The sequence below is a fragment of the Leuresthes tenuis genome, unplaced genomic scaffold, assembly GCF_036924035.1.
Source record: "Leuresthes tenuis unplaced genomic scaffold, fLeuTen1.0.hap1 SCAF_20, whole genome shotgun sequence".
In the NCBI taxonomy this organism is placed as follows: domain Eukaryota; kingdom Metazoa; phylum Chordata; class Actinopteri; order Atheriniformes; family Atherinopsidae; genus Leuresthes; species Leuresthes tenuis.
The window spans coordinates 9947940-10524655 of NW_027325374.1; the positions used below are offsets into that span (position 1 = coordinate 9947940).

The window sequence follows — 576716 nt, forward strand, 5'->3', positions numbered from 1 at the left end:
ATCCATCAACTGCAACTTCTGAAAACATATTTGCATTGCAGCTGCCAAAAACTACAAGGGCATCTTATTTTAAGAACGTTTTCTTTAATTTTTTCCTATGCTATATATTAAGTGTATTTACTATGTTCCATTTTTCATAAGTGATATTTACTGTAATCGTTTTCAGTAGATGTATTTTTTTGTTGTCACTAGTCGCTTTGGTATGAAGCCCAGGAATGCGTCCCTTGATTTATAGCCATGTCATCACTAACATATGTTTGTGAGCTAATGTAAATATGCTGTATAAGAGTTATTACCCTGCATCTGGCGTCTGGACTTTTTCACCCTGTTACAAAAAGAGTAATAGATTATTTTACAGAACATCAACAGTAAAGATGGCCTTTTTCCACTTAATCTGATAATACCCCAGATAACACCCATAATCTCTTTATGAGTTAGAAATATAAACGTTTGGCTCAATGTGTCGTTGTCCAGCAGAGAGAATGCGCTCCCATTGCTGAGCTGTAGTGGTTTTAGTTGAGCAGTTGTGCGTTCCCCAGCCGAGCCATCGGTGCGTAATTGTGCACGACTGGACGGCAGATGTTTCGCCACCGAGACGCTCTGTCTCTGCAGACTTTATTTGAACCCTTTCTAGTCTCCTTTTTTAAGCGTAGGCGTGCGTTAACTTGGACTCCTGCCTTACTAAACGTTATTTGAGGAAGAAAAAAAGAGAAGAAGAAGAAAGGGGGGCGGGTGGGGGCAACTACTTCAAACTGTCCCGGTTCTTACCGGAGAGTTGTCGTCATCAGCACCCCAGATATCCCCCCCATTTAGCTCCCTAAATGGATGGGGCAGTCTCGTTCTATGCAGTTCAGCGCAGGCCAAAAGACTGGAAGCAACTTGTGAGTATCCGTCAGTTTGGCGTCTAGACGGGATCGCTCAGAAATGCCCGGCTGCTTCGCTGGAACTCAGCTCTGAGGACTTTTCTCCTGCTTTTGTGTTTTTTTTGTTTTTTTGTTTTTTTGTTTTTTTTTTTTCAGGAGGAAAGACTCTGCTCAAAGTTTACAATAGAAAGGAAAACTTTGCGCTGAAGTGGCAGCTCCCACACTATAGCCATCGCTATGGATTGTATGTATTTATTGATGTACTTTTCTCTCAGTCAAGTATTTTTGGAGCATATTTTCGCTGCAGAAACACACGGTGAGTTATCCATTTATTTCCTTTTTGTGGTGCCTTCGTACAGTGTGGAGAAAGGCACTCTCTGGGTTATGTGCAGGGAATTATGATTTAAATTAAGTTCTGTTTCCACTGCTAAGTCAGCATAAGTTTGATAGTCTTACTCATATTGATGACAATATGTCCCCTAATTTCTACAGACATAAATAGGGCTGTCATGCTAAGATATTCCTGTGTGCTTTAGAGAGCACTGTTTCTTCTTATTAATGCATGTCATTTTACATAGCTTTACAGTATTTTCCATACCATCTTGCTTGGCATAGATCTGTGAATGTGACTCTGACTTGACACTATCTGTCCCATCAGAAAAACTCTCTGGAAAGTTAAGTGAATATGGTCTTATCGTGCCATTCAGCACAGACTCCAATGGCCGGTACATTTCTCACGTGGTTTCTGCTGGAAGTGGAAGTAAAAGTGCTGCTGCTGCTGCTGTTGGTGCTGCTACAGAGGCGGTCTCAAACCTTGGCAGGACAAGAAGGGTGGCCCGCAGTGCCCCAGAGATGCCCTCAGTCACCCCTCCCTCATCTCAACACTTGTTTTTCAATGTCACTGTGTTTGGTAAAGAACTTCACCTCCGCCTGAGGGCCAACAGGAGGCTGGTGGCCCCAGGGGCTTTTGTTGAATGGCAAGAGGACTTTAAAGAGAAGACCAAGGAACACATACACGGGGACTGTGTTTTCACTGGGGATGTGACTGACATGCCAGAGGCCTCTGTGGCTATCAGCAATTGTGATGGGCTGGTAAGTCAGACATACAGAGAATGTGCTTTCCCTTCTTGGGCTCAGTGTGAGTAATTGTCACGCAATAATTTATATTCAGAAAGTCCTTCAAAATGTTCACCGAATATGTATTTATTCTTAAGCTTAGAACAATTTTGAAGGCTACTTTTGCAGTTCCTTCATATTTATTCTGCTTTACTTTGTGATACTTTGCAGTGACTTTTGCATTACCTCTCAATAACCTTTTCATTTCTGCAGAGATGTAATATGATACTTTAACATATATTACAGTTGACCGCTGCCAGTTGTGAATACAGTAACAGTCAGCGCACGCTCAGCTGGGGCTGCTCAGGCACAAGTGTACACACTGCATTAAGAAATAAAATGCTTCTTCAACTCTCTCTCTCTGACAACTGTGACCGCAGGTTTGAGATGACACAGCTGTCACTGTGGGCTAGCTGTGCTTTGGTTGTTGTGACTCTGGCTGTGACACGTTGTACTGTACTGAAGCTGTATCACTGACCTCCTGTGGCATGTTGGTAACATACTGGAAGGTAGCGCTGCAGGTTTAAATTGTAGAACAGCTCGACATAACCATAGCACCACAGGTTGAACCACAGTAGCAGTTTCAGTCCAAATAATAAACACTTGTAGGCCACAGCCTCAGACGTCACAACCTTGCATGCAACCAGCAGCTGTGTTCTGAGTAATCGAAAATGACCATTTAATCTAACACGTTAAGTGACATGTCATTCCCCCTTTTCTTTTTGTGGACTCTACACAAACATGGCAACAGTTCATACATATTGTAAAGGAAAGAATTTCAAGGTAACAAATGTTATTTTAAGGTATGCAAAATTATTACTTAGAAAAAATATTCTCCCTGTGCTCTTTCAGGGCAATCATTGATAAATGAAATAATATCCAGTAAATATTAACATTTTCTTACTAAAACCTCCTATAAAAAATCTTTTTGGAGCTGAGGGAGATTGTAGAATCATCTGTGATTCTCATAGTAAGACCTTTTTCACATCATATGGTCTTGTTTAATCTATTGTAATAATGAAAGTATGGTATCAACTTCAAAGGCGATGTATAAAATGAAAACATTTTTTCTGTGCGGGAGAGCATATATGTGCGTGTCTGAAGTTTTTCAGGAAAAAAACACAACTGTTACTTTTTTGAAGACTCCTTAAGCCTGTAAATATGTCAGATTTGCAAGGGAAAGGGATTTCCCAGCTGATTTTTGTTGTCCATTCTCCTGCAATTTAGAGTGTGGTGCATTCAATGTACCTTGGAAAAGGGAGGATTATACTATTTTATTCTAGCTTTTTTTCTTTGCTGGTAACAACAAATCATCGTCAGCAGCAACAGTTCACCTAACCTATTACTAAAATTAACTTATAATTGTCTGCCTGTAGTTTAAAAAAAAAAAATGTTTTAATGTTTATATTTAAAGAAAGCTTACTAATTGCTATCTTTAATTCTTTTTCCAGTTCGATGTTGGAAATTCTGATTTGCAATTGCTGATTAATGCACCACCCTCTATTTTTAGAAATGCCCTCTGTCTGTGGCTGAACTGCAGACAAGAGAAGTATTTGTATTTTAGAATAAAATTGAGTCAAGTATTTTCTGTCATTACGGTGAGCGGAAGTTTGAGCCCAGTTGCCTATTGTGTTATTAGTTGCTCTCAGGCTACTGTATGCTCTCTCTCATGCGCTAATAATATGCTTCAAGAGTTATAGAGTGAAATTTGTATTCAATTCATATTTGCATTGTAGTCTAAAGTCATAGGACACATATCAATTAAGACGGAGCTATAAAATCCTAGTTTTAAAAGAAGTTGAAATGTCTCTCTGTATTTTGACCAAAGTATGTCACAGACATGTCATTAGGACGTCAAGAAAGTGTGTCAACTTTGGGAAAAAAGACAGAAGAATATGTCTCCTTTATCAAACTGAGCTTACACTGATCGGCTATAATATAAACACCTCTTAGGTTATATTGGTAGACCTCGAATATAGTTCTGGTATGTTTTGGGTTGTAATAGATTGACGGACCAATTAAAGGGCCAATTTTTTATTATTTTTTTGCCACTGATTCGGCTGATATTAACGTCTTAATATCAGGGTTGCGACTGGTAAACAACAACATGGCAGCCATCTATACTGACAGTTGAACACCCTGCCCCTGCAGTCTTGGTCTCGCTCTCTGACGGCCTTTGAAAAATCAATATTGGTCAGTTTGGAGGTGCTACCTTGGGCTCTTTGTTATGTTCCACAAATATTAACTGATTATTTTTTTGCAATTTTTGTATAGCCCTTTTGCGTGATTGTTGAGGCCTTTTTCTATTTCCTTGTTCTATTTTATTAGTGACTGTCTTCACCATTAATGTTGTGTGCATGGTGCTGTCAAAGTAACATCCATATGAAAGCTGGAGTTTATCAGAAGCGCCATTATTCACTTTACATGACAGTGATATTGTGGCAGATCAGGCTGTTGGACCTCGATCGTGAATGTGCTCAACCCCAGAATGAATTAAATCGACTAGATGCATCGTTCATTATTTTCTCTGGTTTCACCAATTGCATTGAGGTATGTTAGAGTGAAGCCATAAGTGCCCTTTAAAACTAGAAAGGCACTTGTGGGGTGCAGATCTCCACCAAGGTCAGCATTGGCACCATAATTGAAAAAATTGTTCCTTCACTCATGTTCCACCCATCCACCAAGTGTGAAGAAAGTGAGGGGCAGAGGAAGCATGAATCAGCATCATGAAAACATTGTTTTTCCGCCACAGCATCATGTGTCCCTGCTTTAGTACCAATCAATACTTCAGCCTGCTCTCACATAGTCAATGGTGTCATCGTGGCCTTTAAATGTGTGTAGAGTTGTGATGGAGCAGAGCAGTAGCTGAGCCACTGATGGATGTTTGTTGTCATGTAAATTAGAGTGAATTTCCAAACAGAAATGTGACATTTGAATTGACAGGTTGGTCTTCAAGCAGTTCCCTGAACTTCACTGACAGAAATATCGTGTGCTTAATGGGAGTGAAGATAACCTTTGACCCAAGGTGTGACAGATAGACACATGCACCTTTTCATTCATGCCTCCTTTTTGTAAATCATCACATGTTCAAACACCTTAGGGACAAAACCTTTATTCACTGGTTCAAGTCTGCACTTCGCAGCAATTATCACTCTTTAAAAATGTTGTTTTATGGTTTTTACCTCGAGCCACATTTTTCCTCTCTATTCTTGACATGTATTTTTGGACAATTGGGATTTTATTTGTTGCATCTGCACCATACAAAGACACAGATGACTCCTTGCACATGTATTGTCATCATCCACGTCCTCACTGGTTTTTCACATTCACACCACAAACCATTCTCAAATTGAGAAAATGAGTTAAGATAGATGAAGTTGTGTCCTCTTTAATGTAATAACAATGAGTGGTGTGTGGACAATGCCATGTTGTGTTCTCCGATCACAACATCATTTTCTGAAAGGCTACTGTGTGCCTTTCAGTGACTCAAGGGTACGAATGACGAATTGGCCCCCGTGCAGCACAATGCTGCATTCACCTATGGGCATGATAAGGTTGTCAGACCTCTGTGCCTTCAACAGCTGGTCATCCAGAACTCATACATCACCTAAGTTTCACATAAATATCTAGTAGTATAGAAGTGGGAAGAAGTGACATTTAATACTCAAAAGATCAAAGAACCAAGTAACGGTTACATCGTAATGTTCAAGGACAAGCACAAGACATTCCCCTAGTGGAGGATGTTAAATCATGAGTCACAAAATGAATCACAACGGTTTCCAAAAAACTTCAGCAGATTAAACTTTGCAAATGAGATGCTTCAGAGTGCCAGAGTCAGGTCAAAAGAGTTTGTTCCAGCCGCATTCTTGCAATCATTTCTGGTCCTTTTCTTATGTTCATGTTGTGGCTTTTTTGTTAACCTCAGTCTGGCAAGGTTTGGCTCTCTGTGTATTTATTTTACAAACATTAAATTAATTTCCGCTCGTTGTGTTTGATGAGCTGTCTTCGTTTGTATACTGTTACCGTTCATTCTCCTGGATTTTTCTTTTCTTTTTTTTCTTTTCTTTTTTCTTCGGGAGTTATGCTGTGGCCATTCACTTTGTAGCTAAGATAAAGAAACAACATTGATGGAATCAGTCAGTAATTAACCAAATCAGACAAAGAAGTATCCATCATATAGTAAATCATAGGGAAAGCAAAATTATACAGATAAGTATCTCAATAAAAATACACGTCATATATAGCTTTGGGGTTGTTGTATTTAAAAAGACATGTCACATTTCAAAGATTTGTTCATCTTTATTAAATTGCGGCAGGCGTCTGAGACAATGTATTGTTTTTTTAGTTGGGTGAACTTATCCTTAGCTGCAGACAGACTCTTAGGAATATCGTCCCTGTGTTTCCTTGCATCGAAACCAACATAAACATGGACTTGTCTGTGCATGCATGGGTGATCAGAGAGCATTTGAAGTTGCACAAACAGGCTGACGTGTCTACTTGATGTGGAGGACGTAGAGAAGATCTTGCCTGATTAAAGGACTTTCTTTGAAAGGTGTAAGAACTTGAATCCCGCACTTAGATCAACCAAATGCGGGCCAGATCTGTGAGATTCACTGTGTGTCTTGACTTACAACCAGCGCTCAATCTTCAAAGGCGGCTTGAATGATTCCCCTATAGAGAACAAACACACACTGAATTGGGGCATATCTATAGCACAATGTCATATATATATTTATTTTTAAATTCCCATAGCGTGTACATTAATGGAAACAAAATGCTAGGAGTTGTAGGATGCAGCATCACAGCAATATGGTTTGCACCTGTGCTCCTGCAGAGAGGACTCTCAGTAACAGAAAATGCTCCCCTGCCCTGTTCCTGGTGGTTCAACATGAAGGGCATTCCTGACTCATGACATATAATTGCATACTATAAAGCTGCATATTGATTTGGCATCAGTATTTAATTTTACAGAGCCACCAGTGTGTTAGGTGAGGTTGCGATGCAAGTGAGAGCCAACCTGCGCTTCCTGTCTTGTTTTACTATGGTTGTTTGATTGCCCTAATTTAAACATCTATAATACCTCTGACTGTGACCCCTGCTAGATGGCAACAGCTGTGCGCTCCAGGCGGACATGGAGTATTGTTGTGGTGTAATGAGTGATGGCTATGATTATACTGGTGCTGCTTATGTGTTGAGAATAAGCCCATATGACAGGCTGATTGAGTTACACGTGTGATGGAAACACGAGTGCTTGATCACCACACTACTGTAGGAAGAGCGCTATTTCTGTGCCCATCGCTTAAAAAGAGACAGATCCACCTAGCAACAGTCAGAAGTCAACCTGCTTGCTTTTTTCAGGTCTGGGGAAGAGGGTGCAGCTTTCCACCCATTGGAAATGGAAAATGACTGCATAAGTTGTTCTATTCATGAATGTCTGCATGAATTCTGTGCTGAGCTGGTCCAAGTCCAGTATTCCAGTATCCTCTTGTGTTCCAGCACTCTGCTGGCACGGATGTAAAGTCACTAAATTAAGAGCTCCATCAGTGGAAGCCCAACCTCTCTGCCAGTAATGTGATTTATTTCCACTCAGTCTAATCCTTATTTGCAGCAACTACAGTATGTCTGTCCAAACAGGTGCTCATTCAAACACACAAAGAAGCAATGAATGCTGCTACTGCCTCTCTTTGTACTTTTGCTACTTTTACCTCTAATACCGCAGTGATTCCTTCAGCAGGGTTTGCAACTACAAAACTTGCTATTTCCCTTGCTACTTTAGAGAGAGTATATATTATATTCAACTTTATTATCAATGCACACGTCACAGGTACAGGCAACACAACTACCTGTGGTTCTGCCAGTAGAACCAGCCCTTCTTGTATAACAGCTAGATTATGCAAACAGAAAAGGTAGTATTGCTATCACTGTTTCCATGTAATTGTCCAGCATTTGCTCCATCTTATTCTACTACAAATGATGGCAGCAACTTTTAATTTAATAATAACACTTTAGCAATTAAAGTTGTGGTACTGAACTTCAAATATTTGAAGGACTGCATTTTACCAAATCTTTAAATACATGCATTTAATTGATTTAGGTGCAAAACTTGATGGAATGGAAAAAAAAAACAAAAGTCAAGAATTTATAGTAAAGGTGTTTGGGTGGTCAAGATGGTGTTCATAGATGCTATTATGAAACAGGCTCTAGATTATATGTATGTAAAATTAATGGCTTCATTAGTGTATTAAAATGATGGCATTCCATTCAGTCATTTAGACAGCAGTCAGACTATGGTTAATGTTTGTTTTATGCAGACATGCTTTTGAGAAGGACAGAGAGAGCCATGATGCACGTGAGCTGTTTCTCTCTGCATGAGGTAGGATATTGAGCCAAGCAAGGCATATCTGTGAAGTCCTCAGACGGCCGTAGTTCAGTTCAATGTGCTCTTACAGTGTTATTGGAAAAAGATGAAAAGAATATTTAACTATGGGGCATGTGGAGAGTGGCTAGACCCATTTGAGTTTAGTTGAGAATATACAGGGTCATGAGTTACAGGGTGATTCAAGCCCCAACCACTTTATGTGGGTGCTTTAGAAGCTTGATTTTTGCTGTTCAATGCATGTGTGTTACCAGTGAGGTGAACTTGCTGGGATGTCTGCCCCTGGGAAGATTGACAACTGCCTTAAATATTTTCCACCCATGGATAATCTTTCTCAGTGTACAATGATGGATTGCAAATTGTGTGCAAATGGTCTTAAAACACTTCCCAGGTTAATGGGGAGCAACAATTATTTTTCGGTTATCACTGCTGTTGAACTACTGCTCTTATAGAGGTGCTCACACTTGCTGTTGATCAGTTAATCAAATGTATTTGATTGGCAGCACCTGGCTGCTACTTACACCCTTTAATCCTATGGAAGGAGTGAGATTTATTTACTTAGATTTTCCAATCTACATTAATTTAGAGCAAGTGTAATGTTATTGTGTCGGTGTTTTCAGAGGAAACCTGATTTGTTTGATACATATGATACCATATCAATCTCATCCCTGTTCAACAGCTTGATAAATCTGGATATAATAATGCCATTGTGTTGCATATATTGTTTTTGTATGTATGTTTTTGTGTTATGATACTGTGTGTTGCACTGGCTTTACATAATTATATAAAGTTTTCTTGTTCCTGGTCTTGGCTCATTCTTATGTTGAGTCATGGCTATGACTTGGTCTGGGTGTAGATGAATCTTAGTACATTAACTACTATAGGTTCTTGATCTGTGTAATTACAATAAAATAATGAGAATAGTTTGCATCCTTTAAAGCAGAGTTGCCGTGTGTGAACCATTTAGCTCCTTTTAGCAGCTATGGAATCATCTTCTTCAATTAAGTAACCTCCTTGATGGCTGAATTATTATCACCCATGCATGCAGACAAGTGTTGGTGATCATAAACTCATTTTTCTATTTATGGTCTTCTTTTTGATCACCAGTTATGCATGCCCTTTGTGGCTCAGCACAGTGATATGTGAAAGCTGATGAAAAGGAATCAAGTAGTAATCCCCTGTTCCCACAACCTGTCTCATACGATTATTTCAGAGCCTGCAACTCCGCTGCACCACTGAGCCATGATTTACTCGCTTGCCTATTGATCTTCACGGTTTTGCCACAAAAGCTTTTGTCCAGCATAACAGATTTGGAGCATACTGCCAGTGTCCTTTAAATATTGCGTCGGAAGGCAATTCTTTAGCTTTCTGGTCAATGTAAATGGGATTATGGATTTTGTTCATGGAGTAAACATCACGGAAAGAGTGCGCAGCTTGATCTCAAATGTGATAGTGGATTACCATTTCAACTCTCTGTCACGTTTATGGATTAACAAACAGCATGCCTGGAACTAAATTACACGTTTCTAAATAATCTGCCACAAATTACAGGTTGAGCCTCCGGAACGAAGGCTGCTTTTTGATTTCCTCGCATCCTTGGCCTTAGGCACTTTTTCCATTTTTAGACAGTGTTTGTCTGTCATACGCCATAAAGGATGCCTCTATCTGATCATCTCAGCAGATAATATAAGAAGACCACCATGCTTGATGCCAGCAGCGTTGAGCACGCTTGATGCTTGATGCCAGCAGCACTTTGTGAAAAGTCTCTTTTCATATACAGAATAATGCATAGTGAGTGTGCCTCGAGTCTCTGTAAGAAAGGGTATCATTATGTTGAGTGGGTGGACTGAAAATAAAAAATATGAGTACAAGATACAACACTGTTTATCAAAGCTCTGCAAGACATGAAGTGAGACACATGATTTTCTGTTGAGAAAGACTCTGGTATTGCATGTTTAGGTATTAGGTAGCATAGTTGGTTATGTTTTCTTATTTCTGGAACAGCACCCAGACTTTTACTTCTTCTTCTTAATCTGTTTCTGAAGGTATTTTGAGGGCTGTTGTATCGGGGTATCTGCAGACTCTACTAAAGACTGCAGAAATGTATATAGAAATAAATATTCTTTTTTTTTTTTCATAAAAAAACAATTGTACATGTTAGTTTTTTTTCAAAGAGATGCACACAGGTAAAGCTGACAACTCTCGTTTGGTTTTGATATAACGTAAGTGTGTCTGTCTGTGCTTTGTTGTGTCACTTTCCTGCACCGAACAGGCGACAGACTCTGCAGATCAGAAAGAGTCACTCTGAGATCACATACAGTAAATGTTCAACTTCAAAGTTGCTCTTACTGATGTGTGGAATTTGGTGCACCAGTGAGCTCAAGGGTTAGTTTTATTTGACTTTTTTGTATGGTGCCAGTGACACAGCTGGCTGACTCACTGCCTCCAAGTGTTTTTTTCATGCTGGGGCAAACCATAAATAAGATCTATGCTTCTCCAAATAATGTGTTGACCACTCTGTCACTTAACCTGAGCTAAATTCTTTTTGCATTTTAATTTAAAAGAATAAAATCCAAAAAGATTAAATGTAACAAATATTAAGAAAGGATAACAATCTTATATTTATCTGGTGATGTATGATTTAAAGATGCTAAGTAGTTACAAGGCATTTGGGGTATTGATCAGTTCTTTAGTCATGTTGATGCAAAGAGTAATGAGGGGATCCAAGGTCAGGCCATGGCTTAAGAGTGTAACACGATAACTCTTTAGAGAATCAAAGTTTTTATATCCATCGATGTAAATTTAATTGTTTCAATGACCTTTTCATTTAAAGGCAGTTCTCTTTAATTAGTGAGCCTCTTACTGGATGACTTCCTGATCTTGTGTTATGGTTGAAAAGTAGATCCATACTGAAAGTCTTGCTGATGCATTGCGGTTAGCTGGATATCCATCACACGCATTCAGGCAATTTTGGAACATATAATTACAAAGACTGCTTATTTTACCTACCCACAGTTAAATCTAAAGGATAAAAGATGAACAATACATGTTTGTTTATTTATTCTGTTTTCAAGGGAACAGGGAATAAGTACATGTCCTGAGTGTGGATTAAAGTCTTGTCCACTGCTCTGCACCTTACCCACTGAGATAATTGGATGCCGGTATCTGGCCATATACAGCTAAGGACACTGCCAGAGACCTGTAGAAATTATTTCACGGTCTGGCATACTGAAACAGGAATATGCTTTAGCTGTTGATACAGAAATTGTATCAATTCGTTTTTTTTTTTTGTTGGAAATATCAATCTGTGTAAACATAGGCAACATGGTCATATGGCCCTCTGATCACCACACTTCCAAAAGCGATTGTCCTGACTTTATCATATCATTAACACATGTTTACATTTGACTTCTACGTAGGCCCTACCAGATGCTGCTGTCCTGAGCCCTCATATACCCAACTCCACTTTCCACCCACTGCTGAAATAAGAGACCACAGAGGAAGTTTCAGAGCATGTCTTACTTGGCATTTCCTGGTCAGAGACTGGAGAGATTCTTTCGCTCTTACTTGCTCCTACTCTCACATGACCTCCCTTAAGTTCATGGAGTTGTTACTGTAGTCTAGAGTGTTGGCATGCTAAGTATTTTAAGATGAGGATTCTTTTTCAGCACAATGCTCTATTTTCTGCACTATATTTAGATTTCACTCAGCAGCTGTAAATACACACATTCTTGCCAAAATGTTGTTGGTGTTCCTTCATCATGAAGATAATGATTGGCTTGAGTGGTTTTCCTTTTTTTTCTTAGTAAAGACAGAGATAAATGCAGTGTATACAGTCAGCACAGTTTGTACTCATTAAGCTTAATAGGACCAAGATGGCACAAAGAGGAAATGCATCAACTTCCTACTTGTTTTGTTGAAGAGACGATGCAGCATTGCTGTGCCTTAAATTAGGTCACAGTGGTATATATGTTCAGTTCCAAGTTATTCATTTCCACCTCATGATTCACTCTTTAAGTATTTAGATGTGTATTTGTTTGTTTAATTTTTGTAATTGTGCCTTTTGGGAACAATATCCCAGCAGAGTTTGAAAAGAAAAGAGGACAAACGATGTTCTCTGGGTGGATCAGCATAAGTTATGTTGCAGTGTCACAGACTTGCCCATCAAGCAGCAGAGATATTGGACTTTAGTCTGTGGCTGAATTAGTTTGCTCCTGACTCTCTTCCTCTCACAGTATAGCCACATACATCTCTCACTCTAAAATGTTTAAGATGTGAACAGGAAAGTGTGTAATTTCTGTGATCCACTTGGTTGCCCATCTGAAAATGATAATGGGGACACAGACAACTGTACAGTCTGTAATATTCAATTGACAAAAGATAATCAGCAGGTCAACAGAGGGGACATTTGTCATGCATATCACACATTTTCTTTTGATCAAATCAGCCATCTAACCTCTGCAAAAAACATGACTGTAGTCATCAAATTGATTGTCAGCGACTGTGTGTCGGGTCTAGAACACTCTCTGCCAAAATAACTCAATACCATCCCTGAACACGTGTGACACAGATGCGGCACCAAAGCCGCTGCTGCAACTGTAATCAATGTTGTTACATAAACAATGGATCATGTGACAACATGTGGGTCACGTGATCCATTATCCAGAGGTCACGTACGGTTACTAATCTGCAGAGAAAGATCACTGGACTGCAGTTTCCTTTTAGCTTTGTAAAACTTTGTTGTTATTTAGTATTTTCCTCAAAAGAATTTTCCTTTTGGTGGTCCATCATTGTAAAAGTTAAAGGTGAAATAAAAATGAATTAAAAAAGTTTATTTCACACACTCAGTTTTGCTCTCCTCACATTGCTCTCATAATTTTCAGCAGCAGCAGAGAGATGTTATGTACTATAACTTTACATCACCTGATAAGCAAGAGACAGATTTCTCTTGAGACGTTGGCAGAGAGTTAAAACGTGATACTGAATTAATCCTAATGTTGGTGACTGCTCTTTAGATGCAGAGTAATTCAACAACTTTGCAAAGATGATGACCAAATGAATCTATTAAAAGTTGTTAGTATACAAAAGTATGTTCTTCCAACCTGCTTAAACATTCAGTTATTACATGCAGCTATACAAATTGTAAGTAACTGCTGTTCCTATCATAGAGCTGCATGACTTAATACGTTTTTATAAACTAACTGAAGATCCAATGCTCCAGAGGAGGATAGTCAAGGTGCACAAGGGAAGCCTTGTATATTCAATAAAAGCAAGGAATAGATGCTTATGTAGTCTGCAGTGCATTAAGCTGTACTACAAGCCTAATTCATGACTTTTGAGGTGTAAATGTGAACTTGAGCTGGATACTGGTTTCAATGTGCAATCCATCTGCATATTTATCTTCTTTTGTGTTTGTGCCACTGCAACAGCTACAATTTCAAGTGTCAAAGGATGCGTAATTCATGTCATCCAAATGAAGATTTAAAAAAAATAGTTTTGTTTATTGCATTTCTACCCATTTTTCAAACTTTGGTACATTGAAACACAGTATTTCCAGACCTCTAGACTCAACGTATTTATGCAAATCAACAATAAATGACAGGTTTGCTGTCCCACTGAATCAGAGAGCAAAGTCTTCCTTCCACACCTACCGGACTCCACAATCAGCCGAAAGGGAATCCTTCTCAGTAGAGGCAGACCTGACCATGTTTCCAAACCTATAATTCAACGCTGCTAAATGAAATGTTGATTTCACTCTGGTGCGCATAAACTTACTGTTCTAATCACTTCTCTTTGGTGTGTACTTATTTTTGAATGAAAGCAGCAAGATATCAGTGGAAAGTAGGCCTGGGAAGAAGATTCTTTGAGAAAAAGTGAGCACTTCTCAAAGTAAACAGCAAAATTTCAACACAGATTGTGAACTGTGACAGTTTTCTTTGGAATTTATCAAAAATATCATGTGGAAGAAAATGGACAGCTTGACTGCTGTGTTCTCTTTCAGGGTGAAATCATTGTGACCCTCAATGAATCTTGCTGAAAGGCTTCAAGGGGCCCAGATTGCATCTACCTGCGTCATTCCACACATGCTGCACTGTACTGAATCCTTCAATTGATCAGGCACACTATAATTACTGACTCCAGTGGAATTACCTTCTTTGTGGTGTGGTGCACTAATTTAAAGCCCTCTTTTTCCAGGCAGGGCTGATCCGGACTGATAGTGGAGAGTTTTTCATTGAACCGCTTGAGAAGGGCCAACAGGACGTGGAAGTGAAGGGGCGAGTGCACGTGGTTTACCGCAGATCAGCCATCAAGCGGGAGACAGGCCAGCGAAGGGACGATTTCCACAATGAAGGTAAGCAGTGGAAACAGAAAAGCACTGTGTGGGTTTAAGTGTTTTGACTGTCTGCAGTATAGAGGAAGAACACATGAGCGAGTACTCACAGCAGCTGTATGACAGAAAATAAAAACCACTGGGAGCAAGCGAGGGGATGACCTTGAGCACCATCACGTGGAGCACCACAAAGAAAACATTTTTTTAGTAAAAAATGCTGTTGCTTAATTTAATTCAAAGGATCAATGGTAAGAACTGTTTTAGCCCATTCAGACAGTTTTCTTGCTGTTCTCTGTTTATTTTTGTATGACCCTGTAATATGATAATGTTGTAGAATGAAACTTCTACAGTGAAAACTGAGTTTCTAAATCATCTTCTTTTGAGTTACATCACACAAACATGACAGTGTGTCAGGGCTTGTACTGTACGTTCACTTAAAGAAAACAAAATCCACAATTTTCAAGATGAAAGTAGTAAGTTTATAAGAAGAATGAGAAGAAGTGTGATAGATTAAATTCGTACATTTATTACAAAGGTATTAAAACAAAGGGAAATTACTTAATAAATTAACAAGGATTATGTCTTAATTTTAAAAAAGTAAATTTAGATTCTCTTAAATATACTGTAATATTAACTCACATTTGATTCATATATGAGGAGAAAAATCTGAGACTTCTTTAAGATTAAGGCACCATACAAAATACACACAAAAAAAGAATATATGAAAAAAAGATTAAAGAAAGTTAAAAAGTGTCAATTTTGCTGGAAAGAATCTGAAATCTGATGAGACTGAGGGTATAAATTTCAGATAAGAAATATTTTATTTTCTTTGAGAATAAAGACGTAAATTTAAAAGATGAAAATTGTAAAGTATCAAGCATATATGTATGCTATGTATATATAAACACACACATATATATTTATTTGTTCAGTTTGTCACAGAATCCTACCTAAAATCCTGAAAAGCTTTCACTTCCTCCATCTTAGTTTACTTTTTCTGAATGATTCATGGGGAAGTCTCTTCTCTTTCTGAACCGTTAAGATAATATGGATATTTCTTGCCAAAAATTTCTTTTACAATCATTGCTTCAATGCAAACTTTGATTTCAACATATGATGTGGTTACATCATAAAATACACAGCAGACTTTGTCGTTTGTGACCTGCTGAGATTGAGTCAACCTTGCAAAGTGGGGAGATGTAGTTCCTTGGTGATATACGCATAACTGAGACTTTTTCTTAAAAATGTAACACTTAGGTCTCAGATAATATTTAGTTTTTTTCTTGTAAATTTACAGATTTAATCTGAGAAAGTCAAACTTTTTCCCAAAACATTCCCAGGTGAATCTTAAAACCACCAGGTTGCATGGTCACACTGAGCCGGACATCAGCACTTCAGACTTGTTTAACGATAGACCGAACAGACATTGACTGGAGACTATAGCTCTGCTAACAGCCAAGGGAGCTAATTAGCTGCGCAGCTGCAGCACATGGCCTTTTGCCAAGGTGCAAGTTTGTTTACTTCGTCTCTTGTGTCTTATAATGTAACATCGATCAGGTGAGACAAATAAAATGCATTTCTCCAAGGACCCTTTTCTACCTTTTGACAATGTAAATGTAATAACAATACATTAGAGAAGCACAATGTAAATATTTTAGATTGAAAAAGAAAATTTTTTTTTAATCATATCAGTTGAATATGTTTGGTGGTAATGGGGATTCACATCTGATAAACCCACAGAAAATAATCTGAAATGAATTTAGCCCCGTTCAGCTCACTGTGTTGGTCACACCATCAGAAACATACATCAATAGCGGTTAACAGCCTGAAACTTACAAATTAAACCTGCATGGACACTTTGTCCTGCAGCTTTTGGTTTGCTACTTTAACTCCACAACTTCAAGGCGCTTCATGTATTTATTAGGCATAGCAGCAGAGGCAGTGTTCACTAAACCAGCTGGTAAAATAAGGAATGCTGTGCTCCAGTGGCACTGCAGTGGACTGGGGAATGTGGGGGAAGCCAAAGAGGGGAGTCACTTTTCCTTCTCTGTCAAACAACCCAAACTCCATTATGAATTCCTTCTCTTTTTTCCTTTCTTCCTGGAACAATGGCCAGAACATCTGGTAGGACACTCACTATTCTCATTATACTCACTACATTTTGTGGTATCTTTGGCTATAAACATGATTGGTCTTTTTATTATCCTATAAAGCTATTAGCTCCTACTTCTTAGAAACAATTATAATCAGATCACAAATGATGAAAGTCTCTCTATGTTGTTTGATGAAATGCAGTTATTCTACTCTCTAGATACTAGATGTTTGGGATTATTCTTTATATATACACATACCTAACTTTCCAGATTAATGCTTCATAAACTATTTAGCAACTTGCTGTGGGCACTTAACTTGATTCCCCACCATTGTCTGTCCCGTTTTAATGGGTACCACAGATTGTCCCATGGGGACCATAAACAATGGAGTTAAAGCTGAAAAAAAGTATGTCAATGCACCATCCCTAATTTTCTCCATGCCTCTTGGGAGATTTTTCATGTTTGTTCATACTGGACTGCACATACTCCAAAACTGACAGCCAACATACAGGTCTGGCTCGAATGTTGAATACCGAGATTGTTTGGAAAAGACCGGTGTGTAGACCGCGATGTGACTTATTGATGCATTTGCAATCTAAATTGGCAATTAGGCTCTTTTGAAAGTGCGTGCTCTGGGTAAGAAGCAAATCTCACAGAGACCTAAACCAAAGAAATGGGATTTCTATAGGACAGTGACTTATCAATTGCATACCGCTTTAATGTGGTGATAAAGCCTATTTTAAATAGATAAAGTCTTCTTTGTTCTAACTGAAATCATAATAAATAAATCAAAAATAAACGTCATAGTCTATTAAAGCATACCAACTAGTGAATAACTACTGATTCTTGAGGAAAATATCTTATGACGCAAGAAATTGAACAGGAACTAGGGCCGCTATTCCTCTGACAAAACAGAGAGGACTCAGCCTCACGTTGGTGTGCGCTTACACACATCAAGCCAGCATAGCAGAATCAGCTGAGTGATGATAGCATCAGTGGTTGATATACACAATTGCTGCTTAAAAAATGTTTTTGCATATTTCCATTCTGGTGATCTGAAAATGAGTACCACAGAATACTAATATATTATTATTATTGTTGTTACAACAAACACTTAAGCTCTAATTATGTTTTTTGCTCTGTGTCCGTCTTAAAGATAGTCAAGTTTTGCTACTGTTTAGGTGATTGATCTTTTACTTATTTGCAATTGGTGCATATGACTTGCCATCTGTTTAACTGCTATTCATATACATTTAGTACAATTTGCATCCAAGTGGATTTTGCTTGAAGATGGTTGTTAAAACTTTGTTGCAGATCGAGGAAATTGTTCTTTGTCTTTTGCGTTGTACTTGAAATTCTCTTGCAAAAATACATCATAATTTTGTTTGTATCAGGCAGGTTTGAGTCACCGATTTTTTAGAATATATTGAGTTGTGCAGAATATAGAATAAATATTAATAGAAATATGAAAAAAAATATAATAAATATGGCAAAATAATGCAACATGTTTGGTTTTTCTAGCACAGTAATGCTGAAAATAATTTGTACATATATCCTGTACTGTTTATTCCTGTGTATGGTTTGAAATAGAGCCTGAACAAGATTGTAAATTATAATGCTAGTTCCCATTATCATGGAACTCTGGCAGTGGCAAGTTCTGTCTGAGTGCCATTTATTTATTAGCTCTCTTAACTTCGTATGGAATGACAACAGTTCAATTTTCAGGTCCAGACATATGCGTCACTGCGTTTCAGTTTTTTTTTTTCTCACATTCTGTCTCATCTGATCTGTCACTCTTACACTGTCTGCCGTGGCCTGAATCTGTAAAATCCAAATTCACACAGTCTTCAGCTTCATGTGAGTGTTTCAAACTCAGCCATAAATAGACAGGACAGAGTGCATAGATATCACTCATGCAAAAACAACTCTAGCACATGGGTGAATGTTGTTTTGACATGGTGTGACACAGCAGGGATTCATGCACATGATAAAGTGAGGTTGCAAGAGTGGCAAAGAGGAAATCTCTGATTCTACAGTTTATGAGTCTAATGGGAGCATTTTGGCTTAAGGTTGCAGCTTAGAAAATAGAGCCTTAACAGCCCAGACATTATTCCCAAAAGATTCCATCTACTCTTCCTCAGTCAAAGAGAAAAATTTGTTTTATGACAGGTTGGACACAGCCTTAAATCCCTTCATAGGAGCTGAAATAAGAGAGGAGATATGCACACAGCAGATTGCTGTAGTCTGTACACTGACTTGTTTATGTCCTGCTCATATCTTGCAGTGGCAGACGTCGGAATCGCAGACCTCCCTGCGGCTCTGGATCTTGTCGAGCATAAGCTGTCTGAGTCAGAGCGCAAGAGGAGGCATGCGAAGAAAGATGACTACAATATTGAGGTGCTGCTGGCTGTGGATGATTCTGTGGTGCGCTTCCACGGCAAGGAGCATGTGCAGAATTATGTTCTCACCCTAATGAACATAGTAAGTCTAATTTTGAGTGAGTGGCTGACCAGGTTCACTCTACTGGCTGTATGTTAATGAAAACTCTCCGTGTGAAGTAGCCAGGGCTGCAAATAATGAAAGTTAATAACTCATTTTCAGACAATTTAGAATAGATAGTTCTGGTGAAATATACAGAGCACAGTTTGATGAAGAGAAAGGTAAAGCCTGTGCTTGTCTTGCTGAAATCAGTCTGACTTGTCTTAGGAGGTAGGTGCCACACCAGCAAATTAAAGAAATAACATTGCAATACAAAGGAAACAAATAAGGTTAAATAGCTAAAAAATATATATATGTAAAAAAACTGTAATAAAACTACAGTAAATAATGTATATGAATAAAGCTAAGAGCTAAAATAGAAGGTAACCAGACTTTTTTTCTTGGATCTTAGAGGACGTTTTATCACTCATCAAAAAGGCCTCTTCAGTTCTAATCAGCAAGTGGGCAGGTTGGGGCTTATAATCTGCAGTGTGGACAAGAGGCGAGTCAATAAGATCATATGAGGATTGTGTATGAGGATTACATGTGACTTATTGACCCACCACACTCTGTCGGCTGTTTATGACACCTGTGAGACCAACACGCTGGTCACAAAATCCAAGGTGAGAATGGTTATGAAACCTGCAGTGGAGGAGACTCAGGGCAGTCCTGTACAGTAAATTAAATAAGCTAGCATGTCCTTGTGCAACACCAATTAATTGTCATATTGTCACAAACAACCTATATAGTTGTGTGGATTTGGAGGACTTTTCATTAAAAACAAACAGCCTAGTGTTTTAGACTTGGTAGAGTTTATAGAGAGTTTATCAAGGGAAATATAAGTTTCTGTAACAGCTTGGACAGTAAGAAGGATACCACCAGCCTCTGTGGACTGTGTTTAAGACAAAAATCTTTGCTTTTACTTTAAGAGCAAGAAAGAAGCCTGGTGACTAATATAGTAGATTTCTTTGGTTAGATGACACAGTTAAAAGTTAGTTTGGCTCAGATGGTTTACAACATGTTTGATATGAACCTGGTCAGCATTACATCTGTAAATGCATCACCCTGATAGAAAAGACAGAGATGAGTGTGATGATATGTATCTTTTCAAGTGCAAAAGAGGTTTGTTATATGACATTAAGAGATGACACTATGATTGCTTTATAAATACTGGCTGACAATATGACTCCCATTCCACAGAGGCATGGCAGAAGAAAAATATTCCATTCTGAAAACATTCCCAAGCACAAAAATCATGTAAGAGTTTCTGAAGAAGGAAAAAAGGGGCAACTAGAAATTAGAGCAACTCTTGTATCTTTTGCATACCAAGTTTTGATTGAGTCTCATATTGAAAAGGTTTGAAGCACAGAAAGAAATATTGCTGAGTTCTCAATATTTTTTTCATACTGTTAAACATTTGTGCATTGAACGTATCCGTTTTGAATTTTTCTTCATAACAAATTAAGTATAAGACAATTATTGACAGGATGCAATTTTGAATTATTTGACATTTGACTTGATATTGGACAGCAGTGGACTTACTTCTGTTGTATGCTGCCAGTGATAGAAAAATCTAATTCTACAAAGGAATTAAGGGCCTGTGCACATATGTAACTTAAATAAAACTTGAAGAAATGATTATGTGCAAACAATGACCTGGATTCCAAAATCCTTCATAATTGGGGATATATTCTAAATGTTGCAGCTGTAGAAATGTGCTTTGCTTGCATGAAAATGCTGCTGAGTTTGGTGATATGTTTACTTTATCTGTCCGTGGACATTTTCTTCCTTGTACTCTTTGACATCAGGCCTTGCCACACTTTCTCTTGCTCTTGATGGATTACCAATGAGAGAGCAGCCAAAACAGAAAATGGAAAAAAAAGAAAAGAAAAAGAAACTCTCAGCTCATTCATTATGGGTTCCACCAGGTCCTACCACCATAATCTACTTACTGGGCCCAAATCCCCCAAGTCAGATTTTCACAGGGAGCTGGTTTCACTCTGTAACAGTTACCATTTGGACCATGCATGGCGGTCTGATTAGCTGCACTAGACCAATTAGAAAGTTGACTGCGAGCTGTGTGGGGCAGTCATGGAAAACAGAGCCAGAAGTCTGCTTGCACTGCCAAGCTCCTCTTACATGAAATGATGATTATATTTGATAAAGAAACAATATTTAAAATCTGTTCCCAAATGCCTTAAACCGAACGAAAAGTCTGACTTGACTGACCTTGATTGTACTGTGAAGTGGCAGTGAGAGTGCACTCTGTCACTTTTAGTCCTTGGTGTTTCATTTTCTCTGATAACTTAAGAGTATTTCAGCTCACTGGCAGGAGGAGTAAAATTGAAGGATGTCTACAGAGCTATGTAGTAAAAACAATCAAGTTGAAAGCTCTTTTCATGTATTCCACTTCATACTGGGTACACTTTTAAAAGAGAGAAAAGTGAAACTTTGAGAAACAAAAGTGCAGTTTCGGAAAACGGGGGTCAAAACCCTTTAGCTCCACTCGTAAGCCACAGGCTTGCTGTGTCTGAAAGAGCTCTGCCCGCTCAAATCCTTCTGAATCCCTGCTCCGTGGCAGCAGAATGTGTAGTACCACCTGGAGAAACTCTCCCTGAGGGATTGATTACTGAACATCCTGTCTGCGCAAAGCCAAGGTGACTGCTGAGGTCCCTGCCGCACAATGGCTGTGTTGTTTGACCAGGGACCAGGTTTTGTCCATGTCAGTGTGACGCTGTACACAAGCCAGGAACACCTAGCTCCTGCAGCCCACAGCTGCTAGTCTCATTTTCAGCCACAAGAGTCCCATTTCAGTCCTCTGTTTGCTCCTCCTGGCTTTGCAATTATCTTGGTGTATGTTGGGCCGGCCCGTCCCTCAGCTGGACTCACCAGAAATTCTTTTTTAGGGATTAAATGTATGGACCTTAGTCCTGTAGGAGAAAAATATACTTCAGTGTTTACTAATGTCGTAATGGAAAGTTTATGACATTGTGATTTTGTCTTCATTTTTCAACAGCTTCAGGTCCAGTACAAACAGATGTATGTAGGTCAGTATAGGCCCAGTTTGAGGAATTTGAATGACAAATCTGGGCAAATGTGGGGTCACTCAAAGGTTCTTTACAACATTTATTGGCCTGAGTAGGCCTTTGTCAATGGAATATTTTCTTAAAAGCTTTGGGTGTAACCCCACATCCCAGAGCAAATTTGGATTTAAGCCAAAATAGTGTTTCGTTTTGTGACAGAGCTTTTGTTGTGCACAGTCATAGCTTCTACCCAGAGAATGCTAAATGCTGTTGTTTTAGCAATCTGATCTTACATTTGCTATTTTTTGAGCCTTTGCACACTTCTGTCTTGTACACGACTTTTTAGTAAACACACTAAAGCACTTTATATGTATTTCTTATTCTAATGCAAACCTACTGCTGTCATTTGCATATGCAAGGTGTTTTGTAACATCGTTGGTATTTTCTGTTTTCACTTTGTTTTATGTCATCTTCTCCTCATGCTTTGGTTTGTGAGTGTTAGCAGCCTGAGAGTTACTGTACATATTTTCATTACGTAGATAAATGCAATCAAAATAAATAATAGATATTTGGTTTCGAGATTTTTTAAACAACCTAAAACTGAGTTTATTTTGATATTTGGCTGTAACATATCTTCTTAAAACGTGAAAAACAAACAACAAAGATTTCATGGCATGAAAGCACAATCCCCTGAAAGCTCTGTGCTATCTTATCACCTTCTGGTTATTCGCTTTTTGTGAATCATGTTGTATTGTCTTTTACATAAGCAGCTTGTTTTCATGACAGCCAATCTGCTTTAGCCTTAATTAAATCATCATCACGTCACCTCAGGGCTCACTGTACAGTGATACTAATTAATCACATGACCTTTGATAGACAAGTGCTGTGTGCTCTGTGTTATTGAGAGGCATGTCCCTACTGAGAGGTTATCAACAGAGTAGTGACATAAGCAAGGAGTTAAGTATCTTCCTGCATTGTGAAATATTTAATATAAAGTGATTGTATTTATATTAGTTTTATATAATATGGACTAACAACACTCATATATTAACTTAAACGAAATGAATGTCATACTGTAAAAGTCATTCATTTGTGGTATTGACTCTCCTGAAATTACACTGCAGTGGTGTGTAATTACACTACATAAATAGGCAAAAGACACCCATGTTTTGGGTCCTGAACATCTTTTATTGGTTGATGTCCACATCTGAATAATGACGGTGTCGAATTTAGAAAGACTGAAGACAATCAGTGGATAATGGATAGATTTGTCCACATGTCTGAAACTTTGTCGCGTCACGATAACCTTTTTTTTTTGGGGGGGCAGTTATAGTGGCTTTTTATTCTGAAGTAAGTAGACAGAAAAGAGAGCAGAGAGAGTGGGGGAGGACATGCGGTTAAAGGCCCCAGGACTCAAACTTGGGCCAGCTGCATTCAAGAACTACATCCTCTGTACACCAGATTAACCAGTTGAGCTATACAGTGACCCATCCCAACCAGTTGTTTCAAATTGTAAGATTAATAATGTATCAGTAGGATCTTGTCTGGGAAAGAGCAGCATCAACACATGGCAGGAAAACCAGACCCATGTGGAACCTATATCACTGTCCAACCACATACATTAATTCTAACCCTAATCAAGTACTTTTAACTCCTAACCTTAGCTATATGCAGGTGAGAGCGAAGTAGAAATTAAATACATTGTGAGCAGAAGGGAAAGTAGTGGGTGGGAGGATTTTTAAAAAAAACATTGTACAGGATGAGTCAGCAGACTAACACCATCCACTCCCTTTTCTACTCTATATGATAGATAAAGCCAACAGAGTCTCATGTATTTACACTGACTTGCTGGGAAAGGGAAATGAGAGCAAAAAACGGAATATTGGTACAATTTAAGCCCCTTGTATTGTTTTTTTGCGGATTGAAATTCTTGTCAGTTTTATTAAAGAAAAAAAAAGAGAAAAGAACTAACAAACAACATAAGCTTATAGGCAGGGTGGACACGCAAGGATGGATGGATGTTGTTTTTAAACATGCAATCTCAGCAAACAGAAAAATAAGGCTGGAGAGCTCAGGCAAAATCCCAAGAACAATTTTGCATGGCGCAGAAGCAGAGGCTGAGAATAGGTATTTATACAGTGTAATTGACCTGACACACAGGCACTGGTTTGGTGGATGTGGCAGACTGAGGTGTGAGGATGGAAATCTGAAGACATTTCCTTAGAGAATGGCGACATGCAGGAGTTCAGAGTAATGCTGGGAATATACTTGCTTTAATTGCACGTTTTCTTGTTTATGACGGTTACCTAACATAGTGTAGGTTTGCCTGGAGCATCATTCATGTATGCCCTCAGAAATTAATATTGGATGCAATAGAAAGATATGACTAGGTATCGTCTTTGATTTAAGAATCTTGAATACCATTTACAATTTTGCAGCTGTTCTTTTTTCTATTGTGATCTTGACATCAGTATAATTATAACCTCCTCTTCATCTCCATGTTCATTGTTAACAACCCGCAAAACCAGAGGTTCTCTATGGTCTGAGTTCGATGGTGTGCCCCCTGGGAACAATTACACCAACAATATAGCTGGTTGCCTACATGAGCTGGAGGTTAAATAGCAGTTACATTCTCAGTCTAAAACTGGGAACAGAACTTGGCCAATATTTATCTGGTGTATCTCGATTATGCTGCAGTTTTTCCTGTAACTAACTAAATTTCTTCGGATTTAATTTTGTGTGCTCATGTAAGCACTCAAAAGTCATTGAGTTGATGGTGGTTTTATATTGTGAAAATTTTTTTAAAAGCACAAACACAAACAATTAACACTCACTTTGACATTGAATTTAGAATCACAAACTAACCTAACGTGCCTGTTTTGGGATGGAGGGTGGAAGCTGGAATACCCAGAGAGAACCCATGCATGCGTGTGGAGAACATGACCGCTCCACACAGAAAGGTCTCTTCTTGAACCTACTTACCGTGAGTCGACAGAGCAAACCACCACACCACTGTGCAGCCCAGTCTCTCAAGTTAAAATGATCCTCAGCATTGCACTCTAACCCAATAATATGTCAATATTGCAACAGTTATAGTCTGCTCTTTTGGTGATTTGATATGTGCCTTGCACGAGATGGACATTTGTTTTTATCATTTACTCGAAGTGATACTAACTTTTTTTTTCTGGCTGCCTTTTGACAAGTTTTTCATGTTGGGGTCATTTAGAAATAGTGTGGTGGTCAAGGGGAAGAACCGGTCTTTCAAGCTGAGCCCAAATATTGCCTGTCACAGACCAAACCACCAGAGGCTAATAACCACCATCAGAAACCCAACTGGCAATAGCTCTAAAACTTTCAGTGGCAGAAAGGTGGACACAGGGTCAAGCTTGTCATTTAGGGCAAAAATAGACTATATGCTTTTTATCTTTAGGTCAAAGTTGTATCAAATCATCTCTAAAACTTTTTCAAATGAGCTGCAGACTGCAGAGGGAAATTGATTAAAAAGCTTGATTATATAAAAAAATTCTATATTGTGTTTTTAAAAAGAAAAAGTTTTATTGCAACGTTCAGTATCAGTACTTTAAGAATGACAGGTGCTTAATGAGACCGAATGACCTCTTGATTATTGTAGCTCCAAATCTTTATGTTATAGCTAAATGACTTATTCATGAAAAACTAAACACCTACCTGTTTTTTCCCATCTGAACTCCATTAATCAACCACAAAGTTAAACAGCTGATTGGCTTTATGGGGCTCTGAATGAGTGCAGACATGCAGCCACAAACTGATGAAAATACAACACACTAAAAGTGGAGAGTGGGTTTGGGATTTGAGTAGGATCCTAGCCTGGCCTGGGTTTTTACATCCACATACCACAGCAGACTCATAAAGCCAAAGACTATAGCAGTCAACATATTTCGGGGTCAGACTTCTTGCCATTGCATAACAGCTTTGTTTTTTTCATTGGACGGAGGCCAGTGTGTTAAAGTATTTGATCATTGTTCTAAGTTTGTTCCAAGAGATGGAAAAAAGCATAGTTTGAGAGCTTTCTGCAACAAACATGACAATACAACAATATGCCCAGCAGATTTGAAATAAAGTAGACTGATTTCGAGAGAAGCAAATTAATAATTATGTTAGTGGTTGAAAACCTAGTGTGTAGGATGTAGTAACATCCAACTGAATAATCCCCACCTACCACCAACATGAAAGCAACAAAAGAAAAATGAAAAAAGGACCGCTTTGTAGCCCATGTTTTGTCCGTCATTCTTACTAATGTGTCACGTTGAATAAAAATGTCAGAACGAGGAATATACTTTATTTTGATATAATGAGAACATACCTTCCTTAATATCTCTGATGAAAACATACTTATGAATTGTATGTTGTCTCAGCAAATAGATCATCCTTAAAATCTGGAACTTTATAAATCCCACCAGCCCAGATAACTAAAAACATAACCTTCTGTTAGAAAGCATTGAATGTTTTTTTTATTTATTAGCAATAGTCGAACAAAAGCTGCATCCAACTATATCATCCTGACCAAAACATCACACAGTAGCACATGCTCACTGTAGGTGTTTTACAAAGTCAACCTCCAGTTGTTTCTTTGTCATTGGGGGGCTCTTATTGCATAATTAGTGGCCATGATTAGCATGATTTAGTCTTTGTAAGTACCACTTAATAATAAATGGCCATCAATTAGTCAAAATGTCTCTCCTGGAAACTATAGAAGGACTCATGGACCTTTGCTACCTTTTGCTTCCTACACATTTTTTTCTTATGCCATGTGAGTAGAGGAACAGTGCAAAAACCAAAGGCAAGAGGAAGGCAAGAGGAAATAATAAACTCAGATTTTGAACAAAACTGAAGATGATGCAATGACACTAAGTCCAGAACATTTTTTTCTTTTTAAAAATCCATAAACTAAGCTTGACATAAGGAGTGTACACAACATGACAAGGATCTGGCACAAAACTAAACACAGAAAACCCAGAAGACCAAAAAGATGCAGGTGAGGCAATCAGCAAATTAAGACCTGGTGTGAAACAAGGATGTGTGTAAATGCAACGGCGTACACAAGTGGGACAGCTTTCCAAAACAAAATGGGAAGCAAGGTAAATGGAATGCAGGATGCAAACCAGAGACGGTGATTATTTTAGCTTTTTGAGATGAGTGGAAACACTGTAGTTTTCCTCCAACAGACATTGAACCTCAAAGTGTTTGTAGTAACACTCTTTCAATGTCTTGAGCACAGCATTATGTTCTGCTCAATATCATACGATTTTCTCAAATCAGCTAATGCTCCAAGTCCTTTTCATCTTTCAGATCAGTAACAGGCGTTGTTGCCTTTCTTTCAGGTTGATGAAATCTATCACGATGAATCTTTGGGAACCAACATCAACGTCGTCCTTGTCCGTATGATAATGGTCGGGTACCGGCAGGTGAGTGATGCCACATATTTTCCTAATCTTTTGATGTGCGGACAAACAATCGTGTGTCATAAAAAAAGTGTGATGCTTGCTAGTAGATCACAGGATAGTGTATGAACACAGGGCAATTTCGCACTTCATCAAGTCCATCTCAAATGAGCTCAGGCCTAGAGAAGCCAAGAACATCTCTGGATTTTATTTATTCGTCTGTTTTAAACTTGGATAGGCGGTCATAGCAACAAAGTGTTTCCAAACTTGTTTCTGAGCCTGCACAATTATTTCAACTACAAAATCAGGTCTGTTTCTAATACAATACTGCCTGAGGGCCTAAGATAACACATGCGCAAGCAAAGAAATTTTTGGTTTTCTGCCTCGTCTCCTGCATACAGATATTTTTCTGTATTTTTCAATTGTGTTATATATTGTAGATAATGAAATGCCCAAAGTCAACTTTATACAATTTCATGTTGACAAATCTTACTCCTAGAGCAAACCTTTAGCCCACACAGTCCCACACTGAGTAGTAAACTCTTACCCATTTTTACTTTTGAAAGACACGGCCTCTCTGGGATTTCTTTTTAAAGCGAAGTCAAGTTTAGAGACTTTCTGCCAGCTATGTCTGGTTCCCCAATGTCGTTTGTTGTCCCGAAACAGTGTTGCTGGCATCAAACTTAAATGAGCTCAAAATCTCTGTTTCAAGATTTAAAAGTTTCAATTAAAACACATTTGAAATGATTCCCAGATTCACTTGGATTCATTTGGATTCACAAATTTTAATTTTCTGATCACTACCCATAGATTATTTTGTTGTATTCTATTTTGATTGGACTGAAAATAGACAGACTCAAAAGTAAACAACAAAACGCTTAATCTTTCACTGGAAAATATGTTGGAGCACTGAATGAGGTTCCAAGTCTTGTTGTAGCCTGAAACAGGATTAAGTACAACTCCACTCCACCCTAAAGTCATCAGTCATTGTTTTTTTGTTTTTTTTACAGAATGAGCACACAAGATTTAAGATGTTCTTTACTTAGCTTGTGAGGCTCTGGTGAATGATTGGCAAACTTTCCCTCTTAGTTTCTGACATATGTAACAGTATGATTAGTTTTTAGAGACCTGTCTGTTTCTGGGTCAATGACATGGGCAATGGAAGTACATTTATAGAAACGAGCATGAATATGATCTAATAACAACATTGATACTCACCTTTATTATGCTAAAACACAAAAGAAATCACTTGTCACCTGATAATAGCAAATAAGGGGAATAAATGCATTTGTTTAAGCTCAGAAAGCAGCGCATTATGTAAATATAATGCAGAATACAGACACACTGAAACACTTCCATCTGGCTCTCCATAATGAAAGATTCAAAGGTAGATGGTACTTCTTTTGATAACCCACAGAATATTTTTTTTATTTTTTATTAATTACTCTAACATAAGTACACTTGAGGAGGAATGTGAAAGGGGGAAAAATAAAGAAAAGCAAACAAATGTATCCACTCTGTCATCTAGTTTGTTGCTGAATGAACTCCATGCACATGCAGTATTTGCACGTTTATTGAATGTATGTATCACGGTTTGATGTGTTCTTTTTTTTTTTTTATTCACGTGTTGCCACATTTGTTGTTAGCAGGTTGCAAGTCACGCTGTAATGAGGTCTGATAAAATGTGCATTTTATGCAACATGACAGACACTAGTGAGTAATTTGCTCTATGTCCATCTGCACCGAAAAGCTTTTTAATCTACAGAGCTGGCTGATGCTGCTTGCAGTCTGGGCATTTAACATTTGGCTTTTGTTGATAAACTCAGACATGTTAAATGTTTGTTCAGCTCTGCATGTAGCTCTCACTAACAGAAGAAAGACATGTGTTTTTCAAAGTCCCACTGGGTGGCTTCATTTCTCCTCTCCTTTCATTAACTCTATGTAAGCAGCTTTGTCCATCCCCACACCATTTCATCCTCCACTAGACCTTGTAGTTAGACTGGATTTGTGTAACACCGAGGACAAAACAACAAGTTGCTCCCCAACGTCAAGCATATCAGTTTCCACCTGGACATCATCTGCTTGCATGATGGCAGTTTGAGAGAAAAAACAAGCACAGAGCTATACCTGCTGACTCCTATCCCTGAGTGATAGACAAACATTTACAATGACACCTATGGCCTGTTTAGAATCACCATTGGAAATAACATGCATGTGTCTGGGCTGAGGGAGGAGTCAGGGAACCTGAAGAAATCCCATGGAAACGCAACACAGAAAAGTCTTTTCAGCCTTGTATGATCAGAGACTCACTCTGTGTGAATGTTTGAACCATCTGTGCAAGAATGATCTAAAACAAAACTCCTTTCACAAACTGAAGTAGAAATGTCATACAATAGGTAGAATATTGCTGTACTTTGTTATAATCTGCTTATTGATAAGAATGATCCAGTATTACATTTTAGGGGGCGGGGGGGTTGTGTGAACCTTTTGCTTTCATTATGCACCAACATTATGGCAGGTTTCCTGAAATAGACTGCTCATTTCAGGTCATTCCACTACATTTCTGTCGAATGAAGATCAGAACTCTGAATTGGCCATTTCAAATCACTAACTTCAGACTGATTTTCTATTTTACCACAGACCCACTTTTGGTTACATTTTCTCATGGAATTTGCATCAGTAATTCAGTATTCATTGTTCTATCAGTGGTGACGAGACATCTTGGCCCGAAGCAGAAAACTAACAACAAAAAACAACCACATGACCGTGGTATTCTCACAGATGGGTTAAGGTTATTATTAAAGCCAAGCTTTGTTCTTTGGTCTCATCAGTCCACAAAACTTATTTTTTTTTCATCTAGATGTTTTTTCTCCCTGACCCGTCCACGCGATCTTCAGCTAAGTGCATATCGGTATTGATATTCTTTTCAGAGAGCAGTATAGGCTTCTTCTTGCAGCCCTACTATGCACACTGTTGTTGTGCATTTTTCTCCTGATGGTGGACTCATGAATGTGAACACTAAGCAATGTGAGAAAGAACTCAGGTTGTTTAGAAGTTTCAGATTTACACAATTTGTACACAGACTGTGTGCAAGTGGCGTAAATTCTTCTCAGATGGTTTTGTAACCTTTTTCTCCTGATGAGCATCAACAACTCTTTTTTTTTCCTGAAGGTTCTCAGAAATCTCTTTTGTTCTTGCCATGATTCATATAAACAGGCATGTGTTGATAAGCTTAGACTTTCATAAATCCCTGCTCAGAAATAAAACAAGGCACCCACTCATCCCTAACTGTGATTGTTGATTTGAAACACCTGACTCTAAATTCAAACTATCTGCTATTCCCAGTGACTCATAAAACTTTCACCACTTCACAGATGTGTATAATTGGATCCTTTTTGTTTCTAAATGAATAGCCAAATAAGCAGTTATGATATTTTTGTCTCATTGTACGTCTGAATGCTTTATTAATAAGTGCTTTATTATTAAGACTTGTGTTAAAATCTGATGTTAGGTTACGTAAACCCTTGTGTCAAATTGACACAGATTTTTGTTTCCTTCAAGGTGACATTTTGATAGTATTTTACTCACTAACATTCTGGAAATCATCACAATCCCAACATTCTTTAGTCACATCAACTTTCAAATATTGGGGAGTTTTAAAACACTTGAAATATATCAAACCTTTAAAAGGGAAGTTCACTTTCCTCAACCTGAACATATAATTAAAAAGTATACAATTTGCGGTTCTGTTCTCTTACACCTACATGAGTACCAGAGGATGAAGAGGGGCTCAGAAACTTGATAAATCACATATGGATTCTGCTCCCATGTGTCAGACAGCTGCTGTTATGTGAATACTATCTCTATTTTGGGCCGTGCAGACATTCCATTTGTGCAATTCTTCTTGGGAATTTAATCTAAAAGTTATCTCCTTTCATAATTTTTAAAGTAAGAGTACGTGCAGATCTGAAGTGAAGATGAAACGTCAGTCTTCTTTCACCTGAAGAGGATTGGTGCCTCGTCAGGGGGATTGACTGGGATAAGTAATTACATTTCTGTCACAGCTTGCTCAAGTGCTCTTCTTTTCGTTCTTCTTTCATCGTTTTGCAGTCTATAAGCCTGATCGAGCGTGGCAACCCATCTCGCAGCCTGGAGCAGGTGTGCCGATGGGCCAACACGCAGCAACGCCGTGACCCTGACCATGCGGAGTACCACGACCACGCCATCTTCCTCACAAGGCAAGATTTTGGTCCCGCAGGTATGCAAGGTACTGTATTTTTCTCGATCGAGGCCTGTGCAGACTGAGTGCTGATATCTGCTTCCATTCACAAAGGGGTTGGCTTCAAGTCTTGCCCAGGTAAGGTCGATGGAAACTTTAAAGAGGGGGCTGCAGCCAAGAGACCCCCTCTGCCAACGGTGACCTCACAGGAAAATGATTATAGCTTTCCAAAACCTTGCTGACTTGACATTGATGCCACCCTGTAAATTCTTTAATCAAAATTGATAGAAGGTTTTTGGCATGTGGAGAAAAAACAGAAATGTTGGCAAGTTTTTTTTTTTTTTTTAATTATTCTTTATATAGTTTTACGAAAGTTCAGTATGGACCTTTCTTCACTGTTAAATAATCAGTAGACAGAATCCAAATATTAATGCACATGTATGGAGGAGTTTTGTACTATACATGTTGTCCTCTCAGTTTGTCTCACCTTGTACTTCTTCTTTTCAGTCCTTCAAAAACAAAATTTGAAGTGAGCAGCCTAACCTCCACAGAAACCGGGTCCAGGATGAACAAACATTCTCTGAGCTCAAGCTCAATATGTTGCATTGACCTGTGTGTATTTTGAACTTTTAAAGCACATGTGTCATGTTCAGAGGACGGCCTGAGGCTACCTGGTTTGCCTGCCACACCCACAGATGTTGCCATAGCTGCACTTGTGTTTTGTTCATAACAAACCCAGTTTCTATGGCACCTTGCACTGCGTTGGTCGAGACCATTCGTTGTGTCTCAGGGTCACGAGAAGACTTCACACTCTCTCGTCAACGTTTAGCTGTGACATGGTAGATTCTGAAGCCAGATACAGTTTTTAAGTTGGTGGGGGAAAAAACAACTTTCTGATGCAAAAGCTTTCTGTTTCAAACTGAAATATTAAGTGATAATGCTTTGCAAATATGCTGTAATCAGTTATTTCAAGTGTTTTCTACTGCCCTTCTTGTAACTGAAGGATTTCCCATGCAAGATGTTCAATGTTTGAGTTTATCAACCAGATGACAGACCACTTCACTCCTCACTCTTGCCATCAGCAGAAGAAAAACACATTTTCAACCATTGCTGCTGCTGCCACTTTTCGCTTGAATGTGCAAAGCTCCAGAGCTGGCCTCTTCATGGGAATGTAATCTGCATTCTCCTGAATTCCCTTTATCTGACAGGCAGATAAAGGGTCATGCTCCACAACTGCTTCCATGTCTCGCTACTTAATTTGCAGCATTAATATGCTCATTATGTTGTCATTTATTAATAGAGCCGTTTGTCATCTGGATCAAAAGCAGTCTCGATAAAACACAGGCATAAATTAGCGATGATTGAAATAGCTTGCTGCAAACATTTTTCTTATTTTCAGCACCACCAAAATAACCTGATATACATATCTTTTAAGAGTCTTTATCACCATCTGTCTGCCTGCTGCATTTTCTGCTTTTTACCTGCATGCCAAAAAGTCTTCTGAAGGTCCGAAAGCATGAAAATTATCTGAAAGCAGCCAAAAGAAGGCCCTAAAATAGCGTGCTTCTGAACCAAACCAAATGCGCTAAGCTGAATCGCTGCACATCTCTTGGTCGAGTTATGTTTGTCTGTGCTTTGCTTAAAAGTTTGTTGCACTGGTGCACTGATGATATGATGTTCTTTCAGTTGGGTGTCTGCAGGGTAATGATGACAAGAGGCTTCTGAAATTCCTTTCAAGATTTTTTTATGTATCATGAGGAAATGTTTAATAACTAAGCTAAACCTCAGGTTGCTTTAAAAGCCCCAATTAAACTTCTGTTAGTGCTTGGTATTAATTTAGATAAAACAACCTAGTTTTACTGTGTTTTTTTTCACAGGTTGAAACTTTTATCATGTGTTTTTTGCATGCAACTAGTCAGGCAGAGCCCCAAGATGTATTGAATGATAACTGAGTGAATGCAGAGCATCACTTACCCCTCATCAATGAGAATTATGCTTTACTATTCACCTATTCCTTGGAAGCATTCCACCTCTGTTTCTGTTTTGATACAAACGTTTCTATCCAATCAATTATAAAAACAGTATATAATATGACATTTTTATTTTCAAGAGACCAAGTAATCATCTTTGTGTCTTAAACTACTCCTACTCCAGAGTTAGTCTGAAACTACACACATTGAAAAGACCTTTACAATAACTGGTATTACCTCAGATAGCACCCTAATAGTTCTATTATGCCTTATAAAGAGAAGATTTTCTACTTTATTGCATTGCATGAGAGTCCCTTCCTTCATTCTGGTTCTTGATTGTTGGGGCTGTGTGGATTTTCTTTTGTTGACTAGGTTATGCTCCGGTGACGGGGATGTGCCACCCACTGAGGAGCTGCACCCTGAACCATGAGGACGGCTTTTCCTCTGCTTTTGTAGTCGCTCACGAAACCGGCCATGTGTGAGTAACGGCTTCGTAATGAAAGGCCCAGCAGTGCCTCACAGGGTCTTACACTATACAATTACACAGATTGTTTCGTATCGTACTGTGTAACTGAAGTCTACAGTCAAACATTAGTGGGGATCTGCAGTCTTGGTGGAACGTAGCATGTGGTCTGCTCACCCCATAAAATTAAAAAAAATTTTTAAAGTTAGTTGCAACAGGTAAGATCCTTGTCATGCACTCTTGAATCTGAGTCATAAGCAGCTTTCGCTCATGCTCCTAAACCAGAGTTTTTGTGTAGAGTCACATTCACATTGGAAAAGGGAGCAGACTCTGTGCTGTGCCTGCTGATACTTTGTCCATCCATACATACACACATATGTACCCACTTGACTCCATTCAGGGTCACGAGTGGTTGGAGCCTATCCCAGCCACCTTTTGCTGAGATTCACAGCACACCCTGTGCAGGTTGCCAGTCTACTGCAGGGCTACTTACAAACCTTGGATTTTTGTATAAATTAAATGTTTTTACACTTTTTTATGTCTTCACTCTCTAGGTGATTCTACTATCATCTTTAAATACAAATCATGACATTATCTGGCAAAGCAGAACAACAAAATTAAACCAAAATCAAAGAAAAATTTCAGAAAAAAGACATCACAACTTAACAGGAAACACAATTGTTCTCTGATGGTTCAGCAACAGTACAGAAGAGAACACAACAGAAAACCAAAAAGGAACATACAACATGTAAGAAAACACACCAAAACAAACAATTATAACAAAAAAGAACGTATGGCAACATCTTTCATATTTAAAAACTTTTTAGAGAAAAAGTCACCACAAAATCTTAAATGACACCATCAACAAAAAGACCAGACATGTTTTCATGTTTAAGTTAAAGGTAATCTGTGACAATTGTTTTCCCTTTATCTTCATTTTGTGTTACTATAGGCTTAACAGGCCTTGAAACAAACTGCTGTGAACAGTGTCCTCTTGCAGTTGGAATAAGAACAACCTTTCAGTTAAATGTAACACAAATCCAGGTGAAAGTAATTTGGTCTTTCTTAATTATAAGCTTGTAATTATTTTTTATTTTTTTAGAGATGATTTAAAACTTAAATGACTCATCAGTGGCTCAAAAATATTGTTAACTCCGTGCTGGTATTTTTTTATATTATTGCAGTTTAATTAGTAAAAATAGATTTGGATAATTAGCGATAATTAACAAGAACAGACAAATTAGAAAATAAGAATGTATCTAGCCTCATGGCTGCATTGGTTATTCTTTAATATCTTCAGTCCAAACACATGCAGGTCAGATGAATTATAAACTCTAAATCCACCCTAGCTTGTTTCATTGATTTAAGCTCTGTGACAGACTTTCAGTCTCTTCATCACATTGTCTGCCTCTTACCTGCTGGGCTAATCTTTTGCTTTTAATGAACTGGATCAGTAACAGAGAACTGAAGTTGGTTTGATGAATATTTTATAGAGATTGTGCTCTTCACAAGAAAAGAAGTTGGACACTACTCATAATCCTAATATTTATCATTCGGTATGATAACTATATCCATGGCATATATATATATATATATGTGTGTGTGCGTGTGTGCGTGTGTATGAATAAAAAAATATGAATTTATTTCTTTAGAACATCTGTAGATTGATGATTGTTTTCCTCTTAAATATGGATCACATGACTGCTTGAACATGTCAGATGTGGCATATAGGAGTGAAACCACAAAACTCCTCTCAGCTCTGTGAGGGTTACAACATGTTTTTGCTTATTGCTTACATCTTAACGTCCCTATCTTATTTTCATTCGCTGCCATCACCGTCATAGTGTTATTTTGCGGCCACAGCAGGCAGCTGTTGATACACACAATCTGTCCAGTGGTAGGCGGAGACTACAGTATCTGGGAACTTGCTAAAACTAGTAAAAACAGCCACACAGATCTTACATATATGAGGGCTATGATGTTAAATTTTTCGATTATTTTGTCCACATCATTTGTATTGCTTGAGGTTGCAAGGTTGTCTCCTTGCCAAATTGCAGTTTAGCCCTAACAATTTTTTTCAGAATCATTACAAAATAGGAATCCAAAAGACTTTAATCACAGTGTACGCTGAACTTTGATAATTTGTGTGTTGTTAGATCCCACAGTTGAAATTGTTATTTTCTGACCCCGTGTGACGGTATGATTTTCAACTGGCAGTACAAGATTGAATTCTTTGTTAAATGGTTTCTATAAACAGCTACAGCTTTGGTTTTCTGTCCACATACACTAAAGTCAACGACCTACCTCCAGCTGTAACAGATGGTAAGATTTAGATACCTCATCATTTCAACAAAGAAAAAGAAAATCAATCATATGAAGGCATTCATTAACTCCAGTGAGGCTTTGTCTGTTTATCAAAGACTTTTGGACAGAGAGTTAAAATCTTGCCCCTTTTGTTTCTATGATCTGCCAGTAAGGCATTCTGTCTGTATGACAGATGGTTTATCACTCTATCGTGATCTATAGACAGGAGTTAAACAGCAAAGCATTTATTGCCATTTAATTAGAACAGTTACCAAGAAAACAACTGAGTGTGTGTCATAAGTCAGTCTGTGATAACAGCCTGCTCTCTCCTCTAAAGTTAGCTTCAAAGTGTGGGAGTTTTCTGTGTTCATTGCTCAACACCTGCCGGTCAGTCTGTCAACCTGGTGACTTTTAAAGGAGCAATTTGACATTTTAGGAAACAGCTTATTTCCTAGGGTTAGATAAGAAGATTGATGTAATTGACAAAAGTAGGTATTCGAGTTCAATTGGATGAGGGCTGTCTGTTGGAACCCAGATTGGAACATGCAGGGCCCACTTCTTCATCTCACTGGCAAAGCTTGTGCTATGCTGCAGCTTATTTTTTTAGCAGACACATGCGTTTTCCTCACTGGCAATCTATACGCCATGTACAAATCTGGAGCTCCCTGCCTGCCAACAACACAATGAAGAAACAATTGAAGTTTTGAAAACTCCACCTATTTTGCTGTGCATTCCACGTCTCCGCCAAACAGTGTCCTGAACTCAGCGGTGAGGACAGTCACATTGCGTTCTGTTTGAAAAGGGCATTAGGAAACCAGACAGGATAGTTTACATCGATGTCTGCCATGACAAATGTGAATTTGGTCACTATGTCCCTCTCTGGTCCTGAGTTGTGCTGTTGAATAATGATCTGTATTCATCCAAGAGATGAGGACATTCTGTTGAAGACTGAATGCAGAGCACAGTAGTTGGGCAGGTCTGGGATCAAATCCTTGCTTTAAGTTGACAGAATATTTAAATTCTTGTTTCTGAGAATTGTTTTAAAAAGCTTTTTTCAGTTAGTACTAAGGAAAATGAATTTACTATTACTTTCAGCAAAAATGGAAAAAGTTTATGAAGAGCTTATCGCAATACAAATCACCTACATATATACTGGTAGTCAACAGCTTGCTTAGTGTCTTAAAAATGAGAGGTTTCTCTTTTCTACAAAGCACAACAGTGAGTATGTAATTAATGTACACCCACAAGTGCAAGATGAGTGCTCAACACTGTTATCATCTACCGAGAAATTACTAATTAAATTGCCTTCAAAATTACCCACATCAAAAAGTAAAGGTTTGTAATTCTTGAGCTAAATATGGAAATATATGTGACAAATAATGACAGACATCAAAGAAAACTTTGTTGGTTGGCTAATTTTTTAACAGTTTGACAAAGTCAGGTTAGCTCTTAGCTCTGAGTCTTAATCATGAAGCTGCTTCACTTGGTAACTTAATAATAACCATATAGATGGTTGTTATGATTTGACTGAATTTGGCTTTGCAGCAGGGTGTTGTTTAAACCATTTATTTGTTGTTAAAAGTATCAAAAATGGAATCTTTCCATTTTTTAGACTCAGTCGAGAATTACTCGTATTCAAACCAAGACCTATACAATTTATTAAAACGGACTTCCTTGCATGAGTGCTAAAATTTGTATTTGTGCCTCGAGTGTTCTCACATCCCAGTGTAGTTTAATGACATCTTCACAAAATGTTGTACAAAAAGAAAGGAAAGAAAAATATGATCTCAACAGAATTTGACAAGCCCATGAATCTGTATATGAATTGAATGCCAACTTTTGATTAATTTCAAAACTCTCCATTCCATGGACCCGTTTCAATCAATGTATAAGTACTCAGTTGTGACTCACTGCACTGCTTACTTGTACACTTTCCTGTGATTTTGGTGGAAGAAGCTGGAGGAATTAAGTTGTTTTCTTACTTTTTGCCTGCTCACCCTGTATGTGCTCCTGTGTAATGAATGTGTTTTCACTTTTAGGTTGGGTATGGAGCACGACGGTCAGGGAAATCGTTGTGCTGATGAGACCAGCATGGGCAGCATCATGGCACCGCTTGTCCAAGCAGCTTTCCACCGTTACCACTGGTCACGCTGCAGCAAACAGGAGCTCAATAGATACATCCAGTATGTTCTGTTTCTCCCATACCACTGTGTATCATTTTCTCTTGACCCCATAAGGCTTTAATGTAGCACAGCTGTGGTGTTAAGCAACTCAACATGTTATTGATTTGATCTTTTCAGAACTTTTGGACTTCTTTTTTCAGAGATCTCACATGTTATGTCATATTTATGGCTGTATCATTCTCATATTTTCTCCAGCTCTTATGACTGCCTGCTGGATGATCCTTTTGAGCACAAGTGGCCCAAGCTCCCTGAGCTCCCTGGAATAAATTATTCAATGGATGAACAGTGCCGCTTTGACTTTGGTGTTGGTTATAAAATGTGTACAGCTGTAAGTCCTGAATACTTGCAAACATGCGTTTTATTTAAATTTCTGACCATATTGAATAATGTTTTATAAAAGAACGGTATGGATGGATTATAGTAGTATTAAAAGGATTTATTTATACATTTTTGGTGCTTTTCTTCATTTAGTTTCGAACCTACAACCCATGCAAGCAGCTTTGGTGCAGCCACCCTGACAACCAGTATTTCTGTAAAACCAAAAAAGGTCCTCCAGTAGATGGGACAGAGTGTGCACCAGGAAAGGTAATCTGAAAGCCTACAATGGAGCAGTTGGCTATCATTGTACGATGCATTTTGCCCTTCAGTTGTTTAGTTCCTTTCTGTCCTTCCTCCTGTTCTTATTTTCAGTGGTGCTTCAAAGGCCATTGCATCTGGAGGTCCAGCCAAGAGCCTCAGGGTCATGATGGGAGCTGGGGATCCTGGTCAAAGTTCGGATCGTGCTCCAGAACATGTGGAGGTGGAATTCGCTCCCGCAGCAGACAGTGCAATAACCCTCCGTGAGTGCTGGAAAACTGCTCCTAAGGAGAACATACTGAAAATAATGAAAAGTCTATGTTTTCAGTGATAAAATGTTTTCTGTATGATCTGTGTTCATCCAAGAGATGAGGACATTCTGTTGAAGACTGAATGCAGAGCACAGTAGTTGGGCAGGTCTGGGATCAAATCCTTGTTTTAAGTTGACAGTTGACAGAATATTTAAATTCTTGTTTCTGAGAATTGTTTTAAAAAGCTTTTTCAGTTAGTACTAAGGAAAATGAATTTACTAGTACTTTCAGCAAAAATGGAAAAAGTTTATGAAGAGCTTATCGCAATACAAATCACCTACATATATACTGGTATTATAGTCAACAGCTTGCTTAGTGTCTTAAAAAAGGAGAGGTTTCTCTTTAAAAGAAAAGACACCGTGTTACAAAACACTTTAACTCAATTCTTCAGAATTAACTGGGAGTATGTTGGTTTGAAACTGAGCTTGTAACATGTTCAGCTTATTTTAATTATGGGTAATGGCTGATGAAGTGAGCGTGAGCTTTCGTGGTGTTCTGGAAGTAGCTAACTTGACTATTGTGCGAACATTGAATATTAAATGAGCCACGTTTAGCTCTTTCTTTTCCAGATCACCGTAGAGTATCTTGCCTTTAGTAAAGTTGCATCTGTCTGTCCTTCCTGCTGAATTTCTTGCTGCTTCTAATTAATTAATTAAACTTGCCAAAACATACTGTAATCTAGTACAGAAATGTGGGAAGGCAACCTTTCTTTCTAATTTCTTTCAGCAAATGATCTGATTCCTAATTCCTTGAAAATATGAATAGCAATTCTCATGTGAATCAATTTTCCCCGCCAGTCTGATGCATCATCAATCTACAACAAAAATGCCTTAAATGACTTATGTGGTTCTTTTATACCTTTGCTTTGTGTGACATTCTTTATTTTACTTTACAGTATTAACAATCTGCTAATAACAGTCGCTCATGTCAGATAAACCTCGTTTCCTGTCAGCACACCTGACAAGTCCAAGTGCAAGTTGAAGGGATTTGTAGCTTGACAATGCTTTTTGCGTATTATTTATCTTTTTAGTCTTTTTTTCTGTCTTGGAATGACAAAGCCTAATCCAACTTTATATCGCCTTTATATCAACTTTTCACTTTTCTATTTCTACATTGTCTGAATGCTGCCAAATGCATTACAATCTTATAGTTTCTTCACTGTGCTGACTCTTTAGTGTGTTGTGCTCAATACACTATGATATGTTTGTTTAGCAGCACAGTAAAACCTTGTAACAGTTAGAAAAAGCTTGTGCTAATTTTCAGCATAGGGCTACTCCCAGTGCCGAGTTCTTCTTCAATAAACTTGACCACATGGACGTGCTCGGTTATAAACGTGCCGATAAAGTTCAGTACAGTACAGCATCGCTCTCATACACAGCTGACAATTTGCGTGTTCAACATTTATCACCCATCTCAGATATGCAACATCAGTTTTTGCAGTTGAGTGTGGATTACTGTTGTTGAACTAAACTAAACCCTAAATTGTGTCCTTCTTTCATACTACCTAGTTATGCTCAATACGATTTAAGCAAGTGATGTGTTCACTTTGTAAATATACTCTGATTTCAACTGACAGATGTTCCAACACACTGATTGGACTAACATCTGATTATGTATTTTTTTTCTTGTGCATGTTGATGTCTAATGATGGCATTTTTATTTGACATTTTCTAATGTGTTTTGAAATCATTCTACAGTCAGCTGCAAGAGAAACAACTACAGTCACAGAGGGAAGAAAGTAATACAAATTACATTCAGTGGTGAAATAAGTCCATCTTTGAAAATCACTTTATTTTGCCTTTATAGTCAACTTTATGGAAGCAGTGGTTGTTACACACCAACAAAACAATAAACTGAGGCAACAGAATGTCAGCCACTGTTCTCAGTTAGGTCAGACATTTTTACTCATGGGAAAAACACTGGTTTCACTGATAACAGTAATTACATTTGGCTTCTTCAGTTTCAGGGACCTGCTATTGTTGGTGATGGCTCATTGTCACACAAAGTCTCACAGGGGTGCCTGAGTAGCTGAGAGTCATTGATTTTATTGTTTACGCTGTGTTTTGTCTATTGATACAAGCGAAAAGCCTGCTGTGAAAAAGCCCTATTTTGACAAGTTAAGTAAAACTAAACAAATAACTCAACATCTATAACATCAGCACACTGGTTGCAAATAATAAAGGCCGCCTTGCTCTGCAGACTTAGACACTTTGCATACATATTAAAGCTGCATATCACATTGAAGGTGAAACAAAGCAAACTCCTGCAGCAAACAGACATTTAAAGTCCTTCTTTATATTTTTTTGAAACACAGAAAGAATATCCTAAAAATTTGGTGTGTGCAAAAGGTTTTGGACATTGCTAGATTCTTTTTCTATCTGTTCTAGAGGTTCAGCTCATAAGCCTTTATGGACACATCAAGTGTGACTCTATAAAACTCGTGGTAAAATTCAAAAGCCATGAGTTCCTCTAATTTACAGGCTGAGGATCTGTGAATGAATCTAACTGCTGTTTGGCAGCCAGTCACACAGGAGACATTCCACAAATAGAGGATTTCACATTTTGTCAGAAAAAGAGTAAGGAGGCCTGCATATCTAAACTCCAGCTTGGACTACTTCAAGTTTATGCTTTTGGAAGGGCCCTGACAGAGCCCTCACTTATAATCTGTGGGGAGAATTTGTTAATGATGCATAAGCAAGATGGCACTAAGTAGCAACACGGGAGAAAAAGAGAATTTTTAAATTAAGAATTGAAAAATGCTTTTAAAAACTGTGTTAGACCAAAGAGTAGGTTACAAAGGTCTGACTCACCCAAATGTTTGCACAAAGCTCTACATACCAATGAAAAGTTTTTAATGAAAACTTTTACAAACTTTAATTTACTTAGTTTTACTTTTAAACTTGTGTACTATGCAGTTTATCTTCTTTGAGCTTTTGGGGTCTTTTTGCTCCACATGGTGTTAAATGAGAAAGGATCAGTCATTTTTTTGGAAGTATTTTGATGGCAGCTCTCTAAATAGCGTTGTTTTTGTCATTGGTCAGGCCTGCCTATGGTGGCCGAGACTGCCCCGGCTCTGGTTTTGACTACCAGATGTGCAATACAGAGGAGTGTGCTGGCCCTTACGAGGACTTCCGTGCTCAGCAGTGCATCCAGAGGAGCAACAAATACCACAATAACATCAAACACACTTGGCTACCGTATGAGCACCCAGATGGTAAGTCTGTAAGGAATGATGCAGAGTTGGCTCTCCCTGTCAGTGGTTAGCGTGGAAGTTTTATGCAGAGCAATACGTGGACAGATCATACTTTCAGGAGCAACTGTTTGCACGCACATTTAGATTCACGTAGATGTAATCTGTCCTGTGGGACCTGCAGGTGTCTTCATCAGATTTGGAGGCTGTTTTAATCAATCGAGGTATATATGTGTTTTTGTTTGTGTGTTTTCAGAGGCCCGTAAGTGTGAGCTGAGCTGTAAGTCAAAGGAAACAGGAGAGGTGGTGTTCATGAACCAGGTGATGCATGACGGGACACGTTGTAGCTACTCAGACCCCCTCAGTGTGTGTGCTCGAGGAGAGTGTTTGGTAAGTCTTAAATGGATTTGTTTTTATCCTAAAACAAAATGTTAAGATTTTAAATACACAGCCTTAAGTAATAACTTGACTCAAGAAAAAAAATCAATAACCTTATTGAATATTCTTTTTTTACACCAACCCTTTTTGAATTATTGACAAGTTTCAAATCAATAAATAAATATGTTGAAGGAGGAGAACATGTTAAAATTAAATTGAAAATCAAACGTTTTGAAAATAATGTTTCATACTATTGCAACACAGGAGGGGAAATTTGATTTAAAAGCGCAATCATTTGCCCACTCTATATTTATATGTCAGTGTGGCAGATTGCTTAGAGCAACATTTAATCAAAAATCACCTGATAAAGAGCCGAGTGTGGAAAGCCCATTTTCCCAAACCTCCTTAACCTTTTTGGTTATGAAAAAAATTGTCCTGAGTAAGACTTGTGACTGAAATATTGCTCACTTCTGCACTTCTCTCAAACACAAACAGGCAGTTTTTATTTTATCTTGCTATTCACCTTGAACTTAAAGTTGAGACTTTGACGCAAGAGAGGCGCTCAGTGTTTTGACTCCACTCCTGTTATGTCTGTTTTTTCGATATTGATTGATTTTAAACTAAACAGAACCAAAACCAAATGAATGCCACGTCCACTCAAGCCATCATTTTCCCAGAGGAGTAAAAATCAGTGTGTATAAAAGTCAGATGCAGCATCACACTGGTTTGATTGACAGTCTTTGCTCTTCTCCCTTACAGCATGTGGGCTGTGACAAGGAGGTTGGCTCTTACAAAGAAGAGGACAAATGTGGAGTGTGTGAGGGGGACAACTCCCACTGCCGCACAGTGAAGCTGACGCTCACCAAGACCCCCAAAAAGAATGGTAATCATTACGTATGCAGAGGCCAGTGCTGGAATTGGTGCCACCCTTTCAGCTCATAACTGACAAACATTCTGTTTCATCACCGATTCAGAAATAATTGACAGTCTCAGGGCTGAGGAAGTACGTATGGTTTAAGTCCCCAAGCTGAAACGTGCTGTGTTTCTTTGTCTTGTTAGGAATGCTTAAAATGTTTGACATCCCCATAGGAGCCCGCCACATAGTCATTGAAGAGAATGAGACCTCACCTCATATAATTGGTGAGTACCTCTCACATCCTTTTCCATCTGTTGAATTGTTTAATACTGCTGGGACATTCCATACTAACTCTCCTCACCCTCTAAATTTAAGAGGGTTGAAAAAAATTCTTACGAAACCTTCTTTAAATGTCACAGGACCTTTTAAAGCCCTACAGCTGCACTGCAAAACCCTTTAATTTGATTTTCCTTTTTTGATTTATCCCTCTAGAATGAATGTAGTCATCTAAGTTTTCCTTTTTAATCCTTACCAGTCCGTCATTTTTCACTGGACTGTGCTGAAATTTGTAGTCAACATCCAAAAAACAGCAACAATTATGATGATTACTCATGATTATGGTTGTTTTTGATATTTTACAACAATATAATAGAACCTTCAATTTGAAACTAAACTTTAATTATGTTTTGTATTGATACAGCTCTATGATATTGGGAAGTAATTTAGTATTGCTTTAAAAGTCTACTGGAAAAGCTTAATATTCAATATTTCAAAGGTGAGAATCACACTTTTCAGGGTAGCTTCATGCATTTACTATACATAAGGATTTATAGATATCATCCTATCTTTTTTTTCATTAGCTGTAATATTTGTATACAGTACATTTATGTCATAGGTCTGAATTTTAACATTGTCTATGTCTCTCTGAAACCTATTAATCCTCTTCTGTCACTGGTTTTAGGAAGGTCAGGACTTTCAGAAAAAATTTTAAATTGCAAAAATGATATATAGGTATAGAAATGGATGAATGGAGTTTGAAATGTCCCCATCAAGTTTTTTTTTTTTCTATTACAAATTAAATAAAATGGACCCAATCTCAATTTTAAAATGCCCAAGCTCCAGACTTTCCAACTTGAAAAACAAATTTGGATATTAAAATGTCCATTTTTAACTTGATTTTCTCAGACACAAACCAGGATACAACTAAATATAAGCAATGCACTTGAGAAGGAGTTGTTAATGCCCATATCATCCCCTCAGTGTTCGTGCTGTAAAGTGCAACATGAAATATCTTAATTATTTTTAATCTTCTCATTTTCTATCAAATTTAATTCATTTAAAATCTTCTTTCTTTTTTTTTGTCAAAGTTAGAGAGGCAATAATGTTGAACATTTATTTCCCAAATGTCCCCCTGTGGAAAACTACACTTGTAAAGTAATTAAAAAATATGAATCACTTGTTATTTGTCTGATAGTTGCTCATTGCTTCACTTTCATGCTAATGACTTTTAGTTAGAGCCTAATGTAGCAAACCAATTGGAACATGATGCTTTGAGAAAGGCTTTGCACTGTTTCCAGTTGAAGTGAGTACGCCACTGTTAAATACCACTTAGGTGTCAAATGATCATCTCTTAATAGTTGGATTATTTCTGTTGACGCATAGATAATTCCACTCATGAACAATCAAAATAAACACTTTAGAAAAGCTTTACTGACAGTACAGACATCAAAATATACTTCAGTGCTGGAAAACTGAAAATTTAATTTGATAACTCCTTATTACATGTACATGGTTATAAAATTACACGTGGACAATTTTGGCCCTAACAGGTAATTATACCTGCATTTCTCTATCAGGACTCCACATTACAAATAATTTAGAGGAAATGAATCATTGGGAACACAGTTGCAGTTCCACTCAGAATGTGTAGAACAATCAGTGCTGAAGTCAATGCACTTCATGTAAACTCTGGGCTTGGAAAAACAGGAGGGCAAGTAGTTCAGACTTGGCACAGGGTTTTGTATTGTCAATCAGAGATTTTGTAACTGCTCAGACTGCATAACATCAACCTGAATGGATAACACTCATAAGGGAAACTTAACTTGCTAATGGATGCAAAATTATGCCATTAGACTTTATGAAACATGAAAGACGTCAGGGTAGGCAATTGAGAAGTATAGCACAATAGGAATGATAATGGGGTGCTCATCACAGGAATGATCCAAAAAGAACTGTGATAGGTGTTGCACACTCTAGCTCCATTTGTGAAAAGCTTGACTGATTATTGAAGTTTTGGCTCTTAGGCAATAAAGTTTAATACATATGGAGCAGAAGGGTGTGAAGTTTTTTTCTTATGAATGAGGTTAGGTGTCACAGAAAATGAATGTTCCCTGCAGTTAAGCACAGGAGCAGGAGTGTGATGATAAGGGGTTACATGGGTACAGAAGGTACTGGAGGGATGACATTTAAAGATGATACTGCCGATGCTTGTGGATATACCAAAAGATGAAAAAGTTAAAGCGACACAAGCAAAGTTTTTGATTCATAAAACTTTGTGTTTCTGACTTGTTATGTAGTATATTGATATTTGTTCTGCTCATTGTCGAGCCTTAAACTGCCCCGGAGCACCTGACGCCTGAGATATCACAATTTCCCACTGTTTCCAGCCCCATGCCACATGCTTTTGCTTTACGGTCACTTGACATTTTTGTGACCTTTTGATAATGTCTTTGTGTCTTCTTGAACATGACTCAAAATTCATATGTCTGTGCATGTGTTGGGCTTACACAGATATTTGTATTTTTGTCAGTGGTAATATTTCCCACAACTTTAGGGGGAGCCAAAGATAATAAACTTGAAAACTGTGACCTGGCTAAATATGTCACTTGACTTTAATCCAACAGAACAGCTCTGGAGTATGTCTGAAGAATGACAGAATTACTTTCGGGAGCGTTCACCACCCAAGTTAGGAGTCCATCATTAAAACATATGAAGTACTAAGACTGTAAAAAGAGTTGAGCCTTATTAGTGAAAGGTGTACTGAGTTTTGGAATATTGGATTCCCACTGTTTGTCTATCATTTTAATATAGAAAATCTAAACAGTTTTTAATTTTACATCAAAGCAAAGACTCTTCAAGTCAGAAATATTGTAATTACTATAAGGTGATGCAGTTTTGTTCAGCAGACATTTGACATGTATTGCATGGGTGTAAACTAGTTTCTGTTTTATATTATGAGTTTGAAATGTAATGAAACATGGGCTCTTAAATGTCTTCAGGTATGACAAGGAATAAAAAACTCATATCTTAAAGCTTACAATGGCTTTTTATGTGACTAAACTGAGCATTAGGATCCCTGTAGCATTCAGCCAAAGCATCCCTCTTCTCTTTGCTGTACTCTTTTCCTATCTTGCTTTCATTTGCTCATGGGAAGGAAAGATGTCACAGAACTTAGAGGAAAAAGAGCTGGCCAACCACAGACATCTCAAAATACACACCGACATGATCCCTGCTTAGAGGAGGTTGTTTGGTGTTGAAGGGTTGACTCTGCTCTTGTTCAAATGAATTTTTAATAAAAAATATATGATGTACAGATTTTCCTACCATATTCATTAAATGGCCTTTCCATATTACTGACAGCTGTGAAGAATCAAGTTACTGGGAACTTCATATTGAATGCAAAAAGTGAAGAGGCTGAATCAAAGACCTTCATTGAGAATGGTTTACAGTGGGAATATTCCATCGATAGTGAGAGGGAGACATTGAAAACAAGTGGTCCTTTGCATGAAGGCATCGTGGTTCTGGTGAGTAGGACTTTAACTGGATCATCACTTTTTCCTTTTATCCTTCTGATTTTTACTTTCATCTCGACACGTTTTTATATCAAACTTTCTCTGCTTTGCTGCAGGTCATTCCACAGGAGGAAGACGTAAAGATTAGCTTGACATATAAGTACATAATTCACGAGGACCTTCTGCCGCTTATTACAAACAACAATGTGCTTCTTACTGAACTGGATACATATGAGTGGGCACTGAAGAGCTGGTCTCAGTGCTCCAAATCCTGCGGGGGAGGTCAGTGCATAGAGCGTGTATTTGTATAGAAAAAAAAAATTGACTCATGTTCATACAAGAGTAAAGATCAATCCGTTTTGGATGAACATATCTGTTAATAGACTCTTATCATTTTTAAGATTTTTGTTTGGATATATTTGAATTTACCTTTCAATTGCAAATAAATATGTTGGGTTAGAATGAAAAGATGAATCTCCATTAAAAATGCTGATGATTGTAAGAATCTCTTATGATTTGTTTAGCCCCAGTTTGGACGACAGTTACTGCCAGCGCTCAATTTGCATGGACTCCAAAACCTGATAAGCTGTGTTATCAATCTGATTGTGAAAGAGACAGTGATAGTCAGAACTTCTGTTTTCTTTTGTCTTGAAGGAGTTCTTTCAAAGCATTTGTGTGGATTTGCACTTATTTTATTACTGCACTATAAATCCTTCTCCACAAAAAATAGAGGGTGCAACTACTACTCCTTGGTGCTGATGGAGGTTTTGCTACTCTGCCACAAATTGCTTTTACCCTAAATCTGTTTCGCTCTGTGGTACCCCTCACCTTCTTTCTGTCCTCTTACAAACCTCTTACAGCTACAAATCCCAAACTTGAAGTCATGAGGGAAGAGGACATTTTATGACGCTCTTCTTGCATGTTTTCAGTGACATTAAGAGTCTGGCCATGAATACCCTTCAGGGAGTTGGGGTCAAGATATTGCTTGTCTCCAGACTACTTCCAGACTTGTTTAGATTATACTTTTGATTATTAGAGTTTTGCTGTCTTAATTTGCTTCACTATTTCCCAATGAAGAAAATATGCTATCTTTACTTTGACCTGATGGCATGATCACTCTTGTATTCCTCGTCATGCTTTAAATTTAGTACAACCAGTTCACAAGCCTTCTTGGAAACTTTCAGTCCAGCCATGATCTGAGATTGAGAATGGCCTCCAGCCTCATAGAATTACTTTTTGACTTCTGTCATTTTCACTTGCTTCTATAACTTAGTTCTAAGTTTTCCACTCACAATAGCTTCTAGCATGTGAACAACAGCTGGATCAACACTGTCTCAGTGTCATGTAAACTCTGGTTCAATAGAGGAATAAGACTTTCGAAAGTAAATTTTTTTTCTACAAAAGAGTTAATATGGTCACAATAAATATTGCAGAATCTGGAATAGTTCATCAATTAATTTTCACTTCTTGTTCTAAATGTTTTCTCAAGTGTTTTGATTACATTTGTTGGAATACATTTTTAAACCATTCAATGTAGTTTCAGATTTTAAGTCTCCATTGTATACATATATAGTATCTGATTTTGCTAGTAGACTCATCTTGTACACTTTCATCTACCTCAGGCATACAGTACACAAAATATGGATGCAGAAGGAAGAGCGACAGCCGTTTAGTGCATCGCAACTTTTGTGAAACGAGCAAGAAGCCTAAACCCATCCGCAAGCGCTGCAACGTGCAAGAGTGCCCACGAGCCCAAGAGCCCTCGTGAGTCCCCTTCAACTAAAGACATCCAAATGTTACAGATAAATTTAAAAGATGTAATGAAAACGCGAAAATATTTGATTCCAAAGTGCCATGAAAACCTTTTCAATGTGCCTGCTGTGCTGACAGGTGGGTAGTGGAAGACTGGAGTCCCTGCAGTAAGACCTGTGGGAAGCTGGGCTACCAAGCCAGGGTGGTTCAATGCATGCAGCCACTCAACAACGGCACCAACCGGCCCGTCCACAGCAAACACTGCACTGACAGTCGCCCAGAGATGAGGAGAGTCTGTAACTACACTGCATGCCCTGCCCAGTGGAGGACCGGGGCGTGGTCTCAGGTAACACAAATGATAACAAAAATGATAGTTTGTAGTAGTATTTTGCTTTAAATGGAGACAATTACTCAGTTGCGTTACGATCGCCTTCCCAATAAGACAATTGTTTAAGCAATGATTGTTTTAGTGAATTAATTGCAACAGATACTTGGTTGACAACATGGAGGATAACAAGTGGGTCATTATTTAAAAAGAGAATGAAATGTCAATGTTGTGTTCATAGCTCGTTTCAACTGTCACTCATTGGTAAAAAGATCCTCTATTGAAAGTGTAAATTTCCTTTATCGTTCAGACTCTAAAAGCAGAGGACATAGCATTCTCCTCGTTAATAAGCCTGTCATTACAACCAAATAAAAAAGCTGGTCCAAAAGGTTGATTTGTTTTTTTGGTCTATAAAGCTCATTTTCTCCATTAGTGACAAATGTACACTATCTTGGATTTTTTTTTTATGTAGGTCACTTGTTTAATTTATTTCATGACCTAACATAATGCCTGGGTGTTGTCATGTTATCGATCAAATCCATACTTTTCACACTACGTCTAAACCAAAGTTGGCTTCGGTGAAAGCTTCAGGAAATAGTCCACAAATTAACTCACGATGCCTCAGTGGTCATGTTCATCGTTAATTTACAATCTCGGACCAAGACTTTGATTCATAATGTGGTGCATCACAACCCAAAATCCAGTTGCTTTCAGAGACGTAGCTTAATAGCATTAATAGCTAATTATTATTTTTCATGTACAAATGACAAATAATTACTGTAAAATGTTTGTGTAGTTTTTTTTTTCCAAGCCCTTGATTCTCAGTAGTATGTCATTACTGGTTGGGCCTCCAAATCTCATATTGTGTTTGCACAACTTACAGAAGAAAAAGAAGAAAAAAAGAAAGGGGGTAAAAAAAAAAGGGGGATTGGGGGGGGGGGGGGGGGGGTTGTCTTTTGTAAACATGTATCATACTGAAGGATTTACAACTGGAAAGCATGGGGATAGTGACAGACCTGTACAGACATGAGCCAGATGTTAGAGAGCTGCTGGCTTGTCGAAGCAGATCTTACTCTTCATGATGAACTGCTGTCTGAAGTATCATGTAATACTATCAAAGGGATGGGAGGTTAGGGTATTGGTAACCACATGGGTGAGGTGAAGAACTTTTTTTTACACTGGGTGTAAGCTTACATTTTGATACCTAGCACCCACTGTTATGATTCTTCTTCTTTTCTTCGATAAAAAGCTAAATAGATAAATGTTGCAGCAGGAAGCAAAAGCAGGGAATATAAAATCAATTAATATGGATTCAAGCTCTGTTCGTTTTAGTCCAGATCTCTAGGAAACAAATGTGTGTCAAAGTAAAGTTCTCTGAAGTGACTTAAAAACATTTGTGTGTGTTTGCATGTTTGTGTATTTGCTGTGTGCGGTAGTGCTCTGTGACCTGTGGCGAAGGGATTCAGCAAAGACAGGTGGTCTGCAAGGCAAGCGACAACACTGTCGGAGAGTGTGTGGGCGAGAAACCAGAAACGGTCCTGATTTGCAAATTAGGCCCATGTCCAGGTGAGATCCACATGCATATAATTTGTTCCACTGTTAGAAGCAAACAACAAAAGTTCAAATGATGAATTATTAAGCGATTAAAAATGTGGAGAGATTTGAAATGATCTCAAAGCTCTGTTTGATTTAAATTAGTACAGAACAAAAAGCATATCAAATGTTGAGCATGAGATGAATATTGTATGCTCATGTTGAATCTGATGCCCCCAAAGCATCTCAACAAAAGACCGAAAAACTAATTTCATAAGTAACCCCGCCCCATCACAACAGAAAGCCTCCCACTTTGATGTGCCTCTGTGAACAGCAACTGTTGAAAAGGTCTGACCAAAATGATAAAACTTTCTCCCGAAAATCTGTTATCTCAGCAAGCCCAAGTTCAAGTCCCAACCCTTTTCTACATGTCATCCTCCTTTCTAGTGTGTTTCTTGAGGATAAATTACAAACATTGCCCTTTATTTGTCAGAGGGCAAACCATATGGCAGACACAAAACAAATGACTGAAAATATCATGCCAAACTTTATGACTGGCATGGGTCTAAGAAGGTATTCCGTGGCAGATGCTGCTTTTATTCAAAGATTATATGTTTTCCGTTGCAAGTAAGGAAGAGACTTTTGAGGGGAGTGACACTTCGGCACAGACCAAGTCAAGCTTGACTAATCAAGTGTTTTTTACAACCCCTCAGAATGAATGAAAGAACATGCACGAGCGAACAGTAATAGGGCACAGCTTCCTTTACCATCCATGGTCAATAGTAAGAGGGACATAGATCTGCACATGGGCTGTGAATCTCTCTCAAGATTGATATTACATATTGATCTGTGTTGAGGGTCTTATCTTTCCCATACCGACAATGTTGACCCAATTAAACTAAAAGTGGATGCATAAAATTTCGTCACACAGCTGCATCTGAAAAGCTCCTTCTCCAGAAGGTTAAGTATTAGTTTATGTTGTGAATAGACACTAAAGCTTTATTGCTCGCATCAATAAGAAAGCATTATTTTTGCCACCATTTAAGAATCCCACCACAGTTACGTACACCAAAGTTGTCAGAAAGATTTAGCAGCTCTATATCAATTATCATATTCTGTTTTTAAAAAATCTAAATAAATACAGATTTTTCAATACAGATTATACAAAGTATAAACTGCAGAATACAGTCTGCAGATCCCCACTCACACCTATACCTCACAGCAGGTGATTCTCAGCGTGAGCTCTGTTCTTGCAGTGGAAATATTCCTCTATTGCAACCAAGAGGCAGGGTGTGATGCAAATGCACACTGTGGGAAGATGTTTATTTTGTTTTGCTCAGTTTACAGTATGTTATTCACATGTACTTTTCTCTAATAATGACAGGTCTATATAAATACTTTGGGCACATCTTGAATATTGACAAATCAGTGGAAAATAACCTGCCGTCCAACAAAGAAGAATATGAAACAGGAACAGTTACCTGAATGCACATACACTTGCCTTGACTTATCTGGAGATTTAGGTGCTGTATTCACACAGGGGATCCTTAGGCCATTTTTCAAACGTATTGCTAGGAAGCTGGTTGGGTAAACTTATGCTCCTACATGGAGCCCCTGTGGACGATCTGTGGAAAAGGCTGCAGGTAATTTCTGAAAATGGCTTAGGCAGAGGATAAAGGCTGATCAGCTGTGGTGATGGTGTGTGAGCAACACAAGGATACTTTAGGAAGACTACTGTCTTCTCCTCTAAAATAATAAGGACTAATTTAAATGACAAGGTTACATCGATATTTTGGTCACGTGTGAGGATTATAGAGGAGACTTGTTTGCTTTTGTGACATATCTAAAGTCAATGTAAATATTTCTTTCATTGTAGAACAGAATTCAACTTTTGTCATCTTTTTAGATCTCATACTTTCCGTGAGTAAAAATTCAATAACAAACTGAACTCTGCTCTAACCCTCTCTGATCACATTTATTCCTTGATACAATTTAAGCGACAGACAAAATCATCTTACAAAAGCTCTCTACTACTTAGTCATCACTCAGGTTTTTTTGTTGTTTTTTTTGTCTCTTTCTAGGGCCACTGTGCACAGTGTTCTTTTTCTTTCGACACCTAGAGGAGCACTCTAACACGCTGAATGATTAATTAAATGCAGTAGCATGCATGTTTACACTGTCTGAGATTTCCATATCTGAAAATAACACCACAATACATGCACAATAGATTATACAATATGATAATACCATGTGATGGAGAGGCTAATCACAGTTCTGCAACATAACATAAATTTTGAGGAATATGTTAAATCTTCTCGGGGTGTTAAAACAGGTCAGTGCTCTGCAGAAAGACACATTACCACTCTGACATCAGTTGACTTTAATATGCAAATATTTGCTGTGGGTGTTTATACTTGTACTTTTATCTTTGGAACTTCTTTGGCCAGACACATACAAATGTGTGTACTCTCATGGCTAAAAGTATTTGTCCGCAAAAAGGTAGAAATGAGCATATGCATCATTATCAGATTTATTAAGCCGTACATACATATGGTTCTCTTTTATAAACCTAGGTCATTTTAAAACTTTCAACAATTTGCTCATCAACACATTGTTTACACCCCAACTCGACATGATATAAAAGACAGTAGGAAAGAAGCCAAATTTTACCACATGCAAAACTGAGACGTTCCAGGCAAAAGAGAGGCAACAAAAACGATCAGTAAGCAAATGACCCTGCAGAGAGATGAAAAAGAAATGGTCAGATTACAAATTAAAGAAAAAAGGACATGGGGACTGCATCAGGTTTATTAAGACCAACAATTAGAGTTGTAAAAATAAGTGTTTTATAAAAACTAATAAGAAACAAAATCAGAAAAAAAAAACATCACCATATTAATCTGGTTAAATGTTTTTGATTTGTTCAATATTCCTTATCAGGTTTCAGTTGTTACAAAATGCATAGTGTTAGCCTCTGTTCAACCAGTTATCCAGTGACAATTATGAAGGTACAGGGTGTTTTCCGTCAAGTTAACTCGTGCTTTTTCACATCCTCTCTCCTCCCGTTACCTGGAAATCGTTCCTGCTTCTGTATCCTTGAGGATTATCCTGCCCCTTAAAAGCACATAGAGGAACAAGGAGAGTTGAGGCTACTAGAGGAACCAGAAGAATGGAAATCCTTTGTTCAAGTGGTGTTTTAGAAACAGATATAGCACACATTCAGAAGTTTCTTTACACTGAAATAACAGAAATAAAGATTTCTTATTTAGCTGTTTCAGCTCCTCTGTGTTCACATCTCTCTTTCACATCCTTGCTGGGTGAACCAAGAAGATAGAAAGTCACGCAAGTGAGGGAAGCCAGGAGACAAATTAACAAAAGAAAGAGCACCCATGCTAGCTGAAATGTTAGTTTGACCAATTAAATGCTGTGAATTAGATCAGTGCACCTCAACCTTCTTTGATTCCCTGCCAGTCTGCTCTCCTTGATAGAAGAGACTCCTGTTTCAGATATATTTTGTTGGAAGATGACTCATTCCATTTATCTTGATCCTATGCACTCATTTGCCTGGAATTTTGTCAAAGATATTCAGCTCTTACTTGGTAATATTACTGCACTGAAGACCTCCCACAGCTCATGCTGCTCTCTCTTCAAAGAACTCAAAGCTTCCTGTGTCCCTGAACTGGTTATAAGTGGAAATTGAGAGATTTGTTTCTTTTTTGTCCAAAACACAAAGATGTACACCAAGACTTATTATGGTTTCTAAAAGCATGTCTCAAAAACACGTTTCTTCCATGACAAACAGGTTGTCAAGACTTTTCTTTTAAGATCTCTTGCCTTTTCATTTCTCGTGGTCTCACTTAGAATTATTTTTTTGGCCTAATTTTGTCATCTTTATGCTTGTATATTGTAGGATTACCATTGTCTTCTATTTCTGCCGAAACAATGGAAAATTCTACAATGAAAGATGAAGCTGTATACCAACAGGTTCCTGGAAATCCTGTCCAGAAAATCTCTTCTAGTGAGTTTGTGTGTAATTTCTAAAAATGAAAAATTTGCATAATCAATTAGTGAGATGTTACCCTAAAATTCTTCATCTTAAGTGTTTTTTTTCTAGTCTTTTAATGATGCTGTGTCTTCTGTATTACTAGATGAGCCATGTCTGGGGGATAAATCGATTTTCTGTCAAATGGAGGTTCTTGCTCGTTATTGTTCCATCCCTGGTTATTATAAGCTTTGTTGCGAGTCTTGTAACAAGAAAGAAGACCTCACCACAGATGATCCTGACCTCTACAACACTGAATCCGAGGCCTCTGCTGTCACCCATCATGCCTCAGTCAAGGCTCCAAGGCTAGTTACGTCAACCCAGAGCCAACCACAAACCACTAAACCCATCATTCGAAGGCTACTCTCCACTGCTTCTGTGCCAACCAAGCCTGCTGCTGTTCAAGCTTCACCACCAACAGCTGCTGCTCTGCTCCAGCATCCCACCAGCGACTCCTTCCCCACTGCTGGGAATAGAGATTCAGATGTAGAGCCTCGTCTACCTCCGGGGCCGCCACGGCCCACAGCAGACTCCAGTAGAGGTGCCTCTGAAGAGCACAGTCCAAACAGCACTTTAGGCCCAGTTGCTGCCAGGTCAAGAAGGGACAATTTAGGATCAGAGAGGGACTCAAGTCACAGAACCCTGTCAGCTCAGAAATGAACAGTGAGCAATTTGTGAACGTGTTGCACAGTGAGACTGTCTCATACATCAGCTCACTCTTGCAGTGTCTGATTCACTTTAAGGCTTCCTGCAGATTTGTTTTTTTCAGTATTTTTTCTCCATGCCAGTGAACTCGGATCAGCCCAGTGATGGTTACCTCATCAAAACTCCAGAGTGATGTGTGTGCAGCCTCTGCCCACACTCTGCCCTCTGTGCTTCAAATATGAAATGGAAGAAAAAACAAAGGTGCTGTAAACTAAGCCGACTATAAGAGGTGTTAAAAATGTGATGACTGCATTGCTACATTCATGTTTTTTCTCTGTACAGTTGTGTAAGCCTGTTTTTTTCAAGTGCATTAGAACTACTATTGAACTTGTATTGTGAAAATGGAGGTGCATGTGCCCGCTATAGATTCTTGAGTTTGCCACCAGACTAATTATTGACCTCAGCAGTGTTCATTTAGACTGAATTAATTGCTAAATAATATATTAGATAGATAGATAGATTATAATAATAACACTTTGTCCTCCCATCACATGTTTCTTGCCAACAATCTTAACCAATTAGATGCCAAAACAGAAAATACTGGTTCTTTTTTGGAGTCAATAAAAAAAAAAAAACAGGAACTAAAACACAGATTCTCAGGTGACAAGTGGTGTTAGATAGGATAAAATGATATTTGGGTTTGTTAGTTTTAAACCTTGTTCAAGTACATGCACAAAATAGAATGATGAAAATGTTGATATTTATAATATGAGTTCTTTAAAGCTATCAGTTTTGCTTTCTAAACTACTAGTAATTGAAGAAGTGATCGATTCTCAGGCATTTATACATTTGTAGTTGTGCCCTTCATCTTCAGTCCTACTGAAGCAAACTGAACAGTGGTATTGGTTTTCTTATCTGTTAGCAACAAAGTCAGAGAACATGTTTTGCTAAACTCTTCCCTCAATGCCAGCTAAACCTGTAATGTTGTATTTTGCAATAATTTAGCAGCTTATTGATTTATTATAATATTTTTAAGTCTGTAATTTTTCTGGTGGCACATTCAAGACTTTACAGTCATCTCTCCTGGCAGGGAACTTCATGACTTCTCTGTCTCTGGTGCTCTTTTTATGTTGTCCAAATCTGACATACTGGTGATTATCCTCGCTGAAAATGAATAAATTAATTAATTAATTAATAAGAAATCATGACTTCTTAGTTTTCAAGCCAACCCCACTGTACTGTAGAATGCCATTTGGCTGTCTTTGTGGGAGTCTAAGAACTAAAATAATCCAGACAAAACACATTTTGGACGTAACTGATGTGGTTTTCAGATAATAATGTATATAGTGTAAATTTCGAGTTATAAAAAGTTGTATGTTGCAGTTGGAAAATACAGGCGATGCTGTAAGTCTACAGACTGTGGTTGGTCATACTGTTACATGGTTCCTACTTTGCAGTGCATAACATCATTATGTTTATTGTATAGTTCTTGTATATACGTACGTGAATGAAAGCTTTAAATGTTAATATTTATTGAATTTTTAAGTGGTATGGTGAACAAAGTAAAACACATTTGAAAGAACAAAGATGTTTGCTATTTCACTCTCCTCCAGTGACCTTCTTTCGCTGCTGTTATATTAAACTATGCACGTAGATAGGAACAAGAACAGCCGTGTGGAAAGACATTTGCAACAGCTACTCCAACTGCGTGTCCTTGAATCACCTCCAGTTCTAAACTTAGTGCAGACTGAATTAAGTCATGCACATTTACTGTATTTTAATGGGAAGAGACATTTCATTTATAGTGTCTCTATTAATATGGTATTGGTACTATTTTTACAAGTGCTGAATTAAAGTAGATCAGCCAACATATGCACATTCAAACAATTTATTAATCATGTCCAGTCAAATGCATCATGTATCAAGAGACAAGTGGTGATGCAAACAGGAAACCTTACTGAGGTTTAAGTGGCACAATGTGACAATAATTCCTATTGTAAGCCAGCTCCCTTCTGCCAGGCTGGCACTGGTCTCTGCCCCAAGATGAAAATCTCCTCTTCTTGTAGCATTTTGCAGAGCGTACAGTCTATCACTATGTCCGTTTCTCCCAGTCTCCCTCTGTGGGTGATGACAAGGTTCTGCTGCAGTGTGGCTGTCATGTAGACACAGTCATCTCAGGCTGAGATGTCTGCGGAGGTGTCTTGTGAAATCCAGCTGTGCTCGGGGCAAAGCCTGATTGACAATGGACTTAGGCAGCCATCCCTGAGAACAAAGTTATCTGTGTTAGACCCCTAAATTGTACTGTCGGTCTTTCTTAACATTAGAGAGTAGCTCCTCTGTTAAAAAATGAATGTATGCAAATACCGTATGGTTTCATGTCGTCAGAACGGATTAATAAAACAGTAATGTCACAAAGTACTTTAGGAGAGAGTCAATTTGGATACATTCTCTTAAGATTTAAGTCATTAAGAAAGCTAAAATAAACAAGGTGCCCGAAAATAGGTAAAGCATGAACTCTGGGGGAGAGAGGGAATCTAGTCCATTACCTAAAGGAAAAAAAAAACATGAAGAAAAAAAAAACAAGAATCCCTATTAAGTTACAGACAAGCAATAGATAAGAGTCCTACATTTCCCACACAACCAAGTATCAAGAACTTTCATCACCATGTAATAATCTGTTTGAAATATTCAATCCTAAACTACGGTTTAGTGAGTACAGCATTTTTCTATGAACAAAGTATTTTCAATAATAGATACAAATACATATTTACATGCCCCAGCATCCTTGGCCTCCTCACATATGGCTCCTTATCTGAGTCACCAGCATACTTGGATGTGATATCATATTCTTATGCTGTAGCTGCCCCTTATCTAAAAAAATGTGCATTCTACATCACAGTGATTCGTGGCATCTGAGTGATGTCGTGGAAGAGTATGAAATGAAGCCTGTACCAGACTAATATTTTAAGATCCTTTTTAGCATCCCTTATTAGTAAAGTAAGTATTAAGTAAAGCAGCTTACCACACACCATATTATAAACCTGACCAAAGTGCTGGAGCTTAGGATCAATGTGTGGAGGTTGGAAACTTGCACCTTCATGAACCTATCTCACAGTGTTCAGTTATGAAACAAATTGGATATGTTAAGGTTTTCCTCATATTTGTGGTCAAAATATACATCAGTTTACCTTTACATCTATTTTTAGAAGCCACGTGAAGCTACTTTTTGTTGTGTCCTCATCCAGAGCTGTAATGACAATGCAGGTTGGCCCATCCTCAGCTCTGTGCACATATGAATGAAATCATTAACTTCAGGATTCAAAGAATTCCATATATGTATATACCTATATTTATATATATATATATATATATATATAGGACATTTCTTATAGTCTATAATATATAAGCATGTTCATGTTAGTAATTAGCTGAAAGCACAACTCTTCCTCACAGAGTCACTTCGGCTGTAAGGCTGACTATATCACTTAATAGAAAATGACTCCAGAAACTTGATTTTACTTATTATTCTGTTCTCCACTCTTCAAAATCCCTTACATATGCCAAATTAACAATCTCCCACACCAGATAGACCTGACAGGCTACAGATATTAATGGGTGCTGTGCACGTTACCAGAAACTGTGGTCAAATTAAAATGTCAGAGCAATGCAGCAGTTGTTTCTTTTGTTGTCATCTCATAAACTGGACAACTGAGATAAACTTGACTGAGACTCCTTTTTATAACATATAACAGGTATAATCAGGCAGTTGAGTTTATTTCAACACTTGATGATTAATGACTAGAGTAGATTGCCTTTTTTTTAAGCTGCCAAGTCTTCAGATGATCCCATACCTCACAAAGTCTGGCTGAGGTGGAAACGACTCCAGATGAATTGCTGTTCCTCCGAGAAAAACTCTGGATTTTTGTTTGCAGCTGTGTCTGACACTGAGGAAATCCCGTTGGCCAATCAGATTCCCTGCTGTCTCAGCAGAAACCTCATGAGTCACAATAGTTTCTGGTCCAAATTGTTTTAGAACCTAGCATCCAAGAAATGAAAAAGAGACAAAATTGTTTCCAAAAGTGATTCAAAAGAGTGTACAGCATGTTGCTTAATGTCTCTAATGAAGCTTATAGCAATTTGACAGTGTATTTTTTTATGCAAAGATGTAGCAAGACAATAATGGACTGACAACAGACAACTGCAAACAACCTTTTGACTTCTGGAAGTAGTGGAGGAGAAGGAACAGACTATTCAGTCAGGAAACTTTTCTTATTTGTATATGTTATACATGTTCAAAGATGTTAAGATGTTCAAAGGTCCGAAACTCACTTTGATATGTTGTATGCTTGGGTTCCACTGGTGCATCTCCTCAACTCTAACAAATAAGAGGTCATAGAGCTCATCCAAACTGGCATCCAAAACCGCCTCCAGTCTGAAGACCTTCCCGGCTCCTGGTATCACTTTGCTGCAGATCACATCACCGTTTTTCTAAAGAGTAGAAAGAAAACAAAAACAAGATATACATATCAGTGACAACTGACTCCCTTAATTCAGCTTATTTCAAAGGAAGATCAGACAAGTAAGATGAAGAAGCTTCTTTTGTAGATTTTACCTCTTTGATTTCAACCTTCCATCCTTCACTGTTCTCCAAAATACCGAGAGCTTTCCCCATAGCTTCTTGGCCTTGTTGTACATAGAACAGCTGATCTTCATTTGCTGGCACAATCTTGATTTCATCTTGGTTGGGCTCTGCAAGCAATGCCTGTCAGTAAAGATCCATAATGTGTAATCTAAAATATTTTTATAACTGTGACAGGGTTATATTTTACCACTATAACTCAAACCAGCAGGTGCTCTCATGGAAGGTTGCACTTGTCCCAATCGTTGCAGGTGTGTGATCTCCTGGCCTATCACTGCCACAGCTCTGCGCTGAAGACCTGCATGATTGCATGGAAAGGTAAACCTCAGTCAGAATGCAGCATCTGCAATAAAAAAAAAAAAAGTCTTGTCCCAGACTGTGAACAGTGTTTACCTGCCATACTCCTGAGATGCGGATAGGAGATTCCACAGCAGAGCTTTACAACCGCAGGCAGCATTTCGTCTGTCTTCAGCAGTGACAGCAAAGCATCAGAGAGTTGCTCAGTCTTTATATGGCCTGTGAAGGACACTCCAAAGAGATAAGAGCCAGAGAAGAAGATAGGACCTATTCTGGATTCTGTCCTGAAGGCCATGTTTGACAAGAGTTTTAATAACCAAAACAGATGATTGGACCCAAGGCAGGGAGGAACAGCTGTACAAAGAACACAAAGACTTAATTATTTTGTGCTTTTTATATGAATCCTAAATTAGTACTTTGCAATGAAAGCTGTCACTCAGCTGTTGGGGTGCTCCCAACACGTACAAAGGCTGAGTCCTTGAGGCAGCAGCCAGATCCCATCCCAGGTCATTTGCTGCATATATACCACCCCCCTCATCTTAAAAAGAAAAAAAATGAAACTTTGTGACTATGTGTAAAAGGAAACCACAAAAAGAATGTTCTATTTACTTTGCACATACGCTGAGCTTGCACAATCCCAAGAGAATCTTTCAAGGCTTCAAAATCTGCACTTGAGGACAATCTACACAACCAACCAATGTCTCATGAAGAGAGATGATAGAAAGTATCTGCAGGTTGTTTATATCTCCAAAGTACGTCAGGACTCATGTGGATGTCTGACAGAAGGTTTAATTAGACAGTTTTAACATACTGAGTGATTCATTTGTATAGCTTAGTGGTTTATTTACTCAATGGAATTGTAACACTGTAATCTGCTCCCTTTTGAAGTTTCTTTATTATAATAAGCAGTTTGCAACATACCAACCTGGCAAAATTTTGTAGTACAAAGTGTTAGACTGAAGGTTATGCTGATGAGGGGCTTTTATTTTTAAGGATAGGGCAGGCTGCATTAAGTCCTCCCAGGCTGACTCAATATATTGTTAGAAGTTAGCAATAGTTGACCCAGGAATCCAGAGAAATGTTATCTTTGCTAAGGTCCTGACATCTCAGGAATGATGAGTAATCAGTCTGAATGCAGACTAATTAAAAAATGACACTCTCAGATGAATTATTCATGCATTGGCTTATCATACTCAAGTCAGTGAACTAAATATGACTCCAGCTACTATGGCCTCATTGCACTTCCCACCACTGCTGTCATTCTACATTGATTACCAGTGCCTGTACATTACCACTTGTTTCTAAAAATTTATTGTATTTGTTGTTTCATATTGATCCACGTGTTTTAAGTGACAGGCCTGGACGGCACTCTTTAAATCCAGAGCCAGGATGTCATAATACACACAGTATGTTGCCTTCTCTGAAAGTTCTGTCATCTGGATGGCAGCTTAAAACAAACCGAGTGACCTCTCTTCTCTTTAGCCCAGAGGCTGATGTGTCACTTTCCACACTGCAATAAGTTTAAAGCTGGCATCTAATTCAAAATGTTTATCTGTGATGAGAGTGCAAAAAAGCACAAGTAGCCTAAAAATAAACAAAGAAAGAAATTCATCTGGATCTGTCATTTGTCCCTTCTGCTGCAGCATGGTGATGCAACGTGATCTAAAAGTTCAACTTGGGTGAAGTTAAGATGAAGAGGCTGGGTATTTCCTCTCTGACCTGGGAGAGTTACAAATAAATCCACTGCAGATTTGAGCCACTCTCTGAATGAGATATTTTCAGATCTAGGAGGGACCAAGCAAATGGCCAGTCATTGGGTTGATAGTAATTTTACAGAACCAAATATATGCTCTCAAGCACTAAAAAATGTATTTTCTAATCATATATCCCTTTTGATAAGCTTGGACCTCTTGTCTATACTATAGAATGTACATTAGCAGATATAGTAGAAATTGGTTGAGCGATCTCCGAGCACAAGAGTGATTAATTTATTCATTCAATTCATTCTGAATTATTGTTTTTGAATGATTTTTTGTCTTTACAAATTTTAAAGGTATTGGAAGGTTATTACAGATATCCACTCAAAAAACAATCTTTATATTTATACATTTGCATGGTAATATGAACCATCTTTATGCAAAAGAGACGATTTTAGAATCATGAAAGTTTCCTTGTTGTGTGTGAGCACACGTACATACACGTGTGTGTCTGTGCAAGGAGGGATACTGTCATATCTGTAAAATATTTGGCGAAGGGTCTAGTACCGCCCTTTTGTCTCAATGCTGATAGAGCAGCAGGAAACAGCTGCCTCTTATCGCTCAGAGCCAACAGGTGTCCTTGTGAGAAGGATTCATGACGTAAATGATGATCTTCACCTGCTGACCTGTCCAGTTAACCTCACACTGAGGTAACACCATCAGGAAGAGCTTTCAGGATGTGTTCGTGCATTGCAAGGATGACCTCTGACACCTCTGGGATACTTCATGGCAGTTTGTGTGCTCTGTGTCTCATTTAACAAAATGTCATTCAAATGTCATTTGTCCAGGATATGCTTGTCAAGGGTCACGAAAACACATCTCTCTCACAGCTTTTACATAATTTCTTTTTTTAAAGTACTTTGTGCAACATGCCTTTTCAAACTATAGTACAGAGGGAAGCGCATAAAATCCAACTGTGCATAGAAGACACCACCTGCCATGCAAATTCATTTTACGCCTAAGGCAGGGTGGCTTTTTAAAATGCACTGCACATGCACATCTGATAACACGCTGGAATAAAACCAACAAAAATAAAGGCAGAAAATAAAAAAGCAGTGGAGAATAAAATGGCTCAACAATAGACAGAAAAGGAAAAGTTGAGAGAAGTTTTCATTTTTATGGAAGTCTGTTGCAGATCTCTGCAGTATGGTGACTCAAGACCTAAGAAGTGGGTTAGTGCATTAGCAAATGATTATGGCTGTATCTTGGTCCTATGAATCATAATGTGCCTTCATTTCTTTTTTAAAGGCCAACGATGAGGCAGAGGAAGGGAGGATTAATGCTCTCTTTATATTTCTATGTGTGTCCATGAGGATAGTTAGGATAGTTAATTTACTGTCATTTTTGTCATACATTTGGCCAAGTGGGCTCTTGAAATTAGTATTTACATGTGTATTACATGATGAGTCAAGATACAGGATAAGTGCTCATATAACAGATTCTGAGACATGTGCTAAATATAATACATAGATGTGGAAAAAGAAAGACATTTTTTCCATAGGAAAAAGAACCTTCGACTGATGGAAAAATCCATTTCCACACTAGCACAGCCACTCCATTTTGAGTCATCTTGTGGTTGTTTCGGTCTGTCCTCCTCCCCCGAAACAAGCCCATGAGTTGTTTGTTCATAGAGACCTATATGACCTATAATTAGGAAAGATATGCTACTTGAAGTGGTCGTGAGAGCAACTGTATATGAAGAGTAAAATAGTGGATCATTGTTAATAGTGGATCTTAATCCTAACCATTATCTAACCCTACCTATATAGTTTAGATTTCTAAAACTAACCAAGTGATGATACTGACTAATCCCAACCACAAAGTGACAATTTCATAATTTTGTGCTTCCATGTAACAAAAGAAAACCAGAAAAAATGGTGTCCATTAAGGTGATGGCTTTGTTGTAAAAATAATGTATTTTAGCCTTAATCATACATAATAACCCCAACCAAGTAATATTACTGCCTAAACTCAATTAAGTGAGAAAAAAAAATGTTTTAGTGTTTAGTCGTATTTATTGGCAGGACTTATAAATCTGAAAACTGTCATCACATGTTGGTGTTGATCTTGAATTACAAGGGGTATGGTTTAAATGGCAGCATGTAGTTGAGCCATCCACCCCTCCTTGAGAGAAATTTGTGGCTTCTTAAATGAAACACTTGCGAATGATATGTGGCCCATTGTGAAAGGACTCATATAAATTGTATTTCGTTCCTCCAACTCATAGGGGCACTGCTTTATAGGATGCTATTATGGATAACATTTAAAAGCATTTAAATGATCATTTAATTTGACCTGCTAAATTGTTTTGGGTTTTATTTAGTCTCTTATAAGTTGTTTTGTTACTCTTTATTCTCTTTTTAGTCTTATTTGTTACTCTGTTTATCTGTTACGCGATATTTATCAATTCTTTTTTTCACTTCTTTGATGGCGTGTATGTGTGATTGCGTGATACTTGTTTGATTAACCCACCAAAATAAATAAATGTTTAATATGCATATATGCATATATAGCAGCTCAGTCAACATTTCATTCATCTTTTGTAAAGTCTCTTTTAGTCCTTACAGTCCATTACAAGTCTAATTATAAACTTGCAATGAACTGTCTAAGTACTGGGCAAAAACCTCCAGACAATTCTCACCTCACTTCATTAGAACATGAGCAAACGTTAATGGAAACACAGTATATAGGGCTAAAACTGAGTGTCTACAGTTTTAGTAACCTTAAGAGAAAATATTTGGTATCATTACCTTGATAAGCTCTGTTAGTATTTCGTCAGGAAAGGTTCTCCAGGCTTCTTAAAGGATATTTCAAAGCTCTTCTTTGGATGTTGGCTGCCTTTTATTCTCTTCGTTGTCAAGATGATCCCTCAGCGCTTTAACAATGTTGAGGTCTGGGCTATGTGGAGGTTTTATCATTCCATAAGACCTGTTGCCACAGATTTTCAGTCCAGTTGTTGTATCAATTTGCATATCTCAGCCTTTTCTCTTCCTTAAGAATGGCTCCTGGACAGCCACCTTGTCATCTCTGATGAGGCTTCAGTGAACAGTAGATGACTGAAAGGTCAGCTGCATCTCTTAGGTCTTTAACAAATAATTTTTCCTGTTTCTGAAGGACATCACTTTCAGATACGGTTCATGTATAGCTTTTTAGGTCTGTCACGTCTTCTTTTGTGTCCACCTGCCAAGTTTTTTTCAAGGATACACTGCACCACATGCTGAGATATGAAGAACTCTTTCGGAATCACCTTGTCCACTATTTTTTTCCCAGTACAAACTGGACTGGACAGAGAAAAAAAAAAGCCAATGTAAAAAAAAATAAAAATAAAATGTCAAAGTTTTGAGGACAGTTGCTCAATACCAGTTTAAAAGATTATGAGAAAATCTGGCTCCTTGGAAGCACAATTTAAAGGAATGAAGGGCGGCTCAAGACTTTTACATAATCATGTACAGTTGATTAAAAAAAAAAAAAAACAAGCAGTTCTCTATTGTTCAAGACCATCTCTCCACTCTGTTGTACATTCCATATGTATGAGGAATGGTACCCGTGTCTATCAGAATGTGTGGATTTATCTGGCTTGCCTGGACACATCCTATGGTTTAGGGTTAGGGTTAGGGTTAGGGGTGTGTGTCGTTCACACTCTAATTATGTTATGGAAAACATCCAAAGGCTTGCCGTTATCTTTGGATGGATTCATAAGATCCTTGAGTCTGAGTTTCATTGTTGACAAAATTGTTCAAATGGGACTTTGAAGTGATTCATCCATATATCTATCTCTATCGCGATTCCCTGGCTGCTCTGAAGATGTTTTACATTGTTAATCTGAGTGATCCCTCAACCCTGAATTTGATTAAGCAGGTATTGAAAATGGATGGATGAAGATGGAGTTGGAACCATATTGAGTTTCCAGTTTGTCGCCTGTGATGGTAATCTTAGAGTGTTTACATGTGCAAGTAGCTGGTGTTATTCTCCTTTAAACTCTTCTGCTCAGTACCTGATATTCCTATCAAGTCCTCTTTGCTTCCAGCAATTTATGAACAACCTTGATGAATGAATTTGTTATTTCAAAGGTTAAGAGTTTTATACAAGCCTTGTCAAAGTGTATTTTAAAATGTAAATTGTGGTTTCAGATCATGTGAAAATAGGTTCTGGAAAACATCCTACAAGCTCAAGAGAGAAGCTTTTTTTTTATGTCCAACGTTACACCATTATCTAGTTTGTTTACATGTGTACATAAGGGTCAGTACTGCTGTTTGCCATAAAACACAAAGAAGAAAAAGATTTTTTTAGGGTTTTAAAAGGTGGGGGTAGCTGTGCTACCTGCTGCAGAGTTGTTTTTTTAAATCTAATCTTTCAATGAATTAGAGGAAAAAATACTCTTCATAAACCTAGTCTAGGTTTATGAGGAATACATAATACCATTTGTCTTTCGACAACTTCATTTTTTATCGTCTCACAATTTGCCACAAATGTCAGAAATTAAACCATAAATTTTTCTTGCTTTTTCTTGCTGTTTTAATTATGGAATTAGAGTTAACATTGAATGACCAATATGATTTACACCCATTGATTTATGAATGAAAGTGTGATGGTCTGTGGGGCTATCATGCTTTCATTTCTATTTTCATATTACATGTTTTCTTTGTTACATTTGTCTTTGGCTTTCTGTTTCATTTACCTTGGTTTTATGTCATATGTTCTTGTTTCATTAAATCTGTTTCTTTGGTTTTCAGTAATGTTTGCTCTCTGGTTTCCCCACACACCTGAATTCAGTTAGCCAATTACCACACCTGCTCCTCATGTGTCATTTGCTCTGTCTGTATAAATACTCCTTGGTTTCTGCTGTTTAGTCTCACATAATTTTTCATTGCTCTCAGTAGCCTTACAGTCAGGCCCTGTTTGCTGATGAGTTTTTGTTTTACCTGCTTCATTTGCACCTTTGGTTGAAGTAAAATTTTCTGTTCTGTCAACTGGCTGTCTCCTATCTGCTTAATCCTGCACTTGGTTCCTCCTGTGACAGGAAGAATCAAAATGTTTAGTTCAGGAGTGATACACTCAAGTCAGATTTTAACAATAAGTTATAATTTGTGATGGTGAGATGAAGCCTCATAAGGCATCAAACCACTGGCCAAGTGGTTTAGGGCTCTTGGAAATAACTATTACTTACCAAAAATGTATGACCAACTAATTTATTTAAATGAATTATCACATATGTGTATAATGAAATAGTTTTGAATATATTCTGTGTGCAAATTCTCCCAGAAAGGTAGTACCATATGATATGGCAGGTTGTGTATGTTTTTCTGTCACTTTAGTTAAATGGCATGGGCTTATGCAGACAGAGCAGACAGTGAAAATGCTTGTGGAACTTGGAAGAGGGCACTGGGTGTGCTTGTCTAACTTGGTTAATGACGCAGAAAATGGGAGATTTTATTAATTTTATTCAGAAATAACAGTTTCTCAATAGTTTTTGGTTTTAATCGATTCCTTTCTTTTTTCTTTTTTTTTTTTTTTACACCACTTCTCCAGCCTTTGAAAACACCCTTTCACAAGGTACTGAAGTCAGCATGAACAAAAGTCAGCATGTAAAAATTGTGATGACTTATCTTGACTGGGTGAAGCTCCAGTTTCCTCCTTATTCTCGTGCAAGGCACGGTAATACCTTAGCATGGATGAGGTGTTATTGTACCCCAACTCCTAGGAACACAATAAACACCTCACCTATGAATAAATTAAGAAACAGTTAAAAATACTGTTCTTAATAAGCAAAGTTAACTCTCCAAACTATATTAACGCTATTCAAACTCTATTATCCAAACCATCAAGACTCTATTCAAAACCTGAACTGACCTCAACTCTCCCTCAAAAACCCATATTTTGAATGGAGACTGAGGGGGTTATATGCCAGTCAATACTCGAGAAAATCAGAACCACTTTCCGATGCAGTCACGTGGTAAGGCCGAGTAGCGAGTCTTCGGGCGTCATCAACTTCGGCCCCTCCATAGGCGCTTCGCGGAAACGCCTCCTCCATTACTCGACACGCTTCGCAGCTTCAGCACATCTCCTAACATCTCTAGTTATAATGAATACATTTAAAATCCATTATGAACGCAACAAGTGGCTTTTATATATATCATACAAATAAAATGTCACAATGCCTCATTTTCCATTTGAGCAACCTGAAGGAAAGTTATTCGTTGACTCATTTAAAAAGCTAATTTAAAAAGCTTAGTGTTCTGACATTTTGGTCACCTGAGAACACCTTATGACTTATGACTCAAATCCATTTGTGAATTGATGTATCCAATCTTTTTTTTTTTTAAATCTCAGGAAATCAGTTTGTTAGTGATACCAGAAGCAAGGTGGTGGTATTGACAGGGGTTGGCAACTACAGTGCATGTGACATAGTTAAGACTGAAGGATCACACGTTGTGACCAGGAATGACTGAATTCTAGCATCTGATTCCAATTACATCTAAAATAAATTCAGCAATGGGAAGGTTATGGCAGTACCAAGATAAATTTTGCTTTTAGATTTATCTATAATGACAACTTTATTCCCTCATATTGACAACAAGGTACAATGAACTGGCTGACTTTTAGACTAACTGGAGTGTTGCTATGACAGCTGCACACATATGTTGCATAACCCCTTCCTGTTTGAGACGTAATGAGATGAAAAAATCTCTTGTGACTCAAGTGGAATTTGAGAAAGTAGTCGTAGTCTTACTTTTCCATATAACCTGCAAATTTTCTATACATATCAACTGAAATTAAAAGTGCAATATCTATTTATATATTTATTTTTTAATTACCCACATATTTTACAAAGCTTGACAGCAATTTGATTTGTTTGTGTCTTCTCATAACTCACTCCATTAAATTGAATTACGGCTTAAAGTCATGTACAAAAAGCATGTGGTTATATCGGATGGATGTATATTTGAAAAAATTACTGAAGTTCATGAGACAAAAGTTATCTCAAGGTCCACTTAGAGAGAAAGCAAATAAGTTATATACAAGTCCAAATACATAAAGTCCAATTAAAACTTGGCATTTGTTTTTACCCCATATTCTGAAAATGTGACATTCAGTGAACCTTTAAAAGGTTATCCAACCTATTTTCTAGTATCTCCAACTAGCTTCAGCCTAAGACAATGCAGCATTTGATGCATCTCTGAACTCTTTTGTTCTTGCTTTTTGCTTCACTATCAAAGGAAAAGTTTGTATTTTTTTAACCTTATTTCTGGCATAAAATACGTTCATCTATTCACCGATAACAGTTTGGTGAAAGTCGGCGTCCTTCGGAAGATATTTAGATTACTCGAGATCCGCGTATATCCATATAACGGGAGAGAACAGGGTATAGCCAATGCAGCCTCTAAATAAGGCATCATCTGTCTTTATTTCACCAAGACTTTAAGCCGAATGAATGAATGAATGCGTACTATTGCACTGTTAGTTCATAGCTGCCATGTTGTTGTTATCCAGGGCTCTTATATTAGTTGGTCTGTATCAAAGTGATGAAAGTTTGTGGGGCTGTCCAACTTCTTCCTCTGAAGCTCTACCCCTCAGTTTCAAACAACAGTCAGCTCACGGCTGTGTATGCAAAGACAGGACCTTCATTTCCTACCTGATTAATGTGCAGGCTGTCACCAAGATGGGAGACATTCTATGTCCCTGCACTCCTGATTTGGTCCCCATGGCAACCAAATGCCTTACATCAACTGGCAAGATCCTGCCAGGTGCCACTGCTTCACAAATATATTTTTGTGCACAAACATGCACAGGAAGCTCCATGAACTGTGCTCACACATTTTGAAATGAACAGGATGAAAATCCAGATGATGCAGTTAAGGGTTGAATCATTCTGCACATATATGCTCAAGTATAAATGCTCAATATATGTTCAAGACTCAAATGTGCCTTTTGTTCATCAAATGCTGAAAGATACATTTTTGGCATCATCTTGTAAAAAAAAACAAGTGAAAGTGTATCCTAATACAACTGAAATCCATGTGAAGCTGCATACATCAAATTTTTTTTTGCTACTTTATAAGACAACTAAAACGTCTGAAGTTGTGACTGAAAATCAGCCCATTAAGACCGCGAGTCAATTTTTTTTATTTTTTATAACCGCAGCAAATCTAACAGAAATCTCCATTCTTGTAACATAAAGACAACCTCTGTGAAATGAATTCATGAAAGATTATCTCCCACAGAGAAAGTCAGAAATAGCAGAATACTTTTTTCACACAGTCCACAGCAATGCGACGTCAAGCATAATTTAACTTGATTACCCTCAGGTGCATGTATACAGGGACAAAGACTGCAGTTCAATTATAATTACAATGCTCAAGTTGAGCTGTAAACGTAAACACTGTTAACATCCACGTGTGAGGCAGGTGTTTCCAGCACATGCAGCATGTCACTTTCTTTCTTTGTTTGTTTCTTTCGTTAGTTCGTTTCAGCATTTGCAAATTGGATAGGTTAAACATTTTATACAAAGATTCCTCATTATGTACCCTGAGAACTTTGATAACTTTGAAAATGATCACAGCATTAAAAGATTACAAGAGGGATGTTCTTTAGATTAGTCTTTATGCTGCTCTTTGCTGGTTGGTTATGTTTTTCTACCTTTATTTTTTAAATACCCTGGAGGTTTCCACTTGGATCCTTTGCCAGGTTACTGTCTAGAAACACTTGTGTGATTTTGTGCTTTGGAAGACGTTTCTTAAGACCGGAGGTAATCTTGTCAGTGGGTATTTTATTTTATTCACATGCATTCATATCCATTCAGATATGTCAATTTATTTATTAATTTTGCCCAAGGGCAAGCAAAAGCTCTTTTTTTTTGGGATGCAATCCTTAGAGGATGATGAAGTGTAATGTCCTTCATACTGTCAGGGCTGTTTGAGAAACCCAGTGACTCACTGATTTTCACTAATGTGCCCATTCTGGTATACTTGCTGGTCTGTTTTTCAGACCAATGTTGTCCGAGAAGTGTTGTGTCCGTACATCACTTCAGACGGCCACTGCAACTTTGATAATTAATTAACTAATGATAATTTGGCTCAATCTACACTTTGAGTGTTGCTGCAACTGTGTTTTGATTGATTTCTACTTTTTCTTATATTATTTTCCACCATTGTCATGTGTATGTATATATTTGCTTTCTGTAATTCTTCTGCATCTGGAATCGTGATGAGACGTGCAGTTAGACACCATTCATTCGTCCAGATCTGAGACAGTTCAAATGTTCACAAGTCATTTTATCACCTTGTCTATGCAGCTTACTTATTTTCTAACTCTTGCACAACTGATCACAGGTGGATTTATTTGTATTTGTAAGGTAAAATGATTTTTGCATTCACTGAAGAGGCCAGTAAGAAGTAAAAGTGAAGTGGATATGATGTTTGTTGTGCTTTATTTCTGTAGCAACACATTTCTGAAAAGTGTGTTCTCATTTCTGAGCCTGGTTTTCTCTTAATGTTTATGCTATTGTGGTATCTGAATGCATGCTCTCTTTCTGAAGAGGCTTCAGAATCCATTTGCTCTGCTATGCTTCTCCCTTTTAAGGATATACTTCAAACTAGCCGTCGTGTCTTAAATCTCTCTAATTTCTCAGACAATTTCATAACCTCTATCATCTTCAACTTGTGTTAATTGCTTTAAATGTCCACAGTTTGTGGCTATAATCCCAATATTTGATTGAAACTTATATTTGATTGAAACCTGATCTACTAAGTGATATACAGTATTCTTTTACTGTACACATAATTGTGTAACTTCATCCAAAACATCGGCTAACACAATCACAACTACACTTTACAAAGGCTTGATGACTTATTCTTTAGTCAAGGTCACCCAGTATTAAATAAAGAATGTACAACACACATGGGTAAATGCAAGCAACATTTTGGGTTGATAAGAGGAATTTGAGAATTATTGTAGCCCCCTAGTGGAAATGCACTAACCCACTTATCTGGCAGGAATTTGGATGGATCTCTCTGTCACACCCAGATAGAAAACCACTTTGCAGGGAACAGAACCAAAGTGTTGGAGGCTTTGTTTGAATCAAGAAGCCAATCACTGGCATATATATTGAGGTTGCCTGTTAATAAGACATTTTTTAACTAAAATACTAAAAGCAATGGAGGATAAATTCCACAGAGATACCAGATATATATTTTTTTAGTTTTATTATTATTAACATTGACTTTCACACCGCAAACTTCAATTCGTATTTATTTAATAATCTGAATTCTACAGGTAAAATAAAAAACTAACTAACACTGGCTTCTACTCGACTTACCTATGATAGAGTGGATAGATATGGTTAATAAAGGGTATGTATTTTGAAAAAACCTGAAAAAACCTTCTGACTTTGCTCACAGATATATAGTGACAGATCTATGATAAAATGTGGTCTATTTCACGTTACAAATGCACCCCTGCTTAATGGAACTCATTCGATTGTGGATCTCTTCTGACACAGCATGTGTTTTCTTGTCTGTACATATACATGAATGTACATCCCATGACCAATCATGTATTAGTGTCACGCTTTCTAGAGCCTTCTTTTTTTTTTTAAAAGCTCTAAGTTATGTACAAAGTGAAAATGAAAAGAAAAAAAAAGAAAAAGGGGAACTCTTCATATTACACTTGCTTCTGTCTCTATGAATTATTAAGCAATCATTGTAAGGAAAGGCTGTGCAATATATACAATGTATCTAATGAGCAAATTCATTCTAAAAATAAAGAAACCACTTATCACCACGAGGGAATCAAACTTTAAGCACTCTCTGAGTGTTTAATTGGAGAATCTTGATGATCCTGCGCTCCTGTGTGGACTTCGAGGACTTCTGCTCCTCCGATCTTTACTGCAAAGAATACTTGAGTTCAATTAAAAGAAAAGCATACAACACCTGTCACACATGCACATCTGAACACTCCTGTTATTAACAACAATGTCATACACAGTACAAAGACTTTGAAATTCCTGCTTTGACATCAGCACCATTATTTTGAAATGTACATTATAAATGCCGCTGAATTTGTATGCCATCAGAAGACAATTAAAAACTATCACACTAAAATCACAAAGAACAAACAAAATTGCAAAAGTTCAAATTCAGTGGAGGAAAGGGAACACTCAAATAAGAAGCTGGCTCAAGGATTTTAATGACTCTTGAGACCACCTTCTGCGCCATTTATTACAAGTGACACTCTGAGTTAAAATAGACTTTCATTTGAGGGAGACAATTGACACTTGAGTATGAAAGATAACGTAGGGTGGCTACGTAAAAAAAACCACACGTAATAATAGAAAAATGACAAAAGTTGTTTTTTTCAAAGCAATAAATTGAAACTCATTTACAGAATGCAACACACTGTTTAGTTACCTGGTTTGTTGTTGCTGAGAGTTTCATTTGCTTGGCATGAGCTGTGGAAGTAAATGACCAAGATTAAACACATTAAGCATCAAAAAGAAGATGAAAATGGGAGACATGACCCTGACCTTGTTCTTTGTGCTTTCCTCCAAGGCTGGTCAACTGATGGACCATATGCAGATGGAGATGCAGCAAGACCAAAAGCCTGGAGTCGCTGGAAGCCTAGCTGGTTACGGTGTGAGAGGTCGACACCGTCCAGAGCTTGTCCAATCATCCCCATCACCAGGTCTTTCTCTGTGGATAAGTGGCATCATGCCACAGGTGGAGAGGAGTTATTACAATAGTACATTTTATTCTGTGAATGGTAAGATCAGACAGTTAGTAGATGTTTAAAAAAAAAAAAAAAAATTTTCAAAAGCAAATGTCAACTTGAACAAAAAAGCAATATATGATCAAATAAAATATTTATATATTTAGTTCTAAAAGAAGCTCCAGAGGGAATAACTAAACTGTCATCAAAACTCGATGTATCACAAATAACACAACTTGAGAACGGGAGGAGGGCATAGTTTCAGATACTGAAAAACACTTGTACTACAGAGTTTGGAGACTTCAGGTATGTGACAAAGAGTTAGTAGTAGCATTACTCGCAATCAGACTGATGCGTTTTACCTCTTTGACCTGTAAGTAGAAGCCACTGCTGCACTGTGGACAGGGAGTCTGTCTGTAGGATTTGACAAAGTAGCTCTAAAACCTACAAAAAAAGTGATGAAAGTGATATTTAAAGTTATTAATGAGTAATTCAATACCCAAGACTGCCACCATTCATTTGAATGCCACCATTGTGCTGCAGGGTATTATTCAGAAACAGAGCAAATGAAGCGTAAGCTCTGCCCAAAGCAATGTACACCAGAGAATGAAGCTATGACTTTAGAAACCTCCTTTTAATATTCCCCTTCTTTGGAATAAAATATTTCCCAGCTGTGCCACATTTCAACCCTAAACTTCTGCAAATGATACTTTTTGACAGGTATAAAGGAGCTTGAGATCAGTGGAGCAGTATTTCACCATGAGTTCTTGATCGTGGAATGGTTGAGGATACTTCAAACGCTGGTTTTGGGATTTACGCTGGTAAGACATGCTGGATGGTGGGATGATTCTCCCAGTTTCAGCTGAGTATTGAGTCTTTCGACGGACAAGTTCTCCCTCTCTGTGGTCCTGGAATAAATTCATACAGTGTTTCACCTGGTGATCATCAAACAAGTAATTTACTAACAGACCAGGACAGGAGAGATTTATATCTATATCTAGCAATCTGTATTTAATGGTTTTATGACAGATTTTGACTGAAGTTTTTATCATGTTTTTGTGATTTACTCCTGCAATGTTTATAGGTTAATTATACTGTATTTAGGTGGTCTCAGGATGAGACACAATCATTGCTTAGGGTTTCAGAGTTGGGGTGGCAGCAGGTGGGAAGCTATAGAGAAGCATGTAAGACAGCAACTCAAGCCTTGGTCTTAATCCTGGGTTGTCATGGTTTTGTATGACTAATAAATGATGAGTAGGAGGACATTTTCATGAACAACAAATCATAGAGAAGGAATGGGGGACAAAGGAGAAACTATGGCAAAGTGTAAAGTAACCTTGGATATTTTTCATATGACAAAAACAGCATAACAAATACCTCTTTCTTGTCCTTTTGTGTTTTAGAAGACAGTATCACTTTTGCAGCGAGTTCTTTGAGTTCATCCCTCCAGGCCTCTGAGAATAATGCTGTGAAATAAAGTGGAAAAATGAAGACCGAGCTTTAAAAAGATAATGAGAACATTCATATGCGTGAGTGTTAACATACCCGATTTGTTTTTGCTTCCACTGGCTCGATAAAGACTGAAAGCTGGCTCGGTTGCTTTTCTGATGACATGACTTTTGAGAAGTGGATGAGGAAATAATGAAGAGGTAACAAACCAGTCATCTCTCACTGTGCAAATGGGCCTGCCATTGAGTCCTGTTGGGAAGAGAAAATAATTTTTTCTGTGTGGATGCCAGAGGACATATTTAACAGCATCCAAATTTGAGGACATTTTCTTTAGGATGTTTGCAAAATCTTAAGCTCTTGTCATGTCATTTAACAATATCAAGTCTCCACTGACTTCCCATTATAATAGGAGTGGGCTAGGGTAACTGGTTAAAGGTAATAATCAGTACGTTAACATGATGTTAGAGAAAAGCAAATTACATTTTTCTTTGAAAGTCACTTTGGACAAAAGTGTCTGCTAAATGCAGGAATGTAAATTGTATTAATGCAACTACAAATGCATGTAGAAATGTTTATCTGACTGTAATTACAGCTGGACTATCACCCAGATAATAAGGTGGGGAGTCAAACTACTCCTGCATGTTTACGTTTAGTCAGACCCACACTGGCGAAGGCACTCTGTACACACTCCACAGTTCCCTTCCCAACCAGGCTGAAAAACCTCTTGCATAGAAGAGTAATGGAGCCGGTAACGGAAAGTAACTACAGGGATCTGTGTGCATCGTTTTTGTAAATAGCAAAACATATAGCACGTATGAAATGTAAAGAGCTGTAAAGCTGTCCAATTCACCATTCAACATGGAACCAATTTGCTGCCAGCTAAGCTGTTTCAGTTGTGACTTACTAAGACAACTGTGCCAGACACTACCTAAGTGGAGCAGAGCATATTGCCACCTATCATAGAAGAGTCAAACATATCAGGTGATAAATGCATTCCCCTCCGTGTACTGAGACAAAGACAGTAGGTATTTTCCATTGACTGATTTAAAGGAGCAGTGTGTAATAGATATGGTGATTTATTAACAGAAATGGAATATAATAAATATAACTGTTAGTGCTATATGATAACCCTATGAAATGAATCGTTACGTTTTTATTACTTTAGATTTTGCCTCTTTATTTACATATATTGCGGTCTGCTCTACACAAAGGCTTACCCGGAAGGACACCACTTCCATCGCCTTATTGATTACAGAGGCCTAGAAGGGACAAAGGGTGGCACAAGCGCGATTCGCCGCTACTTTGCAGATGATCAGCTGATCTGATTAAACAAACATAATGTTTGCTTCGTGTCCCTGTTGAAAACTGTTGATTCACGTGAGTTTATGCACCATAACTACTAAGTAGCTTTGTTAGCTGTACAGAAATTACTCGGCGTCATGTTATGGAGATCAGCTGAATTCAAAGTATAACGTGATACAAAGAGGCTTTGAAGATCATGTCAGCCAGATACAACGTGTTGCCTGCTAATGCCATCCCTCTATCAGACTAATTACATACAGCCTTTATCCTTGTGTGGCTATATATTAGCTTTTATTACCACGCACCTGGGTTCCACAAAACACTAATATCATGCAGAACAATATATGTGACATTCAAGTTATCTTTTCACAGAATATCTAACCAAATGTAACATCTATTTATAATTCATATCTCTAAAAGTAACCTCAGAACTTGAGAAGGTGGTTTCACTCGATGGAGAAGACAGTGTGACACATTTGAGTGATGGATGTGTTGGGTAGTGTGTACTGCATGCAGCGTCAGGCCACCTTAGTTTCTCCTAAGTGTGGAGTGTTGTGTTCAATTTGCAATCGGAAATGACAGAATCTGGGTTAGAATTAGGGCTCTGGGCACAGGGTCAGAGCAGAGTCAATTATGTCCTCTGCACAATATACTCGAATAGAAAGTAAAGTAACACACACACACATGCACACACTCACTCACACACACACAAAGTGCTTGGTAATAACAATCAATCAAAAGGACTTCAGAAAATGGCACAAACTTAAAAGTCATTATCACAATATCAACGTTCAGTGTTTAAACATAGAAGACAAAGTGCTTCAGAATGTTGGACAATCAAAGCAATACCCTGAACACCAACTTCTTGTAGACATCCCTGCTCAGACTCAATCAAGTTCACCAGAACCTTTGGAGTGCTAATTCTCCACCTCCAACTGCTGTTGTTTAATTTTCCAGTTGATTGTGCCTGAGCTGCTGCTAATGGAATATCTGTAACTCGTCTCAGGACGGGGTGAGTCCTTAATTAGGACCTTGTTATTGTCTTTATTTGAAAGGCAAAAGAAAAAGGTAGTCCTTCAGCTCTGACAGGTAACCACCAGAAGTCACAGTAAATGAGTGTTCAAACAGATTTTTTTACATTTATTTATTTGCGCTTTATTCAACCAGAAATTGTCCCGCTGAGATACAAGATCTCTTTTTATTCATGGGAGTCCTGGTCAAGATGGCAACATAAGACAAAAATTCACATTGGCATTTTCAGATGTTGGGATAATGTAAGTGGACACTTTTGTGGTATGTGGTATGAAAAAAAGATACCAACTAAATTCAACACATTTCTCCTCTATTAAAAAAGTGTAAAATAGCTGCAGGTTTCCTTCAGGGCAGGTCTTAAAACATTTTTAAAGTCTGTAGAGAGGAGAGTGTCTGTAAGTTGATGTTTTTGAAAAATACTGCTTAGATAGAATAAGCTGTAAACACAACACTTCTAAGGTGAAATCATCATGTTGATATTCCTAATATTAGTAATACTTTATCATTATCGGTTAGTATTCACTCTTGGCTTTGTTCTTTATTCTAATTTCAGAGGTCTTCTTTTTTGTAAAAAATTAGTTTTATGTTTTCAGTCATTCAGTCAGTTTTACTGTTGCTTGCTGTTAGCTGATGGTTCTGTGCTCTGATTTATTCTGATTTTGATCCAACCTGTGTTGGATTGTCTGCCTCTGCAGCGTTTTTTGTTTCGATTTTTTCATTAAATCTCTCGTTTATCACAATGTGCCTTCTTTGAGCCTGCATTTGGGTCCTCTGTAACACACTACTGTCAGTTGGTGACTGGCATTTTCCTTAAGACTTTTTATGAGTTTCAATGATTTGATGTTTTTATGTGCTTGATCACTCTCTTTAATAACTTATGTCAGTGTTTTTTCACTACACCTATAAATTATCAGCAACATGTATGCAAGTGTGTTACAGAAGAACCATAACTTGTAGTTACTCTGATTTAGTAGACTGTTTCACTCTTATGTGATTTTATACGTCATTTGTTTTACTGTAACCCTGACCGTATTTTTGATAACATGGAAAATCTAACAATGTTTTCCTTTAATGTCAAACCATAACCAACTGCTGCTGACGGTACACACAAAAAAGAAAGTTTCTAGACAACATTGAATCAAACTCAGTCTTCTTACGTGACAGTCATTGGTGAAACACTATCGTCCACCCGAGCTCCTTTTTTTTGAATATCTAATACCTAATACATTACGTTTCATGTAATGTGAAATGTAGCCATTTACGATTTTTAAATGGTACACACAGGCATTTATTGAGTTTGCACTCCAGAAAGTGTAGCAACGTTTCAATTACTAATATTGTTACAGCAAATTCACAGCTGCTATTGCTTTTTGCACGGTGGACCAGCTTTACGCATTCCCAGTGAGAGACTGTGTTGGTATTTAGTTGGTTCAAACCATCTCCACCTGCAGCAGCAACAACATGCTCCATACACACTGCTGCTTCAGTCTGAAAAATCTAATGTTAAATATTACAATATATCAGTCTAAGTGATGAAGGCGTTCTTAAAAAAATCTAATATTAAAGCAGGACTTGTAATGGAATACTTTTACACTGCTGTTAGCTAAGTGAAGGATTTGAATACATCTATTAGCACGCCATTTTCTAAAGTTAATTTACTTAATCAAATTTGACGCCAAAGAGCAAACGGTAAACAGTTTTCACAGAGCAGCTAGGTACTGAGAACATACAGGTATTGGAAAACCATGAATACAAATCAACTTTCAAAGCTCCAAATAATAAAGCAATAATACAAACTGCTGTATATGAATAGAAAATGTATCATTTGTTGATAACCACACACTTTATTTAAAGGATAACTGACTGCTAGCAGCGAAGCACAACTAGAAAAAGAAAAAAATCTATTTTGCATTTGGCTGCCAAAAAAGCAAGAGGTAGCACTAATTTGTTGACTTTATTTTTCACTATTCTTTACCTTTCCTCCACCCTACATTCCGCAAAGTCAGCAAGAAAGGTTCAAAACAAATCTGTAAGGCACACACAACTGAGAAAACATTTATTTCCTGTGGCTGAGGGGAAGATAATGGCTGGAGAGGCGTGATTCATGCACCAAAACAACTATATGCATAACAATAATCTTAATAAAGAATACATTTTCTACAGCTTCCCTGCTTACCTTGAATATGCCTCACCCTGTTTGGATGAGGGTTGTGTCGGGAGAAGAATGAGTGGTGACTCAAAGCACCAAAGCATGGACTACTTTTTGTCAGCATTTTGCTAAATTCAGCAGTAAATGGAATCTGATTACTTTGACTGTGGCTCCTTTCTCCTGTTGTCGCCCTGGAGTCCTGACTCAGTGTTCTTGACATTTCTGAATGGCAACCTTTAGCTCAATCCTGAAGGAATAAACGAAAAGTTTTTAGGTGAACTTTCTTTAAGAGGTGATGTGACAGAAACATGCAAACTGTAATATTCCAAACTGTTTTGATTGCAAAGTTATGACTAGATTAGACTAACTCCTGAGATGGAGCATGATCGAGACTGCTCTAACTTATTCTACCCAGACAAAGGACACTGCTTGTTTTGTTTTCTACCACAGAGACCTCCTCCATAAACATAATTTCAGATTTTGAAATAAACAAAAAAACAACAACTTTAAAGAAGCACTTTACCTCTAAAAACAGGCTCCAGCTCAAATCCGGTGGTACTCAAAGCTCTGTGTTGCTTTTGTTGCTAAGAAACCTGAACTAAACAATGGCATCTATACACTGGCATACTCAACATGTTCCCTTTGACAGGGTTTATGCAAATCAGCTACACTTTTAAATATTAAATTTTCAAATAATTGTCTTATTCTTCAAAAAAAAGAAAAAAGCTCAAATGAAGCTGAAATATAGCAGAGTGACGCACCTCAAGTCCTGAAATGAAATGTAGTTTAATGTGTCTCTTTGTAGTTGAGGATTTACTGTAAACTTACATTTTGTTTTTACCAGTAAATGAAGTTTGGGCTTGCATTTTCAGCCCATGTGCTGTTTGAGATTCGTCTTCGAGGAAACATGCATTCACAAAGACATCTGTCAATAGACACTAAACACACCTGCAAGAGGAAGGGTCAGCTGAGCAGGTGAAAGAATCAAATGGATAAGCAGGGAAGCAGACACCCGCTCTAACTTTAAGATTAGGCTTAAAACTTTCCTTTTTGATAAAGCTTATAGTTAGCTGACCCTGAAACATCCCATAGTTAAGCTGCTATAGGCCTTGACTGCTGGGGGTGCCTCTTAGGTGCCTCACACCTTTCCTCACTTATTCATTTGCCTCAGTTCTTTTCCCACATATTGTGATCAGACAACTGTAACAACTATACCAATATATCATATTGTCAAATAACATGTAATCTGATCAACTAACCCAGTATGCAGTTGTTTGGATGAAAGGAAGATTTTGCACAGCAGATTGGTGAACTCAGTCACTTGTCATTGCAAATGGGAGACAGACGGATGGAAGGTTAAGGAGGAAAATATGTGATAACAGAATGTTAAATACTTGTATTCATCTCGAATAATGTGTTGACTGAACAATATTATATTGTAACCTAAATCCAAATTTTAGGCAGGATTTCTCCTTTAACTGTTAATTCAAAGCAGCTGTGGCTGCTGAGCTTCAAAGTGCAAAACAAACTGCAAAGCAAGCAAGCTGTAAATCTCTCAGCTTTACACCTTGTGATGTGTGTTAATCAGATCAATTACCAGTGATTGAAAAGGAATTGGCCTGTAGTCTTTGTCTTTTCGTATCTTGCCTCTCATAAAAACAAGACTATTAGACTTTTTTCACAAACACATTTCCTTTAAATGTTTATCATTCAGAGCCACATGTAAGCATGAGTAAGAGTTGCTTTTCACTTGTATTTAAAAGTACATATCAAAGCCTGTACTTTTTCAATTTTACTTGAGTAAGTAAGTTGAATCAGTACCTTTTCTTTTAACAAACCATTTATTTTTTGTGTGTACTTTTGCAACGTTGGATATCAGAGATGCAATACATCGTCCTTCTAAATTCTAAGCCTATTTCACCCAACAAGGTAAAAGAGTGGGTAGATAAGTCATATATAGCTAGAAAAGAAACCCAAGGCTGTGCTCCAATTGCTTGTGGAAATACCAAAGATCCATCAAGAAGTATCACTCTGTAGCTTCACTTTTCAAAAATTGGGGAAATATGATAAAACAACATTAATACCTCTATCCATTAGTGAGGTCTTCACTTTCATAAGACACATTGAAAACGGATAAAGCGCTGCAAATTTATTCAAGAGGAGATTACCATTCACCGATTTGTCAGGTCTACAACAACAAGAGCTGCAAAAAGCACATTTTATATTCCTGCCCTGTTACATGAGATGTGCTCTATATGCCACTATATCACGTCTCTAAACCCTTTTATAAGTTACCTTGCCAAACTGAAAAGTTGCTAAGCTGGATAAGTAGAAAAAATAAATGAAATATAAGACAACAAATAAAAACTGGGTGAAAGTCTTGTGTTTTACCACATCCACCAACTTCACACGTGGACTTTGTTGCCGCTTCATACTGAATGATATTTTCACAGACTCGTTTGCGTTGTTTCTTAAAACTCCACGTCATTCTGAACGTCATTGTTAATCAGCGTGTTGCTTTGTTAAAAAACACAGATGCGTTGAAGATTTGTGATCAGTGAAGATGAGGTAAAAGGCAAACCTAAAGCAGACTCTACCATGTGATATTTGTACAGAACAATGTGGCATTTCATCAATCCCTCCCAGTCAAAAATATTTAGAACCCATGGGGTGTCACTTCTCCCCCAACCTCCCACCACATTCTTCATCCCTATGGCAAAATGAGATGAGATGAATGCTGTATGTCTGGTCATGTCAGTGCGAGACTGATGATCACTCGAGCAGGAGAAAAGATTAATCTCTGGATATAAGTAAGGAGATGAAGAATGGTATACCTCTTTGTATTTGAATGGCTCTCAGACTAACATAAAACAATTCATGCAACAAAGAAGAACACTTGTTGTGAAAGAAGGTAGTGATATCTGGTCAAATGTTATTGTATTTTTCTTTTCTTTTAGATCACCAGATAAAGATTAACAAATTATTATTCTTGAGATGTAAAACTATTCAGTTGTATTATTGTTATATTCCTGATTCGCCTTAGTGCATTTTGGATGTGCAACTGTTGTGAGAAGCTGCTTCTTGGTGAGAACTGTCAGAACAGTTAGTAAAACTTAATTACGTATGTGTTGAATAGGATTATGAAAGGGATTTTGTGAAATGTATTTGGGCGTATACCATTTTACTGAGAGTTAGATGAGAAAATTCTAATAATTTTTTACCTATTCTAAGCATTACATTGTTTAGAGGTACTGGAAAGAGCACCTCTAAACAATGTGGTGCAGACATTACATGACTTTACAAGAAATATTCTCTTTATAACTTCTTTCCTTACTTATTTTCTTGTTGCCATATGTTTCTCTCAAATTACGAAATAAAAATTTTATAGCACTTAATCATTATAAACGCAACAGAGAATTTGTCTGAACTAGAAAAGGTTAGCCAATTTTCCTATTTCTACTAAATATTTATTAATTCATTTACTAAACTACCTATCCAGGGTCTCTGGCCAGTGAATGGAAATCAGATTAAGGCTTTTGTACCTCAGTGGTAGTTTGTAGAATTTTGTCTTCTGCTGCTGTGTTTTCACCAAAACTGGCAGTAACCATCTTCAGACTTAACCCAACAAGTTTTATAACTTAGATTTTGATTTCCTAAAGTGATGATCTGCCACAGTCTATGATGACATTTAAATCCATTTAACCGTAATATGGTATATACAGGTATCTGCTCTCTGGAAGCACAAAAAATTGCTACATTTCATCACTAAGAGGAACTGCTATACGGATAAAGATCATGTGTGACTGGTTGCATGTTTGCCCTGAGGAAACAATGTTTTTCAACTCATAAGTAATCCTTACCCCGTACTTTATATCTTAAAAGAAACTAAATCAATCTATAAGATTGAGAATTCCTCTTGTTACTGTTGAGAAGCAAGATGCACCATAATATATGGGACAGTTTTTGAGGTTCAAAGCAAAAGTTGAAGAAGGGAGCCCTGATCCATTTTTGTCACTTGGGTTTTTCCACTGCTACCCTTCTTTCCCACACTGATAAACCTTCCACAATAATAATAACGTCACCGTCACCTATAATCTTTCTGCTGTTTTCAGTTTTTTTTAAATCTCACTTCTATTGTCATTCTCCTTCCAGACTGCATACCATGCAAACCACCTCCTCACCAGCCTAAGATGGAGCCTCAATAGAAGCCCACCACCAACATCTAGACAAAGGGCCTTTAACCTTAATGCAGCGTGTCTAGCCCCTAAACTTTGTTCCAATTCTTTGTTACCTACTTTTTGTAATCATTGTAAACTAATACATTTGTGTCAACCTTTCATTTGATCTCTCCTCATTAAAATCTCAAATGAATGCCAGAAAACCTGTGTATAGATTCTGTGTACTAGACAGCAGGAGATTCTCTATGTAAGACAGGTTCTCACATCTGGAAGTTTTCCAGCTTGGAACCTTGAACAAATTAATAGGAAGCAGGACATTGTGCAAAAGGCATGCCTCAGAAATCTCAGTTTCGTGTAAACAACATGTCAATATAGTGGATATAATAATATCCAATATAATAATATATATAATATATAATAATATAATATAGCCTCACTACTTACTTCTCATAGTAACTGTTGTTGACATCTATGTATGCATCTTGAATATCAATAGTACGCAAGGTACATGCAGAGAATTTCCTGCTCTTAGCACATCCTGAGATTGTTCTAACTTAATAAGGAGCTGGCTGGGTAAAGTCAGTCCTGAAAAAGAAGCTCTCTCAGGAATACCAAGTGATTGATGGATTCGAAGCAAAATCATTCATTTTGAAAATGAATAAAAGAATAAGTGGACTTCATCATCATAGTTTCACAAATGTGTGCAAATTTGGGTTTTAAGATCAACTTAAGGGAAGAATTTGGGACCATTTCAAGAAGCTTCATGTTTCCAGGTATTTTTCTGGGGAATAGATAAATAAATGAAGAAAAAACACTACAGGGTTGCACCACTACAAGGACTCCTAAAGACTGAAAATGCACAAGGCAGCACGTTTTCTGTACATCACATATCAAAAGAAATTGACTTCCAAGTGATGGGACATGGTTGATGTTTCTGCTCATATTGTTTGTACACTGATTTATCAACAAACCACGTTTAACTGATCCTCCAATACTGCTGCACCATTCGACAAGCCATCTGTCCACCAGTCAGATGGTTAGCAGTTAATCCCAGCTTCTTTCACCTGAATTTGTGCCTGTCTGTTCTACTTATTCCTCTTTTTTGTTTCCCCACTAGGGCTGTAAAGATAAATCAGTATTAAGGAAAACATATTTTTTAAGAAGGGAGTAATATTGGAGAAAATAGATTAAAGAATAGATTAAGTTCAGAAGCAGCATGACACATCTGAACACTTGTCCGGTGAGGCGTCATGGTAAATATCTGAATGAAAGAGGATCTATTGACTATCTCCAACCACAGCTTAGCCACGGCTTGACTCAGCAAAAAGTATTACAGCATCTACTGCAAAATTCTCTGTACAGATTTACAGTCTGACAATTTGATCGGCAGTGACCATTTCTCACAACTAAAATACTTATTGAAGGATCTTTTATCAAAATGTATATTTGAAGCTTGCCAACTACTAACACATTTTTATAGAAATGATTTGTTTTGGTTTATCTGCATTAAACAATTGTTAAGTACTTTTCCATTTAAAAAATGTGTCATCCGTGAATCTTATGTACCCCCATTTATCAGTGCCCTCGCAGCATGCTGGCTTTCTCCTCTGCTTTCCCAGTGGTACTTGTTCTATTAATTTTCTTTCATTCGTATTTTAAATTTAATCTTGATCAGTAAAGTTTCAGTTTATCTCACAGCAATTTACCAATTCATGACACATTTACAAAAATGGAAAATGTGCTTGCCTGATCGCGACAGCTGACTTAAGTATTTTGTATGTGATGACCTCTACAATTGATTTGTCTTTGGGAATAAAGACTTCAAAGCAGAGAACAAATATACAACTGTAATATGATTTGATCAATTTGACTCAAGCAATTTGATAAAGAGCTCACAATTGTACATAATAATTTGCATGGATATCGTCCCAGTCATGCTTGGCTGTATTGTTGTGATTTTGGGCCTTAGGTGGGGCTGAGCAGGTTTCTGGAGTTCTGAGCTGGGGGCAGAGTCTGGAATGCTCCTGCCTTCACACCTGTTCCTCGTTTGTCTTCATCAAGACACAGTCTTAAGTAGCTGCAGGAGCAACCCGCTTTTGCCAGATTGTCTCACTTCACCAGTGGTAATAAGGCTGATACCTGGGTTCCATAGAAAGTTATTTTGTAATACTTACCTTGCCTTCTTTTTTTCTTTAGTGCTGTTTCTGTTGTCAATTCTCATCACTCTAGATTCCCATGCTAAGGACTTAGCATTCATTGCTGGATTCTTGTTTCCCCTACCTGCCTGTTCGCCCTGCCGCTGACTCACACAGCACCATCCTCCCCTTCCATTCTGGAGTCCCACCTGGATCTAGTAAGAACTGATCATTACCTTTGTCTGGACAAATGACCTTATCGGCTCCTCACCAAACGTCTCCTCCTGAGTTCCACATTTACCCAGATCCTCCCTCTGGCTTCCATCACCACACACCTGTAAATAAACTCTGTTCTTACTCTAAATCTCCCAGTGTCCTGCGTCTGCTCTTGGGTCCTTTTTGTGTGTCAGCGAGGCACCTTGCCGTGACCGCTATATGCAAAAAAACCATTTGGAATTTCTTGAAAAGAAGGATATTGCTCCTTTTTGTGCAGATGACTTGAGCTTGAACAAGAAGTTTTGCCAGTTTGAATCTGAGACATGCAAATTGCAGATGTTTGTATTTGGCAGATGTTTCCCAAAGAATGGGATCAAAATTAGGACTAGTTATCTGTGATTGAATTGCTACAGGGCTGCGTTGTCCATTGAAACAGTGATAATTGTTGCTTGTTTATGTATTTGACAAAAGTACACACAATTTATGGTAATGTTAAGTCTGTTTCAAAGAAGTGTGTGTGTGTGGAACATAGACAAACATACTTCGTTTATATTAGATCTAATGGAAATTCATCCTACAAGTGTCAAGGTAGTTTTGTTTAAAACACAAATGTGAGCCTCTGTTTTGCATCAAATGAAAAAGAATGAATCTGACTTCGGTAAAAATTGCTCACAGTAATCAGCCACACATCTGTTGAAACGTTTTAGCCCGGAACAACAATGCTTAATGACTGACTGACAGGCCAGTACTACCACTCTCGCAGCAGGGCTCCTGTGAATACAATTACAAAAAAGAAAAAAAATTTATTGAATTGTGCAGAAAAATGTCAAATTAAATTGCAGTAAAGCTTATTACTGGTGAAAAGAAGTGGCAGGTGATTCTGTATGTAGCGCTCAGGCTAACATGCTCAGTTAACAGTGACAAGGACTGAGAACAGAAGCGACTTCTCAAGATGAAATTTAGGTTATAGTTTGGCAAGCTGTAAACATGGAACCACAATGTGGTTGTTAAGAACAGATGTACATTTCCCACCACTAACATTCCCCATCTGTTTTTAATGTTATTGTATAAAAACTAAATGTCTGCTACACTTGATCATCTTCTTTGTGTGAGATCATCTAGACTAAATAATGTACGTTTTCTTTTTTTTTATCTTTAAATTTCTTTATTTTTTCAACATGACTTTGAAGGTTGTTAAACTGTCATAGGGGGACTGTTGTGTCTTCTTGGTCTCAGATGAATAATTTCGACCTTGGTAGAATTTTCTCACTTATGAGTTTTGCTGATATCTTTGTCTGTGATGTAATTATTTGAATTCTCTTGTAACATATTTTGAATACTTGAAATTCACTTTAACTAGCACATAAACTCTGGATAGTTTTATCAAGGAGGTGTGTGGAGGTTTTTTGTTACACATTAGCAGATATTTTTATTTATGAGTGATTCTATTTATATGTATTTTAACTATTTTATTTTTTATTCCCATTTGTCTTTATCACTCCTTTTTTATGTGTGTCATAAACACATCATCGGGTTCTATCTGCAATCTGGGTTCTTCTGAAAAGAAAAGTCACAAAGAGGTTTTTAATCACAGGGCTGTGTTGTCATCCTAATTTTGGAATCTTCTCCTGTTGTGTGACACTCTCTCAACAGTATCATCAGTGGTCCTTTAAGCAGAGAATACATTCATCCATTTTCTTAATTCATTCATTTTAATGGTTCAAATTCCACCTGGGGCTAGGGCCTTTCTGTGTGGAGATTACAGGTTATCCTGTTAGCAGCTGGGATAGGATCCAGCCCCCTGATGACCCTGAATTGGATTAAGTGTGTATACAAAATGGAAGAATGTTTTTCCATTTAATTTTTTTTATTCATAACACATTGCTTGAAGTCTGCCTTCAAATCACCAACAGAAGTGTCCAGCCACCATCCCTATACCATATATGTGCAGTCAGCATAAATGCACAATGACAATAATGTTATCGTATATAAATGGTAAGAAAATGTCTTAAACACAACAACATCTTTTAGGAATGTTAGCAAAGTCGGTGATCTATACCGTGCAATGCTACTCAAAAACCTAGTTTTCACAGTTTTCTTTAAGTTTCAAAGTAGGAAAATCTTTCATTGTTTGAGACTTTTTTGAGATTTTCACACCAGACGTGAAACTGGTCACATTAAGCATTCATTGAGTCACCATCTTGATTTAACTGAAAATGAATTGAAATATGAACAAAAAGCAACATCCTACTTCATCACCACCATTATTTCCACCGTTATTTCCATGTCGTACAGGTCGTACAATGCCTTGTGCTTTCACATCATCTGACATCGCATTTCTTAGCTCTGTAAACCACCACTAACAAGACACGAATTACTTCTTTGATGATCTTTGGCTTTAAGCCATATTCGACCTGTAGCTGTTTAAAAACTGTTTATCAAAAAATAAGGTATAGCAGAAGCAGTTTCACATAAATGGTATACTCAAAGAAGAAGACTGTCTGTTTAAATGCTACATTTCAGCTCATTTCAAAGTCTTTTGATTAGCTTTGACTTCAGACTTATTGCCATTTGAAAATGAATGCACCCCCCCCCCCCCCCCCCCCCTGGGTCTGGCTTTCAAAGAAGTGTGTTTTTCACTCACACAATGAAAAACAGTCCTTTCTTTGTCTATTGTGTGTGGCAGCACATAAAGGTGGTACCCACTCTCTTTCTTTCTATTCAGTACAGGTGAGCTGTCTTTCCATTCAGTTAATTGTTGGGTTGAATGAAGAAGGGCTTCTGCTCTTTACTTACCTCAGTTCATTAAAGCTCATTTCCCAGCATACAGTTCTCTGTCAGCCTCCACAGTTGTAGCAGCAGGAAATGTGTGGCTCTCTGTCCCTCCTGTGTCTCTTGTTTTTTGTTTGTCTGCAATCATTGATCCCCTTAGTCTAAATTGTCTTTTGATTTTGGACGTTAAACTAAATTGATGATCCTGAAATTTTATCCTATTTTACCACAAACTTAAAGTTTGGACCTCGAAAGTTTAAATTACTCAGGCAGTGCACAGTGTGGTACCCTTTATAATGAGGTCCAAGAGCCGATCCAGTAGGAAGGACATCACATTGCAGCATGCTCCTAGTCACACAAGCCATAGGCTTATATAGACCCTTTTAACCTTTCTTAAGTTTCACAAAGTTCTTTAAAGTGATCCATCTCATTCACACAAAAAAGTGCTTCTACGTATAGATTTACATATGTGAAGTTCAGTGTTTTACCCATGGACTTTTCAACATGTGTTAAGATGACCACTGTACCCACAGAGCCATGGCAGCTGCTGTGACTTTAAGCATTTTTTACCCATCATAGTTGTCCATTGTAAATGAAAGAGTTGAAAAATGTGCATTTAGATCAGTGTTGTTATGCAGGGACAACAGCTGAAAGACCAGCGCAGTTGGTTGGTTAGAAGTTGTTTTTTAACTATGCAGCCTACACTTTTATAAAATATTTATATTCAATATTTCACAAAGGGATAATGGAGGAATATATTTACCATTTACCATCTACCAGAAGTTCAGGATTTAATCTAAATTTCAATTATAAGCAACCCAGTCTCATGGCAAAAGTGTGAAAAACTTGTGTTGGTTTAATCTATTGATTTGTGTCCACAGAGATTGGAGGGTGAGTGGCATTAAACCCCCAAGAGCCAAGTGAGAGAGTCAAGATCAAGTCTCATCTTGTCCACCATCACTACCTTCAAGTAACTTTACTTTTAACAGTTTTCGCATATATTCACTGTTCCCTTGTTGTTTCCATTTTTGTCTCTTTGCTGTTTTACACATTACAAATAATTTGGTTATGTGTAGGTATTAGAAAGTAGATGGTTAAAGATTACATATTAAAAAAAATACTTGGTCAAGGTTAGGTATTTAAAACAAGGCGGTTAAGATTAGAAAAACACTGGTTTGCATTAAAACTTACCCTTTGATAATGTGTCGCATGTGTAGCCTTTTTCTGTGTTACTGGTAAGAAATTAAAAGATATGCGTGTTTGATTTTTTTTTTCTAATTTCAGGGTTCCAGTTGGGGTTAGGTACAATTGTCTTGGGTCTGTTCGCTCAAACTGACAGTAAACTTTATGGTGACACCCAATGGTCAAAATCAAAATTACATAAACATATTTATCCTTTACAACTAAATTGATTTTTCTTATTGGTCAATTCACCTTGAGTTCAAGGTTTTGAAGCATGGCTTGCATATTCTAAATCCTTTTTCCTCCTTTCTATGTAATGATAATTGACAGATATATTGTCCAATGTTCAATTTTTTTGGTCAAATTGTTCAAATTTCATTTTGGAGATATTATTGAAAGTTGGAATGTTTATGGAAGGCCTCCAAGCTTGAAGTCCACAGGTTACATCTTATAGTGTCAATTCCTTCCTTAATGACACGTTGAAAAATGTCAGTAATATTTTGCAAGTCTCCTAGCTTCAAAAAAGAAAAATCCTAAAGTCTTATTTGATACAATTAATAATATAGTCTCTCCTGATATTCCTGTTTTTGGTCTGATTCTCTTTTTGCTTTACATATCCTTGGCTAAATTATTAGTTGTTACAATAATCTTCTTATCATCTCTATCCTGATGACATTCAGTTATAGTGTTCTTCCAAAGCCTCAGAGTTTTATAAATTGCCTAGTTAAAGTGATTAAGTGATTGCTCCTAATCACGTGACTCAAGAACTTAGGTGGCATATCAGCAAGATATAGACAGAAAGTCACACATCCCTCCAGTTTTGGCTTCTCTTCATTGGTTGCCAGTAAATTTCAGAATTCAATGTGAAATTTTAGTTTTACGTGTTCAAGCTCCCCAGTATATATCTGACATGCTGAAACTTAATTCTTCTTCAGGGGCTCTTAGGTCATCAGGTCAGAGGTTGCTGCTGGCACCACGCACTCGATTCAAAACTTGTGGGGATCGGGCTTTTCAGGCAGTGGCCCCAAGGTGGTGGAATTCTCTTTTGTCTATGCTGCACAGAAGTAGAAAAAGAAGCTGAATTTTTTAAATTTTTTTATTTTTATACTGACAAGCTTTCAGTTAACTTGGTGTTTCTATTCTGTTTTTATTGTAATGATCTGCTATAATTTTATTTCTTTTTTCGTTGTGAAACACTCAAACTTTTATTCTTGAAAGGTGCTATATGAATAAATTTTACTTACTTGCTAAGATAGAAATGACAAGTACAGTGTTTGAACATTGCTGACCATTGTAAGCCTTTTGATTCATACCAGATTATTGCATTCACACGTATTAAATTACAAGGCTGAGTGCCAGTTTTCTACAATATCCTTGCTTTCAGCATCACTATGAATCACAAACTCCTTGCAAGTTGCTTTCTTGCATTCTCTGAGCTGTGAGGAAAAAGTGCCGTCCAAAAGGATCTGTCTGCAGGCATTGAAATCATTCGACTGAAGTACCAGTAACTCAGGTTAGTCTCATTATTTCAAGTCAATTTGTCTGTGGTGGAAGGGGTGTTCTGGGGCTTTCCTTCAGAAATATATATCACTGTAGAAATGCTTCTTACAAGTTGAAGTACTGCAATGAAATTGTTTAAATCCCCTTGAAATTGAATTTGATATATTTGAAAGTCCGTATATGGTATGTCTTGCAGTAAATGTCACCTTTATGTCATCTTGCCGAGCAATGATAAGAAAAAAAATTTAAAAATCCAATTTCGTAGATATTCTAATGGGTAGGTATACAAATGATAGCTCAAACCAAGGTGAGGCACAGAAGAAGGATCCGAAATTCTCAAAACATTCTCAGGCTTTGTTCAGTGTCTATACTGTAATTAGCACAAATATTTTTTACAGTGAAATGTTGTCTTTATCCCAGAAATGGGAAAAAATTGCAAAATGACGCATGATTTTTTTTTTCTTTCTTTGTTTTGTTTAGTATTTTTAATCCAAAATCTCCTGGCACCGTGTCTCATACATACTGCCTAAGTACTGTAAAACATGAAATTAAAATTTGACACATTGCATTCTTTTTATGAAGATGTGACCTTGCAACATATCATTGGTTTTCTTTTACCTGATTTCTTAACATCAAGCTGCGCGAGCTTCTCCTCCACATAACTCTGAACAGAGCTGTAAAAGCTAATATATAAGACAAGCAAACCTAGTTTCTGAGGAAACAGACATTAGCAATTGTGTGTTTTAACAACATTGTGAAAAGTTTTACTGCTGAATGTATGGATGTTTTATAACAGTCACAGTTACCTTAGCAGTTCTTGCTAGTAATTTTGATAAATGCCATGTTCCATAACAACATAAAGCTGTTGTAAAATGAATCGTATGTCACAGGACAGAGAAATTCATGGTTAATGCTCTCAACAGTCACTTGGTCAATTTAATATCATTCAATGCATCAGGTCTGCCATGAATATGCCTTTTATGAAGCGGGCGGTGTTCAGGTTTTGTTTGCTATTGCAGAAATGCAGCTCTGATTTATGTGTATTACTGACATGGTAGAGTGGGTGGAGAACATTATATAAAGTGGTTTCCAATATTCTGCTCCTTTGTGTAAGGGAACGACTAAATAATAGGAATGCTTCTCACTTTGAACTAATACAGAACAAAACTCTCCAAACTACAGTCAGCTCTGGGGAAAATAAGAAATAGATGCACATGATTTACAAATTTACACATTTTCTTGTGTTAGGGCTTTTGGTTGGTGTATTTGCATTAATTCTTATGCAAAGTTAACATGACTTTGCTTGACTGTTTCCTCGTTTGCTGCAGTTGTCTTTGAAAATCGCAATGCAATGGTTACCTAACGTAATGAGAGTAACAATGCTTTTATATTGGTCAAATTTAATGTTTTTATTTGCACAATTAAGGTGAGGTAATCTCAATTGAAATCCCTATTTGCTTTTTAAAGTTTTATCATTTCAATATTCAGAATGATGCAGAAAGCTTGGTGGAAATAAGTTTATGTATCAAAACTTTTTAAAATATACAAAACGGGTATTATTGGGATGCTGCTATAATTTTCAGAGTAAAAGTGAAGGAAACCCTTTAGAAAATATTTTAGATCAGTGTGCACATGTGGATCAGCAGGTACTGTGGTTATCCTCCAACCAGAACGCTGACAGTTAAATTCCAAGCTTCCTGCTCTTAAAGTGCCCTTGGGTAAGATATCAAGCCCCACATTGCCTTACCGCTGTGTGTGTGATTGTAGAGAACACTGGATATATGCACACAGTACATATACTTAATAAGAAGTGATGTATAGCTGTGTGTGCTTGAAGATTTCCTTTCCTTTTGTTTGTGTCAGAGATGACAGTTGTTGCAGAATCCCCCCCTTGAATCAACTAACACGTGTATAATAATCAGAGAACATCCGTTCATTTAAACTTTAGCTAGCTCTAACTTTAGGAAGAATCTGTCAACACTCATGTACATAATGCAATGCACAGTTTCAAAATCTGCTCATGCAGCTGAAGAAAAACTGTTATGTGCACTTCACAGCTAAAGGAAAAACAAATGAGGAGTGTCTACTGTAGGATCGCAGATGATGAGTTGCAATGACACTGAATGCAGCTATGACTTTACAGGAGACGCGATCGTGCAGATTAATTGGATTAAAGGAGAATAAGAGGAAGATTCGCAGCTGCAGTGAGCAACAAGTCAGGAATAGTGATGCAGCACATGCTTTTCAGAATTCAGAAGGATGACAAAATCCATGAGTGTTCTTTGGTCATGTGTATTGAAGCCCGCGTGGAGTGTGCCCTTTTCTTTGATTAAAATGTTTAGTCTGTCAGAATGTGAGGGATTTTGTGCAGGTAAATGAAGTAGTTGAATAAAAAAAATTTAAAAAACATTTTCACATCCCAGAGAGAAGTGGACCTCAATGATAAAGTTTCAATTTGATGTATTTGGACTTAAGCCCATTGCAGATCATGAATCATGTTACAGCCTTTTACATCAGACAAATTACCAGCATCTTCCTGTGCTGTACAACTAAAAGATTCATACATTCCTTTTGGGATTTTCTCTAAAAGCAGAACTTTGGATTTTGTGTTATAAAATGATGCTGTATCGCAAAGCTGGTACATAATTATTATTCCACTGTTTCTGTAATGATCACATATTTCAAAGGTTTATCACACATATCATAGCACTTAGGATTATGTGCAAGAATGACTAATTGGTATGATAGCATATGAATGTTACTGCATGAGGAATGTTAGTCTTCTCTAAAAACTTACAAACACATCTGCTTTGAGAATCTTATTATTTTGTTGCTGCAGATTCCCTGTGTCTCCGTGCATTTCTCCTTTATGTTTCTTCACCCACTGGGCCCTCATTCTTTAACCAAACAAAAGCACTCTCCTTGCATCCAAGCGACTCAGTTTTTGTCTCGTCCAACTGCAGAATTAAAGCTTAGGATTTGTGTACCTGTCTTGGAGAATTGGGTTCTTCTTCATCTTTGTCCATGAAAACATGCCATGTGGAGGGTCTGCTGGAGTGTTGGTCTTGAATGCATACATTCATACATAGAATTGCATACATTCTTTAAGATGGTCTTTAAGATAATATTAAAAGATCACCATATCTTTTAATACCAGACAATCCCTGAAAAGGAGGAAGTAAACATCATGCTTTCTGGAAGAAAATATAGCTCTGAACAGCATTGGACCTTCCGTCAAGACAATGATTAGAAAACAACACAAACAACAACAGAAAAAATAGGAATCATATCAACATTTTGAAGTTACAGAATCAAAACCTGTATCCTATGTAGGATCGGTGAGAGGAGCTGAAGGAAAGAGGCAGGAAGGCCTGCAGACTCAAAGACCTGGAGATCAATGCAGACGAGCAGAGGTTCATGGTCCCAGTGGGGATGTGTGGAAAACTTGATAGCTGTCATTGAAAATGAGGGCTTTCAGTTGATTACCTTTGAAATGTTTGAATAATTTTTGAGTCTTGCAAATGTAGGCTAAAAAATTTACCGTTCACAAAAACAATGCTTTATTTTTCATTTATATGCTCAGCAGCCAAAATAACCAAAATAAATGTAAAGTGGGGGGTCCTCTGAGCGAGAAAACAAGGTTACTTAGCATGTCCATTTGGTAACTCATCTGTCACTTGTTATATATAAAATTTTGCCAGATACAGTTTTCATTGTGGGACAAATTCAACCTTTTCTCTCCTAACATGCTAACGTTTGGTCAGGAGCCCAAATATATCAGTTTTGAACACGGAGGAGTTTCACTTTTGGACGTGCAGGATTTGAAGAGTTGATAACATAACAGTCTAAAAGCATTTTGCCATGGCAGCACGGAAAATGTCAAAGAAGCTTTCTGCAATAAAATGGATGGTTAGGTGTGTATTTAACACCTCACTGAACAAAGTTCCTTTCTCGTGTAAAGATGTAGGACAATAGTTTAGGAAAGCAAAATAACGACAGAAAAACTGTCTCATAACTGGACTGTTCTGGGCTGGGCTGTCCATCACCTAGACCTGGAGAAGGATAACTAATAATATGTAGCAGTAGGTCAATTCAAAATCAAGTTTGCCAGTGACACTGAAAATATTTTGTTTAGACTTGTCTGTAAAAGGTTCAGACATTATAACAATTCACTCATTGAGGATAGAGTTGCATTTTAAATATTAAATCTCAACAGTAACTTTTCAGCTTCAAGGAATTCTACTCCTGGATGAAAGCTATTGTTCATATAAAAGTTGGCATGGATACAGATCATTAAGGGCTTAACTTCTCATGTACACGGGTATGGTTGTGCGTTTTAATCCACACATGCCCCTTTCACAGTTATGTGACTGAAATATGTAGCTATTCGCACACACACACCTTGGACATTCAGAAAATACACGCGACGTTCTTTTTTCACACGCGCTCGCAAAGAGAGAGAGTCCACCAGCTGCAGCAGCAGCAGCAGCAGACAGCAGCTGTTTTTGTTGGGTTAAAGAGGCAGCAACATCCAGATGCACCTGTAGGTGAAGGACAGTTTCGGCTGTGAAAGCCTCACTGATTTCGTCTTTCTGTTCCCAACCAAAGTTCCTTTTTTGGAACTGAAGACAGTCCGTATCAGGATGGCAGCAGCTTCGGCAGACTCGGGACAGGGCTCCTCCAAAATAACTCCTGAAGGGCTACAGGAAATGCTCCAATACTACAACCTGAGCCGTCAGGAGTTTATCAACACCTACAACATCCAGCCGCTCGTCTACATCCCCGAGTTACCGTACAGCGCCAAGACCACCTTCGTGATCATGTACGTGGTGATTTTCGTCCTGGCACTGGCTGGGAATAGTTTGGTCATCTACATAGTTGTGAAGAAACGGGCGATACAGACGGCGACTGATATTTTCATCTGCTCCCTCGCGGTCAGCGACTTGCTCATCACTTTCTTCTGCATACCTTTCACTCTGCTGCAGAATATCTCTTCTGAATGGTTCGGTGGTGAGTTTCAACTTGTAGTAAGCTACTTTTTTTTTTTTCGATAAAAATGTTGCCTTATGGGAACTCAACAGGCAGAATAAAATGTTGTCATTTAGTATCTCACTTCCAATAGGAAACTTCATTAAACTGTGCTCATGGTGGAAAATTGGAGTGAGATCGCCAATAAAAATACATAGTCTACATAGAGATATACTGAATTAGGTCGTAAGCCTTCACAGTCAAACGTATTAATAAAAAAATGCATAATGAGTTCAACTGAGTGAGGATTTGAAGTAAAAAAAAGAAAAAGGAAAAAAAAGTTTGGCTAATTAAGAGCTTACATTGTGTGTGTTAATTATTAATTAATTATTAATCGATTAATTATTGTAGCACAATATAACGACCACGTAATCTCAACTGAAGTAGAAGCGCAATAATGAAATCCTGGCTGCTGAAATATCAGTGGGAACTCAGGTTATCACTCAAAATACACATAACCAAGAGCAAACGTGTCAAATTATGCCGCGAGCAAGCAAAGAAAACATTGATTCTTTCTGGGGATGATGCTCTGAATGGAAACCCGAAAGCCACAGCAGGAGCAAATACACCGAAATGCCAGATAAGCCCCTGTGTCTCCCCAAGGCTGACTCGAGAAAAAAAAAAAGAAAAAAAACCTCTTGATGTAGATTTATTTAAAGTAGAATAATAAGATCATTAAACTGAGATGACAAGCACAAGACTATTCTTTGACACTAGAATATTATGAGCTATGAAGATCACTGTCCTGGCATTTGCAATGCTGATCCAAAAAAGAAGTCATAATAATGAGGAAGAGCTGTGCTGCTCGTGTCAAATGAGAGTTGACACAATAATGAGCACTTATGGAGTTATGGCTTACATACAAAAAAACTCTTTTTGATATTCCTGGACAAGTTCAAAGAGGATTCGTGTCTTTGAAGTTTTAGGTTGAGGTGCTGTTGGTTCACAGTGTAGGAGAGGTTGTTCTTGAACAGTTGCCCTGCAGACCATTTAGGTGATTAGGTGCATCCAGGGGTTGAAAAAGTGTATGATTAACTGGTTAGTGTTAAAAAAAAATGCCAGTGATGTAATTTTTTATTTTTAAGCTTTCTCTTTTATTATTTGCCTTAAAAAATCTTAATCAAGAACAACAACAAAGAAATGAAACACAAACCAACAAAAACAAGGCCTGGGACTGACTTACTACCAGATGAAAGCATTCCTGAAGTGCAGACAAGATCTCCATGAGTTATGATGGAGATGTTCTAAGATTATAAGTCCAAAAAGTCCCTTCATGCAACCTCTCAGGTGGCCAAGCTTTGATTCCGAAGACGCAGTCCCAGCAAATGCACAAATGCATATACCCATTTTTTTTTTTATAGGATCTATTTAGATCTGTAGAAAAACTTCTAAATACATTGGCTAAAGGTCCATTTATGGTTAAAATGAATGTGTTTGTGTGTTGGAGTTGATATTATATGAACAAACATGTTGTAATTGCAAAATTGAAACAGTTCTTTAATGAGAGTGTGTGGGGAAGCAATTTGAAGTTGGCAAACATGCAAATGAGATTTTCCATCTTTTTTGCAGTTTTTTTCTCAATATAAAGCACATGCAAATGTCCACAGTCCACAGTATGATATATGTCAATTTTCTTTAGCATGAAGCTGCGCAACCTGATTGCATCCATGACTTGTGCAACGTCTCCTCTACAACACAAAGAGCTCAGTCACCACCTCTTTGACTCAGCACTGGCTTGGAAAAGTAATTGTGTTGCTGTTCCAGTAATACTACAGTTCTCAAACACTGTGACCAACAGAGCTGCCGCAGAGTGTATCACAGCAACATCACAGGCAGTTTAAAAGATCTGTCATTCAGTTCAAGGTACATCAGGGTAGAGTTTCATGAATGTTTCTCTCCTGTGCTTCATTATCTGTGAAATACGTGTGATTACTGTGCTGTGTAATCAGATATGCTTGCTTGGTCACTTCAGTTCATTTCCCCACAGGAAGATGATGAAGAGCACGTCCTCTTTGCTCATTGCTGATCTAATAATAAGAGTCAAGTCCACTTGAATGCAAATTTTAATTTTCTGCTATTTCTCAGGACCTTATTGTCTCATCCCTTTGCTTTTCCTGTAGGGGTTCTGGTTTGCAAAACTGTTCCCTTTGTGCAGACTACAGCCATAGTGACAGGCATCCTCACGATGACCTGCATTGCCATTGAGAGATACCAAGGCATTGTCTTCCCGCTGAAAATGAGGCGGCAGTACTCACCCAAAAGAGCGTACAAGATGTTAGGTATCGTATATCTCCCAGAGTGGTTCATTATTGTGTTTTGAGGAATATGAATTAGAGACAGTATCTCTGTGTGGAAAGTAAAAAAGCATTTATGTTTTGTGAAAGTTGGCTTTGTTGTATATGTCGGCTATTTTAATTCTACTTCTTTGCAATCTTTTGCAATGCACTGGTCAGTGCATTTTACTGTATTTTTTTTAACCTGCATACCTTATATTTTGGATGTACTTGAAGCAGGAGACTGCTGCCTGTTTTTGTTACATGTTTGTTTGCACCCTGCAGGGCTTGTATGGATTGCCTCTGTAATAGTGGGTTCACCAATGCTATTTGTGCAACAGCTAGAGGTAAGTGCCCATTAGAGCAACCTGTTACAAATGACTTTCTGTAGTTTCTGTTTGCTGGTAAACTGTCAGAAATTTTATGGGTTTCAAAAGAGCACTACATTGATTATGGCAGATTGAATTGTATAAATGTAATTTATTGTTCTCAAGATAGCAATATTATTATACATTCCAGGTCTTTGTCCCACTGCTCCTAACTGATGTGGTTTAAAAAAAAGTTTGGCATCAGTGTTACAAGCTTTCAGCCCCTCGATAAGTCAAAGTGATATAGCCTTAAAGTTTTAGGAAGATGATTAATGATTGCGGCTCACATTTTAATCGAACCTGACACATTTTTTGTATATAAGGGCTTATACATACCTTGAGAGGCAGTTTGTTTCCCAAGAGAGTAATGAGATCTCATTAACAAGACAATTCATCTTGTAGTTTTCAAGCTACACCTTTCTAGTTCAAGCAAATTGCAATCAGGTTTTAGGTGTGACAACATCTCTGTAAGTGTTCAGCATAAAATACTAAGTGTTAATAATACGAGAGCTAAAAAGCATCATTAGAGCTAAAGATAATGTTTTTTTAACTAAAAGAAAAGCAAATAACAAGACTGAGAACAGTTTTTGACCAAATCACACTCCCACAAACTAGCTTCAGCAAGAGTTTGGCATACCTACTTTTCAGCTTTTGTATTAACTTGAGTCCAACATGGCATTCTTACATCTTCGTTCATGCTAGACCGGATCCACCATCCTGTACTATACTATACAGATATGTCATGAAATGCTGGCGGTTGCTGCCGTTCGTTCATAAAAAGCACATTTCTACCATTTTGTAGCCGCTATCTCAATTATCTCTACACAAAACATGCTTTGGAGTTGAATTCTCCTCACAATAGATTCACACTTGACCTGCACCTCTCCCTATCTTACAGCTCAATCAAGCCAATCGAATCACTGCCATCTGCAAAGATCAAAGATGGGTCCCTTGGCTGCAACTAAAAATACTGCCTGTAAAAAGTTATGAACAGAAATGGTGACAAACACTTCATAACCAGGCTTTATTAGCAGTAGGTGCTTGGGGAAATTTGAAATGCGTTAATCCCGCATTCAACTCACTTTTAAGTCCTGGGTGGTTTCACTGATGGCTGTAAATGATATTCTTGTCAAATATGGAATCTTAGTTCGAACATTGGTGATGTGCTGCCATAGAAGGTCTGCCTTGAACCCACAACTTATTTCACATCTTGTTTAGCACTGGTTACCCCAAATGTGGCCGACATCTACTACTCTGAATCTGGCTGGATAAAGTTCATCACAAGGCCATTATACATCATGTTTGTCAAGAAATCACATTAAAGAATTAAAGAAATAAATACCAGCTTTCAGTCAGAACCACTTGATCTGTGTTGAGTCTTGCAGAACTAAACGCTTTTATTCCTCCCTTTCTCCAGGTGAAGTATGACTTCTTGTATGATCACTACCATGTGTGCTGTCAGGAGAGTTGGAGTTCTCTCACCTATAGGCAGGCGTACACCACCTTCATCATGGTGGCTCTTTTCCTGCTCCCTTTGGCAGCCATGTTGTTCCTGTACACACGCATTGGCATTGAGTTGTGGATCCGCAAGAGGGTGGGTGATGCTTCTGTCCTCAACACCATGAACCACAGAGAGATTGGTAAGATCTCAAGGTGAGTACGACAGCAGGGGTGACTACCCCCAATTTTTAATCATCATAACAGGCATCTGGGCACAAGATGATCTCAGATGGACAAGACAGAAAGTGCACATATGTTCTGTGGTCAGATGAGTCCATGTTTCAGTTGCTTTGGAGATAGAACTAACATCTGGTTCAGCCTGCAAAGATGACAGATCATCCAGATTGTTAAAAAGTAAGACTCTGCAATGGTTATGGGGTGCACAAGCGACCACTGATACAGACAGACAAAATGTTAGAGAGACACATACTACAGTTAAGGTAACATTAACATTAACAAGTAGGTTTGCATTTTTTTTCAGCAGGACAATCCCAAGGCATATTCTGCATGATTTACAACAGCATGGCTTCATAGACACAGTGTGTGTGTGTTTGACTGTTCTTCCTGAACTCCACAGTTGTCTACAAATTGAACATGCATCATGAAGAGGAGAATGGCATGGCGACGGCAACAAGACAGTTGAGCAACTGAAATCTTACAATAAGCAAGGATGGGTGCAGATTTCTCTGACAAACGACAAGTATTTGTAACTTCGCTTCCCAAATGATCAAAACATGATATTTACATCTTACATTCAATCACTTAGAAGATGCTTTTAGACAAACTGACGTACAAATGAGAAAATAATATTTAGGCCTACATGTAGTACGGAAACCTAGTCTATAAGCGAAGTGCTAAATCGTTGTCAATTGATTTAAATGATAGAGAACAAGTAGAACTGATGCAAAGGTGGAAGTGAGTGTAGGTTTAGTGTGTTTGTGTTTTATAGGTGATTAGGAGAAGATGTGTTCTCAGAAGATGGAGTAACAACCTTTTCTCATATTATAGAATGGTGTCCACTGACCTTCAAACATGTACGAGAACTCCATAGAAAAGTTGTTTTCCTGTGTACATGTTTGATATGGGATAAAGGGAAAAAGACTAGAAAATTAAAAGAATTAGATTCAAATTTCTTCATTTACTGATCAAACTCAACAACTGAAAATGGACTGTCATATCAGAAGAGACACTTGTTATTCTTGGTTTGCTGTGTTATACAAGGACTGCAAAACAAGGGCAACCTGGAGTACATTCAAGGGTGTGACTGCCAGGGTCCTGATTCACTTTTGCAGCTTTCTGGCTCACTCACATCTCACCTTGATGGAAAAAGAGTTTCATCAGTCAATTTTTATGTCACACATGTTTCTTTACAGATAAAACCACAGAAAGAGATGTGTTACATTTGTCACCTAATTCTCTATTCACGTGAGATTTTTCTCTTTTTTTTTTTCCACCTTCAACAGGAAAAAGAAAAGAGCTGTTAAAATGATGGTCACTATTGTCCTGCTATTTACCATTTGCTGGGCACCATTCCACACAGTCCACATGCTGTTCGAATACTGTAAGTAATACTTGATTCATTTAAAGATAGATCATTAAAATGATCCCTATTTCTTTTTAAGTGCAGTTTCTCTGTGTATGCAGACGATCTGGAGAAGAAATATGATGGAGTAACTCTCAACATGATCATCGCCATTGTTCAGGCCATCGGGTTCTTTAACAGCTTCAACAATCCAATCGTGTATGCCTTCATGAATGAGAACTTCAAGAAGAGCTGCGTCTCTACCCTCTCCCACTGTATCCGAAAGCCTAACCAGCAGGGTGCTGCCATTGTGGCACCAAGATTGAGCGTGCAGTTCATCAAGCCCCAAAGCAGAGAAGCCTTCATTAAACCAGATGAAGGTAATGGCTCCGAGCAACGCTCAGCAGAGACAGGTGCTCCATGCTCATCGCATGCTGAGAGCTCCCTGGAAATAATAGGAGAGAAAATCTCAACCATCCAAACAGAGCTCCCGGCACACAGTTCCTCTCAAGTCAAATGAAATGGGAGCTGCTTAAAGGTCTGGTGCTTTCACTCTGGAACTCAACCTTACTGTTTGCTGTCACCTGCTGGAACACGTCACCTGCAGCTGCAAATGTCAAATGTGATTTCAAGTCTCACACTTGTGGATCAAAGAGTCAAAAGCTCAACAGTACCAGGAGCTATAAGAAGCATTTTCACATAGGTGTGCTGCACGGCAATAAGAATATGAAGGGACATTCAAAAGAAACAATTTTCTGTAAATACTTGGAGGCACTAAATCAGTGATTGGTTTGTTATCCAAATTAAGAAATCTTTTGTGTTGTCTTGAGAGTCTGCAACAATCAGCCTCTTTCATTGAACTTCAAATGACGTGTGGGAGGAAACCACGTTCTGTCTCGTAGCAAATGTTTCTGCAGCTTTCTGCTGCAAATTCTCAAGCCCAGCTCATCACATAGTGACGCTTGATCAGGAAGCTCCCCTGCCAAGGTTTTGTCTTGAATATCTTAACTTGTTTGGATTAGATAAAGGATGCTGAGTTTTGATGTAAACAGTAGTTTAGAAAACCTTGGTGCCAAACCATTTACACAAATTTCCTTTCATATTTCATATTAGTAGTAAAAAAATCTACATGCATTGGAAATGGAAAATGTCAGCAAAGCTTTGCGCAATAAAATATATTTCATTGGGTTTGAAAGACCTAACCATAGTCCTCTCCTAACTTTAACCAAATGTTTTTAATGTGTGACAAAGTAGTTGGCTGCAGTAATACAGAAAAAGAAGTGAAAATAGTCAAAAGCCAGAATGGAAAGAAAATACTAAGACACAAGTCCAGCGCTTGGGAGTCAGATATTTATCCCCCTCCTCGCCTCCAATCTATTTACACAGTCTGTGTTTTTTGGCCATCCAAAGCCATCCACATGGAGCGACATTTTACTGTGGCCATTAACTATTGGTGTAGCCGATGCATCAGTTATCACAGCAGAAAGAACTGATGAAAAACTGACAGGAAAGGCTCTAGATCAACTGTCACTATGCTTCGAGTTGGGAATGAGCATGTGTTGCACTGTCAGAAGAGCACTCTTCTTTACGTTAGCCACTTTAATTACTCTGTGTACGATGTGAAAATATTTCATTTAGATGGCCTGCTCAGCAATGTTGAGCTTGGAAATGTATGTCTTTAAAACTGAACTGAATGTACCTTGTGCAGTGAGAGGCTCCTAAATCACCACACAGGATTTTAATTTAAATTATCGCAATGAGAAAAGAAACTGCTTTTACATTCATGGTTCAGCACGGATCCTCAAAACGCATTAAACTGCTGCATAGTGTTCTTTTTACACACAATGGCCCCTCCTTTCAGCCGAAACTCGTTTTGTATTTCAATGGCAGGTGAGCGAAGATGAAAAACATCCATGCCTCTGAAGTTGTTTTATTATGCTGTGATCTCAAGGACTTTAATGCATATAGTGGAAGAAATGTGCATATCATGTCAACCATTTTGTTACAAAATACAGGAAGATATGTAGATGACAATATGTTAGACAGCAAGGCCTTTTTTGTGTGTTTTTACAGAATTTTGGTTTATTGAAAACCCACAACTGTGCCACTGATGTTTAAGCTTTAATCTTAAAATGTACACAGTTGTCCTTGACAGACCATTATTTATCACATGATCCATTATATCTGCTGTAATATCGTTAGACTCCCTCTTCCACTGTGAGCTACTTCAACACATGAGTAACAACATTAGTGACACCCCATGTCACAAACTTTTCCTTTCACCGTGTTATGAAATAAGGATGGAAACACCTTGATCAGTCCTCTACAACAAAATAGGAAAGTTACTGTTTTTTTTTGTTTGTTTTTGTTTTGTTTTTTTTGGGGGGGGGGGGGGGGGGGGGGGGGTGTTGAATAGCTGTTATTTGACATGTTCTGGCAAATTGCCGTTTTCATATGCAGATGGGTGACAAATTAAAGGACAAAGCTGAACCCTTGAACCCTGCTTTGAGGGGATCAGATGACACTAATAACCTTTTGTGGTGTAGGGAGATGTGCTTACATGGGTTGGGTTCCCTTCAGAGGGTCACTGCAAATTTGAAGAAGAAAAAAAAAAAAGGTTATTTGCCATTACAGTACGAAACATTTCTACCTTGACGGGAGTGGTCTCTTCGAGGGTGAAAGTATCTCTGTTTACAGAGCCCAGTGGGTCGCTGGATGGTTTCATGAGTACGCAAATTATGGGAATGATGTGTTGTAGCATTCACAGTCATCAGATCTCAACCCAGTTGAGAAACCTACAGAGGTTTTTAACAGACTTGTAAAAAGACTTTTAACAGACTTTTAACAGACTACATAACTATGGTTAAAACAATACATCTTTTGGAAGAACAGTGTTTTATCTTCCTTTTGAAGTTCCACAGACTTGGCGAATCATTGCCAAGGTGCAATGATTTACTGAACTTGAACTCAAGAGTTATGAAGCAGTCTCAAAGCTCACAGCTTTGTTGTTTCTGACAGAGTGAAACCGTGAGGAGTGAAGCCAGATGAACATGCAACATTAATGGAAGCGTGGAATGAAATGTGTGAGCCAAAATGTGGCCTTGAATTTCTCACACGCAGACCAGTTGGCTTTTAAGTATAAATGCTTGATGCTTGTTGTACTGTATCATATTTTTTTTGTAGTATTAGTTTAAATAAGACTTAGTTATTTTAGTACAATTTAGTAATGATTTGACTTGTCACTGGTTTGTCCTTCACTCACAGTTTGGTGCACATTTTAATGCCCCCCCTCCTTTGTTATTTATTCTTTTTTTTTTCCTTATAACGCAGTGGTGGTTCTCTATACTTGGCTTGTGTTATCCAAATATTGTCATTTGATGATTGTATCAGTGGCAGGATTGTGTATTGTCTTAAGTGCAAGAGCATGATTTGGCGGTGAATTGGGTCATAAACCTGACGGTATCCTAAAATTCCAAATAAAAATTTAGTCCAAATAAAAAGACACTTTCGTTTTATGCGACCTCTCTTTAACTTAATATACAAAAAGATAAGTAGAAAAAACTGTTTCTCAAGTATTAGAATACAGTGAAACCGCCCTTTTTCTTTCACACTATTCTTCAAATCATTATTTTTTAAACAGGAAAAAGCTTTTGAGTTCTGAAAACGAGAACCAATAGTTTCACAAATAACTGCTTCGTTCTGATAGGGATGTCGATGGGCCAATGCTGTGAGGTTAATTAGTCTTAAAAAGCAGCCTTCCGGCAAACTCAGATCGAAGAAAAAAAAATAAAAAATTTAAGTAAAGACTCCTTTGAATATATATATATATATATATAAAATAAAAATACCCCATGCTGACTTAAAAGGCAGCAAGGAAAATAATATAATAATCTTTACCCACTAGTGGAATTGGTCATGGGGATTATAGATATGCTTACATTTCAGCCTGCAACCACTTGGGTCCATCGACGCGTAGCTCCACTTCAAAGGCTTAGAGAATCTGATCCACATAGTCTGCAAAAGGCCAAAAGTTTGTTCATACTTAGCCTGTGCTACACTAAGTGAGGCTACAACGGAAAAAACGAAGATCGACTGGGTTTCCCGATGCCTTACCACATACATACTCCAAAGGCAGTTTGGTATTTGAGAGCTTTTACTTTTTTGTGAGTATCATCACAAACATTTTTTTCACAACCCATTTTTTCTTGCACAGATGTGCAGTAGCACTTGAAGAGCTCTGAACCTCGTATGATTCAGTTACAGCCCAGTTAAATTAGTTTCAATACCCATATTTTTTGCCACAAATATGTTGTGTTATGCGTTCATTACTCTCTAACTAAATCCAAAATGAAAATTCCAATGGGCAGTGAGCTTTAACTACCTCTGTAAATGAATGTGAATGTGTTGCCCTTAGCGACAGAACACTGATATTTGCCAACTGTGCCCAATTTTTGGCCTCTTTAATGAACTGAAACTACATATTTGATACAGATGATCATATCCTTGTATTTGATTCTCAGTGAGTGGCACAAAAATACTAGGTGCAGTCCTAAAGTAGCTATCAACTTAACTTTGTAGCATTGTATTGTGCATTGGCTACAGTGGGAGACCAGATATATATCTAACAAAAATAACCCACTGAAAGCTAAACAGGCGCAGTACATGTCGCCAACTGTGCACAGCTTCTGTTCCACCCCTGAACACACCCACAGCAGCAAGACTGAGAGCTCATCTGGTGCATAAGAGTGCTCCACACAAGGAGAACCAGGGGTCCATCTACCATTTAAACACCACTCATAGGAATTAACCACTCAACAGTCAGCACAAAACAAGAGAAACTTCTTCAAATAAATGTGATATAGTTGGATTTGTCTTGTCTGTGAAATGAATAAACTGTTTTTCTGCTGTACTACCATGTTTTCAGCCACAGCTCAATTACGTAGTTTATTTTGAATGAAACAAATAGGACTGAAGTTTTCGAGGCTTTTTGACATAAACCAAAGTTTGAGGCAAATCAAAACTGGCCCGATGATGGTGTCAGATTTAAAGGCATCAGCAGTGTCCATCACCAGGCCTGCAGTCGAGATCTGCAGAAATATGTACCCACCAACTCGTGCACGTACCACCACATTGCTTGCATTTCAGGACAAAGAGGCTAATTATTTTACAAACAGAACAAAATTAAATAAAGACTGTTTCCCCTTATTCTAGTTGCCTTATTTATTTATCACATTACATACTTTAAATCATTGTAGGAACAGACTTCCCACAGCATCTAAAATGTTCATTTCAACAGATTTAGCAGAGATAAATCTTGTATGAAAACAAATACTTCTCTGCCATTTGAAACTTAAGTAGTTTAAACTAGAATCTGAATTCAGAACAAAAACAAAGACCCAGCATCTTCATCATGAAGGAGGTTATCCTTCTCAAGTCTGTTGCAAGCTAGTTTACATCTGGGTTGTGATATCAATAATTCATATGCATATACTTCAGTATATGATAGAACTATGTAATATCTTAACAACAGAAGAAACCTTTCACAAAAATGTAAAAAGCCAGAAAAACAGTAAAGATGACGGGTTTAGAGACTCTAAATCCTTTTTTAAATTATTTTATTCATTTTTTGAAAACTGAATTTATAAATCTAGAACCGTTTGCCTGCCAACAAACTCACTTTGAATGGATTGAATTGTAAAATGAATTGTAGCCATCTTGGAAATCGGTGGCATCAGCAACATGCTCAATAAAAAAAAAAAGGGACAGTGACACTGAGTCAAACCATCATAAAAGCAAATACAACTCCTGACAGGCACTTTGTATTTTTCTTTATGTTTACAGACGCTCCTTCACGCCTACTGTTTTCTTTCCTTGATGCTACGTGATCAGAGGTATATGGAAGTCTGCATTGTCAAAGAGAAGTGGCCTTGTGACAGGAGTGGGATTTCTGTCAGCTTTGTGTAGGAGTTTAAACAGTCCTGTTCCAATATTCATTGGGATTCCCATAATGATGCACTCAGAAACACCTGAAACAAGAACACAGGAATCGTTCATGTCATTTCGAGTCAAAAAGAGTACATTTTTACTGTCATAACACAGATGAAGCTGGACTTTACCGCAGACAGAGTCCTTTTGTCCAAAGTATGCAGCGTCAAATAGGTGGTCGGCGGTTTTCTCAAAAGATGCCAGCATGAGGACGCTTTCCTTCATCTTGGCTAAGCCAAACCTGGTGATTCCCAGGATCTCCCCCTTTACAGACAGAGGTCGGTATGTTTTAAAGTGAAATTCTCATCAAGGCAGAAACACTATGAGCAGATACACAGATAGAATGCTTAGATAAATAGACTATATAGATGAAGGTTGGTACCTTATAGGACATGAGATCTGCCAGAAGCATGACGTGACGCCGGTCGATGCTCATTCCATGGTTCACCATAGTGTACTGAATCTCATTGATGATGGTGGATCTAGCAGCCTCGATACCCAAAGTCTTCTCAACCTAGATATTAGACAGAAAAGAATGACAAATATTATCTATAGTCCAGATTAAGATCCAGAATACTATTTCAAAGGCATCTTTTCATTCAAGCACATGAGCCCACCAGCTTCCAAACAAGAAATGACAGGATCTGCATATCTTTATGTATTCACTCAGGAAAGGGTGCATTTAAAAATATAAACCAGTGAGTGCCAACCTTCACAGGCATGGCTGAAAGCACAGCACCAACAATAACGGTCCTCAGCTCTCTGAGAGCTTTACCTTTCCTTGCCTATGAATGCATTGACACAAACGGACGCTTCTGTTGTCAGACAGCAGCTTAAGTAAATAGAAAGGAGACAGGCTTCAGAGAAGGTCGGCTTAACAGAAACAGCATAAAATGCCGTCAAACTCGATTAGGAGCAGTTCTCCAAAAACATATAGGGTCATCAAGAGTGCAATACAAAACTGGCAAAGCCTGGATATCCACGTGAAAAAGATAAAAAAAAAAAAAAAAAAAAACAAGCCTGGTCCTAAATTTTGATTTCTGAGTATTTCAGCAGAGAACCTACACAGTGGGGCTTTATAACCTCCACAAATCACAACCGTTTACTGCTCCACTACAACTGCCTCACTTCATTTGTAAAGACGTGTGAAAAATAGCTCCATCCTTTTCATGTCTTTACCCAAGCACGGTGTATTAAAGGTGACCAACTATGCCCCTTATTTATTTATTTTCTAACAATTTCACAATTTTCTAAGGTCGCATTGACATGTGCGAGAGAGGCCGTGGTATATTTTACCTGCCGGTTTAAGCACAGTGCCTCTCGTCTCAGCTCTGTTTTCACAGCTGTCTGTAAGGAGTCTGCCTGAGAGGGCAGAGACTTAGCAAGTGCTCAACCCCCGGCACAAAATGAGGAACTTTCAAACAAAGGGGCGCCAAAAAAAACATGCCAGGTTTGTGTTTTACACAGACTTCAGACACCCAAACGTCTGCTCCCAAGAAGAGAAGAGGTTTACCATAAACCAGCCCTCATGCAAATGTCATGTAATTAGAGAAGTTACATACATTTAATTATCTAGAAAGAATTGTTATTAAAATGCCAACCTCACTTTTAACAAATGACATCAGTTCAGTCTGAAAACAAATCCAGGGTGAGTATCCAAACTGTACTGTGGCTGGCTCCAAAAAAAAGTCCTACCTCATACGTGTTGTTTGAAGTGGTCCTACTTCCATTCACGCCATGTGTGGCCATGACAGCTCTCAGGTTGTCGCCCTCCACCAGGAGTTTGTACTTGTTCTTGCCGCTCTGTTCGTCAATGTGAATGACAGCTCGGGCGACCTGAGGTATTCCCTGAACCACCACCTTCAAAGTAAGAGATCAGAAAAGTTAGATTTACTCCAGGCCACTGGTTCTCCATTAAAGTCCGATCCAGATTTACAAGCACGACTGCCGTTTTCCTTCCTACCTTATCAGCGCGACAGAACAACAATTTTGGAAACAGACGAGCAAACAACTCCCTGTACTTAGACAAATAGATAAAGCCCAATCACTGAGTTCTCTCACTCAGTCTCTTCAATACTTTACAAGGATATATATAGATATATAGACGTAATATAAAAGGTGTATCATAACAAACCCACAAAGGATAAAAACCTCAATTCAAAGTTCCTTTCAGTCCCAACTTTTCAGATTTCAGACACTATGATTCACAGCTTCTGGCTGCAGTAAACAGCTCTTTAAAGCTGCAGTGCACCAACTGTTTGTCGCTCAGGGGCAGATGGAAAAAGTTGGTAAACTTTGTGAAACATGTAGCGCCTCAGGTTTGTCAGGAGAACAAAATATTGGGTGCCAGTTCCATTTTCTAAATTTGTATGAAAGAAAATCTGGACTTTGAGTTCATGATACAAAAGAAAAGAACAGGCAGTGCTTTTACAGACAACTGATAGTTGTTGTTTTCCACATACAGTCACATTCTAGAATCTCACCTTGGGAAGTTCTTCCTTTAAGGACTGCAGCACGTAGTACATTGAGCTTTTGCTGTTCTCTCGTGGAGACACGCACACCACCGCCTCGCCGTGCACGGCTATGTCTCCGGGCTTCACTCGTAGTTTAGACATGCAGATGGAGTAACGCACTGTTTCTGCATTCACCTGACAAAAAAAAGCTGTAATCAATAACCTCCAGGCAGTCGAGTGTGTGAGAGCACCCTGCTGGAGCCACTGTTGTTTCATTAGCATTAACATTCAGTTAGATTTTTTTTAAATATTCAAAAGGGTTGCATAACCTAACTGAAAAATAAATGAAGAGGGTTCATCAACAACTAAATCATTCAAACTGATGCCTGTGCAAAGAATGGATTTTCAATCCTACAGTAAAGTGTGACTATCTAACTTTTGCCAACGACAGCATAACACCACTTTAAAACGAGCTCAATAGCGCTCTGGTCTGTATGGAAAACCTGGGGCTACCAGCAGCTTTTTGTTTTCCCTGTTGCAAATAGGCAAACATACCAAAAAGCAGCCCAAAAACTTAGAAGTAAAGGACTACATATGAGAATCTGATCTGGTGACCTTTATAGGTGTTTCTAATTGGCCTTTTGCCTTCACGTAAAGCTAAGTTAGTTGGTGACTCCCATTTCATGGACAGAAGTTAGTGCCAACAATGTTTTCGTACAGCTCTGGTCAAGACTTTGCGAGAGTAACATCTCAAACATATCTTCGGTTGGGGTATGGTGTGCTTACTCAGGTTGGGAAGCCTAGTGAGCTGAAGTGCATTTCATTCAGGTGGAGACACTGACAGAACTTGATGACCCAGCTCATAGTTTATCTCCTAAATTGTAGCATAATTCCAGATAAGTTCCTTAAAAAAAAAAATCCTTTAAAGAAAAAAAAAAAAAGAACTCAGAAGGGATGTGATTTAGGAACTGGTAGAGAAGAATTCAAAACATCTCAATTTAAGTAAAACCATAGAAGAAGTCTCGATTTCTGTTTAATAAAAACACTGCATTAAATATTCTGCCTAAACGTTAGGGGTGACAGATAAATGTGTTTGCCCAACCAAAACAAAACGAAAGAAAAGCTGTGCTGAAATGACTTATGACTTATGACTCAAGCCTCTAATAAAGAGCAACAATATGTAATTTACTCTTTTCAAATTTACACCGCCTCATGTTGTTATCTCGTTAATTCAAGAAACAATGTTTTACTCATTAACTTAATTGCACAATAGTGTTTATAAAACGTTCTAAAGGATACGGTGCAGTCAATTATCCTCAGAGCACCATGGTTCCAGACCTCAGCGTATACACAAAATGACGGAAAGCAGCACATAAATAAGACATGTTGTAATAAACCACAGCTATTATTTAAGGACTGTCGTTGCGTAAGAAGGGCTGGGTGTCACACATGCATGTAATACCTCCAATCGCAGGAGCCTGATTCTCTCCAGAGACAGTTTAACCAGGATGAAACAGTCATCTGGAAGAAAAACTTCTTCAATGTACTCTGAAATCTGTAGGGGATAAATGAAGAAGGCCGCTTTATCACAACTAGTGTTTGTCAGCCACTTCCTCTAAATATGTAGCCTCCCACTCACTGCTTAAAGGCAAAAAAGAAAAGAAAAAGGCACGCTGGAATACCTCTCCGAGAAGAGTTTTCTCAATTCTCCCCTTCACCAGCCTGGCGAAGTCAGCATCGTCTTCAACATCCAAATGAGCCGTGATTATAGGGGTGCTGCGTGGTGAATAGCATTCAAAACAAATTAGGGTTCCATTCATTACTGCGATGCAGAGAGATAGTTTCTTTGCATAGCAGAGCTAATTCCGCCATATGTTCTACATCAGTTTCTCGAGATTTGGGCAAATGAAGGCTTCGGTGAGAGGCCTTTGGAGCTGCTAAAACACAAGATATAAAGGGCTCCTGCTCAGTCAGACGGCAACATTTCACAGCCAATTTCAAAACACATCATGATGAAGAGGCGAAGGCACAAACAGCTCCTTTTTTTTTTTAACTCTCTACTCAAACGATGGAGGGAAACTATAGAAAAATGCTCTAATTACATACCTGATGTTCTTGGAGGCATTGATGATTTCTTTTATTCGAGGCACCCCCAGAGTGATATTCATCGACGCCACACCGGCAAAGTGAAAGGTTTTCAGTGTCATTTGAGTACCGGGCTCTCCGATGCTCTGAGCACACAGCGCCCCAACTGCTGAGCCTGGCTCCATCTGGGCTCTTTACAAGCAAACAGATTTCAAATCGCACGGCAATTATCGTCATTATACAGACCTCAGTATTGACAAATGATCATGTGGGAGCTAAAAAAAGAAAGCCGGTCACTAGAAAAGAATCTAAAACCTGAAGTCATTTTCAAGTGCAAAAACTTTAAAATCCCATTTTACAAAGAAATGTGTAAAAATCATAGGCAAAAACCTGAATGTCAATACAATTTAATGACACCTGCAGTAAAAATAAAGTTTTTAATCAGACTTAACTGCAACTCATTTGAATCAGATCATGTTTGCAATAGGAGTGTGTGTGTGAGAGACTTATTTTCATTTATTTCCCCACTCACTCACATTCACATCCCCATCAGCTATCGCACTGCTTCATGTTCATTCTGACACACTAAACATGCTGCAGTAAAATAGTCAAGCTGCCATTTACTCTATCAGAAAGATGGCACTAAATTTGCCCATACTGTCATTGTGGTAACCCACCAAAATAAGGTCTGCCTTTCTGTGCTGTAAACAGAAAGAGGCAGAGAAGGTCTGCCTTGCACTTAGCAATGAGGGCTCGTTCAATGGTGTGCTGCAGTTTTCGTTCGGCGCTTTTTCGAAAATGAAAGCTGCTAAAAGGATCTTAAATCAATTTGGCGACCCCAACCCTCACCCAACAAGATTTCCTTCTGAGAAAGAAAGGGCTGCTGATGTGTTCACGTCCACACCTGACAGTAAACCAACTTAGGGCCAGAGAATGCATTATACCAAAGGTAGGTCACCCCAAAAAGAAAAATAAAAGTTTGCCTGTGTATGTGTGAAAGAGATGTGGGGGGGGGGGGGGGGGGGGGGGGGGCTGAATCGAAGCATCCTTTGGCAAGCTGCTCAATTACATTACCCAATATGTGGGAAACCTTGGAAATCATGGTTTCTGGTGGAGGAAGTCAAGACGCATCAGAATTTTAAAGTGCGTGTAAAAGCACGGTCTAAAAGAATACATAACTGTGCAATCTGAAAAAAGTTAGAAATATAAACCCTAATATGTTAATGTCCACGTTAAACACTTGGACATGCGTCTTGTACCTCATGTACTTGTCTCTGCAAGTTCCAAGAAACTTCTCAAGCTGAGTCGGGGTAATGCGGTCCAGCTGATAGAGAACTTTTGGCTGCAATATAAGGAAGAAAGCAGAGCAATTCGGATCCACATGCAAGCTTTAATCAGCACACTACTCAATATTGAGAGGTGCCTACCTCACTAGTGCCGTTATCATTGATGCCGTATTTGTCTCTGGTCTTCTTGATCCTGTCTGACATACTCTTGATGAATTTCTTTATTTCCTACAGTTAATGATATGGAATGAATATCATGTCACTTCCAAGCTTTCATTAACGATACACAGTCATGCAGCTGTTAGACATTTCAGAGAAACAATCAAGGTGAGAAAACTACGGTAAAATGCATTGAGCCATCTCTGGAAAAAAAAAAAAGCATTAGCCGCACGTTAAATAAAGCAACCTGATGCTGAGGTGCTGATCACAATGACAGGAGGTGCTGCATTTTTAAACAGCCATGGGGTTATTCACAACATTATCTTTTCAACACACCATTCTGGATTCAGTTAAACAACAACCCAGCATGCTCGGTCACTGTACCTCCAGGTACTTCTCTGAGCCAGTGTCAGTTAATTCCTTCACGAAAAGGGAAAAGATTCACATGTTTCCTTTTTAGCATTCATTTTGGCATCAAGAAAACATTGAGAAGAAAGCTAGGAAAGAATCATCAATCAATCTCACATTGTGGATTATTGCCTATGATAACCAAACAGAAACCATTCCCCTTTAGAAATTCCCCCCCAATCACAAGCACCGACTGTGGCGGGAAAGCGAGTCACAACTTAAACATTTAAAGTAAAAGTAGGATTTCTGGAGTCCAACTTTAACAGTAATGTGTGAACAAATGTATCAATGGCAGAAATCCTCCAGAGCATTTTTTATTCCAGGTTGAGTAACTTTCATTATTAGTGGTAATTAATTTGTGTTTTTTCAAACAAAGTTAATCTGCTCACCAGAAGGAAATGAGAGAGAAACGGACACATTAAAAGTAAACACGGGTCATTACTGCCACCAGAACAACAACACAGGGATGCTCATGCATGAAAGCCTCCCACAAAGAAAAAGAAAGCCCGTTTGATCTCATTATCACTTGTTTGGAGGCTAAAACAACAAATGTCCAGTCTTCTTTATCGTTGAATCAGTCACAACTAAAAGGCTCAAAGCTGCTACAGACAGAAAGTGATGCAAGACCGATAAACAAATGTTTTTGGTCCAATTACAGGATTTCTTGACATTTCTTTTACTTGGTTGTTAACTTACAGTAATAACAGCTTGTGGTGGAATGTTTTAATGTTACTCAACTTAAGGAATTAATGACCAACCATGGCCAAGGCAAGCATTACTTGGTCTGCTTTATGAGTTCTGTTTGCTTGTCATGTAATAAATAGGTTGTGGAGGAAAACAGGATTGTCAATAAGTTCAGTGGAAGTTTTTTTTTTTTTAACAGTTAAGCATTTTTTCTGTTCAACATTTTCTCTGTTTTTTTGACGAATAAGTTTTTAAGTATAGAGAGATTTACATTTTGTTTAAATCCAGCCAAAAGCTTTTGCAAACAAAACAAGTTTATCATCAGGCTGGCCGGGTCAATCGCCTCATTTGAGACCCTGAAAAAAAAATGGTTCTACATGTTAACGTGTGAAACTCTTCCTTCAGTTCAAGCTAAAGCTGAAAGTCAGCCAACATCCATTATATACCTGTAACTTCAATATTCTTTGGTAAACCACTAAAAAGAATCCGCAGTACTTGGCTGTGTACAGTGATGAGGTTACCTCCAAGTAGCTGTCTCTGCAGCACATGAAGTCAGCTCTTTTCATGATGCCATCCGCAGTGAGCACCAGCTCGTTTTGACTGAGCGCAGGCTCATCTCGACACGTGTGGACGGCCTGTGGGGAACAGAGAGAATTAGTCCACAGCATATATATCGACAGCTCGTGTGCAACAGCTCCTGATGGCTTACACCGAAGCTAATCTAAGATGAAAATTAACAAGTGGCTATCTATCTAAATTCCCTTTTACCATGATTTTTTTTTTTTACTTGCTTGCTTCTGTGAAAGTATATATAGAGCAAAGATTTACTACCATTATATGCAATCATGTCTCTTAATATATAGATGGTAAAACCTCTGATATCGATCTTTTCTTGCAAACATGCTTCAGTTATCGACTAGGACACACTTAACACAGATAATGATGCAACACAGAAACGCCTGGGGATCACAGTCAATGTATTATTGATTACAGTAAAAAAAAAAATTAAAAAAAAGATTTAAATATCACATATATTCATATATGTTTAGCACTGACTGTGCTGACCTGTTCCTCGGGTAGCTTGTTTCAGAATTTAAGGGCTTTGACTAAATGCTCCATCACCTCTGAACTCGAACTGCATTTACAACCCCATTTTCAGCACTAACAGTGTTTGTGAATCTAAAAATCCCACCAAACACATGTTTGGTTGTGATAACTACCACTATCACTCTTACAAATAGCGTCATCACAGTCCTTAGCTGCACCTTTGTTGTTGTTTTCTTTAAGAGAAAATCTAAGGGTGCTCTGATCAGGCTCTGTTCGTTATCAGCCGATATTCCACCTGCTTGTGGAAAAAGTCTGTTTTTTTAATGAATTTTTTTAAATGGAGAGGAGATCTGCATGTCGCAAATGAGTAACAGGGAGATATGGAGCCTACATCAGGCAGCCGGGGTGCGTTTTCTTTGACATCCAACCTGACTCTTGAGACACACGCTTAACGTAAAGTTCAAGCACTCGACCAATTTGCATATGGATACAAACAGAATCACACAAGCCACTGAGTTGCTGTAGCTATACCTACAAGTCACTAGTAGTATACCTTTTATTTTCCTCACATGAATAAAATGAGCTGCATCTCACTGTGAGACATCGCAGCCTTGAGGGAAACAATGAAACGGTAGCATGTTCCAGTGGAACCACAGTAATCCAAAACAGTGCTGGATCCAATGTCACAAGGACGCCACACGCTGCGTTCAGTGTCATTAGGGAACAATTGCCATTTCATGATACCTATAATGTCAGATGGCTCTGCGAGTGTATTGTGGCTAAACTTCACAAATCAAACAATTGTGAGAAGAGAGAAGTTCCTCTTTCATTTGTCAGAACACTAAAATGCTACAGCCTTGCACTGAAAACAAGACAACCCAACATGTGAAGGAACCTTTTAAACAACAGTTAAACATTTGTTCTCTGTTCAACCTGCAGAGGAGAGACAATGCAAAGCTGGAGCTGCTCTGTTCAGGCAAGCCTGACAAATGAGGAGAACAAAGGAGCGATCTCATGAATGAAACGACGCTTTCAAACTGTTTCACAGCGATTACTTTCTGAGCACAACTTTGAGCACCCAATCTTTAGGATTACCCGGTGGGGAAGCTCCATTATTTCCAGATATTGCCGGACCTACTGTATTTTTTCAATTTCAATCCACTTAATTCCTACTTATCTTTCAGCTTAACCACAAGCTGTAAGGCTGCCTTTTAAGGCATCATTCACCCTGGCTAGGTTGCAAGAGGGCCTCTTCATTCAACTAAATTACTTCTAGACAAACTAAATATCAGCGTGCATAGCACAGCATGTTATTATTACCAACAACAGCAGAGATATGGACACACGGAGACATGAGGAAAGTCTTAGGCAATTGTTAAAGTGGAATGTGACGGCAGTAAATGCAGTATCCTGTAATGGTTTTGTTGGGAACGGATAAATGTGCGAAAACTGAACAAAACTGAAAAGAAGCTGAACAACTGAAAAGAGAACTACAACCTGAAGCAAAGCGTCATGTCTGCTAAGTAAGACGTCCAACTCCACTCACCCGAATGTTGTCCAGGACCCTCTTAAACTCCAGGGGCTCATCCTTTCCTTCCATAGCAGCCGGGTCCAAGCCATCGCCGCCATAGATAAACTGGATGATGTCACCCGTGGAGCTGCGTACAGTCAGATCGTACTGCGAGCACAAGTCCTCAAGGGACTTCACCAGACGTCTCTGTTCAAATATCAAAAGGAATAGTCAGCGACATGTGCAACAAACACACCAAAAAACACACATCGTCCAGATTAAGAGGCTGATTAACTCATATGAAAACGTTCCACTGTCAACTCTTTAATACATTAGCTAAAAAAAAAACTGAATGACTGCAAATGATGTCATTTTGATCGAGCAGAGTTTGTCATTTACTATTTAATCTTTTGGTTTTGCACTGTGGGGTTTTCACAGGATTAGCAATGGAGCTTTAAGAACTTGTGAATCTTATTTCATGTATTCCTGACGATCTCCTTACATGATTTATTGTGTCAATTAATCAAATGATATTTTTGAATGTCTATCAATATATAGCTCTTAGTCATAGTCTACAGTACTTTTGTTTGAGTTTTAGATGCAGTTTTTGTTCCAAAGTAGTAACAAACAGTTTCAGAGGGAAGGTTTATCCAGTACACTGTGTTATACAAAAAGAGGCATATGCTTTCATTCGCTTAACATCGAGTAAAAGCAGGAGTAAATAGTCGGGAGAGGTGTCCACAGGCATTACCTGCATGTATCCAGTCTCAGCAGTTTTCACTGCAGTGTCTACCAGGCCCTCTCGACCAGCCATTGTGTGGAAGAAGAACTCTGTGGGTGTCAGACCTGAATAGAAGCTATCAGCCACAAAGCCTTTGGCAGCAGGCAGCTGGGGAGAAATCATTACAGAGTCATCAACCAAGCTTCTAAGTATTCCATATGTGTGCATTAGCTTTTCAGAGTTACCCATTTTCTAATTTTCCATGCAGTTTCCATCATCATGATTTTACTTGTGATCCTTAAAGAAACTCTGACACGCATAGAGACGAACCCTTAGAATTCTGTGATGCTTTTTGATTTAAATCAGATGCAGCCTTTGCATAACCATGAAAATAATCCATCTCAAAGCACTCAAGAGAGTTTTTTTCCCCCATTTACACAAACTCAGTAACGGTTGCATGTATCCCCAATAAATCCAGACACAACGTTTGTGATTTCTTTAAGGAACAAAGTAATCAAGATGAATAAATTAGATCTTACTTTTGAGTGTTTTTCAAAGTGAGGCAAGGAGCGGTTCTCAAACCCATCAGGCACTCGAGAGCCACTTATGGCCTGCTGGCCTACACAGGCAATCATCTGAGAGATATTGATGAAGGACCCTGAATGTGCGCAGAGGGTGCAGATACAAAGGAAAGACAAAATCACCAATATTTTCTGACAACAAAAAAACGAGGAACCCAACACATGCAATGGTACCCGCGACAGCATCCATTTGTGCAGAGAGCCAAGTTGATTCAATTTTGTTTTATTACCATTTAGTACCATTTATCATAATGATGACAATAATCTAACCACCTGGCCAAAAAAAAAGAACTCACCAACTGGAATACACTTAGCAAAGTTTAGTGATTAATATGTTTCAACTGGCAACACGTCGTGCATTAAGAACTTTATCTTTATTCATCTTTCACAGACTCGACTAGTTGTAGGACTTCTTTAGCCAACAAACTGCACATTGACACACACTATGCTGGAACAAACTGCTGCCAATCTAACAAACCCTCATTACTTATCATAGTTTCACTGTAAAAGTAATTACTGCAATTATCTTTTAGAGTAGGAAGTAGGAAGCTGATAAACTACCTCCTTCTTGTGTTTGTTACCCCGACAACGAAAACAGTCTCTCAACTGTTGAAGATATTATGTTTATGCATCTAGCAGACGCTTTTATCCAAAGCGACTTACAAATGAAGATATAACAAGCTATATAAAAAGCTCACAATAAACTACATAGGAGGAACCCACTAGTCCGACTCTGTCAGAGGTGACAGAGTAGAGATAGAGTGCAGGCATAGAGGGAAGTGCAGAAAGATAGGAGGTACCGCAAGAGCAAAGGCTTATGTCACAAATATTAGGGCGATAATCCAAAAAGGATCATATTTGCAGCTCCTGTTGTGGTTTTCACTGTTTAATCCACTGACTGCATCAGAAAAAAAAAGACTGCATTATTAGTTATGCTTCTTTTCCAGCAAGCTTACCTTTAGAGCCACAAAGAGCCATAATAAGGGGGCTGTTGCTCTTGTCAAGCTCCCTGAGACAGGCACTGCCAGCCCGGTCTCTGATCACTGAAAGCTCTTTCAAGATGAGAGCCTATTGAAAAGCAAACAAAAAAAAACAACCTGGGTGGGTGATAGAAACATGTGGACTTTTTTCTTTTCATTTGCACCACACAAACTCAATGGCAAACATTAATATCACCCTGTGCAATATCAACAGCAGTCATTCTGAAATACAAGGAGCAAAAAAGTACATAAAATTACTTAAATAACAAAATCAGCACATCAACCATTAAACGTTTCTCTCGTGGACAAGTTGCTGAACCATTTCCCACATCTGCCATGACAGAATTAGATCCTCTGCAATCGTCCCTTCAAACAGATGAAGGCAGGTTGTCTCATTAGATTCTGCCTCAAATCAGGAATTCAAAATTATCACCACACAGGTTTTATGTGTTCGTCAAGCCCGACCCTAATCTTGGATCATTTTTAGGCCATTAAAGCACTACTATTGAAGAGTTTAAGGATATCCAACTGATGTCAACTGTTTTGCTTTAGGGGAACACGAGCCTGAAGCTTGGTTATTAAATTTAGTCACCGTCTTGTTTCTAGTAAGTGCTCGGCGGTCTTTTTCTGCTCCTTTGATCAGCTGAAGCTGAATTTATTATTTATATTATCATATTTATTAAGAGCACATGCCAGTTCCTCTGCTACAGGCTAGTTCTAAAAGCAGCATGTGACCTCTTCAATTTCCGACTGCCGTTATCAACACTCTGATGAGTCAATGTGAGTGGGAATTTTAAGTGAAAGAGGTTTGCGGAACCAGGAGTCACATGCCTACCTCCAGAGTCTCCTCTGCTGTGCAGCCTGGCTGCTGCTGTAATTTGCCACTCCCCAAAGCTTCGATGTATTCGTCACACTTCTTATAGCCATCATCCAGCAGGTCTTGTTTGGCCTTCAGCAGACCATGGCCAGGGGTAACGTCCCCGATTCCAATAGAAAAACCCCTGTTGGCTGAAAATTGGGTGTTGGGAAGGGGGGAAAATACAAAAATTAAAACAAACAAAAAATTTTTTTTGCCTCTTTGATGTACATTATAAGATGTCAAAGGGCTAAATCACCTTGAGATCAAGATAAAGTTTTGGGTTTACTGCACAAGCTTCCTTTCTGTGAAACCCTGCCCGAGTTACTGATAAGGAAATCCTATATCATGTGGGGATTTCTTTGATTCTTCCAATACAGAGCTGCTATCAAAGGAAACATACCCAGAACAGTGTTATTCTTATGATAGCCAGGGGTGGAGCTGATACAAAAGAGTAGAGCAGCCACCCTCCAACAATGGCCGGGGCCAGGTAGTCAGGAAGGGCGGAGAAAAAAAAAACGCCTAACCAGCATTACGATGTGCATACCAAAGAGGAACAGTTTCAGTCTATACCATTTTTCTCTGTCACTGAAACAGACATGCGTTTTATTTTGCAAAGTCAGGTCAGTTCCATAAGAGAGGGTACGGGTGCACCAAAAAAGACCAAAGATGTTAAATTCAGAAGGGATTTTACTTTGACGCGATGCTGGAAGCGTCAGGCGTGTAGTCAAAGCTCGTTAAGAGCCAGCAGTTCGTTAGCCTGTTTGCTACTTAATCTGTAGTCTCACTACCACGTAGGAATGAATAGATTTCCAGTTGATTCGCAGAAGCACAAATGTTATGTGCAGCGTTCTAGATTTTGTTTTGAGGCATTATGTAGAGAAATACACCAACACACACTTCTACTGGTTATAAGACATGATTAAGAGGGATTATTAATATTAGAATAATTATTTAGGCATGTGTCTCTGTCGTTTTTTCTTTTTCTTCAATATTCTGTCTGGTATGCCTTTAAAGTTTCACTCATGATACGCTAAGCAAGTCCTGTAGACCACCTACAGAGAAACACCGGAGCAAGTCTCGCCAGGCGGGACATAGCATTGGCAGCCTCCAGCTGTCCCCAGTCTCTCAGCAAGATGTAAAAAATGTTGTTCTTGGAGCCGGATCCCAAGGTGCCCTTGTCCATGCTACCGCACATCAGCTCACTGTTGTGAATCACCACAACTGGGGACGTGAAAAAGGAATAGGGAGAGACACGATGCCATTAGATCCAGAAAAGAAACACAAAAAGGTTTTAAACTCAGGGGAAAATAATCATGGAATGGACTTTTCCTTTTTCTTCTTAACTCCAAGATGAGAATTTTGCTAAATAATCATTTTTGTGCACACTGTCTCCCAATGACAGTCAGTATGTTAATATTCACTGAATTTGATGCCCTAATCAGTGATTTACTGAAAACTATCAAAACTGAAAGTGTGTTCAGTAACAGCATGCTTTGGAGTATCATTGCATCTTATTCGGTCATCGTATGCAACTGTGTAAAAGGAAATGAATTGTAACATGACTATAAATAGACGTCACCACGTCGTCTTATCTCTTCACATTTGAGCAGCAGTATTTGGATGTCTTTTGTGAAAACTAGCTGAAAAAAGGCAGAGCAAACATTTCCTGTTTGTTAAGTGAACATCTTAAAGCAACTCACAGGAGTCATTGTAACAGAGGTCCTCTCCTTTGCCACAATACTGTTTGCCCTTGGTCCGCAGGTTCGCCTTGACTGGACATTCTTTACTTGGCTTTAAAATGACACTGAAGATCTGTTTGCCCGTCCACAGAGCCATTGGCTGGTGGATACACAACAGTGTATTAGTGCATTAGTGCCAGATGAAAAACACAGTTTTGTGAAAGGCTCACCATCGCTGAATACCTTCATTATAGCCGGGTGAGGGAGAGAGATCTTGACTTTTTCATCTTTGCCCACAAGGATTGATGCCACTATCTGGCAGGCTTTGGATTTGTCAAAGAAGGTGTCCTTAAAGGTCAACAGGTAAGCACCTAAGAGGGTGAAACATGCAGTCAATGAAGGGGAAATGTAGTTGCCTGCTAAACATTGCTGAAGTGTTCCCCCTTCAGGAAAAAAAAAAGATAGCTACACAGTTGTGTGTAAAAGTCTTGAGCCTTCCGAAGGTATTTCAAAGTTTTTCTTTGGAGGTTGGCTGCTTTTTTTAAATTTATTTTAGGTGCAATACTTGCATCTGACCATAATTTTGTTAAGCCTCTTAACACGGACCTACAAATTAGTCAAGCATAAAAAAAGCACCCAACACAAGGGATAAAAGAGTGTTGTGTCTACAAATTACAGAAAAGAAATGTAAAATAGTATCTTTAGGCAGTTGTTACTGGAAGCCCGTCACAAAACACATAATATGTCAAAGACAGTCTGATAGGCAAAATATAGTCATTTTGAACCAAAAAGGTGATTTCCAAGGAGCCATTAACTGAAAAATTGGCATTTCTCAGCATTTTGTGTAGTGTGTTCATAAACAAGTTTGAGGAAACTGGTCAAGTGGCATAAGGCCTAAAAATATATCTAAAGCAGATGAACAGTATCTGAAAGGGATGCAAAGACCTGACCTGCATCTGGCCCTTCAGTTGACTATCTTCTATTCAGTGAAGCAATCTGATTACGATGCAATTACAGGACAATTTGTGATGCATCATGTCTTTTTTTCCTTCCAGTGTGACTATTTGGCACTTTGAAAGTATTTTGTAACAACCCATAACTAATCTAATTCTAACATATCTTATGTTAGATAACACATAAGTACAATATAAAATGTACAAACCGAAGAGACTCTGCCAGCTATCTGAAAGGCTACATTCGACAACACATTTCACAGCTTTGAAAAAGCTGTAAGAAATCAATACAGACGTAAGCATCTTCTGAATCACTAACAAAAGAAGATAGACTTCCAACAAACAATCAATCAATAAGCTATGTAATCACACTTACTGCTATTGTTTGGAGTACAGAAGAAGTTATCTGCCAGCCATCTGTGATAAAAATCAGCAGTTACAGTAACACAAGATTCTGTGTCAACGTTGCACAGATTACATGTTAAGAGTCTTTTCTTCTTTTTCCTTTCTTTCTTTTAATTATCGTTATTATCAATAATACAATGGAGGGTAAAAAAAAAAAAGATCTTGAAGATAGAAGGCTGCATCTCTGCTGCAAAGTGCTCGGCATAGCACTAAATCCCTGGCTGTAAGATATATTGATGTAGAAACATTTTATTTGCTTCTCCATTCCAAAGGTGATTTGTGAGTCTACTGAGAATCTTTCAAATGCATCAAACATTTGTTTACAAATTACAAGAAAGCTTGCCAGAGGGTTCAGGCTATAATGAAGGGGGAAAAAAAAGGTGTTCATACCAAATATTGACTTTGGAGCTTGTTAGAATTGTACATAAATTGCTTTATATACTGTACTTCCTTTTATGTTTGCATACGTTTGAATGAACTGAACAAACCACCTTCTTCCCGTTTTCCTGCAAATATATAAAGAAATAAGGGGTGGCTCAAGACTTTTGCACAGCAATATACTAAGAACATTATATAAATACACTTTTTTACATTGTTGTATGCCATCAGACCTCAAGAGACTTCAACTGTATGTTTCACTGAGAGTTTTAAGTCCAAGTACCAGGAGACTCATGGCAGACAAAGCGAGAGCATTGGGATCTGTGATTGGCTGCTTCACATCACTGCACTGACCTGTCAGAAAGTCCTGAATAGCAGCAATCAGAGGTTCACCATTTCTTGGAGTGACAAGATTAGCTTTGGTCTGAAAGACAAGATAATAGCCGGAGTCAATCCACAATTTCCTAACAAAGGATTCCCGGGGGGAACTTTTCACTGCTGAATGCCAACGTTTGATGAGTGAGCGCGTTCTGTATGAACAATGTGTTGAAATCATACACACCCCCATCAAGACAAGGGCCTCAGCCTTTGCTTCTTCAGTCTGAGGTAGATGGAGATTCATCTCATCTCCGTCAAAGTCAGCGTTGTATGGGGTGCACACGCACTCATTAAACCGGAATGTCCTGTGGGGTTTGACTCTGGCCTGTGAGGTTAAAAAAAAAAAAACAGACAATGTTAGATGAGTAAGTGACCAAAAAAGACTGCTCAGTATACCAGAGCAATGTTCAATTTAAGAAGGGATACACAGTCAGCATTTAAATTTAAATTCTGGAATATTAACTCAGTAATGTTCCTATAATGGGACTAAAGAAACCTCTTCAAGGCACAGATGATTATTGCTTTTAACCATTTCGTCCCAACTGGCCATAATTCATCAGTGCAGAAGCGTACAAAGCAACAAAGAGTTTTCCATCATTAGGGTTAAACAAATATTTGTAGCTACAATCCAAACTCACAATATGGGCCATGATGCTGAGTTTGTGCAAAGAAGGCTGTCGATTGAAGAGGACGATGTCTCCATCTATCATGTGCCTTTCCACCACATCACCAAACCTCAGTTCCTGAGCAATCTTTTCCCGGTTCCCATATTTCAAGAATCTGAAAAACAGAGAGGATTAGGTTTTATTTTGAAGCAGCTCTGGTCAGCACTGCTGTGATTCTGATTGGGACGCAGCTCACCTTTTCATCTGTGTGTGACGGTTCTGGATAAAGTTGGCTCCCGGGTGAACCTCTGGGCCATTACGAACGAGTTTTCTCATTAGCTCCAGATTAGCTTTGTTTACCTTAAAACGGCATCGAAATCAGAGACTGTAACTGCTGTCATTACATCACAGTGGTCGTTATTTGTGTCTGCTGAAGTAATGGAGCGCGCTTTACCCTCTCTGGGTACGTTAGGATTTTGGCCACATGCACAGGGACAGCCACCTCATCAATCCTCAGGTTCGGATCTGGGGAAATGACGGTTCTGCCAGAGAAGTCCACTCTTTTCCCAGAGAGGTTTCCTCTGAATCGACCTGAGATGTCACAACAAAATGAAATGAAGTCAAACTCTTAATGTTTGTAACAGAGAAATGAAAAATGTCAACGGAAACATTGCTTTCTCTGTGTTTAAATAACTCTTTTTCATTAAAATCTACTGGTTTATTGAACACTTAAATAAGCACTTGGCTGTACACTAAGAAAAGGAAAGTTAGCACATATTTTGACAAGTACAAGTTTCCATTATTAGGAGGGTTATTTTTTTCCCATTTTGTTTACGAGTAACTGTAATTAAAGTGTCCTGCAGTGGCCGCAATAAAAAAATGCTGCTTATTCAGATAGCTCCGAGTTTGAAAAAATATGATATACCTTGCTTTCCCTTGAGTCTTTGCACAAAGCCTCTGGTCCATTTCTTTGGTGCCATGTTGAGGGGGATGCCAGAAAGTTCACTGTTGATGTAAAGAGCACACTGCAGCTGGAGGAAGTCCCAGTCCTCCATGATCATCTGGGTTTTAGCCCCAGTCATGCGATGCTAAGTGATCAAAGAATCAAAAATGTCACGATAACACCAGAGTTCTAAAACTGAGGTGGTCATGGCAACTCAATATTTCTAAACATTTCCAAGTCCATCTGACTTCATGTGCCAAAACTCATTTCAGGAGCATCCCAGAAACAGAACAAACAGTCTGTCCTGGTCTATACTTGAGAAAAACTTTGGAAAAGAGAATTTGATCATTTAAAAAAAGATTTTGCAGATTCAATGGCCAAAGAAATCAACTAGACAAAGGGATTTCCAATTAGATGTACAGAAGTTCATCAGTTAAAAAACACAACGTCTAAGAAGCTGAGTGACACTGCATTCAACGGTATTAAAGGTAGCTTTCCCTTTTCAGTATTACCAACCTTTTTAATGACATCATTAAGAAAGATTATCTCTGTCAGCTTCATTGTGAGGTCGTCCTCATTGGTGCCTGACTTCAGGTCGCTGACCACGGAGGGTCGGATGCAGAGAGGAGGCACAAGGAGACGTGTGATGATGAGGTCTGCAGGTTTCCCAGCTTCTGGGTTCATCAGCAGCAGGGGGATGTCCTCTTCAGGAATCCTCTTAAACAGGTTCAGGGCCACCAGAGGGTTAAGGTTTTCCTAGAAAGGGATTTGGAATCAAAGCTAAATAAGGCAAAATGTAGGTTTTTACAGGGATTTTACCTTGTAATGAGACTGGTTTCAATAGTTCTGATGATGTTTACAATAGTACATTTACATACTTTGGTTTAAGGAATATACACCAGAATTTCTACAAACACTTATTTTTCATTTGCTAAAATATGAAAAAAATCTATTTTCATGGTGTTAAAAATGTATAGTTTCCCTTCATTTAAAAGGGAACATTAAACGGTCAATAATGAAGACAACACATCTAAGCATCGTAAGCTTTGATATAATACCAACTTCAAACTGTCATTCTCTCAGTAAGCCTCCGAGTTTTATACAGCATCACTTCTGCTGGACTTGTTGGTCTTGGGAAGTCCCATCAGCACCAAACGTAGCATTCAAAAACTCCAGAACAAGTAAAAAAAATGTTTTAAAGAAAAACGTGCGACAGTTCACCTGTGCTCTGGCCAGCAGGGGCTCCACAAGTTTGTTGTGTTCAATGGCGATATCAAAGGACTGCAGGAACTCTGACACGAAAGGATCCACCACTTTCTTGGTTGTTTTGTACTTCTCGTGGATGATCTTAAGTAGGCCACACTTTTTCACAGGTCCTGAAAAATGAGGAATATAAGACTCAGGATTTCAAACTATCGAGGCAGGATTGGCCACAAAAAAAAAAAAAACACCAAACACACAACAAAAAATAAAAGAAGGCTAAAAGAGTCTCTTTTCACCATTAAAAGCTGAACAGTTTAGACAAATCGTCCTTTTGCGGCATTTATCAGAGATCTTCTTCTTCAACCCTCGTTTCTGGAGATAAGGCAGGTTAGGGCGCTTCAAGTAATCCAAAAACTGCAGTTTATCCTCTTTGGTCAGCATTATGCTCGAACACGTCTTGCAAATCATCTGGACAGACAACAAGATGCAACATAAAAAGGGATGAAAATGCTCAATTGACTGTTTTAGGAGACTAAAAAAAGACCTTGACATTCTAGTTTTGATACTCTAGTGACCCCTACAGGACAAATGATGATTCTGCCTCGTTGCATTTCAGATTAAGTTTTAGTTTGTTTCTTTCTTGTTTTTCTAAGTATAACCCAAAGCCAAACGCTAATCTCTGTGGGGATCGGTCTAACCATCTGCTCTAACCTTGAGTTTCCAAATTAGCATTCTGAATTATTCATATTGCCTCTAATTAAACAAATACTTTTCTAATACCATGTAGAGTGTATAAAATCTATCATTTTGTGCATTACTTTGTACACTCAACGTCCACATAAGACCGTATACTTGCCTGCAAGATTCCTATGATGGCTTTGAAATAGCCGACATGAAAACATGGCAGCTCCAGATCCAGATATCCATAATGTCCTAAACAATCTGCCAGATTCTTCCCACATGTCAAACAAGGTCTGTCTTTCTCGCTGGTACCCTGCATAGAACATCATATGAGATACACAGAGGGATAAAGCTGAGGTGCAAGTGCAAAATGCAGTTATTCCATTCTTAAAACAATTTGCAGCATTGTACAACACGATTGCTTTTATGTTGTTGTTTTTCTTTTTTCCTGAATATATGCATACTGCTTATTGTCTTCACGAGTATTAAGCTTAAGCAGTTAAACCTTGCAACTGTTTACGTTGTTGTCTGGGAACATTTATACTGGCTCAACACCAGTATACATAGAGAATGTGGGCAAATTCGACAGAAATCAACAATAGTAAAATGCTAAGAGACTGTGTAGGCATAAGAAATTAGATATATAACCGGGTGTAATATTCCCAAACAGTGAACTTTAAGACAGCTTATAGGTGAGCCTCTCTCTACTGTAGTTTAGGTAACACTTTAGGTAACCCGTCAGCATCCCTGGCCAACGGGGGGTGAAAAAATTCATCAGTTTCTGTGAGCACTGATTTTTCTATATGCATCTTAATTGGCTGGCTTGAGGTTTTTTCAAACTCACTGTCATTTGTGGTTTTTGTTTGAAACATTTTCTACTCTCCAAAAAGTACTTCTCCCTACTTTATTCCTTCTTTCTTTTTGGCTAAAATTATTTGCAAAAATGACCATCATCTTGATAAGGATCTAGTCTCAAAGTTTAAAAGGAAATCGATAGAAAATCTTGTAAATCTGGTCACTATGTTCGAATTTTGTCACCAGGAGTAACTCTTATAATGAATCTAGAACAGTTACAGATGCAGTACTGTGGGCAAGACTGATCCATTTTAAGCTTTTAGTACTGGATCCAGGGTGTACCCCACCTCTCTCCCAGTGGCAGCTGGGATAAGCTCCAGTCACTTCTGCAAACATAAGCAATAACTCCGTTTTCCTGTCTTACCATACGGTGGTCCAACACTCCATAGGGCAGAGGAGTGTGTTTGGTGTCTTGGCTATACAGATTCTTGCTGACTACCTGGATGTGGGCCTGCTGCCGCATCTGCTCGGCAGATTTGATCCCAAAGCAGATGTGGCTTCTGTGAACATGCACAAGCAAGCAAAGTGGGCAAAGAAAATCTCGGGGTTAGTACCAACAGGTTTCTGCTCACGTCAGCTGCAATGTCTAACAAGACCATTTGTGAAGAGCAAGAGTATTTCTACCGTGGTACATTAATCAACAAATATCTAAATGACGGATAGTAATACAAAGGAATACATAGTAAGTTAGTCCAACAAGACAACCCATCAAATACACCTTATTTGCTAAACTGTCACATTTACTTAGAAGTAAATTTGACATAGCTAGCAAACGTTAACCAGCATGACTACAACAGGTCACGTTACAACGAGCATAAATCAATCATGTGCCAGTCTGGTCGCGACACTTAACCCACTCTAACTCTAACTCGTTTTACAACTAGATAACTTCTCAAGTTTAGTCACATTGCAACTGACACAGCTAACCGGCAAGCTAACAAGCTAGTAGGGCTCTTCGCTGTGTTATACTCACATTTTTTTGGCCACATCTGTCTCTCTGAATTGCTCCTTCACCATTTTAGTAGCTTGCACTAAACTAACATCCAGACAAGAAATCAAACAATAACTTTATCCATATTACGACTTGCTATCGTTTTGACTTCTTCATACTGTACAAACGCTAACAGGCAGAAACATGCAATGTGTTGATAGCATGTGATCCACGGCAGCGCTGCCTTCATGGTTCAGCTTCTTCTTCTTCTTTGATTGTTTATGGCAGCTGGTATCCTTGATGTTGTATATGCCGCCATCTACTGGACTAAACTTCTTTCTAGTTCTTCTTTTCTATATTCTTTTAATCATTCCAGTTGATACCAGAAATCCGATAATTATTTTCCTCCCTTCTTTAGATTTACCTCGTGGTTCATCTGTAATCTAACATTCCTCTAAAATGTTGAGAGGTTGATGGGTTTCTCGGAGAGCGTGGGAAAAAAACTGTCTCGAATCCAAAATTAGCGTAATATCTTTAATTATCAATTGTTAAATATTTTGCTGATGCGATTTCTCCTCATAAATGCTGTAACCAAATGCAGATATAATGATTTGATATGTAAGAAAAAAAGTTGTCTCTGTTAAATTTCAGATAATTTTTTGACAGATTATTGTGTTTTTATTTATATTTCTTCATTCCAAGAAGTACTGAAAGCATCATAACCCTGTGCTCAACAACAGCCTGAGAAAGAAGTCACTGGGTACGAGTTCAGTCAGCATGGGCTGTGTGCTGCCACCTAACGACTAAAACTTATATTATTTTCAATGGGAAAATTGTAAATCGTTTAAATAATTATAAGTGCAATATTTCATCAAGTTAGCCTTGGCCTAGAATTTTATTTTTGGGAGAGTGACTGTTTGCACTGGTTCAACTTTAACACAGTCTGAGTGTTCATCCAAAAGTAGAGTTTTAAATACTTCTTAAACTAATACTTATAGGATTGTGTGCTCACTCCTGCCTGCTAGGAACCTCTTGAACCAAACTAACTCTGCCAAATCTGTATTGGTGTATGATTTGGAAAGATTTTTAAAGACAGTATTACATAAAAGCCTTTACCAATAAGAAATCAAAGTAGATGCACATGGAAACAGTCACATAGTCCTCTTACACAAGGAGCTCCTGAAGCCAGACTTCAACAACGTCATCTTGATACATCTCACTCGGGTAAGCACAAACCATCTTGCTGCTATGCAATGGAAGATATTTTTTAAAAAACATGAATAAGAACAAAGATTTGAACCTGTCATTTAAAGACAGATGGACATCCTGTCAGCAAAGTCCTCAGAAACAGAATAACTGACTGTTAAAACAAAGACTAAATTGCTGCCTCGTATCAACTTACCATTCTATCTCATGACTGAAGACTTATTACAGCTGCAAGTCTGCGGAAAAATAAATGAATGGAAGAAGTAAGATGTGATTCAATTCAATTCAATGCAGGTGTATTCACAAGATTTAGACCAATTTGGACAATGCCAATCATGAAAAAAAAAAAAAAAAGAAGTTGCCAACCCAAAGAAACCAACAGATTGCATCGATATGTCTCTTCGATTTAACCCCCTCGTCTTGAGCATGCACAAGGCGACAGTGGAGAGAAAAAAAACAGGAAGAAACCTCAGGAAGGGCGGCCAGCTTCCTTGAACGGATGGGAGTTGAGCGTACAGGTAGAATGTGCTGCGAGACGAGGGATTCAGGTAGGTAGTTGAAGAGATATCAATATAAGAGGTTTGAAGAGGGTTAAAGTGGCATGTGAAAGGGGTTGAAATGAAAAGATGAAAGAGTTAAGATAGGCTGTAAGAGGACTTTCAGATAAGAGGTATAAGGGGGATAAGGGTTAGAGGTATGAAGAGGGCTAAAGTGGGGTGTGACAGGGGTTGAAATGAAAGGATGAAAGAGTTAAGGTAGGCTGTAAGAGGAGTTTCAGATAAGAGGTATGAGGGGGATAAGCGTTAGAGGTATGAAGAGGGTTAATGTAGGAGGAAAGAAGCAGGTTGTTCGTTCTAAACTGGATGATCAACAGACAAACTGCCATTGCTGTTATGAATTACACTTCCAGAGGGTCTACTCTTGATTTTCAATTTTTAGCTTCTAAAAAGTGAAAGGCAATATTTTCTGCTCACATTCTAACATTTAATGGAATCTGAAATCTGTTTGATAAACACGGCTTAGATGGTTACCTGAAGCTGGAGGTTTTGATTGACTAGGTGCTGGATCTCCTCATTTTATTCTGCTTCAAGGTGGAGCTAGAGCTTCTCTTTCACCAGAAACATTTCCCCTGCTTCTCCTTTTTCTTTCTCCACCTGCTGGGCCCTCTTCACCTAACTTTCAGAGATTGCTCAAAGCAGGAGAGAGCTCCATCTGGAGCATCTCTCTCTCTCTTCTGTTGGAGCTCTCTGTGATACTGCTCCTCTTTAGTCTGCCAGTCTCTTGGAGAAATTTTCCCTCAGAGCTTTGCAGGCCAGTTGGCTCTCTTTCAGAGCTGCCTCCACTTTGTTGAGCTGGACTGTGTTGTCAACATGAGCAGCTGTGCACCTTCTTCCCTTCATGATGGCCCTGCTTATCTGTTGGTCTTTTTTTATGAGGAGCTCTTCCACTTGAGCAACTTTCTTCTGCCACCTGTTCTCGGTGGCCCTGAGCCTGCTGGACTCAGCAGTGGTTCTCATCCTCTCAGTCTGCTGACTCTGAGTGAGGATGCTCTGTTGAGGAGATCCAACCTGCTCAGCTTCCTTTTCCTCCAGAGCAGACGAACAGTAGTTAAGAGAGCTGATTTTCTCATCTCTGATCTTCAGCTCCTTGCTGGCTTTGTTGAGATCAGGTTTAAGATCTCTATTTTGCTGCTCAGTAATCGACAGCTGTTTGGGTTAACAGCATTTTCAGGCCTCTATTTTCCTCTAAGTGTCTCATTTTTCCAATAATTCCTTTTGTTGACAACCAAAGTTTTGGTTGTGGCCCTCAGCTTTCCTTCATTTTCCTTTATTTTGGCCTCCATTTGTCTTTTCATGTCATTGAGGCCTCTGATATAAACCTGTGAAAATGATGATACAAAAAAAGATGAGGACGCCTCCTTATCTCGACGCAGAATAGAATCAAAATGAAATCCTATCTACATAAACCAATGACGGAGCAAAATTAAATCTTGCTGTTGTCTTCAGGGAACCATTAATATTTTAAAAATGTAAAAATATGATCACTTTCTCAAAGAAAAGTGTCCAGAGATGAATAAAACGTGTTTAAGTGTCTTACTGTGCTCTTCTCTTCTTGACATGGTGATGAAATTGGAAATGATGCAACAAGTGCCAAAGCTGTTGAAAATTGTCACGCATCAGACAAATAGTTAAATGTCAGACTAAAGTACTTAACTGTTTAACCAGTTAATCCAGGTGAAGTGAATGTCCTGGTTCTGCAAAACGTTGTTCATTTTCTTGTTCTGCATTCTAGAATCTCTTTGCTACAGATCATGACATCGTAACAGAAATCCCTTTTTAGAGGACCAAAATCAATTTAAATGAATACATTCTAGCAATTTATTATGTAATAAATTGATAAACAAATAGTTGTCTAATCCACACTGTCGCTAAAACTTTATTCACACTTATGATTCAGAGGCCACACACACAGCTTACAATCTGCCCCACTGCTTCCAAGACAATATGTATTTGTAAGAAAAAGTGAAAACCCATTATACAATCATCTTTTGGGGAAAAGTGTTAAAATGAAACAGATTATCTATTTTGCCATGTGATCAGTGAAGATGTGTGCGTGTTTTATCCCATGAACCTAAAACTAAAGAAAGGTTTTTCCTCTGTGTTTTATTTTATGACAGACTTAGGCGAGCATCTCTCAAAGCAGCCCAAAGCGCCAACAAAAAGCTATTAAAACCAGATACAAAGAAGATTTGACATCCTTAGAAGAGGAACTTTAAACCCATTTTCCTTCCTCAGAAAAAAAAGGGTACAACAAGTGTTAGAACAGAAATCACAAGTGGAGAAGCTATAACAGTGAACTTTGGAGCTCGGTTCTGTTGGTCTTCATTGTTGGTCGAGAGTTGCAGAATCTCATTGAAATAACGTCACCAATTAAAACTGGTCCAGTAAACGTTACTGTTTTCAGTTGTATACCTGTATGTATAATTTTGTATTTTCACAACCAGTCTCCAAATAATCATGTACATCTGAGCATTAGGTGTTCAGAACCTTAGGCTGCACAGTCCCTTACTACTCAAATATAAATAACCTTGAAACGATCAAATTCAGTGATCATTCAGGTATATATGACACTTACTTGGAAATAAAATAAATAAATGGGTCAGAATACCTAATACCTATAAAGGCTTATGCTTATCATCTTTAGCTAATGGGCTACATTTTTTTCTCAGTTGCTTGCTCAGTGATATTAGATGATAAAAGCTTTTATTTATGCAGGAAAGGCCTGAAAGGTCCCACTGGACTGATTGATGCTTTCACATTGTTTGACTGACATGTATTTGTGGATGTGATGCGTATGTGGTACTTGTGTTGTTGGCATTGTTCTGCGTTTTATGCTGCCTATCTTTACGATTTCAACACTATCGTAACTGAGGCTTTGTCTTTTTGATGCATCATTTTGAGCGTTGTTTCCTGCCGGAGCTGTTTCATCTGACCTCATTCCCCTTCGATTTCATCTAAAAATGTTGAACAGCAACAAAAATATTAATTTGTACACTATTATTTGTACACTGTTGTGCTAAGATGCATACCTAACTAAAGTACATATGCAGTTCTGATGGCCCAGGCACCATAAAGTTATTCATTCACTCTTTTGGGATTACATGTGGGCGACTGTACTAATCCTTAAGAATTGTTGTTTTACCAGAGTCTGATTTACCAGCCCAAGAAATATGCTTTGGATTGGAAATAACATTGATGAAGTTTATTGTGAAGGTTATGCTTTGGGTGAAAAATTGTGATACATTTACACTAAAGCAATGTGTGGATATTGCAAATCCAGTTATATCTTTCAGTGAGATAAAGGCAAATATATTCATTTTTTCCAAGGTGATACTGTAGGCATGTGGGTCATATGCTGTATAATTTTTAGTTCAGCCTCTAGATGGCACCAAGTGTATTTGCTTCAGTCAGAAAGTCAGAGGAAGTGCAAACCTGCTATTATGGGCTACCTGCGTTGTCTAATGTTTTGGCATGGGAACGCTGATGGCAACTGATGACTTCCTGATGAGAATTTCCTTCCACTACGTGCTTGTGTTGATTAATTGTTCTGTCAGCTTATAACCACTGACAGTGAAAATTGCCTGACGGAATCTGATTTTCCATTTTCCAATTCTGCTGCCACTTAAATCTAAGATGGCTTCTAATTGAACCTCTAATATCATGCTCAGCATGATCTGGGCTTTCTAAAATTTGCCTTTAGAAACAATAATTCCCCAAAGATCTCAGTCTCTAAGGGATTCTAGATGACTTAATGATATACAGATGTATCCGTCTGTATTAATATATGTAAAGAGCACATGAAGTGGTCCTTGAAATCACTCGAGAGACCACTACGTACAATGCTTTTCAGCATGAGGTGCCCTCTGTGAGCTACCTTTTAAAGTGTCTCTTGAGCATGGCCGTGTTCAAAAGGTGTATCAACAACAGTACAACAGGCTAATCAACCAATCACAAACAGAAACATGCATGTGTAGACAGTGGTCACGGTAGCAAATTGAATATCTGTGACATATTAAGGAAATCTCTCTCTCTTAGGATGGGGGATCCAGGGAATTGGTCAATGTCCCCTCTTAAATGCAGTTTAATTAAGCAGCTTTCTCACCTCTATGAATTATATGTCTTGGAGGTTTATGATGGGCAGATAATGCTATCTGACTTTGTTTAATTTGCCAGATCTGTAGAGCCAAATGATAATTGATTGCAAGTTGTGCTGAACACATTATTTTTCAGTTTAATAGTCTGATTGTTGGTCTGTTAGGTCATAGCATGGTAAAATAATGACTTGAACGACATTTTGTGTTAAATGATCCTAATTAGATCACTAATCAAATTACTTTTAAAATAGTTTAGTTAATGAACTCTATAAATACACAGTGGAACAACTAAATAAATGATTGCCAACCACTCAGAGCGAGATAAGTGCTCTTGTCTGCTTCCCTCATCTGACCACTGCAGTCCTTTTAAATACTTGAGTGCAGCCCAGTGTTTACTCACCATACCGTTTACATTATGCAAAACGTATTTGCAGATCAATGTGACCACCATCTTGGCATAATTAACATGAGTAATTACTGTTCTTAATTTACAGAGCCACCCAAGGTTCATAGTGGGGCTGCAAAACATTGACCCATGACAATTGATTGATCCCTCCCTCCTTTAAAACCATGCCCCTACTAATGACTAAGTAATGAGCAGATAGTGTGTGGCTAAGGTGGCTAATACAGCTTTCACTCTCCTTATCCAGATTGGCTGATCCCCCTCCCTCCCCTTTCTATCTCCTCCCCCTTCTCCTTCCCCTCCGTACCATGTATTCTGCAATGGTGTCAGCTCCTCGTCCTCACTCAGTCCCCCCCCACTTTCCTCTTTCTCTCTGTGTGTGTGTCTGTGTCTGCATGTATGTCGTGTGGGCTATTTGGTAATCAGCCACACAGACTCGCCTTTGGTGGCTGGAGACTGATTCAATATTCCACTGGGTAATTTATGCAGAACTAATTCTCTACAGGAATGGAAGGGCTTGGAGGAAGGCAGAAACAGAGAGAGAAATGCAGAGAGGAAGAAATCTGTGGTGAAATAATTATCCCCGGTGTCACTGTAGCAACATTCTGTGAAGTTGATGTCAATAAAATATTGAGCTACACAATCCATTTCAATTTCACCTCAAAAAGATGCTGCAGAGGGCCGGGCAGCCGCAGGAGAAAAGAGCGGTGTGATTGTGGAAAGAACAAATCCAAATGCATTCCTTTTTAACTCACAGCTAGACGGTGGCTGGCGACGTGTGCTGCTTACAGACTGACTGGGACGCACATCGTTGCCTGTAGTCATTTAACTTGTCAAAACAGCAGAGCTCCGTGTCTTCTTGTGTTTGGCCTTAGTAGGGTTGAATTACTAGGAATAAAGTGAAAGAGAATGAGATAAAAAATAAAATGAGGGGAGCTTCCCAGGAGAGCCATTGGGATCACAGTATAGATTATGGTCATTTGTGATGGACGGGCTGGTAATAAGAGCTCTGCGTCAGGGTGCATTTCTGTGTATGTCTTTGATTGTGTATGCACTAAGGGCGGGGATGGAGATGGGCTTCATTGTATTCTTCTCACAACACGTATTGATCAGCACAATGCACACAGTTGTATTCTGTTTATTTCCAACACAGTTGTGTTTGATCTACAGGCTCTGGCTGGCCTTCAGTCATCACATCCTGTTTATGGTTCTATTCACCACAGTGTTTTAATAACAGTGTTCATGTACTCACCATGCAATGAAGGAAAAAATCTTGTATTTCATGCAGATGGCATTGGATCTCACATTTAAAATGATAATTGCATTGCTAAAGTCTACTGTTGGTAATGTTCACATTTACCATAACTACAGACCTGGGGATGGTCAGCTTTATTTTTGGTGTGTTTTATGCAAATGTTTATTTTAACTAACAATGATGCTTGATATACATACTTGATTTACATGATAGATCATGAAGCAGCACATTTAGGAAAATATTCAGTGAAATTACATTTGTAGCCACATATGTAGAGAATCTGGAGAAGTTGATCCCAACCCCAACAATGTTTGGATGTCATTTTGGACAGGTTTCTTTTTATAGATAAACCTGCTTCATCTACACTTAGCATTTAGTGCTAATTAGCATGATTAACATTACATCTACTATACATTAACATTGTCAAAGTGAGCATGACGCTGATATCAGCACTTAGCTCAAAGCACAACTCTACTTAAGTACAACTTTACAGCCTTAACTTTTTCAGAAGAATTTACAACCTCACAAGGAGCTGACTTTCTGGGGTTCTTTGGGTTTTTTTTTTTAATGGAAAACAGTGGTTCAGAAGAACCCAAATTCAAAATACATTTTTACAATTTCTTGGATTGCTTCAGGACCATCATGTGTCATTTCAAGATGGCCCTGCACAGCAGCTGACTAAGTTGTAAGCACCTAGTTCTTGACAGCCACACCTGTGTGTGTGTGTGTTGTTATCATAATTGAACTTTTGAAGAAGTTAAAAAAATCCGACCTCTTGGAAAGCTGGATCATCTGGGTCATGTGCAAAATTGCACATCAATATTCCTACAGTGGACAGCAAGGCAGAAACTGACAAAAGGTGGCATATAAAAGCCAGCTGAAAGATGAAAGACCCAAATGCAGGCCCAAACAGACCAGAGCCAGACAGGCATCAGAACCAGAAGCTTTACAAGAGTGCCCTGCTGCTGAAGTTCTCCCTTTACCAATTAAAGAGGATCTATTTCAAGACAAACCTAAAGAGATTTTTCTCAAACTTAGAACTTGATACTTGAGTGTACCTATTCTATCAGAAACCAGAGACTCTTATTTTAGATGATGGACGACTCTAATCCTTATAATACGTTCTACGGAGAAGATTTAACATTGACAGAAACAGCTGTTTCTTCTTACTCTCTGAGGTTGAAACTGTGTAACATCTATTTTTTGCTGTGACTTCATAAAACCATTTTCAAACGTGGACGTTGGAAAAAGATTAGAAGTACGTTTTAATCTCTGACTGTGCTTCCACAGTTTGTTTTGTTTGTTTTGTCGTTAGAGGAATCATTTCTTTTAAGGTATAATGAGCTGAACATTTTTGCTGTTGCTGGTTGTTTTGAAGCTGCATTCATTCCTTATGTTCTTTGGTGTTTGTTGTAAATTGTCACTGGCCCACTGCTGGTTACTCTAATATTCTTTAATCAGTGTGTGAAATGTTGAGTGCTGGATGGCAGGACAAGGGTCAAAAAGAAAGTAGGCTGCAGACAGGCCATAAAGATTAATATTGTGACTGATTCTGATGAGCATGGCCCACTTTGACTATCTTACATTGGGGCACAGTGCTGACTTGTTACGCTGCTGCATATGTGACAATAAGAATAACCCAACATCTGCTGTAGCAGCATACAGTTTATTGCAGACCATATTTTAACATGGCAGCATAAAACTTTCCCATTGTTGCCAGAGCAAATGTGAGTAAAACTCCTATATTTGTAATTAAAGTGATAACAAACAGGTTAAATCAGTTGTTGATTACATGCTAGTACAGCCAGTAGCTGTCATATATAAATAGATAGACATCTACGTATATATAGCAACAAAAGAGAAAAGTGTTATGACCCAAGTCATAAGTGTGCACATTGAGCTACTAAAGCACTAAAGAATAAGACAGAAATAAGCTCTTTGATTTTCATCGTGTTAGCATATGAGTCCCTACTGGCTACTCATGTTGACAATGAAATTTAAAGATATATACACAGTTATTATTTCTCAATGTCAAGAGAGTATCCTGTATATATAAAAGTTACAAATCCCTATTAGTGGGTATCCATAAAGGTTTAAACATGTAGCAGAATTCACTGTAACAAGGACACAGACTGAAGAAGAAGCTAATAGTTTCTCTCTGTTTCTCCCTGGACCTCCCTTAGCTCCGCTCCCAGACATCTCATTATTTTGCATCTTCGTCACTCTTATTAAAGCCATATATCTTAACTTCAGGCTAGTGCCCATCAGTGTGGTGGAATATATGTCAAAACATTATCTACATGAGAGAAACTGCGCTCTGTCCTCTACTCAGGAGGGCCATGTGCAAAATGAATAATTTATTCAAATGAATTATAATACCTGCATCTCTTCACCAAGGCTTTTGTCTGAGTGACATTCCTGCTCACATTTCAGTTCATGCAGTTGGCCTTGCATAAACTAGATACCTCTCTAGACAGATTTGCATAGAAGCACCCTGCAATGTGGTGAAAAAGGAGCAATTAGGATTCAAGACGGCACCTCCCCTCTGGATGCTCTGCTGCCATGTGAGACGGCAGTAGTTGATTGAAATGGAGGAGCATGGCCTTGTTCTGTCTTCCATCTATCTTTCGGTCCTCCTGGAGGGAAGCAAGGCAGAGTCCAGCCTACAGAACTGGTCTTGTCCCCCTCCCTCCATCAACCATTTAATTGTCACCCACCTCCAAAGTAAAGATTAGCAGTCGCTCAGGGCAGGTTGGAGCTTTTGTGGGGAGCCTCAGGGAAGAAACCTCTTAAGGAGTAGGTTAACAACATCATCAAACACAGTGTGATTAGTAGTTAACAAATGCAGCGGGTCACATTGTGCAGTTGTTTGAAACAGGTGATGGAGTCCTTGCTGTTGAAGTCTGGCTCCTCAGAGCGTGTGGGAGGCGTTTGACACAAACGAGGCTTCCAGCTCGCAGAAACAGGAACAGATGGCGCTTGAAAATGAGGCACCTCTCAAAAGCATTGAAACCTCCTCCAACGACCCTCCCCACACTTCTCCCTCTCTCCTCCACAGGCACTCAGTTTTTTCCCCCCTCCTGTTCTCGCTTCCTTCCATTAATGATCTTTTTTCAGAGATTACTTAAGAGCACTTGTTGTCGCCAATACTTATTCTGGAAAAGGAAAAAGCTGCTGGGATGTTACAAAGTCTCACATCTTGTCCCCATCCTGGGAACACTGGGTGCTTTGGGTCATCCGCTGGTATGAGTTTTTGTTCACCTGGATGGAGCCAGCAGATGGCAGGGCTGGGTCTCTCCATGGAAAGGCAACAAAAAAGCATGAAAATAAGAATAATTTCTTTGCATGCACTCAGTAACTGAGCTCCTGTAATCCACCACAGATAAATGCCAACATAATGTAAGTGGGAATATACAAGTAATGGTGATTTGTCCAGTTCTTGGTTATGCTGCAGGTTTTTCGAGTGAAGCTATTCACAAGTTAAGCTGCTTAGTATAACTGGGCACAAATATGTATTCATTCCAGCAGTAAAGACAGATAAGAATCTTGTGAGGATGAATGGACATATGTACTGCCAGGCTTTGTAATAAGTTTATAAAACTGGACAGTCAAAATACTATCATAGTGCATTCTGGAATTAAACAAAACAGAAGCTATCAATGAACTAGTGTTAATGGTAAAAATAGTATGAAAAAGGTTAGGTTCGAATTTTTTTTCAGTGGTCCACCTGGGATTATTTATGTGCTTTAATGTTAAAACAGAAAGATGTTATTGTTCTCATGCTCTCGCACCCTTGTCACGTCTTAAATCGCCTGTTTTGGCTCCAAAGAAATATTATGGAGAATTTGGTAACTGTAGAGCGCTGCAGTTCTGCTGTTGTGTATAAACTGTCGAGACTGTCCTCTTCCTGTGGCTCCCCTCCTTAGTCATGCAAGCCGAAAAACACAACAATTAGGTTATAAAGTAAAAGATCATTCAGCATTACTGTCGCATTGTACAAATAATGCATTTTAGCTCAAACCATGATTATTTTTTTAATCCTAACCAAGTATATCTAAATTTTAACTCTAACCAAGTCATATTACTGCCTAAACCCAACAAAGAAGATGTAATATTTTGTTGCAACATGGTGTATTAACGCGTAACTAAGAAAACCAGCAAAATGGTATGCATGAGGGTAACAGTTAAATGTAAAAGTAATGTATTTCAGCCCAAATCATGATCATTTTGTAAACCTAACTTAGCATTTTTATTGCCTAAACCCAACAAGGACGTGGCAAATGTATTTTGGTAAAGTATTCTTGTGTTGATAATTGAACGTAACGGTTGTCATAAGTCGATCTTGGTGTTGAGTCTGAGGGATTAAAAGTGCTGTGAATAACCATGCCATCCAGTCCTGCTTTTTTTCTCTTTACGAGGATTTAGCTTCTTATTGGAATGACTTGAGAGCGGCGTCTGTTCTGTTGTGGTAAAGTTCTTCTGAGCAGAATTTTCCTCCTGCCACTTGTAGGTACGATACTTTACAGGATGCTCTTATGGGTCGTATTTAAGGGTATGAACAAACGACCTACATGGGCAAACAAAAACTTCAGTTTTCCGTACATAAAGCTATTACCTTTATCATACAGGATACTGTCTGTGCCAAAAGCTTGAATTTTCACTGAACTTTATTAGAGGTAACCCTTAAGACCTTCGAGCTTATTGATCAGAGAAGGTTTTGTAACCTGCAGAACATATAAGTCCTGTGATTAGGTTGCTGTTGCATTGTTTTTATACTGTACACCAACTCCATATAGCAGTAAATATCAGTGCATTTGGCCAATGATTCTCTCTCTGTAAATGTTATCAACTTGCTACATGGTGCTGCTTTTAAATAACAATTTCAAAGATGATTTACCTTTTATAAAGACTTACCACATAGTATAAAAAGGCTGCTTTTATTCAAAGAGGACCACATATGGTTAGCATAAATAGCCAGCCATTTTCTACACTGTTCCATCCTATTCGGGGTCCTGTGGGCACTTGACCCTATCACAGATAAGTAAATAAATCTTTTTTTGTCAGTTTGTTTGCTTACTTATTTCAAGGCTAATGATAACCAAGCTTATTCTATACATATGAAAGGTTTGCAACAACTTGAATGGTTGCTGGAAAATCTGAAACTGAAATTGATAGATCAGTTGCAAAGAGCTAATGGATATAATTCAATATCAACTAGTGAATATAATTTGTTTGTTTATGTATCTGTTATGCATTGCTAATGTAATGCTGATCTGCATAGATTGAAGCTCTTTCTTCTTTCACACTTGAGCATTGTGAATATTCCCAATGTCTTCTAAAGGTGTCTTACTGTATAATTTGATGTAGGAATGCATTACACTCACTGTAAATGATTTTACATTTGTATTATGCAAATTAACTACAGTTACAGATTAGGGAGACAAAGATGTATTGTGGTTCCCAGTTTATCGTATAGCCATTTGAATAATGTGTGTAATAAATGAACAAGTGTTCCAAGTTCATTTGTAGTCGGGACACACTTAAATGAATTAGGGTTGTTAAAATAAAATGGTTTGGTCATAAAAGTTTATTTTAAAACATGCATATAGATTTTACAAATACATTGAACATGTTATTCTATATCTGCAAAAAATGAGAGAAGGATGCAGCTTTCTTTATGGTCTGCCCTGCGGTTGGCTTTACTCAGCAGAGTACGTTTGTTTCATTCCAGTCGTGTTTTCTCCCCCTCCTGTGCTCCTGTCTCCTGCAGCAATCTGTCTGAAAAATGCATACGTAACATCCTGTGAAAATAGCTTTCTGCAGGGACTCTACTAAATGAGAAACCCTGTTGTAAATACAACACCAGCTACGCCACATCAAATGTTACTGTCAGTCTCCACCAGGTCGAGTTGATGGCAAAACATTTGCATGCTGCACAATCTGAGAGAGCAGAGTGAAAGTGTGTATCTGTCTCAGATACATTTCTTCTTTAAGCCTGTTCTGCAAAAAGGCACTTTCTTTTTTTCTGCACTGGTGGGATTTAGCTTGTTTTCATGGGAACCGATTTCTACTAAATAAATAGTTCTCATGATAACAGTTGACTGTAACATCTGAGTTTTCCAGTTTATGAAAATGTTATTTATCACAAGCCACAAATCTGTTCAGCTAAAAAATTTTGCTCAGCTCCACTGCATCAGTTAGTGTGCATTATGAAGAGGCAGGTGAAATCTGAGCACATAAACCAAACCCTACAACAGGGAGAAAAAGAATCTGTTAAACTGACCTTTAGTTCTTTCATTATTGGCTTATGTTGGTGGTACCACTGATAGCATCAAAGGTGCACAGGTTTGGCTTGATTAATCAGAGGCTCGATAATACATCATTTGATTAAATCATTTTCCTTTCTCCTGCCAGTGGAACAAACAACCAATTCCCAAATCTGTATGCCACTGGCCAAAAGCACAATTAAGGCAGAGGGGAAGGTAATTTTATTAAAAACTCCTCTCCCTGGTGGAGCAGGAGTCTGAGATATTCGATTCTCTGGCTGTGATTACCCAGCCCTCGGCTATGAGGTAGATGACTATGAATCAATTGTGTTCAAGGGGACTGACACTGGGGCCCTTTAGTACTTAAAGATAAGAGGAAATCTAAAAAAACAGCCAGCAACTGTTAAACATACAATCAGGAGGTTTTCTACATACAGAATCTTAAATATTCACGCATAAATAAGGGAGGTATGAGACCAGCTACACTGCTTACACAAATGCCCCTTTGCCTCAGTCTGCTACGGTTAAATGAGCAGTCGCTATGACAGGATGGGAAATGTTTAGTCTTCCTCAGTGTATTTCAATCAGAACTTAATAAAAGCCCAAAACAATACTAATCGCTCCGGGCTGCTCCACATGATGGCTTTACATAAAGCCTGTGAGAAAACTCCTGGCCATGTTGTTGCTATGTTAAGAACACAGAACAACACATAACATGATGTCAACGTGAGCAAATGCACCAGTTGTTGTGTGGTAGCAGGAATTTCAATTCATGTAAAGTGCCACGTAATGGAGAGTCATGTTGCGGAGTGTTTGAGATGCAGAGATTTTAAAAGTGTGTGCTTCTTTTTACAGTAGGATGACTTTAAAGATTTGATGCTACCCTTTGGCTCATTCATAATCTTCCTGTGTCACTCCTATTTTTCCTGCATCTTGGAATGGATCTGCTTGACAGGAGAAGACCTGAATCTCGTCTTCTCTGCCATCACCTCTCCAGCTTCCCAAGTTAAGTTCTTTCCTTTGCTACATTCAATACCACCAAGGCTATTGACCTGACATATTGATGTGAAGAGGCCTGACTGCTAAGAGGCATCTCGCTGCTGAATATTGACCACACACTTGGCGGAAAAAGAGGACTTGTGCTGCAGTACAGGAAAGAAAGTGTATAACAAAAATCAGCAAGACGCATTCACTCAAGACATTCAAACAACAAACTGTTACACTCAATAGATCAGTTAGTCAGTAAGTGTGAGTGCTAACAACAGGTGGCGCTAGTTCACCAGTCATCATGTTCAAATAAGGTCTTAAAGCTGTCACAATAAATAGCATCAGTGTTATATCATGATACAGACTGAATAAAAACATGGACTGTTACCCTGGGTGCAGTGAGAAATGGCATATTTTCCCTTTTGTTGATCATACATAGGCTGACAATGAAATGAGCCACTCCACCCCCTCTCACTCACACACATATTCACACACACTACCACCATGTTTTTTCCCTCCCCCATACCCTTGAGGAATAAGAGGGGATTATGTCAAAGCAATTCAATTGTAAGAGTGGAGGTAATGAACTGTTCCTTTTATCTATTCATTTGTGTATTTAAGCACTATGTCGTGTCTGTTATCTGTTTATATTAAACAGAAGTGTGAGGCTGTAAGCGGGAGATTTTATGACTTACTGTCAGAAGTTTTAGATCAAAACATCTCTTTGTATATTTTTTTTGGACTGATGTAACTGTCACCAGTCTACTCACATATCTATTAATAAAAGTGTCTTGAAAGTGGAGACACAAGTTCAGTGAAGTCCATTCAAATTTCCACTCAGACAAGAAGACAGCCACTCCTTGATTAGAGTTAGCCTCTTGCTATTTAGGTCAGTGGTCTCCAGTCCATTTCACGTTATGTTGCCTCTACAGTGGCTAAATTGCCCAGCAGGCAGGTGCCATTAAAGCAGTTTGTTTGCAAGGTAAGCAGCTATGAGAAGTGACAGCAGTAGAATTGCTAATGTACTTTGGCTGTCATTTCTCTCTGAAATCCCCTGCAGGGAGGGCCTGATTAAACTGATATTCAACCTTCTGCATGTTGTGGGCACAGGCCTCATTAGCATAGGGTTTAGATGACACAGAGAGAGGGCTGGCATTAGTGCTGTAGGAAGCAGTTAGACATTGTGCTGTAACTAATATTCCAATTATAATGGGTGCCTACAATGTAGCATATTAATGATTCAAAGCACATTATTAACGGGGCATGTATGTTTGAAAATCCAGTGAGAATGTGTGAGAAAAGTGGTTGCATTTCAGACAATGGTGGTTCACAGGAAGTGTCATTACACATTAAAAGGGATCCAAACAAAAGGATGCCTTGAGCTATGAAACATAGACAAAAATAGCATCCTGTCAGAGTCAGCTCCATTATTGTTCTGCCTAGGTGAAAGGAAGGTCAAAGTTGGGGTCTAGTCATACCAGAAAAGTAGTCTGGCACAGCAACATTCTGCTTGCCTTGCCTCAGAGGTTTGAGTATTCACAGGAATACATAGCTAGTGAGTTAACATTGTTAGCATGCTGAAATCCAGGAAACATGTATTCTTGATCATGTTTCCTCTTATAATTTCATGAAATAGACAAAAAAGAAAAACTTGTGGTTATTGGAAAAGAACAATCTAAGTTTGCACACTTTATTCACAGGGTCCACTGACCCCTGTCTGACAAGTGACAAAAGCTATTTCTAGTTTGCAAAACTAAATTTGGAAATGTCCCTGTTGCGCAACCAAAAGGGCTAAGACCCCAACTGTATGAATGCCCCATGACCACATAAGGTCTCCCGTTGTATCAGGCACCAATAACTTGGCAGTAGGTCCTTATGTCAGATCTGTAATGCCATTTTACAATCACAATTCTCTGAGATAATTAGGCTAGTCAATTATTTTTGACCGTGCAACTGATGTCAACCCCACACAGCAGCACACAGAGAGCAAGCTATAAGTCGTCCTACAGACTGTAAAATTGATTAAATTAATCACTTTTTGTCAGCAAGTTATTACTAATGGTTTAGGAGCCTCCATCTGAGACAATACAGCTGGTAAGTGTGTTATTGGAAATAAAAAGAGAACTGTGCTCATTCTTGTAGCCACAGCTATAGCTTCCTCCATGAAAATTAAGAATGAATGAAAGAATGAAAGCGTGCTCTCAGGTGTTTTGTTCTCATCAGTGCTTTGCTGACAGGTGCTGATGAATACCTGTCTACTACAGAGTCATTTGACCATATACTGATTAATCACCTTCAGTTTGTATCAAAAGCTAGATGTTAGTGGGTGTTATTGAGTTTTTTTGACCAGTGGAAAAGGGCTTGAGTTGCAAAGTGGAGCCACCATGACTCAGGCACATTTTCCTGGCACATTCCATATTCACTCTGATAGATATCTGTCGAAGATAGAGGCCAAATTAGCTTTCTAAATTGTTTTTAGTGTTCATAAAGACTTACTGTGCAGGAAAACGCATCCTGTTGAAAGAGACAATGTGATAAGTGAATCCAAATGCTATAAATGAACATAAATAATCTGCACTGTGTCAAAGTAATACCCACAGCCCAGTATCATATCATACTGCCTCCACCAGCTAGCAGTTTTCATGTCGTACAGCCAGGCACCATCTCTTTCCCAGATAATTTTCATGTCCATTCATACAAAGTAAAAAACATGATTCATCGGTTAACGGCAGCTTTTCCCATTGCTCCACGGTGAAGGTCTCACATGCCCACCGTAGGTGTTTCAGTCCATGACAAAGTTTAGCATGGCCAATCCAGTCTCCATCAGTCTGTAGCTAAGCACTCCCATATTTAGCAACCACTGAGGTTTTCAGAAGTTAGTGCTACAGTAGCTCTTCTTAGGGCTCAGGCCGCATTGATCAGCAATCAGTTCCCACATGCATAAGTAAGCCATATGATAATGACAATCACATAATAGCCCTATTCCTCAATTTAGTAAATATCCTTTATTACCTTCATAGATTTTATTGTTTGGGCATTGTTTAAAGTCAATCTTCACTAAAACTGTGGTAGTTATATTGAAAGATGTGAATCCTTACATGCATGTCAAATCTGATTCCTTGGTCAGTGTACACATTGCCCTCTAACTTGAACCTTACACATACAGCAATGCGCTTTCATAGTGCAGTGGGAAACTCATTGCTCACTGACCTCTCCTTAACCAGAGTTGCTGTTTTATTGGACACACACTGAGACAAGCTGTCTATCAAGAGTGCACTCAGAGGGGAAAAATGCTGCCTGACTCATCCGGCTTGCATGTGCGGACAAAGTACAGGTGAAACTGATGTTGTTGACTGAAGATTACTTCATTCTATTTATCCAGATCCCTGGGTGATTTTCTGGATAACAACAGACTATGTAATCCATCAAAAATAAAGGCAAAAAGCACACATTTAGAGTGTTCATTTGTGTTATGATATGATATTTCATGTAAATTAGTTCACATTGTTTTTACTTTGTTCAAGTATTTTGTGCTGTTTGGCATGTAAATAATCTTCTTGTCAGAATTCTCCTTCACACATCCAATAAATTCCAGAAACTACCACAGTACTCAGTGTGTTAACATCACAAAACTGTGGTGAATGCTTAGTACTAAGCAAATATTTAAAGTCACTGCTAAAGACATCATCACCACTGCAAATAAATGAATCGAATTATGCTTATAGCCTCCCCCTCCTCTTACCTAAATGGATATTTGATCCCTGGGGAACACCTACCGCTTTGCAATCTGTGCTGGCTTCCTGGTGGCGCTTCCAAATCTCTCTGAGAAGCAAGCACTGACTTTGAAGTCTGTGAAGCTGATGATAAATATGCTAATGTGTCTGGAGGTGACTCGACGTAGCAGATAGCGCTGTGAGGGGAAAGTGCCACCCATCGTTTAATATATGGAGAGAAGGAAAGAGGGCCAGGGAGAATGGAAAAGGAGGGAGCATCACTCTGCTGATAAGCCTTAACAAGGATAAACAATGGGAGTGAAAGAGCCCTTAAACTGTTGTTTTGTCTGATTCAAGAAGTTGATCTGTGGAAATAAAACTGTCATAAATGAAAATGCCATCCTTGTTTTAAGCTGCAAGGGCAGTTTGGTCAAAGAGTGTTTAACTATACAATGTATCATGAACTGCATTACATAAAGCAAGAAATATCGATCTTTCCCATAAGTTAAAACTGGGATACTGTCACACAAAGGCTTCAAAGGTTGTTTCACTGAACTGTACAGATAGGCATATTTAGAAGTGTCTAAGTAATAGTAGTAGTAGTTTCTCTTACACACTTGAAAAATAGAATGAGGTTAGAGCATTTTAATTTGGTTGCAATCTAAAACTTATGCACTATATGCTGCTACATCCAACTTCATCCTCCTTTAAAAGAAACATATTATGCCCTTTTCACACACATTGACACAATTTCCAGAGGTCTTAATGAAACGTCTAAGATATGCTTTAGTCAAAATACCAACAAGATAGTGTCATCAGCTTCTTTATCAACCATCAATTTATACCTCTTTTAACTTTTAGGGCTTAGATTGATCCTCTCACTCCCCCTGCACCCCTTTCTTTGTTTGGCTCTTTTGAGATAGTACTCAGTTACCCCCGAGGTATGTTATTACCACATGAGGCAGTATACAGTAAATAGCCTAAAGGCTAACACTAGTAGACTACGTACAGCAAACCAAACTCACACTACAACACATCAAACTGCAGTTTTATTCTAATACGCTTATATTTCCCTCATCTGCAATTTAATCACAGACAGCTTGTCAGAAGTCGTGTGATGAAATGTTTTTGGTTGATACAAAAACCACAGCTTAGAACATAAACGCTTGCTGTTAATACACGGGTTAAAACTGTCATAATTCGTCCATCACATATTGGCTGCATAAATCTCCATGTCTGTTTTTATTCAAGCCTTCAGTAACTAACATTTTAAACCATTTATATGAACAAGATTTCACTGATGTTACAAGTTTATTTTTGTACTATGCCTGTACTTTTTGCATGGTGCAGCATTCAAAGACATATGGGAAATTGGAAATTCAACTTTCCTAATGGAAAGCAATTTTTAAAAACACAAGTAAGAAGTTAGACTTCCCAGTCAAGATGTAAATGTTAGGGTCTGACAGTTCTGTTGTGTCTATTCCACATTTTTCCCATATTTCTCTGGGCTTCTCCTAAACATGGCTGGCTGGGTGGCTTGGTGATTGCTTTTCCGTACAACATTGGTTCGTCATCTTCCTCACAGTTTATCTGCTCTGTTCTCCACTCTTACCAAGGTCATCAGTTTCCCGCATTGTTAACAGAAGGCCACCTTGTCTGTGCTTTTATTCTTTGAATTTTTTAACTCTGTCTCTTTGATTTCTGTCTCTTTAGAAAATGTATCCAATATCAGTCATTGTCTCGCTCCAACTCTCATACTAAGTTGGATGATTCATTGGCTGGACATTTACATCTGCTGCAGCCACCTTGTCTGGGCAAGTTTGCAAAGATCAGCAGTCAGCACTCACCTGGAAGTTAGGGTGACTGTGACACCTGCAGTTTCATGTCGAGATCCAAGAAAAAATCCTCTGACCAAAATCTTTTGATAAATCAAAGCAAAGAAGAACAAAAAAGTCTTGACTTTCAAGATACAGTGAATGCAGCATGAGTTAAAGCCGAAGTTGGATGGATATAAGGAGGTTGGATATTCTACTATTGTACACTGAGCTGGGAGTGTGATGGAGAGCTTCATGGCCATTTATCTCTGCAACCATCACATAATCACGCATAATTAATGATGTGAGCTGCAAAAAACAATATTGTCCTTTTGCAACTACAGAATTACCTAAACATCTCAATACCTTCCATATATCTTGTAATCTATTTAAAAACAAGTTTTTGAACAACAAAATGCAAAGAAAAAATTCATATTCGACTTTTATAATATCTAAGGTCATGCAAAAGTGTTATCAGCACTCAGACCCCATGAATTATTTAAGTGTGTGTGTGTGAACCACATTCAAAGAGATGCATATTCTAAAATAGAGAAGTTTCAAGACAACCCGAAGCTCAAAAAAGTACAAGTGCTTGTTAATGGAATTCTGCAGTTCGTACATTTTATGCCTCTGGGCCTTTTTTGCTGTTGTGTGTGCTCTTAGACTGTTTACTTCTCTGAGTGAGAACTTACTTGGCAAACAAATGCAAACTGTGTCCTTATGTCTATAGCATAGTGCGCACCAAGCTGCTATCTCTTAGTCAGAACACAGATTTGATACCCTCAAGGTGACAGCAGCAGATATGTTCCAGGTGTCAACAACAACAACCGGATTGTCAGAGAGCATCTCTTCATGACTCAGATGTTTGAGCAGCTCAGACATATTTAGGATACGGAAATATAAGGGCAGATTTATTATTACAACATTTGGTGAGGATAAGAATGTCACTGTGTGAGTATAAAATCTCTTCACTTTCAGCTGATCTACATAGAGATCTTAACCTTTCCCCATGCTGTATCTCAAGTTTGTGTTACTTCAAGTGTGTGTGTGGACAAGCTGTAGGTGTCACTGTCGACGTGGCTTTGAGCTCCAGGAGCCATGGCTGTTTGAGTCCAGAGCGCCACCCAGCCCCCTTTGTAGGAGACGTCGTAAGTCAGATGTTCAGAATGCATGGGGCATTGTCTGCCTGGATGTTCGATGGGTTGGCAGCAAAAGGTGACATCTGGTGACTAATGTGCTCAGATGTGAATGCTGCTCCCTCAGTTCTCTGGGCAGCAGCTGCTCTGCAAAGGCATAAATGAGACAGGGGGAGCAAGAGAGAGACAGCCAGGGAGAGATAGGGGGAGAGGGGGTGGTCGCAGGCCTGAGTTGGGGGGTAGGGCTCCGGGTTTGAGGAGCGTGTTTGTAAATGTGAGGTGGTGTGCACGTTCACCACTCCAGCCGTCTGACTCTGAAGGGGTGTGTTTTGGGGGGTTGGGGTATGTCATGGGAAAATCAATGATTTTCTGTCTGATTTTCGAGGACGTGAAACACAGCAGCCACCCCCTCAGTCCCCGCTGCCTCTTCACAAGCGCCGCCCCACCAAGAGACCACACAGATCAGAAAGAGCTTGTTTTGATCTGCATGTGATTCCTGCAACCAAGGGCCTTCTATTGACTGTGTAAGTGGACAATCAAGTCAAATACAATGTTTTACAGAGCTTGTTGTGTGGAGGATGTAGATGGGTTTACGTGGTCAGTTCAACCAAAAAGCCAAGCATTTGTGGAGGTGTGCTGGCTACTTAAGATACATTCGGCAGATTTCTTTTGCTGATTGAAAACAATTAAAGTCAACAAAATTTCTTTCTTGGACAAATATTTTTAATACCTTGTTTAACAGAATTCCAGAATGAGAGAGTTAGAGTTTAATGGAAAGATTGAAACCTCATAAGTTTCAAACTGCACCCAGCAATTGGTCAGTTTAGTACATTAACTGGAAAGAAGGTAACAGCGAAATTGGCTCAGTCAAACATAGGAAAAATAAATCAGTCAATAACATTTTACTGCTTTCTTATCTAATTTGTATTAAAGCATGTGGTAAAAGACATGTTTTCATGCCAGAGCAGCTGTTCTGTCCTTGCCTCCAGTCTTTGCTTCCACCGACGGCTTCCAGACTTAAGCTTTACGTTTAAAATGCAGTGGTTTCTGTTTCTGTAACCAAATACATCTAATTACCAAATGTTAAATGATTTCCTTAGATTTGGAAAACATTGTATTTTCACATTTTTTTCTGGACGGAGATCTCTGATGTTGTTCCTCAGATCTGTTGAGGACACTCTCCAGTTTTGGGGATTACAGCACAGACAGGGTGCTCAGATTACCAATGGCACCACTGTTGCCTTCAAGTCCTACATCTTTTCAACTCCTTCAGTCAGCCCTGGGTATTTTTCAAGCTTCTCAAGTTCCTTCTTCTTGATGTCTCTGTCATTTGGCATTGCTATATCTATCACTACCACATTCTTCAGCCATTTAAAACCAGCGCAGTTATTGGTTGGTTAACCATCTTCCAACCCATAATATGATATATGATATAATATATATTATATTCTGTGATCAAATCAATTTTCATAATTATGTGTTGCTAATTGTGAGTAAGCATATCTTAACCACAAATGTATTTGATTTTGGAATCTTTTAATCTATGTTAATCTGTGGCATTCACCAACACTCCACACGTGCCCGATGGCACACTGATCGGCTGTTCAGTGTAGTGAAAAAATAAACAAGGAGGCGGCAGTGATGACAGAGAGCTAACAAGTCAATACATTCTCTCTCCTTTTTTCATCTCTTCAACACAAGCAGCACTTTTCATAAAGCCACAAAATGACCACATAACGAAGCTGAAGAGCAACAGATAATCATAGGACTGAACAGTTAACACCGTCTTAAGTTTTTATCTATGTGGTCATATGGTTTCCTTTATTGACTATGTACAGACTACCGCCCTCTTCCGCTCTACAGAGCAAAGTCCTCTTGCACAGGCTGGGATTGTACATTCTAGCCAGCAGTTGGACATAATCTTTGCATTGTCTTCAAATGCTTTTTTTTCCGTGACACAGGTGGTGTGAGCACATATAGTACATCTGGGATCCTTTTATTGATGCTGGTTCTTAACATTGGTTTGGTGTGTTTGAGTCTTTTACTTATAGTTCTTCAAATGTCACATCACTGATCAGAGAGGTGTCTTTGGAGATGCATTAGGTTGCACATGACTAGTTATTATGTTAAAGGTTGGTAAATAATCTCTTTCTTAATTAAACTACTGTAACTTGTAATAATTTATGACATTTTCATAACCTGTCTAATAAATTTTCCAAACAGGATCATAAAGCTGAAAAGTTCTCTGCAGGCAGTAGATGTTTGCTCAGGTTTGACATGATTTATACGTTTACAGCATTTTTAAACAAGCTTTGACATGGTCAGCTGGGTGCAGGCATGGCAGACTCAGCCTGTTTAGAGAATTCTGCATTGATTTAATTGGCAGAGAAGTGGTGCAATTTCAAACAAGGGAGCCATTCATGAACAAACACAGAATCTGAGCTCATGCTGCTAAGATTTTTATGCAGGCAGTTGAGCCTGTGCAGATGTAGCAACAACTTTTTGTAAGTTGGATTCGGAGTAAAATTCTCCTGCTATGATGGCTTCATCCTCCTGTCATCAAGGTATCCATGTTTGTTGAGCTGTATGTCACCATCCAAAACATTTGACATGTTTGAATGACAGGCAGCAGTTTGAGACCCTGTGTTTTATGTATCCATGTGTATGTTCCCTGACCCCAGTCGTGTTACCCAAAGGCCACTTCTGTGTTGAAGTCCTCATGACCCCTGAGCTCCTCAACTGTTCTTAACTTGGAAAGAGCTCCTGGCTCTGGTCAGGCAATAATCAGGGTTAAAACATCGAAGAGGGAACCAGATATGACAGAGAGTGAAAACAAGAGCAGAGAAATCTAACACGAAATGCAACTGAGATGTTTCACTTTGAGACATAATTAGTTTATCACCTTTTAGGAGTCGATCTTGTGGCACACGTTTTATGGTTTCTGTCCCATAATCTGGCCACAATGATTTGTATACTCTCTTTCTAGCAAAGGGGATCACACAAAACTGATGTGGATCAACACCCGCAAACATGTGGTCATTTGTGGCATTCATATGGACATGCTGCTTCTTAGCAGACACTTGAGCCCTACTTAAAAGGCGTCATGGGCTGCTTTCGATTAGGAAGGCGGTGGGCTGCTTTGGATTTGATGAACAAGAAGTGCATATGCATTCCACAAAGAATGTTAATGAAACACATTCCTCCCAGTTTCTCATGGAAACCAGCTTGGATTTAGGCATAAGAAGGTGGGGAGAAATGAGGTCCCCATCTCTCTCCTCAAAAAAAAACAAGAAAAAGAGAAAAAGAAAAAGATGCTGGAGGGAAATACTCTTTTGAGGGAAAAGGAAAGGAGAACTGTTTTGGATGAAAGTGTATAGAAAAGTTGTCCATGTTTGCCATTGTGGAATTGTAAAGATCCCTTGTGTATTATGTTTGTTGTGTCAAAGAAGAAAAACTAGCTGAATAGTATAAAAAAACACCTTCAAATACTCAGCTAATAGCAGCAAATTCTTCCCAAATAGGTTGATTGGCTTTCACGAACTGCATTTATGCATATTTTCAGTTTGAGTAATTAATGGGGGAAATTTGAACGTGTGTTATACAACTAATTTGTCATGATCCCTTTGTGTGAAAACTTCAAGCACTTGATGTCCATTTGCATAATGATAAAACAGTGCAAATAAATGCAACAATTGTGAAAGATTGTATTATCATTTTTAGGCTTTTAGGCTGTAACCAGGTTTTATTGCCTTAATGAAATTATAGAGCACATCTGTGCAAAATTAAACTCTTACAAGTAAGAATGGTTTCACATGGGAGTCAAACTCTGGTCTCCTGAACAAAAGAAACTTGTCACAAAACTGTCTAATCGATTTTTGGAGTTAGCTCACAGCGTTGTTAAGCTATTTCTCCAAAGTCATTTTGCTGTCATAGATGATGCGTGCCCTACACAAGGAAATATTTTCAACCCATATAATTTTTGATATATGATACCATAAGAATGTGAATCTTTTAGGCTGTGGGCTTCTGACCGATAGATTCAAGGAAAGTGTATTTGGAGCAGTTGTAAGAATAAATATGAAATAAAATACACTTAATGCTCTCATTAAGTGCATTTTAGGAGTGATTAAAGTAAAGGCTTTGTTTGCTTCAAGGTTGAACCTCCACTTCCCTTTGGCAATATATTTTTGTTTTGTGCCAGACACAATAAGTTGGCTGTAGCTTGGTTGGTTACTACTGGATAGACCTTGGGTTCAAGCACAGGTAATGCACAGCTGTTTGTGCAGAACACGTGGATCAATAGATGGCTAACTCATGTGCCTCAGCACTTGTAAAACAGTATGACCTTTTACATTTTGTAAGCGTGACCACAGTTTTTATCTACACAGCGCATTCTGCAATCCAGTACATGCCTATTACTCTTTTTTCAGCATCACGTACACTGTGTGAGAGATTACCTTCATGTATTGGAACTGCAGCTACCATCTTAATTAGAAAACAATTAATTATCACAAGTTTGCATTCGAGGGAATCTTCTCAGTCATTAAATGATATTAGTCATGCAATTCAAGTTCTGCCTTCAAGCCAAACTCTTACTTTACATGGACCTCTCACATTCACACACACACACTCACAGTCTTTGTATCCGTTTTATATCAGCTCGTGCACATGGTTTGCACTTCACAGACGGATGTAAGACATCAGAAATAGCTATTTAAAGCTATTAAACTGAATATCTTTTCTGTTTCAAATAAGACAAATTTGTATGAGCAATGCTAAGAAGCACAGTTATTAACTATTTGTCACTCTTCTCACAAGATTTAGTATCTTTAAAATTACTATGTCTGTGCTCTGTTTGAACTAGTGCTACTGTACATATTTGGCACCATGCTTGAATAATGGTGGCGTTATATGCATTAAGCTGCTGTGCATTCATTTGACAGATCACAGAGGAAGTGTGTTTTCATTACAAACAATCACAGAGCCTCCTAACCAATGCAAATTGGACACTTTGCCACTTAATGAATAATGGTATTGGTTAAAAACAGCCTTGATTTCACCGATGACAAATTCACTGTTGCAGCAGGATTATTGAGCTGGTCTGATTACTTACTATCCATATCGCTAACCTTTTCTGATAACAACACATTCAAGTCACAATCTGCTGCTTTGATATTTTATCACATCAATCCTGATAATTTGTACCGCATCCGGATCATAATTCTATTTACCAGGAACACTATATTGCTGTATTGATTGCCAAACCATTAGCATTTACACAACCATCAATAGTGAAAAGTAGTTCCTCTGCTCTCTGCTTCACTCTGCCATGTGGAAGCGGCATTTTATTGAAAATTCCTTTTTCCTTTCAGTGCAGAAGTGAGGGAAGGCCAGCCAGATCTCTATTAGCAGACTGGGATTTTCTCCCATGTGTCATGGTGAGTGTAATTGCAATGTCACACTTCAAGGGCTTCATGTGGGTGGACGGGTGGTCCACCACAAGAGAGAGGACTGTAGTCAAAATACCAATTAATGAAGGCCAGAGAAATATGACTTGAACTGCTTCAGGTCTGTACCTGCCAATGACTGAGGCTGTCGATTGAAATTGTATCCCATCAGCCCTTGGTCGTGGGTCAGTGCTCAGTGTCAGTGTTGGCAGATTACACTTCCCTCTTACAGGATCCTGGCTCATGCCCTTGAGGACACATACCTCATGATGATGAATTCACAACTTAAAAGAGAAAATTACATCCAGCTTTTCAGAAATCCTTTGTTAAACTATCGTGCAAACCTCCAAGTCAAGCTGTGGCCAGGCATATTTTAATATATCTGGAGTTAGACAAGGTATTCCTCTTCTGGTGCTGTACCAAGTACTGTGTAGAGGTACAGCAAATCACCAACTCTCAGACTGCTGACTATGGCCTGTCTGTGTTTTCTCTGCCTCTTGTGGTAGTAAGTTGCACCTTAATATTGCTACTGTAGCCTTGGGCTGCAAACTGTGGAGTCTTGGACGATCTGACATTACTTGTGAGCCCTAAGGAAGGGCACATCCAAACCTTGGTGATCATACAACTCCTTGCTGTCAAAATGAATTAACACAGTAGGCTGTGACCTTGCCTGACTTCCTTCTGCCTGATTTGGAGATAAGTTGCAATTTGCATGTGGCATCAAGTAAACTTCAGATATTGAGTCTGTTGTATAGAAATGTTCTGGAAAAGCCCCTTGGAGTGCATGGGCAGTGGACCCTGCTATGAGGGTTAGTTGCCATGCAGAGACACATCCAAAATAATACTCTGAGCCAAAGCGGCAATTAGTGTGTTTGTACAGTAAAAAGCACAGTAAGTTAAATGTTTGCACTCGACTGTAACACCTGCTGTGCTAACCTACTATGGTCCACGTCTTCACCTGTTTGTTTCCAAAATGCACTTCTCCTTTACAATACTTTGTGAGATCCATCGTAAACCTGTTGTGTAGTATCTGACCGTTACGACATTACTAACAGTACAAAAATCCAGATAAAAAGTAAGTTATTTATCAAAAACACTAAAGCAGGATTCAATTTAGGATTTACTTTCACAAGGTCACAGAAATGATTATATCACATGCTTTATGGGTTCTTTCCTCATTGTTTTTCTTTTTTTTCATCAGTCTGGAAGCCCATCAGGTATAGTTAAATGATTATGCTGACAAGTCCAGCAAATAATGGATAACCAAACTGAGACGTCTTGTTTTGTTGTCATTTCATTGTTTGAATGCAGACCAATTTTATCGACAGATGATAGTGTCCAAGTGCACTTATACCCCACGTGACTGCTTACATGGATTTCACTCACATTATAGCATCATTTGCTTTTGTCATTTGAAAACCCACAATGGTCTCATTTGGCACCAAAACAATTTCACTGATAATACACCAATTTTCTCTTATTTTCTTCTTCTTGTGGTTACAAGGCTGCAAAGTATTGGCTCCCTTTTGTGTCCAGCCTCAAGTGGCCATTCAAGGAGCTGCAGTTTTTCAGAACACTGTTTTCAGCAGGATTTTTGCACTTGAACCAGGCTTTCCACTATCCAAAGGGACATGCTTCTGCATGTCCATTTATACAACTTCAAATAGGGACATGCTCTAACATAAAAAACAACTCAATATCATTGTTAACAGGAATCACAGAGGCATACTTTCCTCTTGAATTACAATATGCTGAAAGAACTTTTGCCCTGTGACAGCAAATAATCTGCATCTTCTGTTTCCAACTGTAATATTTCTTTTTCTATAAATCAAGATCATACACATTAGAATGGACCTTTCAAGCCAGTTATGTAGTTTGCTTATCATTAGACAAATTATACATTCCGCACTCGTTGTATCCTTTGTGGAGCCAAAGTGAAAATATATTTGGGTTTTTAAAAAATGTTTAAAAACTGTTTTGTTTTGTTTTTTGTATTGATCGTTGGACCTTTTTTTAAAACTAAATCAGAGCCTTCTCAGGGTCATCGGTGTGGGCTCTTGCACTGCCCCGTTATCAAAACACAGCGTTGAAACCACATGAGCCTAATCTGGCCCCAATTCAAGTTCTCCCATGTAAAATCTATAGACTGAAAGTATTTCCACTGTGGCTTACAAAAGTAACTGAAATAGTAAGAAAGAAGATTGGTGGCAAAACATAAGACCGTTTTTTATCTTAGACGCAGAGTGAAATGAAATCCTAAGATTCTAATTTTAAATCGGTGATCAAATCAACATTGTAAGATAAATTAACATTATTTTGGGTGTCCCTCTAGATATTTGGGGGTGTTTATTGTGTTTGTTTATCATGTTGATAAGTCTGTGCAAAAAACTGTAGAAATATCTGCTCTTTTGGGTGAGAAATTCATAATCCACATCACCACTTCTCACAGCAACGCACCTCCCCACGATAACATCTTATCAAATTAAATGTCATTGGTTACACAATTAACACACTCTGGGTGGCAGCAGAATATGACAATAGAAAGAGATCCTTTAATGGTGCTTTAACAAAGAGAATTTGACTTCATTGTTCCAAAAATTTGAGAATCCTGTCTTTGCTTTGCGACACTAAATAATTCATAACACCACAGGCTGACCTCAGGTCATTCTGTGTAGAGGCCAAAATACTCAGACACATAAATGATGCATTGACAACAGCAATAACTGTACACAACAAAAAAGGGAGATCTGAATTAGAGTTACAGTGTGGAGTGTTTGTGAGAAAGGGACTTTTCTTTGGAGACAGCTGATGAAGATTACCTTTGATTGAATGATTCATTGAGGCCGGTGACAGGCTGAGTGTGTGGGATGAGCTCTGGTGCTATCTTTACCCTTCTCTCCACCTCTCCACATCTCTCACTCTTCTCTATCTATAAAGCACAGCAGTGTATATGGCAGTTCAGTTCTGGACAGCAGCCCACAGGCAACCCCTTTCAATCTAAACAGTTTGCACCCTTTCTGCACAAAGGCAGCAGAAATTATAGGCTTCGACAAAAAGGGATCTGGCCTTTTCACCCCCCAACTTCAGTCAAATTACTAAAAAACAATAAACCCACGTGTAACAGATATTCAGACATGAAGACAGAGTGGAAGATGTCTCACGACTCCCTCCCTCTTTGTGTTCTTCGCCTACCGAAAAGCTCTGCAGCCGAGAGACAAATTGCCGCACTGCATTAGCACTACAGTGAAGGATGAAAGTGCACTGAGCAAGGCAAACAAGCATCCCATTACAACCGCCACTTAGCAACAAACACATCTATTACAGCAGCTGAGCAAAGCTGGAGGTGAGCCTGCACACACCTCCAACAAGCTGCTATCCAGGGCAATAAGATTCAGAATGCACTATGCTGAGAATTTCAACGAGAATGAGAAAAAAAGAAAACAAATAGCCCTCCCACTTTCCATCCCTGTTGAGAAATCATGGGCCATAGCAAGTGTTTACATACTAGAAGAAAGAGTCTCTTCATCTGATGATGTTTGATTTTTTTTTTTCTTTTTTGTCACCCTGCTGAGAGTATAAGCAGTCCCTTTTCCGTCGTCATTTTTTACTACAGAGATGGCCATGACATCACTTCCACAGAGAGGGGCTGCTCAACTCATTGGTTACACTATATCATAGTGATTAATGGAGATCTTAATACACTGACCTGATACCACTAGCCTTCTGCTTTTCTCTTTGTGTGCCACTGGAGCTCAGTTATTTTTAATTTCCTTGTTTCTACCTCAGGTTCATCCCTAGAGTTGTACCTTCCAGTCTTATGTGTGATATATCGATTCTCAGACAAAAACGCATAATTTCCTCCTTTTCTTACCCACACTAATTACTGTGGTGCAAATTCTGACTGCTGTTGTCATGGTAATTGCCTTTGGGGGGGAAATGGTGCCACTTGAGCTCAAGTGATTGAGAGTGAGAGAAAATGAGAGGAAGTTAGAGGGAAGATTGTGAAGGAGACGCGCACACACACACCACTCATTGTGTGCCAACATATTTCATGTTTCATCTTGTTTCATGGCGTGTACTATTGGCAGTTTACCTTGACTTGAAATGATCTGACCACGGAGCTGCTTCGCGTCAATGCCAGAAAATGAATTTGATGTGGGTGAGTGAGGATAAATGTTCTTTCAGCGCTGAGCCGAGAGCCAAGAGGTCTCAGAGCAGAGACCCGCTCCCGACGTTTATCCACTGCATTAAATGGATGTGTTAGGTTCAAGGAGGGGTCAGGGAAATATGGGAGACAACATATGTCAAACAATACATATTGGAAGAGAAAAGTAGGATCATTAAAAGCCTTCATCATTTGGCAAACAAGGATCCCTGCAACAGAAAAAGGAGAAAAGTTTGTGGATTGAAGCACTTGATCATCATTATGGAACAACACAAGGCACCTCTGACAATTGGCACAGACATGATGCTGAAATGAGGATGGTTCCTCTTCTCCATGGTCTGTATGTGTGTGTGCTTTAGTTGTCACAGTGCCCTCAGGAAGTCCTTGTGTTTTGTCAAGTGTTCTGTTGGACCTCAACTTTGACAGACTTTCTTCTGTTCACTGTTGTTATTCAGACAATTCATCACAGTACTGTGTTGTGTGGATTTTGACTGATACTTTACACTAAATGTACTTATGCAGGTACTGTAGAAACAGTAAAATAGGGATACTTGTCCACATGTGAGATGTGTTGTAGTTTCACAATACAGGCATGCAAATTGTGAGATGACAAAATGTTTTTTGTGGCAGTTGTTTTATTTCGGGTAGCGTTGGGACACCTGATGGGAGTTAAGTGTATTAAACTGTGTAGTCCTTGTACAAAGTATGTTTTCTAACCCTTACCATGTCATTCTAATTACATACCCTAAACATTAGAGGGTAGGAGCAAATTAGAACAATACGTTATCGCTGAAGTAGAAAATAGTGATTAAGGGTTTAAGTAGAGTGTGGGTGTAGTGCTTGGATTGCAAAAAAAAAACATAAAAAAATACACGTTGATAAACCATAAAAAGCTGAAGGCATACATTTAAAATCACAAATTCAAAAGTTATATGCTTATTTACTTCCAGTTCTATTTAGTCATACAAATTTGTGTGATTTGCCAACAATTTGAACCATCTGCCTCAGAGACTGCTGCCATGACCACAGCATAATATGGGTGGAAATTTGATTCAGGTGCTCTAAGTGCCTGTAGACTACAAACAGTGTAGAGTGCTGTAAAATATCTCAGGAAAATTTTCCACATTTAGTTGAATATTTTTCACATGTCTATATATATGGAGAGGAAGCATATTTGGAGGAAACCCCACACTGAGCCTCACCTCATTCATAGCATCACTACAGTCAAACATGGTGACAGCAGCAGTGTTCTGTGGGGATGCTGTTCTATGACACAGACCTAAAGATTCATCAGAATAAGGGCAAGAGCATAAGAATACAGAGGAAACCGAATGAAAACCTTTTCCAGAGTGCTCAGGATTTCAGGATGGGGGTTTCATCATAAAACATAATGATGATCCGAAGCACACGAACAAGAACACAAAGGAGTCCCTTTTCTCGGAAAATTCTCTTAAAGTCCTTGAGAGAACCAACCAGAATCTGGACTTGAATCCACATGGGTTCCAAATCACTAGATGGACCTAAAAATCTTTCCCCAAAAGTGGCAGCATGCCCAGTCTTCTGGGAACATTTCCTTGCTGGAAAGAAGTTCCAGTGGTCTACATTTTAAGCGGGATGGAAGTAGAAATCATAGACTTAAAACCTAAAGCCTGTAGACAGATAAAACACCACCTGTCTGTGTGGCTGCACCACTAGACTTAAGTGTTTTTGCAGCCCTTTAACATAACTTCTTCTGTGGTAGTTGAATGTGGTATAGAGTGACAGTAACATGATCTGCGCAGCGTAATGGGATTTTTTTTCTGTCCTTCAGTGAAGCACACTGTAAATTTAAAAAAAAGATTCCTGCTACATGAATTCTAACCTGCCCTAATGTCGCTGATTGGTGCATTTTGCTGCACATGTACAAATGCGATAATCAAAGATGAATGCAATGTTTCAGCTCCCTTTTGTTCAGTTTTGGATCAATTCTACTCACAAGAGATCTACTCTATGATAATGCACACACGCAGCCCTGTTTTGCAGTTTATGCGTGGTGCAACCTCTGCAAAATCCACGCAATTATTTCATGCCCAATGCTGTTGTATTTGTTCTTTGAAATTGTGTTCATCTTATTGATAATCTGATTTATGCTTTGAGACCTGTTGTGCTGGTTAAAATGATTAGGTTCACTCTGCAATTCTTGTAACAAAAAAGCAAACATAATAATTTATTAAAGGAAAGTAATGCTTGTGCTGAAACAGAAAATTGTGTTATTCTGTTTACGACATACTTAACAAATTTTCTTAACCTCTTGAAAGTCAAATCACTGCAATACATACAAGTGGAATGAAACATGATTGTAGGCGAAGAGATTTTATTCTTCAAAATACAAAATGGAAATTAAGATCCCACATGTGATTAGGGTGGGGATGTGATGAGTTTAAATTGACCATAAAATGAAAATATGGTATTGTTTCTATACTATAATATATATATTCAAAAGGACACATTTCTAACCATATGACACCACACACTTCTAAATAATACTATAGATGAATGGAAAACATATTAAACTTCTCTCTGGCTTTATTTGAAATGTTTATGTCTATGCATTTGACAGATATTTTTATCCAAAGCAACTTACAAGGTCCTTTGGACTGACCTCTGCTGGTACCTTTTCATGCAGGGGAGTTGAACTCAGGTCTCCCACACAAAAGGGGGCAATCAAACCACTACACTATCCAGATCTATCAAGGGGCCAATTTCATATGCTCATAGAAATATCCCTTTTTAATTTTGAACTAAAGGAATTTGGCACTGAGGAAAGAGTTCATCTGTAGTTAGTCTCTGTTAAAACAGAATAATCATAACTGTCTCTCTATTGAGAAGTGTCATTCTGGAAATGATTTTGTTTCATTTGAATGCTTTGACAATATGTTAGAGACAGAGGCCAGGAGGGGTGTCAGCCCTTACAACTGCCTGAGCTGTCTCTTTATATTTTTTAGATTAATTCAAAGCGTATCAACTGCCTGGGAAATGACAACACTATGGAGGAGACAGCCTGAAGTTACACTTTGATGGACACAGTGGTCTATCTCTGTCATTGACTTCATTGGTTAAATTGTGACCCCCTGGTCATTTTGGCAAGGCCTTATCAGCGCCGACCAAATGCGGGGAGCCTGATGGAAGGGTGAAGAAGATGATTTGTGGACAGTGTAGCACAGTACTCATGTTAAAGCTGCATGTTGTCCATCCTGTGGCTTGCTGAGTACATTGATGAAATGGGATGGGGGATTCGTCCAATTTCATTTGCCTGAAATTGAAAACACAGGGGACAAAGCTTTCTCAATACCAGACGATTGTATTCCCTTACCTATGATGGAAATAATAATTGGTGCAATGTTTTACTGTTGGAAAACATGAATCCAGGGCTGCCACAAAGATAAATGTCAGCTTAAAGTTTATGCAGGGAAGTGCAACCTTTCATCCTACCGAACGCAGAAAATCCACTGGTTGCAACCTTTAGAGGCAGGGGATTCTCAGTTCTACCTAACTCCTTGAATCTGTGGCAGAAAATCTATATCCTCTTAAAGAGGACGAGTCACTTCAGATTATAGATGTATGAAATCCATCTTGTTTGTGAACTCTGTCCTTTGTAGGAAGCAGATCAATGGAAAACCCTCCCCTTGAACCATCTATAGTGACACAATAATCAGTAAAGAAAAAGAAAAAAAAAAAGCTCTTTAACTATAACTCTAGGAAACACAATATTTACATCTCTCTCAGAGGGAGAGTAAATTATGGGGAAAAACATAGCAGAAGACTGCATCTTTATAGATGATGAAACAGACTGTATGGTGCACGACCACCAGAGTGTCGATGAAGAGTTCAGTTGTTAGCTTTAAAATGTTTGTTATAATCTGCTTGCAAGAAACGCAGTGACAAGTTTGTGTTCCATATGTTTGTGTGCTATCCTAGAATTTTTAAGTCATCACAGACTCAAGCTTTTGAATGTTATTTTCAGCGTTCTCCTTTGACATGTCTGTGTTTCAAAAAATGGGGCTTTTTTCTTTAAAGGTTCGCTTTCAAAAAGTAACTGAACAATCAACTGAGGGGGGCAGCATATTACAAGAATTCTTCCTCCAATTTCTGTGTGAATACTCAAATTAAAGTTGAGAGTCCGGACGACCTATATTAATATTTAAGTGGAAATGAACGTGTTTCATTGAACAGCCCAAATATCTTGTAAGATGTCTATGTAAAGAGTCATGGTTAAATAGATATTACATTGATACACCAGCTTGCACAAAGGGACATAGCTTTCCATCCCAAAAAGGGGCCTGTAAAGTAACGTTTGTGTTAAATGACTAAAAAATCTGGCTCTTGATTCAACCTCATTATATCGATTGTTTTCTACACCTGTAGTTAAATTATGCATTTAAGCCTAATAAAAGTATAGTGTCCATAAAGGCCCATTTAACAGAGTTAAACCTTAAGTGAACCCTTTTCCTGGTTTAACTTTTAACCTGCCGCCCCAATCAGCTTCATGGCAAACTGGCACATGTAGGAACCTGGACTATTAGCACCTTCAGCCAAGAACATCAGCAGAATCTCAATTTGCTCAGGTTTGTCATAATGTGTCTTCTCTAAAACAGTCTCACAGCTATACATGAAATAGTAACAGAAACCTTTTCTATACATTTGTGTCAGCTGACACAGTTTCCTGTTTTTTCATGCAAATGAGCATGACAATAGAAGAACATTGTAACACGCTGCCTCAAGTTTTATCAGTTAGTCACAAAACAACTCTTGTACCACATTAAACAGGCAACAAAGTCCACATTTGGAGGTTGGAGGAGTTGGGTGATAAAACCACATTGAGTAAATCTCAATTTCAATCCAACATGAGCGACGTCAGTGAGGCAAGGTTTAAACACAGCAACTTGCCCTTCAGTCTTTTTGCACTGCTGCTGTCTGTAAATCCTGTCAGACTCCGAAACTCCAACTGAACTTCTGACCACACAAACAAGAGCCGAAACTCAGACATCACCTCTCTCATCTGTTGTTAATGTTCCATAGTCAACACTGGATTATTAGAATATTAATTTCCTTGCTGTTGAACAGTGTGGTGCATTTTATCAGCTCTTTTTATCACACTATCTGCTCATCAGTGTTGATTTAGCGCAGAGAGTAATTCCCTGAATGCTTCAAAGCTGCGTCGGTGCAGGAAATTCCATATTTACAGAAAAACTCGCCAGATGTGTTTAAACGTTGTTTTTTTTTTTTTTTAATCACTTCTTTCACTGTTTAATGGACATCTAGCATCTGTAGAAACAATTGAATTTCCTGTTATGTGCTGTGGTGTTCAGCTGATAAAAAGCTTTCCTTGACCTTGATATTGAAAGGCCTGATAAAAACAATGGTGGAAATAGTGCATCCAACTCTGCACTCATCGAAATCACTGGCATGGATAAAGCAATAAACACACATAATAGCTAAACTGGACATCTTATTCAAATCAATTCCATTTGTTGATGGCATATTCAATCCAGTTATGACCATTCATTTGCTCTCCTGTATTCCTTTTTACATGCAGATACTGTTTCTTTTAACCACTCCGTTCTGACTAAAAAAATTTTGAAAAGAGAAATTTTCCGTTAGACGACCGCACTCAAACTAAAAAATATGCCCATATTTCTGCTACAATTTAAATAGGTTTGTGCAGGCTTGTAGGAGTGTGCTTTTACTTTCCCCATGATAAATGAACACGTGCAAAAATAAGTGTCTGAGTGCCTGGTTGCTGTCTCTTTTAGCATGTTGGAGGCCACGTGTATGAAGCCTGTTGCCCAGCAACCCCTGCCAAACCGACCTGTAGATCAGGGAAGCTGTAAAGCAGCAGAAGTCGATGTTGTCATTTAAGAATGTGTGTGCACATGTCTGCACGTCTTTGTGTTTTCAAGCAGGTACGACTGCTGCCCTCCATGGGACCGGGCTGGTTGTTACAGCTGTCTCATTGTTAACCTCTTATGTATTAATTCTAGGAATTTTGATAAGACGCTTAGAAAACTTCATATGGTGAGCATTTGATATCAATCATATTTACTCTTGTTTAGCGAATATCAGGCATACTTTGTAGCGTTTAGCTGACTGCAGAAGTCAGCCCCTCACAGCAGGACGTGAGCTGCCAGCTGTCTTGCCATTAGATGAAATGGATCAGTCTCATTTTTTTGTCCACAAATTGTAGCTGTCCGTTTCAGAGCCTCCATGTGAGACATTGGGGTAGGTAAACGTTTGTGTCTGTCAGAAAAAAGTGAGCTGTGCCTACACTTGCTGCCCTGAACGCAGAACCCTCAAGAAAAATCTGCCTGAGCAGCTGAGTGTTTTGTTCTTCTCTTCAATGCCAATCGAAGCCAGAGCCGATAAATATCCATGAATGCATCTGTGCAGAACTAAATGCCAGTTAAACACCTAAGTACTGCACTCAAATGCCAGATGTCAGTAGGTGTCAACAGGTTTATTGCCCAGTATAAAAAGAGACCTTATTGTACTGGAATGTGTTACTGTCAGACTTGTTGTTTTGATGGATTAGATCATTTGTGTGAAAATTAAAACAGAATAAGGGAGACCAGACAAGTTTCTATTCCCTATTGCTCAATTCCAAATAAAATGTCCCCTTTGTTTAAACTTGCATCTTAAATTTCAAATCCAGTTTTGTTATTTACTAGCAAACTACTTTGTTCTTGTAGATATCTGGCCAAACTCAGTGAATATTCGGCAGTAGTGGGATTGCAGAATACGTTCTAGTGCTCTAAATCATCAGAGGAAAACAGTAGCTTTTAATGTCAGCTCATTGAAAAATGGCAAGAGCTTCTGGGAGATCTCCATTTTAGAAGATTTTTTTTCCGGACTCCATAATGCATTAAGGCAACAAGAGATGTTTCAGTAAAGGGGCACAGTGCTTGCATTCTCTCTAATGGAAAAGCTCTCGCTCAACTATTTATATTGCTTCATCGCCTATGAGCAAGACCTGCGCCAAGTTCATAAGTTCACACCTGCTCTATGGAGGCTTGGAGAGAATCTTTGAAAATGTGAGAAAAATTGCTAATTGACGGTGAGGGACTTCAAAGAATAGAGTAAATTATACCAAAAAAGCGCCCAGAGTAAAGTTGTTTTTTTCTTACTTTTTAATTACACTTAAGATCTACTCTAGCTAAGATCAGATGCGTAATAATGTAGAGGAAAATGATCACAAGCGACAGTCATTAAGCCCTTTTGATGACATATAACTGAAAGGATTCAACCTGACCTTCAGAAACAGGTGACATTTTCCAGTTGAAGAGCCGAAACCTCCATTCTAAAGGATAAGGAGAGCATCTTACTTAAATGTCACAGTGCTGGACAGACTATCTCTGATTTTGTTGAAGTAATGCAGTCTTGGTTAGATGCTCCATTTTTATTCAAGTGCAGGAAATTGAAGTATGATATGCTTTGTATATCAATATAATGTCTTAATAATAATTAAACACTCACATTAAGCAGTAAAGGATTCAGCAGGGTTCATCACAAGCACAAGATTCTGACAAAAACTGCTTTGAATAAAAATGGACTTTTCCCTCTGCCCTGGAGTTATGTTAGAATAATAGTGCTGGAAACATCTAGTTAACCCTTCTGTTGGGTAATACAAAAAAAAGGAAAACAAAAAAGTCTCTTCAGCTCAGAAATATACCAAACCCTTTTTCCTCTGAGAGAAGTAGAGAGATGTCAAGGTGGGGATTGTTACACTGACTGATTTTATTAAGTGGAACCCCCACTGTGAGCTAAGTCTGACATGCAGGGATTGTTTGACTTAAATTAGACATAATTCCCAGTGCATGACAAAATATCTATTACCTATACATACTGTAGGTTCAATGTTGAATGTTTGCGACTGAAAAGGAAGTGATTCATTTCCAACCTTTTGTAACCCCTTGGTATCAAGCACCTTCCTCATTTAACTCATTTACGAGGGTATCTCCCTGCTCAGACTAAACTCGTTGGGGTAATATATGATCGCAAAAGAAAACTGTAAATCATTGTCAGTTGAATATTCATAATTATTATCAATATTCCTATGAATATAACTCAGATTAATATGATTATGTCTAAATTCTTCTGCTTTTCAAACTTTCATTTGGACACTTGCACCACTGAAATTAAAGTTTTTTCCTATTTTGTTATTATGCAAAAAAAAAGAGTCAATTAATTTGCTGGATAAGCAAATACTACTACTTTTAGATAAGCACAGCTAGCTGTTGTCGTAGTTAAATTTGTCAGTGTTGCATTGATCATGTTATTCCTTTCAGTATATAGTAGCAAAGGAAATGTGTTGTCAACCCCCTAGCCTCTTTCTCTCTGTGCCTCTGTCTGCCTCTGTCTCTCCTACTTCTTCATTGCCCATGGCCTGAGGGAACAGTTGGCTTTTTTGAATGCTCTTCCCCCTTTTGTGAGCTCACATTGATTGGCTCCCTGCTCCCCCCAAAGCAGAGCAGCATGAGGTGCCAGCAACCAGCTTTCTGCTGGTGCTACTCTTAAGAAAAGAGGGATAAAAAATAGTCCAAGTCAAAAACGAGGAAAGGAAATTGTCAGGTTCTTCACCAGAGCCTGTCTAGGTATGTCTCTTCTATTCCCATCCTACCTCTCCTGCAGTAATGAGAATCAATGGGGTTCAACACATTTCCCTTATGTCTTTTTGTCAGATTGAGTGCAATAGTCTCTGACTCTGACTGCAGAGCCCCGTCCTCTGCCTCATAATTGCACGGCTGTTTCCCTCCATCCTTTTTTGTTCCCATTTGTTAACCACAATGTACTGCAGAGGCTGCAGTGTAGTCAAACAATACTACACTATACTCCCCCAATAATACATTTGTTTAGGGATGCACTTGAACCGAAAGGATTGAAAGAGCAGAAACATCTCGTCATCTAGTTATTTAACAGTTCTGCTAAAGAAAAAAAGAAAAAAAACTGTGCTAACACAGTTCTTGAGAATTATTGAAAGTACACCCCTGGGAACGTTAGACTGCAACATAACACAAACCACTGAGCAGCTTGAGTGTCCACAGCAGGGTAAAGTGTGTACTGAGAGCACATTTTCACTGGAGGACAGCCAGTGGCTGGTTGGTTGCGGAGGATGTGGGCTGGTCTCTGGAGCCTGCTGGTTGTTCATTCATAAACCAGGTGGGAACTGTAAATGAAAACACAGACATCTCCTTGCCTGCTCTTTCAAAGATCACATTGTGCTGGTTTTATGTAAGGAGGCAGGAAGAGTGGGGCTCCAACATCAGCAATGTGTTTTATGCAGTGCATTCGAAAAATACAGTTAAAGTCACCTCAACGGTTTAGAGAAGAAAATGATAGGAAGAAAATGCAAGCTTGTTTAAGTCATTTAGCTTAATTTAGTCTTTAACTTTTAGTTGATGTTATATTTAGTTTTAAGGATGTTGGATTTTTGACTGTTGCTAACTCATCACACACAGTCCTTCTTTTTTATATGACATTAAACCAGTTTGGTAGCTGAAATAAATTAATTTCATGAACTGTAACAACATCAACACTGACAGATAAAAGTTTAATTTCCCAATAAACTTCAAATGTCCCTACTCTCCTGTGAATATGTCCGTACCTAGAGCCCTGTGTGTGGTCAGGTTTAGGCAAATAGAACACTGTGGTTGAGGTTGGGGAAAAAAATTGTGGTTTGTGTTAAACACTTATAAAAGATGTCACCACAGCTGACTTTTTTTGACAAACAATGACAAACTGTTCCCAGTGGTGAAGAAGCGGTTTGACTTAAATGGTTTTTGAAAGATTTAATATGAGCCTTAATCCAAAATATTTCCTCACTGTATTTATCTTTGAAAAAAAAAGTAATCATCAGCATCATATTTCTCTTAGACCATGTTGCAAGTCAAACATGATTTGTAAGAGACAATTACTGCCACAAGTGGTCATGAGAGGACCAAGACTTGCCAGCCGGTAATCCAGGAAATAGATATTTTGATGCAGTACGTTATTACCATGTTTGTTTTACTGTAAGAAACATTTTAAGTGTAAACAGTGACAAAACAGCAACTGAAATTGCAGTTAAACATCAAGTGAAACTCAAAACCTGCATTTCAAAGCAACATTGCGACAGGATTCTAACTTGGGTCATTTGTGTGGCTTTATCACCCAACTCCTCCAACCTCCAAATGTGAACTTTGTTGCTTGTTTAACATGGTTCAAGAGTTGATTTGTGACTAACAGATTAAACTTGAGGCAGTGTGACACAATGTTCCTCTATTATCTTTGCCCATTTGCATGAAAAAACAGGAAACTGTGTCAGCTGACACAAATGTATAGAAAAGGTTTCTGTTACTATTTCATGTATAGCCGTGAGACTGTTTTAGAGAAGACGCATTATGACGCAGCTGAGCAGATTACAACAATATTCTATACTGTTTAGTGAAGTTTTGTGAATTTCTGATTTGTTGTATATCTTAATGGTGCATGATGGTGTGGTGGCTAACGCTGTTGCCTCTCTATAAGGGGGATTGTGGTTCAAATTTGGGGTAAGACCTTTCTGTGTGGAGTTTGCATGTTCTCCTCATGCATGTGCCGGTGCTCTGATTTCCTCCCATGGTTCAAAAACATATATTCTTGGTTAATTAATTTTAAATTGACCGTGTGGCTGACTGTGCATGGTTGTTGGTCCCCGTGTTGACCTGGTGATGGACTGGCAATCCATCCAGGGTGTGCACTGCTTTTCACACAATGGCAGCTGAGGACAGGCTCCAGCCCCCCTCCTACCTTTACCCTGAGTTAAGCAGGAATAAAGATGGATGCATGTATATTCTAAAATAAGTTTCCTTGAAAATATTTAGTTTTCTGCTCTCTTTCATTTTGTAAGATATGTTTGGTGAAAACTTATCATGATTTCTGAGTTTTTGCGTTTTAATTGTAGTTATTTTCTGAAGTGTTGTTTTATATTCTTTTTACTGTGTTAATTTTTTTTCATTCTTTTTGTCATGTTTTCTGAAATCTCGTGGCTTTTTTGTACTTTTTCCTGCTTTGTTGTTTTCCGAGATGTTGTTTTCTCTGTTTCGTTGATGTGTTTTCTGAAACTTTGCTGTGTTTTGCACCTCAAAGCCATCACAGTTGACAGACTTATTAAGATGAGCGTTACAAAATATTCAGGGGTCTTGCTTTACAGATGTGGCAGATGAAAGAGGCGTAAAGCAGTGATGAATCAGTGCTCTAATTGCATTCAGCAGTAATGAGTGGCTGTTCACATTTTTGGTCTGTTATACAGTGTTGAATTAGTCTATTCAATTTGTTAGCTTGTGATCAAAAGCATCTTCAGCTGAACTGATGGCATTAAATTATCAGTTATTTTCTCTGACTGAATCAGCAACTCGTTGCACTGATAAAAGCACCTAAATCTAACCTCTTATACAGGTTTTTGTTTTGGTTAAGGTGTCACTAAAAGCTTGATTGGGCTTGAACAGCTATAAATCATTAACGCTACATTTTCCTCAAAAGCATGACAGTGCCGTTTTATGCAGCTTTAAGCCAGCAAGGTTATTCATAATTTCCACCTCCGCTGTCTGTGTTGCCTCCGTGAGGCTTTAACCTTTATGGTCTCTAATTCACCACTGTTGACATGAGGACAGGAGAAAGAAAGCAAAATCAACATCAGCAGAATACTGAAACTTCATTCAGAAAAGGCCAGCTATCGCACATGAGTTCGTCCTGCTGTGGTGTGACAGCGTTAACTGCCGGAACTGCGCACCAAGGCTGAGGAAATCTGATGACTGCACTCCAGCTCAATGGCGCTTCACCGCTGAACACCACTGTGCATTGGATTATTTAAGCCATTTCACCTACATTCAGTGTTTGACTGGGTCTCCTTGACCCAATTGCGATTAGGAAAATTCCCCTCTATAATTGGATCAGTGTGTCTGTCTACAGCTGGTGTTCATCACCGGCGTTGAAGAAATCCTTTCAGCTGAATGAGACGTGCTTAAGTTGTCAGAAACAAATTGATGATTGAACAGCAGACAGTTTGGGAAATCAGCAGCCAAACCAAAATGAAATATAGCTGATGCCCATAGTATGACATGTGTTTCTAAACTATTCACGCTTCTATGTTTTCATCTTATTTGTAGTATATGGATATAATGTTACTATTTACAACTTATTGCATTTTGAAATGTAAGTACAGTTTTGATAAAGATAATCAATGTTTTCAAAAGTGTTGGGATAAAGTGCTGACCTCCTATGACCTGATCACATTTTTAGTTGTCAGACCGATCGTCCCCATTCGTGGACATCACTTTTTTTCAAAAAGAGCTTAACGTTCCTAGATAATATCTGGCTATTACATTTATTGGTTCCTCCTAACCCCAAGTAGCTAGAAGAAATCTAGGAACTAGCTTTAGTAACAAGCTGTTCATCAACACGTCGTCAGATTTTGTCACAAACATAGTCCTGTCCAACCTCTGTCAGTGCTTTGGTGTTAAAATGTGCAAAAAAGAATTGGTATCTATGTTCAATATTCCATTCAATAAAGAATGAATTAATATAGCATGTTTTTAAAAAAGTATGTTTATCAGTCAGTATTTTACATTAAATTAAAAAAAGGAATTTATTCAATGTATTTGTCGTACTGCAACTGTACTTTTAAAATGCATATAAACAAACATTAGCTTAACTAAAATTGCAATTAACTAAATATTTTTTTCAAAGCTGAGACACACATGACACACATTCTATTCTGAAACACGCAGCCTCTCTGATATGATTCTCAATACCCAATCATATTTCTGACCTGATGCAAATTAATGGTGAGATGTCTTTTTTAAGAGTTCACAGCCCTGTCCCCACTGCTTAAAATATGTCCTTGGATTTTGATTCAAATGCAGAATATGCATATTTTTAAAAAATTCTAATTTCTTGCAATCAGCCTACATGTTGTTTACATGTTGTCAATCCAATGTCAGGTTTAACTTATTTACCAACAGATTAACTCTGTTTTTGTTGGCATTTTAGCTGATGTCTCAACATTTTCAGACACTTAGTTTTCGAATAGGAACAACTCAAGGGCTTCCCAGTTTTTAATTTAGCTCTTGTGCGTTTCAGCAGCTCAGCACAAGAGCAACTTAAACATCATTAGCTGGCTTTAATTAAACCACATCCGTAGTGATTTAGATATAATTCGTTTTTGTCTTGTTTCCTAATTAGTCATTTGCTTACTTGGTTCTTTTAATATGGTAGCTTTTTGAACAGATTTATTCTGTTTATGGTACACCTTTTAACAATCACCAATTTAACAAGAGAGCGTTTTATTGCAATTAACAGCTCAATAAAATTTTATGGGGTTTTGGTATCCTGGAATCAAAACGTTGCTTCTGCATCACTCTGTGAATCAATTACCTAAAATTTTCCAACCTCAGCTGGAGGGAAACATCGAGATTAGTTAATTCATGGATGGCTTACAAGCTTGGGACAGGCTGCAATCAATGCTTCCTGTCACCTTTTAGCAGGACAAATGGTGCCTATTGTCCCAGCCCATCCCTCCCTCTAACTTTAGACAGCTGGGGTAGATACACAGGCCAGAAAGCAAAGGGGGGGTGGAGGGAGGGCTCAGAGGACTCCAGACACGCCAGCAGAGTGTGTGCTCTGAGATGACTTCTAATATAAGAGCCTCTGAGAGGGTAAACTCCACGTTGACCCTGATCACATCCCAACTTTGACGAGTCAGTCACAGCGAGCAGGGCGATGTGTTCCTAACTTCTGACACAGCTGCTTACAAACAGGTCACAGTGGACAGGAGCAGGTCACGGTGTGCGTGCGTGCGTGTGCGTGGTGGACGGGAGTCTGGATGCTGCTCGGCTCCTTGACGTCAGCGCTCAGCCCAGCCTGCTGCTGCTGCTGCTGCTGCTGCTGATGCCGCTGCTGCTCTCAAACATGTCTTTGTTATTCAGAGCTTTCCATCAGAGAGCGGCGACCTGCAAAACACGGAGGGCGGCGTCAGATGGGAGCGGGATCGACAGCGCGTCAATGCGCTCGTGAGAGATCGTGCACAATATTTGTAACTATTCATTTGTTGCCACTATATCTATGATTGTTGTTGCTTAGTTTATATTAGGCTACAGATAATAGAATTTCAGGCCATTGACTCCACGTCCCCACTTCACACCATGCTGATATCATTCATATCATCTAATATTATCTGGTATATATATGTGTGTGTGCGTGTGTGTGTGTGTGTGTGTTTTATACCAGATACTATATAAAACATTTCAAAGTAACCTGTCAAACATCCATGATCCCTGTGCTCAGTGCGGGAGGCTCGGCTGAGACCGGATTCAGATCGGGGCCCCTCCAGCAGATCCAGATACCAGATGGGCGCAGAGCTGAGCGACAGTCCGGTTCCGCTCCGGGCTCCCCCTCCTGATGGTCTCCACGCGTGAAGAATCCGCGACACATTTTGTCAGCAGCCACCGAGCATGGGTCCCTTCGGTAATAGAATAGCCAATGTAATTTGACACTTCAACTTACTGCGCTCTCTCCGAGTCTATTCAGTTACTCACCCACTGACGCTGAGCCCATTCTCAGTGGCCGTGAAGGGGGAAGATATTTAAAAACAAGAGCCGCATATTACCGTGGACTTTCTCCGCTTGGTAACCCGGTGAGTAGCTGCAAACTTGACGCTGCTTGTCCCCCGGTGTCGCTCTGGCGAGGCTCTGGTTTGGCTCTGGTTTTGTTTCCACTTTGGCTCAGATTGTTTCTCAACAATAGAGTGACCGCTTGAACTGGCGCTGAGGAGCACGTCGCAGCCTGCGATAATAAACCGCTGCTTATTATTTACTATCACGCCGTCGGGGCTGAACCGGCGGGCTGTTGAGCAGGTTGTGCATTTCGGTAGGAACAGATGCCGCGTTGATCTCCACAACGCGTCGGGGCTCGGAGGCTACGTTGTGGCAGCCTGTATGCGTTTGACTCGCACAATAAATCGTGCCCGTGTGCACGCTTGTGCGTAAGGTCTTGATTTTATCTTTAGCTTTCTGATGCGCGCAAAGCACATGGCTTGTGTTCTGTGGCCGTGCGAAGCTGAGGTGATACTGTGGATGCAAGCCGCAGAATAACTGGACATGGCAACACAACGGGTCACTGCAGTGCGCGGATTATTAACCGAATGTCATGTGAAATCCAACTCTCTCAACTTTGATAACAGCAACACATGTATACTGTTTGACGCAAACTTATCCATCTCAGTGCCTGCCTGTTATCTTGCTGTTGAGGGTCATTAATGTCTCACAGGGGTTTTACAAGTTGACTCCCTCGAATTCCGGCTGTCTGATAATGGTACAAGTTGGGATTGAAAAGGGGGGGGGGGGGCTCCCATGTACAACTAGCCTCCTTTTCACTTCTGTACATCTGTCCAGGAAGCTAAAAAAGCATGGCCAAGTGGAAAAAAAGTAAACTGTTCTACTTCCTTGCCATTGTCAGTGAGACAGAGGGAGCATGTGTGTGATTCTGTCATGTGCACATGCACTTTATTCTTGTTGCTAAATATCCCATATTGGCTGCTTCAAGCAGGCGAGCAAACAAACGTTCATTGCAGATGTTTCTCTTCTCCTTTTATTGAGATACCCAGGAGAGCTCTTCCTGTTTTTGTTGTTGAAAAAGTTCACTCTCCTCATGTCTGCTTGTAAATGCTGCAGCATCCCACTTTGTTCTGCAGAGTGGACTGATAGGGGTTGTGGAAAGCCTCTGTGGGGGTACCCAGCTAGAGGGCATCCTCGGCTGCTTGTTTGAGTTTCTGTCATGGGTTTGATAGAGAAGATGTCAACAGAGGAAGTGGGCCTTTGATGGCACGTGTGATTAAACGCTGATTGAGCGCAGGAAACTAAAAACTTCCACTGGTTTCATATATTAGGGAGGTGGTGGTGGTGTCACACGGAGGAGGAGATTTTCTGTCCCATCCCCTCCTTCACAGTCACCCCACCTCTGTGGGGCCCCAGGTTGGGCTCCTGAATAACCATGGGGCAGACCCCACCAGGCTGACCTTCTTCTATTCAAGTTAAGGATGTTGAAACACCAGCCGTCAAACAAAAGACACATTGAAACAGAGATCTGCTACCCAGCACGTGTGTCTGGGCGCTGAAGTAGACCATTTATTAACGTTCAGTTTCCCACTGACCGGTGAAAAGCAGCAGCACGGAACAAGATAGAATAAAACTGAAAAAAGCAGAAAGCACAAGCTGTTTCCTACACAGATCGGTGAGCAACCCCAAAAATAAACAGAATAAAATCTCGGATCAGTTTTAGTGACTAAAACACATCTTTGTGTCTGGACTGCAGTCAGGCTGGGGTCTGCGTGTGCCACCGTGGATTGACAATGACAACACGTTGGTGCAGGGTGGAGGTTTTCTCCTCTCACTTTTCCACCCACCTGACGGGGTGAGAGTAAAGGCGGAAGCTGAAAATGGCTGTGCCACATGGGAAATTATTCAACTCTCAGATCAGAGAGGACACACAAGAGGCCTCATTACCTCCAGATGCACTGCCGGCCAGCCTGTGAGGAAACTGCCGCGTCTCAACTAGCTGCTCCAAACAATGTCTGCCTGATGTTCCTTTCCTCTTAAAGTATTCCAATAGCACACTACACCAGTTTACAGCAAAAGAGTTTTCTAAATAATTGCTGCTTTAGACAAAATAAACCCTGTTCAGCCTAAATCATCTGGTAAATCATCTTTTTTACTAACAAAGTGTGCTTGAGTAGCCCGTAAACAGGGCTGTGAGATGCCGTATAATGTCACAGTGTTATTGATCCGGTTTGGGGATTCCACTTGTGGTGAACAGCTCCCGTGTACCAGGACTTCTGTAAAGCAATCAAACAGGAAGAAGACAACCGACTTCTTTTCCTCCATGGTCAGAGGCTGTGGGAGGTTTGTGTAGATTTTGCTCAAGGTCCTTTTTGTGTTGTCTTTGTTTTAACAGAATAAATTCTTGGGATGAATCACCCTACTGGTATGGCTTTTTTCAAGTAGCAGAGGGCAAACAAATATAAAGTGTGTCGCTGTGCATTTGGAGCAGTTAAATGAAGTTACTTTTTAGCTATTACAACATTATAAAGGGTTATTTACAAGCTCAGTATCTCTGGCATTTGGGTTTCCTTAATTCAAGTAGGGATTGAAAGTAGTTTTGTTCTACTTCACATTCACATTTTGTTCTCTACCACATTCCTGCCACGTTCGAGAGCTTTTATACCTCCACTACATGTTTTACTGACATAGTTACTTTGCAGATAAAGACTAAACATGCAAAACTGATAACAGTGCAGCATGTTGTTATAAATTAAGCCAATCGCTTAACCTTTTTGGCGTGTGACACCAGGGAAAACAAGATTATATTTGGGCTGTAATCCGGTAACATTTTTCCAATCTCCAGGATCTTTTTGGCTGTTGACTCTTTCAGATAGAGGGGGAACTTTGTAGTGTGCGTGAGCTGCTTGTGATCCCTTTAGAAAATGTTTCTTTTGTTTTGTTGCCAGAGAGCTTCAGCTTTAACTCGAATGAATTTCATGTGCAAGTCACAAGAAAATAGAAGTTTTGAAAAACCATCGATGGGAATGAATATCGCTGTGAAGGAAAAGATTTTCTGCCTTTTTTTTCTTTCTGTTATCCCCCTACAGACCGTGCAGGTGCATCATGACACAGATGGGAAAATACTAGCTCTTCTGTAGAGTGTAAAGCAGTTAAAACTGGCTCAGTTTTGAGCAGCTGTTACATTTAATCATATCAGCATGGTAAGAGTAAGATTCTTCTTCAGATGTATTATTATTACACTGTGGCACTATTTTCTTAAGAGATCCAAATACTTCTCCAGCTCTCAGAATTGGCTCCACGTCATCCCATTCTATTTTCTTCTCCCATATGCTATCCTGCATTCCTCATGTGTGCGTTTGTGATGATTTGCGGCACTGCAGTAACATGTGTACCGAGCAGATATCCACTGAGGGGTCATTTTATGGCATAGAGAATGGTCAGTCTGTACCTGTCAGCCTTACTGTTGACTGTTAATATGAAGCTTCTATTTTCAAAACACAGCTCAGCAAAAGGGAATCCGTGTACTTTCGTGCAAGAGGGAGATACAGAGCTGAGCGAGGGATGGGAGAGGTGCTGGGAGTGACGCCAGACCACACATCATTTAATCATGTTAGAGTGTGCAACCACTTTGTGCATATTTTTGGTTGCATTGGTAATCGGAGTTGTTATTGTACAAACTGTACTTGCAGACAGAGATGGCTTGAGAGGGATAGTAGTTTGATGCTGAAGTTGAAAACCCGTATTTTGGAGTAGGAGATCTGTGAAATAGTTTCAGCTTTCTGGACAAAATACGATAACGCGAGTCGTGATTTTTGTCCCTGAAAGTAGCCGTCAATCAACATTTAGGGCCACTCAAATGGTTGAGCCTGTGGATACATGACCATTGTGCATATTAGCATTGGATTTCAACATGTTCTCTTTTGTTAATCCCACTGTTGACTCGCCTGCTAAGTACTGAGTGTGTTATTTTTGCTCTTTTTAGGAAGCCCCTCTCTGCATAATCTCACTTAATCTAATCTATCCCCCTTTATAATAGACTGGGATTTTATAGAAAAAGCTTTAGTGTAGACCCATCCCAAACGAACTGGTGTGCCGGTTGCCTCCCCAACCCCTCTGGTCAAGCTCTTCTGAAAATGCAAGTGACCTCTGCGCCCCTTGTTAGTCTGAACAATGGGCCTGCCTCCTCTTACAGCTGCAGCCATGCTGGACGGGAAGTTTTGTAGAACATAAACACACATTTCCTGATTAATAGGTTTAAATACTGTACTTCTGGCTTCACTGTAGACATGAGGTCACTTTAAATGCAGAAAGTCATTTTTCATGACTTTCTTGCATTTGATCTAAGAAATAGGTGACGCAAACTATCTTTCTCAGCCCTGAAATTTACAGTTGTGCATGATTTATACGAGTAAAGTTAGTGCTCATATCTGAATAGTATGAAAACTGAACATAAATTAACATAGAAATGCAATTAAAACCTGCTAATTCTTTGTCTACATGTTTGTTGTTGTCAGCAGGATTTTTTAATTTGAACTGTAGTTAGAATTAGAGTGCAACATTGGGAAAATGGTGAGTCTTAATCTACGATGGATATAATTGCAGCTTTGTAGGCCCCCAGCAGTTGTGGGCTCATGCATGTTGAATGTGACATGCTGTGAAAAAACATACACAGATGATGACAGAGAGCATCACTGCAGTGTTAAGTGTAAATGAAAGGCTCTAAATCATGAATAACATCCGGCGTCTCCAAAGTCCCAGTTTTTATAAATTAAACAAGGTCCAACCCTGAAGGGTTGTGAAATCCTACAGCATGTGATAGTCTTGCATAGCAGACGTGTTCCCCTCTTAAACTGAGGCACAGACTGGGGAAACCAGCAAATTGTCTCAATAGTTTAATCTTACTATTAAAAAGTGGGTGCTGTAAAGACTCCTGAGGGGTTTCGCTGATACACGTCAGTGTGTTTTAGTGTGTTCCCGACGGATTTTTATTTATTTTTTGGAGAGAGAGGGATCCACACCTCTGAGTAATGAAGGCAATTCCGAGTAAATGTTGGAATTACATTCAACAGAGCCTGTGGGGGTCCATATCTCATTGTTCTCTGACAGGGAAAATTAACTGGGATTTACTAATACACAGGGAACGTCCATCCCCCATTCTCTTGTGCTCTCAAAGGAAAGGTCTGAGGGTAATCTCCTTCCCAAGCACCCCTACCCCCTCCCTGCCAATCCCAAACACAAATGTCAGATGCTTGCAAGTTTGCTGTGTAGATGTAAAACACAAGTAAATAAAATCCCCAACATGTTGCGCAGTTTCTCCTTCATCTGTTGCCACATGTCGACACTCGAGAGGCCTTCGATTGAAATATTGTAATACCTTTCACCTGTTCTCCTTTTCGTAGTCATGTTGGACTTTTAGACCAAACAGTTCTTGAGGGAAACTACCCTCTTGTAAGCTTCCCTAAGAACTGGATACCTGCAAGCGCCTTTTTCTGTTTGTACCCACATTTCAAAAAGTAACGTAGCAGCCGGCCAGCAGTTGGTATCCCAATCAAAATCCCTTAGTTTGCTCTTTGCCGCTTAAATGCTCGGTAAAGCCTGGGCTTCATTGTCAGTGCATCTTTCTGTGTTTTTATTCAGGCTGATGTTGAAAGCTCTTGACATGAAACTAAAACAAATCAAGACGTTTTAGTCTGACCAAAACCAGAATTTTAAGACACATGTAACAAGTTATTTTGACCCAAATGGTCCAAAATCATCTGCTGGACGAGCACACGCGGTTTAGAGTCAAATTACTACTGCATGCACACCCTCAACTAGTCTCAAATGAGTCTGAACAAGTTCCATCCTTTTGCACCTTTTTGTAAACAGTAAAGCATAAGCAGCATAAAGCTGCTCTCATACACATCATTTCTGTCTCTTTTGTCAGACGACTTCGTGCGTCAGAAGTTGTGACTGAAAATCAGCCCATTAACACTGCGTCAGCTTGTGGTTTCTGAAAGCATTCCCAGGCTGTCACTGTGCTACAGCCAAATCCCAATTTTATAACCACAGCATCATCTCACTAAATTTCTGTTCAAGTAATTTAAAGACAACATTTGTGCAGTGAATTCAGCTACACTCGCATGCACGATGGTCTCCCACAGAGAAAGTTTGAAGCAGTAGAAATGCTTGAAAGGATTCTAAAAGAGTCCACAGCGCTACAGCGTCAGAGAACTCTCTTCCCTTCCTTGCATGCATACTGGGACAAAGATGAATAGTCAAGTTAACTGTCCAGGTTGCGCTATGACTGCATGTAACCATACGGAGTGACACCCGGGGTTTATTCTGCCTACATCAGATGATGGACTTGCAGTGTGATTTTGATATGTCTACCAACCATTGCCTGTGTTCTCATCTGCAGAAAAAGCTCTTGAAGGTTTTTGTTGCTTCAGATAGACCCCAAAACGCTCTGCAACCTTCTTGCACTGCTTTGCCCCAAAGCAAACCTTCTGTTACTTACATGGCCAACAGTTAACCCAACTTTACACAGAAATGTTTGATAAATGTCAGATTGCCACCGCTGCAGTCAAATGTTCCACCATGTATCTGGACCTTATGACACTAATGGTGTCTGTTGGTCTTGCAGTATGTCTACCCTTTGAAGGAGCTAAAAAAGAGAGATGCACACTGGACATTTTGAAAAAGTCCATCCTTTTCTACTGACTTTGAAGCAAAGAAATGAGCACAGACAGGCCCCAAACTGACACAAGCTGTTTGAAGTTGAGAGCTTGCATGGAAATCCTGCTCATTCCTCAACTACGCCCAGGATATATGCCAACACCCCTGACAAATTGGTCAATATGAGATTTAATCTGTATTGTTGATACGCAGGACACAGACACACAGGATTGGGAAAATTTAACGCTCACATACAGCATATCACCCACCAGGCATCTGTTTGCTCCTCTGTTAGCCGTCATGAATCCCAAACTGAGCTGAAATACATATGCACTGTGCAGCTCCATCTACAGCCTTCATAAATCCTGAGCTTTGACCAGATCGCTGGGGTTGAAATGCACACTCTGAGCTAAAAGACAAGCTTCCTTTCTGGGTTGATGAGCATTTCACAGTTTTAACCACTGGAAAAAAACACTTTGCATGTTGATCTCCTCGTTAGCGATCCTATTATGTCATTTTGGGTCATTTTCTGTCCCTGACTGACTCTGAAACCCATTAGTTTGTTAATTAAACTGTTTTCTTGATCTCTTGTGGAGTGTATAAAATGGGCAGAAGTAGGATTAAAAAATGTACCTTTGCAAGTTGCCAGAACCCAAGGTGACATCTTTAAAAGTGCTTGTTTTGTTTAACCAATGTCCCAAAACCCAGAAATATTAAGTTTGCAGTTCTCAGAAAAGCAGTAGATGCTCTCATTTGAGAGTCTTTTAACAGCCGCTGATCAACTGTTAAATTGACTAATCCCCCCAGCATATGTTTACTGGAGTTCCCTTTTTTTTTTGGTTATCAGATGAGTTTAAGCACAGTGTCTGAGAAGATTTAGTCTCTTTTGTGACCCGGTTGCACTCTTTTCACCCCACTCAACAAAAAAAAAGAAGAAGAAGAGGGGGAAAAAAACTGTCTTTACTGATGATGAAGTGCAGACAGCAGTGACATCCCACACACAGCCTGTGTGTCGGCTTACACTGTACCCTCATGCTAACACGGTGTCTGTGTGCGGTCGGTTACCCAGGTGCAAGGCATGCATCACAGACCAGAGCTGATACACGGACGTGACAGCTGTGGGTTGTGAAAAGAAGACCATGAGAGACGTCTCAGAACTGGACAGGGTGGAATCCATTAGCTTAACATCCAAGTGATGCATTTTGGATTCAAAATGGCACATCTTCAGTTCTGCATCTTACTGATTTATCACACTAGAAGATCTTTTGTGGAAAAAGGGGTGAGGGGGGGAGATTTCGAAGGACTTTTCAGTCAGTTAAACCACTTTTGACCCAGCGTTTTTTTTTTTTTTTTTTGTGCCCAACAAAATTAATTGTTAATAATTATAATTAATAATCAGTTTCAGGGCAAAGGCAGTGCAACATAACGGGACACACCAGAACGACATGAGCAACTGCCACCTGTTAATATTTTACAAGCTAAATACTCACTAATACAGATTTTTGACTGATAGATTTTTGACATGCTCAGAAAATGAAACATAGCCTAAAATCTGACCCTCTCTTCATGTGATGTATTGGTGAATTTAAGTGGGACTTCAGCACAGGAGCATCCACGTATCCACACAACTCGCTCTGTATCTGACCAAAAACACGGCTCGTAGCCACGTGCGCTGCAGTCCCGGGGGTGACTTTAAATAACTCTTCTGTAAACACGTCATGTCTGTTTCCTTGCGTTGCCTCGTCCGGAGGTCGGTGGGCTATCCCATCCTCAGCACCAGCTTCAGGAAATGAACAGTTCACCCCGCAGAGAGGAGAGACTGTTTCACACTAATGGTAATCACGGATATGATGACGGGAACTAATGCTGATGATGGAAGCTAATTAATTGGGCAGTGTTTTGTCTGGATGTAAACACACAGTGAGGCACATATGCAGACACACTTCACACTCCTATTTATAGGTGCAGATTGCATAAGCTCTTTTCTAACAACAGGGTGTTCTCACTTTGTCAGTATCAAACAGAGAGAAGCTGCAACTGACCAGATTAGTTTTACACGCACACACATACCTTGCACCCCTGCTCCTTCTTGGCAAGCGGTGTGTGGCCCAACGGGTCCCACGGCTTACAAAAATGTTGACAGTGGACACTATTTTTGACCATCTGCTCTAAAAGGAGGACATGTTTGAGTCACAGACGCTGTGGTGTGAGGCTGCGCCCGTGATGTGCCTGGCATGTGGAGAGAGGGAAGGGAGGGAGAGAGGGAAGGGAGGGAGGGAGGGAGGGAGGGAGGATGGCTCACCCAAGGGCCCAGTATAGTTCATTTCTCCATGGGTGTGCACTGTTTGTGGCTGGTTTCACTAATGTGTGTTACATTAGCATGAAGGGTGGTAGAAGAGGGTCTTGAGGAGGACTGAGGGAGGGAGGGCTGATCTTTAACATCTTGGATGAAGAACAAGAGACAAGCTATCGCTGTGCTTGAGTCTAGGTGTAAACATTGTCCGTGAGATGAAACAGTCAAAGGTCAGAAATGTCTTAACAAAAATTGATGTGTTTCAGACCACTCTGTTTCCTCTCTTTCTTGCATGTGTGTGTGTATGTGTGTTAGTTATGTGTGAGGTAGGAATGCGAAACCTAATCTGGGCTGACCACAGGTGGGGGAGGAGGGGGGGCAGTGAGTTTCTTTTGAAGAATTAGTCCTATGTGTGGCCTCATCCCATAGAGTTTACAACTCTTGTCCTCGTATCCAGAAGATTAGCCGTTCTACTACTTTTTCAAATACTTTCTTAACTATTTCTGATTGTCTTAATATTTTTCAAGTGTTTTTCAACAGAGTTTGCCCTAATAATTTCCATACAGAAAGGCCAGTTTTCTCATTTCAGAAAGATAGCTTCAGTTCAGTTCAGTTAGGTTTTATTTACACACTCAGTGTGTTTACATGCTTGCTTCCGTTCGGCTATAGTTACAGCTTGACTGTGCCATTTATCCTTGTCTCAGAATAAAGGTACAGGAGGGAAATGGAGTTATTGACTGAGGTATGTCTGATGCTGCAACTCTGTGGACTGTGTGAGAGAACTTTTAAGACATTCTTACTCTGTGATAGATCATCATTCATGTAAGTGAAGCCAAATTCACTGCATAGATGGTTTAAGTTATTTGAAAGGTGATTTTTGTCAGGAAATGTTCCAAGTGACACATGCCGTAAGGCTGCTTTTGTGTCACAATTTCTGTCATGTTCAGCTGCCTGACTAAACAGGAAAATTTGGCTGTGATAGTACTTGAACTTTACTGTTTATACAAAAAGATTCTTCGGCGCATGTGTGGAGTAACACGGCTCATTTGAGTCTAGTCAAATCACTTCTGCATGTATATGTTCATATATGCTGGAGTGATTTGACTCCCTGTGGCTTTATCTGGGTGTGTTCGTCGGCTTTGAGAAGCTCGATTTGTTGCAGTTTCGGTCCGACTAACTTGTTTACATGTTTTCTAACGGTCTGGTTTTTCAAGGATGGGTTTTGGTTTCAACAAACTTATTGTATTTACGTCTTCTTAACCAGTCACTTTATAATTCGGTCACACACGGTTTTCCTCATGTTGCCAAACCTCTTGGTTTGGACCAACACAATAATTAATTTTTTTCTTGTGTCACGTAAACATGTTGCTGTCACAGCGAAAAGTCACTTTTACATAAAAGAAACAAATTAACAATAATAAAAAAGAATTTGGTGACAGTTGGGAGGAAAAACTCACTTAAACCATCATATTGTTTTTCTCCCCAAACACACACAATGTTTTAAAATGAGTTTGATCTTCTTGAGTAGGGACTTTATTATCTTTTTTGCTTGTATGTTCCCAGAGTCTGGTACTTACTTTTTTTTTGCACAACCTCTTTTAAAGTACCAAAGCAAAGTGTAGAGAGATAGTAAAAAGTTATGTCAGAACACTGCATGCCACTGATAAATCAGAGAGAATTGCAGCTCAAAACATAGCCTTTCATCTCTGGAAAAAAAATTATTTCTACAGCTCACTTTGGGCTGGTCAAAAGTAGAGTTAACCAGAATCTTTCATAGCTGTAAACCTTTCACTGTTGCCATGGTAATCAATACCCAAACCAATATTTCAATACCTTTTTTCCTTTTTGTCTTTTTTTTTCCAACCACAAAATTCCCAAACAGCCTATTACTCATTCTGCATCAATATCATAAAGTTATTGGTTATTCTCGGAAAAATAAATTTTAATCTTTAGTGCATCATATCTCATCTAACAGCAGTGAAACTGTCACAGGGGCTTATGATCACAGCCTCACAAGCTAAATGCAATTCATGGTTTCGATGTCTGTTCTGCCAAGAGACCCGTGTGCCATAAATTTAGTCATCTGCATCAAAATGTATTTTGGGTGACAGTCCAAAAATATGTTACAGAAATACACAGAATGAGTGCGGCGACAATGCATGTGCCTGGAACATACGAGAAAAAGAAGATGTTTCGGTGCAGCTGACACAAGCGCCTGCTAGTGGCTTACAGACAATAAAACAATGTGCCAAGCCCAACGTATTCAAGATGTTAAACATAGCCATAGCTCTTATAATGTCACTGATGCAATCTGCGGTCAGGAATAACTTTTAATTTTGGGAGGATCAGTGTTGATTAGCACAAATCCACAACGAGTAAGTTTCATTTCTAAAGCATGACCAAACGCGTCCAACCTCCTGGACACCTCCACACAACCCTCCACATTGGGATATTTTAGATGTCCCCATTCATCTGTCGCAGCCTGAATGTGCAATTTGAACTGATTGATATGCTTTGATAGTTCTCACACAGACACACTGTCATTGGCAGGAGATACATCCTGTTGCATAAGTGTTACAGTCTAAAATGTCCTAAATTTAGCAAATTAAGAAGAAACAAGGACAATGCGGGCAGTGGGTGGGGTCTCTGGAAAGAAATACACCACCACACACTTTAAGAGGTCTACACGACTTTTTAAGACCATGCCTTGCTAGCAGGACTTTGCTACTTAAGGTACTGATACAACCACAACATTTTCTGGCTGTGTTATTGTATTTTTTTTGGCACCAGCTGATATCAAGGAACAAATAGAAAAAGCAAATTACCGGAGGCTGCGTATCCTGCTCTGTCTTTGTGTGCACTTCCTTTGTACGAGGGAGGTGGAGAAGATCATGTGAGCTATAATTATATTTATGTTGGGTCCCATTCAGTCTGTCACAGTAAATTTGGTCTGACTTGTCATAGTGTAAATCATTACAGCAGATTAAGTGCTGGTTATGAGCTCACCCTTGTGATGTATTTGTGACAGGCTACTTGTGCAAGATATTAACTCTAGGGTGTCTTCTGGATGTTTTTAATAAAATTCTAATTGGGAGAAAAATGGATAATGTCACTGGCGTTTGCTTTGAAGAAAGCCCGCTTGAAAAGAGCAGGCAGCTTTCCAGATGTGGAAGAATGCCTCTGAAAGCCCTCGTGTTTCGCAGTGCATCCTCCACTTTTTGTTTTCTTATTTGTCTGGAATCAAAACAATGATGAGCAGAGGTGGAAAGTTTGACTCCGTTTCTGGCAAGTGGCTCCTCGCAAAGTGAGAAAAAAAGACGTTTTGATTCCTCTCAATCAGCTGCTCTGTGCTGAAGAAGGAGACAACAGTGACTGATGAAAGACTGATCGTGCTTCTCCTGCGCTGGATGTCCAAACCCCAGATAGAAAAGCACTGCATGCTTGCTTGTGGCACAATATTGTTCCTAAATATCTCAATGATTAGATCAGCCTCTTATTCATTTTGCGAGTGGCACGAATCGTTACTCCCACATCACTGAAAAGATTCATTCAGAATGAGTAAGTTTTTTATGTCGTTTACACCGCTTCTGCTCTCAGACAACAACATTGTGGCTGTGCTTCATTCTACCCTTCCCTCGTGAAGTTTCCGCACCTAAAAAAGCTTGTTATCACACATGCAACCGTGAGCACAGCGACTGCATGCTCAGACACACATGTCTGAGCTTCATTTGGCTAGGAAATCGCTTGTTTGGAGAAGCCCTGAATGTTGCATCCATTGATTTGTAAGCAAATAACATTTACCCAAATAAAGCCCCAGAAATTTCCCTAATGTTCTCTGCAGCAAAATCAAGTTTCAGTGTTATTTATGCTGCTGTCGATACCCGAAGACTTAATCTCAGCCTTCATTTTTTTATAGATGCTCTAACTTGCTATATATTATGGATTTAGCATACTAGGGGTTCTGAGTGAGAAAGTATGAATTATGTGTGCCATTACTTCTGCTGCTGATAGGAAATGTTTTGTATGACAAACGGCCAAGACAACAAGTGAAAATGAATGAGCAGGATTTTTAATCTGAAGCTTTTTGTGAAGCTCGCTGATTCTCTTTGGGTGATTGTCAACCATCGATTTACATAACTTCATTGTTCGGCTATTGAGTGTTTCCTCCCTTTTATCTCCATTGTTGGTATTGAACCATTATTTTACTGTATAAGTCTTGCCATTATGCTCAATTTTAAGGACTAGGAGGATGAACGCCAAGAAGGCGAGGCTCGTATCAGCTAAGGAGGATATTTGAGAAGAGTAGTCCACACTTTGCTGAACTCCCAAAGCTTCTGTTTTAATATTTAGCTCCTGTCAGTTAAAATCAAAAAGTTTCTCACTTTCTCTAAAGCTCGCAGAAAGAGAGCGGGAAGCTGCTTCACGGGTGAAAGCCCTTGCACATGAATATTTAATGGTTGCATTTTAACCAGAGTCGTAAAATCCAAGCGGATGTGGCTGAAAAGAGAGCAGCGAGGAGTGTGCAAAGTAGGCTACATTGTTTCTTTATCGTCTGAGCCGTGTGCCTGAAAGTCATGTAACTCTTTTCTGGCCGCACAGTGAATCAAATATGTGGATTGAGTGGGGCTAATTTAAAGCCCCGGCCTCATTTAGCAACGTGTTGTAGCCTGTTTTTGCTGGGTAAGCACCTTGTTCTACAGCAGGATGAAGAAATCTGGGACACGAGGGGGCTAAATTGAAAATGTTTCATTTTGACACTTTCTCAATGCACTCAGGAAAATGGATTTGATACACTTAAACCATTTGGCCAGTTGGGCAGATTCAGAGGTAACATCTATTCAATACGTATCACTTTTAGTTTAATAGAGTTCAAGCCAGAAAAAAGAATGTGTGTGTATTTCATATGCAGCTTCTTCTCCTTCTCCTACTCTTGTCATGCATTTTTAAAATTCTGCTCAGCCCTCCGCTGAGCCAGACTCGCAGTAGACGGACACCGAGCTGATTGTTACGTTTGATAAAGCTCTGAATAGCAGGGATAATTTTGTGCATGTAAGCTTTACTTCACAGAGGTAATCATTTGTCATCCAATATTGAATCAAGTTAAATGGACTCATAAATTGTAATCACTTAACTCAGCCCAACTATTATGTTTAATATTGCTTTGTGGAAAAGGTCAGCCAGCAGTGGATCAGGTTCCAGCTACACAGATAATTCAGCTGCCTTTTTATGAGTCTTTTAAAAGCTCCGGAAAAATCAGCAGCGAGGTAAACTGGCAGCACAGTACTTAAGAGCAGCAGCCCAGGATACGCAGTGGCTACTGTTTATGTTTTCTCTCCTTGGATATCCTTAATGCAGTGTTTTAAAGTGTGTGTGGTTGGCAGCTTGCAGATAAACCATAGTGGATGCCCTTAAAGGAAACACAATAAAAGGCTTTCCCCACTGAAAGGTCCAAAGTGCAGTTGTCCACTTTGCACAGCAACAATGGAGCGGTTGTGCAAACGGAGCCATGAGCGGCGCTGGTAGCCTGGCAAACCAGCTTATCAGGAGGCAGCGTGCACTGAGCAGTGGGTGAGGTAATAAGTGGTTTGAGTATGCGTTTGTCTGACTTTGTTTTGCTCAATGGAACCAAGCTCCCAGTGCATGTGCGGCCTCTTTTAAAAAGTGTTTGTGTGTGTGTGTGTGTGTGTGTGTGTTTGCCCATTATGTTTGACCTGCTAACCAACCCCATTAAGGGACACAAAAATCTAACCAACTTACACAGTAAGGGCCAAATACCCATGTCATCAAGACAGGATGTGCCATGCTTTCCCAGAGAGCTCATTGATCAGTCAACAAATCATTCATCTTTAAAGGATTTTAAGTCATCATATGTTTTTTTTTTTCTCAAATGAGTTACTTTACTTTATTAAAGACTTGTGTAGGTCCATTGCAAACAGAAAAAGTAAAGAAAAATGTCACTAATTTACATAAAGGCTAAGATGCCAATGATCTCATTGTACAATTAGAATTGAACAATAAGAGCAACAATTAGGATGGGTGAAACAGATTCCTCATCTTTTGGGAACCTAAGAATCCAAGCAGCAGTAAGAAACTTGCAGCGAATAATCCCCAGTTAACATTTACATCATGTTGAATCCTAGATAAACAACAGCATGAATCACCACATAGGGAGGATGTTTGAGTGGTGGATCAGCAGAGTAAAGATCTGGAGTAAACGCTGAAATGAACCGTTAATTTAACTTATTTGATCAGCCACACTTTAGATTATATATTTATCAAGTAGTACCAGGCATTTCCTTCTTTTTTTAAGGATTTTCACACCTGCCGTCTGCCCTGTTTCTTCTGGTATGATTCCCAGTTCATCTGTGGAAATGGCTTTTTATTTACAGGATAGTAAGGGCCCGGTTTGCTGACATGTGCACAAACAACTGTTGGACAGCCATCAGGGACATGTGGTTGTTCTGTTCATTTTGGGAGAGACGAAGATGACAAAGGAGAAGAGATTGCTTGTGACATGTTGAAGTTAGTCGCTTGCTTTCTATTGTTAATGCTGCCTCCTTTCACGTGCACTCATTGGCTATGCTTAACAGCCAGTCAGAGTGATCTGTCTCGCTTACTGACATGTTGGATCGGCAGGAAAAAATAGCTGACGAGGTCCGATGGGGTTCAACAGTGCCAAAGTTGAGTCACAACCATAAAGACAAGGGTGACAGATGTTCACAGACCCTCCTGAAATCCTCAAGTTTACTTGGTGGATAAAACATTTAACATTTGAGTGAGCTTTTGTCATTTATTGGAGCAAAAAAACCATCATAAGAACGTAACCGATTGGATAATTTATGCATCAAGAAAACAATCATCTGAAAGGCCCATGATGAAAATGATGATGTCTGTGTTTGGATGTTTCTAAAGTTGACAGCTGTGATGAGCCACTCAAAAAATAACTTGTTGAATGAACAAAAAGAACCTGGAACAAATATCCACACAATTATATGGCCTTCTTCCTGCATGAGCTAAATAACATTGTTTCCACGTAACATATTTGAGTTGGGACAATGCAATCATGACTAATATAAAACTGAATCTTGTTCTATGAATGTGTATTTTGTCTATGATACTTATGTCCTTCTTCTCTAATGAAAACAGATCCAACTGAAACAAGACTAACATGAGTAAACCCCATAAAACCTGCTAATACAAGCACAGCTTCTTTTGTGACTGACTAAATTATCCAATGGCTTGAAAGGTGGTTGTGATTAGTTTAAAAGCTGCTCTCGATCATGATAGAGTATGCTATAAACTTTTTAGAGCCACCTTTCCATCCTCAAGTACCTGGGGTGAGTCAGAAAAGTCAGTGGAATTTTCCTTTAACTCCCTTACCTGGAATAATACCGAGCAGATGTTGAATGGCTCTAACCAGTCTGGTCTACTGGATAAGCTCGGTGACGACTATCAAAGTGTCAATATTTACATTACTTTGCCTATCGCAGTAATACATTTACTAATGCCTTCGTTTTTTGGTGTTAAAGGAAAAAAATACCCTCGCTCATCTGTCACACAGACACCACAGTGATTTTTAGGAAGCAGCTTGTTTGTTGGTAGCAGATATTTTTTCTGTCTCAGAGCTGTTTGAGGTGTTGGAGGAATGCGTTGTGTGCTCAGATAGTTTACTCACTTGCAAGATAGTCTGTAGTGCTTTCGCTGCATTTCCTTTGGGACACAACACTTGGATTAAAAGGAAGTCTCAAGGTGCCTGTGTTAGGCTTTAGATGTGACTCTGGGTTGGTAAATATTTAGAGAGCAAACATTTTGATACCAGCAGGGATTATAGTTGGGGGAAACATGTTTTTCTTAGAATGGAAATGTCAGCATATTGCAAGGCATAAAGCTACATTTTTTTTATTTGAATCCGTAGAGCATCATTTGAGCAGCTCAAATCTCACCGAGGACATCGGATTGTTGTACCGAGTCCAGCTTATTTTCATTTAGCTCGCCCACTGAAACGCATTCTCTTTGTTGAGAAAGGGTCCAATTCATCAGCAGGTATCAGAGCCGCCCACAAATAACCAAAGTATTTGTTCTGCTGCTTCACCTTGTTGGCTTTGTAGAGAGGAGGTGCCAAAGGTGGATGTTAGAACATGTCAAGTGCTATCTGCCTCATTTACTTAGTCGCTGAATATTCATGAGCCTTTATGCTGGCGTCAACCAGACAACCAGCAGCAGCCTCTACAGTCAAACAAGCTTCAACCTTTGATGTGCAACTCCCTCCATCCCTCCCAAAAATCTCCTCCATGACATATATATTTATTTGCTTTAGAGTGAGGTGGTGATTTTTTCCAGTAGCTGACATTTGCTTCCTGTTCTAATTTGTGTGGCATGCATGAGGAGATGCTTTTGGCTTTGAGGTGCTATGGGGCGAGCCAGTGGAGGAACCCCTCGAAGAAGAGTGCGGAGGAGGAGGGAGGAGAGCAGCTACAAACCTCCATGTGCTGCAGTCCTGCCCATTCACTCTCCCTGACACCTTGGGGGACGCGCTCTGACCTCTGTGGGGTTCTTGCCCTCTCTTTACTCTCGCTCATGCGTTTCCTCTCCGCTCCGAGGAAACCGCACCAAATTCCTTGTGCATTACAGGGGCTTTTGGGAGGCCCTAGTTGCAGCTTGGTCTCGTCTAGACTGCCATGACTGCTGTTTGGCAGCGCTGCTGATCTGCAGTGTCAGGTCAGACCGTCTTAGCGCGGCAGCAGAGATTGCGCTGGTTGTCTCATTAAATATATGCTTCTTGTTAACATAAAAAGCACTTGCTCTTTGTTGTGTCTTGCCTCAGATTAAAGGCACCCTCTACAGGATGAACTTGGCCAGAGCTCAATTTGCAAACATGGTTAGTGGCTGATTAGTCGTTTGTCTGCAGTTTCAGTGAGCTTTGAGCAGGAATGAAGGAAGTATGATAATGCAATAGTATGATATAGTGTGATAGTACATAATTAAAAGAAACAAACTCATAGTATTAATTGTTTTGATTAAGCCCATGGGTGGAATTCAGCCAAGTAAAACTTTCTTGTAGTTGGCTTTATTAGAAATTGTTACAGAGGATTTTGATGTTGTAGCTTCCTTAAATGGATCTTCCTTTTTACAAGCATACAAACAAGGGTCGGAGCACCCAAATTATGCTGTGTAGCACTGACCTGTCAGGAAATATTGTGGTCAAAGTTTCTTGAAAAACTTCAAGAAAAACTTCAAGGCGCATTGAGAGGGAAAAAGACTTCACACAACTTGTATTTCTAAAAAACTTTATTGTTTTTATTTAGTGATGGCTTGTCATCGTCACCATCAGGGTCACCCCCAGTGTCTGCATGTAATTGGTGGATCAGGCAAGTTCTGGCATGTTGTGTCTCATTGGCACATCGTCTGCTCCCATCAGTGAGTTACGTTTTGGGTGGTAAATGGTACAAATTAAAGTCACATCCACAGGAGTTCCAGGGCCTATGGTTTTCCCACAGATGCTCATACTGAAACAATCAAAAACTACTCTTATGTGGGTTTAAGGCCATAGGCGATAATGCACAAAATGTAAACAGATAAATGAGCTTTAAATTCTATCTGTGACATACTTAAATGTATTTTTCCTGCTATAATTCTGTTAAGTGCAAAGATGAGGGATAGTAAATTCTTACATTTTTGTCAAGTACTCCACTTGAGTAAATGTACTCAGAGATTAGGGCGAGGAAACAGCCTGCGGGCTCTAAGTCTTGATACATGAGCATTTAGTCGCGGCACAAGGAATTTCATCTCCTGTCATCTCCCCGTTGATTATTATTGATTGAACAGGCTGAATCGGCCTCTTGAGTGGAAGTTGCATCAAATAATCCCTCTCTCTTGTCTCAGAATCCATTGTGAGGTCTGGAGAACAATTGCATCAGTGGCTTTCTGAGCACATAACAGCGAGCTGAAACATTTCCTGCGGGCATCAGAAGAAGTCAGGTTTTCTAGCCTCACCTCTTTATAAGAACTTGGAGAAAGTTTGCCGACTGAATATATGTGACAAACTTAGCCAAGGGGGAGCTGAGTGTTGGTTGCCCTCCTTCTTTTGACTGTGGTGGTTTAAAGAAAACACACCGCACCTGTGGTTTGTATAGACATAAATCTTTTCCCAGACAAAACGTGTAACTCTCTACAGCTTCGAAGGATCCCCCCCGCTGTGCAGGGATGACACGGTCTGCTGTGTTTCTGCTGCCACCGCTGCTGCTGCTGGTCGGCTTTCGATGGGGGCAGCTTGAGTGTAATGATAAAATGGAAAAGTTCCAGAGCAGTGAACACCTCGCACGCAGACAGTAATTGGAGAATGCCACTGAAGAACTCCGCACGATATGCTTTCATTTCTACTCCACAGAGAGACACACCACAAAGTTTGATTATGTTTGCTGCTGTTGAGCAAATGCCTGCTCCAGTACGGCAAAATGGGATCTTTTTCAGGGAGAATGCAGGGTGAAAAGATGAGAAAGTGCGAGGCTGAATACACTCATTTTTTTTGGTTTAAAAATTAAAGTCTATTTTGTTCTGAGCTCAATTTCGCTGTTGGGGTGTTTTCAAAACACAAGGACACGTGGAGGAGTCTGTAAAAATAGACTCTGGCATGCTACTCTTAATTTACAAGACCTGAGTGTCATGTATTGGATGCTTGAGAGATTACAGATTGTTTGGGATCCACACATATGTGTTGCATTATTGGCTGTTTTGCAAGCAGGTGTTTGAGGCTCATGTCAGTCTGGTTTCATTAAAGTAAGACCTCATCTTAGTGGTTCTTCAGCCACTTCTTCGGTTTGATTTGACACCAGAGAGCCGGAGTGTGTTCAATGGAAAGCAGATGAATGATTGATAAGAGAAGCAAAGCTGCTTTAAATCCTGCTCTGAGGACATTAATAATGAAGGGCACTTTGAGCCCCTTCAGTGGCACATGGGAGGCAACAGATTTTATCTGGCTCTTCAGTTTTCTCATTCAGTAACTTTAGAATGTTATCACAGTAAGTTGCTTTTCTTTTGCGTATTTACTATTTATTCTATCATCATTTATTAAGTTTATTTTCGAGATGAACTGTTGAGATTTGAATTGAAATCAGAAAGCGTGTCTTCCACTGTAGTGGAGATGCAGAATCGCAGCAGATTTGAAAAGGTTTCCCATAAGTCCTTGCGCCACCTCTCAGCCAAGTTTCATGAACTTCATCTAATATTGTAATGCTCCTGGAAAAAGATCTGGATCTGGAAAAAAACATCACCTATCACATTTCTTAGTGAAGGATGAATCTAGGATGACTGGTTGGGTTTCTTCACAAACAGTGACGGATTAAATTACGTGCCTTAGTAGTTCTAAGGCTATTTCCTAAGATCTATGATCAAAATGTCAAATTACTACAGTTTTTACCATCCGCTGAGTGTATCAGTGAAACATTCGCCGAAGCCTTCTGTACACTCGAAAGGTGGAAAATTGCATCTGATATGGGTGGATGGGAAGACATGCTTTTCCTGTAATCAATATAAGGAACAAATTTCACATTTCCATTGTTTTCCCAGTGGTTTTCCATTGTTTGAGGTGTGACTGGCACGCCTCTGCAACACTTTAAAGAGATCATTCTAGGCATTTTTGGTCTTTTCTTTCTCCGTTTTCCTCCAGTTTTATTGCTTCTTGACCATGTGAAAGGTTTGCAAAGTTGCAAATCCCAAAGGCGGCGTCTTAAACAGACAGGACAACACAGACAGAAACGATGTTTTGTAGCTATACATCTTGAAAAGAAATCATGTTTTTTGTGTGTTTTTAATAATAATGATAATAATCATTTTTAAATCATTTCTAAAAGTTTTATATAATGCCCCAAAATATTGTTGTTAATTTGTAAATTAGCATAATACAAACTCTTTCATGGCATCAAAATGGAGAATTGGTTCTACCAGCTGTCAGCTCCTCTAATATTTGTGTGACAGTAATGGATGTAAATGTGCATTGTTTTTTTTTTCCCAGGATGCTGGAAACGTTTGGATAGAAGCTATTGACACCTTCCAGCTAAGCCTTATTTAGCTCGTGCCGTATTGTTGAGCAGTGACTGGTTTGTTTTACTCCGCAGGGTTGTGCTCAGGGTTCTGATCAAAGTTTGACTGCTCACTTTTGACTTTTGAGTGCCAGAGGTGCCAAAACACAGAAAAGATGTTGAAGGAGGAAAAGGGAAGATGAGGAGATGTTTTTTGGCAGCATTGCTACACTGTGAAACTGCCTCTCCTGTCTGCAGCAAAGACCCTGCTGCTGTGTGTGTCTCTGTCAGGCTCCATGTCATCCTGCCATTGTTCAGGCCAGAAGTCAGCACAGACTTCCATTGTTCTACGCTGAAATCTGCAGTTACAGCTTGTTCTGCTCAATATCTCTGTCCCTCATGTTTGTAAAATAGTGTCATCTCTCAGCTATGATAAGCTATCGCCACAACTTCTGCTGTCTCTACTGTCTCGTTGTGGTACAGAGGTTTTAAGCCACCGAAACCTTTGAACTTGCCAAAATAGTAAGCTGTCATTTTGGGGGAGGGGGGGCTTTGAGGGCCTCTGTTGCAAAAAAACACAAGTCTCCCCACCCACTGCAAACCTTAACCGTCTCTCGACAGAAAAGGAAGGCATGCCTCACAGTGGATCAAAGTAATTCCCACCACCCCCACCCCCTCCAAACTGAGCAACATGTTGACATGGTCTCAGTCACAAGCCTTGTTGTTTGTGAAGGAGTGAAGTGGAGGATGGTTCCGGCTCGTGGGAAAGCATTCCGCCTGACAAGACGTCCTGACATTTGTTTTTAAAAACACTGATTGTCTGGCTTCATGTTAAAGGGCAGTGGAGATCTGTTCAATGGTATTTCTGTTATGCGAGGGTGTTGATGCAGGCTGACGTCTCTTATGTTTTTTTATGTTTCTTTCATGTGGTTTTACTTTGTAAGGGTACCTAACTTGACACTCTCACTTCACCGCTCAGTCTCTTCAGTCTGGCAAGGCTGGGTGACCAATTCAATGGCAGAGCAGCAAGGTTCCCCGACTTGCTGCAGAAAGTAACCTTTAGTTCAGAGAGAAAAGAAATCATTTTTCTCAGTGAGACTTTATGCCACAAATACATGTCTTGGCCCCAGAAGTATTTCCCCTCTCGCTGAGTGAAATAAATGTGTTTGGCTTAAATTCTGAAGAGCTGTGGTTGGTTCTCCATCCGAGGAAAAGCTTACTGTATGTTGTATTTGTTCAGTAGTGAAGAAAGATGACTTGTTTAAGCTGTCCAAGGCTGAGAAATGAAAGTGAATGGTTATTAATTTTTTCCACTGACAGTGTTATGTGATTGATAGTGAGGACACTTCTAAAGAAACATTTCAAGTGAAATGACAGGGCAATGGATTAATAGTGGACCATGAGAGTGGTAAGAATGCACTAAAAACAGCACCTTAAGTGTGTGTTGGATAAGTATGTAGTAGGGAAAGTAACTAATGTGATTATATCTAGCCTTTACATCCTCCGAGATGCTAAGTTGATTGAGTTCTAAATTTGTTCTTGATTGATGCTGAGTGCGTAAAAAACACGTCTCTGGTGTATGGAAAGGCCTGTTTGACTGATGTTTTACTTCAATAAGCCGCCAGATATTTCTCTGGCATTTCCTTGGCTATGACACATGAAGAGACCGCAGATGAGAATCACCTGTCTGCCGTGAGCCCTGGGAAGCAGAGCCCATCTCTTCTCAAGGTGGGTTGTCGGCACAGCTATTAAGACTAATAGCAGCAGCCTGTGATAAGCACAGTTAGCTGAATTCATGACCCGAGCGGCCGGAGCAGAGAGATCATTTCCACTTGTGTGTTTTTCTGCTGATGCGTTTAATTTTCATCCTGACAAGAAAGAAACCAGACAGTGTCAGAAGGAGAGAGCAAAATAGAAATAGAGTGATGGAGCCTTGGGTAAAATATTGATTGGTACAGCCCAGGAGAAAAGCTTTGCAACTCCTGGGTATAATTTCGGGCATATTACTCAGGTGAATTAGACTTAAAACCATCTCTATTGAATCACTGATGTTTCTTGAAGGCAAATGAGGTGAAAATCTTTCACTGACATTAGTGTTTAACATTAGTGGTATTAGAGCCTTAGAAGGCCACCTTTTTGCTGCAAATCCAGCACATTGTCACTGAGATTTGATTTTTTGAACTTTAGTTTATAAGCTAAATGTGCACGCAGCGATGTTGGGATGTTTGACTTTGACTAAATCCATGATGATAATGCCAGTCGGTGTTCATAAAAATAGTTGGTTGAACATTGGGAGTTAAACTCTTGGAGGAAAACAGTTGGTGCCAGTATACTGTAGCAGAAGAAAGAGATGCAAAAGGTGAAAGCACACGAGAAATACTGATGGAAATTTGGCTTTTTTTTTTGTTAATCCCTTCTAGCTTTTTAATGCCAAAGAATTTAAAGGATTCTGAAAACTGTGCCAAATGATTACGGTTAGCAAAAAATAAACGCTTTTAGCTGATATTGTAAGAAGTGTGACTGGTTCTACTGGAAATGTTTATGTGCTCCTGGCTTAAGAAGAGTTTAACTGACACTTTAGCACAAGATGACTTGATGCAGTATTAAGATCAGGCTCTCATTGCTCTCTTCTCTTTCCACATTCACTTATGTCTCATATCTCTCATTAAAAACGTAATATTCATCAAGCGCCCGGTGTTAGCGCGGTTGGCATTAGCCGATTTCCTGGAGATCATTGGAGGATGCCTTTGGAACACTTGTGCTCCCCTTGCTCCCTTTCATTTGCTGCATGTGGAGTGGCCCACTTAATGCATTGTAATGGTTGACCATTATTTACGCAGGGGATAAACAAAGAAAAGCGAGGAATTGATGGAGTAATCCACTCTTGCAGTCATTAGGCATTGAGATGGAGGAGCTGGTGGAAGCAGGCTCCTCCTTATGCCTCTCGAGGTGAGCAGCTAATGGAAATGGGACTCATTAAGGCACCTTATAGTCCGACGCACCCAAGATCATGAGGAATTGCTAATTGATTGTCGTTAGCATTCTCGCAATGAGACGCTCTGCCTGTTTTCTCATTTGTTATGAACAGCTTTGTTTTCTTCCCCCTGTCTCCTTCACTTCATTATTGATGTTGCTGTTTTTCTTTCTCGTTGCCCGTTTTGGCTCGAGAGTCCTCTCCGACTGAGTGGTGCTAATGCGGTTATATCTGGTTAGTTGTATCAACCACAAGCATAAGGAATCCCACATGCATAAGTCTGTATCAAATCTGGAATATTTCCTTGAAGTGAGCAATTTTAAAAAAAATCAATACACTACACCCACTAATGGTTTTATGTGCACCAAGCTGTGTAAGTTGTGTAAAAGTTCACAACATGCTTTATACAGCAAGGCCATGGTTGAATGGCAGGGAGAGGCAGATCTTCTTGTGATGCTTAGTGGCTCTGGAAATTCCTTCTGCTTTGCTCTGTACCCAGCAGAGTGTGTTCATCTCAGCCTTTAATCATTTTCCCCTCCCAGTAGTAATGTGCTCTCTTTTTACTCCCTGAATTCCTCTGTGTATATGTCCGCTACCTCCCCCTTTCTTCTCTCACACTGCCTTTTCTTTTTCCTTATTATGAGACAGAGGAGGAAATAATAAGGGAGGGAGATGAAGAATGGGGCTGGAAATGCAAATACAGGTTATTTCTTTGGACTGATCAGAGCTCATTACACCCTCCACTCCTTTGCAGCTGGCTCGAGGATCTGCCTGTTTCTCTGCCTTGCCTGACTTCATTAGTTTATGGCAAACCCTGCTCTCAGCTCTCAGGTTGGTGAAGCAGTAAAAACAGCCAGGTGACTAAAGAGGAATCTCTGGCTGGAGGGCACAGAATTTGCTTTGCAGATTAAGCTGGACAGAGAAGGGGAGGAAGGAGGCATCATTTTTATGTTTGTGGACAGACAGTGCAGCGTTTCTTTGCTTCAGCGCTCTGCCAGCAAGCATACACCTCTATCTCTATCTCCCTCGTGGGAGTTGCTACCACCTTCTTGCTCTGATAGGGAAAGACTGGAAACAAAGGAAGAAAAATACAAGCACCCTCTTGGGCTGCTCTCGCTTTTGAAACAAGATATACTATAGAGAGAGAGCAGTAGGAGGAGAAACAATATTGAAGCCATCAATTCATGCAGTACTCGGGAGCATCGGCTCACTCTTTGGAACTGGAAAACCACAACCATTTAAAGTGAAACCCTGGTTTATACAGTTTGGGTCCCATTTTTTTGGAATTTGGGCTGCCAGTTCAATCAATAATAGTAACACTGAATTACATAACAATTAGTTCCAGTGTGAGCTATTCCTCTCAATTGGAAGGAAAGTCTACTTTGAATCACTTCAATGTTTTACTTCTTTAGGCTATCTGCTATACAAACGGATGCTAGAGGGCAAACACACTGGGACGTTATGCACAGCAGGACGTAAATTACCTGTATTTGCATAAATAAAATACATAATTGATGGTTGCTGTGATGTTGATGTGGTAGCACAGAACATGCATACAGCAGCACCTTTTTGCCCATATTATGGAGCGGATGTGTGTGTGTGTGTGCATGTGTGCCCCACACACAGTAATTACAGCAGTGGTGGTTAAGTAGGCGCCTGCATTTGTGTTAATCAGCTGAGAGTGAAGATTGGGGAGCTAACTGAGCCGCTGCCTCATGCCCTCTAAATGTATCATGGTAAATGGCATTATCTGTAAACCTCTAATCATCCCTACGGCACTGCTGTGATGCATTTTATGTGACAACATGTGTCCGATGCTTTCACTGAACGTGCGTGTCACATGAGGCCAGCAGTATATGTGTGCTGGAAGAATGTAAAGAGTTGCACAGTGAGAGAAGTGCAGTATATACAAGATAACTCCAGTAAATTGGATAGAATGTTCTGAGTAACCTTCAGAGGATACTTTTTACATAAGGACACCTTTAGTAAGGTTTAGGCTAGAGCCACGCCAATTCAGATTATTTATTTATTTATTTATTGTTAAGGTCTGAGCTGCCAATTCCTACCTTTTTTTACAATAATCATTCAAATACAAACTCATTTTTGTCATTTTCTTTTCGTCTGAGCATTCAACTGTAGAAAACAAGACCATAAAAACCTCCAAGTTCTTGTATAGAAGTATCTGACAAAGATCAAGCTGAAAATTAATTACAGTATAACCCCCCCCTTTACAAATCATAGATTTCTTCATTTTTTTTGTTGTCCATTTTCTTTATTTACTCACCTTGAAATACAGAAGTGCATTAGAGAATAGGACATAAAAAATTAGATTAAATTGCTGAAATTGTGCCCGATGAAAGTAAATCAAATGCAGATAATAAAAAAACTGAAGAATAAAACTGTGAATCTGTTAGTTTTTGTCAACTAGCGTGTTTACTGATGGAGAAAAAAAAACTTCTGATAAGTCAGGGCTATGCGCACAAAACAATTTGTGAATAGATTGGAGACAGTCGAGCTTAAAACCCATCCATTTCCAATAATCAGTTGATCGATTAGCACATCCCTTGTTTAGGTGTTTAAAACCACCCTCCCATAACGCTCCCACCTCATCATGAAGGAACAGCCTTTTCTGTTGAAAGTGTCCTGCATTTACCATTTCTGATTTTACTTTACCCATCGCTGTTTGATGGCTTTTATGAGGCCGAGATCTGCGTCTTGACTCCTTCTCACACGTGCACTGCTTCTATGAATCAGATGACTATTGAACGTGTTGGTGTCACGTTGACTGTTGCTTTTCCATAACATTTTGAGACAGATACGTAGGTCAGACCTCGCAAACATATGGGATTGATTTTACATATGATCAGCTGTTCAGAAGAATCCGACTGGTTGCTTGTTTCAGGTTACTCACTGTTGTCATTGTCTTAATGAAGGGTGAGGAATACTGACAGAGAGTGACCAGTGTGTCAATGACTGAATGCCATCGCTTTAACAGACTGATGAAGTCATTAATGTTACGTATCTCAAAACGGCTTCAGTTGGTCCTGCAAGAGGATTTTTTTTTCTTTAAAAGGTAATTTTAAATTGATTTTTTACAGCAAACAACATAATCATCATCAAGGATGCAAAAGTCACCGCATGTTTTTCTGAGCGTTTTTATCACTTTCACTAATTGTTTTCATTGAGTCCTTAAAACCTCTTTAATCCCTTTCCTGCTCCATTTGTTCACATGCTTCATGTCCACGCGCTTTCAAATCCTACTGTATTCACTAGTTTAAATGCAAATGACGCCCACTGGGTATAACAGCCCCTGAGCGCTGGCTGGGTGGATGGGATACCGTGTGGCTTTCAAGAGCTTTGCCCATGGTGTTAGACCAGAGCCAGGTGAGAGTTTCTTCCCAGGTGTCCCTCTCATGGCAATTGTCCAGGCTTGGCGGGTGGCAACCGTCTTATAGCTCTTCTTCTGGCTTACCGGTGAAGTTCATGACCACTGTGCGCAGAATGAGATGTTTCCAGTAAAACTGTTGCCGGCTTGGGAGGAATGAGTCTGTCCAGCTCCAGTGACTGTAGCAACAGAGGGGATTTTGACTCCATGAGGACCCAATTAAACCTGGGAGGGCCTCTCTAAAGGAATAATAACAATGATAAATGCACCTCTGTGGTCGGTTTAAAAGAGGCAGGGAGAAATGTTTCATTGTGCTTGCCTGCCTTGACACAATTTACTCCAGGCTTCTGGTTTTTGCAGTATCAGGAGGAAAATCTCACCCTCTGAAAGTTTTGTTTTTGTTCACATGAGAAGCTTGGTATCATATTAAAAGCTCTTTGATGACATAGCTTTATGCTACATCGAAATCTACCTGCATGTGCTTTGAATTGAGTTTTAGAGTGGTGATGATGATGTTTTTATGTGTGGCAACCATATTTTCAACAAATTTGTATGTAGATATAATCAACATTTGGGGGAGTTGAGCAAAAAAAAACCAAAACAGGCCATTTGATAACATTTTGCACACAATACCTGACATTTCAGTTACAATTTCAGATGGTATCACACCAAAGTGTGTCATAGTTTAGTACAAACTGCTCACCAGAGCCAGGACAATAGTATTTGATTCTTGATTCTATTTGACATTGGGGACCATTTGAAACGTTCTGTCTGAACCCAAATCATGTTCTTTTCGAGCCCAGCCCAAGTTGTTTGTGTGACATAGAATTAACAAAATAGCATCTACAAACACAGAGCATTAAGCGAAAGTAAATCTTACTAAAAAAAAAAACAAAAAAAAACAGTCCCAAACGTTACTCAAACGGCAGCCTCAAAGGAAAAAGTGTTTGTTCTATTCCTCAGTCACCCATGAAATCTGTAAATGCTGACTTATCATGCTGTATCTGCACATGCACACACACACACAAACAATGTTTCATGCTTACACGTGTACTTTTCACGCACAGATGACTCAAAATGAGAAAACATTCTCTTCAAGTGGACCAATGGGTCGATTACCCACTTGCAACTCAGTGTGTTTTTCACTGTCAGAAGGTAATTTACAGAAAACTCCTTTAATTAGATAACAGGACACTGTATTTCAGATTTGCACTTTGCCTGCAGTTTATCAATTACTCCTTGTGGTTTTATACTGTCAGTCAGTCTTTGTCTGGGTGCTGGAGCCTCCTCTTCACCGCGCCGCAGAGCCCGTGTTATTGTACTTAAACAAATCAATTCTGTTGCAGTTGGGCTTTTTTTCCTCCATCCCCCGTCATTATGAACTGTTTGCAGTGCAGAGCACATTGATTTTTCACAGCCCTGGAAAAGCTGTTGATGAATAGCACAGAGGTATCTGGGGAGAATCTGGCTTTAAAAAGGAGGCACCCAGTGTCAGCCCCCTCCTTCTTCCCCTTTCTGTCGACCCATTGAGCCGCCAGCGCTCCTCCACTTTCTCTTTTCAGAGAGCAGTACTTCCAGCAGGGGAAAAAATGCAGCTTGAAAAATCTTCCAATCATAAAGAAAGAGGATTAAAAAAGCTCAAGGCGCAAGGGACCGCCCTCTCTCCATGAATGTGAAAACATACCTTGTTGTTTAGACAGTTTTTATATTTGGAGCATTAGCCTTGTAATTTCAACCTAAGCATGAGGTCAGGAGAAACCAGAGGAGTTCTGGCAAGGGAAAGAAATAGCATGACATAATGTGTATCACCATGCAGATGCCTGATGGAAATGATACTTCAGCATTACAGAGCTGTGGACAAAAAAAGTTAAAAGAATGAAAGCAGTTATTACATGCTCACATTCATACATTCACAAAGCAACAGCAAGTCCAGTCGTTTGTTTTTTTTCATTCCTCTGTTCAACGTACAATTCAACTCTGTGTAAATCTCATGACTTAGCATTTAGGACGGAGATGAAGAGAACCATTGCTGTTGTCCTAAAACGTTTCCTTTGACCCCACGGGAATTAGTCTAATGATCTTTGAACAATGGAGAATTTAAAGATAAGCTAAATGCAAAAAGAGAGCTCTGTTACCCTAGAATTGTTATCTGTAAGCACTATCTTAATCATTCCCTTTATGAAAGGAAGATTTACTCTTGACTTACCCTATAATGACCTTCTCTTAAGGCAATAATAGATTTTCACATTCAAGAGGACATTTTTTTTTCCATCCACATTTAAAGTTTTTATGCACTGAGGCCCTTCATCTATCTGATAATTCATCCATTTGTATTGAATCCAGCCAACAGTCATTATGTTAGTAACTTTTCACATTGATGAAACAGAAATATTGGTTTCTATTGGTTTCAGTGCAGTGCTATACTATAGCTGATTTATTGCTTAACTGAACTATATCTGATGCTTTCTTTACCTTTTGCACTTCACTTACAAATCAAGTGATGATTTTCAAGTGTCTGAATGCCAACAACTCTGCCTCTCAGGCAAAGTGCTAAGCGACAGTGATGGCCTGTCTTAATAGGCTTATCTGCCAATTGGGAGTGAATTGTGATTGTACCATGGCAGTGAACTTGCTCGGTGGTGGATGTTTATGATGCCGCTCTGATCATGTGAAGTATCGGCTGCTCTTTTGATTTGTCCTTCATGGGCACAAGAGCGTGAAGGAGCTTATCTGTGCAGAGAGGAAGAGTGTCACTGGCACAGATGGAAGCCACTCAAAGCCCAAAGGAATCTGGGAGAAGTGATCGACTTTGAATGGGCTTGATTTTTCACGAAAGAATATGCAAATGTCAAAAACTTCAGTGCTTGGAGATCGATGTATAATGTAACAGTGATTGATATATTTTCTTGTCTTCCCCTAATTTTCCTTAGGGATAGAAGAGGTGAGGTGCTGGAGTGTTTCTCCTGCTGTGTGAATGGGTGGGGGGGTCCTTCGTGGTGACAAATCAAGGACTGAAAACAACAAAGGTGGGTTTTCTTTTTCTTCTGTTTTTTTTTTATAGTTTTTTCTTGCATTTGTGTTGGTATATACAGAGCCCAGCTGATGTCTTGTGTTGAATTGTGCACCCAAATTTTAAACTTGAGTCTTGGATTAGTAGCGGGAACCGCGGTTGTTGAATGCAAGGTAGCAACTTTTGATGTTGAGGTGCTGCATTATGTGATTGCTTTAAAAACATCAACTACATAACCCTTTAAAACTGTTGTAACACTATATTCTCAAGCCATGTTTATTGAAATTGACAACACTACTGTAAAAGATCTAATATGTTCTCAGCTTTGTAGATGTAGGACCAGTATATTGCCAACTTAGCATCCTTTTTCCCAAGATGTAACAACTTTTTTTTAACACTAAAAACAAGTAATTTTGAGTTGAAACGGGGTCCTGTTTCCTGTTCCCATGAGAAAAGTCCATATGACTGTCACCCTCTTGTTGTAGTCACAACAGATTTTCCAAAACCTCAGAGTTCATGAAGCGTTTGCTGACGCAGCAGTAGGGTCGTTCCTCTGTGATTGATGGTTGGGTAGATCGGGTCAGAAAGCAGAGCAAATCTAATCTAGATGGGATAACATGTTACCGGCAAGCACTTTGTGTAGCTGACTTCCAGTATTGTATACGAGAGCCTACAAACTCGCAAGGCAGCATCATTTGTTAACGTGGTCTAGCTTAGCACTTCTGTTTCACCCACCTCAGTCATTATATAAGCTGTTCCTCAACGTAGAAATTTTTTTTTGAGCTTTGTCAGACCCAGTTAGGTGCTACGAATACACATTATGTGTTATGAATGATATAGTGCATCTTGTGTATTATATAAGTAGGCCTATGTTCAAAAACGCTTATTGTTGTGTTAGAAACAAAGGTAACGAGGTGGCTTACTTATAGCTTGCATGATAGCTGTCTTCAACAGTTCTTTGATGTGTTAACCAGTGAACAAAATGGAGAAGCAAGTGCATATAAACAGGAAATCCAAATGCACTTTAAGAGCTTCTGTGACTGACTAATATGTCAGAGGCTTGATAACATATTCAGTGTGGTAATTATGGTGTTATTTTCAAAGCAGCACAAAATATCAGCAACATGATTTCACCTCTTTGAATCGGAGTGGTGGATTTTCTTACTAAATAACTTGCGAGTGTGCGCCCAATTTTTGCCATTGTTTTGAACCCTCGAGATTTACACGGCTTTGTAAGGACATTCCAAAGATGCTGCTTTGCCTGGAATATTTCACAGATGGAATAAAACGGCTTAGCAGTGAAAACTGATATCAGCCCACCCCCCCACCACCATCAGTACAGCGATTTAAAGACCACATCTTTGTCTACTCTGACATCTGCTGTCCTATGCCATCCTCAAGTGTCTTTGGTAAACATGTGATGGCTGCCACTTGTGTGTGGCCAATGTCGACATGTTGGTTTCATCAGGAGCTCCTGGGGGGGCTGTGAGTAACAAAGTGCTAATGTTTCCTATGCACTCTGAGCATGCACACACACACACAGAAGGTCACGACAATCCTTTTTATCAGCAAGCAACAATACGCAGTATGTTGTTCAGTATACATTCCACTAAAAGTGAGAATTATCTAGTGAAGAGGGAATGTAATTGGTTTGTCCACCGTATTATACAATACAGCCATGGATGAGGAATTAGGACAGCCAGGACACACACACACGCACGCATGCACTCACTGACTAGATAAGAGGGGTTAATCTTGATTAAAGCAGTGTGAATGCTGAGAAATACGGTGCCCTGACAAACATCTGCCTGCCACACAGCTGAGTGGGATAAACCAAAGTGATTATTGTGGAAATGTCAGGCGAGGTAGACAGTGATAGCAAGTGAAACGGAGGGGGATGTGACACAAACGGGGACATGAAATGAGAGCTTCGCAGTCGGTTCTCTACCTGTCAGTGACAGACTTTTCTCTTGCACTACTGCTTTTGTTGGGTGGGGGGCAAGTGAGGCTTGCTTGAAAGGCCACAGTAAAAAATGTATAAATGAAAAATGCGACATCTGAGGATGGCCATATTCCAATATTTTAAACTCTGCAGTTAAGAAGTATTATAACATCATTCTTCATTCATTCTTTTGTTATTCTTTAGTCTTTGGAAATTAGAATACAAATTCTACTTTAAGGGTTCATGAAATTGCTTGTCTTGTTTTTCTTTTATTTCACTGATCTCTGAAGTTTGCTGGGTTGGTCTATTTCTCTGTGGCACCAATGTAGGCCCTAATGAGTAACTGCTTTCTTCTGTTAAATGTGAAGGTGCACACATTCTGTTAACTTCTGTAAAGGAAAAAGGGGGAGGAAAAAATCCCCTTCCTGTCAGTGGTCTCTCTTTCTCTCTGTTCTTGTGAGATCTGGAACTGATAACTGAGAGGCCTCTGGTAACTGAACAGGAAGGAGAGAGGGCCTGGCCCCTGGGCCCCTGGGCCCCTGCCTCTGCACACATGTCCACCTCCCCTCCTCGGGCAAACAAAGAGAGCAGAGCCTGCCACTTAACTTCAGGTTTGAAAACATTCAAGCCTATAAGGAGGAGAATAATCACTTGCAAGAGTTATTTCTTATACTGAGAAGATTTTTGTTGAATATGAAACAGAGAAGCATTTTGATAGAAAAATGAAAGACTATGGCCAAATTAACATTTTGCAACAGTTTCACACCCACCACTCACAATTTCCTTGCTCCCATTGCCAGTGTTAAGTCAAGTACGAGTGAGTTAAACAAGTACATAACTTGGCTGTTCATTTGTAAGTTTTTCATTGTACAGGGAAACGTGTTTCTACAGTGGATATGACAATGAAACTTTGAATCTGAATCTGAATCTGAATGAGAAGCTGTCACAAACTGTGTGCCATGATTCTGTTCTAATGTGTTTCCTGAAGCTGGAGCTTTACTGGAAGGCCTGAACATATGCTACAGAGCATCAGTTTTGTGAATATAGCAAAAATATGTTCGGACCACTAAGCTGTTGCCTGAACAGTACAGGACGGAGTTGAACTCTAAATGCTGCAAGATTACACATTGTGTGTGAAAGGGGCTACACAAGTGCTTAATTGAACAAGGCGATTCAAGGATTTCACACAAAGTTTTTGTGTCACCTTGACTCAAAGGTTCATTGTTGACATGAAGCAGATTTGGGATTGCCCTGTATAGAGCTGTACGTGGGCATGAAGAGATAACACAGGGTTTCCTTCTTGCACTGCGTTGGGAGATTAATCTTTTGTCTTATCTTTTTTTTTTTTTTTTCTCAGACCTTAATAGTAATGTGGATTTTCACTGCAATTTGAACTTGTATTCTTCACAATATCTGCAGGTTTGTGCAGTCTTTTTCAAGACGGCAGTGGGGGTGGTATGCCCCTGAGAAAGCTCAAGATAACGTGCCTGGGTGACAGTTGAATTATTAGCCCATTAGTCAACACAGAGAAATAAGGGTGGATGAACAAACCGTCTGTCAAGAAAGCATCTTTTTTAGTGCGGATAGCCCTCCTTAACCACCACCCAGAATTCTTGTTGTTCTCTCCCACTGATGCTGGAACTGCAGGGTCAGGGCCAGAGAGCACAGCCGGAGCCATCCTGGTCTTCCTTGTTTTCGCGGATGACCCGTGTGCCTATCCTAGGAACGGAGCAGCATAACAGCAGCAGAACTCAGTGTACTTGACTAAAAATAGATGCACTGTCATCTCCGCTTTCCCTTGGACACATACAAACAGGGACGCCTGCACTCTTGCTTCCACATGCACCTCAACCTGTTGCAGGGACATGTCCTCAGAGGTGACGGTGACCACTGCTAACTTGTCGGTGTGTGTTTGATTGACAGGGCGACTGCAGCAGTACAGTGTGTCTGTGTATTCAGGACAGATGTTCTCCGCAGCCCGCTCTGAGGGGCTGAGTTGACGTACACCAGGAGTAAGCCATTAAACAACACTTGGCTCTGAGATTAACTTCCCCACTCTGGTTTGATCCTGCTGAATCAAACCTTTACATCTCATGAGTCTTTGTATAAGCTATCTGCCTAGCTCCACACAGAGAAAGACACTGGAAAGAAAATGATAACTATTAAACAAATTAAGTAGTGCTTGCTTCCTTTGATTCTAAATGAAACCTGATATCCCTCTGACGTACCATTCACGGATAGCTTGTCAATTTCCTGCTTATGATGAATGGCCTGAATAAGCTATGCTTCATGAGCGAGCAAATTAATTAATGACAGCCTGTAATATATTTAAGAACACTTGGTATCGAGATGTCTGCTGGTGAATCGTCTACCTTGCCTCTACTTTTTTAAATGCGACCACTTTAACCTTTGCTCTGCTTTTTGCTACTATTGAATTTCTTTGTCAGTGAAAGCAGCGGCTGAAGTCTCATCAAATTGTCACTTCTTTTTTTTTGGACCATGACCCAACAAGCTTGGCTGGGAACCACACAGCTTCTGTTAAATGTTCTATTTGTAATATGTCTCGATAAAGCTAATGAAAAGATGATAGTGGCTGCGCTGCAGGGCCTTTGTACTGCAGTGGAGGATCGCAGATTTTTGTACACCATTTTGGATCAACTTATTTGACATGTATAATTACTTGTGCTTTTGAGATATGAACTTTTTGCAGTAATTGCTGTAATTGATATTTTTGTCAAATGAAAAACCGATTTGGTCAAAGTGATCATCACTCTCCAAGTGCCAGTGGAGGCTTGATTGAATCTGAGCTTGTAAAAAGGACAAAGTGCAGTGATCGCATACAGGTACAGGTATACTGCGTTTACTCCATTTTATAAATGAATCCTCGCACGGTTATGTTTTAGCCTCAATAACAAGAATTAAAAGACAAACGATGATGATAAAAAAAAAAAAATTGCACTCTAAGTGTGTACACTGTCAAGCCTTTATGTCAACTCTGCAGTTTCTCAGTTTCATCGTTCTCATGGTTTAGATTTCTCTGCAACAGACAGCTGCTCTCAGCTTAAAAAATCTACAAGCTCATTCCACGCTACCAGTCAGATTCAATTTCAACGGATGCTGTACATTCATGGAGCATGAATCCATCAAATTGCTCTTAGAAGTTGGTGGAGACCAAAACCCGAGCTAAAAGAGCCCACATTTGGAGCTTGCAAACACAACTCCAAATTAGCGCTAATGTTGCTCAGTGAGTGGAAGTGTAGAGAAATGTCTTTTTTTCATCAATTTGCTGTATCCACTTATTTACATGTCAATTCCCATCTTGTTTCCACCACTCTGACGTGACCCAGAAAAACACTTTTATTACATGTTGAAGGAAAGTGTGCTTGCTTGCACAGAGCTAGAAGAGAAGGTCGATGCTGTTCTTGTGTTGTTGGTTCAACTTGGGATAGGAAAACACTTAGCCAGGCTTTCTACGGAGTTACTGTTTTGTAAGTGTGCTCTACAGTGGGTGTGATGACTGTTAATTGTTATATCTCTATGTACCCTGATCAAGGGTTTTTTTCAATGCCAGATCTTGTGAAAAAAATCAGGAATTTACAGCAAGTAGGCTGATAGTCATTCATTTCGAGCTTGGATGGTTCTATTTTTTTTATTATTTTGTGTGGGTTTTTTTGTTTTGGATCAAAGGTGATGATAAGGACGATGGTTCTGAGGGAATGATTGAGTCATCTGGGCAAAACAGCTGTTTTACATGCCGCCTCTCCCTCTATTATTGGCTGATTATGACGAGTGCAGACTGTAAGTGAGTGCAATTGACAGTGGAGTTTGAGCTTCCTCTGGGAGGACGGAGAAAGAGAAACCAAGCAGAGGGAGGCAGGCAGCAGGGTGGCCATAAAACATTCATGCACCTGGGGACTCTTTGCATAAGAGTAACATGCTCAGCCAGTAATGAAATAAAGAGCAGAGGACTTCTAATGGCTCTGTTTGTTCTTTAATCTAGCTTTTTATACGCTGCATTAAAATTGCATACAGGGATATAATGAGAAAATATTAGTTACCTTTTGAATAATCTAAATCTGGTGAGCTGCAAGATAATTAGGGCCACGAGTAAGTGGCTGGTTATAGCTGAAAGCTGGACAGCAGAAGATGAGCTATTCCCAGCCCTTGACGGATCTACTTGGAACTATCGATGTGATGACAGCGTGCCAAATGTGGACATCCCCAGTTGCACTGGTTTAACATTTGTCCCTCCTAAACACCATCTTGTAGCCGCAAGCTTACTGGGGGACAGAAAAGGCGAGAGGGGACCAGAGGAATGGCAAGATGAAGAAGAGTAAAAGCGAGAAGTAATATTTAGACAGCTGCACGTGTAGAGTCATCCATCGCTGTATGTAGAATGGAGGGAAGAAATGAAGAGATATTTTGGTGTCCTCAGCAAGGCCTCAGACAAACTCCTGCTGCAGTATTGATGTCACTGCACCCTCCTGACAGCACACTGTAAATCACAAGTCACAGTTATCTATAGATTTACAAACACCTGCTACCTCGCTCCCTATGCCACTGCAGTATATTATCTATCTGAGCTGAACAAACAGAGAACCTGCTCAAACATTTTTTTTAAGGTTATACATCGGAGAGCGCTATCTGGGAGCTCATTGTCCACGTCTCTGTCTCAATGCCATAACTGTGGTTGTGCGAGACAGCTGGTCACATGTCTGCAGTCCTGTGCTAGACTGGCCCTGTGCCTTGAGGTGGTGGATGGCAGCTGACTGCTCTGATTCACTGGGAACTCGACTTGTGCGCTGTATGTCTCACAAAGGATTGACTCATGGGCAGTTGACGCAAGCTTTTTCACTGTCCATTTTATTTGAACTTTTTGTTTGACTCCTTTGTTGCCTCTATGCCTAGATGAAGACACTACTCTTTTCTGTCATACTTTTAGGCGTACGAGTGGTCGGTTTCCCTCACGTAACGTGTCTTGCCCAAGAGAGGATGTGAACAGCAAGTCATTCTTGTAACTTCTTCCCACCTGACATGCACCAAACACCACCACCACCAAATTGCACAAGGTTTCAAGTCTTATTAGTTAACAAGTGGACAAGGTTTTATAATCTTTTGGTGAAAATAATATTTGAACCCCGAGTTGAGTGCAAAAATCACATTATGAAGTGCTTCGCAGATAATGTACTTAATAAAATCAGGGAGAAATAAACAAACAATAAAAAATTAAAAAACAACAGTAGTTTGAAGCATTTTAGCAGCATGAATGCAGGACTTTCCCCTTGGGGGTTGGGGTTTGAGTCTAGTGTGTCCCCCTTGTTTTTTCACTGATTTTTTCCTTTAGATTGTGGCTCAGGTCAATGTGTGAGTCTTGTTTTTAAAGTTTTGTTCTCAGATTTTGTGGTTAAGTTAAGGCATCAAAAGAACTTGGTTAGGGCCAAACCCCCCCTTCTTTTTTTCTGGCTTCAAATTTAATAACTTTAATTAAACATCAAGGGGTCTTGGAAAGACTGTCTCAACATGTCACAAGTGCATCGACACTATCTGTTAAAAGAAAAGGATAATGAGAGAATGAATAAAGACTCAGGAAATCATGGCGATGGACACTGAAAGCTGCTTTGACCTATACACCTTGTAAGAACTGCAGTGCTGTGTTAGTGCGTCATTATTTTCTGAACACTGTTCAGCCTAAAATATATTCTACCAGTGTGGCACCTCATTACACTACGCTGCATGTTGATAAGTCAATCTCATGTTAGTGCAGTGGGGGGGACGGGTTGTTGTTGTTGTTTTTTTTTCTTTGACCCACCATCTGTCTGAAAATGGCTATATATGGAAACACTGACATTTATAGATGTAAAGATAAAAGATAATGGTAGACCTGTATGCTCCTCCAGCATTGTATGTTTTATATCTGTGTTTTGTAACCCTTTTTCTTTTTTTAATCTCTTTCCTATTCCTTCATGTGATCACCTCTGTCTGACAGAAACAGCGTACAGAAACACAGCATTAAATCTCTACCTGCGGTCACTCCCGCTCCCCTATCATGTAATAACATGTGCAACACCCGTGCAGCAGCCACTAATTGCTGCTGGATATTAGAGCAAGGTCTCTCAAGACACTGACCTTGCTTTAGCCAATCATATCAGAGTGTGTTACCAGGCTGAGCTGTGATCAGAGGAGTCCCCCCAGCATGAACTGGAGGAATCAATTATTCAGACTGGCTGCTTGCACCTTTTACTGGACACCATGTTTAATGACATCCATGATGGCGTCTATGTGAGAGATTTATTGTGATGTGAGATCAAAGCAGAAAAGACACAAAAGACAAACATCTTTTTCCAAATACTCCTCTGTGTTCTTAATCCAGGATAGTCAGCTTTTGCGGCAGTAATTGGGCAATTTAGCATTTTTTCAATTTTTACTATTTAGATTAATATTATAAACAGTGTGTAATAGATGCATATGGTGCTCTGATGTATTAGAGGCATGCAGCAAAAGAAAAACTGTCAAGGATTGCAGCTCTCACAGCTTTTGTGTGTAAACCGCTGTAAATAGTGCTGAGCACCAGCAAGGTTACTGACTCTAGTTGCATCTGCATTATGCTAATGTAATGAGAGCAGGAAGCCAATGGAGGCTGGTTGCGCTACGCTATGGGGGACGCAAACACAAGAGTCATCATGTAAATGATCAGGATGGCTGATTGCTCAAAAACAAAAGTTTAGCAGGAGATAAGCAGCCAAACAGGACCTCACCTCCACTGGCAGGCCACATTCTGATGTTGAGCTGTTCTTTGATATTTCTCTTTCTACCCAAATGTTCTTATCGCAGCCCGCAAGCAAACATGCAAACAATCTGGCCTGTGTGTTTCCAGTCACATGGGCTGGGAGAGCGGGAGAGTCAGCGTCTGTCCTGGTATTTCCTGGGGCTTCGTAAACATACTCTCCCTGTCTCCCTTTCTTTTTCTCTCTGTCACACACGCATACTTACATATACACACTCACACACGCACGCACAATTTCAAGCTACGATAATAACAATGTAACGATGATGTATATTTGAAAAACAACGTACGTGTCATTGAGGGCAGAAATCAAGTAAAACTAAAACATGAAATGAGGCAGAACGGACTACAGTTCAGAGCAGCAATTAAAGTTTATTAGTTGAAGCTTGTAATGGTACTGAAATTGTTACTTAAAAGCAAATATTCATAGATCATCACTTACTTAAGCTTGCATGTCTGCATGTTTTAAGGACTCAGGACTCTGTATCTCACATTTGTTATTGTTTTACATGGACAATCTGCTTCCAATTTGTTGCCAATTAGACTCATCTTGTAATTTTTTTTTACAATAGATATTCCAAAGGTGGACTAAAACTTTAAAATGTGCACCCAAAGGTTGAAGCTACAACCGTTCATCCACTTTTTATGAAACTAAAAGCATATATTTAGCAGTTACACCAAAGTCACTGTAATGGGTGTATGATTATGGCTGTGCTAACCAATGTCTGTGCATTAAATCATTACTCGACTTAACCAGTTCAAGTGTGTGTGTGTGTGTGTGTGTACATGCACACTGCATTGCTCCACTAATTGATTTGGAGTGTTAAAGTGCAGGGTTCAATGAATAGTCAAATCAAAACCTTAGAGGCTGCTGTTAAATGGTAAAGAATGATTTTATGTGGCTTACAGTCTTACTTAATTTGGATTATTACTTGTGTTTTTTAGTTGTGTGCCGTATAGAGTGATAATACACTTAGTATGAATGCAGGTGATTGGATCTAAAGCTGCCAAGTTTTGAGTAAAACAAACAAAAAAAAAAATTCTGAGCCATTAGCCCATGTTTCGACCTCCTCTTGCATTAAGCGCTGTTAGTATCTCCAACCACTAATCTCCCTTTTTACCCATTTAGTTGCCATCTAACATAATTTCATGGTGTTGATACAGAATCTAAAAATTCAATAGCTTAACATGTATGCTGGGATTATAATTTAGAGTCTCTGTGGGGGATGTAGGTCAACTGAAAGACTATTTCCTCAAATATTGTAATCCCCATTTGTTCTGGTTTTTCACCACAGCTTTCAGGTCTTTTGTCTGGCTACAATGCCCTGAGCAGGACAGTGGTTCTTAATGCTCTTGTCTCGAATTCTATGCTGCTTTGTCAGTTTGCTTTTAAAGTTGGTTTCTTTACTGCTTTATGCTCCTCTTATTTGAACCAAACTCTATAAAACACTAGCTAATTTTACTTGAGCTTGAACTTTTGCTCCTTTAATTGACTGCTCTGCTCAGTTGTCTTGCAAGAACCAAAGAGGGTCATGTATATGGTTGAACTGGGGAAAAGGGTCAGCAGGATATACCCATTTAACCTTTCTAGCCAAGAGAAAGGAAGTCATTCATTTAGTCTCCAGTGATAAAAGCCTGGGTGAATAGTTAAACTCTGTCTTAGCAGCCATGCTTAGCAAACAAATTGCGTGTCTGTATCTCTAGGCTTGAGGAATAGTTTTGTGAAACCATGCATGAACAGGAAAAATTGATTTGTTTATATATCATCTCAGCATAATGGGTTTTCCCCTGATTCAGTGACAAAACCTGATGTAGGAGGCAAAGGGAAGGATTATTCTATTCGCTGGCATGTTCATATTCTGTCCCTGTATTGTCTAGACCTGATAACAAGTATGGCACAAGACAAAGATGTCCATTGTGGAAAGAGCTTTTTTAATAAAAGTCATTACTCTGAATCAATGCTCCCAAGAGAAACGACATGCTCAAACAGCACACACAGACATAAAGGGTTACGTCAAAATATTTAAAAGCCTGAGGCTTCTTCCTGATGCTTCAGCAGGCCAAAGTAAATGCAGCATACCTGCAATTATGTGGATGCTTTTACTCAGCTTGCAGAATTCTTCTGATGTCTGTCACACCTTGCTGAATAGCGACTGAAAAAAGATTAAATGATGTGAAATTGTTTTTAAGGGTCTTGCTTACCCAATGAAATACAATTTGTCACATGCTTCTAGGAGCCATGCTGAGAGCTTTTTGGATATATTTGTACAGTTTTGACACCAAATTCAGTTGAAGTGAATGGAATTCAACTTCTCTGTGCTCCAAGTATTGAAAATGTATGTTTAAAAACTCTGAGGAAGGTATCCTTTCAGATAAAATGACAGCATTTTATGAATAATGTACAGACTTCTCAGCTAACAGTGAATTTAGATTAAATATAGATCATCAAGGGTAATAGATGCTCGAGTCTGTAATGCAAAACTCTTAATCTTTTACTAATCAACAACTCAAAATAAAACCATGTAAAAAAGGGGGAAAAAAAGAAAAATCAAACAAAACTAAATCTTTAAATAATGCTAAAAGGGAAATTGTGTCCGAGGGACACACACTCCGTGTTCTCTGGTGAAAGTCCTGTCTTTGAATCTGGACTTGCCTGAAGCTTCTTCACTTTGCAAAGAGAAAGAAGCACAGCCTCTGCTGTGAAACTAAGCACCATGTTGCTGTGGCTGGTACTCACAGCAGGAGGGACAATGATCACAAGATCCTGCTGAAAATGCACAATAACATCATGATTTGACCTCAGCTGATAACATTTAAAAAAGCATTTTTGAATGCAAATTGTATTTGTAAATGTTTCATCCTTCCTTACACATCAACTGTGTTTGAAAAAAAAAGGAGAAAAAAATAATCAAGAAACAAAGATGGACAAGTCTGCTTGCTGAGTTTTCTATTGATATTCCCATAATATCATCATCATGAACACTTCTAGCAGTGATATTCATGTAGAGAAAATAAGATACTGTGACAGCCTGAAGGAAGAGCAACTATATGTATACATCTGATGTCAAAATGGCAACATGGAGTTTGCTGATTTAAAATGGTACAAATAGCGTCTAGCCTTGTTTTATTGAAACAGCTGACATTGCTTCCACTGCATAAGTGTGGTGGAATTGAATATTTTGCCTCCAGTACTGTAAGTAACTTTCTAGAGTCCAAACAGCTGTGAGAAGTCCAACAACAACAGTTCACAATGAGGCTCGTGGCTGCAGACATCTCCAAGATGAATATATTCAAAACTATTTAACTAAGACTGTAACTCTGGAAGAAACTGCTTTTATTTGTCTATGTCAGACTGCGGAGGCCTGGTATTAGCTTAGGCTGAACATTGAAATGCATTTCGTGTGAAAGGAGTACTGTGGACAGTCTTTGTGGACGCAAATACAAGTTAAAGCAGCTAACATCTCTTTCATTGCACTCATGGACAAGTGAGTGAAGTGAGGACATGTACAATGTGCAACGAGTCATTTTGGTGAGTCGTTGCTTGGAGAAGCCTGAGAACAGAAGCCTTAGAACAGAAAAAGAAAGCCCTTGTAACCATATGTCCTCCATTCGTTAAACCATTGCTGCCGGTCTGAAATTGTCATCAGCCCAATGTCTGTCTTGGGTGGTTCCACATGACAGCAGCATGTGTATGTATGGACAGCTCATTTATGTCTGCCTTCTGTCCCTCATGTTGAATGTTTATAACCACAGGTCAAATGAGATCTAATTTAAAATGTACAGTCAGAAGATGTGTTTTGCTGGCTATGGAGGTCAGAGCTGGATGCTCTGAAAAGTCTCCATCTGTCTGCATGACTGCTTGGTGAACGTGAAGCTGTGTGGCAGTGGATCTGCTGGAAGGGGTGGTAGAGACGAGCTGGGGAAATAGCCCACCCTGTCTCTGCAAATAGCCCACCCTGCATTAAGAATCACCATGCAGGGGTTGTGCTCCGTGCAGTCCTGACCTCACCAACCAGGCTACTGCTCACATTTCTTCACATCGCGGAAGGCTGAAGTCAATGCCTACTGTTTCTGCACTTTATCCAGGTCAAATCTGAGCCACTCTCATTGGTAAATCACTGGCGATGGTGACCCCAATGCCCCCCTCACTGCCTGGCAGTGTCAAAATAACACAGGCAGCTCTGCGGTGGGCCTTTGCTGCTCTGCCTGCTGTTATGAAATCATGTTGCCCTCATTTGGGTCTGTAAATATCTACACTGAGATAAATTTTCAGATCAAAACAAAAGTGCTGGCTTGATGTGATTTTCCGTCTTTCTCCACATTAAGCTGTAAAAAGAGAGTCTGCCTCGCAGCGTAAGTGCAGTAGTTATGTGTGTGTGTGCTCAGAAGTAGGTCATTGATTTGGAACTTGGACACTGATTATGTGCTGGCCTAGAAATGGGCTATAATCGGTGTCTCTCATACCAAAACAGCTTTTTATAAGTGGCAGCTATTTCAAGGTCAGGAAACAGTAGCGACATATTGCTACATATTCAGACAGACTGTTTATCCCTTTCTCAGTTTTCACAGATTGTTGTTTACAGAGTATATTCAATCTTTTAGAGATTGCTCAATTTAGGATCCATTACCTGAAAGAGTTTGAATATCATGTTCATCTCTCTTTATACGGCTAGAATGTGCCAAACCTGCAGGCATGCCCTGTTCTGTCCTCGATGAGGGTATGATGTACTCATTTGGATGCCATTTGAGCCAATAATGTAAATATTCGTGGTCTTTGAACAAGCCAAGACATGATTTAATCTGTCTCCGACATTAAGTCTCCAGCCAGAATGCTCTCCTGGAACACGTGTACAAAGGGAGTTTTCTTCATGACCATGCTGGGGTGAATCAAAGCTGGGAATTAACTGTCAGCTAGCATCATCACAACTCCCTGTCTCTGTCTCTCCTCATAGCTTGGAGCAAGCACTGCATTAGTTTCTGCAGTGGATTTTCCTCAAGCACCCTAAGGATGAGGCCTTGATATTGCTTTGTAAATGTAACTCAGTATAGATTCAGCTCTGCTTACAGTGCAAGCTGTTGTTTTGCTTGAAGAACTAGCTACACTTGGTGAAGGTTGTACGAGGTCATAAGGGCATGCTTGTGTACTCTCTCCTCTCTTTTTCAGTCTTTTCTAGTGTGGCTGAAGAATAAACACCAGGAGTGTACTCGTGTGAATGGAGATCTTATTTTCAAAGTGGCTGTGTTCCCTGGTGTGTTCTTGTGCTGTTGCATAGTTAAGGGAGCATCTTTTCATAATGATATCCGGAAGAACTCCAAAGAACGAATCAGATTTTGCATATCATCTCGGGTTTGCATGACAGCAGCCCTGCAATGGCTCCGCCTTGCCTCCATGTGTCCCACATGAAAGATCCTCATGCTCTCAGCATGTGCCTGTTTAAATGAGCCCTCACCATGTTTGCATTTGTTTAGGCAGATAGGCAGCAACCAACAAGCAGGCACAGACAAAATCCTATCAAAAAATGACATCAGCCGCAACAGCTGCAGGCTGTGGCACAGCGAGGAGATGGAGGGAGAGAAGGAGGGAAATAGAGAGAGGAGAACAATTGACCAGAAGCGACACGGGAAAGAGAGGTGACCTGATTGCTCAGCTGGCCAAGAGCACGGGAAGGAAGCAGCAGGAAAGGCTGGTCCCCAGTCTGGCTTGGCTCTCTGCTGCTTCTGATGGGTCCCTCTGTGGCCTTCCTCTCCTCCCTTTCCCCCACCGCGCCCCTGCCCCCAACCTCCTTCCCGCACTGCTGCCTGTCACGGCTCACTACGTCGGAACAAAATGATCAGCTCTCACCTCCTCATGAACACGGGTCATCTTGGTAGCCACGCAAAGGCTGAGCCCTTTGTATTAGATAGGGATCACTGATATGTGGGAGGAGGAGCTGAAGGCTGGAGAAGTCAATATTGTTTTTGGTTTTTACAGCACACATATGCCAGGGCTTTTAATTTTTATTATTTTATTTATTAGCGATGGCCTTGAGGTTAGCAATTTTGTGGCACTATTAATTTCACCCGCACCTCTCTTGAGGAATTATTGGATGTGTGTCTGTGTTATGATTCCTCTCTCTACAAGGAAGTACATCGAGGACCGCTTTCACTATTCCTGTTGCTGGTAATGTAATTAATTTTAATCGCAGTCATCGTAATAGCTTTTCAGATCAAATACCCAGGAGCAGTCCTAACAAAATAATCCAATCCTCTGAAAAACAAATACCCAAACTCTCCCTCTGTGTTTGGCTTTGGCTCGAAGAGAAGAGCAGTCAGTTGGATTGTGTGTGGGGGGAGCGGAGGGGGGAGGCACATCAGAAAACAGAAGGACCTGCACATTTGCATACCTTTTTAGCATGTGGCTGAGGGAGCCTTTATTAAATTCAACCCCCCTGTGTGGTTGGCCCTGTTGTGGGGGGAGGGGTAGAGGAGCTTACATGGAGGTAGAGGAGGGGTGGTCTCATTTTGGAGACAGGAGGCACCATCTGAGCCAGCAGACAAATGATGTTTCCAGACATGAGAACAAGGTGGCAGCAGCGGTTTTTCAGCCCCGTAGTGGTGCAACACCCTCCTGAAACTCTCCTCCTTCAGTTTGGGTATGGGGTCATTCAGAAACAAACATTAGCCAGAAGCTGACAGTCTCTTTAGCCCCAAATTAGTAGCCTCGAAATGATTTGTCAATCAACAGAGAATTAATCTTTAACGCTTCTGTTAACACTTAATTAAGTCCAATGGTCCAGCCTCTAAAATGTAAGAATTAACCACTTTTCTCTTTTTTGAATAATTGTGCACTGAATATATTTTGTCACTTTGCTGCTTCTTGTGGACAAGATTATTTTACTGATTGTACTTTGAAGCCTGCCCTGCATCTCAAAACATTACGAAAACGACATATGTATAAACTTGATGATATTACATGGGACGCTATGCACATGTTTACATACATTAGAATTACAATTACAATAGAATGTGTTGAACTTATTCTGACAGAGTCAACGGCACTGTGGCATCAGACATATTTCAGTCAATAACGCGTATCTGTTCCTGCTCATTTATATTTTTACAAAGATGACGGTCCAATCAAATGAGCAGGTCAAGCTATGGCTGTAGCTCAACTCAACTGTGAATGTACTGCTGATAACTGACGATGAAATATTGCCCAAAAACTTTTAAAATGATGCAAGAAAGCAAAACTATCAACATGAGGAGCTGAAATGCAATCTTGAAACTGAATTTTAAGTGAATTTTTAGAGCAAAGAAATATATAATAAAATTGAATCGCATACAATAAAAGTTGGGCTGCACAACTGTGTGGTTTCTCTCTTGGTACAACATCCAAAGACATGTTAGGTTAATTGGTGATTCAAAAACTGACCTTAGAAGTGAGTGTGCATGGTTGTTTGTCTTGTATGTCTCTGTGTTGGCATTGCGATAGACTGGCAGGGTGTACCCTGCCTTTCACCCAATGGCAGCTGGGATAGGCCCCTTTGTGACCCTGAAATGGATTAAACGGGTGTAGAAAAAGGATGAATAATACTTCTCTCATCCCAAATTGGGAAATTATTTTAAGATCAAAGAAGTTTTGCATGTACTTTGATGTAAATCTAAGGTTTGCAATTCTCCTTGTTCGCACAACCATCACCTCTTGTCTCCACAAGAAAAAAAAAAAGAAAAAGAAAGAGATGAAAAACTATTAGACTGCTTTTATTAGATAGAATTGGATAAGAGCACAAAGGTGCTTTGTGTTTGTGTACATCTTTGCATGTAATGTATCTAAGGTGAAGTGCGGCAAGCCCGAGAAGGTATAAATATCTGTCCAAGCAAGCTCAGGCATTTTGTGGTTGTGTATTTCCCAGGGAGGAAAGTCAGATAAAGAACCAGAGCAATGAAGTCAGGCTTTACCCTACCTGATCAGGATGAACTATTAGCACGCTATGCTAGTTAGCACATTAGCATCCATAATGGAGCAAACACAAAGAGCTCTTTACTACTCTCGACAACAGTTTTGTTCTTGCATTGTGTTTTATCAAATGTGATTGTGTTTATCATTAAAGGGCCTCCTTACATCCAAAAAATTTCATTTCAGCATGATTCCTCACCAGTTCTTAGCTGTCCAGTTCTTAGCAAGTTTTTTTTTTCTTGTTATAGTTGCCTAAAACAATTATGAGGTCACAATATAAAAAAGCTTTCATTTCAGTTCTCTATTTTGTCTTGCCTACTCCTTGCGATTACTGTGACAATGCAGCCTAAACTTGAAAAGAAGAATCTCTTCACCACATAATCACCTGAAAATATCAAGTATAATTACATGTTAAATGATGTTTTTTCTTGTGGAAAACTGTTGCTGAGTGATACATTGAACTTGCTTGTTTGAACAGATCCACAAGCCTATTTTCTGAGCTTGCTGACTTCAAAGTACACAGAAAATAAATCTTTCAGTTTTTAAACAAGTTGACAAGATGAACTTAATATTAAGGTCTTTTCTTTTTCTTTTTTTTTTTTTTGATAGTACAATAGTGACTTGTACACACTCTCAGATTTATGTATCCTCCTAGCATTTGATTGGAGATTATAATGAAGATATTTAAGGACCTCATGGTCTAATCCACAATTTCATTGACTTTGATAGCAGCAGCATAGCAAATTCTGTTTATTCATTTTCTAAAAGAAAGTTGGATGTCCATAAAGTTGAATGGGCACGTGGCCATCATTGGAAGCAGCATTCATAACACTTGTGCTCACCAGAAAATACCCTCACTCCTTGCTGTTTTTGTAAGCCCCACCTCAGCATTTGGCACACCCAAGGCAAGGGGGATGGGAGAGCGAGTATGAAGTGAAGAAATATCACAGATGTTAGTCTGCATGAACTCCTTCCCCTTTACAGCCTTCCTGCTCAATCTGGCCTCTTTAGCCTCCGATGTTTTTTTTTTGTTTTTTTTTCCTCACCCTCCCTCCACAAAAGACAAATGCCTTCTCCTAACCTAATTTCAGTTGCTGCATGCGTGGGCCCACCTCAACGCCCGTCGGTCAACAGAGCTAGAACAGACACTGCGCATATTCGAGCCCCTCTGGAGCCCAGTTGGCCAGTTTTTTAGCAAGTGTCCTGAATTTTCCATGAAAAATTCTATAAACAACTTGCATTTGATTACATTAACTTATTTTTGTGTCTTTGTGTGTGCTTGCTTTTATTCACATTTGAGAGAGCACTTTGTGCCACATGCTGCAAAGCCAGTTGTCTGTTTGAAGAGTGCAATGGAAACAGCAGGGTTAGTGTTTCAACCAATGCTACAACCACACTGTGTGTCTGGGTTGTGATTGAGATGGGGACGGGGGGGGTGACATGCCAAACCTCAGGCTGGTGGTGGTGCTGTCATTCAGTCCCCCCCCATTCAGTCAGCTTGCATAATCCTACATGTGTTAAGCTTTGTTAAAGGGACAAACCCCATCACGCTCCAGAACTGGTCCTGTTTAGATGCTGTGCACCGATAGCGGGCAGGAAGTTGCGGATTGTCTTTGATTTATTTGGCCTTTCTCTAGTTCCCTGGGGACATGTTGCTGCTTCGAACCTGGTAGAATCTGTGCCATAACTAGGAGGGACCTTTGATTGGATCCTGATGTGTAGACGGCAGTTGCATCTCATGGGTTTGAAAGCAATTTATCCAGAGGATATTAAATGACCTAATGGCCATATTATTGGCACACAACTACCCTGAGTAAATCTCCATATGTTTTTAAGGTGCTGGGATGATCAACAACAATTCTGTGTTCACTTGCCCAAGATGCAGTGGGTTGTGTTGTAAAAAGTTGTTTTTTTATTTGGATTTTATTTCCCCCTTAATATTTGTGGAAGCGTGCTTAAGTAGTTTCTTGACCTAGTACACAAGCATGTATGAGCTTTGAGGCTGTGTGTCTTTCATCATTATGTAAAAACATAGTAAAAACTGTGTTGCATTGACACTGAACTGTCTTGGCTCTTTTTCTCTTCGGCAACAGGAACTAGCTAATTTCCTGAACTTGATATACCACTTGGTCAGCACAGAGGGAAACATCTGAGACAAGGGATCTCATAGAATTCTCCACTTTAAAAAGAGTAATGAGTGTTCAAATCTGTGGGTCAATGCTTTTTAACATTTTACAGGTGGTTGAGGAGTTTTTCTCTAACTTTGGAGGCACCATAAAAGGAAAAGAGAGCAATCAGGGAATGAAAGAGGAGGAAAGGGTTTTTTCGCTGCCTCAAATTCCCGACATGCTCAGTCGTTGCCTCATTAGTGGAGTCATTCACGGTGTCAAAAGGGGCGCGATCACTTGCATAGCCAGCAGTTAGTAGTTTTCAGATGCTGCTTTGATAAGTCTGATTCATATTTTTCCTTGGTTTCCATTCATGGAGAGTGACTATGTCTGTTCCTCCAGCCTTGATGGTGTTCAGTGTCAAAGGTCAGGACTTCAACAGAAGGTCATATCTGGTCAGCTGCTGGTCCGCAACATGACCCTTTCTCCTGATGGCCTGACCTCCACCCCCAACTCCCATCTCTTCTCTCCCTCGGTTTCCTTTACTGATGATCCTACAAAGTGGCTAACATGTGTAACTTCCTCCATTGATTTAGATGAACCCTTCACTGCACAATCATCTGCCTGCACCATCGTTCCAACAACCTCGTCCTCTTGGCCAGAGCTGTCTCTTTAAACAGATTTGGTTGCTTTTGTTTTGTTGTGGTGCAATAAAGAGAAAGAAAAAAAAAGGAATAATTTCCAGACAAAGAACTTGTCTGTCTCTGTACAGCTCAACCATTAAACTTGTGCAGAGTATTACTTGAGCCTATTGATTGGAGTCCTCTGGCGTAGAGAGGCCAGTGTGCAAAATCAATGCTTTATTTTCTCTTAGGCTAGCCTTTCTCATGCAATTTTTTGGTCAGTGAAAATGAGAGGCAAGCAAGACCAAAGTCAATTGCTGCTACTATATTCCTTCTTTTCTGTTTAAAGGATTTTGTAACAAAAAATTTAGCAAATTTGGCTTTGTTCCCTGTCATCTCTATGGCTCTTGGATTTTTTTGTACGACTTATCACCATCTCATTTGCCAGCATGAATCCACCTCTTTGTAGTAGTAGTTGGGTGATGTCATGCTTGTTTGTGCTGTGGTTGCTCTGTAATGTGTCACTTTGACTTCCTGTATGACGTACAGTGGAGTGTTTCTTTTCATCCCACTCTTTTATCTAGAGTGGCTATGACTCAATTACAGCATATCCAATACTCTCAAGCAAATTCTCAGTGAATGAACTAACTTAAATAAATGGTTGGAAAGTTAATAACCCAGCTTTTTTACCCTTTGAATTTGGTATTTGATTGTGGTCTTAGCTTAAATGTGCATCTACTCTTTTGAATATGCAGAATAAATTAAGTTAACTTAAACTTTAACTTAAGTTAAGTTGGCCAATCTGCACCTCAATATATTACAAATGCATCAATTTCATTAATGTAGAACTCTCATAAGTCATCCTCTTGTACAACCCACCTGGAGCAAGAATACCAGTAGTAGTAGACTCATGATACACAGTTTACATTTTAATTCAACTCTATTTGTTAAGATTACCCAGCATTCATTTCCCATAATGCAACTTTACTGCTGTGATTTCATATTAATACACTACTAAGTGATGCTAGTAGCAACTGATATAATTTTAAGCCGCAAGCCTCAAACAGAGATGAGGAGCGGAAACGTTTTTCTAACTTTACACCTACAGATTTTTTTAATTTTCAAACTTTATCCCCAACTGATGCAGCTCCAAGTTATCTAGTTTAAGGCTGTGTGTCATATTTCTCTCAGCTTCCCCTGCAGACTTAAAGGGGAACTCCGGTATTTTTAAACCTAGACCTTATTTCTGGCATGAAATACGTTTATCTACTCACCAAGAACAGTTTTGCGAAAGTCGGTGTCCTTCAGAAGCTATTTAGATAATTTGCGATCGGCGTATATCCATATAACGGAGTGAACAGGTCGTCCCAGTAGAGGTGTGTGTAGAATTCCCTCCGTTAGCTCTCCTATAGCTGCAAGTAGCCACATAACAGTAGCTTTGTACTAACAGAGCAATAGTACGCGTTCGGTCATTCGTCTTAAAGTATTGGTGAAATAAAGACAGATAATGCCTTATTTAGGGGCTGCTTCGTCTTTGCCCCGTTCACTCCGTTTTATGGATATACGCCGATCGCGAGTTATTTAAATACCTAACGAAGGACGCCGACTTTCGCCAAACTGTTCTCGTTGAGTAGCTAAATGTATTTCATGCCAGGAATAAGGTCTAGGTTTAGAAATGTCGGAGTTCCCCTTTAAAAGATTTTGTGCAACTTTTTCACATATGCATTAATGCTCCCTAAGATTTACAAACATACTTTGATGTGGAAAATCATTGCATTCCTTTTTTGCACATGTAACTGAAGGTCTTTAATAGGCAAGATTGGATAAAGCAGCATGTTTTTCTGTTAAATCCGCATTGTTCTTGTGTCCTCAAATATACAGCTATACAGTGTAACTTCTCTTTGTGCACATCTGACATGCAGCTGTGGTTGTACGTGAAGTCCAAGAGAGGACAGAGAGACACAAAAAGGGGTCAGAGAACAGGAACATGGCTGGTGACAGGCTGCCTGCATGTGGGGTGGTTTCACTAACGAGGAGCCATTGTGCCCTCGGTGAAGGTTAACTCTCTCTGATTCAGGGAGGCAGGAAGTGTTAGCTGCCTCCCCTGCACTTTTCCCATCCGCAGCCTCTGCCAAGCCTCAGCGGAACAATCCCGTCCCTGTGACTGAGAGGGAGTGGGGAGGGAGGAGAACAGAGGGAGAGTCAAAGACAGAAAGAGGGAGGACCAGGGAGGAAAGGGAGGGGGGGGTTTAAAGAGGTCTAATTCTGCAGGGTAACATCAGGCTCCTTCGTTATGCAAGTGTTCCCTTTTTGTCTTTCTCACCCAGGGTTTTGATACAGATTGCATGAAGCATAATGATAATGCAGAACATGTAGCCCCCCCCCCCCGAACACACACACACTTTCCAAAACAGCCTCCATTTACTGTTATGCTGACACATTTCCCTCCACAATTGGAGCTGAAATGTGGCCAGCTGTAGCCAGGCTTCTGCAGGTTTAAGCCATGCATACACACAAGCGCACAGAAAATAGATATCTCAAAATGTGCACCCACTCCCTCATAAGTCACAACACCTCATACCGAATCAACAATCGCATCTTTGTTAAATTATCCAGGAAATTGTTTGCGGTGCTCGATAACACAGGTGTTTATATGGTAATAGCTTCTGGAGGCTGGATAAGAATGAAACAATAAAGTCATTAGGGTGTTACAAGAAGAAATGAAACCAGGCTCCTTCACACACTACAACTCATCTCCCTAACACGCACGCACACACACACACCCCGTCACAACCAGAGCAGGCTCAACTCTTATAGACAAATTCATTTAAAAGAAAAAAAGCCTTTGTCAGCTGCCTTAATGACCCTTGGTATGTGTGAACCTGTGCCAAGCTTTCCACGGAAGAGCTATTTATCTTTGCTTGCATTGTAGTTATGGAGAAGTTAAAAGAAAATAGAACAGAATGGAGTTTACACAAGATCCAATAGATCATTCAGAGGATCTAAGCTGTTAAAATAGCTCCACTTATGGGATTTTATCCGAGATGTGATGGTAGAAAGTGTACACAGATAATGTCTGGTATACAGTGGTATTCCCCCATGAGCAGTTTTCTTATTGACATCAAGCTTATTTCCCATCTGTCAACATTTCATATCCTGAGTCATCTGCTGGATTCTCGCAGGTGGCGACCTTTGCAGGGATCTCTCCCTGCTCTGAAGTTGTGTGAGATGTCATCCACACATCTGTAGGCATTTTTAATCTCAGGAGTTTGCTAATGCAAAATGATGCTCCAACAAAACATAACTCAAACTCCTTATCCCCCTTGACTTTAAAGGTGTCTGTCTTTTAAAACTGCGCTAATCAAAACACAGTTTCTTTACAGTTTGTTTCCAAGGAATCAGACTTTCTTGTAATCTTTTTAAGTGTTTTTTTTCCGGAGGTTTCTGACAGTTTTTCTTTGGACATTGGCTGCTTTTTCACTCATTGTAAGCTCAGTCCATGTACGTGACCATTTTCAGAGGCTTATGAATCACTGATGTACAGCAAGGCACTTAGCTCAAGGGATGAACAAGTTTTGTGTCCACACATAATGGACGGCTTAGCTAAGAAATCATTCTAAATTGTATCTTTAGGCTCTTTGTTTCTAGCAGCCTGTCGCAAAGACACATAATTTGATTCTGTTTCTTCAGTTGTATGTATGAAAAAATGCCAAAGTTAACACAGTTTGTCAAACATGAAATTATGTTTTTGTAAGACTGGTTTCGAAAGAGCTATTAGCCGAAACCCTGACATATACTGGCATGGTGCGCAAATTGTCTTTAAAAAATTTCGGAAACTGGACAAGTGGAAGGCAAGAAAAGAAGTGGTTGACCAAAAAAAACTATATACAGCACATGATGTCTTTAAGAAATAGGAAAAAATCCAGAAAACACCTGATGAATGCAGCTGATCCTTCAATTGATCCATCTGGTGTTGGCTAAAACCTTATCTAAAATGGTCCAGAAGGGTGGCTGTCCAGAAGGCTGAGGTATGCCAAATGACACAAAATCTGGACTATGAATACTCCCCAGAGCCTGGACCTCAACATTGTGTGGGATCACCTTGACAGAGAATGGCACAAAAGGCAGCTTCCAAAGAAGAGCATTGGAATGTCCTTCCAGGAAGCCTGGAAAACTATTCCCGAAGACTACTTAAAGAACTGACTTGAAAGCTTGTCTAAGACGGTTCAGGCTACGTTGAAGAATAAAGGTCCTCGTACCAAATATTGACTTTCAATATTGTTAGAATTGTAGAAGCTCTGTTTTTGCCTCACATATTGCATTTCCATTTATGTTTGCACATCTTTCAGTAAATTGGTGGACATATTTCCTGTTTTCCTGGCAGTCTATAAAGAAACTAGGGATGGTTCAAGGCAGTTGCACAGAACAGTGAATATTATTCACGATGTCAATGTTATTTGGAGTCATATTCCCTTCTTCTTATGGTGTGGTGTGATCGAGCCTTAAAGGAAATTAGTAACTTCAAATTGAATTGACTGTATTGATACATTTTCCACACATAACTGTATCCCATTATCGCCTGAACACCGGTATGTACAAGCTGAATCATTAGTAAAGGCCAACAGACAGACAGCATGTGAGCAGAGATGTTCATCCTACAAATGTGCCCTCTCTCTCGTCTGATCCCAGCACATCTCTCCTGCAAAAAGGAAGGGTTGTGCACAGTGTGCCAATGCTGCTAGGCCGTCCCCATTGGTAAATAATGAATAGGTCACACCTGGTGGTCTCTTACAAGCTCGCTGCGGACTCTGTCCCTCAGTGGTGGTTTGAGGATGCATGTCTCTGAGTGTGTAGCAGACATCCAACATTAATCAAAATTCCCCTTTAGTCTTCATTTGTGTTGTGTTTTCTTTAACCTTCCGCTGCATCGTGTCCTCTTGTGTCATGCTCCTCAAAGTGCTTTAACAGTGTTTGTGCTTTGTGTGCGTAGCAGTGGCAATATGAGCCAATCAGAAGCGTTAGCTGAGCCTCTGAGTGGGGTAAGGTCATGTAAGGATGTGTCCGGTGCTGCTACAGGCCACCAAATGACTGACTTACATCTCAACAGGGAATAAAGAAAAGGGACTTCAAAGATTCCAACAGCCCAGCGTACATCATGAGAACGGAAGATTACTGAGGACATTCCTTAACCGCTTCAGAGCTGCAAAGGGCTAGAAGCTACTTCATTATTTGTGATCACTTCATATCATAAAGGAACTCATGTAAAAGATTGTTCAAATACCCAGTTGAGACATAATGCATTATCAGCCATGCTGGCAATCTACCTCTATCGAGAAGGCTTGTCTCATTAAAAATACATGTGGTGTGTTGAGCTCAAGTGCACCAATCATGGAAGCCTTTTCTAAAAACTCCTTGTGCTGCTTTACAATCAGAAGGTAATGAGCAGAGAGGAGCTAAAGTGGATTTTCTGTGTTTTCTAGGACTTGGGCTTTGAATTTCGATACCGTAAGGTGTTAATAATGACTTATTTAACCAACAATCCAGAACACAAAGATTTCAGTTTCTTAGAGAAATAAACACATTTCAGAAGTTGTATTAACACTGATTCATGGTCTTTGAACCACAAATTGATTAACTGATAAATATTTATTTGGATTTTGCTGGACTCTCTTTTTTGCTATCAGTCTCTGTGCCACTGGCGCTCCACAAAGCACCTCGACTATAAACATAGATTTTAAAGAAGTAGTTAATATATTCCAGCGGAAACTCTTCCAGAAGTGTCAGATATGACCAGTTGAGCCCTGCTTATCAGCAGCACGGGCCACGTGTGGCAGAGATAGCGTGTGGCGAGTGCGTCACAGAGTGCGTGTGATTGGAGGCGGATTCAGGAGTCAAACAGTATTTTATCTCTTGTATATCAATCACTGTGCTTTGTGGCCTCTGCACACGCAAGCACCAGAGCCCTCCGCCTTGTTTGTTGTAGCAACAAACCTGCTCTGAAGTGGTATTGTTGTGCCCTTGTGTTTCTTAATAGTTCCTCTCTTTTTTTCCTTGTTCTTCTGTTTTTTTTTTTTTTTTTTACAAAGGTATTCCTTGTGTTGTCAGGGTAGCAGAAGAAAAGAGTTCCCCAGACTGCAGGTTCACAAAGCTCAGCAACAGCCAGAGTAGAAATTATAGGATTTCTATTGACAGCTGCTCCTCCACTCAATAGTCTTTGCAGGGTTTTGTGTTAGCGCAAACAACTCATGGAGCAACTCCACAAAATGCACTTGGCTCTGCAAGATAAACTCTTGTCATCAAGGAATTAGAGTAACTATCTGCTTTGTGCGTTTTCCTTGTGAGCAGAAATGCAGTAAATCAAGAGTGTTTACCGGGCTGCAGAGGAGAAGAGGTGGAAGTGGAGAACAACAGCGTGTTTCCTGTGTAGTGATTTGTAAAACTCTTGAATTAATTTGGGCCTGGAAAGCTGAGCCTGCTTAAAGGGAGTTCTCCCTATAAAGAGTGGAAAGGCGACTCCTGCCCCTCGAGTTCTTTCCGTTCCTTCCACTACATCTGTGTGTGTTTGCACAAGCACTTGGTTTTACTTTGAGATTTCTGCTTGTTGAGCTTTTTTCATTCTTTTCAATGAAGGCATTTACAGAATGATGCAAATGGCAAATAGAAGAAAAAAAATTGGTGTGATACTTTTTTTATCTAGTGTCAGTTGTGATGTCTAAGGTAATGTTCAGGTACTCACCTGTAATTTGCCAATAGGCGTAAGTCTGACATGTCTAAAACAAACAGTGTTGATGATTAAACAGGCTAAAAAAATCAGATAGATTACTCTACTAGATGTCAGCATTTTAATTTGGGAGTGTCGTGTTGTAATTATCAGAGGAGCTGATGGTTTAAGCCTTACAAAGAAGTCTCTGGTTGTGTGAAACTGAAAGAGAAAAGAAAAAATGCAAAAACTCTAGTACAATACACAGGCTGTAGAATTCCTGCAGGAATCAACTCTTCCACTTCTTATTTGCCTTCTTTTCTTGTGCTCTTTGTTTTGCTTTGTGTGATCAAGATGATAAATTCTTTGCCTGAGGCATTTCTCTAATTTTGATGTTTTTTCCCTACAACAACTGAGTCCACTGAGGCATGAAAGATAAAAAAAGGGGGGGGAAACTTTTCCAACTTTAGTTGTTGAGCATAGCTTCAAGTCGAGAGCATCGGTATTGACTGGTGTCCCATCAGGCCAATTTAATCTGCGATGCAACTCTTACAGTGCATCCTACACAAGGAGTCGTGTTATTAAGCCCCTTTAATGAAACGGTCAGGATTGACTCTCCATATCTTCTTGCGCTAGAAAAGGCTCATCTAAATGGAAAAGGCATTGTCTTCATTATTTGCAAGTGTACAATGGTGGGCAGTTGCCATGGCTACAGCCATCGGAGGCTGAAGCCTGGTTTGAGGCCAGAGGGGCTTCAAGAACAAAGTGGCTCCTAATGAAGAGCTTGTACAAATGGCTCTCTGAGAGGGTTATATATTGCTAGCATTTCCATGTTGGCCAGCTCAGCCACAGCGCTACAAATGATCAGTTTCATATCATATCCTTGTGTCAGTGCTGGTTCTGGTTAATGAAACAAGATAAATCACATCAGCTTATTTACGGTCCCTCTCAAAATTCTATGAAGTATTCTTAGAAATTTGTTTTAAGTGGGTGTCCTATGTTGTTTTGCAGTGTATCGGCTTTAAAAGAGCCATGCGGAAACTTCCAGTGTACACGTATCAAAATGCAGATTGTCTTCACAGCATGGTGTCCTCCCAGGGGAGTTACAGCTGAATACTAAGCAGGAGAAAGCTCGCAGTTTTGACTGCTGTTTATGCTTTTGAGACAGAAAGAGGGGGAGGTAAAATGAGAGGGAGAGAAACGGCAGCGCTTAATTCATTTTCTTGTCTGAATGTAGGTTAAATTACCTTTAAATCCCACACAGAATTGCACATTGCAGGTAAATGAGTCACTTGGCAGGTGATAAGTAGCAGCAAAGACATGCTGAGAATCGGGGGCAAGGTTCCCTTTTTGCTGAGAGAAAAAGACATTTCGCTAATAATAGTGGAAGTGGTCGTGTGGGACCTCGCTGCTCTCCGATTCATGTCAGATAATAATTGGTTTACTTGATACGACACCCTGTGTTTGGGCTGTGATGGGCTGCAGTAAAACAAATTACCCGGGGGGTTGACCTTTGGCAGCATGGTGCTGACCTCAGCCATGGAGGCTGCACGACAGGAACGCTAACACACCACAGCACCACTAAAACCAGTGTGGATATTACTGCCTACCAAAGGGTCACCTATATACACTCGGAGGAATTGTTTGTATATTTACCTGTATTTCCTTTATTCACATACAGTTATATAGTTAGCTTGCAAATTGAGCACAAATTAGTTGTATTGTAAGCACATTTTTCCAATATATTAGTCCAATTTAGCCTCACTATTCAAAACATTTTGTTTCTTTTGCTGAAACCGGACTTTTTTATTTGAAAACTTGCAAAGAAAACTGAAAGTTGAATTAAATTAAATGTAATTAGTGTTTTTATCTCATATGTGTTCCATTATCACCTGTACTCGTGTTTCTGGCCAAACAATGCCCAAAGGGTTCTTATGTAGATAATCTTAATGGTCAGTCTTTGTCATCTTATGGAAAACAAAATGTTGATAGATGTTGATTTCTCAGCTCATCTGATGAGATGGAACACAACTGTTTTACAGACAGTTGTGTTCCAAACTTGTAGATCAAAGTAAAGCATTAATTGCATAAACCATCTTATAAGAGTCCGAGTAAATGTATGAAAACAAAAAGCACTCAGCTTACTGTTTCATAGGAACTTCAAGTAGTTTTTCAGCCCTGAGTGCTGTTGGCCAGTGCATGAGGCCCAACCAAGCTCCACCAATCACAGGGAAGTGCTGTAAATATCACCAAAGGAGTGCTCTTGGCTCATATTGTGAGTGCATGATATAAAAGGGTGAGTGAATTAGGATTCTTTTTTCAGCTCTGGATTTGGTCAACTGGATATTTACAGATAAAAAAAAAGTGAATGTATTCACTAAACTAGGCCAAGTTAAGGGCCAAAATACAAGGATCTGCCTCCAACTCTAAATCATGCTTGTGCTTATTGAGTGTAAGGTGCCATTCAGAGCACCTTTGAATAGAGGCAACAACAGATTGTCAACATAAATACAAGCAAGCGCAGGAGTGTTACTCTCAGGCTCCTTCTTCTGTAAGGCTCACTATTGTAAACGCTGCATCAAGCTTCTGCAGAATAGCGGCGGCTTGCTGTGTTTTGTTTGGGCAAGGTTTATTTTACCCTCGCGAACAGGTTGTTCACACATTTGAAAGGAGTTGTGTTTGCACTGTAGCTGGCCGTAAAGCCCGTTTCATGTCTTTGTTTATCTGAGAAGGGAAGAGTTCTCAACTCTTGAGATTTGTTTGTCCTTCTTGGGCTCAGACACGCCGTAGTGGCAGGTCTAGCTGGACTCTTTTCTCATAGTGTTCTGCACCCAGCATTCATTCACGTGATGAAAGAGATCTACGCCTTCTGAGGGCCCGGCATGACGTCCACAATATCTATCTTCTCTTGTAGATCAAGACTGGCTATATGCTTGTAATTTGAATAAAAATCCTAAGGAATCGTTTGCAGCTTCCAAGGCACGTAGCACAAAGGCGCCGCTCGATATTATAACACAATTTGTATGTTAAAAAGGGGGCCCCTGTTGTTTGGATATGTTTCTGTGTGTGTTTGTGTGAATATCGACCAGTGGAGGATGTGTCACTGACAGGATAGCCACTCTGGCCATTGTGCAGGGGAGGGGAGGCTGCTTGCTTTCAATCCATTATTGACTAATCTCATTAGCTGAGGATCCTAACGCTGAATGAGCCACAGCAACTGACTTCTCTGTCTCCGTTTCACTGAGACACACCAATCACGTGGGTGCACACAAACACGCTCACGTGCAAACACTCTCACGCGCACGCATATTGCCACAGAGAAGAGGAGTCACTTGTAATTATAGACAGCGGCTTGGAAAGAAGTTTTTTTTTATTGGCCTTAATTAATCATTTTAATTAAGTGACTGCCTATCTGTTCTTTCTACTGGATTAGCTAATTATGTGTTCAGCACTTTTTAACTTGTGTCCTGACGTATGTGAGTGTGCCCCCTCGCCTTTGTCCCCCAGGCTTCTTGCACTGTATCACTGTGACAGCCCGTTTGCTCTGCCGCTCATGGATCATGCTCACCTGCACGCCTGTAAAAACAACTGCTTTGCATATCTGCTCGATGCTGACAGCGTAAACTTTGCAGTCACTGGAAAAGGAGATGCAAAGTGTCATTGTGATTTGCACATTGTGAGTCTTAATGGCAGTCGCTTTTGTGAATGGTTTGTTGCCAGCCAGGTGAGCGGGGCCACGCACCTCTGCAGTATCACCCGGCAGAGACTGAGCCAACCACTGCAGAGAGAGGGAGACAGATTCATGACCCAGCCAGCCTGTAATTGCTGATGGTTCAGCAGTTTTCACAGGCTGAAACAGGGGGATACAGAATTTCTCAGCTTTTTCCACCTTTTGCAGCAGTCATTTCCTGCGTCTCTCTGATCCAGCGCAGGCATACCTCTTCCTCTTCCTCAGTTTGTTACCTCTCACACCTTCTCTGTGTGTGTGTGTGTGTGTGTGTGTGTCTGGAGATGCAACTGCAGGAAGCTTTGTTTATGTTCACCTGTCAAGCTACCTTGACTTCTGATGAATGATTTGGAGCTTTGTTGTTTTCCAACAACTAGAGATGAGTTACTGCTAAATTACATCTGTGATCCGCGTACAGTACCCATCTGCAAAAGTGAGGTGAGCTGATGCCGAAGTGTTGATTAATGGGATAGTCAGCCAACCAAAGATGTTTTAATTATATCAGAACTGCTAAGCTTTTGTTGGTTTCAGCTTCTTTCTTGAGGCTTTGTAGTCTTAATTTAATCAAAAACAAAGCTAAAAGCTAAGCTGAAAATAATCACTAGTTATGCCTCTAATTATTTGACATAATAACAGGGCCAAAATAATACCTTGGCTCACTACCACCTCAGTCATGGAGAGTTTAGATGCTGGAAAAAGCTTCAGACAGCCTTTGATAACATATAATGGTGAATGGATCTGTAATGGCAAAGATCCAGCAGGCTGTAGGATCTTATCATCACGGTCTTTGCATGCACACTGGGTCAGGAATCTAAAACTTTACCTGTATCTTGCTCAAAAATCAGCTGAACACACGTGAGCCACGAGTGATCCAAATGCAGCCAAACTGATCACTCCTCGGCCCAAATTCTCACTGTCAAATCCTTACAAAATCCTGTTGATTTGTACTTTCACAACACAACAGAATGTGCTGGCAGTTAGCCTTTATTGTCTCAATTCAGGCTGTAGTTTTTATGTTGTTGTTTTTTTGTGGCAGCAATTTGAAAATGCATTTTGTAATAGTGTGTTGTTCCATATGACAGCTTAAGTCTTGAATTGCATAACTTTAACAAACTGCTACTCATTCGGGCATTCAAAATTCTTTTGATGCTAATTTTAGCTTGCTGCGAGATTATATAAAATGAGACATACTGTCCTACAAACATGTGATCTCCACCACTGAGACTACTTATACACTCTCTTTTTGTGCTGTTGTGCTTTCAGAAAGAAGATCAACAGCTTAGGGCAGGCAAAAGAATATATATACAAGACAAAATAAATATTGAGACATCGAAATGTTCCCCACCCCCAAAATGATGCAAAATGAATAAATGTCTATTGATTGAGGACTCTACTGAGTCCACTCCTCTGGAGAAAGTCCCCTTTTTTTCCCCCAGACACATTGGCATTCTTCACAGCTGCATGTGAGATGAGGTTTCCTGATTCATTCACACAAAGGCAGTCTAAACATGGCAGCCCGCGACATGTAGCAAATTAGAGCCGTGCAAGCTGCACGGAGCTGATTCAAAATGAGGCAAAGGAGGGAAGGTGATGGTCGGCATGTTGCATGGGATTCATCACGTTTGTGTGTCCCCCCGCAGCTCCATGAGGGAGATTTGTGACACAGATTTACTGCCGCTTGTGCTGCCTAACCTCTAAATCAGCCCTCCTCCCACACAGCAGACCCCGCTCCCCTTTTACATGCAGACGCACTCTTCGTGGTCACGGAAGGGGCGTGTGGGACAGTGCTGGTGAAGGGGAGGGAGGAGAGGTCAGACCACTGCTGTCAAAAGCCTCCTCTCTGCAGATCAAGCGTCTGCCTGTCTAGTAATGTGTTGTCATTGACCAATTAGGAATTCCAGATCAAACAGGCACCAGGAATGGCCTTTCACTGCCCCTCTCGAAGCTCTCTGCTCTTTTTAATTGAGCACATTTGTGGAATGAGTGGTTTCTCCCTCGAGGGACCAATGACTGGAGATATTAGCAAGCTGTTAATATGGGCTCACTCCTCTCCATGAGTTATTAAACAACCCAGATCCGAAAAAAAACAATAATTTCATGAACTATATGAGAAAGAAAATCCCAGTATGGAATTTGTTTCAGATGACGCAGCTAATTTTTCTCATACGCCTTAAATTATTTCTGTCTTATGCTCGCACAGTTCTGCGGAGACAGAAGTTTTACCCAGGAAAGAAATTTCAATCTTTTTTTAGATATCGAATATTTTTTTATTTGATAAGTTGAAGGCTGTTTGTTTTTTCCGCCTGTCAAAAGTCACATCATCTGACTTGTAGACGCTTTGTTAGACCAGAAAAGTGCCTTAAAATATTCAAAAATAAGTGGTTTGAGTTTGTCACTTTTGCTTACTTTTTTTCATTTCATGTCACTGTGAAATTGAATACAGTGACGTGAAAAAAACAAACTTTTGTGGTTGTGGAATGCTATGTTAGTAAAGGGTGACCTGATTTCCAAACAGCATTTGGGCTGTCCGAAAAAGCTACACCATGTTCCTGTGGAGGATCCCATGGCTGCCTATTTTTGGGACAGGGTTTTAGGGATGCAAGTATTTATAAAACTTTGAAACTTGCGTAACTTAATGTTGAATCCTAGAGACAAGACATAGCCCTGAGACCCCTGTAAAAGTTATCCAAGACCTCAGATTTATTAGGGTTTCCAAACTTTTGTTTGTGGCTGGATTTCCAGATTTTGATGAGACAAAACAAGCAATTTGAAGGTGAGTTCTGTGGCTCTTTCGCATTGGCGCTGGCGCTTTAAAATGTTGATTTGTTATGGGTTTAACAACCCTTTCTTGAACTGTCCCCACAAAAAAAAAAAAACACAAGTTCAGCAGGAGATGTTAGTGAGGTCATTATAAGGTCTGGCAGATTGATGATATGTCTTCACAGGCTTCTTGGGTGAAACAGAAAGCTCATGTTGCTGCTGTCCATCAGTGTCTGGGCAGGTTGAGCTCATGCACTATTTAAAATCTCTCACTCTCCCTGCTTCTTTCCTCCCATTCACTCAAAGTCACAAAAGGCCGAAGGTCACTGGCACAATGGAGACGAAGGGGTCCTCCATCTCGCTGCCCACGCCGACAACCCATCAGACGCACACACTCACACACAAGCCAAGAAACGAACTCATCGCTACTGCTTTCTCACAGCGTACACTTGTAAGCAGTGAACACAAACATGCTCATGTTTCGCTCTCAGCCTTCTTTGAATTCCTTTCCATGTATCTTGCAGCTCGCCTGTCACTCCTCCCCCCAGCGCTATCAGTCTCTTCCTCCCAGACCTCATAATGGCTCCTCTTGGGTAGCGTCTTCAGCTCCCACTATTTCAAAGTTTTAGCTGGCTGGATTAAGCATGGTATGTGGAAAATGAACAGCCACTCACAGGAGGGACACATGAGCTGAATGCATAATAAACCAGGAGACCAGGAGATGAAAATGGAGAAAGGAATGAGGGGGTCTGAGGCAGTCGTCACCTCCACGGCAACTATATCACTCACAGAAATGGAACTAAAATGCCTCTTTGACTTCTTCTCTGTGCTCACAATCTCAGGCAATTATGAAGACCCAGTGTTTGACAGAGATGATGGTAGTAGTGATGGGTTTCTTTGTGAGCCGCTGAATGTGATTTCACCTCACATCGCAACAATAGCAGCAGGTTTACACTTTGGCTCACTGGTTTGGAGGCAAGGAGTGTGCGGCTAGCTGGCTAGCTGTTAGCTTCATGCCGCTTTGATTTGGTGGTGCTCACAGAGTCATGTGGCTCATCTGTGCTGCCTCCAGAGCCCCGAGGGAATTGACCCCCCCCCCCCCTCCCATCCCTCCTCCTCTGCTATTAGAGTGAGGGAGGAAGGAAATTAAAAGAGTAGCTGTTTGAGAGGCATTTGAGGGCAAACAAGAGATGTAGAAATCACAGTGATGCTCCTTATGCTTGCATATGGCTGGGATCTTCTCTGTTTGCAAGCTCCAGGAAAAAGAGAAGGATGGGTGGGGGCTTGGTGATAAAGAGAGAGGCTGGCCCCCATGTGCCTTTGTTCTTTTTCTTTTTTCTTTTTTTTTAACATTGCAGGCAGAGATCAGCCTCTGAGACTTTGTGAAACGTTACACTTGGTTAGAGAGGAGATATTGCTTAGGCCCCTCTATGATCCCGACCCTCTGTTTTCTGCTTCTGCTTTGAGGAGAAGGAGGAGGAGGAGGAGAAGGAGGAGGTCCTCTACCACCCCACCCTCCTGCTTCCACCACCATGCACCCTTTGCTTTTCTAATCAAGCTGCAGATGTGCCTGATGGCTGAACAATCTCTGTGTACTGAACGTGGGGCTCCCGCAGGAATCCAGGAAGCTTGCTTATGTGAGCTGTCGTGAAGAAAAAAAAGAAAACGTGAGAGGGTAGAAAGGGGGGGAGGGAAGGGGGATGAGGGAGAAGGGGGAAGACACGGAAAGAGGGAGAGATCAGTGAACAGCGACCAACGCAGCAGGGCTTCTTTAGAGCGTGTGTGTCCAAGAGTGAGTGGCACAACTGCAAGCCTGCCCTCCCTCGCAGTTGCTTCTGGATCTGCAGACCAAACCACATTAAATTAAAGAAATCCATTCCCAAGCCTGTTAAGGAGCCATGTGGGGAGGTGTGAGAGCGTGTGCGTGCACTCGAGTGGCTGCATGTCCATATGTGTGTGCAGCAGAAAACCGGGGGAGTGGGGGGTAGAGCTGGGAGGTGGGACAGGCAGGAGGAGCTCATATTATCCTCCGTGCCAGCTCTGGATGGAGCCTGCTGGGGATTATGGCACATTCTGTAAGGCAACAATGGAAGCGGCAGCGTTCCGTACACATTTCTGTCTTCTCCATCCAACAAACACAGCTTTGTCCTCGCCTGGCCACTCACCAGGCGGACACCTGGAGTCCTAGAGGTGCCCTCTCCAAACTGAGCACCCCCCTCGGTGCAAGAAAACAGCGTCTTGACGTTAGGATAATTAAAGGGGAGCTATTAAGCTGGCCTCAGCCGACAGGCGGAAGAAAACAAGACATATCTGGGAATCAAAGCTCATTAAAATCACGAGGGTGAGGAGATGCTTCCTCCCCTCCTCCTCCTCCTCCTTCCCTCCTCCCTCATCTTTATCACCCTTAAGCAAGTGCTGCAAACAGCAGAACCTGAGTCAATGATGGCACAGATTACGCCTTTATTGCCTAATTCACCTACAGTGCATGACTCACGGGGACGCGATCACCTTGAGCAGCGTGTCCCCATAAGGTGTGAAAGCAATGCTGATCTTCTTTTTTTTTTCACTTGGGCCACCTTGTTCTGTTTTAATAGTGTCAGCAGTGCTTGGCTTAGTAGCTTTTCGATCAGTGTGGTGTGTGTGTGTGTTTGAGTGTGTGCTGGTTGTAGGGGGTGTTTCTCACTGCTATGCGGAGGTGTAACACCCTGCCTGTAGTGTTGTTGTAAAGCGCATTAGGAGTGACTGAGGGTGTTGTTATGGTATCATGATGCCAGTCCGGCACTCAGGGGAAGGTGAGAAGATGTGTGTGCGTTTGTGTCTGTGTGTGGTCGGGATGGTGGCCAGCGTGGCTCGCTGTCTTTCTAGTACTTTGACAGATGCAGGAGAGGAGAGCAGTCAGGTGATCATGCAGATTTTCAACCCATGATAGCAAAACGTATGGAGGCATAATGACGGCATAACATATCCTCACTTTTAGCATTACATAACTCAATCAAGTGGTACACACCTCAGGCAGCTTTACTTCCAAATTCTTAATAATATATATGTGGTCTACCAAATAGTACAATTGTCAAAATAATCTTGTTAAACTCATCTGGTGACTCATCGCTTGCCATCGTTTCCCAAATTACAAAAACTAACCTACATAAGAGACGTCAAAAAACAGAAACTATCCTTTACTGACACTCTTCCCAGCCTGACTGTTTTAGTTCACAAGCCATTTATATGAATAAATTAAATCTGTTTACCACTTCCCTGCTTCTCGACAGTTCAGCGTAGTGGCTTCGTGATCCATTTGTTCTGCTGCGATGGCGGGATAGAGCTAATCATTGTCTACCCGTCTCACTCTGTTTTTATCCCGCCGAGCAGACGAACACAACTCGTTACATTAGCAGGGTAGGAACCTGCTTTCGAAGATGTATGGGTGGGGTTTGGGGTTGTCTGAAGTACTGTCTATATTTCAAACTCTACATCAGTGACAGCCCAAGAAAAGCAATTTAAGTTAATGTTCTGCTTTAGTGTCTTCATTCAACATTGTTTAGCGCCGTCTTCCAGTCCCTGTTGTGACATAATTTTGTCATCAAAATGAATTTGCATCTCCCTTTTAGGGACACTTATATAACATGATCATGTGATGAGATAAACATTGACCTTCCCTGATGAGAGACCCCGCAGAGTGCCATGCGGAAACAAAGCTTTCAAGTAGTTGTACACGGGAGAAGAAAAACATTGTTTTACCCCAGAGGTGGGCCGATAGCATGGTGAAAAGCCCATTTGTAGAGGTAGGCCTCATCTGTCACTGGGCAATGGAGGAGGCAGCCATGCAGAAGCCCCCTGATTATAAAGAGATAATTTCATCCAATCCTCCGGTGGTGCTCCATCGCCTTGCTGCTATACTCCACTGCCTTTCATATTTGTTCCCCAGCCTGCCTCTCCTCACCCGTTTCGTTTTATTACAGCTCCCACTCAATACATATATTTTAGCTCCCCCTTGAATAGGGGAAGGAAAGTGGGTCTCCCTCCACCTCTCCCACTCTGCACTCTCCACACACACCATGTGTCTTTTGTCGTGCAGGAATCCACGGCTCTCAACTTGTTGTGTAACGCCTGCCGTGCAATTTGCAGTAAATTAAGCTCAAGTAAGGCACATAACTGCACTGATTTCCCCTCGCACGCTCAAAGGCGGTAGACAGGATTTCTGTCTGAATCAACGCAAATAGGATCACAGAGAGAATGAAAAAATGATAACATCTGAAAAGAGCATGTAAATAAGGTGAAGCTCATAATTGCATCTTGTTGTCATTATCTCCAAAGCGTCTCAGGTTTAATCTTTAAATTGACTCTTGTTAGTCATCAGAGATGTAACAAAGGTCTTGTGTTTAATCAGAACAAGAAAATATCTGGAAATTGAATTACTCCCTAACCCTGTTGTGTCTTTTTTTTAAAGGTGAGGAAGTCAGGAACTAGATAGATGTATATATGTGGACAAGGGCTTTACGGGGCAGGAGGATCAGAAGTGATTTTACGTGTGTTTAACAGAAAAAAAAGCAGGGAGGTGAATGGCAGTCCAACCTTTTCTTTCCCCTCATTTTAACTCACTGCTGGAGGTGAGAGAGATGACACGGAGAAAGACAGGGAGAGAGCAAAAGGAAGGGCAGGAGGGAGGAGAGAGCTGGAGAGAGCAGGTCGACTTGCTCATCAATAACCACAAGGTCAGACAGGCAGTGCCGGGCTGAGTGGGCCCTGTTAGGAAGCAGCAGCTGAGGATTTGTAGAGCTTGTAAAGGCTTAAAGCAACACCGCTCCGCCTTCTTTGTGCCACTACCCGGGACTTTGAAGGGCCAGGGAGACACCTGCTGGCGGCTGAGTGGGACGATGGTCGCCAAGGTTCAGCTCATTGTCAGCTGGCACAGAGAGAGGACTGGGGGGGGTATTACAGCAGCTCACTGAGGGATGTGTGGAAGGTCAGTGCATGAGCGTGTGTCATCACTAAACAGGCTTTTTCCCCCTGTGTGACAGACAGGATCAGTGCTGCCTAGAATGGGAATATATTTCAAGATTTTTTTGTTTGTTTGTTTGTTTATTTGGTTATTTGGTTAAACATTAGCGTAATGGTTTTGAGATGTAAAATACACCAAAGGACAAAAGTACATGAGCAAATAGAAAAACATGTTATGTCACAAACGTCAAAGAACTTCATGAATGCTGCGCTTCACGAAATACATCATCTGAAAAAACAGCAAGAACAAAATGGAAAAAACAAAACGATGGCATTTAACAAGTGTAATATGTTTCCAAGCACATTGATGCTTCACATAACACAACATTACAGATAGCAGCCACACAAAGCTATACAAAACCCTACTACGTGATAGAACACTAGGATTTTTCACAAGAAAAAAAAAGGAACAGATAACAGCAGCACAACATTTTGCCAAACAATGAAACAGAAAACACAACAGCATTTGACAAACGTAGCACGCCACAAAACAAGATACTGACAGATAGCGACTCCTAATTTTACAAAATGCTCCTTGACATGTTAAAGCAGATGTCACAAAGCAAACTCCCGTTTCACAAAACAGAAAGTACACAGGTCATCGTTTGACAAAAACTTAACAAAACATAACACCTGAGCAAAGACAAATTTAACAAAAAAAAAAGTCAATGACAGCAATGAAAGCACAATGTTCAAAACATGAAATTTCAGGACACATTTCGCAAAACAGCACTTCAAAAAGCAAAATTTCACGATAGTTTTTGAAATGTATTATGTTTTTCCTTTTTTTTTGCTGCATTTTGCCTCGTTGCTGTGTGTAGCACCTACAGGCCACCGTACTTTCTGTCTCTCTTTTAAAGCCACAGCAGTCAGGGATTTCTCATTTCAGGCACAATGTTGTGTCACACCGGTGGACTCTAGCTCGTAAATGCCTTCTAATTATCGCATTTAGAAATGAATTGAAAATATTTATAGTACTATAAAGCAACTGCACTGCGCTACCTTTCTCAAAGATGTTCAACTTTTTCAGCACACTCCCTGCTAAAAAGTTACTTGCCTCCGCAAAGACATTAAGAGCGAAAAAATTCTCAGATGTCTCTTTCTTTATGAGCTTTCTAATTTATGGAGAGGAATGCACTCGTGTGCCCTTCTCTGCTCTGAAGTGCAGGCATGAGCAGCTCCAATACGTAGCATAAAAGCTCTTTAGCTGTCTAGTGGAGTAGATTACTGGCCCTGCCGTTAAATCCAGCTAGAGACCCCTAAGTGAGCATTATCAGTATGGTGCAGCATGCTGCCTCCTCTTCGCCCCCCCCGCTTCGCTCCGTCATCTCACAGGTACTTTGAGCAGGGAAATTTCCTACTGTGAGATGGTTATGGAGAAAGATGGCATGAGGAGGGAGGGGTGAGAGATGATGTGCCACAGGATGATGCCCCTGCAGTAGCAAGAAGGAAAAATAAAGGTGGCGGGAGGTGAGGATGAGATGAAGATAACACTTTTCATTTGTCATAAATGCCTCTATTAATTCACTAACCACTCCACTTTGAGATGCAGGTGACTGTGAGTTACAGCCGACAGCCGTTTGTGATATTTATTTGACACTGAATGCAACATTAAATCAATTGCCCAGAGGCAAAACTGATAACCTTTGATACAGCTTGTAATACTTTTTAAGTTGTGATAATCCAGTGTAGTATGTCAGACCGCATCCTCATTGTTTCCCTCGCGTGAATTATTTTCTCAGATGGAAAAAAAAAAAAAAAAGAACAAGAACAAGAGAAGGGTATCAGTAAGCTACGGCTCCAAAATCAATAGTGCACTCTAAGGGTTTTTGTTGGAGGAACTCTGGGAGAGTGAAGGGAGGAAGAGGGGGGAATGATATGTAGAGCATGTCTGATGTCTGGGCCCAGGGTACAGATAATTGTTAACCAAAGATTACATAATGGCAAAGTAATGTAAACAGAGCCACATGCCAAGTTAATGTCCTCACAGGCCAGGATGGAGGAGCTTCACGCAGTCTTCTGAGATAATGCTGACAGACTGTGAGGCTCTGCACATTGTAACTGTGTCAATGTCCCTCCACCTCAGTTCATTTTCTCCCCGAGGCGCTTTAAATATGGTCAGACATCCTGTCTTAAGTCCAGCGTGTCCTTTCCAAAGGTGTATGGCAGCGTTCAGGGGCAACCGCCAGGGCTTGTTAAGGGTGTCAGAGGAGCTGAGAGGAATGTCATCCATTGGGCTCTCTGAGGTGCTTGTCACCTGCCAAATCAATATCTCTCTGCTCAGCTCACGGCACGCTGCGCCCGCACTCACACAGACACACACGCACACAACAGCAAAAACGTGGCGGTGATACGATTGGCAGCTTCCCTTAGAAGAGCTAAGCCTTAACCCTTGTCTGTGTTTCTGTTGCAGAGCTCTCCAGTTTAATGGCTGGCAGGTAGAGGCCAAAGAGGGACAATCAACATGAACCCGATTCCGTCGATGGACAGACACATACAGCAGACCAATGACCGTCTGCAGTGTATCAAACAGGTGAGGCAGTGTTGGTGACAACAGTTTTCACACACCTGTCTGGTTTAAAAAGGGTTTTATCGTGAGAGTTATGTTACGCTACATGAGGGCTGGAAACACTTTTTATACCATGTGAAGCACCATCATTTTTTTTTTTCGTTTATTTTTATTTTTCTCCCATAAAGCATCGTGCTTGAGTCATGCTAATGTTACGTCCCCCTATGCAACTGAGATATTTAAGTCAATCCAAAGCCTTCATTACATCCATATCTTTTAAATGACGGAGCATTACTCAGGTTTTTCCTTCGCCCCAAACGTCTGCCTTCCTGGATGCTGCTGCCATCCTCTTCTGCAACGACTCTTCTGCTTCTGTTGTCAAATCTTGTGGCCAAAAAAAAACCAACAGAATATATGAAAACAATTCCAAAACAAGCAAATTTGCAATTAAAAAAGAAGTGCAAAGTCGCTAATAATGAGCAAACCTGGCAACTGTGATGATGAAGGCATGATGTGTCATTAGCAGCACATCACCAGATGTCGTTAAGGTGTACATATGTTTATGTGACATGAGGAAGATTGGCATACTCAACATGGCTTAATCTGATCATTGCTTAGCTTAAATTTGACCTTAAGGCGATCACAAAATGCTGTTAACAAGAAACACAAGAAATGAGGAGTTGTTCGCGGCTTGAGCACAGTACTGTATATTCTGAAGGTTTTTACAGAGGCGTTTATGTTCATTTATAGAACATTTTAATCCCAAAATCATAAAAATGTTTGTAACCTTTTTCCTTAATATGTTGATTTATGATCCCTCATAAAATAAAATGTCGGATAACATGTAATACAAAAGTAATTGTGTCAATGAAAGCATTTGATAGGGAATGTTTCTCTGTGTTATGAGATCTTTTGGTCAAAACCTTTACCCCACGCATCTGAGGTGAACGTGGTCAACCACAGATTCAACTTTTGACTCTTCAAGCTTTTACTATTTCAAGAAAAACAGAAAAGAAAGGCAGAAAATACATGGTTGACATGCTGAAAGGAGTGTTTGGCTCTTTAATGTGGACAAAAAACGTCGAAAAATAACCTTTGGGAATGTGTGCCTGCACACACATGTAGAAATTCCCCATCAGGGGTCAGAATGCTTCTCAGTCTTCTTGCCTGGCCAAAGCAAAGTGACTAATCTGTTCAGTCCTATTATCAGGACTCTGGTGTGACTCAGGTTACTGACGGGGGTCAAAGAGCAGAGGCTCCTCTTCTCTCTCCCTTCACCACTGCTGACTCCCAGTGAGTCCCTTTGTCTCCTCTCTCCGCCGTTTATGGCGGGACAAATCTCTGGCAGAATTAAACAGACATACCTGCGTAACCCCAGGCTACGGGGCTCTCCCTTTGATCTCTTCTCTTAACTGATGGCACATTTTGTTTCCGGGCTCCGTGCTGGGGTCCACCTCCTCGAAAAGTACATCGAGAAGGCCTTTGAGACTCTGTGGAGCTTGTTCTTAAATGTGGAAGTGGCAAATTGTTTTACCCTCAGCAGGGAGTGGGAGGAAAGATGAGGCAGATAAGAGAGACAGGGTGAATGTTTGGTGAGAGATGTAAACACGTTGTCTTCAGTCTGGTTAACTTCTACAAAGCAGGGTGTTAAATAATTCAATATCCACTCCTCTAGTTGTAATGAAGGTGAGGATAGTCTATTACAGGGGTTTAAAAGAAGTGTAAAAGGAGTTTGTGTGTGTAACAACAGTTTACACTGTTCAAATGTTGTGGGGTTAACTGTATTAACCCCACAAGACAAAAATTTAAACAAATACAACCCAATGTCTGCGCCCAGGGAAGTAATACATGGGTAAACATGCCAATTAGAGAGATCCGTGGCATACAAGGAGGCCTCCAGTCCATCTAATAAATGGTTAAGCGCTGGGTCATTTCAAATCGACCAGTAAGAGCCAGCACCCTGCTAATAGAGGCAGCTTTGTGCTGCAGACAATCAGGGTTTGGAAGGCCCGCATAATAAATACCATTTATGTCCTGCCAATTAGACTAGCAGCGAGCCCATTCAGCCGACCGTCTATTCTCCTCCCCGCGCACAAAGATGATCATCAGGGGAGATCAGAACAATTAACTCACTATCTTCTCCCCTGCTCCCCATTGTCCAATATCCAAGCTATTAAAATAATTAAGGAAATATTGTAAACCAATCCAGCTGTTTGCTTTAATTGAAAGTGTGCACATGTTGAAATTTGGCACCTCAAAGAAAGTGTGGACGTGGAGCGGGAATACAAATGAAGCCTCCTCCATTGTGTTGCTGTTTTCAGGGAGATGTGACACGTCTGTCTGACTACCCCCAGTCAGTGCGGCAGACAGGGGAACAAATTGATTTTGTTGCTCAAATGATAAATTACTGCTGAGCGTGATGATAAAGTGGAGGAAATTGGAATCCGTCAACCTGATTGAATCTTGGGTTGAAAGTTAAATCAGAAAATCATTACTGTAGTAATTCTGAAATTACTACCCTGTTGTAAAATTGTGGTAATGTGATTTTGAAACAGTGACTTAACTAAACACTTGATGATCATGGGGCTTTTTTTTATTTATTTTTTGTATCCATCACCTAGGGTTTATGACTTCTGTGCGATTGATGTGAGCAGACGGGCTCAGGTCAATGCTATGGTTTTAAGTTGTAAAATTAAATCTTCTCTTTACTGCTGAAGCAATTGATGGCCTTATCTGAGAGACATAAATTTGCTTTGTGACAATTTTCATAATTTTTGTCTTTTTTATAAAAAAATTTCATTTGGCTAGACAGACAAAGACTCTTATGAAGATGTTACATTCAATTCTGAACTTGGGACATCTTTTATATCACGTTCAGGTGAGCTCACAGGAGCTCATATCTGTAACTTTTCACAGCAAAAGTAAACATGTTCACTTGTTTAACCGCCAAACAGAGAAGCGTGCCGTAAAAATAGTTATCTGATATCACCCCAACACATATTTTCTGTGACAGTTTGTTTTCCTCTCGCATCTCAGAATTGCACCATTGTGAATACTTTGGGAAAGATGGGCTGCCTGATACTGTTGTTATCTATTTCAGAGACAGTATTTTCCTCTCGCTGTAGGGAAGCCAGTCTGCTGTCAGACTCTCCTCTCAGTGATGCATAGAGGGGCTGGACGGAAACCACGAACTGTCCTCTCGCTGCAGGAGCACTTCCTCAGACTCTCGGCGTCAATATTTCAAGATAAACTGGAGCCTCTCTGTGCTTCTGCACAGCCTCTGCAGCTGTTTTTATGTCTTGCTGCTGTGGGTTAATTGTCTCCATTAATATGTTTTCTGGGGCGTCGATAGATGTCGAACAACAGCAGCAAATTAAAAGCTGTGATTTTTTAATGGAAAGAGAGCGTTTGCCAGATCACATGCGCTGTCACTTTCAGTTAGGCTGCAGATGTGCAGCTTGTTTCCAGACTACAGAGGAAGATTGTATCTGAAGAAAGCTGCGCTCCCGGGACTGTGCATGTCCTGTCTATCTTTGTTTCCCTTGAACTGGGCTGAGCTTTGACTGGAGTGTAAATGTTGGAGTTGGTCTCACCCAGGGGGATGAGGATAGGGGAGTGTAGGGGGTGTCTTGGCCACTAGTTTGGGTTTGATTGGTGGGTTTTGGCCAGAGAGAGAGGAACATCTGTGGCATGGCACTGCCAAGCTCTCTGTGTGACAGCCACACTGGTGGGACCAATTGTTTTGAGTGTAAAGAACAGTAATCACTTCAAGCACAAGTGGTGGTGTGTGCGTTTTTTTCCCCTCCCTTTTTACATATTCCACCTCCGTTCTTTTTCCTCCCCCTTTCCATCCTTGGCGTTCTGATTACGTGTGTTGTCTAGCTTCTAGTCTCATCTAAATTTAGCATCTGTGGATGTGCACGTTTCTCCAGGAGACTTTATCCACTAGTAGTGGAATTACACGCTCTGCAAATCTGGCACGTCTTATTCCAGTCTCCCCTCAACATATCAACCAAGTGAGGAACAGTCTCAGACAAAGCATAAAATAAACTAGACCTGTTTCATCCACCCCCTGTCAAACGCCAGCTTTATAAACTGATATGAAAGCAGCCTTATCAAATCCTAACCTCTGCTGCCCCCTAAAGAGCAAGCAAGAAAAAAGCACTGCGAGGCAGCGACTGTACTGCAGTCACTTCCTCCTCTTCAAATCTCTGACAGTGAAATCAAAGCACACAGACGTATTAAGAAGGCAGCCATTCACTTTCAGCAGACAAGCCACTCTATTTACCTTTGATGCAGTGGAGTGGGAGTCCATTTGTTCCTGTTTGGAACAAGTGCACTACAAAGGCTTGTGTGCATAATCTCTCCAAAGGCAGCAGATTACTGCAGAGAGGAGATGGTGCGAGTGTGTATGTGTACGTGTGTGTGTGTGCGCGTGCTCTACTACGTATGAAGTGATTTTGTATTGAAGTGTGAAAGCTTTCACATATGAGATGACGAACTGTGATGCAGAGACCCAGAGAGGTCCATTTTTTTCTGTTTCCTTTACAACTCTACAGCAAGACAACAGGGTTAGTGACTGGATTGCTGGCTCTGGTAGGGGAATGAATGCCATAAAGGAGCGCCTGCAGGTCAAGGAGTCTATTGTCAGATAAAGTCACAGCACAGCTCAGGGCCGGCCGGTAAAATGAGACCTTCGTGGTCTAGTCATGCAGCCATACAGGGAGATTTATTGCACTCAGTTACTACAGAAATCTGCTGGCAGTGAAAAGTCCGACATGAACTCTTCAACCTTGAGACACTTTAAAATCTTTGAAATCCAAATGTTTTGGGAAATTAGAGCTGAAAAATCCTCTTAAATAGATATTCAATTGGGGTTACTTTTCAATGTGACTGCAAAACCTTTTGATTTAACTCAATTAAGTAAGGTGAAAAAGTAAGGTGCTTGAATTATTCTTTTTGCTGCTGATTACTCTCAATAGTTTACAGATGAAACTTTTTGCTCATGAAACAGCTTTCAAAATGGGATGTTTTGTTAGAAATTCTCAATCAACTTCTCAAAGGTTTATAGAAAAGTATATGATAAAAGTAAGCTGATCCATCAGTTAGTTGAGGGATAATTGCAGGCTTTTCTGATAAGCCTTTAGAACACTGGTAATGGCACTTTTTTTCTGAAGTTCACAAAGCAACAATTACTTGATTGTTGGAGAAAATATTCAACAGATTCACCCTCAAGGACATTAATCTTACAGTAACAGAAAGATTGTTTTCAGTACAGGACATCGATTGTGAGAGAGTACTTATACGGTGAATTCAACCAAATTATCGAGTATATGCTGTTGACTTTTCTTTTCATGACTTTAGAACTTTTTATAGATGAATTCATTTTAACCGCTTACTGTCTCTGACCTCAGTGTCTCTTTTTTTTCTTCTTCCCAGCACTTACAAAATCCAGCAAATTTCCAAACAGCAGCGACCGAGCTGCTGGACTGGTGCGGTGACCCACGAGCCTTCCAACGCCCCTTCGAGCAAAGTCTGATGGGATGCCTAACGGTAAGCAGCCCCTTCCGATGTTTGATTCTCATACGCTGCGGGTTCAAGGACGAGGAAAAGGGCCGCTAAAGCCATTGCTGTGTCAGCTTTTTCCATAACTCCCTCAGGGATCCAAGAGAGCTAATGTTTAGCTGCCTGATCTTCACTGAGGTCACAGAAATATAAGAGAGCACTTCACTCTGGGGAAACTACTCAGGTTTAGCCTCCTTTCAGTGATTTGAGCTTATTCCGTGGCTCCTGAATGTAGTGTCAAAGGCGCAGAAATGTCCTCGAGCCACAAAGGAGTCTGTGCTCACAAAAAAATGCACTTTTATAGTTTTTGAATACCCTTTACTGCTGTAAATACAGAACAGACCATCAAAAGAACAATGTGGGGACTGCAGATGTGTCACTCACCTGTCTCCAGTGCTTTAACATACTGCTTCCAGCATGACATAAATGACGCATAATGCAGTAGCTTTAGATGGAGTCTCTATTCCCTACAGCAGTTGAGGATTTGTGCTCAAGCAGCGAAACAACTGTGACACATCCCTCAATTCGAGCGACTGCTTCTGTTACTGCTTTAATGTGCAGCAGCAGGTGCCTTTTTCTCCATTTTGCCAATTCAATTTGTTTCCCGCCGTGAAAATCTCAAGGCTTCTTCCCTTTAGTTTATGTGCTCTATGGCCCAAAGTGTGAGCCACACTGGTAGGGAGCACTGGAAGTCGGATGTGATGGTGCCATTACGCAAAACTTCACCCCGTTGCACTCATTTGGTGATGTCGGAAAAGAGACTTAAAGAAAAGACGCAACAAACAAAAAAAATATACATCTTTGACCTGTTATAATAACAGTGGAATAATTGAGAAGCAAAAATCTTTTTTTTATTGGACTACAAGTAGCCAGTTTTGTATTGCTGTTTTTTTTATTAGTTTTAAGGATATGTAAGATATGATATAGTACATGGAAATAGATTAAATTTAAAAAAATTCCACTTATATGCAAAGAAACAATTTTACGAATTACCTCTGACCTGATAAAGATTAGAATGGCGTGACTCAGCAGCTGTTTCTGGTCTGACTCACATAATGAACTGGCAACCTCCCAGACTTAATACAGCATCCCAGTTTATTCCCGTAGAATTGGTTGCTCTATTTCAAGCTATGGAAACATTTAAACTTCAGTAACAATTCAATGGTAAGCTTTAAAACTCAGTGCACAGTCAGATGATTGGATTGATCTAATAGATACTGTAACATGTTAAGCACATGTTTGCCTTATGGTGCACAAACCTGCCACAACTCCACTGACTACGTACAATTAAAGTCCTGAAATTAGAACTACTCTTTGCAACTTCTAACACTAAAATTACCATTTAGCAAAATGCCTCTCACCAGTTTAGATTGTAATTAGGCAGGCTATACTCATATTTCTTCTTCTTAATGGGGCATTCCTATAAATAAAGGCCAGATATACACTGTTCTGGTGTCACGTCAAGACTATATTTACTGAAGATAATAATATGGTGCAGGCAGCAGTGTTCAGCTGTACTACCTCGGGGCTTGTCTTGAAGTGTGACAGCAGGACTGCGGCTATGAAAAGGCTGGCAGGCAGAGGAATCTAGTGGGACCCGCTGGTCCAAACAGGCCTCGGTAAGTCCTAAAGGTCTAAAGGTCTCACTTTGAGCTGATAATGGTGAAGGTAAATCAAAGCAATGTGTGGGACATAAGACTGATTTACATCGCCTCCTGTGGCATGTTGATGTTTCTCTTAATGTTTCCTCTCAGTGGGTCATCGCTGCACTAGAGGCCACATTTTCTCCTCATCTTTCTGTCAAGCAACTCATATGGAACTGATAAGCTTGTAGCGAGTCTATCATTTAAGTTGAACTGGATCTTTGATGCTGTCAAAGGTCACTCTTCTGAGGAATCTGGGAGCATGTTGAAGCAAAATGCTGAGTCTTTGGACCAGCCCTCGTTCATGTTTTTTTTTTTTTTTTCCAGTTGAGATAATTTAACATATCTTTAAAGATAAATTTGAGCTAAATTCCAATAAGACGGAAGACAGTTGTCTGCAGTCAGGATGAAGTTAAAAGATTTCGAAGCTGAAATCGGTCACTGAAAACAAACTGTCCTGACTCTCTGCTGCATGCTGTCATTTTTTTCAGGTGGTCAGCCGCGTAGCAGCACAGCAGGGTTTCGACTTGGACCTTGGCTACCGGCTCCTGGCCGTGTGCGCTGCCAACAGGGACAAGTTCACTCCAAAATCAGCAGGTAAGACCAGAGTTTTCTCAACCGCCGTCTCAGGCCATCTGGCCATGCTGGCCTGCTTGGGCTCAAAGTTTATATCTGCATTCTTGGCTGCTTTTCCCGATACCCGCCCATCACTGCTAGACTGTAGATACTCTAAGAAAAGTACACCTAACTCTGTTTGTACAGAATTTCAAATTACAACATTTTTTTGTTTGCTTTAAACAAAAATAACTAGACTTTTTTTGTTTCCACAGTATCTACTGGTAGATTTGTTCCTCCTCTGTGGTTTTGGTGTTTAGCAGAAAATTCCATCTGTAGCATGGGACAAAAACTTGTCATCAGTGGTGATGACTTCCTGTTTTTATGTGGCTTTATCGTTTTGGTACGATGATGGATTGCTGGGACAGATGTAGACTGTTAAAAGTTGTTTTCAAGCTGAGGGAAAAGCACGCTGACGCACGGCCAAAATGAAGATGTATAGGCTGTCAGCGGCTCGGAAGATAACAGAAATATTTTGTACTCTTTTACAGTTTGTGATTTGTGGTTTCCACCTGTCTTGGGTTATGAGGAAAGCTGGGCAGGGAAATTCTGCTTCTGTGTGTTCGGCCACTCCGCTGAGCCTTCTTAAGTCACGAGTCAAAACCACATAATGTTTTCACTTAGGTTTGCTGTTTTTTTTTTATTTATGGCTTTATACAAGGCTCCAAATCATGTCGCCGTTTTGTCAGCTATGGGTGCGGAATCTTTCCCTGTCTGCAATTAACGAACACCACCAAACGTTCTAATTCTGCTTAATGCTCAATCAAATCTCAGGGCCCACTTTATAGGCTTAGATAAGATTGCCAATTGATTCTCTGTCTGAATAATTTCCTGTTACAGTAGTCATTTGGAAAGCTGAGAGTACTCTAGTCTAGGCAGCATCCCAAAGTACATTTCATGGACAATTATGTACCTGTAAATGCATGAATATTTGGAGAGGAGACTCCTGTAGAGAGAGAGTCAGTGGAAACTGGAGCAGAGGCATTCTTCTGCAAAGCTCCCAGAAGCTTTAGCATGGAGGCCCCAGTAGAGGAGGTTGTTAAACTGCAGAGAAAGCCCCCTCTGGTAGCCAAGGGAGATTGCTCTTAGAGGACACTCCCACAGGGCCCCAGAGGCAGCACCCGCTCCCCCGACATCCAGCTGGGCCGTTGCCGAGCGACCGAGGGAGACAGTGAGTCACATGACGGGGCCAGGATGGCAGCAGCAGGTCAGCCACACAACACCGGAGATAGATGAGTCTGTAGAGAGGGAGGAGAATTTTGAAAGCCTGGTTTTTTTCACATAGTTTAAAAACAGTTTCTCATCGCTGCTCAGTCTCATCACATATTTTGTGAGACCCTCTGAAAAACTGTTTAAATTTGAGAAAAAGCGCTGCGCTGTGTGCACGGAAGACATCAGGTACGTGAATGAGGGCTGGCAAGCAAATCAGAACTGGCATCCAATTTTTACCAAACCTACATTATCTTGGTTCTGACACACAGAGTGGTCGAGCTATTACATTTCTGTTATGTCATCTAAATGGCTCTCCTGAGCATGGTAGAAAATTGAGCCGAGGAGAGGGCAGAGTAGGAAAATTCACAGTCAGCTTACAGCTGAAATGGGTTGTCGCTTTGTCAGATTGGTTAATCATGGAATGCCTCTGACAGTTTAAGAAATTCGTTTTTTTCTTCTTTTAAAGGCTTTGAAGGGCAAAACTCTAAAGAAACAGACTACATTAAAGCTGATTTGATCACATAGCTTATGTGTAGCAGTTGCGAAGTTAAGCTAATGTTGGTTGCAAATGAAATCCCTCCTCCCTCAACACACAGAGTGTGATTCAGTGAATTGTACTGCTGATCCCTTTAATGGATATACTCAGGGGGGGGTCGGGCAATTGGAGGCCCTTTGCCTTTTTGCAAGTGGCCCTCAGTGCTGGAGCAGAGCTGGGGGAGGGGTGTCTGTCTGCTCGTAGTGACCTCTTTGTGAATGGGATTAGCCTGCTCTATTAATCTGTGATTACTTGGACTGTCCGACCACAGGGCGAAGCTATGCACGTGGATCCGTGGTAACCTCAAAGCAGGGAGCTCACTTGCTCAGTCTGGATAAACTCATCAGGGCCTCCCCTCTCTGTCTCCATCACAGAGGGTACATAACAAACGCTGTTAGGCCTATTTCATCAGTGTCACACCACTCCTGCACGGCCACGGCGATTCATTCAGGTTTGAGAGCGTTCACAAAATGCTTAATGACGTTTTTTTTTTTTCCTGCACGAGGGTCAGAGCGGCACATTCCCAATCATTTGTGCCTCAGCGAGCTCTTGGAATTCCTCAACTCTAAAGAGTAAAAGGAGGCACCAACTTATAAGAGGGAGGAGCGGCTGAAGTTTCTTAGCTCCTCAAACCATTCATTGTCACATGTAACAAACGCCTGGTAAACCAGCCATTCAGCAGATAATTACTTCTCGCTCTTGTCAGGCTGAGTTGTCGCAACCCATGTTTTACACATGCAGGGCTGTTTTCAAGTTTGATCTGTAGATATTGTGGGTTATTGTTAACAGTGTCAGACTGATAACCAAAAAAAAAGGGGTTTTGTTCTTTTGTTTCATGGTGTTTTGTTGGTGTGACTGTGGGAGTTGTTAAGGTGTGGCATCAAGAGGCAGTTTGGCGGTTTTCTAACCTGTTAAAGCATGAAAAAGCAGGAGCCAGAGTAGGAGGGGGTGTTGCGTTTGTTTTCTGCTCTAGACAAAGACAAGGCAATGTGGCCACCTGTTTTATACTGTGTGAGATAATGGCCAAATCTAGTCAGCTTTATCACAAAAGCACCAATTTCTCATTTTTTTCTGTGAAAAAAGACAGTTATGCAACAGGTGCATCTATATGAGAAAGAAACGGGTAGAAGCAGATTGATGACATGAAGTTCCTCATAACGTAAGTTATACATTTTAAAGCAAAGTATAAAAGTATCTGGAGTGAAGATGTTAAAATCTTCCCTCTCTAAGACTCAAATGACATATTTATGTCTTTTTTATGTGTTACAAAAACATGTCTTCATCAAATCAGCCATCAACTCTGTGGTTGGGGATTTCTGCTTTTGAATCTTCAGAGCACCATCTGTCGTCTCAGAAAGGCCAGATCCGACAACCCTTATGTTTCACGTAAATGACTGGAGGAACCTATCCTGACTACTTGCAGAGTGGAGCTGTGCAGCTATTTCAAGTGCACCGTAGGTGTAGTGTTGCCAGAATGCACAGGAGCATCGCTCCACCATTTTTTTGCTCAGGTGACAAAAAAATCAACTCTCATAATCCGGCTAAAATTCATAAACAAATCTGTACCATAACAGCGGGACCCATCCCTAGCCTTTTGTACGGGTTGTACGAGTTGTCATAATGAAAATATGCAGCCAACAGGTGGTGGTGGCGCTTGGTAGTAGGGTGGGGGGCTGGGGATTTCAACAGCGGCTATCAATATAAGATAATAGATTATTAGCATATTGATGCATACACGCATTATCTAAGCTATTTCTGAACCGCTCTGGCTATATTTCCATGTTATTGACAACTCACTATACATACTTTGCACACACGAATGAACACCAAGCGGGGGGCCGACGGGAGACAACGAGTGTTGACAATCAACTTTTGGATATTGGTTTTCAGTGTGCATGTGTATGTGCGTGTGGTGGGGGGGGGGGGGGGGGGGGGGTGCCGCTTTATTGCGCATACAAGTGTGGGTGCATCCAAAGAAAAAGTATGGAACCTATGACCTTTAGTCTGTCATATAATTGTGTGGGCTAAAAAAGATGATTACCGGTAGTTTGTGTAAACTTGCCACCTCAGACACAGTACTTGACTTTGGAAAGAAGAGGCATGATTAGTGTGCGAACCTACAGTGCACATTAGAGAGGGGTTTGTAGAGGGTGCGTTCCTCTACGAAATAAGAAATAAGGGGACATTTAGGGGGTTAATAAATTTGTTTATAATTACATCGATAGCAGACATGTAACTTATGTCAAGATATTTCCGTGGCAGGGTTTAAAAAACACACTTAAGGTTAGACTTCCTCCTGAGATGTTTGAATTCGTTTGTTTTCTTAAGTGCAAATATTGAGCAAATTTCCTCTGAGCTGTTGTTTCAAATGCTGATCATACAGCAGCTAGCTCCAGTGTAGTGGTGCTTTAAGACACAGAGATCAGACACTCTGTCGGTGAATGTTCTACACAGAGCAGACAGCCAAATAATGACTTAATTTCTCCATAGGAAAATTGCATTTTTTTCTCTGTCTCTTTCGTCAGTTTGCCTCAGCATATAGTTTGGCTGTGGATTTTCCTAAATAGAAAATAACTCAGAAGACTAAAAAGTTGTTAACTTGAACTGACCTTCAACAGCAATTTTCAATCTCAATCATTCAAAAGGATCAAGAAGGCCATATTTAGTTTAGTTGGGTCTAAACGCTCATTCCAAATTTTTTAGTGACAACTAAACTTCTTTGTTTAGCCTTTTATTGAAGCTGTGAGTTGCTTTATTCAAACCGGAGTTGTCATTTATTTATTTATTTATTTATTTTGCTGCATATCTTCAACATTTGGAAACTTGGATATCTGGTAGTATTCGAATTAAAGGTGGATGGATTTGAAAATGGCTCGGCTGTAAAGTTGCTGTGATTTTGCACAGACCACTTTGCCTGTTGATGTTTACAAAGTTAAAGGGCACTTACGTGGAAGTATGTGTGCCTAATTCTCAAAAACACTTTATGATCGCTGAAGTCTTCCAGCCAAGCATGATTACCGTGTTAACTTGCGGTAGGGGTGCAGGGCTATAAGTCACCCACTGTGCACTTAGCTGATAGTAAATAGCAGGAGAGCAAATACAGACAGAGGACACAAGAGATAAGAGTTGTTGAACTGCTTTGCCCTTCCTCCCCTGTAGCAGTTATTACGTCTGTAGCAGCAGCAGTCATTAGTACCATCTTCAACGACTCCATATGACACAGTGCAACTAAACTGACTGTTTGCATCTTAAACTTAATTTACATCATACCGTATGTCTCTCATTAAATGCTTACTTTTGTATTTCACGCACAGATCATTTTCACAAATTTGACACCTGAATTGACTCGCTGCGGGTTAGTGCGAGCAGTTTTATTAGCACATGACAACAGAGGCTCTAAACTGCCTCAGGTGGCGTGTCAGCCCGCAGTTTACATGTTTTATAGTTGTGTAATTATTTATCCAAAAGCTTACTGTGTGTATTAAAAGACAAATGTGGTCTAATTGGCCCCTCCCTCTCCGATACCAACCCTCTGTGCATGAGGAAGCCACAACATGCAGCCTCCTCCCCCTCCTCCTCCACCTCCTCTTCTTCCATGCCCCTTAATTACAATGACTAGTTTGATGGATTAGGTCGGCTGCATGCAAAGCATTTGGGGGCAGAAAGGACTGCTTCACCTGGACCGTTTCTGTTGCCACTTTTCGACTTACAGTGCATCTCCCTCCAAACGACTGCTGCTTTAGATGAATTGATTGAGGCTTCTTTTAACTCGTTTCTCTGGACGCAGGCCAAGACACAGGCTGTCTAGCACATTAGGCACCACCCCCCTTTGCAAGTTTGAAATGTGAGCTGCCTGCATTTCTTTCCCCTCCCCTCCCCTCCCCTCCCGCTCTCCCTTCTGGCGAAGTGGCTGTGGCTGCCTCTGTGTGATGTGTGTATTGGGAGAGCAAGCAATGGATCACTAGACAGAAAAAGAAGATACATCAATAACAGCTGCATACATCCGAGGTGAGGAGATAAGCATTTGGTTCTCTCCCTCTCTCCCTCTCTGCCTGTCCTCCCACCCCCTCTGTCTCCCACCCTCCTCCCACCCCACACACTTTCTCTGTGTCTTTAACCCTTTCCTCCTGCAGACCCTGGCTCCTGGTTTTTGCTGAATTATTTGTAAGAATACCTGTCTTCTTCTCTGACCACAAACCTGTGTCCTCATCTTCTCCTCATGGCTGTTAGTGATGTATGAAGTTTCTTTTTTTTTCTTTTTAACAGCTTATCCCTGTTTTTCCTCTCGTTGTCTCTGGGGTATTTGTTGCTTGAGTGCAAAGAAGCCGGTGGCAAATACAGCAGGAGCCCATTAGCAGTGACTCCATCTGTGATTGGTTTTGCCTGCGAAACGGAGAGAGCAGCCATGAATAATTGATGTGTATTGTGCAGTCAGTCACTGGACACGCAGGGAGAGAGGAGAGGAAAGCTGCCCTGAGACATCGAGGGGAAACGAGGAGGAAGAAGGAGGGAGTGAGGATAGGAAGAATGTTATAAGGAAGAGAGAAAGGTGGGAGGGATGGAGAGAGATGGAGAAACAGCTTTAAAATAGCTGCTGGCTTCAGTAGTGCAGAGATTAAGGCTGCCCTGTGTCGCCTTTGTTCTGCTGTTGCAGATTTGCGCTCAAAGTGTTTCTAGACACATGAGCTTCCTTTGTTCTGTTTGGTGAAGAGTGAGAAATAAGCAGGGACGTTACTGGAGTTGGTGTGGTTAAAATGCGGGTGGCATTTTAGACATGGAGGGAGGACTGAGGAGGAGTCTCTGCCACTGTGAATAGGACAAGGCTGCAAAGCTGTGAGCTGTCAAAAGGAGGAGACAACAAATAAAGAGTGTTTTAGGGGGGTTGTAGTCAGTGACAAGAGGGAAGGTGAAAATGCTGAGAAGAACTTCACTTTATTTCTCCCCTGGAGGGGCAGATGGAGGGTTGTTTCTTGCATTGGTGGGCACAGGCAGGCAGGCACCCTACCAGGTCTTAAACTAGCAGAATGGGGTTTGACAGAATGACGGGCGTCTCGCAGCGCCCCGCCTGATGGAGGTGTAACAGCTGACTGCTGCATTTGACCCACTTACAGCTCACACAGAAGGGGTCAAAATGGCCTTGATTATCTCTCTGAGTTGCTCTGACCTACTTGATGCAGCGTTTTCCATGAGACTCTCAGCAGTTTATCACACCCACTCCTCTCGGCTTCAGATTAGTGTCCCTCTTGGTTGAAGTTTTTAAACAAGAGCAACAAGTTTTGATTTTAAGCTTGGAAATGTAAGATAGCTTGCGTCTCATTAAGACATTTCTGAGAATCCTCTTGTCTACCTATGGTTCATGTGTTCTGCAAGTTTGAAACAATATAAGTTTATTCCCTTTATATCCAGACATTGAGAGAATATTATAGCAGGAGGATTTTGTAAATGTTTTTGACTTTTCTTCTGTCTCCTATCAAGTCCAAGCTGGCAAACTTAAAATTCTGTTAACAGAGAGGGGCAGCTGGTGTTGTTATCTACAAAGCATTATATCCTGGAAAGTTGAGTTGTTTGCTTTTTATTAACCAAGGAGGCTAAAGTCCTGGTTTGGGCAATCATTCAAAAACATTTTTTTTTCATTCTAATGTGTCTAGGGACAAATCCCAACATGCTTAGACAGAAGAAGTTTTGCAACAGGCAGATTTGGTGAAGATTTGTCTGGCTAACCGAGCAGTGCTCCCCAGTTCCAACTATTCATTACTGTTGTTTTGTCAGCTTCAATGAATCTCTTGTTCTCTGCATCGGACATGATTTTTTCCCACCAAGTTGTGAAATTGCACTGAGCTTTTTCTTTGAAGTTTTTAAGTAAAATCCCAAAGCGTGCAGAAGCATGCTGGTTCCTACTGCCATTTGTATACTTGTGCAGGTACTTTTTGTGTTATTCAAATGAAACTAAACATCAGCTCTGAGGGCAGCCTGTTTACACTTCTTATGTTGTGATCTTTTTGACAGAACCAAAAAAAAGTTTTGAGCCCAATGATATCCTGAATCCTCCAAAGATCAAATATTGAACTTGATTGAACCCAAGACCTGGAAAAAAGTAATACTAGTATTTTCTTGTAGTGTTATACAAATGTTGTCTTGAAGTGATTGTGCTTAAACAAACCATTTTCCTCTTCTCAGTGATACAACAGTGTATCCGGTAGACTTTTCTGACTTTTCTTAGTTTATATGCAATACGGATCTTGTTAGAGTCTTGATGAGCAAATCCACCCAGCCAATTACTGTAGGGGATTACAAGCAATGATATTTTAGAGTTAATGAACTCCAGACAGCCTTTTTTCAGTTGAGGTCAATATAAAAAAAACAAAATGTCATTTGGTAAAACTACAGAGCGTGTCTGATGACATCAGTGGAATATATTTTATTGTGTGGCCATGAGATAGTAAAACTTGTAGACTGAGATCAAACAAATCGGCCAACGTTTACTCTTTATTTCTCTCTTTTTTTTACATTTCAAATCAACAAGATATGGCATTGTGCATAAGCCATTTTGGGCATATCCTATGTGTCATTTCAAGCTTTTTGCATGCATTTTTACTCCAATACAATGTCAGTATGACTAGAGGTACAGGGCAGGGTGTTATCCAGTTGCAGTAGTCTGCAAAACATGAAATGACACACAAAACAAGTCAAGCCAAGAAGTAATGATATGTGACTTTGCATGTCATTATGCTATCTCATAAGACCAGACTGTTTTAACTGCGTCTTTTACTAATGATGGAAAAATATTTATTCACAAGGTTGAAATAAATGGTTGAATTAAAATGATCTATTCCTAATAGGTGTCTTTGTATCTCATTATTTTACTCGGATGTTCAGATGGGTTCCTTTATAAAACTTTAGGAGGAAAAAAAGATATCATCAGAATTTCAATTACAAGAGTATGTGCCTGTAACTGGTTCAGACACAATTAGAAGACATTGTAAATAATACTTGTAATGTAGCATTAATAGAGTTTCAAGGAATCTGGTAATTAATCTGCCTCTATATAGCAGCATCAGTGGAACTTTATTCATCTCTCACCATACACCCCTGCAGTTATTCTCTATCCGTATATAGTAACAAATATTCATATGTTAAAGAATTTAGCCTCATTAATTGTGCAGATAGAGTATTTGTTCAGTGAAGATTAGCCTCATTAGTTTGCAGATTAAATGTAATGATTAAACTTTGCATATTATTATGAAATGAAATCATTATAATAACACTTTTAGTTATTCTTATAGTGTTTATAGCAGGAATGATATTATATAACATCCAGAAATATCATTTAGTATTTTTTTTTAAATATGTTCCTGTACTTCCCCTCTCAGAAACCAGCTGCTGCAGGAGGTGTCAGTCTGACTCAGGTACTTGTTGTGTGTTGTAGTGCTGCACAGGAAACTCGAACAGTACACATCGGCTGAATCCAAGCAACCGCCCTCATCACAGGCCTGACATCGTGCCCTCACGCTGGACTGTGTCGACATCCTGTAGTGACATCAGATGTGCTTTTTGGTTGGCTGCTTTGTATGGCTGCTGTTGTAACGTCTGTCAGAGTTTTAGAGTGTGAAGCATGTCACCTGCGTTGTATACCGTCTTGCTTGCACTGTAGTTTTTGTTTATGTTCTCAGCTCTTCATCCAGCCCATCATCAGTTCGTGCTTCATTGGTCATTTGGTTGATATACACTTGTAAGGGTTGTGAATGAAACTCAAGTCGGACTAATGTGTACGAAAATAGATTTTATATATTCATATATACATATATATATATGTGTATATATAGTATTTACAACCAGAAAAACCTAAAACTTAATTAAGGTGATAAAATACGAAATACATTGTATCGAGAATAAAATACATTAATTGTTGCAGGAATCCTGATGGAAGCAATGCGATAAATAAATTGCACATTATTTTCTGAAGTTTACTCACAAAAAGGCCTAAAAATATTGAGAATCAAGATAATCTCATTTTGGATCAAGTCTAAGTTTCATTCTTTCCACTTGGCACAAGCGTTTATCATGAAGGAGCTTTTTAGTCAGATCCTGAGCTGTTGCACATATGGATGTCTCTAATGAGCCTAGAGGGGTGCCAGGACCAGACCCCGGTTCCTCCAGTGTCTGTTTCCACTGTATTTCTAAAGAGGCTTTGACCCCGGGCCCACTGTGAAAAGGTCACAGGTGAATCAGGCACCAGCATACGCAGCCGGACCTGCCCAGCACCCTGACGTGGGCACTACTTCGGGCACATCTGCTCTGTGCCTAATTAGTATCATGGTAGACTAGAGCTTAAGGCCAGGCCTTTGTTAATACCAGCCTGTTGCTTTAGGAAACAGTCTGGCTCCTGTAAGCCTCGTCTTTGCTCATCTGATAATCAGTTTGGAGACGCGAATGGTTTCGATAACTTTGTGTTAGTGCAGTTGGCCGCTTGGACAGGTGAAAAGATCTTGATGATAACGTTTTTTATTTTTCGGTGATGATTTATCTAGTCAGATTCTGCTTTATGTTTTAATGAATATATGGTTCTTCGTCATAATAACAGATCATATCGTAAGTCTTTGCTCACTGTTTTGAAGTTTATACACTTCAGAGTTCTCTGAGGTCGATAATCCATTGGTTTGCACATAGTCTTAAATCTTCAGTTAAGTTAAGTATCATATTTACGTAGCACTTGTATAGCCTTTAGAAAAGAAAAACAACAGAATACAAGACAAACCAGTAAGTTAATCTGAAAGTAATTCACCAAGTATTATATCTAAAAAAAAACAGTGGTTTTAGTGTGATTTGTCTTTCTCTGTAAGCCACAGAGCAGAGCTGGAGATGGCAGAATTGAAGATTCTTAGATTTTTTGGGGGAGTGACCAGGATGGACAAGATTATAAAAATAAGTACATCAGACAAACAGCTAAGCTTGAGCAGTTTGGTGAATAAGTAATAGTGGCAAGGTTGAGATGGTTTGAACATGTGCAGAGGAGGGATAGTGGATATATTGGACAACAGATGTTGAAGTTGGAGCAGCCAGGCAGAAGGAAAAGGCAAAGATCAGAAAGAAGGTTCATGGATGTTGTGAAAGAGTATATAGAGGGACTTGGTGTGTTATAAAAGGATGCAAACGACAGGGGGAGATGGAGGCAGATGATTCACTGTGGTAACTCCTAAATGCACCAGCCAGCAGAAGAAGAAGATTTGAGGCGGCTATTGCATATGTACATCAAGCTCAATAACTGTCTCAGTTACATTATAGGTGCATGCATTATGGCAGTCCAGACTTGTCAACCCAAGCTGCACGTTAACTGTATTACCACAGTGACTATTAGGTGACTTTTACAAAGATTTATACTGGTAATGGTTGGTTTTCAGACAGATAGAATAGAAGACAGAAAAAAAACTTTGACTTTAAAATGGTTAGCTGTGACAGAAAGTGTATATCAGTTCCAGAAAAGGTAGTAAAATAAGAAAGACACAAAAGCTGTGAAACTTGACCTCACACATTTAAGCACAGCGTTGACTGACTTCCTGCTCCTGAACTAAGACATAAAGATGTAGGTTTGTAAGCAGTTTTATTCCCAGTCAGATTAATGTAGCAGGAATGGGCATAAAGGAAAAAACTGAAGATTGAATGTTGGTCTGGGGAGATTTCTGGCTTTAATGCACATGGAATTGAGTCTACTGATTTCCGCCTTTTGGCCTTAACGGAGAAACTGGACAGCACGGCCTTTTTTTAATGAAGAGATTTGTTGCCAGTGCCAAGACAGATTATGTTTTAAAACACTAGTTTTCTTCTGCGAAGGTTGACTCCTGTGGAACCATGACCAAAAAATGACAGTCACAGTGATGATATCTGCATAAATCAGCTCGAGATTGTTGCATATTTTGCATGGCGTTCCAGCTGGCATTCAGTTAGTACTAAAAGGATTTTTTTAAAGACCCACTGTAACAATCCTTATCTGAACTCTGGGAGCGTAGAGTCTTTTTGAAGATCTTGTCTGTGAAATTATTGATTTTTGTTCAAGATCGCTGCTTATTCATGTGTACAGATATGTATTTGCAACCCAAGGAGCTTGGCTGGATTTTTTCATTATGAAGTGAATGTTAATACAGCAGCATGGGTGGGAAGTCAGAACATCTCAGAAACTACAAATCTGTGGTATTTTCTTTTTCTGCTTGTGATGCTTGCCTCCACATGGTCACATATGCTTGTGGCCTCAGTAAAACCTTTTTGGCACAAATCCAGCCGCCCCCTTCTTCTCTTCACCGGATGGACATGGCACGACATTGTGGCCATGTGGCCAGCAGGAGGCTGTATTTAAGCCGGGGCAGCTCTGAAATGGGCCATAAAACCTAGCCAGCAAGTCTGGCTCCCCGTGAGGCAACGGGCCTAAGCACTCATTGACAAGACTCCAGTATCACCGGCTTCCCAGAGAGAGCGGCAGAGAAAATAATGCTAGTAAGAAAGCAGCAGACAAAGATGAGGTGCAGACAGGAGGCATTTGTCTGGCCTCAATAGACAGGCTGTTTTATAACTGTTAGGGATAATGGTTTCAATCCACAATACAGCTGCTCTTACACTGCTAATATTTTACTGTGACTTCCCCCCCCCCTTTAAGCTAAAGATTAATTTCTCTCTCATGCTTATCTGAATACATTTGATGCCATATAGCAGCCGCAACATTCCCATGCTCCCATATTACATATCTTTTCCACTTCATCACATTTTTGGAAAGAACAAGTTTACAATATGTCACAAAATGGTCAGAAATACCAAAAGTCGCTTCACAGAAACTGAGCTGCACCCAGATTGCACTTGCTTCCATGTCAAAAAGTTTGGCCACATGAGTTTTAGGTGATGCACCAGTGAGTTTCCACCTAATTATACCGACATGGATGAACAAATAGCTCAGTTCTCACCTGTCACAGGTTGACACAACCCTCACCTGTTCTCCCCTTACTGCAAAATACAACGGACAAGTCGCTTCTATTTCATTAATAAACTGGCATCCAGGCAGGCGTATGTGACTCTGAGGTGACCATGTGTATGCCAGCCACAGAGGATTTATGATCCAGCCAGTAGTTCAGACCTTCAGAAGCAACTATTTATTCATGTCGTTTTCCATATATCAGGAGGAAAGTCCTAAAATTCCGGGAAACCCACATGAGTGGCACAAGTGAGGAATTCTTTGGCTGAAACTAAACGTGCTTGTTTTGCACGGCCTTTTTGGTGCTTTCAGTAACCGGGGATATTGGGGCTCCCTAGACTCTCTCTTATTTTAATTGACTTTGGCCTGCAGGAGGCTTGTGTCCATTCAGACCTTTCTGGGCAGAGACAGAGAAAGGGGGAGGGAGGGAGGAACAGAATGTGAATAGAGCCCCCTCAGAAACTGCAGAGTGCAGCCCACTAGAGCTGTTCTTGTTAGTTTGCTCATACTCTTTGTTCTCCTTTCAACCCTTCTGGCTAAATGTCTTCAAACAAGCCGTTTGGGGGTCATGATTCTTGACGAGGAGTTTACAGCAAAGACTGGCCTTCATTGTTACAGTTAGTACGGGGAAAAAGGGAAGAAGATGTGTTGACCGAGTGTGCGTGCATGCGTGCGTTTTTGTGTGGATGTTGGTGACCAAGCCGTGTGGGACGATGCCAGGTGGGAGCCAAGGGTTGACAAGGGAGCAGGTGTCTATTAGATACAGAGTAGAGGAGGGGAGCGGTTTGGGGGTGGACAAGGATCATAAGAGCTTCTGGCATCTGCCTTACCTGCTGCCTTCCCTGCAATGCCCTGCCAGTAAACAGAGAGAAAAGGGGGGAGGTAGAGAAGGAAAAAGACAAAGAGGGAAGGAAAGCGTTTTGGAGGAGGCATCAAGTGTAGGATAGGCCTTTGTGCTGAGAGCCATTCATGTCATGATTTTCGGGTTATCCCATCCGCTTGATGAGATGGTCCCTATCCATTGTGGTTGGTCGCATTTTATTTGTTTTCTGCCATGCTCAACATACTGAATTTTTTTGATTTCTACCACTGATTGCCCCACTGGTACATTATGACAGTCCAGTCTCACAGAAAAGTGTGAAATACAGAGAACCATGTATTCGTGCTGATGGAGACTTTGAGTGACTATGAATAAGTTTTGCTATTTCATAGTGGGCAGAAGGGGCAAAGTGTTACTGAAGAGGACAAGACCACTTTGTGTCTGTCTTCTGCTCTTTTCAACTTATGTAACTGGAACTTTTTCCACAAATTGACACACTTTCCTGAGGTGTTGTTGAAATATCTGTAGCATACTTTGGTCAAAATAAGACAGAGAGACAGTACTTCTAGTTCTCTTCCTTTTAAGACTATGATTTTATAGTTTGTTTCGTTGCAACTCCACTCCCTCTCCCCCCTTTGCTGGGGTTTGTCTTTATTTGTCACACAGCTTTTAGCTACAATGCAAATATATATTGGACACAAATTGCGCTAAATAACTCTTGAAGCACCTTATTTACATATGATACAACATACAGTACCGAGCCTGAGAGGTAACACCAGCACACACAGCAAATTGAGCCTACTCATCAATATAAAAGAGAAAAACTCCCTTCTTCTGCCCTTAAACCACAGACAGTTGGTACTGATCACTCTTTTAGGCACAATCTCGTCACTAGTCATGTGTTAAACCGTCCCAGGTTGATAAAACTCTGCACCACAGATAGGAAGGCTGAAGTAATGTAGGGGATGGCAGGTAGCTCAATACTCCATTCAAAACTCAAATAGTAATTCCTCTGTGTCATATCAGCTCCATAAACTCAGCGCTTCACTTTTAGTCCATTCCTCATGAGGTTTATTTTAGTTACTAGCAGGTAATGTAAAAGAGTAGTTTTCTTGGACTATTTCTAACCAAAGCTTGCTTGTGTTTCTAAAGGTTAAGGGCAATGCATTCAATGACAAACTGCCAATCAGACTTAATTCTCAAGTGATGGGAGTAGTGATGTACCTTTCTCTTCTGGATCTGAATGGCTCACTGAATGACATCTTTCCAGATCTGGGCAGGCCCAAAAGTGTCAGGGTGGTGTTTTTTTCAGAATCTTTGAGTTGGTAGTGACATCAGACACTCAAATGTACGCTCTCTCAGTATGTCCTCTGTAACTGCATTTCTGCTGATTAAAAGAGAAGCCTAAAAGTACTGACCAATACCCCCAAAGACAGATAATAATAATAAGATAATAATTAGACCAGACTGGCTACAGCATAGCTACTTTTCCCACAGCATGTATTTAGCACCATAGAGTAACTGCTGTTATCTCTGGAAGGACACATGCCTTAAGATGTATGTACATTTAATTTTGAGTTTCTTTCACTTTGAAACAGACGATGTCTCATATATGGAAAAAATATATTTTTTATGATTTGGGTGAACTGACCCTTAGCCTAAAGGCTATTTGCTTCCTGGAGAGCAAACCAGTATTTAAACAGTACAGTTTATCTCTCAGCCTCCTGCCTGTATGTGTGGTGGTAGCTGGGATGGTGGGGGGAGCATTATCATTGGACAGAGCATTGAACAACTGTCAGGGATGCAGTCCATGTCATTTGTCATGTCTCCCCTGGGCTTTATGACAGAAAGCAAAAGCTGCAGGCCCTGCTACTGAACCACCCTTCTAGTCCCAGCAGATGCATTTACTGCCATTCGCCATGGTTGACCATCAGGCTGGGCAGCTGAGCACCAGAATATCAATACGGCTCAGACTCAGCCGGGCCCCTTGGGAGTATCTACCAAGCAAACAGGATCTTTCTCCTTATGGTGACTTGCCGCCATTGAGGAGAACACTGTAAACATAAGGAAAAAGACGCTTAGTAGCACAAAACGCCAGTTTGATTCCCTCCAAAATGAGATTTGGACAACTCTGCACCTGAGACAATTATCTGCAGTTTTGGATCTTCTCAGGGAGACAGATGAATCTATTGAGGGGCCGTCTGTGGGAGGCGAGGAGAAGAGGAACAGTAATTCTTTTGTGTTTCATCGTCTGCGCTGTCCTCAGAGATGTTTAGGTGTGGGAGGAGGAGGGAGCGACTGCAAGGACTAACGGGTTGGCTGCTCCTCCTCTTGTCATGTGAAACCTGAAGTTTATCCTCTGGTTCAATGACAGGGTCTCTCCTTTAAACAGGCCGGTGTTCAGTGGAGGTGGTAATTTTGTGTGGCGATAAGCCCTTTATCTAATAGTGGGGTAGAATAATTCCTCTTTAAGTGTCAACGCTGGCGCTTCCCTTTTTTTCTCAGATAGTCAGTCGATGTATTGACATTTCTTTGCTCTGCTTGTTTTTGTCCTGCGGCTGTTGATGTCGCCCTCAGTGGGAAACGAGGATTCTGTCCGCTTAGCCAGACGGCCTCGCGATGGCACAGCGAGGGGATAAATTGTGGAGACATGTTTATCAACATGAAGAAGTGCAAGTTACCCCTTGTTGGAAGAGAATAATGGGTCCTAATTGAGCTGTAACATGTTGGCTGGTTGCCAGGCCCTTGAATTGAAAACTCTCCCCATCAGGAGGGGGTCTGAGGAGAGGGAGGGTGCTGTTAAAACACTGCAGGACTCTCTAACATAGATGCGAAACTCATAAACCTATTAGCCATGCTTGGATCCGGTTGTGTTTAATTGAAAGTAACTCTCAGATCTGTGCATTTACCTGCAAGTGAGATGTTTTTAGTAGAAGTGCACCTGAGCGGCCTTTACTGTCAACCAAAGCACAGCCGTGGTAAAGTCGGATGAATTCTCTGGAGGAGCAGCGCAGCCTGTCTTCTGGCACCTGCCTGCCAAGAACAGGCGGGAGGAAGAAGAGAAAGAGAAAGAGAGGGAGCATGAGCGGGTGGGAAGGAGGAAAAACCCAGCTGCCTCTGTGCCTGAACCCCGTGCTGCTTTTAAAGGAGTGGGAGGGAGGGGAGGGAGAAGCAGGGAGACTGCTGGCACCATCTGTACATGTCTTTTGTATTCCAGCCCTCATCTTTACACAGAGCTAGGCTGGTGTGCTCAGTGTTCAAATGAAAGGATAGGAGGTGCCTTTTGGGGTGCAGTGCTCTTGTGTGTCGGTGCAGAAATTCAGCGTTGTCCTCGGAAATTTGACGCACTCAGAGGACTTCTTGTGTCCTATTTCTTCACGTCCTTCCTCACGTGTCTGTGAGCTTGTACTCTGTTCACAAGCAGCCGTGTGTGGCCAGATCTCTGGGTTTCCATGTTCCTGATGGTAGTCTGACGCTTTTGTTTGTTCCTCCCTCCTATCAGCCCCATTAGCACGGCGTCTCCTCTGTCACTGACTCACTCAACCTTTATTATTGTGTGTGTGTGTGTGCGTGCGTGTAATATGAACAAGGCGGCCCATCCTTGCATGTGGCAGCAGGGTGGATCTGCCTGCGAGGACAGCCAGCACTGTCTGCTGTCACATTGACGTGGCCTTTTTTGCGCGAACCGCAGCTGAAATCACTGAGCGCCCTGTTCCACCCACCCACCCCTTCAGCTCCCCGCTCATGCCTGCAAGTGCTGTGAATCATAAAAGGAGGTGGCTGCCCTCCTCTTTGATTGAATCCACATTCCCTTTCTCCTCCGTCGCTGCAGACAGGCGCTACAAGGAGGCAGAGGAAGTGAGAGGGAGAGAAAAAGGAAAAGTGAGTCTTTTGTAGTTGGCACAGTGCAAACACATGCACTGCAGATGAAAAGCACATGATTTGATCAAACACGCTCTGTGGTGGCTGTCTAACCAAGCTGTAGGTAGGAGTAGAGAGGAGGAGGGGAGTCCATTTGCAGGCTCAGAGTGAACCCTAGTGGCCATGAGCAACAGTAACAGATTTAAACTGATTTTTTTTACAGTATATTGCAGTATTAACCTGCATCCTTTAATTTATAACCGCAAGAGGATTCTGCAACAAACCAAGTATTCGGGGTGGTTCTGAGAACCTGTGAGACATCCTTCTGTTGTTACACTTGTTCATCTTAATTAAAACAGACAAACAAAACAGATTAAGCTAAATCTGACACGGTCGCTAACAGATTGTGTGCATACTTATTTGAATCTGTTTATCTTGGGTAAATATATGCAATGTATAACATAAAGTTATGGAATGCGGTCCTATATATTCGTGTAGTTTGTCAATATAAGCTCCTTAGCAAATTTAATCTCTGGGATCATGTTGCTCCTTTCTAGATGTAACATATTTTTAACATAAAACACCCTGTATGTAAAGGAAAAAATCAAAACGTCTGTCTAAGGTAATGACCAGAACATGTTTATGTTATCATTGCTGCTGCATTTTTATGTGGTGTGACAGGTTTTATTGTGTTAGTCTTACTGAAATCGGACTTAAAAACTACATTAAACGTGTTAGTGTGACTGAAATCTAAATTGAATTTCTCAAAGTCGGACTTACTCACCCAGATAATGCAGTTTGGAGTCAATTATTTTTTTCTTTTCCGTAGTAAACTTCTGTATTTCCACAAGCTTGTATTCAGATGTAACCGAACAGACCAAATCGGACACTAGACATGACATGTTTTGATTCATTCAAATGATGAGTCTGCAATCACCAAAATATCTGACTGTACATTGGAAGTAAGCAGAATGACCAAGGTTTTGCCAGTTGTGATCCTTTTCAGTTTAAATAGACAATAATGACCTAGTTTTGCACGTCATTGATTCAGTTAATGAAACGGTGTGTGGACAACCGTGTTTCTCCGGTGGCCGGTCAGTAAACCACCTCCTCTGGGGATACAGTGGTTACAGCAGTTTCTGCATGTCTTGTGTTTTCCAGTGCTAATTGAGGTCAGCAAATGCTAATCGTTCAAATGCTCATAAATTGCTGTTTGCAGCCATATTGCAAATTTATTTTACACACTTGTTTGTCTAAGTTTGCTTTGAAGTTTCTGTTCCTGTTTGGTTTCATCTGCCTTCATCCTCACAGATACACTCTTTTCTACATTTTAGAAATGCTTTGAGTGAAGGAACATTACCACAGCGGGTTCTCATAGACGGTCTCAAACATCACTTGTACATCCTGTTCTTCTGCTCTCTTTCCAGCCCTTTTGTCCTCGTGGTGTGAGGAGCTGGGACGCCTCCTCCTCCTCCGTCACCAGAAGAACAGGCAGAACGAACCTCCGGGAAAAGTGCCCATGCAGCCCCCCATGAGTTCCATGAAGCCGGGCCTCTCACACGGGTCAGTGTTCACACTCCTGTACTTTTTGGCTTGTGTCTGAAGCGTGTTTATGTGTGCCGGGGTTGTGTGAACAGACAGGCCAGGCCCGTGGGGAAAGCCCTTCCTCTCCATGTGAATCCCAGTGTTCCTTGTGGATCAGCAGATCGACAAACTGCCAGAGAAAAGACTTCTAACAGTTAATATTTTCATACAGTGCCAGAAGAAAAAGAATGTGCCTTCATTTGAAAGTTCTAGCAGTAAAACCTGTAATTCCTTATTACTGGACAAATAAAAATACATATACTCTAAAGCTATTTGTGTTGTTTTCCAGGATATTTAGTTGTTTTTCCAACATGATGTTTTTGTGTTCTTTCCCTGCAGAGATGGCTCTTTTCCGTACGACTCAGTTCCCTGGCAACAAAACGCCAATCAGCCTCCTGGTTCGGTGTCTGTGGTGACCACCGTGTGGGGCGTGACCAACACTTCGCAGAGCCAGGTGAGGGAGTAAAGTTTGAGAGGCCTGCATCAGACAGATAGATTTGAAATAGGAGCGGCCAAAATTACCTGGTTGAGATTATTTTATTTTATTACCAAGATTGTGATAAGAAATCAAGGGCAGTAATTATCCTAAAATGCGTACTGATGGTTTTGGGGTTGAACTTCATATCAGGTGATAAAGATATTCACACGTGTCTATGTACCCAACAGGTGTTGGGGAATTCCATGGCCAACAACAATCCCATGAACCCTGGGGGTAACCCTATGGGCTCGGGTATGTCTGGTAACAATCCAGGTATAAACTCTCCTCAGTTCCCCGGTTCACAGCAGCAGTTCCCCAACAAAGGCAACTCAAACCAGGCCTACATACAGCAGGGTATGTACGGACGACCCAACTACCCCGGAGGAGGAGGCTTTGGTGGCAAGTAGGTGGACAGTGGAGATTTCTGTAGAAGTCAGTGCCCTGTTCTAAAACAGTGCTGTGTAGTAATTCCTTTTGTTGTCTTGCTTGTTGTTAAAGTTACCCTGGAGGGCCAAATGCTGGACCTGGTGGGATGGGGATCCCTCAACACTCCCGTCCTCCCTCAGATTTCACTCAGCCTGCGGCTGCTGCTGCGGCCGCCGCAGTCGCTGCTGCGGCTGCCACGGCAACTGCTACTGCCACAGCAACTGTAGCCGCCCTGCAGGAAACCCAGAACAAGGACATGAACCAATATGGACCGGTAGGATGAAGCACAGAACCATTAACATGACGGAAAATGTGCATGTCACGTACTGTTTGCTAATCTATTTGGTACGCATTCCGTTTAGATGCTAGTCTTTCAACTCCAACAATAGAACAGAGCTAAAAGAATTGGATTGAGGCTCATTGATAAAAAATTATTGTTAATGTTGAATAATTAGAGTAAAATAGCACATTATGCTAAAACAGGAGCTCGGAGATGGTGTTTTTATTCTCTTGCTTGTCAGAGGTTTTTGTCATCTTTTGTGATCTACTTTAGAAATGGAAAATTGACCACACTTACAGTCATGTCTGAGGTGGCTAACTGAGGCCGTTTTGTTTTACAGATGAGTTCCTCTTTCCAGATGGGACCAAACCAGGCATACAACAGCCAGTTCATGAACCAACCAGGACCCCGTGGCCCTCCATCCCTCCCTGGAAACATGGGCGCAGGCATGAATGCATCCAACATGGCTGGACCCCCAATGGGAATGAACCAACCCAGGGGCCAAGGCATGGGGCCTTTTGTGGCCCACGGCCAAAGGATGCCTCAGCAAGGCTATGCAGGGCCCCGGCCTCAGGGCATGGGTATGCAGAGCATGAAAAGACCATATCCAGGGGAGGTGAGTGGACAGTTAAAAACTTCCCCCTTCAATATTTAGCTCTTTTCTGTATACTGAATAGATTATATCATTCACAGCCAAACTATGGCGGGCAGCAGTATGGACCAAATAGCCAGTTCCCTAACCAGCAGGGGCAGTACCCCACACCCAACGCTTCCAGACCGCTGCCGTCCCCGAACTACCCCGGCCAGAGGATGCCAGGACAGCAGCTGCAGGGCCAATACCCGCCACCCGGTGGTCCCATGGGCCAGTACTATAAAGTACGGTGAAAAGGGTTTTGACCAAAAACACTAGATTCAGTTTTCCTATGGCAATTTTTCAAATGCTAATTAAGAATCTGATTAATCTAATTACAGCAAGAGCCATCATTCAATGGCCAAACCAATAACTTCTCTGGGAGTGGCTATCAGTACAACCAGGGTAATATAAATGGGGTAAGTAAATTTGCATTCCACAGTTTCATTATGTCATCAAACTCCTGGATTTGCTCGTAATGTTCCCATGAATATTTGACTTACTGTTAAATTGTCTTTTGTTCAGCCTCCAAGACCGGTGGGTAACTACCCTCACTCCCCAGTGCCAGGTAACCCCACCCCTCCAATGACCCCAGGAAGTAGCATCCCCCCGTACCTGTCACCAAACCAGGATGTGAAGCCACCCTTCCCTCCTGACATCAAGCCAAATATCACCGCCCTCCCTCCCCATCCAGGTCAGTCTCTGAAACATCTGAATTTAAAACGACAACTTTTGAAGCATTTCATAGTTTTCGATGATCTAAGACTGGTACTTCTCCAACAAACCTAGCCAACCACAACGAGGAGCTGCGCCTGACCTTCCCAGTGCGGGACGGTGTTGTCCTAGAGCCCTTCAGGCTGGAGCATAACTTAGCTGTCAGCAACCACGTCTTCCACTTACGGCCCTCTGTTCACCAGACACTCATGTGGAGGTAAGGCCTAAATGCAGCATACTATGTTGTATGTCCTGTAGAAAAAGCTGGAATATCACCTGTTACTTCTCCAGCTCAGACACTGAGCTTTGAAAAAAAACATCAACCAAATCGCCACTCTTCCATCAATGCATATATCTGAAGATTTTAGATGAAACACATTCCTTTTATCTTGGTCTCTAACAATGACACCTGCAGCTTCTCAAGAGCCCTGGTATAAGCATAACACGCCACAATGCTTATCTATTCTTTGCATGTCTGTGCAGATCGGACCTAGAGCTGCAGTTTAAGTGCTACCACCATGAGGACCGTCAGATGAACACCAACTGGCCGGCATCGGTCCAAGTCAGCGTCAATGCCACACCGCTGACCATCGAGCGAGGCGATAACAAAACCTCCCACAAACCTCTGCACTTGAAACACGTTTGCCAGCCTGGAAGGAACACAATCCAGATCACTGTAACCGCTTGCTGCTGTGTGAGTAGACAAATCTCCAGAACTAACGAGAAGAGGTTTTATATCAATCTTGACTGAAAAGCAGAATGTTTTCCAGATAAACATAAGTCAGAAAATATATCTTCTTAGTGATCATATGTAGAACTAAAGCACAGAACCAAAATATATGTATTTACATCTTTAAAAAAGCAGAATGTCAGCAACCCAATGTTTAATAAATGTGGCATAATAACTGAAAATACAAAATTTCATTAAACATAACAAAACATTTCATACAAGATGTCAAAACTGTAAACATTTCTTTTCAGAAAGGTAACAATGCATAAAACACACCATGGTGTTCACGTGTTTGTGTTTTCTCTGATGTTGGGTGTTGCACCTCAAAAGCAATCAGCAGGCACACCTCCTGAAGATGTTTGCAAGACTGACCGTGATATTTTCTCCCGTAGTCGCACTTGTTTGTGCTGCAGCTGGTCCACAGGCCCTCGGTCCGCTCCGTCCTGCAGGGCCTTCTGAAGAAGAGGCTCCTGCCTGCAGAGCACTGCATCACCAAAGGTATTCCCAAAGTCGCAGGTTGCACCCTTACACTGTGATTTCTTTTCTCTGAGTCTCTGCTTTACACACTGTTCCTCTCCTTCTGCCTTAAAGTTAAGAGGAACTTCAGCAGTGTGGCAGCATCATCGGGCAATGCCACACTCAACGGAGAGGATGGTGTAGAGCAGACGGCCATTAAGGTTTCCCTCAAATGTCCAATCACCTTCCGGCGAATACAGCTTCCAGCGAGAGGCCATGACTGTAAACACGTTCAGGTAAGACTGCAGTGGCCAACCATCATGCTACCAGATAAAAGAGTGTTTTAATGGAAAACAGATGTGACTCATATTTCTTTGTCTGTGCAGTGTTTTGATTTGGAATCATATTTGCAACTAAACTGTGAGCGGGGAACCTGGCGATGTCCTGTATGCAAGTAAGTTTTTGCAGTTTAGATGCTGCACTGCACTTGTTGTCCACTTGTTTGTTCCCATCAGTAGTTTTGATATCTCTTTTTATCGCTTCTCTGCTCAGCAAAACGGCGTTGTTAGAAGGACTTGAAGTGGACCAGTACATGTGGGGAATCCTTAATGCTATTCAAAAGTAAGCTGGATTCAACTAAATCAAAATACATGTGTATTTCTTTCACTTTCCTTGTATCTTAACAAGATTTTAACTTTGTTCCACCAGTTCGGAGTTTGAGGAGGTCACGATTGATCCGACATGTAGCTGGCGGCCGGTGGCTATAAAATCTGACATCCACATCAAGGAGGATCCAGATGGACCTCTGGCCAAGAGGTTTAAGATGATGAGTCCCAGCCAGATGATCATGCCAAATGTGATGGAAATGATTGCTCAACTCGGCCCCGGACCATCGCCGTACCCGTCAATACCCTCTGGCCAAGGTAGCAACAACAGTGTCAGTGTAGTCTACAGTTCGTAGTGTGAACTTCTTAAACAAACCAGCAAGCAAAGCATTCCACTTGAAGAGCAGCTTGAAGCTTAAAGAAATTGTAAGAAATGCATGTATGTATTTACAGTGTTTAATTTGCATTTAGGCAACAGTTACCATGGGCACGGGACCTTTGACTTCCCTCACGGTGCCCCAGGTGGTACGTCGATGAATGACTTCATGCACGGTCCCCAGCTGTCTCACCCACCCGACATGCCCAACAGCCTGATGGCACAAGACAAGCCACTGTCCCACAGCATGCCTGATTCAGTGAGTTCTCCCACTACACTTCTCTCCTGCTACAGTAACTCTGCATCTCCTTTAGCCCAATCTTCCTTTGTAGTTGGCTGTAAGATACTGATAGGCACAAAAATATTTGCTATTAAAACCTGATGACATAAAAGTCATTTAATAATCAGTTGCCAGTACAAGCACCTTGTAGATTAGCATGATGGCACTGTGCAAATACATTCCAGCTGTTCATTATGGGTTCGACTGCAGCAATCTTTGTGCTTACCGGTAATTCACACCCAAAAAAGACAATTGTTTTTTTTACCCCTTTAAGAATATGCCCACAGTGGCAAATAAGGGTTATTTTAGCTAAGAAAAGACTTCAATTAAGTTGTCATTTTTCATGGGGAAAACGTAATATTCTCTGCGTTTACACAGCGGGGATTTTAGTGAGAAAAGAAACTGTTAAATTCTCTGACATGAAACTCTCAAATTAAAATTTACTTGGAAAGAAAAACATTCTGGAAAGGTCAATGAAACCCCATTGTCTCACTGTGCAAAGGTAAATCACCCTGATCAAACCTAAATGCCAGCACTAAGCAGAGAACTCCACACGCACTCATCAGTAATGAGGTTGGCTGCATCATCACCTTAATCACGTCGATATGTTTGGTTTTCTAGTTGTTGTTGGGTTTCTTTTTTATAGACACAAATCCTACCGGTAGCTTTTCAAGATTAGGCAGCTAATAGTGATACTGGACTTTGGTCATGAGTATTTTAAAACTAATGTGATTACTAAGTATAATTAGGTTAGACTGGAATATTAGCTGTATTTTTATTGTATTTATTCATTTTATTCTCACTCTATCTAAATCACAATATGACTTGCCTACATGGAAAATTAGCCTATTTTTGTATCAAGACTGGGAGTAAGATATAGTCTGTCTCTGTTTGATCTCTGCGGGTTGCTTGGCAATTTTGGGCAGAGCCAGGGAAACTGTTAAGCTAAGCTAACCAACAAGTGGCTTGAGCTTCATATTAAAGTTGACAGAAACATATTAATCCAATTTCATGGTGATAAGATGAAGAGAAACACAGAAGGCTCATCTCAGTTGCCTAATTTGTGCCTCCTCGTCTCCTCCCTTCTCCGTCTTCTTGCCCGTTAACCAGAAATCGAAGGACGACTTGACTCCTAAAATGCACCTGGAGGAGATAAGAGCGAGGATACATTGCTGCATCCTTTGCGAAAGTGTTTTTTGCATCTGTGAAATATAAAGGGGGCATAACACAGCTCACATTGTAAACTGAACTGGAAATGAATATACAACCTTGTCATAAAACTGCTCTAAGTTGCAACTAAACAAAGCATAGATGATGCAGTTGTGTCACAGATCGTGTTTATTTGACCTAAAATGACATCTCCCAAGCAAGGACATCTGAATTTGATATGTGCCTGTTAGCTAACAATCAAGAGTTAACAATCATAATAAGCAATGAAAAATAATTCACAGGTTGTCTGAAAATGACAATGTTTTTCACACTCTACAGATACCTCATTCTGCTGGCCCTGACCAGTCACATGGTCCGATGCAGCAGAGCTTACACGCACCTCCGCACCCTGGGAGTCAACCAGGGCAGCAGCTACACCACAGCGGGCCTCCTCAGCCCTTGCGGCAAGCTCCGCCCCTTCAACAGCCACCACCACCGCAGCAGCAGCAACAGCAGCAGCAGCAGCCTGGCCCAAACAACCATCCCCACAGCGACCTGGCCTTCAACCCCTCCAGCAGTCTGGACAGCCAAGCGGGGTCGGACATGCCCGAGCCATCGTTAGACGTGAGTCCTGGAACATGGAAAAGCTTTTTATATCTGTGAAAAGAGAATGTGTTTAAAAGGATTTTTTTTTAAAAAACACTTAAGCTTATTCTTGCAATCATACTTTCTATCTTCCAGCTTCTTCCTGAGCTCGCCAACCCAGATGAACTCTTGTCGTACCTGGATCCCCCAGACCTTCCCAGCAATAGCAACGATGACCTTCTGTCACTTTTTGAAAACAACTGAGGCGTTTCAGACACAGACTATTCTGACTGCCTGCAGCTTCCCTGAGAATCCAAGGCGGTCACTCAGTACTTGATAAACACAAAGATGCACTCCCTTTCTCTTCTTCCTCGTACAATTTTCATTCGCCAGCGCAGATAGACTGGAAGAGGTTAAAACTCAAAAGACCCTGCAATGATACCTTTGACTGTGCAGCTATACTCAGTTGATTTTTTTTACCCCTCACACACACACACACACACACGTGTGTGCTCATTAGGAACGTGTTGTAGCATTTTTTTATTCATGTTTTGTTTCCTTTTGAAATCAAAAAGGAATTCAGTGTATAAAAGAGAAAAATAACTCACAAAAAAAAAAAAAAAAAAGAAACCTGTGCTGTCTGGCCAGTGTGTGTAACGTTTTGCTATCCGAGAGGCCACAGCCTCCCGGTGTCACAGCTCCATTCCCTGACTGGTCTGGTTAGTCGCACTGTTTTGTCCACCACGCATCATTTAAAAGCACAAGAGATTCTGGCAATGCAAAAACAAAAAACCAGTCTTTACAAAAGGAACAAGATCAGTTAGATCACTTTATGTGTGTCTTTGACAAAATATTTTCTAGAGTTTTTTTCTTTCTTTCTTTTTTCTTTGTTGCCAACATCTTAGAAAGATTTTTGGGACTGACCGGCTTCCATTTTGTCTACAATTGTGTCTGTTGAGGTTTGACAGTTTTTGCCCCACTACAACAACAAAAGATTTTATATTGCGTACCAAGAATAACATATCTGTTTGTCCACATATTGTATAGCTATTGTCCTCCTGTACAGAGGAGTGATTTTAATGGAAATGAAAGGTACACTATGAGAGACTGGGGTTCCTGTGGCGATCTTGCTGCGTTCTTGCTTCCCTCTACAAATCCTTCCATGTCAACCGCTCTGCATGAGCCCTGGTGTCAGCATTTTTGCAAAGTTGCATCTCTGTCCCTGTTAAATGATGTCCTCTTTAAGTAGTCTACAAAGTGCATGTGTGCCAAGCCCTTGTCTAGTGCTGTTCCAAGTGGTGAGAAAAAAAAGATAGTGTGATAGGGTTTTTAATCAGTTGCTGTTTCCACATGTCTTCTGTTTGTAAGTTTTTTTTTTTTGAATTCCCATCAGATTGCGTATGATTTTATTTAACACCAACGTTGAAGGGATGATGCTGATGGCAGCAGTACATTTATAATGTACCTGCTCTTTATTCTCTGTTAGGTTTATTGTTTTGTTTTGTTCCTGTTGCTGCATAATTAAACTATCCATGAATCTTTTGGGAAACTGCTCAACATCACCAAAGCTAGAGGGATGAGAATGGATCTGTTTGTGTTTGCTAGGTCCTGCGTAAGACTGCGAGGGGTATGCTTGTGAGTGTGTGACGTGTGTGTGTGTGTGTTTCTACTGGTGTGATGGAAGGTGATGGTAAGACACAGTTTATCCATCACTACTGTTTTAAGAAGTGATTTTCAAAGCAGTATTGGTGCAAACTTTTTTGCCACATTTGTTTTCAAATTCACTTTTTGAGAAGAGTGCTGTTCAGTATGCAAATGTATTATTTTTTAAGAAATGCTATTGTACTGTAAATATCATTGTTAATATTTTTGTATCATCTCGATAATGTTTGTCCGTTGATCATTCGTCGTCCAACCTAACCACATATGCTCCAAAACCCCCACCTGACCACTGGCTTTGTTTGTAACCAGCTGTCTCGCCTCCTCACTGCGAGGAAACCAGTTCAAACATCTCATAAGCTATTCTCCTGCAGGTCGTCCTGATTTCTTGTCGCTTTTCACACCCGTCTGCCCTGTCCCGTTTTTTTGTGGTTGCCTTCCCTGCGTCAGATGGCTACGTTTCATCGTCTCAAATATGTTTCATCTTCTTGAATATCAAACTCAGTTTGAAGCAATACTTTCTTTCCTGCTAAGATGAATTGATCAGCAGTGATCGACTTGTCGACTTGTGCATTCATGGTAACATTTACTCAGTGATTCTCAGCAGCGTTGGTTTTAAAAAGCGTGTGGTATCAGCTGGCTTTCTTTGTAATTATTGAGCTATGTGAATATCATAAGTGTTGCTAATTGTCAATACATGGTGGTATTTTAAAGATATATCACAACCATATTTTAAAGAAATTCATTATATTGTTTCTATTTTTGTTATAGAAGATGTGGCTTTTTTTGAAAAGCAACATACCATATACATTTTTATCCCCTTCTGTTTTTTTGGTAAATTATTTTGTACTCGTTTTCCTATTAATCTGTAAGGCTAGAAATCCAATTTCTTTCGACTATAGCATTGTGCTGAATTAACCGCCCTGACTTTATGTAAGCATTGTTTTAGAGGTCATTTAAGGACTATTATTTGTTCCAGCTCAGAGCACTGACATGTTTCATATCAAGGTCACAAGGAAAAAATTATTTAACAAGCACCCTGCCACCTTCTCATTTTTTTTTCTATCTCAATTGAAACTCTCAGTCTGTCCCATGGAAGTCGCCATTTCACAGTTCGTCAAGTAAGCCAATTGGGTATCGGAAGGCAGCACCCTAAATCTAGTTGCACAATCACCGTAAAATGCCATTTCTTTGGAGGATGTTGTTTCTAGAAAAAAATTTAAAAATAAAAAGTTTTAAAAAATGACAAAAAAAAACAACCAAAAAAAATAAAGGAAAATAACATTTAATTATGAAAACAAAAACAGAGAGGAAGGGCACGTTCGTTAGTCTGGCCTGAAAAGGATGCTAAGGACAAGGCTAGTTAAACGTCCCAAGGATATCTGTATATATGTAAATTAATATAGAGACGTGAACAGAAATGTATTCATTTTCCCTGGGAATGTGCATTGTTTCTTCAGAATAATTTAAAAACAACAAAAAAAAAAAACAAGAAAAGCTTGCAACCCCTCTACTGGAAGTGGCTGAATATGAACAATGAAACATGTTAGTTAGTGTCTGTGGGTATCTCTCAGCAATTTGTTCCCCCCTCTGTAATATACTTTCACCTCTTTTCTTTGGGGGAACTGGGACAACTACATTTTACATGTACTATTTAGCCTAAGTGTTCTAGTCTCACCGGCATACTGAGGTGCTAAAGCTTGAAAAAAAAAAAAAAAAAGAAAAGAAAGAAAGAAAGAAAAACAAAAACAAGGTTACAAAGAAAACCGCTTGGAGGTGTGGCGGAAGAATGGAGGTGAGAGGGGACAGGTCCAGAAGATTGTAACCAAATTCATAGTTTGTACAATTTTTGATATCATGAGCAGTTGGAAAAATGATAACAATCTTAAGGTGATTCATGCAATGTGGCCATTGTGTCTATGTTTGTACATTGTATGTACAATCATTTCATACTCTAAACTGGTCAGAAAATAAAGGAACTAATTGTGATTTTTAGTCTTGCAGAACTGTATGTAGTTAGATGATGTGACAACCTAATATTTATCTAATAAATATGTATTCAGATGATACGTGCATGTCCTTGTGGTTTCGTCTTTTGTTGGCATTCATCATATTCCGACAGTGAGGTTCCCGCCATCAGTTTATGGTGTGGTGTAAATTATGGGCGTACAAAAGTATTTTGTTCCACGTGGCTTGTGGTCAGCTTGTCATTATGTGGAAAAGATATGAGCCCGCATTAATTAACAGGGCTGATGGTGTTAAACAGTTGAACTTCATTCATTCAAACAGGCATCAAGAAAACTGACATTTAAAAAAAATAATAATAATAATAATTGAGCTTAAATTTGTGACCTCACACAGCAATAGATATACTGTGTCTGTGTTTTCTCTACCATTTATAAGTATGAACAAATTCAGTGTTCCAAGAGATGAAACCCTGAACCAAGAAGAGTGACTTTCAGTTTCTGACAGCATAAAAGCTTTATTCATTTGACCAAGACACAAACAAGTTGTTTTTAACGCTGCTGAAACTGAAAATTTGCCACCAAAGGTGTGCAAATCTAGTTATGAAATTGGAGAGGTTTTATATATCCCTATAAATGCTGTGAAATGTATAAATCATGAGGACATAAAGAAATGATGAGCTCTGTCACTGCTGTTGGTCCTACTTCAGATGCCAGAAAAGGTGCCACTAATGCATCAAAAGTGTGTTTTTGCTTGTAACTGGATAAGCGATTCCTGTTGCGCTCACCAGACTGATGCAGCTCCTCCAGTGGTCTCTGGAACTAAGAAACAGATAATTACTTGACAGATACACCGAGAGAACTGCTTTTACTGCAGTTTGTCTTATATATTTAAGGGCTTTAATGACCTGTGAGACGTTCACACTGCAGTTAGACGCTATTTTAATTCTGCTGCAAAGTCTTTATTATTAACATCAGTGTTAAAACCACTGTTATATTCCACAAGGTGCAAATAATAATAGTGTTTAAGTCATGATTTAGAGAAGCTACAATTGAAAGAGTGAATATCAAGGTTGCACAATATTCTGTCTAAAGCCCTCCACCCAAAGACTCTGATTGAGAAATGTGACAGCTGCACTGCTCATTCTTTTTCATAATGCTGACTAAACACCTATTCAAAGGAATGTCGTTGGAGGTGGTGTTGAATGAGGGAAGAAGAAAGTTCCCTAAAACAAGCGTTTCAGGACCAGGGTCTGCTGTACGACAGAACAACTAGCTCCGGAAAAATACTGGACAAATGACCAAATAAAGCAACAAACACGCTAAACGAATGAGGGGAGGAGCTTAATCTTATCCATTTATATTTGGTTGTGACTTCACACTGTGTTAAGAAGTTATTGCAGTTTATAGCCAATCAGCCAAACCTACAATCTGATAAACTACTATTGAACAATTGGGCTGGTCATGAAAAAAAAACAAAAAAAACAATGTAAATTCTGGGAGGTTTTGTTCAAATTTATTTGAAAACTTTAATTTTATTTCTCAATGTTCAAACTACAAGAACATATATTGTAAACAGCATAAAGCCAGAAAGGAGAAGTTAGTTTTCTGCCATGTTCTCATGTGAGGACTCAACTTTGTGACTTTTATTTTCCTGTTTTTTGATGCCTTCTGTGAGGGTAAACTCTGATGTTGCACTCTGATGTTACATTCTCGCCACATGTTGGCCGAAGAGTCAGGCTTTTTAATTTGGGTTTACCCCGAAAAGACTTAAAGCATAAAGAATCCTGCGTTACTGAGCTCATGTTACCAAACTGGGACTTGAAAGCCTTGGGAGTTTTGCAAAAATATTAGTTTTTTGCCTCTCACTGCCATAAAATGGAAGAAACTGATGGACTTACGTATGATTTCCAAATACAGATGGTGATAGCAGCCCTGTTGGTGGTTAGTAGAGTCATTTTTTTTTTTCTCTGGAATGGGATAATTATTTATAGTTTCTGAGAGAGCCTTACATTACACGAATGGATCTTAGTTAATTGTAGAAGTACTGTGTGTGTACATTTTCCAAAGAATTTTCAATAAGCTGTTTAACCTGATTTATTTGTTGGACAGAGAAAAAGGAATCTCAGCTTTCCCATTAGACATTAACTCCTGCTGTATTCCCAGGGGACCATGAAGGAGGCCTCATGGGGGGGTGGGGGGGCAATGGGAGAGGCCACACTGCTGTAAGACAAATACCTCAGGCTCTCAGTCATCCCTTCCAGCAGCCCCCAACTCACTAATCAAGACACAAAGATCTGAGCAGGAAGGAAATAAAACCCAGATGAACTCTGGGACATGAAAATAACCATCAACATATCACAAAAAGATCCTTGGTGTGGGGGGTTGGGGGAAGTTCTGAATTTGCACCACCTCTGTTGTTAAGTAGGGCGATTGTTGGAGGTTCGGACTAGTCGCTAGCAGGAATTCATTACCATCTTTTCATGTGCATTTGGAATATGTGAGAAAAAGTGAGTGGAAACTGTGACTTTAGTGTGACTTCCACTAATCCGCAAATTAAACTATATGCTTGCATGGGGTGTTTTGTTGCCTGTTTGACATGATGCTCATTCAGTCAGAGGCCACTTTAACTCATTGCAATGTTTATTTCACAGGGCAACAATTTAATAACCCTTAAGGCATTAAAAGAATATCTTTAATTCAATACCAGGGAATAGAAACAACTTTTAGGAATCATGACTGACCTGGCCAAGATTAGAACTTTTTTAGATACCTACAGGGAGAGCGGACAAATCATCATCTTCAGTCAACACTCGCAACTGATACTTTTTTATGTTAACAATACAAGAAACCATTGGTAGTAGAGTAAAATCGTTTTTTAAACAAGCCACTGAACAATAAAAGGAACTGGGACTTTCTCTCTGTCATATTAGGATTAGTCAAACGAGAGGGAAAACAATCTCACCTAATCCCATATCAAATATGGGCCTGCTGTTGCATGATGGGAAATTATTGGGGTCTTCTGGATTGTAGTGTTAAACCAGTCAGCTCACAAAGTCAGATATTAAATGTTGGAAATGAGTCAGATCCAAGGAGGCCCCACCTCCCTTGAAAGGACTTAGAGGATCAGCCGCTAACGTCTTGGTGCCTGTTACCACAGGACACCTTCAAAGATATTGTGGAGTGCATCAACAGGTCAGACCTGTTTTGGCATCATGTTGGGCCCTGCAAAATTATAGTTCTGTACAATTCTAAGGACATTTTTTGCTTGTCTGCACAGAAAACTACATCAGAGCAAACATAGAGCATATTTAGATTTATTTAGCCCCAGTCCAATGGCCAACAGAATTTAGTTTTTTCTGTCCTTAAATATTGGTTGGATGAGTGAGCAGTTTACTATCAGAGAGTTTAGTAATATAAGTGAACCGGCACAGATGGTAGGGATGATGCGGTTTACTGGAGGGGAGGAAAGCACACTTCTGTGAAGCCCATTTCAGCTTATTTACGATAAAATGTGCAGCCCGTGTCATTTTATCATTATATCATAAACTTGGAAACTAGAACTCTTGATTTTTGAAAGGTCATTCATGTCAGAATGTTTTCAACATCTCAGACACCTTTGAGAGGTTCTTCAAAGTGCAGCCAGGTGTCTGGTATCAGTTAAATGTCAGTGGCAGCCTAAACGTTCACAGTATTGATTAACATCTCGGTCTTTGCTGGTACAGGATTTTTGTATGTCTGACATGATAAGCCTCCCCTTAGATTAGGTTTTGGGAGAAAAAACTCTTCACACCACATATTTTCAAAGTTATTCTTTTATATGACCAAACTGTTTCCTCATTTCCTTACACTGAACCTCCCATGAAACAGTTTTTAGCCCTCTAATATAATCAAATTGCCACAAGTAAAATGTTCATCGTTATTATCGTTATTATTATCATTATAGACGTTACATATATCAGTTCCTAAAAAATTCCAAAGTACTCAATTACCCATGTTGTTGTTCAGCTCTTATGTAGTTTTCGATAATCTCGCGAGGTTTCAGCAACCAAGCATCCGGTTGCGTAAGAAAGCGTCTTTGCCTCTTATGTGTACGCGTGACATAAGCTCATTTCTGACCTGAAATAAGTGTCTGAGCCACAGTAATTCTGTCAAAATGTTAATTTTCTCAAATAGAATAAAGTTTTGCTCGCTAGCGTTTACCGCTGCCCGCTTGTACAGCACCGGCCCCGCCGCTGCTAACAAAAACCCGATGGTTTACTTTGACATTGCTGCAGACAACGAGCCGCTCGGCAGAGTTACCTTTGAGGTGAGAGGGTCCCCGAAATAACACGTGTGACAAGTGTGTTTATTTAGTTGATTGAGAGTTGGTTTACTGGATTTCCTCATAAGCATGTAGTCTCGGCTGCAGTGTGTCAGTTTTTTCAGGAGAACACGTTGCTCCGTTTGACCCCTGACTGTCTCATTTTTGTCTTTCAGCTCAGCGCAGACGTTGTGCCAAAAACTGCTGGTAAGAACTCTCTGTTCCTTCTATCAAACCACCAAAGAATGCAAGTTTGAATCAGAGGCCAGCTTTGACCTCATCGTGTATAATATGTATTTGTGTCATTGGCCTGACATTCTGCTCATGTTTGTAGCCATCTAAATTTCTCTTAGATTATGTCATCCATTTTTCTCCAAATTTCCCTTGTGTGAGCTTCAGTTGACAGAGAAGTTAACGCAAAGTTTTGCACTTGCAGAAAACTTCCGTGCACTGTGCACGGGGGAGCAAGGCTTTGGTTACAAGGGCTCGATTTTCCACAGAGTGATCCCTCAGTTCATGTGCCAGGTGCGCCTTTCTTCTAATTTCCTCTACTGTGTGCGTTTGTTGTCCTTTGAGCTTGTCAATGTAGACACAGCGATGTGTTTTGTGGCTTCAGGGTGGCGACTTTACGAACCACAATGGAACAGGAGGAAAGTCTATCTATGGCTGGAAGTTTCCTGATGAGAACTTCAAGCTCAAGCACACTGGACCTGGTAATATCCCCTTCCCTTTGGTGGCTGTTGCCATCGCCACTCGTTCGCCATTTCTCCTTTGATATAACTGCAGAGACTCATGCAAAGGTCATGGATGTCCTATGTTAAATTTATAAGAGAGTTTCAAGTATTAATCATAATTATGGGGTAATAGTATTCCTACTGTCCGATATTGCAACAGTTTTGTCATTTTAATGTCTTGCCACCAGGTGGCAGCATTTTCACCTTTCCATTGAAGCTCATGGAGCATTTAAGTGTTTCCCAACATTTTTACAACGTGCTACTCTGTGTGATGGTGATCTGTTTAGTACTGAATCGAAATTCGTTGTTTTAGGCATTCTGTCTATGGCCAATGCTGGACCCAACTCCAACGGATCCCAGTTCTTCATCTGCACTGCTAAAACAGAATGGTAGGCAAATACCTTTTGAAAAGAGCTGGTGTGTGTATTGTGTTATTCTGTTCCGTTTCTCTAGTATTTCTTATAAATTAGTATTTTCTGGGAAGCTGCAGCGTTTATCACGAGCGAAAATGTCTTCAAACAGATTATGTGAGCGGCCACGTGCAATTAAGATACTGCAAACATAAAATATGTGAGCGTTGTGAGCTCCACACTTCATGGAAAAGGAAAATCCTTTATATTGGTACAATTTCAGTCATTTCAGACTAATGATTGATATTTGTGTTTTTCATTCTAGTACAGGGTGTAAAGCAACTTAACAGGGAGTCTTTACAGTCCAGGTATAGATTACCTAAAAGGTCCGATAGTGCTGTCACAGCGGGGGCTGTTCAGTGCTCTCCTTGCTGGGAAAAGCTGGAGATCCCTGCCATGAAAGCAAAATTAAAAAAAAAAAAAATTATATTGATGTTTGCATGGGACTTAAAGTGGCAGAATCACAGCAGGGACCGTCTCGTTGCTCAGCAGAAAGCGGCGAGTCAACATGGATCATCTCACTATTCGAGGCAGCGATATTAAAACAAACCTCTTCTTCTTCTTCATTTAGGCTGGATGGCAGACATGTTGTCTTTGGCAGCGTGAAGGAGGGACTGGACGTGGTAAAGAAAGTGGAGTCCTACGGTTCACGGACTGGGCGAACCTCCAAAAGGATCTCTATCACAGACTGTGGAGAGCTTAAGTAGACTCCCGTGCGAGCAGTGGGCGCAGTCATAGTCTCATCTCCTGCTGTAATCTTAACAGAAGGGTCGGGAGTGAAAGAGGCTCTTTCTTAAGTCAGGGCTCAGAGTACTACCTCTCTGTGCTGAAAATAGATTATCTCAGAAACTCACTTATTTTTTATGTCGGTACTCAAAAGCTGTTTGTGCTTCTTTGGATTGCAATGAAAGCAGTCAGCTGTGTTGTGCTATAAAATATGAACTTACAAAGTGGTGTTCGGTGGTTCCGCTGCATTTCAAACAAAACTTTTCTTCCTTTTTCATTTTTTTTTTCCGTTTTTTTTTTTTGTTTTTTTTTTTGGTAAAGTGGCATTTAAATGTTACAATGGGTATATATTTTTCTAAATATATATGGTTGTCATTGCTACTTGGTTTAATGGATTCATTCTAATGGACGAACCACACTTGAGGAACTGGCTGAATTAAAGCTGTTTGACTACTGATCTTATACAGTTGAGTACTTAATTTGCTTACAAGGTTTGTCAGGAAGAATGTTTCTGTCGGTATAATCGCATCTGATGAAGAAACTGCTTCTTTACCGGTCCAAATCACTTTGACTCTTTGGGTACTGTTCATGTACTTCAGGCAAATTATAGCACAAGACTGTATTAAAGTAATTCCTAATTTTACTTTTTTGTTAAGTAAAACATCTCAAGTTCTCAACAGTATTGCGAGACGTACAAATGTGTAACGTCTTGATCGGTAAATGTTTGAGAAAGCATCTGTTCCCAGCCAGACCTCCAAAGACACTAATAGAGTCCTCTCATCTATAGAGGCATTTAAAACAAGTACAGGCTTGTACGAAGTACATTAGTATTTGAGACATAATCAGAAACACATTAAACATGTTTTGAAAAAAAAAAAAAAAAAGTTTTAATGCAAGAATAATCGCATTACTCCAATTAAGGCACATTAAATGTTTCACAGCATTTTAAGCAGACGTCAAAATGATAATTCTGTCCCATATTCATTTATTACCAAAACAACAGGGAAAATGTATCCTGGGAGGCAACAAGCACACGCAGTCTTTGCTTAAACCTATATGACTCCTGGTGCTTTCAGATTTTTCATCTTATATTTAAATGCTTTTTGTCTCGTGATAAGATGTTCCACAAAAAAAGCCCTTTGAGTGTTTTTTAGCCAAGTTATAGCAGTTGCGATTACCTTTTGTTAGTAAAGAAAAGATTTATACCTCATATTTCAAAGTGTTCTCATCATGAACTACCTGCGAGGTGTGTTCACAACCAGTTGTACATAGTTTATCAAAAACATAAAATAAGTGTTAGTTGGCTAAGGTAATCCTTTCCAAAAAGTAATATTCAACAAAACAGTATGGCTTCAAAATATATTCAGAAATGATATACCCATTAGTGCTAATAATACAGATATGATTGCAGACATATTAATACTGCAACACTTTCTTAGCGAAGACTTGCATATTTTATACAAAAAAAAATATATAAGTTATTTCTAAAAAATATACAAATAACAAGTAATAGAGAATCTTCGTCTGAGACTTTTTGTTCCGACATGTTGGAGTGGAAACGGACACGGAGACAAAATTTCTTCATTCACAGTTGGCAGGATTCATGGTTCATAGTTAGGATTTTAAATGAATATTCACACAGAGATAACAAGAGCGTCTTAAAAGAACCCAGCGAAGTCAGAAGCACTCGTCTCCTTTTAGAGATACTGCAGAGACGGAGCCTCTTCTACCAAGAGTCACAGTGTCAGAGAGGATAAATCATGAACCATTAGATGTATGGCAGTACAATAACTATTCATTAGCATGTCTTTTTTAGAGACTTCAGTATCACCATCCCTTTCTTTTTTTTTTTTATATAAAACTTTGTCAGGCAAGCAGAGGCTGTTACTGCACGCGACGGCAGTAGTAGCCGAGGACTTTGCATTTTTCACACAGGTGTTGTGGATGCTCCTTGCTCTGGTCAGACACATCCAAGCCGTCCGGTTTCTCCAGAGGTCTCTGGAACAAAGAAAGAGGATCATTCCACAGCGTCACGGTTTCTGTCCACGGTAGTTATGTTTAACACCATTAATGACCCGTGGAGAAGGTAAAGAAATTCAGTTAATCCGATATGGGGGATCGTGGCAAATGGGTGATGGCGTCCAAACGTTCATGCTGTTCACTGCACGGGTGAATTTAAACTTAACGTCTGTAAAAAAATAAATAAAAAAGACCCTGATCCAGGTGGTTTTATTGGTTTCATGAGAAGACCAGAAAAATAAATTTAGCTAACATAAAACTCTTATCTTTCATTCAGATTTTAAATTAACTAACCTCTGTCTTTACTACCTCTCAGCTAACTATCATCATCCTACCTTGTATTTGTGTATAAGCAGAACTTCATCTAAGTCCTCAAGACTCAAACAGTTGGACTAAACTGTGAAGCAACCAAACAGTTGCTCCTAAAAGAAAAGGATGAAGACACTTTTTCCAGCGCCTGTTCTGACTTAAAGCAGCTTTTTGCCTCAACAGTCATGCTACGAGGAAATATACTGTGACAGCATGTGGCCACTGCACATGTCTTACTTCAATGTTACTTTACTGGCACATCGAGTGCAGTGAAGCAGTGTCTTCCTGTGAGGGTTTGGACTGCACGGGTCAGGTTAAAACAGTGCGAGGGGCCCGTTTAACACTCCATCGAGTTCACATGAACAGGATCTGAAGCCTGTTTCCTGATGACCTCTGCTCAGATGTACAGTTACCTGCTTGTGAGGGTAAACGTTAATGTGGCACTTGATACATTCTTGTCCCATGTTGGCCCAGGAGTTCCCGCTCATCCACTTCCTCTTGCATTTAGGGCACTTATATTCACCGAAACACCTCTTCTTTCCCTGATACGGGGTCAGGCCTTCACCTTTGGGTCGAGCCTGCAAAAGAATTGGAAGCACACACTTTCTGGATTATTGTCCTCATGTGCAACCCAACTGTGGCATGTAAGCCTTAACAGCTCGGCAAACATTATGGCTTTTGCCTCTCACCACCTTTAGGAGGAGACTTGACGGACATGTTTAGTTTCTTTGGAAGGAAGCCAACTCAAAGATTTATGTGATTGCAATGGGAAGTGATAGCAGACCTGTGGGGGGTCCAGAGAGTTAAGTTTTGTCTGTGGAATTGGATGATTATTTGCTTTGATGGCTAAGCTTTATAGTGTTAAATGAGCCTTACATTTCCCATAGAAGTTAGTTGTATCTGAACTGGTTGTAAAGGAACCTCTTTTGAATTTAAACGCATTCATTTAAACTCATTCAAAAGAGGTTGTAATATACTATTAGACACAATTTATTTGTTGGACAGTGAAAAAAAAGAGTCTCGACTTTCCCATTAGACATGAGCTCCCTCCCTCCAGCTGTGGTCCCAGGGGGACATGAAGGAGGCCTTGGCCTGTAGAGGGGACCAATGGGAGAGGCCACACTGCTGTAGGACAAATACCTCAGGCTCTCAGTCATCCCTCCCAGCTTCCCCCAACACACCAATCAGAATGCACAGATCAGAGAAGGCAGGAAATAAAACCCAGATGAACTCTGCACTTTTGCAACATGACAAAACCCTGAACACCCCCCCCCCTCCCCCCTCCCCCCCAAAAAGTTTTAAGTGACAAGCACCTTTGCTGAAAAGTAGGGCAAATTCAAATTAAGACTGAATCTCAACCACTTCAGGTATTGTTTTGATTTCAAAGCATATATGTCACGCTCAAAATGAATCCCAGATTGTTTAAATAATTTTCAGGACAACAACTTTTTTAACGCGGCCAGTTTGAAGCATTTCCACGCCTGTGTTTGCATCATTCAGCCACAATGAGGCACTATAAGAGGTCACTTTTGATGGCAACCCACACATTCTCGGGTGTCTACATGGCGAGAGGACAGATCATCATTTTCCTGAGGGAGGAAACAGCTTTCACTCTTCAGAACAAGCTAAACAAACTCAACCTACAGCCTGAAGCCCACAGGGCATCAGAGGGCATGGCACACTCCAGAGTTTCCACTGGTCACATCAAAGATGTCACTGACCCTGACAGACCACATAGTATACATCCCACTTTTTGACCTAACAGTTAAATGACTTACAGAGAGAAGAATGGATAGAGTGAAGGTGGAAAAATGTACAAATCCACTGCCAAGCTATCTGTGTACTTCACACACCATTGCAAAATCAAACATTACAGGGCATTACATCATCTGCACACATCCAAGATAAATTTTTTTTTACCATGATAAATTATAACAGTCATGTTGCCTGACTTGAAAAGCAAACATTAAGGTACTTTTTAATCAGTATTAAGATATGATCATATTATGACGACACTATCCCGTCGAAAAGATCTTATCTTTTCTTATTTTTCTCTTTTATTTTCCTCAAAACCAAATGAAAGTTAGAAATGTAAAACTGAGACATCTTTTATCTGGGTACTGGGCTTTAGTGGCTATGGATGAGCATACAACAGTGGGCTCATTATCTTCGTCAAACAGAAAAACCCAAAGCAGAAACTTCGAGTTTAATTGAAGATTTCTGCAGCCTGAGAAAAAACTGTTTTAGGATTAATTTATATCAAATTATTTTATTATGTATACTGAAACATATTTGCTCCATCAACCGTAACTTTGACAACCATATTGTGGCCCTTAATCAGCCTCAGAGTGGACAGAGCTAAGATAAGCTTGATACAAAGATCATTGTACCCTGTTGAAAGAGGCCCAGGAGGTGGCTGCCATCATCTGGAAACCATCAGGATAAACAATGGAGTACTCCAAATCCCCACCCCTCCCCCTCCTCACCCCCCTCCCTCTCACCGCACTCCTATACCCCCATGAGATATTCAACCTGGAGCACAAGCCCACTGGATACCATGTGGTCAATTACTCCACACTAACAAAACCACTGTGCTAACTCTCCCTCACAGAGTTTAATTTGTGTCAGACCCCCACCAGCTGTTACCAAAGCAAAACAACACATTAAGGCCTGGACTGGAATCCACTGCAGTAAGACTTCATCCCACTTCAAGTGCCTAAAGCTTTTATTATTTGGTGAAATCTATCATCTCCAGAAGCAATTGTTTCTTCTACCAAGTGAAGTCAAATGAGTAAATGTTTAATTGGCAGGAATAAAAGACTCTTTCTCAAATTATTTGTGCAGTATAAATGCCAAAGAGTCACTGATTATGGTCTCTCCAATGCAAATGAAAACATTAGCTGCTCTCCTCTGTTTAAATTGTTGTCTAATGAATATCTTTGTGTCTCTGAAGTGTTTGTCAAACAAAATAAGCTATTTGGGAAATATCAGCTTGGGCCGGATTCTACTTCACTGAGCAGCTTTCCAATAGTAAAAGTGACCAAATAAGATGAAGTGTAAATGGCTTTACACTGAATGCTTTACACTGAAGTGACTAAGAAGGGCTGTTTTTTGTACTGATGGAAAAGCATCTGAAAGAAATGTTCTGAGGATATATTTCAATAAAAATGCAATCTATGAACAAATTGGGACGCTGTGTGGACTGTAATGGAGGTGAAATGGCAGGCGCAATTGAAGAAAATAAGGAATATCTAACATATTCATCAACTAAATCAGTTGAATTGCAAATTAAAATGTCCATAAAATCCAACTGTTCGGATGAAAATCAGTGTCATAAATGAACATCTCATTCTTTCCACTGACAGCTCGGTGTCATTTTATCAATAAATCAGCTCCAGAACATCTACTAAAGTATCACTTTAACAGACAGCGTAGCTAGAAAGTAACTACACCGGCAAGTCATTGTCGTGGTCACGCACTCCTGCTCTCTAGGTGCTAAACTCAGTAGTTCCATCTTCAACACAGGTTTAAAATGTATATTAAACCTTTTTACCAAACTGATAAGCACAAACCCCAATTTAATGATTCAAGGAGGCAAGATGCTGGCTGGCCAGTGGAAGCTAAATGTTGTCTCACCCAATGGTGCTTCATCTTTTTAAAAACAAACAAGGGCCAATTACCTCCCTTACAGAAACATCAATATGTTCAGTGATGACTTTATGCAGACATAGCACAAAGCGTTTTTCTACAAATACTGCATATTTGAAATCCTGACTGGATTAGTCCAAACAGATGCAATTAGATACAAACAACAGGAGGTCAAAGGGCAGGTGATTGGTTTTGTATTTTCTCAGACAGCTCTCCCGAGAGCCTTTAAACACACTGAATATTTCCCCCCCACACACACATTCACGTACATTTTACTTCTCAGCATCTATTTCTCACACAGAACTGTTTTTATTGGGGGAAAATAAGCTGCCAATATGCACACTGCTGAGTCCAATGTCTGAGCTCTACTCATGTTGATGACATATACAGCTGTAAACCAGTGTTATGTTTCACAATGAGTGAATGGCAGGGGCAGGTGGTCTGGCAGACAAACAAGAAACCCAAATGCAAAAAATTCCCAGCTTCAGCTGGAAACATGGGGTATGGAAAGTAGGTGGGTAGGTTTGTAACTACCATAGAAAAAGAAAAGAAAAGGCAAACGTGTCAGTTGTAGTTCAAACTGGAAAAACTGCAATGTAAAATCCTAAAATCCATCCAGAAAAACTGATGTCATATTTAAAACATGCAACCACGTAAAGGCTGAGCTCTGCAGCATTTTCCTATAAATTTATTAGCTTTGAACGGATTACAGATGCTGTTTATCAAAGGGAGTCTATCTACCCCACATTCCAGGGTTTCCTCTATCTTGCTTGTCCTCCTTGGCAGATGCTTCTGCCAAAAGCAACAGACGGAATATTGCGTGTAGATAAGACAGCTATCAGCAGTAAAACAAAAGGACCAAAGCAACAGTAATCAGTCAGAGTTGTGTGGGATTGCCCAGTTCGAAACTTGCCTGTGAACTACATTGTTCCACCTGAATGGAGGCACATTGTGTAGTTCAAAATATTGCTGTTTTCACTTAGAGGCACTTCCATGTTTGCTTCATGGCAAATGCTGGGAGTGGTTGAAAATGTCTATTTTTCTGACTTTTATTTAATCTGACTTCTTGCTGCAACCAGATATGTTGCCCCCTGCTGACCATTAGAAAGAATGTAGATAACACCCTTCTTTTATGTAGGCCCAGTCTCAAATTCTCCTCTTGGCCCCTCCATTTTGCAGTGCATTTGATGCTCCCTTTACTTTCGGGGATCAAAGAATACTGATCATCTACCCCTTCATGGCTAGATGACTCATACTCCTTGAATCCCTAAAGGGGATACCTTGCGCCTGCCAAACAGAGGGATAGGGACAAATGGCAGGGTCAAAGTTTAAAACTGGGTTTAGACCAGAGACTGTATGGATATTAGTGAACTTTAGAGGGGCTTGTAGACGGATTAGACTTATATTAGAATCAATTGTCTCAACAAGAACTAAGGACAGTTTTCAAAATGTTTAGCCATCCATTGAAAGAACAACTTAAACTGCAAGAATTTGATTTGTTCTGTTTGTTGGTCTGTTAAAAAAAAAACTGATTTCTTGTAAGCGCTGGATACAGCAGAATTTTATATTCAAAGTTTAATATTTTGGGAAACTCTGTCATGGTAAATTGAAAATTTGGAAAAATACAACTTGTGTGCCCCTTCCTCTATGCTGTGCTTCAGCTCATCCATCAAAACCCCTCCCTTTGGAGGAGACTGTTTTAAAGCCAGTTTAGGGCTTACACAGCCACGAGGCCTTTGTAACTTCAATATCCAATCAGTGTGCTCACATAGACATGGAAACCAAGTACCCAGCTTTATACATACAGACCAGTAACTATGGCAGCTGTAGTAGTGGCAATGATTGATACAACAAATACTCCTCCTGGCTCTTACGGGTTGTTTTTATTCAGCTATAATGGATTTTTTTCAAATTGCATTCAAAACACATTGAAATAGGCCAGAGAAAGCAGATTTTTTTCTACTTTTGTCTATTGCCAAATTGCTAAATTATTTATTGGTTAAATGTCAAACTTGTCATTTAATGATAAGCGACAAAGACTGAATTTACATATGGCAAAACTTTGGTAGAAATTTAATATCAATATAACATAATTTCATCAGAGTAGAATCAAGTGGGGCTGCTCGGTGGTGTGGTGGTTAGCACCGTTGCCACAGGCCTGGCTGGGGCCTTTCTGTGTTGCGTTCTGTGTTTAGTTCTCCCAGCTTCCACCCAAAAACATGCAATTAGTGACTCTAAATTGACCCTAGGGGTGAGTGTGAACGTGGATGGTTGAGTGTACCCCGCTTCTTGCCCAATGACAGCTGGGATAGGCTCCGAAATCACCATGGGTCCCACTACTTGTTACCCTGCCATGTTTACCATGTGGCTACAGGCTAAACACTGGCTCTAGAGCAGGCATTTCATTGTGACTACAATAGTTTTACATGCCAAGCTAAAAGGGGAGGGTAGTTCATTTGGATTTATTTTTGCAGTTAATACTTTTGTCAAACTGGATCTTTAAGCTAAAAATATCTCTGTTTACCCTTAAGAACCAAATATAAATTAAGGAATTCCATGATTCCCTGCAATTATCAAAAGTTCCCATTTGATTATTGAAGCAGGCTTTTCCTCTCCATTCAAAACTGATTCAACTGTAACTGTAAAGGCGTACACCCACTTCCTATACAACTCACTGTTTCCAAAAACACATTGTGGATGCTGTCGTCTCTAGGCAGCTCACTCTCTGGGTTTTTAAATGTGAGTCTGACAGTCGCTTCTCTGCACAGGCAGAGAGACGGAGATGACTCCAACCATGAGGAGCTGTACGAACAATACAGCCTGACTTCCTGACCTTTGATTCCACAGCCCCTCTACAGAAACAATGCTCTCCTTATTTTTTCCAAGCCCTTCCCACCATACACCCATCTACTGTCAGCACTCTGTCGTTTGGCTCTACTTTTTATAGTAACCAGGTTCAGCTACTTAATTGACAAAGTGTCATTAAAATGTTGTGGCCCAAGGATGAGGGGGTGAAAGGTGTTAAACTTACACACATCAGGTTATTTGTAACAATCTTAAAATCAACATTTTGCAAAGGAAGCAAGACTGTCAGCTTAGCAATTCAATTAATACCAAAGTATGAACGTTAGCTGTCTCAAGCCATGAAATGCCTCAGATTCCAACCAACAAGAACAAAAAGTAGACTGTTCATTAGTGACAGCTTCAGAAGAACGTTAAACTGAAGAGACCTTTTTGTCATGACGACAGCTTCACAATCACCACTTTGGGTCTGAAATATTAACAACACATGATAAAATCTGACATCATCTTTCGAAAGCAGAGCAAGCGTGGGCAGAGAGCCAGACACATAAATGGTTTCCACATTTTGCAGATTCTGAAGGGTGCGGCTGCAAAGAAAAAGAAAAAATCATCCTTTGACGTCTTAACCTCCTCCTGAGGCCAGTACCCAACTCTGCAGTGTGCGGTGCTGAGTGCAGTTGTTGACATGCTGAGTAGACAGTGTTTTTCCTGTCTTTAAGAACAACTGCAACCCAAATGTATGCACTTATACTTTTACTTTTCAATCATTATTTACCACCTCAGGCTCCCTGATACTGAAGTATCATATGTCTCCATCAAGAGGGTAACTTTCAGGTTTGATACTGACCACATTCCTCTACAAAAAAAGGCTGTTAAAGGCCCTACATACTCTATACCTGCATGGTCCCTTTCTCATCTTACTGACAATTTGACTGAAAACCACTTAATTATGAAAGTCTGCAACAAATCCAAAGCACATTCATGCAAATAAGAAGTGTTAAATCACATTTTTTATCAAAGAATTAGATGACATGTGGTACACACCATTTTCTGTGCACTTTTTGGTCAGCACATACATCAGAGAAGAGACGCAACCTAATGACTGCTAAACTTTACGAGCTTTCACAGCTGATGCACTGATTGTCTACTCTGTCAAGATGTAAGATTTTAGTGCTGACAGAGAGCTTTCAGGCCTTTCCAAGTTTTCAACGTTTGTTGTGTTTCAGACAAATATATTTGATAAATTTTTTTCTCATCGGCCCACGCACATTTTAATAAGAATAAATAAAAGACTGAAAATCCCAATCCTCCTTACTGAAGTCCAGCTGCGTCTAACTGAATTTCTGGGAAATAATCAAAAACATACCCAATTGTCTATGTAAGTTCTGGCAGTTGATGGTGGCAGACCTTCATTCAGAGTGAATGGAGGTCAAAAGACTAGTCTATAGACCTCCGAGGCAAGATTCAGACAAGGCACAGATCTGAGGAAGGATACAAGATAATTCCGGCAGGATTTTAAGTTCCCAAAAGCACAACAGCCTTCATTGTTCTGAAATGGAAGAGGTTTAGAGCCAACATCGGGCTTCCTAGATCTGACTGAGTATGCTTACCAACTCCTGGTATAGGTCATGGTTATTTCTCGCTTGCCTTGACTACTGCAATGTTCTTCTGGAGGGGTTTCCAACATGCACAGTAAAGCCCCTAAAACATGATTTGAAAAAACATTTGTGTTTGATCAACCCAAAAGGGCACATGTAACTCCGTTCTTCATCGAATGCCACTGGCTACCCATAGCTGTCCAATTCAAATTAATTTCACTACTGCAAACTATAGAGAGTTTGCTGGTTTTGCGCTCTAAACAAATGCACCGGCATCACATTCTTAGTACCAAGGAAAAGGCTTTTCCTCAGGATTTCTTTATATTTTTCTGTTTCCATCTTTCCCACAGTGCTCCTCTAAGGAACAACATCTGGCCCTGCCATCCCTACTCAGTCAGTGTCTATCCATCAGTCTCTATCCAGACTGTTGGCATATGTGGAGAAAACCAAGCATTGGACATCACCCCATTAATACCACCCCTCCAGTCAAATATGGTGAGGGCAGCATTCCTCTATTAGGAAATGTTGCTGCGACGGTGGCTTGGAGAATGGAGAAAAATATAGAGCACTCCTGAGTGAAAAGCTTTTTTTTAGGCAAAAGCTCAAAGAACACTACCATGAAAATACAAGAGTGACTTCAGGAAACTGTGAACGTTCTGGATGAGCTCACCCAGATTCACGACCTGCACTCTGCACGTCTCTGGAGTGGCTTGAAAATTATGTCCCCTCCCATCCAGTTTGGTTTAGCTTGAAACCCTTTTCCAAGAAAAAAAATGAAGACGCCTCTGAATAAAAGGGATGCTGAGCCTGTAGTATCACTCCTAATGATTCTACAATGGCAAATTCACAGAGAGTGAAAGGCTTGCGAAGTGGTCCAATCAGCAGCGATGAGACAACTCAGGCACAATAGTCAACACGAAGCGTTTGATTATGTGCTGGAAAAAAACACTTAAAGAAAAGTCTGCCAGATGTCTTAATTCCAGAAACCCCCCCAAAAAACAAGTTTTGATGATGTTTTGGTGACAATGGGTTGATCAGTATTTCATCTCATCTGTGTATGTGTGCTGGTGGTGTGCTTTAAAAATAGTTCAGAGATTAGTTTCATTATTTAGATTGAGGGTACTTCAATCCAAACACTTCATTTCTGAAACTCTGAAAATGAAAGTCAGACATTGTTTCGGTGAAACTGCCAAGTGTGCACAGATGTGAAAGTGTTAGGAACTATAGGTTCAATGCAGAATATTTTCTCCAAATTCCTTACATTCCTACAAGGCCTGTGTTCCATACTGATCTGCATCAATCTTCTCCTTGTTGTCAGCGATGAACTTTCAGAGAACATAGGAGAAGGAAACTAAACTGTGGTTCGAGTCCTGTATAATAAACCAACATTTTTGCTCATTGTTGAAAAGAAAGTGAAAAGAAAAGCTTGTAAAGTTTGCTATTTGCTAGTCTGCCAAGGGAGCATGTAGCCTAGCCGGAGCCAGCAGTTCGTTAACTTGGCATACAGGCTGGAAACTCTTCAAAAATTGTAAAAACAACTATGACAAAGTTGTGTGCCACAAAACAGAGACAGATTGTCTCTTTACCTAAAACTAATTAACAGTCTGCCAGTTCCTGCTACGTATATACCATCCAGATGCATTGATAGTGTCAATTTCCTGACAAATTGTAGCCAACAAATCTTCTATTACAACCACAGCTAAATACGTTTATATGTTAACTCACATGTTAATATGCCAATGTTGCATCTTTTACATTAAAGAACAAAAAAAGCCTAAAGGAAATTTACCTAATAGCCTTCTTATATAGCTGACCTGGTTTATCAGCTATTTGAATAAAATAAATTTTGCTTCCTGGACAAATCGTGTCCACCAGCTGTTTGATTATTTCAATTACACCTAACAAATGTCAGGCATTTCCTTCTGAACATGATCAATGAGGACTCACAGCTGCACATAAGGCAGTGGTAATATTTCTTTCATGTTTGGAGAGGAGGTTGTGCCGAGCCCCACACAGAAACCTATCATCTTTCATTAAGGCCAACTCTGAGATCAAATCTGGCATCTGCTGCTCATTACCAGCCTGCCGCAGTACAACTAATTCAAATATGTGCTGAGGAATCTATTTCGCACTGAGGAAATCATGCAAACATCATATTCCGACATTGGAATTTGGAGTTTAAATTCAAAATCGGGGGTGGGCACCTACAAGAGTGAGTAGGCATATGGATTTCATTTTAATTTCTATTATAAATGTTGTGAGACATGTCACCATATACTCTTGATTTATTTCTCTTAACCGTACAGCCCTTTATGCATTCTACAAATCTCTTTTGACAAACAACTTAAATGGCCCACACTCTGCACAGCTGTTTCGGTTTAGGCTTTTGCGGATCTGTTTCCGACTGATGTGCAGCATCACCGTCTGGCTCACCTGAGGGCAGTCTTTGATGTAGTGTCCTTTGTTGAAGCAAAGGTGGCACAGATAGTTGGGCGGTGGCCTCTTGCTGGATTTGCGTGTCTCGGGAGACAGGGAGAGGTCTGAGAAATGGTCCGCCAGAGAGCTCAGGCCATCCACAATATTGTTGAGAGACCCATAGGGTGAGGACCTTTTGTAGAAATTGTTATTCAAGGCCTGTAAGAGAAAATAATTCACAAAGAGGATAAATAACTGCTATTGAAACCAGGATTATGTAAAGCAGAGCTCAAGCTACTGATTCTTTTTTTTGTTGAACAATCATTTAGTTATGTATTTTTCAAAATAACTGAAACTAGTTAAGAGATACCTGAAGAGTAGCAAATGTCTGATGTTTTTGCTTGAGAACATTTTTTCCTTCAATGATTAGTTAACTATTATTTTAAGCTCTGCAAAGAAGTTTCTCTCATTTCACAAAACACAGAACGTTACTATGGAGACCCTACGATGAAAGAGCATCTCACATGACTCAGTCCTTCACCCTGATTGATTCTCCTGTTTGTCGCTCTGACAGTACAGCCAGCGTTATTTGATTTCTGCAGATGTGCAGTCTCTACTGTGTTTACTGTGTGAACTAATGGTGTCCATTTCCTCCTCAGAACAAAATGTCTTTGTCATGCATTCCTCCAACTGGTCCCGCTGGCAAGACATAATCAGCATCATTGTGCTTCTGGAGGAGACGGGTGCTATGGCACCGTGGGGAAAACACGAAGACCAGGCTGCAGACGCTGTCTGTTTACTCCGAAGGCATCACAGACATCCAATTGTCAGTTTACTCTGTCTTCACAGACAGTAGCCTTTACATACAGTATCTCCTGTGTACAATTACAACAGAACATTTTAATTGTTTAAATTTCTATGTATTTTCAAGTGTTTCAAAATGGGTAAAAGAGAAGGGTCAGAGGGTCAGCATAAAATCAAGCAACAGTCTCCAATGAGTTACACATCTGACCATGCAGAGGCCAGTCAGAGTGAGCTCTAACATTTCTAAAATCTTGTGAGAGATCTTTCTCAACCTGCCGTTCCTCCTCCAGCTGCTTACTGACACCAGAACAGTTTGAACACACTCGGGCACTATACCAGGATACAAAACACATATTCACATACGGCCCACCCACCACACTGCGACCCAATGAAGGCATGCAGGTGAGGTTTACTGTACGTGCAGCGAAAATAGCCATGAGAGAAGAGAGAGAGAGAGGGGGGGGGGGGGGGGGGGGGGGGGGGGGGGGGTTACAGATGCGCAGCGTGGATAAAAGTTTTGTCCAACAATGGTAAGTGCAAGCTGCAACACTGTCGTGCAAAGTGTTAAAGTGTTAATCAGTAACATGTGATGGCGCAGCATCTTATTCATGCTACCTCACTGTTCAGATGGAAGAAGTTGTTGAGATAGTTGGAGCTCAGATCCGCTGCGCTGCGCTTGTTCGCGTCCTGAGAAGTGTCCGAGTCGATTTTGAAGCCATCGAAAGCGCTGCCCTGCGTGTCTTGTAAAGACATATAGACCCAGCTGAGCAGCTGTGCAGGTTGGTATACGCCGGTCTCTATAGCAGACATCATATTGTCTCTGGAGGACTGCGCCTTTCGGAACAGCACCGTCAGAACCGCAAGGTTTTCTGGATCACCCAACTTCTTTGTGTCATCCCTTAGCTCCGGTTGACTGCGTGGAATCCTTGTGTTTTCACCTGGGGAGCTCCGGGAGGACCCCTCAAACGGGGACAGCAGTAACAGGGTGGAAACTTGAGGAACCAAAGCCAGACTGTTAGTTGGATCCCCGAAGCTGCGCTCCGGACAGGACTCTGGTTTGCGTCACAGCAAATAGGAGGTCCCACATGGTTTGCATCTCTGCTAACACTTTCTTGACATACAGCCATAGAAGCCAGAAATCATCGGAGGAGCCCACAGTGCACAGTTTCATTATCAAAAATAGTAATGGAGATGAAAGTGTGTTTCCCTTATTAAACAATAAAATATCTTACACAAAACGCTATATGTACAATTAAAAAGTTTTTTTAAACTTAACATTTTATGGCACACAGTTAAATAATCAGCTAACAACTCTGTTAATTAGGATGCCTTTACTGACAATCAATTTTTAACACCAACTTTAGAAGACTATAAGGCCCACAGTTCCTCCCCATCATGTAGACTGCTGCCATCTAGTGTTCTGAGGTTGTGTGCACCCTGGGTGCGCGTTTCTCTTTCACCCAGTCACTATTTGCACTCTTTACAATCACACGCCGATGAACAAGTGGGGTGGAATGGCTTTTATCGACCTTCCTATTGAGGACAGGTCCTAGGAACCCAGGTCCTATACAAGTTAGGGGCAATCTGTAAAGTGTGAACAGTAGAAGAATGAAATTATCTGAAAATGATTTGAACTGTATATTTAATTCCAAATTGTTCAAGAAGAACACAGAAAATGTTGAGGGTGATAAATGTTCTTTCTGTTGAGGCTTGAACAAGTTTTGATCGTATCCTGGTTCATATCACTGGTACACTTAAGGCTGAATAACAACTTTGCCAAATCAAATTCTGATTTTCACGTTTTATAGTGGTGCTCTAATGGCCTGCCATCAGTTCAGACTTATCTGTTTGAGACTTTTTATACTTTGTCTCAGCCCATGTGAAATGAGTCTTGGCCTGTACCTTGTATATAGTTTTTCTTTGCTTATCTTTTACTTGTGGATGCAGGAATAAACTCTGCTCACTTTGAGGGGTCTTTAAAAGGACTGCTGTGCCCATGAGGTTATTTCCACTACAGAATTGTGCAAGTGTTTAATGCGCTCAGAGTCCAGAGCCAAAAGATTACAAAGTCTGAGTTTAACATGAGAAGATGTGGACAGAAGAGCCAACACCCAAGCACAACATGGAAACTGGTTACATTCCAGTCTCAAAACATGGGAAATGTTGTATCCTGCAAAAAATAAAAAGACCTTGCGGATCAAACTCTAAATATTTCAGGACTTATCTGAGAAGTTATAGCACAAACTGTCAGAGAACGGTTAATGAGACACCAGGTACAGTAGGATTTTAAGAGCAAGAGTCTAGAGTTGTTGACGTTCATGATTTCTACAGCTCAGGTGAGGGATTTCTACAGCAAAAAAAGCTAGCTAAGGGCAGTGATGAGTTATTTAAACAACTGCAGGTGTCCAAGGTCCATTTCCACAGCTGACTGTGCGGATAACTCCTGCACAGCAATGACACCTTTTGTGTACATGGTTGTTTGTCTCTGTGGGGCCCTGTGATAGACTGGTGAGCCGTCCAGGGTGTAACCTGGTGGGAATAAGCGGGTATAGAGAATGAATGGATGGATGGATGGATGGATGGATATATATAGAAAATTAATGGACGGACATTCCAGTGTCCCCTGTGGAGAGTTGGTGCATCACAGCCCGCTGCATCAACAGCAGCCTGAGTCCTCTGTCAGCGACAGAGCAAAGGTTGTTTCTGGGACGGAAACTATGCTGAGGACCCACCCACCTACAGGCAGCTATCTGCTCAGCCCTTCCTGGAACTGACGTTCGCATCTGAAAAGTAAGTTACCCACTTCTTTACTTTTGGACTGTAACGTCGACAAAATCCGTACCTCTTTGTGTTGCAGGTGAATTCCAACTAAACTTCAATAAGTTTACCGGCGTCATTTGGTTTTAATTTCGTTATTATAGGATGTAGGAAATTAGCCTCGCCTGATTAAACAGTTGGCGTCGCGCTGTTTAACGGGTATTCAGAAGCAGCAAATAGACCATTTTCTACATTTAACAGTCATAAAGGCCGTCTTACACTTTTCTAAATATATAAAACGAACCTACATTATGTTTACCTCTGTCTCTTAAAGTGGATGCTAAATGCTAGACAGTAACTTCGTCCGTTGGTATTATGTAACGTTAACGGACCGCCGTGTCGGCTTCAGCTCTTTAATCTCACGATATATGTTGGAGTGAAATGCTACATCATTCCCTATTGTATGCAGACTTTATATTGCGCGTTAAGTTGTTGTGGTGGACTTTACGGTACAAGCAAAGCTTCCTAGCTAGTGGGGAGATTAAATCACAGGGCCTGTGATGCTTTGCCAAGGGGATTTGCCTCTTTTTAGTGCTCTTCCCTTTAATTTGTGTCTCGCGTGTAAATGTTTCTATTTCATAACTCTACAATGCGACTGCAGCATATAGGGTGATTTCTCTCATTTTCGTGTTTTCAGAAAATCATCTGGATATCATATATCAAATACCTCCCTTGCGTAGGTTGCGAACGTTAGGTGATGAAAACAGTGGTATTTACGATAACACGTAAAAGCCTCCCGGATGCTTAAAGCGGAGTGTTGGGAAGCAACAAGGAGTGTCATTCAGGAGCTCACCGTCAACACAGTACTGTAATGTCTGTACCCGCTTTGAGTTAAAAATAAGCAAGTCCAAAAATCTGACCAAAACCAGTAACTAAAAGTATCTCAATTTAATCCGGAATTGTTTTTGTTCTGCTGTCAGTGCCTTTAAATAACTAATTTTGCTGTATCAGGGAAAACAGTTTTCACTGAAAAGAGAAGCTTTCCTACCAAACACCACTTCTCAGTGCTATCTCTAATGTCCCAAGATCCTTGTTTCTTTGATGCATGTAGACCAGTTGAATGTACACTTTGCTACTTTATGACAATTTACAGGAAATGGGAACTAAAGCTATATTGATCATTTTAGTGGGTCATTCGATGACAGATGGTCACCTAAATGGTTGTGTAAACCATTGGGATCTATCCCAAATGAACAGTACAATTGAAGCATGTATAGAAACACATATCTCACTCTCACTCACTGTTCACTCTTGTAGCTTTTGAGAAAGAGGAAGGTAAACGTGTACTCGGTTCAGTTATTGAATGCATTGCAATGTAATCATCATATGGAAGTGGTGAGTAGTGGTAAGTATTTTCTTATTTTTTTTGTGGAAAAATTTGGATTTTTTTCTCCATACCAGATTTGAGGAGCTCATTCAGTATAATCTGCAAGAAACTCAGATAAAAAAAATAAATACAGGTTCCTAAGATCCTGAAAATGTTCCACATGAGGTTCCCATGGACAAACATAGCTATGCAGTGACTCTCAAATGCACATTATAGTGACTGTCCACAACTTTGTGTCACTTCCAGGTCCTAAAGATGAGTTACCCAGGATACCCCTCGCAGTCGGGCGGATACCCGCCGCAAGCAGGGGGCTACCCACCTCAGCCAGGGGCATATCCACCCCAGTCAGGTGGCTATCCACCAGCAGCGGGTGGCTATCCACCAGCAGCAGGTGGCTATCCACCTGCAGCGGGTGGCTATCCACCAGCAGCAGGAGGCTATCCACCAGCAGCAGGAGGCTACCCCCCACAGGCAGGCGGATACCCACCTCAGGGTGGTGGTTACCCTCCTGCTGCAGGCGGTTTCCCTCCAGCAGCAGGAGGCTTTCCTCCGCAGGCTGGTGGCTACCCTGCTCCAGCTGGAGGCTTCCCTGGTCAGGCAGGTGGATTCCCTCCACAACCAGGAGCAGGTGGCTACCCCTCTATGCCTCCAGCAGGTGAGACTGCAAGAAATAGTCTGTAGATAAAAGTAGCCAAAACATATATGAAGTACACATAAAGAGATTTGTTTTCTTCAGGTAAACATTTTAATTGTTCTGCCTTTATTTACTTTGCAGGTGGAGGCTGGGGTGCGGCACCGGGTGGCTATGGCGCGGTACATAAAATCTTATCTATTCACGTCTGAAGTGCCAGCTCAGAGAATAACATATGGATTGACTTAGGCTAAATCTTTTGTTTGATTAAATCGTCTTGTCTTCACCAGCACTAGTTGAACCCCATTTGTTCAATATGAAGTCACCCTGTATTAAGTGCTTACAGTTACCCTTTGTTTGCAGCCTGGAGGAGCTCAGCAGGGATACCCAGGGGGCCCCCCTTCAGGCCAACCCATGCCAAATTACCCTGGAGCCCCTGCCACTAACCCCTCGATGCCTGGATATGGAGGTGGAGTTCCATCCAACCCTCAGGCACCAGCCATTTCTGTAAGGTGTACTTGTCCTCATCCAAGAATTATCTTAAACCTCATGCATGTAGTCCCTTACAACTTACAATTTTTTATTTTTTTTTAGAAAGGATACAGGGGCTCCATTCAAGATTTCCCAGGAGCTGATCCACTAAGGGATGTTGAAGTTCTCCGGAAAGCAATGAAAGGTTTTGGTGAGTAAATATAACCTGAGTGGGCTCAATCCTTTCAATTTATTTTCAATTCTTCTGCCCATTCCCTTTTTACACAGTATAAGATCATGCTACAAACAAAATATCTTGAACAGGCACTGATGAAAATGCCATAATCGAACTGCTGGGGAGTCGCACCAGCAAGCAGAGGATTCCGATGGTAGCAGCCTACAAAACTACTTATGGGAAGGTATGTTTATGAAGTTAGATTGTTTTTTTTCTACAATTGAAATTGCCTTTCATTGTCCCATTTGGAAGTTATGTCTCAGATGACATTGCTCTCATTGTTTATTGTTTTTGTTTCCTAGGATTTATTCCATGATCTCAAGTCTGAGCTCACTGGAAACTTTGAGAATCTGGTCCTTTCCATGTTGAAGAGTCCATTGCACTTTGATGCATCCGAACTCAGGGAGGCTATCAAGGTTGGGAAATCACGCGGTTGTCTCATCTCCCATGCTCCAGTTGTGGTTGACTTGCATAAATCACACTTTTTTTTATTTTCCTTAGGGTGCAGGAACCGATGAAGCTTGTCTGATTGAGATTCTGTCGTCCCGTTCCAATGCTGAGATTCAGGAGATTAACAGAATCTACAAGGATGGTGAGTTGATTTAGGCATTTATACCCAGTAATTTTCGGCTTTTTTGATTTTCAGAAATAATCTAGTGAAAGTTGAATGAAAGTGCTTTGAGTTCTAAAGCTGTTCAGATCTCCTACTCGATGCTCAGCACTACATTAGGTTATTTTCATCAGATGCATTAATTCATGGCAACTTTCTACTGAGTAACGGTTTATTTAGAAACATCAATAACTGTAGGGCTAACTGGAGTTTCAAGATATTCTTACTTGTTTTCTGCCATGAAAGAAGGGAATGGACAATTTTTAAAACGCCAATATACTGTAAATTAATTTAGTGTTCTGATAAAAGCCCGTCATGATTTCAGAGTATGGGAAGAAGCTGGAGGACGCCATCAGCAGCGACACCTCTGGTCACTTCCGCCGGCTCCTGATCTCTCTTTCTCAGGTATCTCCTACATGCTTTACCCCTCGTTTACGATCAGCTCCTTCAAACCGATGGTCGGCTCGCGTGAAATGAGGTCGAGCGTTGACCCTGGCTAATGTTTGCTGTTTTTATCTGGACCAGGGAAATCGGGACGAACGTGACACTGTGGACATATCTTTGGCCAAGCAGGACGCTCAGGTACTGGTTTAAAAGCTTGTTTTGTTGTTAAAACGTCTTGAAAAGAAAATGTGAAAACCTGATCATCAACCTCCACCGCTTCCACAGAAACTATATGCTGCTGGTGAAAACAAAGTGGGAACTGACGAGTCTCAGTTTAACGCCATCCTGTGCGCTCGCAGCAAGCCTCACCTTAGGGCAGGTGTGTCTACAAACCTTTTCTTCCTGCCTCCCCAGATGACTTATTTTTGTTTCATAGCTGCCATCACAGTCATCTATTTGCACAAATGCGTTTTTTTTTTTTTTTTTTTAAATTTTTTTTTAGATCAAAGTTCTAACCATCTTGATTTTGTTTGTGCTTTTTTGTCTTTTAGTCTTCCAGGAGTACCAGCAGATGTGTGGGAGAGACATCGAGAAGAGTATCTGCAGGGAAATGTCTGGAAATGTGGAGTCTGGCATGGTGGCTGTGGGTACGTTTTATGGCTGTTGCATTCAAATCTCAGCCAAACGCAAAGTAGCTTTCCAAAAGCGCGCAGAGAATCAGACGAAATTACATTTAAGACGCTCAATGTTTTTGAAAAAGATAAATAAATGAATGGAACGACAGACCACAGATTGAACAGTTCTCTAAAATCGGTAAAGCCTGCTCTATAAAACTTGAAAATGACTACTTAGACTAAAAGTAGACTCTAAGTTAATCAGCATTTTTCCCCTTGAAAGTCCTTTTCTCTATTTAATAAAAAATAAATGTTTTTTTTCAGCTCTTCAAACAAAGATCATCTGTTATCAGAATTATTTCATTTAGATTTCCCCTGCTCGTATGATTTCAAGTTAGAAGGTGTGACTTTGAGAAGAGGTTTGGAAAACCGTGTTTTTTCAGTTCTCCGGAGAGTCCGTGTCCGAGTTTCTGCTCTGCAGTTTATTCATGTGGTCATTTTTCACTGCGCCTCCAAGACAGCAAATGCTAAAAGTTCCAAAGCCTGAAATTTGCTTGGACCACACCTTGCAGCTAATTTATCTGGACTATATGATGACAGACGGTCAGTCGTTGGAGTGTCGCGGCATCATGGTTGCCATCATGTCTGCTACATCATTCTGTTCCTCTTTTATAGTGAAGTGCCTCAAGAACACTCCTGCCTACTTTGCAGAGCGGCTCCACAAGGCCATGAAGGTGGGCTCGCTTTATGTCTTTAATGTTCCAGCCTAATTAACGAACCACTCCTTTCTTGCTCTGTGTTGTGGAGGACAGGAGAAGGTGGCGCAGGTCTGATGTCACAATGTTATTTGTTAACAGGGAGCCGGGACCAAGGACAGAACCCTGATCCGTATCATGGTGTCCCGCTCTGAGGTTGACATGTTGGACATCCGACAGGAGTATGCGAGGGCCTATGGAAAGTCACTGTACACTCACATCTCGGTGAGTCTCGCCAGCCACGCCCTTTTGACTGACACCTCAGTCTGTCTGTCCTCTTTCTTTTTTTGTGATGCATGTTGTTGTGTTTCTCAGGGCGATACTTCTGGGGATTACAAGAAGCTGCTGTTAAAGCTGTGTGGCGGCAGCGACTAGACAGGAAGGAAGATGACCTCCCATCGGGACATTATACTTGTCCATGCTGAAACAATGTTATAGGACCTTTATATCATCTCTGATGCATGCAGCCAATGTCGGTTTTTCAGACAGCTGAAGTAAATCAATAATAATTTAGTTTATTCTACAGTAGTAGAGGCAGTCGATGAATGACAAATCAAATTATCAATTTAAATGTCTGTGCCTGAACGTTTCGTGCGTAGTTTAGTTTGAATTATTTTACTACAGTAATTATACAGTAACTCTATCACTTTAGTTGATATTTAAAATATAAAACCAAGCCCTAAACCTAAATTCTGCTTCAACTTGCAGGTATCAATAGAGAAAGGATCATTTGGGGCAACAGCAGAGTTTCACAAATTAAGAAGAATTTAAGAAGCAAATGTGTCATTTATGTAATATATACAATATAGCACATATCCAGCGAGACTTTAGCCTGTAGTTCTTACTGTTAAAAAGTTGAACTGCTTGTCAGCATTAACAAAGCTGGTCACCATTACATTTCAGGTCATTTTTGAATGTTAGGCATGAAGACCTGCAAGAGGCATCTCCTCTTTGTTCTAACAAACTAACTAACTAACTAACTTTTGGCCCGCTTGTAAGTCTATGCAAAGTAGCTTTTAACATTTCCAAATGTCATTGAACATTTACAGAAAATATTGCCTTTCACTCAGTGCAGAGAAGCCAAAGTCTAAGTCTTGTGCCTTTTGTGAGCGCTGTTGTGTAAACTGATGGAGCTGGTCTATAATCTCACTGGCATAGCAACCAAAATATAATTTTACATTGTTCATAAACATGTTGTTTTCTCTGCCACGCATGGTGTCTTTTTTGCTGGTTTGTGTGTTTTACTACCAGCAGAGGGCTCCCGGCTCACATTAAGTGCCATTTCTTAGCTTTCAGTGACTGTTTTGCCTGCTAACTTTTACTTTAAACTAAGACTAACTATGCCATGATCGTCCTTGTAACCGAAAGATAGGAAGTCAGTGAATGCCTTTTTTCAAAACACTCACTTTTGATTTCAATAAAAGACACTTTGGCATATCTGGGTCGTCCTTATGAAATGTGATCGTGTGTTTTTGCATGAAGCACTGACTGGGGATTTTCTGCTCCGACTCGACACACAATGAGCAATTTGCATTTCAAAGCTGGCCTCCTTTGCACCACCTTGGTCTGTATTACATAAAGCAAGTCAACTCCCCCCCCCCTCCTCTGAGCATCACAGCAGCATCCTCTGTTGCAAGTAATGTGGCTTACATAAGGGGTGTGCATGTTCATTGCTGTAAAGTCGCAGAAGGCGAGCAAAATGCTCAGGTATGCTCTGCAACAGCAGTGATCCAGCACACTGAGGTTTCTCCAGGCTATAAATAGTTTCTATAATGGAGATGCGGATGTCCTAAAGTCTCCTTTCTGTTGTGTTCACTTGCCTCAAAGTGCAGCCTCGGAGGGAATGTGCTGCGGAGACAAATGACTTCCTCGTACACTTCTCTAACTTTCATACTACTCATTTGGACTCCCAACTTAAAGGCCCCAGAAGCCTGACAACAAAGAGTGATGAATTTTTGATGTTGGTATTTGTGTATTCTCTCTCCAGCCAAGACTTTGTACTGATACCTCCTGAAATATAGGTCAAAAGGAAATCAGTTGGGGCCTCCCATTCAGCTGGCTTTTACTTTGACAGACTAAACAGAGCACTTCTCCTTGATTCTTATTTCCAGACAAAGTTCTTCAAATATTAACATCTGGATGCGATCGCAAAATGTATCCTTTTGGGACTTTGGCCACGCTGACGCACACCAACACAAATTTGCCATCTCACTGGAAATGTCAGACACATACATATGGGAGTTATGCCAGTCAATATGAGTCTGTCCACGTCATCGGGACTAGTGGGAGAGAAGAACCACCTTTTATTGGATCTCAAACCATGTAGCTTTTTCCTCTGTTAAACGTCAATTTGCAAATTTTTTTAATGGTTTATGGCAGGAAAAATTTAGATTGACAAAAAATTTGAATGTCTTCCTAGAAGTTTGTTCTCAGGACATACCAAACACGATATTAATGAAAAACCCAACTTGTCTAGCATGTCACATTTCTCTCACCGGCCTCTGGTGTTAATTGTGTCTTATAGACAATCAGGAAAAGTTTTGGCTGAATTGTTGATTTGCAGTGGATTTTCCCCCGCTGTCCAATGAGGAATCTGCCACTAAGTGACATTTGGTTGCCAGGGCCATAATCCTGCTTTAAATTTCATGAGTCCATATAAGCAAATTACAAACGTGGGATTAGATGAACAACACATAATGAGATGCAGCAGCAGATATCACTATCCTGCCTGTCTGTGGGGTTTTGGGTCCACACTCTGATGTTCGAGGAAATTAGAGAATGAAACTTATCCAATGATTTTTCACATTTGTGCACTTAAGACTGAAGGGGCCGACAGACTGCTGAAAAGCAAGTCATGGCCACACAAACTGGTTTCATTTGATGGTCTCCCTGCAAACCAAAACCACAACTTTGAAGATTTTTGGAATATATGGAACTGTTTTTTTTTTTTTTGGTGAGGACCCAGTGGATTATTGCAGGGGGGAGAGGATATTAGTTGAGATGTTACATAATCACTTACATTGTTAAAGTGTTTCCAGACTTAAGTGGGAAATGTATAGGCACACTGTGTACTAAGCTCTAAAGTCAGGCCATGTATGCTCCAGCTAGCTCCAGATGAAAGTCATAATCCTTGTAAATGCAATGCTCTGAAGCTCCTTAATAATACAGAGTGCTGACAGCAATTACGGTAAACAAACTGAACACAGATTTGCACACAGTGCTGTTTGCACTGAGGCTACAACAAATAGCATTGCATTCTGTATACACCAAAGGTTTCTTAAGAATTTCACTTTTGCGTCACGTTTGCCTCCTCAGGGAGATCTGATGGATTATGTGGAGCAGAAGAAAGCTCAGAGTGGGGCAGTTGTGTCACGGGGGCAATCCAGAGGAGAAACAGGCAGTTCTGATCTGGAGGTACAAATCTGCTCTAAAAAGAGATCAAATTATAACGGTCTGTGAAAAAGTGCAGAATGCATGCGCTGTATCATTCACTTGCTTCGGTGAGTGGATGAAGCTTTAGGAAGCAAAGCCTATCAATGCTTTGCATTTGTAATGCAGTAACATTTGCATAGGTGCTTAACAACAACATCTGTTCAATTTCTTACTCTTAGATTAAAATCAATAACTGAGGAACCATTTTTCTTTTGTCTCCCATTTAGAACCAATCAATGACCCCACAAAAAGATCATTGTACAGCAAGTAACAGAACGTAAGTCAGCTATTTTATAATTAGAATAAAGGATTTGGTGAATTGGTTTGCAACCTCTTCTTCTTTATACAGAAATTATATCTGATCAGGTTCGAAAGTGATCTTTTGCTATGGCACCTTTCGGGGGCAGGAATCACTGTTTTAGAACAGTGGCTGTCAGCCTTTTTGGGTTCCAATCCCACAGAATAACCACGTTGCTGGTTGCAACCCTGGACCAATAAAAGACACAAAAACACTCAATGAAATATATCATAATGCAAATTATACAGATGATGAAATGTATAATTCATTTTATGTCTACAATGTGTTATTTCCATTTTTCCCTCTCCAAACATCTTGCAGAAACAGCAAGTTATAGCTAGTTTATAGTTTAACTGAAGTCTGAAAAGCATTAATAACATCCAGAGTTTAGTTAAAATATTTAATACTCTATAACACACAATACACAATAGCTCCTGACCTTTAAAAATCTGTACTATAACACTGCAGATCATAAAAAGGCTACTTGTACATTGTTTTTTTGTTTGTTTTTTTTAACTTGGATTATACTGTAAAATACTGATGGTGTGTTTTTCCTGGATATTAACCTCCCAGATATTATTTCATGTAATTTCTCTTTTTGGGTGTATGTTGACCAACACTCCAGGAGGAGTGGAGTTTATATGCTGTATGTAAATAATGAAAAATGCAAAGAAAATATATATTTTTTAAAACCAAAGGCCAACTGAATAAAACTGGAATATGCAGTATAGAGAAAGGAAAATCCAACAATAGGGGAACTCCTCAGTATCATTAAAATTCAAGCAAAAGTGTGTTCCTTTGCAAATGCAAGTCACTCAACTGAACAGTAGTGGAAAATTATTAAACTAACGTAAGGGCTCCTCACTCACATTTTTTCCAGTTAATGGCACATTGTGTTTGATCTAAACACCAATTCAGGGCATTTGTATAGGTCTTTACTATTCTTCAACGTTTTTATGGCTTCATTTTTCCTCCGAAATCAATCTAAAGTTATTTGTTTTTAATGTGAACACGTGATGATCTCAGTCTTTCTTGTTACACGTCCCCAATACTGCCTAAAATAATATAAAAATACATTATAAACAGTCTATTACTTAAGTGACTCCTGAACACTTTGTATGATATTGTGTATCTGTAACTCAACTAATCTGTAATGTAATTATAGCGGCGGGGAGCCAGGTGCGCTTGAAAGAAAGCCCCGCCTACATTTACCTTAAAAGTCCATTGCACGGAAATATGATTGGCACAGAGCTCCAGCTACTTGTACGGTGAGACATGGCGGAGTTTGTAGTCTCACGGAGCTGGCTCTTAAGAGTTTTTACACTTTTCACCATGCAGTAAGAACTTAATTCGAGGACAAAAGTGTCTTCGTAGCGTACGCACATGAGAGCTTAAACGGACAGAGACGTCTTTTTTTTCCCAGAAGGACGGAGCTGCGGCTGGGAAAATGTGTTGTCATCTTCGTGCAGTCAACAGCCTTGGGCAACAAATATGGCTACTTCTTGTGTATCCTTCATTTCGGGTTGAAAACCGTCCCGGCTGGGTCGAGTGGGGCAGTTTCGCAGAGTCACGACAGTAGTTCGAAGTGAAGTTTGTTACCACAAAAGATTACGAGGCTGGATTTGTCCCGACGCTGGTTCGGTTAAACCGACGGGGAGCGAAACGTAGAGGGAGAGGAGATGGAGTCCCAACATAAAGAGTTGTTGGAGAAATGTTACCAGAACTTGGTGGAATCGATAACAGATGTGGACCGAGTTGTGGATGTTTTGGTTCACTGTGGGACCCTCAGCCAGCCCGAGCACTACGAGCTGGGCCATAACTGCTCCTCAAACTCGGAAAAAGTGGACCTCCTCCTGAAGATACTTATCGGTAAGGACAGAGACCATTTCGCAGAGTTTTGCACAGCTCTGGAGACGACGCACCCTCACCTGCACTCCGTGCTGCTGGATGGCCTCGGACCAGTGGATCATACGACTGGTGAGAAGCAATCTCAGAGTTAACGAATTGCTAATTCAGATCCCATAACAATATGGGAATCCATAGAGGAACGCGCTACATTTTGTGCTGTACTACGGAAGCACGTGCAGCTTTCTTTTAATTCGTGCTTGGTGCGTTTGGAGAGCCCGTGTCTGATTAGATTATGATCCAAAATGATTTAAATCTGTCTCTTTGGGGGGAAAAAAAAAAAGATTAAATGGACCTTATTGACTTTTCCTTTGGGAAAGCAGAAGGCAACAGAGAGCTGTGCAGTCATGTGACCTGGTGACTATTTACACTCCACACTACTGTGCTTGTTTCATTTGACATGTCACTAAAAGCACAGCCTGCATGCTTTTTGTGAAAGTATTTATTGGACCTAAACAGATTCAGTCGATGCAGTGACAGAGCTTCCTAAAGGGCGTGTGCGCGCACGAATCAATAACCCACTGTCACAGTCAAATGAATGAGTAAAGAATTAAATGTGTTAATGGACCCTTTAGATTGATGTGAAGGAATGAAGGACATCCGTTTGAGTTATGATGGTCTAACCAAGACTTACTTCAGTGTTTGTTCATTTGTAGATGACTTTATCTGTTGGTCTGTGAAATGTCAGACAGTACTGAAAGATGTCTGTCACAGTTTCCCACAAGGTGAAGTACCCCCCCCCCCCAACCAAAATGTGTTTTAAAAGCAGGAAATCTAAATCACGATGGACCTCTGCAGTAAACAAAAGGAAAAGTCAGCTTTACACTTTTACACACACTCTTAACTTGCCAATTTAATGTCTTAGTTCAGCTGAATTTTAACCACTAGACATAAATGCATAAGATTAAAAAAAAAAATAAAAAAAAAAACGCTAAAAGAAAAGGCTTCATGGCATCTTGGAGACAATTAAGTGATGAAGAAGGCTTATGTCACACCCTTTTATTGAATGATTTCCCTGCTGTCTGTTCACCTCAAATGTGGATATATCGCTTTCTCCCACTCTGCACATAAATGCTTTTCCTCATCTTAGATAAATCCTAATACTCATACTTTTTTATGCTGTTATTAAATCAAACAGTGAACCCCGTGTAAGCTGAAATGGTTTTGATTTATATCCGATTTAGTTCTATTAAGCCGAGTAATACACACTGGTACGTGTTTGTAGCTCAGCACGTCCACTGTAACTGTACATTTCAGAAGATGCACGATATTTGCGTTGCTGACTGCTCAGTTCTGCCACTGCTATTGTGTCATGTTCAGCGATACTTCTGGATTTATAGTGTGATTATTTCGAGAAGCATCGAGGCTGCTGACTTAACTTTTCCAGGCTTTTGCTTTCTTACACAGCATTTCGCTGTCATGCACTGAATCTGTCTAGAATTGACTCCTTACAGTTGTTCTGCAGCTCAAGAAGTGAGTGCATGATTGTGTGCAACTCCCTCTTGGTTGTCACACAGGTTGCAAATAGGCTGTGTGCTATCTTTTGCTACTGGGCAGACAGGTTCCTCCACTGCACGGCCAGAACAAGGGCCTTTCCCCTGGAAAGGAAACTCGTTACAGTATTTTTAAGTGATATGTGCTATCGTCAGCAGCCTTTATCTATATTTTCATACGTCACCCAGAACCCTAAAGAGGGTGCTAAACCATCTTCTAAATTCAATGAACAAGCTTTGTTTGAGAACAGCATAGACTCACGATCAGAAAGCTTAAAAGAAGGAAAGGCAGCTGTAATGTGAATATGATGCTAACAGCACTTTTTTTTAATAAACAAAGATATTCTCTGGTTTTATGTAACCATAGCTTTGGGGCTTGACAGTAGAGACCTTTTTGTTTACAGATTGTTCTCACCTTTTCTTAGGGAACAATAATGCGATGGCAACAGATTATGAGGGTGTGTGTTGCAGCTTGTGTATTCACCTACCTTTTTAAATGGCAAAATAAGGCTGTGATTTTTGAGTAAAATATGTTAAATAGATGTATTTCATAAGAATATCTTTTAATTCTTGATTTTTTTGGATGTTCAGAGAACATGCTGCCAAACAGTAATTACTACAAAGCCAAAGAGTCATTAACTCTATATTGCAATAGATTTCTGTGAGTACTTCTTTATTTGATGAAATGAGACTGTATAGAAAAAGGCATTTCATCTACATCATTCAGTAATCTGTCTCACAGGCATCTCGCAGAATAGATATGCTTCTATTTTAATCAGAACAGCTTCTATACAGGCACGTGGTTCACTGCTACTATACCCACATAAATGCTTTCTTCAGTATTTTTCATCTATACTACCATGGGAGTCTTTTGTGCCCTGAACCCTCACCAAAGTACAGCTTAACCTACAGTCAATACTGTGGCTGAATGTATCATGTGCCGACAGAATAAGGACAAGCAAAGCTGCCGTTGGTGCTGTGCAACAACTGTTTCAGTTGAATGATGACTGCATAACTGAACAAATCCAGAAAAAGTTCAACAGGTAATCTACCGGACTGTTTGAATGTTCTATTGGTTGCTGAGGTTACAAGTCTCTGCAATTCTGGACCTCACTGACTCAGCAGCAGCAACAACCCCCACAACTCTTGCACTGTGGCACTAATATAAAGTCCAAATCTTTAACACTTCATATGAGTGGTGGAATTTGGAGTAACTCTAAACATTATGCTTTTACCAAGGTGTTTTTCTGATATTTTGACATCATGTCAAAGCAGGAGGGTGCATGATGTAATTGCTTAAGCTGCATATATCTCTGAAGCAGTCAATAACTGTTTTTGATGACACAAGAAATAAATGAACTATAGTCGGTTTATTTAAAAACGTTAGTCCATCTGAAAGCATGCAAAAGCCAGCCTGTCAACACTGGACTAACACAGTCAGATAATGCTGTTGGGGGGGGTCACTCCTGCATGTGTAAACTAAACTAGACTCAAATGGGCTGAGGTGTTCTGCACATGCTCGAAAGTTCCATCCTTTTGTAAAAAAGCTGTAAAGGATATGTTTATACTAATACGGCCAAATTCCCAATAAATCTGCTCTCATTCACATATTTTTCTTTCATTCGTCAGGCGTCTAAACGCATCAGTTTGATTGAAAATTGGCCCATAAAGACTACATGCCAACTCAACGCTACTCGCAGCGTGTCCAGACTGTTGCTCTGATTTAATGAAATCCTGATTTTTAGAACCCTCTGCATTGTCAAACAACATTTGTGCATTAAATTAGGCCATGGATCGGACATACTTTGGTCAGTAACTTGATATCGTTCCCATGCATGCATACTGTTACACTGACGGTGGTCCAGTTAATGGCCCAGTCAAGCTGTAGCTATAGCTCAACTCAGCTGTGCATCTAACCATGTTAAATTATGTTTGGCTTTGAATAAAACTGATCTGACCTTTCTCATCTCAGCAAGACCTGTTTCACCACTAAAATAAATGATTTAATTGCATACTTTACAGTATATTAACATGGAAAAACCTTTCTGACTCGTATTCAGTAAAAATAGGCCAGCATAACTTCATGAATTTAACTGCTTTTTCATTATCATGCTGTCTGTCAGTTTCATTTTCATGACTTCTTCAAACTAGATGCCAAACAGACAAGACCCAAAACTGTGGCTCAGCAAGTAACCTTTTCTCAAGTTGTTCAATCAGTGACTGAGAAATACCTGAAGGACTCCTTGCAACTACTCATAATATTTAACTTCTTGTAGAATGGTTTGATCTGAATAATTTTTTTCTTGAAAAGAAACATTTTTCATTCATTATCAGTGGAGCACAGTACCAGATGTTTATTTTTAGACTGCATCAAGCGTTTGTGTTGGAGCTCCTGACTTTTTCTTCTGGGAGACTCGGTTGTCTACAAATCCAGCAATAAAAACCCCCAACCTCCCCACTTTCTATCTGAAAACACCAAAATGTTTCAAAAGGGCAAAGATAACCAAGTGGCTGTGACTGAGTCAAGAGAGGAACCTAAATAAGACACTTGTGTGGTGAGGGTCAGGCTGCAGAGAGGTCCGGGTCACATGACTTCCACAGTGTAGGAAAGTGAGCGAACTGACACAACACACCTTGCTCATTGAGGCTCTCTCTGCTCAGAGTCATGGGAAACTAAAGCGAGAGTGAGAACAAAGAAGGCTTGATCCATGGGATGCCACGGTTCCTGAGGCACATCAGTCTCTCCCCTTTCTTTTTTTTCTTTTCTTCTTCTTTTAGTCCTTCGTTGGGAAAGAGAGGGGTGAGCCGTGTTAGCTGGGCTCCTCATAGTCTCAACTCATAGTCTCCTTTAGCTAGTGGGAACCCGGCCAGCCAGGGATTGATTTAGAGTACTGGGACGTGGGTAAATAGAGTCGTTTGTCATGCTCCTGCTTGCTCCAAGTCTACACTAGACTACTTTACATCAGGGATAGAAGTTGCTGATTTAACTGAACCATAAGCTGCTCATTCCACGGCCAAGTAAGATCTCAGTAAATGTGCGTTGCTGGCCATTTGATCAAGGCCTGTTCAGTCTTTTAAACCTCTCAAGCATCCCTAAGATTCACATTTCTGAAACACTTTCTCGGATGGATTTGAATAGATTTACATTTAATAATAGTTGAGTTGTGCTGAAACAGCACAGCAAAATATTGATCGTATTGATCCGTGACTAGATTAAGTGGAGCTGAAAATGCCACAAATAGGGGCTTGGTTCACTTGGTTTTCTGTCAGTAACTTTACTTTTAATTGATGGATGTTGATATAACTGACTAACTTTAGATATTTTGTTTCCTAATAGATAATTATGATAATGACATGTTGCTAAACCTTGACTTGACTGAGAAAATAAGTGCATCCACAAAATTCTCGCCCCCCTTCAGAGTGTTATTTTTATTTTTTTGTCTACCTCGTACGAAGGGAAAACTAATAAAGTTTTGTTCAACACATTTGATAATGTTGCCTTAAAATTAAATTGTGTGTGTAAATATTTAAAGTTGTATAAACAAAATGATAAACTATGATAATCCTCGTATTGATCAGGATTTTAACAGAAATAATTGCAAACATAGCGGCAGCGTCTTTAAAGGTCTCGAGATCATATTAAATATATCTCAAGGTTTTGTCCAACAGTTCACAACCATAAAGTATTTTTTCCAACCAAAAGAACCCGACATTGTTTCCCCCACATTGCATGAATTACTTTGATTGTATATCATTATTCCTGCTATCACATAAAAATCCTAACTTTAACCACATAATTGGGGAAAATAAGTTAATTACAAATGACTGAGAGCAAACTATGCCAGTTGTGGATGTCCACTTTCTCTCCGATAATTAGATTTATATTGGTTTAGTCAAAAATCATGATCTTCATAATGCGTAGTGTTGTACTTAAGCGTCGTCTTTGTACAGTTGATTATGAATCACCATAGACTATAAAAGGAGTTTTCACAGAGGGAGGTGGGGAGCGAGTGTGTGACGTTGTCAGTGGAGATAAAAGGTGAAGCTCCAAGGCTGCAGCCTCTATGGGGCCCTGGCTAGTCGGCATTCAAGCTCCCTGCCCAACTGATAATTAGCTACACTCTGTTGTCAGCCCACAGGCTCGTCATCCCAAGTCGGGGAAAGTCCCACCTTATTATTCCTCCAGCTGGCCCTTTTTCACTGAAGGCTCCCGAATGTAACCCAAGCTGCAGAGCCTTGATGTACCACACAATGCTGATGACTATGATGCAGACACGGACGAGTACTCTCAGAGCTGACTTTAATGTTTTTGTTTCCCTCTCAGGGTCCACTAACAGCGTCTTGTCCACCATGCCATCGGACTCGGAAAGCAGCAGCTCGCTCAGCAGTTTAGGTGAGTGTGGCACATTTAACGTAAAGATATGCCAACGAAAACATTTTCCTCCGGGGGTCAAGGTGGAGAAAATACCCCCCAAAAACAACCAACTGTTCAAAGTAACCAAGTGCAGTTTTATATATAATAGTGGTGAGTTGCTGGCTGTTTTGACTCTGAGCACATGCAAGTGATTACACAGATGTGACAAGGATTTAGAAACACTCTACTGCGCCCCCCCCCACACGCACGCACACACACACACACACACACACAGACCTGATTCATTTAGTTATTCTCTGTGTTAGAGAGGATTTGACAGGCACATACTAATAAAAAGGAAACATAATCTGTATCAGTAGGCTGATTCTTTTTTTTTTTTCTTTTTTTCGGTGTGATATTATTGGGCGTACTGAGTTAATGGATACATCTGTAAGGTAGATGAATAAAGAAGATATTAAACTGATTTTGGCTTAAGAAATGCATAATTAAATGATAAATGAGGAAATGGTTAAGATGAGTGGTCACCACCTCTTGTAATGTAATGTTTAATTTACTGTCTGATAGCCACAAAAAAATCTCTCAATTTCACACTTTGATTCAGTAGCTTTGGAGATTTTGAATAAATGAATGAGGCCACAGTAACGCCACCCGATATTTGCAATTTGTGAACTGCACATGCCACCGGTGACATGTTGACTCACACAGGTACTCCTGGTCAAGCCTCCTCCCCTCCGCCTGCTCACATGGACAGCCACCAGGTGAATGAGAAGATGGAGACCGTCCTGTTCCAGCTCAGACATGTTACTCGTGAAAGGGACGAACTACGCAAACGTCTGGCCCTCTCCTCACCTGGAACCACCTTTGATGACTGCAGGTACTGATCTAATCTCCTGCACCTAACTTCCTGCTCTCCAAAACAAACATTTGCAGAAGCGATATGCTTAACTGTGTCAAACAAAGGGCTAAGACACAATTCTGTGCACTTTTCTTTCCGTGTTCTCTTTTAAGCACGAGTGTTTATGTCACATTCTCTCATGTGACCTCTCAAAACTTTTTTTAAGCATCACAATTTTGTTTTCTTGTTCCCTCTTTGTGAAATAGACCCAACTCGAAAACTGGTCATGACTATGAGCGTCTAAAGCTGCAGTGCATGAAGGCAATGGCAGATCTGCAGTCCCTGCAGAACCAGCATAGTACGACACTGAAGAGGTGCGAGGAGGCTGTGAAGAAAGCAGACTTTTATCAGTAAGTGGAAAGCCTACTATGGGCACTAAATTTTTTAACAGTCGGTGCATTTGGGTTGTGTTCATGCATATCCCGCAGGGTTTAGCTGGTATTCAGTACCTCCTCTAACATATTCATAGCAGATTGCATGGAACAGATTTTATTTTTGTGAGAGTGATGGGAATAAAGCCTTTATAAAAGTCCAAAAGCTGAGGAGTTAAGCCATGGGGGGGAAAAATAACTTGAAGCCTCTTTTTCAGTTAAATTTTAACTCCAATTGTTTAGAATTATAAAAACAAAACCCACGTTGTCGTTTCAAACCAAAGACTGAAAGAAGAGACTGAATTGCTGCCCTTCTTCATGCCAAAGCGTGCTCTGTATTCATTCTGGGAATGCTGTTTGCGTGGGGCAGCATCTGTGCCATGCGGATAAAGCTGCGAATGGAGCACTTGTTGTCCGGTGAAATAAACTGTGCAGAGCTGACATGGAGGGAATGCTGGTCCATTTGTGTGATTTAATGATGTTGTACTCTCCCCAAAGTGTATGGAGCCAACATCTGGCCCCCAATGCAAAAGGACAGATGAAGGATTATTGCTGTGTTTAAGCCTCTTCCTTCTGGGTGCTGTTTATACATCACAGAAAGTATTTATTTATTCTTGTCCTGACTGCCACTCCACTTATCCATTAAGCACCACGTTGTCAATGAGAAATCCCACTCATATTAGACTGTTGTACCGTAACTAAATCAATAAGTCACTTTCTACATGGGCGAGCATTAGCACTCGGTAATCGGGGAGGATTTTATTGGTCCTCTAATCGATTCATATTTTTACAGTAACCGTTTAAAGCAGGACTATCTAAGAGGGTTTTTGCTATTTATATCAGCTGAAAATGTATTAACGGAAATTAAGAACTCAGTGTGATATTGAGTTAAAACCTTTGTTATTCTCTATTCAGCTGCATCGAATTCCTGCAAGAAGAAATTTAATCTCTTCTTTAATCTTTTTAATTTTTTTTTTTTAATAACACAACTGATTTAAAATAGGATATGAATAAATTAGCATAATGAATTGAACTAGTAGGGCACAGAGTCATGATGCATATAAAGGCTACCTGGTGTTATAGTTGTTTTTGTTACAGTTAACAGAGAAGGGAGTTGAGTACCTGAGCACCAGAAGGTGGTTTGTTGCAGTGGGCTCCTTTAAGCCGCTGCACACCACAAAGCAGGAGAAGGCTATACGAAGGTGACAGAGATTGTGATGTAATTTAGAGAGTCCATCTAACAGGAACAGAGATGGTCATGTTGAGATTTGGAAGACCAAAAAACTACCTTTTTTTGGGTGTGGGTGGTGGTGAAGGCTGTTTTCCCTCACCATATTTTTTTTTCTTTTTTTTTTTTTCCCTACAAAGAGCACCTTTAAACTCAAACATATGTACTGTTAAAGAGATTACAGAAACGATGTCATGCTTTTTTTGGAAATCATGTAATCCTCCACTCATGATGTAACCTACTACAGAAACAGAATTTTATGACAGGGGCTGCCCAAAAAACAAGTTTCTATTTAACCAGCATGTGAGGTTGTTCATGTTGACCAGCTCAAACCTATGTAAAGATTTCTCTGTCTGAAATAATGTCTTCTATAATCCATCCATTTTCTATACCCGCTTAATCCGGCGGTCGGGTCGCGGGGGGGCTGGAGCCTATCCCAGCGGTCATCGGTTGAGAGGCGGGGTACAGCCTGAGCCACACGGAGACAAACGAGACAAACAACCATGCACGCTCACACTCACTCCTAAGGACAATTTTAGAGTCACCAATTAACCGAACATGCATGTTTTTGGACGGTGGGAGGAAACCGGAGTATCCGGAGAGAACCCACGCATACACAAGGAGAACATGCAAACTCGTCTTCTATAATGATAAGTTGAGTTTTGGTTGTCTTGTGACAAATGAGCCATGGCTGTACTTGTTGCTGTTTCTCTGTAGTACTCTGCACAGCCGTGTGGCAAGTGAGCAGAGCCAGCTAAAAGAGGAGCTGGAGGCCGTGAAACAGCACAACATCCAGCTGGTCAGGGAGCACAACCATGTGAAGCAGGCCTGCGAGGAGCTGAGGAGACTGCATGAGGATGACCAGAGGGAGGTTGCTGATATGAGGATGCTGCACCAACAGGTACCTGTGCAAATCCCATCACCGTCCTGCAAATGTAGAACACAAGAAGCGGGTATAGAATGCGAAGCAGATGCATACTATCGGCACACATTTTAGCACTCAGACTTTCATTTCCTTCCACGGGATGCCCTTGACATATAGATAATCGGATCTTGACATTTGAGATGGAATTGAATACATTTCCTGTGTTGTTGTCTAAGAAGACGACTTTGTTTGAACAGATGGGCTCAGACAGGGCCTCCCTTATCTGTCGATCAAAACATTTTTAGAAATTAGGAAAATGACTTAACCTGTCTTCTGTTACTCCCTCTGACATTCAGTGTATTTAGCCCATTGAAGTCAGACAGTTCATCATTATATGTAACAAAGTAAATCTATTGCATAACCTTTGGGAACGTCTTACAGAGCCATTTGATTGTAAAGAAGCATGCCTTGTTGTATCTGGAGCTCATGTCATCATTAAGTATATCCCTGTTCAACCTCAGTCTAATTAGCTAAGGGAGGTGACCTTTGTTTAGATGTTGAATGCTAGTCACGTACCACATATAGTGCCTTCTCTTGTGTGACATGTTGTCCTTTTTGCTGCCCTGTCCATAATTTGTATCGAATGTATTTATAGTAGCTTAAAAGAAACTCTTATCTGGAAGGATATCTTTGTATGAGTCAATTTATTCAACAACTTAACTACCCAAAACAAATGCATTTCATAATGTTTTAGTCTGTTTTGAGTTTGTGTTGATTGATTGCTGCTATCAAAGTGAAGTCGTATGGGCTTCATTGAGTTCATTTGGCTCGTCACATGTCATCAGTGTTACTTAAACCTTTGAGACAAAAGCAAAACAATATTTCTTCATTTTACTGCCAGCAAGTAATACTGTATTTACTGCATAATCTATTTGTAATGTTTGGTTATGACATTTAATTTATTTCTGTTATTAGTTTGTAATATGATGTGGAAGAAAGGTTCGTGACTGAAAGTGAACTGGAGAAAATCTAGTAGTGTAACTTTTCAGTTTGGATCTGTATCCAACATCTCAACATTATTAACTCAAGAGAGAAGTGAGACAGTTTAAACCCTTAAAAGAACCATCCCAAGAGCCCCAGTGTGACATGAAGATGGTCAGTTTATGAATATACAGTACTGTAGACTGAACAAGGAAGTTTCTCCATATGGTTGTGTTCAGAAAATCAGGTAACCATTTCATATAGTCTAACTTGAACCTCAAAACCACCAGTTTGTGCCGATAAAGTAAAGCACTCGACAATATATATTTTGTCTTGCTGTGATCTGCTAACTCTGTGCAGTGGAGGGCCAAAGCTTAACCGATTGCTACTTAAGTCACCTTTCTGTGCCAAGATGGTCGACATGGTTATACACACAGTTGGGTCAAGCTTCAGTAACAGCTCAACTGGGCCATTTTAACTGGATCATTGCTTTGTAACGGTATACATGCACAGTAGCAAAAACAAGTCATTGACTGAAGTATGTTTGATGCCATGACACTGGGCTGTTTTAAGTAAATGTTCAAGGTATTCTGCAATGTTTAACTTTCTCTGTGGGAAATCCTTGTACACGTAAGTCTAATCTTGAATGTTAAATTTTGTCAGATGATGCCGTTGGTATAAAATCAGGATTTTAATGGTGCAGAGCGACAGTCTGAAAAATAAACCCATTAAGTGTCAATTCAGGGTCTCTTAAAGCATTAAAGCACATCTTGTTGCTTTAGTACTCTTTTGATAGAGCTCAATTTTGTTAAATTTCAGTTGTACTAACATGTTTGTGTAATAGCACTCCAGACTTGATTTATAACTATTACTTACTAAAATAAATATAAAGTAAAAATAAGCTTACTAAAATAGTGGATCTATGTGGAATTGTGGCAGTGCATCACATTATTGGGCAGCATCACCATTTTACTTTTTTTTTATGTGGCACAAATAAATGAAACGAACACTCCTGTTGTGGCCCAGTGAAGCATCTACATTGTCATTTGCAGGTGATGCAAGAGGGTTCATCAGATGCCCTTAACAAGCTCTATGACACAGCTGTGGACAAGTTGGAAGCCATGAAGAGAGACTATGAAGCCCTGAGGAAGCGCTACAATGAAAATACCGCCAGTCACAATGCAGACTTGAGTCGTTTGGACCAGGCTGAGGAGGAGAACCACCGGCTGCAGAAGAAGCTGGACATTCTGCTGAAACAGAGAGATGCTGCCATCCACTATCAGCAACATTGTTCCTCCTCTTTCAGAGGGTAATGCTAGAACATCGCTGACACAGAAAGCTCTCAGATTAGAAGCTATGCTGTTTTTAAAAAAAAAAAAATGAACAACATTTGCAGTAAATTATGCTGCAGAGCACTTGAGTTTAGCACCAAAGTCATGCCTGCACCGTGCTTAAGACCTCAGATTTAAGTATCTGTATCTGCAAATGCTTTCCTATTTTAAGTTGTCGTTTATGAAGCTGATACTAGAAAAGATGAGAATAAAACATATGCTGAGCTGTTGCCTCCGTTTCTGGTGCAGGTTCGACACCATGCAGCAAGAACTGTCCAAGGCCACAACTCAGAATAAGGAGCTGCATCGAGAAATGGAGCGGCTTCAGTCGGAAACGACGCGACATAAGACCCAGCAGCTCAAGGCTGTGAAGGACTGTGAGAAATACAAGGAGGAGCGAGACTCTGTGATCAACGAGTACCGCTTGATTATGAGCGAGCGAGACCAGGTGATCAAAGAGGTGGACCGGCTTCAGACGGGACTGGAGGTGGCTGAGGCAAAGCTGAAGAACAACACCTCGGAGAGGCGAGTGGCCAGTGAGGAGCTTGAGGCTCTCCGACAGGTAATGTCTGAAATTAGGAATTCTTTAGTCCCATACTAAGAATTAGAATAGTTAGTGGTAATGACTGAAAAGAGAAAAAAAAAAAAAGTAAAGGAACTTTCAGAAAGTTGGGAGCGTTACTGTAAATTTCCGCTGGTGATGTTTTTGTGACATGGAGGAACTGGCCTCAGCGCTGGTGGACAGGGACCGAGCAATCTGTGAGAAGAATGAGCTGCTGGAGAAATACTGCCATGAGGTGAAGGACAAGGCTGAGGCCCAAAAGGAGCTGAGCCAGGCCTGTAAGGACATTGAGACAGTGCGTGAGGAAAGAGATGTGGCCCGCAAGGAGAGGACAGAGGCCATCATCCAGAGGGACCAGCTGCTGCGGGAGTATTACCAGGCCAGACAGGTAGCCAGACAGCCACAGGGTGATTTATCAGTCCAAACGGTGGGATTGATTTACTTCTCTGACAATAATCCCTTCATCTCATCCTGTGTAGTAGTGGTAGTAGTAGTTTTTTTTTTTTTTTTCATCTGCTGGGTGGTTTCCACACATTGATCTTGCTGAGAAATGTGTGCCTTACCCATCACTCCGTTTTCAGTGATTATTATTTTTTTTAAGATTAATTACAATTGAGAGATTTCTGCATTAGGGAATTGCATTGACAAGCATCGCCCTGACTCTGACGGGCGATGCAATCAGCACTGCACCAGGAATGAAAAGTTCGGTCGAGTTTACTGGAATTAATTGTGCTGTAGACTTTATTGATGCTCTTAATACACTGTAAAAGTCTCTCTGCTGTGCGAATTAGACCGAGGGATCACGTGCTGCAGATGCACTTGCAGATTCTTTGCATTCATTCTATGTCTGACCCACTTCATACCACACTGCATAATCCAATCTGACTGTTCCCATTACACATCATAAGCAGATGTTGCTTTTTAGTTTGCTGCTTTCTATCTGTAGTGTTTATGGAACCGTTTATGTTGAGAGGTTTACTTCAGAAAATCCTTAATGAAATGTTGTAATGCCTTCAAACTGCATCTATAGCAGGGTTTTATTGCTGAGTAATTTCAACATAATTTTAAGGCAAATGCGCAATACGTTTAAAAGGTTTAACAATAACTGAAACAGCTGCTTATGAAAACATATCTTTCATATCTGCAAAGTTGTGTTTGGGAGTGGTTAAAAGAAGAAGAAGAAAAAAAAACAATGTGTTGGGATGTAGCTGTCTTAGAAATTAATTTAGTTGTAAGTTGGTAAAAATTATCCTAATGTGGTAATATATGCAACCTAAAATGTTTAAAATGTGCTTAATCTAAAATATCTGCTTGATTTTTCAGACTTAAAATAAAAATAAAAAATCATGCTTTCAAGTGACATGTTAGACTAAAAACACGTAGCTTCTCCACATCCTTTGAACACTCCTACATGTACTTTTATTTCCTACCTTTTTGTCCAGAAACAAGACTCTGCTACTCTGGACATGGAGCGAGCCAACAAGGAGATCGAGATGCTGAGGAAGCAGTACGAGGCCATTTCTCAGGAGCTGAAGGAAGCTCTGCAAGAGGCCGAGGTTGCCAAGTGTCGACGGGATTGGGCCTTTCAAGAGCGAGACAAGATAGTGGCAGAGAGGGAGAGCATACGGTAGGGAGTTTGATTAACAGATACCCGCCTTTTTATTATGAGGAAGTACAGTATGGTATCTGCTTTGTATACCAGTGCAGAGAGATTTGCTGAAGAAAAGATTTGTTGACTTTTTCTGTAATGGATGATGACATTGTGTGCATTTCTCAGCACGCTGTGTGACAACCTGAGACGAGAAAGGGACAGGGCAGTGAGTGATCTGGCAGATGCTCTGAGAAATCTGGATGACATGAGAAAGCAGAAGAACGATGCTGCAAGGGAACTCAAAGAACTAAAGTGCGTACTTTTGATCTCTTGCAAGATATGCGTGACTCTGCTCTGTTTTAGGGCTGAAACTTTGAGTGTTACTCAGTGTGAGTGTTCCTCTTGTTTGAGAGTCTTTTGTGCCACCATGTGGTGAATTTCTGTCAGTGACTGAGTTAAATTAAGCTTTCACTCACTGCTCCTATTGAAGAACTACATTTTTCGTGTTTCTTACAGAGAAAAGTTGGACGACCAATTGGAGAAGGAAGCAAGATATCGTCAGCTAATGGCTCACAGTTCACACGATTCAGCCATAGACACAGACTCAATGGAATGGGAGACAGAAGTTGTAGAGCTTGAAAAGCACAGAGTAAGAGCCACTTGTTTACTTTGAGATTGAAATTGTCTTCACATTTAACCAAAATCTTAGTTTTCAATCATGTTTTGGCTTTTTTTCAGGACATGGATTTGAAAGCACTTGGGTTTGATATTGCTGAAGGGGTAAATGATCCCTATTTACCAGGAGATTGTGGCATATTTGTATCGAAGGTGGATAAAGGAAGTATTGCTGAAGGAAGATTAAGGTAATGGCCAGTTTTACCATTGCTCTGTTTCCATTTGATTTCTGAGTTTTGGGTCAGACATCAAACCATATAGTTGAAAATTCACTTGATGTACTAATGATATGTGACACTCCCATACTCAGGATTCAAGGTTTTGTGAATCATTGTTTTATTTTGATAACTTTATTATTTCACTCTGTCATCACTGTGCAGGGTGAACGATTGGTTGTTGAAAATTAATGACGTGGACCTGGCCAATAAGGACAGGAAACAAGTGATCAAAGCTGTGATGAGCGGGGAGGGAGTGATCAATATGGTGGTTCGAAGAAGGAAGTCGCTCGGAGGACGTTTCGTCACTCCGATTCAGATCAACTTGGCTGGACATAAAGGTCAGCTTCAAGTTCCATTTAAGAAATAAACTTTAAATGATTACCACTGATAAACTACCAGTAGTAATCTCATCAATATATTTGAGCTGAAATATTGACATAAAAACTTGTTCACCTAATTACATTTGTTGTTTTTTAATTCTCTTAAAATGAACGTAAATTTGATTTCTACTGTCTGTCATACTTCTCAGACAGTGGTATTGGTTTGGAAAGTGGAGTGTTTGTTGCTACATTGGCTCCAGGAAGTCCAGCTGCCAGAGACTGTAATCTTACTATTGGTGACCGACTATTAGCTGTGAGTATGCTGGCCAAAAGCTTGAGTTGCACAACAAGAGCAACTTGAATGCAGAGACGTAGCTACTGGCATTTCCATTGGGCTGTAGTGCCCTCTAATGACCACAAGCATGCAAATACACTAGCATAGTCCCACACCCAGTTATTTCCTGTTTACTGCATGTTGTTTTGCTGGCACACAGAAAGTCTCTGATTATGATAATTTTTTAATTTTTTTTTCATGGAAACAAATCCTTAAATTGCTGTATTCTGGAAAATGTTAACCAAGAGGAAGCAAGCATGCAAATGAGTTGTCAAAGTTCTGATAGAAGCAGCTTAAGTTTGGTTTGGTTCAAAAAGAAAATATTTAGGCGATCTTCATAGTGAATATTTCCCTATGGGGAAATTTGGACACAGCCATGTCCATTATCCACATTTGATTTAATTTTTTTTTAGTAGATGTGAGCATGTCCCAACTGTGACCATTCATAATCAATGACCTCTTGGATTTTCATACCTGCAATTTTAATTTTTTTTTTTTTTTCTTGTCTCACACAGATCAATGGAATTGAACTTGATAACAAGTCGCTGTCTGAATGTGAGTCTCTACTGAGGAACTGCACCAACTCTCTCAGCATTTCCCTTATGAAGGTGAATACCTCAGACCTTCAATGTCACATCACAGTGAAATATCTGAAGTCATTATTTCTAATGAGGTAGTCTGTCTGAAGCTGCTGATGGTTTAATGCTTTAACTCATTCAAACAAAAAGTGGACAAAAGCCAGCTTCATGTGGCTAGTGTGCTCACAAAGACTATCCCCCATTTCTTTGTTTCTGAACAATTATGGTAAAATGCATATTTCTAACACCCTTCCTTGACAGTTCCTCCCACAGAGCTGTTCTGGACAGAATTTATTTGAAACTTTGAGAGACTCAGAAAAGAGCTTGCGACTCCAATCCAATGAGATCCACACCAGGAACTGCAGGAGCTCTAAGCACAACTGCTCCACTCAAACTGACGTTTGCAGCTGTAACTCGGACAGTCGAGGAGAGGGAATATGTAAGGATACATCTCACTCTTCAGAAAACGGCAGCAACGGTGCTCATTCCTGCCATACAACCTTTTCTCCCAGCTCCCAGCACTCCCGCTCCCTTTCCACCTCACACAGTCCTTCAGAACCCCACCCAGACTTCTGCTACCGGAGGCAGGACCTCCACCATCATCCCCTCACCTTTACCCCCGTTCTCTCCGACATTAGCTCACCTCAGTCAACTGTGGACAGAGTGCAGAGCTCCCCAGTGAAGCCTGGTGGAGGGACATGGCCTAAAGTCATTGCAGGAGCTTCTGTTACAGAGTGCACCCAACTGTCCATCTACAAAAAGCCCAAACAGAGGAAGTCTATCTTTGATGCGAGTGCTTTCAGGAGGCCTGAGCCACCCCCTAAACTGGACTACATGTCTCTGTCTCAAAAGCCTAAACACTCACCGCAGAGCTCAATGTCTGAACCTGCTCAGACACCACCCACCCCACCTGCCAGGAGTGACTCATTTAGGTTTAAGCATCGGCAACAGAACAGCTCTGCGTCCGACTCCACCATCACCACCAGCACGCCACCAGCCTCCCCTGCCCAAGCTACAAGCCCTGAGGGTGAGGGAGAGGTGGGGAAGGAGGTTTATCACACTGATGCTCCTTCAGCAGAGACCAAGAGCAGCCTCAAAAAACCCGCTCAGGAGGAGGGATATCGACACAGGAAAGAGGTGCAGGAAAAGAGGCGGTACCGGCCAAAATCTGCTCCAGCCCTCAGGCGAAATGTGACTCCATTACATATCCCTGTTCCCATGCAGGTAACTGAGATACTGTCTTTTCATGCTCTGGTATTCTGTTTTTAATTGCATGCATTTCTAGTACGCTGCATGCTTAATTTCCTCCCTTCCTAAATTTCTTGCCAGTCTTGTTCGGAAGTGAAACAGCTGCCATATCAACCAGTTTGTTTCTTTGGAATGAATCTAAAAAATAACTAACATGACCAACAGGATGATTGCTCTGAGAGTTGGATGTTTTTTCTGTGGCAAATGATTAGATTTAGCATATTTGCATTGGATTCATTTATGTGCGGACAGGTGGTCACATGAAGCTTGGTCTTAGTAACGGTTTGCCTCTTACAGACACAAAGTTTCTCTAATGATGAAGACTCCCCAGAGCCGGTGGACTTGTTACGCTTCTCTCCTTTGAGAATCAATCGGTACAGCATGCCATTTGCACCTCCAAGCTACAGTAGCATTGCAGCACGTAAGTCTTGGAAATATCTTTTTGTTTTGTTTGCATTCAATCAAACTGTCTGTGAAGTTGATTTTCGACCTCGCACTGTAGTTTATTTAATTTTTTTTATCCAGACACACCACAACGAGGTTTAGCCCCATGTCCTGCTGTGACAGCTGTCATGAGGAACCCAATCTACACAGCCTGGAGTCATGAGATCCAGAGCAGCAACTGTCCTCCAGCAGCTAATTCAGGCATCCACCCACATTCACACACAAGGTGTTTTGTCACTGTATTTATCATTGGACTCTCATTTATTTTTCTTTGTTCACACTAACAGGCCTTTTCACTGCAGATATTTTGACTTGTCATATTGGCTTTAATCTGTTATGCTGCTTGTACAAATCAACAGTCTGCACCCTAACCCAGATCTCACAAACAGATGGCATATAGAAAATTCTGTCTTGACCTGGGTTGAATAATTTAACTTACATAGACCTCTCCTCTTTTAGCCCCCAGCATCAAGGTTGCCTCAGTCTGGACCTCAGCCACAAGCGCAATGGAGACTTGACTGAGAAAAAGTACAGCCAGCCACCACACAGCACCAACTCCTTGCCCTCAGGAGCTAGGCTGAGTATGTATAGTACGCCAATTTTGGGCCGATCATAACTTGTTTAGAATGTCCTGTGATGATAAATGTTTCATATGGTGATATTTGGCCATGCAAATGATGTGAATGTTACCCTGAATGACCCACATACCTGACTGTAATCAGTTTCACTTCATATGAAAGCAGCGAGGCACTCTGCACACTTTGAGCTACACATCTGTCCTCTGTGTTTCTTTTGTATTTGAATGGTGGTCTGACTCCTACAAACTTGGAAATTTAAGTTTTCTATGTCACAACATGGCAAACTAAAAACAAATACTTTGTTTTCCACGGCATATGTCGTAGTTGATCTACCTCATCTTCAAGAGAACCTCCCACCAATTTTACAAATCCGAAATATCCGATTGTGTCTGTGAATAAATAAATTATGGGAATTATTTTTTGACTCAAGGGAGCTGCACAAAATCAGTTTAATTACCTACTGATGCTGATTGCGATTTCCTCTGTAATTCCAGTAACCACATGGCCAATGCCCATGAAGTTGAGTGATTTAAAAATGCTTTTTATGTGGGTGAATGGATTCCTGGACCGATATCCGGTTTGTTTTCCTTAGGCTCCTCTGGAACTTTACAGTTTAGGACGGAACGCATTAAGATCCCTCCAACCCGTTACTCTCGGTCTACTGGATCTGACAAAGGTACTATTCAATTTGGAAGCTATATCACCTTTAGTGAATGCTACAGCTGTAAACAACCTGACAATTTGTCTCCTCTGCCATTCCAGGCTCTCTTTCACATTCGGAGTGTAGCAGCCCGACGCCTCCAATGTCCCCTGTCAACCTGGACACATCGTCTTTCTCTAGCAGCCAATCACAATGTTCCATTTCCACCCAGCCCAGGATATCAGTCAGCCCTGCTCCAGTTGGTGACAGGCGAAGGGATGGGTAAGCCAGTCCCCCCCCCCGTTCGCATCTTTATACCCTCATCGCTCAGCAGAGCGTGACATGTTTTCCACCATTTGTCTGTACTTCTGTCTGGTTCATTGTGATTAAGTGCTTTGAACACAGTAAACAAATCTGTCAGACTTCATCTCGCACTGTTAGACTCTATAATTTTATCTCTGTCGGCTGTGCTTCTGATCATTATAACCTGAAATCTTCCTCTCCAGTTTCAGGTGATCATTTTGTCTCTTTCCTCTCTCCATCTGCTTCTCAGATGTGTCTCATACTGCGCTTCCTCTGTTAGACGTCCACAGGCAGTAAAGCCCAAGTTCCTCTCTATGAGAAGCTTGAGGTTTGTTCCAGGTTACTTGTAGCACAAACTAACGGATACTGCATGCACTGTTTGCATGACTTTTAGATCATTCTCAAGATCTTTCTGCATGCTTCAAATAGAAGAGTTATTTGATTGATTAATAAACCGAATACCGTATTTTGCGCACTATACGGCTCACCTGATTATAAAGCACACCCTCAATTATGGGGTCCATTTCTGTACTTAACCCATACGTGAGGCGCACGTGATTATAAGGCGTGCGTATTACGTAATGTTCTCTGATTGGTTTATCGGTGCCAGCACACGTAGTGTATGACACGATTTAATTGCTAAGTACAAGCTCGATACAATCTTCGTCCCATTCAGAGTGAATGGCTGGGATCCGTCTGACCCTGGATTCACAGCGAACGCAAAGCGAGCGACAGAAGTGGCCAGTTGCCATTCATTCCCAATGTATGAGAGCGATAAATTCAAAATAGCGGTATCTGTGACAAATTTTGGAATCCAGTGCACACCTGAAGCGCACCGGATTATATGGCGCAGGCCGAGTTGTGTTTTTTTTTTTTGTTAAAATGTAAAGCTTTTAGGTACGCCTTATGGTGCGGAAAATACGGTAATTACATTGTTGTGTACCCCTTCATGTCATCATCTCAGATTTTCTTTGCTTGTAATTTATTAAGGATTTAATTTTGTTTAATTTCATGACACTGAGTCAGATTTGAAAATGCGCTCTGCGCATCCCACACTCCTGTATAATATCGTTAAAGCATTTCCAACAAAGAGCTGGCATCGTATTTCACATTTAAGGAATTATCAGATGTAATTCAAAGTACGGACTGTAAAAATGTCATTTTGTTATATGGCATTTTATAAAGAATTATTAGCCCTTTGTTAATGGACCTCAGAAGTAAGCTTGTTGCCCCATCTAAAATAAATTAATAAAAAATAGCTACTCTGCAGTTGCCTTCAAGTGTTTTACTGTGTCAAACAGTTACATTAAGCAACTACAAAGGCTGCAGGGATGAAAGTAATTGAAATTGTCACCAAGAACCTGCCAAGGTTCATGGGTCTCTGCCAAGGTTATTGTTGCTGAACATGCCTCTTCTGAATTGTCGTTAGGGCTCTGCGTTGTAGCAGCTCTTGAAAGCCAAAGAAGTTCACTTTGTGACAACAAACTGGAGCACATAAATATAAATGCAAAAAAAGACTTGAAATTTGAGGACAATGTGGAGGAATCTGTTGTGAATCTGGTCTTATGTTGTCATTGTGTCTTCCTGCAACACAAAGACCTGAAACGGGTCTTTAAAGTTAAGAGACTACATGCCACAGTTTTGCCTGGAGGACCGAATCAAGATTTATTTATTTTGACCTGTTTATTGCATTGAAACATGTGTAGGAGTGTAAGGAGCTATAATAACAACAGCCCTTACATGTAATTAATGCTCTTTTTTTCCCCCGAAGGCCATACTTGGGGGAGCCACGCAATGTAACGGTACAAAAAGGAGCAGAACCACTGGGGATCTCTATTGTGAGTGGAGAGAATGGCGGAGTATTTGTATCTAAAGTGACAGCAGGCAGTATCGCTCATCAAGCTCGCTTAGAGTATGGAGACCAGCTGCTGGAGGTAAAGCAATTACCACACTTAAGCTACACATCAAGGTTCATCACTTCTTTCTGTTTCTAATGAATCGATACTGCTTTCAGTTTAATGGAATCAACCTTCGCAACGCCAACGAGCAGCAGGCGCGGCTGGTGATTGGGCAACAGTGTGACACAGTCACCATCCTGGCTCAGTATAATCCTCACATGTTTCAGCTGGGGAATCACTCTCATTCAGGGTAAGAGGGATCGCAGCAGAAAACATGATTCCAGCGTCTTTTAATTTAGGCTGACGTTAGAAAATGAATGGGATGGTCATTCTACATACAATACAGTGTACACAACAGACGGCACAAGAAAATGACATACTGCAGCTCATGTATTAAAAATGGTAGAGGGTTATATTACTGCTAATGGATACCAAAGGTAAATATTTACTTTTTACAGTGAATGATGAATTGTCTTTTTAAGGTTGAAATAATGTCTTCAGTTCATTGATTAGTAATTAGAAAATATTCAACTACTCTGCTGTTCTCATTAGCTCTCGGATGGAGTCCATCAGCAACCAGCCAACACCCCAAGACAGCAGAGCTACGACCCCAGATAATCACTCCACTGTCGATTCGCTGAGTGAGCAGGACGAGGGCACCATGACGCCCCCCTCCAAACAGACCACTCCTGCCAATAGTCCTCACAACTCCTTCAGGTTGTACTTATATCCACATACTTATTTTTTTCCACTGACTTGCATCAGTTTTGTATCATTAAAGCCTGTAATAATTAATGTTGGGGATGTAAATAATCATTGTGTTGGAGTTAACGTAAAGGGACAGAGAAATTTAAATTCTGCTTTCTCTCCAGGCTTCCAGGCTCAATTATGCACAGGGCAGCAGAACCTCGGCAGGTGAGGCTGAAGAGGGTTCATGCAGAGCTGGGTGTTCAAATCTGTGGGGGAAACATTTATGGCATCTTTGTGGAGAGTCTGGATGATGACAGCCCGGCTAAAAGTCCTGATGGCTTGCTTCCTGGAGACCTGATACTGGAAGTATGTAGATGTGCATTGTTTTTCTACATTGTCTGATTTCCTTTGTTTCCAAAAATGATGAACTGTTCAGTGTTGAAAAAGCACTCTGTCTGTACATCACCTGAATAATTGTTTTCATTCAGTACAATGGCATCAGCATGAAGAATAAAACAAAGGAAGACGCTTACCTGGAAATGTTGAAACCAGCTGAAACAATCACATTCAAGGTTCAGAACTGTGTGGACAGCCTTGATGACATCAAGGAGTCTCCTGGAGATGGATTTTTCATAAGGTGTGCCAAGTCTTTATTCAACTAAAAAAGTGGAGAGAAGTAGATAGATTTCCAACACCAGAACATGCAAAAGTAAGACTATCCTGTTTATAAAAAAAACAAGAGGTTTCAGAATATTTAACGGGCTTGGTGATTTGTATACATGTTGCAACCATAACTATTGTTGGCACTTCATGTTGCTCTGCAACATGAATCTGTTTTGTCAATGTTTCCCCAGAACTCAACGGATGCATTTATGTAACGTGTGATGTCCTTCATCCTCTCTTAGAGCACTTTATGAGCGGGTGGCAGAAGTAGAGCAGGAACTGGGCTTTAAGAAGGATGACATCCTGTATGTTGAGGACACGCTGCCAAATGGTAATTTTGGCTTCTGGACGGCCTGGCATCTTGACGAGAATGCGCAGAAGCTAGAAAAGGGTCAGATTCCAAGTAAATACATGTAAGTCCAACCTGTAATTCCCCTTTTCTCTTACTTTGATTGTTATTGGTTGGAATGGTAATATCAAAGCTCAGTCACATCATTTCCAGTCATCTCTTCAATCTATTCATATAGACTTCATGAATCTAAATGAAATACTTCCACAAACTTAAGTTTTAATTTTTATCATCAAGCTTAAATGTAAATTAGCAGAGTGTGACTCTATTTTAGTTCACGTGAACTTGCTGAAATTTCTTCCTTAGGATGGACCAGGAGTTCTACAGAAGGCATGGCATGGCAGATCTGAAAGATGATAACGGCACCAGCAAGACTCTCTCTGCTGCTGCTCGAAGGTCATTCTTCCGCCGGCGGTTGAAGCACAAACGTAGCGGATCTAAAGACGGGAAGGACCTGATGGCTCTGGATGCCATAAGCACAGATTCACTGCCTATTACTGAGGGTGAGGCATCCTCTATTGAGGCAGCAGCGTCACAAACACGATAATTTAACATAATTTGTTAAAGTTGTGGGTTTAGAGTAGGTCAAAATGGTCTAGTCCACTTACTTTGGGCCTCCAGACCTTTTCAGACTTCTCGTCTCAAGCAGCTTCGTCTGGGTACATAAGTGACTTCATTTGCCTGTTCACATATCCACAGAGCCTCTAAGAGCTGTAAACACACTTTTGTACTAAAAGCTCGAGTTCCACAGGGTCCTGCTTTGAAAATACATAGAGTTGGTCATAAAAGAGAAGGAAAATGGGCATATATGTGTTTTAAAGGGCTAAAATACTCATCTTAAATAAAAGGTCATTTTGCTGTGTGTTGAGAATATTCTACCTCGTTACAGCATTCCTATTACCTTATCTAAAATTTTTTTTTAAAAATGCTATTTTGCAGATGTTTAGATAAATTTGATGGGGAAAAAATTAAATGTATGTTTGACCTTTTGTTTAGAATATGAACTTAATGGTAACACCTTTGTGTCCCAGTATAAATGTATATTCCCCCATTAGGTTTATAAGGCTTGTGACCAGATAGAAATGGAGAATGCAGATGTATTTTCTACTCTCGTAACACCAAATTATTTGTCACCAGAGGTGTCGTGTATCTCATTTGTGGTTCAGAATCAGGGTGCTGCTATAATTAGCATCCTGGCTCCACAGAATTCTTTCTGGGAATGACGGATTCATAACAGGTTATTAACTGCAGCTGTTTCTCTGTCTTGTGTATTTGGAAGTAAATTGCATTTCTGTGTTTCCTGCTCAGATGGAGTGAGCCTGATGTACCAGCGGGTTCAGAAGGTGGACTGCTCGTCCCCCAGACCAGTGCTGATTTTGGGACCTTTAGTGGAGGCCAGTAAGGACATGCTGGTGAAGGAGGCTCCCGCCAAGTTCTGTCGGTGTCTGCCTGGTGAGCCAGAACACACAAGCCTGTAGTGTTACGTGAGGCCATCAGGTTTATGTTGCCTCATGAGAGAGGTTTCACTAAAGCTAATCAATTAAGAACACAACGATCATACCAGAATGAGAAGGTAAGAATTGGACATAAACCAATCCTTCATTTTACATTTTCTTTACTTTAGAAATCATGAAGGCATCTCAGCAGGCAATAGAGAGAGGAGTTAAGGATTGTGTGTTCATTGACTACAAACGGAGAAGCGGCCATTTTGACGTGACAACTGTTGCATCAATAAAAGAGATCACCGAGAAGGTAAATCAATCTCAATCTGCGTTGCTTCATGCCATCAATGTGGCGTCTTTTGACCTGAATGTCAATAACAATTGTCTTTTAATTACTTAAACTGTGTAGCACAGTGTGTTAACGGCCATACCCTTTTTATGTATTTTTTTTATATGTATTTAAAGGACAATTCATCAGAAAATCATTTAGTTTAAGCATTTTAATTTGTAATGTGAATAAACTCTCATGGTAACCTGGTATGTTTTCCAAAGGACCTTTTTTAGCATTTTGCATGAAAAGTAGCCTGTTTGAACTACTCTGCCTTCATATCTCGCAGCCAGTTGGTAAGAGTGTTAAATGTTTGAACCTGAGCTCATTAAAACAAAATGTAGCTTTTTGTATGATTTTTATGTTCATTGTAATTTTTTTTCCTGCATAAAAGGACTTGTCTTTAGCAACTTTTTGCTTTGAACCATCCCCCATTTCTCATGCAGTTGTTTGCTGTCATGCTCTCTCTTAGGACTGTCACTGTTTACTTGACATTGCTCCTCACGCCATTGAACGTCTTCACAGTGTTCACATCTACCCAATCGTCATATTCATTCGCTACAAAAATGCCAAGCAGATAAAGTGAGTAATTCCATACCTCTTAGATATTAGTTTGAGAGATTTTTTTTTTTTGTTTGTTTTCTTGCCTGAAGACATGTCAAGACTTGTCAGTTTTCTGTTTTGTTGCTGCTGTTAACTCCCTAACATCTGACAGATCTGAACTATATGCTGCATCTAATGGATAAATCCTTCTATTTAGTGTTGAAATACTTTGACATTAGTTTTTAAAGAACACTTTGATGAAGAAGACGTAGTCGTCAGTTTCTGACCGTTCGCCATCCAGTAAACGTTACTCTAGATTATTCTCTCAGTCTTTCTTCGTCTTAAGACGGATGGGAAATTACTATCTTCGGAAGTCTTGTGGCATTTATAATTCTGTTCACTATGCATATCCAACCTGATTGATGAAATGATTTGATCAGTGTCATTAGTTCAGAAACCACAGCCAGCTCTCTTCCACCACCTGCCGGGGTTTTTATCAGCTGATGGTGATGCCTCTGCTTTTTCATTTGTAATGGCATGGGAAGATTTGATCGGCCGAACCCTCGGCGTGGTATTTTTAAACACAAGCGTACAAGTAAACGCACAAATGAGGACACGCTCAGGTCTGGCCGGAACAGGCTTTTCCCGGTCACACGCACATAAACGCCCACACAGCCATGAAACGGTGCAGCAGGCAAACATGGCAGAGTCCTGCTAAGCCTTCACTGTCATTAGCTGAGAGCCAGCTGTCCTGGGAGGGCGGGGGTGCGGCTCTCAGAGCTGGTGGCTCCACTTTGTGGTGTGGGTGGCCAAAACACTCACAGCAGCATGGAACACGCCTCCCAGTCTGAACACACCTCCCGGTCCCGGCCTGCTGCAGTAGCTGACAGAAGCTCAAGGCTTTTTCATAGGTTTTGATCCTTTGGGATCCTTTTGTGCATATTTGGAACAAACAAATAATGGTGGTCAACAGAGCATCCTCACAGTGTGTATTGTAATCTACTTGGAGCATTAGCTAAAAGTAGAAGAACACACAGTGCAGTTTTTAAGCAATAAAACGTGTCCCGTTACTCATGTTGTGTCCTCAGAGAGCAGAAGGACCCTTTGTATCTGCGGGATAAACTCTCACAGAAACATTCCAAGGAGCAGTTTGAGGCAGCACAGAAGATAGAGCAGGACTACAGCCGCTTCTTCACAGGTTGGTTGAAATGACTTATTTTCACATTTCACACTGTCAAGTTTGTGGGTGAACATTAGTCTCATTACCTCAAACCTATTGATGAAGTAGCTCACCAAAGCTGGTCCCACAAACTATTTGTCGTGAAAAATGTCTCCGTCTCTTGCTTCATGTCTTTGGTGAAACCCAATTTTCCGCTGTTTTTCTCTATATAATCTGGAAGTTATCTGAGGATTGTGGAGCACATTGTTCGTGTTCTCTCTCAGATAAGAGTTAAAGTTTTCGTTTCTGGGGCAGCAGACGGTGTGACTCAAACTGTCCAACTGATTAATGGCCATATAAAAGGAGGCGACTTAAGGGAATGAACAAGTGCAGTGATGAGAACTTTAGGGTTGTTGTGGAGTTGAGCACATATCTGTGCTATAAACGCCTATTTCCAGAAAAATAAAATGAGAGTTTGTGATTTTTTTTTTTTCCAATTTGTTTTAACCTTTATTTAACTTGCAGAAGAACAAAGGACATGATTTTCTGTCTTCATTCATCAACTTTTTTTTTTTATTATGTATTTAGAAAATGAAAACCTCAAATGAAAATGTTTTGCCAAGAACACTAAAAAAAAGTTTGGATAGAGAGGTTATTACAGTTGTTACACCATCGCTCCTTATAATTGCACTTTTTATTAACTTGGGAACTGAGGCTACTAATCCATGGTCTTAGCTGTCTGAGTCTCCTCATGATACTCGACACACTTTCAATAGAAGTTGTATGTAGACTGCAAGCAGTCCAGTCAAGCACACACACTGTGTGTTCACCAGTTCATGAAGTCCTGCAGACTGAGGTCTGGTGTTATCCTGTCAGAATGACCACAGACCTGTTGGGAAAAGATGTTGCCCTTATTGTGACATTTCTCTACAAAATTCCAATGCTTTCCTTTTCCTTCACACATGCACAACTTCACCATAGAGACTAATACAACCCCGTACCTTTAACTGATAACAACCCGGATGATCCTCCTCATCTTTGGTTTGTTGAACCAGGTGTCATTTTTTTCTCCAGAAGCAGCTGAAATTTGGACTCAGAGTATGTATCCACTGTCTTTCTGTCCATCTCAGATGAGCTTGAGTCCAGAGAACTCGTGTTTCAGGTTACATTTCTGGATGCAGACTCTCAGGTGTCATCCCATGTAATCATGGCGGTATGATGGTTTCTCATAGTCTCACACATCAATCCGTAGTTTCCAGAAAAGGTATTTACGCATTGAGATCTCTGCTTGAATTTCTTTTTACAATATTGCGCTTGGTAGATGTAGAAGTTCTTTCAACTCTTGCTGTGAGAAATATTTTTCTGAACTCGTTGATGATTCTCTGACACAGCGGTGAGCCATGACCTATTTTTGCTTAGAAAGAAACCTTTGGTGGGTGCTCCTTTTATACCCAGTCCTGACACCCACACCTGTCACCCCTAATCTGCTGTTTGTGGAATCTTCCAGAAGGCTGCTACTTATATATTCCATAAACTTTAGTTTGTCTTTGCCTCTGTCCAAAATGATGCTGCACTATATTCTAGATTTGTTTGTATTCTCTTTATATAATTAAGGTGGTCAGTGAAGATGGTGGAAATCACTTCCTTTGTCCTTCTGTCTGTTATTGATCACATGTGATACTGATCTGTTTAGAGAATTCTAATTGGCTGTAGCTCATAATGAAAGTTTAGAAGCTGGTATAAATTTGTTGTAATTTTCTGACATTTACTAATTTTGTGGTAATTGAAGAAAAAGAAAAAAAGAACCAAACATTGAGTAAAAAATGATAGTTGCAGCCCTGTTTATTTGGATAAAACCTCTGACTTAACGCTCCCCATGTAAATACTCCCCCCCCCCTCTCCTGTGTTGCAGGTGTTGTCCAAGGAGGCAGCGTCTCCTACATTTGCACTCAGATCACAACCATCGTGGAGCAGGAACAGAATAAAGTCCTGTGGATTCCAGATGGAGCACCATAGAACGTCTCACCACATCACTCACACACATGCTTTCTCTTACTTACATACTGTATACACAATAAATCGGTACACAGTCGACGCCTTGGTTAACGTCCGATACAGTTTCACTTGCAGCAATATCAGCACTGATGATGATCATGCAATATTCCCACTACATTAGTGATGTACTGTACCATATATAGATTTGTTTACACTAGTATTTGATACTTGAATATTTTACTCTCCCTCATATCTAGTAGCACTCCTTTAATCCCTCTTTGTCTCATGAATATGTCGGACCACAGCAAGTCTGCGCCAGTGCAAACAGAATACCGTGTTCTTGAAATGAAGATTTAGAATTGACCTTTCCTGCTCTATTTATATGCATTTTCCTGCCAATTAATTTATCTAATCAAGTGAAAACTATTGCATATGAACATTTTGTTATACGAATGTAGTTGTTAGATGATAGGAAGGATATTTTCCAGTTAATGTCCTTATTTATATATGGGAAAATTGACTTTCCTTCACATTTTGTCGCTGTCTATATTTTGTTGTTCGAAGGCATCTTTTTCATTTCAGTTCTCAAACAAAATATTGTGCCAAGCTAAGCTTACTTGTCCTTCTCGGATATGTTAACGTCATAACTTTCATTATAAATCGAGCAGTAGGGTTACATGTTTCACCAGTTTGACCCTGCTTGTGTTTCACTCTGACTGCCAGCTTAGCACCACATTGTCAAATGAATCTTTTAAGAAGGGATGTTTTTGTTTCTGGTTCATGGTTGGCTGTTATTTAAACGTATCCTCTTGAATACCTCTTGATACACGCTGGCACATTTCATCAGTTCTGCTCTATATGAAGGTTAAAATTTCTCCATAATATTAAAAAGAAAGTACAGTTAAATTAATTGCAAGGTGTTTGTTTTCTTTTAAAATAGTCATGTTTTTTTTAAACCATCATAAGTCCAACTCTCATAAAACACCAGTTGGACTTGTGCTTCAACGAGCAAAGCGCCATTCGTCCAGCAGGGGGAGGAATGGACCACTGCTGGTGAGTAAGTGAGGAAGATGTTTTATCCCTTTACCACATCACTGTAGCCGTCCATTCTACATAGAAACCAGTTTTCACTGACCTATTAAACATGTCTCAGCATTTATAATCCAAAGATCACACGTGATGTTTTTACTGTTTCAATGTAAAACGTGAAACATGATGCTGAATGGTGGGTTCAGACTTTAAGGGGAATGTTTTTCTTTAATGCTTGGACGCATGTCAAAATAACACGAATAAAAATATCTTAATTTCCTCTGCTGCGAAAAAAAGACATTTCTATGTGCAGTTTAAATCTTACCGTTGCCTTTCTGATATCATAGCTTTTAGGACGCGGGTAAGGGCGTTAAAAGCAGTTGGCTGGATAGTCGTAGAAGGACCAGGGTTGAAAAAAAGATAACTTCAGAACACGAAGACGTCTGCAGAAGTTTCAGAAGGGGATGACTGTTCCCACAAAGTTAGTCATAAAAAAGCATTGATAAAGCGTCCCCTATAAATAACCAGAAGCATTTACGTCTGCTGTTGATGGCTCCTCCCCCGCTACCTGTAAATCTGCGATGCCATCCTCCAACAAATGGATATGACAAGCGGCCGCTGGAGCCGGAGAACGAGAATAATCAGCAGGAAACGACCATTTCCATCTTAAATACGTTATTTCTATATCGGACGTTTAAATTGGATATGCGAGCTTTAATGTGAGGAGCGTATTCAACAGTGTGCGGTGCGAAGCGGACCTTCTGAAAGCTGCGCCTTCAAACAAGGTGGAGGAGTGAGTGAGTCCATCGACTGGCGAGGACGAACGTCTCTGTGGTGTAATCATTTTAATAACCTTGCGAGTTTTATCCGCCGGGACCTCAATAAGAATTACTCCTTTTGATGAGGTTGCACAAAATGTAATTTTTACGTACACATCCAACGGATGACGCGCAATTCCTATCGCGAACGCGCATCGTGAGGCGCACGACCAATAGCTTGATTTTTAAAAAAAATAAGTTTTTATTATTTAATTTTTTTTAAAACTATCTCGCGTGCATGCGTTCGAGCCAACTTTCCTGTCCTTTCCTGTAGTGAAGCCATATGAGCCGGTGAGGAGCGAAAGGTGGATGACCAAACATGCGTGAGCCGCTGGGGCATCAGGGGGCGCTGGCTGAAGCTCCCCAATGCGCCTGAATCCCGGCTGAGTTGATTGTTTGCTTGAAGGCTGGCAGTTGACCAGAAGTCGATAATGCCGAAAAACCGGGAGAAATTCAACCAGGACCCGTCAGTCCACATATCCAAGATGAGTGTGATCATCCCGTTCTCTCCCGATGTGCCCTGTGACAACATTACCCAGCGGATGTGGTGGGCTTTCCTCGCCTCCTCCATGGTCACTTTCTTTGGGGGTCTTTTCATAATCCTCCTGTGGAGAACTCTGAAATATCTGTGGACGGTGTGCTGCCACTGTAAAGCCAAGAAGAAGGTAGGTCTTTTGAAGCACAGCTACTCAGTGAAATACATCACGGGGCATTTTTGTTTGACAACCAGTGCGTGACAACGTGTCCAGCCAGTTTGATTTAGGAAATGAGCTTGTAATTAAATCAGTGCTAAGGCCTTGTCTGTAGAGAACACAGCGTATGACTCTGTATAATGAACTCCGCTATTCTTGGCTTAATGTGACACGCAGTAAAGGTGCGATAGAGTTGGAACAATTTTGCTCTTGAGCTAGGATAAGGTAGGGTTGTCAGACCTTGATCTGAGAAATGACTCAACCATGTTACAATGGTTTGGCACCTAACTGTTTACACTTTAAGATGTTCAAAAAAGGTGGAAATCGCTTAAGAAAAATACAAAAACCTGGCCAAGTAAAGCAGTGACCAGATTTTTTGACTTTTTTGACTTTGCTGACTTTACAATACTTATTTCTACTAATTTTCCACTTTTAAAGACCTATTTGATTCAATGTTCTTTTCTTGCTTTTCTGGCGTCCTTGATCAACATGCATGTTTCGCCCCAACAACCTTTCCATTGAGTTGGTAGGCTACTTGCTATAATACTTACTTGCTCCAAATATTAGACACAGCTCACTGGTCTTTTGCTACTCTCAGAGTTAAGATACCTACTTGAAGGACGTTTGTAATCCTTTCAATTGTTTCCACTATTGGCTCTCTTTGCCAAAAAAAATGGCGCCAAATAAAATTTTTTAGGTATACTTTAAAAGGCAACTGAATCAACATCCCCAAAGAGCGGTGGTTACATCATTTCTGCCAGTGGTTATATATGTGTCCTTAATTTACAAAAAATAAATGGTCCTTGTGTGAATTCTCCAGAGTAATGGAAACTTTCTGGCAAGCCATCTTGCTGCTGCTTAATCAGTTTTAGCATTGTGAATGAAGAGTTTGTGCAGTAAAGTAAAAGCCCATCTAATGTCGTTTCATGCACAAATTATGAGAAACTTGTGTCCGAAAAAGCATCAGACTAACTGTCAACTGAGATTGTAACTTTTTCTTAGCCTAATTTCTTAAATTTGACATTCTCATCAACAGGGACTTGAGGTCAGTATTATCTGCTCTGACACATGAAGCCGGACAGCTGCTGTGTGTTGGACATTGTTACCTTTCTCTCACACCAGAGGTTCTCTTAATGTCAGTGTGGAGCTGAAACTAAATCTAAAGTTCCTACCCTTTCTCTAATGCTGAAGGATAGATATTGATAGGCTCATTAAGGTCCTGGATATGCAGTTCTTTGTCTAAGAAATGAACACAAAAAGCAGGAGAAGTGACGAACCCTGCTGGCTGGTGGCCCTTTTTGTCTAATTTCTGTGCCTTCAAACTGGTTATAAATAGAACTTTGGCAAACAATTTCTTTCATCAGTGATTAATCTACTCGTTTACAGCGTATTTAGTCAAAACAATGTTGTTGAAATGTTGGAAAGCACAGAAAATGAAAGAGTTCTGAGCCCAACAGTTATGTTTAGTATCCACGACACAAGGAAAACAGTAAGTCTTTTCATTTCAACAGCGCGAGCCAACACGTGTTTGCCATTTTTTAAAAACTTAATTACTTAAGCGATGAGTTGATTGTATCCCTGCATGCCATTTTGGTTGTTACAAAAGAATCGTTCTGCTTTCAACTCTTGGAGATATGCAGACATGGAACAGTCATGATCGTGAAGATAAGTCAGAATGGGGTTGCTCATTTCTACAGTGTTCCTGTGTGGAGGGGGGGGGGGGTAAAAAAGAGAGCAGTCAGTTCTGTGTTTCTGTTCTGATTCTGCCAAATGGAGCTGGTGAGCGCCACCAACCTGTTGTGCCAAAAATGTGGGAGTCGGCCAGAGACGAGTTGTCCTTTCACTTCCAATCTCCCCCTCTCTGCCTTCCGCTCCCCTGGCATTCATTTCATACCTTTGTCTTGTCTTCTTCTCATTCTCCATTTCTCATCCAAGAAACAGCCATCCTCCAAAGAGTCAGAGATGCAGTGTCAGGTGCATACAGTATGTGCCATATGAATCAGTGTTTTTGTTGCTAAGCAACAAGCAAGCTAAGGATTTCATTATAAGAGTAAACCTCTCTCAGTAATGCAGTTGTCTTGGCTGTGAGATGTGGCAGGTTGTGTTGGAGGAACACCTCCCTCCCCCCCCCAGTCTGTGCATGTAATTAGCAGCCCAAACATGGAGCTTTCAGTGAATTGTTCAAAGATGTGAGTTGATAATCCGTTTCCTCCTTTTCTGGTCTTCAGCTCGTTTTCCCATGTGGTGCGTTTGCTGCTCACTGTGTCCAGTTTTGCTCTGTTCTGACAGCTCTTATGCCACTGAAACTGAAACTGTTTTCTCAGTCTAATGGTAATCGATAAAACTCGTTATTTGAGGGACTCTGATATATGGCTGCTATTATGAGACCAGTAGAAAGAAAGAAATTGCATCCAGTGTAAATGGCACCATATTCTCAATGGGAGGATGAAGACCAGTGGCAGCTTGTCAGTCATGTTGCGCGCTCAGTGTGCGAGTTTCATTGAAGGATTGCCTTTCTTTTTTCACTCAGTGTTGGAGCTGCTGGAGGTTTGAGAGCCCACAACAAAGGCCTTGCGTTCAAAACTAGATCAGTCGTTGGTGCAGAGAGGTCTGTTAATGACCAAGGATTTTATCACAGCCAAGAGACGGTAGTGTGGGACAGTCAGTCCACCATGCTGCTCTTAAATCACGCTTAGATGGGTTGTGATGAAATTCGCTACAAAGGTTCATGCTCCTCTCAAGTTGAATTATTAAAATTTTGCATAACTTCTCAGTCAACACCACAGTGAGGCCTATATCTTTGGTTTAAAGTAATTTATCTGAACAACTATTAAATGGATTTCTGTGACATTAGTTACAAGCAATTAAGCCCCCTAAAGGATATATTGTTTAAACCCTTATGTTGGCAATAAATTTGATTAATGTCAGGCTACAGTGAGATGATGTGAATGCTTTCCTTTAGACGGGAACGTTTCGCTTGTGTTGGCCTCTTATGGTTAACCAAGTATGGGTTGGCAAGTAAATGTGATGTGCTTGATGTTGGTCATATGTTTTCCATTGTAAAGAATATTTACCATAGATAGCTTTTACTGGTATTTAAGCTAACTAATCTCTTACATTATCGGAGACCTCTCTCCTCAATGAATCCATCTAAGTTAAGCTTTTGGAATTTTTGAGGTTTCTCTTGCCGTAAACATGATTGTTTTTCCAAAAGCAAAAATATTCACCCACCAGGTTTTTTTTTTGCATTGCATTGCATCCTTTAATTATAATGGACTTTATTGGGAATTGTATGTAAAAATAATACAGTGAATAAAAGAATAGATGGATAGTTGAAGAAAAAAAATGGTGCATGTGTATGTAGCCACACCTTTGCTACAAAGCCCCTGAAGAGGAGCCTGCTCTATATGTTCTTCGGACCATTATAAGCTGTATACTCCACAAAGCTGGGCTTTGCAGAAGACTGGCCAGAAAAACTTACAAAAAGGACAACCAAAATGTATGTTGGAGGATCCCATTACACATGGAAGAAGATGAGGCTAAAATTGAACTTTTTGGCTGTCAGATAAAAATGATATTTCCCCCACACAGTGAAGCATGGTGGTTGCACTGTATCTTGTGTACATAAACATGTATCCTACTTTTGATTTAATAGCTATTAATTTGTTAAAACGTGATGGTGTTTTCACTTAGAGCATCCCTATAATGTTATTGTAATCAACTGAAATACCCTTTGCATCACTTGCATGGTGAACATGTGTGCCTCTTGTTCACATTTACCGTATTATTTTGTGGCATAAAGCACATCAGTGTTATGGCACTGCATTCATTTTGACATGCTGATGTTAGTATTATGTTATTAACTATACCGATTTAAAACATTTTCAGTTATATGTTCAGATGAGTGTGTTGTTTTTGTAGGTTAAATAACCTTTGGATGATTTTTATTATTTATTATTTTTGTATATAAAGGTATTTGAAGAGTTTGTCATGCACGTCCAGTTTGCCATGTGCACCTTCTGGCGGTGACTCAGTGTTCTTAGATGTGTCAGTAGCATGGGGTGGGGTGTGTTTGCAAGGCCCGTGATTGGAGAATTTAGATGAAGAGTTGCTCTTGTGCTGCTTTAAGTGCTGTTTGAAATATTGTAATTATGAGACGAGTGCTCGTGATTTGGTGCGAGTTAGAGTTCATCTGACGTACAAGTAGGCTTGAATGCAACACACAAACATCAGCATTGCACATGAAGGCAACATAATTAAATGGATAAATCCTGTGTCCTTTGACAGAATTCTCTCCTCTACGGTTTGTCACTCCTCTTTGTAAAGAGAGGAAATATTTTCCCTGTTATGCTTATTAAATTGTCCGTGTAATGGGTTAAACAATTATTAGCAACATATATTGCATAATTGAAGCCGCATGCTGCAACTTGGCTGTGATCGCTCCATCTGGGATCCAACGGGTAATGATACATTTATTTGTATTGCACTTTATATTTAAAAATCTTAAAGTGCTAACAATCTCAAAGTGGTATATAAAAGATATTTTAGCAGTAAGCTTTCTTAAAAAGGTGAGTTTTTAGGTCACGTTTAAAAGCCTCTGCAGTCTGTGGGGCCCTCAGATGGTCGGGGGGGGGGGGTGTTCCACAGCCTCGGAGCTGCAGAGGAAAAGGCCCGATCACCCATTGTGTGGAGCTTGGTTCTGGGTATTTGGAGGGTGTTTTTGGAGGTCTCTGATTTACAACTGCGCCATAGCCTGCCGCTTTAAAAGATGCACTTGATGGGTTTTCTTCTTTTACATATATTTTAAATATAGGAGCAAGTTTTTCCTCATTGTTTATTTGAAAAAGAAAAAATATCTGATTTTCACAGATTTTTATTTTTTTATTTTTTCCAAGCTGCATTTTAGTGTCTTATAGCTGCAAAAACTGTAGTTTATGATAAGTAATATGCAACGAGAGTCCAAATTCATCCTTTGAATTCCACGCAGCATCTGTTGAGTCGGTTTTCCTCCCCGCTTGTTTATGCATTCACATCAATATTCATCATTAGTCAAACTCTGTGGCATTGTTTGGAAGAACTTGGATATTTGCCTTTATGTGACGCAGATGACATTAGTTAGAAGCTTCAGATATTTTGGGAAGTTTTACCAGATCCAAGATGGCCGTAGTTCATTATTATCTGATTTATATTAATATATATTTAAATAATTGATACACTTTTGGTGAAATAGTGGCTGGAGCTACATGTTGTATTCAACTTTAATGTGCTTGCCCTTTGAGAAATGAGCCTGAGAATAGGCTCACAGCCTTGATCGATGACCTCTGGTGTCTGCAGGACTTGATTTAGTTGAGATGATGAAAACCTAAATTTGGAGACACAGACAACTGATCAAAGTGACTCAGAGGAGAAGGCCTGTAATGACTGCATGTGCTTTTCTGGTGCTTGGTGTTATAAAAATTGCATCTCATACATCTTAATTTCATATAGATGAAGTTCTGGAGAAGATTGATTTACAGTCTTGATGTGTAGTTAACTCTTAGATACAACTCTTAAGAAAAGAGTCTAAAGAATTTCACCAGATTTATAAATCTGAACCATTAATGTATGTTTTTCTTACAAATATATATATATCTATATATATATATATATATAGATATATATATATATATAGATATATATCAGTTCTGCACAAATATGATTTCCTCTCCCATTTTTAGTCATGAATTGAAGAGAACACTCCCCTAACTTGTTATTTGCGTATTGAGACATAATTTGTGTTTATTTAACCTTTTATTTATACAGATGATCTCATTGAAACGGTCTCATTCTCAAGAGAGGCCTGTTTCAAACATATCATTTTGCAAATCAGTTATAAATGAATATTTGTCAATACAGCACATACAACATTTAAATAAAAAGCAACGAGTCAAAAGCACAAGAAAGTATTAAAATGGGAACAACTTTTCAATTTCTCTATTTTCCTAAGTTCTGTAATATTATCAAACTAGACGGCTTCATAAGAAATGCCTTTTTAGGAGCTGCTCTGTCTGTGTGACATGTAAGAAGATAAATGTGTTGGCATTAGACCAAGGATGGATTTCTAAATGAAATTACACCAATGGAAAAGTCTTTTGTATGGATAATGATGATCGGTTAACCAGAAAGTTCAAAATGCAACTGTGAGTAAGGGGTTTACCGCCTGTTATGAGCCTCAATGATGTCCCACATCTGTAGACAGCTGGCAGAGGCGTTCACCATAATCAATAAGAGGTACAAAGGTGGCAGCAACAAGTTGTCTCTTGGCACTGAATGAAAAACTAATTTTATTCCGACAGAAAAACATTTTACTTACAATTTCTTAAACACCCCAGTAGAAGCCTATGATACAATCTTGCTCAAGAAAGTTAGATATTGATGTTTTAAAGTCTCATTATTGAGATCTTCCATTACACATGACGCAAGGCTGCGGTCATTTATAACCACCACTATTAGTGTAAATGAGTGTTTTTGTAAAAACTTTCTGAGAAACTGAAATGGGAAAACTGCCGTACTCTGCAATCTCTGTTATATTGTGTTTTGTTTTATAGAAAATGATGTGGCCTCCTTTTCGTTTCCCCCTCATCTCAGTGCTACATTACTTAAAAGTGTGTACACATGGTCTGAAAAATGTGCAAGGTGTGCACGTTGTCAGTGCACTTTCTTTCTATATAAAATGCCAGTTTAAGAGCAAGAATACGTAGTTTTATACCGTTTATGCATCTGGCCCCAGGTGTACGCTTGATAGTTGCAACACTATAAATGTCAAAAACCCAGCGCTTCAGTGTCGCTCTGAAGGCATCTTCCGGTATGTGACCTTAAGATGAAATCCGCCATGGCACCCTTTCAAAGAATAATTGGACAGTGTCATGAGTCACAAATGATTAATCTTTGAACCCTGCTTTTAGTGGCATTGGAAGTATCATGGTTAATGTGTTTTTAGTGTATATTTTTAAACTTGGTCATTAAAGAGCTGAGGAAAAACAGCATGACGCCAATTAAGACTACTTAATGACTATGACTTCCCTGAGCACAGCCTGTGTCACCTAATTCATTAAAACAGGAAAAATGCACCGCCACATAAATGCATCGGGTCAAGTTTTCCGTCAAGTTGTTTTAGTCATGGATTAATAACACTGTTGTCAGTAAATCATTATTAGCATTATTTCAAAGTGTTTAGTTCTCCACAATGTTTTTATACACAATTGTATATAGTATGAAGTAGTATTTTCTGTGAGATGTACAAATTAAGGTAAGTGAGCTTGGTAGCGTTGATATATCAGTGAAAAATGGGAGCTTAACAAGAACGCCTGATGCACAGAGCCTCCATCTACACCAAGATTTCAACAAGAAGCAGGCCAATAATGTTCTTATTGTTTGTGCAGTCACACTTTTTTAAAGGGTGTGTTTCTGCCTGTTGCGAGATGCACATGTACAGATTAACACCTGCACATGTGCCAGCCCTCCCCTTTCGCCTACCCTGCACAGATATACAAAACCTAGATGCTTCTTTGCCTGTTGATGGTACATGCTGTCGCATGTCGATGGTATTTCTCGTACAGATCAGCCATTAGACATTTTACAAATAGGTGTTTCATTGAAATAAAGGGATATATTTACTTTCTATTACTATTTAATTTCTACCATGAATAAGAAATTAGAATATTCTTTATTCAGTAGTGCTGTTCTTGACTTAACCTGGCTTTTTTTCAAAGTGGTTTTAATTTCAAAAAAAGTTTTTGCTATTATTTTGATTTGTGTCAGTAAATATTAAGCGTGTTAAGGGGACAGATGCAACTACTTTTTTTTATTTCTATGGCCAGAATGCAGATGATGCAGTCTTACTTATTAACCTTTCTGAGCCTTCATTTAATGCATCTGTCTAAGAGTTATTCAGGTAACCAGGAAGCTGTGTTATTGCTGCCAGTTTACCACCATGAGACTTGACACCTAAAGGCTATATTTCATACCGTAAATACAGCAGCTGCTGTAATACATAGGGCTGCTGACTGACAAGTCAAATGTAATTTTTGTCTGATCCGCTCACCCTGATCTCTTTATGGGGATTCAAAAGTGAGATTTGACTTCATTTCCCCTGGGGCTCTGCTTCCAAGCCTTTCTGATGAGATTGTTTTTCAAATTGCGTGACGTATTCTCTCAAAGTTTCTGGGGTTTGGTTCACAGAGTAAAATGACTGTCAATGTTTATCTATTTCATAATAACAAAATGCACTGCAGTCTGCAATTCACAAATATGTAATGGAGAGATTTTCTACCTGTTGCTTAACATCTCTGAAATGCAGTGGAACAGAAATGTCTTCCCTGGATTTCGTTTGCCGCATTAGCTTCTAAGTGAAGCGGACATGTTATTATAGTGTTATGAGGTTAGCTGCAGAGCTCTGGACAGGCTGTAGGAAGTGTAACAAGGCCTGATGCTGGTCTGCTTGTCTCTGACTAATGGCTCTGAACATGATTGCATTTCACTGTGCAGCCACCTATTAAGTAATACTAAGAAGGATGACTGAACTCCAAAACCTTTGGGTGGGTGGAAACCATGTTTACTTGGAAATTTGCAAGCATATACTTTGACACATTCTTTTATGTATGAGTTACTCAAATCATCACATTTTCTGAGACTATCTTTTTTTCTGCTTCAGGAGTTCAGTATATTGTCTGAATAATTAGCATTAGGGCTGGTAAAACAGTAGAAAGGTATTATATTACAAATGCTTTCTTACTCTTTAGCTCATACTCTATTCTCAGGTTTTCTCAGAGATTTAAATGATGTCCATCTTCAGTGCTTGGTGAAATGTATTTATTTTTGAGCTAGTCTTATAATTGCTTTTGTCTACTTGTTGACACCAATCTGTTTTTACATTATATAATTTGTTAAACAACACTTTCATTTTTAATTGAGCATCATCCTTTTATGCACAACTATGGATGATGCTACTGTCAACAAATTCCATAAAAAGACTAAAACCGACAATCATTTTGTTCGTTAAGAACTGTTTTCAGTATGTCCAAATCCTGACACAGCTCATGCACACAAAAAACTGTTAGTCAGGATAAGTCTTTTTTTTCTTTATTTTCTTTTAAATGTTAACAAATCCCCTGAAAAAACCAAACCAACAATGTGGTAATCCGTGTCTGAGTGCTGTCTGAAACCTGTACTCTGTTTGTGACACTCGACTTCAGCGCCATTGATTTCTTAAGAAATAAATCTTTACTACGGCCAACACAGATGAAGTTTAATTTTTCTGAAAGGGCTCAGCCATTTTCTAAAGCAGCTGAAAACTCTGTCAAACATTACTCTCACTGAAGGACCAGAAGTGCCGTTTGGGGAATGTTTTCAGCAGTGCACAGGTACACATTTGTGCTTTGGAGAGTATTGTGTCATCATGAAAAATGCCATCTATCTGCACTCCACCTGTGTGCATCCGCTAACAAACACAACTCTGTCATAAAGTAATATCAGGCATTTATGTGCTGTGATCAATACAAGAAAGTTGATAATTTTTTTAACTTGCTGTCATATAACTAGAGTTATTTTCCAAAACGAGGCTCTAAGAAAGATAGCATTCGTTGTTTATTCTTGAAAACAAGTAAATTGTTTTTTTTATTTCCCTTCCTCCAAAACCAGACTGCAGGCCAGCAAATGCTCTTGTTTTTAATCCCGACTGTTCCCTCCATGTTTGTGTGTTGCGAAGCATATTCATTCAACCCTTCATTTAATTCAGTGATGCTGCACCCCTCCAGCTTTACAAAGATTTATGGTGGAGTGGAGGCACAACACATGCTGCATGCCAGGAGTTCTTTGAAGCTAGCTGCCCTAATACAGGGACACACCATTGCCCATTCTGCATCTGGAGAATGCGGCACGCTGAGATCTTGGGCATAAACACCACAACAAAAAAGAGAGATGTGATAGTGTTCAGGTGCCACACGTGGTAATAGTAACCACGTTTCTCCCTTTAACTCTCACACACGAGGAGTTCAGTTGTAGGAGAGGCCTCGCAGAGCGACGTGCGCTGCTGTCGGGGTAGACAAGGATGTCAGGGAGATGTTAGCCTCGTGGCTGTGGGGGTTTCATCGGGGAGCTTGGCTAACCTCAGCATCCTCTCTCAATTTCCTGCTCTGTGAATCATGCCAGTCCCACCAGACGGATGGGAAGACGGGGAGAAAGACATGCAGGCAGGCAGTCCACTCAGTGGAGCAGAAACACCAGGAGCTCAATGGCTGCCATGGATACACTCCTGGAGTCTCTTTGCTGCTCTCTCTGTATGTTTACTGAATGCAAGTGTGCAAGCATGTGCGTGGGTTTATTTTGGAGGCCTAGGTCACTAATTTTAGAGCAAAGCATTTTATGGTTGTGAATTGGCAAATTTATGTTGCTGCTGTTACGCACAGCTGTTTACCAGAAAACATAGATGGTTCTTTAAATAAAGAAATATTTGGTTTCTATCAACATAAAGCTAATCTTAACAAAACTATTATGAGATAGTCTTTATTGTGAAGTCTGTCAATTGCAGAGTCTAAAGATTATCTCTTGAGTCTTGTTTCATCTTTCTGTTGTGGTTTTGTCTCTCGGCTTCATGCTTTGTTTTTTACTCTCAACTTCTATATACAGCAAGCAGCTACTCTTATGTCAAAAAGCACTGATAGAACCAGTAGCTGTTTTTCAGTTCCAAAGAGCAAATGGACACAGTTGGCGAGCAGAGAGTGAACAAGTGGCAGAGCATCTGGCAGCTAAAGAGCCAGGCATTTCTATCAGGTGTTATTGAAGACTAAATATATAAATATTAATAGGGTAAATATTGGGCATACATTTGTTGCATGTTTGTGAGGAAATCTATTTAAGAGAAGACAAAAAAAAATTGCATCACTCGTGTTTTAGGGTCCTGTGACTGTTTTCCACCATACGAGGATGTTTTTGCTAGTTCATAAGTGTATACTTTGCAATGATGTCATGGTGTCAGAGAGAGGGGGCCATTATATACAGTAAAGTGCCGAACCAATTGGGACTCGAACACGAGCCAGCTGTGAAAAGAACTTCAGCCACCATAGGTGGGGAGACCTCTCAACCGGTTGAGCTATACTGCATCACATATGTCAGAGATTATTACACCAGAGTGCAAATGTCAAAGGACAGATTGATCTTAGAGACATCAGGAACTTGTTCGTGTTTGATGCTCATAAAATCTGAACAAGTTGGTGCATTTACAGCTGTTTGGCTACTTGAGACTTTGCTTAATTTGAACACATTTTCATGCAGTTTTTTCTTAATTTGCTGTTTCAAACTGGGAAACAATAGAAAAAAAATTGGTTTGGTTTTGTTTAAATTTTTTTTTAATTTTCACCATTCACACAATGAAAGAACAGGGAAAAAAAGCGTAAGCTGTACTGATGTCGCTGTAGGTCAATGTATACGGGGGGGGTTCTTTGTAGCATAAGAATTACTCATATTGTTAAAGTTAACATTTTCTTAATGTGGATAAAAAAAGGTTGATTATTGTCTGTGATTAAGACTATTTACTGTTCAGTTGTCCAGTTGAACGGTTACAGTCTGCATCGCTTTTCTTTCAGGAAGTCCATCGGATCATCACAGGTGATGGCATTAAACGTGCGGACAAGGACGACCCTGCAGCCAGCGAGGTGGGCTGGATGACCTCTGTCAAAGATTGGGCCGGAGTCATGATATCCGCTCAGACGCTGACGGGAAGAGTTCTGGTGAGTTCATACTCGGCCACTGTCCTTTGTTACTTCAGCCCATTAGTAGCTGGCTGTCGGATGAGTAATGAGATGAGGCGTGGCAGTTGATAACTATCACCTCTGAACTTCCTCATGACAGCGAGGCACTTGCGTATTTTCCACATGAAAAATATTTGCTATCATAAAACAAGCATAGGAGGAACCTGCATCTGACAAGCCACAAATTGGGCATGCTTGAATGGTCCTTGAATTTATATTTGCTTGTCCGACCCATAAATATATTCTTTTGACTTGCATATCTTGGTCATTTATCTCTGAGCAAAGCCAGGGCAACAAAGTGGAGCAATTTAAAGAGAGTATTAAGGTCATACACCCCATAAAGTCTCTGAACAGCAGAGGGAAACCGATGCAGAGGGAGGAGTGTGCAGATTAGCAGTTGCATCTGGTCAACTGATATTGTTGCCATGGTACTTGATGTGTCTAACTGTGTCATGTGAAGCCTCTTTGACCACATGCTATTATCTTGTATATTGTATTGTAAGAGGTTGTTATCATTATATTATTTTGTTGAGATGACATGTAGTCCCTCTTTTTTCAATCTTGCCAGGGTATTTGATTTTGGCTATAAGCACTTGGCTTTGCAAGTACTAAGACTGAAGGATGATCAAATGAAACGGCGTGAGTGGGAGCACCATGCCAAGGCTTGCTGCAGTGCTCAGGGCTTGATCCCACTCTCACCCACCCCCTTTAAATGTGGTGCAGCATCTCTAGTTGGCTCAATACGCAGAGGTCGTTAATCATGAATGCTGGATGAGCGGTACACTCAACTATTATTGACCAATTTTGAAATGTATTGAAACACACAGTGCATATTTGTGGGAGAAAAACTTTACCTTTGACCTTTTTGAAGGGATTTGTTTTTGACAGCTGGTTATGAAACGTGGTATAAAATCATGTTCTTATCAAAAATGTGTCTGATTCTGGTTGACATGGTCGTTTGTTCATCCTCCCCAAAATGTTATTTGAAACTCGGGCTGCACACGCCGTCAGAATCCTATGTTCCCTCATCTTGAGCACAAATACTGGCGATGGTTAATGTTGACAGTAACGATCTCGCTAACTGAAGCAAACACGAGCTCAGCTGCCGTCCTGTGTTTCCTTGTTTTTCCACTTTAAAACACCAACGCTTTTCTCAGTTTGTGTGTGTGTGCGTGCCTGTGTGCAGATCAAGTGCTCTGTCTCAATGATGGCTTGACACACAACTGTTTAGCAGTGCTCGTCTGTAACCATGGCAACTGCAGCTTACCTAAACACGGCAGATGTGTGTTTTCTCTTTCAGCCTTTTTAGGGCACATGTTAAAGCCTATTTCAAGGCCATCTGAGAGGGAGTTTTACTGGGAAGTATGCGTAACGGACAGCTTAAATAAAGCACAAGGAGTGTTTATTGTGCACATGCTTCTGTGTGCATCTGTAGATCTTCACCTAAATATTTCTCTTTAAACCCTTTTTCTTTGCAAGCAGCCTGTTGGCTCTCACTCCAGAAAAGTTTTAACCATTTTTTTTTATAAAAAATAAAAAAAATAGATGAATTTTTACCTTACCTTACCATTCATTTTCACTGGTGGTTCATATTAAATCAAGTCTTCAAGTTATTTTACTATTTGAAGCTTTGCTTTGAATCATTAAGTGTAGTTGTGGTTGAAGTGGAGAGAATAAATCTTAACCCTTTAAGAAAACTGAGACCTAGCTACCGGATGTCTGCAGTATTTTTGCAATTTTGATGAGAAAAGAAAAAGACAAACAAACACAGAAATGTAAGGACTCAAAGATGTAATACAATCACAAATCTTATGTTATTAGACATACAACCCAAATTCCCATTTATGGCTAAGATGATTTGTAAAGTCTGAATTAGAACAGAATCCAATCATTAGTAAATCTCCTGAACAAACGAGCCACTATGGAACAAAGTGAGACATTTCACCATTTCATTATATTGACTCCTCTTTAATTGGATGGCACCAGCACACATCTCAGAAAGTTGGAACAGATCCATGTTTACTACTGTGAAGCACCCCATCATCTTTTAACAACAGTCTGTAAACATCTAGGAACTGAAGAGACCAGTTGCTGAACCTTTGGAAGAGGAATGCTATCCCATTCTTGCCTGATATCAGATTCTAGCTGCCTAACAGTCCTGAGTTGTCTTTGATGAATGTTGCATTTCATGATGCTCCAAATGTTTTAAGTTGGTGAAATATCTGGGCTGTAGACGGGTCAGTCCAGCACTCTGACACTTCTTTTACAAAGCCATGCTGTTATAATAGATGCAGTATGTGGTTTAGTATTGTCTTGCTGAAATATGTAAGGGCTTCCCTGAAAAGGGCATGACTTAGATGTGAGCATCCAGGCAATGTTTTAGTGTTTTAATGCAATGCAAGAACAACTTGCCAGTTTCATCTGCAGTAATGCAACTCCATACCATCAGTGGTGCCAAATTTTTCGATAAAAAGCCAGATAGTCTCTTCAGTTCGGTTTTATTTATTTAGCGCCAAATCACACAATGTCATCTCAAGGCACTTAAAAGATACAGATCTAATTGAAGCCAACTGGAATCCAATTCATTCTAATCCAATCAATTTAATTAAATTCCAAATTGGTCCAATTCATACATGGCCAGTTAAAAATTTGCCTAGCTAAGAAAACCAACAGTTTGTACCGAAACTTCTCTTCGATCCAATCCCCCATCCTGAGCATGCAAAAGGCGACTGTGGAGAGAAAAAACTCCCTTAAACAAGAAGAGACCTCTGGCAGAACCAGACCCAGGCTGTGAGTTGAGAGGACAGAAAAGAGGGAGCAACAAGCTCCATGACATCAGACCAGAGATACCTCTTGAGAAAGAGCAACAGAAGTTAATGACCACAATAATGTTATGCATTATGAAGAGTAAAAATGTTTCAGGGTCACTTGAGCCACCCTCAACTATAAGCTTTATAAAAAAGGAAGAGAGGGTGTCTGCCTCCTGGACGTAGTTCCACTTCTCTTCAGTTCAGAGGATGTGGTGTCTGTGATTTTCCAAATAAAATTTCAAATTTTGATCAGTCTGACCAATCAGGTCTTAAATAAGCTGGGAGCATCTCTGGATCATGTTCACATCAGAACTCTATTCACAGACGATGATTTCTAGAAGTGTTCCTAAGCTCATGAAGTGATTTACATGACGGAAATCTTTCAGCTTTGTTGAGCACAGAGATGTCTCCAGATTCTCCGAATATTTTGATATTTGATAATACTGATGATATAACTATTTCATACTGTAGATTATGGAATGTTCAAAGTCTTCACAATTTAACTTTGTTTAAAAAAAAAAAAAAAAGAATTCTGAAATTGCTCCACAATTATTATTATTATTATTTATTTTTTTGCAAATTGCTGATCCTTTGCCCGTCTTTACTTCTTAGAGAAAATCTGCCTTTCCAGGATGCTCTTTTCATATCTAGTTATGTTACTGTTGCCAGTTAACCTAATTAGTTGCAACATGTTGATTAATCTGCGCTGCACGGTGGTGTGCGATGGTTAGCATTGTTGCTTCACACCAAGAGGGTTTCTGGGGCCTTTCTGTGTGGAGTTTGCATGTTCTCTCCGGGTTTCTCCTCTCACCACCCAAAAACATTCATGTCAGGTTAATTGGTGGCTCTGGGAGTGAGTGTGAGCGTGGATGGTTGTTTGTCTCTGTGGCCCTGTGATGGACTGGAGACCTGTCCAGGGTGTACTCAGTCTTTCACACGATGACAGCTGGGATAGGCTCAAGCCCCCTCGCAGTCCTGCGTGGGATTAAGCGGCTATGAAAGTGAATGGATGAATGTTGTTCTTCAATCTGTTTATGCTCACTAACTTTTCCAACCTTTTGCTGCCCCCATCCTAAGACATGTTGCTGCTATCAAATTCAAAATGAGTTAATATTTTGCTATATTTTAAAAAATGATTTTTTCAATGCTTCTGTTTAGTTATTCTAGGCTCTAAAAAACAGTTTACAGAGCTGATTAATGTGTTAGAAAATTGAGACTTGGTTAAAGTCCAAGTGTCAGTTTTGTGATTTACTGTAATTGTGTTGGAATTGGTTATACAAAAATTATTTCTCATTTCAAATTAAAACATGGGTCTGAAACTCAACAACAGCAGCATGACAAACTTCAGGCGAATGTTAAATTTTCCACACAGATGAGTACTGTAAACCGAGGTGAGTGTTTGCCTCCGACGGTGAACGCTGAGTGACAGACAGGTGCAGGCTACCCTGTGCGAGCCCCAGAGACAAGATTAGTTCATTTGTCCTGCTGGCCTCACATCTCAGTAGATTGTTGAAGATCAGACTTTGCCTTCAGGGCTATTTGGTTAGCAGGGAGGACACTTCCTGATGACCTTTTAGTCCAGTGAAGTTTATCTGCAGGAGATCAGTGCTCAGTACAACTGGAAAGGCAAAGCCTGCAAATTTCACTTCCGTAGCATGCTACATGTGACGACATGATTTAACCCAGATTGAGGACACAGAAGGATCCCATCTGTCGGTTTATGCATTGTTGCATTTCCCCTCCCCCCAGTCACTTTTGCATGATACAAGACCACCCTTCCTATTCATCACTAATGTCATCATGCTGCTGTTTGCTTGGGTCAAAACAAACAGCTCACTCTGGAGCCTGAACAGGTGGCTGTAGTTTGTACCTGTACCAAAAAAACCCAGCAGACTGCTTGCAATGCCATGCATCTGTTTCCTGTGTGGTCGTGTGACACTCGAGACTGCAATCAAGAAACTCAAGGTTGAAAGTATGTAGAATAGTAAGACAGAGACGGTGTATTTTGCAGGAAAATGTGATTTCTCTTAAATGATGGGACCCTGCTGGGTGACATTTAGCTCACGTGGGATAAAGTCCACAAGGGGGGCTGGGATGTCAGAGCTTTTATTCTGGCTAGAGAGATGGTTTCTAATAATGGAAGTACATAGAGGTGCCCTCTGGCATGTCTGAGTTTGCATTCTTTGCCCCCTAAACTCTCTCTCACAGATTTTTAAGGGTGTTTAAATGAGTCTTTGGTGAACAAAATGGTGTCTTTTGCTTTCATTCTGTTAAAGTTAAGTCAGTTAATTTATGATGCACTAAAAACAACAAATGTCGACCAAAATGCTGTTCAAAAACATAATTGTCTACACGGTTACTACTTTCACAGCGAGTTCCATATGAATTGATTTGTTACAATAGCAGAAATTTGGCTATTGTTGCCAATACCACTGAAAGTGTTAAAACATCTGAGACTCATTCAGCTTGAATGCCGTCTGCAGATCTGCAGTTTTGAGATGCTGGGAAGAAAATATCCTCCCAGCGTACTATTGTTGTTGTGGACCATTGGTATTTGCAGCCTCACACCACCTTTAATACAAAGAAAGTTCTGTTATGTTTACAGAATTTTAAAAAAGTAAAACCCAGACAGATGTGATCACTCTGCGAGTGATTGAGCTGTTTTGGATGATGAAAAATTTGCTGGTTTCTTGGCTGCCTCATAAGTTTAGCTCACCTATCAGGAATCCTTATTCTCCCATTTAAGAGCACTCCGATTGCTTTCTTCTTCCAGGGAGATGCCGACTATTCGTAAGTACTTCACACAAAAAAAAAAGGAAAAAAAAGATGGTAGTTTTAAGATGGTTTGACCAAAAACATTCTTCTTTGGTTTGCTTCATTGACAAAGATAAGATGGCCATGATAGTCTTCATTTTGCAGAACATTTTGAATATGTAAGAGATAATCATTCCTTCACACATAGATACTCTCACCATGAACTGATTTCGATGCACAATACTTTGATGCTAAAAAATGAATTGGGGTCTTTGGATTCGATCACGAGAAAGTTCTTCTCAAAGTAAGACTGAATTATTAAGAAGCCTCATCCAACAATTTTTCCAACCTAATTATATCGACTCTCGGTAGAGACAGGCTCGTGTGCGGAGAACTGAATGAATGTGTTCGACATGCTGTTCTCCGATAGAGATCAGGCTTGTTATGGGAGAGAAGGCAATGACTGGGGCTGTTTTTTTTCCTCCATCTTTAACTTTTAGAGCAAAAGGTGTCAGCTTTAGCTAAGTGACATCTAATCTCACCAACACAAGCTGTTAAAAACAAAGTGCTCATCATTTATGGTCGTCTTGGCTTACTGGGGTGGAAGTCCTATTGGAAGACAGGCCTAAGGCGTTGTCTTTTGGACTGACCACGCTCATCAACATATGTTGCTCTACAGCAGCCGCAAGAGGAGAAAGGTGGGCCAGAAGGATCTTTTCATCAGACGAACATGTGCACCCCCTCTTTCTCAGAGGCTTGTGAGCAGCACCAATTGAGCTGCTACATGGAAAAGCTTTTTATCTGATGAGAGTGAAAAGAGGAGGAGAAAGAGTGAAGACTTTTTTTTTAATAGACTTACTCTCTTCTCTCATAGAAAAGATTATGCTGCAGCAGCAGAAATGTTTACTGTCGCTTTGAGTTGATGAAAGCATTTATCATTTACATGACTGAGAATTCTGCTTATTGCTGCTCTATTATTGCATATTTTCCGCTGTGTGCAGCTCAGCATGAGACAGTATTTGCTGTACTCCTTTCCTGACATTCCCAGTCGACTCCTGGCTTCAGATTTGGACGTCCATGATGTTGTCATATGTAACCGATATTCTTTCGACTCGCCTATGGCCATGTGGCAAAGTCGGGATGCAGTTTGCCACCTGTGGACTCTGGTGCCAGCGGGATCGTGTGTGACCCATGCAACAGAATGAACAACATGGCAGCGGCTCTCTGCTCTCCTCTAAGTCTGCCGCTATTTTCGGATGACAGCAGCTGTCAGGCCTGTTTTTGTCAGAGCCTTCCAGAAGGAAACAATGCCATGTGAGGCTAAAGTTGTTTAGTTGCGCTTGTTGTTCCCGCTGTAGTCAATACCAAAAACATCTTTCATTACGGTCTAAAACTGAGTCTTGACAACATTCAGTAATGTCCGAGAACTTGTCTTCTCCTCCAAATATGAGGTATCAGAGATTTAATTTCATTACAGGTTGATATAAACTATATTGGAGGTCATGCAGTATTTTTGTCTCTACAGCTAAGTGTAAGTTTGGATCCCCAAAACTAAACAAAGGTCCCTCCATGAATCTCATGCCCTGCTAATGTTAAACCAGGTTTTCTCAGAAATCAGCCACATTCCTATTTGCCAGAGAATCCTCTTTAGGTAAAATTTGTTTCCTTTGCTTTAGTACTCACATGAAGCTGTGAGCTGACCAATGTTGACATTATGACTGCTCACTTTTTAAGAAAACGTCAGCTAATTCTGGCATTGTAGAGGAGTATTGGACAGGCAGGAAGACCAGACACTCTGGGGCAAACATGAATGACATCCTTTAGATATTCTCAGAAACTTAACCCAGAATCCTTCCCATAGAAATCGAACCACATGCTGTTGTGAGCAAATGAGATGGTCTGAATTTTTTTAAAGTTGCATTACACACTGTGTGCACTTTGGCAATAGATTAACACAGCTACATGCAAAAGTATGGGTACCTCTGGTCAGAGTTTCTGTACAAAAATGTCTAATAATCTCAGTTCTGTTATCTCTTATATCTTATAATCAAGAAATAAAATTGAAAGATTTCAAAGCTTTATGATACTCTGACTCCTCAAACTTTGTCCGGACATATCAGCACTTGAAGGAGTGTTATAAATGTTACATCTGAAAAACTCACATTTAATTTTATGCAAGCTGAAATAGAAATATATTTTGACTGGAGACATGGCATTGCCAATCATTGTTCATCATGTATTACAGGTACTGCCAACTTACATTTTCAGCAGGATGATACTATAGTAGTGTCTAAAAAAAATTGACAAAATGTTTATTTCAGTTATTGTGTAGGACTATAAATCAGATTTCAGAAGAACACCACTCCTGGTAACACCATTAAGGAAAAAGTGCAAAGTTCCCATGTCAGGCGTTCCAGCCACAGGCCCAAGGAGCGTTTCACTATTAAAGAGAAGAATGGATTAAAACATGCTCACAATCAATCTATCTATCACACAACCAAAAATCATTCCAAGAGCTTGAAAAGAAGGGAACTGAACTTATTTCTTTATTGTTGAAGAGTTCCCCCTTCTCATCCAAGAGGCTTCTTCAGTTGTGCCTGACTGGTGTGAAGTTTCAGGCTTATAAGTTGCTGTTGGGACATTTATACCTTTTTGGAGTCATCAAAGTCACACGTTATCCACTGGCCAACCTGTGGGTTGTTTGGGTTAAGTCACCTGTCCTGGTTAACACGGGAGATGCTTTTGTCACTTGACTAAAGCAGACTTTCAGATGAGAGATGAAACAAAGAAAAGACGTCCTTTTAACTTCTGTTTTTAACACATGGCAAAAAGTAATACTTGTATAGGTTGCCCAAATCTCTCGTTTTTAAACCTTTGTTAAAAAAAAAAAAAGAAAATCTAAAACATTGAACAGAGATGATAATAAAAAGTCCATGCCTTTTAGTAAGCAATTAATCTTTTACTTGCGTTTCTGATCAGAATAACTGAACTTTGGTGGTGATACTATGGTGACCAGAATCTAATTCACCAGATGTGGGACAAAGACTATGTTTGTGTGGGATAATGTGGGATACCAATGCATCGAGGTGGTCTAAAATAACCATCTCTATTCTGCCCCGTAGCTTGTAACATTACTATGCTTTGCCATCTAGTTGATTCAGTAGCACATAACAGACTGCAAATAATAACTTAACAAATCTATCTTATTTAAATGCAACTTTCCCAAGTTCTCTCACGTAAGACAACATGGTAAGCATGGAGCTTTCTTACTATTTCACAGTGTATCTCAAGTTAACACACCTGACTGTGGACAATCAAACACTGTCAATAACAATGCGGGACAACGTCTCAGTTTGCGGGATGTGTGGAAAAATATTGAAAATACGTGACTGTCCTGCACAAAGCGGGACATCTGGTCACCCTAGGTGATACCCACACTTTTGGATGCCACTGCACCTGAAACTTGCTTTATATTTTCATATATAGAGTATATTTTCCAGAATATCAAACATTGGTTGGTTAAACTAACAAGTTTTTAGACATGCTAGCTAACCTCTGTATAGATGGAAGAGATGAGCTGTCAGTCGATTCTATACAAATATTTGTGTCCTCTTGAGGTTGTGTTACCAATGGCAAAACTTGTCATTGTTATTACTGCTGATGTTAGCATGCTTTTTCCTTTACTGTCTAACAACTAGAGGGCTCTTGGTGCATAATTACCATACTCGTTTGTATCTTATAGCTCTGCTGTGATCATGTTCTGAGCTGTAAATATCACAAGAGGACCTGTTTTCAGTTATAACTGTGGTTGTCAGGGTTCTTATGAAGCAGGAAACATGCCCTTTGGCTGCAGATGGTTGGTCTCATCAATGTGCTTTGCAATATTTTCCGATAGAGAATATACAGTATGCATGTGTTTGACATATTTATAAAGATTAAGGTTATTGTTGTTTGCTTATGGATGGTATGTGAAGAGTGTAGAGTTTATCTATAAGCCCTTAGTGTTATGCGCAGACCAATCTTAATGTCCTTTTGACACAAATGCTTTGTTTTGACCTGTGACCATCTGTGCCTGCAGAGTTGACAAACTGAGAGAGTTGCTTGATCCTTAACTTACAGCATACATGAGGCCAAATTCTTGGAGTAATCATGCAATTCATTTTGGAGACCAGTGAGTATCAGGTGTGATAATCATCATCCCCCATGTGCAATGGGAGGATATGTTTCTAATCTGGAACTTGTCTATGTTTGGCAGCCACATTTTGACAGGATTTCAGTTGGCACAAACAAGCAGTGGAGTATAATTAGCTGGGGTGGCATCATATTTAAAACTGTGGACCGTATTGCAATGCCATTCTTCTTCATCCTAAAAATCAGCACTGCTCACAAAATGCTCGTCTGTCACGAGTCTGACCTGCCCAATTTCATTAAAAAGCATTTGCTACACAGTGATCTGGCAAACTGTATTAGAGCGCAAACGCTCTTAAAACTAATCACAATCCTCTAATTCCTTCCTCTGGTGAAGAGGTATAAATTAAGTAACTCTTGCTTGATATTTAATATAAACGAGTGTAACCCACATCAGGTTACAGCTGTAGCAGGTCATCAGTAGTACCTAGTTTGAGTTTTATTTCATGTTATTTCATTGAAGAAGCACTTGCCGTTATATTTAAAGTGCAGTTAGAAAGCATAAATAGATTTAAAGGGTTAAAAACATAGATATCTGGTTTTAGAACTGTCATGATTTTATTTCTATGCTGTGAGATGGAAGTACATGATTGATAGATACACCCCCCCCCATACTTTACATTCTTTACAATTGGTTATGCTTGTTTGACATTTGTATGGATTAATCGATTGGATTTAAACTGAAGTGAAACAATAATAAGTCATGCATTCTGTACTGTATGCATAGATTTTTTATTTTTTTTTTTTATAAGAGAGAGAGATCATCTGAACCTGATGCCAACGGTCAGCGGCGAGCCAACCGCAGAAGAGCCTGGTGTGGCCAGCCGTGCCATCTTTGGAACCATCATTATCACTCTCCTTCATTTGAGATACAGATGAGATCACATGTTAACCTACCCGGGTAGTAGAAGAACACATACTTAATAGAATACATACTTCAAGGCAGACACACACGCACACACACACACACACACACACACACACACACACACTAAGAACTGGATACAATCAATCGACTTTGTTTCCTTTAACTCCAAGAAGAACCTCACAAAAGGACATTTTATTTTGAAATGATTTATTTTGGGCCCTTTAATGTGCATCTGTGCACTCAGGAAGCCGGCTTAGGTAGGGAATGTAAATAACTGTTTATAATTATGCATTTTTCAAACTTACCTGCTCTGCCTTGTCTGTTTTCTGCTGACCTCTTATTATTTTAGGCTCCATAGTCATACCGAGAGTTTTCTGATGGTGTCCCAGCTTTAATTCATAGCTGATTAAATCTGTTATCATACACTTACCTGGAGAAACGGGTTACACAAGGCTTTCCTTTGGCATGTTCAGCTTAATTTATTGACTCAGCCACTTAGAGAAAATGGATGTTTGAAGGTTAATAGATGATGCCACTAACAGGTTATAACTCAAAAGTTCATCTCAAGTTCAGCTCTGGCTCTGTGCACTTTATTCCAATCAAACTGTGTCTAACGGTGCAGAATAAATTTAGTTGTAAGAATTAAGTTGGAACATTTTTTCAACCACGGCAGACTGATGCTCCTCCACATCTCCTGCGTCCTGAATCCATCCTTCCCTTAAAAATATATCTGGCGGCTAAATTTACTGTAAGTCCAGCTTCTCAGAACACGATGTATGGTTTAACGCATGATAGGAACTTTCATTGTTAGCACGGGGGGGAAGTTTCTCAGTAACAACCCCCCCCCAACCCCCACCGGAAACTCTGCCAGAAAGGTGAGCCATTGCTTGTTCTCAAACTTATTTTCTCTCCTGATCAAAGACTTAAGACACAAAACCATATTTTATTTTAGGCAAATTTTTTCCCAACAGTATTTCTTACATGTCATTGGTTCTATTTCTTGTTTTCAAGATTCTGGGGCAAATGAGTTGCATCTTCATATTTCAGCTGAGCCAGAAAGCCGTAGCCATGGCGGGGAGAAATGTGTCCTACCCCCCCCCCCCTAAGCTCTTTACGCCTCACTCAGAGTTTTTGGGCCGAATCCAGGGTGGCTTAAATCATGGCTAAGCCACTGTGGGATTCCACTCTGCATGCTCTGATTGTGGGTATTTTAATATCTGAATAATAGTGCGGACTGTTGTGTAAAAAGTTTAGGTCTCCTATTGAGAACGGGGCATAACAAGTTGTTTTGGCCTTATGAGAGTGGATCAGTGGTGCCACATCAAAGAGTTTCTAAAATACAAAGAGATTCACAAAAAGACTCGGAGCGATCAGCATGACGACCCAAAATGTTCAAGGATAGCAGCATTGTTTTCAGAGCTCAGCAAGGACGTTGTCAGCACTCATAGATGAGATCGCTCACTATGTACAGAGACCAGTGTCAAACAAACAAAGGATCCGGTTTCAGACTGTGGGTAGTTACAGTGCAACCTATACAACATGAAACACAAACGGATCACTTCTGTGCAGCTGCCAGGGGTTTGAGGGAGGATCCTGTTTCTCACTGCTTTAACCTCCATGATTATTTTAATATCTGAGCAATATGGCTAATGGTCACGAGCCAAATGTCGAGCTACTGTCTTACATCTTCAAGGGTATAGTTACTGTGTCCGTAACATATAAACTTTTTTTTCCCTTCACATCTGCAGATAAAATGCATACCATCAAAACCACTACTGCTATCTCCACTATAATCAATGTCTACTGATGTAAACATACTAATTACTTGTATATTTTCAACTTTAAGCCACAAATCTTGTCGTATATAATAACAAAAAAAAAACGGTGTCAGCAGAATAAATGAACAGCGACATACTGAATAAAGATGAATTGATTATCCCTAAGTTTAAAGAAGTTAAAAACATAAAATGAGAAAGCACAAATCTTCAAAGCCGAGACTGAATTATGTTTTATGAGAGAATTATGGTAAATATTTTTCAAGTGATCATGTCTGGAAGAATCAAACCACTCTTTGTTGCTCTTGTACGACTCAAACTTTAGGTGAAGGTCGGCTGCGGCACTTTATCACTGCAATCTCAGACCTGCAAAAGAGGAAAAGTGTCTCAGAAATAGTTGTTGAATCTGTAGCACAGCTGTGTCAAACCGATAAGACATGTGGAGCAGTGAGATACTGTAACAGGGCACACAATGAAAGCATTAATGTAATAGGATTGAGGAAAGAAATGGCAGCAAATATAATAACATTATGAGACAAAAATGCAAAATGTATTTTTCTGATGTTAAATCACTCTCAGCAAGCGTTGCTAATTTTTTTTCTTTTGAAGCACTAAGACTTGCAAATGAGCATGCCTGTTATCTGCACATTTGTTTTTGTTTTTTGATAGCAGTAATCTGACAAGGATTTAAAAGTTTCACCAAACATGTGGAAATTGATCTTAACAACTTATTCAGTGACTGAACATTTGAGTTGTTCATATCAGCATAAAAGAAATCTCCAAATGAAATCCATTTCTTTAAAAGTTGTTTCAACCAAAATAAATCAGTTTTTTCTGTAATTTTAGGGTCATTGTAGCTCAGAAAAGTATGGTAGTTATCTGTGAAATACTGCCCTATTTTAGTCATAGTTTGAACCGTCTTTTTCAAGAGGGAAAGGAGAATAACAAGTCGGTTGAAATACTTGGCTGGGGTTAGTGGCCTTGTTCATAAAAGTCAAACGGCGTCTGAGTGCCTTTTTGTTATCTCGCTTGTGGCTGGGTTGTACGTTTTCTCTGTAGGACAATGGGGAAAATAGTTGTAGCATAAACCACAGATTGTGCTCCATCATACTTTGTAAACAAGGACTTTATACAGTACAATGATTTGTGTTATTTGTGTTTAATTCAAGCCAAGATTCTCATGTTGTCTGAATGATTTAAAGTAATGAATGATTTCACTAACCCTGTCTCTCAGTAATTGTGAAACGACCTCTTAACACTGCACTGAGTGGTTGATGCACCGTGTCAATGGAAAGTTAATTAGTAGTTTGGCATGGTGGACTCACAAACTCCCCAGTTCGGATGATGCAGAATGAAGACGAACGGAAGTCCACATTTAGTTAGGTGGCACTATAACAGGACTTTCCCTGAGGGTGAAAGTGTGCGATGTTGGACCATTTTTGATCAATTTTGTCTTTTCTATTAAATTATAGTTTACTATAATTTACTTACCTTGAGTCTTAGTTGCTGCTCAGTTTGGTCATAAAGCCACTTTGAAAGGTTTACTAAAAACAATTGACAATAGTCGCTGGGTTTTGTTATTGATAGAATCAAGTGCATGTAAAATCATCAACCTTTTCACAGAGAAGTAATGGTTTGGTCAGCACTGTCCTGAGCAGGACTTGTTGACATGGTAACCAAGTCAAAAGAGTAACAGTGGAACAGCAATGGAACATGCGTCACTGTTCCATCTAGGCACTCTCCCTGAGTCAAGTATGTCTGTAGGATTGGGAACCAACAAGCAAATATCATCTCAATAAAAGGCTATAGTTCTTGACAGGGATTCTTGCAACCAAGCAAAAAAGTGGGACCGTGGTTATTAACAGCAGAAACATCCAGAAACTGGGTTTCTCATAGTTATATGTAACTAATTTCTACTCTTTGAAAGATCATGAGGCAGAGCCTGAGGGCACACAACGAGTTGGTTGCTCTTCAAAGTGGGATATCTTGGACAGGTTCGTACGAACCGTGTTAAGATGAAGTTGTCAGAGTTTCAACGTGTTTTTAAAAAAAAAAAAAAATATTCAAGTGAACTATTACTCCCCCCTCGATTTATGACACTGAGAAAGTATTTCATTTGTGAACCTTGGGATACAACCGGGATTACAGTGACGGGTTAGAAGTCTATGATAAATTTAGTCTGAACGGGTTTGGTGCAAACTTTAAACATTAAGTCACTTTCTGCTCAAAATTGATTTCCGAAATACACCTGTTAATGTTGCTCAGTGGTTGTCATGACCAGCTAACACCTAATTGTCACCCACATTACAGACCAGAAAGAGTTGTTATGCAAGTTTTTGGTTTTGTATTATTATTATTATTTATTTATTTTTTTTAAATGAACTTTTTCTTCAGATGTTAGCAAGAAAAACATTACAGGCACTCATCCTATAAAGGAGAAATGCTAAATAGCCTATTTGGGTATGTCAAAGTGTTCTCTGTAAATCCAAGTTTCTGAGCCTGAATTCCAGCTGTCTGTGTGAAATGTAGGAATCCATTTGGCTCTCTTCTCTTTGTCTGTGAAAAGAAAACACTGTCAAACACTTGCTGAATCTGTTTGGACAGTAGATTGCACCGTAGCTCCTTCCCATTTTAGACATGTTTTCACTGTTTTCCAGCCAGTCAAACGATCCATGGCCATTGATTCAGCTGTCTTTTTGCCACTCAGTGGATGTAACACCATTATAGTCGCACATCTTTTGACATCATGTGCAATCCTGCTATGGAGGAAAAGTTCTGTGCTTTCCACCGCACTAGCACATAATGTTAGTGCATCTTATCACCCCACCACCAAATCTGGTTTCAAGAGGTCATGGTTATTTCTTGCATTTCTGTGAGATCAGTCTGGATCTGAATGTTTTTCTGAAATGGTTCCATTATTCTCTCATTACACCCACGAGAATATTCAAGCATCCTCAGCTCTTTGACTCACTGCAGTCATGGCCCTATTCCATGTTTCAACATTCCTTGACTATCATTGTCATAGTTATAGAAATCTTTGTTATTTTCTAAAAATCTACTGCTTTATCAGCCCAACATTCTTGATTTGTACTTGTTGGACCTGGCTGACGAGCTAAACCTTTCATTTAAAAAAAAAAAAAAATGTAATCAGGCATTCACAAACCAACAAGTGTGTTTTATAACATGTTTAAAGTGTTTTTTTTTCTTTTTGTTCTTTCTTCTTAAGTTTCCAGCAGAAGCCTGCAGGAGCCTGTTACCCCACGCTGTGTTCTGAGGTTCACTGAGCAGCCCAGATTAGACTGTGGTGTGTTGATGTTGGGTTATGCAGTGAATCAGGAAGTGTGAGTGGCTATAAAGACACTGCAAGCAGTTAAAGACAGACTCTCAATTCTCAGGAGTATACAAGTTATTGCTGATAACGACTACCATTTTCTGCTAATGGTGGTGCTGCCCTTGACTTTTTTATGAGTAACGTAAAATATATTCTGTTTCCCTTCTTTATTTATTTTTTTACAGTTGCAATAACATCGAACACATGCCACATTCAGTGAAGGTATTATTTATAATAAGTGATAAATCAATTTGAATCAGGCTGCCATATAGGTAATAGGGACAGCAGCTATCTGGAAAGTTCATTGGTTATTTTTGACCGCTTGTTTTCAACACCACAGATTGTTTTCTAGAGTGGTGTTCATTTTTTCTAATGCCGCCAAAATACACTCTCTCTGACCGTGTGGAGAGAATATAACACAGTGTAACACAGTGTGATATGTAATTGTCTTACAAAGTATTTTAAGGACTTTATTTCAAGTGTTTGAAGCGATAAAGAAGCCATATACAACAGTTTGGAGTTGTTTTTACCAGAGAAATTGGTATTCGGTAGGACATGCAAGCTGTTACCTTTTTATTTCTGGAAAGTGCTGAAAAGACTCAGACAGAGGGAAAATATGTCAGACAGACTTATGTTTTATCACTTTTGATGATGCGAAACTACATAACTACAGAGTAAATGTATCCATTGTGATACATTTTCAAAAAGATACTAAATGTGTGACAAGGATTGTTTTTACCAACTTATTTTAATTGCTCGAGTTTGATCACAAGTGTGCAGTACAAGTGGTCAGACAACTGTGGACTGTAATGGAAGGGCCACAGAACAGAATCTTATCTAATAGTTATTTTATCCCCTGATTTAGTCTGCTTTATAACAAGGACAACAGTCTTAGGAATGGCTCACACATCTCAGAAAGCCAAAATAAGGTACTTTTATTGGTATATATTTCAAGACTTTTTCTCTCTGAGGATATCATTATCTGTAATGTTCATTGTAAACAAAATTTCTGCTCAGAAAGCACAGACTAGAGGCCTTTCCATCACAACATGAAGCCTCCAGCAAGCACCTTTTTATGGAGTCGAGTGAAGTAATCTGAAATCACGGCAGAATATGAGATAAGACGCCATCGGTCATGTTTGAAATTTACTTTTTAACAAGATTGTCTTCAAAACTTTACACAAGTGAGTTGCCAAAGGGCAGTAAATTCACATTGTTGTGGACTGCACGGACAGCCTGTTGAGTTTCATGGATGGAAGGTCGAATGAAGATTGCTGCAGTACGACTGAAAGTTTGTGTGAATAATGTGAAGCTCCCGCCAAAAGATAAAAGGGACTTGTTGTTGTCTTTTATCATTTTTAGATTAAGATAAGATTTGAGTTAGTTCCTAAATGCCCAGCCTCGCCAGTAATGATAGACAACATGTGAATCCTTTTGAAATGCATGTAGAAGGAGCTTGAAGCTGGTAACAGCTTATATAATGCAGTGGTTACTGTGGCTTATTTTTTTTATGACAAAATTGATATTGCTGTTGTTTCTCATGCAGCTTGTCGGGGTCATATAAAACCTTTGCATGGTGCATGGTGAGCCGTTTTTCTGTACATGTTTTAGTAATATGTTCTGTGTTTTGTCTTGGTCTGAGACCACGTTGGAAATAAATGTTCTTACCTCAACGGGGTAACCTTAGGATTCAGTTTGTACTTCCATAGAATAAATCAAATCAAAAGATCATTGTGGTAAAGCTTTATGCCTGAAGGATTTATTCTTAAAGGTCTCTAAAATGTCAGACAAGTCCATTCATTTCCAGCTTTAGGAACATGATGTCAAAAGATTTGTGTAAAATGATCACGTTCCCTGAACAACTAAAATTCTGTGTATACAAAAACTATTTCTTGCTGCAGCTGCTCTGAGGCTGTGCTAAATAACCTGTAAAATCTTCTGGTTTTTAGTAAAAGGGGATGCATTTAGACTTGGGAATTATGTTATTACTGAATAGCAGGTCTATCCTGTGGTAATGCTGGTAGTCATCCCTAATGACGTGGAAGCCGCTACATGCAGCACCACAGGAAGCTTGGAAGACAAAGGATTAATCTGCTTTTATTGAAAAGATGAGCGAGAAATCCTTTAAACCCAACGCTTTTACTCATGAGTGTGAAAGTCGCAGGCACAAAAGAGGATGATGAAACCCTGCGTTGGATACTGAACTGTCTACACAATGTGGTCCCCCAGGAAAGGTTTGTGAATGATGTAGTGCATGTCTGAATATTGCATTCAGCCACTCCAGACACCCACCGAGCCTGTGAGGGTTTCCAGGGATTCCCAGCAGAAAGAGAATTGTTCAGTTTAAGCTGAATCACTTTTAATACACTGTGCTGTTGGCTCTTATCAACAAGTACAACATGTGTCTGGTCAGCTGGGTCTGTACTGTGAGAATCAAGCTGAAGCTGTGTCTTCTAACTGAAACGGCAAGAAAATATATCTTTAGGGTTGTGTTGCTTCAGGTACCAGTGCACAGATTACATTTTCCTTGTGGATTTCAAGATAGAAAAATACAGATGTTTAAAAACTGTGAGGAGGCTGCATACCAATGGGAACTTGGTTGTTAGTGCAGTTGATGAGGCCTTTATCAACGTGTCTGAGCTGCAGCAGTGATGAATCTAACTGGGAATATCATGATGTGTCTAACTCGATTATGTGTATTTTTTTAAAGTTATAACTTTATGAAATCTGCACGCTGACATGTTGAATACATTTTTACATTTACATTCAACCGAACAATTTAGTTCGATTTGATGGAATCTATTACAGTTCATAACATTTATTTAACATAGATATTCACTTTAACACAGATACATTCTAAATGTGGGAGAAAAACTTTTTCTTCAAATGTGGAATCCGTTAACTTCCCTCAAATAGATATTTGATTAATAAAAAAAGAATCGCAGGTATGTTTTGTATGTCAGTGAAATACTTTGATCGGTAACTTTACCACAGCTCTAATGTATCTACAGTATTGTTGCCTCTCTCAATCACACTATAAGATATAAATCTTTAGCAATTAGTTGGACCATAGATGCTGCAATTGCCTTTGACCTCACCATGTAGTGGTTTTGAAAATCTTCAGTATGATTGTATTTATCTTGTCAGCTGCTGTTGTTGTAGCTTGTGTTAGCTTTATTAGCATCCAAGTATTTATCATGACGATTCATCCGATTAGTGTTAAGATTTGTTATGCTAACACTGTACTTACTCAATGTTTCTTCCTTTTGATCAAATTCAGATTTCCAGATGTTAATTGTAACCATGTCAGCGTTGGCTGTCAAACCATATGAATGTGTTTTTACTTCAAGAGCAATGATTGTGGATTGTGGATATTGTAGATATATGTGCTTTAACCACTAGATCTGAATGGATCATCTGGCAGGCGGGCTAACTTATTGCAGTGTTTAAATGGTGTACAGACTCTGCTCTAACATTTGCTGTGATATTGACGCAGAAATGTTGCTTTAACACTTCCAGCTGATTTAGGCTGCAGATCCAGCACAACAACCTGTTAATAAATCCATATACCAACATAGTTGAATCTTTAATGTTAAAATTAGTGGCCGATTTGTGTTTCTTAACATTTACAATCCTAATCGGCATATTTTTAGTGGCACTATTTTCCAACAAACTCCGAGGAACTGTTTTTGGGGCTCCCACTTAATGCAGTTTCAACTATTGAGCTTGATTATGCTTCATATATGACAAAGACGAGGACTGCATACATAAGAACTTACATGAAAATATAGAATATCATATAAACTTTCAACTTCAACTACGCTGAACTCTTATTCTTTGTGAAAGTCAGAATGTCTTAAAAAAAACAACAAAAAATCCCCCTCATAAGTTGGAATCTCAAGTCAAAACTATTTGAGTAACGCATCCACCAGTCTGAAGATTTATCAGGTGTCAAACCGCACAGAGGTTTGTAATGCCACGATGAAGGATGTCTTGAATTAAACCCTTTAGTTCTTTTCTGCTCAACAACTGATTTGCAACATGTGCCTGCACATATTGTACTGGCTGAAGTTATCAGATGGAAAAGAGACTTATTCTGGGAAAGGAGCTGTTCTTTTTCTTTATTCTCCTCTTCTCTTCTTATGTCCTGCTCACTGGTGATAGTTGCTGTGAGATGAGAAAAAGATTTGTGGTGTTGTTATTCAAATGATCTTAGATTAGTCAGGTTTAATCAGAGGAAGACCCATGCCACCACAGAGGTCTGCGGTTTCTTTGTGTTTGTTACTGGAAGGAAAGCTACTGTAAAATCTGCAGATTTGTTTATATGTTTATATTGAATTTAATTTGTCAGCATGCTTTTAAATATATTTTCAATTGGAATTGGCTATTGATTGATTGATTGTAGTTTTGCAGCTTTATGCCATACGTTCAGGTTTTGTGCTCCCTTTCCTTAACACATTTGAACTCTACTCTGGTGAGCCAACAAGCCACATTCCAATCACTCTCCACCGCGATGTCAGCCTAACGTCCTTGATGTACCAGACAGAGCGTGTGGAAATAACTTTGGCAGAGTCACTGATCCCTGCACATTGAACTTGTCCATCTCAGCATCCTTGAGCCTCAGCTCATTCATGAATCACTAGATTGTCAAATACAAATATGATCAGATGACACATGATGAGCTGATTTCTCACCACACCCTCACCTTGGGATGATCTGTATGATAGTTATCAAACGTCTGCTGCTGTCGTCAGAGACTGCAGCCCATTATGTAACTGTGATTGTTGACTTGTCTAGTGAGTAATGTCACATCGTATCAAAGTGGGATTGAGTTTTTCAATTAAGATGATGCACGCATACTGTATATCTCAGTAGAGTTGTGTGAATGGAGTGCACTACTCTAAATAATGTATTGAATGCAGCTCACTCCATTCATTCTTTAAATTGAATCTATCTAAAAGCAACATGATACTCATAAATATGTCGTAAAACTAATAAAATAAATATAATAAATCATTTTCTTCTGCAACACACAAAAGTGTTCACTGTTACTGTTCACACCGCACCCCTAAAAATAAAGGAGCTCCGCTGTGCTATCCCCTTGAGAGTGAGTCCAATTTCTCAGGGAATTTTTCACAGCAGGAAGTGTCTTGGTGTTGCTAGGAAACACGTCATTGCCATCATTTAACTTGTGCTAGTGATGTGTACACAATGGATACAACCACTGTGGTAAAAAGTAAAATAATGAATTCATTCATGCATATTTTTGCCACTGTGGAGCTGCACAAGGAGCTGTAAAGTGGACAGAAACACAGCCTCTTAAAAGTTGAATGTGACAATTCGTTGGGCAGAAGAGCAGAGTCAATTTACAAATCTCTGTGGGTTAGTGAAATTATAGCTAGAATCTAGTCACTTAATGTGACTCTTTTGTTGATAGGTGTATTGATTAATGCAGCTTTAACACTTTGCTGCCTGAGAGTTAAAATAACCACAACATAGATGAACATATTGCCAATGATTATTTATCCTCACACTGAGTATCTGACACAAATCCATTTAAGGTAATGGCAATTTCTGTCTGTGTGAATCTAACAGCACAAAATAAGGGCTCTAAAATGACTTAATTATGTAAATCTAGGAGTGTGGGTGATGACCCATGCACATAATCATGATTATGACCAAAAAAAAAAAAATTAGCACTGGCCACTGTGTTGTTAATGGCTCACCTGGTAATCATGATTGGAAAAGCTGGTTTTATCCATGTTCACTTCATAAAAGAAAAAATAAGAGTGACATTATAAAATGTCAGTAAGACCTGACACATTGTGTTGCGTAAAAACTATCACAGTATTCGTGTGTCAGTTTTGAAATCCACAAAAACATTTTTGTCAGAAGATTTTCCTTTGCCATTATCCTCTGGACTCACTCCAAACTCCTGAGTCCAAGCCCATATGTGTCAACATTTTGTCCTTCAGCTTTTCTACTTTGCTGTCATTTGCAATTGTTTAGGTTTAGAAATTTAATTAATACATAAATTGAGTTGAGCATCAAATTGATATTGCCATCCACAAAACAATGGGCAACATATTTTGAGCCATTACTGTGACGCTAATATAGTTTTGCACTGTGGACTAATGAGAGTGACTGGATTGTTTTGTCTGTGTTTTTCGTTCAACATTGTCAGTTAAACCAAACAAAAAGGAGCAATGTTCCACCGATTCTGTGGTTTGACAAGTTTAATCATAATTTCCTGTTTAGGCAGATGAGGCTGAAGACTGTTTATGAAGCACATTGCGCAGGTTATATTAAGATCATGCTCGAGGAAGGTGCCAGGCATTAGGACCCCATTAGTATGCATGTTGTGTTTTTGCCTGTCGCCAAAAGCATGAAGAACATGCAGACACAGCCAGTGAGTACAGGTCTGAACTGAGGTGGGACGCAGCTGCCTCTTAAAGGCACAATCTGTCATTTAAAAAATAAAAGTAATTTACAGACGGAGCCTATCTCTGCATGTAAAATTTAAATTCAAATAGTCTTTGTTTGTAAATGGGGAAAACGTAACCTGTCAATCAGAAGGCAATTCCTAACATGTCTAATCTAGGGTTTGAAACAATAACAAAAACAACTTGAGGCTGTAAAAATAGAATTTCCTCTCCTGTCATAGACGCCCCATCATATGTCATTCCAGCTTGGAAGGAGCAAGAGTTCAACAGTAATGACTCTGTAAATGTTTCAAATGTTCATACAGTGTCTGTTGGTCGAGGTTGCCCTCAATCACGTTTAAGGCTGTTGTCATAAACGTACTAAATTGCTGTTATCACCCAGGGCAAAGGATAAACATCAAGTCTAGTCTAGTTAGTGAGGACTGTCAAAAATGACCAGGGTGTCTCCCGTGATCCAGCTCTCAGAGTACTGGAACCACACAAACAGTCTACATTATAACGTGACATATAATATTTTGAACATTTGCAAGGTGATTCACAACCTGTTGAAAACTAACAAATTAATATCAAATCTTAACAATTTCGCTATAGGTCCGTGCAATTGTAGTTTATTTGGGTGGAGGAAAAATTCTCCTAATTCACACAGCAGAAATTCTGAAACTGTGCCTTTTAGTTTCAGAAAAATGCATCTGGCATAATTGTCTGTTTTGCAGTTTTTAATAAAAACGGTTCAGCTGGAATTCGGCTTGATTTTGGAAAGATATACCGTGTTGCAGTAGAAACTGCTGTGTTATAGTCACCCATGAGGAACACCAGGTCATGCACTTCTGCTCCCGTGAACATTTGAATTAAATGAGAGATGCACAAACTTGATATGTTCAGTGAAATAGTGAATAACGGCTGACTGTCTTTTGCATCTTACTTTTTCTGACAGTAACAGACTGTGTTTCCATTACCACTTATGCTCTAATTATATACATTACAATGTCACTCAACTCCTTATTTTTGATGGATTTGAGATTTAAGTCCGACTTTTCACTTGTATGACATAAACCATTTGAAACCCTTTTTTTTAACATTGCACTGCTTAAGACAGTGACGAGCTGTATCATTGAATTATTCCATTGTTAATGTCTAAAGATGATACAGATTTTCGAGTAGATTCTAGACTTCTCTGATTCTGACTGGCTGTTCTAAATACTCAGACTTGTGGTTTGATTTTAAACTTATTTGAACAGACCTCTATGAATTTCTCTCACTGTAATAAAATGTTTGTTTTTTTCTTTGCTTTCTGGCAGTGAACCACTATCTCTGAATTTCAGAAACAATATTTTAAGTTTACATTACTGTAAAGGGACTTTTCTCCAATCTTGTAACTGGAGGCAACACTAAGTGAGGAGTGTGTAGGCAGAAATGAATGCAGATTTGGCTGAGTGTCTCTTGGCAGCTCCCTCCTTGTTATGCAGTGGTCACTCCTCTGGTGCGAGTCTGAGCTCACTGTGCCCTCTTGTGGGTGGAGCCATCTGTCAGCAAATGGCTGAGGATGGCTGGAGATACAGATGTGATGCATCGTTATCCGGTGACTGAGATGAATGATACATGTGGGCACCGTCTGCTGACACCTGATTGACAAACCCAGTCACGAGTCCTTGTTACAGCCTTTGTGCTTTATTTACTGGTACAGCTGAATCTTCACCTGGCAGTGACATTAGCATTTCTAGGGTTGCACCACCATTGTTGCCAGTTTGTAAACTGGGACATCAGAGGCATCAAGAGATTTCCTTGCTTTCAAAGAAAGCTGATTTAAAAAAAAAATAAAATAAATAAATTCATGCGGGGTGCTTTTTGTCATTACGGAGCATTTTTGTGGTTGCAGGCTGACAATACAATTTCACATCATTGAAATGAATTTGGCTAGGCTTATTCATTATGCATGCCCATTGGTTTCTTGTTCAGGATAGCTATTGTGTCCTCTCTAAATGGATGAAAGCCAGGCGGGGTCGGAGATAACCTAGTAGTGTATTTCTAGCTGTTAAACATTTGTTCTGATGTCTAGCAGAAACCTTTCTGCCCATATCTGTGTTTCTGTGGGTCAAGCTCTTGTCTACATTCAGAGTGGCTTTAAAGGAGAAAATTAGGACATTCATTTCACAACGATTTTAATAAGCAGCTGTGCTTTTGACTTAGAAATATCACTAGGTGATACTTCACAATTACCTTTACGTGTGAAAGATTAAAGATCTGGGTCTTTTCTAACCCAAATGACTGAAAGCTGGTTTTGTAACAGCTGCCATTCAAAAAAAAAAAAAAAAAAGTATACTCTAATATTTATGATAAACTTCCCTCTTCCTCTGCTTAGACAAATCCATCATGACAGCAGGTACTTCTGAGTGTGGTTTCCAGTGTGGAGGTTGACTGAGACAAAATGGCACCACCTCAAGTGTTTTTTTTTTTCTTTTCTTCTTTGCTTGTTTTTTTTTTTACTAATATTTAAATATACTGTTACTGTGTTGATTCATTCTCCCAATTTAACTATTTGTACTTACAGTTTAGTCTGATTTCCTGTGGCATCTGCAACAGTGATTAAGGTTCACCAGAGCTTTATCAGTATCAGGGCTGTCATCTGACGAGTCTCTCATTGTCCGCAAATTATTAGCCTGTAACCTGCCTTCCAGGTCTGCTCTGAGAGTCTATTGACCCTCTCCAGGTTTCGGTTTATTCATCACTGTACCCCCCTGCAGAAAAGGAAGAGTGACGAGTAACACCGATGCCCTAGTTTGTGTTATCAGGCTGCTCCACTGTGACCCCTGCAGCTTCAGGCTCAGCTGTATCTCCTGAACACTGAAGCCACACTCTGTCACCTCACCCACTCACCCTTTGCCAATTTACATGATGTGCTGAGTTCTTGTGTATCTATTTCCACTGTCAGATAAACAGTCGCCGATGAGTCTGTGACTCTACTGTTCAAAAGTGTGACGCTTTATTAGTAACATGATTATAAGTTATGAGATGTATGCACTCCTGCAAATGTTTGCTCTCTGCTCTTTCCATTTGTTTTTTCTTAAAGGTTGTCTTATAGTTTATGCTCCCCAGAAGTCATAAAAAAGATCTAGCGTATTCTTTACTATTGATATTTTGATTTTGATTTAATTTTTATAATTTGTCCTATGATATGTAAATGAAACACAAACTTCGTTGCTATGTTCACTGTGATGGCGCCATCATAACCTGTCAAGTCTATATAACTTAATGCACCACTTCTTCATCAAACATGATAACAGTGACAGTCGGGCATTGTCAAAGTGGAGGTTATTATGTTCCGTCATGCTCTTTTCTCATGGCTGCCAATAAGATGGATGTGCCAAATCTACAATTCAGTGCAAAAGCGCTAAGCCACCTATTTGTCTAGAATTTCAACAGCCAGAGTCGGATAAAGTCAAGGTTGCATGATGTTGGTACTAAAGTACAAATAAAATGGGCAGGTTGTAAAAAGGGAAACATAAGTTGACCGAGGAAGATATCAAAGCTTCTATGATTTATGGCTTAGAAACAGACAAATGGGTCGAAACAGGATACAATGTTTGGGACTACGGATGATTGAATGAAAGTGATATTCAGTGATGAATCATCAAGACATATTGGACTAGGACAGGGGTCGGCAACCTGCGGCTCCGGAGCTGCATGTGGTTCTTTCATCCCTCTGCTGCGACTCCCTGTGGCTTTGGAAAATAAAGTATTTAATTGAAATGTATTTTATTTTAGTTTGTTAGATTTAATGTTATTCTAAATCTTAAAATCTTGGTGATCTTTTTTGGTGATCTTGTAATATTTTTGTGGTTCAAAATATGCATCACAACTGCCGATGTGCGATAGATCTTTTCTGTGGGAAACGGGTCCAAATGGCTCTTTGAGTGTTTAACGTTGCTGACCTCCTTGCTGACTAGGAGATCATGCTGGAACTTTTGTTCAGTGCAGGTCCAGTGAAACCTAAAGATGGCTGCCTGAAGAAAACAAGTACATATTGAGTTGATTTGTGAGATAAAAGACCTGGAGACATGTGAGTCATTACCTCTACTGTAAATGTGCAGGTGGACATTGAAATTTTCGACATGTTTCTCTTCCATCCATCTAAAGGAGGTTTGGTGATGCTGAGGTCTTTTTTTTTTTTTTTTTTTTTCCTTCTCTGGGTGATAATCCATTTTGACACAGAGAAAATACCCTTTTCCTCAGGAAAGAATTATCAACTCTATGACATGGCCAGCAAACAACCCAGACCTGAAACTGAGTTCAAATTTAAAGGGAAAATTGGAGGGGGAAAAAAGGTCCAGGACAAAGCTCCATCCTACAAAGTTACATCTACTCTCTGTTGACAGTTCTGATATGCTGCAACCTAATTAAATTGGTCCTTTCTCTTTCTTTCTAGGTGGTGCTTGTATTTGCACTCAGCATTGGAGCCCTTGTTATCTACTTCATAGATTCCTATGAGTAAGTATTTTGACAGATGCATTAAATTTTCATGCATTACTGATGGTCACAATTAACCTGTTTTATCTCATTCCGGTGCAGAATATTTGTAATGACAGGTACACACTTGATGCACTTTGAAGCACTATGAGATCAGATCTGCTCCTTATATGCAACATTGTAAATGTTATGTGTTCATGGGAATGAAGCCTCACAGCAGCTTTACCAACTACAGCAGGTCAAGATGGATACGTGAGAAGTTTACCCAGGAAATCCTGAAACAAGGCGTTTGTGTCAAACCTGCAAACCTGTTTAATTATGGACAGTTTTGTCTCAGTAAAGTACATAATTATTAGCTAAAGCTGAAGTCTAATTCACTCAAATGGGTAAAAGCTGTTAAAACCAGTACAATGAAGTTGCTTCATGATTACAAAGTCTTATTGTGAATATTAACTCTCATATATCCCCATGCATGTGACGTAAAGGCTGAACTAAATGTAATAGCGCTGACTGATTTGTGCTTGGTTTATGGTATCTGAGGACATGGATTCACACGTACTTGTTGGTAAACTACATGCTACTTTAGTTCTATGATCACATTTTCTTAATCCCTGTAATGAGTGATCAGACTTTCACAGAGGCAGCAAAGTCCAAACTTCCTGTTGAAAACAATTGCCATCACTCATCTGACCGGAGGAAGCGGAAGGCCCTTTTAGCTGCATGTGCGATAGAACACTCTTGTTGGAGCTTGGTGGTGTTTGGACAGGAAGTGCCATTAAGAAGTACAGAAAAATACACAAAGAAAAAAGCTGCTATCAAGCCCAGCGGGAGTACCCACTGGGAGTAATGTGAATGCAGACAGGAGAAAATAGGCTGTAAATCTGTGTAATCAGGCTGGAAGTCCTGGAGGCAGGCGTCCAAGTTATTTGTTATTTCATAAGACCACATGCAGCTGAGGGCTGGGCTTGCTCTGATGTGGTTTGCGGGCATGATCTCATTTCATTATCTGGACAAGCTCAGGTAGAGTTACATCCTCGCCGATGCCATCTGTGGCCTCCCGTTCTCAGAGCTTGCCTGAAGCAGCGCCCAGTGCCTTTTCACCTGATGAAGAATAACCTTCAACCTCTGTCTTTAGCTCATGTCAGGGAGTGCTTTGTTAACTACACAGTGAGGAATGATGCTTCAGCACCTGTCCAGTGCCTTACATTCATATTCAGCCTAGAAGCTTTTTGTTTGTGTTTCCATTCAGTCTTATCCAGGTTTGGCTATTATTCAGGCAGTATTTTTTTCACTACCTGTCAGCCCAACAAGCCTTGCACTTAAAGCCAAAGAGCAGCCAGTTAGCTGCTCTCCTGCGAGCTTCCAAGCTGCAGCAGACTGTAACAGATACAGCCTTTCCTGTAATTAGTCCTGTGGGGTTGCTCAGGCTTTTATATGATGGACAGGCTGACCTGACTTGAAGTGACACAGAGGGGTCATCAACACAGCAGACTCATCTGAAAGATTCTGGGGAAAGCTCAAAATTTAGAGAGGATGCCGTCTGCTATGCAAGGTTGAGTTTTACTACACAAGTCTCTAGTTTTGGTTCCCATGCAGCCCCATGATGTTAGTAAGACTGGATAACATTGTTATTGTTGTTTCCACAGTGTTAAAGGGGGGTATAAAACCTTCAGCACAAACTGAACCCCTGAAATCACAACTTTTGTTAATACAAGTACAGTATTCTATCTTAATTTTTCATTCGGTTTGTCTGTAAATATCTGTCCTTCCATTGAGACCGCCATGCTTCATCTGCCAGTAACAGCACTGAGAGTAAGCCATAGCGCCATCGGGACTGACATTTACACTGATACCAGGTTAAAGTGATTTGTGGGACCTCTAACCCTCAGCGGATTCAGCTTTTGCTCAGCATTTATTCAAGGTTGCAAACCCTCAAGTTGATCATTGGTTTGTTACCAGGAAGAATTAAGCCATCACATTTGTGAGCTGTTCTGTCCTGTTTGATCTGAGTCTGGATTGAATAGAGCAGAGAGACTAGTGCTGCTGTGGGCAGGAAGGGTTTCTGATCCAAAACAGGCTTAGTCTTCTTCCAAACCTGGCCTGGAACTCAATTATTTAGCCGTGCAGATCTGTGCCTCCACTGCATGGTCTGTCACCCTGCAATGACAGGGATTTGCTGGGCTGACATGTCATTACAGTGAATGAGGGCAGAACTATCCTGCATAATAGGACTATTCTTAGAGGTGCTAGAAAGATATTTTATTTGAATATTGTTTACCTTTACTGTCATCTATGAAAACAAAGTAGTTAATTGAGAAACAGTTTAACAATTAAATGTACAGTATATCTTATATAGATTTTTACAACATATCAATGACACCCTATGCATAGCCAACATGACTTGAAGCAATATTAACATACATAAACCCAAACACCATTATTAACTGTAGGCTTGTGAGAACCAGAATGTTCTAAGTTTAGTTTTGAGTGTAGACACAGTTGTAATGAATCTCAGGTAGAGATTCATTAAATCTAGATTTAGATTTAGTTTTGGTATTTAATTATTTAGCAAAAAAAGGAAACAAACATTTCAATAATTCTGCCAAAACACCTTCACAGCAAATAGAAGAAAAACACCCCATTGTACAGTAAAAAATCTAATGTACAGTTAAAACACTGAATAGTTCCCATTTCCCTCTTTTTATTAAAATTCACAAATGGGGGTGTGTATTAATATGATTAAAGTCTGTAAAGAAGAAATTAATCTGCGTTCTGAATTTGCCACATAACAGACAAATGTGTTATTTGGCACTTGGACACACATGAATGATTAAGACGATCACCAAATTAAAAAAAAAAAAGAAGAAGAAGAAAAAAAAGATGGCTCTTAAAAGCCTGAGAAAATGAGCAGTGCTCTCTGCTCTGACACACGGGGAGTTTCCACTGAATCTCTGAGAGGAAGCTCTCAGATCAGCTCAAATTAAACACACTATCAGGCCAACAGAGCAACTTTTTCTTGGGTTTTTGGTGTTAAAAAAGCAACCCTATCTGAAGTAATATTATTGTTGTCCGATGAAGATGGTTGGTCCTCATCACATTATCCAGCTCTCCATCATCAACCAGAAGATAACTGTGTGTGTCTGCTGTGCATCAGATCTGCTCAGAATAATCCCTCAGGTAATCTAATGCCAATTTATGAACTCCATGAGGACAGTGTTTCATCAGAGGATGTCTATTTTTATTTATTCTTTTACATAACCGAAGAACATTTTTTTTATAATCCGACTGGTATTAAACAGCACAGAGCAGATTGCAGCTTTCAGTTTGCATTAGTAAGGCTTGTGAACGCAGGTAGAGGACCAGTGCATTAAAGTATGAAAACAAAGAAAGAAACCAAATGTATAAGTGTGAACTGATGCCACTAACATGAGTAATGTATGCCTAAATGTAATGTGTAATGTACCTAAAACTACCTTTGGACTAGCTTATTGTGCATGTACAATAAAGTACACACACAATAAGATATGAAAGAGATCAAGATCAAGAAAATTTTGGCCTTCTTTGTCATTTACCGAAATAATTTTAATCCTGACCAGATGGGAGTGGTAAGTAATTAAGAACGTACTATCATACACCAATACGCAGCATCCAGGTTGGGAATCACACTGCTGTATCGATGCTTCTTATGACTATTTTTTTTAACATGAGTTAATGTGTTGATTTTTCAGTTTAGACATCATTATAAAAATCACAAAAAAGTAATGAGAATCACAGATTTACAGACAAAATATTTTCATGCGGCTTGTTTTGAAGACCATGGTCAACAATCCTATAAAGTTTATTTATATATACAAAGAGGAAAAGCAGAAATGTCTTCAGGAACACCATTTTTACATGATAAACAACACAAAGCTAAACAGAAAATGCTGCACATGAATTTTGATTGCTGGTTTTATAGGCATCTATTCATTTTTAACCCAACTAACCATCGTTCTTCCTATTATTAATAATTCTGTTGTGTGTTCAGCTATTCATTCAAATGATTTATTAATCCACATCAAAGCGTTGCACTTCTAACTGTTTTTCTCCACGGTTTTGTTTAATCCTGAATGTACAATAAGCCTGTGTTTTCATCTCCGGTGGACGTAATAATTTTGAAGATATTTTTTTTAACTTCCAGGTCATAAATATGAGTGCACAATCATACTAACCTATTACATTCTCATATTACTTGGTTAATTATGTCTCTTTATTTGAATTTTTCGTGCCAGATACAAGCTTTTTGAGGGTGAGACTTCACTACATTGCTAGCACTTGATATGGCTGCCTGATCTCATAAAAGAAGACATGAGCCCTGCATGCATTTAACCCTTAAACTACTGCTTTGGCTCTGCATTTCCATCATGTTTGACTCAACATGTAATGTTGTCTATGAGATGGGAAATGCAAGACTGAGAGGAAAGCAGCACCATTTCCAGTCTGAAATATTGCACTTGGAATACAACATATTCCACAGACACTGTTGTGCAGTTATTTAAGGGTTAATCAGGTATATCTACAAGTTCTTGCTCGTGTTGGAATAAATGCATGCCCTTTCTCAACAGAAAAAAAAAACATTTGAAAAATACCAGTGATTGCACTTTTTTGAACCTGTTTGTTTTCTTTTTTTTGTTTGTTTTAGAAATATTAGAAATGCATTTTCAGGAAAGGAAGAATGCATATTTTATTCTTTATTTGATATAGTATACATTTTACCATGTCTTTTCTCACTTGGCTGTCACCATATGCCCGTGGAAATAAACTGACTTTGTTTTTCTCTCTGTCTAACAGTCCTATCGAGTCCTGTCAGAACTTCTACAAAGACTTCACTTTGCAGATAGACATGGCGTTCAATGTGTTCTTCTTGCTGTATTTCGGCCTCCGTGTAAGTGCGTGTTTGGTTAAAGAAGAATTCAGAGGGTTTTGATTTGCTTTGCAGTTTTTATGTGACTGCAACCTTTTCCCTTCATTATTCCCAGTTTATTGCTGCCAACGACAAGCTGTGGTTCTGGCTGGAGGTGAACTCGGTGGTGGACTTCTTCACGGTTCCTCCGGTGTTTGTGTCGGTGTACCTGAACAGGAGCTGGCTTGGTAAGGAGGCAACCATCACTCTAATGCTTGGAAGGGCATATTCATCCCCCTGCCTGTGGTGCCACCCAGTGGTGTTAATGGGTCTACCAGCTGAAAGCACCAGATAATCTCAGCACATCACCAAAATATAAAAAAAAAGATGTGTTGGCATGTTGTGGTTATGTATACATACATATTGGCATATAAGTATATTTTCTTTTCAGGAAATGTACTTAACGTCTGGTTGTAGCAGAGCATGCTTGTAAAATTTGAACAACTCTCACAATCATATTAGAATCTAATTTAACCAATGTTTAGTCTTAAAAGCCACAGCACTTTATTAGCTTTGTCTTTAACCCAAGCTGGTTTGGTTAGTAACAATATGAACTGTTATCTGGTTAACAAAGGTATGCAACTAAGGTAGGTACATTTGAATGTACTTTTTTTCCCATCTATTGTGGGCATTGGGCATTGTACTGCAGTTGTCGTTCTGATACCCTTCACTTCTCCAATGGAGCTCTCCAGCTACATCTGCAAAAACACTTGAATGAAATCACGCTGTGATTGGAAAGTACATGAATGTGGGGTGAAAAAAAAGAAAAGGTAATAGGCTTTGTTGGGGGCTAAAGCCCGAGAATAGAAGTCAATCTGCCAAATGTGTGAAGCTCATCACCCAGAGAGGTCTGTGAGGAATTAGAGGATTACAAGGGATAATTTTTTTCTTTTTTGGGGGGGGATTTTGGGTTTTTGCAAGTGCTTTTCCTTCTCTTGTCAGCTAAGGAACAAACCTGACGTCGAGCCAACACCCACCCCTCTTTTAGCAATGAACACCCCCAATTTCAGAGTCAGAATGACAGCCTGATAAGGTATAGGTGTGCAGTGCTCCTGTGTATTTTCCCTGAGCTGATGTTTTGTGATTTGAGGTGTGAAAGCAACAGAAGTAGGAGATGCAGGTGGTTGCTGGCGCCATCTTGTGGAAATGTGATATTCTAACTGGCATTTCAACAATTACATATTTCTTTTACAGTAATGGCGTTATTTTGTTATACATGTTGAAGCTATTGTTCATAGTATGAAGTAACCAAACCAAAGTTAGACAGGTAGATGTTGATTTGTAAGCAGCACATGGTATTTAATCATAGTATCTGAACTGTGTGTGGATTTGTTATTTGGTCTGATTTATTCTTTATGCTGGCATGTCATATTAAAAAATTCTATTGCTTTGCTTCAAATATACTTTTGTTAGCACTTCTTGCTAATATACATCATCAATTATTAGTTCTCCACTTAAATAGACAGATCAGTCTTTTAACAATAGTGTAACCAGTGGTAGAGCAAAACTGAAAATAGCAGTAAATTATCAGAAGATTATGTGAAGAAGAGCAGATGCAGTTTTTACACATGTTGTGTGTTTTGTTTTTTAATATCTACAGTTTGACCCTATTTTGGTTTGAATCTGTGATGATTGGCCTTCAGTCGGCGAGAAAATGTTTTAAAATGAAAGAATACATGTGAGTTTAACAGAAGAAGAAAAAATATGAAAATTTGGCTGTGGTTTTCTTTTCGTCAAAGATGTTGTAGTTTACTCAAAATAAATCCATCAGATACAAGAGAAAAGCAGTAAATATTCAGATTGTAGAAGCTGATGTCCATTTTTTATTTTTTCTTCTTTAAAAAGAAAAGACAGAAAAGTTACTTTAGTAGACCAAGCATCATCAACCATTTAGGATCTAGTTTATGTTACGGTATCTTAATATTACTGACAGCAGTGGCCTTTTGAGAACCTGCCTCTTAAACCCTTGGTCATGATAATTGTTAGATTTTATTTTGTCCTGGTGATTTGATTGCGATCATTGTGGCGGCCTTCCTCAGGGATCCTGGCCCACTTGTCTTGTTGTTTTTTCTGTTTGTGTAGGTGGTGTCCTATTTGTTGTCCTTTCAGCCCTGCCTGACTCTCACTTTGTTTTACACAAATGAAAATACAGCACTTCCTGTCACACACCAGCTGCTCAGGCCAAGCAGCATGTAACCAGCACATACTTTATACACTTGTTATTCCATTAGGGGTCTACCAGAGTGGGCTGTTACAAGCCTTTTCCATTCTAACATGCTGCTGTATGAGGAGCAAAGTTAAATATAAAATATCATTGGGGCTGATGATGAGAACGACTTCAGATTCAGGATCCAGCTCACTGTTGTCTTTCTGCTGGAGCAGAGCCATTAATAGAGGGAAGTTGTTTTTGCTGCTGTGATTAAATCTGTTTCTGAATTTACTGATTAAAAGAAAATATTAAATCTAATTCAAACTCAGCACTATTGAGTATAGATGTGTCGTGACATTTTCTGTCTTATTCCGAGGTGAAAAAATGTAGTCTCTCTGTCAGTGGGAAACTGGTTATGGAGGATTAACTCTTGAATTTGTTTGGTTAAACTGAGGTCAAACAGGTGCTGGTCATCATCAGCTCAGCAAAATCTGGTCTTTTCCGATCCAAAGTCCATATTTGTGCAGGCGCTCAGCCAAAGTGCCAATCTGCCAATCCTGCTGTCTGAACATTTTGACACAAATACGCTTGCAGAATTGCAAATACTCTCTTTCATTAACATGCTTATTTGTGCTTGTTGATGTGAACGTGACACACTTGTTACATGTTGGCTAGAAGTACGCATAGTTTTGGGAAATAACAGACAGGATCAGCTAATAAATCTGGACTTAAAATACAGACATTCTGATCTCTGTGACTGTGAAATATGAGCATCACATTTTTGTCTGACAGTGAAAATAATCCAGTGCGACATCGCTCTTCTAGATAAGACATTCATGTTTTTTTTACCCCCAGAGGAAAATTCTAAAAACACAGAAAGAGGCTTTTAGTATTAAACTGTCCGCTGAGACAAAATGTCCCTAAATGCTCTAAAGTAGCAGTTCCCAAACTGGTGGTCAGAACGCTCAAAGGTTGCAATTTAAATACACACAGATGATTAATGGAAGAAAGAGGGAAAATTTTAATGTTTCCCTTCTGAAGACTTTTAAATTAATTTAAGAATTTTACTGGAATTAGTGATGCCATTTGACTCTTAAGTAAAAATTCACAAAAAACAAAAAGTGAAGAAAAGAAGGCGGAGTGACAGACAGTGGTTAGAGGCTCCTCCAGATTCACAGACTGAATGAATTACTGTCAGGGCAGTTTCAGCAAATTCAGGATTATTATTCAAGTCACTAAGTTTTGCATGAAATCTTCATTTCCACTTCTTTGATTGGTTAAAAATGTTTTATTGTAAGACAAGTGTTTATCCGTAAAGTTGTGCTAAGCTCGTCACTGGGCAGACATTATGCAAATGTTTTACATGGTGATTTAGACGATGTCTAAATTTAATTACAATGAGAGAAAATAAGCGTTAATCTTTGGTAATGACTTTTAGGGGCTTTGTGACTGCAGACATTTTACATGCAAATATATACTGAAGACAGGGAAAAAAATAAAATGACTGTAAGACCTATTTAAATGTTTGCAGGCTTTAATGCGTGATTATCAACCATTTTAGAATATGGTCTACAAGCGGTTTATTTGTAGCCAAGACAATGGTTTATCTCTCAGAACTAAAGCAGCTATGGGAGGTTAAAAAAAAAAATATATATATATATATGTGTGTGTATACATAAGTTTAATTGGTTGTGTTGAGTTTATTAACTTAAGTTGGGTTGGCCTTGAAGAAATTGCTCAATTTAACCCACGTTATCTTTTACTTTGGAAACACGTCTCACATTAAATTAGTTTATATCACAATATTCAGTCATGTTTAGGTTTTTATAATTTTTTCTATGTTCTTACTGAAAAATTGCCAATAATTTGTTACCAATTTTGCAAAGTGCACCAACTGCATCTTAACATTTCGAAGTGTTAACGTTCTGTGATGCAGAAATGATTGTTTTATTTTTTAAATTTCCTCTTAAGAATATTAAAATTCTCCCTCTGAACCATTCGCACTGACATGATTAAAAAGGCTTTGTGGTGTTTTGCTGATGAAAGAAGTGACACTGAATGAACTTTACAGACACAGGTTTCTGTTAGCTGCTGTGTTTTCTGTGCCTACGGTGACAGCGTCCATGCTGCGTATTCAGTTTCAGCATCAACTGCTACAACAGTTGTTACGTCAGCTGCAATCATTTTGGGGATTATTGTGAAATCACTGAATCCATAAAATACTAAGACCACCAGAGTGTCTTGCTTCTCCACAGCTTTATTGTCTTGTTTTCTGCAGTGGGACTAAATGTGTGACAAAGATACATCCTGTTCTTGTCCAAGATTAGAGAATGAAACTTGGTTGGTCAACAGTGGTTTGAGAGTTAGAGTGATGAGATGTAGGTTATATTGTGAAGCCAGCTGATGGGCATGTCTGCTGTCTGCCCTCTTCTTTTCTCTGGATGAATCCTAAAGGAGCTTATACTCTAATATCCTGATGGGAAAAGGGTTTGCTTTAAGCTCGCTGAATGCACCGAATCGCCACGAGGAGGTTGTGAAGGTTTGCGGTAAATCTGCTCACAACACGTCTTCAGAAAAGAGCTGCTCTTGATGCCAGACTACTGAATGCACGTATCACAAAGGCATCTGGCTATTCTGACTTTCTTTTTGCTTTTTTTTTCTTCTTTTTTTTGGAGGGGAATATTTTTTTCTACATGATTTTGGGTGAGGCTGATGCGGAAAATAATTTTTGGACTTTAAGCTACAGACTTTTTTCGTGTAATTTCAAGACATGATTTCGTCTAAGATGTTGGTGTACAAGGGGGCTGATGGAAGCACACACTCCAATACAACTTCGATTGCAACAAGACGCAAGAAATCAACCGGCGAGCTCTTCCAAAAGGGTTACAGGGTCAGGATGGGCCACGGGCAGGTCATCGACAAAGAGGACCAGGACAGCATCTGCTTCAGCCTTGGGGCATGCTTCCACATAATCTCCTACTGGGGTAAGACCTGCAGGACGTGGACTTGAGGGGGATCTTTATCTAAAGCTGAAGGCTGGCGTGTCAAAACTCTTTGGACTGTGTGTGTCAGCTGGAGCAGGTTCTGGATTTGTTGTGCATTATGTTCCCCATCTGGCAAACGTTCACTTGAAATGAAAATTGAGATTTGGCAAAGCACACAGCTGTACACGTCATTTTTCAAACATTATTTATTTATATTTCTTTTAACTGAATGATCGGTCCCATGTTTTTGATTTGGGTTCTTTGGCACGACACAAATCTGCTCCAGTGGGGGAATTTGTCAGCCCAATTATTTCATGTGACAATTGAATTTGACAATAGTTCTTGAGGCCCCAAATGTGATACAGATGCAGCTTTTTTCAGTTGAATTATCAATTAATCATTTGTCTTTGAAAGCTGGATGGGTGTTCTTTTCAGGAGGTTTCTCACTGCAGTGCGTCTAGGCATTCACAAGGAAATTATATTTTGCTTAATCATGTAGTTTTGTTGATCAGGTGAGCCTTTTAGACAGAAATGCCATTAAGCAAGCGGTAACAGGGCTGTGATTTAACATCTGAATATGATGCAGAAGCTCAGGCTGGCGCTGGCACAGCTGATTTCGTTGGTTATGTCGTCCTTGAACTGTTGGCAACGGACTCAATTTTTTTTTCCCCATAAATACCCTCAAATTTCAGATTTGACGTCACATCTGTTTACTCATTCAATTTGGCATGTCAGCCTCCACCTGTCTTTATTCTAATCCAGGTTTTCATTTCTTCCACGTTCCGAGTTTTACGCAGCAGGAATGATGCTTGTGTTAGGTAGATGCCGGTGCACGGCGAGGCTCCCGGGATTACAAAAAGAGTGTCATGAGTTGATCAGGAGATAATGGAATGTCGAGCTTGTTTTTATTTATTTTTTTCCACACATTTCCAAAGTGTTTCTTTTAATACAGTAAGTGCTTAGTGCTGCTCAGTTAGTGGGGTGTTTTTTTTAGTTTTTTTTTACATCAACATGAATCCATTGAAGATGATAAAGATGGATGAAAGTATGAAAGGTACGATGCTGTTGATAGGTTTCGAATGTCACTGGTCTTGTCTGAGATTATGATGATACATTTCTGACCAATTTCTCTATTTCTTCTCTGACAGGTTTGAGGTTTTTAAGGGCCTTAAGGTTGATACAGTTCTCAGAAATTTTACAGTTTTTGAATATACTAAAGACGAGGTAAGTGTGTTGAAATTTACAGTTGTTTTTGTTCATGTTCGAGTCTGTTTGTAATGTCTTTTTCATCTTTTATGAGTTAATATTGCATTTTAGGTAATATTTTCCTGCTACAAGAATGTTGTTTAATTTTTAAGGGGAAAAAAGTTTGCTTTGCAGTATTTTGCCTGGAGCAAATTACGTCTGAGCTTTCATTTTAACTGGTAAACATTAATGCTGATTTTAAAGCGTATTTGTCTGTAGTGCTTTCAGAGCCATATGTACGATTGATACGTTACAAAATATCATGCCATCTTAGATAAAACAAGTTTCTGTTTTTGTCCTTGCTGCTTGGAATTAAAGCTTTTTGCACAGATGTCATGTCAGAAAGAGCTTATAGCATAACAAAATGCTTTAGACTAATCTCCTTAGTCATTCACTCAGATGACAGCAACACATAAAAAGCGAACAGAGGTCATTCAGTGACTTTACACTGCATTAAGACGGTACATATACTTTAATGAAGCTTGCACTTAGAAATACTAAATACATAGTGAGGACAACCTCTGTTCACAAAATGCATCCGTTAGAATTAATATTCTTAATGGAATAAGATAGTGAACATTGAACAAATCCGTGTTGGAACAGTAGAAGTCAGAAGTCACTATAGTGTTGTGTAATGACAACAAAACAAGGAAAGTCTGCGCTAATATTCACGATTAATAAGGAAAAATGTGTCAAAGTATCTGCTGTGTTTAAGAGTTTCATTGTCCGCTGACTCATGTTATTATCAGTTCAGGATGAACAACAGTTTGTCAGAATTAACAATGAAGCTGTAGATTACATCTACATTGTATATGAAGAATAAGATGAATATAATGATAGAAATAGGACTGAATTGTTTGTGAGTTTGAATTGCTTCTAGTTTAGATGTAGAGTACATAATATTCCTGCATCACTGTGATAAGTTACACCAAATGAATAACAACTGGTCGTTGAGCTATTTTCTCTTGCCGTCTTTTAAAAACAGCAACTCGATTAAGTTGGTGAATCTGTGTTCGATCTTCATAAGCACATGGCTAACTGCAGCAGGCTTCATTCATCTGGTGAGTCTGTGGCAGCCCTTTCATTCAGAACAAAGCGAATGGCTGTTTATTATCTGTACTTAGTTGTCAGCCTATTAAGAACACTAAGACCAGTAAATGTCTGCTTGATGAAGGCCACAAATTTTCTGCATTTGTTTAAACTAACTTGGACAGTTGATGATGCCACTGTTTATTTTGGAGGCTGCTGCCTGTGTTGCAGTTAAACTGTATTGTAGTGTTTCCACCATATTAAACAATCCATTCCGGTCAGTAAGGCCGAATAAAATCAATAAAACATCTTTAAGGTCAATTCAACAATCTGAATTAAAGACAAACAACACCCTATGAGAAAATTAATTTAATGTATCACAGTAGTAAAGAGGAGTTATTGCATGGCTGTTGTACAACTCAACTCTATTTATTCTAAATCTGGCAGCTAAGAGAAAAATCATTGTAAGACAACAATAGCTGTAAATAATACTTTTACAGTTATTTGTTTTTATGGTTGTATAAATCTTTACCTTTCTTCCAGGTGGAAAACTCAGGGGATCCTTGGGAAAACTTCCAAAATTCCCAGGTGCTTTCCTACTGGGAATGTGTCTACCTGCTCATGGTAACGATGTCCACTGTCGGCTACGGAGACGTGTATGCAAAAACCACCCTGGGCCGCTTGTTTATGGTCTTCTTCATCCTTGGTGGTTTGGTAAAAATCCCTCTCATTACCTTATTAGTCATCAATTCTCGCTTTAAAATCGTTCATGCAACCAGCCATCACACCCCATCAGGTGTTAGCGAAACGCTGGGACTCAACTCTGGACGCCATTCACCTGTTGTTTACACTGATATGTTTTTGTGGCTCCACACTCCACCACAGTATGTTGCATGTCTTTTACTGTATGAATTGTCCACAAGTGTTGCAGCATTTATTTAAGGTGTAATGCTGACGTTTTCTTTTGTTACATTTTCATTCCTTTAGGAAAGATACAATATTTGCAAATGTTTCTTATGTTATTAACTGTAAAAGTACTACGGTTTCAGGTGGCTCCACCCTTCTGCTCCCCCTCCCTCTTTCCAACAAACACCGTGAGATGGGGATGATTTCTTGAAGTTCAGCTTTATGGATGTAGCAACATTGTATCCCACTTTCTGCACAAATATATATATATATATGACTTAGTTGCTTTTCTAATGGAAATCCGGTCTATCCAGTCTGAGATTAATATAGATCCTCAAGACGCGTGAGAAACATGAATGATACTTCGGGAGCAATGGGTAGAAACTGTTTCAAATTTAAATAAAAACAGAATGCAGTACTTTGCAAATTGCTTAAATCTGGATAAGAAAAAGCCAACATATAGAATGTTAAATGTGAGACATCACTTTTTCATCCTCAACACGTTGGGACAGGACTGTGTTTACCACCGTGGAGATTCAGTTGTACGTTCAGTTAATCTGTAACTTTGTGTTTTCCTGCTGCCTACCTAAAACAGGTCTCTCTTGCAAATGAGACCCTGGGTCTCAATGAGGTTTTACCTGTATAAATAAAGGTTAATAATAAAACATGCTGTAAATATCCAGCAACTGAGGGGACCAGTTGCTGGACCTTTGGGACTTTTGTTGTACCATTCTAGTCTGATAAAGGATTCTAGCTGCTCGACAGTCCTGGCTCTCAATCATATTTTGAGTTTCATGTTGTTTTGTAAATGTTTTCAGTTGATAAATAGTGTGAACAGCAAGCAGGTTAGTCCAGCGCTCGGGCCCTTCCACTACGAAGCCATGCTGCTGTAATAGATGCAGTATGACTTTATGGTGTTTCAGGTGGATGTGCAGTGGTGCAGACTCTTAATGTTTGCCATCCATTTGGCTGTGCTGTTCAAATCAACCCAACATGAGTGTTTGTTGGACAAAACATGGCATATAAGGCTTTTCTTGATTATTATGATTTTTATTTTTCTACCGCAGATCGGCATACCGCTCATCAGCTGTCATTTTTCTCCTTTATTCTTCCAATACCTGTAAATATTAGCCTTTTAATTTCCTTTTTCATTCTCATACTTTTTCGCAATATATGGAATGTAACCGATGCATAACTTCAGGTTACATTCGCACAATTTCATTCAGTTAATTTGAATGAATGACACATTTCTTATTTTTTTTCTCTGATTTCTTTTTAACAAATTAATATTAATGCTCCTGCACAAACAGTAGTGGTCCTCGTTCAGACTTTATGGATTTTTTTAAAAGCAAAAACAGAGGACCTACTCTTCTCTGCTTGTCTTTTTTTTAGTCTCTTCTTCTGTCTCCTATCTTCTCCTTAGGCCATGTTTGCAAGCTACGTCCCTGAAATCATAGAGTTAATAGGAAACCGCAAGAAATATGGTGGTTCCTATAGTGCGGTTAATGGGAGAAAGTAAGTATTCAAGGAGGCTCTACTGCCTCCGCCGCAGTAGAACCTTCTCTGCATGCCCTTTTCTTTTTCTTTTTCATGCATGTAGGCCATGTTTGCTCGCTACGTGCCAGAAATTGCTGCTCTCATCCTTAATCGGAAGAAATATGGAGGGAGTTATAACTCGACCAGAGGCAGAAAGTAAGTCAATCAAATTAGCAAACTTGTAATGGTGTGGTTTTGTGTGACTTGAGTGTTCCTCTCATAAAGAGGTGACACTCAGATTTCTGCTAAAATGGACTTAATGAAACTGGGATTTGAGATGTAATGATCTCAATTAGCACTAAAGTCACACTGTGACTGAAGAACTTGGCCATGATTAATGTGTTGAATGTATTGTATTGCAACTGCTTTTTTTGTATTACAAGCCGTCACTGCTGCTTGTCATTGATGAAACTGTGCTTTTACACTGCAAAGAATCTCCGTCTTAAAGAGTAATTTTTGTTTATTAAGGAGCCCTAAAAGTTTTATCTTCTTGAAACCGCTGAAAAGAATCTGTAGAAATGATTGCCAATAAACTTAAAGATTCTTAACAGATTCTTCTCACTTGTTTAAAGAAGTTTTGTAAGCTCAAAAATAGACAAAATGTCTCGATAACACAGATATCTTTTCAGTGTAGTCATATACTGTTGATGTACTGTTGTCATGTGTAAATGTGACACATGGTGGACTTTCTCACTGTGATAAACTCTGATCATCCACCCGACACTTGAAAGTTGTGCCTTTGATCTACATGTGAATGGGTTGAATAGGACCATGCAGTCATGTGGTGATGTGATACAAATTTTTTCTTTTCCATGAGCAGCACCAGGGATAGGGTAACGAGTCATAAAGTCAGCTGCTTTACTAATGTCAGTATCTATAAAAGCTACTGGTCAGTGAATGGACTGGGTTGTTTTTGTTTAACACTGCTTACGTAAAGTTTTAATCCTTAACGTTTTTGTCCTAGTTTTATTTGGGTGGTTTACATGGTAACAGCAATTTGGTTTTTAATATTTTATACAACAGTCCATGAACCTACTTAGTCAGAAACACAACGTTTTGTTCATTGCCACAAACTCACGATGGAGAGATCAAATTTAAAGTCACAGCGGGGAATATTGATCTTTGCAGGGTTATAAAATTGATTGGCACTTATAGAATAAAAAAGCATCATCATCATCATGAAAGTAATTATAATGATAATGCTTTTAGAGGTAAATATCAAATTATCATCTCATAGTATATATTTCAGTTTGATTTGTTTTGGCACTATAGTTCTCTAGGTGGTAATTATATAAATATTCAGATTCCAGAAGCTCAACAATTTTGCTGGAGTTAAAGGCATAATAATTCTTGTGAGGGAAAAATGTCATAAATACAAAAAAAAAGAATGAATAATATATCAAATTTAACTGTAGATATCAACATATTATACAATTAGTTGACCCGTCTTCAAGAACACTGCACAAAACGTACATTTTCCTCCTAATTTTTGCCTTCATGTCTGAAAACAACAAAGGTACACATTTAGAAAGCATTAATAAAATTAAATTAGCATTTTGAAACTTTGCATATTTAAGTTGCCACCAATCAAGTTGACGGGTGTATCACAGTTTATTATACCTTTGTGGTAGCATGAGAAAGTCCAACATGTTTTGTGTTTTATGTGTAAGTAGTCTGCTTTTTGTCAATGTTCGTGTGTGCTGAATTTGTGTCGTTAATCACTCAGTCACCATGTTTTATTTAGCTCACTCATCTCCCCACCACACCCATCTAATATCAGTTTGTATACCAATCAAGCAAATATGTGATGAAATTCAGTTCAAATTGTGATCAAAAGATAATTATCCAAAGACATTAAGCTATCATGTGCACATGGCATATGGTTATAATTCACTGATTTCATGCAATGTAGGACAAAAAGACACTCTTATTAAACTCCAAATCAATCAAAACTAAACACCAAGGATACAGAGTAATCTTTCTAAAAAAGGAAGAATTTATATAATTGTTCATTTTAGAGAATTAACAAGAAAATAATTGTAATGATTTATATGATATACGCCATAACAAGTCATAATGATGACATTCTACAAAGTTATCTATCTTTTCAGCACTAAAGAAGCAACAAACTCCTACATATGATCCTGTGTGCCATTGCTTGCTTCATGCGTGTTTTCAAATGTGCAGTTTTTCTCGACTTGAAAAACTTTCACTGCTCTGCTTGTTTATTTGCACGCTTTGCTTTGAACATTCTTGGCCTTAATCTTCAGTCTGACCTACACCCTCAGAACTAAATAAAATCTTGACTTTAAAGACATTCTTTGACATTTTGGGAAATATTCTCTTTTTGCTTGCTTTTGGATTTTTGAATGAAATAATTAATACCAGCCATGTTTGTGTAAGGCATGAAATGATACCCTGATTGCAAAAAATATCTGGCCTGGTTCAAGAAGAGGTTGGGTAGTATCTGCTACACACTGCAATGACTCTTTTTACTCTTTTTACTGATTTGATTAAATGGAGGAACAAGTTGTGACTGGTTCATGCTGGCCCTTTGTCAGCAAGTCCCCATGAAAGACAAGAGGTACTTCCTCTCCAACCCCATACTAAGCTTGATTCATACATTTTAGTAATTTATAGCAAAATAAAACAACTTATCTACAACAAACATGTTTTCTGACCACTTTTTGAAGTAAATGACTCAATTAAGGACACAAAAAACCTGAACTAGAGGCAGGATATGATTACCTTAGCTTAGATATATCTACCCAAATAACCATTTTAGCCTGCTTTGTACCTGATTTAACATGACGAAAGAATCAAACCGTGCATGAAATTGTACATGATCTCTCTTTGCAAAGACCAAAGGTCTGAGTGGAGCAGGACTTTAGTTTTTGTAAACCCTCTTCCATTTGCTGTGTCATTTCAGTGCAGACAAGCGGAGCAAACCCTCTCCTTGTAATTATTTCCACTACACAGTGACTTTTTTAGTCCATTAAGCCCATTAAGCGCTATTGGCCAACAGCCTTATGTAAAATGGATGGCTAATGTCAGAGCCACAGGTAGGCATGTTGAATACTGTGACCATATGCAACTGATATCCCATATATAGGTGTGGGCTCGCCCTATGACAGCTGAGATAGGCTCCAGCCCCCCTTTCCCCCACAACCCCGTGTTGGATTTAGTGTGTTTAGAAAATGGATGGATGGATGGATAAATGGAGCATGACTTTCCAAATTCAATTTCCAGTGAGTGAGGCACCATGAATATGGTAATGAGAACTCATTGATGGAACCACCAACATCTCAGCATGTTAGTTTTTTCTAAAAGTCTCCCCTGACTTTGTAAACCCCTCTTTGCTTCACTCATACAGTCAAGGCAGGCAGCAATTACATAATCCTTAGGGCTGCTAACTCTCCTTAATGTAATGTCAGTGGGCTTTTCACAGAAGAAGCAACACCAGCTTGCACTTTGTTAACATGCAGTGATACATTGGTACAGCCGTATGGGTCTGCCTGCCCAGACAAAAGACCATCTTCCCTAGACTCATCGCTCAAGAGGCACCTGTGTGAGAACAGTGTGCGGCCGCCTCCCCTGGAAAAGCCTGTTTCCCTGTCAGCTATTTGAGGCATGTACTTAGAGCACAATGTGTTTTTCCAATAAAAAGGTGAACACAAACTTAAAATATAGCTTTTTTTTCAATATAACTTATTGGCATGAATTGCAAATCAGTGGGCAGAGAGAAAACATATTTAAAAAAATAAACCAACTTGCAAAACCAAGCTGAAACTGCTCTCTGAAAAATAAACACTGCAGACCAGTGTTTGTGGACCAGTGTCCACTGATATTTTTGGAGGGACACTGCAACGCCTCCATATAAACTGCACTTCTGTTGTAGTTTAACATCTTTGGATAAGATGTGAAGGCTTTTGGAAGCCTATTTAATGCTATCATTGTCATAAAGAGAGCATGTGAAAAAAAAATTTCAACCAGGAAAACACTAACTTCCTTCTCTACCCAACTTTACCTAACTCTCTACCCCATCCCCTGAGTAATCAAGACTGGTTAGTGTCAGTTCCTCCAAGTAGTCTATGTAGAACTCACAGGAACTTTAGAGAGGAAATGATTATTTTTACAACCCCCTGTGTTTTAAGAATCTCACCTCTGTGACATGTTTGATCAGTTTATGAAGGTAACCTTTCATCTTTCACTCCACAACTTTTTGAACCATTTCAATGACCTGTTTGACCTGCAGTACAGAAGCAAGTTTAATGAGTAGCGTTTGAGGAGAATATCTTGAAAAGTTCCTGTGGAGAAATCTTCAGTTAGTGTTGGCTGATTTTGCTCGTGATATGTTTTGTAAGACATAAAAACACCATATGAACATGCTAACAAGGTGAAAAATTTTTGTCTGGCAGATGGGCTTAAAATGAATGATTGTACAGTACCGCTTTTCACTCGGGCTTCTTTGGTATTTTTTTTTTTCTTTTTGTGCATTTTGTCCTCCTTGTAACGTCTTTGGTTCTGATGGCCACTCCCAGCTCAAGCTAACTCTCAACCAATAAGCATTTGTCCTACATCTAGCTTTATATTTAAAGCCTATTTAAAGGTTTGCAAACCATGACCATCTGTATTAGTTAAATACCTAAATTCTTTCACTCCATGTGGGGTGAGATGGATGTCTATGTGCTACCATAAACAAGCTCCAGCTGTTTCCCACAGCCCCCATTTGTGATGTTAAGCTACACTAATCACAAAGTGGTTCTGATCTTTTTGTTGAACTCTCGGCAAGAAAACAAGAAAACAGATTTTCCCAAAAATGTCAAACTATTCCTTTAAGGTATGCACATTTGCGTACAATGCTCCACAGCTGTTTCTAAAGATAATGAGATTCTGCTGAATGACTCAGTATTTTAACAAAATGTGGCTTCTGGTATCATACCTTTGATGGTTCTAGTATTTTAATAGTTGTTGGCTTTTCAAAGCTTTGTTTCTTATGTTTTTTTCTTCACATTTTTGTAAAATACATAAAAAAAATAAATGAATAAGATAAGCTTTATAAAATCTGAGTAAAGTTTACAGCTTCATCTATTTCTTCCTTTGTATACTAACTTGAATTTTGTGAATATTGTAATTATCCTTATTCTTAAAAAATACTGAAATTAGGATTTATTAACAGTCTAATTTATATAGTATATTGAAGTGTTCCATGGGAAGCTGTCACAGAGAACCAGCGCCTTTAGCATGTATTTGTGCTGTTAAAATTCCACCAATAGGCAGTGGACACGCTGAACTAGCAGAGTGCTGTAGCAACATAGTTTTGGCTCCTAAACATATTAATGTTTATGCATGTTCGTTGTTATTGTGGCTGTACAGATTTATTTGTCATTTTTCTGTTTCTCCTCACTTATCTTCTTTATTCCTGCTCTCATTACTCTTCTGTTTAAGTAGGATACATTTAACATTGATTCTCATGTACTTTGTACGATATCTGGCATTTTATAGTCACAAAGGGTCCCTGCATGCCTCGATTTCCAGTTGTTTTCCTACACAGCAGCACGAGATGTTTATAGAATATCTGAAATGTTCCTCTGAATAATTTATAAAGAAAGATTGAGAAAAATAAATATAAACTGAGTTTCTTATGTGAAAGGAATGTGAGATATGAGAATCAAAATAGTCTGTGTGCTATTTTCATAATCCTCATCTGAGTCAGCTGATCCTTTATAATCTGACACTGAAATCCAGAGTGCTCCCTGACCTTCTCATTCAATCGTCCTCATCGTAACGGGAACATCAAACATCCCCACTCTAACATAGTTGTTATTACTTCCACATAGATTTCAAATCATTGACCTTAATGTCCATTAAATCCCTCACATCATAAATGAACCATTTGATTCCGGGACAAAGATGAAACAACGATTTGAGTGCGTTTGTTCCGCATTTTAGATTCCTTATTGTTCTGCACCTCGTTTTCCAGGCACATCGTGGTCTGTGGTCATATAACACTTGAGAGTGTGTCCAACTTTCTAAAAGACTTCCTACACAAGGACAGGGATGATGTCAATGTAGAAATAGTTTTTCTCCATAAGTAAGTACAAAACTTTATTTCTTCATTTTTTTAAAAAACAAAAACTTGTATTTTCTGAGATAAAAACAGCAGTTTGCAAGAGAAAACAAACTGTAGAGGAGTAGAAATGCGTCTTCTTGAATTTTCTCTTGTTTCTTTTTTTTTTTTTTTTGCTCTTAACTCTTAGTATTTCCCCTAATCTTGAGCTGGAAGCCTTGTTCAAGCGTCACTTCACCCAAGTAGAGTTTTATCAAGGATCTGTCCTAAACCCACACGACCTGGCTAGAGTCAAGGTAACTGATAATACTTCCTCCACTGGCTCTGAGGGAAGCTTTAATATTGTAGATTAGTGTTGGATTATGAGTGGATAATTGTGTTTTTCTTTGTGCAATGTTTTTTTTTAGATTGAATCAGCTGATGCCTGCCTCATCTTAGCCAACAAATACTGTGCTGACCCTGATGCTGAGGATGCATCCAACATCATGAGGTCTGTAATTAAAAAATAAAAAAAAGCTGCTGCTTCACATTTGTGGTTCTTTTTCATCACTATTTTCTTGTCTGCTTATTTAAAGTACAGAACCGTTTTAAATGTGGAAACTGCAGTTATTTTAATGGGTTTCAGGGATTTTCTAAAGGTCGAGATGCTTTCAGAACTGCCATCTGTTTGCGTGAAGCAAATCAGAAAACTCTCAAGTTGCTGGAATCATGAACAATACTAAGCTGCTGAATAATAATTTTTAAAAAAAGGTGACAGAAGCAATAATTTCTGTAAGCTAAGAGCAAAGGCTCCTTTGGATATTAAAGAAAATAATTTTACAAAAGTTCAGCTTATCAGGGCAGAAGGCAGATGATCTGCAACCCTTGATTTATGTGCAACAAATGAATATGCAGATACGATCAGGATGGAGGCACAGATGTACACATGAATCATGGTATGTTGGCCAAAAAAAGATAATGTCTGAACACTTAAACCTCATTTGCAAAGTCCTCTGCAGCCATTACTCATGACCGTGGCACGTAGCTGCAGTGATTTACAGCTGTTACATTTAAATAAGAGGATTTTATTTTACTGAAATTTCTTCTTTTTTTTTTTATTAATGGTAGAAAACACAATTTTTAGAAACTCACTACCATACTGACCAAGCTCAGTGAAAGTGTTTTTACTTTTTCCTGAGGTCTGTTGCCTCTTTTCCTTTTTTTGCCACACATCAGCATAAATTTTGCTTTTAAAAAACGTGGACGCAAAGGTCTGAATAATGTGTGAGGTGCACGCATTCTCACCACACGTTCTTTCTGTATAAATAGCAGTTTCTGTGAAAAAGAAAGTGAATCTGGCCCTGGTGCTACATACAGTTTTCTTTTTTTATGGAATAATGCAATAACCCGCTTGTTTTTCCTCTTTTTTTTTTTTTGTCCTGCTTCAGGGTAATCTCTATCAAGAACTACCATCCAAAGATCAGAATTATTACTCAGATGTTGCAGTACCACAATAAGGTTGGTGTTCGTCGGGTTTCCTGTAGTCACAAGTGAGATTATTTTATTGTTAAACTTGCATCTTCTGTCGCACCAAGTACATATTTTTTTTCTCTGCCTACCAAAGGCTCATCTTTTGAACATCCCAAGCTGGAACTGGAAGGAGGGAGACGACGCCATTTGCCTTGCAGAGCTGAAGCTTGGATTCATCGCTCAGAGCTGCCTGGCTCAGGGCCTCTCCACCATGCTGGCCAACCTTTTCTCAATGAGGTCCTTTATCAAGGTAACCACAGCTTAGAGTATTCCATTTGTGCTCACTGGATTAAGTTCAAAAGTTAAGTTGGTCACAGAGAAAAGAAAACTTTTGAAACTTGCATTCTTTCATAATAGTACAAACTTGTCTCTTTATTGTAGATTGAGGAGGACACATGGCAGAAGTATTACCTTGAAGGAGTAGCCAATGAGATGTACACAGAGTACCTGTCGAGTGCCTTTGTGGGTTTATCCTTCCCAGTAATTTGCGAGTAAGCACTTTAAAACATTTGTATTCTTTTCTGCATAGTTTTGTTTATTTGTGGTTTCTTTACACATTATGCCTTTTATATTTCCTTTTGTATTATTGTTTTATGTCAAGGTTTTATTTGTCAGAACAACAAGTAATTGTCTAGTTTTATTTTACTGTTTAAATCATCAGTCCTTAAAGACTGGAAAAAACTGCAGCCCCAAAAAACACGGTAGATAATGCCATAAATACTATGAGGATTATATTAGTTTATGAGTTTATATAATCCTACATTTGCATTGTATTTTCATATCAACTAGAAGTGGGTGGAAATGGTTTTCAGTTTTAGAAATCTAAATTAAATATCAAAGTTGGAGAAAAAGTTGCTTTCTAAGGTTACCAGTAAACAGCAAATGTTGAGCCTGTTTGTTTTCTAATTGTAATCATGTTCTGTTCTGCAGACTCTGCTATGTGAAGCTGAAGCTACTGCTGATAGCTATAGAGTACAAATCTGATCAAAGGGAAAGCAGGTAAGTGGAGGGGGGGTTGTTGGAGTCATCAAATTCAACTGATTTATATACAAGCATGTTAGCTGTCAGTATTTGCTTTCAGAGCTGCAGCTACTTTAAATCAGCCTCACCGTTTGACTGCAAACAGTTGCTCCACAAAATATGAGAAAATTGACATCCTAATTGGTTTAATCACAGACATCACAGCATTCTCTGACAAATTAATGTGCAAGGTGGCAGTTGGCCTCTTTAAGCACAGCAGAAGCTTTCTTTTTGGTGGATTCTCTAATGCACTGATGCTCATTTATACATTTCATGGTGTCAGTGTAATCTGCTTTCATCAACTTAATCTAATAAAAAGAGGCTATCCTGCCAAATGAGTTGCAACAACCACTCTTGGCACCACGTATCCCTGCCAGTGATTAGTGGAAAGCCTGGCAAATTCTGTGATATAACTTACTCCTTTGACATCTCTGGTCTACAAATCCTCTCAGTACTCTTATCAACCCTGGAAACCACGTGAAAATGCAGGAGGGGACCTTGGGCTTCTTCATTGCCAGTGACGCCAAAGAAGTAAAGAGGTAATGACTAAGGCCTGAAATTAAATTGTGTATATATCTCCATCTCTTTACAGTGTCTTTTATATATATTTTGCTTCAAAGTGCACTGATATATTTGCAGTCTTTTTAAGTAGTCTTAATCAATAGTTCTCAAGACTTTCTGAAGGTCAGACTGACTGAATAGACAGTGGCTTCTTTTTAGCTGATTTTCAGTCCACTCCTTGTACCTAACCATATTCAGGGGGATTTTTTTTTTTTTGTATAATCTGCTCAACTCTGCTATGAATTGATAAAGCATGAAAAAAAGCACCTAACCCCAGGGAAGAACCAGAGTTATGTCTTCACCTCACGGATAACTTGCCAAGTAATAAATGTTAAATGGCATCTTTAGGCACTTTTTTTTTTACTAGCAACATGTTACAAAGACATAGATTTTATTTCAACTACTCCTGAAGACTACTTAAAGGAATTACAAGAGCGCTTGTATAAGAGGGTTCAGGTTGTGTTCAAGAGTAAAAGTGGTCACACCAAATATTGATTTTCAAGCTCATTAGAATCATACAAACTCAGTTTTTGCCTTATATGCTGCAATTCCATTAATGTTTGACGTTTTCTAATACATTTCTGCACCTATATCCTGTTGTCCTGGCAACACATAAAGAAATGAGAAATGAGCCAAGTGTTTTGCACAAGACACAAAACTTTCTCCATAAATGCTTTGTAAAATGTAAACATACTGCAATGATGTTTTAAAAATGAACAGCAACATAATTCCGAATGGTTGGGAGCACTGTGTTGCTTCAGCTTTTCTGCCAGATGCATGAACAACATATACTAACAAAAACCATGCACACACCTTTTCCAACACATGCCGGTATGTTATATATGCAAGTGAATAATTAGGTGAGGTTCTACAGCTAGTTATGGCTAAGATGGGAATGGAAATCAGGCTGCTTCATCTGGTTCTAGATCTAGACTGCAGGCTGGCTAGTTTGGTATCCAGACTCCCTTAATACAGGGCCATGCATATGCAATACACTCAGAACATGCCCTTCCTTGATGAGAATTAGATGGAAACATATGCTGACCTAGTGAAGATATGTCTGAAAACACTTCACTTCAAATGTTCCAGTAATGTAAACAAGTAGTCTTCAATAGGGTTCTTTTTTTTCTTCCACAGAGCTCTGTTTTACTGTAAGGCCTGTCACGATGACATAACTGATCCCAAAAGGATAAAGAAATGTGGATGCAAGAAATGTAAGTGATTACGCATAAACACACTGTTTGAGTTACGCGACCTCATTAATATTCCTGCACAGACTAAAGTGAGGCTACTCTGAGTAGCAGTGTAATGGTGTATTTACTGAGTGGGTCCCTACATTAATTATTTACTCCATGAAACTTGTGCATGAAGAAAGATCATCGGATTTCTTACAGCAGCTACTCAAACATCTATGAATGACACAAATACCCACCCTGTTTTAAGGGTCAATTCACCAAAACAATAAAACACAGCCTCCAGCTGTCTCCACAGCTGGATAGTTTGTGTTTTACAAGAAATCTCTTCTTTTTTATATAATGTAATTAATTGTAATTGTCATTTTCAAATCTTTGTTATTTAGATATATGCTTTCCACCAAATATATATAAAAAATGAGGAATGAGAACTCAATCTCCTGACTGTCTGAGAATTCAGCCTGAATTTGTGTTTTGTTTGTATGTTGTGTGGATGTATGCTCTATTCTCTGTTATACAGTAGCTGTGTTTATTGTTACAGTGCATTAATGACTTTGTGATGCTAACAGGCATTCAGAGAGACTGTTAACACCGCAGGTACTTGGATTGCTCACGTGTTTGGAGACTTTGAAAACATCATTTGCCACTTCGTTATTCTTCCACTTGGATTCACTTCAGTTTGTCTTGTTGTAAAAACATTAAAACCAACACCTAACCTTCACATCTGATGTATTCTTTTCCTGCTGCTTGGGAAATCGGCACCCGTGTCTCAAAAATCAAAACAAACAAAAAAAAAATCACTTAATAGTGATATATTGTGAGTAACGTGGATTTGTTTCCCCTTCGAAAACACAGCCTGCTACTTGTACCCGACTAACGCAGCCTATTTGGTTGCAGTGTAAATGTTGCATGTACAATGTGTTATGCTGCCTGGACCCCTCCTTGTTGTCGTGTGCATGTCGCTTTTAAATTGAATGTTAAAACATTCAAAAGATATCAGCAATAATAGCAATTGTGGAAATACAAAATGATATACATGAAATGAACAGAACATTTTTTTTCAGAAGATTTTTTTTTTCTTGGGGAGGGGTATTGCAGTATCCCTAAAGTATTATTGTCTGAATCAGTAATTCTCCAGCTCACCACCAGGTGTCTCTGCTGACCTATGAGAAACAACATCCACTCAAGACGAGCAACAGCTAGAATTCCACTGGCATGACAAATGAGGATTATTTTTCATTTTAACTGTGTCGATAAAAGGAATCAGTCATTTCACTTATAAACAGAGATTATGTAACTCACTGAGATGACAGCATAGTTTCGTCTGATATCAGGGATGTTGTGGACAGATGGTAAATTTGTTGTTCAGCACATGTTATTTGAGTCATGTCAAAGAAATTTATGGCCTCTTTTGCCCTTTCTGGCTGCACTTGCAGATTCCAACTGATCTTATGAGAACAGTAGAATGAAACGGTTACATTTGCTCAAATATATCTCCTCAGAAATGGAGCATAATCTTGAAGGAGTTCTTTTTAGGGAGACACAAGAAATGTTTGTTTTGTTTTGTTTTTCTGCTGCTAACACAATTCAGGGTGATATAACGTTTCTAACACTAGTCCGAGGACTGAAGGAAACTAGATAAAAAGCACAAAAACTAGATTTTTATTTCAAATCTGGTGACATTAATAGATTGTCACATCAAAGTTTAGCTTGTGGATCCCAGCAGCAGTCTTCCTCTATGCCCTGTCTACCCTTGTCCACTCTTCCTCCAGAACAACCCTCTAAATTAACCTGCTCTTCCTCTCCTCTCGTCTGAACCGATGACTGTAGCCAAGACGACCGCCTACAAGAAAATGAGACTGGCATGTTGTTTTGATTGCGGCCGCTCAGAGCGGGACTGCTCTAGCATGCCGGTTAATGTGCGTTGTAACTTGGACTCCCCTCAACGGGACATCCCACTCTCTGCTCTCTCTGTTAATGATTGCTCAGCAACGTTACGTGCCTGTAAGTTGTCGCCATGACGTGCTCTTCCGTGTTTGTGACATGCACTGTGTTTACAATGCAGCGTGTCTTCAGCTTGTGTGCTATCTAGCTCTAGCAGCTGTGTCGTCACTGTCATCGATATAGATGTCTTATGATTTTGTTCAGTCAGCTGGTGCTCTTTCCTTTGTGTTGCTAACCTTTGAGGTGACTTCTAGCTGTTGTGTTGCATGCTGGTTTACTGTTTTGCTGGTATTTTGTTTAGAGTATGTGAACTGAAATTTACCTGTGGTTTGAACTAGATCACCAGATCACTAATGCAGTGTGAAAAGTAATTCTCCCTCCAGTGACCTCAACAACGTATTTATCGAAGTCAGAGATGAGAAGTTTACAACTATTTAACCCTAGAGCAAAGCTGCCGATGCAAACTCAATTTGGGAGCATTGCTGTAGAATTTGTATGCATTTCCGCAGATTTTTTAAATACAATAATGATGACATGTTAACTTAATCTTTAAAAAAATAACCCAAATAACATCTATTTAATCCAAATATGTCACTACAGCATCCTGGAGAAATGGATGAACAGAATATGTTATTTTATGTGTAGATGACATTGAGAATATTAAAAATGGTCTTGAGAGCGCCTGAGAGGATTTACAAGTGTGATGCATACTGTGCTTAACGTAGTGGTTTTATTAAATTAAGATGGAAAGCTTGAACAAGCAGGGGGTAAAATCTGCAACACATTTACCGGAGAAAGTTTTAGGAGGTAGTTTTTAGCTTTTAGTGTCATAACCTTGATTGAATTGTGCAGTAACAGGAATGTAATGACTTAGTAGAGTTCGGAGGAATAAATGAAAGTAGTGCACTGCTTGAATGTATTGGATTTTAAAGAAATTACTTGAACTGAATTTAGCTGCGCATGGATTCTTAATTCAAGTGTGACTCCCCTTTAACGCCAGAGGGTTTTGTACTGATGTATTGCAGCAGGCATGAAGAATGTGTCTGATGTTGCAGCGACTTGATACAATTTGCTGGAAAACATTGCAGACTGTCATACAGTTTTAGTGAATATCTCTGGATCAAAGACTATTCTGTGTATGGTTGAGCATCTCTGGGTGTTTCCACCCCTCAACATGTCTTCCAGGGTTGTGCGCTGTGAGCTTCGCCTGGCTAGCTATGCTAGAGAATAGCTCCAGAGTTGCTGTCGACACGGTGGGGGAGATGCATAGAGCAAGGCCTTATACGGTCTGACATGGAAATTATGTTTGCATTTTCATTTTTGGAGTGCTACCGGTTGTCATGAAACTCAGCCTGACAGTTTCTAACCACCAGGCAGCAGAGTGCCCCCGCCCCTCTGCTTTCCTCTCGTTGTGGGACAGATGCTAGCCTGTTAGTCCTGTGACTCTGCTCGCGCCCTCCGATTGCAGGCGACAGATGCCAGGACCAGCAAGGTCCCTGTTTGAACATTGCTGTCACTGTCCTGCCTTAAGCTCAGTGCATGACCTTTATTGTGAGCAAGGGGTTGAAATAAGTCACTAATGAGCAAGTGTGGGATTCACGGGTCCAAAAAGTGACTCACAGAAAGTTCCATGCATCCATGCAGGGTGTCTCAGGCAGGGCTGAGGAATGGGAAAAGCAGATGTTGGGAAAGACACAAAAAACAATAAACCCTGTAGACAAAATCACGTTGTTAGTCTTGTTATATCAACCATGCATTGAAGATTTTCATGGTTAAGTACTAGATATCTAATCCAAAGCCTTTCATAATTTTAGTCAAGCTGAAAAAATATCACAATATTCTATTAGGCACCATAGTTAGGACCTATCTAATACTATATTAATAGTGCACGTTTGAGTTTGAACTGCTTACTAATTCTAAGAGATCAGATTTTACATTTGTTTTAAGCTTTTTTCAAAATGTTCCAAAACAATTTAAAGACTAAACAACTAAGAAATATTGTAAATAATAATTGAAATATTCTTCATTCAAAGTTGGTAGGCTCATTTAATTAATTTAATAATTTAACCAGTCCTCTTGTCTTGACAAATCAGTCACTGTATCCCCTCAGATGTGACTTTGTGGGTGATTAACTGTTTAAAGTTATTTACCATATCGGTAAAAATCATAAACCTAGCTGACCTGTGTTTTATTTTTCATTGGTTTGTCCACATTCCAGACAGACCTATTTTTCCTGTGCCTTAAAAGAGAAATCCTTCAGCTTTCAGTTCACTGTTGTCATTTATAATTTGCTTTCATTACAATTTGTTTCTCCCTGTAACCTCTCATCCGTCTCTTCATTTTTCTCAGCTAAAAATAGCTATAATGGATATATCAAATCAAGTAAGTTTTCATTTTCATGTTCTCTCTTTAGTCACATGTCTCTAACACTTGCACATGTGCATTCTCAGCTATCATTACTTAAGCTGTCTCTAACCTGTTGTATTTCACAATCCAGTCTGACATCATCCATCACTGTATTTCACATGCAAAGCATTAGGAAAATGTTTTCTTTTTCTTAGGTATCAGTTACAGCTCAGCAGTAGATGGTGCTACTGCTTCACTGTGAGTGTTAGATATATTAAATCCCTGCGTAGTTCAACATGTTGAAGAAACATTTCAAATAAATGTGTTGCAGCACATATCATGGCGATTAATCTCTGCAAAAGAAAAGAAGAATCAAAGATTTTAAAAAGGGAAAAAAAAGAAGACCTGATCTAATACTTTATCAGTTCTGGTTCAGTCATTAGCCGAGTGTCGTCCACTTTAACAGGATCTGTGATAGGCAGAAAATCTGCCACATTGTGTTGTCCCCGAGAAGTGCTGTGCATGTTTGACATGGGCCAGATGAATTGAGGAGGTCTGAAATGGGGAGGATAATCTGCTAGACAGCTGACTGTTGAAATAATCATCTCTCTTCTCCCGTTTTAGCTCCGAGACATTTTTTTAACTAAAGAAGTGTGCCTCTTCTATCTGTTTCATCTTCACCAGTTTTACCTCCTTGATAAAGGAGCAAATACAGAATACATTCCTCCCCCATCAGACATTCAATGCGTATGGCAGCTTGTGACTGTTAATCCACATTGTCACCACCTCCTTGTTCTTGTGGCACAACAATTGTTGAAACACCTGAAAGCGTGTTTACTAATTCATGTTTATTATAAATATCAAATAGAACATTTCAGTAGTGGCTATATAAACTGGTAAAGTGGCGTTAAATAAGAATGAGATTTTTTTAATTATTTATCCATTAGCATTCTTGTGCCAGAAAGAATTATCCCCCAAAACGAGTGATTGTCCTTTAATCATAATAAAAGTCACAATATGTTTTATTCACATACAGCACAGACTGCAGGTTGTATTGAAGTAATTTTAAATCCTGTCTTGTTTTTCTCAAATAACAAAACTACCCTATCACTGTATTATTTTCTCCTTTTATGTATCCTATTTTGAATATCTTTCTCTGACAAATTTGCCTCCAACCAACACAATACAGTTAAAAAAAACAAAACAACACATATCCAAAGAAACATGTTATCATCATGCTTGGTCATCATCTATGGAGTATACTATGAACAACTTTTACATTATACACTTACACTGTTTCGGATTAAAGATAGGAGTCTAAGATGACCATCTCAAAACATCTAAACCTTATTCCAGAGTCGTCAGGGTGGCTGAAACCCAACAGAGTTAAGTGGAAAACTATGGTGTTTTGTGATTTGGTTAAGTTGACACAAAAAGCAGAGTACCTTGTATAACTGCTGATTTTGACTCCTCTTCATTTAGCAGTAAACAACAGCCCCCTAATCCGGTCGTCAGTTTATCAGTACAAGTCAGCTAAACTGAGCCACAACTCTGCCAGCAAGGTCTGTATGGGGCCCCACAGCAAAGTTGCTGCTGTATCGGTCCCCTTGGTAAACAACCGCAAGGGAAGCCTACTTCCCCCCACTGAGCCCTCCACTCTGAGACTAAGCCTCATGGGCTCCGGAGACCTGGCCCAGGTCAGCAGGCTGCGAGGCGCAGCAGAAGAGGCCAACCATCTCCAGCGGGCGCGTAGCCTGCCGGTGAAATACAGATACCATTCTGGTCGCTCCAATAACGCCACACTCAGTCAGAGGCAGTGTAAGGGCCAACCACCCCCCTCTACCTACCCTTGGTGTGTTTGGCAGGCCTGTACTCAACAACAGCACAACCAAAGCATGTGCTTGCCAGCCTGGAGTGGTTGCATGTGTAGCATTCTTTACTAATGACCCAGAGTGTGCAGCTGTCAGCTGTGAAACATTAAATATTGAACAGGACGAGCAAGATGTGAAGGGCCCGAGTGTTGAAGTGTCTCTTTCCACTGGAGGCCCTGTGTACTTCAACATTTTCCATTATGGTGTCAGTCCTAGACATGCTATCACTGCTGGAAACCTTGTGTTCATCTGCAGAGGAGCATGATCTTTGAGACTATATTAATTTTAATGAAAGCTCTTCCAGCCCCTTTGTTGAAGAATAAAATAAGTAATAAAGACCTGTTCACAGCTTGGACCAACAGAAAAAAAGACACTCAAGTGTATTTTTAAACAACCTGTATGAAATCATTCCCACTGAATGATGACTGTTAGCGCTATTAGCGAAACATGTTTCTTGTTGCTTGTATTAATTTTTTTACTGCTTAATGCCACAGAGTTGTGCTGTTTTCCATAATGTTACCTTCTGAAAGTGTTTGCCTGATTACTTTACCCGTGGCTAAAACCTATCCTTTCGCTCCCTATGAAGAACTCGGCGCAGTTTGGTGAAGTGATAAAGACAGTGTCCGAGGGCCATATCAGCCTTGCATAAATCACTCTGGCATGAGGACCAACCTAATTATATGAGCCAAGGGCGTCGCTTCAAAGACGAGAAAAACCAGCAGTTGAGATGGGATTCAGTATTGGCGCAAATTCAGCCTAATTTTGTGGTGCTGGATCCTTGATATTACAATAATTAAATGGGAATATAAAGGATTAGTAACAAATAAGTTATCCAATTCTAGGTATGAGTAAATTTGTTCTAACAAGGGATTAAAATAATGACAGTATCCTAATAGCCCTTAAGGTATTAGTAGTGCTGCATTATCTTAATGATATAAATGTTGACATGTGGATTACAGCAGTTTTCTGCTTTAGTGTTGGGTGAGTAAAAACCTTACGGATTAGACTTTAGCTGTCAGCATGATGATTGATGATGGCACTATTGCATGTTTGCATCTTCATAGACAGCCATGCAAATCATGTGCTAATGTTTCCTGTCTGCATTACTCAAATATTGGACTGTTGTCTGCTACACACTAAAGTATTCTGACCACTCCATCTTGTTGACACACCTTCATTTCACTCCGTCTTTGTATGCATACTATCCCTTTTAAATTGACTGACTTTAAATTGTGCTGTGTCATTTGTTGTTACTATTGAGTACTTTTTGCTTATACTCTGATTATCCCCTGCCTCACATCACTACGTTTTGTTGCAGTTGAAGAGGACCAACAGTCAGCACTGTCTCCCAAAAAGAAGCAACGTAATGGAGGCATGAGGAATTCCCCAAACTCCTCTCCGAAGATAATGAGGTAGGACACCAGTATATTACAGGGAACATTTTGAAGAACCTTTGTTATGCTCATATTTTCATGGAAAACATGCCAGACTTGCAGAGGTGCTCTTTGCCACAAGGTTTCATGTGACACCCAGAGACTGCAGCTCTTAAACAGGCCTGGCACTAATGACAGCACCAGGCAGTGAGAGAGGCTTTAAAGGATAGATAGCCCAAGGCTATTCATCTATTGTCGGATCCCTCTGAGGTCTTTTCAGCACGTTAAGACCACGGATGATATGTATCATCACAATGAAAGGCGAATTCAAATGCTACCTTGCTTTTATCTTGTCTCGTGAAATTAAATCAGAGCATATTGATCTTGACTGGAGATAACGCTGTTATTCAACAAAAGCCCATTACAAGAATGATAATAGTAATAGTCACTGTCATTAAGTGCCATGTTATAAGGAAGCCATGCAACAGGGACGACCTGCAGCCTGATGTATACAAAGTGGTACTGTACAGATGGGAATTAATTAAAACTGACAGATGACTTTATGTTCCCATCGCAAATGTGGCTGCTATTTGTTTGACATATGAAAGCCAAACCCACATGTCTTTAATGTTTAGTAGCTTAAGATACAGCACAGATCAGCAATATACAGTGCTTATGAAAGAGACTTTGTTGTATTATAAATAAGTGTCTATATGCATCAGAAGGCATTTCCTTTGATCTGTGGCCTCTGTTTTTTCAGGTGTTTGATTTGCTTTAAAGTGGTGTTCAAGTTGAATCGCTGCAGGTGATTTCCAGACTCTTGGGTAACAAAATCAGGCTTTTCCAGTGCTATAGCCATCAGCTAAATATCAACCCACCAAACCGATCTATCTACTTGCCACGCTAATACACTGCAATGCAGGTGGATGCGTTATTCCATTCATAGCCTGCTGCCTACACGCTAGAGAGGGATTCACTGTGGTAGCCTAAGGGATACTTCATTGCAACAAGCAGAGTAAAAAAAAACATCTGGGTGTATACTATATCAAATGTGTTTTTACAGGACCTGCGGCCTCAAGGCCTTTGTAAATAAGTAATGATCAACAGATTGGCTGTGGGTTTTGAAGAGCAAGTCTTTGTCAGTTTCCGTGATGGGAGGGTTTTCAAAGACTTTTCCAGCCCTCAGTGCTTGTGTAAGCTTTAGTAAACAAGTGCAGGGATTCTGAAATAGAGTATCTACATAATGTGCATGTCTGATTTCTACTTTCTGTCTTTCTCAGCTGACATTACATTCTTCTAGAAGACACCTGGCCTTATGTTTTGCAGTCACGATGTGTTAAGTCTTGTCAAAACGTGCTACAATAGGACTTAAGTAGGGAATTATATGCTGCTGATCAGTTTGACTTTTTAAGGAGAACGCAGATAGGACGCTCACAGACGCACTGCACTGTGTCATGAAGCGAACCACAAAAAAAAAGTGATCACGTGTTTTCAGGAGACAGTTACGCTACTAGTTCAAGCAAACTGACAAGTCCTGTCTGGAGCTTAGCAATGACGACCTCACTGAAATTAACACCATTTCCACAGGCTCCTTGATGGGTCATAAGACGCATCTAACTGTGGGATGTCAAAACATGTTTGGTCACATCGGAGCGCCTTGACATACACGTCATGTCTGCTAAAGCACTGCTGAGGCAATTGTCAGTGTAGGATAGTGACAGGCCGTCATGGCTGACAGTGAGCGATAGCTATCCTGGCAGAGCTCTGCCTCACCAGTCATCTCCACAAGGACAAACTGAAGTGACAGCGGCTCCACTGAATGAGTAGTGAAACATCTGACTTTTGATTAAATGTGTAGCCAAGGTGTAAAACCTCTTAATGGTTTCACTCTTATTAGAGCTTCAACAGAAGCTGGTGATACCGTAGAATATAATCAGAGTGATGGAGAATGATTTTTGATTGTTAATGTTGAATGTTGATAACTGGTTAACCCATTTGCTGATTCTTGCTTCCCAGTTCACTACAGTTGCAGAACATTCTATATTTTTGGTAGAGGTGAGAATTTCTTGGCACCTCACGGTTAATTTCAGTTGTAACGAGCTACTATGCGATTATAAAACAATTGTGGATGCATATTTTTCCAACATACAGGACACTTTTTTCTCACTGTGTGACTGCTTGGTACTTTCAAAGCATAGTATTTGTAACAATTATTAATGAATTAAATTCCAATAATATCCAATACTTTTATTATTAAAATAACTAGAAGACATGTAGCCAGTTAACTTAAATGTTGAATTTCCCAACTTATTTCACAGCAATGAAATGGACCCAACAGGAAAAGAAAAGCCTGTAGCAGCATGAACAAAAAAAAACATGAAACATTCTAAAACACCTTCCTAATATGTGCAATGAGCAATATAAGTATTCATTCTTGCTTGGTGCACATCTGTCATTCATCTGTAGTAAACTGTGCAACTGGTGTTGTTATCGTTTCCAAGCAAGAAGCATGTTCGTCTTCTATAAAGTTGAACTTCATAGAAAAACAAACCAAACAAACATTCTTTTTGCCATTTTTATGGTGCCTCACCTATGTATGGATCCCTTTTATAAATCTCAGTGGTCTTGTGCACAAGCCTGATTTTCGCTCCCATCTCTAGCCTCGAATGAATGAAGAAATATAAGAATACTATAGACATGACTGTTACAGCAAAGAATGAGTCAGGAACCCTGCAGAGATTGAAAAGTAACGGTCGTATTACAAACAAAATGCAAAAGCCCATCAGCTCAGACCAGGCCTATGGGATTGGTACTGACAACCCCTGCCTTGTCTGCACCGAACGTACATATAATCTGTATACTGGGTCGTGCAGTCTAGTGTAGAGATAATCAGGAGGGAGCCAAAAGGCCTTTTTACACACACCTTTTAAAGCTGAGACTGATGCACCTTTGTTACGCATCAATGTCAAGTGAAAGTACAAAGGCGGAACAGGAGGTTAAAGCTAATCTGCTGCTTATATGCCTCTTGAGTCGGCAAAGGAGGTGGTAACAGAGTTACAGTGGAATGGGATGTATTAGTAAGGACAACCTGGCATAAGAGAACACACCGCTCTAATCAATGATGCTATCCACACTCAACTGATTCCGCAATGCTGGCTTGATATGTAGGAGCACACACCAATGTGGGGCAGAGCCATCTCTGTCTGGCATGTTTGAATTGCCAAAGAGGAACAGCAGTGGGTAAAAAAAAAAGGAAAGAAAGGGGGTTCTTTTTCACCTATCTTGGCTCTTTTCTTAAACAGCCTCTAGAAACCTAAAGCAGCACATGGGCCTATTTTGTGCTTCTTTATGAATGCCACATGGCATGTAGAAGAAGATGTATACATTGTTTTTGTCTGTGCACATCATTTATCTGACTACAGAAGAGACTTAGGAGAGACTGTACCATGCTAACTCTATAGTACAAGTGTGACTAATGTTAGCACTTTATGTAAATAAGTCAAGTAATTCTATTTTATTTTTTATTACCACATATTGCTTTTATTTATATCTTGGAAATACATTTTATATCACAGTTATTACACAACTACTGTATGTTTAAATTCACAAATGTTTACTTTTTAAAAGATACTTCTTTGAAGTACAAAATTCAATGCACACACATTGTGTCTTGTCAAAATAAATCCACATCCACAGATCAGAGTCTGAGCGGTAGAAAGTGGCAGAAAAGAAAATTTCTTATCAAGTTATGTCTACTCTTGAAAGGACATCCAGGTCTCGCCTCGGGGTATATAAGCCCAAAGGCGAGTTTTTTCAGCTTCAGTCTCTTACAGCCCGAGGGATGGTAGATTCAACTGACACTTTCATGCATACTTAACATGTTACTTAAGGTGGCATTCTTTTAGAGTACACACGTGGATTAGAGATGCTCCTCTTATGTGGACAAGACTTGAAGTAATTTGGACTCGGATAGAAGGCTGCTGTCTGGGTTTTCAGAAGATAACATCTTTAACCATGCAGTCTATTTGGTGTAAAGGGAATTGTGCTGGTTAGGACATGGTATCCACCTGCTGTGGAGTCTTGTGAATTGGTTGGCAATTTGACATTTTTTTGTTAACGTTTTTTTGTGTTCACTTCCATTCACCGCTTAAGAAAATTAAAGTTTGGTAAATTGGATAACTTCTACTTAGGCAGTAACTTAATATTGTTGTTCACTTATTTACATTTAAATCATAGTATTTTCATTTTACTTTTTTTTTCTCCATATCAATTATTCCAAGCAAATTGTTGTTAAAATTTCATTTAAAAGAGTATTTTTGGTTAATATGTGTCAGTTTTTGCCTGATATCATACATAACCTTGGGTTATTATGGTCATAATGTAGCAAACATTTACAGTTCTGAAATAATACATCAATGTTAAAAAAAATGTGACCTTAAGGGGTCACATGACTGTTAAACTTAAATATATATAAAGAAACCCCAAAACACACATTTTCGCTCTGAGAAGAACAAGTGCGGTCCAACCGCATTTACTCATGTTGCAAGACATCTTTAGTGGTCAGTGCTGGGTAGGTTGAAGCTTACCACTACATTCAGTGAAATTAGTTTTTATGGTTCTGATGGTCTGTTTAAACATTAATATACTTCACTTTGGAAAGCAAATATGGTTGGGCAAATTGTTGAAATATTTAAAGTCTGGTCTGTTAAAGCTTTTAGCTCACAGCACACAACATCAGAAGCTGTATGCAGTAAGGGGGCGTAATTGCATCTCCTTGCTCCTGCCAGTCAACACAGTGTGTTGCTGCCATCTCCTTCCGCCTGATTGCCGCTGCTGATGTCACTCTGCTTGATGACATGGCAGTTTTGTTGGCATTTCTGCAGATGGCCTCTGACAGCAATGAGCAAATAGGAAGAAAAAAAAGCACAAACTTTTTTTTTTTTTCCTATGAGTACTAGGGATTTGGTTGTAAATTTGAATTATTCTGTTGATCTATTTGTGAATAAGCAAAATATTAAGTTATTCTTTTGAAATGGAGTTAAAGACATCTTATACACAGCTACAGAGTGTGGTAATATTCTGTTATTTCCTGCCTCTTGTCTTTCTGTTCAATCAGACACGACCCGCTCCTCATCCCAGGCAGCGAGCAGATTGAGAGCATGGACGAGAACATAAAGAAATACGATTCCACTGGGATGTTTCACTGGTGCCCATCCAAAGACATCGAGAAGGTCATTCTGGTGGGTCCTGCTATTCCACTCGGCACACGTCATTTGTCCTTGACACTTTTCTTTCTGGTGACAGATGTGCCATGTGACAAAGTACCATTGGAGGTTGACAGGGCACTTAGACACTCTGTAATGAGGTGTTTGACATGTCATTTGCAACATTTCTTATACTAATACATATGCCACTTTTCAAATTACTTTCATAATCTTTTGCCATCATTAACTGCATGATATATTTTACAGGCTGAGTGAAAAAGAAGAAAGCACTAACATTAGCTAGAAGGCCAATTTATGCCAAATTCCTGACATTAAAATATTTTGTTCCCCCTTCTATTTCCCTCGCAGACCCGCAGTGAGGCAGCCATGACCGTTCTGAGCGGTCATGTGGTCGTGTGCATATTTGGAGACGTGAAATCGGCATTGATTGGCCTCCGGAACTTTGTAATGCCTCTGAGAGCAAGCAACTTTCACTACCATGAGCTGAAGCACATCGTGTTTGTTGGATCCCTTGAGTATTTGAAGAGGGAGTGGGAAACTCTACATAATTTCCCAAAAGTCTCCATTCTGCCTGTAAGTAGAGCAAAATCACTCATTTCAAATGTTTGTATGTATTCATATATATCACATATTTCACATTCGATGTAACAAATATATTTGATTGACAGCATGACACGATCACTTACTAAATGTTTACACTGAATAAGTTTTGAGTCTCAAAACTCTAAGTGCTCCTCACTAGAACATTCACTCCTGGCCTGATTAACATCATTTATGGCGAAGCTTGATAAGCATTTAGCTTGGGGAAAGATTGAGGTTTTTGGTAAATATTGAGAAAGTCAAAGCTAACTCGAAGCACAAGACAAGGTAGTCTTTTAAAAATCTAGTCAAACTTGTTGTATTAGTAGTTTAATTTGAACAAAACATGTGAGTCTTGGTTAACTATTTACTGCAGTCACCACGTACAGTATTTGACACAAGAAATTTGGGGTGTCCACATAAGTCTCAAGTTTGAGAGGTCTTCATCTCTTGTATTACATAGGTGAGATAACAAATTTTCCCTTTCACTTCTTCTCAAAGGGCACACCGTTGAGTAGGGCAGATCTGAGAGCTGTCAACATCAACCTCTGCGACATGTGTGTCATCCTGTCAGCCAATCAGAACAATATTGACGATGCATCACTTCAGGACAAAGAATGCATCTTGGCATCACTCAACATCAAATCCATGCAGTTTGACGACAGCATTGGGGTCTTGCAGGCCAATTCTCAAGGTAAAGATGCCCTATCATAGTTCACTGCACTGCCTGGAAGGGACAAGGCCATGGCACAGAGAATATTCCTCGCTGGGTGCTGCCTGGCTGACCTGTTGTTGCTGTGTTTGACAGTAAACCCTACTGACTATTCCTCAGGTTACTGTAACAACTGGTTTGCTCACAAGCTTCATTGGTGGCAACATGTACATCATTGGCCCTAAAACATTGCCTTGGAATCTTGGTTTAGTTTCTTGGATGACTTTGTAAAAAAATAATGTGGTTAACTTATTAATATTGCATGTTACAGCTTTCTAAATGACAACTGGAACACCCAGTTAGCATCAGATGGTCCTGAATAATGATAACTGTGTACCATTAAGGGAAATGCTTTTAGAAACCCTTTGAACTGAAGTGAGGAGAAAAATTTCCAATTTCATTATTCTTCTAATACATGTATGGCCTCACATTTGCCTTATTCAGCAGTATGTGATGGATGTCAAAGCATGGCCTATGTATAATACATACAGCATCACTGATTTAATGTGCTTACATGTCAGTTTGAAGAGAGCAAAGACTGTCAAGTCAATTTGAATTCAATATTGCATCACTTATTTTCTTTTGTGGCTTCACACTGTACATTTGGTGTGTGTGTGTGAAAGGTTTCCACCTCTGTGTAAACACAATCTGTAAAAACAAAATGACTCGTGTGTCGTATCTATTATATATGGATTAATATTGGTTCTTTACAAGTACACAGCAATATTGAACTCCTCAAGTTGATGCTTTACCAGTGATTGTAAAATGATAAAAAAAAAAAAAAACCTAGATATTTTATTTCTTCTGCTATGTTGGATTGTATCCTCAGGTGAAGTACTGAATATTGCATTAACAGATGTGACTTGTGTAATGTGTCCATTTAGGCTTCACGCCACCAGGGATGGACAGATCTTCTCCTGAAAACAGTCCAGTCCATGGATTAGTGAGGCAAACCTCGGTCACAACCGGAGCAAATATCCCCATCATAACAGAACTAGGTATGATAGCTACTGTATATTTGTGTCTGATAACTGATATGCTCTTTTAACCACAGCATGTTTTTTTGTTAAGCAGATCTGAAAATATCATTTCTGCAAGTAGAAATTGTTGACGCTTTTTTTTTTCCAAGAGTATTAAAAGTAGAGCTTTTATGTGTGTTTGTCCCTTGTTGACATGTACCAGTAACTGTTTTTCCTCAACACTTGTCTAGCACCATTAGCAAAGCCAGGCAAAAAACTGCCTGTGATTTCATTCAGTCAGGAAAAAAGCAGTGGGACCAGCATACAAATGATAACTGAGCTGGGTAAGAAGTGCCTCTGTCCTGTACTGCAGTGTTGTAACTGCTGCCTCCATATCAGCTTTCTTTTGATTTCTCTTGCTGCACAAGAGGCTCAGTCCATTCCCATGGCATCACTTTGAGCACATTTTACCCTTGGTTCTGGTTAAAATTGCCTGTCTTGTTTTCGCCCCTTATCTCAAAGCAAAATTTCTCCCTTTTATTTTTCTAAGAATTACAGGGCCTTTGATCCCCCAGAAGTCCTTGTGGCTGTTTTCATAGCATCTTCTGTCGGATCACATTCTCTGGCCCGTGCCCTTCTTTCATCTCAGCCCTGTCGATATGACTGGCATTTATTTCTGTCCTCACAGAAGGAGCAGTTCTCCAACTACATTTTACATCATTACTTTCTTCCAGCTACTGCATGTGTTTCTGTGCTCAAAGATGTCTTTAAAGAAGGTTCTGGGGCAATGAGATGCTTTTATTTGACCTGACATGCAAGTACAAGTAATTGGAAGTTCTGTCTTGGATTTACAAGACAAACAACAGCATATTAGGTTTACTGATACTGACCTTAGGAGGTCTTTGAATTGAGGCCTGGAACTTTGACAATATGCATGGTGTCATGAGTGTGCATGAATGGCCTGGATATGGAATGTGGCAGAGGCAAGTTGGCTACATGACTGAATACAACAACTAGACGCCGTGTCATTTCAATTCATATAAAAGACAAGTTTTGTCCAAATTTTGGAAAAAAATATATGAAGGAGAACATGTCCGATTATGTATATATATTCCTAAAACAGTCCATATCTGCAGCTACTGCCTGTTGTGCACAACCACTGTGTGTCCTCTTTTTCATGTGAATCAAGTATTCGCCTGATCCATGCTTTTCAAATCAAAAACAGTTCCACGAGATCTGGTTTTAATGTGAAGAAAACAAACAAGCACATTTTGTATCATTCATGACATGTATGTTTGCCCCCACAGTAAATGACTCCAACGTTCAGTTCCTGGACCAAGATGATGACGACGACCCAGACACAGAGTTATACCTCACTCAGCCTTTTGCCTGTGGGACAGCCTTCGCAGTCAGCGTGCTGGACTCTCTAATGAGTGCAGTAAGTCAGAAACGGAAGCTAACAGACAAATCTGTCAATATAATGAGGTTATTATGAAGGCAGTGATCTGAAAAATGCAAAGACATCTTATGTTTTATAATCGCACAAAGAACAGATTACTTCCGCCACGGCTTAAAAAAATTTAATTAAATAAGCATTCCAGTTAAAACTAAAAAATGACAAGAATGTAACTTGTATAGGTATGATGGCTTCATTTGTTTGGCTTTCAGTTTGATTGAGGTTAGAACAAAGCTGCCTTCAAGTGTGCCCAGTGTAGACAAAGGTAATGCTACCTAATGGACAGCCCTCATCCATCATCCAAGTCAATAGTGCTGTCAGCAGCCAAGGGAGATGTCACTGTGCTGTACAAGCCGTGGAAGACAAAAGATTGCAGTGCAAAGAAAAGGGCAGACGTGTCCCCTTGTTAAAATCAGCAAACCAATAACTGGAATAAATTAGAAAGGTTGCAACTACAGTGCACAGAACAGTGTAATGAGGCTGACTTTTTTTTAAAATTTATTCCTCTCAGATTTAACCTAACACATCTGGAGCCACACATATATAATCTGAATCTAACTGGACAGTGGACAGTGACAGAGCATGGTTAGATGGTACTCTTCAAACTGACCGGCACTTTCAGAAGGTTCAGTTGTGACCGTTTGGTGGCATTTGCTTAAGGATTCACCCCCACCCCCCTTTCCCTTTATTCCTCCAGACATACTTCAATGACAATATCCTCACCTTGATCCGGACGCTGGTAACAGGCGGGGCAACACCGGAGCTGGAGGGGCTGCTGGCGGAGGAGAATGCATTACGGGGCGGCTACAGCACCCCGCAGACCCTGGCAAACAGGGACAGGTGTCGTGTGGCACAGCTGGCATTGTACGACGGGCCCTTTGCTGACCTCGGGGTAAGTCAGTGGCCTTGTCACCCAAGGGCTAAGGTCATCTCTGTCCTCCTGCATTAAAGAAGCGGTCTTCAGTCAAAATATTCAGACTAAAAGGGTTAGCTATGACATAGCTGAGATGAGAAAAATGAATACTATACAATTATGTTAATTCTGCACTATACGATAGGATGTCTTCTTGTTCGAACTAAACAAAATATATATTTTTGGAAAACTACAACAAGTATATCATCTTTTAATAACAGCATTCATATTTAGGAGCTATATCACAGTGTGCTTTCACATGTGAGCGGATGTCAAACTAAAAGCTACGAGTTCATTTGTTCGCAGCAACAACAAACAGCTCTGTTACTGAAAAAGCTAACAGCTGTAATGGACAAATGCACAGCTAAAACTCTTGCAGGTCAGAAACATGCCAGCTCTGGTCAGTCACAACAACTACTTTCTCTGTACTGACCTTCCCTGACATTAGCTCTTAGTATTGTCACTAATTATACTCCAAGTGTTATCAAGAGGGAAAGGTCTGTTCCAGCAAGTCAATTCTGCTAAATAAACACTCATGTATGGACAAAGACTTGCATACATTTGTATGTCATTTTGTTGATAGATTTGGACGTGATAACAGTTAATGATATCACTTTCATCATATTTTATTCTTGTTGTCCAGAACTACATTAAATTTACAATACAGTTCTTTTCTATGAATACATTTTAAAATGTTTTTATATTTTACAAATTTCTGTATTTTGTTGTGCTCTCTTGCAGGATGGTGGCTGTTATGGTGACCTGTTTTGTAAAGCCCTGAAAACATACAACATGTTGTGTTTTGGTATCTATCGGTTACGAGACGCACATCTCCAGTGTACACAAAGCCAGTGTACCAAACGGTGAGTAAGTGTCCTGGCAAAAAAATTAAAAAATCTCTACATTTAGAAGAGACCTCACATCTGGTTTGTGTCTTTTCTAGGTATGTCATCACCAATCCGCCGTATGCGTTTGAACTGGTGCCCTCAGATCTGATATTCTGCCTGATGCAGTTTGACCACAATGCTGGCCAGTCTCGAACCAGCCTCTCCCACTCTTCTCACTCTTCCCATTCTTCAAGCAAAAAGAGCTCCTCCGTCCACTCTATTCCAACTACCAACCGCACCAACCGCATCAAAAGCAGGGACTCACGAGACAAACAAAAGTATGTGCCCCTCTAAAGCTCTCTGACTGTCCATGTCTGTAAACAGTGCCTGCCAGCAGTGTTGTCCTGTGTGTCCTTTTGCAGGGTCCAGACAAACTGTAACACGTCTGGTTGCCGATGTATGTCTGTTTGTCTGAATGTGTATGTATGTGTCACTTGTAGGTCTTAGTTTGCATTTAACAAAACAATCAACTACTTTGTTTTTCCCCTTGAACAGGACTGAACCATTGTATGGGTCAGAATAAGAAACCGCCAGGGCTTTTGTTTCTCCATGCACTGACCTTTTTCCCCCCACTCTTCTGCATTTTCAACACAAGAATGACAATCTCAAATTGCATCTTATCATGATTTAAATATTAAAAAAAAAAAAAAAACACATTCAAAGCCCCTCTGCACTTAGGAATATTCTCTGAATAAACAAACTACAGTCTGAATATAGCAGCATTTGAGTCAAGTGCTGCTATATTTTTAGTTTTTTTTTATTTTTATTGTGCACACCTGGTTCACAGAGTTAAAATTAATCACTGTTTTATAACATACAATATGTGATATTGTTTAATGCACTGTGCAACTCAAAGTATGGCAATTCCAACTATGAAGGAGCAAAAATTTAGGACCTCTACCTTGACTGCAATTTTCTTGTGTTAAAAAACCTCCCTTCTCTGGAGCCTCTTCACCTCCTTGCATTCCAAGTTTCACTCAGCTAAAACTTGCATTTGTTTTACTTTTCTTTGAAGTTGAACCTTATTGTACTTGATTTGCACTTTTAAATTACATGTCTTAAAAGTTGGTATGTCTTGTCTTTGAAATGTTGCACACCCTGTCCTCTTAATGCCTTTTTATTTTCATTAAAATTGTATTGATTTGATAAAATGTTACTTGCTGCCACAAAGTATTAATAATGTCAAGATATTTTGCAAGTAGAAGCTGTTAAAATTAATAAAGTTACACCTACATTATAATTACATTGTCTTTACATGTGAATGTCACATCTAATTTTCATTCTACGTTTTTTTTCGTCTTCCCCAGGATGTTTTTGTCGATTAGCGACATTGGCCACAAAGACTGAACAATACTTTTTAAATACTGTCCAGTCATGGTTCAGTGAAGCAGACAGAATGACATCATCAACAAATGGCAGCAATTTAAATCTGCAGGCAGCACACAACACAATCGTCAAAAAGTCCAGCATAGATTACATTATAATATCTCTTGCTTGACAAGGACCAAATGTCCCACACTTTCTCCCTTTATCCATCTTGAGCATCTGTAACCACAGAGGTCACAGTCTTTGTGGCCTCTCACTGATGATTCTTGTTGACTCAACAAATCTTCGCCAACAAAACCTGAATAACCTCCTTCAGCTTGATGGAGGTCCACAACTTTTACAACACTTGTTGGTTGTTTTGTCACTGCAGCTGACATCTTTGATAGTTTAGGTCAGAACCTAATGGAAGAGGTGGCTTTTGACATGTTTAACTGCACACTGGGTGCAGGAATAATTTTTAAAAGAAAATTATGTAAGATGTTCCTTGTTCACCATCACTTTATGTGATCAGTTTACAACTCTGCACCTAAGCTGAAATAAGTATGTAAGACATAAAGCACCGGATTGGATTAAATCATTTTAACCAGTCTCCAATATTTGGTTTGATGTGTTCTGTAAACTTACAAGCAAATATTTAAAAGTTTTGTTAGATTCAGAATATTAGCAAATAGATAGTAATGGCATCCCCGCTGCAGGGCAAAGTCACACTGGTCTATGTTGTGGCAGCCAATCTAGCTGAACTTGTTGGGCCATGTGAGTTGTTCTTCTGCAGTCCAGACTGTTCAGCAGGAGACAACCTTCCAAAAACAAACAAAAAAATATTTTTTTCTGTGGCTAAAACAGCATACAGCAAACAGCCGGATATATGACCAGAGCAGCCTCGCTTTCACAGGACACAGAGTTTGGTCCTGGTTCTGTTATGTCCAAGATGTTCATGTTCTAACGGGAAAGCCAGTGATTCTTCTGTCTAATAACACAGCACTACCCAAGTTTAGATCAAGCAGAGGATTTCTTCCAGCGGCCTTGACCAAGCATTCCATATTATATAAAACCCAAAGCAGAAAGACTATTAATTCTGAAAACTTGCTCATTTTCAGGGCAAACTCCAACACCTGAAAGCTCAGCTGGAAGTTTATAAGTATCAGCAGATGTACTTTGAACCTATTAAATTATCAACACAGTCAATTTCACATGTATCTGAAGAGCTTTTAACCCTAATAAAGAATGTACATTGTATTCCAAGCCAATCAAATTGTATGAAGGTGTACAGCACAACACTAGAACAGTTTGAGCAGCAGAACTTCCACATCTATTATTAAGTAGAGTTTTCAAGAAAGACTTTACATGAAAGTAGTAAACTGACAGTTCTCTAAACTGCATATGTTTATGGTTTTAATGAAGGTTTTTTTCCCAGAAATGATGGCTGCTGTTAGTTGATCAGCATTATGTTCTGTCAACTGGGTATATCTTCATACAATTACCTAAACATTTCATTATTCGAGTCATTCAAAGGATGTTGCAGAATTGGCAGAGGTACAGTATGCAAGTACCTTCTAATACTTCCGTTCATTAAAAAAAGCTCACAAACCACATTTGCTGAATGAACACATCAAGCTTTCCATGGTTAGTAAGCAGTGCTTTTTCAAATAAAAAATAAAAACATTTATATTCACATTTTAAAAATCAGTGATTTGTGTTGGTTTAAATACTTTATACAACTTGTTTGGTTTTATTGCTGCATGCTGCTCTTTGGATTTTAAATTCCATCAACTTTCCAACTGCTGTAGCAACAGGCATGGACACACTATGGCTGCTTGATACATGCTGTAGCGGCTAGATGCATAATAATGGCTCTTAAAGACCTGACATGATCCCTTTTGTCTTGAGTTTATCAAAGCCTGCTGTTAAACCACTCTACATTTCTATATAATGACCTCATGTGCAGTTTTTCTCTTTTTCTTTCTTGCTTCTCATCATCATGCTGTGCAGTTTTGTTATTAATGGTCACATTGCCCATTTAGCTTACATATAGTGTACTACTTTCTTTTCCCAAAGTGCAACAAGGATGAATAGAGTGAGCCAAGGTACGGAAGTGAATGATTTTGCATGATGTTAAATAATGCACTGAACACGGTCATGTCCTCGCTGACATTTTGCTCTTTGAATGATAGCCAAATAGTTTTGACTGCATCAGGACCGCATGGTTATAACCTGTGCACCACATCTCAATGTAGGTTTGACTCTGGAATGTTTGTTTGCAACTGAAAGGTTTGACGCTACCTAACTTTATTCTGTATCATGCTATGTTTGAATTTTTTATTATTTGCAACATATATCTGCAGACATATGTGTGAATGCACTGTAGCGCCCGGTCATGTTGATGAAAATGCATGAATGTGGGCATTGCCAAGTGTATGGTTCATCGGTATTTTTTATTTATTTTTTTTTTTTCTAAAGAAAACCTTGCATCAAGCCAAAACCCTAAAGCTCATCATAAAGGGGAAAAAACTATATATATATAAATTAAATATGTGGTTGAAAGTACTTTTTTTTTATTTTTATTATGGCACGGTGAAGTCTGAAAACCGATTTTGTTAATTGGTGAGCTGCATGTCTGCTGACCCAACAAAACAGCATGTTTCAACAGCAGTATGATATAAAAAAAAAAAAACAGTTGACATTACAGCTGCTAAAACTCATGACATGTTGTCATATTTACTGTACCTGCTGTTAAAATACCACCTTGGACCATAAATATGTCTTGGCAGAATCAAAAATTGAAGCAGTATTCTTTAAAGTGATTTACGAGTCATAGATCACAAACACTAAAACTTCAATTGACCTCCATGTAGCATTAACAGTCTGATGTCTCCCCTTCTTTTTCTCTATATGATTTTGGCTATTTCTCAGAAAAGACATGGTTTACAGATGAGCCAGAGAATACCCACCTGAGGACCATACAGATCAAGCCTGTGAATACTCTCGCCATCCACCAAGTCAGTCAGAAAAAATCCACAAGCAGCTCAATTCCACCCATCAGAGAGGCAGAGGACGAGTGCTGAGCTCGGGACCCACGCTGACACCTGGTCGCCTGGATTCCCAGAGGACTTATTGTGTAGGTGTCAGTCTGGGACTTGGGACATCTCATCTGAAAACATAAATCATCAGCTGACATTGGACGAAACAAACTGCTTTCCTCCTTCACCTCTGCAGCAATTTGTATGGGCTGATTTAGAACCACGATGACAATTGTAGTCAAATGTTACCACCACTCAGCCATTAGTTTGCACAGCTTCTCTTTAGGATTGACCAGACTCCATGACTATTTGTTTCATTTTGGGGAATGAGGGTCACTTAAGAAGAGCAATGTAAAATTGACTACCACTACTACTAAAAGAGGTGATTGTTATCATTACTCGATGAAGAATTTAGTAAAAGTTGCCTTTTTAGCTGTCCATGAACAACTACAACCACTACTCTATACAGTATGTTAACGTGTATTTTACATCCAGCTGCAACCCCCACCACAATGGCATCGTTGATGACTGACTGTCAGTGATTTCTTTGCCATTTGGAGCTAATTCACAACATTTGTGACAGTTATGATAGCCAGTGTCCAATTGTAATGGCATTTGGCTCCAGCCTTATCTCTATCCAATTATATATGTCTTATCTTTGCCTTTTCAAGTTTATAAACGTGTTCATGTTGCTTTTTTTTTTTGTTTGTTTGCAATGTCCAAAACCCCAGGAATCTTTCTTTAAAGGTAAAACTGTTTGAAGTGGGGTTTTTTTTCTTTAAGATCAATAGCCAAATATGATAGAGCTGTTTTGTTGGTGAGCTCACACACTTCCTCTTATAACATGAAAGCTTTTAATTTTCACAAAAAAACAAAACAAAACAAAAAAAAAAAAAACTAGCCAGCTGCTAAGACACAGCATGGCGCCATGTTTTAAGCCTGTAGATGAGTTGAACCTGAAAGCCACATATCGCATGAAGTGGGCGTCTTTATGTCCTCCTTTGGCTGTGAGCACTGCCTGACACAGGATTGTCTTGGAGGCCATGAGGCAACTTGAATATACTCCATGACCAATCTTAATGCCATAATCACTGCTTTTTGTGGAAAGCTTTTTGAAAACAGCTCTATCATAGAACTGATTTAGGCTATTTATGTGCTCAAACCGCACTGTGTTGGTAAACCACTTTGGTGAATGATTAATGTTTATAATAATATATATATATCTATATATCTCTATATAGAGATATATAGATATACATTAACACAAACAAATAATTTGCTTCTGATGAAGCAGCAATCATTTGTTTTTCGGACACACAGCATGGCTGGTAAGAATCACGTCTTATTTAAATAACGGAACATAGCTATATTGGCACTTTTGTCACTTTACGTCAGGATCAATGAGGGCAAAGGAAAGAAAAAAAAATAGCGGTAAGTGAAATTCTCAATCCACATATGATGCATTACAGCCCAGTCTAGTACTCATGTTGAATGTTATTGGAAAAAAAGGCTGCAACATTTTTACTGGCACAGAGAACATCCAAGCTGTCCATCCCTCAGTGCCAGTAATGTGCCAGGCAGTGCTGAAGCCAACGGAGGACTCTAGGAAGACCCCACTGCTGCGAAAAGAGGCTTTTAGTTTAGCTTTCTCAATGTTACGCTGTAATTTCCTGGTGATAACCACAACTGTGGTAAAGATAAATCATTTCTAAAGTCTTAAAGTTGTTTCTGAATGATCCTTCACCGTAAAAAGCAATGCATTTTCATGTAAATCTGTAAAGCTTAATGTAAAGTATTTCTTTGTAGAGTAATCTTGTTTAAAAGTACCTGTGGGGTTGAGAGACAGTCACAGCTGCAGAATAGTTTATATTATTTTGTGCATTTCTTTTTTTAGCACATTGATGGTCGTAAGCTGATATCCATGTCATAATACACAGTAATAAATACAGTTTGTCTTGTACAAATAGATTTGTACATAAATTGTACATGATTTCATTTTGTATTTTCACAAATTAAAAGCCGATGTATTGTGTTCTACAGTATGTCATGTCAAATCTTCCCAGACTGATCTCCTAATGTGGATGATTGCCTGATGTTTGGATATAATAAGTATCACAGAAAACACCATCATACAGTACCTTTCATCCATCTTTAGCAATTTTGCCTCTCAAAAGAGGGACTATATACACACAACAGCAGGCTGTCAGACTGATCGGATGACACAAGACATTTCTTGGTACCCTCTGGATAATGACTGATAAAAACACTCCACATTCTCACCTTGGGTATAGAAAGAGCCCATCATGTTGCTTGTTAACGATTTTACACACCGCAGCACAGTGGGAGACTGTCAGCATGCCAATAATATTTACAGTCTAACACCTCACAGAGAGGCCGCTGATCCTCCTGCCAGCGGCTGTGTCACCTCCTGTTAGTAAACAAACACATGCAACCATCATTTTAAAAACACTGCATAAATCAGCTAAAGCTCCATTAATAGATTTTAGTGTCAGTTTTGTAGTAATTCACTGCGCTTTCTGGGAGTGCTTTCTTGGGTGACTAAATAAACATAAGATAATGTGAAAGGGAAAAAAAATCTAATAATTATAATAAGATGAAAACACGAATTGATGATTTACCCAAACTTCCAATTGTCAAATGGAGTTTTTCAGTTATAAAGAAAGTGAGTAGAGGTTAGTTAAGATGCTAGCAAGAGCTAGAAGTCACGTCTAAATCTTTGCACAAGTGGAAACAATACCCATCAGCAGAGACATATCAACCAAACTGTGACATAGTTGTATATATTAAAGGGTTAAATCAGCCAAGCATCTCACCAGTCATGACTGTGCACATTTAACTGAACAAAAAAGAGAAGAACGTTTGGGATCACTGGCCTTTTTGTGATAGGGCAGCAGTTAAAATCATGCCCTGTATATAAAAGACAAATGTTTCCTCCATGTTTGAAAGGTGAGGCTACAGTGAGCAGGTGCCTTAAACCCCCTTTGGCGCTGATAGCTAGCTGGGGGAGACTGCTTTGGGCCGATTATAAGCAAGTTTATGAGAACATTCCCAGTGCTAGGTTTCGCTTTATTTACAACAGCTTGAAAACATTTTCCAACTGGATTTAAGGTGCCAATTGCCAGTATCAAGTCTTCTTCAATACAACTTTTTGAAATTCATGGTACAGCCGAATATGAAATGTAGAATAACAAATGAAATGTATCAAAGGATGGCTAGTCATTACTAGTCATTACCTTAAGGTGTGCAAATTGTCTGCCAGTTCACCAAGAGTCATCATTCTCTAATCACATGTGGTTTCAGAAAAAACCTGATGAAGAAGAACTTTAGGGCTTAAAACAGTAGTACACAAACTAACAGAAAAGTCCAACTTAAAATAAATCTAACAGTCATATGGCGCTGTGTGCAAAGTCCGTGTAAAAGCTCAGAAATTGTTGTGTTTTAGTGAGGTTTCACAAAAGCTGAAGGCCATAGAAGTTCATTTTTATCAATTAAATACAGTAAAAATACTTTGTCATTTTACAGTAAATCAATTAAAATTGTGGACACAGGTGTAATACAAATGTAAGACTATTTATGTATTTCCTGCAGGTTACCTTTAGAAATCTTCTCCTTTGTGTTAACAAGACATAAGCCTCAGCTGGAAAATATATCAACTGTAAGCAGGAACACTACATTCATAAAATTATAAATCAACAATCCAAAACTGCTGTAGCAGATAAGTATCTCAGATAACACCAGTTTTGGAGAGGGGATAAAAGATACTTGTTGATATGTAGATTCTGTTTTTTTTATTTTTCATCCTTTTTTCATCACATCTGACAGGAACGCCACAATCCATGGTCACTTCGAGGGACAACTCTTGCCTAGCTCTACGGGTGATAATAGTTTCCATGACAATGCAGCACTCCAAGTGCATCAATGCCAGCCTGGATAAACAGTGATCCTTTACCAAAACAAGGGGGTCATTACGGCAGCTTGTCAAATCAATGTTGAGTGTGTCCTGGCTGATTAAGGCGTCCCCTCTCAGTCCTGACACAGTGTCAATACTGGCTGGCCTGTGGCGGCACACTCCCATGATTGGACTGAAATGCCTATCAGTCAGGCAGCTGAGCTGGACTAATGATTCCCTGTGCTGCCTATTAGAGGGACATGACAATTTAATCCTGTGGGCCAGGCAAGGAAAAAGTGACCTTGGTGCTTTATATTGAGACTGAGGCAAATTGACAAGAGCAGATAAATCCTTACCTTGGGCTATTAACAGAGTTAAAGAACAACAAAGGCAGAAGGTTCTTTCTTTGTTGTTCTGTTTGCCCCTGCCTTCCTTAACCCTTTCACAGAAAAATGATAAAAAATTGAACATAGTGTGGCCAAAGCACCCCAAAAAACACCTAACCGTAAGGCATCACTGAATTCTTTGTACGAAAACATTTCCTCTCTGCACTGCTACAATCGATGCAAAGCTTGGAACAACAGAGTCAAATAAAAGCCATTGGTTGAGTTCTTCTGTGCTTTGCTGTAAAGCTGGAATATTGAAAGTGGATATTGCTTGGAGCTCAGTGTTTTTCAGACGTTCAAAGCCATTCCAGCATTGCCCCAGGGTAAGGTATATTGCCTTGGACATCTATCTTACGGCTATGAGAACATTGTCTACATGGTTGGAAAAAAACCATGTGTTTACACAGATGTTTTAAGCTTTTAGCACACATCTTCCCATACTGAGCCACACCACCATCTTTTATGCCAAGGGCCATATACATTTTGCATTAGTTTACCCTTTGATACAGAATGAAAGAGGGCAGGGGAGTTTGGGTGTGCACACAGTCTAAAACAAAGTAAAGATTCTCAGCGCTGATCTGGATTTAAACTGAGAAAAGTTCAGTATTTGCTACACTGCTACTTCATTTATTCCCCTTTTTATGTAGTTGGTTTGATGTGACCTATTTGCAGAGAAAGGCAATATGGCGCTCAACATTCTTCTTGGAGAAACAGAAATAAAATGGCAAAAGATGAGAATTTCATCCCTGCTGTAAAGATAGATCACTGGCACTGGGAGGCAATTTGCCTGCAAGGCGCAGTTGCCACACTGACCCTTCATGTTCATTGTAAAGGTCAACATTTGCTTTCTTTTGTTTCTCTCCATGCATGCATAAATCAAAGCTCTTGGCTATTTTTTTGCTTCAAGTTGGAAATATCATTCATCAGAAGCAAATTGTGACCTATGCAATGCAAGATTAAAACAACTTTAATGTAACATAAAGTCAAATACCATCTGTAAATGTTGTTCAGTGCAAATAACACATTGAACATTTCTTTCTGTTTTTCATCAGCAATGAGGGTTTTTTTTTCTGTGCCAAATTACAGTCTGCATAATTACACCACCTTCTCTTTTGCTTCTCTACAATGAAATTAGCAATAACAAACAGCAAACAGATGGCCACATCCCATTACATCACTTCTCAGCCAAAGTTGTAAACACGATTTATAATTTTCAAGATATTATTTACTGTGATTCATGTTTCTGTCAGATTCTCACAGGAGGTTAATAGAAATGCCAACATGCTTGCTGATTTACTTAGTAAAATTTCATCCCAAGGTTCAGGTTCAGGAAGATTGGAGTCAGAGAGTTACAGGATTCATGTATTATGCAGAAGAAGCTGACACGACCTTCAGCCATCACAGTCTTCTCTATATATCACAGTGAGCTTGACCCTTCCAAGGCCAGCAGAAGCATTTGATATATTTAACCACTACTATCATTAAATTACTCACATTCTTTATGAGCTGAACCCATCTTATACCGCTAGTGCCATGAAGGTAGTATCATTTTGATTAAAAGTGGTTTTACACTCTGTATTTGCCTTTTACTGCAGGTGACGCTTCAGCAATGAGGAAGACATTCAGAAGTCAAAAGCAAACTAATCAACAAATAAATCTCCTGCATGGCCTCCCTCATCTTTATGCCTCACATTATGACTTCACCATATGCCGGCCATATGTTGAAATACAGGAAAAACTCTGCTCCTGCTGTTTGATACAGAACACATCATAAAATGATAAGAAATAAAGAGCTGTTTTAGAGCATGAGGTCCATTTTAACATAATTGGCTTAAGAATTATTTATGGCATTAATTGCCACATTATCGACTGGCTGTCAGCTCCTTGGGCTTGCAGTCTATTCTTCTTCGCAAAGAGCGCCAGCTCAGCCTAAAGTAGACTGACAAGCTAATTATACCATCTTCCCTCTCAGTGATAAATGCCACTAATGTGAATCTGGCCTAGAAATAAGACTCTATAGTCACCTTAAACTGTCTCCCACTCCAGCCAGAATCTTTAGATAGGGATGCTTCACTCTGCCTCATTTCCCCTTTAATCAGGTTATCTTAAAAAATTCAAGCCACAAATGGTAAAACTGCTCTTTTGGGTCATTTCTATAGTAATTATTCTGTTCTAGAATTCAGACACACTTGAATCTTCACCTTAACTATATATTTGAGCATAACTGCATGTTAGACAATTGACATTTGGGCATCAGAAAATGTGACCTTCCCAGCAGCAACCCAGCTGTCTGGGATACTACTCTAAAATGATCAGCACTTTTTATCAGAAAATCCAAATTCATCTTTATAAATCCCTTTTAAGACTACACTGTTTTAAAGAAAAGTGTCCCATATTTAAACAATGTCATGTCCCTCTCTATTTCACTCCATCTTTCATTGCCATTTGAAATTATTTTGATTTCCTTGTGGCCAGAAGACATCATACGACATAGAATTCTCTGCATGATTCTGCCCATATTCTTCAAACGACCGTTGCACACTGGATGATATATTCTATTCTTGCATGGTTTGCAGTATCTTCACCCACTTACGTGCTTAGAGAGGAATGAGGGCAAACACAAAAACATTTTCCTATCCTTCAACCCAGAATGTTTTATATGAATTCCCTTTTTAATGACGCTGTTAACGTATTCAGACTTCACACTGGATGTATCCTGACAACAATGAGAGCTGACACATACCAAACTTGGTATGTCCCAGAGCCATCTTCAGTGGCTGGGATGCTGTCAGCTCCACCTACATCAGTGGCGGTGTCTCAATGGTAGTGCGACACATGTCAGAAACTTTTACATGTCTGCTCTTTTCTGCAAAGAGCTTCCATGTTGCAGAGAAGGCATTTTATGTGTATTTATGTGGTCAAAGAATAAGCTGTTTTTGTTGGGATATTGACGTCAAGGGTGAAGCTTGAACCTGATAGATAATTTTGAGGCTCAGCTTAAACTCAAAATATTCTTGACAACCTTTTCATCTTTTATATACACACACGCATACCAAGTTTATATATATATTATGATTAATTTCTAGTAATTAATGACTTAATTGCCCTGAAGCTCGATCAGATCTAACAGCCATCAGTAAAATAGAAATTCAGGCTCCTGCTCAGATATTTAAAAAGGAAAAGCCATCTCTGGTGATTGCACATGCCTCGTGAAGCTAGACACACATCTGAACTTTAACCTCCTTTGATCAGCAGTTTTGGCAAGGCAATCCATCATGGTGCTCTTACTGTCAGAAGAGGTGCCTGGCTGCAGCTGTGTGTCACTGGCTAAGAGGGGCTGCTTAAAGGCAATCATGTCAACCTCCACGCGACTGCTCAGACTCTGAGATTGAAGGAGGACTTGACAGGGCCAGAAGAGTCAACTGAAGACACTGGAGGGCTGTGTCTGACTGCTCTGTAGCCATGAAATGATGGCTGATTTTATCCTCTGTGAACAACTGACTGAATCAACTCAGAAATGGATGAAATTCAAGAAATGAATACCCACCCACTCTGCTAAATTGCATTTGTCTTGTTTTGAGGTATGATGAGTACAGTGTGAGGTAAAAGCTAAATTCATTGTTCTAGACAATAAACATCCACACTGCCAGTTATCCAAGATTCGGTTAACATTACAACAAAGCAGGATTTGAACATCTCTCAATTTCTGAGCTTCAGCCCATGTCTGCCTCAAGACAGATAGCCTGAGTACTCTTTAAAGGTATCACTGGTGTATCCGGCTGAGCCATGACTTCAACTTAAACTTTGCAATTAGGAGATATACTTAATGCTTTAATAGTTTTTTTGGCTTCTGCCCAGCAAGGTTACAGAGTGAGCTGTTGTTGAACAAACACACAGACAACAACCAACCCAGATGGGAATAAAAGATATTCTAGTTATTTCCTAGGGCATGAGAGTTACGTGGGTGTTTTAAGCCGATTAAAAAAATACAAAAGACTTCCTGATTATAGAGAGACCTAATGACCAGAAAGCCAGGGCATCATCTGAAATCTTTGCATGCAAAATACCACTTGCCACTTGCACCCTGCTTTAAATAAGGCAAACCAGTGAGTGATATTCCAGCTCCACCATTAATGATTTTCTGACAGGGAAATAGATAGCAAATTCCTCAACATTTTTATAGAGACACTGAGTGCATTAACGGCAAAAAGGGCCTGACTTTCAGACAAAGAAGCTGAGTGACGGCTTGCTGACTGCAGCTCCGAGTCTGAAATAACATGATGTGAAAGGACATTGTCAGGAGCCGAGGAGGCGAGCCAAGATTGTACATGGTGACAGAAAACAGAGATGAGGACAGAGATACTGGTGCCGTATTAGTGGCCAGCATATTCAAACACCATCCTTGAGTCTAAGCAAACTTGACATCACCTCCAATGGCTTCAAAGTGTTCACTCCCCTCCACCACCCTCTTCTGTCTGCAGCCAGTTTTCCCCTCTGATGCGACTCTGCGCTGTGCTCTCTCTTATGTAGAGAGTAACCAGCAGGCCTGTTCTGACAGGACAGGAGGATAGGGGCGCTGCGGCCTGCGGATACCCTCAGTCAATCTACATTTGGTCACCACGGTGGGAAGTGTGCTCATTTTTTTCCAATATTTGAGCTACTTGAGGTGATCTGAACACTGAAGTGTGAGGAGCTGTCACCTTGCATAAAAGTCCACACCAGCAGCACTTGATGTGCTTTAAGGAGGGGGGGCTGGAGGGCAATGGAGATCTCTCTGTCCTGATAGGCTGTGATGACTCAGGGGACTCTATAAGAGAGAGTAGGGAATTTATTCCATCCTGTCTGCCTGGGGACAAGAGTTCTGCAGGAGGGAGGCAGCTCATCACCAGGCCCCCTGTGTTCTTGGGACAGTATTATAATGTTACCAGACCAAACATGGGGGAGTTATTTTAATGCTGTGTCAACATGTCAACAAGAGGCCAGCTGAGAGATACGGCAACAATTAATATTAAAAGACCGCTAAAATTTACATGACAAAAACTACACAATAGTAAAAATGTGAATGGTGGTCTTTGTTTAATTTGACATTTTTACTGCAAGGCGTGCTGTAAGCCTGCCCAGTGGCAGTGGTGGGCACCGGTGTTTGCACTCCACAGGCCATTAACAGTTCAACCCACCTTCTCCAGCAGGGCAGCAGCTGGAGACAAAGTAGCATGCAGCAGTGGTGTGGGATGTGACCGGCACCAAAAAAGAAAAAAAGAAAAACATTGCCAGAGGCAGGAAGGCTGGAATATGCTCCGAGTAAAGTTGGCAGCTGTGCGGCTGCGTGTGATAAAGTGCAGCTCAGCGTAAACACACTCTGGGGCTCCCTGCACAGCTGGTGACCGTAGGTTACACTTCTGAAAGATGAAGAGGAGTAAAGGGATGGTGGAAGGAAGAGACGGATGAGGGGATTGCAGATTTGCGAATCATGTCTGAGATGAAGAGGAGGAACTGGGTAAAATTCACGAGAACAGGAAAAATGAGTGGGAGGATGACAACATCTTGTTGTGTCAATGTAAGGAAAAAAGGAAAGTGACATTCATAGGCATCAGTAGACCATTAAAGAGGCATCAGCATGAAAGCATAGAAATTATTTAAGCACCAAAGAAACAGATAAAAAATGTATGGGACTCCTCAACAATCAACAAGGATTCAAATAAACTGTAAAAAACTATTAACTTTATACCGTGTTATAAACAATTTGTAAAACTTTAATTCAAGATTACATAAAAACAGAATTTGACGTGAGTTGTTTTATCAAAGAAATTGCACTTACAGGGAGTAAGATCAAGTTTACTAATTCAAGAATATGTAGGGGCACGATAAAATCCAAGATGATAGACATTTAGATGTTGTTAGGGCACATAAAACTGTGCAGCATTCAAAAAGGGCACATATTTCATCTGACGTTACATATCATCCCCCAAACAGCCAATATGGAGTTTCAGTTTAGATGACAAATCATTAATTTCCACTGTTGTGTTTTGCTGATATCCCTCTGATCCCAAAGGAAACATGGAGCCACAGCTGATAAAGTTATGCAGACATTTATTTTTCACTTGTAGCGATTTAGTGTGACTGTGCTTGTCACCATGATTTAGAGGAGGCTGCAGTCTGCATTCTGTTTATTGCGACCAAACAAGTTTAGCGCCTGCATGCTTTCAACTTCAGAGTTATTGATTAAACTTTTAAATGGTTCCTATAATACCCAGAGACTTCTGTGAGATTAATTTGTGTCACTGTTCTTCTGCAATTCATTAACCATTTAGACAGCTCAACCACAAGGACTCCGTCTTGAGAGAAAAGGCCATTTCTCACTCTGAGAGAGTACTAGACAAACTAAATGATGGTAAACAGGGGTGCAACTACCTACTTTCTGAGGGGTATGCAGACACATGACTGGCACCCCCCATTCATAACAATTCAATAATAAGGTTACAGTAATCAGATTGCAGTAATCTGATCACTGTACTCAGATGACTGTAATCAGAGTACTCGGATTACTGTAATCAGATTACTCAGGTGACTGTATTTAGGTGACTGTAATAAGGTTACAATAATCAGATTACGGTAATGAGGTTACAATGACTTTCGATTATGTAGTCGTGTAACTCCAAATTATTTTTCTGCGATCGCTCTGGCGCCCCTTCCAGTGCAGTGCCCCCATGCACCGCATATAGTGCAAACCCACTTTTTGCGCCACTGATGGTAAATGAGAACTAAATGAGACACATAATACACATACATATTTTCATAGACAGGTTTCAAGTTGAAAGAATTGAGTATACGTGGGGTAAGACTATGTCTGAAGTTTGCAACAAGAAATGTGTGATAACTTCTATTGGAAATAAAGTTCTCCAGCCTAAGGAGAATCTGATTGTCACCCACTAAATTTATTAATTTTCCCCCCTTTCTTTTTGTCTGTAACATAACATTGCATAATGTGAAAAGTGTCACTTGCAGTTAGACAAAGATCATCACCCAGCAGGCAGGCTGCAACACAATCTGATAAACGCTTTACATACTTTACATCCACTGCTGAAGACAACTAAACTAGAAACAAGTTGGTGAAGATCAAAGAATCAAACATGAAACAGTTTAAGAAAAATTTGCCCTTCTGGCCCTTTTAGCTTTAACTCATCCATCAGGAAATAATCTGTTTCTCCAAACTAAGAGCACTCTGTCATCTGCACGTTCGACAGCAACTACTCACAAATACTTCACACAAAAACACTTAAAAAAAACCAAAAAAAAACGAACAAACCAACAAAAAAAATCCACTTAGAGCTAATTGTAGCTTTGCTTGATGTTTGGATCACTCACTCAATTTGAACAGCTTGTGCTCAAACATTCTCAATGTTCCAGCAGAGCGTGTCTTCATCCAATCAAAAGTGAATGAGAAATAAGACAAAACAAGCCTGAAACGAGTGCATGTGAATCCCATCTATAATAAGCTAGTACAGGGGAGATTTAGAAGCTCTTTATTCATAGTATAGTATAAATATAGTATAGTATAATAACTGGGGAGGAAGGCTTGAATTGATATCACAAATATAGAACAAACCAGTTTATAATTATTTGTAGTCTTATTTCAGCAAGGCAGTTTTGCAAGTATGACACAGAAATAATCTGTGTGAAGAGTTTCAGTCAGGATTCAGAGAACATCATAGCACAGAAACTGCACTGGTTAAAGTTACCAGAGATATTTTCTTAACCTCTGATAACTGACTTATGTTTGTGCTTGTCCTTGGACCTCAGTGCTGCATTTTATACCATCGATCACAGCATTCTATTACAGAGACTTCAACATGTTACTGTGATTAAAGGAACTGCATTAGGCTTGCTTAAGTCATATTTATTTGATAGACTCCAGTTTGATCTTGTAAATAAATAATCTTCCTGGCACACCAGAGGAAGTCATGGGGTTCCACAGGGTTCTGTGCTTGGACAGATTCTATTCACTTTATACATGCTTCCATTACGTAATCTTTTTAGATACCATGGCATAAAAATTCCATTGTTGTTCTTATGATACTAAGCTATACGAATCCATAAAAAACCATATGAAACCAATCAGTTGGTTAGACTATAATCTGTCTACAGCTGAAAAAAGCTAAGAACAGCCAGACATTTTGCTTTCAAAACTACAGCAACTGGTCTCCTCGGTTCTCAAATACTTTAAAGAGTTAATAAAAGACATATTGATTATACATTGATCAAGCATTTCACAAAAATGTCCTTTCTCTCTGTGCTATTATCAATTAATATACAGTAAATAACAGTCACATTATACTTAATTTACATATTACAGAGCACCTCTACTTTGGTAACAGGGTCGTATTGCGAGTGCCATATTTCCCACAGTTATGGATAGTAAACACATTTAAAGCTTCTCAGAAACAAATTGAGTAGATGCTTAATAACTGGATTAAGCTAAAAGAACAAATGTTCACTCGAACATCAAGTCGTGAGTTCTCTGTCAGGATATAAGATCTAAAGATTTTGTGTCTGCCAGATGTCAGCCCATTTTAAACATCTTTCTCTAGTTTATTATTCTATTTATTATTATCATGCATGAAGAGAATCAGAATGTTTTGTTATTTCTTATGAGGTCTGGGTTGTTCCAGATGGGTGAATATCTATTAGGATAAATAGTTGTGTTATAAGTGTTAGTAATCTGGTGAAAGTCCCACCAGGCTGTCAGAGTTGTAGCAATGGCTGGGTTTTTTAAGCATAGGTGGCTTATAATGCGATGGGTTAGTCTTTGATATTTGATATTGATTTCTTTGCATAACGTTTGTTCCAAGTTTATCCAGAGTATTTATACATTTATACATAGTTGGAGCTTCCAACTAAGCCACTGGTGTTTTGTTTTTTTTGTAAAGTGCTTAATTTGATATGAAGTGTTTTGTTATTCTAGTAAAACTTTGAAATAACATAATCTAAAGATCTGAACCAGGAAAGTGGAGGTTTAATGGGATAGTGGAAAAAAAGATAGTTAAACGTGGATAATGCAGTCATTTAAATTGTAGCCATTCTTCCTCTCAGGGATATTGGTAGATTCATCCAAAGCCAAGTTTTGAGAAATGGTTTGAAATTAATTTTTTTCCCAACTCTGACAGCCTGCGGGGATGTGAACTCCTAGATATTTGATGTTACCAACATGCAGAGAAAAGGATGGCGCTAGGGCTGCTGCATCCCAGCTATTAGGTGAAAGAAGAAGAGTAGTGGACTTCAACCAATTAATAGTGCAGTCTGATATGGGGGTGAAGATGTTTGTAGGTTAATGGTTGCACGCTGAGACGCTCGTGGAGCCCATAAGTAAAGTAAAGAATCATCTGCATAGAGACTTATCTTATGGTGTATGTTCTGAAATTGGATTCCAATGACGTTTATGTTTAGACAAACAGATGTATCAAGTACTTATATGAATATGACATAATGACAAAGGGAGTGGACATCCAGTTGTCTTGTGCCTCTGTTTTTCAGAAGAAGCACTGTGATGCTAGCCCGTTCGCTGTGATTGTGGCCATCAGTAATGTGTATAAAACCTTCACCCAATGAACAAATGATTTACCAAAAACACATTTATTAATGTTGAAAATAGGAATAGCCTATACTAACTGTATCAAATGTTTTTATGCATTTAATGAAACAATTGCTGTCGCTTGGTAAGAATAAAGTGCATTAAAAATACACTGAATACTCTGCATAAGTTATAAGATGAGTGCCTTCCTTTTGTAAAACCGGTTTGATCCAGATATATAATAAATTAAGTGACTGTCTCTTATTTAATGCTAAAGTCTTACTGATGGTTTTAGAGTCTGTGAGATAAGAGCTGTGGGGTGGTAGCTTGATGTGGTGATAGGGTCTTATTCAGGGTTAAGTAGGAGAGAAATTGCGGCTGTGTTCGTATCTGTAAGATTTTTTTTTTTTAATTTCTATTAATTTAATGATAACAGTGGCCAGAATATTTCAAAAGAGTAAATAGAATTCCGCAGGGAAGCCATTGGGACATGGTGATTTATTGTTTGGCATCAGTTTGAGTGCTTCATGAAGATCAGATATTGTAAGTGATTTGTTGAGTTTGGCTATTTGGTCTTGGGAAAAGTTGTTAAGGTCCTCTTGGTCAGGATTGTTTGTTTGTGAATACAGATTAGCACAAAAAAATCTTTCTTCTGGTGACTGTATAGGTTACCTTCTACATTTCTTATAATAGAAACTGTTTTTTTTTTTAATGTATTGAAGAAATTTAGTTATTTTGTTAATATAATTATTGAGTTATAATCTTGATGATTGATGTTTCAGGTAAGGAATAGAACTGTTTTCCTCCCCACTTAATAAAATAAATCAGTTAACGATTACAATTCAAGTAAAGCATATGATCCAAAAATCGAAAATAACTCAGCCAACTCCTCAGCCAAGTTATGTCCATTCTTTACTATGACAGACAAGGGGGTGTTTCTACTGTATGATGCAAAGTTAAAGTCCCAGCTATGACACACTGCTTGACATTCTTAAAAAAAAACCCTCTGCTATTGATGTGAGTCTAAACAAGAAATATGACTGAACATGAACAGTGTGTATGAAGGCATGCGTGTCCCGAGGCTTTGGGTCAGCAGTCAATTAAATTATCACACCAAAATGAAAGACTTCTAAAATCCCCTTACAGAATAATGGCTGTCACACACTCTGTATCCTCAATGATGTTCTGTAAAAATGGTTGCAGCAATGGGATTACGGCTTCATCCTCAGCTTGTGCTTTGCCCAGTCTAAAATGACTATTCCCTTATCTCAAGGCAACAGAGCTATTTTATGGTATGTACCGGCTTCGTCAAGATAGAATGGATGTCATTGAAATTAATTTAATCTTCCTTAAATTAGCTTCAGACTATGATCTCTCCTAGTCAGAATTTATGTCCTCCAGAATTCAATTTCCTCCCCAGTGTGATATGCTTTTATCAGTTGGTAACTATTTGGTGGCCTCCAATAATGAGAGCTGTCACAGAGAGCAGAAGCAGATAGTGTTTGATTGCGACCATCTTGTGACCACAGGAACTGTCGTCCACATCTCCCAGGGATTGCAACAAAAAGACTTTCCTAAACAAACAGCAGCTTTCACTAAAGCAACAAAACATTTTAAAATCAGATCCTGATCAATTTGGATACATTTTAATCCAATTAGGTCATTAGACGATTGGAGTGTATCAGTGTTTGATTTAGGATGCGGAAATAATAGGAAACCTATCTGATGATGGAAATACTTAGTCACAACTGTGAGATAACAGCCACAAGATATCCCTTTAAATCAGCTTCCACAACAGTAAAATCAATTAACTGATAAAGATCTCTTAGTTAGAAATGTACATAGAATTTTAACATTAAGTAAAACCGAAATGAACGATTTCTGTCAAAATGTGACTGCTGTAGATGGCACTCAAGTAAAACCAATACAAACACATTTTACAGCAATGTTGGAATGACTGGTTAGTTACCTGTTTTCTAAAGATTGCATGAAATAAGTCTTATAAACAAGAAAGGATGTAAAAAAAAAAAAAAAAAGGTAGGAGAACTTTGTTGGTATATACCTGCCTTATTTTGTGGGACTCTTTCCCAACTTTAATACTGTGAAAACCTATAAAACAACTGGTGGACCACCATTTGTAGCTGCATCTAAAGTGGGTTACTATAGCAGCAGAGACAAAGTCAAAGCCTAAGTTCAGTATTTATTTCAACATGTTAACTAAGTCACATCAGGCCTTTAAACACCACAGCATTGTGACTGCAACACTAATCCTGCAAGTATTAAGTAAAATGCATGGAAACATGTATGTTTCCATCTGTGTTGCTTTTACTTCTTGCAGCATGAATGTTAATGTCTTTTACCCTAAGCAAATATTTTTGATTTCTAACTAAGTGATCTTATCATGTAAACCCAGTCAGGAAGTTACAAAGTTTTCTTTACATATAACCAAGGTAACACTGTGTTGTGATGTATCCCTAAGTGATGTTATTGCTAAAACACAACCAGGAAGTGATATAGTGTTGTTGAGTTACTACAGTAACTGAAAGTAACTCAGAAGTGAAAAAACAGTTGGCGTGTGATGGTCTCGAACGTGTGTCCCATGGTTAAAAGCAAATGAGTGACTGAAAGTGCCATTCAACCCCTGCTCTTTCCTCCTAATGAGGACTTTGTTGCTTCTTAAAGGAAATGCTTGAGAGTTACGTCTGCTTCATCTGCTCATGTGAGTCTTCCTGTTGCTTGGTTGGGTGGTACTTTAGAGGACACCTTTATGGACTGTATCTAAGGATATGACTAAGTGACCCATTTGATCATTTCAATGAGAAGACTTGTTATCATCCTAGGTTAGTTCTTGTGTTTGACCGTGTTTACCAACACTTGCTAATTGGCACTAATTACAAAGTACAGCTGATGCTGCTGGAAATTACTTTTACTGCTGTTTGGTCATAAAATTCAGTATTGTAAAGGGTAGACGTTTTACCACAATAAGTTAACAGATCCAAGTGCTATTTATCCTGCCTGCAAATTCCTCCTGTATTTTTCTCTAAGTTTACCCTAACCTTAACGCTAATGTGATTTTTTATTTATTTTTTCAGTCAAACTGAGAATCCTATTTTAGTCTTTTGGAACATGATTATTTTATAATATTATTTTTTACTGATGAGGAACATCATCATTTGTCCTATTTGTCATTTACAGCACACCACTGAGCCCTGAATGTAGAGAAAGCTTGCTGCTACATAACAATAAAGGACTAACTTCAATCTAACCATTTGACAGGAGAGACAGTTATGGATTATGAAACCACATAAGCTCTGCCAGAATTTCCTTCAACTAGAAAAAAAACTAAATGTCACTTCCTACCTGAGATGCAAGGTCCCCATTATTACTTTCATTTCATCTCAGCTCCTGATGCTTAATAAACTAGTACCTGGGGGGTCCTGTCTCTGTCTCTACACTCTGATTTCATGTGGCAAGGAGACAGAAAACAGGGAAGAGGGGGGACAGAAATAAAAGAACAAGGGATCAAAATAACTATGCCTTTCTGGCTGAGTGGAGTGGGGCCCATCAACACCAATAACCGTTAGCCGTGAATACGTGTGTCACAGCGAGACAAGTGTCATATCACTCAGCCCACTGCTTCATTTGACTGGAACACATCAATCACTCAGGGAAATCCACACAGACGTGCTGAGATAGGCCTCACCTCTGGCTCCCTCATTACACTGCGTCAGTGTTAGTGAAACCTCAGCCTGTCAGGAATTCACTGCCATCTTCCTTTAAAGGAGCCTCTCTTGTTCAGTTGTTTCTATCAACCACAGGGAGCAAACAGCAGGGAGGGATGCAACAGTGCATGGGAATCTTAGCGCTATTACATATTTGTCACTGTGTTTGGTGTTTTCATTGACCTCTGTTACTAACTGAAACAAAGAGTTTGCATGGCTGCACACGTCGGAGTCCATCAGCTGGAGGCAAATCTTCTGCACAAATTACTCATGACAATGACATGCTAATAAGATATCAAAAGCTTTATGATTGCAACTATTCTTTTCTTATTGATTAATCTATCAGCAATCTTTTAGAAAAATGTTGGTGATTTCAAAATATCTAATTGGTTCTCCGAGGCAGGAGTTTTAACTGTATCATTACTTTTTTTTCCCATCACAAAATCAGCTAGTCTTTATAAATGAGAAGCTGGAACCTTTTAAATGTTTGACAAATACAACATTCTCTGCTATCTTGTGTCACTAGCCAATTTGTTTTTTTTAAAAAGCGAAAAGAAGAAATTTTATTAATCAAACATTTTAACTGCCTCTGCTAATATCTAAAAGCATCAATTAGACTGGAATATCTACATTGTATCTATGACACTGCAGTCCTTTCATATTTAAACTTGTAACTTCAACTCAACATCTGTATGTACAGAGTAAAAATGATAACCCATCCCTCAGCAGTGGTTTCTAATGAGGGATTAAAGTCTTATTAACAAGGACCTCTCTTGAAAGCTCAGCTTTCTCCCTGGCCACTACCTTTCTGCTCCCAGCTGTGTATACAACTCCAGCAGATAGAATAATAAAGGTTATACATCACTGTACCTGAGAGCCCAATCATCTAAATCTTCCCTTGCCACCGCCTACCAGACTTCATTACTTTATTGACACGCAATCTTCAGAAGGAGAGAAATATTGCACATGTAAGGTCACTTGGTTATGAAGACGTATTATCATATTATCTGCATGAGGGTTGTAGGGCTCAGGCCTGACAAAGCTAATTATAATTGGACATGATACAGAGCTCAGAGCATATTACGTGCTTGGCTGCATGACAAAGTCGCAGCTGAGATATGAGGGGAGAGGAGAGTGGAACATGAGCTGAAACTCAATACGAAGCTGTACAATAACAGCAGCGCGTTCTCTGATGATAATTTATGGATACATCCACTAAAATCACCAGGACAAACCTGTTTCTGCTTGTTCATGGGCAGGGATGGAAAGAGTCGGTTGCTGGAACTCAAATTTCCTACGCTGACTTGAAACCGCTCTAATGTCCATATGTCACATTTTGTTAGTAACAACAAAAGTGGCCCCCTGGCTTCTTATCTGCACTCCCAGGGTTATTTCAGTATCGCAAAACAACTGCTTCTGTTTTCCCCCTTAAATGACTCCTTGTGCTGCCTCATTCAAAGCAGCCATTTAACTCCAAACAGAGAGGCTTTATTTTAAAACTGGTTCGTTCAAACTCAAATCAGTAATTGAAAAATCAAATCTACCTCAAGGAAGGCAAAAAACTAACTAAGTCAAGAGATATTGTACATCTGTTCTTCTTTAGTTTCCGCCCAGCAGCTTTATAATTTCATCACTGGGGCTGTGATCAGCGCTACGTCCAATTGCTACATTTTTTGAGCAGACCCAGAGGTCAGACTTTAACTTAAGTTTAATAGGGTCATGCACAAAGACAGTTTCTACTGTCATCCTTAGTGATTCATAGCTTCAAAGGTCCATTAATATAATATGCATACACTTAGTCTGGTGCAAATTACAATTTCTTAAAAACTGCTCAGGTCTACTTCTGTAGTAATAGCTCTATTTAACTTCCCACCTTAAACAGCTGTCACATATGTTTTCAGATGAATCCGATGAATGAATTACGATAATTTCAAATAGCGTATATTTTTTCTGATAGATTAAATCTGCACAATGTATTATGTTAGTTGTAACCCTTATCTCAGAACTCCCCCTCATGAAAATGTCAAGTAAGACTCAACATCATTTTTCAAATTTTACTTTCTATCTATCCATCCATCCATCCGAGCCTCTTCAAAAAAAACCTTTTGCTCTACTCTAAACAAAAACAAATAGTTTGCTCTTAAGTGAGTGGTAAATTTTGGGCATTCATCACCATCATGAGGCAGTGCTTTCTACATTTTTCACTGTAGACATTTTGAGTCACACTGAAAATTCGGCTGCTCAAAGAAAATGGCTGACAGACATCATGGTGCTTAAAGGGCATTGCTGCTTCAGCATAAACATTTGTTGCTTTAGAGAGTTTGCTAAAAGGTTTTGTTTGGGCATTGGGTTTTCAGGGAAGTGCAGAAACTCATACCATTAAGAACATATCATTAACATATCAATATAACAGGAAGACAGTATCCTCCGTATACCCCCTGAAATTTATGCATATAATTATAGTAAAGTGTTCAAAGGTTACTTACTTCTGTTGTATCAGGAACAATAACAACAGAAGTCTAAACATCAGATATCTCCCAACTGAAAATGTTGTTAAAATGTGCTTGTGTTTGCAATTTGACTTCACCATCCATTTGTCATTTGAAAAAAAGAAGACTTTAAATTTTTATGTAGAGTGATTGTGAACAGATGCTGTAAAATACCAACTCAAGTTCTGAGATTTGGCTTAATTAGAAAAAAATGTAAATATTGTCTTCACATCTAATCAACTACAGGTTTCTCCTTAAAAATGTCGCTTTGTACAGTGCTGGTTTGGTCCAACTCTGAAAACACGCTTTCTTTTTTTCTAGAAGATACTCAAAACATCTGGAATTCAAGATGCCAATAAATCTCCCTGATAAATGATGGTGCTTCAGAAATCTGAGGAAAATAATGAGTGGTGTAACATCTTGGCACAGCTAAAAACATACTTGAAATACAAGACTACAGCTCAGATGCACATCTCACCACAAATCATCAGGGCTCAGAGTATTTCAAAGCATATCATGTCACACACAAACAGACACACATTTGCAACTGTATATCTGTCCAGATACTGGTGAATTGTGCTGGAAGTTTGGCAAATATTCATAGATGGACTCGCTTGCACCGCAACATCACATCAGTGATTCATGGGCCTGTGAGCAGTTACTGCTGTTAAAGATCACATTTGCTTTTGGATATGTTGATTTAACACTCATCGAATGTACCAACTTTGAAAGAAATAAAGCTGTTGAACATTTTCCTGCCTGGTCAATATGTCTTAGGTTAATCAAGAATAAAGAGGAAACAGCAATCTGCCCTTATACTGCTAAACATTTAAGCTAAACTCTTTTGAACATCAGGATTTGGCTTTAAACAATTACTTTTGATTAAAAACTATCAAGCCTGGTGTTTCTGTCCTCCCCCAGCCACCCAGGTCCGTCATCTGCTTTCAGAAACTCACCATGACAGGCCATTTTTCATGATTTCTCTTACATTGGAAAAACACCAGTTCTTTAATTAAGAGGCCTGGATGTCCAGATGCTTACCTATATTTTTTTAAATGATTACTGATGAGAAAGCCACAAGCAAAGCAGCCAGATATCAATAAAGGCAGGCTGGTCACAAAGTGAGAATTCTCTTGAGTGTGCTGAAAATTGACATTTAAGGCATTCAAAGCTGTGGCCATGCTGTTTACAGCATTACAGATTTTGTACTTCTGCAACATCAAACTTATCTTCATACTGTTAAAAAACTTGAGGCTCCTTTAAAACCCATTTATGAGTCTCTCTTGAGTGCTGGTTATATAAAAGAAGTGCCTGTATAACACTAGATTATCTTAAAAATAATCTATGTTTTTCAACATGATGCAGTAAGAAAAGGGTCAAATAAGGGTCATTAAGCTGATGAGTACACATCTGAGCTTGTGCTGCTATGTGTAAACAATCCAACAGGTGGCATGAGACTCTTGCCCTGCTGCTTCCGGAGATTCAGCTGCAAGAGCTGATATTTTTCTTAAATGACCACCAGACATGACCTGAACCTTATTTCCATATTTTAGTGTGGTTTAAGTGAAAAGAGCCCCGTTGTTTTCCACTTTAAGAAATCCATGTGACATGTTTGAAACAGTAAGTGTAGTGTCTGCTTTTATAGGTCTTTAAGTCAATTAAAGAACACATTTTTCCCTTAGCCTTACTTTTCGTCTTCTTTGTGCATTCACACTACCACAATAAATATAACGGCATTGGCCTCTCAAGAATGTCAACAATTTTCTGGCTACTTATTTCAATATCCTCTTTGCACAGGGCTTTCATTTCCTTAGGTACACTGTTAAAAGGCAGCTCCAGTCTGCCCTGACTAATTTCCTCTCAGCCTCACAGATCACAGGCCTTTCCCACCCAGTGCTCCCTTTGCTCCCACAAAGACCCTCGTAATCCTGCTGCTTGTCCACAATTAATCTTCCCAGTTGCCACATTATTAACACAACCACCCACGGGCAGCGGATGCAAATGTAAAGCCAGGAACAGGCTTCTCTGCGTGTGCCCCCCCATTTGGCCCATAGTGGAGTGACAAAAGTGTCAATCACTCTGGGGGGTTAAACCGCTGCCCACTATCAGCATCAAGGGATTTTCGGCCTCCCCCAATCTTCTGATCAAACAACATGACAACTCCCATCAAACCCCCTCTCCAACCTTTCTTCATCTAAATTCCCCTGCCTAACGTACTGTTTGTCTTTAGTCTCTCGCACTTTTTCTGTGTTGTTCAGTGGAAGTGGGTGAATGTATCGTTTATTTTGAAAAAAAAAAGCACACCATTTTCTTCCGTGTCTTTACAGGCTACACACAGCTTTACAATTTCAATCAAGATTCTAGACGAATCATGTTAAAAGTTTGGCATTTCCTAGTGCTGAAGAGTGAGTATATTTACTCAGTATATCTATTTTACATGTTATTTTACTAACTAACAAACTAAACTAAACTAAACCACTAAAGAAAAACTAGATCCAGCTAGGCATCGATAGGACATAAAAACTAATTTGAACTCGTCACCTTGGGTGCTAAATAGTTGTGATAGACATTTTTTTTTAGAAAACTGTGATATTTTATTAACCAAAGTATTACTTGATAAGTTTAAAAAATTTCACTGATAACGATAGGAGCCTTAGCGCTGCCTTTTCCGTGTGCTCTGACTGACACACAGACTCTTTCAGCCAGATGTCTAAAATAAAAAAAAACAAACCAGCATCAGAGCCAATGAATCAAATAACTGAAAAAAATAATAAGAAACATTAGACCTGTGCTGGAGACAGATTTGAAACCCCTACAGATCATTGTGCAAAGAAGTTGTTAAACATAATGGACAACACTGCACATTCTCTACATAAACATACATAAACAGCTATTAAACAACAGAATGCCTTCAGTCAGAGGCTTCTTCGTCTCTACTGCAAAAGTGACCAGCAAAGAAGACCATTCCTGCCCACAGTGTTGGCCTCAAATCATGACTCTTTATCATGACTATTTGTACTTTTTATTATTTATTTTCCTTTTCTTTTTTGTTCATGGCTGTTTAATATTTTTCCCAGTAATGATTACTGATTATCATAATATAATTTCCCTTTGGGGATAAATTAATTATCATTCCACTCATTACACATGAAAAACACTGCACCGGTCCTGACTTAAGCCTCCTGTAATGAGAAAACTGAAATCAAAGCCAAGATGTTTCTGCCAATGCAGCAATAGAAACCTTTTTCCATAAAGTGTGGTATTATCCTATAAATGTTGCTTATATATTACAGTGTATATATTAGAAAAAGTATAAAGCCAGCTACTATGGCCCTGTAGAGATGCTGTGTAAATGTGTTGAACATCGAGGACAAACGGTCCTATACTCTGCTTGTCGTGTTGTATTGAAAATATGTGATTACTATTGCCATCTACCAGGGTAAGCTCTACCAGTCAAGTCTTAGCTGTTAGGCTATACTCTACAAATCACAGTCATGATCAAAGCTACTGCTGTGTGAATAGCTTGGCACCACTTTAAAAGAATATGAAATAAAGTCCCAATCCAGCAATTCAGAATAACCAGAGGAGAGAAAGGGAAAGTATAAGGGCTGAATGCGTGGGGGCTTTTTTGAGAAGTTGGTCACTCTATTGCCTTCAGTGTCACTTGACATGAAAGTAATGCCAGTTCTATGGAGATCCAAGCTATTCCCCAGTGGCTGAAATGCTATTGTGCGTCAGACAAAGAGTATGGTTTCATAGCACCCCCTTGTTTGCATGCATGACCAGCACTTTCAAATAAGGCCCTTAGATCTAAATCTCAGATTCCACATAGCACAGAAGGTAAGGGCAGCTTTGTTACTGGTGAGAAATTACTGGGGATGTTCAAACCAAAACCTAGGCATTCACATCTCCAAAGAAGAGCTTGATTATGAGGTCTACGTCGAAGCCCGGCTGTGAAGACAGTCCCGCAGAGCTGAGGCGTCTTGTTTACCAAAGAAACGAAAAATAAAAGACTCTCTGTGTTGTCTTCTCTTTGGAGGTTAAGCTTTAAATCATCACAGATGCAAGTTTTACTGCAACAAACATTTCTAGGATGCAAAGCTAAAAACCCAGTGGCCGGAGCCAAGGGAAGGAGCTTCTTAAAATCAATATGAAATATAATATGTCAGAGAAAAGTTTGAGGAGCACATTCTATCATGCCACGTTTGCCTCAACAACACAGCAGATACTATGTTGTACCATAGTGAAAAGTTAAATTTAGTTTTTTTTAATCAAATAAAAATCTAAACAATGGATCAGATGTACCTAATCTATAGCTTTTCAGAACATTCTAGTGATTTGACCAAGTATCTTTGGTTTTCAAGCTCAAAACTTCACAAACTTGTTCTTTCACACCATAAAATGGCATTTTATGGTGCCCTACAAAGTACACCATAAAATGCAATTTTCTTCCTCTCGGTTTTCAGAGTTTGCAGATACCTCAAACCTTAACTGTTACTTTAGTCTAATCTTACAGCCCTGTTGTTATCTTCCTCTCTTAGCGCCATAATGGAAAGATGGATTTCCTTCACTTCTCCTGCAGGGAGAATTTGCACAGAAAAAAAAAAGAAAACCAGGCTCAACTGACTGTCAGTGATCAAAGTTATTATCAGAGAAAATGAAGAAACCATTTTTCTGCAGAGAGAGAAATTCTCACGGTGATATATCACAGTCTTGGATTTGAGGAAAGATGGTCTGTCAGTAAAATATTTGCTTTAAACTTGAGGGAACCTCATGGGAGCAAGAGAAGACAATATGAATGACAAATGTATGCAATTATTTGAAACTATGATGACCTCAACCAAAAACTGTACATCTGAGATAACAGCAATAAAAAGGCCTGGAATGATTTACAAGTGTTTTATATTGTAGATGCTACAATGAGTACCAAATTTACTAAACCTAGCAGTGTAATAAATATATATCCATGCCTGTAATGTTCCATGGATTCAGCATTTTCCATAAGAGTCTTTGAAACTCATAGTTTAACTGGGAAACCTGAAATTGTGAACAAGATCAACTGCCTGTTTTCAAGTTGATACTATCTCAGTGTATCGTTATCGTTATATCGGATAGTTAGTTCCCATGATTTTTAACATAAAGTAACTGAAAAATTGAAATTATGAAATTATTTAAAACTATTATGTTTTGCTTGGGTAAAAAGAGACTTCAGCTGTACAATATGGGGAAATACAATGGATTTTTCATTCAGTCTGTGATTGTTGATAGTATTTCTTATACATTTATTACATATTAAATTTCCAATATCCCAAATTAATCACCTTCATCAAACCGTAATCCTCGTTACCACTGCACATTTAAGACCAGATTTCTGCAATTAATGTAAGAAGAAATTAGGGGGAAAGGGTACGTAAAGCAGAATTTACTGTTTCTCAAGCACAAGGGTTACAACTGCATTAACTAATGATCAATGATTCAAATTACTATGCTCCATGGTGCTTGATGGACTCATAAGTAGGCAATTATTTGCTTACATATTAACCATGCATTAAAAATGCAAAAAGTTGTTGTGGAGTGGTAAAAATTTAACAATGGATCTGAATGTTAAGACCAGCTTATGAATATCTCAACTGTAGTAAACTGGTGTGAGAGTGTTAAAATGTATAGTGTAAGTGATGCTGAGACCCCATATGTTAATGTGTCATTTTTTGGCCCAATGTCAAACACTGGGAGAGCGGTTAGATTCTTTCTTTTTCCTTCAGGGAAACTCCTGGTGCTTCGTCACATTTGGACATCTCCTCCACAGACATGTGGCTGAGGACGGAGCGGGCTGTCTGACAAACACAAAGAACAAGCACTTTTCCAGCTGCTGGATTCCCATGTGAGAGCAAAGAGAACAGGCGGGTTAGTCAGAGCTCAGTGTAGACGAGCAGCATGGAGGTCGGCCAAGCAGACGTCAAGTGCTGCTTTACAAGAGGCCTTACTCACAGCGGGACCCTTAGCATTATATTACTGTTCCTGTAAAAACACGTCAGCTACAGTAGAAGGTAGCCAGTGAGTGATCTGAGGTGTAATGAGGATACAGAACAGAGGACAATGGCAAGCACAAAGCTTGAGCAGAGGTAATGTGCACAGCCATTATTTACTTTACAGCAGGACTGTGGGGATTTCAGTGTCAGTTCTGATGAGAGAATTACCTCTACTCCTCTGTTCAATGCTCCACCAGCAAAGACTGGAAGGCAATCTTCTTTCCTGCAGACAGAGAATTTTCACCATTCAAATGCTTAACCTGTCAAAAGAAAAAATGCTAACATCTCCTGTAGCTCACTGTCTGTGGTCATCCTGAGTAACAGACCTCAACTTGGCCTAAACAGAGCCTGACATCACTTTTCACATGTTGGCTGTTGAAATCAAACTAAGCCATTTTGTCAGACCTCCCCATATGATCCGCCAACATGTATGTCTCACATCACCTGAGAAATCATGAGCAACACAATTTAATTACAACTAAAAAAAAGTGTAAACATCACTCTCTTTCATCCCTTTATATAAGTGGACAAGAAGACAATGTGTTAAGAGGAAACAAATCTGTCTTGACAGCCACATCAAAGGGTGCAGTGAGGGGCTTACTGCTACTTAAGGCACAGGAATGCTGTTGCTAAGCATCAGTCCAAAACCTATCCAACCCTTTAAGGACTTTACTATTTTTGAGAGGGAGCTGATTTACTAGGCAGGTTACCAGAGGCCAAAATCCCCACTCCAATACCAGCTTAAAAATGTATAAATTCAAAAAAATATATACAAATATATAAATACATTGTGATTCAGAGACAAGACAAATCTTAAAGAAAGATCAACTGGTTTAGGTAGTCTTGTTATGAGGTAACAGCAGTTTTATAATTTTACCCAAAAATGATCAACTATCTGTTGTCTAATTTTCTCTGCCCTTTTAAGGAGGACATGTCTGTTGATGAATTAAGACATGCACCACAGAATAAAGGCTATGAGTCAGTGCTAGCTGCCACCCTCCTGTGAATAAATTCAATTCCCTCATCTCGGCCGTTTGAGATGCTAAATCACTGGCAGCATTTGGGAGCAGCGGGGTATCATTGGATGGCTGGGTAGTCAGGCTCTTATAACTCTGTCCATCAACCTAATTCATTATTTCAGCAGCTGCAGATTTCTGCTCTGAATTAGAGAAACTGACAGATTTGAGCTCAGTTCAAAGGATAAAGCTTTCAAGTCAGACTATGGCAAATGATCTTGAGTAGCATGTCGACTGTGCCCTGTCATTCAACACTTGGACAGTAGTACATTTTCGTGTCAGGGCAAGAAAATCAACTGAGGTACAACTGAAGTCCCACTTCTAGGAAATAGAAGTGATAGGTGACCTCTCACTAACTTGTAATCCACACAGTATTAGTCATAACAACAGTGGATAAATCTCCAAAGAGTTGAGCCGTCTAAGCGTGGCATAGGGCTGCCTGAACAACAAATCTCCTTTTTTTTAATCTAATTGTTGAGATGAAAGAAAAATGGTGCTGCGGATTTCTAAGAACAATCAGGCATTATTAGCAATGCAAAAAGAACAAATACAGGATTGGCTTTGTGAGAGGCCACTCTTTACCAATTAACTGCAATTTCTGAAGGCTGGCAAAAATTACCCAACATCAACTGAAACGGACTCCAGACTGTAACAGCCACAATACTGTCACTCTTCCAGATTAAATCCTATCTTGTTCAAATGTAAACAAATCTAAATTAATCTACCTAAAAAACTATTATATGTCTATATGCCATGATATTTGCTATTTTGATATTGGAATAATTCAATCATGTAGCACCCAGAGATTGCGCATTAACGTTGGTAAAAAGACCTTCATTATCTGCCGTTGCTTCACACAGAACCAAACAGAGCCAGTGTGGTGTCCGCTGTCTGACAATATCCACCATTTGCTCAAAAGCAACAACTGTTCCTCTGTTTCTTTATAAACAGAGTGGCAACAGTCCAGTCTTAAAGCAGCAGTGGGATAAGGAGGCAAGAGTTTATGGTCAGAATAGAGTGAGACTGCAGAAAAGCAAAGCGTTTATTTTTGCTTTTGTGATTACCAGTATGCCATCAGACAATGCCAACAGGCTTTTTAGGGAGAGAGTATGCCAACATTTGCTAATCAGTAGTAGTCACTATGCAAAGACAATGCAAAGGTATGTCATACTGCGTTTTTGGATTGAAAAGTATCTTGTGAGAAGCCCTTTCCTGTTATGTGCACCTGCTTCCATTGTTAGCTTTGACTTAGCTAAGTTTTTGACAAAAACTTGGTCACAGTGGTAAAATCTGGTGGAAAAGGGAAAAGCTGGGGACAGGATAAAATAGAAAGATTAAGAACACAGATCCATACAATGGACTCTAATTTTTTACCCTAATACAGTAACTCCACTAAGATTCCTGCACATTGCAAAATATGTTTTTGGATGTAGGTGATGCACTTTGCATGAATTTAAAAGTTTCAAATCCAAAGAAAATCCCAGTAAGTTATGCAGTCACTGTGTGTTGTATCATCTGCCTCACAATAAGTTAAGTTTTCATAGCATTCCATTCAACATTTAATGTAACATGTCAATGCAGTCTCACTCCAGAAAATGTTATAGCCACATTTGTCCACAGCTCGAAAATATATAAAATAACTACAATTTCAAGGCTCCAAAATTGTTACACACTTACATGTTTAACATCTACAAAAACACCTGTAAAAGCGTAGAAAGGCGGTGTGAGTTTAGGGATGCATTTATCTATGGACTGTCACCCAATAAACCGAATTACAAGCCACATCCAATATATATCCTAAAATTCTTTCACTTTCTTATTCATTCCGACTCATGACCGGTTGAAATTAAAATACTACCGTAGGTTAGGGTAAATCTTCAAAAATACATGGTATAGAAAATATAGGGTTAGATTTAGAAAATAAAATCAAAACATGGGTGGTGTTCACATCACGTGAACACTGCCCTATACAAAAAAAAAAGTTCAAATCCAACCACTGGTATCTAACAATTCTTTTTACTTTTTTGTAAAACTGCTTTTTATTTTGGGCTGATTTTGGGCAGAGCTAATATACATTCTCACTAACCAAGATCAGAGCGAAAATAGTTGCAGCAAAAGTTGAAAGCTTTAATGCTGATTTATTTGCCTAATAATATAACTTAACATCTTTGATGAACTACTTAATGTTCCTTGTTTAGGTCACCACAGGAAAAAAAACAACAAAAAAACACAGTAAGGACTTGTCAGTATTTTCAGCACCCCTGTTCTTTGCTCATTTACTAACTCTATTTTGACATTTATGGCATTTAGTGGGTGGAAACTTCCCCCTTTATTGTAATCAGCCTTCATTTCAGCCCTTTTGATCCCTTGCTATGCTTTGTACAACACACCTCATCACCTTTATTTTCTGCCATAATTGCATGGGAAAGATCTCCTCTTTGATATTGTCTGCATGCCAAATCACTATCGGGGAAAGAGTGTCGAAAAGTGCCGTGTGCGCTGTCTGCTGGGAGGAGAAAAAAAGAAGAAAAGACCTCATACACCTGTGGAAGACAAACAGGGTTTTCAGAGATATGACATATCTATCATCCTGGCGCAGGATATGAACTGTTCTGTCATTTCAATGGAGAAGGGGGCTTTGCATAGTGGAACAGTAGGTGCTGAGAGACATGCATTGCACATGGTGAACTGTCTGGCAGCTGGCATTCCCAGGTTTGGAACCCCCCCCCAACCCAACCCAACCACACACACACACACACACACACCCTAAAGTCCTTCCAGGCCCCCTTGTCTCATCTTCTGGCTCTAATCTGCAGACACAGTCCTCTCCTGCAGGCTCATCACCGAGCTGCTGAGAGGAGCTGAGCAGGATCCTCTGCAAACCCTCAGGCCTCTTCCAAGTCCCTTTTTACCACTGCTGCAATGTCAACACTCACCCTCCACCACAGCACAAGTGTCAAGCGAGGATTTCCACTGTCTCCGGCAAATGTTGCTACAAATGTAAGACTCTGAACCTAAACCAGCTGACAGGAAAACATATTATGCTATGTCAGAAAAAGAAAAATTTAACAATAAAGTAAAGAAATAGGATATAAAACAAGAATACATACTAATCAGAATTGGCTGATAGAAAGTAAAGAAAAACAATCTAATGAGGCTGAAAAGTTTTAACCAAACAGCAAACAGTCATAACAGTGTGTTTTGAAAGCCAGTAATTGCAGCACCTGCTGATGTAATTGCTGACAGACTGATATTAGTGAGCAACCTGCAGATTTTTGTAGTTTTGTGCAAAAGTGTGTGTATTTCACATTAAACTTTTCAGCTTTTACAACTCAGTTTATATCAGTTGACTTGTATTTGGAGAGTTGAATCAAAGCGTCTGCTTGATTTAATTATACTTGTTTCTTATCGAGAAGAAATGCTGTAAATGTTTATCTTGCATCATGTTCTAAACCAGCTCTGAAAAAGACTGCAAATAAAAGAATGCCTGCATGCCATCTACCCACACAGAGGCAGCCACTGCCTAACAACACAGCAGTGAGATAAGCGGGGTGGATTCTACTGAGAGAATCTGTTATCAGGGATGGTGCTTGCACTGACATTAAGGATAATCATATCTATCAGCACACTGCCAAACATCCCCAAGTGAGCTTGGCGGAGAACAAAGCCTGCATCGTCTCTCTAAGCTAAGGTTACAGGCGGATGATGATGTACTTGTCACTGGGGTGCAAATGATCCACTGCCCGGCCAGCTCCAAGTGAACAAATAGAATCCTCACAAAGATATGGATATCATCTGAACAGTTTTAGATATCTGCTCATTTCTCTGTCTGATAGTTACAGCTGACTTGCTTGTTACGGCTCTGAACCAGGAAATTACATGGGCTCTCAAACTGAATATAAGGACATGCCTCAGATGAAATGCAAAAGAAGAGTTGGAGAAAAATAAGGAAGCTGGATAATGCAGTCCATCAACGCCACAGCAGACACACCTGTCTGGGTGAGCTCTCCTCAAAGTCCTATTTGTTCTGGATTATCGTTCTCTTATTACACACAGGATTTGAATATCCACCTTTGTATGCTTTGAGGGATGCTTATGTTATTCAAACTTTTCTTAAAATGAAGGAAGACAGAAAATTCACAAAGAAGAACGTATTTCAAAAGTTCTAAAAAAAAAGTAGAAACAAAGAATGATCCGAAGGCAACAGGAGTGAATGCCTAGTCACATACAATGCAGTGGATTATCTGTTTTTTAGACCTATTGTACAAAAAATGACCATGGGCTACCTATTATACTTGGGCTCTGTGTATCTCATTACTGACGATGCACAAAAACCAGAGCAAAACAAAAGCAGGATGAGTAGCATTTTGGCAGCCACGTCAGTTGCAGCAAGTAAGAGCAGATCCCACGTTTTGTTCAAGGCCGTGAGAAAACCAAAACAAAAAGAGTTGGCAGGACAATTTGAATCTGACAAAGTGGTGGAGGATGAATCAGTGAATGAATCACTCTCAATATCACAGACCAAAGCACAGCGTTTGGAGAGAAATCCTCCCCTCACAGCAAAGTGCTCCAGTGTCAGTGATGAATTGCCTTTCTCTGAAGTATCTTCCACATGGTTCACATCAATATCCCGTTCATTATAATTTATCGAGTCCCATCACAGGTATCACCAATGTATATTTTTGAATACTCCTCACTGGTTTGTTCAGCCAAATCCATAAATTACTGAAAGCTAAGCATGTACATCTTACATAAGACTGTACATATTGACATTTAATGTGCATGAATATGAAACAGCTGACCCTGCATAAACAAACCTGTGTTTTATGTCTTTGTCACCTGCCGCCTAGAGCCAGACGTACAACTACAACAACCTCACAAGACCTTTGAGGTCACCACAAAAAACACACACAACGTGAAGGTGTGGGTAGACAGAATAGGTGTGGAGTGCTCAGAGCCAGACGAGGCAGCTTGTCTTGCTCGCAGAGGGAAACAACTATCAGTATGATCACTCCACTTCACTTCACATGCTGGAGTCTAAACAAGTCTCTGTTTTCATTTCCATAAAGCCACGTTCTGTCTTTTGTTCTGACGCAGATAAGATGTATAAATTATGAGCAGCTGACAAAGTATACTGGGGCGCCTCGGGCAGCTCATCAGTCATGCTCGGCCTGTCAGCAGGTAACTGATGGGGGCCCTGCAGGCACAAAACCCCCTTTTAAGCAAAGGAGGGGGAGGTAGAGGAATTAAAGCTGTTGTTGGAGTCCTGAGCACAACAGCTGACTCATATTTAACAGTCTCTTTAAAGGAGTGAGGCAGATGCCAAAAACTTCAGGCTTCAGAGTGGTTTTTGTAGATGTCTCCTCAGGAGTGTATGTCTTGCTGTTGTGCTCTGTCGGCATTATACAATGGCAGTCAAGCTCGATGGAGGCACAAAAAGAGTCATCCTGTGAGACCACCCAAGAGTAGTTGAAGTGGGGTCTCTTATAAGGAGGCTGAATGACTGTGATAATCTTCTGCCTAATCAAAACTACCCAATACATATAATCCTGTGCATCCGCAGAGAACTCGGTTAAACTCCTCAACATAGCAACCAATCTCCATAATGGATCTGAGTCATCTTACACTACAGTGTGTAAAAGAAGAGGGTCAGATTTACAGGGCTTTTTGTGCACCGTGTGTATTTGAGAGATAAGCGAAATGAGACAATGTACTGCGGTAAAGATGATAGGTAAAAATTGATGCCTCTCCCTGCGGCCAAGTGTGCAAGATTGTCTTGGCTTCATTTCAGTCTGCATCAGAGCTCTCATCTCAATCAGTCACTGTCACTTTTTGTCTTGTGGGCTCTAATGTAAACTATGTGCCAAAGTCAGTTTTATGTCCGGCACTGTGTGAGACACAAAACAAAAGTGCAGTCTGTGCAGACAATGAGGACCAATTAATGTGGATGCTGCTCAGTAATTTCACATATTTATAAATATGTAGAGCTGAAAGACTGACTACCGAAAAGAGCTACATTCAGTTCAAATGAACAGAACATGTAAAAGTAGACGCATTTGACAAAAAATATAATTGCAGTATATAGGACACAAAGCTTGCTTTCAAGGCGAGGGCGGTTATTTTTCCTCATCATATTTCTGCAAGGCATTCTCCACAGTTGTCTGACGTCTGGAAGGACATAAAGTATCAAACCTTCATTTGGGTCAGACAGGTACTTTACAGTATCAAATGATTGGGTGTATGAAATTTTCTGAATAGTGTCTTGATACCAGAAAATGAAAGGCACTGCCACTCAGGAAATGTAAAATAATACAGCTCACCTCTGATGCCCAGGAGAAAGAGACCTGTGCACTGGTTCCAAAAGAAAAAAGAAGGAAAAGAAATATACTATGTTACAAAAACTATGCCTCATTTACGATGTAATTACTTTCATAAACTAATTTTTATGTTTTCATGACCCTAGAATGAATAATTTATATCCATTTTTGCAGCAGTTGGTTGTGAAACAACCATTTTACTGCTATAAGAAGTGCATAGAAGAAAATAAGTTATTTCTTCAGAAGTGATGAAAAAGAAGAAAGTAGAGAAATCAGTGGCTGTTGGTAGTTGAACAGTTCACATTCAGAGGATCTTACTTGTTACATAATGCATGAACAGGCAATGTGTGAATCAACCTTGTCATGTCAAAAAAAAAAAGAGAAATATACACAGTAAGTGAATTCCACATAGGCAAAACAAAAGAACAGACACTGGCGTGGCTTCTGCCATTTGAGAACAGCAGATGAAAAACAAAGTTTTTCGAAGTGAGTTGTTTGGTTTATCCTTGTCAGTGTATCATACTGATATAAATGCAATTATTCAATAAAAAGTGTGAGGCATTTGAGCTGGCTGCTATTTCCAACTTGACCATCAGTTGTCAGCCACTGTTACACATCATTTCTTTAAAACTTTGCTTTACAACAAGAAAACTGCTTCTGAAACTGCAACAATGTGTGTTTGTAAAAAAGACCCTGTATCCTTACTACACATTATCAATAGAAATGAATATATTCATATTTAAAGGAATAGCTTATTTACTAAATATCATTTATACTTTTTAATGTTAAACATTTTTACACAGTTATTAATATCAAAGAGTCATGCTCTTCAGTTAACTGACAACTGTTGTATTCAAACTTTTCTTTTCTTTCACACCAAGTTGATAGTTTTGAGAGTTGTTGAAAGTTAGGCATCTAAGTTAGGTGGCACCTGACCCTTCTGCTGGCAACACAATTAAGTGGATTTGTTTTGTGTACACATCTATGAATGTGTGGTCATTCAGGTAACACATCAATGCAAACAGTCATTATATCAGTCTTGAAGAACTAATTTTAACTAACGGACTTCTCATGATTGATCCCTCTGGAGAACAATTACCAACCTGTCCAGATTTAACTGATGTAGGGGGTGTTTCAGGTTTGCGGCTCCTGAAACTTTAATGCATTTCTCATTATAGCTGGGCTGGTACACATGGCGAATGTCATTTATAGATTTGATGTAGAGATAACACAAGGAGAAAAAGAAAAACGCATGAAAGTGAAAGAACATTTTGACAATAACAAGAACATGCCCACTTCAGTGCCTTTGCTATGAATGTTGCAGAAAAAGAATAGAGGTCATTTGTGTCCTTTCCTCACAAAGGTAGAAAAACAAGGAGCATCTTCTAATGACATTGCAGCATCTTAGAACAGTCTTGAATTTTAAGATTTTTCTGTTAACATTATGAAATACTTAAATTTAATTGGGCTAAAACAGAAATGTAATTCTAACGCAATATAATTGTGCACGCAATATTTTAATTATTATTTAATTGATTTGATTATTATTTAATTATTATTTAATAATTGTAACGCAATATATTGTGTGATTGACCAACAGCAAGTGTTGTTACATATTATGGACGATGCGTGTCAGGCTACAAAGCAGGAAAAACAAAGGCTACATATTGCTGCTGAAGGCGCTGTCGCACATATTTACACAAGTGTAAATGACCATTAAAGTCCTTTTTACGCTGGCCAGAAAACTCACTAACAAATTCTACAGTCTGGTTTTTGAGTGCAATGTGAATGTGTTAAATTATAATTTAGTTCCATGTCAAATTACCCTGTAGTAGTTACAGGTATTTAGACCTGTCCAGGGTGTACCGTGCCTCTCGCCCAGTGACAGCTGGGATAGGTTCCAGCGCCCCCACGACCCTGAGTTGGATTAAATGGGTATAGGAAATGGAGGGATGGATGGAAGGATAGTTGCAGGTATTTAGCATTGAAGCAGCATTGATGGGAAGACAACATTCAGGTGCATGGGTTAATTTACAATGAGCTCTGCAGAAGTGGGCACAGCTTATGTTTTCATCCTTTTGATGTGCTGTTATGCAGATTTTTCCAACTATAATATTGTAGCCTTAAGTCAATGATTGTCCTTTACCTAAAATATTGAAACCTGAAAAAAAAAACAAAAAAAACAAATATATCTATACATAAATATATACATATATATTGTGTGTATACTGGTAATATATGTAATATACATATATATAAAAATGTGAGTCTGTACATCCCCTCTGCTTTTTACACAAAGCACTACCCTTCTTTGGGTCAGTAAATGGGCCATTCACACCAAATATGTTGACAACTGGATTTTCTGAACATTTACTATAATCCAAATTTTTCGTTCCATCTTGATACAAGTGAATAAGATTTGAGGCACATAGCCCACCCACTGTGCACACATTTGTGGAGTGTTTGTACAGAGAAAGAGAGAGTGAAAGAAGGACAGAGTGGAACTGCTATGGAAACAAAAAGGGAAAGCAAACAAGCTTGTGTGAATTTGTACCAAAGCAGCCTCTCTATTCAGATCCAACCCAAAAGAGTTGTCTCAGGAACAACAATAGAGAGAAACATGATCTTTCATTACATATTGTGTAAACAGTGTAACCTATCAGTGCTGTCAATCAAGATGATTGATTGCGGCCTGTCACAGGAGAAGAGTGACACGTCAGGAAAAAGAAAAGTTTTTTTTTTTAACAAAGCGCAGAGCATTCAGGCTGCCACAGAAAGTGGTGATTAATGTGTTCTCACTGGGTAATCCCACACCCCTGGCTAATGAAGGAGGAATCTATCATCCGTGCTGCGCTGGCAGATGTCACGAGGACGGCAATCCAAGTGCATGGGAACAATTTACTTTGTTTTCTCTAATTGTCCCTGAATTGTGTGACAGGTTTGGAGGAAAACACTTGAGTCGACAACTCCTCGAGGCAGACACAAAAACCTATAACAACCGCCACTTCAACATACAATCAAACCACTTTCCACTTTAACCTCTCACTTTGCATACTGGAGACACTCAGAGATAAGAAATCCACCAGGCCATTTTCTACAGCTACCATATTCATTGCTGTTTGTTGCAAAAAAAAGAGGTTGTTAAAGTAGAAAGATCCTACAATAAACAATATGCATTGTAAATAAACTAGCTTTGTACTCCTCCATGCTAACAAGAGACAGCGCAGAGAGCTCATAAACAACTCTTCTGTGCTTCATTAAGCTGGCTACACCTCATAATCAAGAGCAAAGCAAAGAAATTAAGCAGCAATTAGAGAAAAGGGTTGAAGCCAGGAGATTATCACTGAAGTCCCTGAAGAATATGTCTTACAAAACATCTAGCTGTAGCCAGAAGAAAAACAACTTTGGATTTACTGTTGTGTACAGAGCTGCCGTTTCCATTTGCAATTTTGCTTTTGGGATTTGTCTCTGTCAGAAAAAGCAAAAAGACATTTTAACTTCTCTCCACATGTTGCTTCATTACAATCACTAAAAATAGTATTAGAAGGGTAAAGTAGACAGAGTATCTTTTATGTTTGGCAACATAAACGGCTAATTAGCTCAAAAGAGGGAAAGCAGCAAAGTCCAAATGTGTCGCAGCTGTCTGTCCTCACATCATTTAATCTAATCTGGTTTCATGCCTGTTCGCATTACAGGCCTGATAAAACAGCAACACTCTCAAACATCTGCTTGCTTGGGAAGGCTGTTGATTATTCATTCAGCTGGAGGTCAGATGGCACTCGGCTCACACAGCTTCACAACTGAGCTAATAAATCAATTTCTGGAGCAATTATGAGTAATCGCATGTGCTTTAAAGTTAAATAGTCTGCTTTATGAGGAGCAGTTTTGCGTGAATTATGAGAACAAGTTGAGTCATTGCACTAATTGTGCTTGTTTTTGTGAAAAATGACCTAATTGTGACCTCTACCCATACAGTACACCTCTCCCTTTGTCACTTTATATAAAACTGTTTGGAGCTGGAGACATTACAGGCTCAAGCTGAACAAAAGATCTAAAATTTCCAAACATCTAAAACATCCACTGAAGACGAAACAATTCACCAGATACTCTGTTGACATGAAAAAGAATATTTTGAACTTAGAGCATTCTACTTAAGGGGTCAGTGCCACACCACCAGTGTGAAGCAATGTACAGTTTGTACCAGGCCAAAATACTTTAAAGGGCAACAAGAATTTTAGGAATTAGTTTCTTTGTTATAGATCATTTAGAAACTAAACATTCTCTAAGCATATGTCTGCAAGTACGCACTGAGGTCTTTATGGGTATAAAATATACACATCATGGTGTTACGGAAGGAGATAAAAGGGATCAATTTCCAAGTAAAGAACTTCTATATTTTCTGAGGTTAAAACTGCAAAATTTACAGGACAAAGATTTGGACATTCTCTGAGATTAAAATCACTGGTCAAGAAGAATAAAAAAAAAAAAATAGGAAAATAATGTTTTTCTTTTTAACAAGTAATCACACAGCTTCACTTAAGTTAAGGTGGTAGCCTCATCACCACAGATACCACTGCTTGATGTGTATATTGTCTGCAGTGGTTGACTTGATTAAATTACACTTTTTTTATTGCATTTAAAATAAGGAAGTACCCGTGGTTTTATCCTTCTGGGTGTATTAAGATTTTGTCCCAAATTGCCAGCAGTGTCTCCTCTCAATTTAGAAGAACACATCACAGTGATTTTGTTGAGGTGTTTGATTGCGTGTATCATAAACTGCATAAATAAATCCTGATAAAGCGCTGTTCCATATGGTTGTATCCCACATGTATAAAGCATGACAACTCCCACTCCATTTTTAATGATTTTTTCTTTTTACCCAAACAGAAACAGGACTTCTCAGTGTATCCCATGGTGTCAGACTCTGGGACATTGTTGTTGGATTCTTAGGATTCAAGATTGCTGGGTGAGACCAGTGTTGATCAATGATATTCAACCGTTTTGATGTTAGTCCTTCGGTTTTTGGCCACTGCAGTATGAACTGAAAATATATGTTTCACTATGGACTCAAGTCGACCTCTGGCTTTTTGCCAGTGGCACAAAATGTAAATTCACTTTAACTCTTCAGACCTTCAGACACAGCTTGCCTTAAGTTATAAAAACAATTTAAGATAGATCAATAATACTTCATAGATCACACATTTTTTAAATGTTTTTTGCAGTATGATGAATAACAGTTAATTAGTTATTATTGTTAATTAGTTATTATAGAGAAAGGTCAGTGTCTCGAGATACTGCTGCGGGAAGAAATTATCTCCTGTACTGTTCTTTGTCACAGCAGATCTGAAGCAGCCTCTGCCTGAACACACTTCTTTGTTTGCAGAGGGTTTGGAGTGTTGTCCATTAAGATGAACAGTTTTTGCAACATTCTTCTTTGCACAATCAGCTTCAGGTGCTCCAGAAAAGAAAACACCTCCTGTATGGAGGCTGATGGTCAGTTGTTGGGAAAATACACACCCACACCCACAGATGAGAGCAGGAAAACAAAAAGTATTACAAAAGCATATTATCATCATCTTGCTGACTAGCTGTGAGGAGGTGCTGAGAGTAGTTAGCTGCATGCAAGAGTATCTCTTTATCTCTGGTGAAATAAAACAAATATCAGTGTGGGTGATAAGCAACTGTAGCCTAGCAGCAAACAACACAACACAACACAACTCTGTTTTACTGAGTTCTCAAAGACCTCTAAGAGGTTAGATCTCTACTATTTTTACATTAAAGACGTTAATGTAGTTGGCTTTTGGCTGGGACTAACACCCAGCTGTTATCATAAGCAAAACAGCTGGACACAGTGTCCCAGTGATCTCATCAAGGTTCAGTCAGATAAACACTTGTGTATAGATTAAGCATCAAAGGGCTGCCACAAAGACTGAGTACCTGGCAGAGGTCCTGAACTGTGGGCTTGTTGTTAGAGCAGGGAGAGCAGCATGAGGTCAATAACCAACTTCAAACAGCAGAAAAATGTGCCCGCAGAGCTGCAGGTGGGGCTTATATGAAAGTGAAGGATTTCAAGGCTACAGACTGCAACCATGCAGTCATATGTTGGCGACCACTTTCTGAGACATGTCAACAGATGTTGTAGTTAAGAGCACTAAAACAACTTGAACATATGCTCACACTTTGTATTATTTTTATTTTATCATCATTATATAACTTATGAAAATCTGGGAAGGCGCACATTAGTTCCCACCTTGCATTAGAACGCTTTCCCATATGTATTCCCTGTGACCACTAATGACTGCATTCCACTCCCATTGAACGTGCAAATAAACATATCCTCATAATTTATGTTTGTGAAAACCAAATGCTAGAATCCTATTTGGGTTCAATTCCGTAAACTTATAATTGCATTTTTCAGTATCACAGCCAACCTGTTCTGCACAATTATGATCAAGACCAGCTTTATCCTGATAATAAGTCCTGCGATCCAGCCTGTGATTAAGCACATGGCCTCAGTCACTCACTTTAATGTGTTTTATCTCTGCCTGTGCACTTGCACAACAGCTTCATGCAAAAATCTGTCTCAACCTCCTGCAGCCATCCTATAGACTGTATATAAAAAGGGTAACATACTGCAACACACCTTCAGAATTAAGTACAAACCCTTAATTTATTTAATGGCCAGTAAGTTGCAACTTTTGTGGTTGTAAAACTAAGTGCATTTATATGCAAGTCTATGGGAAAACGACTTCTTGTTTGATTTGTGACTTCAGTTATAAGTAATGAGTTTATGGTCTTCATATCTAGATTCACATATAATTCAATAGATAGATGATTAGACAGTCTATGCTTTGGGCCTTGTAATGAACAAGCTACGTTAAGATTGACAAGCAGCTATCCAAAGAAGTTACCGAGTTTCTGCCCCAACTATCTCTTAGCAAGCACATGTAACAGAGGACTGATCACACAAGATGGTACCTCTGTCCCAACGTCCACACAATGCGATGCGTCGTTAAAGTGAGATTGCAGTAATCTGTTATCATTGTGTTAACTTTAACAGCCCTTGTAAAAAATAAAAAAAAATCTTATCTATAAACTAGTCTTTGGTTACAGCACAATGGTACAGTTAAAGCAGATCTTTATCAGCTGACTTTGGCAAAATGATAACCTAGTGTGGAAATTATTTTCATCAAGTCATGTTTGTTTTGATTTCTTTGGGTTCTGCAGCTGTTGGCCAACCTGCCAGGAAAGACTAGACTGCCTTTCTTCCAAACTGTTTAGGCAGAATTAGAAGTTTGGGAAGATAACGTTGCAAAGCAGATTTGATGGTTGATTTAGATTTTATCATTTGTTATAGCAACATAAACAGTAAAATTCCCCTGGCAGTGCAGATTTTAAAAGACTGTCTAATGCACAAAGACAGATCTTATTTCTCTAAGGGGCGCCTTGTAAAAATACTGATCACGACGAAGGAGAAATATGAAAATGTAAATCAATCAAATCATGAGTTTCTTTGAAAGCGCCCAGAGTCTGTTTCATACAAGGTCAGTCCAAGGTAAAACTGCAAGCTCTCAACCTAATTAAGCAATTACAACCTCCATGTATGTGCTTTGTCGCTCCAATGTGAAATGCTGTCAAGTAGAAGAACGCTGCGCAGACTGGACGGATGCTGTCTACTTTGATGTATGCTTATGCATATGAAATGAGGTCAGATTCTGGTCATTAAAAAGAACTCCTTTACACAGGATATCACGCTACAAGGGGCAATTTCTTTAAAGGGATTTTATGTTGGAGATTTGTAAGGGATTATGACAGGAAGGCATGTATAAACAAAGCAATGTGAGAAGAAAAGGAAAATGGGTCAGATAATGCCCTCTGTCACAGTTATTACATATCTCAATTACTCCGTTCGAGGAGTACGCTAGAAGTTACAGAGATCATTTGCCGAAGCAGGAACGCAGGACCAGTCCTACAGCTGGTCAGCTCTCATGTCATTTTGTATTTCTTCACAGAAATTGAATTTTGTTGATATTGTTATACTTTGCTTGCAGTTTCTCCTCTATTTTCAACAAACAAACTTAGCCTTTACTAATGTTTAGTCCCCCCCTCCCCAAAAGACGTGCTTTTCATAGTTAAATTGACAGTCACAGTCCATGCTCTTATAATAAATGCATACACTACAGGGGATATACAATGAGGTAAAGGAGCTAGAAACAAGCAAGTTGATTAAGAAAAAATAATGCAAATTCACTCTCCAGACAGCAATAAAGCACCACAAAATGTTTAACTTCCTTCATATCTTTGCAGTAGGCTTTTACCAACAACCATGGCAAAGAGGAATTACAGGATTACAGAATACAAGCAGATCCACAGGACTTTGGTTAAGACATTTCTAGGAATTAACAGCATTGTTTACTTATATTCATGAAATGTTTGAGTATATCCAAGTACTGTGCTGAAATAAATGTTTCAATTATGCTTATTTGAATTTTTACTCCATTTTAGGCTACTTTACATCTTTTAATTACCATGTTTTACTTTTATTCAGCATATCCGTTTGACAGCTGAAATTGCTTTCATGTAATCAGTAATGCATATAAAGCCCCTGTGCATAAATAACATCTTTTCTAGAGATATTTACACAGTTTGTTTTCATCTTGCCTGGTTTATATTGGTTCATATTTGACATGTTTTTGCAGGATTACTTCCCTTCTATCAAGCCATTCATTGTCCATACCCGCTACAACCTATTTAGGGTTGCAGTGGGTGGGTGGCACCTCTTCCAGCTGCCATCGAGGCGAGAAGCAGGGTACACCCTGGAAAGGTTGCGATAGCATCGCAGAGCTATTTCCTGTCCAGTTTTCTAAATCAATTAAACAAAGGAGTGAAGAATCACCCTGACAAGCAGAGATGAACCCTTAAGATCACTAGTGTGGTGAATCATGCAGTCAAAGTTGTTAAATGATTAATCAGTGGACATATTATTTGAGCGCTGCAGAATCTGTGTGACACTACAACTTTTATTGAAGGAAAAGCCCACAAATTCATTCCAGGTTGAGACTTGAGACCATTAATAAGCAGCTTTTATACTCTTAATTGTTCCAAAAGTACGTTTATGACATCATCTGTGTGTATTGTGTAGGGATTTGTTTTGGCAGAACTAGCCATGACCTGCCTCTGCCCAACCATTGTCAACTTCTTGAGCATAACATAGGAACAATGGCCCATGTTTGACCTAATGCTCAGCTATATGACAGATAATAAATATTGCATCAGAGAAGCCCACGATGCTGTCATTCAGATAATGCCTTTAGTGAGCATCAAACCAACCACAAATGTCTCCTAAGCAAATGTCTCCTTTAAGGTATTCCTGTACGGTTAATGATTAATGGTGCCTGCATTGTTAAAAACAGCACTTAAGGGGGAACTGGTTAAAGTAAATATTAGTCATGGTGAAAAAGCTTGAAGCATTATCAAGGGCTGTCTAAAAGCATACTAATGCTCAGACTTGTTAATGGATACAAAGGGCTCAGGAGTGTTTTAGTTTGAATAGATCTGCCCTGGCACCATTCAGAAACTTTGAAAGACCAGTTAACATGACAAAGTAAGTTGTGCTATATTTTATTAATGATATTATTTCATTTATTGTTGTAGAAAATTTGCTGTTGCTGTAGTTGAGGGAGGAAAAATATCTCAATTTAATGTAAATGTATGAAAGGTAACCTGGATGTTGTGACGAAACATTATTATTATTTATATTTCAAACAGGATATTAATACTTTTCCTTTTTTTTAAATGAGTACATACTTATTTGATGTACAATAGGGCTTGACTGCTGATGACATAGTTTCATAAATTCAATAGCATCAACTTTCCATCCAGAGTATAATACCATATGACAGATTGTGTCACTTTAATATAACAGAAATGTAGAGTAGTTATCTGTAATTTAGAAAAAAAAAAAGAACCACTGGAAAACCATCAGAAGAAGAGGCTTTGGTGTTGGCTACTCAACAGTAACTTGTATTACACTTAATTCAAGATGCATGTATTGCTTGGCCCATAACCCGTTTTCTGCCTTTCAGAAATAACAAATTCTCTCCAAATAGTGTTGGCAGTCAAAAAGTGGGGAGGTGCATATATCTTGTGAAAGAAGCTGACTGCTTTGTCTGTGCTGCGCTCTGAGCTGAGGTTTCGTGAGTCCAAAACATTAGCGTGTTGACAAAATGATGGATGGAGCGTGGTGAAGTGGTTACCGACTTTAAAGGCTCTGAAAACTTCTTCTAAAGCACAAACAAATGACCACCTCACATTGTATCCAGCACCGAGGCATTCCTTGCTAGAAAATGAGAACTCTGGTACAGAAACATAAAACTACAGATCCAGTACAAAGGTATGCAGGTTTCCTTCAGTGGTGTTACCACAAACTTATTCAGCTTTAGAGCTACGGAGCCCCTAAGTGCTAAAAATGAAACAGCTGATAAGAAAATAGATAATCACATTAATAACTGTGTAAATTGAACCTATTGGCTAATAAACCCTTAACCAATAAATCATCTTAGAAATATTAAACTATAATGATGAGATATATCATTAGATTCTGGCTATCATTTCTGTGTAGTACTGCGTTTCTTTTGAATCTGAGGCCAGAAGTCAGCTGGATATGAAGTCACACACAAATTCACAGTGTTAATGTTGCAAATTAGAAAACAAGTGAGAGTTGCTCATGTTGTGCTCATTAGCTATTCTTAGCAGTACAAGCTGATAACACTGTATTTTGAGGGTGCAAACACTCTAGCAATGCAATATAAACTGGCCTGAACTGTGATTGCAACTGATTTAACTGACATCAGTTTTGATAGACAGTTTATTATTGTAGTGATCACCTCACCATTGAGGGTTCTCCAACTTTCTGAATCAGAACCTAACTGCAAGGATGCTTCAGTTGAATTTTCCTACTGGGAAAATATGTTATCAGAGTTTAAGTGGAACACACCATAAAGCATGTCTCATTTCTTTCTTAAACATGACTGCTGCGTGATTATTTCAGCTAACTCTTAGCTACAGGAATAATGCTGCCATAATAGCAGTATAGCAATAATACTAGAGGCTGCTGGTGACTATAAACTGTATGTTAAGTTATGTTAGCTAGTCCAGCTAGTTAGCACTGATTCCTCACTCTAATGTAGATTAAAAATTCAACCTTATAACCAAACCTAGCTCGTTGTCCGGTGAGCCAAGAAATATACAACGTTTTGATGAGCTAAATAAAGATTCATGGGATTTGAGAGATTTGTTCCTGCTTCTGTAACTTAAATAATTTTTTTTTTTTAAATCAAGTTTATTACTTTTCTTATCATCTTATTAATTATTTCTTCTCTCTTAGGCAGACCAACATGAGCTAACATGCTAGATTTGTGGCAGTGTTGAGCTTGCAAAAGAAGCCAGGGCAGTGATTAGTTCCCCATGGATAATATTCGTCTGCCTAAACGTAAAAGCAGTGATTAGCTGGAAGGTAATGGGATCAATCACTTTTGGTCACAGCACTTTAATAAAAAATGGCTTTATGAAATAAAAGTAAAATAAAAGTGTGTGTATCTATTCCAATCGGAAATAAAACATTTATTCATGATTATGTGTGTAGCCAGTCACAGTTTCTGTTCTAATTTTGCATTTTCAAACTTTCTTGTATAATCTTTAGTGACTTATTTGAGTTGTGCCACCTGGATTGTTTTTTTCCACCACGTTAGGAGCTCTTTCATTCAAAAGCCTCACTGTTGCATAGTGACCAGAATAAAAACAAAGCTCAATCTCCCAAAAAAAGAAAGAAATATACGGACAGATGCTTAGGAAACACAATGTAACAAGGGGAAAAAGATGGGTCTAGACAACAGAGACTTCTGAAGAAGAAGAGATAAAAACCATACCTCTCCTCTGTCGTCATGGACAGTAAGATTGCTGGCGAATGGCCCCAGAGAGGAATTCATGCGTTCTCAATGAGAGTGCTGTTGTGTATCACAGAGACACAGCTTTGAGAATTACTCTGGATCCTATCGTTCTCATCAACAGCTTTTAGACATTTATGGCAAACAGAAAAAAATCCATGAGTAGTGAGGAGAGAGCCAGATTGACTTCCTCTTTTTATTAACAACTAATTGTACCAACGCAGTCACATTATAGTGAAGGAATGTTTCTGTTGCCTAGACAATGTCACACTGCATACAGAGAGCTTCACATTCCATTTACGCTGTTGCTTAAATCCATGCCCTTGCTAAGATATTCCAAGTCTAAAATTCAAAGGAAAAAAATTGAATCTTATAAAATTAAATATATTAGGTTTTGATCATTTCTTAAATTATTTCCCAAATTATAGGTTTATTTATATATTTTTGCAATGTATTGCTCTGATTATTTATTTAATGTCTGACCCACTCTGGCAGTCCATATAGTTTGAGCATGGGGCATGTTAACCCAGAGCTTTAGCTAATGACATATGTGATCAGCAAACTGTTGTTTAGAGGGTTGATGGTTTTAGAACAGCAGAAGACTTTTTTTTATATTCTAACTTGACCCACGAGCTTCCTAACCACAAAGCTACATTCACTGAGTCAACTGATGCAATTTCGCAGTGTAATGAAAAAAAGAAATAGCATTGTACAACTAAAGATAATTAAGATGTACTTTAGTGTAATACATTCTGTGTCAAACCTTTAAGGCTTCTTCAGTCTCCACTAGAGGTCTCTGTGGTTCACCCCTTCTTTCTAAAATATATCCCCATACAGAAATTTTCTCTTTTCAAGACTGTAAACAAAACAGATGATGCAAAACAACTGCCACAATAACAACGGCAGAGAGAATGTTAAAAGCATATGGGTACATTTCAATTCTGCCACATCAACACAAAGTAAGCTGAGAAACTGAATGGGGAACGCTTTCATGTAAAATCTCTCTGAAGCTGTCTGTAACTTTGAGAACTTAAATTAACCCAGTGACCCAGAATCTAACACTTCCTGAAAACCCCAAACAAACACAGCCTCACAGAACAATGAACAACAAGCTTCATCAGAGGCAGGATGCCTGGCGTGGTGCAGCATTCTTCACACACTGGCAGCATGAGCGATGTGGGTCACTTAGCGAGTGGCCAGGATTCAAAACAAAGAAAAGGCCCAAGCAATGGGGTCCACTGGATAAATTTGTCAATGTCTTGTGCCTTAAGGCACCCAGCCTCGACTGACCCCAACCTCCATTCTCAAGATAAATACCTCTGTCACCATTCACCTTCAGTCCCTGGACGCAAATTTAACTTGTCATCCATCATCCTTGTGCTGAGGTATAATTTTCCCCTTAGCAGTAATGAGTTTAAGACCTCTGAACAGGCCAGGGATGGGACCTCAGCACTGAGCATGACATAGCGTTTTGGAAAACAGATTTTTTTTTGGGGTTGTTATTTGTATAAAATTGCTTGATCTTAAAACTCCCCAGTGGAGAGCTTGCCAACTGGATAAATGATTGACTGTGACATTCATAGCAACTGTGGGTCCATACAAAGTTCAACCCGTGGAAGGTGTAAAGCTCTGGGTATTTGTTTCTCTCAAATGGCCTCGGCTGACAACCTTGTATGATAATGTGCCCACTGTACATCAACTTAATTGACACTTAAATCTGTCAGTAGCCTTACAAATGCCGACCTTCTTTGGGGAACAAATCCTTTTTAATGTGCATTCTCTGTGAGTGATTGTGCATGGGAGGGAGGTGGTTTTAGTGAAGAGGGAGTGAGAGGATATGCAGGATATAAAGACAGAAAACTATCAAGATAAACAGTATAGTACAAACCAAACTCATATCTCCCCACACATAAAGCAAACAGCTCATTTAGCTGAAGTTAAAGATCTTATGAAGCAAAATTGGTAACTTTTCTCATTTAAATTCCTTACATAAAGAGTTGCACCTACTGGCAAAAAGCCTATTCTGGAAAAGAAAAGAAATTGCATCCAAATCCCTTTTCACCTGTCTGATTAAGATATTTTTGCCATGTAATGTTATTAGCAGCCTGGTTAAAATGGAGCCGCTGTGCACTGGGGGTTGGCTTATTAATTGTTGTTTTCGTGTCACCACTGCTGTGTGCACCAAGTGATTTAATCAGCTAAATTCACTGCCATGGGAGCGGTGGCTCAAGCCAGGTTTAAAGCTATAGGTGTAATAATAATATATTGGCAATAAACCTGTCATTGCAATTCATCTCTGAGAATGATTTACATATATGTGTGCTGAATAACACTGATTAGCCAAATGGGATGGAGTTATTATCTCCCTGCTTCATTGCATATATGCTGTCGTTTCATTATTTAAATCTTTACTTGCTCCTTGTAGCCTCTCGATATCTGCTCATCATGTAAGATTGCTTTGACTGGCTGACACTTTAGAGCAAAGTAGTCAGCCTATCATCACATGGACACTGATAAGCACCGAGTTCTGTGCACCTTCTGCTTCCTGCAAGAAGGGCTGTAATGACCTGGGGGCAGCAGCGACTATCTCTCACAGGTACAATCTTGTTTACCTCAATCCCACACAGACTCACACCCTTTCTCTCCTTAGAGACCTGATCTGGCGTCTTTATCCTCACCTCTGTCACCTACCTGGCCTCTTCCTCTAATCACAAAGCATCTCGCTACTCTTAAGCTCCATGTTATCAGAGGGGGCAAGGCCTTTGGTACTTGCCACAATTAACCTGGGGCCTTGTTACCAACACACTGAGTGCAATGGGTGAGTCTCCACGGGCGAATAGTGCAAACAATTCCTGGCCTCTTTGCATTCATTAATGATGGTAAAAGTGTTGACAGTGACTAAAGACAACACCTTATAAAAACAACTCCAACAACATGTTTAAAGCGGCTTACTGCTTCAAATAAAACAAAATCTAAATCTGTTTCTTTGTAAGAAGCAGGTTGTGATTTCCTCATGATCTCACAAAAATGATGCAGTCGTTATTCTAAAGCCCTGTTCCAAGGTGGAAGAATTGCAAATTCAGGCTTCTGCAGCCATCTCTCCTCACAGCCGATCCACTGAATGACAACTGACAGCTACAGTGATGTAGAGAGGGGTGGACAGAGATGGATGGATCGATAGACGACTGCATATGCAGACGTGCCTATTGATAAACTCCTGCTGACAACGGGCGAACACTTTGGGCTCATCGGTGGAAATGTCAGTCATGCTGGCCATTAGTTTGCATGCATTTCAGGTCAGATGTCCTCAACCCACGACCGTGGGGTACTAAGGCCAGCCCACAAGGCCCGTAACATGCCAAAACAATTTTTTATCACTTGTCAGATTGCGTCCCTCGTGGTGTCAGTCCAAGCTTCTCTACTACTGTTTGTGACAAAGAGTGAGGCAGCCTTCATGTTTGACAGTGATGAACAGATAACACATATGATGAATTGAAATGGGTCTCATATTCTCCTCCATGAATGTACTGTACAACCAAACATTTCTGATTTATCATCCTTAATTCCAGAGTTGTTGTTTTTTTTTTCCTCATCGATGAAAGTTTGCTCTTTGTTCTGATTTTCAGGCTTTCAATTTGACTTTTTAGCTTTACTCCCAGTCACTGCATAATGTAATTCGCAGATTCCCAATTCGCGTTACACCACTTGAATTTCCCTGAAGGAGTCATCCCAAGGGATAAATAAAGTTGAGTCTAAGTCTAAGTTTAATCTACATCAGAAAGACGAGATGAGCAAGTAGTAGTTGATCTCAGCGGTGAAAGCTTCTGCCTCGCTGTAGAGACAAAAAATAATTGAAAGATTGCAGTCTACATAAAATCACAGTATAAGGTCATTATCTTATGATTTTCTGGCCTCTCCAGAACAACGAAGTTGCACACATTAGTTGTTACATTAACTGCTCAGAAGGGGAACAACTTTGGTGACCTCGCACTCTTGCATTGACTCGTGGGTGGAATGTTATGTCTACATTACTTTGATATCTTTGGTGATATAGTGGAGAAAAGCAGAGCTCTGGGGTGAGAAAATGAAAAACCTTGCTGTGATAGCAGACATCTGGGCACACTTTGGATTATATGAACTTGTTGGAATGCAGGAAGTAGAAAAGACACAGCCGGTGTGTAAAATCTGACATGCAAAAATCAAATACTTTGGTAATCTAACTCATGTGAGCAAACACATTATCAGTTTCACACTGACCGAATGTCTGAAACCGCAAGGAACACAGCCAGCCCTACTAATCAGCCAAGAATTAATGAGGTCTTGTCAACTTTGTCCTCCAGCTCTGAGAGACAATCATCACATCCATGGCAGCTTTTATATCCAAAGATCTATGGCCTTATTCGGTCAAGGAGAATCCAAGAGTCTGGACCGCTGTTTAAGCTCTTGGAACCATCAAGTTCCATCACAAAGTTATTGTAAAAAATACTATCTACAGCCAAATTGGCAAACAGCTAAAGGATTCATTGATTGTTTTGTTTTGATCTGATTTAACAAGTTGAGTAAACATTAAATGTGATATGGTCTTCTGTTTTTTTTTTTTTTTTTTTTTACAGTTTTATGATTTTCAAAGCAGAAAAAAGTAGAATCTGGATTGATCTCACTATACTCAGTGATGAAAAAGCATCAGGGGTATAAATTAATCTGAGCAAATCAATATCACCAAAGTAACAAGTAATCGTAACAAAATCCAATTGTGAAGCCTTTAAAATTTGCACCTCTTGCATCGCTTTAGATGCACATATTTTACCAAAAAGAAAAAAAAGAAAAGCTAAAAGGAGAGCTGGATGTATAAGACTGCTCTGCCAATTACAACACCATGAGACCTTTGTTCTTAAAGGTCAAAACGATGTTTACTTGCATTTGGAGGTTATGCAATCTCTAGTGGTCATGATAAAATATAAGCGCTCAAGGTCAGGATCCATCCATTGATAGGTAATAGCTTATTGTTGTAAAAGCTCCCAACAAGCTGCAAACTGGGGAAGTCATGTTTGTATTATAACAAGAACATTTTAAGGTGAGAATGGCAGTCAAATCTAAACTCTGGTAAGGCAAAACGGCTGATGAATTTGTCAATACTACAGGAGCGATGGGGCTCATATGTGTGTAATGGACTGGATGCTCCTTAGTACAAATTGCCTGTCGAGAGACGAAACTATAATGAATGGCACACAGGACCTCATTTGTAAATACATAATAGTACATCTATTCATTTAAAGCATGACATTGCTGAATCAAGTTATCAAATTATTGTTAAATTATCAAACATCAAATAATTTATATATATATAGTGGCAAAAACTGGTCTTCTAATGTTGAAAAACCATCATCTGTGACTTTAAACATCCAAACATATATTTCCAAGTTTGTAGCATTAAGGCTGACTGGCATAACATTTCTAATTCCACATTTCATTTGTGAAATAATACATGAATACAAATATTGTTTTGTTTCCATTATCTAGAACCACCAATTCACATCTAAAGATTCTTCCTTCTTCCTTCCTTGAGTCCACCATGTTACACACTCATGTTGTTGGTAATCTGCAGTTTTACCACTGGTTATCACTAAATTCTGGACGCTGCTGCTGTAATACATATATCATGTATACATGAACCATTTCTCAGAATCCTAAAGGTGATCATTTCAAGTGCTTGTCAGCTGAACGTAATTCAAAGAAGTCCAGTTTACATCCACTGATGGGTACTGATGCAAACAAGTCTCAAATGGCATCAGAAAATCATCAAGTCTTTTGACTGTATATAGCATTGAGGAGGACTGAGGAGGTCTTTTTTAAGTTCTCTGTTTAAATTGAACTTTAAAATTATACAATTAGAAGAACACCTGGATTAATATCAAATACCTTCATGGCAACAGATTTTTATAGAAGGGTTTAACAGACAGACAGGGCTGAGAAAAAAAAAAAAAAGACTGAGTAAAACCTTGGATGAATAATAGACTGCTTCCCAAGCAGAAGCACTCTTGGTGGTAGGAGGTTAATATTCTCACATGTCATTAGGTCTGCTGGCTCGACTGATGGCTCATTGAATCAGGCAGCAAATGATTTCCTCATGCTGCAGAGGACAGAGCACTTCAAAGGGAAGGGGCTGAGGTCAGGACAGCACTCTGCTTTGATTAATGACCGGGGCTCAGCAGAGGTTGCCTGTAGGTAAGAATGTGACGGTGAATTGGATGTGAAGGGACCGACTTTTAAGCTAGATTTGACCCACCTCCAGAAAAAATTTGCAGATACCATCACATAGGTTGGGTTGATGGTTTGTGACTGAAAAGCTTGCTGACCCTCCGGCTCTTACAATCATAAAAATAAAACTTGCCGGCTGACAGGCTTACCTGACTTCAAAGTAGCCTTAAATCATTTTATACTTAAGTAATGGCAACAGAAATAGTGGTCATCAGCTTTAAATGTTCATTTAAAGGTGACATTTTCTGTTTTTAGAATATCTAGTTAAGTGCTCGGTGAAGTGACTTTATAAGCTACTCAACTGGTGTTAAAGTTGACTCTTAAAGATTGTTTAAGTGAAATTAGACTTGTGAGAGAGTCAAACGCTCCTCCACCTTGGTTGTCATTCTCCTGGGCCCCTTTATCACCTTCGTTATTAGTTTTTGACTCAGCAGAACTAAATGTGACCGCCTCAATCTTTGATCTCTCACGCGCTGACAAAAATCCTTTCAAGCCTCCTGACGTTCCTCTGCTAAGGTAATTAGCACTAATTAAAAGGTTTCCAGCTGCCTTGTGTGCATTTTTTGTTCCTCCGCAACTCATTGTCCTCACAGGTGCATTTACTATGTTTACTGTGAGCATGTCACTCACATTCCTCCCTACTTGTTCACAGTGCATGATCAAGGAGATTAGGACTATTGTTTGTGGATGATAAAGGAGTGAAATGCTAAACTTACTGCCAGTGGGAATCCACATGAGTTCAACACATCTGAGGAAAAGGTTGGATTTCTCTATGATTCAGAGATCTAATTTTATCTTAATTCTGATCTGTATAAATTCAATTCAAGCCAATTTATTTAATGTTTTAGGCCATAAAGAATGACATTTTGAACAAGTTTCTAATTTGTTAACAGTTTTTTTTCAATCTCTGACTTTCTTTCAATGAAAACAGATTAAACATCCCAGGTAATTGGAGATTTCTTGTTGTGTCACCTCTCTGTTATTTACAGAGAACCACCTAGCCACATGATGACCAATCTTTTAAATTCACTTGCAAGCCAAGAAGCCCATAAACATCATTAAGCATCATTTCCCAGCCCACTTCAGTTACATTTGAAGTGTTCTTTATTGTGTAATGAGCCAAGAATCTGAAAAGATTGCCACTTCAAAGCCTCTCTTGAAAGCTGTCGCCCATGCAGCCTGCTGACATGTCAAGCTGGGATTAAACGTGCCCCATAATCATTTCTTTGTGTTCAAATGAGCCCATTGTTTATCTGCACCTTGGGTGACAGCCATCAAGGGCATGCAGCACTGCAGTTGCACGGGAAGTAGAGAAACAGATACTTTGTGTGCTTGAAAAGGATTCACTTCAGCCCTTGTTCAAGTCATTTTTGCGCGTTTGTAGCTCTGGGAAATTCTGACTTAGATTTGCCCTGCTGCCAAAATTTTCTGCCAAATAAAGGCAATTTAGGGGATTTAGGAGAAAGAAATATTGGTATGCATATAAATTTGGACTGGTTCTGGCCTTTCTTGCATTAATAACCACCTCCCTAGTTAATCATCTTCCTATGCTGACGCCTTAGAGAAAGAGAAGAAGAACTTCTCATGTGCAGAACAGAAAATAAATCACCTTTATTCTCTTTTCTTTTACAAACAATTTTAAGAGTTATTTAGAGGACAGTCGAATGACTAGTTTTCTGCTTGAGTTGTTATGGGGCTGTTGTTATGCTCCCTCCATCTTCTCTGGAAAAACAGGTCTTTGTATAAGACCAGCAGTGTGTCATCTGTGCTAGGCCTCCAGTGAGGCAGAGACATTGAGCCTGGGCAGCAGGGGGACACTTCTCAGGGCCCTTAGGATTTACAGTAAATCTTCAAATAAACAAAGGCTGCTGTGTAAGGAAGGAGAAAAGACACAGGAAACAGATGAATAAGCAACATCAATTACCAGGCCATGACCTTGAGAGCCGTTCACCAAGGAACACATCTCATACCAAATGAGTGCAGATTGGGCCCGACAAGCCTTAAGTGGGGAGGCGAGTCCTTACAAGTTTGCCCACCATACATTTCTTGCAGGTCATAGCAAGTAGGGGAGAAGGGAAAAGGAAACACAGGGGGGTGAGAGGTAAGAGTAAAAATGTTATCATGACATGATTTTATTTCATCAGGAGAAATTAAAATAGCTCAATTTGAGCACTTCAACTGACAAATGGACATTAGTGAGGTGCATAATAAACATTTGCATGGGCAGCCACATAAGTCTACAGATAAGTAGGTCCCCAGGAAGCAAAACCTGACTTCTAGAACTGAAGGAGAGTCAGACAATTTTGTTTTAAAATAGCCACTTTCATTCATTATGTTGTTTTACCTACAACATACTTACTGAGTGGACAAGCATGTGCACGCAGAAGGAAGAGCATCCATTATGAATTTAGGCTTTATTTGTTTTAGATAAATAAATTAATCAATAAATCTGAAAGCTGTCCACAAGAAAAGGATTTTGTCAAATCTATTACAACAGCCATTGAGTGGGTAAACCTTCTGTTTTCATAGAAAAAAAAAAAACTTACTTTGCATTTTTATCATTTTATCAAAAATAATCTCGTTTGTATTAAAAAATGATTATGTGGTGCTAACATTATGTCAGGCTTGAAAGGTAAAAGCATGCAGATGTAACATCACATCTGAATGGATTAAATTCAACTTTGCTCACTGAAGAGCCAACAGTATATATTGTTCACTTTTTTGTGACAGTGTTGGGAAGTAGTGAACTATAAGCATCTAAACAAGTAGTTTAACAACGTGTGACTTATTTTGTCCTTCTTCGAGTCCAGAGCAACTAAAATATAAACAATTATGTGTCATAAAAGGAATGGCTTTTCAATTAACCATTTGTTGAACCCACTTGAACAGCCTGATCCACTTTTTATTTCTTCTTGACTGAATTGAAAGCATGTCCAGACAATACATTCATTAGGCAGCCACCACTAAATACTGACCTGCATGTGCAAAGGGCAGGTGTTGCTCAGTGTGTTCAGGGAAGATGCTGCATGGTATTTTATAGATTACCCAGTAAACTGAGTCACCGTAGTCGATGTATTACCCTCACCTGAACTCAAAGTTCTGGGAGGCAGGTCTACCAAAGATATTGTTTTCCACATTCCCATTAACTTTTGTTGATTGCTTTGTTTTTTGTTGATTTGGGCTGCCAACAAGTGGGGACGCAATAAACTTAAATGAGCGGCAGGTTTGGGCCTCTGAAATCAAATGTTTCATCACATAGCTCCTGGGTAGATAACATAAGACTGAGCACATCATAACATTACTTATGCGCTTTCGGAAGCCATTTCTCAACACCTATAATCCTACAGTTAGACACACGCCGTTACCTAAGCAGACGCTTAGATAAACAATCTGTTTTCACCAGTATGCTTAGCCAACTTCTTAGCTTCCCCACACTTAGCTTCAGTTTTGACAAACCACTTTTTTTCTCCTCAGTGGCAGTCATGAAATCCTCATCTTGTATCTGTGTTTATATTCATGCAATGAACCGCAATGACTTCATTTTTATTACTTCTGTTTGGCTGCAAATTAGTTGAGCGAGGACTGCCAGATATGGCAGTCCAGATAGTTCAGACTATTCACATACTCTAAAGCTGCTAGTGCGCCACTCCTTTTTCTTCCCCTAACAGCTGCCTTCTCATCTAACCAACTACATGTAATATATGCCATACATGTCTGGCAGAGCGCTCTCTGTTGTGATAGGGCAGCCCTAGTTTAAAACAAACTAGATTTTTATTATTGAAAAGATATGTTTTCAAAGATGTTCCCCCAACACTAACATCATGACCCTGCTTGTAGACTGCAGACTTGATATCTGTAAGCTCACTGAGCTCAGCTTAGCAAAATGCAAACCAGTTCTCCACCTACTGAAGGTTCTAATTGGAGTTGTACACCAGCTTGGAGGATAAAGAAAAGCCCATGCATGGGAGAGGCATCACAATGACAAATTAACACAAACTCTTTACCAAAAAAATAGCTGAAAACCCAGCTAAATGCCAGGTTACATGTCCTGAATAACAATATAAATGTTGTAATATTAGTATCCCCATACTGTAAAAAATCGTTTTGCCCTTTCTGTCATATATTTAACATGATGTAAATGTAGCATTATTAAAATCATGACTATTCAATCATTTGTGTACAAAGCAAAAATGGTTCCTGATACAAACATCTAACTTGTGAAAAATGACTGCAGTTGTGGTTGAACAACAGCGGATAGCAACTTGACCTTATGTTGCAACCTCCTAACCCTGCACTAATTAACTGCCTAACAGCAAATCCTCTAAGATGACATGCAATGATACAAAATAAGAGATAAATTTTTTTCTGTATACCAAACAGCACACAGGCTAATTAAATCGGAATCACTTCCAATCAGCTGCAGGTGCAAGAGGTGCTTAGCCCCATCTGACCACTGCTGACAGTAACAGAAATGGACAGGGGGAAGGTACGGTGGAAGATTTGCAGCTCTACAATTTTTTTTTTATTTCACAACAGAGTTACCTAAAAATAAAAAAAAAACTGCAACATTTAAACAGAATTTTACTGATAGATATACAAAATAATGCTTTATTACAGTTTTAAGAGCATTTTCAAAAGAAAACAATACGAATCAACAGGTTAGGTGTCACTTGTCTGGTATGCATACCTGATCAGTCTTGGTATTGATTGTTTTTGAGCCATAGTAAGGCTCAGTGAACACTGTTAATAAAGTATCTAAATGCTGCAGCTCAACCTAAAGCTATTAAAATCTTTGTTCCCCAGAAGCACAACTGAGGCCCTGACCGAATTATTGCACTGTTTAATTACGAGGCAAATAGCATCTGAGTCTGGAATCTTAGAACTTTTCAATGCCCTGGATGCCATTGCTCAACAATTTGTAACAAAGAACAGAATAAATAACCCGCCAGTGTCTGCACTGACTGTAACAACAGTAACAGACACCACAGACTTTCTTCTCCTGGAGGGGACCAAATTGTTAGGCATTACTCACAATAATGCATATGCTATAGTCACAGAGAACTTACTTAAAATTCAATCCACTTTGGCATCATTATCATGTATCAACATAATGAATGACTCCTTCAGAGTATGGTAATTATAATTTGATAAATCATCAGCAGAAAATTAACTAGATGTCAAAACATTCATTGGGAGGGGTGATGAATCGAGGATGATTGTGGTGATGAATTGTGTTAATCTGCGCAGTATGTATCCAGTGAAATGGCTAAACAGCCCAAGATGGATGGAGCACAGAAGCTGCAAGGTCAGACCACAAAGCTACAGGAAAAGGGGAGTAAAGAAAAAGCCGTGAGCATGTTTCACTTTAGTCACTTACAGTATGTGCCTGTTTTTGTATGAGTACTAAGCTGTGGAAGATGGGGTTGAAACTATTAGTAGACAACAATTAGTTATCCATTGATTGAAACAGAATGAATCAACATTACGTTTTGATATTTTATCAATATTTTCAGCTGTTGCCCTGAAATAAACTATATAATTCCAGCCTTTCAAATTTCATAATTCAATTTAAAACAAAAACAAGTAATAAGTGTGTGCTCTACAGCTGTTAGGACTTGCCGGTATCTTTAACCATTTCCTAGAAATCTATAAAGCCAGCAATCAATTTCTGGTTCGGTGAATGATATTATGTTTGTAGGTGGTCAATTGTTTTTGTTGAAGACTTTTCTGCTGTGCTACCACTAAAAAATGCAGGCCATACGACCTCCCTTCCACCCAGCCATAATCGTGATTCCCTCTTGGATGTGAAAGATGTGGCTGCTAAGTGAGAGAGGTCAAACATGAGTCCAGATATTTATTACATGTGCTGAAACCAGATGGATGCAATGCATTTATCACGGCACACTGTCACTGAGGTAACACCCGCTCCACATATAAAGCTGCTCCCTCTTCCCAGCATGGCCACTGGCCTCCGCTGGTGTTTACAGCAACCACGCTTGTGTTAGTATAGCAGCGGGCCACCTTAATCATCTCCACCTTGCTCTGCTTGGCTCTCACTAACCGAGGTTATTTTTGAAACTTTTGCTTTTATCAATACATTCTGCTCTGCAGCTGGGGAGATATTAAAGCTGCAGCAGGGCAAAGAAGGGCGTTTCTGACACTTGCTCCCTCATTTATCAGTCTCCTTCATAGGCCCCGTCAGTGACAATGAAAAGATTTCACAATACCGCAGGCAGAAACTCATTCCACCAGTCATCCATCATGCTCAGCCCAGCGGCCGTTCCACTGACCTAATCGGTAATGCCTGGCTGCATGGTGGAGACTTCTTAAAGCACCTCCTTCATTAGGCCTAGTTAGAATAAGGCAGTCAGTGGGCGAAGCCCTGTTACTGCGTGGGACCTACATGCCTTGCAATCTCTTCCCATTTTGACAATGTAAGCCACATCTTTGTTTCTAAATGCTTGATGTCCATCACACTCAGGCCCAGTAGAAATTAAAGGTTTCTATCCATGCAGTAAAATGCTCTAAAGGCAATAAGATTTTTTTGCATGGTAAAAAAAAAGTGTATTCATTCATACGCTCTTGAGAGAAAAAAATGGAGTACTAAAAATTAGTGAAAAGTACACACCATTAAATATGTAATACACAAGCGGCACATAAAACCACACCAATTGAAACAACAGCAATAAATATTTCACAGTGCTCCCAACAGAGATCATTTGTGTTTAATTTCAAAGTTACATTTTTGCTGGAAGGGGGTAAATGTTCCTACATCAACCCTTTGTTGGCTCAGAAGGCTTCATCAGGAGTCCTGCACCCCCTAACAACCCCACTCCCACTGAGGGGAGGTAGGTTCAGGTTCACCCAGGTCACAAAGCTGCTGAGTTCGGTTCCAAATCTGTGGCTCTGCCAGCCCCGAGTCCAGGCAGCACTCTGGTGAACGTTACTTAACAAGCAGGAGGAAAGCGTGAGGATGGGTGGGGGGTTGGGGGTTCAGGGGTGCTCTCTGACCCAATGCTGGCTTTTATAGAGAGATTATTCCCTAACCCCCAGAAGCGAGTTTTCTGGCACATTTCCCTTATCTGAACCACTCCCTTCGCTGCTCCATCTTTTACAGCTGTCTAATGTGACCTGTCTCTTTTATAAGTCACTTAAGGAAAGTTGTGTGTACATCGTGCCAACATTTGGGTCAAATTAAGTTTGAACAAAGATCTTCATTGTCTTATATTTGAAGAAAGCGAAATCAAAAAAACACTTTGGGCAATAGCACAACTCCAGACAAATACTAAACCTTGGCTTGTTCATTCGCACTAATTGGGCTGAATTGTTTTAAAGATGTCCAAATTAGCCTTAAGACAGAACACTAAGCGACCTCAGATGAACTCCCAGACCAGCTGCAATCTGGGTTTTAGGATTTTGGAAAGCCAGAACGGTCAAAACTCCAAAAAGAAAACAGCACACACTGTGATTGCACTGCTGCACTTTAGAGGTTACAGTCAGCACTAGTTGAGGATCAACAAAGAAATAATAAGAGAAAAATAACCTCTGACTTAAACTAGGGAGGACTACCGCTCCTGGTGAGTTTGAAATGGTTCTATGATGTGCCCTGGCTCGTTTGTAGCCACAGGCAGAGTTGATGTTTGTGGATGCTGCTTGGCGGATGTGTTGAGGCTGTTTGAGAACTGCTGATGGACATGCACATTCACCATGAATAGTGGCGAATAGTCATCTTTTATATTTGACTTATATATGACTTATTTAGTTGGACATAATTTTTGCTTTTGCCCACTGTGACATGATTTACATGCCGCATTTTAACAATTTACACTATTCAGCTTGTTTTTCTATTTGTGATTCAGAGATTAGCCCTCTTCATTGCTTTCAACTGACAGCACTTTGGGTCAATTTCAGTTTTTTTTAAATGTGTGTGTTATACATAAAAGGTGACCATGACGTACAGACAGTGATCTAAAAAAACAAAAACTAAATGTAGACTGTAAAATGAAGCTCAATCATGAACACGTGTCTAGTTGGTCTCTGTTGCACTTTTTGTAATATGTCTCAGTTTCATGGGTCACTACAAGCTTAAAGCACAAGCTAAACTGTTGAGACAGTTGTGCCGTAAACTCTTAAAATGACTAATATCTTAACAGTGTCTTGAACAAAACCACAGTTCTCTTGTTGTTTCATCTTCATTATGTTAAATTGTCTCTCTGTAAATTAAGTCAATACTGAAACAAAGCAGTAAAATATGCTCTGAAGAGTGGACAACAAATATTCTCTTAACCCTCTGAGACTCGTAATGCACATATCCTATTATTCTGCTAACTATCAGCAATTATCTCCCTGTCAAAGCTCCAGGTGACAAATTCTCCTCATATCCCGCCTGGCAGTATCATCAACCGGACATGAGCTTCATGTGATGGAAACTAAATCACTGGCTCTGCTCACAGCCCTGACAGACAAATGGTGTGCCTTGGAAAATCCAGGCCCATCACTCTGAGCTGGGGAAGAAAGAAAAAAAGTCTCTCCCTCCCATTTGACCTTTTTTTTTTTTTTATATTCGCCGAGAAGAGATTAAATACCACAGATTCTGTATGTATGGTCTGTTTCCAAAATATGAGAATTATTAATGGCTTTTTCGCAGGGCCCGTTTAATCTTCTGCCAAGTTGCAGTCATCGTTTTTACCTTGGGCTGTATTTTTTTCTTACAGATGGTCCCAGAAAAACAGGAACTGTGCTTTATCCTTACAGCAAAGGCAAAGGAAGTGTGTGGGCAGTGTCTGGGCAGCAATAATATGACAGAATAATCATCCCTCTCAAGGCGACATTACATTATGATGCTAACAGTATTTAAAAAATTTACCACTCTGTGCAAATGGATGTGAACATTTTATAGAGCTGGCAAGAATGGCAAACGTGCCTTAACAAATGAGCAGCAGTGGACGCTTAATTGTTTCGCACCTCCACCATGGTTTCTTCTCTTTGCTGCATGATGATTTTCACCAGCTGAGGATTAATATCTCATGTTGTTTTCAGTAGTGTGCTAGTTTGGACCAGAGATGCGAGAAAACGCACCTCCCCTGAAGTGTGCATACCTACAGCAACGTGCCACTTTTCACAAAGAGGCCACAAATCAAGTCTTAAAGCCAGAGTGAAGACTCAATCACAGGAGCATGACACAACTAGTAAATTATTCTCTTGTCTTTTTGACCTCATGGCCCATTGAACCTTGGCTGAACAACCTGTGTGTTTGATTAAAAAGGGAAACGTATTTACATCTCCATTATAGTCTTTACAGCACACAAAAATTAGCCCTATTGGCTGTGTCAGTAACTCTTTTTACTGTAAAGTTTTATTCTTCTTTTATTGTACTAAAGCAACAAATAACTAATGTAAAGTTATGCAACTTGCTAAACCTAAATTAAAAGAGGGTTATGTTTAATGTAGCTAATAATTTAACCAAACTAAGGAAGAAGTCGATGCTTTAATTTCAGTTAAGGACTATACATTAAAGTAAGCATTGCCACCTTGTGTACAAGATGAACAACGTTAATATAACGGTTTTTTTGCCAGGAATTTTAGATATAACGACAATCCAGGTGGAGTATTCCTCAGGGCAGAAGCTTGATCAGATGCCTGACTCACTCTTGGCAAGTGTATGCAGATGAATTAACCATCAAAATGATCACAGCCACAGTTTTTCATAATCTACTAGAATCAGATCAATCAAAATGTTTTTCTCCTTTTTTTTGTTGTTGTTGTCATAAATACCATCTAAATGCCAACTGAATAAGATGGAAAAATCTAGGAATTTTCTGTAGCTGATATCCTTGTGTTATTTATCTTTGTCAGAGACAGAGACAACATACTTGTTGTAAATCTATTTAGAACACAAGATACAGGATTTTGGTTATTTCAAAGGAGCACTCCACCAGTTCAGCATTGTCAGATGCATGTCACACAATTTAGAGAGAGAAAAAAAAGATCAGTGGAGCCTAACCAGTGTCATCTTGTCTTTATCTTTGCTCCAAGTCAGAGAGTGGTGCCTACATTACCAATAGTGCAACTGGAGTCTTGAAGATGATTTTTTTTTTTTTGCCCAAAACTGCATTCAGAGCAGGAATGACTTTCAAATTTGTATCATCAAAAAAATGACCATCTTTGCTTCATGATTTTATGAAGCAGTGGATGGCTTTTCACTGCAAATGGGGGAATAAATACCCATTTTAAATTCTGACATCTCACACTGTAACTGTGTTAAAGGCTTTCAGTTGATAAGTGCAAACATTTGTCAGGATCTGCTGATCACTTTGACATGCGTTTAGAATTTCAGTAGTAACAGATGATAGAGCTGCAACCTGAAGGCATTGCATGGTAAACCCATGAAAATGCTAAGCCTAACTGTTCAAAGAAAAAACTTCAAGAAGTGCTCATAGTGTCTCTTTTCATACTGCTATAATTTCTTTTGAGTGGGCCTTTTTACAAAGCAAATAGCTTAATGCTGCTGATGCTATAGTTAATATAAAAGTGTTAGCAACAACTTTGATACTTTGAACTTATCCCAAGAAACCAAAGCACCAGGTCTGAATGGTTAGACAATAATGATGTGTGCATCACGTTCTTCTTACCTGTGATCTGAAATGACTCATATCAGTGTTGCAGGGCCTGAATGAAGATCGCCACCTCTGGAAGTGAAGCCACAGTCATCTCTTCTGAAGTAAAACAAAAAGAAAAAAAGTTTTTACAATGCTTACAGAGGAAAAACGCTGCCCCAGGTAGTGGAGATATTTGTCAGAGAGACCAGTAGTTAGTGGAACTGGCTAAAGTAACACAAGCTCGGTGATTAAACAGAAGAGTTACAGCTAGAGAAATATTCAGCAGTTATCAAAGGACTCGGATAAAAACAGACAGTAGTTGGGGTGACCAGTAGTATTTCCTAGAGTCCAGAGGTCTGCACTTTGAAAAGTTTGAGAAGTTTTTAGTATTGAGTTGTCGTCAAAAGTAAAATAATGCAAGAGTGCATCCTGGACATCTTCTCCTTGGAGTTCTGACCCACAGCTTGAGGCACTAGGTCACCAAGTTATCCTGAAAGTGCTTAGAAAAGTAGTTCAAAGGCCAGCTACCCTTGCCCTAACACCGATTGTGACACTTGACTCAAAAAGCCCTCCAGCTTGAGCTTGCATCGACACTGACCTGTCGTGAAAAGTAATACTACTAATGCCTTAGCTTTCTCTAGATTTCCTTAGAAAAGGGATTGAGATATTGATACATTAAATCCATCCACAAGCTCCCCTGTGAGGGATCAACACCAACAGAAACTGTGTGTTACATAATGGTCTCTTCACCCTTGGTATTCAGTGGGCTCTTGACGAATCCATGCTGAGGGACATTCATGTCCCAGTGGGATCCAAAACTTAATTAGCAACTTCTACCTTGCCTTAAAGGCAGCTCCTCCTATCTTAACTGATACATCACCTGGCAGTGTCCACTCTCGCAGACAACTTCAGTAGCCTTTTCTCTCTGACCTTGGCATTTCTGCTCAGCCGCTGATTATTGATAATTTTCTGGCTGTGGTGCCTCTCCTCATTTGTCATGATTATTGCTGAATTTTTAAGCTGTCATCCATAAGCATGGATCAATGGTTGTCGACTTTCCCTTTGTCATATTGGCAGCACAAACAGCCCTTCCTCTCTAAATGAGGCTCCTCTTGCTTCTCTATCTATTAGCTGTCCATCTTATTGGGCACTTGATCCTTTGTTAGGTCAGTCTATATATCATTCCTCAAATCAAAGCCTGACTCTTTGTATCATGCATGGACAGGAATCAAGCAGATGAATGAGTGGCATTTTGTTCTTTTTCCCCCTTCAAATATATCCTGTTATATGTATATAATAAGCATAAAGCAGCAGGGATCCCCTCCCAGGTCAGTGCGGTTTCTATGAGTTGCTATGAATTACAACAAGAGGACCAGAATTGACTTTCAGTTGTTTTTGTGATAGGACACAGTAGACAATCCAATTACTCAAGTGTCAAATATTCCACCTATTAAGATCAGGTTTGTCAAACTTACTAATGAATTGTCCCAGAAAAAAGGAGGCAGTGGAACTGGTAGCAGCCACCAGCAGCTGACAATCCCTCTCAGTCGACTTCATAGTTTGTACCTGTAGTCGGGCCAGTGGCATGGCCTGACTTTGCCCAGCTCTACCACGTCTACACCTATTCCCCCATATTCACTCTTCCTCCCTTGACTGGCTGAACAGGTCTGACAGGCGGATTCCTTTTCTTTTCAATGTATTAAAGGCACTTTCCTGCTCTGACAGCCTGCTCTGTTCTGCCACCTTCTAGCTGGGGCTTCACACTACTCTGGGCAACCACTGCATCTTGACAGACCACTGTCACTTCCCATCATCCTCTCTGTAGATCCTGCTCTCCCCGTTCTAAGCACGCAGACCCACTTTCCAACCAGTGCAATTATTTTTTTTGACAAGCCATCCATCAGCTTTAACTTTAAAGCACTTTCCACTGATACCCATTGTTACAGTTCTGTGCCTTTTTATGCAGGCCGCAGGAGAGAATATGATACCAGACATTCAGACTACCCAACCATGTAAATCCACTTTGTTCCCTTTTTTATTTCCAATTTTCTGTTCAATTTTTGCCAAATTATGCATATTTGTTGTGCATAATATGCCCTTGTCAAATCCAATTAACATGTCCTAGCTTGCACAGTGAGAGAAGGCTATAATTGCCTGTTACTTGAGGAGCAGGGGCTAAAGTCAGACTTAACTGCACAGCTCAACTCTTACTATGAGTCATGGCACAGTCCTGATAGACTGTAATATACTTTGTGCTGTATCTTAGAGACAAAGCTAATAACAGAAGCATCAACACCTCAACCATAAGCCTATTCTTGTAGCGCTTTCAGATAAACCCAGAAGACCACTTTGTGACTTAAAAGAAAAGTCACCATTACTAACTGGCACTAACACAAGAAAAACCTGATCCATTTTGTCTTGGATATTAGAACCAGGATGACAGCTTAGAAAATTTGGTCCAGTGCAGAATCCGTCTAATGCCATGAGGAGCACTAATTACTATCTCAGTGTGAGAGTTAATGATTAGAGGTGGGAGTAGCATCTGGGGGGCTCGAGGGGACGATGTCTCCCTCAGCCCGTGACATTTGCTATGTCGTAACAACAGGGCCACCTATGGCCCTCAGTGGTCCATCTTGCCAACTTGCACAGAGTGGAAAGGATGGAATGTCTGCTTCCAAACAAGGTCGTACCCCCATGTTTATGTCTTCATGAAGTACAATGTTGAGCAGTATTCCTTCTGAAAGTTTCTTGGGAATAGCATCTACAATATTTAAAAAAAAAAAACTGATTGAAATGTTAAAGTTATACATTTGTCATTGAAAGAAAAAAAAACAGCACCTGTTTTGCCACAGAAACACTGGCATTGATATTTTACTCATTTGTTTGTTTATTCCAGATGTGAACTACTCCCGGATCTTAAAAGCTGTGCAACTACAGAACTTCTGGACAAACAAAGAAATATTTCCATTTACCTGATCAAAAGCAACACAGTGTGAACATATGGCTCTGAATGACCCAGATGGTCTTATCACCCCTTAAGACTACTAACTTATCTCTTCTATCATGAGATTTCTGAGTAGTTGAACAATTAAGCAGGTGTTGATGAGATATAATGAGAAAATCCCTATTCAGCCTCAAGTCTATGATTTGCTGTTTATAGGCCGTTATAAACATTAATCTAACCCTACAGACACTCACACATTCGGTCTGTGTCTCTGCATAATCAGCAGAGGAGTTAATAACACGTAGGTTGTCACAGCTGTTAAAGACAGACAGACAAGCTGCCCTGGGTGACAATATGTCAGTGATTGTCAAGCAGATGAAACCGTAGATATTAATAAATCAAAGTGACCCCTACCTGAAGCCAAACAGATGCAACACCTGGACATGTAAATTCTTGCATAATGGATGCCATAAATTTAAATCGGAAGACCTCCGATTTAATAACCATGCAGACAGCTGCAAGTGGGACCAACCACTTGGTTTAATGTATAAAACTGTTTCGGAATACCAAGCATCATCTGCTCCCATCAATCAAATCTAAAGTGTACACTACTGCAAGTGAAAAGTAGCTGTCTCATTCATCTTTTTTGATCATAGCATATATCCAAAAAGAAGCTGCAGTAAGGTGTAGTTAGGTATGTAAGGTGAGTAGTGTGTTTGTCAGTAACAGTAGCTGGTTGGCAGCAGGGGGTTAACCTCCTGGCTGCTGTCAGTGTATTAATCACCACTGATGTGTGTTGTAAAAGGATTGCTGCAGGAAATAAAGACATGGTGGTGTCAGCTGCAGTGCCCTGATGTGACTCCATCAGACAAGAGGATGCTTATTGACAGGGTGAGAAGGGGGAACGGACAGAGAGAGAGACAGAGGGAGCAATCAGTCCTCGACTCAGTCACCTTGGCACTGACGCAATGTCACGAGAGTCCACAACATTATTCCTCCAACCCCACAGGAACATTATTTAAACTCAAACCTATACCAGAGGCTGAATGTCAGCAGAAGGACACCCATCACAGCATACACACACACATACGTCTTTGTACGTGCAGACAGTTTATTGATTGAAAGAAAATGAATTGGCATGACACATTTTACTCTCTCCTATTTGTATGAACATACACTTTAGTGAAAAGTCCTTTTTATGCTGATGACATTTTGCTAATAGAACAGAAGAAGATGTACAAATAATCTTGATTTGTTGCTGACTGATGTGCTGATGTGAGAGGTATAGTTTAGTATAAAAGTCAGAATTGTATCGCTTACCAATTACTGCATTAATTTCAAGCTTACAGCTAGATTCTATTTCTAACTTATTTCTAACTTGGAACTTGATAACATTTTAATGATGCTGCTTATACACCCGGTTCTTTATCAATTACCTTATAGATTATTGACTTGATTTTCAGCATTATGACAGCTGCTTACTGTGTCTTTGTTAGATCCCTATAGATATTGTGAATACAATTTTAAATCGATTAGAATAAAATATCAACAAGCAACTTGCCAGGTGTTAATCATTTTAGTCCCCCATCTTGGAAAAATAAATGTTTTACTATAAAACACTATGTAGTCTAAACTTCCTGAAATGTGAGTCTTCTACTGTTGAAAAAGGGTGTGAGACTTTCTCGATAAATTTTGAGACAGCATAGTGACATTAAGTTCACCTTTTTTCAGCCATCACTTTCCCTGCCTGTATAGCAAGTGTGAGGGGGTTTAACTGAGCTGTCAGCAGCCTGAGAGCTGATGTTAGCTGCAACAATCTCTCAATCAACATTTAAAATGGAGTAAAATGAGAACATGTCATTTTCATTTAGGCTTTCTTAGTCAAAGAAAATGTGCTTGGTGTGGTTCTAATATTACTGAGCAAGATATTTAGCACCAGTTACAGATGATCTTCTGTAGACCTTGTACGGCACATTTATACAAAGCCAATTACATTGCACTCCTGGAAGTGAATCCCATGTTGTGTAGAAAGATGTTTCAGTGTGCTGTTGATATTACTTGTTTTTAAAGCTGTACAACACGTGTGTGACATCCTTGAGTTGTTATAAGTGCACCTTGCTGCAACACCTGCCAGCATCGATAGAGAAATTGATCAAGCTCAGGGGCATTTCATTTTGATGATTTGGGATGAATATTGAAGAAGTTCTCATGTGGAACTGGTTCCAAATTTAGTTTCCTACATGTGAAGATTGAAAAACAGAAATTTTAGAAAAATCAACAAAGGATGCGCCATGGTAACACTAAACAGAGCTGCATTTGTTATCTATCCCATATGTAGTTTCTCTAAACATACTACTTGCATAATTCCCAATTCCCAGCATATACATACTGATCAATGTAGGAGTAATGCAATTATGAAGAGGTGCTATAGTTGGATGTACTTTAATAACTGAAATACAAACTTCCTAGCTAACTAGTAACTGCTCAGATTAGCAACAGACAAGATGCTAACAGATTCTTATTCGAGGGTAAAGAAATCCTAATAGAACTAATATATGTCATCCTTGAGATCGTGCAGTGGGCATTTGTTGTGGGTAATCTGGAAAAATAAATTGGTTATGACAACATCCAGTAGTTGCTATTCTACACACCACCTCGGCAGAGCTGTCAGTAGATCAAAGCATTCAGCCCTTCATCATGTACACTGACAACACACACAAGCACAGAGCCATACAGTGACATTGCATGACCGCTGGCATTTTAGGCAGCACACACAATTCAACTTAACATCGTAGTCCTGCTAAATACCCTAGAAACTCCACATTTCATGCTAGACGATGCCATGTGCTCAACAAATACAAATTCATTCCTGGGCCAAACACAGTGAGTTTTATAATTAGTTGTACTGTAATGAGCAATAGCTCATGACTTCGTCAGTATTCACATTAATTAGATGCTCCTCAGAGGTCTGATCGTTATTACATGCCCCAAAAATTGAAGTAATTTGATTTGATCCATTTGATTTCACTTGGCTACAAAAAAAAAGCACTCATTACAGGGAAATATTACACATGAGGGATGCAAATGACTCCAGTGAGGTAGACTTGAATAAAAGTAGTTCTAAAAGTGAGTTGGCATGTGTTTCTAAAACACATGAGAATAAGCAAAGAGAGGATGATTAAATTGATGGCATATTTGGCTGATTAACAATGTTGGCCTAATTAGCTCATCATAATTCTACATTATTTCAGTGACTCAATGGATCTACTGAGGCAGGATTCTTAACAGTTAAACAAACATATGGGTTCAAGTTAATCACTTACCACAGAAATGGGTGACACTGAGAACTTATAGGATAGAGAGTAAGATAAAGAATATACTAATATCAATATACTTGTAAAGTATATACTACATAATTGATTTAACAATAAAATTCTTATGAAAGATTTGCAATGTATTCTGCCCTTAGTAAAATATAGCTATCACTCAAGATATATGTAAAGCTTTTATTTTACACTTGCACTTTACAATGCATTTGGTAATAACAGAAGAGATGAATTTGTATGATGTTATCTTTGAGAGGCAGTTGCCCTGACTTCCTTGACCCCTTGTGGTAGAGTCCCTTTCCAACCTGCCTCAAAAAGGTGGGTTATTTAAGAAACAATTAGGAGCATACACAAAGCAATTTGCAGGCAGTCTAACTCCTCAGGCTCAGCAAGTGAAGGGCCTTTCAGCGCTGATTTATCACGCTGTCGCCTTCACAAGGCAACATAATTAATAGGAGCATGGACTTCTAATTCCACCCGCTTCCACGGCCAGTAGATTCCATTTGATTTATGATGGCCGAGGACTTTGCATTTTATCAGTTCATTCGCTCGTTATTTATGCTGATGACCAATTTCGGTGGGTCGCCATCATCTAACTCACTACTAATCAAAGAGAATTAGGGTTCACTGCATTATTTAGAAGCAGCTAATTTATCTTTGGAACAAGGGAAAGAAATGTTGGTGCAGTTGTTCAGCTTGCGGTGAGCGCACAGCTCTACTTTTGAAATAATACAATTCTGACTGAAATTTAGTTCTACTTCTTATACATTTGACTACTTTTCCCTACCAGTTGTAGGAATTGATTAGGCTGCCTATAGTGACATGAAAAATTCAATGTCCGGAAAAGAATAAAAGCCAGCAGAGGATCCTTAAACATCAAAGACGGCAACGAAGCCAAGAAATTCCTGTTATCGACAGAGTGACTCACAAGAGCCCATTTCACTCTCCATAACATATAATGGCTCATGAATTCTTGTGCAAAAAGCTATAAAGCCAAACTCCCACAGATCACACATACACACAACAGCCACATCGTGGAACAATAGAGCACAACTGGACTAAAAAGATTTCCCTCAATAGCAGGGCTGAACAATGAGAGTGAATTATTGTCTTGCTGAAATAATAGGTCATGAATGGCCTACAGATTAATACAATACATTATGAGAAACACTGATAAATAGGGTCACATTGAAGTTGTGTTTGTTAGAAAAATTACACCTGTTCCAAGTGTTATGAACCTGCAAATGCTATTCTGAAGGTTAAATAGTGTATTACTATAAAACAAATTGAGATGGAGAAAGCAGTTGGCAGTAGGACATTACTTAACGTCCTTGCAGGCAGTGCTACAAAAGCGTAGGATTAAGATGCAATAAACCTTACAGAGTCAAAGAAAAATAGCCTCTGTAAACAATGCTGTATAGAAATTAGGTGCTTCACAGCACATTGTGTAGGTTTAGGGCTTCACATAAGTCATTTTAATGCTATTGCAACTTTCCAGACAGGAATATTAGATTAAAAACACCTCTAGATTAAGATTTGACCTTCCTGGGTGCAGCACAGAGATGAGTATAATGGTCTGTAGTTATTTCTATTTCACAGGTTGGATGCTTTGCAGATAGCTGTTTTTCTGGCAGGCTTATTATGTTTAATTATTCAGCACAACGGCTGATAAGGTGTTTTCTGACAAAATGGATCACACTGCTTAGCAGTGACAGCAGCCACTATAGGAGATGTTCAGACACTGCCATCGACTGAGCTACAGCCTCCTTGTTCACAAGGTGTATCATTTATCCGGCAGGGTAATAAGATGCACAATTTACACAGGCCTGTCAATAGGCATGTCGATAGAAGGACACTTAGCATCTATCATCCGGAGAATCAATGCCATTTTTCAGCCATGAATCCCAGGAAATGATAGCTTTCAAATAAATGGTGCAAAGAGAAACACGACACTCCTTGGGGAGAGATAGATGTAGAGCGGCTCAATTTCCCCTTTCTTGCTTTCCTCAAAGCTTCTGCTCAGCTATCTAGTTTAATGCAAAAGGTCAGAAAACATTGGAAGGAATGACCCCTAAAACAAGACATAAAGAATCTCTGGAGGATCTGAAGATCAAGACGGCAAGCTGTGAGCACAAAATGACGTTTCTATCAATATTGGAGATGGACAGTTCTAATTAAAAAGCAGGAGCAAGATAGCAGCCATACACGACTAGTCCCTTTGCAATCTGGTGAATGGAAAGAGACTGGTGGCTATATATGTATCTGAGGTAGCTAACCCAAGCAAACTGCTCTGCAAAATGGCACAAATCTGAAGTCCATTCAATTTGAGATAGAAAGCAGGACTTCTTTGTTGTCCTTATTGCATTACTGCATTACATTTTGCTTAAAGAATAGAGGGAACAGAGGAGGCTGGTACATATTCAAGAACTAAACATTAAGGGCTACTTCAAGAAAAAAAAAAAACATGTTCACATTTTCTTTACTATGTGTAGCCTTGAACTGGTTAGTTGTGGTTTCTCATTGCAGTTATGCAAGCACAATAAAATAACTCAATTGACCTATTTCCTGTTGTCTTCATCTGCTTGGGCTGTCTACCCTTTGACTTGACACTGATTGGATTACATATGGTCATTAATCTAAACTCATTAGGTTTTCATTTTTCCACCAATTTAATGATTATTATGGAATTGCTACCAGCAGCACCAACTTCCCTCTCTTTTCCTTCAAAATTACCTGCAAAGCGTTGGCGTCTTTATGAGTTTTGATAACATCGTTCAACCACATTTCATATAAAAACTTGGCCTCCTCTCTTACTGTGCTACTGGGTCTGTTTTCCTTTTGGTTCTAACAATAAACTGTCATAAATTCCTGTGATTGTCTGAAAGTTTGAATTAGCCAAAACAAACAAATGCAAATTAAAGAATTTTTTTTTAATAAAAACAAGTTATGATAAAGACAGGGACCATATCTTTTTACTATAATTTGTACCCTTTGTTTAGGTTCCCAGCAACAAAACATTTCCATCGACCGATTACTTACCCAAGTTTATCACACATCCCTCCCCTTCACCACTGCCTAGGGTTAGTTCAACAGCAATAGTCTAACTTTTGACTTTAATCTAAAAAGACAACATCCCAATCTATGGTGTCTACATGAGTTGTATGTAGGATTTCCCATTCATATTCTCATTTACATGACAAAGAGGATAGTCTAATTAATGAGTCATATCAATATAATGCATGCAGCATACATCTGATTTGCAGTGTTTGAACTTATCAAAAGTCAAGCAGATATTGACATTTTTGCTCAATTTCTGGATCAACTTTTCTTACCTACTGTAACTGCCACACTCACTTTAAATAAGAGCTGTAGCAGTAATGCTAAACTATATTATTTCTGATATGTAGACGGATTCAAATCCGATGGGAAAAACCTGATGGGCTAGTGAAGGAAAATTTAAATTATCCTTATAAAAACAATAGTAGAGTACGGCTGGGCAACGTGGCAAAAGGTACTATCACAACCTTATTTTCTTCAATGACTGATGTTGATCTTGATCACAACATAGAATTCTATGATGCATGAGCGTGTAATGATGTACTTTTTAACTTTTTTCATAAACTTAAATGCTTGTGTAACATAATGAAAATAAAAATGCTCATTTTCAATTGTAGTACAAGAAAATGCTAAACTATTTGAATGTCAACAACGACATGGTTATTCTGATATTAAATTAGCTAATTTTTCCTCAAGAAACGACAACCACGAAGCCCAGAGGGTGATTGTCAACATATTAAATCAACATCAGACTTACATGACATTAATGACATGATGACACAACAGATTTTTATCCTTTATATCATCAGTCTAGACATGGTTTGAACTCATGCTCCTCATACTGACAGTTGGGAACATTGTGGCAGCTCATTAATCACACGGACAGCCTGAAGGAGCTATACTTAATCCTATGATTGTATCCTCACCAGGCTCCTCCACTGCTGATGCTCATAAAAGACAGGGAGAGAGCAAAAAAGAAAATGATTTACACAAATCAATCATTCAGTGCTGGAGCTCATCTGCTGTAATGCTGGCAGCCTGTCGTTACAGCTCCATTGTAAAGGGCGCCCGCTGACAACTACACTTGATTAAAGGCTGTGGCTCCCTAACCTTTCATGTGAAGAAAGATCGCCACTGAGTGACACAATTTTTTTTCTCCTCTCCCCCCTTTTCAAGCTCAGTTCAAGGCAAGAGTATTGGCATTCAAATTTGTGACTGCTACTGTGAACAGATGTCACCTCTGGCAAGTAAGGGTAATGGCACCAGCAGGCCCACTCTGACTCCTGGGGCTAAACAACATACCACCACAGGGCTTCAGAGGGGCAAGAGAGACAGCTTCAACAAGTGAATGCTTCACAAGCCTGCTCTCCAGACTCCTTTTCCCTTCTCTGCAATTATCATCAAAGAACATCTGTTTGTTGTTCCTCAGGCACCCCCTCCTCACAAGTGTCCTAGCCTCACCTTGACCCATACTTTCAATTGTAGTGGATGTTATGACTAAAAATAAACAGTGTGAAGGAGTAAGGCTACCCTTTGTGTGAGCAGGGCGTTCTCCCTCGCTGCTGCTGCGAGGAAGGATATCCCAGACGAACACAGCCACTTCCTCCTTCAGCTCATAGCTCCTGACAGGTACATGAACACCAACCAGAACATCTGTGTGGATCAGACATGAGAAGATGAATCGCCACACTACATTTGTTTCCAGGTTTTCAAGTTGATCCCGCCGTCATTTCGCTGCCGTCACGTACTGAATGACCTGTCGAGGAAATGTTCAATAGTTCCTGGCAAGCAACCTGATACACACAGAGGTTGTGCTCTGTCCCGTTTGTTCTTTGACTGCAATCTATATGACAAGGCCGTTGATGTCATCCAAGGAAAGACTGAACATGCCAGTTCACAACAGAACTAAATTAGTTATCGAAAAAGGAACAGATTGGAATATGTTCAAAGACTTTCAGTGACAGAAGTTGTAATTCGTCCCACTCTCATCAGTCACTGGTCAGTTAGGGATACGTGAAATATGGGATGTCATGCTACAGTAAACATCCAGACTGTAGCATGTTTAACTTAATCTGACGTATGGTGTGTGCATTCATACACAATAGCAAATAAAGCACATCATCACTCTGCATGCTTCTATCATACATTTAAAAGAACAAACTTGCATGAATAAACTGTGCTGAAGGGTTTGAAGCTGTACTGTAATTTCCACCTGGTACTCTGATGTCTGTAATGGTTTATTCGTGCTCCCCAAGGATAAGTGAGCTGATTTGTGCATTCTGTCAGCTTAATAGCCTTAACTGGTAATATACAGCAATAAAGACTTGTATCATTGCTCAAAATTTTGTCTTTGTGGTTTTGCCAAAAACAGCACATCTTAATTCCTAATTCAAAAGCTTAAAAGTAATCATAGATACAGTATTTGTGTGCAAGGTCCAACTGATACACCCAGAGGGACTTTAGATTTCAAAAGATTGTTTTTTTTAATGAATGAAGATAACACATAAGTGCGTCCTGAGGGACGGTACCAGCTGTGATCCTCACAAATCTTCAACGACCTCTATGGCAGATGTGACGGCAGTTCTCTTTGAAGAAAGCTGGGAAATCACTGAATGACATTGCAATCCTCTGTGATTATCTGCCCTCTGTTATAGTCACTGTGAATCTGTTTACATCCCATTACCTTTAGTGAAAATACTTATGTATTACTGTCCCTAATGTCAGGTTTTAACATGCAAGATTTTGCCGTGCCATGCCACGCAGCTAAGGTGGAATCACAGTGACAGCATTACAGATGACTATAATTAAGTAATGCGTAAGACTATTGTGCTTTGTGCTGAAAAATTTGGAAACTGGATGAACTCCAAACCATCTGTGTTTATCGAACGTCTATGAGTGACTAATGTATAAAAACAAATACAGATATCCTGAACATTAGATATGCTTGTGTTAAAGCTCTTTGTTAGGAATTCCCTGGATAAATTTTGTAGTTGCTGGAAGAATATTTCAGGCACATGGTGCGAGACGGATATATATGTCAGGCAGCCCAAACACAGACTTTGCCATGCAGTTTTATCAGTGTCAGTCACTGAGCTGGAACTCTCTGAGCTGCAATCAGTCATCAGTGGGTGGGATCAGCAACATGAGGCTCAAACAGTTGGATTCAACCTTGGGAGGATAAAAAAAAAAAAAACATGAATCAAAAGTGAGAGGTTAAAAACAAATTCAGGGAGAGAATTCCAATAACATTTCTAAATATTCAATGTGGGATTCACTCACTTTTAAAAGAAGAGAGGAAGAAAGAAAGAACAAGATGGAGGAATGTTGTGATGTTTCATATAAAGAATGGTCAGCCTGCTAGTATGTGGTCTGCGATGTGCCATAAATCTTCCTCTATCTTCTCTTTGGTGATGGCAGAAAGGGATGAGTCGCTCACCAGCCCCCTCCATCTCATTCACATGTCTATCTGCCTGTTATCCATGCCCTTGAGCAAAGATTACTGATGCCCTGCCTTTGATATATGACACATCATGTGCCACAACATTTCATCCAGTGAATTAACCCAGAGAAGAGGGAAAAAAATGGCTGCCATCACTGCACCGAATCACCCACAAGTCCTGCTTTCCTGTGGTGGAACTAGCCGACATTGTGGCTGTGAGCAGGCCTGGTTCAGCTGTGAAAAGTTTTCTGGCCTTTGCAGGAATCTACGTTATCAACTTCTTCTTAACATCTATTTAAAATAGAGAAAGAAAAAATAATATTCAGTCATCAAATTAAATTAATAGGATGTGTCTATCATTGCATTTTTAGAAATATGTCCATAATAATTCACCGCAGTATTATCCCTAATAAACTTATTTAGTGTGTGATCAACAAAGCGGACAAAAATGAGTGAAGTGTTTAAAGATTTGAGTAAAATAAACAGAAATTATATATCGAGATCACAGTTGGGAAATACATATTTCATCCAGCTTCAAACGATAACTGAGTAGCTTTGTCTCCTTTCATTGCTAAAACAGATCCAATAACAAGAACTGAGGGGGATACACCGATCATGTGCTGCTGTAAACCAGCAACCTGACACATTTATTAAGAGCTGTTCTTTCCAATGGAAGGTATTTGCTTCTTCTGATCCGTTTCACAAAGAAGGGCAAAAACAATATAAAAGTACCTTAAGATGGTAAGAATTAAGATGTGATAAATGTTCTGTTGTTCCAAAAATAATGCTTTACCTGAAATGTGAACTCATTACTGATAACTGGGTATGTTCAACAGAAAGATTTCCCATATTGTGGAAATTATGAAAATTACAGGATCCCTTCATTTCACTACTTTGATTTTCTACAAATATACTGTTAAAAAATTCATTATGTAAAATTTAAGTTTACCTGTTGATGATAGTCATCAGTCATCAACTACTCATCAGTGTACTGTAAAAGAATGTGAAAAAAAGAAATGTTTTGTTGAAATTTCCCCGAACGAGAAACTTATATCCAACACTACATCCCTCTATAAAGTTGCACTGCCTCTTTACTACAAACCCAGAAGGGACCAGTCAAACACTGGCTCCAGAGGAAGTTTTCTGACGACCGTAATTTAGGGGTTGTTGAAGTCAGAAGTAAGTGCTGGTAGATGTCACTAAATCCTCTCAACTGGTCCTTTGCGGTAATTAGTTTTAGATTTACATGCATTTTTTAACGGTTTTCAACTGGATCCCCTGGTAAAGTGATCCAGTTAATTACAACAACAATGGAGGCAGCTGTATCTAAGATGACAAAAAGTCCCAGAAGTTAATGACGGAGTCCACAGGCCGTCAGTGCCTCCATGATCACCACTGATGATAAAAGAATTGTGTTGAAGGCTGAAGTCAGTAAGTATGGACAACTATAGCAGTTACTCAACTCTAGATGGAATGATTTTTGAATGGTTTCCCATTTGTTATTGGCTGAAAGCAGGGCTTTTTTATCCAGTGTGAAAAAGACTTGAGTAACTACACTCTTTGAAATAAAACTGTAAAACTTTGCAACCAATTTGCAACACTCTCAATATCACAATCACAAGAAAGTTTTGGACCAATACCAGAAGCTATATGCAGAAGCTGCAGCTTCCATTGTCCAGTTTGAGTCAGTGAATAAGGGCCACAAAACATAAACTCATGCTTAAAAAAAAATAAAACATTTTACAGCCATGTCAATTTAAACTTGTGTAAGCAATTAAAAAGGTGGCGATATAAAGTAATAAACTTTTTAAAAATTATTTGAAGCTCAATCACAAGTACATGCAAGTACAACTCTGGTCACACAGTGAAAATAACGTGAGCTAAAGAGAGCTTTGTCATAAACAGTGACAGAAAGCTGTTCTTGGGAAATAAACCTACAGTAAATGTATAGCAGTTAAGTGCCTCTTCACCACCACAAATCTTATATCAGTCTCTGAAAACAGTTTGTATCCCTTAGTGTTATTCTTTTTACACACATGAGTCACCTGCCTGATACCCCTCAGCCATTCTCCACAGATGCTGTCACAAACGCCAGCTATAATATATGGCTGCACCAATGAGAACAGCTGTAGCCAATCTCCATCCTCTCTATCCTGCAGCCTACTGCCTGTCCAGCATAAAATAATAAATCAGGATTAATTGATTTCCTGTCACTCTCACGGAAAAGAAAATAAATTTTCATGTAGTCTGTTTCCTGGAGCATTATAATTTTGTACATGGCACGTAATTTAAGTTTTTTTAATTATGCATGAGTAAAAAAGTGTGACAAACTGTGCTGCCACTAGGCTCAAGGCCACAACTCTGGCCTCGTATGTGCTGAGACAACAATAGCATTAAACGTGAGTGCACATAAATAACATATTAATGCATTTAGAAGCTACACATCTCTGTCTAAAAGAATAGCACAAGAGTTAAGAGTGTCAAGGTCAAGGGTGGGGTATTTGTCTTAAAGTACTGACGTTCATTTGGAGCACGTGAATCATCAAAGACACTCTCTGGTGCCAAAAAGTCAAGAGCAGGAAAATCAGGATCACTGTGATTCCAAGCCTGTGACAGGAAAACAGATAATGTGCTAACAAAGCTGTGAAACACTGGAAGCAATAATCTGTTCCCTTCGAGTGAAGCAGCCTAAGACACAGAATATATTTCAAAATGTGTTTATGATGAAGGCTTGGGCTCGTAAAATAGAGGACAAAAAAGTAAAAGCCCAACATTAAAGATTTACACACAACAGCACTTGCGCTCAGCTCCTTTCATTGTTCGTTGGATTAATGAGCGGTGGAGAGAATGACCGAGCATTTCCTTAAGTCAAGCTAAACTAAAGCCAGAGATAAAGCAGGGGAGGGAGAGAGAGTTGCAAACAGGGTCATCAGTAGGCCAGGGTCTTAAATCAGACCAAAGGCCGGCCCTGGTGTCAGACCAGAACCAGAGGGGGAGGAAACTCTTCACAACAATGAGGAAGGGCTGAAAGGAGGCCTATCTGTTGTGGACTTTTTTTGGAATTACCAGCTGGGCTTAAAAAGCAGCTGGGCAGAAAGAGGCTACAGTATGAAAGGCTTAAGCACATGTCAGAGTCTTAAGGAACTGTTGGTTGTTCACTAACTCATCCAAATGGCATGAGTTTAACGAGGTATCACGTTGAAAATGATTACAAGCTTTGTTCGTTCGGGGGAAGCTTAGAAAAAGCTGTTTCAGTGATTTATTTGATAGCTGTTGTTTTCTTACCCCCACAATAGCTTCACATCTGCAAACTGTCTGACTCAGACTATCCTGTGGCTAAAATTACGATGTGATAAATTGCATCATGAAAGATTTAACTGCTTTGACATTAAATAGTGTTCACAGAATAATGCAGAGGTATTTCACCACCGATAAATACAGCATATCTCCTGCTTTGTGTGACATCTGAAAGCATTTTAGCACCAGTTAGCCTAACACTTGCCATCCTTTTTTTGTGCTTGTAGACATACATCATCCTCTATCCGTCGTTCTCGTTCACTTTTATCCGTTTGTTCACAACTACTATCTGCACTCAATGAAAAATGCATGTTTGTATCAACAGAGCACTTTCTACAGGATCAAAAGGATATGGTTGGACAAACAATCCGATAACCAAAGTTAAGAATACAAGGATAATAAATGGCTTGAATGTCATGTTCAATTTTCAGGATGGCATTACCCAGGATTATCCATAACAGGATTTAAATTGTTATCAGGACACTGAACAATCCACTTTGCGACCAGCAAGCATCCTGCTTCTTGTGATTCATAGGGAGGAAACTACTATCACATTTTCCACCATCCCACTGCGGCAGCAGCAGAACACCGGTGCACTTCATGTACTTGGATGATTGGTTGAATAAATTGCTTCCATCCTGGCTGCTGTTGACACTCATGTAGACGAGTGCTATCACTTTTAATTGTCTTTGTTCCCTCACTCAGCCTACATCTGTAACTCCCTCCTGCTTCTAGAGCACAAGGCCAAAATAAATTAAGTTCAGGCTGAGATTTGGCTGAACTGTAGCTGTACTACAGGGCTGCAGACAAGATCTCAAACGTTTAGAGAATGTGTCACATCTTTGGGTCTGCAGTAAATTAGCTAATGACTGGAAATTAAATCAGCTGTAACTTAAATACAATTACTAAAATAAATTACTTTCATTTAAGTATTCTCATCCTGGCACATGACTGACATTTTCACTCAAACTATCAAACCATTTTTCCATTAGTAGTAGCACATGTCGTCAAATCTGAAGATAATTTGGATTTTATAAGAGAGGAGGAACATTGGACAAACTTCTTTTGAGTATGCATTAAGTACTGTAGTAACATGACACAGCTGAACACTCACCTGGTGTAACTTCAAGGTGGATCTCTCGATGCTAGGACAGCATCCATGCTGTTAGCACAAGTAGCAACAACACAAAAGATAACGAAGGCATATTGAAGACTTTTTACACAACTACAACTTAGAAACAACTCTGCAAGGTCAAATTTTTTTAAAGTATCTATTGTCTGATTTATTGCCAAGATTGTAAATGAGCAGTTTGGTTGAGTGTGACTGCTTTGGTGACAAGATGCTATACTTATATTAGAGCTGCTGTAAAAGCTGTAATATATTTCACTGACAAATGTGTGCCAGACATATAAATCAAAGCAAAGAATGAAGTGAAACAAAAATTATCAAATGCAGTTTCCCTATACTATGACGTACCAAAAGGTAATTTAATTCATTATCTCAAGTTATCAGATGATTATTTTCAACAATTACAGAGAATTATATATTCTCGTTTAGAAAGCTGAATTAAAACCAGCAATAACATGTTGAAATCTGTATCAGACTGCATTGAATGAAATCAAATTTAATTGCATCTGAGCAAACCAAATTGTTCTGTTTGAATATGAATTGCCCTTTGATCACATCCTATCCCATGTCTCTAGAAGTTTGAATCATCTTAGAAGAGCGATACACACCCCTACAGACTACTCATAAGTACCTCGTGGGTGCACGAGGTACATGACCATTTTGCTTTTTTTCCACAAGTTCTTCTCTCTATTAGTTTGATGTATATAAGATTTAAAGCAGCCACATATCACTACAAAGAAGAGAAGACTTTGTTAAAATCCAAACAGCAGGCACAGGTTTAGACTATAACTGGCACCGTGACTCTTTTATGAAGCTTAAGTGGTTGCAAAGAAAAATAACTTCACTGAAAGAAACATTTTACACTGTATTTTTCCTGGTTGTTACACAAACTGCTGTTGTAGGCAGCTAACATCAGAAAGAAACACTGATTTTAGTCATGTGAGGTGTTGAAAGACGTGTCAATCAATTCAAGGGTGACAGCAGAATCTCCTTTTTACATTTCAGTTGTAAATTGGTTCTTTAACACCTGTTGTGCATGACTTCGTATGAATGTACCATTAACGAAGCCCAACAGAAACATTGATAAAGTGAGGCTGACATACCGGCAGCCAACCTTTTTGTTAGATGGCTCTTGGTTTATTGAAATACAATCCGCCCAGCTTTCTTACAAAATCTGAAAACAATCAGTTTGCAGTACAACACAATGCTGATACATTAATCACAAAAGGCAGCACTTTATTCCACACAACCACAGGACTGTTGCAACAGCTGCTAAGCATTCTGGTAAAGCAAATGATTTATGGCTGTGTAGCAATAACGATGAGAAAGAGTCATTACCATATCGACAGGCTCCCAGATGGATTATCTTCATTGATTACTTCATGGCCTGTTGATAAGTATTTGTTTGAAAGGCAAATGAGGATAGAAAAATGTGCTCGATGGTTCTGCTCTGCAAGCTGCACGGAGGTAACCGTTTCCTAGAAATATTTCTAACCATCTTGTACCAAACTAGAATCCTGTTTGAGGTTATTTTCAGCTTTTCATACTCAGACGCCAAGGCTGCCAGATCAAAAGAGATGAGAGGTAAACAGTTTGGATGATGAGCAACAGCAAAGGGAGAGTTCACACGTGTAAGATTTCACAGCTAATCACAGACTACTGTGATTCATGGCTCACCTCGTTCCACTCCCCGTATATCACATGCTTTTTTTTTTCCCCTTCTCTTTCCATCCTGCAACCTTGCCAAGGTCAGCTGAAGGAAATGATACCGCTACACCTCGAGATTTATGAGAGATTCACTCCCGTTTGCCTCCCTGTTTACAGACCACATCGACTCCCACCAAGGAGCCGTTTCCTTCCCCAGAGGTTCACAATGCAGCAGTCCATCTATTGGGTGTCACAGAAAGCATGAGCCCAGCAGCTTGTCTCCTGTGACAGGTGTTAATTGAGAACCAAACAGTGTGCATCCAGTTTAAACCTCTAAGCTTCCTTTTGGCCTCCTGGTACAAACCAAAATGGATCTCCTTGGACATCAATGCAGAACAAAATCCAGAGGTGATGTGTCACTTGATGGGTTATGGCTAGCATTTGACGAATACTTTAAATGCCAAGAATACATAAACAGCATCTATTAAGAGGGAAAATTCTATCCATGCAGCAAATACAAAAATTTAGTTTATGACAGAATTGTTCTTTTTAGGTTTGTGGCCTTGGACTCCACCTTTAGATACATGTTTATATATATATGTTTATATATATATGTTTATATATATATATATATTCATACAGCCACTGATATCTGTAAAATAACACCATTACAAAATTAGACAAATTGAATACACATGGTAGCAGAAAAAAATATTTGCTTAATTGCTCAGTATTTCAGCACTGAACAATCCAACCTGTTGTCCAACAAAGTCTAGTCAATAGCTGTGTTTGGTCTTTGCTTTCTAACACCTCAATTATACTCACTTGTGCTACAGAAATGCACATGTTGTTGTTATACTATTAACTGGTCATCTTACAGGATGCATTGCAGTCATGTACAGTAGATCATTGTCTACATAAAGACATTTCCTAAAATCTGAGAAATTTCCTTCCTTGACATTCTTTTGCAGGTAACCTGTACAGATTTTTTCATCAGTCTTATCTGACATTGTCTTCATATAAATATAATTATAAAAATTAAATAAATCAACAAAATATGTCACTTGCAAAGTGGTATTACAACATGAACCTCTGCTTCATAAATATGTCAATGAGTGAAGGTAAATGAGAGAAAATCAAACTTATGTCCAGAAATAATACAAAAAAGTGAGCAGTCCCACAGCGTTCTTACCTTAAGGTCACCCGCCTCTGAGTCTTTGGGCAGCCCTAAACCTCCTTACGCAGATTTTGTGACTCTTCTTGAAAAAGGATGCCAGCAAATGTCATATCAGCCATTAGAGACAAGCTATTCAAAGACATCATCCATTCTGTTTTTTCTGCGCCGACTCTCTTGGTGTTGTGACCCAACACAGTCTTCAAGTAGAAACTTACCAAACAGGTTCAAAGTAAAAACTACATCCAAATTTTTATTACCCTAATCTGACAAACTGTCAGTTAGTGAAAGGAGATAATCTATGATCAGATTAATTAGAAGTGAGGATATAGGGGTGACTGGCCTTCACACGCCCTTGGCGTCGTAATAAAGGGATAGCAAATGGGTGCGAGTGCATCGCCCCTCGTCAGTGACAGGGTGCTGCCCTGCCCCATGCTCGGAGAGGACCAGGGCTTTAAATTGCTTCCATCTCTGTGACTCTGATTAATGAGAATAGTTCTAATCGGAGTTCCTGAGGCCAACAGCATTAGTCTTAATCTTCCAGGCCCCATCCACCAGCAACACTGACATTTAATGTAGTGCTAGCGCAATGGTAATGAGAATTCATTCCCCGACAAGGGAACAAACTCTTCTATCCCCCACACAGGTCTTGGATTTGGGAAGGTTATTGGCCCTGAGTTTCAGGGGTTATTAGTTTTCTTCAGGCCATGAGTTACCTAAAATATCTAGTGTTTTACAGTCTACTTTGAGGCAGGACAAATTAAACTGAAACTGTGTTTGAGCAGACAGAAGATTTAAAGCTTGTATATATGGTCTAAATGTAGCCACCTGATGAAGTGCTAGAATAAACATAACTTTAGTTCCTGGATTTTTCTGATTATTCACATGGTTGTTAATGTTTTAAAATGTTGACAGTATTTTGAGTGCGAAATGATCATTTATGGGTTTATGAGCAGGTTTACATGTCAGAGTGTGTGTACTTGCATTTTAATCTGTATAAATTTGACAACAGGTGAAAAACTGTCAATCATAAAACAATAGTGTAAAACCAGTTACCCTCAATAAAAGCTATTCTTGCTGTCAGGTGCACTTGAACCAATGCAAACACTTCTCCAGTGCTCAGTTAGCAGTAGGTAAATTGCTGTGGGATTTGTATTGCCGGAATGCTTTAGCTGGTAATTCCTCTCTGTCTTTCATTTTGTTTGTCTGTGTTAAGTTCCCACTCTGGCCCCATCCATTCTCACATCCAGTTCCCGGCTTTGTCCATCCATCAATGGGGCGCACTTTGTCAGTGCTGACTTCATCCTGGCTGCTGCAATCACATCTGAGCAAGGCCTGACTGCCACTGGGGAGCTTTTTCACCTCCCATCTGCATCTACTCGATCTGCTGACGGGGCCCCTGACGTGCAGTGTTTTCTATCGCACAGGCAAGCAAAAAACACTAATGCTGCACCTCATTTCTCCAGACTGTTTTTGGCCTCACAAAGGAAGAGGAGAGAGGGGGGTGGAATGAGGTGAGATTGAGAGAGATGGGGAGGTAAAGAGGGGAACGAGTTTCACGAAGGATTGGCTCTGAGGTCAGGCTACAGCTCAATTTGTCTTTTCTTCTCAAATACATCAATAGACATCACAGTTAGAAAATGTATCACTAATTAAGACTTGATAAGCTGCAAGTCAACTGTAGTTTGAAACAGGAGAGAGAAGAAAAGACACGGGGAGGGAGTTATCTGTTGATAATTAAGGTTTAAGTAGCCTTAATAGAGTAAAAAAAGTATTAAATCTTACAGTATAAAACCTGATTAGCGAATCATTTCATGACGAAATCATTGTTTAGCTTTCAACTATTCTAAGTAGGATTATCATTTATTTTCTATAGCATCAATATCTAATTATTTTCAGAACAGCATGTGATAATAATATTTTGATGAGAATGTGGAGCAGGGTAAAGTGACGAGAAAGAAATTCAAACCAGAGATGATGTGGCAAGAAAGTTTTTGTCTTAATTATTTGCAGGTTTTCAAATCAGTGTAAGAGGATACATTGGTTGGGACTGTAACGTATCAGTGGCATGTACGTTATGATCCAAGATGTTTGAGTAAAAGATTCTTTTATTCTATCATTAAAAATTTATACCAACGTGGATGTGTCTAAAACCTGCATGTTTAAACTCCTGTGTTAAGGCTCCCTTATTAACCCATCATTGCTCACCTTTAGCTCATTTACGCTTGGCTTAGACTCGCCATTCTCGCCCACAACCAGATGGCGTTGTGTGGTGTCATGTGCAAAAACTCACTAAAGGTGTCCTTTGGTGTTGTTGGATTTTGTATGACCTTTGTATGTAGTGACTAAACAGTGTTCTGAAAGAAAACTTCAGTGAGTCCTGCATTCCTTAAGGCTTAAGCGATGTGTGACCATCACAGTTTGAGATATTCTGTTAGCTTTTTTCGTTCCATTTTCAAGCTGGGTTGACGTTCTTATATGGAGTCAGTGTCTTACCAACAGTAGACGGTGGTCAACATGCTCTCAGATTGGTGTGATGGCTGGGTGCAAGGTGTCCATCCCATCACACCCGGTCCCAGTCTGGCCCTAAGGTTTCACCTTAGGTCAAATTCTCTAAATTTCTCTGAATTCAATTAAATTCAGTTAAATTCAATTCTATTCAGTTACAAAATACTTTGTTAATCCCCAAAAGGAAATGATATAGCTGCAGTATGATTTAAAGATATGCTATTGTCAGAGATAAAATAACAAAATAAAATCAAATAAGAATTAGTTGACAAACAGACAGTAAGTTTAAATTTAGCACAGAGAGGCGAAGTTGAATTCTTTAGAGATTGCCATGAATGGATTGGGTTGTTGTTTTTGTAGCTTGGCAACAACTTAGCTAATGAGTACAAACACAGAGTTGGCAAATAGCACAGGTTAACTCTCTCAGCAGACAGTGTTGACAGAAACTCACTGCCAACAGTTTAACATCTGTCCATATTTCAGGGTTCCAAGCTCATCAATTAAAACCTGCCACGGGAAGAAATGGTTTAAACTCCTTTCCTCTCCATTTTGTTCCAGTCCTGCATCCTAAACAGCTTATTTTCAGTTAATCTAGATTTGGGGTCTTATTCCAGGTATTACTTGGTTTCGGAAAGCTCAAACAGGTGCTCCCACATGCCAACAACTTTTCCGTTGCCATGGTTATGCATCATAACACATGTGAAAAAGTGCCAGAGTTGCCATCAGAAATCCATCCAGCAGCACATTACCAAACAAGCAACAAAAGTGTTGTTTTTAAAAATTTATGTTATGGAGCTGTAGGTATCCTGCAGGTGCTTCTTCAAATCTGAACCACACTTCTTTGCTGCCAACACTTATCACCACAGCACAACATGCTTTTTACAGAAATGCTGTTCGTGTCCGTTTCATTTAAGTTCAAAATAATTTGAGAAATATGACAACTTGTTTTTGTTTTGGCAACAAAATGCACTGGTACATATGGCAAAAGAAACAGAAAATTGACAAAATAACTAGAAACTGATTACTTCAACTGAAAAACTAGCAAGCTACAGTAGTTAAAAGTAAAAAGTAATCTGAGTACTCCATAGCATTACTTTGTGACACACTTCTTTTGTCTACTTTTTAAACATGTGACCCTCAACACTGGACATTAGTGAGACGAACATCAACCATCCACCCACCTTTGTGGACAAAAAAAACATAACTAAAAACTAATTTTGCATGCAGAGCTAATAAATAAATAAATAAATAAATCACCTCCCCATGAAAGCCTCACTCCACCTCTCTCTTACTTTTTTAGCAGAGTAGGAAGGTCTCTACTTGAACCTCCACTAGGTTCAAGAGTTTGCCAACAAAAAATAGAAATCGTGGATACATTTTTAATCCTGTCATCTTCTTTTTTATATCTTTGCTACGGAAACAAGAAAAGTTAAATTTGCTGGATCCAAAATGGAAAGATAACGTACTTACAGATCATATATTTCTGCTAAAAAAATCACGATGACTTTGTTGTCTAAAATACATTCAAGAGAACAAATATGGACTGTTGGAAACAGAGGACAGAAACAATAAACTACAACAACAAGAAAAGTGTTTGTTATTTAAAAGAAACATCGATGACACCAAGTTTCTTCACAGCAGGAATTCACAAGCTCCATGATTCATACTCGTTTACATCAGGGAGCACTAATTAGACTGCAATGGAGGGTTATTAATAGGCTGGACTTTCCAGAATGATCTTGTTATAAATAGGCCCTGTCAAGACTTTCCTCAACCTCCAAATGAGTATTCTCACTTCACTGCCCCCATCCGAAGTATCAGCACAACCGCCGAATAACAAATGATTGCTATTAACTGTATTGTCAGTAATGATGCCTGAGAACAAACAAAAGTCCATAAATAACAATTTGCTGAGGAAAAATGAGCTCCTAAATGAGACGGATATGAAGGTGGGTTGTAGCAAATGGCATCTGAGGGCCTGGAGAGAAAAGGAAGTGGCTGCAACCTAAGTAGGAGAAGAAACAAGAGGAATGCCTAATAAAGTCTGATCAAAGGGAATGAGAATTTGACTGCTCGGACCTGCCTGTTGTTTCCTATGCAGGGCTGTAAAGTTATTGGCAGATTACAGCTTACTCCCTCAAAACACACACACATACACACAGATACAAAGAAAAAAATCCCTCACCAAACACTCAGCTGAGTGGGCTTAAACAACAAAGCAGCTCCTGCTCAAGTCGTTTACCCGGACACAAAGGCAATTCCTCATATTAATTAAGCCCTGTCACCGACATGCTCGCTCCCTCTCGCCAGGCGCATGTCCACAGCTCTGATATGTGGGCTAAGTGTTTTCCCTGATGCCTCACTCTCAGCTTGCTTTTCACATAAAGCCTCTAGTGGGAGCCGCTGTTTACGAAGTCAGTTCCACTTACGCAAATCCCCTTGCCGTGTAAACAATATCCACGGCAACTAAACAGAGCACTGTGCTGGGTGTTTACGGCATGAAAAATGTTTATCCAATTAAGTGACATTTCAATAACATAATCCTAAAACCATGAAGGCTTTTAACAAGATTACATGACCTACAGAGACGCAATGGAGTCACCCGTTCTGTGACATGTGGCTCAATAACATTAAAAGCAGCAACAGAATACGACCATAATTACTTGGAGTACAACCCGCTCAGTGGGTCGGTGCCAGTGGACAACAGTGAAGCTCATTTCATCTCTGAAAATATGAAATATGACTTTGCAAATCCAATCATTGGATATAAATAAGCTTAGTTTTGAGTCCAGAGGATTTTTCTGCATAAAACATAAATTCAGCTACTCAAAATGTAATAACAAGTCCAAAGCATGAGAAGATACAAACTTAATTCTCTTTATGATAAAGTCATCCTTTTGCAATAACTCCAAGGTGTGCAGCTCGAGCTGGTGTATCAAAATAATTGCACACATAAAACGGAGGCCCAAAGCTATGCGCAGAAAACAAATATGGAGAAGAAGGTATCAAAATAATGAAAGATTGTTTATGTATTGTCGCATGAAATGGGAGGGTGTATGAGAGAGGGTGCAGCGGGGAGAGGTGATGGTGACGGATGGACAGAACTGACAGTGCGGTATTCATCCTGCACGCTAGAGCGCACGTCCCGCTAGTGGCGGTCGACAGAGCAATAAATCACCGGCCCTCCATCCTGTATCTACAGCTTATTACATCCACCATGACAAATAAATAATAATCCCTGTCAGCACAGCCCTTTGCTCAAGGATTGAGTCTGAAAGCGTTTGCTCATCACTCCTATTCCTGAGTGAAAACACCAAAGCAGGGGAATTGAAAAGCCTGGTTTACTGGTGCTCTGGATCTCTGAAAGACGTGAATGAAAAAAGCAAAAAGCAGCCAAAGAACTGAAAAATTTCAAAGGGTGTGGCTGTGAACTGTTAAGCTGCTCAGAAACCAACATTGTTGTATACTTTTTCTAAATATTAGTTATAGCTGTTGTAGCTCCTTTTTGTGGAAGATTGAGATCCTTTCCTGAAGTAAAATAGGTAAGTACTGTATGTTTAAAGTAAAGGTAAAGGTATAAAGGTAAAAACTTAATCAATACATCAGTACATTGTACTCAGTTTACAGTCCTTTATTTTGACCATTCACCTTTGGTCACATCCTGCAAAATATCTAAACTATCTCATCTTTGTCTTTGTCTACCTTCAAACAAAGATTGGCGCAGAGAAATGGCCTGGATACCCGTTACCCATTATCCAGATAACCCGTTCCTACGCCTGAATCCCTGCTACTTTGCTCACCACTTCCATGTGCTGAATCAGCAGACTACTGCTAGATGCTCCCCAGACTGGGTTTAGACAATGGAATTTGCAAAGTATAGGCAGCAAATGACATGACGAGAATAAAGACAAGATTGCCATTTGGTTTAGGATACACCCTTCTCTGGGCCAATGTGTAATGCAGAGCACCAATGTGGAATACCAGCTTCCTGGTGACCGGTCGGAAAATATCAAAACATCCAGAGAGCAGAATACTTCAAACTGCATTTTAGCAAATGCACCTTGATATTTTTCAATGTGAATTCCATAAATCATAAATAAATCTGATAAGCTTAAAGACAGAGGACATCGCCGTGTGAACCTACATGACTGTCAGGTTTAAGCTACATCAAATATAATTTTCTATTTGGATAGATTCAGCAGTTATCTAATTGTTTAATCGATGCATGAGCAGAGCTGCTGGCTGTGTTGTTTAGATCAATACAAATTGATTTACATGTGTCTGCAGCGAAACACATCCTCCTCACTGCTCGTCTCCTTCTACACACCCTCCTCCCCTTGCATTATTTAGAGGACATGTGCTGTAAAGCTCATTTCAGGCCTTTGTCCCTCGTGCCCTCATGTTTCTGTAAATTGTATAAGACCATTTAATCATCCTTAGATGAGGAACCATTTACTTTGCACTGTCCTTCAATAAAAATTAAAAGCTCCCATAAAAGCTGGAATGAGAGTGAGACGCCCTCAACTAAATCAAAGACTGCTGCTCTTTCAAAAGGCGAGCCCGAGCAGTTTTTAGGCCTGTTTTATTTTGACATTTGTATATGACTTGAGGTGTTAAAAAGAAAAGAAAATGCAGATGAGAGCATGCTGTCATAGAGGTTAGTGAACTGTAAATGGAGCTCTCCATCTTCCCTCGTAATAGGTGTAAAACTGTAAAGATGCTGAGGGATGTGAGTTTGTCCTGCAGCTCCTTTAGGCTGCATAAACATTAATCATATAATCAATTGGCAATGATTAATCATGAGTACTTGATCACAATGATCTCCATAAGAAAATAAAGAGCTTGTTATCGATGTCTCATAACACCATTACTGTATAATGCAGTTGCTATACACACCCACAAAGCTTATCTCATTCTAAATTGGGACTTTATTATCAAACCATTCATACGTCTAAAAATATTTACTTTAGGACGGGTGAGAGATGGGACAAAAGTTTAATGAGTTAATAATTAAATAAACTCAAAATATGCTGTACCAACTTTATTGTCCTCCATTATCTAAATTAGTGCTGAAACAACTTCCCCATTAGTCAACTGACAGAAAATTAATGATGTCATTTACTTAAAAACTTACTCATGCAGAGCTGAGGTTTGAGGTAAATGCCAAAGTCAACGGGCTAATATACTCACAATGCTAAACATACCGATACCTAGCTGATGTAACGGTTACCATGACTACCATCCTAATTTACTGTGTTAGCATGCTAAAAGCTTGAATTTATTTATTTATATGCAACCTAGACAATAGCTAATCATTTATATTTTATGATCAAATGACAGTTGTGCAGCAAAGCCCCTTTAGTTACTCTAACTTTTTAACCAAATAACTTACCGTAAGTTAAAAATGTATAGTAAATAGGGGCTTAAAGTTCTAGACTCATAGCTTTTGAAGGAATTTGCATCTAAATGAAGTGAGGGTTTAGAAATTAAAGCCCTTTAATATGTAGAGGCCTCATCACATACTTTAATATGATTGGACATTTGACTCGGAAGCCGATTTTTGTACAGAAGAGGGTCTTTGTGATTTCTTCATCAGCTCGAGCAAGAAAACCATGACATTGAAACATGAACATTAGAAGCGGCCAAATCAAAATTTTTTTTTTTTTTTTTTTTTTTTAACAATCGGCGAAAAAAAAAGAAAAGAACATTTCTAAGTTTGCCAACGTAAAAGATGTAGACAGAGGTAGATGATCCCAAGACCCTTTCCTTAGTAAATAAGAACCCGTTCCAGGCATCAACCCAAGTTAAAACTACCGTTAAAACACCTCTTCAGGAGGTGGTCATATCAACATGTAAGTCTGCCTGAAAGAGAGGCCTTACTGAGAGCAAATATAGAGGTTTAGCTTGCATCAAGACTTATCCACAGGTTTGCACCTTTTAATGAATCCATTTAGACAAAACAAGGACTTGATAAGAAGGAAGATTACTGTTAGGGCTACTACAGACCAATGAAGTAAAGCCAAAAGCTTTCCAGTTCAAGCATATGGGGAGTACATCCTGTAGGTTCAGCACAGGGTAGTTCAGTAACAGGTTCCTGTTACTCAACAGATGTTTCTGTGAATCATGTTGAAACAATGAATACAGCTAAAGGCTTCTGTACTTTCCAGAGAAACAAAATAATATTAGCAGGCCAAAAACAAGCAACAGTAATGCGGCAAAGCTTGGTTACTGCATCTGACAGAAATGTATGAACACTAAGTACTATTTACTGTAGGCTTGATTCAAAGGCAAACAATAATCCTCTACTGTACAGCTCTTGGTTTGTTGAAGTGAAGCTGAAGTAACCGAGCTAACTCCACTGTTGTGTGCATGCAACCTAATCAGATGTGAATATCCACAAAATAAAGATGAGAGTCTGCACTGTAACTGTATGAAGATGATGTTTTGGTAAACAGCTAAAATAATTATATGCCTGTGCAGTCATATCTAACAGCTTACACCAGTTGTGGAAAAGTGAGATACTCCCATTAATCTTTTTATTTCTATTAACTATCTGAATCTTGATCTATGCAGATTCCGTGACGAAGTCCACCTGTCTTGTTTTGCTTATCATTAATATGAAGCAAGACATGTACCAAGCACATGTTAAAGACTTGACCCCCTCTGACTAAGTGAGGTAAATCAGCACTTCACTCAGAAAAAGACAGAGCCCAATTAACATGTTTTCGGGAAACAGTAAATCTTTCCCAAGTAAACACAATACCCAAACTCACGGGAAAGGCCCACATTCCACACAGTAATAGAGTGAATGTGTGGAGCAGTGAACCACGTGCCAGGACAAAAGCTTGACAGATATGAGTCAGTCGCTGTCGAACTGAGACAGTCATTAAATACATCACAGGATTATGAACTCCTGCATCAGATTCTACGTGTAATTTGTCATAAAACCAGGATTTCCAACCATTCCTATCTCATGGGGTAGACAGGCCAGACCAGTGCTTGGGTGGGAGAAGCCTGATAGAGCTAGTTTTCCACCACTCATCCTGTTACATTAAGGGGGTCAGGAGTTCACGCCCCTAGCTTCAACTCCTCAGGCTGGGCTTTGAACTCCTGACACACTGGAAGGGGGTGGCCCTTCATGCACAGTAGCTGCATTTACAAATGCATGCTGACTCCATGCCAGCAAAGCGGAATCGTGTGGAATCTGATAACATCTCGCTTTAGAAGGAGCTGCTCAGCCAGCCCTTTGTATTTATGGGCAAGTCTCATGGTTACCCCCAACCATAAATCATGTTAATTGGTTTACTGATAAAATGTCTGTCAAGGCCTATTCGCATTGTACTGCAGCACCCCCAGTTACTGTTTAATCTTTGTCCTGCAATAGTTCATCTGTTTAACTGACTTGAGGTGCGGAGGAGTGAAAAAGGGAGTTCTTCACCATATCACACCACAGTGTGATGCAAATTTAAACCACTGCCAGTTGACTTAAATGATAAATGACAAGACTTTCACTTGAAACACAATCAACAATGCAGGTTATTACATCAGCAGATCCACTCTCCAGGTCATCAGATTGAATTTTCCCTGTTAGCAGAACTTTTTGAAACAACAAATCCTTCCGTTCTCTAATTTTATCATGGAAATCTCCTCAGTATACTCTGTGCAGTGTCTGTGATGCATTTAAAGATGGCAATATCTCATTCATCAGGCTGTTGCTGATAAATAAAATGTCCGGTTTAAGATTTCAGAGTAAATTGTATCGATTTTCTGGCAAGGACATTGAAGCCCACAGGACTAAACTGTCCATCGTCAACAGATAGACCACACACAGACGTTCATTTACCTGTCAGATTACCATTAGAGATGACTCTGCTCCAAGCTATGTGGCAATAATCCAGGAGCATAACTTGGAGAAGGAACTATTTTGTCTTTGAAAATGTCAGTGATCATCAACTTACCAAAAAAAAAAAAAGGAACTGAAAAGTCTTTTCATTAAAAAAAAAAAAACAAAAAAAAAAAACAAGATAATTTTCTCGTAGCAGAAGGCAATTTTTTTTTCCAACTGAATTTTTTTTTAACTTTAGAATTCTGGATGCAAGCTGTTGCCAAAGAAAACCAGATGTGCTGATGTTTCGGCGCTGAAAACAATCACACACAAGTTTCTTTTTAAGTGGACTCTGTGCCTCCATAAGAATCTGAGGCAATGCAACACAATCTACCCTTATTTAGCTGTCGTTGATCTTTGCATGATTAATGGTTTGAAAGGATCCAGGAAAAAGGTCAAACACAGAGTTGAGGATGGAGCAGCTATACGGGGTAATTAAGACAAACATGATTAATAACCCCAAGCTGCCACTATGTTCTGTAAACAAGACGCAACCAGATGGGATGCATATTTTGAATATCATACATTAGTTTTCCAAAGCATAGGAACACACAAAACTTGTTAAAACCAGTAATAGCTCGTGATATATGATGAGAATGCATGAATGCAGCAAATACCATACCTCATTGACGCCACACAATCCATCTTAAAGTAAAATTACATCAATTACCACAAAAATTAAAAAGAAAAGTGATTGCACTTAATTGCTCCTTTGCTTGATTTTTCCCAGAATATGAGTTGTAGATAACATGAGTATAGTATAATGGCTCCATCATGGAGGCTTTCGGAACAAGCTGTGATTACACACATGACTGAGAGGGGAAAAGTCACCCTCTCAATCATGTTATCATGCCCACTTGCCTCTCCCTTTGCCAAACAGTGTGACTGACAGTATAGAGGGAACATGAGCAGTTTCCAGGGAAAGCATTAAGACAGTTGTCTACATGGTCCAGCAAGCAAATGTAACCCTCACTTATCAGCCCTGTTGTTCCACTACAATGCACGTCTATTCTGTGGCTTACATTCTAAATTGAACTAAATTACTGTATGCAGGTTTGAAGTTGAGCATTCACTAAATCTATTCTGTTAAGTTTGAAGACAGCGCAGTGGGAGGGAGGAGGAGGATGGACAGGCCAGTGGAACAAAAGCAGGAATCAGATGCATGTTGTAAAATGTGTTAAAAAAAATAAAATAAATAAATGCTGCTTCACACGCTTCCCAGAACAACCAGTACACATCTAAAGATATGTCAGACTCATGAGTCTGAAGACATTTGTCATGTGTCATTTTACACCATTATAATAAAACGTTAAATGTTAAGGGATAGGGTTAGGGTAAAAGTTCAGGGCAGAACTTCCTTCTCTTACAGGATTAAGTGTGGAACATACAACATGACTTGGCCTGAAGTGATTACATCATTTGATCAGACCAGACTGCCAAAAATCACTGTGTTCAGCTTTCCAGCCATTATTAGCCATAATTAGCACCTTATTAGTAAATGAATACACTAAGCTTTTATTGCCTAAACAGAGTTTGCTTCAGGTGCAAAGTGATGCTAAAACAGACCATAAATTAGCCTTCTAAACTTCTAAACTTTTTAGAATTGATTAAATTTGTCCTGAAGTTAAGTTGAACGAATCATTATTTTTATACAAATTAGAGGAGGATTAATAAATAATACAGCATTTGCGTGTAAATGTATAATTTTCCAGTAGACAATGACTCCTTTGTAAGATGTTTGAACATCTAGAATAAAACTAAATTTGTTACACAACTTACCATGATTAAAATAAACTTTTAGACTTTTAGTAACAACTCGTTACACTGTATTATAAACAGTAAAATTGTGTTGGAATTTTGACTGAACTGAACAGAAATTTATCCAGATTTAAACAAGATCATGAAGACTGACAAATCCTCACATCCATTTTCATCTGTTTTAATGTCTATCACTACCACTATTTTGATGCAGACACAGGTGCAGATGAAAAATAATCTGTCTATAATTAAAACCTACACAGGACTGAAGCTTTGGGGGACATGTGCGCGCTCCGAGAAAACACATAGTAACACCTTCATAAATAACAAGGTTGAAATGACGAGGTTAATTAAACTATCAAAATCAAAGAGTCTGCTCCCATACTTCAAAGGAGAATCCCTCCAATAAGCAGGAGGACATGCAAGCTTCAAAGAAACTGGGATGGACAAGGCACCACACACTCATGTATTGAAATAATAGCTGACAAAGATCCTCAGCATTTGTGTCAGTGTAATGCTCAGTGGCACCAAAAGCGGTGCCTTTACCAGAGCCTCCAGTTTAATTCGTGGTGATGGGCCTGGGACTCTCTGTGGGCTGAGGAGGCCTATTGATGCGGGCGGTAGTCGGCCCTAATGCAGCGCCTTGATGGGAGATGAGTGGAGGGGGTGTTACAGCCAATGGGCACTTGCTGGAGTAAGACCACAGTGACGGTAAGCAGCTGTGAGAACTTTCATTCTCACTCAACAGGAGTCAGCGCAAAGTAAGAGTGTTTGAGAGGTTTGACAGAGGGGTGTCGCAGCGCTGTGATTAAATGGCAACTACGTGCCAACCTCTGCAAGCAGCTGCAGGTGGACAATAGAGTTTGAACAGTCAGAAGAAGGGTGATGTCATTTATATGACTCTTTGATCCACCGTCATGTGCTTCGTTTGGACTCAGCCAACACTATTATTTGTCTGACTGCCTTTAAGGTATCATATGACTAAAATGCCACAAATCACTTAGGCAAATTATTAGAAACTTTTTAATAATGATTTTTCTTCAGACCTATTTGTCTAAATTACAAGTTTAAATACCCAGAGTTGATTTCTTTAACTTGCTTGTCAACTGTTGGTTAAGATTTAAAAAATACGATCAAACTGAATAAACAAATCCATTCTGGTATTCATCAAGCCAGCTGCTTTCCATCAGTTGAATGCTTTAGCAAAATACTTAAAATCAAGAACCAATGTGTTTCAGGTGAGGATGTTGTCTGATAGGTCACTATCATAACATGGAAGCCCCAAAATAATAAACCATGAACTCTGAATTTTGCTTAATCTTTACGATGAATACAAGTCTTCTGACGAAAGCATGTTAGGTACCTGACTACTAGTACCATTTCTTAGGTCATCCAGCACACCTGTCAATAAAATCTTAAGGCGTTACCTGCTGAAAATCACTACATCTAAAATAATTGCATGTTGGCAAGTTCTAACCTGATGTACCAGGTGTTTTTTTTTTTTTTTTTAACCAGCTGCCAAGTAGCTGATGAAAACAGTTCAGAAAAAGACGAGCGAACACCAGTGCATGAACAATCACCATCTATCACATACTTAAATGAGTCAGATCAGCGAAGTGGAGCCAGTTGCTGAACTTCTCGCTGAAACCACAGGAGCAAAACAGACATGTTATAAAAAGCCTACTGCATTGTTTTTGCTCATCTTTCAATCAAGAAATAAAAATTTTGGATTCAACTGATCTTTGAAGCATCTATGCAAACCTCGCCATATCACCCATCATAACACAGTAACACTAGCATATTGTTCCACCCACAACTCAATGGAACAGTTGATTCTTTTTCTTTGCATTTTTTTTTTTGCAGTTGAACATAAGTAAATAAGTACTGCAATTTTATTGTTACTCTGCAGCTGGAAAATCACCAATTGATAATAGCCAACTATAATTTTGAATTGGCTGGAAACTCTCTAGAATTCTACAACTCTATTCAATAATGAATTATCATCTCACTGCACTCGGTACAGTGTAGTATTACAACATTGTAGCACAACTGTAGTTGGCTACACTTCAGCGTGTGCAGTCCAACCCATCAAGTAAAAGAGTGATAAAAAAGAGCCACAACTCCCTTCGTGGGATGGCTTCACTTTCAGGGTCAGTAGACTTTCTAAAGTAACAAGGCGAGCATATGCCACAGCGGTTCCCCTTATGTCCCAAGAAAGAGCCAATTAATTCATCAATCTGTACACCTCTGTCACTGCCTTGTGCATTTTAGCCCCTTGCCAGCACTGCTCCATCCATTATCGTCCAGGTTGTTCAGCTCACCCCCACCCTTCCCAAGCCAGTCTGCCAAACAGCCAGCCAGGGTGGCTGCTGGGTAATTACACATTGCTTGACAACGCATATTATCGTTTTCCTAGCAGTATATTACTTCATTAGTACTTCCCAATATGCTGTATTTTCTTAAATGTCAAATTTTTTTCACCCAACTCAGTCCAGTCTCAACTCGTCTGGATATCATAACAATCATTAATAACTGTCAGTCGGCAGCTTCAGTTCAGCTCATGGGCTGCCTCATTAGCATGGCCCAGCATTTGTTCTGCGGTAAGGCTGATTATTTTCTACAACAGGCCAGGCCAATTACTTTAGTGAAATGGTATCACATAAATCAAAACTTAACAAGGTGGCAAATTTGAAGTTATCAGATTCCAAGAGACACTGTAACTAATATGTCACTGTCACAAGTTCTCTCTGCAGGTATGCTTCTGCCATACCAAATATATCACCCCACAGGATCACAGAGGAAATTACCATATTCAGAAAAGTGGGAATACAAGACGTACGGAAAATGGAAATGGGAGAGTTCAAGCAGGCTGGCTAAGGGCAGAGGAGAAGGTGCAGTAGATAGAGAAAAATTGAGGTTCAGAGATCTTCAGGTCATCCTGGACAGAAAAACATGTAGGCTTTTTCCTGGAGCTCAGCCTTCTCCTTTTACGCTTTACATTATGATATTCATCCATCACATGATGACAGTTGCATCAAACCAACAACAAACATGCAAACCCAGCAATCTAAAATATGCTGACACCACATGTACACATAAATACAGGAACACTTTAGCTCTGCTCTGAGTGGCTTTTTGTCTGTTTAAACTAGATTTTCAATCTACTGGGAATTCCCACAACACACTGTGTGTGATAAAGTGCACTTCTGTCTGTTACCATCTGACAAGAGAGTGATTGCAGAAGCTGTGTAAATGGGTTTCTGTTTGTTTGCGCTTGTTTCTGTTCCTTCCATTCACAGGAGCTGTAGTACAGTGTCTAGTTTTCACTTGCTGTTACTTAGAAAAGAATCACCCCTCACTAAAACATTCACCTCATCTTGATGTCATTTATTCCATTTGTTTTCCACTGTCTGCAACGTTCCCTCTGTGCATTTGTCAGTTATAAGTGAGGATTGAGGACAGATGAATGCAAACTCAAAGTTTCTGATCTTTAGCAGAAGTTATGGAGGGTTATCTTTGGCTGTATATCTCAGCTCTGGCAGCGCTCCCTTGGTGATGAAGGATTAACCACCGCAGCTGTCTCTTCCCCAGGATGATGCAGTGCACTGCTCCCCGACACGACAGCATCACTTAATCTTAATGTCCGCTTCTAGAGAGCGGCCGCACAGGACAAAGCCAATCAGCATCACATGCCATGGGGATGGACCTACAGCTTGGCCCTCGAGTTTCTCACCCTTGCAGGCCTATTCATCAACTTCAGCCACACCAATCCCAGAGTACTCCCCTCGCAAAGCACAGCTGAGCCGACCAGTGATGTATGGGACAATGAAGGGGGGTGGGAGAGTGCTGGCGCGCGCAAGAGAACACTTATCAGATTGCACATTATGCACTGCTTTGTGTTCCTGAGGAGAAAAAGGTGGCTAGAGAAGTAATGAATGTACTCAGCCTTCCTTCAGCCGAGACCACCTATTTGCTATGTTTAAAAAGATATCTGCTCAATAGTGCTAGAGCATTAAGGATGGGGTAGATCTAGAATAATGATCACTGTTCATTTAGATAAATTGCACTCAGGGAATCCATTTGTAAAGATCTGAATTCAACTGGAAGCAAAGACTATGGGAATACTTGCATCCTCCAAGTTACGATTCCTGGGTACACGGGATGCACATGCATAACTGTACAAACAGACGCAGCATCTCATAATTCCAGACACATTGCAGTATTTATGGTATAAAACCCACACAAAAGGTCATATACCAGACACATGTTACTCATTGAGCTGATAGCAAGAATGTGCTCCCTTTTTGGCCATATGATGTTTAATATAAAGCACCGATAACTGGGAAAAGGATTGGGAGATAAATGGAATGAAAAGTGCAGCAGATGTAAAACATTCAGAGGCAGTCATTCAGAAGATAAACGATATTCATGTAATATCAAAGAACGGAAGATTGGATCCCTCTAATCCTTTAAAGTCATAGAAGTTTGATCTAAAGATAATAATAATAAAAATATATCTCTGCCACATCATGACCCAGCCTGATAATGTAAAATTATGCTCAACAATATCAGGATGATAGCCTTTCCATTGCAATGCGAGTACTTTGCCAACACCAGCCATCAGCCCCCTTTGAGAACCTGATAATAAAGAGATGACACTTTTATGATACCATAATTAACAGTGCTCTAGGATGAAATTAAATCAATATGCCCATCTAATATCATTTTCTCTAGTTATGCAAATCAAACATTCAAAGCCCTTGGAAAGTGATATGAATTGCTTTCACATTTCAGTTCACACATATTATCATATCAGACCTCTTGGGTTTGATGACATGGAGGATGGGGGGGCTTAACGATGTGAAGACTGCGCTGGAGAGAAGAGGGCCTCTCTGACTGCTGATTAGCTCACAGTGACAACAGGATGATAATGTGAGTGCTTAGATTAAAACGGTTTCACTCATTTCTAAGATAAAACGGTAAATCTCACCATAGGTGTGAAAAAAAAGAAATTTGAAGAATGTTAAAACTTCCGAATTTAACCCCTGCTGCAGAGAAGAATGCCATGATGAGATGAATTATAACTTTTAATCCCCCAGAATACACTCTAGCACCCTTTTTTAGTAACCATGTATCTCTGCAGTGGGAGGCGAGGTGAAAGTATATGGCCTTTCCCTTTATGGGTATGAGACAAAAGGAAGGCTGCGATGGCTCGGCGCAGACAACATGAGCAGCAGAGGGGGAGCCTAATGGCCGTGATTAATGACAATGGGCCAGAGGAGAGCTGGGACACAGGCGCTACATATATCATCCCTTCTCATCAGTCTATGCACCTCTGTGGCCTCCTCTCTGCAAACCAGCACACTACAGCAAGGAAAAAAACAAAAAAAACAAAAAAACACCCTACCTCATCTGCACCCAGTCAGCTCACCACCAAGAAGCCTCTTGTACGATTCTTTATGGGCCTCTTAGATGATAACTAAGCAGGGAAATCACATGTAGAATAAGATATAATGAGGAAAGGGGAGACGACTGTGTGTGTGTGTGTGTGTGTGTGTGTGTGTGTGTGTGTGTGTGTGTGTGTGAGATCACTCATGTTTTCCATGAACTGAATACTTCCTGTGCTTAAGTCACATTTCCAAGGTCTAATCTTCCATATGGAGAGAGATGAGTTATTGGCTATTTATGAATAGCAGTGATGATGAATGGTGCTGCATTTATCTGCATAAGTAACTCCAAGGGCTGGCACGGAGGTTCAGGCAGCCATAATAAACATAGTTTGCACTCGGGGGCAGCTCTTTATTTATGAGGCTCTGCGAATAGATATTATGTGGCCATCATCAGTTCCTCTCATTCCCTTGAGGAGAGGACAGGAAATGGCTTCAATACATGTAATAGTTTTAGGATTTAAACTACTCGGACCAGACTCCCTGCCATCACTGTAATCAGCTCTACTCAGGATTTAGTTATGACCAATTAATGAACTACATTCTTATGGGAATTATAACACACTTGGGGACTTGCGGTTTTAATTAGGAGGCACCTTGTTGGATCAAAGTTAATGCCTTCAACTTATTGAAAACATAGCAAATTAATCTCCAATTAATACTACAGGCAGATTTAGTCATTATGAACATAAAGGTTCTCAACATAAAGGGATGAAAATATCCCATATGAACATGATTTAATTGCTTTCCTGTGATGAAAAGAGCATGTTGAACTCTCATTCCTTTCTGAAGAAAATAAAATCAGCTATTCTCTGGCTTCCACTTCTATCTTTATTACAGAACAAAGGAAAAAAATGAATAATCTTTTAGCTAGAATATGTTGTCCACTTTACCAGCGGCACACATAAGAAGTTATTTTATGGTGGTGGAAAGTGGCAAATTGCATTTACTCAAGTAAAACCACCTGAAAACAGGACTTATTTCCACTGCAAACTACTTTCAGCCCAGTCGCACAGCAAACTGTATGACTTCTACGGTGGTGCACAGCATGAAATATTCTGTTTAGGTTGTGGAACTGTAAAATTCGTACATCTCGGGGGCCCCATTCAAGAAGCAACAACTGAAAAATGTAGCTTTCATTTACAAAGGTTGATATTGTGAAATTGTCTGGTTGAACCAAAATTATGATTTTAATTCAATCCTAACCAAAAACTGTTTCCTAGCGCCAATTAAACAGTCAGTGTGATGTACCATTAGTTTTTGTTGATAGGATAGCATATAAGTTTACTGGGTAAAACTTCTGACTTATACGTCTATGGAAATTAACTTGACATCGAAGATGAATTTTGGGGCTTTTTCTATCTGTAATGAGAAAAAAGCATGCCCGCCAACAAAAAAGAATCAATCAAAAATAAATAGAAAAAAATCTCTAAATGTTTAGAAACTACTAATTTTTGCACTGTTGATCAGCATGACTACGACACACCTGATGTCCAACAGGGCTGTTACTTCACAGATTTTCTACATGACATTTTGGACTAACATGTTTAGCTTTCTCACCATTTATTTGGAGATTATTTTGCAATAAAAAACAATTATCCACAAATTTGATGAGCTCGAATTTTCCTGATGAACTTAAGGATTTATTGTTACCTAATGGGCTGAGAAAATTATAACTTTGCTAGCTGCAGAACACCAATTAAATCCTAAAAGAGGTTTGAAAAAAGCCTCACAGAAACCAGTTGTTTATTCAAAAAAAGATTACAACAAACCTAACCGGAACCAATTACAAAAGTAGTATGGTACCTACTCATCAAAACATCAACAGCATTAAAAAGTCAAGCCGTTACAAAGCATAAGACAGACAGTCGATGTGAAAAGAACTTCACCACCCTGCTCTTCATCTTTCAAGTCCCTCTGAAGTTGTTTGATGGCGATGTTGGAATTCATCAAACCTGACTGGGTTTTGGCTTTCTGTAGAAAGTTTCCCCTTTGGGGTTTGCTGAATTTATCAACTGCAGTTTCAAACATCAAGTTTCTCACAAACAAAGTACTGGAATTTTCTCTGGTTCTCACGAACCGCTGTTCGGTTTCAACATATCATTTCTTCTATATGCATTATGAAAGCCGGACAACACTGTCAAACAGCTTTTTTTGCTGCTACTTGCTCTCTTGACAGCAAATTTGTCTGGAAAAACACAGCCTCATCTTAAACAAAGAATTATCACACGTAAATCCTTTTTAGTTTAGGAGAACAAGCCGGTAAGTATTAGCCATTACTTCACTCATCTGTGTTTCAAACCTTACAGCAGTGATAATTTAGAGCTTTCCCAGTTTCCTTCCTGTGTCTTTTGTTTATTGAACGGTCTAACAAGGCATCTTTTGAGAAAACAAGGCATCTTTTGTGCTTCCAACTGTTTTTGCCCATTTTCCATGGGTGCTGTGTATAATTAATATCTCAGCAGTGCCGGGGGTTGTCATTTTTCAAATTGTTTCCCTGGAAATGTTCTACACCTCTTAATGGCCCTGCTAATGCTGTAGCTGTCATGTCTTGGACAGCTGCACTTTTACAAGACAAACTCAGCTGTGCCACGGGCCTCTCTGTGGACTTACTCACTCACTAGCTTAGAGGCCAGTGCTGCCAGCTGGTGATAGTACATAACACATAACAGTTGATTAATCTTTACCTTGTGCCCACGCGTGGCGAGTCACCTTCTAGCGATGTTCCCTTGTGCACTGAATATTTTTGCAATTTTCTGAGGGAAGACCGATCAAAATACAACAGAAACCAGTTGACCAGTTCCAGGCGACCTGTTGAGGTAGAGCACTAAATTAATCTGTTAAAATGTATTTATGCATTTTATAGGATAATTACAGATGTGACTTGATCATAAAAATAATAAATGTGCCAATTTAAAAACATTTTATTCATGTGCAAAGTTCCAGTTGTAGATCAGAATAGTTGAAACATCTCTTAGAGCATTGTCCACACCCTCGAAGCAATCACAAGATGTATCAGAAATGTTACAAGATAATCAAGTTAGTACAGAGGGGAAAAAATAATTATTTCTCCTTCTCAGAAGCTTAGAGAGTTCTAGTCCTGTGTAAACTTTCCAGAAGTAGAAGAGAATTAAAGGAATAGTCTGACATTTTTTGGAAAACGCTTTTTTGCTTTCCTGATGAAAGGAGATCGATACCACTTTTTGTCTGTAACGCACGGATTTGATTCAGCCCTGCTCTGATGGGCAATATGAGAGAACATTGAAAAAAATTTAAAAATCAGTTTTGAATTACCGGTAAACTTCCTCATCCAAGGGTTTTGTTTTAACACAAGGTTCAAACAACATATTCTCAACCAACAAGAAAGAGACCAAATAAATGTCAGTTTCTTGCAAAATGCACAAAACAACTCAATTTCATGATCATAATGTCCTTTGAAAACCCATTTACTTCCAAACTGTCCTCTCAGAATTCTCAATTTTGGTCTATTGACCCTCCTTTAACGTTGCTCCAACACAAAACAGAAAAACAAAAGATCCACTGAAGTCGAGATATGCCATCCGTGATAAGTAAAATCCTCCATGATGTGCGATCTAATCACTGGGTAAGCACAAGTGCTGCTGTTTTCTTCATTTCAGACACTATCTCTCTATTCCTCTCCTGAAAGCAGATATTGTTGACTCTGAGATGGTTATCATAATTCATAGGAGTTCAGCTCAAGTTCAGAGCAAACACTTCATATGCTTGTTATTTCCTAATAAAATGTCAGATAAAGCCACTGTTTGGACATGTGGATCATGCATGCGGTGTGTGTATAGTCAGTGGTTGGCATATAGAAATAAAGAATTCATTGTAATACCAAGGCATCGCTGGAGGTTAGAGGACCATGTAATAGTGTTAATCCCTGAGCACGAAGTGTGAGATCACAGGACAAGCAATACAGAAACACAAAAACAAGTTTATGTAAAGGACACAAACTGTAAAAACCTCAAAAAGGACTCTCTTGAGGTTGCAAACTGGTATCCAGAGTTGGTTTACGTGTCTGTCGTTGTTTGAAACACAGCATGATGGTGGCCCTGTAACCCCCGTTTTCCAGAAGCTTAGACCTGGTTGTTTGATGAAGGCTTATCCCTCAGCTGACATATTATCATTGGACAGGTCTCTGGCTGCGAAAAAAGAACAAGCTTCGCAGGGGATTAGCCTCCACACTCGTGCTAATGCAGTCAAACTGTCAGAGAGATCAAAGCCACTCACTCCAGATTAAGACCAATTAAAGCAGGTGGCCCTGCACAAATTAATAGCTGGGGCACTCACCTGTTAAAAGGAGGGAAAACAGTAAGAAGCTTTGTTCTCTCTGTTGAAGTGAGAAAATGTCTAGCTTTCCTGTTGTCAGTCAGTTATGTGTTATGGCAGGCAGTCAGCAAACAAAGTCATTTGTTTCATGGGGTTGTGAAAAACTGCATGTGTTTATTACACTGAGGTTACACCCACATGAACTCAAACCACCAGAAGTACACAGCTATGTGCTGATGCAAGCATGACAGTTATGATGGCTGCCTTTAATAGAGCAATTTAAAATATATGGCTCTTTCCTTGAAGGCCACCTTTTCATTATTATACTTTGATTTGGATTTTACAGAGCTGCACAGCTGCCAAATTCATTAATCTAGGCTACGTAGTGAGGATGTTTGCCTTTCAATTTAAAGGGCTGGTTCACTCAAATCTCAAAAAAGAATACTTATCTGTTATGTTATCAGGCAATGTGGATTTTCTGTGTGGTGTTGAAAGCTTAAACATTTAAAACTATTTAGTGCTGGATCATTTGAAGATTCCAAGCACTTAAAAAATGCTCAAGGTGAGATCTCCAGATGATTCGGGACAGTAACGTCTTTTTTACTACTAAGCCCCATTGTTATAAGCTATGTCTCATACTTCACAGCTAGCATGCAGCTAGCATGTAGAGGTAATGTATGTAATAGCTATCAATCTCATTTATGGCTTACTCCAACATTTCAAAGCATTTCCTGCTAGCACAGAAAGAAGACATGGCTATCCCAGCAGAGAAAGGGTTAATGGTGTCAGATATTACAGAAATGTGAACTTCTGAGACTGAAGCATCTGAACCACAGCTGGTCAGATAGGCTGCAGGTCATCTGAGGGCCAACAGAGGCTCCGCTGATCAAGGCCTCTGCTCTCGACAGGGGGATGAATGATGACTGCAGAGTAAATGCCAAAACTATAAATTTCATCCCACACTGAGCCAAAGCTCCTCTAGAGTTTATTTACATTTTGACATAGCATCAACTCTCGAACGTCAGTGTCAAAGGATCTCAAGGCAGGATGAATTAGTGATTCCAGTGCATGCGCTCTAAAGCACACGTGGTCGGGAAAGTTCATTTCGCTCTGACATGTCCGTTGTGTGCACCGCTGAGGAGCAGACTGAAAGAATCTTTCATTAACTTGTCTTTTCTTGTTACTCTCTCTGAATTTTGCTCTTGACTTGATCCAGCAGAGCTGAGCGGAACCGGGTGCAGTGTCAAAATCGCTCTTCAAAATGCAGCTTTGTCCCGTCAATTACGAACACTAATGAGAGAGTTTTGCCTCCCCCCCCAACAAAAAAAAAAAGAAATCTAAAGAATCTGAAGCCAGACACACTTTTATGTATGGAAAATAAATAAATAAGCTCAGAACCCCGTGGTTAACTTTCCAATGGGCTTCGCAGAGAGCCCTGTTTGATGTGGATGCCTACAGTCGACTGTGTTTGGACAGTCATGGGGTGGAGCTGCCAGGCTTTTAACTGCTCCAGAGAACACAGCTCACCGCAGAGCAGCACATAGGAGTCCCTCTGTCCTGAGGCTGGACACAAACTATCAACTGAGAGAATGAGGGAGAGAACCATAGTGGGATTTATTCCTGCACAGGCCTGGAGGCTATCCACAGCAGAGCGGCAAAAAGAACGAAACACCTTGAAGACATTTGTAGCCCGATTCAGGAAAAAAACATTTTACAAAGAGTACACTGCAATGCCAAATTATATGAATATTATCATTGTTGTTTTATCTTTTATCTTGAATATCTTATTTCCAAACATGTGTCAACAGCTGGTGATATGATAGGCCACTAAAAAAAAAAGTAGATTTCATAAACTCAAAAGGGATTTAAACTCACATCTGTCAAAGCAGGGAAATGCATAGGAAAGATATATTCGGAGGGGGTGGAAAGAAGTCATTGCTCCTGTTTTGTGGTGTGGGAGGCATGCAACGTCTAATTTGAGAGAATGAACGTGCTTAAGTTATTACTGCAGGAAGGCAATCTGTCAAAGGCAGGCTGTTTTGGCATGTTGCATACCACTGCTGAGATCATAGTCAGATTCTGCTTGCAATTACTGCCGAAGGACCTTGGATGCAGGCAGGCGGCCATTAATCCTGCTTCTGGCCCTGCACACCCTGACATGTCAAAATTCTTACCGTCCTCCGTGCCACAGCCCTGGGAAAAATGTACCAGAGCAGCCAAACCGCACCAGCGGAGTAATTGACGCCATCATTAATGTAATTAGAGTCCCTTAAGTCAGCAGTATGTTATGACTTACTTTGTCCTGTAACATATGGACATTTACTGGGAACAGGAGACCACTGAAATTTACCTGATTAAGAGTAAGTCAGTCAGTGGAGCATAAGATGAAATGTGAGTGGTGATTGTAAATAGACCAGTGGTTTATAAAGTATTCAGAGCATTTATTTAAGCATAAGTAGAGATACGGCAGTTTTAAAATGCGCTTTCCTATAGACTGCTGTTTTGGGTTCTTTTGTACAGTCAGACAATGGAAATTCTACAGAAGAAATCCTTTCCGCAACTTTTTTGTGTTAGTAAAATTAAAACATTTTCATCTAAATGATCATTTGACACTCAATACTTCTTTTTTTTACTGCAGGTATGATCCTCTGGTTACAGATGGAATATAAACCACCACTGTAATGAATATGCAATCAACTATAAACATCTTTTTCTTTTTTTTTTTTTTACAGCATCCAAAAGATTAGCATTCTTGAGCTCCAAATGGCTTATTAAGAAAGCAATGGATATGCAGATTAAAAAGTCATTTTCCATTTCTTTCTTCAAACACAAAAAATACTCTCTCGAAAATGGAAAAGAAAAAAAAATTAAGTAAACTGCATTTCATCTCAAATCTTGATTAACTTACCCTTTGAATCCTGGCTGCAAGCTAAAGGACTATCATATCACATTGTGAGTTTTAAGTTCAAAAACGTCAATTGAATTTAGATTTTTTTTTTTTTTTTAAATCTAAACTATATTAGTAACAAGTCTATTCATAATTACTGGGATATAGCTTCAGCCCCACTATCACAATCTTTACACCCCTATTACCTAAAAAAATCGCCATTTGTTGCTAAAACAGTAATTTACTACCAGTTTTACTGTAATAGCAGTAATTTCAGTAAAACTGGTTATAATAGTAAATAGAAAGTAGCAATCCATGATTGTAACTGCTAACTGTTGTGTTGATTTAAATACTTTTTCCTCACATTGTTGAAGTTCATAAAGTTCATGTACTGAACTACAGTGGCTCCTGTTTTATAAAACTCTATGATCATCTAAGATGTGACTTGGTATATGCCAAATAAATGTTACTGTGAAGAGTACCGTAGTCCAATACAAAATTGGCACAGTAACATACATACACGAAAACGATCATATACATTTTACCATATATAAATATCTATCTTTTTATACTTACACACAGTACGGCAAGACAAAAGAGTTCCATGTATCAATAGCAATAATGTGTAAAAATAATAATAAGTAAAGATTGGGAAAAAAGTGTAAACACACGTATTTGCAGCTATACTTTAGTGAGCTGGTTTCTATTTAGAATAGAAGTAGAGCACATTTCAATATAATGCATTGCATGGCTCAGTTATAAATAATATAAAATAAATAATTCAAGGCTGCATTACTTACCAATATAATATATGATAATAATTCGCATTGAAAGTATACTGGAGTTAAAGCACTAAGCATTATAGAATGGAATTAGATAGCAAAGTCTCCATGAAATACAGTAGAGTAATTTACTGCGAGGACAAAGCAGTATGCCATGGAAATAATTAAGCAGAATATTTAAGTAAACATTTTGCAGTGAACAAGGTTACAAACTTTTGGAAAACAGACAGCTGAATGTACTGAGTCTTCATTACATGGACATCAGTATGCGCCATAACAATAACCTCCCTTACAACTCCTCTGGGTCTTTGTTCCTGTGACAAAACCATCTTGTTTGCAATACAAAGAATGTGGTTTCATCTGAGTGAAAGTTACACAGACTTCTTTAAAAGAAAGAGGCTTCAAAGGAAGAGATTCATCATTGCGTGTCGCTCCTCCCACCCTCAGTACACCTACAGATCGCTGTGATCAGGTGATTTAGCTGTTTAATGTCATATGACATTTTATCCCTACCTTAAGCATCTTAAAGCAATGCATGATGCATGGCATAAATTCAGCATTAGAAGATGCCTCCGTTTCCTTAACCCTCTGATAGGTTTAAAAGAAGAAAGGAAGCAAATTTCCCCATCACAGCAAAATGTTGACGCTGCCAGAACGTATAGCTGTGGATGGCTTAAAGTCAGACAAACTGAGAAGGATGAAGGAAAAAATTCACTCAAACTGTGACTTCACAGTGAAAGTTCTGAGGCGGATGGAGTTCATTTCTCAGAAAGCAAAATACTTGAAAAGAGAGGTAATTGGCAAAAAAAAGAAAAAAAAGAGGCAAATCCTCTGTGGTAACGTCAGAATCTGGTTGACATTGCGTGAACTGTGGCATTAACCATTTTGTCACGCCTCCAAATATCTGCATAGCATCACGGTATGCCTGAGCATCTGTGTGCGATCTGAATAACTAGCATGACTCCCGTGCAGATGGTCACAGGATGTGACCACCTCATATCGCCTGTTCCCATCCATCCACCACTAAATAGCTCCTTTGACACCCTGTGCCCGCTGCTTGTCCGAGGCACCTCACATGATCGCCACCATTTTGAAAAAAAACAAAGAGGCGATAAGCAGAAGATCTACTAAAGTGGTGAAACATCACAACACACGCACAGCAAATCACATAAGAACTTTTGACCTCTTTGTGGCAGGCCAGGAGTCACGAGTTAGTTCTCCTGATATCATTCTTTGAAATCTTAATGTCTAGCTGCCCTACTTCATGGCCCTCGCTCAACAGCTAAATCAGATTTATAACTACTGTCAAAGGCAGGGATGACAGATAAATTAATCTTCCCCTCACAAGTTTACATCCTGGGCATCTGGTCTGCTGATCTTACCCTAACAAGCGCAGAGGTCTTGGTGAGCTGTCTTTTAATGTTGATGTGTTCATGGCTGGAGATGAATGGCTCTGTCACGGGAATCTATTTATACAACAGTTATATGGCAGTGCCACCAGATCCAGGACACAGCACTTTCCTGAGACGAGCACCAGCATCTGTTACAGGAAGTCAGCAAATGACACTTTCTTTGGTTTTGGAGCACTGCTCAGTGTACTTCAGGCCTGTTACTGTCAAGTTATTTCTTCAGTGTCTTCAGTGAACAAAGCTAACTGGAGAACACCAAGAGTGCATGGTTTGGTTAAAATGTTAAGAATTATTTATAAGTAACATCTGATATTAAACTACATTTAAATAAATGAATAATCAATATAGTGCAATTCTGAACACTGAACACTGTCTGGAAGTATTAATAAGCTGTTTTAGTCACTTAGGTGCATTTATGTACATGTTATCTACTGTGAGTTAATGCATTACAATGACTAATTACCTTTTCAAAATGGTAAAACATTTCAGGACAAGACACAAGGTTATCGTCATGCATAGTTTCTCATAGATAATAGCCCTATTCATCCACTAGTCAGGCCATATCTGCACAAGAAAAAAAAATAGTCACGCAATCTGTCACCGTAGCACTGTAGTATTTAAGTGTGTGTATTCAAATTACAAGCCGGTGTTGCACCATACCAGCTATCCCTTACACACAAGTGACTAACTCTGCCGCTAGCACAGAGGCGCTGTGATTTTGAGCCCATGGTTCCATCCTTATACCTTACAAACAGGACAGGGATGTGTACTGAGGGAAGAGCTTGGACACAGTGCTCATCAGTCTTTTCCTGCAACTTGTCTTAATGTTGTCAGTCTGCATTTATAAATCTTGCTGTAAACAGCAACACTTTCGGTAATACCGACCAGCCGACCATAGTCGCCCAACCCCAAACATTAGCGGTTCTTCTATCTACATCCCCAAAGCGTTGGTGCTGCTCTGGAACGAGTTTGGCCTACATCTTGTTGTAGTCGAACTACAAAGAACTAGTTGGAGATTAGGCACAGGCTCCAAACAACAACAATACCTGCATGTCAGAAATGTTATCTGGTGTTACCAGTGAATGAAAAAAAAAAATTCATCCACAAATTTTTAAGCAAAAGCTATATTAATGAATAAATAATTGAGATATTTCCTGAATTAGTTGCTCCCAAGTGAAGAAAGAAGGTAGCTAGGCTAATGCATGATGAATGAAATGTTTTGTATTGGTTTGATACAAAAAGCCCATCCATTTTCAGCCTACTCTCAGCTGAAATAGTAAAATAATAGTCTGTCCACGGGTCTAATAAATAGTAGTTTAACAATCCATGCTTAGAAATTGTGAGATGATAACATTTTGGTGTTGGGGAGCATCCCATGATGGGAGTCACAAACAATGAGTATTAAACTGTGCAGTCTCTGAAAATGTACAGTTTTCTAAACCCAACCACATATTTTCGAACATCTAACCCCAACTACGAACGTGTAACTTATAAACATAACAAATGGCAGACGGGAGCGGAGAAGTAAGCAGAAGTGGGAAAAGATTGTGCAGGACAGGATTTATATCCAGCTACATCAAGCTTGAACGCCACCCACTAACCCCTCCCTGCAACATACATTTTGGTCCTAGTCAAAAGTGACATCTGTTGACACGAAAGTCAACATTATATTTTTCCATAAACCCACATATGCATTTACACGTTCTGTCATAAAATCTCCAAGGATGTATCGCTGTGAGCCTTTTCCATTAAAGACAAACTACACAGGTAACCCTTCTGAATGCAAAGATGATATGACTGAAAAAAGAAAAATTATGTAAATCAACATTGACAAAAACTAGACTGAAATTTACCAAAATCAGCAATCAAAATTTTGGTCAGAATTAATATCTGAGAATAGCAGACAAAGTTAATCTGACAAGAAGTTCAGCAGCTCCATCAGGTCAGAACAAGCAGAGATCTGTAAACTTAAGTCATTAAACAACACTTACAGACCTGGAGATGAACATGTTACTATTAAACATTTAGTAAAGAAACGCATTGTTGCATTATTAGAAGAACCCCTGAGAGACAGGACCACCAGGACAGCAGAACTGAAGCCTGTCATTGTCAGCCCACCCTCCTCAGTACCGAGCACACCTCCTTAACCCATCACATGAATCCCAGTCACCACCCTCCACTGCCTCTGCAACAAAAGATGCTTTGAGGTCATGCTCTTCTTCTTTGTGCCCAGCACAGCGCATGAACAGAACCACTTGAGGCTAGGTCGACTTAAGGGGAGCTTATAATGAAAGGATGTCCATCATAAAAGAAAACACACCATTACTGAAGGTTCATAAAAGTCATGTTTAAATAAATCAGTTTTTGAAGAGAGTAATATTTTAAAGAATTCTAACTAGACTGAAATTTTTATTATTTGACTTTTCTCATCAAACTGCTTAACGGACTTCACTGATGATAATACGCCTCAGCTTTAAGCTGCACCTTTTTATATTCATCGCCCCAAGATTCCTCCGTGGGGGTTTAAAACTTCAAACAGTTCCTCATGAAAAAGTCAGAAGGTGTCAGACATGTGTTCCCCCTCCTCGCCCCCTACCCTGCTGTCTTGCCAACACCAAAGGCCAGAATTGATTTTGTGTGAAGCAGGACCAGCTCCACCCCCATCAGGGATCACCTGGCTTACCCTGCACCTCTTATGCACTCCTAACAATCAGGGAAAAATAGCTCTGGTTTTCCAAGTAAATCTCGCAAATTATGTATCAAAACAGCATCAACGTGTGCTTTGTATGATGCGAGTTCCCGTCACAACATCTGCAGAAAGTTAAATTGTCACGGTTAATTTCTTTTAACTCTAATTCCTCATGGACGAACCTTGTGTATGAACTAATAAAGTGAGGTTTATGGATGATCCAGGACCGATTATCTGAGGTAGGAATACTGGTCTGTAACTCAAAGGGCTTTAAAATTGGCCTAGCTGTAAATAAAACTATCCAGTATGGAAGGTCAAACAAGAGCCAACAGAGATTAAAGTCTGAAGGTGGTTTTCTTGTACAGTGATCCATTTAAGATCCTCTTTAAATTGAACATTCCTTCTTGTTTATCTACATGTGCTTCTTCTGGTAGGCAATGGCAATGTGATGAAAGCTACATTTCTGATTTACGTCACAGATTCTTGTGTTTCTTTACTTTTTCAAATACCCCTAATTCATCTCAGTTCATCATAATCTAAAACTAACGGATTTCATGTTCAACATTTACAATTAAAGGACAGATCGAATTCAAAACAGGGCTTTTTGTCCTTCCATTGCATGAAAAGAAGAGGTGTATCTAACCCTACTGAGTAGCTGTTTAATATTAATAATGGCTGTCAGCTGAAGTGTCCCAGAAAGCCATTTCAAGCATGTCCAACCTCTTTACTAACACCGTCCTCAAACTGAATAATGTAAACAGAAAGCAGCAAACACTAACAATAATACACCTCGCCACTTCTTTTCTGACATACTGACAAGTCAAATATCTTCCATGAAAAAAAACGCTGGGAAAAATTCATTTCATACAAACATAATCATCAGTACAGTACATAAAACATTATTTTCTGCTTTTTACTACTTAGTTAAGGTGTAGCAACCCAATGTCCAAGTTAAAGTTAGGCACTAACTACTTGGTTAGGCGAGGTAAATCAAAACTAATCAGTAAAGAGTAGGAAAAGACCACGCTATTGTCATATTATAGCGTGGCTTTTTTATCAGTTTCCGAAGTGACACTTCAATATAATAAACCAGTAAGAACAGTTACAGAAAATTTAAAGTATTACGTTAGTCCAACCAAAACTGGATTTGTAAAGATAAATGTGCATGTTATTCCGATGGAAATCCTTCAAAATTGAGCTTCACAAAACCGGACAAACACACCCAGATTAGCGATTGAGGTTTGAACCACTCTTGTGTGACTCCTCAGCTAGACTCAAAAGGGCCTTGATGCTTCGCACATGCTCCAAAGTTTCATCTTTTTGAATCTCTTTTAAAAATTGTAAGGGATAAGTGTATAAAAAATACAGCTGAACTTTGTACAGTGAATTCAGCTATACTTACATGTACGATAAACCAATACAGGAAAAGTTAGAAGCAGCAGAATGTCTTGAGTATTTTCTCATACAATCCATAGGATTGTGGCATAGGAACATACTTTGGTGTCAAGAGATGCTGCAGTAATGTAGTGCAGGAGAGAAACAATGTGTATTTTGCACATTAAAACATATATGCATATTTTACGTGTCCCTCAAAATAAGACCATTGAGAAATTACTCATGTCAGCACCAGTAATCCTCAACTATGTGTGGGTGACTCACACAGCTCTGTAATAAAAGCATACCACCTATCCCATAAACACACTACAAAATCAAAGCTGAAAATAAAATCCTAATGGTAAACTATTATCCACTAGTGTGTTTAAACAACAGTTTATGCACCATAATTACACTTCAATAAAACCCAGTTTATGGCAGTTGATTTCACACATTAAGTGTTAATAATGTACAGTGTTAATAGACTTGACAGACTTTTACTTTCCTACTACCGACTGTAGACATGTGTCATTATGTCACATAATGACTTAATAAAAAGCACCTTTGAAGGAAAAGGCAAGCATATGAAAAGAAACTGGCAATGTTTTGGAACAGAGGTTTTAGGAGACGTCTATGTATGAGACGCCACTTCCTTATTTTTAGCAGTGGGCACTTCAAGCACTGGCTTGATGTCAACCTCCCTTTCTAATGGACGGCCACAAAGCTGACAGGCCGTAAATCAGAGGAAGTATAGAAAGCCATTAGTCGAGGGATACACAATAAAAAGCGGTAATGGTCTCATAAAGCCTGCAACACCACAGTAGACATTCTGATTCTGTCTATTAAGGGCTGCACAGAGCCTCGGATGAGTGAAAATAAGGAGGCCATTTTTCTTTTGTGCATTGTTGCCAAGGGTCTTGTGTTTATGATCAATGTACAATATGATGCACTGCCCTGAGAGATATTCATTTACACTGCACTCCGACTGAATGACTATTAGAGGAGAACGCTGTGATCATGAAGTGCTTCTATTGAGCTTCATACAGACACTTTATTGATTTACTGTAAGCTTGTTATGAAAGCAAAATGTGCTACAGGTGCGGGTTTTAGCATTTAAGAGTAATAGTTACGACGGGTGAAATCTGGTCCTCATTACAAACAAATAAATTTACTTCGAGTAGCACGTATTCATTTTAACTTGTTGTTTTGGTTGAATTTGCTAGTTTTTAAGACAAATCTGTTCAAAAGTGTTCATGACATTAAAACAAGCAGGGGAATCGATCCTCTGGGGAACATGAATGTTTCACTGCCAAACCAAAAGACATAGCTAAAAATTAGAATAAATTCAACATTTGTTTTCATTATTCTTCAATCATCTTCATTCTTAATGTCTTTTCAGTTTTCTCCAGAGTTGCAAAACTCTTTTGTGAGGGGAGTTGGTGGCACTGGTACTGGTACAAACCAATCCTTTATTGCACCTACCTATATCTGCTACTGTCAGAGAGTCAGCTGTCAAGTGAAATTTGAAAAATAAATTCAGTGTTAGGAAACAACACGGCAACGTTTGAGCTGCAGATCTTGAATGTGTTGCATTGGAAGTCTGAAGGTTTATGATAGCTTTCTGAGTTTGAGGTAACAAATGTAATTTACCAAAGAGAACCTCCTTGAAACCATGCCAGCTATTCAACAACCAGATGCCAGATGTCAAAATAATTTCATAAAACCAACCCAAATTTGTCCTCTCAAAAGATAAGAGGGTCTTACCGAGTGGCATTTCAACAGGCTGTCCCTAACTTAGAGCAAGACTGAACTCGCCTGAAGACAATGACAAACTCCTCTCTGTCTGATGTCACTTCCCATTTCCAGGCCGACTGCTATCTGCTACTGGCTTCTGCCAATAATAGCTCATCAAAACAACACAACCCTTCTTGGCACAAAAATAAAGGCTGCCATCCATGTCTGTGCCACTCAGTTGTCAATTAAGACTCCTCTTCACACTGACACTTGTGACTTAAAAGAAACAGTCGAGAATGTGATGAATTTGAGTCGACAGATGAGAAGGCAGTATGCTGCGTTGCAGTACTATAATGCGCCTGAGATATGGATAACAACTGACACAACTGGCAGGTCTTATGAAGTTTGATTTCATTTGTCAGGCCTCTTCTACTTTGTCTTTTCAGCTCGCTTGCTCCCTCACTTTTCAATCATCTTGGTAATAGCTTATTCTGATAGCCTGAAACACCCACACTCACTTTCATTGAAAATGCAAAGGCAAATATAGCAGGTGCTGCTACAGGCAACATATCAAGATGGCATTTGTAGTATGTCAGGATGTACTGATCTAAAATTCATACAGAAGAAAAAAAAAAGGAAAAACATACAGATCACATTTAAAAATTCCAACTGACAGAGGGATAACCTTCAACCTTGGTCTGTGATAAATAAGTAGACAAATAGCGCAGGAAGTGTCCAAGCCTGTCTCTGCAAATACCTTGCATGCTTGTCTCCAGCCGACCACATGACGCTAATTCCTGACTGAAGCGCTCCTCCTGTGCATCCCTAATCCTCCCTGTGAAATGTGACAAGATCATTCTTTAGGCCTACTTTAGTCTGAATAATCTGCCCATCACAGACATTCATCCCGACCTGCGCAGTGCTTCCGGCATTATAACATGCTACCTGTACACATTCACCCAGAATTGAGCTCCAGAAATTAAATCTCGACGAGTAAAAGTAAGGGATCAGCATCTAGTGTTGGATGTGTGTCAAATATTGATTTTGCAGTGATTGCTTCTCTAACAAATGCACAGCATACTGTATCTTAAACTCATTTGTGATCAAGTACTTAAGACAGAAATTAAATCAAAGAGTCGTCACATTTGGTTGATTATTTGATTAAATGAGCGATAGAAAACTAAAGTACTAATCAAGCAAAAGTGTCAAATATTTTTGTTTGCAAGATTTCTGCATCTCATTGTTATATATATATATATATATGCATATACGTGTGTGAACCTAATGTACTCCAGGAAATCATGACAGGTATACCGTGACACCCGTTTTAAAACAATCATAAAATTGTCAAAATGTTTGTGAAAAAAAATTGAAGTTGCAAACCTAATGAGTAAAATCTAGTCATGTGCCATAATTAGATTTTAGCATAAGTGGAAATGATTTTTCTCCAAAAGCAGATAGACAGGCACATTACAGCAGGTCTAATATGAGCCTCTTAAAGTTTTCACAAAGTTCTAAACCAGTGATATGGCAGCTGTCAGGTTGAATTGAGTGACTGGTTCCTGTGTTAACAGGGAGTTTAGATGAAGTTAACTCTTCTCTACAGCATGACTACAACCCGCCAGGATCCTCACGCACCTGATGGCAAGTGGACGACAGCACATCATCTCAGCAGGCTTTACTTTCTACCCCTGACCAGCTTTAACTAATTGAGAAGACAAAGTGAATAAGACCCTTCACCGCTACGATCTTGGCTGCACCTCAACTTTTCTAACTCTCACCGTCACGCTGAGCTCCTGTCGTCTGACTTCCGGCGAGATAGTGTAAGTTCTCCATGTCAGCTCTGAGTTGAGTTCTTGCAAATGAAAGCAGTACTACACTATCTGACACAGATGTGTGTGTGTGGGGGGGGGGGGGGGGGGGGGGGGGGGGGGGGTATCTTGGGTGTAGTCAAGGGGGATGGGGATGACTTCTAAGTATCTGAAATGTCCTGTCTTGAACACATAATATCTGTAATACTTCTTGACACACTCGCCTATAACCTCTTATTCTCTGCCAGTTTCTGTGGGGGCCTTCTCCCCCCTCTCTGTGCATAGAAGAAAAGCAGTCCATTTTCTTGTCATATTTGGTTGAAAGGGGACTTTCAACTTGGAGTCTAATTTCCTGCACTTTAAAGACAGTGCAAGGTGCATTACCATGCTATCAAGGTGATAGGAGCAATTTCAAACTGTCAGTCAGTCATGGAAATATCAGAATGACTTAATGTCTAGTGCAACCTGTCAAAAGCTCCAGTGAAGAGGTGGGAAGCATAATCTGACTCTTATTCACTCAGTGCCACTTACTTGTCAGTGTTGCTCTTCGTTTCACTCCAGATGGTTGTTCATAATGATATATATATATATATGTATGTATGTATGTGAACATCAAAGCTACTTCAATGATGAGGTCAAACTGAGGCAGGTTATAAAAATACAAGGTAAAAAGAAACCAAAACTAAAGTTTACCACACCAGCATATGAGCAGAGAGCCCTTATAACTACTATAGTTGCAGCCTTTGTATGAGATAGCTGGAACTCATATGATCCTGCAGCTCGTTTCACAGACAGCAGTTAGTTAAGGCTGTTAATTTCCCGATAGACGCACAACTGTGGGGGACACACTGGAGCTGTACTTTACCATTATTAATGTGACAGGCTTCTGTGCAAAGCAAATCAATTAAACAGGAGCAATCACCATAGTCTGGATAACGGCCTTTTAAGACTGTTTTCATGTGACAATGAGGTCCTCGATCCATGCCTCCGTGCCCAGACCTGACAGGTCAAGAAAGAGGCATGAAACAATAACACCTTCTAACCATCATCTCGCCTTTTTACCTGTCAGATCCAGTCGGCCTGTCTGGCTGCTGATGTGGCGCACCCTGTGCCGGCTGCCACAGGGTGAATTTTCATGTCATGTTGAGGGAATTTCTTATTTCATTTGCTCGACATTATAATGCCGCATTTATCATCAATATCCTTTCTTGAAAGCTATGTGACAAGAGTTTTCTGCACTTGAGTTTTTACCATTCTTCTGATAGTTTTCAGTTACTGTTCCTCTGTGATGAAAGTACATGTAGAAGTACATGAGAACAGAACAAACTGGACCTACTCTCCTGCTCTTTGGATGAATCTTCTACTGCCTCCTGCAACCTTTAAAGTGTCCGCAATAACATTACTTTCACATTTCATTGTGTGGGTAAGCTGCTGTACCATGAAACAACTGCTGACATATGAATTTTATTTTCAATCAGCTCTGTACAGTCAGCCTTCAGAGCTAAATCATACAACACACACTACACAGTTATGCAAAATACAGCTTCTGAGTGTATTTAATCCCATTGTTTTCATAATAAACTCATAATGAATAGTTATGTTGTCTAATGCACATCAGGTATTGTTTCAGCACAGAAAATCCTTAGGACTTAAAGACTAAAAGTTTGTGCTGCACTCTGGACAAAGACTAAAGTTTTTAATGATCACGAAAAGTTTTTAATAGATAGTATTCTTCTAAGGGACGCAATCGCAATTTGAAGTGCTTGCAATCAAACAGAAAGAAATCATCACAGCCAAAAAAGAAATGCAGATCATTTCACTCAATTTTCCCTCATTTAAGTTTGAGTTCTGACTTCTTTTTCCAAAAAGTCTCATTAGTGTGAGCTGAAAAGTACTGTCCAAAAACAAACAAACAAAAAAAACGCATGTTTTAAACGCATTGTTTCTGTATAAACACCAACAGCAGGTATCCAATCCTGCTTAGAAAAGAGTGTATTTGCATCGACTGTGTTCCATAAACATACAAGTAGGATTCAAGCTTTCCGTATAAAAGTAATGAATCACTGCAAAAGAAAAAAAATCTGAAGCCATTTAAGGATAAAGCCGAGAATTTGGTGTCTGCTGCTGCGAGTCATCCATCACGTCCACAATAAAGGAGTTTTTGCCTGACGGTCGAAATTTATGGTCGCCCTTCTCTGCCCTAATAACTCAAAGCGCTGTGTCAGAGCCTGACAGCCGTTGCCGAAAACAGTACCCCTGTTATCAATCAAAAAACACTTGCATATGTTTAACTTTCGCCTGATCAGCAAGACATTTATAGGCTATTGAGTAATAAGATAAGTGGGTCTATTTCGATGAGAAGAAGCTTTAATGATTAATGGCGGCTGCTAGAGAGTTTTTAAGGGCTCTTTGAATAAAACGAATTAACTTTTGGCCAGGATGTGGCAGAAAGTTGACTTACATTGTTAATTTACAATTTAAAGAGTACAACTTGAAATGTCGCGATAAAATCTGTGTATGTGGAAAAAATATAACTCCGTATTAAAATGCCAGAAAGTTTATCTCCAATTAAACAAAGCTCTGTTTTGGATTTCAAAAGATCAGGCATAAGTGCCTACATTGTGATGAACGAGTGAGGGAACAGAAACATCACTTCTTCTCACCAATTATCATGGATCCACTTGACCTGAATCTGACTAAGATGAGTCCAGAAAAAGAAAAAAGATAAACTGTGGACAGCTGACAGGTAGCCTGTCATCTGTCAGTTCCCAGTCCTGCACGCCAGCTATGTGATTGAGAAGAGAAAGTTGGAAAAACGTGAAACACGGATGGATAGCTGCATGTTGGAGGGGATGTGACACTAATAAAGCATTAACTTCGTCCTATTTCTTGTTTTTGGATTTGTTTGAAAACTTCTTACTCAGCCTGAATACTCAGATGGGCTTGAATTGCTATTTTTCTGCAAAGAAAATAAGCTCAAATCACTGAGTTTGAAGGGGGGTGTTCAATATGTCGACCAGAGGTATCCAATCTTCCAAAAAAAAAAAAAAAAGCATTCTCGGACAATGACGCGCCTGTAAAACCTGAATAAATCCTGTTAATAAGATGTACTCTGTGTTGCCGGTTATTCTGATCCAGTTACCCAAAAACCACACCGAGGACTCAAAAGCAGCGCATGCGTCAGAGTGCCATTTACGCATAGACGCATATAAAATGTCAAAATTAAAAGCTCTCAGTGTGGGTGACATATGAAACAGACAGTGCGAAGAGGAATCGTCACATTACTTCGACCCTCCACCACATCAGGATCTCTTTTTGATTGGGAGGTTGCGGAGGCAGTGGTCTACAGACTAATTTAGATGCCGCTCAAGAGGAGGCGGAGTGATCCCTCTCCTGCCCACGACCCAAGTAAACTGAGTTCGCTCTCGGACCTACAGCCACACTGCGAGAGCGAAGCCGGAGATGAAGCAACGCGCCTGTGAAACGCACGGATTCCGCTTACACTCCCCGCGTCCGTTTTAAGGGATATTACTTTGATTCTTTCGCTCCGGGGAAAAGGCTCTAACCGTTAGACCGTTTTCACTTTTGGCTTTCTTTACAGTACACATGTCTTTTTCAACCATTTTTACGAGAATTGGGTCATGATCACATCGCCCACTATCTCTGTCCTGAGAAATAGCACGAATCCAGCGTGGGAGAGCGGCTCCTCGGGGAAGAAAGGAGCAGTGAAGATCAGACAACTATCCGTCCACAACTCGGTCTCTCCCACAGACCCTTCTCGCCAAGCCAGTCGTCTTCCCATAAAGGTTTTGAAAATGCTCGCGGCTCGGGCAGGACACATTTTACACCCGGAGTATCTTCAGCCTTTACCGTCCACTCCTGTCAGTCCCATCGAGGTAAGCACTCGATTTGGTGAAAATGTTTGTGCACACACGTATTAATTTACTCTCACTAAAGGTTCCTACACGACGTCAGTATTTAAGATGTTGTTTTACCTAATATTCTAATAGGTTTCCATATTATGAGTTACTCACAACCCCCCTAATTGCCCCGCTCATATAATTTGTTTTAACTAGTTTGGTTGAGATGTTTTCTTCTTAATTCGCTTAATTAGAGTAAACTGTGGCGATTTGGACTCATTTTACAAGTCAATAACCCTTTCCGTAGCAAACTGAAGTCCATATTTTGAAGGTCATTTTGTTCGTGTGGCAGCTGTACAAGCTCATCTCTAATAGTGCGTAAACCTGCTACTTGCATGAGCATTTGATGTCGAGTTGTTTTCAGTTTCGTCCCGCGACAAGTTTATGCGCAGTGCGTAAAATACGCTGAACAATCATGTTGTAACTTATCACATCGTCATAGGTTATATGCGTGAATCAGTGTTTTGTAATTTTAATATTTTTGTGTGTTTTGATATTTCGCAGCTGGATGCCAAGAAGAGTCCGCTGGCCCTTTTGGCCCAAACATGCTCGCAGATCGGCAAACCGGACCCGCCATCCTCCTCCAAGCTGTCCTCTGTTGCCTCGAATGGATCTAGTGACAAGGAAACCAAATCTGGCCCGTTGAAAATGAGCGACATCGGAGCCGACGATAAATCTAGCTTCAAACCTTATTCGAAATCGTCAGAGAAGAAGGACTCGAGCAGCAGTCTCACTGGAGATAAAACCAGTTTCCGAGTGCCTAGCGCCACCTGCCAGCCGTTCACCCCCAGGACAGGCAGCCCCAACTCCTGCACCTCCGTTTCTCCACTGCCGTCTGAAGGCAAAGCGGGAGACAAGGAGGAAAAGAAGGAGTCTGATAGCAATAAAAGCAGTACGACAGAAAGCAGTGGTAGCCAAAGGATAAATGGAATTACCTCTGATGGAAACCAACACCAAGAAAACACATCCGGATCCAAGAGTGGTACATCAGACTCTATATCTGTAACTTCATCCTCCTCCTCTGTTCTTGGCTCTGGACTGGTTGCCCCCGTCTCCCCCTATAAGCCCGGTCATACAGTTTTCCCCTTGTCATCTGCTGGCATTTCTTATCCTGGAAGTTTAGCGGGTGCATATGCAGGCTACCCGCAGCAGTTTCTCCCACCTGGAATGACCCTTGACCCCACCAAATCTAGCAGCCAGCTTTTAAGTGCACAGTTTGCTGCTGCCAGTTCACTGGGATGCAGTAAAGCAGGAACGAGCCCTTTGGCTGGGGCATCGCCACCATCTCTAATGTCTGCTAGTCTGTGTCGAGACCCGTACTGTCTGAGCTACCACTGCACAAGCCATTTGTCCGGTGCTTCTAGCGCAAACTGCGCACATGACTCTGCCGCTGCAGCTGCGGCCGCCTCGGCGCTGAAATCTGGATACCAGCTCATGTACCCGACGCACCCGTTACACGGCGTGCCCACCTCTGCCCCGTCTTTCAGCGGACACCCCCTGTATCCTTATGGGTTTATGTTGCCCAATGACCCCCTGCCGCACGTCTGCAACTGGGTGTCTGCAAACGGACCTTGTGATAAGCGCTTTTCCTCCTCCGAAGAGCTCCTCAGCCACTTGCGGACTCACACAGCCTTCGCCGGCTCGGATAAGTTAATATCTGGTTATCCAGGGTCAGCCTCTCTTGCTAACGCCGCTGCCGCCGCTGCTATGGCTTGTCACATGCATATTCCTCCTAATGGCAGCCCTGGTAGTCCCAGCACGCTGACCCTCAGGGGCCCTCATCACCCCCTCGGACTCAGCAGCCGCTATCACCCGTATTCAAAGAGCCCACTGCCCCCTCCCGGGGCTCCGGTGCCGGTGCCAGCGGCCACCGGCCATTATTACTCCCCGTACGCCTTGTATGGACAAAGACTGACAACGGCCTCGGCCTTGGGATACCAATAGAGACAAATAATTATACATTTATAAAGGAGATTAAGGCCCAATGAGTTTTATATTGTATTTCATGCAGGGAGTGGATCCATGTGGGGATCACTGTATTTATTTGCGATAGCTTCAAGCGTGAGTAAAATAAAAAATGATTATAACATACATTTCAAGCTTCAATGTCCATTATTTTATACAGGGATGGTAACCTGGTCTGTATCACTAAGCTACATTTGAACTGATTTAACTGGGGCATGAATATGGATTTTATTCTCTGTCCTGAATCAATAGTCTTTGATTTCAGTAAAAGTCATCTTAATTCTGCTCCACTCATACAGATCTAGCTGCTGTGCTGAGTGTTCCAACAGCACGATGGACATGGAAAATCAATCAGCATCTTCAGAACTGGCATTGACTTATTTTGTAGTGAGCAAAACGTTGTCATGAAATCACTTTTTACCGGGTATCTTTAAAGCTCACACAGCCCTGCTACTGTTTACAGGTGTTCTCTTTTCCACTTTCATTTTAGAGTCAGCATTTAAAAAAATAAATAAATAAAATGATTACCATGGTTATTATAAACCTTATAATCATTAAATGTATTAGTTGGTTTAAGTCAACTTTAAACTGATTGTTTGTTTTTTTTTATTTAGGGGGCAATGTGGCTGTGACATTAACATTCACGTGTGGTTTGTAAAATGCATTTTGAATTGAATATCTAATATACATTTCTTAGCCAACTTCCTATCATTCATACCAGTTTCATAACTTTAAAAAAAAAAAAAATTCCAGCAAAGCTTATAAAGGGCTTTGCAAAAGGCCAACAAAGAAACAACCTTTGAATGTTTTTATATGCAACAACAAATATCCTGGATGCGCATGGCTGCTGTGAGCGTGCAGCTCTTCTTTATTAACTTACGGTGACAAGAAGCCAAAACTACTTAACACATTATTGCTGTACAATATGTATAGTGTGTGAGTGTGTGTGTGTTCAGACACAAAATTCTCCTGTTTTCAAAACACACGCTGAATCTTCTTAATTCTGCAGATTATCAATTAATCTACAAAGACAAAGAGCTTCTGGTATCAGCGAACAGTTCTCTATTAAAAAAATGACACATATGTGAGATGCTTCCACAGTTTTTGTGATTGCTCTAATGAAGCCATGAAGCACAGAGCATGAATAAAAAGAGGCTTAACTATTTAATCAGTCCCTTTAAACAAATCCACTTAATCAAGCCAACTGTGTCATTATCCATCATCAGTAAATCAGACAGCTCTCCAGTAATAAAATCACCACAACAGTCAAATGTCATATTCATCAAATCCACTCATCCCTCATGCAGATAAGGCCTAAACATAGTTCAGTGATAGATGGTAATAAAGGCGCCAACCAATTCAGCACTACAGCCAGTCAGCCGTGAAGCCAGTGGGTCATGTGTGATGCATCTCTTTTCACTTACAAACAGCATATTAATATGATGTGAATAAATGGGACGAGGACCTGAAAAGTTATTTACTAAAGTTTAATTGATTTGTGACACCGCAGTATAAACTCCCACATAAGTCACATTTATGAAGTCATAAACCAGTCAAGAAATTATTCAGAGATTCAATCTTATTGGAGTTGGAGCTATTTTGAATTTTAGAACATCTGGGGACAAAACGAGGGCTTCCATGCCTATATCACAATATGTTTTCATGAAAATTATCATTTACTTTGACTTTGTTTTTGCTTATAAAGAATATTTTTTGCTTATTTATATTTTTGTTTGTTTATTTTATTAAATATTTAACCTTTAATAAATCAAAAATATTCCAAATCAAGCAAGGAATTGTAAAAATAACAAGATATTCATTCATTACGTACATTTTATCAGCATTGGAGGAAATTAAATAATTTCCAAATAGGGATGTTATACCAACATGCTGTGGTGTTACTTTTATGTTAAGATATGTTATTATTCCAGTAGAAATGAGACTATTACCAGAGACTAGTGTTCCCGAGTTCAGTGTTAGTATAAATGCTTCTTATTCAAGATGATGATTCATTTGAGCAAAATAGCTCAAATGAATCATCAAGTTCAGTGTTGTATCAACACTAGGCTTAATATCCAAGTTTTCTTGGTATAAGAAGCTTTGTTATTGGTTTCGAGTATAACTTTAAGGACTAAAAACTTAAATATACCAACTTTAAAACAGCAATTATTCAACAATGAAAACTGTGTGGTTGGGTAAATGGTCTTCAATTATAATTATAATGGTGTAGATAATACTACTTTAATAATGTGCAGCATTATTAAGAGTATTATTTCCACTTTAAAATTTCCTCCTATAGATTGTCTCGAGAGCTTGAGTTTAACCTAATAAAAGGAGGTCTTGAGGTGATATGGGTAAATGCTGCATCATTAGGCCACAAGTAATTGGTATGAATGTCCGTTTGTGGCATTAACCGGCTCAGTGCGTCTCATCTATATCTGTCCTACTAAGACAAAGTCTATGCATTTTTTTTTTCTTTTAATGTGACAGAGGACCCTTGTCCTCTATGTTTGAATGGAATCTGATGTCAGAAGCCAGATCGAAAACTAACTGGTTTTGTTGGCCCATGTTGAATCACAGGGACAGCCCCACCTTCTCTGCTGTGAACTGCAGTGTGAGCAAGTCATACGGCCATCCACCTGAGGAGGAACACATCAGCATAGCGCAGCCTGTTGCAGACACATGCTCATGTTAAAAAAGTGGTCATTTCTGCACAGCTGCTCGCCATGTGTTGCACCATCAATGGCCTGTTATGGTTGAAGGCCATGGACATCATCACTGCCCCGCTGAACTGATGGTGCTCCTCAAAACACCCAGTCATGTACGAGAATTGTGTTTTCCATATGGACGAAATACATCCATCAACCAGCTTTCAAACACTTGTCACAAATGTTGCAGCCACATAATGAATTTAACACCCTTTTGTCAGCAATATTAATGATCCAATCAGGGGATTTCCCATACTTACACAAACATGTGCTGCTTTGAATAAACCTTCCTCTTTGCTTATGTTCTCTGGAAAAGCAAGCAGATCTCTGTTTATAGACACAAAAGGACAAACTGATGACCTTTTGCGTGTTCAGTCAGCTGAGAAGTGTGTCTTCCATCATCCAGAGAAACATGGTGGTTTATTTTTGCAGGAGAAAGGCTTTTGCTTTTCCAAACAAGCTCCATATTTATCATCGCTCCATCATTTCCTCCCTTTGACAAGCAATGTAAACGGCAGGAATACAAAGTTAAAGCTGGGTTTTACTGAGCTGTTGACCTTTGGAGCTTGTCTTCTTCTATTAGTGCAGCATCATAAAATGAAGGAAATGAGCTTGGTCTACTAAGACTATCTCAATGTGGCGGATTTGGTGTGTGTAATGTAGATACTCACAGTAAAGGGTGTTTTTTTTTTTTTTAGTTATAAGCCTGCCAATGAAAAGCTGAGAAAAGGGGAATTTTCTTTTGAGGAGAGTCTGTCAACACACAAAGCAAGGGAAAGAGCAACAGTGAGTTAAACAGTGGGCCCTTGTCTTTCAGCACTCAACATGCCCTATAATTTACACACCACTGACAGGGGCCATTTTGAAGTCTGTCAAAGGCAGCAAACTTTTTGTCTCCAAACGTCTTGCTCACAGTAAGTCGACTTCTGCTATGGTTTTGGGTGATTAATGACTTATGGCCTTATTGTGTGGAGGTGGCTAATTAACTACAGGCTGACTGAAGAGACACGCTATAAAACCTGCTTCTGATAACCCCAACTTTTTCCCTCCCTTCATCTTGGCATGTGGAAGCTCTTACTGACAAATTTGCAAGAAGCAGACCAACATTGAGTAAGATAAATGGCCTCTGTGAACAGTAAACAGCCTTTAATTTAACCGTGTTTAAATGTATGACACACTGGCATCGTGCTTCCTTGCTGTTCGTGCTCTCTGGCTGGGAAACGCAGCCAAAGTTCCCCCACTGTTGGTTTAAAATTAGGCTTGGCATATTCATGGATGGAGTTTCTGGGTGCTTGAACTGGCAAACATGTGTTCGTTGCCTCTTTAGGTTTTCAGCGGTCCCTTCAGACTGACATTCTGAGACAAAGACAATTAGCTTCTTTAGCAAACTCGTCTTAAAAACACACCGACCAGGAAGCCACGATGAAGGAAATCTGTTACGTCATTAATGACTGCAGTGTTTTTAATGGAGCCAGAATAAGACAAAGAATTAATTTAGGCACCCATTAAACCTATAAAAGCTGTTCTATATATCAGATACATGACTTGAAATTTGTATGATCATACCCTCCATCTCATCTTCCCCTTCCTATTATTAGGTTTGTTAACATACTGTATTGCCGTGTTTGCAGTCATGTCCACAGGCTAACTTAATCAAGTTTTTATCGAACTCGTGTGCTTCGCCCAGCATGACAGTTTTAGTGCCAGAATTATTGCCTTGACCTATGGGAGGAAATTAGCTGTGGACACAACTTGGAGAGTTTTCTTCCCGGTGAAAAAATATTTACCAAAAGAACAGCAATGATGGAAAATGGGAAGCAAAAATATTCCATCAATAACACTACATATGAAAAATGCCAAGTGGACCAGAAGTGGTGCAAAATGTATAATGCCAGCTGGCAGACCATTACAGGTGATGGACATTTCACTTACCTAAGTCAAATATAACAGACTGCTGTTCATTAATATACAAGAGGGTTTGCAGAATCAGGCCTGCCATCTGGTTAAATCGACAGAGTAATATACAGCTCGTAATTAGAGCTGAGGAGCAGAGTTTCTCTTTAATCTTTTCCAGCTTAAAAAAAAAAAGAAAGAAAAGAAAAATCCATCTGCAGCATGTGGCACACCATTTTTCTTCAAGACAAATGGGTTGTTTTTGTATGATCCAAAATTAGATCAGCAGAAAACAATCAATCTCATAAAGGGCCTGAGAAAAGAATTGAGATTTGGATTTAGTTTTTCCTGCTCTTGTCTTCAGCATCTCACCTCTCACATTCCTTGCTTGAGCGACTTTAGAGCCATCAGCGGTCTTCCCATCATGCTCTCTGCCATCACACAACACGTACTGGGCTCTGGACTAATGATGAGTATGAAAATATGCCTTGATATATTTATCCCCCCATTCAGCTTTTTTCCCTGTGGCGTCCCACAACAGATGGTGACCTGTAAGAATCTGTGACACCAGACCCAAAATCCACATGGAGGTCAAAAAGAAAAAGAAAAAAAGGACAAAATACTTCATGTCATCCTGTCTACAAATTAGGAAGATGACATAACTGTCAGGTGCCAGCCTCCTGTGGCACTTGTCCCCCCCCATTACAGGAGCATCGATGCTTTCACTGCACGACAAAAGGGAAATGGGTGCATGTTTTTTTATAGGAGACCTGTCTGTCAGCTGGCTCTCAAGTCATAACAAATCACCAGCACTCAGCTGAGGCTGAACATTCAGGGCGTCAGGAGGAAGACGGATGACCTGCAGGCTTTTGAAGTGCTCTGGCAGTTCAGATGGCTCAGCGGCGCTGACAGAGAAATATACACAACAGAGCAACCAATAATGAGAACATTAAACATTCCAGCCACCTGACAGGCTGACAAAAACAGCCTGGCCCCACATCAATCATCCACTGAGTCATAACCTTGACAATTAGTCCCCTCTGATACTGCCCGTTACCTCTGGGCCTGCACTGTAGTGTGACTCCACTTAAAGAAGGGAAAACCAAAGGGCTTAATTCAATTCCTTAATTCTGATTGATAAAGACATGGCAGTGACAGAAACTACAACACATCAGTTCAGCAAATGATGGATTCCAAATCAGTTGGCAAGCTCTCTGTAAAGTAATGACTTTCTAAGAATGGATGTGAGAAGTAGAAAAAGCACATTACATTATTATCCTGGTTGCCTATGAGGACGTCTCGGTTGAGAACACAAAAATGTATCCAGCATATGTTTGGGGCTCTGGCTCCTCAAATATGTGTTTTAATGACACCCTCCAGGCATTTGGAAGCTATATAAATATTTGTGGCAGAGCCAATACGTTTCAATAGAACTCAAGGTGCAGATCAGCAATGTGATGCTTTTATGTGCATTTAACAAGGTTACATCCAACATCACTTCAGACAAGTGCCAAATGTCAAGTCTCCAATTAAAATGCTCTATAAATGTTGCCCACTAGAAGACCTAATATTGTTAATGTTGTAAAAAACAGAAAGTTTAGCCCTTTTTCTTTTGTGCTTATTCCTCATTAGACATGTATATTATATTCTTTAATCTACAACAGTTGAAAATGCAACGAGCCACGTTGTCACCACTCTATTCACTATGTTGTTAGCATATGACAAATGAGCCAAGTGAAATGACATTTCCCTTTTGCCTTCACACCTGTAGAGAAAAAGCAAAGCATGTGACAGAGGAATTGATGGCAGAACCTCAAACATACTGTATGGCCTTCTCATTTAGTGAAAGGAAAAGAGCCGAGCCAATGACTGTTTATAAAAACTACCTGAGTGTGAGCTGCAGAGCTGCAGGCCCTGAGGATGATAAATGACTTTGCTAACCCTGTGGGACTGCAGACCCAAATGAGGACGGAACTAATTGCCGTGCGAAATACTTTGGCATGAATGGAAAGAAAATGCAGGCACGCCATAGTAAAAAGAAAAAAAGGCCCAGTTGCATTGCTGAACTCCTGGCTGGCTTCTGCTTACAAAAGTTCACTTGGTGTCCATAAATCATGGACTGCTTACAGCTGAAACTGCCCTTAGTCATCAACATGCAATAGACTGAGTGACAGATTCCATCCTGACTACATTAGCCTCTGGTTCAAACGAGGCTCTTTTTTTCCTCTCAATTTCCAACCATCTTGAACCTACAGGAAATGAAAACCAGCTGGCTGAGGATTGCTATGTATAACATACAGCTGAGCTTATATGAGAGAGACAAGAGTCTAAACGCTGTAAAGAAAAAGAAAAAACACATACATTGAAGGAAATGACAGGGGTTAATCTGAGGTATCCTGGGCCTTTGATATCCTTCAAGCGCAGCTTCAGATATGGCTTTATCCTGAAGCTGTGATCTGCAGCACATAACTCATTTTCAGCTGACAAGAGAATTGAGATGTGGTTTCAGTCTGTGTTACACCCACACAGGTGAGCCCAAGTTCAAACTCCACAGGCCTTTTTACTTACATTTATGATTTCTAAACTCCAATCCTGAGATACAAAAGACAACTGCAAAGAAAAACAAAATTTTAACTTCAAATGAGAAATAACTATTTCATATTGCACCAGTTCCAATATGTGTCAACATAATCGCAGTGATGGAAGGTTATGAGACACATTTGTCAGATGTTTTTAATTCAAGTAAGTGCACAAGTCAGGGGGGAGTAAACTGATAGATGAGAATGTTCATCTCGCAACAAAGTATTTTCTTAAATTCTTTGATCCACACCAGAAATATAATTTACGTTTTTTGAGCAATGGCCAAATTCTGCTACAACTTTTGCTAAATGCTGTTATGTGTTCTTTGTATATTTAATGAGTTGTGACGCTGAGTTTAAGTCTTTCATTAAGAGAACAAAAGTACAAAGCTGGCGGTTTGATTATTTATTCATTTTTCCTTATTGCCAACAAACTCTGAGAAAAGACCAGAACTAATAAATGTGTCCCTCTTTCTAACTCTCAGGCAGCCTCTCTGTGGCACTCAAGTTCAATGATCAAGACAAATGTAAATCTTTAAAGAGTCTACGAGGATGCACTTTTTTCATATAGTTCTAAATGAACAAGACAGTGTAGGTTTTAAGAAATACCCTCAAACCAAAGTAAAGGTTGGATTTGTTAAGGACTTTTTTAAGCTAAGGTGTTTTATGCACTACAGTGTTTTGGCTGCAAGATCTCATTTGGGGAAATATCTCAAAATAATTTATGTGCTTTTTTTTCGTGGTCATTGAGAAACATTTAGCCAAGTGCAACAGGGCGGTTCATTTACACATTTCTGAATAATGGGGGTCAAATACGCCACACAGAATCACCCATCAGGCCAAGGCTGAACAGGAGACACTTATGGATGTTTACGCTGGAATTATGACCATAAGAAAAATCTGGAATATCACAAGACTTATCCTTCGAATATCATAAATGATCTGAAGTCAGTATCTGACACTGGAAACAATTTTTTTTTGGTAAATTATTGACTTTATGCTTTCGTTTATCAATATTTTCAAAAATGACAATAGGGTCCTTTTAAAAAGCTAATGTGCAACATGTTTATTACTCCAGGCTTGAAATGCAAAGCCAGTCATATGTTACAACAGGTCAGAATTGGTTAAAGGATAAAGATGCTAGGCTGTAGTCCAAATTTTGTTAGCAAAATTTGTTAGCATTTGTTAGCACTGCTGGTCCCCTGCTACCAATATAAAGTTGACTTTCAGGCAAAACATTATCCATTTTTAAAACTAAATAATAATCATAATAATAAGATAAATAATCATGAGTTCTGTGACCAAGAAATATGTCTTTCCACCAGCTGGCAAGTTTTATCTTGTGATAAAATTTGGTTATAGCATTAGCATTTAGCTTAGGATGTTGCGTATCTGAGTGGATAAACGATCTGCATCATAAGCATTAAATCAAGTCATTAACTTCAGATTTTTGCCAGTTTTTGATAAGTCTGACTCACATGGGTGCCCGCTTTATATCACAGGTGTTTAAAGCAAATGATGTGATATAACCAATGCTACACACACTTTTTAATTGTATAATAAAATCCTGATACCGACGCCATAATGATTAAATTATTTTCTCAAGGGAAAAATCTTTAACCCCCTATTCAGTGCCAAATAGGTAATCAGCATATCTCATAACGATCTATATTTATCTTGTAATTACTTTGACCAAACTCCAACCCCCTTGGGATTCTTTCAAGAAATATTTAATTGCTGTAATCTATAAAGGGTAGAGCTTATAGTTCTCAGTACTTGCTGGTAAATGTTTGCTCACATCCGTAAGTACCAGCATGATTAGACCTTTAAAGTGTTCCATTCGTAATCTATAATGTAAAGGCCACGAAGCATATTATGCTCAGATGGTTAAGACAACATCAAAGATACACAAAGAGCCTCGCTTGGGCATGAAAAGCTGCACTACAGGAACAAATGGGTGCAATATTCCGCAGAGTAATTTATAGTGCAAAGTGAGCCTTTGTTTTAATAACAATGATTTATATACTGTATATTTATCTCAGGAATCTTTATTTCACAACAGATTCCTTGAGCAATCTGCAGTAAATTATACACTTTTGTTTTCTTGCCATTATCAAGCAGACCCATAAATATTCCAACCTGCCCCTCATGCGATAACATTATTTGTGTTTTTATTATATGCTAAAAGCAGGTTGTGACTCATGTTATTCATTTCCATGGACTGGGTGCATAATCTGTTTTTCATTTTCTCCAGATGAAAACACCTGTCCTGTTCTCCCAGCAAATATATTAAATAGTGAAAGGTCTGAACAGATGTTGCGAGGTCAGCAGGTGGCCCAAGGCCTATACAGCACGCAGTATTCATTGCACTGGATCAGAAGGCAACAGCATAAGCCGTCTTCGTCCTTGATAAATCATTTATTGCACACAGGTAGAGGCCAGATTGCTCTCTACTTACTGACTGGGTGTTACAGTTTCTAAAAAATGTACTGGCAATAAGAGAGGAACCTCTTGGAAAATATTTAAAAAAAAAAAAAACAGTTAAACTTTCTCTCTGGAAACTGTAAAACACTGGAATATCTTATTTGTGTTTGCTTAGCAGTCATTCAAAGAGATCAAAGCTCATGCTTAGGGCCTAGGTGTCAGCATAAGACATCAATGACATCTCCCATTCACACCGCATCTTCTTCTCACATCTCACATGCACTCAGTCGTCACATCCCACAACAAAGAGAGATGCCCCGAGTTATCATCCATCAAACTGAGCCTTTTATGGCCCATCAAAAGACAATGAAGTGCCAGAGTGAAAGGAGTGTTTGCAACATGAAGAGACAGCGAATACTCCAGACACAGATTAAACTGTGCTGGAAATGAGAAAACTACAAAATGTTTGGGTAATTTTTGAGGATTAGACATTATGATTCATCTTTATGAGGGGAAGAAAACTCAGATAAAAGCACAACCAAGGTTTTTACTCCGATAGCTCATAGATCTCAATTTTCTTTGAGTGTGAAGTATAGACGTCTTACATTTACAGAGAACATTGGTTTCAAACATTGTCACATGTCTTTCACGCCTTGGTTCTAAGGTATGAGCTACATGTTCAGATATAAACCAGACCTTCAATGCTTATTTTCCCTCAAACACATACCATGTATTTAAACTACTATCAAAGCAATGAAGGTTTAGGAATTAAGCAAGCTACTGGCAGCACAGCACATCACTGTGTACAAAAAAGGACTTGCAATATAAACCATCAACAGCTCTTTGTATTTTATCTCCCATGGATTATTCCTCTCCAGTCAACCATCAACCATTGTGGGTATGGTAGTGTATGTGCAGTTGTGGTGCAGCGTGTAGTATAGCTTTTGCTCAAGTGTTCAGCTGAGACTGAGTGAAACGGGACACCGGCATGATTATACTGTATCCTGTCTGTTACTGATTTATTGTGACAGCAGTAACTCCCTGCAGAACCATGTCGTCAGGTGCTACAACTGGTGTTGTGCAAGATACTTGATAGGCTTCAGCCTCTCAATAAAGACCTTGTGAAAAAGTCCCCAGACGCGGCTGAGAACCCTCAAATATTCATTACTAAATATACAAATCGCATGTCCACTAATGCTGAACGGAAACAGACCACTCGTGTTTGACTTGCAAAGTAACAGCTGGGAATTTTTTTACATTTTTTTGCTAAACAAGATGTGGCTAAATGTACTGTCATGCTTGAGATTCTACTCTGTTATAGAACAAGAAACATTAAAACATAGGGGGAGAAGTCAAAATAAAATAGTTATTTATTCTAGGATTATTTTTCACAGAGAAAGAAGAGGCCCAATGTTTTGAAGGTCTTCTCACAGTGTTGGACATACTTTGGTAAATAAATTGATTCCCCTCTCATACATCAGCATTTGGACTAAGGAGAGTAGTTCAAATAAGTCTATGACTTTAGTTCAACTTAACTGCCCATGTGAGTGTATTTATAAAACTGAAATTTGCATTACCTGACCTTTACCAGCCATGACTGAACAAGTCATTACACTAATGTGTTACTCAAGGTCTGAGACTTTGATAAAAGTTATCTAAGGAGTGTACAAAAAGGTGCATATTGCTCCTTCTGTCTCATTATAAAATTAAAAAGAAAATAATAACAATAAACTAACTTTGCCTAAATTGTTGTTCTTTAACTTTAGGTAAAATATTTCTAAGGTTACCTAATTGCTCACAGTCATAGACAGTCTGACCATTGGTGTCAAACATCAGGTTAAATCCAGACCGGATTAAAAAAAAAACAGATGGATTGCTTTTCTATATTTTAAGAACTACAAACACTTGCTGATTAACTCTGCTATTCTGATCAGGAATGTCCAGATTACATTTACCCTGTTGGTGAACCTGAGCCAGGTCAGGAAGGTTAGAAAGAGGGCTTAGAAACAAGGCTAAAACCAGGTGAGACAAAGTGCTCCGACACAAAAACAAAGCCATCTGGACCCAACAGAATCACTGAACATTTCACCAAAATGTGATACATACTGGTCTGCCAATGATAGTATAGCATCAACGGCCTAAAAACAGAGGTTTGCTATCACATTGGAATTTTTTTTTTTTTAAGACTGCGCTATATTATGAGTGGGTTGTCAGGCTTTATGTGTTGGCAATGCATACCCATGAATTTAGGCACACAAGCAGATTTTAGTTTTTCAGGTAACATTAAAGGCTACATTTAACTGCCGAGGTAAAAAATAAAAGGCTTACTCCGGAATGAGTTACTACATATTTCGGCAGAATTGAACAGTGGACTCAAACATAGCTTCTGCTGAGTGTAATGAATACTGCAGGCCAGACAGTTTGCACATGTGTGGCCCACATTTTCCAGCTCAGTTTTCCAGGCTCTGCAGAAATTTTAAGAATATGAAACACCCATATATTACCAAGTATGAAAAATGAATGATGAGTAAAACCTGAAGGGTGTCTCTTTTATAATTGTGGTCCATGGACGATTACAAAAAAAATAACTGGAAGCAAGGAGGTCATGTGATGGAGTTCTTGGGTGACTCTGTGTCATGGCATTTCTGTTCATGTCTTAGGAGTCTCGTCAGCTCCCTCAGATGCAGAAACATTACTGACCGAACCACTTCAGGAGTCTGGAAAGAGGCATTAGGTTCCACAGTGAGTCCATATGACCCTCTCTTGTGTTTGTCTCCTAAACCTGACTCTATGCATCCTCCTGTTAGCTGTTGTAGGGTAATCTGTGAACCTTTCTGCAAAGCCTGCTCCTCTTGTTTCAAAATACTAAATAATTACATTTAAACTGTTCTAATCAGATACTCTGAGGTAAATTATTAACGCACACATGTTGGACTGAGATTCCTTTCAGGTATAATTAAAATATACTTAACTACTTAAGACTTTCATTAACTGTTTCCCTGAATAATGTGTAATTGTCGCTTTTCCTTTGTGAGCCACAACATGTAATTGTTAAATATGTTTTTGTCGCAGGGAAAGGGACTAAAATTATATAAATATATACAGTTTATAGTGGTATCACCTGAACACAGCAGTCTGAGCATGAAGGAAGGCATTATTCAGAATAAATGGATTATCAGGGGAACCAGCATAAATGACTCAATAAAACTGTTAAGGAGCCAGCCAGCGGTGGCCAACATGATTAATCGCAGGCATTCCAAGACAGGATTTATTTTGTCTTTTATTTCCCCTTTAATGACTGGCTGTGAACACCACTCTTAATATATCGTCCACGTTTCTAGATTACAGGTGACTAATGAGGATTCAAAATGGCTGTTATCTACATTAATGTGTTTTTATTTGAAAAGTCAATAGTGCCATGTGTGTGAGAAACATCTTAGCTCGGGCGACTTGCAGTGATCAGTTATAAGCTTCCCAATTAAAAGGATTTTGGAAAGCATTAAAGCTATGTTGGCATTTATATAAGTACACAGTGCATCCCTTGATTTATCCCTTCAAATAACAAGATTCTGTCTCTCCACTTATAAGTAAATTTACAATCCCTCTACCTACATCTGAATTATTAAAAAGCTAAGTTGTCACCTATTTTCTCCACAGAGGATCAATGTTCTGCATTTGTTGGATAAATGAGGCCATATTTCACATATTGCTGTTTTCAGAGCCCATGGAGATATGGTTTTCTAAGAGCCCTTCTGTTGTAGCAGTGGGACATACCTCAATTAAATGAAAGAGTTCAGCTCAGTAATGATCCGATTGACTCAGATATTCATAAAATGAATCAATCCTACATCAGCCAAGTACAGAAACAATGTAGAAACAGTCTTAAATCTTAACATTGTGCAATATGCACTAAACTGAGTTTAAACTGGAGCACTTCATTGATGTGCAGAATAAGAAAGATGAAGTTCATTACAGAGCTGAAAACATGTATGAGGACAATACACTGACTCCAATAAAAGAACGTAAAACACAGACCCAAGGTGGTGCTTCATCACACTGGACTGCTGTACCACCGGACTGTTGTTCTTTCAATCTATGATTTAGCACAGCTGAGCATGGCTAGATGGCACCCGGGAGAGAACTTGATTCTCATGTTTGCCAATTCTTCTTTATACCTGCCCGCGGTGACCATAAATACACTTTTATGCCTCCCGGAGAAATGCTTAAAGAAGCAGTTTGTCCAAGTTCTGTATAGACTCGCATGGTAATATCTTTGATTGACGATAGCAGCAAAGTTCAGAAGACGCCCCAAAGAGTTTTCCAGTCTCGTTTCATTGGAAGTTTTACATTTGAGCATAATTCCAACTTGGCTGTATTTATGTGTGGTTTAGGAGTCCACCGTCGTTTGAATCCACAGTTCATTAACAAGGGAAAATACCATGACTGGGCACAGTTATCTCAAACTGGAGCACATTTTCTTTAATATTCTTGGCATAGACTAAGATGATTTGGGGTCAGTGATGGATGTAGGTTGCATGTCAATATAGTGGGGGAAACCCAATTAGCAGTGTAAACAGTTACTTTCTTTCTTTATTTATTTAATATAATATTCTATGAGGAATATTGCTAAAAAACATGAAATTTTAGGTGTTTTTGCATTAAAATAACAGCTTACCCTTTCAGTATTCACCTCAATTTACAATTTAAATCAGCCAGATGTTTATTCACCGTCCCATTCCCACTACCTGAACCTGCCATACTTCCCAAAAAACACTTATGGCTAAATGTGGCTAATTCAAAGTCACAAAAAAGATTAATAAGTTGCTCAAAGTAGTTAGAAAGCAGAAATTTGGATGAAAAACAGATGATCAAATTAATAAAAAAAAGTATATATTTTTCAATAAGGATTCATTTGTTCCACCACACAACCCTAGTTATGAAATCAAAAGCACTACAAGAAGTTGTCTTATCAAAACACACAAAGTAGCAGTTGCAAATACTCCAAGTCATACATCCTTTACCTCTGCGTACAATTCCATGCCAAATGATCAAAACACCAGCCTAATTTGGGCACATGTACTTGCCTTGAAGGAGGTTTTAAGTAAGACAGAGATTCACTTGTAAGTCACAGCTCATAAACCTATCTGACTAAACAGTCTTCTATGTGACAGCTGCTTAAAAAGAAGCTCATTCTAATGACAAAGGGAGTTTTTCTGTCAGTGCTGTCACCATCTCGCCACTTGTTGACCCTCTTCGCACTATACTAAGACTGACAGACTGTGAGGTCTATCAACAAAATGTAATGACTCTCTGTCAAATTGAAAGCTTTCTAGGCTATACATAGGGAAGTGGTCATTGTAGTTTCACTGAAGATGATATATGGCAGCGGCATGGCGGAGAGAAGCCATTCCACCCAGCAACTCCAAACCATCAAAAAAAAAAAAAAAAACTCCCACATTGCACAGTTGTGTTAGTCAGCGCTGAGATTGGCTGATATTTTCCCAATGATATTTTTAAGGCACTTTTTCGTAATATCAGAACATAATGACTTTCGGTGGAACAGTTTCGATGCAATGATAATTTCACAAAGATAGTTTACCACAAAAAAAGTTACAATGACAAATAAGAAAATTACTCACTGAGGGTTTTAATTGTGCGTAATGGTTTGTGTGAGGTATTGCATTGCAGGAGATCAGTCCAATGTTTTGTGTGTGATATTTACACCTTCCCATGTTATGACATATTTATGATTCAGCGGTTTGATAGTAGGATACTGATGTGAAAAAATAGCTTTGTTAGTAACAGAGCAAACCATAAACAAATGCAGCAACATCTGAATGAAAGCATATTGTGTTCGTAATCTTTTCCTGGATGCCAATATTTCTAGATATAATGGAAAATGTTGATTACTCTGATCTTGTATGCATTTCTACAAACAGTGTGATGTCACAGCTTTTTCTGCGTCACTTTTTAAGGGCCTTGGAAACTATTTTGACCATCTGGTTCGAGTTCATACAAGCTAAATTATTTATTGTGAAACAGTGTATTTGTATCATTTCTTGATAGATAAGGTCATATAAACTCTGAAATCAAATCAGTCAAATATAATCTAACCACACACACACAGTTCTAATTAAGCAGATTGGCAGAGTTAGTCAGGGTTGATTGTTGCGTTTCAATAAAGAAAATCAAGATTTCCTAAGATTTTACATCAAGGCGCTCTCAGTCATTATTTGGTTACAGTGTGCTAAAAGCACAAAAAGTTATTTTGTTTCAAGGACTAAATCCCCAAATAATTTTTTTTAAAAAGAAGAAAAAAAGCAATGGATGAATTGTTAAGACTTCTAGAATAAATGCTAACTTGAGGAGGCCAACTAAGAAAACAAACGCAAGTATTATCACCAAATTCAGGTCAAGTCAAGTTTATCTTTATAAACCTTTATCACAAGTCACAAATTCTCCTGAAGGGGTTTTACAATCTGATCATCACATTACACGCTCTAACATTAGAACCACGCAAGGTCAATATGTCTTCAATGAAAATAACACTACTCTATAGAACAGAGGCAATGAATAACCGCCAGTGTGAAACACACAAAATTTGGGACATTCTGGAGCTTCTCTGATAGGTGTACATCAGAAGAAGAAAAAAAAAAAAAAGAAATTTACTACATTCACAAAGAGTAAGACAAATTACGCAGCTACAAAGCAACAATTCATTTAAACAAGAACTGCTGTTCCGACATGAATTTTTCCATGATCAAAAAAGGTATTGATACAGAACTGGCCTGACGCCTGTATTGGGATCCCAAGTAAAAACTCACAATGCTCTGAGCAAAATGAACAAGATTGAAGTAAAATGAATAACTGGCCCACATGGTTACACAGATAAGTACACTGTAATGCAGCATTTAGAGTCACATTACGGCATTTCCAGTCAATAACAAGATGATTGGTTGGCAGTGGCATATCTAGTTAGCGGGACATTGTTGCGCTTGACATTTATCATAGCTCCAGGGTCATGAACTCTAAGCTTGACAGCAACTGAATCATTAAATTTGAACGGCTGCAGCTTTGCTGTCTCGGAGGCACTGACATAAGTGTTTTCATGCTGAAATGAGTGACTAACTTCCGCTAAGCTAAACACGTCTTTGTTCAAACTGGGACATTATGCGCTAAAAGGGACATGTACTCCGGTTTTGGTGAAACAATGCCCGCTTTAACAAGGAGATAATTTGCTGCATTTGATATCAATACCAATTACTGTTACAGATTGACGTCCTCCTGCAAAGCAAGTCATGAGTTTTATTTAGAGAGCCTTAAAAGGAACAATCATTTTCTATTTAGTTGAATAATAAGAGCAAAATAATTGTAGCATACCACAAACAGTTGGCGCAGAGATTGATGCCCTTAACAATGAGAAACAATGGCTCCAACAGCTTTTCAAGGATGTAATTTACCTCTGCTTGGCCACATCTGAGTCATGTTTAGTGACTGCAGAGATTAAGCAAGATGAAGGCTCATTTATTCAATAAACTAATTCAGTGCAGATTCAGCAGCACAATAAAACAAACCAAATAGCTAAAATTTTTGCTCTTAAGCTCAGAGCAAATAGGATCCTCAAGAAAAAACATGGCACTGGGCCTTTCAGCTTAAGGGAGAAAAAAATAAATAAATTTAAAAAAATCAATGGCTAGAGGGCGAAGAACCTATAGCCATCACTTAATTCTCTTATCAGTGTGATTGAAGGTACAAGGATGATGTTAAATAACTGTAAATCCTTATCTTTGACTTTGTTGGTGGTTTATGGCAGTTTCAACAGCAGTTCAGAGACAGAATGTCCATACTTTCTGCTGGATGCACAATTTATAGCTTTATTACTCTTTGTCTAGAAGAGCAGAGAAACATATAATTGAAAGGAGGAGATAGCAGCTTGCGAGTAGAAAAACAGGAGAGGGGGCATGCAGGAACAGAGAATCATCATTGCTAGAGACATATCACAGCGACAGTTTTATGGCTAAAAAGCAAACCCTCGGTTTTTTGGGGCTCTTTTTTACGAAAAGAGCAAGATCCAATTTTCTGATTCATCTGCAAACAGTCCAGATTGAGTTTTGTATTCTGATGCTGAGCTTAAGGCATGCCTACAAGAACGTAGAGGTCACCGAAAGGGCTTGTAGAGTTGAAGTCATGAGTTTGCACTCACACTGTCACAGGCCTGCTCATATTTTTGCCCTCAGTGACAACAAGCCTATTGTTCTCCCTGATAAGGCTTCAGTGTGCACAGTAATGGGAATTAAGCAGGGCATAAGTCACGGAGAAATTGGGTGACAGCAGATCAATAGATAGTGGTGAGGCCTCAGGGACCATTAGTGAAGAGGACCCCTTTGTTTGTCCAATGCTAGACAGAGGGTTCGTGGATGTTTGGATCTGAATTAACAGTCTGAGCTAAGAATACACAAGCTCATGAGAGAAGAGTAAAAGGTGCTTGTGGCATGAGTTCATGAGCCTGACCTCTGTGTTTTTAAAAAATAATAAAATGTAGGCAATGTCCTAATGTTACAGACTGATTAAATCATTTTAAGTTGCAAATGTCATTACCTCTGCCAGGAAAATTGATCTCCAGAGGAGCTCATCTTTCCTGTGTTGTTTGCAGAAACAAATAAAAAACAAACTGAGTGTAAGCAAGGATACGTTTTAGGGTTGTGCGTCTATCCATTGGCAAAAAAATAAATAAATTGACAATCCGAATGTCATGAAACTCGAGAGTTGGAGTATGGGTAAAGAAAGCATCTGTTCAGGTTTGGTGCAGATCCAGATTAAGGTATTTAAAACTGCAAGATAACCATTGCCCTCAGAGCAAGTTTGCACTCTCCAAGTGGCCCTCAAATTAACTTTGCAAAGGACATCAAGTGATTGATACAATTTGTTGGTCTTTGTTAGAAGTGAATACTACAAATATATGGACAGAGTTGCACAATTTACATTTTACCAGAGGTAGGGCTTGGTGCAGCTTGGCATATGCAGTCTCAGGGCTTCAACATGGGTCTGCATTGTTGGTTTTCTGCCACTTTGGGATAGTCTCAGAAATATGTGGAACAATCTGTGGAGTATGTTACTCTTGTTATGATGCTGTTGGTCCTTTAGCTTTGGACAAGAAAAAAGGCAAACTAAGGGTTAAAAAAGGAAAGTAGATTGTTCAGTGAAGCTGTTGTTTGTGCTTTTTACCCTTGAGTCTTACTTTAATTTATATTCTTACACTTTACAATGAAATAATGTTGATTAATCTGTCACAAATTATTTGGATTATGAAAGTGGGAGTTGTTGGGTGAATTGATAGAATATTTCTGCCTCGATTTGTAGATGAATAGAACTGCTTCCTGAGTGTCCTAACTAATCCAGATTTTTGTATATATTTACAGTTTTGTTTTTTTTAATTCAGTGTTTCAAACATTTTTTCAGACCTGGTAGTATCAAAAAAGAGAAAAAAAATCCATATGATGCAGAATGGATGGCATATTGGTACGGTTGGCTTTAGTCAGAGGAAGCAGCAGACATTCAAATTTTATTTCAATGAATCAAGAAAAAAATAGTCAAGCTCAGTGGTACTTGTCTGGTACGAGTTCTTTAGCCAATCTGGGTCTTAAGCATATTTTAAATGGTCCAATTATTTGACGTATTTTATATTTGATTTTTACCATTTTTCAACTATGCAAAAATTGCTAACAAAGTCTATCCTGCGCTGTAAAAGGCAATCTGCATAGATCATTTCAGAGAGATCATTTCAGCCCCCCCAAATATAGGTACCAAAACCCAAATATATTCAGTTGACAATGATTATATAAAACTGATAACAACAAAGGCTTATGGTACATTTCAGTAACAACTACTTGTTATTTTTACATAAGAAGTATCTCAAGTGAAAACAGAAAAATTGGCATCACTGATTCTGACTGCAACCGATTTGGCAGCTAGTAACAATTCTATGTTAAATCTAAGTTGGTCATGCTGTTTTCACTTTTACTTGTTTAAAGATAAATTGTTTAACTGAAAACATGTGTGGCATACAGTATTATGGACTGTGGGAAAAGTGTACAACATAATTAAAGACGCCCTGCAGTCCTATTCTGGAGTTAGATTAT

General features: G+C 39.5%; 12 protein-coding genes and 1 long non-coding RNA gene across 28 annotated transcripts; 8 read left to right on the forward strand and 5 right to left on the reverse strand.

Moving 5' to 3' along the window:
- Positions 1-764: 764 nt before the first annotated feature.
- Positions 765-56626, forward strand: LOC140278379 (A disintegrin and metalloproteinase with thrombospondin motifs 14). 2 transcript variants are annotated; one of them, XM_072373364.1, is made up of 22 exons: positions 765-1179; positions 1522-1955; positions 14551-14707; positions 19064-19260; positions 27641-27724; positions 31811-31967; positions 34262-34367; positions 38696-38839; positions 39035-39167; positions 39311-39424; positions 39530-39678; positions 42768-42940; positions 43173-43306; positions 44054-44177; positions 44354-44434; positions 47790-47953; positions 48058-48223; positions 49564-49705; positions 49832-50039; positions 51455-51584; positions 55462-55569; positions 55700-56626. In XM_072373364.1, exons 1-22 carry the CDS (start codon positions 1101-1103, stop codon positions 56251-56253), a joined length of 3738 nt encoding a protein of 1245 aa, XP_072229465.1. In that variant the 5' UTR covers positions 765-1100; the 3' UTR covers positions 56254-56626. The 2 variants fall into 2 exon arrangements, with proteins under 2 accessions (XP_072229465.1, XP_072229466.1); XM_072373365.1 differs by having other exon boundaries at positions 31811-31958.
- Positions 56627-58407: 1781 nt separating this feature from the next.
- On the reverse strand, positions 58408-61334 carry star2 (steroidogenic acute regulatory protein 2). The gene is made up of 7 exons (XM_072373988.1): positions 61271-61334; positions 61068-61175; positions 60851-60987; positions 60568-60726; positions 60090-60274; positions 59427-59520; positions 58408-58500 (listed from the first exon to the last, which is right to left on the reverse strand). Exons 1-7 carry the CDS (start codon positions 61332-61334, stop codon positions 58408-58410), a joined length of 840 nt encoding a protein of 279 aa, XP_072230089.1.
- An 11993-nt stretch (positions 61335-73327) lies between these two features.
- tbata (thymus, brain and testes associated) lies at positions 73328-80666 on the reverse strand (the record flags this gene model as incomplete). Its single annotated transcript, XM_072373989.1, has 8 exons — positions 73328-73814; positions 74337-74377; positions 74453-74618; positions 74997-75078; positions 75393-75542; positions 76006-76100; positions 76180-76332; positions 80594-80666. Coding segments are annotated over 8 exons (849 nt in total), but the record flags the coding sequence as incomplete, so codon positions are not given.
- A 16406-nt stretch (positions 80667-97072) lies between these two features.
- Positions 97073-103956, forward strand: qrfprb (pyroglutamylated RFamide peptide receptor b). Its single transcript, XM_072373625.1, has 6 exons — positions 97073-97559; positions 99698-99856; positions 100136-100197; positions 101636-101871; positions 103182-103279; positions 103363-103956. Exons 1-6 carry the CDS (start codon positions 97193-97195, stop codon positions 103758-103760), a joined length of 1320 nt encoding a protein of 439 aa, XP_072229726.1. The 5' UTR covers positions 97073-97192; the 3' UTR covers positions 103761-103956.
- Positions 103957-108171: 4215 nt separating this feature from the next.
- Positions 108172-131254, reverse strand: polr3a (polymerase (RNA) III (DNA directed) polypeptide A). The gene is made up of 31 exons (XM_072373008.1): positions 131052-131254; positions 130443-130578; positions 129399-129536; positions 128839-129010; positions 128561-128715; positions 127856-128095; positions 127322-127484; positions 126851-126987; positions 126653-126756; positions 126430-126571; positions 125976-126116; positions 125768-125837; positions 123921-124048; positions 123699-123837; positions 123055-123219; positions 121975-122147; positions 121116-121227; positions 120118-120236; positions 119609-119746; positions 118894-119064; positions 116822-116935; positions 115191-115277; positions 115023-115105; positions 113785-113955; positions 113361-113454; positions 113141-113233; positions 111709-111873; positions 110921-111085; positions 109608-109739; positions 109357-109489; positions 108172-109266 (listed from the first exon to the last, which is right to left on the reverse strand). Exons 1-31 carry the CDS (start codon positions 131093-131095, stop codon positions 109118-109120), a joined length of 4173 nt encoding a protein of 1390 aa, XP_072229109.1. The 5' UTR covers positions 131096-131254; the 3' UTR covers positions 108172-109117.
- Positions 131255-176623: 45369 nt separating this feature from the next.
- On the forward strand, positions 176624-284312 carry LOC140278932 (zinc finger MIZ domain-containing protein 1-like). 4 transcript variants are annotated; one of them, XM_072374056.1, is made up of 23 exons: positions 176624-176738; positions 206918-207013; positions 246989-247108; positions 252524-252637; positions 254784-254889; positions 273717-273852; positions 274213-274327; positions 274540-274754; positions 274850-275051; positions 275416-275673; positions 275751-275933; positions 276030-276107; positions 276214-276382; positions 276478-276619; positions 276886-277096; positions 277525-277630; positions 277724-277884; positions 277975-278042; positions 278141-278209; positions 278297-278541; positions 278665-278828; positions 280338-280622; positions 280740-284312. In XM_072374056.1, exons 3-23 carry the CDS (start codon positions 247040-247042, stop codon positions 280845-280847), a joined length of 3204 nt encoding a protein of 1067 aa, XP_072230157.1. In that variant the 5' UTR covers positions 176624-176738; positions 206918-207013; positions 246989-247039; the 3' UTR covers positions 280848-284312. The 4 variants fall into 4 exon arrangements, with proteins under 4 accessions (XP_072230157.1, XP_072230156.1, XP_072230158.1 ...); XM_072374055.1 differs by having other exon boundaries at positions 176625-176738; positions 275398-275673; XM_072374057.1 differs by having other exon boundaries at positions 176626-176738; positions 275398-275673; positions 278297-278511.
- A 3961-nt stretch (positions 284313-288273) lies between these two features.
- Positions 288274-384356, forward strand: ppifb (peptidylprolyl isomerase Fb). 2 transcript variants are annotated; one of them, XR_011909227.1, is made up of 7 exons: positions 288274-288515; positions 288686-288716; positions 288946-289034; positions 289126-289222; positions 289557-289632; positions 290225-290823; positions 384332-384356. XR_011909227.1 is itself a non-coding variant. In XM_072374065.1 (6 exons), the coding sequence occupies exons 1-6, from the start codon at positions 288363-288365 to the stop codon at positions 290358-290360; spliced, it is 582 nt and encodes a 193-aa protein (XP_072230166.1). In that variant the 5' UTR covers positions 288274-288362; the 3' UTR covers positions 290361-290829. The 2 variants fall into 2 exon arrangements, 1 of the variants encoding a protein (XP_072230166.1); XM_072374065.1 differs by lacking the exon at positions 384332-384356 and having other exon boundaries at positions 290225-290829.
- LOC140278937 (zinc finger CCHC domain-containing protein 24-like) lies at positions 291250-305017 on the reverse strand. Its single transcript, XM_072374064.1, has 4 exons — positions 304590-305017; positions 303189-303389; positions 293121-293285; positions 291250-292377 (listed from the first exon to the last, which is right to left on the reverse strand). The coding sequence occupies exons 1-4, from the start codon at positions 304785-304787 to the stop codon at positions 292264-292266; spliced, it is 678 nt and encodes a 225-aa protein (XP_072230165.1). The 5' UTR covers positions 304788-305017; the 3' UTR covers positions 291250-292263.
- On the forward strand, positions 306666-313255 carry LOC140278934 (annexin A4-like). Its single transcript, XM_072374059.1, has 15 exons — positions 306666-306764; positions 308365-308773; positions 308894-308931; positions 309113-309256; positions 309344-309431; positions 309545-309639; positions 309758-309871; positions 309957-310047; positions 310391-310470; positions 310591-310647; positions 310735-310828; positions 311001-311096; positions 311739-311797; positions 311921-312043; positions 312134-313255. The coding sequence occupies exons 2-15, from the start codon at positions 308374-308376 to the stop codon at positions 312191-312193; spliced, it is 1539 nt and encodes a 512-aa protein (XP_072230160.1). The 5' UTR covers positions 306666-306764; positions 308365-308373; the 3' UTR covers positions 312194-313255.
- LOC140277903 (disks large homolog 5-like) lies at positions 316797-346456 on the forward strand. 2 transcript variants are annotated; one of them, XM_072372725.1, is made up of 33 exons: positions 316797-317525; positions 323271-323339; positions 324027-324195; positions 324423-324566; positions 326533-326716; positions 328714-328970; positions 329242-329554; positions 329712-329942; positions 330997-331181; positions 331332-331457; positions 331662-331794; positions 331884-332008; positions 332201-332376; positions 332568-332671; positions 333208-333300; positions 333532-334494; positions 334816-334939; positions 335044-335188; positions 335422-335543; positions 336133-336216; positions 336303-336462; positions 338255-338417; positions 338498-338631; positions 338934-339098; positions 339254-339437; positions 339560-339708; positions 339977-340147; positions 340390-340586; positions 341392-341535; positions 341708-341835; positions 342326-342435; positions 343485-343594; positions 345468-346456. In XM_072372725.1, exons 1-33 carry the CDS (start codon positions 317228-317230, stop codon positions 345569-345571), a joined length of 5964 nt encoding a protein of 1987 aa, XP_072228826.1. In that variant the 5' UTR covers positions 316797-317227; the 3' UTR covers positions 345572-346456. The 2 variants fall into 2 exon arrangements, with proteins under 2 accessions (XP_072228826.1, XP_072228827.1); XM_072372726.1 differs by having other exon boundaries at positions 324042-324195.
- On the forward strand, positions 347130-436294 carry LOC140278930 (calcium-activated potassium channel subunit alpha-1a-like). 8 transcript variants are annotated; one of them, XM_072374047.1, is made up of 32 exons: positions 347130-348062; positions 359711-359854; positions 386468-386529; positions 391339-391432; positions 391527-391638; positions 397732-397807; positions 398814-398889; positions 399401-399571; positions 401187-401278; positions 407283-407393; positions 407560-407665; positions 407777-407859; positions 408797-408866; positions 408973-409128; positions 409260-409369; positions 409809-409877; positions 410351-410437; positions 411597-411673; positions 413483-413656; positions 415946-415978; positions 419132-419225; positions 424303-424426; positions 424760-424984; positions 425492-425684; positions 426587-426700; positions 426913-427005; positions 427969-428099; positions 428815-429009; positions 429772-429893; positions 429974-430195; positions 433299-433327; positions 434154-436294. In XM_072374047.1, the coding sequence occupies exons 1-32, from the start codon at positions 347829-347831 to the stop codon at positions 434303-434305; spliced, it is 3831 nt and encodes a 1276-aa protein (XP_072230148.1). In that variant the 5' UTR covers positions 347130-347828; the 3' UTR covers positions 434306-436294. The 8 variants fall into 8 exon arrangements, with proteins under 8 accessions (XP_072230148.1, XP_072230150.1, XP_072230152.1 ...); XM_072374049.1 differs by lacking the exon at positions 433299-433327 and having other exon boundaries at positions 434154-434271; XM_072374048.1 differs by lacking the exon at positions 426913-427005 and having other exon boundaries at positions 347131-348062.
- On the reverse strand, positions 424898-444179 carry LOC140278940 (uncharacterized). Of its 3 annotated transcripts, XR_011909229.1 has the most exons (5): positions 443734-444167; positions 438527-438609; positions 436541-436688; positions 434192-434391; positions 424898-424982 (listed from the first exon to the last, which is right to left on the reverse strand). It is a non-coding gene; the product is annotated as an uncharacterized lncRNA (long non-coding RNA). The 3 variants fall into 3 exon arrangements; XR_011909228.1 differs by lacking the exon at positions 438527-438609 and having other exon boundaries at positions 443734-444161; XR_011909230.1 differs by lacking the exons at positions 424898-424982; positions 438527-438609 and adding an exon at positions 431780-432040 and having other exon boundaries at positions 443734-444179.
- Positions 444180-554358: 110179 nt separating this feature from the next.
- On the forward strand, positions 554359-557099 carry LOC140278727 (zinc finger protein 503-like). Its single transcript, XM_072373800.1, has 2 exons — positions 554359-554984; positions 555513-557099. Exons 1-2 carry the CDS (start codon positions 554730-554732, stop codon positions 556950-556952), a joined length of 1695 nt encoding a protein of 564 aa, XP_072229901.1. The 5' UTR covers positions 554359-554729; the 3' UTR covers positions 556953-557099.
- The last annotated feature ends 19617 nt before the right edge of the window (positions 557100-576716 follow it).

What these genes read in the sequence shown, in the direction of transcription:
- LOC140278379 (XM_072373364.1), top strand. Translation starts at nt 1,101, where the DNA reads ATGGATTGTATGTATTTATTGATGTACTTTTCTCTCAGTCAAGTATTT. An exon ending in TCAGCAATTGTGATGGGCTG is followed by an intron (nt 1,956 to 14,550) that starts GTAAGTCAGACA and finishes CTCTTTTTCCAG; the next exon opens with GCAGGGCTGATCCGGACTGA. An exon ending in AGACAGTGCAATAACCCTCC is followed by an intron (nt 39,679 to 42,767) that starts GTGAGTGCTGGA and finishes GTCATTGGTCAG; the next exon opens with GCCTGCCTATGGTGGCCGAG.
- star2 (XM_072373988.1), bottom strand. Translation starts at nt 61,334, where the DNA reads ATGCTGCCTGCGGTTGTAAAGCTCTGCTGTGGAATCTCCTATCCGCAT. An exon ending in CAAGCATACAACATATCAAA is followed by an intron (nt 60,275 to 60,567) that starts GTGAGTTTCGGA and finishes CTTGGATGCTAG; the next exon opens with GTTCTAAAACAATTTGGACC. An exon ending in TTCTAAAAATAGATGTAAAG is followed by an intron (nt 58,501 to 59,426) that starts GTAAACTGATGT and finishes CTTTGTTCTCAG; the next exon opens with GGATGGCTGCCTAAGTCCAT.
- qrfprb (XM_072373625.1), top strand. Translation starts at nt 97,193, where the DNA reads ATGGCAGCAGCTTCGGCAGACTCGGGACAGGGCTCCTCCAAAATAACT. An exon ending in CTCTTCTGAATGGTTCGGTG is followed by an intron (nt 97,560 to 99,697) that starts GTGAGTTTCAAC and finishes CTTTTCCTGTAG; the next exon opens with GGGTTCTGGTTTGCAAAACT. An exon ending in TATTTGTGCAACAGCTAGAG is followed by an intron (nt 100,198 to 101,635) that starts GTAAGTGCCCAT and finishes CCCTTTCTCCAG; the next exon opens with GTGAAGTATGACTTCTTGTA.
- polr3a (XM_072373008.1), bottom strand. Translation starts at nt 131,095, where the DNA reads ATGGTGAAGGAGCAATTCAGAGAGACAGATGTGGCCAAAAAAAT. An exon ending in TTAATGATGTCATTAAAAAG is followed by an intron (nt 127,485 to 127,855) that starts GTTGGTAATACT and finishes TTGATCACTTAG; the next exon opens with CATCGCATGACTGGGGCTAA. An exon ending in TAAAGGAAGAACTTCCCAAG is followed by an intron (nt 111,086 to 111,708) that starts GTGAGATTCTAG and finishes CTTACTTTGAAG; the next exon opens with GTGGTGGTTCAGGGAATACC.
- LOC140278932 (XM_072374055.1), top strand. Translation starts at nt 247,040, where the DNA reads ATGAACCCGATTCCGTCGATGGACAGACACATACAGCAGACCAATGAC. An exon ending in GTCTGATGGGATGCCTAACG is followed by an intron (nt 252,638 to 254,783) that starts GTAAGCAGCCCC and finishes CATTTTTTTCAG; the next exon opens with GTGGTCAGCCGCGTAGCAGC. An exon ending in TGCCCGAGCCATCGTTAGAC is followed by an intron (nt 280,623 to 280,739) that starts GTGAGTCCTGGA and finishes TCTATCTTCCAG; the next exon opens with CTTCTTCCTGAGCTCGCCAA.
- ppifb (XM_072374065.1), top strand. Translation starts at nt 288,363, where the DNA reads ATGTTAATTTTCTCAAATAGAATAAAGTTTTGCTCGCTAGCGTTTACC. An exon ending in TCGGCAGAGTTACCTTTGAG is followed by an intron (nt 288,516 to 288,685) that starts GTGAGAGGGTCC and finishes TTTGTCTTTCAG; the next exon opens with CTCAGCGCAGACGTTGTGCC. An exon ending in TCCCTCAGTTCATGTGCCAG is followed by an intron (nt 289,035 to 289,125) that starts GTGCGCCTTTCT and finishes TTGTGGCTTCAG; the next exon opens with GGTGGCGACTTTACGAACCA.
- LOC140278937 (XM_072374064.1), bottom strand. Translation starts at nt 304,787, where the DNA reads ATGATGTCTGCTATAGAGACCGGCGTATACCAACCTGCACAGCTGCTC. An exon ending in TCTTCCATCTGAACAGTGAG is followed by an intron (nt 303,390 to 304,589) that starts GTAGCATGAATA and finishes TTTCTCTTACAG; the next exon opens with GCCTTGAATAACAATTTCTA. An exon ending in ACATCAAAGACTGCCCTCAG is followed by an intron (nt 293,286 to 303,188) that starts GTGAGCCAGACG and finishes ATTCTTTTGCAG; the next exon opens with GCTCGACCCAAAGGTGAAGG.
- LOC140278934 (XM_072374059.1), top strand. Translation starts at nt 308,374, where the DNA reads ATGAGTTACCCAGGATACCCCTCGCAGTCGGGCGGATACCCGCCGCAA. An exon ending in CTCAGGCACCAGCCATTTCT is followed by an intron (nt 309,257 to 309,343) that starts GTAAGGTGTACT and finishes ATTTTTTTTTAG; the next exon opens with AAAGGATACAGGGGCTCCAT. An exon ending in CACTGTACACTCACATCTCG is followed by an intron (nt 312,044 to 312,133) that starts GTGAGTCTCGCC and finishes TGTGTTTCTCAG; the next exon opens with GGCGATACTTCTGGGGATTA.
- LOC140277903 (XM_072372725.1), top strand. Translation starts at nt 317,228, where the DNA reads ATGGAGTCCCAACATAAAGAGTTGTTGGAGAAATGTTACCAGAACTTG. An exon ending in TGAGGATGCTGCACCAACAG is followed by an intron (nt 326,717 to 328,713) that starts GTACCTGTGCAA and finishes TGTCATTTGCAG; the next exon opens with GTGATGCAAGAGGGTTCATC. An exon ending in GCCCTCAGGAGCTAGGCTGA is followed by an intron (nt 335,544 to 336,132) that starts GTATGTATAGTA and finishes TGTTTTCCTTAG; the next exon opens with GCTCCTCTGGAACTTTACAG.
- LOC140278930 (XM_072374047.1), top strand. Translation starts at nt 347,829, where the DNA reads ATGCCGAAAAACCGGGAGAAATTCAACCAGGACCCGTCAGTCCACATA. An exon ending in TCTTCATCCTTGGTGGTTTG is followed by an intron (nt 399,572 to 401,186) that starts GTAAAAATCCCT and finishes TCTTCTCCTTAG; the next exon opens with GCCATGTTTGCAAGCTACGT. An exon ending in GATGAATAGAGTGAGCCAAG is followed by an intron (nt 433,328 to 434,153) that starts GTACGGAAGTGA and finishes GCTATTTCTCAG; the next exon opens with AAAAGACATGGTTTACAGAT.
- LOC140278727 (XM_072373800.1), top strand. Translation starts at nt 554,730, where the DNA reads ATGATCACATCGCCCACTATCTCTGTCCTGAGAAATAGCACGAATCCA. An exon ending in CTCCTGTCAGTCCCATCGAG is followed by an intron (nt 554,985 to 555,512) that starts GTAAGCACTCGA and finishes GATATTTCGCAG; the next exon opens with CTGGATGCCAAGAAGAGTCC.